The sequence below is a fragment of the Trichosurus vulpecula genome, chromosome 2 (genome assembly GCF_011100635.1).
Source record: "Trichosurus vulpecula isolate mTriVul1 chromosome 2, mTriVul1.pri, whole genome shotgun sequence".
In the NCBI taxonomy this organism is placed as follows: domain Eukaryota; kingdom Metazoa; phylum Chordata; class Mammalia; order Diprotodontia; family Phalangeridae; genus Trichosurus; species Trichosurus vulpecula.
Window position 1 is genome coordinate 176,409,351 of NC_050574.1, and position 576,716 is coordinate 176,986,066.

The following is a 576,716-nucleotide window of genomic DNA, read 5'->3' on the forward strand; positions in this document are numbered from 1 at the left end:
ATTGTGACTCCTTCTGGTCACCCTGCTCTTCATTTCAAATGGTTCCCCAGCAAGAATGGTAGAGTAACAGGAAGGAATATTTTACTAATTTAAATGCTGGAAATCTGGCTGGAAAGAAAAGACAGCAGTTTCTAAGCACTCTGCTAATGGTCACATACTGTCTCACATTTCTTCCCTGGCTAAAGTTGTTTATTTCAACCAAGAAAATAAATAGTCTATAAGGCCCAGAACCTAGGAGAAATCAGGATAAGTGGAAAGGACATTGGTCAATGAACCTAAAAATGAATGTGTCCCTCCTTTCTATTACCCCACCCAAGAGCATGTAGCAGTGGAAAGAGCACTGGACCTGTTCAATCAGAGGAGTCAAGAGGACCCAGGCTTGATTCCGGGCTTTGCAAATTACTTAACATCTTCTAGCCCATTTCCTTTTTAGTAAAATGAAGTGGTTAAGTAAGATGATCTCTAAGAGCCCCTTCAGCTCTTATTCCTCTATTTCTTTAGCTTTCATGGGAATCTGCTTGATGGTGAAAGACAGATCAGGGAACCCAGTGACTCAGGCTTGTGGTATAACATAGAAGAAGAATAGTGTCATGGATGGAGCCCTGGTCTTGGAGTCTGGAAGACAAGGGCACAAATCCAACTTCTGATAGATACTTGAGCAAGCCATTTAACCTCGGTCAGTCAATAAATATTAAACTCCTACTATGTGCCAGGCACTGTGCTAAGCACTGGGGATACAAAAAGAGGCAAAAGACATTCTTGCCTCATGAAGCTTACAGTCTACTAGGAGAGACAAGTAAACAAATATATACAAAGTGATCTATATAATGGGATAAATAGGAAACAACAGAACAAAGGCACTAGAATTAAGATGGGTTGGAGAAGGCTTTCTGTAAAAGATGGGATGTTACTTGGGATTGAAAGGAAGCCAGGGAGGTCAGTAAGTGGAGATAAGGAGGTAGAGCATTATAGGCATGGGGGACAGCCAGAGAAAATGTCCAAAGCCAAGAGATGGAGTGACTTATTTGGGGAACAGCCAGAAGGCCAGTGTCACTGGATTGAAGAGTACATGTTGGGTAGTAGGGTATAAGAAGACTGGAAAAGTAGGAAGGGTCTAGGTTGTGAAAGGCTTTGAATGCCAAATAGAGAACTTTGTATTTGCTCCTGGAGGCAACTGGAGTTGGAGTGGGTACGTATCATGGTCAGACCTGTGCTTTAAGAAAATAACTTTAGTGGCTCCCTGGAGGATGGACTGGACTGGGGAGAGACTTGAGGCAGGCAGACCCACCAGTAGGCTATTGCAATAATCCAGGCATGAGGTGATGAAGGCCCGAACCTGAGTGATGGTGATGTCAGGAGAAAGGAATGCATTTCAGAAATGTTGCAGAAGGTTAAATCAACAGTCCTTGGCAACAGAAAGTGAGAGGAGAGAAAGTGGAGGCATCTACTGTAGATGGCCTTTTCCAGGAGTTTAACCACAAAAGGCAAAAGAGATATCAGATGGTAATGAGATTGGAAATATCAGATGAAGGTTTTTTTGAAGATGGGGGAGACATGGCATATTTATAGGCAGTAGAGAAGAAGCCTTACTTTCCTCATCTGTAGGATGGAATTATCATCTGTAGCACCAAATTCATAGGTGTTGGGAGGCTCAAATAAGATAATGTATGGAATGTTCTTTGTAAACTTTAGATGGATTGTTATCAAGAATGTTTTTGATACCAATAGACTCATTTTCTGAACCTAGTGATGTGGAAAAGTAATCTATCCATATCTTAATCTCCCTTTTGCAGTTCTTCTGAATATGTGTCCTGCACCATCTCCTTAGGCCATTTTCATAATTCCTTAATTGCCCAGGCACAAAACAATAAAACAACTGCTTTCGGGATCTTTGGGAATCTCATTTAATCCCATGTTTGTGGCCATGTCACAGCAGAAGGACCCTGGAAAGGCCCTCCTTTTATTTACAGACTCAGCTACAAATCACTCCTATGTGATATCATGATTAAAGATCTCTTCCATTTCCTAAAACCCTACACAATTACCTGGAGTGAGTGCTGGAAATTGTCCAGTTTTCAAGGTTTCTTTAAGGTTGATCAGACAATAGCAGCAAAGTATTGTAGCTATTAGCTCAACAACATTGGCCTAATATGGATTGATAGCAGACCCCAGACCAGGATGGATGTAAAAAAGAATTTATTTCACTGTCCAGGTCCTTTTCTTCCTAAGACTCATAGCGAAAGGCAGCATGGTGCAGTGGATAAAAAGCTGGCCTTGAATCAGGAGGCCCTGGGTTAGAGTCCTGCCTCTGACATATATTGGCTACATATCCTGAGCAAGTTACTTCTTAGTACTGCAGAAATCTACCTAACTATAACTGGCAGAATAGTTGGTGATCCTTCAGAGGTAGTGTCCTTACTAAGAGTCCCTTCCTTCAATGAAATCACAGGTCCTGTTTTAAAAAAAAAAGGATCACATTGTACAGAGATAGTCCAAGATCTCTTTCTGGGCCATGATTAAAACTTTTCTTAAAAAAATTTTTTATGGCTTTTTTTACATCACCTTTGCTTTCAATATGTTTTTCATTTCCCTGACCAAGAAAATCATATCTTATTACAAAGTTTTAAGAAGAAAAAGGAAAAAAGCAGTTCAGCGGAATCAATGAACACCTCAACCTTATCTGACAATAAAAGTAACACTACAAACATGTAGTCTCCCACTTCTGTAAAGGGGAACACAGTGCATTTTCTAAGCTCTTCTCCAGGGTTAAGCTTGGCCATTAACTATAAAGTATTGAGTTTCATTTTTCTGTACTTTACATTTACACTGTTGTGGTAGCTGCATGTTTAGATGGTGCAGCAGATAAGAATGCTGGACCTGGAGTCAGGAAAACCTACTTTAAAATCCCACCTCAAACTCTTTCCAGGTGTGTGACCCTGAATGAGTCAACCTCTGCTTCAGTTTCTTTCTCTGTAAAATATAGATACTAATAGCATCTACTTCTAAGGGCTGTGAGAATAAAATGAGATATTTGTGAACTACTTTGCAAACCTTAAACCACCATACAAATGCTAGCTAAAATTATATTTTTTTTCCTGATTCTGTTTACTCTAGTTCATGTCTTCTTATGCTTCTCTGATTTCTTTATATTCATCATTTACAGGAATATTAGCATAATAATACATTCAGGTACCACAATTTGTTTAACCATTCCCCAATTAATGGAAATTTACTTTGTTTCCACTCTTTTTGTCACAAAAAAGTGCTGCTATCAATATTTTCATAACTCTAGGACCTTCCTGTCTCTGGTTATTACAATTTTTATATAGGCTGCATTTCTTCAATACATAGTAAACCATCTTTCTTGTTATTCTGTTTCTCTTCTCAATACAGTTGTCTTCTCTTCTCTCACCCACCCATAATTAATCTTAACATTTTCTGCTGAAGCGTTTATGTGTTTTAGGTTTATTCAGAAATTGCTGCACAGTAATGATGGGTCTCATATCTTTGTTAGGGTCTAATACAGCGGGGAGGAACCTGCAGCCTCAAGGCCACATGTGGCCCTCTAGGTCCTCAAGTGTGGCCCTTTGACTGAATCCAAACTTCACAGAAAAAATCCCCTTAATAAAAGGATTTGTTCTGTAAAACTTGGACTCAGTCAAAAGGCCACACTCAAGGATCTAGAAGGCCACATGTGACCTTGAGGCTGCAGGTTCCCCACCCCTGGTCTAGTATCTATATTAACGTGCCCTTTGTCTCAGTGACCTACATCTTGAAAGTTTTTCTCTTTCCATGGTATGGTGCTAAGGTTTGAATTAGGGTATTATGTTAAATGTTTACTGCAACTAACACAAAGTACAGGGGGGTCTGATACAAATGTATGCTTCAGAAAGAATCTTTCCAGCTAAATATATATTTTTTAAAATTTTGTGTAAGGCTAGTATACATCTGTCTTCCTGAGAAGTTAGGGAGAAAAATAATCATTTGAAAACTATTTGGTGGTCCTCCCAATTGAAAAGTTCTATTTAAAAAGTCATTCCTAATAGAACCTTTCAAATAATAATTGTATAATATTTTATTGATGGGATTGTATATAGTGAAATTTCAAAGTGCACTAAATTGCAATTAAATTAAACAATCAAGTGCTTAGTATAAGAATAATTTAAAAGTTAATAATGGCTTGGCCCTTTTCACTCAAAGGTAAGATCTGAACCAAATGTAGTACAATGGAAATAGGTCTGCCTCTGCGGTCAGAAGATCTATCCATATGACTTTGGGTAAATCACTTAACCTTCCTGGGCCTCGATTTCCTCGATTCTAAAATGAGGGAGTTGGGCCAGATGGTCATAGATTTATCTTTAGATCTATGAGACTAAGACTCCAAGTTTAACAAACTGTCCATTTGAGGCTCAGTGCCTCAACATGTGTAAGGGACAACGCTAGATATGAGGAGTTGGAGGGGGGAGAGCAGTGGAAGGAGGGAATATAGACAAAAAATAAAATAGTCTCCAACTTCAGGTGATGTCAGGGGGTTTACATCCTACTAGAGGGGCACAATATGCAAACAACTAAATATTATGCCAGGCTAAGGAAGAGTGAAGAGGACAAAGGAAAAATCAGGCAAAGTTTTCTAGCAATACTTGGGGTGGGAGACAACACTAACACACAGGTGGGTCACCAATGAATTCAGGGCATGGAAGATTACCTGTATGAAACCACCGAGGCTGGAGATGGCATGTTGAGTTTGAGTGGGAGGTTAGTAGTTTGATTTGACTGGCACCTAGAATGCATGAAGGGGAAGAATGTGAAATATGGCTCGAAAGACAGATTACAGACAGGCTCAGAGGGCCTCAGATGCAGGGCCACACAAAAAATATGATATTTTATCACAGAGGAAGTAAGGAGAGATTGAAGTTTCTGTCTATGCCTTTGGAAGATTACTTTGGGTGAGAAATGAATATTTCTCTCCTATATTTTCAACCCCAGAGTTCGGTGAGAAAAGAATTAGGTTGCATGTGTGTTTTATTTCTCTCAAGCTGGTAGACTGCATGTGGAGCTGCAGTTAGAACTGAGCTTGCTTTGGGTTTAGGCTGCACAGACTATAAAAACAACAACAAAAAAACCAAACCAACTAGCAAAGCTGTGTGGGAATGGCCCTGTCATGGCCCAATCAGGTAGAGCCACCTTTCCCCAGTTTGATTTTCCAAGAAGGGGTCATTTCACAGAAGTCACGAGATGCTCCAGGGTACATGGGACAAGGAAGAGGGTCTAGATGGAAAGTCCTCAGAATTCTTTTGTGGTGGGTGGATCCAGGATGTAAACAGATTTGTTGAGGCAGAGGTTCCTTGCAGCTGTAGAATTTGGGTTTTAGCCTTAAAGTACTGACAAGAAAGACAAGGTTTAAAGGGTTAGAGGCTTACTCTTCCCTAGAGAGTAGGAAGGGGACTTCTAGTAGCCCTTGCTTGTTTGACCAGAGTTCTAACCCATTTTCACAATATTTAATAACTAATTATTGTATTAGGACCAAAGTTTGTCCCCTTTTCTACTTCCTCATTCAGGAACCAATCAGTGTGGGAAATCTCTCTTAGAGATTTACCCAGGCTAAGATCTATCAGACAGTAAAAAAAATTCCAAGTTTAGGCTAATAGCTGTATTTCTGCTCATTGTGTTTGCTCAGACAGGCTCAGGGAAAGGTTGATTCTCTGTATTTATCAAGACACGTGATACGGAAATTGAAGTCTCTTTGACCAAGATTTGAGTGACTTAAGTCACCTACCCCAAGGCCTTCATTTTTATACAGCCTCTCATTGCGTTAACCAAGCCAAATTGATTGCCACCCCTCAGGAAAACCTCCTCTTTGAAGGGCATATAACCTGTAAGCCCACTACCATTAGGGGTCTTTGGTCTTAGAGAAATGGCCAAATGACCATCGTTTTATTACTAACAGGCTGGTCTTATTAATAGAATGATTAAATTACCCAGAAACTATGTTACATTTGGCATCTCTAGGAAGGACAGGTTGAAAAGGGACAAACAAATTTAGAGTGACTAAACAAATCCTCACATGTAATTAATATAAAAATACTACTGATTCTAAAGTGGAGCTTATATTATGGTTTTAATATGTTGGAGGGAAGTTATTCAGAATTTTATATTTACTATATATGTTGTCCATTTCCTAGCATATTGAAGTGTTGTATTTGTTTTTAATGTTAGGGATTTCCAAAGGCTAAATAATTTCATGAATGTATTATGGGATTGATTTCAGTACTCTTTGTACCTTCTGGTTCACTTTCCATTCTATTTTCTCTTTATCTCCTCACTCCTGATCCTGTCCACTTGTCTTCACATCCCTTTCGCGCTTGTCTTTTCATAGCCTAGCTTCTTCCACTTCTCACTTATATCTTTGTATTTTCAGGTGTCAGATTGTTCATATTAAACCTTTTATGGGTTATACAAAATTTGATCAACACTACATTTGTTCTGTCACGGAAATCACCCCAACAAGAATTAATTAAATGTCTACTATATGCTGAGTATCATACCAGCCAATGGGGATACAAAGCCAAAGATGAAGCAGTTCCTGCCCTTATGTATCTTATATTCTACTAACTCTAAAATTCTATGATTGTCCTTGTTGCAGTGTTACAGAAATTTAATGCTTCTAAGTTGTAAACAGGAGCATGAAATTCTCTTATATCTTTCGAAGATATCTTTACACTCTTCTCTCTTGCTACTATGAAATGACCTCTCTTGTGCAGCATTTTCTCAATAAGCTTAAGTTTAAAAATTATCTTAGATCACCAGGTTTAACCTCCCATCCATTGAATGGGGCAATATACAGGGTGTGTCAAAAGCCTTAGTGAAGTTTTAAACTTTAATAGCTTAAAACTCCATTAGGATCTTGAGGCACTTTGTATAATGTATACTCCTAGGCATTCTCTGCCTTGCTTGTGCTTTAAAATGAAATTTATTACCTTTTCATCTCAGCTGGGTCCACATTCCTGAACCTATACACATTTGCATAACGGGATACCGGGACTTCTGAATTATGTCTCCTCCCTTCCCTGATCCATAGCATCGAGATTCCTACGGTATCTATGGTTACCGCACATGCACGCCCCTCTCTTATTCGTGGCTCATCCCCCTCCACGCCCCTCCTCCAAGTCCATTGAAAAGGCTTCCCATGTGCCCGGGACGAGAGCATCCCTGCTTCCATGGTAACCAGATTCCAGCATCTCTCGTTACCCCGGTGACGGCGCCGCTGGGTCCTGCGGTCGCTATGGTAGTCGGGGGCGGGTCGATCGGCTCTAGGGGGCGGGGTGGGCGCAGGCGCAGGGCAGAAGCGACTCCTCACGGGAGCCGTGGCTCGGCTCCGAAGGTTCCTCAGTTAGTAGCCCTCGCCATGGCGCTGAGCCGGCGGCTGCCTCTCCGCCTCTGCCCTGGGCCGTCCCTGCTCGTCCTGCTGCTGTTCGTGCGGAGTGAGTCCCGGCGTTCCAGGCGGAGGGAGAGCCGGGTCTGGGGGGCGGGAGGGAGGGTGAGGGCCGAGGAGGAGCGGAGGGATGGGGTGGGTGGGGGACGGGACGGGACGGGAGCAGAGCGGGCCCAGGGCGGCTCGAGGATGAGGGTAACAGGGCGAAAAAAAGATTAAAAAAAACACCCGCGGTCCGAGAGGGGATAAAGATCCCGGGCGGAGTAACGGTCCGCGAGCGCGCACGCACCTCCGCTTAGCGCCGCGTGGACTCCGCCGCTTCCCACCCCGAGGCGGGCGTGAGGAGCCCAGCTGGGCGGGGGACGGGACCCAGCAGGGGGGAGGGGGAGGAGGAGGGGGCGCGGGGGTGGGTCGGGGGGGGCACAGCGTGGGACCGGGAGGGGCGAGCTGGGAGACACACTGGCTTTCATAGAAAGGGGGCCAGGGCCGGGGCACCAAGTGCGAGTGATGCCCCGGGGCAGTAGGAAAAGGGGGCAGTGTCTTCTGGAAAAGAAAGGGGGGGTGGATTTTAATGCTGAGGGGGAGAAGGGGCTGTCGTGCCCGCCGAGAGGTGGGCCAGTGAGGGTTGTGCCCCCTCAAACGGCTGAGATACAGGACCCCAAGGTCTGATTTGCTCTTCGAATAACTAGGCACTGCCCTTCTTCCCCCTTTGCCCTGTGTGCCTTATAGGTCTGGGGAAGTGTGCATTTATATACTGTAAACAGAGTCACTCGGTCAGGTCGGTACCTTTTGACTGAAGCATCGCCAGCCCGGTGGCAGCTTTGTCAGTTTTACTCTCTCCTGGTTGGAAGACCCATAAAATCCATTTGAAGGGATTCTCAGTTATCTCTTAGGTTAATAAACATAGCTATAGCTATAAAGTTATACTACAGTCTGCCCTATATATAGGTTAGACATGTAGGCATTATAAATGAATGTAATACATATACATATGGATATAGATATAATAGGCTATAGAAAGATATATAAGCTATCTGTAGCCTATTCTTTATATCTAGATATGGACATATGTATCTATAAAGATATATAACCATAGCTATGCTTGTTACCTTCCTAAATGTACCTTCCTGTGTAAAGCATCATACAAACATATTCTGTATGGTACTTTACAATTTACAAAACCCTTTTTATACATTTTCTTATTTGAGCCTGGAAGTAGAATAGCCCTGTTAGGTAGTCAAGGCAAGTATCTTTATTGCCATTTTAGAGAACTTGGGACCCAGAGAAGGGAAGTGCCTTGCCTGAGGTCACATAGCTAGGTGGGACTCAAATCCACATCTTCTAACAGAACGTCTAGCTCTTTTCCACTATACCATAACTGCTCCCCAAGGTCTGGGTCCTTTTCCACAGTGCTAAGATTCATAAGACCTGATTATTTTCCATCTTGGTTACCAACCCCACCTCTCCTGCTCCCCCAGTATCACAATGATTCCTGATATGAACCTATAGGAAGAGAAAGTAACTTTTTTTTTGGAGAGGAACACAGTTTTTGATTTGCTGTAGAAATTTACTTAGGTGTACATGGATTTATAGAGATGGTGAAAAATGGTGTAGGAAGAAACTAAGGTAACACAAATTCTGGTATCAAGAGAGTGCTCAAGGATTTAGGTGATATCCATATCCACTTTCTGTTGGTTTCCAAAAAAACAGGAAAGAATTGGAAAAGATAAGCAATCATAGGTTAGGCAGGGGACAAGGGTGTCAGGAATGTCTAGTTCCTGACTGTGGTGGTAAGTTGACACTGAGTCTCATTCACTCAGAGAAACAACTGCCTATTGTTGTAGGGACCAGTCCACATGAAAGTTTGCAGTTTTTATTGCAGAAACATTTGCTAATTTTGTTCAGGAATGAGTTTCACTTTGGTCATTTGTTAGAAGAGCTTTGAAGATTTTACATACCCTTAACCCCAAGTTACTGTCTCCCAGAGGGGTTAACTTTGTGGTTTTACTTAACCAAAATTGGGATTTATCCATCATGAAGAAAAGATGAACGGAATCCTAAGAATTGGAAATAATTACTGATGTACACTCACTGGCACTTTTAGAACACAGTTTTCATTTTCTAATAGAGTATTGTTCAGCATATGGTTTCACACCCTTTTAAGTTTTTCATCATTCACAGGGCCTTGGTGGCTATTTCCCATTTTGTTTACAATCACAAATCACTTCGTTGCCTTTATCATATGTAAAGATGTTAAAGCATATCATCTTGGTTCATGGACTTTGATGTATGATGTCAGTGGTCTCTGGATATCAAATTTGGGAATTTTCAGGTATATGTGTTAAATAAGACATTTTCATTAGGCAAGAGAGTTACAAATCAACTAAACCAAATCAGCAACTGTTATGTGCCGAGTGATCACGTGTATAAAATATGCCTTTGTTAAAATAGTTACAACTGCAATTCAGATTTACAGATATCATGCCAAGTACCTTTTAAAATTGATAATATAGCAATTACTATTTTTTTAATCTTTTGATGTCCTAGATAAAAAGTGTTTCATTTGGAATTAAAACTGTAGCAATATGTATCTCTGGAGCAAGACAGTTTGTGTATTGAAGCTTAACTTAATCTGCAAATTCAAGATTTTCAGGTAAAAAAATTTTAAAAATCAGTCTGCACCCTAAATCCTGTTCTCAGCATTTGTTTAGACTCATAAAGAGGGATTTATGGGAGTGGCTGACTCCTTTGCTTTTCTTTGTGTCTGACTTTTGTTTAATTGTAGTAGAGTTGAAGATGAGGGAGTTGGGTTAGATGGTCCCTGTGTTTCCTTCTAGTTCAAAATCCTGTGATCTTTTGTTTTGTCAGCAGGCGAGATCATCATCACAGTCAAACTTTTTTTTTTTAAGAAAAATAAAATCCATCTGTTTTGAAAGTAGAGTGTGACTTCAAGTCAGCTGTCCATTCCTGAAATGACTTGTTCATGGTCAACTGTTCTTGAGTGCTTTTGGACTAGGGAAAATGAATGCTTAGCTCTCTGAGATCTCTTGAAAGTAATTACAGTGACGCATTATATGTAGAGGAAATTGCCAAACATACCCTCCTCCAGCTTTGTGAAACTTAGCCAAAGGGAACCAGGTAGACTTGGTTCTATACATTTTCAAACTTATATCAAGCAAAAGCTGTCTGATGTGGCCACAGAATGTAACAGAAGAAGCTGTGGATTTGGTACAACCAACTTACAGCTGTTACTAGAGAATATGATAGCAGTAAATTCCATTCTCATAAGTGCTTTAAATTTCTTTTCAAGCACAAGTGGAATAAAAGAAAGAAAAATGTGGGGGTTTGTGTGTGCCATGGATGCATGGACAGAATGCATCCAGGAGTCTGTTGGATGATGCCCTAGTTCTGAACTTGGCTTCCCTTTTTAGATCTGTTTACTATCAGGCAGGGTGAGTGTGGTGCCACTGGAACAGAATGCAAGTTAGGATATTCTGTACCTAACCTCTGAGTTTGACTGCATATACAAATAGCTTCACCATCGAATAAAGAGATGCCTGAAAGTAAATTTACTAAGCAGCACATTCCTTCACACCCAATTTAACAAGGACAGTAACTGCTGTGATATTTTATATGGAGATCCATTGCCTGTTTGCCACTTGTCATGGCTGGCTATGATATATAAAAAGCTCTTTGCAAATTAGCCTTTAGAACTGATATTTCCTTGGGGGGAGTTTTATATGTTTATAATAGTAATGTATATACTCCATGTTATTTCCCAATATTAAATCTTTCTCTTTATATATCTTTGTATCCTCAAACTCAGCAAAGTGTTTGGCACATAGTAGAAACTTTATAAATGATTATTGGTGCATTATACTAAGGCTAAAAGTTAATAGATACAAAGAAGGTTTCATTGTTTGGTTGTTTCTGATGACCAGGAAAAAAGTTTCCAAACTTTTTTTTCATTAACTGAAACCATGTAAGGCTTTTCTTGGTTATACTTCTGTGCATCTGTGTATATACATATATGTGTATATGCACACATATGTATGTATGTGTGTATATATCTATATCTATATATACATACATACATACATACATACGTACAGAGAGAGAGAGAGAGAGAGAGAGTCCTTGCTGCTATCTTTCCATCCAGATCTAATTCTCATAAGGTCTCTTTCTCATAAGGTCATCTTTGAACAATCTGCAATGGTTTTTTCCTACTCTGAATTAATTCTGCTGGCATGTGTAGTCTTTGCCACATAGCCTAAAACTTGTTCGTATACTGCTTTGTATTGTTCTCTAGTTATTTGATATATATCTGTTTTATCTCCCTGAATGGATTAGAAACTCAAGTGTAGAGACTGTGCCTTCCACGTTCTCTTTATTCTCTCTTTTTCCCTCTTCCTCCTGGTACATAGCATGGTGCTAATGCTTGTATACTTGACTAGCTTTCAACCTGTTTATTAAACTTATGTGTCAACTAGCAACTTGTCTCTGCACCTAGAAACAAGCTCTGAAATTAAAGCAATTTAAGTGTATGGTTTCTTAGCATAAAGATAATTAGCACAAACAGTTGGTCAAAACGTTTACATTTTACTTTGACTACTAGATAGAATAATGAAAGGTTTTTACTTTTCCCTTCACTAGTTTACTTCCCAAATGGTTAGGAAAATTTTACGAGTTCAATTTAATGTAACAGCAAATAAAATATGCTTGTTTGTATCTCCTGAATGTCAGTCACAGTCATAGAGGGTGGAGCTAATTTAGAGTTCAGTTATTTGATCTTGCATTCTTTCTGAGTCATTTAATGAAAGATTAGCTGTCACTGGCTTTTGGATGGGGGAGAGGCAGCAAGATGGCCAACTGTGGCATTCTCATTGGATTGCTTGCTGGGAAACTGGTAGAGAACACATCCAAGAGGGAAGCAGTTGGTGGATCTTTGTTTTGTTTTGTTTTTTCCATCTTAAGTGATAAGAAGACAAAGGTCAAATTGACTTCCTTTGGTGAGAAATTACTTGGGAAGGGTTCCTTTCCTTCTCAAAGATGTTTCCTGATGTGAGCTGTCAGCTGATGCAACCTGATCACTTTTTCCTGCTTCCTTGCAGGATATATCTCTCTTAAGTAAACTTTGTTAAACCTTTAGGATAAAGCACAGATGTCCACACCAAGTACTAAGACAGATGCTTTGTTTAGACTGGTTCTTGCCTTTAAGGTGTTACTGCCAAAAACGTGCTGGATTATTTAATCAACAAACAAATATCTGAGTGTAAGGCACCACACAAAGTGCTTAAAATATATGATTCCAGGTGGTGGGAGTGGGGGATAAAAAAAAGAGTATAAAGTACACTTCCTTCCCTCAAGTTTACATTCTAATTGGAGAGACAGGACATATACATAAAGAGATACCTACAGCAATCCATAGGAATTCGGGAAAGAGAAAACTTATTTTGGGATGGGATGTTTATAGAGATGGGACTTTTGATTTAGGGCTAAAAGTATAATTAGGATAACGAAAAAACAGATAAGGAAAAACTTAGGAGGCTCATCAGCAAGAAAAGGAAATGGCATGAGTTTTTAAAAATGGAGCTGGAAATGAACGGGATCAAGTGAACCTGTTTAGCTGTAATAGAGAATTTGCATTGGGGAGCATGAGATGCTAAGAGTTCTGAGGTCAGATTAAAGAGGTACTACAGTGAATGACTGTCTGCTCTTCTGTAGGTGATGGGGAGCTGTTGAAGAACAGTAATCATAAGAATAGCTGCATTTCTATAGAGCTTTAGAACAGAAGAAAGATGTGATTAAAGGAGTGTTTTAAGTATCTTAGTCTGGTTGTAGATGTAATAATCAGTCACTCAACAAGTATTAAGTTCCTACTCTCTGATAAGCATTGTGCTTATCTGAAGTGAGAGTCCCAGCCCTCAAGGAGATTATACTTCTCAAAGGAGCACATGTGGGATAGTAGTGACTATGTTGAAAGGAATTATGATCCAGACCTGGATTTTTTAATCTACGGCCCACGAACTTATTTTTTTAAAATACTTTGATAACTATATTTCAGTATAATTGGTTTCTTTTGTAATCCTTCATATTTTACTTTATGTATTTAAAATATTATGAGAAGGGGTCCATAAGCTCCTAAAGGGGTCCATGACACAAAAAAGGTTAAGAACTCATAGTGCAGGATTGAGTGGAGCCACAGGGGGTAGATTATGTCTTTCATTAACAGTGGTCACATTATCTTGATTATTATTCCCTAATAGATGCAAAGCCTACATTGGGGAGAAAATGTGGTACATGCTGGTGCATATAGATGGGTAGATGACAAAGACATTATAGGATGATAGATTTAGAACTAGAAGAGGAATTAGAGGTTATCAAATCTAAACCTTGATATATGAGGAAATTGAGGTAGAGGAAAAGATGAGTGACTTGTCCAGGGTCACTTAGCTAGTAAGTGTTTGAGGCAGGATTTTAACTCTGATATTCCTACTAAGTCTAGTATCCACTAGCCACCTAGCTGCCTCGATGGCTAGGTCCTGGTATATAGCTAGATGCAATGAAATAGCCTTTCTGTTGGTTATAAAGGCCTCACTCATCCTCAAATCTGGCCAGCTCTGCTAGGTCCCACATCCAACTGGATTAACATCTCCCTTCGCTCTTTGGAACATGCAAGAGGCAGCGTCTCTGGAGGTTCAGGGCTGGAGGGTTCACTGTTCCAGGTAGACAGAAGCAGGCTTTAGAAGGAAAATGGCAGGATATCCTAGATGAAAGCCCTAATATCCTATTGAATGGCTAGATAGGAAGAAAAATGGATAATAACAGTAATAATAATTGCTCATATCTATATACCATTTTAAGACTTACAAATTACTTTATATCCATTATTTCATTTGATCACTGCAACAAAAGGTAAATGCTGTCATTTATCTTCATTTTACAGAGAAGGAAACCAAAGCTCATAAAGGTTAAATTATCTGCTTGGGGTTATACAGCTAGTAATTGTCTGAAGTAGAATTTGAACTTATACTTCCTGGATTCCAGATTCAAAGCTCTTTCCACTATGCCAGTCTGAAGAGGCCTACTCACTGAGGACCTTACCTCACTCAAAGTGAGAACCTGAAAAGGCCTTAGCCTAAAAGGGCCAGGGTCTCCCATTGCATCCTGGGCCATCTCTAGTTGTCCTGATGAATAAATATCTGGTTACTGGCTCCAGGTGGCTCTGGAGGAGAAAGTGAGGCTGGTGATCTTGCACAGCCCTCCCTCACTCAGGTCAAAGTCAACTGCAAGTCATGTCATCATTTTCCTGATGTCATGGTCGTCTTCAAAACTGAAGGACAAATGCAACAACAATGTAGCATCTCCTGTGAGGCTACTCCCCCAGCTCCTACTTTAATTGATTTGCTTCCTTGGGGGGTCTAGGATTAACCCTGAGGGGCTTCCCCTCTGATGATCAGCCAGGCTTAATCAGCTTTTAGAAAGGTTGTTTTTTAATCAGGTAGCAAGAACCGTTGGCACAAAGCATTCTCTCCCCCTTGGCCCATCCCAAATTCCAGTGTGTACTCTCCCTTTGTATATACAGTGTGCCTAGGGAGAATGGACTCAAACTTAAGGTAAAAAAGGAGTGAATCACAAAAATAAAACATTATGGTCAGAGGGTAAATTCACAACTTTGGGTTAATGGAAGCCATTTCTTGAGTTGCAGAGCCAGAGCCAGCATTCTTCTCAAGGATAAGGGGTCATGCTCTAGAAGCAGCTTCTTTAAGGTGGCCGTCTGTATCTTTGTCTATAGTGTGCCCCTGATATGTCTTTCTCTGCTTACATCAGGATGGGATGATTCCAGTCTCTATTAAAATGATTAGTAGTAGGGACTGGGGGAGGGGAGGAGATTGAAAAAATTCTCTCCTCCTTTCCTCTGCCAAGAATGATACCCTCTCTGGAGTTTGCTTGCAACTGGAATCCTTCAAACTGGAGCACTCCCACCATGACACCGACCATTATTCACTGGCTTGCAGGTGTGTCTGATTTTTTTAGCCAGGATGTTTTCTCTTGTGGCAGGAATCTGCCTTTATCCAGTAGAAAAAGCAGTATAATCTTATCAAATTAAAGATTTATTCATACTTTGATTTATTCAATCCGGGTGTTGTTCTGTGATTAATTTGAATGGGGTTGGAGCCCCACCCTTACACACAGGTATGCAGGACGGATTGGAAGGGGAAAAACCTGGAAGCCCAGGGATCAGGTTAGAGATTGTTGACCAGTTCAGGCATGAAGTATAATCATCTGGACTAGGATGGCTGCAGTGGTAATGGGGTATCTATCTTCTTTTTAGTCGTTATGAAGTAGGAAGGTATATGACTGAAAAGGAGAAGAAATAAAAAATTAATCAAAGGTTTTAACATCTAGTTGATTGAGAAAATAGTGGAGCTATTAGCATAAATAGGGAAATTTAGGAAAAAAAAGGCTTTTTTTTGGTGAAAGATGCTAAGTTTGGTTTTAGACATGTTATTTTAGGTGATGTTGGAATATCCAAATGGAATGTTCCAAAAGACAGTTGGAATTGAGGGATAGAGCTTAGGAAAGGTAAATTTGTAGTTTTAAATAAGCAATATTTTTAGTAAATACTAATAAAGTCAAACAGAAGATTAAGTGACTTCAAATAAAACTCTCAAAATTCAAATTACATTTTTATTAATAATGACATACATCTTAAAATAGGAACAATAACAATTTATTTTGCTGTTTTCTTCAGAATTATTTTCTGTACTGATGAAGTTCCATTGCCTTTTTAAAAAAAATTTAATTGTAGTTAAAGTATATATTGTTCTTATCCTTCTGATCTTATTTTAAATAATTTTTATTGACCTTTCCATGTCTTTTTGTGTTTGTCATTTTTATAGCATGACAATATTTCACAGTTATATGAAATATGGATAGGGACAGGACCTGTAACTTCATATGTATAGGAAACTCCCTGTACCACTGTAGGCAGGCCCCTTCCCTGCAACTGAAGACTTGCCAAGGACAAGTGAAAGGTTTAGGTGTTTTGATCAGAGCCAGTATGGCAGAGGCAAAATATAGGGCTTCCTGACTATGAGGTTGACTCTAGCTCTCTCTACAATCTATTACTATGCAGCTGCTTTTTATTCATCCATTTCCCGTTTTTTGTTGTTAGGAATTAAGCAGCTTTGAATAGCTTTGAATAGATAGTTTTCCTTTTAATGACATTTTTAGGATATAGTTGCAGTATTGTATTGCCAACGCAAACAATATTGTCATTTTTGTGGCTTAAATATTTTCAGATGTTCTCCAAAAAGTTCTCACCAGTTCATAGTTGCATCGACAATGAAATACACAAAACATTGGATTTTTAGCAATTTTAGTGCTCTTTGCAGTTTTAGGTGTAAGATAGTGTCTTAACGTTATTTTGACATTTTTTTTAACATTATTGTTTCTTGGATTAGAAAATTTGAACAGTTTCTTAAGTGGTTATTAATAATTTTTATTTCTTAACTTAAAAATTGTTCCCCTTTGCCCATACCTCTGTTGGGTAAAAGGTATGTATTTGTATATATATTTTGTTCAGTTGTGTCTGACTGTGACCCCATGAACCATATCATACCAATACTGTCCTTGGTGTTTTCTCATGTATATATGTATGTATGTATGTGTGTGTATGTACATGTACACATAATAGTTCCCCTACCTTTTAGATTGCAGGATTCTATAAGATATGTGTTTTTTTTCTCAGTCTCTTTTCTCGTTATTTTAGAGATAATTGCTTTTCTGTGCAAATCTACTTTATGTTTATATTTATACTTTATGTTTAATAATTTTTTCACAAATGAAAGAAAATTTCATTAGATGTAAATTTTGAGAGAGGTTGATTTGGAATTCACTCTCTGAGTGATGGTAGTTTGAAGCCATAAACAAGAGTGAAATTTTCAAGGCAAGGGGTGAAGAGTCAAAGGGAATAAATAATTTCGAGTGCTCACTCACTCACTCTCTCTTCCTTCTCCCCATCCAATCTGTGGCTTAAGCCTGTTGATTTTACCTTCATGACAGTTTTGGTAAAAGCATATGTCTTTCAGGAGCTCTGACGCTGCTACTGCCTTGGTGCAGGCTCTTATCTCCTCATACCTAGACTACTGCAGTAACCTACTGGTTGGTTTCCCTGACACAAGTCTTTCCCCACTCAGCTGCCAAAGTGATCTTCCTATGAAGCTCAGGTCTGATGTCATCCCTCTACTCCATAAACCCCCGGTGGCTCCCTATCACCTCTAGGATCGAATATAAAGTTCTCTGACATTCAGAGCCATGTATAACCTGGTCTTACTACCTTTTGAGTCTTACTACACCTTCCAGTCTTCTCATACCTTACATGATCTGCAATCCAGAGTTGTTCGCTTGCTGTTTCTCAAAAAGGATATTCTGTCTTGCGACTCTGGGTATTTTCACTGGCTGTCTCCCATGTCTGGAATGCTCTCCCTTTTCATCTCCTCTCCTGGCTTCCCTGCTTACTTTCCAGTTCCAGCTAAAATCCTTCCTTCTCCAGCAAGTCCTCTTAATTCTAATGACTTCCTTCTGTTGATTGTTTTAAATTTCTTTTATATATAGTTTGTTTGTACATAATTGTTTGCATACTATTTCCCCCTATTCCCCTAGACTTTGAATTCCTTGAGAGCAGAGACTGTCTTTTTGTATCTTTAGTGCTTAGCACAGTTCCTGGTATGTAGTAGGCACTTAATCAATGTTTATTGACTAATTACCCAGATTTATAGAGCGAGAAGATTAAGAGCCAGTGAAGGAGAAAGAGAAGTGGTTAAAATTAGCAGTGATTGCTCTGTATTGTTTTGTAAAGATCTTCACATACATTCTCTTTTGACATAAGAGAATATCACGAGTGATATTCTTTGAAAGCATATATAAATTGTGGCAAATTTAGTTACACTTTTAACAAAAATTTCTGGCCATAAGAGAAGATTTCCTTCTCTTTCATTTAAAAAAGGTTTATTGGTTTCATTTGTTTTGCACATCACAGTTATTTCTTATTATACCCTCAGCTTCATTGAACTCTCCCTTGTGACTGAAGAAAAACAATTAAGCAAAACCACAATATAGGGACCGTATCTAACAGGATTTTCAACATTCTGTACCTGTAGTCATCCAGCTCTCTTCTGAGAGGATGAGAGTGTTTAATTATCTCTTCTTTGGGACCAAGATTTGTCTTTGCAATTACATAAATAATTACAAAACTACTTTAAAATTTTCATTATTTGCCCATATTTTTAGAAAATGGTTAAAGTTATTTGAGACAATCTCTTGATTCTATTTAGCCCCAAGAGTTTGCCATCATCCCTCCTTCAACTTTTAAAATAAATGTTTATCCTGCGAAGTACAATGATAAGAAATTGCCCGAAGGTATTCTACCCAGGGCAACTGACTGGAACTACAGGTAGCAATTCTGCAGAGCAGTCTGGGCTTTGGACCTGAAGGCTGACTTTAAAGTCCACAGTAAGGACTAGCACTTGTATAACAGATATAGCCTGTGCTAAGTGCTTAGGTACATTATCTCATGTGATCTACATAACAACCCTGAGAGGCAGGCGCTCTTATTATTTCCATTTTACAGTTGAGGAAGCTGTGTGCCCAGGCTCACACAGCTAATAAATGTCTGAAGCTTGAATTGAACTCAAGTGTTCCTAACTATAGACCAGGGGTAGGGAAACCTGCAGTCTCCAGGCCACATGTTGTGGCCTTCTAGGTTCTTCGGTGTAACCTTTTGACTGAGTCCATGTTTTACAGAACAAATCCTTTCATTAAAGGGATTTATTCTCTGAAGTTTGGGTTCGTGAAAGGATGGCACTTGAGGGGGAGCGAGGTGGTGCAGAGCACCAGCCCTGGAGTCAAGAGGACCTGAGATCAAATGCGGCCTCAGACACTTGACACGCTAGTTGTGTGACCTTGGGCAAGTCACTTAACCCCAATTGCCCTGCCTTCCCCCTCCATTAAAAAGAAAAAAAGGATGGCACTTGAGGACCTAGAGGGCCACATGTGGCCTTGATGCTGTGGGCTCTCCATCCCTGCTCTAGACCTTCTACCTAGCTGCTTCTTAGGCACAGAGTCTTTAAAATGAAAAATTGGTTCACTGAAAGCCTCAATTTGGATGCACTTGGAAGATTAAAAACCACCCACCATCTTTCTGGAAGATTCTATCACTTGTAGCCTCCCATTTAGTTCTCCAGATGAAGAAAGGTGTATGGTACCGTGGAAATTAGGTCTTCTGGGGATTTTCCAGCTCCACATCTGATTTCTTAGCTGCATGGAAATATCTTTTATGGTTGGACTTTGGAGAAATTGCATTGGCTTTTAATTTAAGTCACTTGGAAGCAATTTAAAACCTGCCTTTCTCACACCACCTACTACTAAAACATCCACATTCCTTTATTCACATTTGCCACTTTATTCACATTCACCCAGAGGTGAATAGATATCAGGACCAATCAAGTGTTTTTAGAGGTACAGAAATAAATTGTGATGAAAAGACACTAATTCAAGGAGCACTTTCATGCCTTCCATCTGTAAAATGGCAGTTACCATGCTCTTTTCATTTCAGCTTTTTTTTTTTTTGAGGGGAGGAGGGAGAATTACTTAATTAGTTCACATTTGTGAATATCATTTAAAATTAAATGAGCAGATGTCAGTATAGGTTCCTTACCCTTAGTGTGATTGTAAATTAACTATTTGGAAGGGTCTGTCTACTTGCTAATTATGAAAAAAAGGGCAACAGGCTAATTTGATAGTTATCCTTTTTCACTTCTCGCAGCACCCAGTTTTCATCCTCCCAGTGAGGGTAGAAGATTGGTACTTCATTGGAATGATGGGGCCCAGGGCTGAAGCTATATATTTCTAAAGCTTGGCATCTCAATGAGGTTTAGGGTTAAGAATGATTTTTCCTAAAGCTGCGCCTGCAAATAGTACGCTTTATATTTGTAGTGGTATAAAATAGTAGGATTTCTAATTATTCTCTTTATGTTGTCTTTCCATTAATTCTGTTAAACTGAGTTTCCTGTATTCTTAACAATTATAGAAGTGACAGTTTATGTCAAATGCTCTATACATTCCCAATTTATATTTCTGTGGGCAGATCAGAGAATTAAGGGTCAAATTTAAATTAAAAAGTGCAGTATGCGTGTAATTTTTAAGAAGACAAGCCAAGGGATTTTTGGAAAGTATTTCATTTTGAACTAGTAAGTCTCCAGGGGGTCAGAATTGAGGCAGATGAAAAACAGAAATAGAGAGATGAAATTCCTGCCAGTTTTAGAGTCTGAATTCCTCCTCTATCTACCTAGATTTCTGTTTATAATAGATGTTGATCTTTTCTTTTCCCTTAAGCTAAGGCAGTGATTCAGAGACAATAGGCCTCTAGCCGGTCTGTTTTATAACACTGGCTGGGGGCTAAGAAGGAAGGGTTGGGACTCACTGAAGCCAGAACAAATATTTTCTCCCATCATTACCCTATAGTTAATATGCCACATGCTGTTTTCAGATTATACCAAAATATTCTTGTGAGTGAGATCAGTCAGGAAACTTTCCTTGAGGAGGAGTATGTTTAATTCTCTCCTTAACTCACAGCTTTTCTGTTCTCTGTCCTTGTTGTCAAGCAAGTTTTGCACATGCAAAATAAATAAAATCTGTTAAAAGTTTGGTTGCTTCTATTCCTTCATGTTATCAGCACCTTTTTCTCTCATGTATTTGTGAGCTATTTTTAATGAACCTTAGGAAAGCATATTAAGCTGGAGTTCTGTCCCCACTTTTGACCTTTGTGACACATCCTTCTCTGTCTTAGCTGCAGTGAGATTATCATTTGATAAGCTTGATTGAAAATCCTTGGTTTCCTGTAAAGATTGACTCACCATTCAGGAAAATCACTGGATTTGCCTTCCCAGATTACAGGATCAGGACCTTGTTTATCCTTCCTGTATGGGGGACAGAGAAGAAGTGAAGTTAGATCCAGAATATTATTGATTTTTCTCTTTAGTAAGATAAAGGTGGGAGAGCTTAGCTTTGTATAATTTCACATTTTTGAGCATCTTCAAGATGTCTGGTAATGTTCATAGAATCATAGTTTAGAGCTGGTGGGGACCCCAGAGGCTATGTAGCCTAACACCCTTCTGCCCATTCACCCCTACCCTAAACAGATGAGGCTAAGGGAGTTTAAGTGACTTGTGATAGGTTACATAGGTGAGTGTTAAAGAGGTGGTTGTTGTACTCAGAGCCAGTGCTCCTTCCGTTGTACCATGATGTTTATTCGTTATCCCCTGAGCATATATTATCCTGTTGATTGCAGGTTAACAATATCTATTTCTTCCACCCTCTCTAGATTTCTAAATGTCTACCGCCTCTGTCTAATCCCTCTATTTCTTTCCTGAATAATTGCTATAGCATCCTGACCAGTCTTCTCTTCTCTAGTCTCTAATTCATCCTGCATAATGCATCTGTTGTGACCTTTCAGATGTACTGTTCTGTGTCACTCTAGTGCCCAAAATGTCAGTGCTGATCTGTTGCTTATGAATAAAGTTCAGGCAACTGGCTTTTAAGGCTCTTAGCAAGATGGACAGGCAACCTGCCTTTCTACCTTTAACTTACATTCTGCCTTTTACGTATTCTGTATTCCAGATAAACTGAACTATTTTGCTATTTCATGAACATAACTTATACTTTTTAGCCTTTATAAATTTGCTCATTCAACTTCTCCTGGAATCCCAGTACCAATTTGGAATGTTTTGTCCATCATGAAGACCCAGTTTAAATGCTACCTCTTCAATAAAGTTTTCCTGGATCTCTCTGATACCCTTCCCAAGCTAGAAGTGATCTCTTAGAACTCCCAGAATACTTTGGCATCTATTGAATATTTATCAGAATCTACTTTGCATTATAGGTAATTTACCTTCATGTTTTATCTTTTGTACTACATTGTAAACTACTTGAAGTTAAGATATCTTCTTTATCTTTTTAGCTCCTTTAGGACCTAGTTTAGTGCCTTACGATATGTTCCACCTCTTTTCATTAATTCGTGATATTTAACCTGGAATGCTGGGATGCTCTGCTCCTTTTAAAAAATCATTTGTGTTAATATATTTTCTTATTGATACATAAGTCATTTTCTAATAAACAGTTTCCCTGTAATATTTTGCTTCTTCATAAAAACAGTTAATAATAATATAATAATAATAATATATAATTATAAAACTATAATAATCACTAATATAGTGATTGCAACTTCATTCCTATTCTTATACTTGATTATTTCTTAATAGTAAGGAAGGCTTGAGTAATTCTCCATATTAATCATTCATTTTGATGCAGTAATACATTATATTCACATATTACAATTTGTTCAGCCATTCCCTAGTTGTCACCTTACCCCTTTCCTTCAAGATTCAACTCAAGTTATTTTTCTTCTGTAAAGCTATGACCACACTAGGCTCGTTGATCTTGTTCTCCTCTGAACACCTGATTGCAATTATTACCTATGTGATTAATTTATTGATGAATCATCTTTTACCCTGACATTTCTTCTATCATTATCTTGAATTATTTATACTTTTGCTGTTATGAAACATTTGATGTACTTATCTTCCAAACTAGAAGAGAACTTCTTGGAGGCAGGGACTATTTTGTCTTTATATTCCCTCAGCACCAACATAGTGTTTTGTATATAATGTGTTCTCAGTGATTTTGTTCAAGCAGATATTGATTGATTTGATATATTGATGGGACTGTAGAACATGAGGAAGACAAGTTCAGCTTTGAGGAGCCTTTTTAATCCAGATAAAAGACTGGAAATTTGTTGAATAGGTATAGGATACAAGGACTAGAACCCTTACTATCTCTTGACCAAATATCAAGGATTGCTTTACTTCCTAAAAGCGTCTCTTCAAATAAACTCCTGGCAAATAAGAAATATTGTACTAGTTTACATTCTTAGTTAATGATATATATGTTACACCCCCTTTGAGCTACTTCTCCATTTTGAACCCACAGATTTGCAGGTGGGATTCCACAGGGGACGTTGTTACCCTGCTACTACCTTGAATTTTATTGTACCCTGCAGGTGTGCACCCTTCTAACTACAGATGTGCTGCTCATGAATGATCGGGCAGTAGATTCCATTAGCTCTTCTCAAGAGTATCTAGTGAAATGACATAGCAAGAATAATGCGTCTTCCCTCAAATGTAGTGACCACGGGAAGAGTGTGTTCAAACTTAGAATACGGTAGCAATGATGTACACATGTAGCACATGTAGGCATGCATGTAAATACACAACTCTTGGTCCTGCAGGATATAGAAGTCCTTACTCCCTGCATAGAAACCCTTGGTTTCAGTATCTGCTCCTCTTCATAACTGACTGTTGATTGCCTTGAAGCTTCTTCTCTAGGGTGACTTTCTGTATCCATATGTCTCGCCTCTGTTCCCTGCTGGTTGCAATGTCTCCTACTGATGCAGTAGCTTCATTGCCATAGTAGATGGGATAAAGAGAAATTTTTCACCTTTCTTCTTTACCCCCACCTTGTCACTATTACAAATCAGTCTCTCTCCACAACTGCCTCCTATGTTCAAATGTGAACTCCTCAACTGCTGATGTGTTTACTTCTTTTATACATTGGCTCTAGGAATGTGAATGAGTCTCAGACAATCACAAGTTGTTTAAGGATCTTATTCACATTGTTAGGAGGTTTTATCACCTCCTTTTCATTTTGTGATTACATCTTAGGCCTTCCATGACTATATAAATTGAGGGAGAGGAATAAAACTCCCTTCATTACACTCTCCCAGTTCAGGGTGTAGTTGCATCTTGTTTATACATTAAAATCTGATCATATGTAGCAGTATTGTGTAATCTGGGGTTGCAATGGTAAGAAGGATGGGACTTTTTTTTCTGTTTTCTCTTTTGGAATGCCAAGGTAATCAACTACCTTTGAGTTTTGCCTTTCAACTGTAATGGCAAGCAAAGTGGGACTTTTTGCTGTTTTTTGTTTGAGTGCTTCTCAGTACTGAGGTAATCAAGTGCCTTTGATGAGTCTTCATTTGTTTCTTTGATTAAATCAAAGAGTCTTTGATGACCTGCTTAAGAAGCAAGAAAACCTAGTACACATGGGTTTGAGTTGCGTGGTTGTGATGCCCTCTGACCCTGAGAAAGGTATATAAATCTGAGTTTGGCATTTTGTTTTGGGGCTCTCACTCATTGTAACAGTGTTGTGTGATTTGACCAGATGAGACTCTAGGTAGCCGTCATGGAGCCATGAAAACCCAGAGATTGAGGTTTTTCTCTCTGGCAACTGTATGTATTGCTGTAGTTAGATGGTTAGAAGCCTGTCTACTGGTTTGTATTTATTTGCTCTGGTTATATAATATAGGCTTGTAATTTCTGTTTGTATATTCTCTGAAGTTCAGGGTGCTGGCTTTTTCCCCTGAACTACAAGTGAATGATATAGTTATGTTTAACTGAAGTGAGATTGTTAACCCCTTAAAGTTGCTCCTTAGAAAAGCAGATCAAAGAACTTGTGCTAGCAGCCCCTCTGTGTGTTCTTGTTGGTCTTGTGTTGGTTTTCACCTCCACAGCAGTTGTTACAGGGGGTCACATACCCCACTCCTTCACATGAAGCTTTTCTTCTTCCAACATTTTTTCCCCACATATTATTGTTGATTACCCTTTAAAACAGTGGTGTTAAGCTCAAATAGAAACCCGGGCCACTAGACTGTATATAAAGATATCAGAAGCCACATCTTTGACTTAGAAAACCACATTAAGCATTATTTATGTTCTGCTTTTTTTTTAATTGATTTTGTTATACATTTCCCAATTACATTTTAATTTAGTTTGGACCGCACAAGAGTATTGTAGGCCCTGCTGGATATTCGCCACCTCTTCAAATGTCTTTCTAAAGCTGAATAGTATCTTGGTGCTTCTAAGCCACATGCTAAACTCAACTTTAGATATCTTGTTGCAGAGGAGTCACTTACAAATAATGCTGATGAGTTAGTAGTTTTGTATACTTTTTTTCTAAGTAGAAAAGAGACTAATCTGAAGTTTTGATTGCTGTCCTGCTGAATTTCTATAATAAAACAAAATGCTAGTTTTAGGTTTCAGGAGCAGAGAGTACAAACAGCTCAACATTTCTATTTGACATTCCTAGGCCTTAAAAGTAGCCAAACAGTATTTTTGGGAAAAGATTAGACCTTTCAAGCCTGGAGGCAATTTTCATGGCTAAACTAGCAAACCCTGAAGAGTTGAGGGGTAGAGTGGAAATTTCAGCAGAACTTTAAGTGAAGCATTTGCCAATGTAAACTAGTGGGTTTACATAAAAAATAAACAATATATTACATAAATAGTTATTGAGTATGCGTGGGTAAAGAAGGAAAAATTCCATGTGGCTTGACAGACGTTTTCCCTTTCAAAGATATAGGCAGCCTCAAGGGGGAAACTTGCAATATTTCCTTGACCCAGCCGAACGGCATCTGATAAAATAAAGGGATAATATTTTTAGGTCCTAAGATCATTGTGTCAGATGGAGTTCAGAAAGTTAGGGAAATAAGGGAATATCATTTTAATCTCCCATGTTGCAGAGAAGGGGAATAAATCAATGAAAGGAAAGAAAAATAAAAGGATAACATCATTATATTGCAACTCTTAAAATAAAATGCCTCTTATCTAAGGCTGGTGGCCACTCATTTTTCAAGCATGTTGAAATGAATCTATCCTTAGGAATGAGCCAAATCATTGGTATTTTGTGGGTCTAATATTGTGACTGTTTCTTAGACTCCTTGCCATAAGTTTATATTTGTCTCTACCTCATTAAATTAACTGAGATCTACGGAAGTTGGAAGAAACAATTTTGCCCATAGGTGGAGGCTCCTATAGGAGTGTAGAGCCTTGAGTTCTATCTTGTTATAGACTTAGTAACATAAAATATTTTTAAAAATTCTATAATCCCGTAACAATGCTAACTGTTCTTTCTAAACTTTACGGAATCTCAGAGTTAGAAGGAACCTCAGAGGCCTCTTCCAGTTACAGGACTGCAGGAGTTGGGATATGTCAGTTGCCTAAATGTAAATCATCCCCCTATATACATCCTTGCAGTTCTCTCAGCCCTCCCTTGTCCCAGTCAGGCTCTGCCTGCTCCATGCATTGTGTCCCTGGAATTACCTATTAATATTTTCTTCATCTTAGATCTCTTTATAATATTCTCCTTCTGTTTTCTGGCACCTTCAGAAACCCTGCTTCCCCCAGAAAACAATGTGTCTCTTGCTATCATTTTCAGTGATGGTTGTACCTTTTTTTAGTGCCCTTCATTATACACTGGTTCTAGAAGGAGAGTTGGCATATTTTATTTTATCTCCATTGCTACTTCTAAACTCTCCTTCTACCGTTACTTGTTACATTTAGGTTCATATAATTACTCAGTCTTGACCCTGGTAGCCTGACTGCCAACCCCACTTCATTCTCCATCCCAAGCTGGCCAACCTTTACTCTCCTGCTTGCTCTGCTTCTGACTCTCTGGACTTTGCATCATGTCTCCCTTTTCTTCTGACAGATTGCCCCTTTAGTTATTCTTTACCCTATAATCTTCAATCTCTCCCTACCAATTTTCTCATTTCCTGCTCACTACAAATAGGCCTATATAGCTCCCATCTTCAAAAAATATTTAGTTGGCCCTACCATCTCCTTATGCTCTTGTCCTATAGCTCTCCTTTCTTGCATTTAACGAATTGATTATACTCTCTGCCTTTACTTGCCCTCCTCTGATTTCTTAATCACTTGCAATCTGGTTTCTAGTTACCAGATAAACCAGATAGTATTACTATTACCAAACAACTTGAAGAATGGTGACACGTTCTTTTTTTTTAGATTTTTTATTTGATATTTTTTAGTTTTCAGCATTGATTTCCAAAAGATTTTGAGTTACAAATTTTCTCCCCATTTCTACCCTCCCCCCCTGCCACTCCAAGATGGTATATATTCTGATTGCCCCATTCCCCAGGTAGCCCTCCCTTCTATCACCTCCCCCTTCCCCTCCCCCCCCATCCCTTTTCCCCTTACTTTGTTGTAGGACAAGATAGATTTCTCTGCCCCATTGCCTGTATATCTTATTTTCCCGTTCATGCAAAAACCACCTTTTTTTCTGAGCATCTGCTTTTAAAACTGAGTTCCAAATTCTCTCCCCTCCTCCCTCCCCACCCACTCTCCCTAAGAAGGCAAGCAATTCAACACAGACCACACATGTATCATTATGCAAAACACTCCCATAAATAGTGATGTTGTGAAAGACTGACTATATTTCCCTCCCTCCTATCCTGTCCCCTTTTATTCAGTTTTCTCCCCTGACCCTGTCCCTTTTCAAAAGTGTTTGCTTTTGATTACTTCTTCCCCCTATCTGCCCTCCCTTCTGTTGTCCCCTTTTTTATCCCCTTCCCCCTACTTTCATGTGAGATAAGATACCCAATTGAGTGTGTATGTTATTCCCTCCTCAAGTCAAATCCTATGAGAGCAAGATTCACTCATTCCCCCTCACCTGCCCCCTCTTCCCTTCCAGCGAACTGCTTTTTCTTACCAATGGTGGCACTTTCTACAGAAACAGGGAAGCATGGAAGAGGGGATACATTGGGAAAATATATTGATTTCAATTTTGGACATGTTCAGTTTAAGACACCCTGGGTTCGTAGGGATATAGACTCACCTTAATTACTCTCTGGGATTCCTTCTTGACTTTCCTGGTGTTTATTTCCTATCTCTGGTACTTATTAGCTATGTGACTAATGGACAAGTCACTAATCCACACCTCAGTTTCTTCATCTGTTAAATGAGAATAACGCAAAAGGTAGTATTGACATTTTAGGATTGCTGTAAGGTTCAAATGAGGTAATGTATATAAAACACTCTGCAAATCTTAAAAATAAATGTCAGCTATTGTTCTATATAGCCACTTAATATCTCTCTTATTTACACCTTATCCTTAAGAATTTTCACATAAATTTAATTTCCCCATTTTATCTAGCACAGAACTAATTACATAGTAGCTATTCAAAATATATTTGTTGAATTGTTTAATTTCATGTCCACTGTTTTTAATTTTGATATTGGAGTCTGGACTTCAGTATATAGACATTCAAATTTGTGTTTGGGAATGGGAGAAAAAGGTATAAAAAGGGAAAAAAATAACAGGAAAGAACAAGATGTGATAAAAATCAGTAGGCAGTAGGAAAGCTCTATATTAGGCAGAAACCCCAGTGGAACTATTTGCTGCTGCAAGATAGTTAATTCTTTATTCTGAATATCTGTATTCTTGAGTATTTTCAGGTTTTATTTGTTGGGAATATCTATCATATTTCTGTATGGTCTGGTTATCAACCTGAGTGTTTTCTGTGACAGCTGTATAACAAAGAGAGCTGTGTGTCATTTCAAAGCCTCAAAGTGCTACAGAGTATGTTGCTTTGCATTTATAGGTCTTTTAATCCTTTGAAATCTTTGACTCAGATAAAATTGGGTTGCTAAATAAGTTTAAGGCTGGACATGTTTTATTGATTCATGACGAGAGAGTTTGAATTTCTAGCCACAAGAGTTTGAAATCTATCAACAGCAAACAATACAATAAAAGATGGAGAAGTTTATATTAATTAAGTAAAAAATGTAATACTTCAACTCTCAGGACTTCACTTGTTGCATTTTCATGGTACATCTTATTAAATAAATTGTAGAATGTTACATATGAAAGTCTTGTCTTGCATAAATTATATTGTTTCCTTCTAAACTTTTTGATAATGGCCATTGCATCAACATGTTTAGTGGAATTCCCATTAGAAAACATTGTGATTTAAGAAACTTGACTGATCTGATGGTGTGGTATGGTCCCTGATCAAAAAGAACCCAAATTTTAGTTTGAGTGGGCCCAACATTACAGGAGAAAACTGAAAGGAGTCTTTGGAGTGAGTGCACTGTAATCTGTTCTTTGGCAACAATCCAAGTTGGGTGGCAGAGAGGTCATGTGGGAACTGTACAGACAGGACTCACTCTAGTATAGAAAATGGGTGTTGGGGATTGGGTGGTAATACAAGGGAGAGGGAAGGGACTTTTCACAAACATTTTTGGAGGCCTGGATTTTAAACTTAGAATACTATTTTTAGCAAATCAGTATAATGAATAAGTAAGAATTAGTTCTCTTCCTGAGTAGTAGGCATAAAAGTGATTATAATCAGGCCCTTTTAATAGAGGAAGAAGCCAAGTCATCTAGCAGGTCAGTGGCAGAAGAGACAGCTGAACTGAACACCTTTCTAATGTTCTGTCCTAAACTACTTTTTGTTTCTTTTCAATTACTTGATTTGACAAAGTATAATTGTAAAATCCTAGCTATTTATATAGCACTTTAAGCTTTACACAATGCCTTACACATGTTAAATCATTTGATCCTTACAACAACCCTGTGAGGTAGGTGCTATTATAACTGCTTTTTACAAATTGGGAAACTGACAGGTTTAGTGACTTGCTCAGGGTTACAGAGCTCATAAGGGTCTGAGGCAGAATTTGAATTCAGGACATCCTCCAAGCCAAATACTCTGTCCACCAGACTGCCTGTATGTGATATAAAAAAAAAAAGTTATCCTGATTTTGCTCAAATTTGTATTTCAAATTAGCTCTCAAAATGTTATAGAACTTTAATAGTTAATTATCTTATTGCAGGGAAACAGCATAGTAGACTGAAGAGAGTGCTAGCTTTGGAGTCAGAAGACATGTATTTGAATCTTGGAACTGCCACTTATAATCTTTCTGATCTTGGGCAAGTTATTTTATCTCTCTAGGTCTCAGTTCCCTCATCTGGCAAGTGGGAGTATTGAATTATCTCATGACTTAAGATACTCTCTTAGTTCTAGATCAGGGATGAGGAACCTGCAGCCTGAGGCCACATCTGGCCTTATAGGTCCTCAAGTATAGTGCTTTGACAGTTCTATTAAACTTGGATTCCATCAAAGGGCTGCACTTGAGGACCTAGAGGGCCATGTGTGGCCTCCAGGCTGCAGGTTCTCCACCCCTGTTCCAGATCTTTGATCCTGTGCACCAGTAGAAAAGTTAGAAGCTCGTTTTTTCAAACTTAATTGCTTTTGAGTTTACAGGTGGTTTGCTTAATATGGAAAAAAATGAAGGGCATTTGTAACTTTTAGGAGATCTTGTATATTTTAGTACATTTTTTTCTGTCATTTTTTCAAAAGACATTACAAATAAGTATTCTTAGATATTGACTAATTGGCTATGAAAACTAGATGGACTCTTCTTAATATAAGTTTATCCATAGAGATTTTTTTCTGTTTTAAAATTATTTTTATTTTCAGTTCCAAAACCTTTCCCTCTCCACTCCTCCCCCACCGATTGAAAATGCAAAGAATAAGATATCCCTTATACATATGAAGTCATACGAAACTTGTTTCCTCATTAACCATGTTGTGAAAAAAGAAAAAGAAAAAAATAATGCTTCAGTATATACGCACTGATGAGAATTCATCAGATCTCCACCTGTAAGTGGATCGCATTTTTCGTCATGAGTCCTTTGGAATTGTTACGGCTCATCGTATTGATCACAGTTGCTACTATCTTTTTTTTTTTTAATGATCTGGGGATTTATTCTGTTAGAGAATGTCCGAGTTAGGGTTTGTTTGCCCTTTCGGGCTTTAATTTTTCTCAGGTAGAACTCGAGCTCTTTGCCCTCGGCCATATAGCTGGCTGCTCGGCTACACTGGCCTGGCCTGGATGCGATGCAGGCAAGGAGGTTGCCCTGCTGGAACAGTTCCTCCGGAAGTGAGCTGATCTTGGCGTTCTTCTTCTGCTCCTCGCACTTCTGGATCTTCTTTGGCCGCTTTTTATTTAAAATTTCTTCCTCCTCAGGAGTCAACTTCGCTCCCTTCTTCCGGCCCAAGGGCAGCGCACAGTGGGATTCAAACTGCTGGCGGTATGGGGTGCTATCGATGAGCACGATGCAATTCTTCCCCAGCGTCTTGGTCCTGACCAGCTCATTGTTGGCTGCGTTGTAGACCACATCAATGACACTTGTTTTTCGGGTACAGCACTCAGTTGCCCACGTCCAGCCTCAGCGCCCGGTTCTTTTTGTCGCCTCCTCTGACGTGCGGCAGGCCCGGATCTTGGTGTCGGCAGGCGGCTGGCCCAGCTCGTACTTGCGCCTCTTGTGGTAGGGCTTGCGCTTGCCACAGGTCTTGCGTTGCTTGTGCCAGTTGTCCCGGGAGATTACCACGGTCGGTACCAGCTGCAAAGAGCTGCTACATCTTTTACAGTTGATTGTTGTTAGACTGTTTCAATCACTATGTACATGGGTCTGTTGGTTTTGCTCTTTTCACTTGAATATGTTCATAGAAGTCTTCTCAGGTTTTCTGAAACCATTCCCTCCATCATTTCTTATAGCACAATAGTATTCTACCATATTTATATACCATAACTTTTGTTTAGCCATTTCCCAATTGATGGACATTCCCTCAGTTTCCAATTTTTTGCCACCACAGAAAAAGCTGCTTTTATTTGGTGTCTTTGGTGTATCGTCCTAGGAGTGGTATTGTTGGGTCAATAGACTTATAGCTCTTTGGATATAGTTTTAAATCATTGTCCAGAATGGTTGGATTAGTTCACAGCTCCACCAATAGTGCGTTAGTGTACCTATTTTATTTCTCACATTCAATCTAGCATTTGTCATTTTCCTTTTCTGTCATTTGAGCCAATCTGATAGGTTTGAGGTGGTGTCTCAGAGTGGTTTTAATTTGCATTTCTCTAATTATTAGTGATTTGAAGCATTTTCTTACATGACCATTGATAGCTTTAATTTTTTTCTTCCGAAAACTACCTAGTTATAGCCTTTGATCATTATTGATTGGGGAATGGTGCTTATTTTTTTTTTAATAAATTTGGCTCAGTTCCCTGTATATCTGAGAAAAGAGACCTTTATCAGAGAAAATTGCTGCTAATCCCACCCCACCCCCCGTTTCCTCTTTGCTTCTAATTTTACCTACATTGGTTAAAATCTTTTTAATTTAATGTAATTAAAATTCATCCTACCTCCCATGATCCTGTCTTTTCCATGAACCCTTTCCTTATCAATAGATGTGACAGGTAATTTTTTCTGTGTTCCTCTAATTTGCTTATTGTAACATCTCCCTTTATATCTAGATCATGTACCTATTTTAAACTTACCTTGGTATACTCTGTGAGATGTTGGTCTATGCCTAGTTTCTGCCAAAATACATTTTGGTTTTTCCAGCCATTTTTGTTGATGAATTCTGTCCCCATTACCTGGGGTCTTTGGGTTTATTGAACACTAAGTTACTGTGCTTATTTATTTCTGTGTAATGTACACTATATCTATTACATTTATCTACCACTTTTTCTTATCTAGCAGCAGATTGTTTTGATGATTACTGCTTTGTAGAATGGTTTGGGACCTGATACTGCTAGGCCCCTTTCCTTCATGTTTTCTTCCCCCCATTGATTCCCTTGATATTCTTTACTGTTCTTCAAAATGAGATTTTCTTCCCTAGCTTTATACAGTAGTCCTTTGATGGTTTGATTGGTATGGCACTGGATAAATAGAATGATCATTTTTATTATTTTGGTTGTTATTGACCAAGGTTTCTCCAATTATTTAGACCTGCCTTTATTTGTGTGAAGAGTGTTTTGTAATTTTGTGCATAAAGTTCTTAAGTGTGTCTGGCAGACAGACTCCCAAGTTTTTTATATTGTCTGCAGTTATTTTAAATGAAATTTTTCTTTCTCACTCTTCCTGCTGAGTTTTGTTGGTAATATGTAGAAATGCATATGCTTTGTGTGGGTTTATTTTATATCCTGCAACTTTGCTAAAGTTGTTAATTATTGTTAGTTATTAATTAAAGTTGTTAATCAGTTTTTTAGTTGATTCTCTAGGGTTCTCTGAGTATACCATCATATCATCTACAAAGAGTGATAGTTTTGTTTCCTAGTTGTATGTGCTTATTCCTTCAATTTCTTTTCCTTCTCTTATTGCTATCCCAGCATTCTAGTACAATATTGAATAGTAATGGTGATCATACACATCCCTGCTTCATCTCTGATCTTATTACAAATAATGCTTGCTCTTGGTTTTAAAAGTTCCATTTATTCCATTGAGTAGTATTTTTAATAGGAATGGGTATTGTATTTTATCAAAAGCTTTTTTCTGCACCCGTTCACATAATCATCTGATTGTTGTGGCTTTTGTTATTGATATGGTCAGTTATGCTTACCTAATATTGATCCAGCCCTGAATTCCTGGTATAAATCCCACCTGATCATAGTATATGATCTTTGTGATATATTGCTTTGCCCGAATTCTATTTAAAATTTTTGCATCAATATTTATTAGGGAAATTGGTCTATAAGTTTTTTTCCTGTTTTTTTTCTCTCCCTGGTTTAAATATTAAAATCATATTTGTCTCATAGAAGGATTTTGGTAGAACTCCTTTACCTTTTTTTCAAACAGTTTAGTATTGGAATTAATATTCTTTAAGTGTTTGCTAGAATTTGCTTATAAATCCATCTTGTCCTGCCCCCCTTCCCCCCACTTAGGTAGCTCATTTATGACTTGTTCACTTTCTAAGATAGGATTATTTTAAGTATTCTCTTTCTTCTTCTGTTAATCTGGGCACTTTATGTTTTTGCAAATATTCATCTATATCATCTAGCTTATCAGTACTTTTGGCATAAAGTTGGGCAGAGTAGTTCCTAATAATTGCTTTAATTTCATCTTCATTCGTTGTGCTTTTTACCCTTTTCATTTTTGTAACAGGTAATTTGGTTTTTCTTTTTTTAAAAAAGCAAATTAGCCAATGGTTTATCTATTTTATTTTTTAAAAAGTTCTTAATTTATTAGTTTAATCTTTTTTTCACTTCAAATTTTATTCATTTCTCCTTTGAGTTTTAGGATTTCTGTTTTTTTGGTGTTTAGTTGGGAAATTTCTATTTGTAGCTTTTCTAGTTTTTTTGGTTAGTTTTTTTTTAGTTAATGACCAATTTGTTGATCTGCTCTTGGGGTAATGGAACTAGATGATCTTTTCGATCCTTTCCAACTTTAATATGGTATGATTCTATATAAGACCTCAAGTTTTCCTTTGCTTTACTTTTCTAAGTTTAGTAGATAATCCAGAAAATCGCTCTTCTTCACAGACCTTTTCCAAGGAACAGTTAACTTCTTAGCAGAAAAAACCTCTTGAAAGGAGGATGGTAAATTATGACCATGACTTAAGAGTTGGAATTAGTACATCTTTGATCATTTTCTCTGTGATCTCACCTATGTGGGCATTTCCTCTAGTGGTGCAAATCCCAGTGAATGGACATTTTGCCATCTATTCTGTGACTCTTCTCATTTTCCTCTAGATCTTTTAATGTTGTATGAATGCTTGTGGAATACCTGGACTGCATACTGGTTATCTTGTACTTCTGCTATGCAGCTGGCTCATATTCTTTTCTGTTCACATATCAGTATTATTTGTGCTACCTACTTTATTGTTCCTCACCCATGATACTTTGTCTCCCTTTTTCATGCCTCTGTACTGGCTGTCTCCTATGCCTAAAATCTCTCCCTCTTCACTTCTTCTCAAAATTGCTTATTTCCTTCAAGACTCATTTCAATTGCCACCTTCTGCAGGAGGCTTTTCCTGGTCCCTCCCAGTTGCTAGAATCTTCCCCCCATGGTTATCTTTATGGGTTTTTTATATGTACCTGTTTATTTACATGTTGTCTCCCCCATTAGAATGTAAACTTCTTGAATGCAAGAAAAATTTTTGCCTTCCTTTGTATCCCCAGCACTTAGCACAGTGCCTGGAACAGAGTAAGTACTTAATTAATGCTTCTCAGTTGATTGTTCAGTCATTTAGGAGGTTGTACAGTATTGCAGAATTTGATACACTCAACCCAATGTCATTTGCAAATAGAATAATCTGGAAGACCTTATGATCTCTAGGGAATCTCCTTTCCATTTGAACTGTCCCTGACATCCTCCATGATGGTGGCAAACATCTCTGGTGAGCATATATGTCTTCCTGTTTTACCTGTTGTTTTCTATCAACGGTCAGAGGATCATCAAATTTATCTCCACTGTTACATCTTTTAAGGAATTTTGTATGTTTTTGGCATATGCACGTTGCATACTTCACTAGAGGAAAGCCTTTAAAGTACACTGCCTTCGAAAGGGTCCCTCCCTTGTGTACTTGCGTCCCATCATAATTTAAAAGGAAAACTTTAAAAATTTTGGAGCCCTAGATGTTTTAGATATTTAGATGAATGTATGTCCTTGAATTTCTTGCTGTAAGAACTCACTTGAGTGGTACAATCTTTATTTCCAAATGGAACAGTAAATGTGTAACAGAAAGTGCCAGCATCACATCATCAGTCTGAGAAGAACTTGGGAAAAGCACCTGTTAGAAGCTCATGCCATTGTTGTCATTGAAAATTGAGGTGACATGACTGTCATTTTACCTAGGACTGCTAGCCAGCATGTTCTTTTGAAGTTTGTGGCTGCCACTAGTGCCACACCTATTACTGAACATTTCACACCCAGTATCTTCACTAACCAGATTCAGGAACTTTGCTGGATCTTTACTTCTTGGTGCTTAGTAATACCAGGGAAAATTACCACTCTTCAATAGTAATAATTATATTGGTAGTGGTGGTGGTGGTGGTAGTGGTAGTGATAGTAGTAGTAATTATAATAAATAGCATTTATAGAGTGCTTTAAAGATGCATTTTGCATGTTATTTAATCCTTTCAGCATGCCTATTACAGTTAGCTCAACTGAGGTTGAGAGAGATTAAGTGACTTTCCCACCCAGCTAGTTAGTGTCAGAGGCAGGATTTAGGTCTTTATGACTTGCTACACTCTATCTGCTACACCATCTCAATGCCTTAGAGACAAGGATCTCATATTTAGAGGACCAATAGTTAATGTTTCACACAATCTCTAAACCTTTTCTCCCATTCTGAAACTGTGACTGCAGAAATAGAAAGGAGTTGCATAGACTTCAAGGTCATTTTGTAGTCAGTTAAAAACATTAAGTGCCTGCTTTGTGCCAGGAAGCAGCTATACAAACAACTATGTACAAAGAAGCAGATTTACAAGATAAATTAGAATAATCAACAGTAAGAAGACACTAGAATGAAGTGAGATCAAGAAAGGCTTCTTGTAGAAGGATGGATTTTAGGTGGGACTTGAGGGAAGCCAAGAGGTGGTGGCAAGGAAGGAGACCTTTCCAGGCATGAGTGGAGTGGGGGGAAGGAAAGGGGAACAGCCAGTTAAAATACCTGGAGTTGGGAGGTGATGTATCTTATTTGAGGAACAGCAAGAATAGTGTCTCTGGATTGCATAGTATGTAAGGTGTAAAAATATTGGAAAGGTAGCAGGGGACCAGGTTATGAAAGGCTTTGAATGCCAAACGTGATTTTATATTTAATCTTGGAGGTGATAGGGAGCCTCTGAGGAGGAAGGGTACCATGATCAGACCTGTGCTTTTAGGAGGATCACTTTGGCAGCTAATAGAGGATATTGACCGAAGTAGGGAGAGATCAACCAACAGGCTATTGCAGCGTAGTCCAGGTGTGAAGTGATAAGGGCTTGCCACCTAGGTGGTAGCAGTTTGAGAGGAGAGAAGGGATCTTATGCAAGAGATGTTATGAAGGTGAAAATCAACAGGCTTTGACAATGCATTGGATATAGGGAATGAGAGGAAGGAGTCAAGGATGGTACCTAGGTACCTAGTAGGATGGTGGTACCTTCAACTATAATACAGAAGTTGGGAGTGTTTGGGGGGAAGGGAGGGAATGAGTTTGTTTTTGGACATGTTAAGTTTAAGATGTCTCTAAGATATCCAGTTCAACATGACCAAGATGGCAGTTGGAGATGTGAACATGGAAGTCAGGAGAGAGGCAGGAACTGGATAAATAAATCTGAGAATCATTGGCATAGAGTTCGTAATTGAATTCATGGGAGCTGATGAAATTACCAACCAAAATAGTATATTTTTATATTTTATATTTTATTCTTTCAAATATATGTAAAAATGATTTTTAATATTCTTAGTTTCAGTTTTCTTATTTTTAAAAAATATTCTTTTTCAAAGTTTTGAGTTCCAAATTCTCTGCCTCCTTCCCATCTCTCCTCATTGAGAGGGCAAGCAATTTGATGTGTTATATATATGTGAAGTCATACAAAACATCTTTACATATTAGCCATGGTCAGGCAAAATAGTATAGAGGAAGGAGAAAAGAGGACCTAGGATGGAATCTTGGAGGACACCCAGAGATTAACATGTGTGAAACAGATGAAGATCAAGGAAAGGAGAGATCAGACAGCTAGGAGGACTGGGAAAGAGCAATGCCTTGAAAACCTAGAGAGAAGAGATTACTAAAGAGAAGAGATTGAACAACAATGTCAAAAGCTGCAGACAGGTCAAGAAGGGTGAGGATTGAGAAAAGGCCATTAAATTTAGTTATTAGAGAGGCCATTAAGTAACTTTAGAGAGCAGTTTTAATTGAATGATGAGGTCAGAAGCCAGACTACATAGTTAAGAAGATAGTGAGGGAAAGGAAATGGAAACACCTATGTAGATGAACTTCTCAAATTTAGCCAGGAAAGGAAGATGAGATTATAGAATGATAACTAGAAGGAATGGATGACTCAAATTGAAGAGTTTCTTGAGGATGGAGAAGACATGGTTGTGTTGGTAGGCAATAGAGAAGCAGCCAGTAGGGAAATGTTGAAGATTAGTGACAGAGTGGGCATAATAGAGGGACAATATACTGGAGAGAACAGAGTAGAGTGGATGCCTTTGTGCATATAGAATGGTTTGCCTTGGTAAGGAGAAGGGCTACTTCTTCATGTGAGATGGGTAGAGGAGATAATAGCAGAAAGTATCTTGTCAAGTGGCCTCAATCTTTTTTTTTAAATGAGTTTTTATTGCTATTTTATGTTTCTTACATCACCAAGTATCTGAGATCTCTCTCCCTCTCACCCTTTCTGTGAGCCCTTCCATATGACAAATAGTATTTTTTGGAGAGGAAAAAAAAGTCAGCACAACTGATTGAAAAATTGAAAATGTCTGAAAACATGAGCAATGTGTAACACTTGTGGACTTCCTACCTTCACAGATAGATGGGTTGAGGGTGTCTTGTCATGCCTCTTCATTTTGTATCCCACTTGACCTTTATAATTTTGTTACATTCAATTTTGATTTTTTTGGTGTCATTCTTTCCATTTATATTGTTGTAGTTATTGTGAGTATGGTTTTCTTGTCTCTTTTTCCTTCATTCTTATCAGTTCATGTTGCTCTTTCCAGTCTTCTCTGTATTCTTCACATACAGAATTTGTTATAACACAATAATATTCCATTATGTTCATTTGCCACAGTTTGTTTAGCCATTCTCTAATTGATGGGCATCTATTTTGTTTCTAATTCTTAGCTCTCACAAAAAGTGCTAAATCTATTTTGGAGTTTATGGGGTCTTTTTTTCTTAATGATGTTTTACTTGAGATATAAACCTAGTAATGGAGTCTCTGGCTCAAAGGGTAAGGACATTTTATCTCTTTATTTGCATAATACCAAATTACTTTCCAGAATGGTTGTGCCATTTCATAGATCTATCAGCAATGTATCAGTGTGCCTATGTGCCTACAACCCTTCCAATATTGACTATTGCCGTTTTTGGTCATTTTTGTCAATTTGCAGGGTGTGAAGTGAGGCTTCACTCTTTTTAATGAAATATGACGGAAGGTTCTCAGCTGACAGCATAGGGGGAGGGGGACCCATGGAATTTTGAGAAGAGAAGAAAAGATTTGGAAAAGGTACTGTATAGTAGAGTGGGAGAGTGAATTGATTAGGGAGGTATAAAAGGATTGCCTTGAGGAGAGCCCAGTTGAGATTATGTAATGCAAATTTGTGTTGTATCCAATAAGCATGGTTTCATGATTTTTCCAGCTTCATTCAGCAGTATATGAATAGGAGCAAAGGCAGCACATGGTTCCTGATTATTTGAATTCCTTTTCTCCCTGCATGGAATTATTATGAATTTCCCCTTAGTTCTGCTAGGATCTTTGTAGGGTCTTGAAGCTGCTACTCATTGTGTCTAGTTTGTACACTGCTCCCACTGCAGACACTGGCTCAGTTTCTTCAAATGCAAAATGGGGATAGTAATAGTACCTACTTCTTCCCAGGGTTATGAGAATAAAATGAGTAAGTATTATTTTTTCTTTTTTTTTGGAGGGGGGAAGGCAGGACAATTGGGGTTAAGTGACTTACCAGCTAGTAAGTGTGTCAAGTGTCTGAAGTGGGATTTGAACTCAGGTCCTCCTGACTCTAGGGCTGGTGCTCTACTCACTGCGCCACCTAGCTACCCTTTGAGTAAATATTTTTGAAGTGCTTAGTACTGTAGCTGGCACATAGAAGGCAGTATATAAATAAAATGTTCATTCCCCTTATTCCATTGATTACTGTTTGATTTGAGCTTCTAATTTAGGAATGCTAAGTGGGAATTTATTAGGAGGGTATTGTTGGAATTTAGAAGTCCAGTGGCCTGAATAGAAACTTTTTGTTGTTGTGGTTATTTCTTTGTGTTTCTTTGTTTGTTTGCAAGTCTGGTATGTCACATTTCAGGACAATTTTGCACATTGGATTCAGTTATTCTCTAGTATGTAGTCTGAAATGGAGTATGTTAATAATTCCTTAATTTTAGCCCTGGTAAAAAATTTTGTACAAGTACGTCCAGATGCACTGATCAGTCTCTTGGAGCCTCAATAATAGAAACAAAATGTCTTTAGCAGTTGGCATCATCATGTCTTCCTATGTCTTTGTGGTTCTTAGCCTGCATTGGTTTTGAGCAGGACACTGATCTCAAAACTAATGGAGAAGCACTGAATTTTAGTAATCTAAATGTCAGACAACTAAGAATCATTTGGTAAGTGTATTTTAGATTTGACATTATTTCATACAAATATTGACGTGTGTAATTTTTATTTCCTCATTCCTTCTGTCACAAAGTTCTGTTTAATCCATCAGCTTTCTTTATTATTTTAAATTGATCCTTAATTATTAACTCCATATGCTTATATTTCCATACACTTTAAGATTAAGATTGTTTTATTAGTACCAGGAACTCTATATGAATTCTTGTAAACTTAGTGCTTATAAAACTACTGTTAGTATTGTCAGTAGAGAGGCAGCAAGGTATAATGGAAGGAGTACAAGTCTGAGTCAAGAAACCTGGGTTACCTTGTTTTAATATATATAGATGTACATACATACACAAGTATAGGAACCAAGATCTTTTCTTTCACCGCTATGGTTATCATTAGCCTTAACAGTTTGGGCCAGTACTTGCAAAGGGAAGTAAGAAATAATCATATCCTTCATATCAAGGATGTCTTTGTGATGAACCAAAGTGCCTAAAGATGTGGTTGATTTATTGGACAAGAAAATGATGTATTTTTTTCAGTTTTGTTTTCTTGGATAGATTTAGGGAGTTCCATTTTGCTCTCTTTGCCTTACTTCCTTCCTTGCCTCTCTCATAGGTTATGCTTTATCTTCAGAAGCCTGCAGGACCTGCAGGCTTTTATAGTATAATATAGTATAATAGTAATGAACTATAAACATGATACTAGTATAAGGTGTTTTTGAAAAAAATTTAGGGAGTCATGTAAGTGAGAGGTAGCGTAATGTAGTGGATAGAAAGCCAAGCCTTGGAATCAGAAGAAAGGACTGCATTCAAGACCTGCCTTTGATATATCAGCAAAGATGTCCTTAATACATGCCTAGACTACTCATAAAAATTTCATAAGGAGAAGCCTATAACACATATTGTACTAGCTCCATTATGATGAGCAAATCCTTTAACCTAGTGCCCTGGGTAACTCTCCTGAGTATAAAGTACAGAGGAGTACAGAGGAGATCTGCGTTTGTGGAGAGTTTATACACCAGGAAGTTCCTTACACTGAGGAAATCATAAGGCCAGATCAAAAAGAAAAAGATAAATAACAACCTAGGAATGCTTCTATATTCTCTTGTAGGATTTCATTTTAACTTTTGTTTGGAAAACTTGTTGCAACTTTTCTAAACAGTCAGCTGCTTATAGTGAGTCTTCCTTGTAATAACTACATAGGCTATTCTGATCCAAACAAGTTTCTGCTCTCATTACCTCTGCCAGGCCTTTGAATATTCTGAAGAGCCGTTGTCTTTTGCATAATTCCCAGTATACCCTGCTCTCTTCTACCTATGAAAACAGCATTACTGATGAGAAAGGATAATATAGAATGAATGATTCTCCTTTTCAAATTCCATTTAGGGTTGGTGGCCCAGATGGTGAGGAAAATCCCCTGGAGATTGGAAATTTAGTGGGTGGCAGCCCAGCTAAGGCTGTTTTATGAATTTAGACCTCTAGTTCCTATATCCACCCCCATGTGACCACCCCCATGTTTGCCTTGCTTTCTCTGTACCTCTTCCTACTTGACTAATCCTGAAGAAGTGTTTTGAAACACTATGGGTAGTTTCAACAATAGCATTTCAAATTGTGAACTAAGCATCTAGAGTTAGTGATATTATATCCCATTTCTATGGCAAATGCTTTCTGGACCTTTAGCTGTGAGCTATGGCCAATTACTATAGGAAGAACATAGATTTGGTCCAGGCTGTACTTCAAGTCCAGTCCTCTTTTTAAAATACCTTTCGTCCAATTTACTACACATTTATAATACAATTAGTTTTATGAATAAATGGAATGGAGTTGTAGTGAAGTATAGGATGAATTCATTTCATATGGAACTAAAATAAAAGCAAAGCAATAGAGACCACACGGACAGTTTCAGGTCAGCCTTCTGGAAGAGTTTCACCAATGTGAGACCACCAGAGATTTTTGTCTGGTTTTAAAGGAATGAATGAAAAATAGCTAACAGCTAGTGCTCTGAGGTTTGCAAAGCACTTTACAAGTATTATCTAAATTTATTCTCATAAGAACCTTGGGAGATAGGCGATAAAATAATTACTGTTTTACATAGAAACTGGCAGACAGAAATTAAGTGACTTGCCCAGGGTCACACAACTAGTAAGTGTCTGGGTCTAGATTTAAACTCAGGTCTTCCTAACTCCAGGTCCAGCATCCTATCTACTGCATGACCTAGCTACCTCCATATCTGGAAGCATTTATTAAGCATATGTTAAGTACTTCATTTATTAAGCATTTACTGTGTGCCAAACACTGTACTAATTGCTGAGAATGCAAACACAAAAAACAAACAGTTTTTGCCCCTAAAATGTTGCAGGCCTTCAGGCCCCCAGATTACTTACAAAGGGCAGTGGTAGCCAAGGAGGGGCACTTTGGTCCAGAGAGTTACTGCGATGGTGAGTGGGGCCTTATGGGAGTAGATTGACACGCTCTAGTCCAATCCAGTAAACATTTCTTAAGCACCTACTGTGTGCCAGGCACAGTGCTAACTAAGCACTGGGGATACAATTAATAAAAAGAAAGACAGTCGCCATCCTCAAGGATCTTACAATCTAATAGGGGAAGACTATACACAAAAGAAGGCAGGAAGCAGGGTAAGGGGTTGGATTAGGAGGTATCTGGCATGGGGGCATTGTGTCCCATGGAGTTGAAACCAGGCAGAGAAACAGATGCAGAGTGGAGGATGTTTCATTAACGCAAAGTTGATTTGATGATAATTCATGGTTCCAAAACTGGGGGGATTAGAGAGAGGGTGGAAGGCCTGAAAGTTAGGAGTGTATTGAATCCTGGCTGAAAGTTTTCCTGAAATAGTGGTCCTGGAGAAATAAACATCAGTTTGGAGAGTGGGGCCCCTTGGTGGAGGTTTCTCCAGGTGTGGGAAGGGTTCTGGCAAGAAGTATTGGTAGGCTAGAAAGTTTGTAGTGAAGTAATAATCATAACGACAATACATGTCATATCTATAGTTTACTTGGTGCTTAGTATGCAGTTGTGTTACAGTAGGCTTCTAACTAGTCTCCCTATCTCTGGTCTTTCCCCACTCCAATCCAGCCCACACACTGCTATAGAAGTGATTCTTCTTAAGTTTAGAGCTGATTGTGTTACTCCCCTACTCAGTGAGCTCCAGTGGTTCACTGTTCCAAGTTAAACTATAAACTACTCTGTTTAGCTTTTAAAGCCCTTTACAGCTTGGCTCCAACCTATCTTTCCAGCCTCATTGTATAGTGCTCCTTTTCTAACATTCCTCTCCTAGCCTTTCCATTGGCCATCCTCTATGTCCAGGATACATTCCTTCTTCACCTCTACCTTATGCCTCTTCCATATGCAGTTCAAGCACCAACTTCTGTTTGACACTGTTCTTAGTCCCACAAACAATAGTGACTTTTCTTTTGAATATACTTATATATGTGTATGGCATGTTCAAGGAGGACTAAGTACCTCCTGCGTGAGGGCTTACCAAGCCTTTTTCAGGATTGCTCATGCACCTCTGGCATCTACCTGGCATTCAAGTCTCACCTGTGGCTCCAAGAAGCTGTAGCATGCACAGTGGCCATGCTCTAATAAATCATCTTAGACAGGCAAACCAGGTTGAGGGTAATTGACGGACCTCTAATCCATTGATGAGTTAGAAGGATGTCTACTCCAAGCTTGCAAAGATTTTCCTAGTGGAATGGAGAGATGAGAACAATTCTAACAGCTATGAAGGCAGTGGAATCAGGCACTGTGGAGTGCTTGGAGCTTGGTTAGACATTGAACATATCCAGGTCATCCACTGCATCCCTGGCCATTGCCAGTCATCTTGACTTTTGTCTTGCCACTGGACTTCAGTGACTCTGGAAGAGAAAGTGAGGCTGATGACTTTGTGCAGCTCTGCCTCACTTAAATCCAGTTTACACACACACATCATCCCATGATGTCATTTATCCTCTTCAAAAATGAAGGACAAACAACAGTATATGTACTTGTTGTCTTCCCTTTTAGAATATCAGTTCCTTATTAGTAGGCATTTTCTCATTCATTGTATGAGTAGGGAGGGATTCATCATATTTATATTCCCAGTACACAGATCCGTATGTAGGTCCTTAAGAAATACTTGTTAATTGATGCATTAATTTCATTTGCTTCTTAGGAGCACAGTTATTTTCTCTATTTTACAGATGAGAAAACAGAGGTTAAGTGATCCAAGGGCAGCACAGCTAAGTGTTAGTGCCAAAACTTCTATTGGTAGTGTTAGAAATTCTAGAATTGAAGAATACCTCGAAGGACCAAGCTGAGTCAGTTGATGCAGTGCATTTTTTTTAAATGATAAGGCAATGAAAATGAAGATGGTAGGATGAAAATGTTTATTTCAAAGTAAAGCTATAATATCTACTTATATCTATTACATATCTATTTGTATTTAAAATACAGATAGGAGTAAGAAAATATTTGTTACCAAATATATTTCCTTATAATCACTTATTTTGTTGTTGTTCAGTTGTTTCAGTCTTGTCTGACTTTTTGTGACCTCAATTGGGGTTTTCGTGGCAAAGATGCTAGAGTGGTTTGCCATTTCATTCTCTAGCTCATTTTGCGGTTGAAGAACTGAGGCAAACAGGGTTAAATGGCTTGCCCAGGGTTGCAGGGCTCATGAGTGTCTGAGGGCGGATTTGAACTCATAAAGATGAATCTTCTTGACTCCAGGCCTAGTACTCGCCACCTAGCTCCCAATCACTCATTTAGGAGTTGCATTTTTGCACTTTTTTGTTGAATGTTTGTCACAAACAAATTTTTTGTATACAAAGCATAGACTTGTGGTCCTGTTTGAGCACTTTGTAGTGCCACAATGGCAGCACATTTTGGCTGGAGGACAACTATGGTCTTCAACCATGGTTGTTATAGCTTCTGCTTTGCCACTTGGATAATCTTTGGTAAACTCACTTGCCTTTTTGGAAGTATTCTCAATGTACAATGTTTGAATCACAAACTTTTTAATATAATAACCACTCGATGAGGCCCATATATGGAACATTATAGAAAATATGTATAGCCTATCTCTTCCTTGGTTCTTTCACTGAGTATCACCTTGCCACTTGGTCAAGAACATCTGCTCCTACCTTATTCTTGTAAAAAAGGAGAATATCTGGGTTATTCACTGCCAGAGTCTGACTCTTGAACTGGTATGAAGTTAGTGCTACTGGTAGGCTTCTCTATAGGTTTCAGAATCTGAGTTTCTTGAAGTGGCCTACATTATCTTCATTATTTCTGGAAGATTTCTATGTTTCTAATGTATAGTCCCAATTATGCTGTACCTTTGCTTTGCAAATCTTAAGGAAAAACCAAAAGATGTAAAATAATTGTCATAGGTTATACTGGAGCCTTTGTTGAAGTGTTTTCAACACTGTATCTCTAAGTATAGTAGCATCATCACTTCTGTTATCTTCATTTCCCAAGTAAAGGAACCCATTGAACAAGTATTTTTTTTTCCTATCTTCTAACAACTAAAATTTCAGGCCAAATTTGTCCGTCTTGTTTGTCATGTATTGTTTTTGCTTGTTTGAAAGGGTTGAATAAAGAACGTACAACTATTATCCACCCACGTGTGTAAATGTTCCTGGGTTCCTGGGTACAAAATGCACATTTGGGAATTCCTTATTTGTATGAAATCACATATTCAGTCTCTATCTTCCGTGTGAACATATGTGTATATAAAAGATATGTAGCAATTTGGGTTGCTTTTCACAATGGTGCTAAGGCTGCAGTTGCAGTTTGATTTGAAAGTTGATCTGCATTTCCCACACTATGTTTAGAGCTCATTTAAATTTGCTTTCTTTGCAGTGGAAATGTTGCCATATGGAATAGGCAGTTTTGATATGCAAGCTATTTGTATATTTTTAAAGAAATCCAGTCTTTATGGTTCTAAATATGGAATTCTTAATATAATAGATTATCTTGTGGGAAGAAGTAGAAGTAGTTCATTTCAAACACATGAAAAAGGAAAGACTGTATATCTGTTTTGTTTGGGTGCTATGAACACATGGGGTTTCCATTATAACTACTTTTTAAGTTAGGTGTGTGAGCATCCTGTTAGTTCCTTCATTTATAGGAGCTGAAAATTAAACCTTCTTCCATTAAGAGAGACTTCTGTAAGGAAATTGTAGTTTCCTACAATTTGTAATTCATTAGTTATGAAAATGTAAGTATTCACTTCAAATTTCAGTTTTCTTTGGATATTTTATCTTCCCCTTCAAATTCCTCTCTTACCTTATTCCTTGATTTCTGAACCATTGACTATTTTCTATTGAAATTTCTCATGGAAAAAGGACTAAACTCCTAGGGACACAGTAAAATCTCATTTTATGGAGGCTGTCAAGAAAAAGGTAGAACACCATTCATTCAATAGAATGTAAATAACACTTCCTGTCTTTGCGTTCCTAGTGCCTAGCACAGGGCCTGTCATGTGGTAGGTAATTAATAAATATTTGTTGTTTGATTGGTTGTTTAGGAACATTCTTGCCTAGAGATAGTACAGTTAACCAGATGACACATAGGTCCCTTCTGGGTCAGTGATTCTTTCCCCTCTTTCTCATGCTCCTGCCAAACTCATGCAGAAAAAAAAAAAACCAAAACCAAAAACCATGTATTAAACTCTAGACATTGTTTTGTCAGAGTCAGTTTCCATAAAGTTTGCATGTGGAAAATAAAGAGGACATAAGGACAGAGGATTATGATGAATCCTTGTCAACTCCCTTCTCTATGTGTTGTCTTCTCCCATTTAGATGTTATCTCTTTGAGGGTAGAGACTGATTTGCTTGCTTATATTTTTGTCCCCCTGCTCTGTGCTTGGCATTTAGTGGTGCTTGATAAACATTCTATCCATTTATCTATCCATCTATCCACCTGTCTATCTCTCTATCTGTCTGTCCATCTCTCTATCATCTATCATTCATGGGAGAAATAGGATATCTATACTTTTGTGAGAAGCAAGCATTCTAGTTTTAGCTCCACTATTATCATAGGCAAATCAAAATTACTCTGCCTTGTTTCATTCTTCAGAAAGCATTGCTCACTACAACTTTATAGTAGTTTCTGGCCTTTGGACTTGGAAACTATTGCATCCCCCCCCCCAAAAAAAAGAATCAAGAACATTTTTTACATTTTGAGGCTTCATTTTTTTCCAAAAGAATTATTCATTAAAAGATTATTTCATGTGGTCACAGTAAATAAATTTTAGTGAATGCTTTAGAGCGAATTTATTTTTAATATAACACAACTTTACCGCCCTCCCCCCCACGTGCAAATACATAAAACACCAACAAAACCCTTCTAACCAGACTTTTGACAGGAAAATCAGCCAGGTAGTGTGTGGTTCCATAGCTTTTTACACAGTTGAAAACCATTACACTAAAGCAAAGGTATTACACTAGAAACTCTGTTCTAGAGGATGCAGATTTGCCCTTGTCCTAATTTCATCCTGCCCGTAGGCTATTATTTGAATTATTCCACCTGAATCCTAGAAGATAATTCCTCTTCCTGATGGACTGTTCTGGTTCTTTCTACCAAGGTAAATATTAATGATTATAGTAGTTGAGGAGTTGTGAATAGTGGTTAATAAGCTATCAAGGATCTTTGGTATTACAGTCTTTTTAGTGATGCCTTCTGATTACTCCTAAGACTTAACTGAACTAGAGGTCTAGATTCATGTGAGTCTACCTTGGTTCATTTTGTCCCCCTCCATTGGTATTTCCTTCCACTTAAATCTGATTGTTAGTAATAAATCACAGAGACCTATTGTTATAGTAAACAAATAGTTTAGGAAAAGCATGGTAATATCAATCAGTAGCAGGCTCAAAAAATAGATGCACTGGCCTTCTCAAGGTCAAAATGTGGGATAGGAAGCAAATAGTCTTATCTTCTTCCTCATTAATTCTTTCCCTTCAGTTTTATATTAACCACAAATTGCAGCCCCCCTGCTGTCCCCAGGGTGGAATCTGAGCTCCCTGCCATTCCCATGCTGCAGGTTGCTGCCTTTCTTCTTTCCATTCCAATGTTAAGAAAAATTGTCTCAGCCACTCATAGTAGAGTGGCAGCACAGAAGTGAGGGTATACCGCAAAGTTTTAACAGTTCACCCAAGCCCAGCTGCTTGGAGAACAAGGTATCAGGAGCAGCTTTCTCCATTTTTTCTTCCATATTCCTGGAAATGCCAGCTCTCCCTGGTACAAACAAACCTCAGCTTGGGGCTCCCCATTTGGAATGGGCAAAGTCCAGGAGAGGAAGGAAAAGTGGTCCCTTAATGTTTGCAACTGGGTACTGGAGAAGGTATAGTTAACAGCAATCTTCTAGCTGGCCGTAGTCAGGAACCTACCTCTCATTTGTCTTGTTCTCCTGGGCTCCCCCAGTTTAAGCATGATACTACTTTCTTCCTCTTCTGCCTGGCGAACTCATCCAAGTCCTCATGGCATTAACATTAGGATGGAAATGTGACTGTAATGGCATCACTTGAGAGACACTAACCAGAGGCTGCAGCCATATCTGTGTGGACTCCTCTTACAAACATTTAAAAGAGCAGTAGTAGATAGATCATATCAATCTGAAATCCATAGTCCCAAGTGGTATAACTTATGACTAGCACCTCAAAAGCTAATGAGTCTCAGTGGTGACTTTTTTTTCCTATACTTCTATTTTTGCCCATACTGTCTTCATCTTCCTGCTTATTTCTTTACATTTGTGTGTCTCTTCCATTCCCTCCCCCCTTCTATTGCTCCTCTTTCTCATTTCTTTCTTTCCCATTCTTCTTTTGTTTATCTATTTCTCTTTATTTCTCATCTCTTTCCTCTTCCCAAATAATTCTAGGAAATAGAACTGAAATAATGCACTTTTAGTATTTGTGGTACTTAACTGAGTAGTTTTGTTTTCTATTTTTAATTTAAAAAGCAAGTCAAACATTTTTATTTCTTAGGAAATTAAAAAACTAAGATACATAAAAACAATTTTTTGGGTTGGTAGCCCCTGGTTAATTTTTTTCTGGATCAGTGATTAGTAATAGAAAAATCCCTTCCTCTGAACTAGAGAAATACTTGGCACTATAGTTATTGTTTGTTTGTTTGGGTTTTTTTGGAGGAGGGAAGGCAGGGCAATAGCACTGTAGTTACAATGGGGTGGGGCTTGTAGTATATCTTCAGGCAGGAGCATTTTTAAATGTCTCAAGAAAACATATCTTGCTTCTAATATGAAGTGCCAGTGCTTCTAATAGAATATGTTGTTGTATTGTACACATAAGCTCATGGACTATAACTGGAGGTTTCAGGGATCATCTAGTTGAACTCCTTCATTGTATAGGTGAAGAAACAGAGCTAGAGAGTATGACTTGTCCAAGGTTGTCACAGGTGGTATGTAAGTGAGCCTGGATTCAAACCTACAACTTCTTTTGATTCTATTATTCCACAATGACTCCCACAGATTGATCTGTGTCTAACATGCTTCCCTATCTACAGTGTAGAATTTTTGTACATCCTTCTAAATCAGAAGTTCTTAATCTTTTTTGTATCATGGACCCCTTTGGCAGTCTGATAAAGTCTGTGGATATCCCTTTTCAGAATAATGTTTTTAAGTGCACAAAATAAAATACAAAAAATTACAAAGGAAATCAGTTATATTAAAATAGAGTTTTCAAAATATATATTAAAAATGTTCAAGGACCCGGGAGTTAAGAACCTCTTTTCCAAATGAGCAGTATTTCAGAAAGACTATGCTGGCCTGTTATAGGTGAAAAAAGATAAGTGAGTCACAATACTCACTATCAGGAGGTTTAGAAACATTTCCCGAATTCTCACTCTTGATCTCTTTGCTACTTCTTTGAAAGCCCTGGATCGAACCCTACTCTCTAAACTTCTAGCTTGGCCAAAATTATAATAGAATTCTTTTTTTAATGGACTAACTAATATAAAAAGCTCTCTTAGTGAGAACACTCTTCTGAATGTCAATGTCAGTGCATCTTGTCTTAGAAAGTTACCTGAGAGGTTAATAAGTAACTTGCCTAGGGTTACATAACCAGTATCTGTCAGAAGTAGGACTTGAACCCAGGTATTTTTGACTCCAGGGTTCCTGTGCATTGTCATGCTGCCTCTCTCATCATTGTGATCATCAAATCCCTCTAAAGTCATCTGACAGCCCATCTGACCCAGGAACTGGTAGTGGATAAACAAATCTGTGATCACATCCAGTGAGTGTTCTCTTAGTGTCCAGGCACTCCTATCTCTTAACATTTCATCAATAAAGACTTCTCCCCTTTAACAAACACACTTGAATATATAACTTAGTTTGCTATCATTTGGTGAAGAAAACTTGGGTTTTACAAGGTACATTAGAAATATACTCCATGCTACACACAGAAACACAAACACATGTCCCTCCCTGTAATTTCTTCATCAGAAGTCACTTTTGCTCAGTTGGCATTTCTCTAACTTTTTGTATAGGCTTGTTATTTGCAGACAAATTGCTTTCCAGTATTTTGCTGAAAAATGACCACCACAAACAAAGACCAGTTTTGTGTATGTGTGCTTTTAAAAGTAGTATATATTTATTAATAGCTTTTGTTTTTATATTTCTTAGAGTTTTTCTATGTGTATCCCTCCCTTAGAGGCAGCTAGGTGGTACAGTGGGTAGAACACTAGACCTAAAATCAAAAAGACTCGAATCGAAGTCCAGCCTCAGACATTTTCTAGCAGTATGACGCCGGACAAGTTACTTAACCCGTCTGTGTCAGTTTCCTCTAGAGTAGAATGGGAGTAATAATAGCACCTGCCTCTCAGGGTCCTTTTGAGGATTAAATGAAAGGATATTACATGCTTAGCATAGTACCTGGAACATAGGAGGAGCTTAATAAATGCTTGTCTCTTTTCCCTCCCCTTTTCTCCTGGAAATTCCAGCCCATTCCTTTTTTTGAGCGGGGAAGGCAGAGCAATTGGGGTTAAGTGATTTGCCCATGGTCATACAGCTAGTAAGTGTGTCAAGTGTCTGAGGCCGAATTTGAACCCAGGTCCTCCTGACTTCAGGACTTGTGCTCTACTCACTGTGCCACCTAGCTGGCCCCAGCCCATTCCTTTTAACAAATTTTTTTTTAAGTAGAAGAAGAGAGGGAAAAATTCAGCAAAACCTATGAAGACATCAAAAAAATGATATTTGCAATGTTACACACTCCACACTCATGTACCCTAACTCCTGCAAAGAACAGGAAGAGGTGTCTTGTCATTTATCTCCTTTGGAGCCAAACTATGTCTGTCTGTCTGTCTGTCTGTCTCTATCTTTCTATGTATATGTATGTATATACTTGTGTGTGTGTATATGTATACATGTATGTATATGTGTATATATACAATTTCACAATATTCACTTTTGTTTTCTGGTTGTTCTTTTCATTTGCATGTGGTAGTCATTATTTATACTGTTTTCTTGGCTCTGCCTCACTTTCCATGCTTCTCTTTATTCATCATGTGTTGTTTCCTATAGCACAATAATATTCCATTACATTCTTGTTCTACAATTTGTTTAGCCCTCACCCAGTCTTGTAATATACTTGAGAACCACATTTTTAATAAATATCTGTATTCCAAATAATCATAATTTCCAAGGTATATAGACTGAAAAACTTTCAAAATGTATAAATCTAGCAAAAGAAATCAATTATATGGAAATAGGATAAAGTATGTATCATTCCTGTTGTCCTGTCTACTACTAGAATTGTCCCAAAGAAGCTCTTAGTGAAGTAAAAGATGAGCTTATATCCCAATACTTTTATTTAGCCACAAAATGTGGTTATATTATCTATTTGTGCAATAGTCTATAAAACATTAAATATAAAAGAGTAACAGAATAGTTTCTTATCCCAGGTTATTTATTTCTTTGAATCATGAAAAAAAGATGAGAAGAATGAAATTAGTAATGATAATGATGGTTGTCATTTACATTGTGCTTTGGCTTTACATACAGTACCTCACAGCAGTCTCATGAGGTAGGTACTATAATTGTAATTAATTCATAGGTGAAAAAACCAGCCCTCAGAAGGATTGGGATTTGCCTGCGGTTACACAACTAGTACATATTTGGAATAGAAGTCTAATCCAGCCCTCGCCTGACTTCCAATACAGCTCTCATTCTAACCTATGAGTCCAAGATTCTTACTTGTTTGCTTCTGACTTTTGAATGTTTCTATTACTCATCGATTTTTGGCTTGAATATATTAGTAAAGGAAGAGAAAAAATTTTCCTACTCTTATGTATAATTTACCTTTTATATATGGGTAACGTCATAAATGAATTAGAGGAACCTGGAAGAAATTATCTGTCAGGTCAGTGGATAGGAGAAGAGTTCATGACCAAATAAGAGATGGAGAAATTCATAGGATGGTAAAATGAACAATTTTGATTACATTAAATTTAAAAGTTTTTGCAAAAACAAAACCAATTCAGCTAAAATTAGAAGAGAAACAAACAAATGGTGAAACATTTTTGTAGCAAGTTTCTCTCATAAAAGTCTCATTTTAGGATATGTAGGGAATTCATTCAAATTTATAAGAATAAGATTCATTCCCAATTGACAGCTCAAAGGATAAATAGAGGAAGAATACCAAGTTCTATTTGATAGAGTGCTGGAAGTGGAGTCTGGAAGACCCGAGTTCAAATTCAGCTTCATATGTACTTACAAGCTGTGTGACTGTTGGGAAAGTCATTTAACTTCTGTTTACCTCAGTTTCCTAAACTGTAAAATGAGAATATCATAGTAACTGCCTCTCAGGGTTGTGGTGAAGATTAAATGAGATAATATTTGTAAAGGACTTAGCACTGTTCATAGTAGATAACTATTTAAATGCTAGCTATTATTGTTATCATTCTTCTTATTATTACATCATTAATAATAAGAGAAATGCAAATTAACACAACTCTACAGTATTAACTCACATCCGTCAGCTAGGCATGGTTGACAAAAATAAGAAGCTGACATACTTGTGGGGCTGTGAGAAAACAGGTACCTTACTGCTTGTTGGTAAACTGAGAGTTGGTCCAGCAATTCTGGAAAGCAGTTTGGAACTGTGCCCAAAAAGCTATTTAGGCATTTGACCCAGCTAGGTTTATACTCCCAGAGTGATCAAAGAAAGAGGAAAAGGACCTACATGTAAAAAAATATTTAGAGCAACTCTTTATGGTGGCAAAGAATTGGAAACTGAGAGGTTGCCCATTAATTAGGAAAGGGCTGAACAAATTATAGTATATGAAGTTGATGAAATACTATTATGCTATGGGAAATAATGAAGGGAATGGTTTCAGAGCAACCTGGGAAGACTTGTAGGAACTGATGCAAAGTGAAATGTGAACAATTTATCTAATAACAATATTATAAAGAAAACCAACTTAGAAAGATTCAGGAACTCTGATCAATGCAATGACCAACCACAATTCTAAATGACTCACAATGAAATCTCCAGGTAAAGTAGTAATGGATTCAGAGTGCAGATTGAGACTTTTTTTTTGAGACAAGTAGAATTTGTTTTGTTTTACTATACACGTTTGTAAAGGCTCTTGTTTTGTTTTTGTTTTTGTTTTTTTTTGTTTCCTTGTGGAGAAAGGGGGAGGGGCAGAGGGAAAGAGTGGACCTGAAAATAAAATTGAATTTTAAAAAAGCTACATTTACCATATACTGGCTTCTAGAGTGGTTTGCCATATTCTTCTCCACCTTATTTTACAGATGAGGAAACTGAGGCAAGCAGGGTTAAGTCAGTTGCCCAGGGTCACACATCTGGTAAGAACAGCAAAGAGCCCCCCCCCCCCGACCCCATTAGTCTTTAAGCAATCATGCTGCAGAACTTTATGTGATTATGGCTGAGATTCTGCATTCTCATATTCCTCCAAATGACATCAAGACAGAGTGAACCCAAGAGAGACTATTGGAGGGAATGTTGCAGTGCCTACAGTGATAATGCAGAAATAACTTTGACAATTTTTTCTATAGTATGTGGGAAAGCAGACACTCCTTTTGTGGGCTCTTCCATGGCTAGACTACTATGATCAGATGCTGACAGTGTTTGCAGGAGCAGTGCTCACATAGCAGGGAGCGTTGTTCCAGTCTTCTGCTCAGGGCAAGTGTTCTGGATAATTTTTTTCCAGACAAGGTATTTTGGAGAACAAATATATGACTTGACACATGTTCTGCATTTAGTCATATGTATTTGTTACACTTCACTGCCTTTAAGATCGACTCTATCACAATGGACAGGAGTGTTTTATGTTTAATCCTGTTCTTTGGAACCAATACAATTCTAAAATTCAGCTGTAGTTAGAAAAAGTGACTGTTAAAGTGACATGCAAAGAAAATGACTTGCCTGTCTCCCCCACACATTTGTATAATTTTAGCTGCTTGTTTATTTTGAAGATTAGGCAGAGCTACCCTGTCATTTTTTTCCAGTGGGCAAAGGGATAATATTACTTAGTTTTATTGTAATTATATGGGCTCTTTCTGAACCAATAGATGTGAAGAACTGATGTGCCAGTTTTAAATGAGGTGGAGCTAATAAAATTGCGTTTTCTTTGCTTATTTCTGACAAACCAATATAGGAACTTTTTGTTTGAATTTTTACATGATGAGTTGGGAGTGCGCTAGTCTGCACAGGTTTCTAGTTGTAAGGGAATACATACTCTTTAGATGTTTCCCTATAGCATGATGGGATACCTTGGCCTTTCATGGAGATGACTTTGTATCTACAGGAACCTATCAAAAGCTACTGTAAATGGAAGGGGGATGTTAAATGGTGTCCCCAGGGACATTTGTCTCATAGAGGCTTCTACATAATGTAGCCCTTAGATACCTTGTTACAACTATTTATTCCTTGACTGGTTAAGCAGTTATTTTGAGGGAAATCTTCATATAATATATCAGATTATGGGCATAGATGGAAGATAGTGTACTGAATTGAGATACCAATGTAGTCTATAGAAAGCATTTGATACCTTTTAAATAAGCCTTCCAATTACATATAAAAACAATTTTTAACATTTGATTTTTAAAATTTTGAGTTCCAAATTCTCTCCCTCCTTCCCCTGCTCCCTCCTTAAACAAGAAAGCAATTTGTTATAGGTTATACATGCACAGTCATGCAAAACATATTTCCATATTAGTCATGTTGTGAAAGAAAACATAGATTAAAAAAACACAAGGAAAATAAAGTTTTTAAAAAGTATGCTTTGATCTGCTTTCAGACTCCCATCAGTTCTCTCTCTGGAGGTGTTATACCATTCTTCATCATAGGTGCTTTGGCATTGTCTTGGATCTTTGTATTGCTGAGAATAGCTGTCATCCACAGGTGATCATTGTACAATACTGCTGTTACTCTGTACACTATTCTGGTTCTGCTCAGTTTGTATCAGTTCATAAACATCTTTCCAGATTTTTCTGAAAGCATCCCACTAATTATTTCTTCTAGCATAATAGTATTCCATCACAATCATATACCACAATTTGTTCAGCCATTCCCCAATTGATGGTCATCCCCACAGTATCCAGTTCTTTGTCACCGCAAACATAACTGCTATAAATATTTTGTACATATAGGTCCTTTTCCTCTTTTTTTTTTTAAAAAAGCTCTTTGGGGTAGAGACCTAGTAGTGATATTGCTGAGTCAAAGGGTATGCACAGTTTTATAGACCTTTGTTCCAGATTGCTCTTCAGAATAGTTGGATCAGTTCACAGTTCCACCAGCAGTGCATTAGTGTCCCAATTTTTCTGCATTTCCTCAAACATTTGTCATTCTCTATTTCTATCATATTAGCCAATCTGATTTCACTGATCTACTAATCTCCCCCAAGGCCTATGCTGACTTGCTGAGCTGTGGCCTGTTGTTGGCTTGCAGGTTTACTGCCTGCCCTGGACTGTGCTTCTTTCTCACCCTATTGAGACTGACCTTTCCTTTTGACTTTCTAAGTTGTCTTGGGCTGGAAAATTGTTTCACCCTGTCCTTTTGTTGGTTTTGCCACTCCAGATTTTGTTTTGAGGCATTATTCCAAAGTTGTTTGGAGGGGAATTTGGTAGAGCTCAGACTAGTCCTTGCCTTTACTCCACCATCTTGGTTCTGCTTTCCTTACTTTTCATAAATACATTAAATCAAGTTACAATATAAAATTACCTTTATATGAGATTCTGATGTAGGGAACTATAGGTTGACTAACCTTTATTTGAAACTATGATATTTTGCTCTGGACCAACAAGAAAATCTTTCATTGTTTTCATGTTCATTGGCCCTTTTTGGTGGTATGATGATCTGGTTTAGCTCAGGTTAGCATGGATTAGATAACTTTAGTTGAATTGACTCTCACTGGATCTTTTGATTTGTTTTAGGTCCTTTGGGTCAATAGTTCTGGGCATAATCTTTGGCATAGGAAGCAAGGATATGGCTCTTTTTCTTTTTTAAAAAAATCCTTGGTTAAGGTACCAATATATTATAGAAAAGATGCTGGTCTTGAGTATATTTCTTTCTTTAGAATTAGTGCTGTTGAAGCAAGTATGTAAGAATTGCCTGTTTTGGAGAGCAGATGTGTAATCCTCTCCAGTGGAGCCTGCATGCCATTTTAAATTTAGACTCCAGCCCCAGTATGCTGATAAAATAAAGTCATACAATGATGCATGCTGACATCCACCCAGGCTGCCTGGGTTAGTGTTGAAAAAAGTTTCTTCAAACTGGACAGAACACTGCCAGGCTAAATATAGCTCTTACAGAGTTAGGCATGTAAAAGCTAGTTCCAAAAAAGCGAAAAGTTTGTCTAGATTGAAAACCATTTTCGTTAAAGGACTTCCGTTTTACCTCTTGGTTTATATTAAGAAATCTACGTACAACTTAATTTTTCAAAAGGAGCTAAGGCAGACGTTGAATTTCTCTTTCAACTGTTTATATTTCAACAATATTTCATAGTTAAATATTCAAACCTTCTATTTCTTAGCAGTTAGCACAGAGATAACAAGCCTGCAGTTCACATGAATTTTGGTTCTACAGGAAGTTATAATGGAGAACTTCCACTCTAGGACCTGGGCCTATTTGGATATGGATTAATTGTATTATTTCCTTCAGAATTGGTTTCCTTTGTAGACTTCTATTTGTCTGAAGAGATTGGCAGAGGCATGCCAAGTCTCTTGGGAAAATCAGTCAAAATAAGCTTTCATTCAGTGATCCAGGGAACTTATAGGCTAAGATTATCATTACCTCAACTTCTATCATAGTTTAAATTTAGTTTCTATTATAATATCATACTTTGTGTTGCCACCAAGTATTTTTGTCTACACATCTAAAAGAATTTTATAGATATTAGTCTTCCTGGAAAAATAAATAGCACAATCTTCCTGCCTAGTGATAGTGCGGTGTTTATTCCAGAGTATAATGTGGACCAACATGTAGTCTGGCCTTCTTGGAGTATCATGGTAGAATAAATGAGCTATGCTTCCAGTGACCATTATGTTCTGGATTTTTTGGAACAGTGTTGATTTCAAGAAAGTATACCTTTAATGAGGCTTTGCAAACCCATACCCAAACAAGTCAAGCTGCTCAAAGTAGAAACTACCCATTAGCCATTTCGTGAAACTGAGACCCATATGAATATTCTTTTGTTTCAAGACATATAGTCACTCTAGGTATAGTGTTTCTGCAAGGACAAAGTCTTAGGAAGTTTCTCCAGAGCTGAAGCAAGAAGCTTTCAGTTGCTATATTGTCCGCAGCTGCTAAAAATGTTCAGATTAGGAAAAGGAAGGGAAAAAGGCAACACAATGGTTTTGGAGAAATGACCTGAGGAGGTCATGTGAACTAAGGAAAGCCATTGTATGTATCAGCGTCAGAATTTCCTCTTTTAAGCTTATTGTTCCCATCTGCTTCTTCCCTGTACTCTCCCTTACCTCACTTTTGTGTCTCTCTTGGACATAAGAGATGGCTACCAGAGAGGGAGCCGTTTCTATAAAACCTTCACATGCAAACCCTTGGAGGAAAGGATTTACAATGGAACAATGGGATATGTTTAAACCTCAGTGTCAAATGACTCATCTTTCTGAGTGCCTTTCAGATGGATATCCTTTTTGCAACCATTTGTTATTGTCTCTTTTAGATCTTGACGGAGTTTAAATAAAATGTTTCTTTTTTTAAGGGGATAGGAATGTGATTTAGATATTAGGGAAAGGTCCTAGGAGTCAGGTCTCTTCACTTCTATTTCTACCTTCATGTTTCTAAGCATCATGTAAACCTCTCTAGGGCTGATTACCTCTCTGTGAAATGAAGGTAGCAATCCTTACCCACCTCTGTGGAATGCCTGCAGGCTTAATTAGTGTTCAGAAAGTGCTGTGAGACAACCCAAATAATATTCAAAAGAATGTGCAGTTGGTTAAATTTCCAGCAGTGCTATCTATGTACTTTCCCTCCAGTTCAGCTGTTCATTGAGATGTTTGTGAGGAAAGTGCAATCTTTGTTTTGTGCCCCTTCTCTGTGCATTAAGCGTTGTTACTGGAGACTGATATTGACAGTCCTGGTGGGAGGAAAGTATCCTCTTTTTCCATGGAAGCTATGAACTGACATCATATTTACCATTTATCAAGGTGAGAATGACTATTTGAATTTAAGAAACTCTCATTTCTGTTCCTTCCACCCTAAAGAAGTGTTGATTGCACCTTTTCCTTTAGAAATCCCTCTAGTCTGTAGCTGACAAGTTTTCCTGTGACAGTTCTTACCCACCCTATACTTCATCTCACAAACTAGACCAAAAATCTTCCTCTTTGTGCAGCAGGACCCAAAGAAAGAGAGTGCATTTGGTCCTGTAACATTTGAGCTTGGGAGCTTAACCATTGACGCTGATTCATAAGTGGACCCCAAGGTGTCTGCTAACTTGCTTTTTACCCCTCCAGTGTTTATCAGTGTTCCGTCTCTCTGACCAAATGTGGATAAGAGACTGTTGTTTAAAGGAGATGATTCATATGCAGATAAGGGGCCTTTTTGTGCTCTGTCCCTGTCATCTCTCTTTGTTTTCTTCTGGTGAGCCCGTGCTGCTCTGTGTTTCTGTGTACAGATTAGTTTATATGCATAACATTGCCTTCTATTTTAGAAGAAAAAACAGGAAACCTCCTGACTGGGGAAGACCCTGTACTCTATACTCTATTTCGGGGTAGTCCCATACTAGTATCCACAAGGCAGGATTTGTGGCTCTGTTAATAATTCTTTTATAGTATGCTATTCCTTGGGCTTTCATAAAAATATCTCAAAGCAGAGTTCTCTGCCTATAGATTCACTTGTTGAACTAGGAGTGAGAGCCATACAGATTGAGATCCTAGGTGGTTCACTGGAAGAAGCACCGAATTTAGAGTCAGAGCACCTGGGCTGAAATCCTCACTGTGCTAGTATCTGTGTGACCTTGGGTATCTTCGATGAGGCTTGTTTTCCCCATCTTTAAGTAAGGTTAGACAGCAAGGGTTTTTTCTTAGAGCTCTAAAGCTCTGATCCTAAGAATCTGTGGCCAAGTCAGATATATAACTTAAAATGGTGACTCCCGTTCCTTGCCCTTTACATTAGAAAATTTAGTGGCTAGATACTACTGTTTTATGCTGTGAATCTTAAAAATAACTATCCAGCAATTTAGATGTAAATCCATCTTTTTTAAGGGCTTCCTTACTCCATCCTAGCTACTAAGTTCCTGATGATTTTGTCAGCCTAGCTTCTAAGCCTAGTTCAGTGTAGTTGGATCTGATAATAGCCTTTGTCACATGATCAGTTGCTTGATGATGGTAACAGCTCATTGGAGCCTTATTTCTAGACCATCTTACTGGTTTTTAGCGTCTGTGTAATAATGAGGTATAACTAAGAAGTAGTATTTCCCAAACTTTTTTATTTTGTTGGATCTAATTGCTCTCATCCTTTAAAAAAAATCACCCCAATATTTTCTTCCTCTGAATGTTTTTTTGAGGTGGGGGAGGGGGAGGAAAAAGAGGGATTGTAAATGTGTTTTATTCTGAACTTAAAAACCAGAAGTCTCTTCTATGAAATTAGAGGCTGGACCAGATGATCTTGCAAGTCTCTTCCCATCCTAACATTTTATGACATGTAAATCCAAATGTTCCTTTTATAAGAAACAAAGAAAAAGTATTATGAGGTCAGTCAGTAGCATCTAGCCTTTTCACCACTTTATCTGCCCTCTCAGCAGTCCTCACTAATCCCTCCCCACATTCCCTGGCTGGACCAACGTCTCTTTCTTTTGGGAACCAGGCTCTTCCAGACAGACGGCATGCTCTGCACACCCAAAATAAGTCAAGCTGTGTCCTCTCAGCTTATAAAAATAAAGCCTTGTGGGTGTTTTTTGTAGAAAATATAGGTTCCCCTCCTGAGGGTTTCTGCTTGTATTTGTTACAGTGAGCATGTGTTTTTTATAGCAATTATCAGATTGAGAATGCACCAGCCCAGACCATAGCTTAATTTAGATCAAATGCCACTCAGTTTGGTTTTCTAATTATTTTCCAGTTTTCCTGCCTAACAAAAAAAGCCCTTCATAGATTGGACCTTGCTATCTAGGATCTTTAGAATTAAGTAGGACTTAATGTCAATCAGTCAGAAAACCCAACAGACTTTGGTATTGGTTCCTTGGAATAGTTTTCTGATGGTCAGCAACTATGATTTTCTAATTTTGGTCTAAAGTAGGCAAGGTGACCATGATACCTGAGTGATTTGTTGTAGTACTCTCTGCTGCATGTGCCACTTTTGTTTTTGTCCTTCCGTTTTCCCTATCTCTTTAATTTTTCTTTCTCTCTTTTCCCCTTATTTTCCTTCTCCCCTGGATATTCATTACTTTGGGCACTGGAACCCATTGACACTTCTGTGTGTTGTTTAACTAAGTGGTTTAGCAACTTCTACTATAAAACTATTTGGTTTGTAAAGACTTAATATTTTGTGCTCAGACCTCTGCAAAGGTCATAGTCCACTGTGCTCCCCACATAGAAAATACAGCAACACTAATAATGCACATTATCTCTTCTCTGGCATGTTAATCTTAAGGAGGAGCAGGGATTGCTTTTACCATTATTCAAATGGAAGAACGAAAATACGAGCTGTTAAGTGACTTACAAAAGATTATAAGAAAGTCAGCAGCTGACCCAGAAAAAGTTCAGTGCTCTATTATCTATGTTAGTCTTGCATACTGACCAATACTTGGGATTGATTTAGATAATCATATGCTTCATATTGGGTCCATCTATCCTTGAGTTGGGACTGTTAGCTCTTCAAAGGCCAGTTCTGCTCAGGGTCACCCAACCCTGGTAGGCTGCATGCTGACCAAATCTACAAAAGAAGTGTTCATAAAACAAAAAAAATGCCAATTTATTATTAATTTATGATGACAGCTATATCATCTAAGGAACCATTCTTATGTTCCTCAATAAGCAGTCTCTCTCTAAGATCCTAAGAGACTACTGTAATTTTGGAAGAATTGCTTGGTGTGAAGTATGGAATTCAGAAACTAGGGCTTAGTAATATTCCTAGGGAACATTTTCATCTATATTATATTAGTAACAAATGGATTACATTCCCTCATTTAAGGGGATATGCTTGTCTATTAAATGGTATGTTTGTTTAACGGACAAGTAGAGAATACTGTGCTAACATACCTTCCATTAATGTGGTGACATTAGTGTTTAACCATCAACAAATCAGAGATTGTTCAAGGAGATAATAACTGCTTACATTTATGTAGTTTGTTTAAGGTTTACGAAGAATTTTCTTCACAATAATCTTTGCAGGTATTTAGTACAAGTATTTTAACCCACAAACCCTAATTCTTCCCTAAATGTCTCCCAGGGCTGTCTGAGTTGACTGTCTGTTCCCTTCTTCACTAGTGATAATTCTCTCCTGAGGTTTTCTGTTTTAAGGCTAAGTAATATCAGATTGCCCGTGAATAAAGAGCATTAGAACTGGAAAGTAAATTAAAGATCCTGAAGGTCCAACTCCTTCATTTTACAGAAGACAAAATAGAGGTCTAGAGCAGTGCCTAGCCCAAGATCCGATGACCAAGTAGGATAACTAGCACTAGTCTTACAGCTTCTGATCTGATGTTCATTCATCTATACTACACATAGTAGAGAATTTCTGTGTGTTTCAGACTCTGAGGAATGCCTCTCATTGATCCCTGGTTATGACCAAAACTATTCTAGGGTTACCCTTGAAGGATGGTGGATCATCAGACACAGCTTCTCAGGGTTATAGGCACCCAAACTACTCCTGTTTCCATCCGTAACGATTGCTTTAGGAGACGTGCCACCACCACTGCCACCGCTGCCACCACCACCACGACGTTAGTAAGGGGCTATGTGAAATTTAGTTTTAGGTTCCCCTTACATAATTACTGGAGCCTAGGATTCAGCCCCAGGAGCTGATGACACTTATTAATGGGGAAAAGGCACTCCCATGGAATATAAGTTCTTTGGGGGGCATAGACTACTTTGTTTTGTCTTTATACGCTCAGAACCTAGCACAGTGCTTTGCTATATAATTTAATAGAAAAGAAAAGTGAAACTCTAAGGACTCACATCTCCCTGTAATTTCCATTAGTAAATTTATCAGATGAAAGCTATTTCCTTGAGACTTAAGAGAAAGCTGCTTGCCTGTGACTCTCTAAAAGTGCTTCTCTGGAATAGCTTAGGAAATAAAGTCACTGCACTTGGCATCAAAAGACCTGGGTCTGATGTCATAAGGTCTATTACATGATCTTTACTAATTGTGTGATCATAAGCAAATCACTTATTCTCTCAGAGCCTCAGTTTCCATGTTTGTAAAATAGAGATAATATTTGTACTACCTTGCAGGATTGTTATAAATAAAGCATTTTGTAAACCCAAGTCATTTTTCAAATACGAGTTATTTTTTGTCACACTCTAGCTGTATTCCTATAGATTTTCCAGTGTCATAACAGTTTTGAACCCAGTTTGTGTGGAAGAGATTGGTGAACATTTTGTGAGGCAATAAAACTTTCAGTGGACTAATAGATGTTTTAAAAGGCATAAATGGCAGTCAGTGATATTCCAGGTAGAAAGAGTAGCATCAGCAAAGTCATCAAAGTGGGGAAGATACAAAATATATTCCATGGACTGTGAGTAATCCAATTTGGAGTGTAGATTAGGGGAAGTAGTGTACAATATATGCTAAAAAAGCAGTTTGAAGGCAGATTTTGGAAGCTTTGAAGTACAGGTTAAGGATTTTATTTAGCAAAGTTTGAATTTTATTTAGTAGGCATTATAATATTTTTGAAGGATTTGAGGGTTAAAGTAACTTGCTCAGAGCTGTGTGTTAAATTAATCTATTATAGGTGTAAAAGGTAGATTGGAGTGGTGAGGGATTAGAGATGGAGAGACCAATTAGGAGACTATTGTAGTAGTCAAAGTGAGAGGTATTGAAAGTCTGAACTCAGGAGGATACAATGGGAATGGTGAAGAAGACTTGAATGCAAGAGAGATTGTGGGAGATAGAATCAGCAGGACTTGGGATTTACTGGATATGAGTGATAAGGCAAAGATGACTCTGGGATTATAAGTATGGGAAGACAGAGTTACATTTAACTCTTTTCCTTTTCCTCACCTCCCCCATATCCATTCAGTTATGAAGTCCTATCAATTCACTCTCTCTCTGCAATATTTCTTGCATTTCTTTCTTCACTCACACCACCACCATAAAATCCCTGTCTATTGTTGGAATATCCTCTTAACTGATCTCCCTGCCTCCAGTCTGTCCCCTCTTCTACCCGTCCTTCCTACGTTGCCAAAAAGTATTCTCATGAAATAGGCCTTACTTTATCATTCTTGTACTCAGAAAGCATCAGTCTCCTTGTCGTCAATGGGATAAAACAGTCTCCTAACCTAAGTTTCTAAGATCTTCCACAACTTGATTCCACCCTGCCTTTCCAGCCTTCTTTCACATTACTCTGCTTCATGTTCACCGTGTTCCACCCAGACTGGATGACTTGCTGTTCTTTTAACTCAACCTGTCATTTCCTGCCTCAATGCACAATCTGTTGCCCGTGCCTGGAATGTACTCTTTATCTTTGCCTTCCAGAATCTTTCTCTTAAGGCTCAGCCCGGCTGTCATTTCTGTAAACTTCCCCTGATCCTTCCATCTTAAAGTATTCCTAGATTTAGAACTGGAAGAAATCTTGGAGGTAATCCATTCTAACCCTTCATTTTACAGATGAAGAAACTGAGTCCCAGAGAAGTCAAGTGACTTGCTTAAGATCACACAGGTAGTAAGTAGTTGACGTTGAATTTGAACCCTGGTCATCCAACAATTGATGCAGCACTCTTTCCAGCACATTATACATTCTTTCGTTCTGTAAGTTTTTCTAGAACACCTTGTCTGGATCTCTTTTTTCCACTTCATCACTACCTGCCTTATATTTATTATGTACATGTAATCCTGTCTTTCATTCTCCTTTCCTTCCTCATCTCCCCACTTCCACACTCACCCCTTTCATTATAAGCTCTGCTTTAAAGGTAGGACTGTATCTTTTTTTTTAATCTTTGTATCCACTGCACCTAGCAGGGAACCTCAAATATAGTTGGTACTTAATAAGTGTTTGTTGAATTGAATTAACAGAAATAGGAAAAGGATGAGATAAAATGAGAAGGGAGGGGAAATAGAGATTTATATAGCACCTGCTATTTGTCAGGCACTGTGCTAAGTGCTTTTTACAAATATTATCCCATTTTATCCTCACAACAACCCTGTAAGGGAGGTACTGTTTTTAATTCCTATTTTACAGTTGAGGAAACTGAGGCAAACAGGTTAAGTGCCAAAGATCACATAGCTAGTAAGTATCTGAGATCAGTTTTGAACTCAGGTCTTCCTAACTCCTGGCCGAGTACCTGATATTGGACTACCTAGCTATCCCAAGAAAAGATGATGGATTTGGTTTTTAAAATAATCAATTGCAGATGCTAGTGGAAATCTAGATATGGTTAGTTAGTGTGAAATACTAAAGAGAGGACTGGTGAAAGATTAGAGACTCTGACAATCAGGACATCAGGATTGGGGTTGGAGGCACTAAGAAACCATCTAATCCAAGCTAAAATGTGGAGAACTGAGTCAAATTTATAAAATACAAGTGATTCTCCAATCGATAAATGGTCAAAGGATGTGAACAAGCAGTTTTGAGATGAAGAAATTAAAGCTATCTATAGTCCTAGGAAAAAATCACTATTGATTAAAGAAATGCAAATTCAAACAAATCTGAGGTACCACCTCACACCTATCAGATTGGCTAATATACAGAAAAGGGAAATGATAAATGTTGGAGAACATGTGGGAAAATTATAACACTAATGCACTGTTGGTAGGGTGAACTGATCCAGCTATTCTGGAGAGCAATTTGGAACTATACCCAAAGGGTAATAACCCCATACCCTTTGATTCAGCAATACTAGGTGTACATCTCAAAGAGATTATAAAAAAAGGGAAAGGATCCAATGTACAAAAATATTTATAGCAGCTCTTTTTGTGGTGGCAAAGATTGGAAATTGAGGGAATACCCATTAATTGGAAAATGAATGAACAAATAGTGGTATGTGAATGTTATGTGCTATAAGAAATGATGAGTAGGCAATTACAGAAAAACCTGGAAGGACTTACATGAACTGATGTTGAGTGAAGTGAGCAGAACCAGGAGAACACTGTACACAGTAACAGCAACACTGTGTGATGATCAACTATGAGAGACTTAGCTCTTCTCAGCAATACAACAATCCAAGACAATTCCAAAAGACTCATAATGGAAAATGCTATCCACTTTAGAGAAAGAACTGTGAAGTCTGAATACAGATCCAAGCATACTATTTTCACTTTTCTTTGTGTTTTTTTCCTTTCTTGTGTTTTTTCCCTTTTATTCTGATTCTTCTTTCACAGTGTGACTAATGTGGAAATATATTTAATATGATTGTACATGTATAACCGATATCAGATTGCTTGATGTCTTAGGGAGGGAAGTAGGGAGGGATGGAGGGAGAAAAATTTGGAAATCAAAATCTTATAAAAGTGAATGTTGAAAACCATCTTGACATATAATTGGGAAATAAAATAAAATACTGTCAAATAGGGGGAAAAAAAAGAAAAACCTTCCCCTGATCTTGTTATCTTCTTTCATTACTGAACTTCTTGAGTGATTTGCACCTACTGCCTCTTCATCCTCTCTGTCCTCCTATTCCAACCCATTTACTTTCTGACTTCTTAAATCTACTATTGTACTAAAACTACGAAGTCCTACTGCATGTACTCTGACCCAGTGAAACCACAAATGGAATGTTGTATTCAGTTCAGGGTACTACCTTTTAAGAAGAACAGTGACAAACTAGAGTATGTCCAAAGTAAGGTGACTAGGATAATGAAGGAACCTAAAACAAAGGCATATAAGGTTCAGCTGAAAGAGCTAGGGATGTTTGACCTGGCTCATGATGAGGCTGTTTATTTTCCCTTTACTCTTTAAGAGTGCCTGTTTTCTACCACTATCCCTTTTTCCCTAGGTGTGTTAGATGGAATAACCTAAATCCTATCAAGTTGCCTGCCCCCAAGGAGATCTGCTATGGGCAATTGATATTTTTCTAATTGTTTAGATCTGGCTTTATTTTTATCATAAGTATTTGTAATTGCATTCATATAGTTCCTGGGTGTGTCTTGGGAGGTAGACTCCCCAAATTTTATATTGTCTACAGTTATTTTAAATGGAATTTCTTTATCTCTTGCTGCTGGGATTTGTTGGTAGTATATAGAAATGCTGATGATCTATATGGGTTTATTTCATATCCTGCAACTTTACTAAAGATCTTAATTATGAAAAAGTTTTTTAGTTGGTTCTCTAAGATTCTCTAAGTATACCATCATGTCACCTGCAAAGAGTGATAGTTTTGTTTCCTTGCTGCTTATTCTAATTCCTTCAATGTCTTTTTCTTCTCTTATTGCTAAAGCTGATATTTCTAGTACAATATAGAATAATTGTGGTGCTAATGGGCATCTATGATCTCATTGGGAAACCTTCTAGCTTATCCCTATTACATATAATGCTTGCTTTTAGATAGATACTACTTGTCATTTTAAGGAAAATGTCATTCATTTCTTGGCTCTCTAGCACAGAATGTTTTTAGTAGGAATGTTTGCTATATTTTGTCAAAAGCTTTTTTTTTTTTTGCTTTATCCTCATGATCAACTGATGTAATCTCTTTGCTAATATTTTATTTAAAAATTTTCTTCAGTATTCATTAGGGAAATTGTTCTGTAACTTTCTCTCTCTGTTTTGGCTCTTCCTGGTTTATGTATCTGCACCATATTTGCGTCATAAAAGGAATTTGGTAGGAATAATTCTTTGCCTTTTTTTCCAAATGGTTTATGTAGTATTGGAATTAATTGTTCTTTAAATGCTTGGTAGAATTCACTTGTAAATCCATCTGGCCCTGCAGATTTTTTCTTAGGGAGTTCATTAATGGCTTATTCAATTTCTTCTTCCAAAATGGGGTTATTTAAGTATTTTATTTCCTCTTCTGTTTATCCAGGTATTTTTTTGGTAATTTTTATAAATATCCATCCATTTCACTTAGATTGTCAGATTTATTGGCATACAGTTGGGCACAATAGCTCCTAATTATTGCTTTAATTTCTTCTTCATTGGTGGTGAATTCACCCTTTTCATTTCTGATACTGGTAATTTGGTTTTCTAATTTCTTTTTAACCAGAGGTTTATTTTTATTGTTTTTTTTTTCATAAAACCAGCTCTTAGTTTTATTTATTTGTTCAATTGTTTTCTCACTTTCAGTTTTATTAATTTCTCCTTTGATTTCCAGAGTATTTAATTGGGGATTTAAAATTTGTTCTTTTTCTAGCTTTTTTAGTTGCATACCTAATTCATTGATCTGCTGTCTGTCTTTTTATTCATATAAGCATTTAGAGATATAAAATTTCCCCTAAGTACTGCTTTGGTTGTATCCCATAAATTTTGGGATGTTGTCTCATTATTGTCATTCTCTTAGATGAAATTATTGATTGTTTCTGTGATTTGTTGTTTGACCCGCTCATTCTTTAGGATTAGATTATTTACTTTCCCATTAATTTTTAATGTATCTTTCCATGACCCTTTATTACATGTAATTTTTATTGCATCATGATCTGAAAAGGATGCATTTAATATTTCTGCCTTTCTATATTTGATTGTGAGGTTTATATGTCCTAATATGTTGTCAGTTTTTGCGTAGGTGCCATGTATTGCTGAGAAAAAGGTATATTCCTTTCTATCCCCATTCAGTTTTCTCTGGTGATCTATCATGTCTAACTTTTATAAAATATTATTTACCTACTTAATTTCTTTCTTGTTTATTTTGTGGTTAGATTTATCTAGTTCTGAGGGGGATGGATTGATGTCCCCTACTAGTATAGTTTTGCTATCTGTTTCTTCTTGTAACTTAACTTCTTTAAGCATCTAGATACTATGTGTTTACTATTGATATTACTTCCTTGTCTTATGGTAACTTTTAGCAAGATATCATTTCCTTCCTTATCTCTCTTAATTAGATTATTTTTGCTTTTGCTTTGTCTGAGATCAGGATTGCTACTCCTGCTTTTTTTTACTTCACCTGAAGCATAATACATTTTGCTCTAGTCTTTTACCTTTACTTTGTGTATCTCTCTCAGCTTCAAATGTGTTTCTTGTAAACAACCTATTGTAGGATCCTGGTTTTTAATCCACTGTGCTATCCACTTCCATTTTATGTGAGAGTTCGTCCCATTTACACTCACGGTTATTATTACTCCATCCTAATTTTCCACCACCCCCCTTACACTTTTCTCTCCCCTTTGACCCCATCCTTCCTCATCAGTGTTTTATTTCTGACCACCACCTACCTCAATCTGCCCTCCCTTCTATTAGTCCCCTTCCCTTTTCTTTTCTCTTTCCTCTCCTGCTTCCCTATAGAGTAAGATAAATTTCTGTACCCAACTAAGTGTGTTTGTTATTCCTTCTTTGAGCCAAATCTGATGAGAGTAAGGTTCAAACAATGCTCAACCCTCTCCCTTCTTTCCCTCTAATGTAATAGGTCTTTTGTACCTCCTTATATGATGTAATTTACCCTATTCTGCTTCCCCCTTTCATCTTCTCCCAGTACAATCCTTTTTTCACCCCTTAATTTTTTTTATATTAGTACATCAAAGTCAACTTATACCCACACCCTTTATCTATGTATAACCCTTCTGCCTTCCCTAATAGAGCTACAGTTCTCTGGAATTACATGTATCATCTTCCCATGTAGAATGTAAACAGTTTAAGCTAGGGGTGGGGAACCTGTGGCCTCAAGGCCACATGTAGACCTCTAGGTCTTCAAGTGAATCCAAACTTCACAGAACAAATTCCCTTAATAAAAAGATTTGTTCTGTAAAACTTGGACTCTGTCAAAAGGCCATACCCAGGGATCTAGTAGGTCATATTCAGCCTCAAGGTGACAGTTTTCTGACTCCTGGTTTAACCTTACTGAATTTTTTTCCTGTTCACCTTTTTATGCTTCTCTTGAGTCTTGTATTTGAAGATTGAACTTGGTGTTCAGCTCTGGTCTTTTCATGTGGAAAGTTTGAAAGTTCCCTATTTCATTGAATGTTTTTCCTCTGAAAGATTATGCTCAATTTTTCTGGGTAGTTATTTCTGGGTTGTAATCTAAGCTCCTTTGCCTTCTGGATTGCCAGCCCTCCAGTACCTTAACGTAGAAGCTGCTAAAACCTGTGTAATCCTGACTGTGGCTCCTGGATATTTGAATTGTTTTTTTCCAGCTGCTTGCATTATTTTCTCTTTGACCTGATAATTCTGGAATTTGCCTACAGTATTCCTAAGGAGTTTTCATTTGGGGATCTCTTTCAGGAGGTGTTCAGAAGATTTTTTTTCAATGATTGTTTTACCCTCTGCTTCTAGAATATCAAGGCAGTTTTCCTTGATAATTTCTTGAAAGATGTTGTCCAGGTTCGTTTTTTGAGCATGACCGGTGGTCCAATAATTCTTAAATTATCTCTCCTGGATCTATTTTCCAGGTCACTTGTTTTTCCAGTGTTCCAGTGTTTCCACTGTTTTTTCATTCTTTTGATTTTTTTTGGACTTATTCTTGATGTCTCATAGAGTCATTAGCTTCCACTTGCCCAATTCTAATTTTTAAGCAGTTATTTTCTTCAGTTAGCTTTTGTACCTCCTCATCCATTTGGCTAATTCTACTTTTTTAGTTGTTTTCTTTAGTGGATTTTTTTTTTCCATTTGGCCAGTTGTATTTTTTAACAGTTGTTTTCTCTAGTCAATTTTTGTCCTTCCTTTTCTAAGCTGTTGACTCTCTCTTGCATACCTGTCATTTCATTCCCCAGTTTTTTTTTTCTACTTCTCTTATTTGATTTTTATTTTTAGTTTATTTTTATTTTTTTATTTATTTAATATTTTTAGTTTTCAGCATTGATTTTCACAAGAGTTTGAATTACAGATTTTCTCCCCATTTCTACCCCCCCCCCACTCCAAGATGGCATATATTCTGATTGCCCCATTCCCCAGTCAGCCCTCCCTTCTGTCACCCCACTCTCCCCCATCCCCCTTTCCCTTACTTTCTTGTAGGGCAAGATAGATTTCTATGCCCCATTGCCTCTATATCTTATTTCTTAGTTGCATGCAAAAACTTTTCTTTTGAACATCTGCTTTTGAAACTTTGAGTTCCAAATTCTCTCCCCTCTTCCCTCCCCACCCACCCTCCCTAAGAAGGCAAGCAATTCAACATAGGCCACATGTATAACTATATTTCGCTCCTTCCTATCCTATCCCCCTTTCTTCAGTTTTCTCCCTTGATCCTATCCCTTTTTGAAAGTGTTTGCTTTTGATTGCCTCCTCCCCCTATCTGCCCTCCCTTCTATCATTTCCCCCTTTTTTATCTCCTTCCTTCTTTCCTGTGGGGTAAGATACCCAATTGAGTGTGTATGTTATTCCCTCCTCAGGTCAAATCTGATGAGAGCCAGATTCACTCATTCCCCCTCACCTGCCCCCTCTTCCCTTCCAATGAATGGCTTTTTCTTGCCACTTTTATGTGAGATAATTTCCCACATTCTATCTCTCCCTTTCTCCCTCTCTCAATATATTCCTCTCTCATCCCTTAATTTTATTTTTTTAGATATCATCTCTTCATATTCAGCTCACCCTGTGCCCTCTGTCTATATATGTATATGTATATTCCCTTCAGCTACCCTAATACTGAGGTCTCGTGAAGTATACACATTATCTTTCCATGTAGGAATATAAACAAAAAAGTCCCTTATGATTTCTCTTTCTTGTTTACCATTTCATGCTTTTCTTGATTCTTGTGTTTGAAAGTTAAATTTTCTATTCAGCTCTGGTCTTTTCATTGAGAAAGCTTGAAAGTTCTCTATTTTATTGAAAATCCATATTTTGCCTTGGAGCATTATACTCAGTTTTTCTGGGTAGGTGATTCTTGGTTTTAATCAGAGCTCCTTTGACCTCTGGAATATCATACTCCAAGCCTTTCAATCCCTTAATGTAGAATCTACTAGATCTTGTGTTATCCTGATTGTGTTTCCACAATACTCAAATGGTTTTTTTCTGGCTGCTTGCAGCATTTTCTCCTTGATCTGGGAGCTCTGGAATTTGGCAACAATGTTCCTAGGAGTTTTCTTTTTGGGATATTTTTGAGGAGATGATCTGTGGATTCTTTCAATTTCTATTTTACCCTGTGGCTCTAGAATATCGGGGCAGTTCTCCTTGATAATTTCTAGAAAGATGATATCTAGGCTTTTTTTTTGATTATGGCTTTCAAGTAGTCCAGTAATTTTTAAATTATCTCTCCTGGATCTATTTTCGAGGTCAGTGGTTTTTCCAATGAGATATTTCACATTGTCTTCCCTGTTTTCATTCGTTTGGGTCTGTTTTATAATATCTTGATTTCTTATAAAGTCACTAGCTTCCACTTGTTGCAATCTAATTTTTAAGGTAGTATTTTCTTCAGTGGTCTTTTGGACCTTCTTTTCCATTTGTCTGATTCGGCCTTTCAAGGCATTTTTCTCCTCATTGGCTTTTTTGAGCTCTTTTGCCATTTGACTTAGTCTGTGTTTAAGGTGTTATTTTCTTCAGTTTTTTTTTCGGTCTTCTTTAGCAAGTCATTGACCTGTTTTTCATGGTTTTCTCACATCACTTTCATTTCTCTTCCCAATTTTTCCTTTACTTCTCTAATTTGCTTTTCCAAATCCTTTTTGAGCTCTTCGTGGCCTGAGACCAATTCATATTTTTCTTGGAGGCTTTTGATGTAGGCTTTTTTACTTTGTTGACTTCTTCTGGCTTTATGTTTTGATCTTCTTTGTCACTAAAGAAAGATTCCAGTGTCTGAGTCTGAATCTGAGTCCATTTTCGCTGCCTGGCTATGTTCCCAGCCAACTACTTGACTCTTCAGTTTTTCGTTGGGGTATGACTGCTTGTAGAGTAGAGAGTACTTTGTCCCAAGCTTGAGGGCCTGCGCTGTTGTTTTCAGAGCTATTTCTATGCAGCAAGCTCTGCCCCAGCAGTGCTCCTCCTCCCCCAAGAACCGCCAACCTAGACTGTGACTCTGATTTGAGCAGGCTCTGAACTCCAGCTCTAATCCACCACTTAATTCCTCCCACCAGGTGGACCTGGGGCTGGAAGCAACTGCGGCTGTAGTTCTGTAGCTGCACCACCTTTGCTGCCCCTGGGGTAGTGGCTGAACTGCGAACTCCTTTCACTCTGTCCCCGCAGTTTTTTCCTCACTAACCTTCTCTGTTGTCTTTGGTGTTTGTGGGTTGAGAAGTCTGGTAACTGCCACAACTCACTGATTCAGGGCACTAGGGCCTATTGCTCCTGGCTCCCACTCTGGTTGGTCCTGGGCTGGGCTGTGCTCTGCTCCCAGCTCTGCGCGATAGACCTTACCCAGCGACCATTCAGGCTGTCCTGGGCTGAAGCCCTTCTTCCCTCTGCTATTTTGTGGGTTCTGCAGTTCTAGAATTTGTTCAGAGCCATTTTATAGGTGTTTGGAGGGTTCTGGGGAAGAGCTTTAGGCCAGTCCCTGCTTTTCAGCTGCCATCTTGGCTCCGCCCCAACAACTTGTTCTCTTATTTGATTTTTAAAATCCTTTTTGAGTTCTTCCAAGAAGAGTTTTTTGGGCTTGAGACCAATTCCTATCACCCTTTGAGGTTTTGCATATAGACATTTTGACCTTGTTGTCTTCTTCTGAGCTTGTGTTTTGATCTTCCCATAGTAGCCATAATAGCTCCGTATGCTCAGGACTCTTTTCTGTTTCTTGCTCATTTTTTAGCCTATTTTGTGTCCTTTTAAAGTTGAGCTCTGCTCCTGGGGCACAGGGGGCACTGTCCCAAGTCCTTGTGCTGAGCACATGGGGCTTTCTGTTCTCGGGCCTCAAGTGCTGGCTTCTTGCCTACTGGGGTAAGAACTGTTAAGAACCCCTGATCCAGCACTTAGTGGGGAATGGCTTTTGGTATTGTGTTTTTTTGTTAGTTGTCTACATATTTTAGATATCAGACCCTTATCAGAGATATTTTGATATAAAGATTTTTTTTCCTAATTGGTCGCTTCTAGGAAGTTTTTGTTTGTCATTTTTTATTTTTCTGGATAGCAGATACCTAAAAGTGTGAGAGGAAGGTAAAGAGTCAGTGAAGAGCAGGGAAAGATTGAAGATGCAAGAAAAAGAGTAAAGGTCCCAGAGGAGATGGGGACAAGGATACAAGTGGAGGGGTTGGCCTTGGTGTCTTTAGGTGACCCTTTGAGACTAGAGTGAATGAGGAAAAGTTCAAGTGTAGAAATGACCAAGTGTTAAGGAGTGGAGTTGAGGGAGCTCACATGATCTTCTCCAATCTAATGCAATAAATATTTAACTATCTACTACTATTGGAAGGCAATTGGGGATGCAGTTAATAAAAAGAAAGGTCCTTCCCCTCTAGGAGCTTATAGTCTGATGGGGGAAACAACACACAAAAGGAGGCAGGAAAGCAAGGAGGCTTCTTCTGTGGAGTTGAAACCAGGCAGAGCAGCATATGCAGTGTAGAGTGATGCATGAGTCCAGTTTGTGCCTTCTATAGAGGAAGGCTTTGGGAGGAGTTTGGTACTCCATTCTCCAACCCTCCAATCAGAGGGGAAAAGGAGGCTGAGGGAGGTGGTAAGAATCCAGGCTTGAGTTAGCAGCATGGTGATGAGATTAGCAGTTGGACTTCTCAGTGGATAGAGCACTTGACTTAGAATCAGGAAGACTCATCTTCATGATTTCAAATCCAGCTTCAGATATAAACTGTGTTACTCTGGGCAAGTCACTTATCCCTGTTTGCCTCAGTTTCCTCATCTGTAAAGTGATCTGGAGAAAGAAGTGGCTAACCACTCCAGTATCTTTGCCAAGAAAACTCCAAATGGCATCACGTAGAGTCAAACAGGAATGAACAGCAACGATGATGAGATGGATCTTAGCTTAACCTAGGAGGGACATCTTATTCTGTGGAGTTTAAACTAGGTAGAGGAACAGATCTTCCATATTAAAAATAAAGTAGGAAATGAGGTCATCTGTTCAGAGTTGTGAGTGGAGGAATGAGGAAGAGGTTTGTAATAGGGCTGTAGAAATAACCTAGAGAACTGCTGAGAATTGAATAAAAGGATTGTTGTGCCAAAGTGTGGGCACAGCTAAGGTTATATACACCATGAATTTATAATAGTCAAAATCAGTGTGCTTCCATGATTTTCTGTAGCAGTACTTGGCAGTCCAAGAGCCTGGGTAGAGAAAGTGGATGGTAGAGGTTTCCCAAGGTAAGGGAATTATCATCACAGGAGTGATGGAAGGCCAAGAGGGGGAGAGATTGCAGAGTGTCCAGGATAGGTAAGGAAGGTCAGAAAAATCACCCTGGTAGAATCAGAAGGAGGTCACAATGAAAATGAATAAAATGTTCAGAAGGAGCGAGGGGAATGGAGATTGAGTATACAAGTTATGAGAGATTGTGGCCAGAGAGGTCAATTCAGATTTAGTGGATTGAGTGCTGGACTTGGAATCAGGAAAGACATAGGTTTTGAGTTTTAGCTTTTATGCTTAATAGCCATGTGATCATAGCCAAGTCACTTAACTTCTCTTAAGTTTCTCATCTCTATCTAGAGATACTTCTTACAATACTTAACAGGATTGTTGAGAGATTCAAATGAGATAACATATGTAAAGTGCTTTACAAATTATAAAGCACTATGGATATGTCAGCTACTATTCTCACTTCCATACTCTGCCTTTTCCTCCTCCTCTTTCTTCTACCTCTTTAATTTCTCTAAGACTTTTAACTTTAATTAACTTATAATTAGCCCTAGTTTACATTCCCCCTAATGTAGAGTGGTATAGAAAACTTTTAGAGAGACGGTAATTTTCTTGTCTTTTAACTCTTATTCAGATACCCAAACTTCCTATACCTACAGAAAGCTCCTTCCCCTTATTTCTTCATTCCTTTGTCTAGGATGTAAGAAGAATCCCATAATGTGGCTTTTCAGGAGCTTACCAGCTCACTATCCTCGTGTTTAGTACTCTACCAACCAGCACGTTTTCCCAGCTAGCATATATCCTAGGCTGCCTGGAGTGCGATGACTCTTCATGATATGTTGTTTTTTTCTTCTCTGCTTAGCTAAAATCTCCCTACTGTTGTAACTGCTGTAGCATATTACTTCCTCAAACTTTTGGCTGGCCAGACTGAACATTCTGACATAGAACTGTCTGCTAACTTATCTACTAATAATACCTAAGAGCATTAGTCTTTTTCCATGTGGAAGTTAAGTTTAGGTGAATCCAAGAGTGTGGAGCATAAAGAGATGTTATATGCACGTTTTTGTGTTTATGTGTAACTACAGTGACCCATGTGCCTCCTGTATTTGATGGATTGGAAAGACCATGTGGGGATAGACCACTATTAGTAGGTATCTGACAGCACCAACTGCAGGCAAGGATACTGCTATTTCCACCCATCTGATTACTTAACATATTAGTTCTCTTGATCCTTATTTAATCAAGTTACATTGTTGAGTGCATGTGACAGGCACATTCCTTATTCCAGGAATGTAGTTTTCTCATCTCTGTACTGTCTGCTATTAAAAAAAATTGAAAGCAAGTATTCCCATCATGTTATGACTGATTCATATACATTTTTGTTCATCTGGGTTAGAATTGTATACTAAATCTTTCAGAAAATCAGTTAGCTGAGTTTAATTTGCCCACTGAGCCATATAGTAGCTGATCTCCTAGAACCAGAAGGGTTCTGGTTTTTGAATCTTACCTCTCCCAAGAACTAGTACAGTGCACTGCACATAGAAATTTTTTAATAAATATTTATTGAAGTTGAAAGTACTTAGGCATAGTTGGAAAGGATATAAAAAGTAATTTAGTTCAGCCTCCTACCTAATGCAATAATTCCTTCTACAGGGTTCTAGGAGGGTTACAATGTCAGCATGAAATTCAGTTTTCTACTTCATGTGTGTTAGGAAGCTCTCAGGACATATTCCAGAGGGTATCCTTAGCTTAATTTGCATGGTCTTAGTTATAAAATAAAAATGCACATACTCTCTGTAACATGGCATTTTCTAGACTAAAAAATACTATGATAATAACCCTAAAAACAGTATCATAGCATTGACTTTTAAGTCTAACAAATCTTCAGACGTTGGGAATGCTAAGACCATAAAAGGACCAGAGAAGTTATTAAGTCCAATCCCCCACCCCTGTCCCACACTCAAATGCACAATTGAACCTCATCATATAGTTTTGGAAATTTATGAAAAACTCCAGAAATGACAACTCTACAACCTTCCTTAGTAATACTAGATGTACCAAATGACAGCACTGCTATGTGATTTTTCTACATTTTTATGAGTGTCAAGAACACAGGCAGTGAGAATTATTCTGTTGTCTTCCCTTTCCAGAGCACCTTTAGAGTATTATGTTAAGTTCTAGGCATCACATTTTATGAAGAACATTTGCAAGTTGGAACCATATCTGAAAGAGGAGCATCAATGTAGTAAAGTTTCCTGAGACCATGCCATACAAGGATTGGTTGATAGTCTGGGTGGGGATTCATAATCCTGGAGAATGTTTTGGGGATACAGTGGAGTATAAGAAAAGTAATTGGAACAAATCATTTGCCATGTGGAAGACAGATTTATAAGACTTGTTCTGCTGAGCCTCATATAACAGTGGGTAGAAGTTGCAGAGGCAAATTTAAGCTTGACAAGCTTGATAAAAAGAAATACTACCTACCGATGAGAACTATACAAAATGATGTAACTGCCTTCTGAGGTAGTTCCTGCTTGCCCCAGGTCTTCTAACCACTTGTTGGGCATTCTAGACTACAGAAATGAGAGTTGGATTAGATAGATCAGGGGTTCTTAACGTTCTTTTGTATCCCTTTGACCAGCTGGTCTAGCCTGTGGACTCCTTTTCAGAGTGATGTTTTTTAAATGCGTAAAATAAGATGCATAGAATTGCAAAGAAAACCAACCATACTGAAATAATTGGGCAGCTAGGTGGTACAGTGGGTAGAGTGCTGGCCCTGAAGTCAGAAAGACCTGAATTCAAATCCAGCCTCAGACGCTTACTAGCCATGTGACCTGGGCAAGTCATCTAACCCTGTTTGCCTCAGTTTCCCCATCTGTAAAATGAGCTGGAGGAGGAAATTGCAAATCACTCCAGTATCTTTGCCAGGAAAACCCCATATGGGGTCACAGAGTTGGACATTGACTAATGGACTAAACAACCACAACAATGAAAATAGTTATAAAAATATTCTTAAGCTAAGTTCACAGATCCCACATTAAAAACCTCTAAATTAGATGGTCCCTGAACGTTCTTCCTGCTCTGAGATTCTGTGCGTCTGCTGCTTCATGTGTCCTACCAAGAACATGTTCAGAAGCAGCTGCCTCCTTGACTCTGCACCAACTGTTTTGTCTAGTCTGTTGGTTGTTTTTAGTGCCGATCTCTAGTTTGTGAGCCCTTTAACTCACTGGATCCCCTTTTCAATTTACTACTACTTTACAGTGAATGATTATTGATTGAATGAATGAAGAATACCATAAACTGTATATGTCCCTTAGGCTTCTCAAACTCAACATATGCAAAATAGAATTCACTTTCTCCCTAAACCTATCCCTCTTGCAAACTTCTGTTGATAGTACCACCAATTTTGCAGTCATCCAAGTTGACAATTTGAGAGTTATCCTCAGCTTATCTCGCTTTCACCCCTGATATACAATAAGTTGTTAGTCTTATTGATTCTACCTTCTCAATATCTATTACTCATACCACAGCCACCGTAGTTCAGGCTCTTTTCACCACTTGCCTAGATTATTATAATAGCCTGCTCATTGGGCTTCCTGCCTCCAATGTCTTCTCTATGGTTTGTATTTACTCATTTGTGTAATTGTTCCCCTGGTAGAATGTAAGTTCCTTGAGTCAGGGACCATTCTTTTTTGGCCTTTGTATCCCTAGTGACTGGTACTTAGCACTCAATTCTTATTAGTTTGATTTAGTTCTATTGTTTTGATTCCATATCATTGAGCATTGATATAAACAGCCACAACTTCACAGTATCCAGGATGAGTAGCCTAAATCATCTGTGATTTAGGGCCTCCCATAAGAGAGCTTTTCCTGGAGATCTGCCTTTGTTTTCTCTTTTAGGGAATGTGGTACTGCAGAAGAAATCTCTTGACTGTGAAGGACAATGAGCCCTTTGGAAGCCCTGTAACAAGGAGCATTGGGCACACTTTAAATTATGATGCTCTTTGTTAAGAGTAATCTCTTTGGGGCTGCTGATCATTTGGAATGACATCTTCCATCAGCTAAGCAAGGAATACATTTGATAGCAAGCAACTGTTAGAATAGAAGCTTTAGAGCAGCTGGTACTAAGGAATTAGGACAGTGTTACTTGGCTGGTTTAAGAAACTGTACCCTCCTCATTTTTTGTGAATTTATCATCTCTGTTTTCTTGCATTCCCCCCAACCCAGGCTACAGTTTATTTTAGGGCATATTACTTCCTTAAATTCCATGGTAAGCAGGAGGTTTGATTACACAACAGTTTGCATTTGTTCACTGGGGTTGTGTGTGTTTTAAAGGAAATAAGGTCCTGACTACTGTTTCTCTCTGATTTCCTTGTGGAATAATAGTTCTTGTTGACATTTAGAAAGCACTTTATAGTTACAAAACCCTTTGCATGATCACTTTTGAGGCTTATAAAAACACTTTCAGGTATGCTTGGCAAGTGACATTACTGTCATTTTGTGGATGAAGATACTGAGACTCATAAAAGTTATTTGCCCTAGGCTATGTAATTAGTAAAAACCTGAACTGCAACTCAAATCTAGTTCTTTCTGATTCCCAAATCCATTGCTCTTTCTACTAAACCTCTGATGTGTGCATCTTTTGATGACATCTCCCCAGAGAGTAATCTTGGTAGAGGTGAACAGACAAACTTAAAACGATACTGGCCCCCATTCTTTTTACCTGTCCAAAGTTCCTCTCTTCAGATTCAAATAATGTAAGGTTTAGTGGAGGGAAAGTAAGAATGTATTTATACTATGTACAACATTTAGGTACAGTAGATGCAAAATTATGCTAATGCCTCATATTTATAAAGAACTTTTAAGTCTTTCCTCATTATCTTGTGAAATAGAATGAGGCACCTGTGGCACAGAAAGGTTAAAATAACTACTTAGGGTCAAATAGCTATCAAATGTTAAGGATAAGATTTGGCCGCAGGTCTTTTGATTGTAAGACTATTTTCATTGTCCCATGAAAGGCAGTATTCACCCACTCTCTCACTATTCCTGGGTTCTAAGTCTAGATCCTTTTTTAGCATCCCGACTGGTAGCACCCTCAGTGCTAGCCTCCCCAAGTCATTACGGCTCCAACCTAAAACCATTAATGGTATTGAAAAGTTATGTCTGTGGCCATCAGTCCCTGTGGCCAGGTCAGAATACTATACCCCCTTTCAACAAACCACTGTTATTGGATCAGAAACTCTGACCTCTGGGGTTTGGGGGAGGGAAAGAACTAACATGGAATGGAGCTCCAAAGTCATAGCTAGAGAGAAATCAAGTCAGGGAAGGATTTTTCAGAAGTAGAGAGTTCGAGGAAACAACTCTAAGGATGGGATGTTGGTAAACCCTGGCCTCAGCTGTTCTGAATAATCACATGCCTTGCGGTGTTACTTGTTTTGAAGTGGTCCCTCTATTCTTGAAACCTCGTGGGGTACATTATTCTCCAGGACTGATTTGAGCAGCTGGTCATGACACTCACTTAAGGGTGGCAGAGTAGGAAAGAGCTGAGACTATGTAACAGTCACCTGTTACCATGATAGGTAACAAAGTTGATTTGTATTACTATGAGTCAAGCTTGGGGTAATTATCAGATTTGGAACAAATTAGAGTCTTTAGATTCAGAGAGAGGAAAAGAGCTATTTAGACACAAGTAATCCACTGAGAGGGACTGTTTTAGGTTAATATAAATGAAACAATTTCAATTGACCTGGGTCTGTAGCCTCCTTTTGGAGGTGTTAAAAGGTGACACAAGATTAGATGTCACAAGGCTAAAAGCAGCAAGAGGATTTTATGTTACTTAAGTCATCGTGATTTGGACCCTTTAAGATTTGAAGCTTTTGAGCGATTTAGTAAAGTTTCTATTTGTTGGGGAGGAAAGATGGGAGCAAAACACATATTTGCCATGTGATTTGTTACCTAAAATAGCATTGAAATTAAAAGAGAAGAAGGAAAAAAAATGTTCTATAGTTTCTAAAGTTTGGTTACTAGTTGAAGGAAGACAGGCCACATATTTTTACGTATTTTCTTGTAATAATATAGTGGTTTAAAATTTTTTCATTTTATTATTATGAACTTGACAAATATCAACAAACATGAATCTTTCCCTTTTCAGAGAACACCGGAAAGAGAGGAATGTATGTGAATTTCTGATACATGGAACTAGTTCTTTGAGTTTTGGGGATATTTTAAATTTAACACAGTAGTTAGACCACTGCTCTGCTTGCGTCAGTCCCCTCCTAAGCTTCCTCTGCGTTCATTGGTTTATTTTTTTTAATGATTCGTTGATGTTCTTTAGTTACCTCCCTCCTTTTTAAAGTCTTGTTATCACTATTCCCCTACTTCTGCCTAACTTTCTACCCTTCCACCCAATAAAAGCTTTCCCTTGTAAAAAAAATATAATCATGAAATACAAATCCACACATTGAACATGTCTGAAAATTTATCTTTTCTGCACCTCTGGTCTTGATGCCTCTTTGCCAAGAAGCAGGATGAAAGCTTCATCATTAGTCATCTATAGTCATAGCTGGCAGTTTAATTGGTCAGAGTTCTTAAATTTTAAGTATTTTGCAGTTGACACAAAATGAAATCACACATCAAAATTATTGCTTGTCCTTAGTAATTCACACACCACTGAATTTGCTGGTGTGCCTCAGGGTACAACTTGTTCTTGATTGCCCCTTCTTCTGGATATACTGTCCTTGAACTTTCTTGGTTATCTTCTTAGATTTCTTAACCATTTTGTTTACTTGCCCCTCTTCTTGATCCCTTAATGTTGCTATTCTCCATGGTTTTGTTCCTGACATTCTTTTCTTTCCACACACTCCTCCCCATCCTAATAGAATCATTCGGTTTCGTGGCTTCAACTATCACATCTCTGTGCAGATTACTTCCAGATTAATTTGTCCAACCTCACCTTCTCCTAAACTTCAGACTTGAGTCTCAAACTGCCTAACAAGCTAATTCCATCTGGGTGTCACACTGATACCTCAAAATAACATGTCTGAAACCAATTTCATTACATTTCCTTTAAATCCTATTCTACTTTCTGAATTACTAATCCTGTGAATGACATCAACATTCACTTAGTCAAAAAACATTTTTTCCCCCATTTAACAAGCATTTAGTTTCCTTCCTCATCTCCCCCAGCCTCCAGCCCCCTGGAGAAAAGGAATACATAACCCTTGTAACAAATTTGCATAGTCAAGCAAAACAAATCCATGGCCATGTCCAAAAAGGTGTCTCTGTATAACTGTCACTTCTCTTTCAGGAGGTGGGAAGGGTCCTCTGGAATCATGGCTGGTCATTGAATTGACCAGAGTTGTTACATAAATTATTTTAGTTCTGCTTCATTTCACTCTGTATCAGTTCATACAAGTCATCCCAGATTTTTTACAGCACAATAATGTTCTATATTATAGTCATATACCATAATTTGTTCAGCCATTCCTTAGTTGATAAGGAGCTGCTATAAATATTTTTGTACATAAGGGAGTTTTTCTTTCTTTGATCTCCTTGGGGTCAAATGGATCAAATTTTTACCCATTCATGGGTCAAAGAGCTGTTTAGTAACTTTGGAGCATAGATCCAAATGGCTCTACCACTTCATAGGTCCAACCACAGTGCATTAATGGGCCTCTTTTTCTTAATCTACTCCAGTATTTATCATTTTCTTTGTCAGCTTTGCCATTCTGATTGGTGTTGGGTAGAACCTGGGTAACCTGGCTCCAGTGCCTTCCTATTATCTCGAGTATCAAGTATAAAATATTTTCTTTGGTCTTAAAGCTCTTCAATCTAGCTCTTTCCTGGCTTTTTGCCCTTCTTATCTTTTAGTCCATTCCACACATGCTGCTAAACAGTTATACTGTCTTACTTGCTGCTAATCTCCTTGCACTGGGTGTCCTACAATTTTCTTCCTTAACTCCGCTTCTTAGAATCTCACTTCTTTAAAGACAGCTGGAGTGACTCCTTTTGCAATTCTTTCCTTGTTCCTCCATCTACTAGAGTCTTCTCCAAGGTTACTTTCTCTCTACTCTATATATAACTTGTATATACCTAGTTACTTATAGTTGCTGCCATTGGGATGCGAGCTTCTTAAGTTTAGAGGCTGTTTTTGCTTTTCTTTGTACCTCTAGCACTTAGGAGAGTACCCACCACATAGTAAACACTTAAATGCTTCTTCATTAATCTCTAAAATGAGCATTACAATTTCACCTATTTCTACTTCACTGGGTTGTTTTTAAGTTCAAATGAGATTTTATGTATATGTATATATAATATGTTGATATATTATGTGTACACACACATACAAACACACACACATACTGCTTTGTAAACCTTAAGGTGCTATGTAAGGTTAGCTTTTATTGTTATTGTAAGCCAGGAGACTAGGAAGCTATAGCTTAAAAGAATAATATTTCTCTTTATGCAGATAAAGGCATTAGTGGAGTTGATTTTATTGTGTATCCAAGGGCAACAGGAAAGAATCATAATTTCCTGGGACAGTTGGCCATGTCAAATTTCTGTGCTTATGATGAGCATTCACAAAAGGACTACCATAAAAATAATGGCATGTCTTATTTTCTAACATTTATTTCAGAGAATGAAACATTGGACTATGAGCTTCTCAATACAGAGACTTTTTTTTGCCTTTCTTTGTATCCGTAGTGCCTAGCACAGTACAGTGCCTGATGTGGTTGCTTAATAAATACTTGGTAGATAAATAATAAATACTTGTATAAGGAGATAGGAATATTCTATTAAGAACTCACTGAGACTCTGTAAATTAGCACATACTTTATTTAATTTGGTAATTTCAGTGTGTAAATGTGAATTTGAGAGAAGGTAATAAAAAAATATGTTGGGTAACATGGTCCAGTAGTGAAAAGAGAGAGTTCAGAGGTTCGTAAACTTCACAGAAGCCTCATTCCTATATATTGTGGATACTCTTCTCAAGAGAAGAGTTGGAAGACACGGGGGGATGATGAACATCAAAAACATCACAAAAAATGGAATTGGTTATATTTTAACAGAGGAAATGACTGCTTATCAGTGTGGGAATTTCTGAATCTGCCATCTATGTATAGTCAGAATACTAACCAAGAGCAAATGTAAAAATCAATACCAACTTAGAAGAATAAAAATGAAAAATGAAAAAAAAATGTGTTTGAGATAAGTCCAACCTTATATATATTAGTAAGCTGTTGATGCCCCAAACAGGAAATGGATAATAAAACAGACATCATACTAAGCATTTCTTGAGGAAATTTAACCCCTGTAGAGTCATCACTACAATCAGAAGATCAGTGGAAATAAGGCAGCAAATACTTGATGGCCTTGCCAAATAGAGCTACGGCAACCAAAGGCAACACTGACTTAGAACAGAAATGCCCTTATAAAATCATATCGAGGATGATGATGGAATATGATGATCAGTGTCACTTCACAAAACTTTGAGACACAATGGAGGGAAGAATGAGCATAAAAAAGACTGGCAAAATACCCAAGTAAACAAAGTCATCATAAGGGCATTAAAGGATGAAATTGTATATAAAGTTCTGTGACGATCTAAACTCTTTTCTTCAGCCCCCCATTTGGGTTCTAGCAATATGATGAATGAAGTTGAAGTGGGACCAAAGAAAACAAAGATAGGAAAAGCAGCCAAATTAGACCAAGTACGTACATAGGAAATTCATGTTGGAGATGACAGTTTTGAGAACATTAAGGGATCACTTGCTGGAGTATCTGAGAGAAGCATGGGGAAAAAAATCTCAAATCTTTTCTTACCAATAAAAAAATGACCAAGAAGATATAAATAACCAGGAGCTTATATGCTTGCTTTTTCTTACCTGTAAGATTTTTATGAGACTGATCTACGTGCTTTGAAGGCATCCTTAATGAAAGTATGAGGAGGGAGAATAGGCAGACTTTCATAAGTGATCTCATCTACAGAAAACTACATCTTTATAGTCACATGATTTACTGAAAGGTATATTTAATACACTCTATTTGTAGAATATTTTCAACATTTCAGTTGGTTGAGCAAAACGCCACCTTAAAGGCTTGCCTTCAACAAGTTATCTCCCATGCATATAGGATCATACAATTACAGAATTCTATTGAGTGTCTAACTTTGTTCAATGACTCTTTGATCATTAATACTAAACAAGGCATAAAACAAGGAATAGGGATCATTATACACAGATCATTTACATGTTCCTGCTTGTGAATGATATTGTGCTGACTGCATTAAGCTCCAGAACATAAAGAAACCACCTAAGTGAAATTTATAATCATTGCCAGGCATTCGGCCTAAGTAGTCATAGTGGAAATTGAAGAATTTGTCTAGATGTGTACATAAATAGTTGGATAGACCACCCATAGTGCTGGTCTTCCATTAGGACAAATGTATGGAGGCAAAATATAGCAACAAAGAAATGGGGTTTCCTTGCTGACAAATATGCATTATAATGGCAGGAATGTAGGTAGTACAGTGGATAGGGTGCTGAGCCTGGTGTCAGGAAGACGTGAATTCAAATTCAGCCTCAGACACTTACTAGCCGGGTGACCCTGGGCAAGTCACTTAGCTCTCTTTGCCTCAGTTTTCTCGTATCTCAGTATCTTTGCCAAGAAAACCCCAAAAGGGGTCATGAAGAGTCATACATGACTGAAAAAACAACTAAACAAAAGGGCTCAATAGATGGAGAACTGGGATCATGCTTTCTTTTCGTTCTGATTCATGTTCATTTGCATGCTAAACCAGAGAAGGTCTTGGGAATATCCTATCTTAAATTAAATACTTATGTATGTCAGAGTACTTTGATTTCTTCTCAGACCTAGTGATATAAAAGGAAAGACAATTTTAGCCTAAGGGCAGTCTGCTTGCCTTTTGTTAGCTGGATATGGTGGCTATGATTAAAGAGCTGTCATGACACTTGTCCATGTAAAGAAAGATTTTGTTCATTATACTTCTGGAGATAGGAACTGAGATGGCCAGCGGGTGACCCTGAAGAGATTAGTCCAGAAGCTGGTAGCAGCAGGCAGTGCTTAGCAGAGACTACCACACCCAGCAATAACCAACAGAACTATGGAGAAGCAGAAAAGTATACCCGGCAGAAATGACACACCCACCAAGGAAGCACAGTTAGAGCAGCTCAGTCACATAGAGGATAGAGGTAGCCCTACAACATGGCTGGTGTGTATTACTCCATCTGTGTGCCCTTGCCACATATGTGTCCTTTATGTGTGTTCCTCATAGGTGATCCCTATGTATTCCTGCTGTACCCATTGATGGTATAAGCATTTGTGGGCTTAGGAGCCCTAAGTTTATGAAGGAAAATTGTTCTATTGTGGCTTTTATTACCATGCAGTTTTATTAAATGCCTTTACCTTGAATTAATGGTATCCACTGGCTGACAATAGAAAAAGTAAACATGATGATGGCTTGTGAGCTACAGTTTTGATTGGATGTGGATTCACAAAGCATCTTGAACCTAGAGTAAGTATTCTTAGGGGCCTGCTCTCTTGAGAGGAGAGTGCCCCAGGTGCTACACAAATATTTTGGAAGGATACAGGTCATGGAGAGTGAGAATTGAACAGGAAGAAAAGAGTAATCTGGATTGCATTTGGAAATTGCGTAGTTCTCTTTCTCTTCACAACATTCTCCTGGTGATGCTATATGATGGAGAGTCATAGGATACCACAGTTTTTGAACAATTTAAATTGAACACTGGAGAAGCACATGGTGAATGTGAGTAGTTGGCTGTGTATCAGTGGACAATTGCACAAAGGAAGTCTTGTGAACGATGTCATCATAGAAATGCTTGATCTTGTTTATATTTAAATGTCACACTCTGGAATTAGCCTGTCTGGCCACCTCCCACAATTGAAATTAGCCTTTACTCTATCCATCCATAAGCTACCTCCAAAATACAAAGAGTTATTTTCTTTCACTTGAATTAATTTTTTGAAAATTTTTAATTAAAATTTTTTAATGGTAGGGTGAGGCGGTAGAGCATAGTGATGGTGAAAATGAAAGAAAACTTTCTAAATTTTCAGCCCTTTAACTATTGATTGGTATCTGATTACACTATTAGATTTATTTATTTTTTTAGGAATTCTAGGATGTGGGTAGTAACTTTTTTTTAATTTAAATTTATTTATTTAACATATTTAGTTTTCAGCATTGATTTTCACAAGAGTTTGAATTACACATTTTCTCCCCATTTCTACCCTCCCACCCACCCCAAGATGGCATATATTCTGGTTGCCCTGTTCCCCAGTCAGCCCTCCCTTCTATCACCTCCCTCCCCTCTCATCCCCTTTTCCCTTCCTTTCTTGTAGGGCAAGATAAATTTCTACGCCCCATTGCCTGTGTATCTTATTTTTTAGTTGCATATAAAAACTTTTTTTGTTTTTGAACATCTGATTTTAAAACTTTGAGTTCCAAATTCTCTCTCCTCTTCCCTTCTCACCCACCCTCCCTAAGAAGTCAAGCAATTCAACATAGGCCACATGTGTATCGTTATGTATAACCCTTCCACAATACTCATGTTGTGAAAGACTAAATATATTTTGCTCCTTCCCAACCCATCCTGCTTTATTGAATTTTCTCCCTTGACCCTGTCCTCTTTCCAAAGTGTTTGTTTTTGATTACCTCCACCCCCATCTGCCCTCCCCTCCATCATCCCCCCCCCCCCCCCCGCTTTTATTTTTTTATCTTCCTCCCTCTTCTTTCCTGTGGGGTAAGATACCCAATTGAGTATGTATGGTATTCCCTCCTCAGGCCAAATGTGATGAGAGCAAGGTTCACTCATTCCCCCCTCACCTGCCCTCTCCCCTCCTCCCACAGAACTGCTTCCTCTTGCCACCTTTATGCGAGATAACCCACCCCATTCTATCACTCCCTATCTCCCTCTCTCAGTATGTTGCTCTCTCATCCCTTAATTTGATTATTTGATTTTATTTCTTTTAGATATCTTCCCTTCATCTTCAACTCACCCTGTGTCTGCTCTCTCTCTCTTTTTATATATATATATACATATATATATACATACACATATATATGTATATACACACACATATATATATACACAGAGATATATACATACATACACATTCACTTATATGTATACATAAACATATATATATGCATATTCCCTTCAGCTACCCTAATACTGAGGTCTCATGAATCATACATGTCATCTTTCCATGTAGGAATGTAAACAAAACAGTTCAACTTTAGTAAGTCCCTTGCAATTTCTGTTTCTTGATTACCTTTTCATGCTTCTCTTGATTCTTGTGTTTGAAAGTCAAATTTTCTATTAAGTTCTGGTCTTTTCACTGAGAAAACTTGTCCTCTATTTTATTGAAAGTCCATATTTTGCCTTGGAGCATGATACTCAGTTTTGCTGGGTAGGTGATTCTAGGTTTTAATCCTAGCTCCATTGACCTCCGGAATAACACTATTAGGTTTTATGTTTATTTCTCAGCCAGAATATCTCCTTCTTATTTGTCATGTCCAGCTATAGATTACCTATGGTGGTGGAGTAGAAAAGACAAAATCTGACCCAGTACTTCGGCTATAACTTGGAAGAAAAAATTGGCAAAGCATGGGTATTAGGAGAATCTTCTTCAATAGTGCTGTACCATACATAGTCTAGTCAGACCTACAACTGAAGTGTGAGGGGGATGTGAGAGAATAGATAGTAAAAAAAAAATCAGCCTAGAGAATGTGAAATCTCCAGAGATTTCCCTTTTCATTGTGGCACTTAAACTCTTTTAATTGAATTTTTGTACTGGGAAGTAAAGGAGAGAGGGAAGATAAAGGGGATGCCAAGATGTTTAGAGCCTTATGTGAGAAATGTTGGAAAAGTTATAATAACTTTGAGTTTGAGAAAAATGGAGCTGGGGACCCTATGATCATCAAAGGAAAGGCCTTAAGGAGATTAATATACGAAATGAATTCTCAGGACCCTTCCTTCTCTTGGCTCTTTACAATGAAATGGTTCTAAGAAAAGGAAGTTTTGCATGCTGCAAGAACATAGCTTGGATTTGGGAATAAAACTCTTGTCTAGCCTCTGGGGCCGGTGACCATAGCTCCTATAGAGGTAAAAAATCTGAGTTTTCTTTGTAGTTTGAACAATATATTGTTTCTGATTTCGTTTGTTTTTATACACTTAGGTTGCCTTATTGGGGCTGTGAACTTGAAATCCAGCAACCAGAATCCTGTGGTACGGGAATTTGAAAGTGAGTAATGAAATATCTCTATTGGGGGTGGGCACCACCTACTGGTTGTTAAGTGACCTTGCAGTCAGGTCAGAACCAAAATTTTGGTTTTGGAATGAAATCTTCTTTGTTAATGACCATTGCTTTCATGGAGGGGAGAAACAACACCTAAGCTTAGGCCTGAGATCTAAGGATATCAGTGGACTGCAAGGCCAGTATGAATCAGTAGTGTCGTGTGTCTGCCAAAGAAAGCTGACATGATCTTGGGCTGCATTAGTAGAATTTGAATGCATAGAACAAGAAGGTAATAGTCCTTGGACCAAAGAGATGACCTGGTTAGACTACACCTGTAATATTACATCCAGGTCTGGACATCACATTTCAAAAGGCAACGTTATCAAGTGGGAGGGTGATTTGGGTAATGAGAATAGAATGCAAGATCCCTGAGGGCAGGAACCCTTTTGTAACTTTTGCCTTTGTATTTCTGGTGCCTAGCACAAAGTCAAAGCCTTCAATTCAGCAAGCATTTGCTGTGTGTTTTGCATATATTAAGTACATAATTAATGACAGTAGGATTGAGATGACTGAAATCTATGTCACTTAGGAATTAGAGAAAGAAACTGGGCATGTTTATTTTAGACAAAAGACAACTTAGGAGTAGAGAGGGAGAAGGGACCTGATTAATGTTTTTAAAGAATGGTCATGTAGAACAGGGGTTAGATTTTTTTTTTCTATTTGGTCCTGAAGAGCAGAAGTAGGGTAGGAATTACAGGGAGGAAAGTTTCATCTCAATATATGAAAAACTTCTTATGAATGGAGTAGGGAGTAATAAATTCCTTATTTCCAGCAATAGATGGGTGACGCTTTTGGATGGATGTTGTAGAGTAGATGTGATTCATAAATTGGCTAAGGATGATTAGGCTAAATGATTTCTGAGCTCTTTTCTGTCTTTGGTGTTGTAGACTGTAGACTTTATGAAAGACCAAAGGCAGGGAGCGGTGAGGCATGGAGAAAACCACAGTGATATTCATCTATGATTTCTGATCCAGGCACAGTTTAACAGTTAACAGTAGCCTTTGCCTCAGTGTTTATCTAGTTATTGACAAATGGTCCCTTCGCCCAGGCTTTGTGCTTAGACTAGCAAAGAATGACATTTTCTGTAAATGGGGTAGCCCTCTCTAGGTAGCATGTTCTGTGTAGCCACAAGTCCTTGATGAACATCTTTATTAGTTCTCTGGCTGAGTTCCATCTTTGCCCAAAGGCTCTTGGAGCCAGGAGGTGGCAGATTTTTGTATCACCCAATGAAATTTTCTCTTGTTCTAGAGAAAAAGTTACAGGGCCTGTAGCAGAGTGAAACTATAGCTTTACATTTATTCAGGGTTGATTTTTCTATTTCCTTCTAGGTGTGGAACTGTCTTGCATCATTACAGACTCTCAAACAAATGATCCCAGGATTGAGTGGAAAAAAATTCAAGATGATCAAACAACCTATGTATTTTTTGACAATAAAATCCAGGGTATGGGCTCTTTGTCCTCTTTGCTTACTTTCCTCCAACTTCCTCTTCCTACTTTAATGGTTGTATCTGAGATTAGGATTGGTCCATTGTTATCCTAGTATGGGAAACAATTTTCTTTTGGGAAGTGAACTGATTGTACTGTCTCATTTACTGGGTCCTTATCCTGCCCTTTTGCACAAGGGAAGAAATACAAGAGTCCTACTCATCAGTAAAAGTAGATGTGATGACAATCTCATCAAATGATTAGACGAGGGAAGACAGGAGGCTAATGACAAGACAGATTTTCCAATGCTTGGGGGGTCATGAATATTACTGGGAATCTCTTTATTAAATATTTGCTTTTCTGTCCCACCACTTCTGAGTCTCCTCTACTTAGGTTACTCCCACCCAGAGCTCTGAACCTGTGGTTCCTCTGAGTGAAGTGGTATTGGTAAGAATTTAGCAGTAGTGAATTCTTAAAAATTTATTCCTGGGAGCTAGATATTTTACCATTCAATAGATTAAATTTATCATATAAAATCTCAAAGATGGAAGGGACTTTGAAATCTCTTGGTCTCTTCCTCTGCCTTCAGACAAGATAGTGCTTACAGTATCCAGGTTAAGATGACTGTCCTTAAAGGAAAGGAGATCCTATAATCTCCATTCTATACTTACTGTCAGAAAGTCCTTTCATATGTTACCTGCATTCATGTTTCAACCTAAACTTGCTTTTTTTCAAGCTAATCAGCTCATGATTGTCACTCAGCACCAGAGTTTGTAATCTCAATTCTTTTATCCCTTTTTTTTTGAATGGCTTATTTTTCAGTTCCTTATTGCTCTGCCAAGTTCTGCACATTCTCTTGAAAGTGAAACTACTTTTACTTTGACATTGAGCAGATAAAAGGATTTTTAAAAAAAAAGTCTGGATTTAGTAAAAAGGGAAGTAAGTTGTCCCCCTCTCCCAAAGCTGTCTGTAGTTTTGGAACTTTCTCTGTGTTAGTCATGAGTTTCAGCACTAGGATTGGCCATCTCTAGGTGGTAAAGATAGCCTTGAATAATCATGTCTGGGATTCCCTTTTTCCCCAGGGCACTTGGCAGGTCGTGCAGAGCTCTTGGGAAAAACTTCTCTGAAGATCCTAAATGTGACACGGTCAGACACGGCCTCTTACCGCTGTGAAGTTGTAGCTCGAAATGATCACAAGGAAATTGACGAGATTGTCATTGATCTCACAGTGCAAGGTAAGATTTCAGATAGCATCAACAACACCCTCTTTTTCATCAGGTTACATGACTCTGAGCCTCCAGAGGAAGAGGGATCCTTGTCTACTTTGATTTCTTGCAATCTAGAGTCTAGTGTCACTTAGAGATACCATGGTACCTGTTGAGGGGAGGCTACATTTAAGGATTGGGATGGCTTTGGCATAAGAGGTCACCTGAGAAGTGAATTAGAGGTGCTACTTCTTTTTTCCATGTTTCTCCAGCATGAGAGAGCACAACTATCATAAGAAGGAACTTATGGTTGGGGTTTGGGGTAGAAGAAAGCAGGATTCTCAGGTGACATGACTGTGGAACAAGGGCCACTTCTTTGGTTCTTATTTTGTTTTGAAGCTTGGTTTCTGTGGGATTCAATAAGAACAGAGCTGTGGATCTGGATTTAAACACAATCTGATGTTCCTTTTGCAGTGAAACCAGTGATTCCTGTCTGCAGAGTGCCAAAGGCTGTACCTGTTGGCAAGTCCGCAACACTGCACTGCCAGGAGAATGAGGGCTATCCCCGGCCCCAGTACAGGTGGTACCGAAATGACATACCTTTGCCAACTGACTCCAAAGCCAACCCCAGGTTCCGAAACTCTTCATTTGTCTTGAACTCTGACACTGGCACACTGGTAAGATGTTCTGGTGCTCCTTGTGCAGGGGAGGGGTAGTGAGGGGAGGGGAAGTAATTTGTGAATTGCTGTGGTTGGGGGAGAAAGGTAAGAAAGAGAGAAAGAGAACAGAACTTCTAGCAGTCATTAGATGAGTCTTAGGGGAGAAATGACTAATGTCTGTCTTGCCGTATCAGGATGTTTTGCATGTTGTCATGTTTTGGAATACAAGAAAACATTTGAACTATATGATATCCAAGTAATGAGCCAACATTATAATGTCTTCTACTGAATTGAGTACTAGAAGCTATCATTCTCAGGGCCCATTTATCTGAATCAAGTGATGAACTGGCATCCCATTACTGAATAGTTCTAGGATGTTGATCACCAGGACTATTACTGTCAAAGAACTCATAGGAATGAATGCCTTAAGGTGTTGGTAAGACCCTGTTCACTGCATTGGTGTCCAAGGGGAAACCAAATCCCGCTGAGAATACAATTACTTTGTAATTCTCTGGGTTTCCACAGGCTCTTCTCTCCACATTCTGAGGTGGATATCCTGTTGCCTTGAGAAGTCTCCCCCTGAGAAACCCTTGATTACCCTATTATTTTTCTCCTGGAATAGGTTTTCAGTGCTGTACACAAGGAGGACACAGGCCAGTACTACTGCATTGCTACCAATGAAGCTGGCTCCGCCAACTGTGAAGAGCAGGAGATGGAAGTCTGTGAGTGCACCTGCTGCTGAAGTGTTTCAACCAGAAAGGGAGGGGGGACAGGAAAATGCTGAAGGCCAAACTCTGGCTCAGGAGATATCATCAGTTAAACTGCTGTCTTTTGCTCCTGTGTTGCAGCCCTTCAGAAGTTAGTTATGAGAAAATCAAATTGATTCTATTTTATATCACCACTGACATTTTTATATAACTGCCTAAGTCATGTTTCTTTGTCTTTGAATTAAGTTCAGACATTCATAGGTTCAGTTTGGTCGTCCTCTCTAAGTTTAAAAGTTTAGTTTCCCTATAAATCACTTTAATTAAACGAAACTTGTTATCTCTATACCACTAGCTGTCCTTCAACAATTAGAGGAAATCTATTATCTCTATACCATTAGTTATTCTTACAGGTGGATTAAATCAGTCAGAATTTCCTAGTGACAAGATGGAAGGAGAAAGTTGTTGCTAGCCCCACATTCCCAAGTTGCAGCCAGTCATATTGTTCCCCATCCCTATGATGCTTTTCACTTTGTAACTAATCATGTTGTCTTCCCTGTCTGTGATGCTGCCTTCTATTTTTTTTGGATGCTCTTTTTGTCTATAAAAATGATCTATCATGCCTCATTTGAGGGGTCTTAGCTTACTGAGGAGGCGGAGACGCTGTTTATTAGCAAATTTGCACTTTGCTAATAAATTGATCATGCTCAGAACTTGTGTCTTATTTTACCTTAATTTCAGTCATGACAAAACCTACCCACGATTAACCTGGGTTACTTCTACACTGAGGGGGAAGATGAGAAAGTTCTGAGAAACAAATGCCTAGAAAAATTGTGTGTCCTTGCAATATGTTATCTTCTAGAAATAGATTGTTAAGAGAATTCTAGCATTAGAAATATGACTAATCCTATAACTTCTGACAATGAATTTAATACTGCTTTTGTCTGGTGGGCTGATCAAATCACTAAAACATAAGGTTGTGTGGGCCCTCCAGAGACTATCTAGTTCTAACTATTTCTCAGGGACTGAGTCACAACTTTCAAATTAACCCTAATGATTTTAGGTTACCTCCAGGGTGTGCTGTGGGAGCATTTTCATAGCTCAGGCTTTGGTATATATTTTGTGTGCTTTAGTTTGCACAAAAGAAGCAGAACTGGGCTGGTCAGTGGGATCTCAGAAGGGAGACTCATTCCTCCCTCACCCTCCCACCCCCATATAAGACATACAATGACCCCAAGGGACTGTTACAGTAAATCCTTTTTCCAGGTTCAGTAAAGAGATAAGGATTCAGGTGATTGGATAGCAACATAGAAAATCCCTGTGAAGGAAATTTTGAGGCATAGAAAGCTACTGGAATGCTTTTGTTGTGCAGTATTGAATCCTGTTTGTCCCTTTGTGACCCACTCATTCTAGTATATAGCTAATCAACCTAAGTTAGGCTCTGACTCCTGCAGTGTCGAGATACTGAGAGTCGGTCTTTTTTCCTCATGCATTCTGGCTCCCCATTCTGCCCTCAGACTATCCACTAAATCTCATCAATGATGTCTTCAGGACTTCATTCACAAAAAGATTTCAAGCTTTTTGTAAATGCCAACTCTCTTCTATTCTAGTAATAAAAGCAGTTAACAGTTTTACCATTTGGACTACAAGAGAGAAGTTAATGCCACTGTATCATTTGGGAATAGTGAAATCAGAGGTCCTTGAAATTCTGTGAGAAGCAGGCAGTTATTTTAATTGACAGGAACTAATATCTTTTGAATTTGAGTAGGATTTGGCTTGGGTAGGTAGGGGCTTGGGAGTGGTGGTAGTTGGCAGTGGGACCAGATTGTATGAGTCATCTACTCCTCTCCTCTTTCCCAGATGACCTGAACATTGGTGGGATCATTGGAGGGGTTTTGGTTGTCCTGGCTGTCCTAGTCCTGATAACTCTGGGCATCTGTTGTGCATATAGACGGGGTTATTTCATCAACAACAAACAGAATGGAGAAAGGTGAGTCTAGCATGAAAATTAAAGGGCTTAAGTTGATAGTTACATTGGAAATCAGGTCTAGTTACTTAACTTCCTTCTTCTCCCCTTTACAGCTACAAGAATCCAGGGAAACCTGATGGAGTTAACTATATCCGGACAGATGATGAGGTAAGGAGTCTGAGAAAGCAACTGGGATTCATTCCCTGGGGAGGAAAGCAGTAGGGCCCAGACAGTATTCTGGGTGTACCTAAGAACTTCAATAAAGAAATTGTCCTTCCCTACTTGAAAACCCAGTTGTTCCTGTGGGGAGAACCTCAGCTTAAAACCAGGTACCCAGAACCTGAGCTCCCTGTCCTCCTCCCACTTGAAACCAACCCCACTCTGACACTGCCATTCCTTTCTCTTGTCCCTCAGTTCACAAGCTGGCTATCTTATTTGATGCTCACTCTTTCTTTGCAGTTAGGTTTGGTCCCTTTCTTCCTTTCCATCTCTTGCCCCATTCTTCCAGTATTAGTTCTTGGAGGTCTCTGAAGAGTTGCGTTTGGCCGTATTTTAACTTCCTGTATTGTCTTTGCAGGGGGACTTCAGACACAAGTCATCCTTTGTGATCTGAAATCTGACCATCTGGCAGAGAACACATGCAAATACCTCCGTTAGAGACTCCGATCAAGAGCAACCTATGAGCAAAGTGCGCTTGGAGAGAGTTAGACGCTTGTACAAAACTTGTTTTTCCCCTTGCCAAAGTTGGCAATGAATTGTCCCCAAGATGGGGGATGGTAACTGGAGAAGACTGAATTTGTGTATCGGGAGGATTACCAAGTAGGAATAGCCCTAGTCCTTTGCCTTCCAGGGTAGGATACCATAAAAGTGTCTCCCAAAGTGAGTTTTTCCATGCCTGCAGTTCAGGAGGTAGAAGTTTGTTAAAGGTTAGACGTGAGCCTATGGTACTAATTAGCTTCTCAGCAGTGGTAGGGAGAAGGGAGGGCAGCTGCATAGGACCTTAGGAATACAAATTAAGATTTGACTCACCTTGCAGGTGTGGAATTGGAAATTATGATAAATCTACAAAGCTGAGGCCTTTTATGCAATTAACCTGTTTTTAAATTGACTGGCCTTATAGGCACTATTGTGCAATTCCTTTTTAAAACCTTTTAAAAATCAATGCATAGTATCAGTCAGCATTTTATAAAAACCAAAATAAGGAAGGTTGTTTGCAGGTCTTACCTCTTATCTGAAAAAGATAGGCTTGCCCATGGTGGGTTTTCAATATTTAAGAAAATATTTTAAATTAAAAGCAAAACATCCATCCTGGGCCAGGTTTAAAATGGTACTGAAATAGTTTCTGCTTTTTTATGGGTCTTGTTTATTTTGTAGGGTTCTGCATTCTAAATTTTTGCAAAAGATGTATTTTGATTACTTCAAAGAATGAAATTTTTTATTTAAATTGTAAATATGTTGTCACGCAACAATGTTAACATTTAAAAAAAAATCAAACACAAGTTAGGCACTTCAAATCACAACAGTGTTAACACTGAGAATGCCAGCATTTAAAAGCACCTGTACTCAAGTCTTACAGGCTCACAGAAGAGCTTTCCTTCTTCCAGACAGCAGCATTTCCCCCAGGAAAGCTTGTGAGTCATACATTGGACCATTGCTCAGGTATCATTTTTCAAAATTCCATTAAGAAGCAAAGATACTTCTGTAACCTTTGTAACTCTAAAAACCAGATATATTATACCCTTGAGTAGTATTTGAACTGCTTTTACCCTCACATCTCTTTAACAGGCAGATGTATTTGAAGACTACCCAGAAGCTCTAATTCATTTATCTACTTATGGAGTAAGTCACATGGCTACCGCTCCAGAATTGGTATTGGCTGTTAGCTTCTGAGTATTATTCAGTGTGGCTGCTTAAGGATTTAAAATCTGGTGTGGCTCTGCATCCCAAATAGCTTTGCTATCAAGTCCTATGTCTGATGGAAGCTCAACTTGGATCAGGAAGTATTTAAAGATGGACACTTCAAAAACAGTTAGGTGTGTTTTTCCATGCAGTCTGTTGGGTTCCCTATCGTGATCTGACCTCAGCCTTCAGGTCTCATCTTGTTCAGACTGTCAACCCTGGAAGGTCAATTAAGCAAAGCAGGGGCTTTGTTTTTTAAAACTACCTTTAACTATTTGTGTTTCACATGACTGCACCCAACGTCAAGGGTGATTTTAGAAATGAAATCTATCAACTACAGTAACATTTTTTAAAAAAGAAAATGAATTTCATTATTACCCTTTGGTATGAAGCAGCCAGACACTGTAGGCTGTCTGTCTCACTTTTCAGTAAGCCATGATGTGGTGGCAGCTACCCCAGTCTTTTGAAGAGGATTAGATTGTATAACCAGTGCAGAAAACCTGAGAAAAGTAAAATGCTTGAATCAAAAGCATTTTTCTAATTTTGATTTTAAACTTTGATGTCCCTGAGGCTTTGCTCACTTTGGGGGCTTTAGAAAGAATATTCAGTAGTCCTTGTTCTTCAAAAGTAGGTGTTCTTAGCCTCAAAGACATTGCTATGTCACACTCATGGTGTGAAGAGGTTTGATGCAAGGAGCTTCTCCAAAAAGGCTCTTATGACTCAGTGATGTGCTTAAAGGATATTTTTTCATGTAGCAGAATGTAGCCATCTTGTGATTAAATTTCAGTTGAATTGTCTTAACTTTTATGCTTTGACAGTATTTTGGTTGGATACTTGTAAATGTTAGAATTTACAGCTTTTTTTTTGTAGTTTATATAAAAATACTATGCCTTGGGATTTTTCACCAAATGTTTGTTTTCATTGGGCAATTGTATAGCTGTGGCTTCACAGTTACCTATTTGTTCATTGCATCAGTATTTTAAATGTTTAGAATTAGGACTGTTCTCAAGGACAGTGCAGAGCCAATCTCCCCTTTTTCTAGACTAGATGGGGAATAATGCCTTGACCTTTTCCTTGGGTTGCCATAGTGATAAGGCAGCTTTATTGTCTCTAGTTTTATACACTAAAGCCTTCCCACCCTAGCCCTGTGTTCCACCATGGTCAGTATAAAGTAGGAGAAAAATGTGAAGTCTAGCAGGCTTTTGCTGCAGAAAGATTTAAAAAGGAAAATTTTTTTTTAATTGGAAAATTCACATATTTTTAAGATGTGAAATGAGGCTAAGAGGATTCAGGAATTCTATCCAAGGCAGTTTTTCTTGTCTTTGGTATGGATATCACTGTACATAAATGTTATAGATTTGTACTAATACATATAATTTGATACTTCTGTAAGACATCATTTATAAACCTTTTTTTTAAGAAAAAAATTATAACCCCAGCCTCTTTATTTAAACATTCTTCAAAAGAAACACTTTCCTTCTTTTTCACTTAGCTAATTTATTAGGGAAAAGTAGGCAGGAAAGCCAGTGTGAAACAAAAACCACTTGACTGGTATAGCCCAGTAGTTTATAAAGGGAGGCCATAATCCCTACACCACCTACAAGAGATCAATGCCTATACTGTAGATAGACCAAGTAGTTCACCAAAGAGCAACACTGTGAGGCATACTCTATTAACGGCATTCATTTTTGTCTTACAAGTTAATATACCTAGTTATATGGGGTAGAGGAGAAACACAGGATGACATTTCACTCCTCAAACCCAACTGGCTATGTGTATTAAAAACACATGCACACACAAACCCCAAGACCTAACCCTGTGCATTTCGCTGCTGTAATACTGGGATTAAACCTTGGAACCCACTGAATTTGTTGTCATTCTTGTCATTTCTCCTTCATGGTCGCTAAAGTCAGCCCTTTGGGTAAAGCAACAAGTGTGAATAGTCATGTGAATTCTGTTCATCTAATGCTAATGCCATTAGCAGATGAAATTAAATTTGGCTGTAAGACAAACCAGCCTCAATGTTGGTGTCTCTAAGCAGCTGTTTTGGTAGGTGGAAATGAAGAATCCAAGTATTTATATAATGAGAATATTATCTGTTGGAACAGTCATCATAAGACAAAATACTTTGTTGTGGAACAGGGTAAAAGAAGGAACTTAGAGACAACGTAGTTGAGACAACATGAATTATAATTTTTTTTCTTTAAAATGAAAGATTTGGCTTTGTTTTCACTAAACTTTTTATATAAAAGTAAAATGGCTAAAAGTAAAAATGGTATTTCCAGAAAAAAAGAATTTTCTATTTAAACAACGAACGGCTATATTTACACTTTATTTATATTTTTAAAAAACTGTACATTGCTTTAAAGGTGTAGTTATGATAAAAAAAAATACATTTAATTCCACATAAATACTGGGCAAGTGTATACTACCAGGGAAAGCAGCATCCACTAATAAAGGCTTGATTTATATTGGGAGAAACTATGAACTGTGTTCAGTTGTGGAATTCCCCAGATGAGATACAACTTACCAAGGTGTCCTTAACACTTCTCAAATGGAATAACGGCATAATGTTAAACTTCTTTAATTCTGGCAAAAGCAATGAATCTGCCATATTTTTGTATTGGCAACTTTTAACATTGTATATGTGATGCCTTTTTTTGCTAAAAACTTGAGTGAACAGACTTAAGTGTGGTAAACCAATTATATGTGAAAGAATAGAGGGGATCTGGAGGAAGATCTGTTGAATTTACACTTAAGACCATAATCAGATACCCTCTGTGTGGGAGGGAATACATTTTGTTTTCCACATGATTTACTTCTGCACATCATTAAAAAACTTTGTCTAAGTGTTCTCTTCTAGGGTTACACCCTGCGATGGGCTATTTCAGTTGGCTGTTTTCAAGGGAGTCTTTCGCAGGGACCTTCTCCTGCTGCTAACCAGGGTGTCTTTACTCCTGGCTGGAGACTTGACATTCCATTGCCGAGGCTGTGGGGATCTGGGGAGAAATAAAAATGCTATGTCATCCGGGAACTAAAATGAAATCAATTTAAAAAGAAAGCTATTGTAATCATTCCATCCCCAAATCATTTATCTAGGTATTAAACTTACTGATCAGGCAATGACAAACACAAAATATCACCTCCTTGACCCTGGAATCCAGATTTCTCTGAAATGGAACCAGACAAGTTCAGTATACCTTAACATTTTAAAAATGGAGAATAATCAAGAAGAATCTTAAAGAGAACTTGCCTTTTTCTGAAGATGGTGTTATGTAACTAACCCCTGCTCCAAAGGTAACATCATTAATAGTCTCTAGAAAAAGAAAAGAAATGACCAGATCAACAGAAGTTGGTTATAACCAAAAGCAGAGAGAGACAGAATGCTTCTAAGAAATAAAACGCAGTGAATATTTATGGATTCCTACAGTCATAAACGTGTCGGCTTTAAGAATAAGCCCATATCTACTAAGGGCCAAGCAGTAATCTAGTAAACACTAGCTACTACACAGGCCAACAAATATGACAGACTTGCAAAACTATATAAAGCAAACTATTCTTTCTCCAAAACCTTTTGTGAAATGTTGTCATGAACATCTTTCTCCTCCCTAGACTGTTTCTCAGAGGTGAAGATGACTATGCCAAATTTATGCTCTAAAAACCCTTTCTTTTTTTTCCCTACTCTACCATACATCCATGAAGGTACTCAAGCTATGTTAACTAGTAATGCCAGCAATTTTATTTTTCATGGCTGATACTAAAGAATTTCAGTTCTGAGGAGTCCTAGTGAAAGGAGGGTAAGGATGAGATGGGAAATTCTCTATATGGACGCACATCACTTTCCTGTTTGGAACCTATGCTTTTTCAAGGTAATAAATTTTCAACTTTCACAAGACCTATTTTGTGATCTCCAGTGCACCTAGTGTTTGAAATCAAAGGCAGCAAACATTTGCTGCTTGAATTATACCAAGAGGGAGCTGCTTTAAAAAGCCTCCACAGATTTTTAGCTCAATCCTAGTGGTTCTGAAAATGTTCCCTTTTCATTTAGAAAAACAGCTTTGTTCATATTAAGTACCACAAAGCATTAGAATAGTTAAGAGCTAGCACAGCAGGTATCCAAAACTAACTAGAGTTGTGTTACACTGTCTTTATCTGCCACCCATCCTTCATGTAAAACACAGGGTCATTGGATTTATAAGAGGTGATTCACCTAATTCTAGAAAAGGGAAATGTCTGTGGAGACCTATCAGTCTCCCTTTCTCCACAGCTCAGAGCAAAGAGTGATCCCCAGAAATTGCATCCACAGGAATGATGCATTCAAAGTGAGAACAAGAAAAACTGCATCTGATTTGGTGACACCTGAGAGCTCCATTTTCAATGTGAAAACAGCTCCATACAAATGAATTAAGCAGTTCTGATAGAACATGCCAGCCTTTTACTGCTAAAGAACACATGCTGCTAGGAAACGGAGCAGGAACTGAAATCTGGGACTCCTGGGAATTATCATACTAAAAGGAGATGTGTTCTCCCTGCTTCCTCAGCATATGGTACCTAACTGCTGAAATAGAAGCACTCTGTGCCCCTGAGCCAGAAACACACAGATGAAGAAAAAATGGAGAGGAGTATTCTGCATATTATAATATTACACCTGTTCGATATATGGGTACCCAAAATTACTCATTGCCTTTAATGACAAGATCTTCATGACTTAAACTAGGGAAGCTGTAGCTGTCATCTGGGTGTAGGAGAAGTGCTGACTTTTCTTAAAGATGAAGCCCGTAAGTAGACCTTGGCTATAATAACAACAATAATAACAGTTAGCATTTACACAGCTCTTCCTATGGGCTGAGGACTGAGCTAGGTTTTATAGATATCTCATTTGATCCTCATAACAACCTAAGAGGTAGATGCTATGATTTTCATGTTACAGATAAAGAAACTCAGGTTAAATGACTTGCCCAGGGTCACACAGCTAGTAAGTGTCTGAAACCAGATTTGAGCTCCTGTCTTCCTGACTCCAGGGGCAGCATTCTATGCACTGTGGCACCTCGCTGCCTGAGGCATGAAAACATGTAGGAATTACCAAGAATGAAATTATTAAGAGATTTCACTATTGTAGACAGGGCAAGGAGTGCCTTGGTGTTGTCCTTCCACTTAAGTTCACTGTCAAACAGGAATATTCTATCATGATTATATTTCAATGCTTGTGACTGGAAGTGTGGGAGATCAGAGGTAGGAACAAAAAAATTCAGGGTGTTTCTGTGGTCATTCTAACTCTCTGAACCGAAACATTGACCTACAGGTGGACTTTGAATGTGTGAAATAAACATAACTCAACGTATGAGCTCTGGGTTCTGACCTAGTTGAGTGTCTGGGGCTCCCAAACTATAGAACTGTAGTCCACCTAGCCCAATCTAGAAGTTCCAAACCTAGACTGACCCTGTCCCTCCCACCACTCAAGGCTTAGAGAAAGTCAGCTGGCTGACTCTTGACTGGTAAAAGAATATTCAAGTCAACATTCATTCAGTGCCTATCAGGTGTATTACCCTGGATTACACAGATTTGGTGGGAAGATCGGAATGAGCTAAGAAGTAGGGCTGAGTTGTTATTTGTCTTTGTCCTAGAAGCAGATTAATGACATCAGTAGGGCGATGTTTTGACTTGCTCATGAATTGAATTTAAGTGAGGTAGAATTGCCCCATGCTAGAAAATGAGTGGGAGTGGGAAGGCTCTCTCTCAAACAGGACTTGAAAACTTTGAACCGCACAAAGTCCAACCACTGCCTTAGTTAGCAGCAACTGGTTACGAAGCAGAAAGAACTAGGAGAGCAAAATGTATATATTGTCATATATAGTCACAGTCTCGGGTGTTTTTACTTGATGATTAGTGTTCAATGGACGACTGAGGAGCACCTTTCCAGATGACAGAGGTTTGCACAGAGGGTATTTTTAAAAAATGTTTTTAGAAAAGTCATGAGATATGAGAAGCAGGGAAGGGGAGGAAACTAGGGAGTTTCACTGAGCATAGTACTGAAGGGCAGTTGTTACAAAGAACAGGAGTGTCAAATGGAGGCTTCTGTATAAACAGCTAGATAAGAGTGGGCATAAATAAAGGGCACATCATAAAAGACAGGCCAGAAATATACTTCAATTGTGATATGCCCTGCAGTTCTCATCAACTTGGCAGCGAGAGCTATTACTATACCTATCCCCAATTCAGGGGTAGCTCCATGACCTCACCTTACTGATGACTGCTAGTGGGAATGCCTGCCTCAAATCTCTCCCTACTCCAGGTCATCCTCCACTCATCTGTCAAAATGATCTTCCCACTCACTAAATACCAGTGGCTCCCTAACTCCTCCAGGACCAAAAATAAAATTCTCAATTTGGCTTTTAAAGTCCTTCATAACCTGGCCCCTTGCCACCTTTCTAACCTTCTTACACCCTTCCAATCTCGTGACACTGGCCTCTTCAATGGCTGTCCCCCAGGCGTGCAATGCTCTCTTTCTTCATTTCCTCAATCTGGATTCCTGCAAGTCTCAGTTACCTCCAATTTTCTCTGTATACATCTTGTGTGTATATAGTTATTTGTGTGTTGTCTCCCTCATTAGAATGGGAGCTCCCTGAGAGAAGCAACGGGTTTTTTTCCCCCTTTATTTATATCCCCAGGGCTTGGCATGGTGCCTGGAACACAGTAAGTGCTTAATAAATGTTAACTGAGTATTGACTGCAGTGACTGTGAGAGACTGTTGGATAGTGTTACTTGTTCAAGTGAATGACTCACGATCAGGGGTGCTGATGGCCCGGTCAGTTGCACACATCGTAGCTTTGACAGAGTGCTGATTCAGGCTACAAAAAGACTCTGAAAGAGAGATCAATGAAAGAGAAAAATCAAAGAAAAAAAGGTTCCACTTTCCCCCAAAATACCTGTAGCAGCATTTTTTTGTAATAACAAAGAACTAGAAACGAAAAAGATGCCCATCAACTGGGGAATGACCAAACAATTCATGGACCGTGAAGGTAAAGGAATATAAAAAATGATGACTACGATGAATACAAAGAAGTCTGGAAGATCAGTTTAAACCTTATGCAAAAAGAACAACAAAACAATTTAAACTAAATGCTATAGAATCACAATGACCAAGCTTGGCACCAAAAAGCTATGAAAATGCATTACGGATATGGAACACTAAATATTATGTCAGACTTGGCTGATTAGTTGGTTTTGCTGATGTCTTTTGAAATTCTTTGTCATAAAAGATGGTTCTCTAGGAAGAAGGGAAAGGTAGATAAATGAGCAAATCTAGGTGATATAAACACAAAATATATAAAAATGTAAAGACCCTAGAAAAATATAATTGATATTAAGACAACAGGTTTTTTATTTAATCTAACTGCTCTCATTTTCCACTTCCAAGACTGATAACCGAGTTATTTCTGTTCAACTTCTTATGAGAAATAACAGCACTCACTTTTGTCCAAGCTGGGCGGCGTGCCTTGCTTGCTGCTGCCTGTACTTCCTGACTGAGAAGGGAAAGAGCGTCCTCCGAAGCTCCGACTCCTTTGACTCTTCTTGGACTCCATAGCTTTCTTGGCAGAATTTAGAATTGCAATGGTACTCAGAGACATACGCCTGTGTGGGAAAACATACTGTAACCATTCATTTTTTTTTTAAACAAGTCACTACAGAGAGGAAGAACAGAGACCCTAATTACTATCCTTTCTCTTTCAAAACTATCACTCATGTACATGCATCTAAAATCCCAAAGTGAAAAACCTAAAACATCGGTGAAAACCAAACATGATCATCTGTCACTGACAATGGCCAGTGAAGATTAGGCAACCCCTCTAAGCATGAAAATGCAACTGGATTCTCAAGATCCCAGGGAATAATCTGATGAGAGAATGTACCCTCTTTTGATTTAGCCCTGTTAGCTAAGTTAGCTCTGTACCTGGTTTTGAATGTTAACAACTTCAGTGACCCAGTTTCAGATGTAGGAGATGAGGCAGGTACAGGGCCACTTGGTAATACAGATGATGTGGCCTGACTCACACCGGGATTATCATGACCAGTAGGAGGTGCTGTTGCTCCTAAATTCGGAGGGGACTGCTAGAAGAAGAAAGAGCTTATTTTATATCACATCCTTAATTTCACTCAATACAAATAATCAGTTGTCAGATCTTTCATTTCTTTCTCTATAGCAGTTCTTTTTTTCCCCTCTCTACTCATGGCCACAACCCTAGTTCGGATCCTCATGCCCTCTTGCCTTAACTATTACAATAAACTTTCAAATGAAAGCCTCAGTACCTTAAGTCCATCCTCACTCCAATCCATCCAATCCTGCCAAAGTGACTTTTTTTCCTAAAGCAAAGGTCTGACCAAGTTGTACCCCCACCCCCACCCTCCTCAATGAGCTCTGGTAGTTCCTCATTGCTTCTAGGATCATACAGAACTGGGTGGCATTTAAAGCTCTTTACAACCTGGCCCACTCCTACCTTTCCATGCACTCTAAGTTCTAACCATACTGGCCAACTTGCTGTTCTTCACATACAACTTCTGTCTCTGGGCATTTGCACTAACTGTCCCCTATGCCCAAAATTCTGTCCCTCTTAAGCTCCCACTCTTAGAATTACTCATTACTCAGTTCCAGGGCAGAAAGGAGTGCTAGCATTTGTGGATGCAAGGAAGTAGGGCCGCTACCCGAGAAATGACCAGAGTGTAAACCAAAAGATTGACCACTCCTCTCCCCAGATCTCCTCTCCCTGGAAACACTAAAAAACTTACAGTCACCCCAGAACTAGCTGTTGAAACAGCAGGGTGGAAAAAATCCTAAAGGTTTAAATGATGACCCTTACTCTACCCCAGGTGATCAGAGCTCAACTTTATCATAAAATTCAAAGTAAAGAAATAGGTTAGAAAAAATGAATAAACAACAACCAAAAAACCCTCCAAACCTAAGCATAATAAACTACTTTAGCCATGGCTCAAGACACAAACTCAGAAGATGACAATGACATGAAAACATCTAAAAGCAAAGCCTCAAAGAAAAATGCAGATTGAAAACAAGCCTAACAAGAATTCCTGAAAAAGCTAAAGAGATTTAAAAAAAAAAAAAAAGGAAAAAGAGGATTTTAAAACTCAAATAAGAATGGTAGAGGAAACAATGGGAAAAGAAATGAGAGCAATGCAAGAAAATCATGAAAAGAGAACACAGGGGCAAAAGACACAAAAAATACTGAAGAAAATAACACCTTAATAATCAGAATTTACCAAATGGTAAAAGAAGTACAAAACTTCAGTGATGAAATGACTCCTTATAAAAGCAGAATTGACCAACTGGAAAAAGACGTACAAAACCTTACTGAAACAAATAATACCTTAAAAATTAGAATCAGTCAAGTGGAAGCTAATGATTCCATGAGATATCAAGAAACAATAAGACAAAGTCAAAAGGACAGGAAAAAAAAAGAGAAGAAAATGTGAAATATTTCACTGGAAAAAACAAGTGACGTGGAAAGTAGATCAAGGAGGGATAACGTGAGAATTATTGGACTTCTTGAAAGCCATGATAAAAAAAGAGGGAGGGACTAGAAATCATATTTGAAGGAATTATAAAGAAAAACTTCCTTGATATTTTAGAATTAAAGGGTGAAACAGAAATTGAAAGAACCTACCAATTGCCTCTGGAAAGAAGACCCCGAACAAAAACTTCCAGGAATATAACAGACTATTTGTCTAACAGTCTATCATAGACGATTCGAGAGCTCCCAGATTAAGGAGAAAATACTTCAAGCAGCCAGAAAGAAACCACTGAAACACCATCGAGCTACAGCCAGAATCACACAAGATTTACAGCTATCATGATAAAGGAATGGAGAGAGGGCTTGAAATACTCCAGAAGGCAAAGGAGCTAGAAACCATGAATAATTACCCAGCCAAATTGAGTATAATCCTTCAGGGGAAAATTGAATATTTAATGAAATTAAGGACTTTCAAGCATTCTTGATGAAAAGACCAGAGCTGAATAGAAAATCTGACCAACTCAAGAGAAACAAAAGGAAAATGGGAAAGAGAAATCCTAAGAGGCTCAATAAGGTTTAACTGCTTACATTCTTATATGGGATGATGCTACCTAAGACCTTTATCATCATTAGGGCAGTTAGAAGGAGTCTACATGGATACAGGGCATGGGTATGAGTTGACTATGTTGGGACAATCTCAATTAAAAGATGCACTGAGAGAAGGGAGAGGGAATGGAGAAAATCATCTCACATAAAAGTGGTGCAGAGGGATGAGTTTTTCCACTGATAAGAAAAAAGGGGGGCAGGTGGGCAACGCTTTAACCTCTCTCTTATCTGAACTGGTTCAACGAGGAAAGAATATATATATACATACTCAACTGAGAATAGAAATCTATCTTACCCAACAGGGAAGTAAGAGATGCTAAAGGGGGCAGGGGGAAGCTGATCAGAGGGAAGGCAGATTAAGGAATGCTATGATCAGAAACAAAAAAACTTTTGAGGAGGGACAGGGTAAAAAAGAGAGAAGAATAAACAAGAAAATAAGATGGTGGGAAATATAGTTAATAATCATAACTGTAAATGTGAATGGGATGAACTCACCCATAAAACAGAAGTGGATAGCAGAATAGGTCAGAAACCAGAATCAGAGGTGAAGCAAGGATATCCATTATCACCATTACTAATTCAATATTGTACTAGAAAATATTAGTATAGCAACAAGACAAGAAAAAGCAATCTGAAGGAATAAGTACAAGCAATGAGGAAATAAAACTATCATTCTTTGCAGACAATATGATGGTAATAATTAGAGAAGCCTAGAGAATCAACTAAAAAACTAATTGAAACAGCAACTTTAGCAAAGTTGCAGGATATAAAATAAACCTACATCAAATCATTAGCATTTCTATAACCCACAAAACCCAGCAGGAAGAGACAGAGAAATTTTACTTAAAACAACTGCAAACAATACACAATACTTGGGAGTCTACCTGCCAACACATATCTAGAAACCATATGAGCACAATTATAAAACACTTTTCATACAAATAGAGTCAGATCTAAACAAGTGGAGAAATAATAACTGACCATGGGTAAGCCAAGCCTATACATACACACACACACACACACACACACACACACACACACACACACACACAAATTCATATATAATTGGCCCAGTTTCCTATATATTTGAGAAATGAGACCTTTACCAGAGAAACTTCCTATAAATTTTTTCCCTTAGTTTTTTGCTTTCTTTCTAGTTTTGGCTGTATTGTGCATATGTGTACATATACACACATACACATACATACACACACACATGACAATTTTACCTAAATTAATTTACTTTTTCAGTGCCATACCAATCAAACTACAAAAGAATTTTTATAGAACTAGAAAAAATAATAATGAAGTTCATCTGGAAGAACAAAAGTTAAAAAATATCAAGGGAATCAATAAAAAATATGTGAAGGAAGGCAGCCTTGCCGTACCAGATTTCAAACTATACTACAAAGCAGTAATCATCAAAACAATCTGGTACTAAGAAATAGAGTGGATCAGTAGAACAGATTTGGTATACAAATGACCACAGAAAACTAGCATTTGATAAATCAAAAGATACCAGGAACTGGGGCAAGAACTCACTATTTGACAAAAACTTCTGGAAAAAATGGAAAGCAATCTGGCAGAGACTAGGCATAGACCAAGATATATTAGAGATTAGATATCAACCAAGACATATGTATATATGCACATGCATCGTACACCAAGATAAGGTCAAAAAAGGTACATGATTTAGACATAAAGAGCGATATTATGAGCAAACTGGAGGAGTACAGAAAAACGTACTTGCCAGATCTATAGATAAGGGAAGAATTTATGACTAAACAAGAGATACAGAGGATTACAAGAGGTAAAATAGTTTTGATTACATGAAATTTAAAAGGTTTTGCACAAACGAAACCAGTGCAGCCAAAACTAGAAGGAAAGCAAGAAGCTGAAGGAGAAAATTTTGTAGGAGGTTTCTCTGATAAAGGTCTCATTTCTCAAATATATAGGGAACTGAGCCAAATATAAAAAATAAGAACCATACCTCAATTGATAAATGGTCAAAGGATATGAATAGGCAGTTTTCAAAAGAAGAAATCAAAGCTATCAACAGTCATATGAAAAAGTGTTCTAAATCACTAATAATTAGAGGAATACAAATTAAAGTAACTCTGAGGTACCACCTCACGCCTATCAGACTGGATGAGACGACAGAAAAGGAAAAGGACGAATGCTAAAGGGGATGTGGGAAAATAGGTATACTAATGCATTGTTGGAGCTATGAACTGGTTCAACCATTCAGGAAAACAATTGGAACTATGCCCAAAGGGCTATCAAACTATGTATACTTTTCCTCCTTCTATTTAGTATTTTATTTTCTCCTAGTTACATGTAAAAACAATTTTTAATATTTGTTTTTAAAACTCTGAGTTTGAAATTCTCTCCCTCCCTTCCCACTCCCCTTCATCGAGAAGGCATGCAATTCGATGTAGGTTATACATGTATAGTCATGCAAAACATATCTGTAACAGTCATGTTGTGAAAGAAAACAGATTAAAAATCAAACTCAAGAAAAATAAAGTTTTTAAAAAGTATGCTTCATTCTGTATTCAGACACCATCAATTCTTTCTCTGGGGATAGACAGCATTTTTCATAAAAAGTCTTTCAGAGTTGTTTTGGATTGTTGTATTGCTGAGAAGAGCTAATCATTCTACAATATTGCTGTTACTCTGTACACAGAACATTCCACTTTGCATCAGCCCATGCAAGTCTTTCCAGGTTTTTCTGAGGGTATCCTGCTCATCATTTTTTTAAAGATACCTCAAAACATGTATTTTAGAGTCCAAGGAGTAATTAAATTCCATTCCATTATTCAGCTTTCTGTTACATACTGTATTCATCATTTCTTATAGTACAATAGTATTCCATCATAATCACATACCACAGCTTTTTCAGCCATTCCTCAATTGATGGGCATACCCTCAATTTCTAAACCTTTGCCCCCAGAAGACAGCTGCTATATTTTTGTACATGTAGGTCCTTTTCCTTTTTTTTTTAAAGTTCTTTTGGGATACAGATCTAGTAGTGGCACTGCTATGTCAAAGGGTATGCATGATTTTATAGCCCTTTGGGCATAGTTCCAAATTGCTCTACAGAACAGTTAAATCAGTTTACAAGTCCACTAAGAGTGCATTAATGCCTCATTTTTCTCACATCCCCTCCAACATTTGTCATTTTCTTGTTCTGTCCTATTAGCCAATCTAATAGGTAAGAGATAGTAATACCTCAGAATTGTTTTAATTTGCACTTCTCCAATCAATAGTGAGTTAGAATATTTTTTCAAATGGCTATAGATAGCTTTGGTTACTTCATCTGAAAATTTATCATATCTTTTGGTGATTTATCACTTGGGGAATGGCTCTTATTTTTATAAATTTGACTCAGCTCTCTATATGTTTGAGAAATAAAGCCTTTATCAGAGAAACTTGCTTCAAATCTTTTTTTACACTTACTAGTGCTAACTGTAACATCTTATTCCCACCCATTCTATTCTCTCTCCTTTCATCCTGGCCCTCTTCAAAAGTGTTTTGCTTCTGACCACCTTCTCCCCCAATCTGCCCTCCCTTCTACTACCCCCACCCCTTCTCTTATTCCTTTCTCCTTCTACTTTCCTGTAGGGTAAGACAGGTTTCTATACGTAATTGAGTGTGTATGTTATTCCCTCTTTGAGCCAATTCTGATGACAATAAAGTTTACTCACTCCCTCTCACCTTCCCCCTCTTCCCCTATACTGTAAAAGCTTTTTTTTTTGCACCTCTTTCATGTGAGATGATTTACCCCATTCTACCTCTCTCTTTTTCTCCCAGTACATTCTTCTCTCTCACCCCTTAATTGTATTTTTTAGATATCCCCTTCATATTCAACTCACATCTGTGCCCTCTAGACATATATACACTTAAATAATGAGAAAGGACCTATGAGTTAAAATATCATCTTTCCATGTAGGAATGTAAACAATCTAAACTTAAGTCCCTTATGATTTCCTTTTTGTTTGCCTTTTTATGATTCTCTTGAGTCTCGCATTCAAAAGTCAAATTTTCTATTCAGCTCTGGTCTTTCCATCAAGAATGCTTCAAAGTCCTGTATCTCACTGAATGTCTATTTTTTCCCCTGAAGAATTATACTCAGTTTTGCTGGATAGATGATTCTTGGTTGTAATCCTAGCTTCTTTGCCCTCCAGAATATCATATTCCAATCCCTTCAATCCCTTCATGTAAAAGCTGCTACATCTTGTGTTATACTAACTGTGGCGCCACGATATTTGAATTGTTTCTTTCTGGCTGCTTGTAATATTTTCTCCTTGACCTGGGAACTCTGGAATTTGACTATAATATTCTTCACCTGCCAACACTTGCTTGTTAAGAACTGTTGGGGGACTCAACCACTAATTGGTTATAACTTGCATTTTGTGTATTTACTTGGAAAATAATGTAATCACTACAATTTTAACTCTGTTACACAATAGATGAAACATGTGAGAATGGTTTTTCAAAATTTTCTTCTCTTCTTTCCTTGTGCTTCCACTGCCCCCTTATTTTTATTCAACAACGCACCTCCCCCCCCAACTGCACCTAAGGCTTGTTGCTCCAGTGCCCCCCAGAGAGTGGTAATGCCCACTTTGGGAACCTTTGAACTATCAGGGCAGTTTTCCTTGGTAATTTCTTGAAAAATGATGGCTAGTTTCTTTTTTTGATCATGGCTTTCAGGCAGTCTAATCATTTTTAAATTAACTCTCCTGCATCTATTTTCCAGATTAGTTGTTTTTCCAAGGAGATATTTCACATTGTCTTCTATTTTTTCATTTTTTGGTTTTGTTTTATTGTTTCTTGATTTCTCATTTCCATTTGCTCCATCCTAATTTTTAAGGAATTATTTTCTTCAGTGAGCTTTTGGGCTTCCTTTCCCATTTGGCCAATTCTGCTTTTTAAGGAATTCTTCTCCTCACTGGCTTTTTGGACCTCTTTTACCATTTGGCCTGGTCTGTTTTTTAAGGTGTTATTTTCTTTACTATTTTTTTGTGTTTCCTTTACCAAGCTGTTGACTCATTTTTCATGATTTTCTTGCATCACTCTCATTTCTCTTCCCAATTTTTCCTCTACCTCTCTTACTTGATTTTCAAAATCCTTTCTGAGCTCTTCCATGGCCTGAGACCAATTCATATTTTCTTGGAGGCTTTAGATGTAGAAGCTTTGACTTTGTTGTCTTCTTCCGAGTGTGTTTTGATCTTCCTTGCTGCCATAGTAACTTTCAACAGAGTTCTTCCCATTGTTTGCTAATCTTCCTAGCCTATTACTTAACTTTTAACTCTTTGTTAAAGTAAGGCTCTGCTTCCAGGGTGGAAGGCACACTGTCCCAAGCTTCAGGGGTTTCGTGCAGCTGTTTTCAGAGATACTTCTAGGGACCTGAAAGTTTTTAGCTCTTTCTAGGTGGTATGATAGAAGGAGAGGTGTTTATTCCTCTTCTGGATTGGCTCTGGTCTCTGAGTGACCACGAGCACACTTTTCTGTCCTGGAACTGTGAGAAGGGTTCCTCTTCCACTGTGGCTGCAAGCTCTGCTATGCTAGTGCTCCTTCTTGCCCTGGGACTGCCACCTAGGACTGTGACCCAGATCCAAGTATGGGCAAAGCAACAGAGTCTTGCCTTAATGCTAGCAAAAAGATCACTGTAATCTCCTTCTGACCAGTTGTTTCACCTTCTTACTATCTGCAGGCTGAGAGCTCTGGAGGCAGCCACTGCCACTGCTGTGGCCGGGGCAATGCTGGCATGGCATGTGCTGGACTGTGCTCCAATCTCACCCAGGTGTGACAGACCTTTCCTGCTAACCTTCTAAGTTGTCTTTGGCATCTGTGGGCTGAGAAGTCTGGAAACCGCCACTGCTGCCAGTGATTTAGTCCCCTGAGGCCTGGTCTATGTTGGCGTGGCCTGTGCTGAACTGCACTCCCCTTTCATCCTGGTCCAACAGACCTTTCTTGCTGACTTTCCAAGTTGTGATGGCTTGGATATTTGTTTCACTCCATCTTTTTGTGAGTTATGCTGCTCTAGAATTTGTTTAGAGTAATTTTTTAAAGGTATTTGGAATGGCTTGGGGGAGAGCTCAGGCAAAACTCTGCCTTTACTCTGCCCTCTTGGTTCTGCCTCCCTATGCATACCTTGTGACCTAGCAATACTATTAGGTCTTTATCCCAAAGAGATCAAATGAAAAAAAAAAAAGGAAAAAGACCTGTATGTACAAAAATATTCATTGAAGCTTTTTTTGTGTTGGCAAAGAATTGGAGATTGAGGGGATGCTCATCAATTGGGAAATGGTTTGAATAAATCATTTTATTAAGGGGTTTTGTTCTGTGAAGTCTGAATTCAATCAAAGGGCCACATTTGAGGACTTAGAGGGCCACATGTGGGATCAAGGCTACAAGTTCCCCACCCCTGGTTTAACATATTGTGGTATATGACTGTAATGGAATACTACTGTGTTGTAAGAAAAGATGAGCAAGATGGTTTCAGAAAAAACCTGGGAAGACTTATATGAACTAATACAGAATGAAGTTGTGTTGGTAAGCAAAAGGGCTCTTAGCATTTAGTTCAACCAAGTGCCCTTGAAGAGTTTGGCTTTTGTTTCCTTTGAGTAATTCAGTGTATTTGAGTCTTACTAAGTGCTAAGCCCCAGGCCCAAATCCCTATTAGGTGCTAAGCTGATGTGGGCGTGAAGCTCCCAGGGTCCTAAGGGGAGGGCCCAGTTTACACATGAGTTTGAGTGACATGTCTGGGACAGCAGGAGCTTTTAGACCACATGGGTTTAAGTCGCCTCTTTGTGACGATTCTAGGTCACGTGGGTGAGTTGCATGTGTGACTCACCCCTGACCCTGAAAAAGATATAAAACCAGGGGTTGGCTTTCTTTTCTCAGGAGCTCTTACCCACAGCCATGGTGGCGCGCGTGACTCTGGACCAGCCCTTGTTATGAGCTCCTGGGCTGAACCCAGATGTTGGTAAATATGAATCTGTATTTGGTCTGTCTGTCGATGTTTGTAATTTGTTTAGGGCTCACTCTTGGTGGCGTGTGGAGACTCCAGGCAGCTGTAGCTAAGAAGCCCTCCAGCTCATAAACCCGGATGCTGAGACTTTGTTAAACTCTGGTAACTATGTATTGGGATTTGAATCAGACAAGGTCTGTCGATGTTTGTACTTTCTTTGTATTTTGCTCTGAAGGTCAGGGTGCTGGTTTTTTCCCCTGAACTAAGTGAATGATATTTGTATGCTGAATGAAAGTAAGCTTGTCAACCTCTTAATGTTGCTTTCCTTACTAAAGCAGATCAAAAGAACCTGCGCTTTTGCAGTGTGTTGGCAGCTTTCTGCGTGCTCGTTGTTGGTGGATCTTACGCCCCCACAGAAGCTGCTAGCCGGATTGTTGAAACAGAAGTGAGCAGAAGTGGGAGAACACTGTACACAACAGCAATATTGTAACCATGATCAACTGTAAAAGAGTTAGCAACTAAGACTTAGTAACTCTGATCCATGATAATTCCAAAGGACTCATCGTGAAAAATGCTATCCACCTCCAGAGAGAGGTGATGAACTCTTAGCGCAGATTGAAATATATTGTTTTTCACTTTACTTTTCTTCCCTTTTTTTGGCACCATGGCTAATACAGAAGTATATTTTGCATGACTTCACATGTATAATGGGTATCATCGCACTGTCTGCCTTCTCAATATGTAGGAGAGGGGCTAGAGAAGTGAGAATTTGGAACTCAAAATTTTAAAAACCGAATTTTTTTTCAAATAATTAAGATGGGGAGGCAGCAAGTAGAGATATTTGGTAAACTTTGTAAAATGCTTTTCCTTTTGTGGCCTAGCTTGGGGAACTTTGTGAAATAAATTGTTTTTTTCTGCAAATCTACAAAACTTTGTATTTGGAGATAATTTTGATTTTCATCTCTACATGTTGGATTGCATATATAATGATAGCACTGGGTGTTTGGAGACTTTATTGTATGGCACTGGGGAAACAAGTGAAAGGATATTGTTTATGCCTCCTCAGAAACCACAGAGATCTGTTCTGAGTTTGGGATGAGGACTACATTAAGAAAAAAATATATAACCCTTCCAATTTGATGGGAAGGCAAATTTCAAACGGGGAAATGTGTATCCCAGTCTTCTCTCAACATGCCTAGCTTTGCTATGGAGATGCCTTTGAAGGGCCTTTCGATAATACCTAGTTTGACTGAAGTGGAGGGCAATGTGTCCCCTTACCACATGGGTTGGGGTAGTTTCCTTTGATTGGCTGCCTTTTAAAACTGAGAAAACTGTAGCATTTCCTTTTTTCTCCTGCTTTCTTTTCAGCAACTCTCATCTGCTTTGTCCACAGGTATAAACCAGTAAGAAACTGAACCAGTGAGAAGGGAAGGACTTTGCTTTTCCTGCTCTCCCTCCTTTATCACAGTTCCAAGAAATGGGCCTGGGGGTGTTTTGTTTCTGTTCTGTGTTGTCTGTCCTTCTCAGTTTCAGGTATCTGGTTAATTTGGAGGTGATCCTAGTGGGACTGAGGAGTTCAAACAATGGCAAGCTTGGAGTCATGACTGTAGGTGGGATGGTGCAGCTAACCAATCCAGCATAGAATCCCTGAGAAGCACAGGTAGCTGGATCTGGAGCCCCAGTGGGGTTTTCAGTTTGGAAAGGAGATTGCTCTATGGGAATTAAGCTAAGCTATGAACCTAATTCTCTTTCTCTCTCCAGAGACTGAGATGGTACAGAGGAGGAAGAGGAAGTCTTGGGAGTAAGTTTATATATTTGAAATCTTACCTTCTGAAGTAAATATTTCTGTGTAAAAGTCATGAAAAAAGTTTAAAAACCCAGATATTTTCTGATAATTCTTTCTCTATATATATTAGTATATAGTTGGCAAAGACATCTTCTTACAATAAACAAACTTTTCAAAATGAGTAGCCAATAAATATAAAAGCATTCAAAATGATCATGTGCCATAGGCACGGAAGAAAAATTGTGAATAAATTAAAATGCCTAAACTGTAACCCTGGGATATCCCTAACTATCCACTTTCTTCATCTCTAATTATGTACTACTAAAGGTTGCTGCAAGAAGTCACAAGGCTGTGTAAACCAGGTCCATTACACAATTCTGATTTTCTTTTTTTAGTGTAGACCTATGATTGTATCAACAGGCAGCACTAGCAGTCAGTAAATTCTCTCTATCAATACAGATCAACAACTGTTCTGCAACATATAGTCTGAGAAACTTGCATGGATCACTACCTGAGAGATTAAGTGGCCCTTCAGTCAGAGGAGAGAATAGAAGCCAGTTTTTTCTGACTCCAATTTGGCTTTCTATGTATTATACCATCTTGTCTCTGAGAAACACAAATGTATGTTATCCAATCTCAATTGGCCCCTTACTGCTACACAGCAATCCCTTCATTCTTCTATGATTTGTTTTTCTACTGCATTCCCCACAGTGGCTGTTCTGAACTGTTCCTTTTCTTCTGGTACTAGTGCCCTCCTCCCTCTTACCTCCAACTTTCTTGAGAACAGAGAGGCTATCTGTTGCAAGTTCCTACTTTTCTTCTATACTTCAAAACACCTCTCTGTCAGTTCTCATTCTCTTATTCTTCACTCCAGTCTCGGATAGGAGGTGACCCTTCTCTTTGCCCAGCCTTGAACCTATCACTGTTCACCTTCTCCAGGAGCTGCTTCCAAACATGCAGGTCTCCTCCATCCTTAATAAACTTCTATTTAACTCTGCTATTAACTGATATTTATGTAGCACTTTAGAGTTGACAAGATGCTTTGCATACAGTATTTGCTTTTATTATTATTCACATTTTAGAGATGAAGACACTGGGGCTCAGAGAAGCTAAACAGCTCACCTATGGTCACAAAGCTAGTAAATGTCCAAGGCAGGATTGGAATTTAGGTCTTCCTGATTCTTAAGCTCAGTTATCTATAGCTTATGCCATATTGCCTCTCTAAAGATCTCTTCATCACTTAGTCACTGACCTTTATTCAGGCATCCTCCTTCTCTAACTTGTCTGACTACTCAGTCTCCTTTGCCTCTGAGAGTCCCAGTAAGGCTTCATCTTGGGCCCTCTTCTTTTTCCTCTGTCTGCCCTCTCTCTTACAAGTTCCTATGGATTCAATTATCTACATGAAGATGCCCCTCAGACCTATATATGCCCCAAAAATCTTTCCTCTGAGCTCCAATCCCCCCTTGCTGGACATCTCTACTTAGCTGCTGTGTAGGGACTCCAAACTTGGCATACCCAAACAGCACCTCATGGTTCTCCTCACCCCTAAACTTCCTTATCTTTCTTGAGGGCACCACTATCCTTCCAGTCACCTAGATTCTCATCCTCAGAGGCATTCTCAACACTTCCCTCTTCCTCAGCTGCTAAGTCTTGCCAATTTGACCTTCATAAGAGCTCTCAAAACAATCCCCTTCTCTCCAGTCACAAAGAAATGAGCCTAGGTCAGGCCTTTATGGTCTCTTGCCTGTTATCACACTGGCCACTTTCTGGCATTCAGTCTGTCCCTTCTCAAATCCACCCTCTACACAGCTACCAAAATAACAGAGGTCTAGTAATGTTAATTCTCTACCTCCTCTTCTCCCTCTCGTCACCCAAGATTCTTCAGCAGATCCTTACTGTGTCTAGGACAAAACACTCTTCAGCCTGAGAGAGAGCCATTCTCAGAAGTCTAGGCACCTTACTTTCTTATTATAAGTGGAAACACGACAGTCATGAGAAACCCAAATGGTGGCCAGAAAACAACCAAGAAATGTTAGTTCAACATACTTCTCATTCAGGATTTAGGAAATATTGCTCACTGGGCACTCTTCAGTTGCCTGCTGTGTGTTGCAGGATCAACCTCATTCAGAGTCCTTTACATTACCTGTGCTATTGCTAGGGTGCCTGAGATCTCAGCCATTCTTTCTGTGTTTCTTTGTTCTGCCAGCTCTTGCTCCTTTGCCAGCTGTTCTTCATATTTCTTCATGTCATACTCAAGTTCTGAAGCCAGTTGTTTGTCAACTGCAAAAAAATCTTTGATTTCATCTCGATAATCTTGCATCATTTCCTGGAAAAGAACCAGAGAACATTGATTTTTTTTTTACTGAAGTAAACAAGCTCTCTCAACTACTTCTTATAACATCAATGATAAGATTTATTCTGCTGAAAGGCAAACGTACAGGTTAATTAACAAGATGTCACTAAGGAATACGTACGATATTTGTATTTAGGATTGTGAAATCATAGACATAAAGCCACCCTGTCCAACCCCTTCATATTACATATAGGGAAAGTGAGGTCTAAAGAAATTAAGTGATGTGGCTATAATCACATAAATACAAAGTGGCAACCTGGGTCCTCTGATACCAGACCCAACACTCTTTCAACTATATCTTGCTGACCACAACCCAGTGGGAGTCTATGAGCAAACAGTGTTGATCATTTAAGAACAGTTTCTAGAACACTTAGACTGGCCCTTACCACTGACTTGGATATTGGCCTTTGTCATTCTCTGAGGGGAGGAATAACCAAGGAAGCTCAATTCTCAATACATATCTACTGCACAAAGAAGCACAAAATGGTTTTAGTTTGCATTTTTCTGGTAATGATTTGGAGGACTTTTTCATATGACTTTTGATAGTTTGAATTTCTTCCTCTGAAAAATACCTGTTCATATACTTTGATCATTTACCTCTTGGGGAATGGCTCTTATTCTTATATGTTTTTATCAGTTCCTTTGATATCTTAGATGTCAGACCCTTTTCAGAAAAAACCGGGCAAATTTTTTTGCCATTTTACATAATCAAAATTGTCTATTTTTATTTTCTGTAATGCTTGTTTGGTCACGAACTCTTCCTTTATCCATAGATCAGAAAGGTAATCTCTTCCTTGGTCCTCTATAATTTGTTTTATAATGTGACTTTTTATATCTAGGTCATGTGTCCATTTGGAGTTTGCCTTTGTATATGATGGGAGGTACAGGTCTAAAATTAATTTCTGCCAGATTGCTTTCCAATTTTCCCAGTTACGAGTTCTAATTCCAATACTTCTAGTCTTTGGGTTTATCTAACACTATGCTGCTATGTTCTTCTGTTTCTAGGTCTTGGGTACCTAATCTGCCCCACTGATAAGCTTTTCTATTTTTTAACCAGTACAAAATAGTTTTGTTAATTCCTGCTTTGTGAGTACAGTACTAGATCTGGTGCTATTAGGCTCCCTTCCTTCCCATTTTTTTTTCCATATTTCCTTTGACATTCTTGACCTTTTGTTCCACTACATGATTTTTGTCAAACCTCTTGTGCTTTACACCAACAGTTGAGATATACTCAAACTGACCTGAACCAGCACTTTAAGACATGTTCAATAAAGCGTGAGATTTAGCTTTCCATAAAATCAATTGTACAGAAGAGAGAAAGTTCAACTTCAAAGCAGTCAATAGCAGTGTCTGCGCTGAAACAGCAAATGGCTGGGTCTGGTAATTTCACTTTCAAAACAAAACAGTCTGCCTCATTCGCAAACACTATGAAACATTGAGGGCCCATGTGTATCCCAACAAAACTACCAGGGGATCCCAAGTAACATGTTGTTAGCTTTCCATCAATGAAGAATTCTAATGATCTTACTTACCCTGAGATAGTTCATGAGATCCCTTAAGGCCGGGATCTTATTCTGTTCCAGCATTGATTTCAGGGAAGTGATAATTGGAATAATATTTTCTATGAAATTCCTCTTCTGAACCTGTAGTCATATGATAATTATGTTTTAGATATCCTACATTATAAACTTCTGACTGTCAGAACCTTTCCCCAGTTTTTATTGTAGTTGATTTTTTTTTCTTATCTCACAAACTTAGACAAGCTTGTGAAACAGAAATAAGATGGGTATTGTCCTCATTTTTAACATAAGGAAATTATCAGAAAAGAGGCAAAATGACTTCTTAAAAATCCTACAGCATTTCAGAAAGAAACGTTGAGCCTCAGCCCTTGGCTATACATACAGCCCACTTAATCAAGTTTCTTTTCTACAAAATGAAACTAAAACAAGTTTCATGCCAGGTGGCTAGAGACATTTCATTTTGCTATTGGCAAAAGTATTTTAAATGTAAACTCTCAATGATTGGGCTCTACAGTTTTAAAGTTCTTTGTATTTTCCAAAGCACCTAGCAAATTCTAGGTTTACTACAAACACTTAATAAATACACAATTTAGAAGAATATTACAATTTAATATTTCTTGAGAGTTCATAACTCAGATTAGTTAACTAACCTCAATTTTTTTTACATGTAAAATCTTAGAATTAAATATAGTTATAGTGGGAAAACATTCGATGCAAACATGATTTCTACTTTTTAATCTGAAGATGTTTCTGAATCAGGATGATATGGGGAGAAGAGCACTGAACAAGGAGAAGAGCACTGAACAAGGAGTCTAGAGACCTGAGTTACCTAATCCCAAGTCTGTCCCTAAGTTATTACAGGCACGCTTTATTTTACTGCACTTCACTTTATTGTGCTTTACAGATACTGTGTTTTTTACAAATTGAAGGTTTGTGGCAACCCTGCATTGAGCAAATCTATCAGTGCATTTTTCCAACAGCATGTGCCTCACATCATGTCTCTGCATCACGCTTTGGCAGTTCTCGCAATATTTCAAAATTTTTCATGATTATTGTATCTGTTATGGTGATCTGTGATCAGTGATCTTTGAGGTTACTATTATAATTATTATGGGATGCCACAAACCATGCCCATATAAGATGGCGAACTTAATCGATAAATGTTGTGTGTGTTCTGACTGCTCCATGGACCAGTTATTCCCCCATCTCTCTACCTCTCCCTGGGCCTCCCTTATTCCCTAAGACACAAAAATATTAAAGAATATTACATAAACTTAGCTGATAAAGCAGCAGCAAGGTCTGAGAGGACTGATTCCAATTTTGAAATTCTACTGTGGGTAAAATGCTATCAAACGGCATCACATGCTACAGAGAAATATTTCCTAAAAGTCAATCAATGTGGCAAACTTCATTGTTGTCTTATTTTTAAAAACTGATACAGCCATCCCAACCTTCAGCAAACACCACCCTGAGTAGTGAGCAGCCATCAACACTGAAGCAAGATAATTCACCAGCAAAAAGATGATGACTTGCTGTAGGCTCAGAAGATGGTTAGCATTTTTTAGCCATAAAGTATTTTTTAATTCAGGTGTGTACATTGTATTTTTAGACATAATACTATTGCATACTTAATAGACAACAGTATAGTGTAAACTTAACTTTCATATGCATCGAAAAGCCAAAAAATTGCATGCGACCTGCTTTATTGCGGTAGTCTGGAACCAAACCTGCAGTATCTCCAAGGTATGCCTATATATGACTCCTGGCAAGTCACTGAACTTCTCAAGCCACAGTGATAAAATGAGGAGGTCGAATAAGAAGATCTCTACGATCCTACAAAGCTCCAGTTCTATGATTCCTGTTAAATTCTCCCCTGAAGTTATTTCATGTGCTTTGCATATATGTCATCAATTTTAAAAGGGCCTTCAGCATCCAGGAAATAGGATGAATTTTGGCTCCATTTTATAAGGTAGGCAAGAGACACAGAGCATAAGTAATTTGGCAAGACAGAACTTAACAGGTGGCCAAATTAGGACTAGTCCCAAGAGTATTTACTATTTTTAAATTATATGCAATGTGCATTCCTGTGGTTATATGTTACAAGAGAGGACATGGTATACTCACTTGTGAAATTAATTTTTTCTGTGCTTCCTGCATGACTACACTGGCCATGGCTAGTTCATCATCTTCTATCTGGAGGTCTTTATCTGGTTTGGATCTCATTGCCAATAGTTTGATCTCCTTTGAACTCAGAACTTCAAATGTATCTGAAAGCAATTCGTTGGCTTCCATATCCAGGGGCAGAACACCATCCACAAAGCAAGCTGGGACAGAGTACAAAAGATCAGATTTCTAGAAACACCGTAAAACCACATGAAGAGCCTAATGCTACAGCCCTAGGAGGGGCGGACACTAGGAAGAAAAACAAAAAAGCCGGGGTCTTCTTGCAGCAGGAGGCTCGTATTTGCTACAGACATGCTGAGTCCACTATCAGTACAGCTTTTTATTTTTAAATATGTATTCTGTTCCCAAAATGCCAGGCATACCCAAAATATTCAGGCTGATTTTTGAAGTGATGTTGAATCTCTGCTCATCTGTGAAGTGCTCTAGTAGAAACTTGTAGATCCACATGCGTTTCTCTTTGTTATTCTTTCCCTTCAATGAAAAGAGCTGTTTTTCTCTACAATAAAAACAGAACTTCAATGGATTTATATGTGCACATAAAAACAGATCTTAATAAAATATCTTAAGTCCAACTGAAACCCTATAAACTTAATGTATAAATACACTGATGAGATATTATTATAGGCATTTCCTTTAGAAATATGGTATCAAAGTGTATTCTTGTACCTCCCACCACCTCAAGTAAATTTAAATGTAAAAAAAAAAAAAGGTCTGGCTTTAAGTCTAATTAATTACTCCATAGAAAAGAGCTGAACATGTACCCCAATTCCTATAATTTGAGAAAGAGTTAACACTGGATTTACTGACCTCTCTGACTGGGGAAATTTGTTGTATTTCTCATGCTTCTCATAACTGTTGAAGTGGAAAATGCACTCAATGAAATGCTGAAAGAACATGCCAGGGTTCCTCTTCAGTAAGAGGTGAACCAGGCAGAATTCTCCAAAACTGCAAAGAGAGGGGAACCAAACAGAAAGAGTCCATTTACTACTTGAAAACAGCCACTAAGACACATCAATGATTCTGCAAGGCACATAGAGAGTACGACTGCAAAGAATAACTATACTTTTACCCAATAAATACTTCCCCAATAGATAGTGTTGACCTCTATCAAGTGAAGCACTGTTGTCTTCAAAGGAATGAATGAATGAACAAAAAAGCATTTACTGAGCACCTGCCATTGGCAATGCACTGTACCAAATTCTGGGATTGAAATAGAAAGGGTAGCTGGTTCTTGCTCTCGAGGAGTTCACGTTCTCGTCCGGGGTGGGAGGAGAGGGTAGAGAGAATAGGCACATATAGGAGGTTTCAACTGCAAGTCAGACAGAAGGGCTCTGTGGTACTTAGGATCTCTGCTGGCAGAGCCATTTTGTCCATTTTCTGATACTGAACCATTTGGTGGTGAGGACTTTTCTGGTCCTCAGCAGCTGCAGCTGTTCCAGCCAAGCCATATCTTCAGAAGGACTGCTCCTAAGACAGCTGCAAAAATTGAGCTGGAAGCTGGGCTAGTGGTCTGAGGGAGACTGCTATTCTACAGTGCTTTGGGGACGGGAGTTATGGGTCTCTCCACTAGGGCCGGCCTAGGAGGAGGAGGAGGAGGTGGTCAGGTTGGCTTGATTCCTCCCTGCAGGTGCCTTGTGGCTTCAGCAAGGCTAGCCTGTCTGCCCTGAGAGGAGGTGGTGGTTGAGGGAGTTTAAAGACCTGTCTGGTACATGCTGCATACTGTCTGTCCCTAAGGGTGCCTTGCTGCTTCAGATCAAAAGGAAGATACAAATTTAGCTCATTTTGTCTGTCTCTCAACTACTTCCCTTTTTGGCAATCAAGGTCAGAGTGAAGATTTTTCCCTGCCAGGTTTTCTTCCAAATTTTTAACAGCCTATTATTATTCAGCACTTCAAAAAAAAAAAACAAACCAAAAAAAATCTCAAAAAACAAAAACAAACAAAAAAAACCCACTTCAATAAGCAGAAGCTGCTTGTCATTATAACTGTTACAATTACAATGATGACTTGAATCAGAAAACCTGGGCCATTTCCCTTCCATTTTGAGCTTAATGTCCACAACAATGTGAGCCAAGAAAATAATTCAAAGAAAATCCATTGCAGGAATCTTCGAAAGACTACAGATTAGCTATATTAGTTCTTTATTCTTGATAGTCTTTTTCCAAATAATGCTCTAATCACAACCATGCTGAATCTGGGCCAGTAGGATCAGCGATCATCTCACAGAAGCTTTGCATATACTGGGCCTCCTCACAAAATTAAAAGGAAAAAATGGGTAGGGGAGGGGAGTGACAGAATTTGGAACTCAAAATTTAAAAACAAAGAATGCTTAAAATTAATTAAAAATAAAAGGAGAGTGGTGGTAGTCATAGTCCTCTCTTCCTTTATCTCTCCTTGCTGCTGGGTCAGGTCAAACTGGAAGAGGATCATCTTCCTCAGTTTCTGACTACAAAGCCTGAAAGTAGCAAGAACACTAATGTTATCTGTACATACACATTTTAGAGACCATATCTATATCTCATGTCCTACTCCACGGTTAAATATGATCAGCTGACATTCTGGATAACCTTCCTTTAAGACTCTAGACTCAAGAACAAAAGTGTAAAGTATATAGCCCACAGGCCATAGCATTCCTAAGTGTGACCCCAACCAGACCAAAAGGTACCTGGGAAATATTTAACAAAATAAATAAAATTATAATAAAAAAACAGATAATATTATATTTTAAAACTAGGTCAATATGCGGTCTGAAGGAATCCTTATATAGAGATTAGTGATCCCTATTTCTATTTGAGTTTGACACCATTGCTCTAAAAAGGTACCTAGTCCTCAACGATTGGATTTATTGTTGTCCTTTGAATGGCAGCATATGTCAGGGTCAATGTACAGTGTGTCTGACTACCAATACAAGCTTGGAAGGCTCTGCCATAGGTCAGGCGTAAACCATCCATATAAACATTTGGAATAAAGATGTTTCTAAATTTGCACATCTCACCATTCTTTAGAGTTACTGCAATTTTGCTTTGCTCATAAAGCACAATGTCTTCTCTGATGAGGGCAATGGATTTGTTAGAGGTAGTTGCTATGCCTAAGTCCCAACATAAAAACAGTATCCTGGGAGCCTCTTCCACCTACCAGTATATGTTAAAACAGAAAATTTCACTTGCATTCAATTAAGACACTGGCATTAGTCCATCTACCTAGTCTGAATTAATGTATAACTTTCATTTCAGAAGTATAAATGAAATTTCCACATAGAATTCAAAGGGTTTATAGTCTTAACTGTCAATGTTAACTTAATGGAAAGGGAGCAAAGGCATGGTCAATCCAAAAGAATTTTATTTGTCACTGGAATGCATTGGAATTTTTCTGGAAATTTAACTTCCTAATGTTTTTCCTTAGACTAACATTAAAATCAGTTTACATTCTTTATATACATAATCAGTAGTGTAGAGACATGGCTCAAAAACACACTGGAAGCCTCAATAGATAAAAAAAAAAATATGGAGTAGGTAATCTATATATGTAATCAAGAGCTGACTATTCACCTAAGAAATAGGAAGCAACTGTCTGAGAAGCTTGGGAGGACAATATCATCCTATTAAAGTGAAGGGAAATCCCTGGAGAAAAAATATAATCAAAGCCAATATGAAGCAGTGGTTTGCTGCAATGATACCTAGCCAGTAGATCCTAGATAAGACATGCTGTCCTTAACCAGCTCTGTATGGCAATCAATCAGACAACTGACAAGCATTTATGATATGCCTACCAGGTAACACTCATTGTGTTAGAAGCTGGGTATGCAAAGACAGAAACCAAATAGCCTCTGCCCTCATAGGATTTACATTCTGTTGGAAGAAAACATGTATATAAATAAATGTATACAAAATAAATACAAGGTGAATTTCGTGAGGAGAGGGCACTCGGAGCTGGGGGTTGAGAGGAATAGGGAAGGTTTCATGTAGAAGGTATTGCTTCAGCAGGGTTTCAAAGGACAGAACTCTGAGAAGTGGGAGAAAGATGGGAATGCATTCTAGGCATAGGGGATGGCTGGTACAAAGGCAGGGAGTTAGAAGATGGGAGTATGGTGTATGCCAACAATAAGGAAGCCAGTTTGGCTACACTATAGAGGAAGAGAAAGAAAGGAACATATTTGTTTGGAAAGGTAGATTAGGGCCAGGTTGTTTAGGGCTTTAAATGACAGACATAGGCACTTACTTTTGATTCTAGAGGCAACAGGGAGGAATTTATTAAGCAAGAAAGTGACAGTCAGCCCTGTGCTTTATCAAATGATCAAATATTTGTAAAGCAGTTAGCACAATGCCTGGCACACAGTAGACACTTTTATTATTATTTTTTTAAATACAACTTCGGCATCTGTGAAGAGGATGGATTCACATAGGGAGACCTGAGTCTTGGGAGCCAATTAGAAGGTTATTGCAATATTCCAGGTGACACTACACCGGTATGATAACTATACAAGTAGAGAAAAAAAGATATTATGAAGGTAGAACAAGATTAGGCAAATTACTTACTGGATACACGGTGTGAGGGATAGTGAAGAATGAAGGATAATCCTAAGGTTGTGAGCCTGTTAACCCTCAAAAGGAACAGTGAAGTTTTGTCAGAGAAAACTTGGATTGCCAAAGAGAGATCTCCCTTGTCAAGTAGTTAAAGATGACTGATAAAGTTGAGATGGAAAAAGTCTTAGGGCTTGACAAGATTTCATCAAAAATTCCTCATATACAATTCACTGAGCTGTAATGTTTTATTATAGTCTAGTTCATCATGTTGTAACAATATTTGCTTTTTCCCTAAATAACATTGGCTGGGTTAAACCACTGTTAAACCTTTAAGGACAGGAAATCTAGTCTTGAAATTTAAAGTAACTTATATCAACTACTATTGGTTCTCAAAATCATCTACACTATTTCCATAAGAAGAGTACTTACTTGAGTCTGCTTGGAATGTCAAATGTTGATCAATTTATATGCAAAGTCAAGAGAACAAGTAGGTATCAGGAGGCTTTCAAGTAACCTGCAAATCTATCCCTTAGTGAGTAGTTCATTTGAAGAGCCATCAAAATAAATAAAACTAACAATATTAATTGTTAAAAGGCTGACGTCATACAGAAAATTCAGGTCTAAAATGAAAGCTGAGTCAGTCAAGCACCTCAATATGAATTTCTAGGAACTGCAGGTGGTGTGTACCATCCAGCCTTGATCTGTCACTATACAGGTTGGCTTTTTAAAGGCTCAAGTTCCAACTTGGACTAAATTTTCAAAACCTGATATTTTGACAAACTAAGGAAAGAGGGGTATTGATTAACTTTATTGTCTTTTTCAGATGAAGTTTTACAAAATAATCTTTTTGTTTTGCAGGTGACTAGATTATTAAATATAGAGTCCTATAATAAAACTCAATAGTTTAGTATAGCAATTAATATGGACAGAAAAAAAAAATTAGAAACTCTACTTATCTGCAGACCCTGGAAGAGTCAGAGCTATTTTACCCTATAGAAGCAGTTAAACCTAAGCAACGGGTATCATTCTGCTGAAGATATAAAGCTTGATTTCTAATAGTCTTAGAAGGCCAGAAAGAGACCTCTTGTCATTTTCATTTTTAGATTTAGGAAGAGGTAGCAAAATCCAACTTAGTTCTGACTTCCTCCCAGGCCGAATCCTTATTGCCAGAGTAAAGCAGAGATCTGCTAAGTAAGTCCCTCCTGGAAATTGGCAGTTTGTTCCTTTATGAACTATTAATATGGTGCTGCAATGGTACCACCTAGTGGACTCAAGGGAAACTATCTCAGCATTTCATAGTAAGAATACATTGCTGAAGGTCAATTTAACATGAGATCAGCTACAACTACCATGTAAACTTATACATTCCCAGAGCCTAATAAAGTCAATCTGGTTTCAAAATAAATTCATCCCTTTGCCACAGCTGCCTGTTACCTCACTGTGAAATCTTCTTGAGCAAATGGCTTTATGGAAGACCTTGAATATTGTTGTTCAGTACTGTCTGATTTTTCATGACCCCATGGACCATACTGTCCATGGGGTTTTCTTGGCAAAGATATTGGAGTGATTTGCCATTTCCCTCTCCAGTGGATTAAGGGAAACAGGTTAAAAGACTTGCCCAGGGTCACACAGCTTAGTAGGTGCGGACAGGTTTGAACTCAGGCCTTGGTGACTCCAGGCCCAGTGCTCTATCCATTGAACCATCTAGCTACCTCCTACCTTGAATACATTTAAAGCAAATAAAAAATCTGTTTTTCTAGGCTAGGGAAGGGAGAACATATTGACTCACAGAGCCTGACTGCTCTTTTAGGAGATAGGAAAAGCATGGTTTCATAGTCAAACTAGATTCTGAATAGAATCTCAGAATGTGGGAGGCTGAACCTGGAGATGGATTGTTTGTTTGCAAGGGAAATAGGACAGGGAGAAGGGAGGAAAAGCTACTCTTTCCGGTTTGTTTGTTTGTTTTTTTTTTTTTTTACTTTTCCCTACTCCCCCAAATTCCATTCTGTATCATGATCCTTCTCCTCCATAACAGATTCACAGCATGTTTGAGGTACCAATATTCTTTTATGTGCAAATGACCTGTCCAGAATTAAGAAAAGTCAGGGAATTTCTATTTGTGGCTAAAAAAATTTTTTACCCGTCTGTTCATTATTAGAAAATATTATTAAGAACTTCTAATTATGCTTAGGATGATGTCAGACATTATGCTGAGAGCTACAAAGACTGGTCCCTGTATTAGAAGTGTAATTTATTTAATGGTAGAGTTTTACAAAACTAACATAGTCTACCTTCCAGTCCAAAAAAGGAAAATTCACAATAGTCATAAATATTTATTAAGTGCCTATGTACCAGGTACTGCACTAAGCACTGAGCAATCAAAGAAAAACAAAAAACAGTCCCTGATCTCAAGAAGCTCCCAATAATAAAGGGGGAAACAACATAAAAACAAGCTATATAAAGGATAAATACAAAATCACTAACAGAGGCAAAGTACTAGAATTAAGAGGGACTGGGAAATGCTTCTTGCAGAAGGCAATTTTAGCTAGGACTTGGAAGCCAAAGAAAGATGGAGATGAGGAGGGAGAGCACTTCAGGCATGGGTGAACAGCCAGAGAAATGCCTGGAGCCTGGAGATGGAGTGTCTTGTTCATGGAAGAGGAAGTAGGCTACCGTCACTAGATTAAACAGTACATGGAGGGGTATAAGGTGTAAGAAGATTGGAAAGGTGGCAGAGAAGGGAGCCCTAGTTTCTGAAAGGTTTTGAACACTAACCATAGGATTTTGTAATTGATCCTGGAGGCAACAGGGAGCTACTAGTTTACTGAGTAGGGAAGTGATACAGTCAGACCTGAACTTTAGGAAAATCACTCTGATGGCTAAGTGGAGGATGGACTGGAGTGGGAAGAGACTCAAGGCAGAGGGACTCACTAAAACATCACTGCAACAGTTTAGGAGCAATTAGATAAAGGATCATCACACCAGGGTAACAGCAGTTATCAGAAGGGTTAAGGGGGTATAACTGAGAGATGTTACAAATGTATAATTGATAGCCTCTGGCAACAGACTGTATATGAGCAGTGAGAAACGGTGAGGAGCTGAAGATGACACCTAGGTTGTGAGGCCGAGAGACTGGGAGAATGGTGGTGACAATAGAGAAGTTCAGAAGTGGAAAGGCTTTAGGGGTAAAAACAATGAGCTCAGTCTGGGACATGTTGAGTTTAAGATGTTTATAGGACATCTAGTTTGAGATGTCTAATAGGCAGTTGGAGGTCAGCAGAGAGGTCTGGTTATACATAGATTTGAGAATCAAGACAGAGATAATAGTTGAATCAATACATGGGGGCTAATGAGATCACCAAGGAAAAGAGTTAAGAGGGAAAAGAGAAGAGAGCCCTGGACAAAGTATAAAACATCCAGGCTTAGCAGGAATGACCTGGATGAAAATCCAGCAAAGGAGACTGAATAGAAGTAGTCAGACTGGTGGGAGGAAAACTAGGAGAAAAGTAGTATCTTGAAAACCTAGGAAGAAAAGAGAATCAAGAACAAGAGGGAGACTTACAGTGTCAAAGGCTGCAGATAGGTCAAGAGGGATACGGACTGAGAAAAGATTATTTGGCAACTAGAAAATCACTGGTAAATTTGGAGAGAGCTGTTTCCATTGAACAATGAGGTCTGAAGACATATTACACAGATTTAAGAAGAGAATGTGAAGGTACCTTGCAGACACCCTTCTCGAGTTTGGCCAAAAAAGGTTAGAGATATGGGACAAGAGCTAGTTGGGATGGATGGATCAAGTGAGGGCTTTCTAAAAATGTAGGAGATATGGGCATGTTTGTAGGCAGTAGGGAAGGAACCAGTAGAAGGGGAGAGATTGAAGACAAATGAGAGAGCTGGAGTGGGGCAATCTGCTAGGGAAGACAGGAAGAAATGGAATCACTTGTGCATGTAGAAGAATTGGCCTTGGTAAGAAGAAAAGCCACCTCTTCATGTGAAATGAGGTGAAAAAGAAGATAGGAGAGAAGGCATCTGACTGATGTGAGATAAGGAGGGAGGGAGAAGAGGGAGCTCTCTGTGAAAGGCCTCAACTTTTTCAATAAAACATGAGGCAAATTTCTCAGACGAGAGGGAAGGGAGCCATAGGAAGCTGTATAAAAACATTTGGAAGAGCTGCTGTGGTGAGTGGGATAGTGAGTTAATTTTCTGTTGTTATTCAGTCATTTCATTCATGTGCGACTCTTTGTGATCTTATTTGGTATTTTCTTGGCAAAGACCCTGGAGTGGTTTGCTCTTCCCTTCTCTAGCTCATTTTACATATGAGAAACTGAGGCAAACAGGGCTAAGTGACTCGCTGAGGGTCACAGAGCTAGGCAGTATCACAGGCCAGATATGAACTCAGGAAAATGTCTTCCTGAGTCTCGGCTTGGCACTCTATCCACTGAGCTGCCTAGCTGCCCAGTGAGTTAGAGAGGTGTAAAAGGACTGCCTAGCAGCAGTTACAGCCCAGTTGAGGTTATGTAACATAAATTTATACTGAGCCCACTCAGAACAGCTGCATTATTTTCTCCACCTTTGTTTAGCAACGTATACGTAAGAGCAACAGCGGCAGATGGTAGGAGTGATCTAAGGCTAAGGTTTAGCAGGGTACAAATGTCAATATAAAGGGGCCAGGGACACAAGAGAAGAAAACAGTGTAGAGCTGAACTGGTTCACCAATGGTCAAGATAGGGAAAGTAGGAGAGTGTAGCTAGTACAAAAGAGAGAACTGAAGTGTCAATGGACTGGAGCCAACAATGTAGACAAGATTTACTATTGGAGATTTAAGTAGATTTAGTACTGGAAGGCAGAGGGGGAGATAAAATGCCAACAGACTGTGATTAGATAAGGAAATTTCAGAGTTCATGAAAATGGAAGTGGGTGACAGCAAGATCAAAGGTAAGACCATGTTTGTATGTGGCTAAGGTGGGATAGAAGAACAGGTCATAGAAAATGAATAAAACTTAAAGGAATAGGAAGTTAGGGTGCTTGAGAGATTATCAATACATACACTGAAGTGTCCTAGTATGGGAGCAGGAGTTGGGGAGAAGAAAAGTACTGTGGGCCAGTTACTGAACTCACTGAGGAAGGAGAATTGAGACTCCTGGAGGTCTGTATACAACAGTTACCTAGAGTCTTATTGGGTGATGGTTAAGAAGAGCATAAGCCTCAAAGAAGTAGATTACTGAATGATGGAGGTAGGCAGAGAACATGGAAGTGGCAATGGGGAGCCATAAGTATTTCAGCTCCCCAACCCCAACCAGTGAACGGAGGAGAAATAGTGAGGGTAAGTACAGGAAAGGGTGGCCAGACAGTCTCTGTCATCACAGGAGTGAGCCAAGTCTCAGTGAAAGTCAGAAGATGGAAGGAATAGGAAAGGGAAAGATTAAGATGCAAGCATGTTTGGAGCAGTCCTGTGTTCCAGAGGAAAGGATGGGTGGCTCTGGGGTAGGAAATGGAGGCGGTAGGGGAGGAATGCCTGACTTTTAGTTATGGCTTTAGAGAATATGAACTAGACCATTAACCTTCTATTATTGTTTTGTTACATATGAAATGTTCCCTTAAAAAATATCCAATGGAAACTAAAGTCCTTCTACAGAAAGCACAGAGGAAAATATTTGAGACCATATTTAGAACCAGAGAGACCCATTATTATAAGCTATTTATAGTTAATGAACTCCTTAAAGACCTTTTCCCAATAGTGGTTGCTTTTGCCATGGCATTCAACATGCCCTTTTCCAATTTCAGACTTGCTATAAAAAATTATTCATACAACACAATCCAGTGGTTGCATGTTCTGTCACAGATCATTTCTCAGTCCCTTGAAAATAAATTTCAAAGGAAATCTGTTACAGAAGGATAGGAATTAACAATTGGCAAAGTACCATGTTTTCTTCTCTTTCCTAGCTCCCCTGAGTCTCACCCTTGTAAGATTCATTTCCATGTAATCTCGTGACTTCTTTCCTAGCTCCCCTATCTGAATCTCATCCTTGTAAGATTCATTTCCATCTAATCTTGTGACCTGTCAAATGGTTCAAAATCAGAAATAGATAGGAAACTATCAGTGGAAATTGTTTTAAAGAAAGACCCATTACCATCTGCTTGCTACTGTACCCTAGAGGAAGTTGGCTCAGTGGAGAAAGCACCAAACCTAGGGTCAGAACACCTGAATTCAAATTCAGCTCTGTGACCCTGGGAAAATCACTTAACCTTTGTTTACCTCAATTTCTTCAACTGTAAAAAGGGCAGCTAGGTGGACAGAGTGCCAGACCTGGAGTGAGGAAGACTCATCTTCATGAATTCAAATCTGGCCTCAAGACACTTTCTAGCTTTGTAACCTTGCGCAAGTCACTTAACCCTGTTTGCCTCAGTTCCTCATCCATAAAATAAGCTGGAGAAAAAAATGGCAAACCACTCTAGTATCTTTGCCAAGAAAACCCCAAATGGGGTCACGAAGAGTTCGATACAACTGAAAAACAACAAAACTACAAAATGGGGATAGTAATAGCACCTGCCTTGAAGGGTAGTTGTGAGGATCAAATGAGATGTTTGTTTTTTAAAAAGCTCTTAGAACAGTGACTGGCATAGTAAGTGCTATATAAATGCATATACCTTCACTAAGGACTACTGAGGCCTTTCTATCTGATTTCAGCTGAAACCTCCTATGTGTGTTCTTTCCCTCATTCTAAAGTGAGCTCCTTCAAAGTAGGTTCTGCCTCTGCTTTGCTATTTGCATCTCCAGTGCTTTGCATAGTAAGTGCTTAATGAATGCATTCATTCATTCATATGCTCTGATACACACAGTGCTTCATTCCAATTCTTAAGATTCTTCCCTTTCCACATTGGCTCTATATAATAAAGCCTATGTTTTTAAAACTCATTTCTCACAAATGATTAGACTTAGTGGTCAACAAAACTAATTTAGGAACTAACTGCTCTATAAATTCTAACTCAACCAGGGCACATTTCCTTATTAGAACTCTTAAGCAGGGTTACAAAGCAGAGTTAATGCTAAGAAAATTATGTGCTGATATTGACTGTGGTTAACATTTATAAATAAACTGCCTGAAAGCTCAAAGTTCAAAGCTCACCACTGCTTTCACAAATTTTACAATTTTATTTTATTTACTGAAGCTTAACACTAAGCTAATTAGGCAGAAAACAGACCATAAATAGCTACAAGTTATTAGAAAGAATTCAGTTAAGTAATTTAATATACAAAAATTTTGGAGAAAAGATAGCATACCTGGAAATTTCTGGATGTTGATCCACTAGAGAACTTACAAACCTAAAGAACAGTGATCCCTTCCATTTCACAAATTCTTCCTAGGGGAAACAGAAAATAGAATATTTCATGATTTGCTAAATACATAGATCTTAAGTGTATTAGTTGCCTAGTTACCTAAAGTAACTTTCCTCTACTTAATGTCAGCTCTTATCAGATACTCATTTTTTTTTCCTGCGGCTCATTAGTTCAATTGGTTAGACTTTGGTTCTAATGATATAAAAGTCAAGAATTCAGATATCCCATAAGCCAACCACAGGCTCACCTGTTTTGCTCTGTTCCACAGCCACACAATCTACATCAACTATCTCAAAAACCACTCTCTTGTGAGGAAAGATTGTTGTTGACAGTGTAGACAAATCAGTTCAAAACCATCACTAGGACTGGTACAGTGATTCAAAGTATATGCCTGATTTAAGTCAGTGGTATCATAGCAGGCCCTTAATAATTGCTTGTTGATTGACTGATCTTGAAAGCAAAATGGAAAAATGAAAATGGAAAAGTGAATTTGGAATTCAGCTGTACTACTTACTACATGGGTGTCGTTTGTTGTTGTTCAGTCATTTCAGTCATGTCCAACTCTTTATAACCCCACTTGGGGTTTTCCTGGCAAAGATACTGGAATGGGGACAGCTAGGTGGCGCAGTGAGTAGAGCACCTGGAGTCAGGAGGACCTGAGTTCAAATCCGACCTCAGACACTTGACACGCTAGCTGTGTGACCTTGGGCAAGTCACTGAACCCCAATTGCCTTGCTTTCTCCCCTCAAAAAGAAAAAAAAAAGATACTAGAGTGGTCTGTCATTTCCTTCTTCAGTTCATTTTATAGATGAAGAACTAAGGCAAACAGGGCTAAGTGACTTGCCCAGGATCACACAGTTAAGTGTCTGAGGCCAGATTTGAACTCCAGAGATGAATCTTCCTGACTTCAGGCCTGGCACTCTACCCATTGTGACACCCCCCTACCTGGGTAACCTTGTGTAATTTCATTCCAATGGGGCTGTTTTCCCAGCTTTAATCAAGGTGGGTGGGAATTAGATGCTTTCTAAGGTTACTTTCAGTTCTAAATCCTATTACCTTTCTAGCATATAAGTTACTATAAATCCCAATACACTGGAAGAATACATATCTAAATTATGTTCCTACTTCTAAAGGCTAGCAACTCTTGTCCCCACCACCATAGTGGTCTAGATGTACTTTCCATGTAAAAATAATCAAACCTCACATAACCCTGATATATCCTAGCCCAAAGCCGCAGACAAAGAATAGATAAACAAAAATATGGAAAAGCTATGCTCTGAACTGGAAGTGGGTTTGATTTTTCTGAAGTCAAGTACAAAGCAGGACATTTTGCTAAACTCCAACTGGAAGCACTTGTGAAGAGTTCTTACTTAACCCTATCTAGAACTACCAACCACCAACCACTGGGACCCGTTGTCCCAATGTCCTCAAGGACTTCAGTTTTCATCTTACAGTCTTCTTCTCCACCCCAAATCCATTACCATTCTTCTTGACAATATTCACAATGAAGATCCTTTGAACACCCTGACATCTCAGTTCATTAACCACCTCCCTAACTTCTATCTAAGAAACAAAGACTCTCAGAGACAGAATGGACCTCAGAGACCTGAAGTCCAAGTCTACCTAAATAATAATAGCTAATAATAGGAGGCAGCTAGATGCCTCAGTGGATAGCCTGCAGTCAAGAAGATCTGAGTTTGAATCAGGCTTCGGACACTTACTAGCTATGTGACCCTGAGCAATACATTTAACTTCTATTTACCTTAATTCGCTGGAGAAGAAAATGGTAAACCATTCCAGTATCTTTGCCAAGAAACCCCCCCCGGACATTATGGTCACCAAGGGGTGAGCAAGAGTCAGACATAAGCAAACAATCACATCAAACAGTGATAATGCCTAACCTACAGCGCCTCCTACGTGGCAGGCTCTGTGCTAAGTGCTTTACAATTATTATCTCATCTGATCCTCAGAACAACCCTGTGATACTATAATTCCCATTTCACAGTTGAGGAAACTGAGACAGACAGTGGTTAAGCGACCTACCCCAGGGTCACAAAGCTCATAACTGTCTAAGGTTGGATTTTAACTCAGGTCCTACTGATTCCAGGCACTCTACCTACCGCACCATCCAGCTGACCAAGGATTTTCTCTACAACAGAATTAACAAGTTGCTTCTATTCTCTTTCCAGAACCTTACTAAGTGTTTTGCAAACCTTAAGGTATTATACAAATGCTAGTAATCATCACTGTTCTTACTGTTATGGCTATACTTCAGACCTACCACTGCTCAAAGAGGCTCCACCTCTGCATTTTAAGTTCTGAAGTTTCCTTACCTCATTACAATTTCCTGTCCTACTGTCTCTTTTTGCCACCATTTTGACCTCTGGGGCTTCAGTCCCTCTTTGTTCTCCTAATCCATCAAACTTGTTCCGGCTTCATTTCCCAACATTCACAGCCTTGACCATTTCAATAAGGCACAGTCGTTCAGTCTGAAAGCCCTTCAATCCCACCCACCCCGTCTTGTTCTTCCACTAATCTCACCCTGCTAATCCTTAATTCTAGATTATCAACTGCTGAGGAATGTTAAGGGGTCCCCTGAACTTGTCTTTCTGAGTTGTCATATTTTCCAGAAACACTGGATCCAGAGTATGAAGGAGGTCCTGAATGTGTCAAGGACAAAGACTCCCCTGAGTTGACATAATGTGTTGTTTGCATCCCAAGCTGGATTCCCTATGTGTCCTTGGGAGTCAAGACAAGCACCAATCAGTCTGTGCTAGGCTGAGAAACTGCTTGTGCAGCTGGTACCCTTGTAGATAAGCAGACCATCCTATCTTCATGGTTTAGCAGTTCCCAAGGGAAAAGAATATGGCTTTTGCCATCACCTTGCTCTTCCCCTTCAGGAGGGGTTTTGTTTTTTTCCCACCTTTACTGCACCTTTCCCCCTCCCAAGTCCCTTGAGTTCGGTGGAGATTTTTGAGTTTTTTCTCCTTCCTCTGTCCTACTGTGTTTCAACAGTAAGGCTAGCAGCTGCTGTGGGGGTGTAAGATCCACCAACAGCCAACACCCAGTAAGCTGCCAGCACACTGCAAAAGCACAGGTTCTTTTGATCTGCTTTAATAAGGAAAGCAAGGTTAAAGGGGTTGACAAGCTTACTTTAATTCAGCATACAAATATCATTCACTTAGTTCAGGGGAAAAAGCCAGCACTCTGAACTTCAGAGCAAATTACAAACAAATTACAAACATCAACAGACAGACCAAATACAGATTCATAGTTACCAACATCTAGGTTCAGCCCAGGAGCTCAGAACAAGGGCTGGCCCAGGGTCACACTCGCCATCACTGCTGTGGGTAAGAGCTCCAAAGAAGAGACAGCCAACCCCTGGTTTTTATATCTTTTTCAGGGTCAGGGGTGAGTCACACATGCAACTCACCCACGTGACCTAGAATCGTCACAAAGAGGCAACTGAAACCCACATGGTCTAAAAGCCTCTGCTGTCCCAGACATGTAAACTAGGCCCTTCCTGGAGTTATCCCCACCTTGGGCCCCACCTTAGTTGCCAATCCACACCCATACAGGTTTTATACCTAATAGGGGTTTGGGCCTGGAGCTTAGCACCTAGTAAGGCTCAATGAAATACACTGAATTACTCAAAGGGAACAAAAGCCAAACTATTCAAGGGCACTTGGTTTTGCTTACCAATACATACTGCTATAAATATGCAAATTTCTGTATGGATTACAAACTCTTTAGATTCCACATGCATGTTCATTTCTCTTATAATAAACCTAGTTTTCACGTAAATTTTGTGAAGTTATAATTGCCTGAGGACACAACTAATAAACAGGCATTTATTAAGCACCTACTATGAGCCAAATGCTGGGAATACAAACACAAAACAGAGAAATCCTTGCCCTCAGGGAGTTTTTATTGTATCAAGGGAGACAACATATATATATATATACACACACACACATATATATGTATGACTATATTATGTATATTATGTACATCTAGGTATACAGACAAACAAAATAAACATAAAGTAATTTGGGGGGAGGGGGAGAATCACTAGCACCTGGGGGAAAATTGCAAAAAGGCCTAACATAAAAGTTAGCACCTGAACTGAGCTTTGAAGGAAACTAGAGATTTTAAGAGGCAGAGGTAAAGACAGCTCATTCCAGGCATGGAGGAGAGCTTCTGCAAAGGCACAGACAACAGATGAAATAAACAGTGTATACAACAAAAAGACCACTAGTTTGGCTGAGTGTATGAAAGGAAGGCTAGATATTTATACACACACACACACACACACATATGAATGTATGTATGTATATGTGCATATATATATATATATATATGTATGGTGTGTGTGTGTGTGTGTGTGTGTGTGTGTGTATAACAAGGCTAGAAAGGTTGGCTGAAGCTAAGTTGTGAAGCTAGGTTGTTTCTAGCGCAATCTATATTTGACCTAGGTAACAGGAAGCCACTGGAGTTAACTGAGTAGGACAGTGATAGGCTCAGACCTGTGCTTTAGGAAAATTCCTATCATCTTCCTTCTCTGCTTCCAAACTCCTAAGTAAATTAAGAAACTTATGTTGTCTGAATCAACTACAAATTCATGTTATCTAATTAACCAAGTCCTTACCACAGCAGATATTTAAAATCCTTTCATCTTCGGAAGTCTCTAAATTTCTATCCACCAACCTCAGTCTTAGTTGACCTCACCTCCTATATAACTGGAAGCCATCTGTGGTAACAATTTGTCTCTCCGTATCTCACCTCCTCATATCAAACCATGATAGGCCCATCAAATTTGCAGAATACACAAAGCTGAGAGAAATAGCTAATACACTAGATGACAGAATCAGGATCCAAAAGGATCTTGATAAGCTAGAACACTGGGCTGAATCTAATAAGATAAAATTCAAAAGGGATAAATATAAAGTCTTATACTTGGGTACAAAAAAATCAACTTCACAAGATGGAAGAGGCACAGATAGACAGCAACTGTTCCAAATAAGATATAGGGTTCTTTGTGAACTGACACCTCAATATGTCAGCATTCTGATGTAGCAGCCAAAAAGGCCACGTCATCTTGGGCTGCATTAAGAGGGATTGTTTCCAGGAATAGGGAGGTGATGTCTCTTTGTACTCTGTCCTCTTCTTCAGACCTCATCTTTAATATTTTGCTTAGTTAAGTAAGACAGTAGTTAGAAAATGTGCAAAAGAAAGCAATTAGAATGGCGAAAGATCTTGAGTTTATGACATATGAGGACAACTGAGGAAACTGGGCATGTTTACGGTGGTGAAAAGAAAACTGGGGGAGCATGATTGCTGTGCTCAAATATTTCAAGCACTGATATGGAGAGGATGGATTAGATTTGTTCTGAATGGTCTAACGGGGCAGAATCAGGGTGAAGCAATAGGTGGAAATTGCAAAGCAGCAAATGTAAGCTGGATGTCGGGAAACACTTCTTCACCATTAGATCCCTCCCAAAGTGAGATGGGTTGCCTTGAGAGATGGTCAACTTGGAGGCTTCAAATAGAGGCGAGATGTCTACTTGACAAAATGCTATAGTGGGGAGGCCTTTTGTGTGTTGGACACACAAGGTTGGACTAGAGAATTAGGCTCTTTTTTTTTTTTTGTCATTTGCTCATTTTCCCAGCCTGTTTCTTGACTCTTTGATGAGCTCTGTTCACCTAGGGAAAGGGGGGATGGGGGGAGAGGGCACAGAGCACTGTCCCAAGCTTCAGGCTTTCTTTTCAGTTTGGGGGAGGGGGTGTCACTAAGTTTTCAATGCTTCTAAGGTGGTGTGATCTGGGGATAGGTATGGCTACTGCTCTCCTAGTCTGCATTCTGGTCCCTACCCAGGGGGGCCCTGTTCCTTTGCAACCACTGAAACTAGGAACTGGGTAATGGGCAGTGGTGCCAAATGACACCTGGTTCCACACCCAGTGCCAGCACAGAAATCTCCTGTAATCTCTTTCAGACCAGTTGTCCAATCCTCTCACCATCTCTGGGTAGTGAGAGCTCCCAAACTGCTGTTGATGCTGTTGTGACTCCCTCCGAGGCACACAGCTCGGGTTGCTGCCACGTGAGCCAGTGCCCCCACCCCCAACCTCTGCCAGTACCACAGATCTCTCCTTCTGATCTCATAAGTTGTCCCGGGCTGGAAAAGTGTCTCACCCTTACCTTTGGTTGGCTAAGCCACTCTAGAATTAGATTTGACATGTTGCTTTAAAAGCTGTTCAAAATGTATGTCTAAGATTGCTATTAGTAATTGGGTAGTCTATAAGAAAGATTGTTGTAGATCTGCGTATGATATGACTTTAAAAAATAAAACCATTTAAGAATAGCTAAAAAGAGTAATTATCATATACAAATGAGATGTGAGAAGAACCAACACAGAGGAATTGGATGGGGGGGGATGGCTGTTAGTTCTGGAAACCTACTTTCATTGGGAATGGGTTCAAGAGGGAACAATACATATATGTAGAAGAGTAAAAAAGTCTTCTAAATTCAGAAAGAAATAAAACACTAAGGAGATAGGAAGGGGGGAGAGGATAAGGGAGGGATGTCTAGAGGGAAGGGGGAGGGAATAGGTCAAAGGGGGGTAGAGAGGGGTGTTTAGGTTTATGAGAATGGGAGGATGAAGGAGGGATCCTTAGAGGGGGGGCAGGTTAAGTAATTGGAGGGCAAGGTAGCAGGTAGAAGTAAAGTAAAGGAACCAGGAGAGGTATGAAATAAGAGACAGGCACAAACATAAAACGAAGACCAGGAGTAGAATTTGTTCGGGAAAGTATATGTTTATATATGTATATGTGTGTATATATGTATATGTATCTCTCTCTCTCTCTCTCTAAATATATCCATACTTATTTGTAGCTTTCTGAGGTAGGGGGAAGAGAGAAAAAAGAACAAAGTAAAAAGTGTACAGCAGAGAAAAGAAAACTTACAAGAAAGCAAAGATGGACAGCTCTCAACACAATGTGTAGTATTTATTACACAAGCTGTCTTGAATGGAAATTTATTGCTATATATTTTGAATCCTCTCTTATGTTCTGTTGTGCACATGGCATTTTTTTCCTTTCTTATTTTGCATTTTTAAGTTTTAATATTTAAGTTTATAATGTTTCTTTTTTTCTTATTGTGTATTTAAGTTTTAGTATTTAATTCTAAAAGTGAAAAAAAATTAAAAAAAAAGAAAAAAACATTTGTTTAGAGGGGAATGTTTGGGAGAGTTTGGCTTGAATGCTCCCTCTATTCTGTCATCTTGGCTCCTGCCTTGACCCCTTCTGAGCAACAGACAACAAAATGACCAAGGGGAACAGATAATGAAACATATCTCATACTTCATGACAGAAAGGTAGGAGACTACGAGGCCTTAATGGTGTATATACTGTCAGATGGAGTCACTGTATCTGCCGTTTTTTGCGTAATTATTTTTATTACAAGGAGGAGGGTTCAATATGGGGCTGGGAGATGGAAGAAAATCATTCCCCCAGTCCACAAGAAGTCAATGTAATGAAAAGGAAAAGGTACCTCTTCCTAACTCTCTCATCCCTCAATCTTATCTCTCCTCCCTTTCATAGCGAAATTTCTTTTAAAGGAGTCTGTACGCACAAGGGCTGTTTCATCAACCACTCACTCCTCAATGCTCCTCACCCCCTCTCCAGTTTTGGTCTCTTTCTATGTCACTACTCTCCTGAAACTGCCTACTCCAAAATCACCAGGAATCTCCAAATAGACAATCAATTAATAAGCAGGCACTGTGCTAGGTGTTAGGGATACAAAAAAGAGGCAAGTGACAGTCTTTGCCTCTCAAAAAGCTACAATGTAATGGGGGAAACACTGAACAAACATATGCAAAAAAGCTATCTATAAATAATAATTAACAGAAGGAAGGCACTAGAATTAAGAGGGTTTAGGACAGGCTTCCTGTAGAAGATGGGATTTTGTTTGGGACCTGAAGGAAGCTAGGGAAGGCAGCAGGCAGAAGTGATGACAGAAAGCATTCCTGACACAAGGGACCGCCAGTGAAAATTCCTGAAACCAAGGCGTGGACTATCTTGTTTGTGAAACAGCAACACAGGAGACCAGCCTCACTGGACTGAAGAGGACATAGTGAAGACTAAGGTATAAGAAGACTGATAAGGGGGTAGGAGGGAGAGGCAGTGCTAAGATATGAAGGGCTCTGAATGTCTAACAGGATTTTTTATTTGATCCTTGAGGTAATAGGGAGCCACTGGACTTCACAGAGTAGTGGAGTGATGTGGTCAGACCTGTACTTTAGGATAATCATTTTGGCAGATGAGGGGAGGATAAACTGCAGTGGGAAGAGACTTGTGGCAGACACATTCACTAGCAGGCCATTGAAAGAGCCCAAATTTGAGGTAATAGGGGCCTGTACCAGTGTGGTAGCAGTATAAGAGAGAAGGCATAATATTTGAAAGATGATGAAAGGTTAAATCAAAGGCCTTGGCAAGAGAATGGATATGAGGGGTGACAGTAAGTGAGGAATTGAGGATGATACCTAAGTTACTAGCCTGGGGGTCTAGAAGGATGGTGGTGACCTTCGTGGTAATGGGGGAAGGAGGGCTGTGGCTGGGGAGGATGAAGGCAGGGTATTGAGGGGGAAAGATAATGAGTTCAGTTTTGGACATGCTGAGTTTAAGATGTCTACTAATGTCTGAAAGGTAACTGAAAATGCCAAATAGCCAAATCTAGTACCTTTTCATAAGACTTAAGACTTTTTGAGCTTTCTACAGCTTTTGAAAATTGACCAATTCTTGGCTTCGATGACATGGCAAGTATTGATTAAGTGCCTGCTTTGTGACAGGCACTATTCTAAGCACTGGAGATACCAAGACAAAACTGAAGCAGTCCCCACCCTCAGGTAATTTACTACATTCTTTGCCAGGAGACAAAATGCCCTGTATTCTACCACTTGCTAGTACGTGTAGAAGCCATCTTTCATGACTAGAAGGCATTCCCTCTATATCTCTGCCTATTGCAATCCTCACACTTCCACACATCCCTAGGCGAGGGATCTCTCCCTTGCTAAAATGTCTAATAGCACTTTCTTTGGAACTTTCCTTGGCCTTTTTTGAACTCTATCTTGTATTATTTTTATTCATATGCATTTCATATGAAATGCTCCTTGGTGTCTACTCTCAGTTTTTCACTGTTGTATTTATGGTGCCTAACACTGTGCCTGACACATAGAAGTTATTTGTGGCTCTAATTGCACAAACTCTACATACCTGTAAGAGGTTGGTCAGCAAAATAAGGGTCTGCTTTCGGATGAAAGGATCTGAGTCTTTCAGACATACGGAGATATTAGGAATGTATCTGTCCACCATGACCGTGTAGCGAATACACAGATCACACAGAACAATAATCACATTGTTACGGACAGCCACTTCTTCACACACCTCCAGCTCACGCACCAGGGCTGCAATGCATTTCTTTGCAAGATCTTCATGCTGTAAACATAATTTGCCTGTAATAGGAGAGAATTAATCATTAGTGACATGTTCTATTTTATGCCTAAATCACCTGAGGCTTATCTTCTCTAAGTTTTCATTTATTATAAGTCAATACAAACACCAACATGAAGCCAATAAAACAAGAAGCTAAAGTAAAATCACACAACACCAAAAATAAGACAAGGTAAAGTATCTTAAAAGAAAGTAAATTCTAGGATTTTGTGAGAAGCATTCCATGGAGAGTCAAAGCCTAATGAAACAATCTTCCTTTCTCTATTAGGCAATGTGTCTGCCTTACAAATAACATATGTGAGAGGAACCACAAAACTTAACAGATGAGGCACTGAACTTGGAGTCAGAAATGCAAGGATTTAATTTTCTTGGTGGTTGCAATTTATTTCCTCTGTGCCTTCTTGTTCATTTGCTTATTCCACCTTGACAAACCCCATCTCCTGACTGTGGCTCCCATGCTCACCCAGTGCCACCAGTCTTTTCTTTGTTTTGAATTCACAAGATTTTGACATGTAATCTTTAATTTTCCAAAAAGAAAGTATAATATCGCATTGAATTTTATGCATACCTTTGATGAAGTCCATTTTCCCAAAAACTAATTTTGATGTTTAAACAAGTAAGCTCTCAATCCACTGAAACATGTAAGCTTCAGCTCTTGGATATATTACCTTTTGCAATGTATTACAAAGCCACCTGTCTTTTCTATTCTTATTCACATGCTGCTTGACTAAGTCCACTGTGAATTCTGATCTAATCTCAAACGGGCCCTAACTGCAGCAAGGCAAATCATGTATTCTACCCTACTCAGCTAGCCAATGTGGTTGTTACAATTCCCTTCCTCAGAAGTTCACCTCACACTTTACTGAAAAAATAGAGGTCAATCACTATAAGCTGCTTTTTTTTCATGTTGTGTATCTAAAAGCTCCCTAATCATCCTCCTTAGTCTGTGACGAAGGAGTCCATAGCTGACGCCTCTAATTATGCCCTTGATCTCATCCCCTCCCATCTTCTCCTCTAGCATATTACCTCTAGAATAACTGCCACCACAATTCTACCTCACTATCTCTGCTTACCTACTGGCTTCTTCCCTGATGCAAATCATGCCCAAGATGCGCCAAGAACAACAACAACAAAAAAACCTCTTCACTTCACACCGTAGGCTCAAGCTATTGGCCTCTATCTCTCCTCTCTTTCACAGCCAAAGTCCTGTCCAAAATCATAAATAATCTCTTAAATGCCAAATAGCCTTATCCTTTTGGACCTCTCTGCAGTATACAAAACTGTTGCCTGCCCCTTCCTCCTCAATACTCTCGCCACCCTAGATTTTTATGAAATACCTCTCTCTGAGGTCTCCAACTACCTGCCTTAATTCTTCTCAGTCTCCTCCGCTGGATAATTAATTATTCATGTCCTGTTCTCTACGTGTGAGTATATCTCAGAACTCAATCCTTGGCCCTCTCCTCTTTCCTATATTTTTTCTTGATGATGTTTATCAATGGGTAACTGATGGGTTCAACTTTTATCTCTATACAGATAACTCATATTTACATATCCAGCCCTAGTCTCTCTCCTGAGTGTCAGGCCTACATCACCAATTGCTTATTGGGCAGCTCCAACTGAATGTCTCAGAAACATCTCACATGCCCAAACAGAACTCATCTTTCTCCTTAAACTCCCCCTTATCATTTCAATCATTTATATTTGTAACCTAAGTCACCAATGACTCTTACCTTTCCCTACAATGAGTTGCAGAGTCCTGTCAATCATACCTTCACATCCATCCTCTTATCTGCACTCATATGGCTGACATACTAGTTCAGATCCTCATTATTTCTTGCCTGGACTATTACAATGGCCTCCTCATTGTTCTACTTCCTCTAATCCATTCCTCACACAGTTCCCAAATTGGTTTTCCTAAAGCAAAGGCCTGATCATATCACTCCACAGTCCATAAAGCTCCATTGGCCTCCTATTGCCTCCCACATAACAAAAAAAAATATTCTTCTGGTATTTAAAACCTCTTGAAATTGACCGCAGCTCCCCTTTTCAGGCATACTACACATCAATCTCCTTCACTGAGTTCTAGACAAAATAGCTTACTTGCCACTCCTCATAAATGTACACCTCTGTCTTTGTGCCTTTCCCAGACTTCTCCTAAGCAAAAAGGGCCTTTTGAGATCCTCTAATCCAGAAGTGTCAAATATGTGCCCTGTGGGTGGTACATAGCCCACAATACTCCCAAGTACAGCCCAAATCAGGTTAAAACGTAACTGGGAAATATTTAACAAAATAAACAATAAACAAATAAATTAAGATGTCTAATTCCTTCTTCCACAGAAAAAGTAATAAGAAACTAGAAAGCCTAAGTGAAGTGCCTAAGGTAACAGAGCTAGTTACTCACAGGAATGGGATTAAGAACCACATTTCCTCAAACTTATCTTTTCTACCATACCCCACTACCTCTCCAAGTTTTCTTTGATATAGCTACATTCTTGTGCAAATAACTTCATAATCTCTCAGTAGAACCATGACTAGAACCTAAGCTTGACTCCCAGGCTAATGCTTTATCTACTACATAATGCAATTCTATGGGAGCTCAATAAATATTAACGGAATTGAACTGGTAGTGAGCAAGTATGAAAGAATAATAATGTCATTAAATTTATTATTTTTATTCTTTCTGATGGGAGGGAAAGCTATTGAAAGTTTTTCAGGCCTGGAAATTTTTTGCTATTTTAGATAGCTGGTGGAACTAGTGGATACAGTAGTCTGGAAGACCTGGGTTCAAATCCAGCCTTAGTTACTAGTTGCATCACCTAAGACAAATCACTTTACCTGTTTGCCTCAGTTTCCTCAACTGTAAAACGAGGATAATAACAGCACCTGCCTCACAGGGTTGTTATAAGAATCAAATGAGATAGTATTTATAATAAGCACGTAGCATGGTGCTTGGCACACAGTAGGTGCTATATAAATGCTCATTCTTCCTGTTTTTGACAAATTTAGCTTAGTGTATACTATTATAAGGGATATCTACTAGACATTAAAAAAAATTTTACCTTAAGAGAAAAGCAATTTTAATTTCTAAGAGGATTTTTAAAGCTTCACTAACAGCTATGATTCACAGAGAAATGTTCTCAATACCTAAAACCTCCTTTTCCAAATGCTATCTTCTGATAAGTGATTTGTAGTTCCTCTTGTCAAGAATCCAGGAATACGCACGCACACGCACACACAGAATTGTAATACATTAGCATGTTCCTAGACCCGTTCCTCTTTAATCCCACATAGGAATTCTTCTAAGTCTAACAGTCTCATATAACAAAGGTCAAAGTGTCAGCCATGTGACATCCCCCTCTATCAGCATTCTGTTATACATGCAGATTTGGGCTTGCTACTAGACAATATTTCTAAAAACTCCAAGTGCTGTAGCAAATATAAACTCAGGAACCTGAGTACCAAAGTTATCCTTATTTAGGGAACTACAAAACTATTTAAAGGCAAAGAAAGAAGAATCAGATTTCCATGCCATTGCTCTTATATTACTCTTACCTAGGGTAATGACAGCGTGGGCTCTTATCAGTGGAGGCATGACAGAGCCTCTGAACTGGGACAGTGGTTGAGAAGCTGGAAGATTATAATTATCTTGAGATGAAGGCACTGAGGAGGGGGGAAAAAAGCAAAGATTTAAATATATATTCTTTATGTTAATATTGCCTTTTGACAGTGCTACATTATGTTGAGTTAACGTAAGTCTGTGTGCCTTACATTGGTCCTCATCAACAGAAGCCAGAATAGACTGAATGAGAAGAAAGACTCGTTTCCCCACTTTGGCTGGACATAGCTGGGCCACCTCTCCTAAGGTAAAGATATGTCTCACCTATAGAGAGAAGTGTTTTTGTACATAAACATAGAAAGAAAAGAATTAGTTCTATAGTTGTTATATTATTTTTCAAGAATAAAGTCAGTAGCAACTGCTTTGAATAAAATAAACCAAAAAACAGAATCATGCAAATTATGGTTATTGTTAGTTAATAACGTTTTCCTCCTTTATACCTTGAAGCATCAAGTTGTTAGAGATTTAAAAATATTTTAAGATAAATTACCTAATTAAAAGCAAAATTGGGGAAAAAAAACCTTTAAAGTTTCCATCCTTCCTAATGGACCAAAAGAAATCTGAAGTCCTTATTAAGGAGGCATGCAGTTCAAAATTTTAAATATATTTTTGGTTGAAATATTTGACAATGATAAGAAGTTCAATCTAATAAAATCCAATCGCTGCACACAGGAAAAATCCTCTTCATATTTATCTTGACTATGCCATAGGTGTTAGTGACAGATTTAACTTAACAATAAATTAGTCTAATCAGATTAGTCAGAAAAAGTGTACATTTGGGAAAATTACTTTTTTTTTTTAAATATAAAACTAGTTTGAACAGTGAGGTTTTAGATTCTTTCAAAGGGATTAAAAAGTTAGTCACTGCAAAAACTTTGTGAATCAAGTCTGTTCCATATAAGTCTGTGGATCATTACACAACATTTTCATTCCTTCTGATAGTGATAATATTTAATATAAAAATATGCACATAACAATGCCTTGGGCACTAATATCCTTCTCTGAAAAATAATGATGGTCTTCAATCACTCAGAACTGCAAGTGCCGGGCTGGCAAAGGAAAAAGGGGCCATAAGGAAGGTTTTCTCTTAACTTTCAGATGGATTAGAAAAATGACCTGATCTTTAAAAATGGTGACCATTGTTGGGCAGCCCCAAGAATCAGCTCATTATTACCTTCACTGGATGGTGTCAGATCCTCATAGCAGTACTTTTCAGAGCTACCATAAAATACTTTTTGACTTATGGCCCATCAATCAGTTAATTAGCTGAACCATCACTCCCTCTGAAGGAATACCTTGCACTGAAATATATTTCATAGAAGGGAATGTAGAAAAATTGTGTAAAAGAATGTCCCCATGGCTCTCAGAAGTCAGATGTGTTCTGAATTCTAAAGTATCTCATTGTTATTTTAGATGTTACTTTGGAACCATCCAGCACTACTTACTGATTCTGTATTCTGAAGCTCAAATACCTCACAAGGTACTTTCTCATTCAAAAGGTAAGTAAAGAGTAAACTCAATTCATCATTTACTTTCCTTATTATTTCTATGTTTGCTTCTAACCAACATATAGCATTTGTTATGTTTGCCCTGTTAGAATCAAGTTTGTCATAGAGTTATTCTAGAAAATAAAAATGCAAGAAAACTCAAATGACACAACAACCAAAAACTGTTGGGGTTTTATTTTTTTTTAAATGAGTAAGCTAGGGAAACCCTCTGATTTTCCAACAATATTTGAGATGTATATTAAACAGAAAAACAATTTTTTAAGTTGGCCATTAAAAAAGGAGAAAAGAAAGTGTAGGTGCTTACCAACAAGTCTTCTTCCATATTTACTGTTCCACCTTCTTTAAGAACAACTTTAGAAATATAGTTCTCACATGTGGTGAGGACATCACCACACACCTGGTTCAGTAATTCCTATGCCAAAGTAAATATAAGATATATTTAATATTTTTTAGGTACCTACTATGTATAAGGTACAATTCCAGGAACCAGGGATATAGAGACAAAAATAAAAAATAATCCCTGCCTTAAAAGAGTTTATATCCTATACCCTAACCTATGTAATAGATAAAACCATCTGAAACAATAAATTCTGTTGTCTTCAAAGGTGATTAAAAAAAAAAAACCACCAGCATGTTTTTGTATCTTTTCTTTGCTGTATATCATTACAAAATTTCTTAGTCAAAAACCTGCCAAGAATAAAGACATTCAGTAATCTGGCTGTGAGAATTGGCTAAGTGACATTTATAAGGAATAGTCTATATTTGAACAGTTATTCTCTTCCTGACTTCCACACTTTAGTACAAGGTCAACAGACATATATGTAAAAAAGGCCAGTGCCCTAGATTAGAATAAAACCATTATAAGGAAAAGAACAGAGCTCCTTATGTGCTGCTTATTTACCAAAGACAAATGTTTAATCCATTTTTTCTGGACCATTACAGACTTCAAGGGAAAGCAGCATGGTTCCCCTTGAAGTCTGTGGTGGTCCTGACAAATGGCTCAGTGGAAAGAGTGCTGGATTTGGAGTCAGAGGACCTGACCTGAGTTTGAGTCCCAGTTCTGCTATGTCCTGTGGGATCATGGGCAAATATCATGGCTTCTCTGGGCCATCTATAAAATGAGGGGACTGGACAAAATGATCGCTATGGTCCTCCTTCCACTTCTAGAGATAGGATCCTGTGATCTTTTGCATTTCTTCACCTCCACCCCATACCATGAACTCTATATGACAGAAGGAAAGAAATTACACAAATGTCTTTTGCAGTTCATCCTATTTCTCACCAATATTATAATCAAAATGTTCTCCTTTGGTTTAACAAAAATAATTTTAAAATGATTTCAACATTGTCATTTAGTTGTTCAGTCATGTCCGACTCTTCATGACCTCAGGGATCATAATGTCCAGAGGGTTTTCTTGGCAGAGATACTAGAGTGGTATGCTACTTCCTTCTCCAGCTCATTTTACAGATGAGGAAACTGAGGCAAACAGGATTAAATTACTTGCCCTGGGTCACACAGCTAGCAAGTGTCTGAGGCCAGATTTGAACTCAAATCTTCCTGACTCCAGGCTATCCACTGAGCCATCTAACTGCCTCTACAATGTTGTTACTTGCCTAAAAAATGTTATCATTAACTTGTATGACATGAGTCATAATATCACCCAGGAACTTAAGGCTTTCTGAAATCCATGCTTCCACTCTACCTCTAAGATTAGGTGAAAGTTTGCTAGACTAGATCTCTTCTCAATACAAGGACTGGGATCAAGTACTCTAGGTCAACCTACCATTCTTTTCTTCTTTTTATTTCATTCAATACATGCCAACTATTTTTTTTGTCATTTGTTTAATTAAGAAAACCTTCCTCATCTAAAATTTCTTTTAAAAATTTCTTGAACTGTTCTAAACAAAGATGCTGGAGAAAACTAAACTAAAAACAATCACTTCACTCATGACACAAATAGAAGGAAAATACCAGCTAAAATTTATGAAGGAAATAACTCACTACTTTCAACTAATTAGATTTCAAACTGTGTTACATGTGGAAAAGCAATTATAATGTATTGATTACATGTTATTTCAACTATACAATGGACCATCTTCAAAGAACAGATAAATAAATATAGCTCAGTTATAAAATGGAAAGTGTTAACTGATACTCTAGGTAGATTTAAGAGAACAGAATCTTTGGGATAGCAGGAGCTTCGAAAATCATCTTGTCCAAATGTTATCTGACACAGGAATCCAACTGAAATGTCCTTTACAGAAAATCACCCAGACTCTACTGCCGGCAAACTCACTGTACTTCCTAAGTGAGTACACATTCTATTTTGGACAGCTCTAAAAATTTGGAAGGTTTTTGAAATATTGTCAAAATCTCCACCATCTCCTTCAAACACCATATCTCCAACCACCAGCCATAATGCTGCCCTCCTGTAGTAGCAATTAGATTCGAAGATCTTTCCCATCCATTAATGGGCCATGTGACCTGCTTAATCACAGGAAGACTAAGACACATATGGTGGCAGGAGCTTCCTGACAGCAAAAGGAAGTTATGTCACAGGAGATGCTGAGAGACAGAGAGATGTTATGGCTGCTAACGGCCGCCTCCTGTGATTGTTAGAACTGAACAGGCTGACTTAGCTATACTGTGAGTTTGTTTTGAGGAAGACCCCAGCAGGGGGTGGGAGAGGTTTTGGAATGTCGAGGCTCCAGGCTATGATATGGTGTTTTAAGTTCCTTGCTGTTATAATAAAGTGGGCTGACTGGCTGTGGGAGCTGAACATTTGGTTATAGGATATGATTTTCTGGTGTCTGAATAAATGTTATACTTCTTTTGCCTTCTTTATGGAGAGTCTCTCATAACTTGAGATACAGAACTACACAGGCATATTCACGATTATTGCTGATGTGTTTATTGCCTTACTGTTACAACTGCAGAACCAAGTAGGCCAAAATTAATCCTTCTTTCACAAAACTGGCTTTTAAATATTTCACAATATTACAGAATTTTGTATTAGAAGGAACCTCTGAGGTCATATAGTCTTACCTATAACCAAACAGTGAGATAGTAATCATCTCTTCCAAACCTCCTCAATCTGTTTTTTTAAAAAATGCTTTATGCTTATTGAGGGGATGTCCATCAAATGGGGAATTTCTGAACAAGTTGTGGTATATGATTGTAATGGAATACTATTGTGCTATAAAAATGACAAGCAGGATAATTTCAGAAAAATCCAGAAAGACTTACTTATATGAACTGATGCAAAGTGAAATGAGCAGAACCAGGAGAACACTGTACACAGTAACAGCAATATTGTACAATGATCAATTGTGAATTAGCTATTCTCAGCAATACAATGATCCAAAACAATTTCAAAGGACTGCCGATGAAAAATGCTATCTATCTCCCAGAGAACTGATGGAGTCTGAATGCAGATTAAAACATACTATTTTTCACTTTCTTTAGCTTTCTCATGTTGCTTTTGGGGGGCGGGGGGGGGGGGGGGGGGCGCGAGGCGGTGAGGGTGGGGGTCCTGTCTTCCTTCACAAGACTAATATGTTTTGCATGATTGCGCATGTATAACCTATATCAAATTGTTTACTGTCTCAGGAAGGAAAGAATTTGAAACTCAAAATTTTAAAAATTGAATCTTAAAAATTGTTTTTACATGTAATGGGAAAAAATAATATATTATTTTGAAAAATGTTTTATGCTTTTCCAATTTTTTAAAATTATTTCATATTATAATAACTTCTCAACACTCCCCAAATGAATCTGCCCTTGTAATAAAGCATCATTAAGAAGAGAAACCAACAACTGGCCATGTCTGACAGAAATTCTCTTATTCTGTACCTGTAGTCTATCATTTTTTAATCTTTTAATTTTAAATGTTTTTATGTTTTGAACTTAAACCACAAAAAGGGCCATTTCCACACACAAAAAAGATTCTCAATAAAACCAGAAATCTCTATCACATAATTTATATAATTAAACACATTAACTTCAAAACTGTTCTGTTTACCCTGCTTCCTTCTGAATTTCTCCTGTTCTCATCTGTGCATTTAAAAAAAATGTTTCAATGGTCTTTTTTTTTTTGGCATTACTACTGCTAAAGAGGGCAGCAGGTGGCACAACGATTAGAGTACCAGATGTGGAGTCAGGAAGCCTCATCTTCCAAAATTCAAATCTGGCCTCAGATGCTTATTAGCCGTGTGAACCTGGGCAAGTCATCTAACACTATTTACCTCAGTTTCGTCATCTGTAACATGATTTGGAGAATGAAATGGCAAAACACTTCAGTATTTTTTGCCAAGAAAACTGCAAATGGGGTCACAAAGAGTCAGACACAACTGAAGAAATGGCTGAAATTGCTAAATAGAGATTCCCTCTTGCTCCTCTGCCCTAATTAAAAACCAAAATGGGTGGGAAACCTCTTGTAAAAAACCAGCAAAAGCAAGGAAAATCAATCCACAGAGTATCCACATCCAAAAAGTATGCTTCTTTCTTCACTTTTGTATTCAGGACTAGAAATAAAATTCCAGATACAGTTTGTCCATGGTCAAATAGTGTTGGACTATCCACTTTCCTTATTCTATTCATGATACTTCTAATAATACAGCCTACAATTTCATTAGAGGTTTTGTTGTTGTTGTTGTTTGACAGCCAAATCACACTCTTGACATATATTCAGATTACAATTCACTAAAACTTCCAAATTTTAGAGGCAGAGCCAAGATAGCAGAGAAATGGCAGGGACTAGTCTGTGCTCTCCCGAATTCCCCTACAAAGAACTTTAAATGATGCTCAAAACGAATTCTAGAGCAAAATCCAAAAAAGGATGGGTGAAACAATTTTCCAGCCCAAAACAAATTAGGTCAGCAGGAAATCTGTCACACTAGAGTGAGAGAGGAGCACAGTCCAGCACAGGCAAAACCCCAGCAAGGCAGCAGCACGCTGAACCTCAGCAAGTAGCAACAGCTTCCAGAGCTCTCAACCCACAGAAAGTAAGGAGGTAGGAAAATTGGTCAAAAGGATATTACAGGGGTCACTTTGCTAGTACTAGGTGCAGGACTCTATTGCATTGCCCATACAGAGATTCCAGTTCCAGTCCCAGGATAAGGAGGAGCACACCAGAGATTACAGCCGCAAGGGAGCAAGGAACTCTGATCATAGTTCCAGGACAGAAACAAGTGTTTGTGGTTGCTGACAGACCACAGCACAGGCCAGGGGAGTAATAAACAAACCTCTCCTTAGATCATACCACCTCAGAAGAACTGAAAACTTACAGACCCCGCCCCCCCCGCCCCCTGAACTACCTCTGAAAACAGCTGCACAAAAAACCTGAAGCTTGGAACAGTGCCCCCTCAACAAGAGCAGAGCCAACTTTAATATAAAGTTCAAAGTTAAGAAATAGGCTGGAAAAAAGAGCAAAAAACAAAAAAAGAACCTGACCATAGAAAGTGACTATGGTGACAGGGAATATCAAGACAGAAACTCAGAAGAAGATAACACAGTCAAACTGCTAAAGCCTCAAAGAAAAATGTGAATTGGTCTCAGGCTCCAAAAGAATTCTTGGAAGAGCTCAAAAAGGATTTTAAAAATCAAGTAAGAGAGGTAGAGAGAAAATTGGGAAAAAAATAAGAGTGATGCAAGAAAATCATGAAAAAAGAATAAATAGCATGGTAAAGGAGGCACAAAAAAATATTTAAAAAATAACACCTTAAAAAACAAAATAGGCCAAAAGATAAAAGAGGCACAAAAAATCCACCAAAAAGAACACCTTAAAAAACAGAATTGGGCAAAAGGAAAAAGATACAGTAAAAATTCACTGAAGAGACATACTCCTTAAAAAGCAGACTTGGCCACATGGAAAAAGACATGCAAAAATTCACTGAAGAAAAGAACTCTTTAAAAAGAAGAATTGGCCAAATGCAAAAGGAGGTACAAAAGTTCACTAAAAAAAAATAATGGCAAGTGGAAGCTAATAACTTCATGGGACATCAAGAAATAATAAAATCAAAAGAATGAAAAAAAAAGAAGAAAATGTAAAATACCTCACTGGAAAAACAACTGACCTGGAATATAGATCCAGAAGAAATAATTTAAGAATTATTGGACTACCTGAAAGCCATGATCAAAAAAGAACCTTGACATAATCTTTCAAGAAATTATCAAAGAAAGCTACCCTGATATTCCAGAACCAGAGGGTTAAATAGAAATTGAAAAAAAAATTCATCAACCATCTCTTGAAAGAGCTCCCAAGACAAAAACTCCCAGGAAAATTTTAGCCAAATTCCAGAGCTCCCGGGTCAATGAGAAAATATTGCAAGCAGCCAGAAAGAACAATTCAAATATCATGGAGCCACAGTCAAGATAACACAAGATTTAGCAGCTTCTCTATGAAAGTATCTGAGGACCTAGAATATATTTCTGGAAGGCAAAGGAGAACAATCAAGATCACCTACCAAACAAAACTGAGTATAATCCTTCAGGAGAAAGAAAAAGGACATTTAATGAAATATGATTTTCAAACATTCCTAATGAAAAGGCCAGAGCTGAATAGAAAATATTACTTTCAAGTACAAGACTCAAGAGAAGCATAAAAAGGTAAACAGGAAAGAGTAATCCTAAGTGATCCAATAAAGTTAAACTGCTTACATCCCTACATGGGAAGATGATACTTGTAACTCCTAAGAACTTTATCATTATTAGGGCAGTAAGAAGGAGTATACATAGATATAGGGCATGGTTATGAACTGAGTACGATGGGATGATAGCTAAAAAAAAGGGGGGGTAAGAAAGAGGTATGCACTGGGACAAGGGGAAAGAGAGAGGGTAGAATGGGGTAAATTATCTCACATAAAAGAGGCATGAAAGAACAGTGGAGGGGAAGATGGGGAAGGTAAATATTGAACTTTACTCTCATTGGAATTAGCTCAAAGAGGGAATAGCATACACACTTAGGTATGGAAATCTGTCTTACCCCACAGAAAAGTGGAGAGGAAGCAGATAAGAAAAGGGGGGAAGAAGAGGGGGAAGGATTTGGATCTGATAGAAAGGAGGGCAGATGGGGAGGCAGCAGTCAGAAGCAAAACACTTGTGAGGATGAACAGGGTGAATGGAGGGGGAAAATAGAATAGAGGGAAATACACAGTAATCTTAACTGTGAAAAAAAATTTTACAGCCAAGTTTCTCTGAAAAAGGATTCATTTCTCAGAATATAGAGAACTGAGTCAAATTTATAAAAATTAAATCTATTCCCCAATTGAAAAGGACTATGAATAGACAGTTTTCACATGAAGTAAAGAAAGCTATCTATAGTCATATGAAAAAGTGCTCTAAGTCACTATTGATTAAAGAAATGCAAATTAAAACAACACCTCACACCCTATCAGATTGACTAATATGACCAAAAAGGAAAATGGCAAATGTTGGAGGGGATGTGGGAAAACTGAGATATTAATGCACTGTGGTGGAGTTGTGAACTGATTCAAACATCCTGGAGAGCAGTTTGGAATTATGCCCAAAGGGCTGTAAAACTGTGCATACCCTTTGACCCAGCAATACCACTATTAGGTCTGTATCCAAAAGAGATTTTTTAAAAAAGGGAAAAAGATCTATATGGACAAAAATATTTATAGCAGCTCTTTTTGTGGTGGTAAAGAACTGGAAATTGAAGAGACACCCACCAATTGTGGAACTGCTGAACAAGTTATGGTACATGATTGTGATGGAGTGCTATTGTGCTATAAGAAATGATGAGCAATATACTCTCAAAAAACCAGCTAAGACTTACATAAACTGATGCAAAATTAAGAACCAGAAAAACATTGTACACAGTAACAGCAATATTGTAAAATGAAGGACTTAGCTGTTCTTAGAAATACAATAATCCAGTATAGTTCTGAAGGACTTATGATAAAAAATGCTACACATCTCCAGAGAAAGAACTGATGAAATCCGAATGCAAATCAGCACACACTTTTTTAAAAAAAACTTTATTTTTCTTGGGGGTTTTTGTCTGTGTTTTCCTTTACAACATGACAAATATGGAAATGTTTTGCATGACCGAACATGTATAACCTATATCAAATTTCTTACCTTCTCAATGAGAGGAGAAAATGAGAGGGAAGGGGAAAGATAAAGGGAGAGAATTTGGAACTCAAAATTTTAAAAAATGAATGTTAAAAATTGTTTTCACATGTAATTGGGAAAAAATTTAAATGAAGATAAAAAAAAATCCTTCCTAATTTGTTTTCATGTGAAATGTTAACAACATACCCTCTTCCCTATTATATCTGTAAAACTGTTTTTTTTTTTTTTTTAACTCAAATTCAGGCCTTAAACATTTATCCACATGAAATTCCACCGGAGCCCCTTGCTCCAACCAACCGAAATCTTTAGATCCTCATTCTGCCATCCACTGTCTTAATTATTTCTCATAGCTTTCTGTCCAGAAAATCTGATAAGCATACCATCTGACCTGTTCATTTGAGATTTACAGAAATAGTTCAGTAGGTCATTCTCATTTTCCTATGGTAAGCTATTTCCTCTAGCTGTCCTAGGGAAGGCTGTATAAATTGAAGTTTGTGCTCTACCTCACTCATTGGCTTTGACTCAGCTTTTAGTTTTAATCGTGGTCTGCCTTATTTCCCATAATACTATTTGCCCCAGAAACATTAAATGTTGTGATGCTTTTTTTGCCCAGAGCATGGATCTTGAAATGAAAGGGGCCTGAAAGAGAGGTCACTGAGTCCAACCTCCTTGCTTTACAAATGAGGAAACTGAGGCCTAAGGAGAATAAGTGACCTGCCCAAGGTCCCACAGGTAGTATCAGAAGTGGAATAATAATCCAAGTCCTCCAACTCCAGCATCAGTGATCTTTCCTCTGTGCCATGCTGCCTCCTAGGTAACAAGTAAAGGTCCAGAATGAAGTCCAAATAGACTACTAATGAAGGAAAAGGGAAGGTAAGATTTCAAGCCACCAAAGAAATGCAACAGGAACGTGCAGAGATCAAATCATACTAAGTGATCTTAGATCTTAGCTCAAGTCAAAGAGATCTTAAGAGTACAATGTGACCTATCACACCCTAGCCATCTCTTTAGACTGTACTATTTACCCCAAGAGGTTGTTTTTAGAAAAGTGCCTTATAATCCTGACAATGCTATATAAATGTTATTTTACAATAATGTTAACAATATTATAAATAATAATATTATCATTGTTCAACAAAGCAGAGACAAAAAAAAAGGTCAGGATGAGAAAGGGTTATTTATGAGTTCTTTGAAAGGAGGGCCTCTAGCTCATCTTTACATATTTCACAGTGCCTAGCACAGGGTCTTTCAGGAATGCAACAAATGAGAAAGAACATAAAGAAATATAGTATTGTCAATGAGTCTATCAACTGAAAATACTCGAGGTGCAGAAGACATATATAATTCACAGAACCTCAGAGTTGAAAGGGGCCTGAAAGATGATCCAATCAATCGACAAGCATTTACTAAGTGCCTACTATGTGCCAGACACTGTTAGGTGCAACGGATACAAAGACAAAAATAAAACAGTCCTTCCCTCAAGAAGCTTATACCCTATCAGGGAGATGATATGTATATATGTAAGTGTGCACAAAATATTACAAATAAATACAAAGTGATTTTGGGAGGGGAGGCACTAGCAGCTGATGAAGGGAGTGTGTAGAATGAGCAAAGGTTTCATGTGGAATGCGAGCTTGATTTTGAGAGAAATAAGGAGCTCTAAGAGGCAGAGGTGTGAAGAGTGTACCTTCCCAGGATGTTAAGTGGCACTGGCCAAGGTACAGAGACAAGACATGGAATGTCACATGAGAAAAATGGCATTTATACCGGTTTGACCAGACTGTGGGTTAAGGGAATGAAAGCACTGTATAATCAGATTGGTAAAGCAGCTTGAGGATAAATTGCGAAGGACCTCAAATGTCAAATAGAAATGCTTAAATTTGATCCTAGAGATAGGAAGCCAATGAATTTTACTGCTCAGGGAAGTAACACAATCAGATTGGTGCTTTAGGAGAATCACTTTGGAAGCTGTATGGTAGGTGAATTAGAAAGGGGAGAAGCTTTAGGCAAGAAGACCAATTAGAAGGCTCTTACAATAATAACCCAAGAGAGATATGATGGAGGCTTAGAAAAGAGTGGGGACCATGTGAATAGATAGAAGAAGTCAGATGTGAGAGATGTGGTGGTAGAAATGATAAGATTTTGGGGGGGCGGAGCCAAGATGGCGGCTGGTAAGCAGGGACTAGAGTGAGCTTCATACCTGAGTCCTTCCAAAAACCTATAAAAAATGGCTCTGAACCAATTCTAGAACGGCAGAACCCACAGAACAGCAGAGGGAAGCAGGGCTCCAGCCCAGGACAGCCTGGATGGTCTCTGGGTGAGGTCTATTCCACACGGAGCTCGGAGCTGGGAACGGAGTGGAGCAGAGCCCAGCCTGAGCGGCATGGACCATCCAGACCAGAAGCCGGGCGGAGGGGGCCCTAGCGCCCTGAATATGTGAGCTGCGGCAGTTACCAGATCCCTCGACCCAAAAACACCAGAGACTACGGAGAAGGTTAGTGGGAAAAGCTGCGGGAGTGGAAGGAGTTCGCGGTTCGGCTTCCAGCCCCAGGGGCAGCGGAGGTGGGGCAGCTACAGCTGTTGTTACTTCCGGCTCCAGGCCCACCTGGTGGGAGGAATTAAGTTGCGGATCAGAGCAGGAGTGCAACAGCCTGCTGAAGATCTAAGCCCAGTCTGGACTGGGGGTTCTTGGGGAAGGAGGAGTGCGGGTCTGACAGAGCTGGCACCTCCCCGCCAAACGTGGAACATAGAACTCGTTAGTCTACAAGCAGTCATACCCCACTGAAAAACTCAAGGGTCAAGTTAGTTGGCTGGGAATATGGCCAGGCAGCGAAAGCACACCCAGATTCAGTCTCAGACTTTGGATTCTTTCTTTGGTGACAAAGAAGACCAAAACATACAGCCTAAAGAAGACAACAAAGTCATAGAGCCTACAACAAAAGCCTCCAAGAAAAACATGAACTGGCCCCAGGCCACAGAAGAACTCAAAAAGGATTTGGAAAAGCAAGCTAGAGAAGTAGAGGAAAAACTGGGAAGAGAAATGAGAAGGATGCGAGAAAACCATGAAAACAAGTCAATGACTTGCTAAAGGAAACCCAAAAAAATACTGAAAAATACACTGAAGAAAACAACACCTTAAAAAACAGACTAACTCAAATGGCAAAAGAGCTCCAAAAAGCCAATGAGGAGAAGAATGCCTTGAAAGGCAGAATTAGCCAAATGGAAAAGGAGGTCCAAAAGACCACTGAAGAAAATACTACTTTAAAAATTAGACTGGAGCAAGTGGAAGCTAGTGACTTGATGAGAAATCAGGATATTATAAAACAGAACCAAAGGAATGAAAAAATGGAAGACAATGTGAAATATCTCCTTGGAAAAACCACTGACCTGGAAAATAGATCCAGGAGAGATCATTTAAAAATTATTGGACTACCTGAAAGCCATGATGAAAAAAAGAGCCTAGATACCATCTTTCAAGAAATTATCAAGGAGAACTGCCCTGATATTCTAGAGCCACAGGGCAAAATAGAAATTGAAAGAATCCACAGATCGCCTCCTTAAATAGATCCCAAAAAGAAATCTCCTAGGAATATTGTTGCCAAATTCCAGAGCTCCCAGATCAAGGAGAAAATACTGCAAGCAGCCAGAAAGAAACAATTTGAGTATTGTGGAAAACCAATCAGAATAACCCAAGATCTGGCAGCTTCTACATTAAGAGATCGAAGGGCTTGGAATGCGATATTCTGGAGGTCAATGGAGCTAGGATTAAAACCTAGAATCACCTACCCAGCAAAACTCAGTATCATGTTCCAAGGCAAAATATGGATTTTCAATAAAATAGAGGACTTTCAAGCTTTCTCAGTGAAAAGACCAGAACTGAATAGAAAATTTGACTTTCAAACACAAGAATCAAGAGAAGCATGAAAAGGTAATCAAGAAACAGAAATTGCAAGGGACTTACTAAAGTTGAACTGTTTTGTTTACATTCCTACATGGAAAGATGATGTGTATGATTCATGAGACCTCAGTATTAGGGTAGTTGAAGGGAATATGCATATATATATATGTATATGTTTATGTATATATACAAGTGAATGTGTATGTATGTATATATCTATGTGTATATGTATGTATGTGTGTATATATATATATATGTGTGTGTGTTTATATATATATAAAAGAGAGAGAGAGCAGACACAGGGTGAGTTGAAGATGAAGGGAAGATATCTAAAAGAAATAAAATGAAATTAAGGGATGAGAGAGCATCATACTGAGAGAGGGAGATAGGGAGAGATAGAATGGGGTGGATTATCTCGCATAAAGGTGGCAAGAGGAAGCAGTTCTGTGGGAGGAGGGGAGAGGGCAGATGAGGGGGGAATGAGTGAACCTTGCTCTCATCGGATTTGGCCTGAGGGGGAATACCATGCATACTCAGTTGGGTGTCTTGCCCCACAGGAGAGAAGAGGGAGGAAGATAAAAAAAATAAAAGGGGGGGGGATGATGGAGGGGAGGGCAGATGGGGGTGGAGGTAATCAAAACAGGCACTTTGGAGGGGGGACAGGGTCAAGGGAGAAAATTCGGTAAAGCGGGATGGATTGGGAAGGAGCAAAATGTAGTTAGCCTTTCGCGGCATGAGTATTGTGGAAGGGTTATACATGGTGATACACGTGTGGCCTGGGTTGAGTTGCTCGACTTCTTGGGGAGGGTGGGTGGGAAGGGAAGAGGGAAGAGAATTTGGAACTCAAAGTTTTAAAATCAGATGTTCAAAAACAAAAAAAGTTTTTGCATGCAACTAAAAAATAAGATACACAGGCAATGGGGCGTAGAAATTTATCTTGCCCTACAGGAGGGGAGGGGAAAGGGGGATGGGAGGGGAGGGGGGTGATAGAGGGGAGGGCTGACTGGGGAACAGGGCAACTAGAGTATAGGCCATCTTGGAGTGGGGGGGAGGGTGGAGATGGGGAGAGGATTTGTAATTCGAACTGTTGTGAAAATCAATGCTGAGAACCAGATATGTTAAATAAATAAATTTAAATTAAAAAAAAAAAAAAGAAATGATAAGATTTGGCAACTGTGTGGTCATGTGAAATGAGGGTGAAGAGTCACAAAAGCCAGGAACCAGGGGACTAGTAGGACATTAATAAACTCAACAGAAATCAGAAAGTTCAGAAAAAAGGAGCAAATTTGGAAGGAAAAGATAAGTTGTTTAGGAAGCACTGGCACATCTTTTTTTTTTTCCTTCCCCCCCCCCAAGTGGGGAAGGCAGGGCAATTGGGGTTAAGTGACTTGCCCAAGGTCAAGGGCCGGTGCTCTACTCACTGCGACACCTAGCTGCCCCAGCACTGGCACATCTTAAGAAAAACAGAGAAATATTTTCTAGAGTCAAAATGACCCCCTTGCCAAACAGGAAATACTGATTTAATAAAGTAGAGGGTCAAACATGACCTTACCTGTTCCTCCTCAGTCGTCTGTGCAAATGCATGACATAGTTTCTGCAGAACTTCAACAGCTGAACTAACCACCTCGGGAGGCCATTGAAACTCTCTCAGCTTACATTTGATAACATCTGAAAAGAAGATCAAACCACTTCAAATTTCAGTTGGGAAAAATACAACTAAATTGAGAAGCAAAAACTTTTCCCCAACAAGACTACAGATATACTTAACTGTCAGCTTTTCCTGGGTACTCCTAGGTAGGTGCTTTGCAATATGCCCAATCACACAGAGAATATGTCCTGTAGTGTCAGAACTGATATTCTCTTGCCTAGAAGATGGTAAAAGACAAATAGCTATATGAAACTAGAAAAGAACGCTTGAGAAGAATAGCATCATTCCCTCTGTTATTACTGAGGGTAGAAGTAAGTCATATTGTAGAAAATTCTAAAGGGATTAATGTACTAGAAAATGGCGTTTTAAAGTATTAATTTTCACAATGGAATTTAAGCAAGTGTTTTGAATCTTAATATCTACGAAGCAGCATACACCCTGTACTGGAGGAAGACACTGGCTTGGATTTGTTTTCAGCACCAATCAATAACTAGATTAAGAGCATACACACCCACTGATTCTTTCCCAGGATTCAATTATTTTGGTGTAATCCAGTTTAGGTGATGAGCAAGCAACCTTTGAGAGCAACATCCAGGCTGGGGCTGAGTGTTCCGTTTCAGTATGGGATATCACATTATTTATAAAAGTAGATGAGAATTTATCTTTCTTAGACCACATGTGAAAAGCCTTATTTAAATAACGGCTGGTAAAAAGAAGAGAAAGCATTATTAAATTTATAAATACCACACACAGGCTCAGACTTAGGAGTTAAAGGGTATCTCCAGATGGATTAGGTTCTGGAAGCATACCAAACAACTGTATATAAGAGATACTGGCTAATGACTTAAATTAGATTTCTCACCGTATACCCGTTCCAGTTTATTTTTCCACACACAATCTAGCCAGGAAAGCAAAACAAACAAACAAACAAACAAACAAAAAAACATCACTGCCCCACCCCACCCCCCCATATCCACAAACAAATACACAAAAATCTACTATATAGTCAGCTGATCAATCCTTATACCCTACCCTACAAAAAAACAAAAAAACAAAAAAAACAAACACCTCTCTGTTACAAACATGCAGGACAGGTCACATAAACCCAGGTCCAGCTGGCTTACGATCACAGAAAAGATGAAAGTTGTCCAATTTTGGAGGGATCGTTAGGGAAGACATCCTAGTATTTAAGTTTGGCCAAATTTACCTTGTCCAAAGTTACTATGTATGAATTACTAATACAATTAGAGAGTCTGTATAAGAATCCCCCCTTTTAAAAAATGAGAATAAGTAAAAGAAAATGCTACCAATTTATTAATCTCAAAGTACTGGTGTTATGTCTGTCCTTTTTAAACTACCTCTTCCTCTGTTCCTTCCCAAAGCATTTTGGAAAAAAAAAAAAGCAAAATGAGGTCAAATTAACCATAGGACAAGTACCATAATGTACATTTGAATGAAGAGGAATGTATTGTGCTAACTATAAATAAGCAAGTGGTTGTTTTCTCATCCCCTGATTACTTGCTATTTGGGGCTGCTAGTAATATGAAAAACATACAATTAATATGGCTTTTCTCATTTTAAAAAATGGAAATTATCATAGTATGAAGAAAAGAGGCAACTATAAGATAAGCAATACACAACATAAGTATAAAATATGTACAAACATTTATAGTAGTAAAACTACAAAAATAAGCTACTCTTTAAAATTATCCATAGATATTTCATGAAATTCAGAAATCCCACAATAGTATCTTGCCTGTCACTATAATCATAACATTATATAATTATCGAATCAAGGATTAAGATGCCCAATAAAGTATTTGCCTCATTATCCCCATCCCCTCTGATGGTAGAAACTGAAGCCCAAAGTTACTAACTTGTCCAAAATTAACATTTAAAACTTTGGAATTCCAATCCACTTCCTTGTGAAAAAGAAAGCTATTAAAAATCACCTGAAATTATGTCATAATTTGACATATTAATGCAAAGATCTTTCTTTGATGTACTGCTTCACTTCTGACATCTCAAAAGAACAACTTCCCTTCTCTATTGACCACTTCCTTATCGTCTACAATTTGACATCCACTGCTGTTCTCCCTTAGCTCCCAGTAAATAAGTTACCCAGTCCATTTTGACTTAGGTCTATTCTGGAAGTCATCTTCAGCCAATGTTGCCCTCATTAACATCCTAGAATCCTTCTGTACATTAATTTTCTTTCAGCATGCTCAATGTCCAACTCTGAATCACTTACAATGCTGGCTTTTCTGAATTTCTACTACATAATGGCAGAGATTTCCTCTAGGAAGTAATGGAACCATATTGATCTGGATAAATTCATGCTAAATTCAACCAGGTCCTTTATGCTATAATTAAGCTAGACCACTCTCCACAACTTTTCAAACATTCCCATCCTCCTCAAGCCTTCTAGCCCTTTAATGGGGGCCCACTGCTTTAAAAAAGGGGCCTTTATCCATCATATTTGGCGGATGATCTTGTCCCCTGCTTTCCTGAAAGAATCAAGACCAGAATTTATATTTTCTCACTTCATTCTTCACAACTTTTAACTTTAAAAAAATCTGTTTCTTCATCTATCCTCTTTCTGCCTTTAAGGTATCCTTCCACCTTCTTGGGGTTAAGCCCCGCAATCTGTGAGGCCACTGAACAATACCTTACATTTCCCCTAAAATCTCCTATCAATTTTTCACCATTTCTGCTATCTTCAATTTATACCTTTCTACTAGCTCCTCTCAGTTTTCCTTCCAACACACACAAGATAACCATTTCAAGTCTTGACTTGATTCGATTGTCTCTCTACTTACCATCTGATTTGTCGTCTTCCTTTCTCTGTCAAATCCCTGGAGTATGTAACCTAAGCTTATTTCCTTTACTTCTCTTTTAAATAGCTTCAATTTCATTTTACTTTTTAAAAAAATTAACTAGCATGTATTTTCTTTCCCTTTCACTCTTTGCTCAGTTCTTTACTTTTTTACTATCTACTCTCACCTTAATCTCCTGTAATCTGGATTCCTTCCTATCATCCTACTAAAAAAAATACTATAAAAGGCTCTCCTTGTCACCAAATCTAATTACATTTACATCTCTATCATCCTTGAGTTCTCTATAGCACCTGACACTATTTCATCACACACATACACACACACAAGCTTACAGAGCTTTTTTTTTTTTTAAACTGAAGCTCATCCCCCTTGGCTTTTGTAATAAAAAATTCTAAAGGTTTTTCCAATTACCTCTCTGATGAATCTTTGTCTGTTTTGGTGGTCCTTCTTCCTTTTCCTGTGCTCCAAATGAAGCCTCTAATCCAACCAAACTGTTCTACTTGTTTTCTCTACCTCTTTGGAGATCAGAAACATAATAGGCTTCCTTGACTGCCTCCATCCCTGTGTTCATGCTGTTTCCCAAGCCTATAATGTCTTGCCCTGTCCTATCTCTACCTAATACAATCCTACTTCCCCATTCTTCTAAGTCAATACCAAATGCTACTTCTTTTTTGAAGTCACACTGATGACACCAGTGATTAGTGACATAGCCTTCTTTCAAAATTCTATAGCATTATATTTCTTTGTGTTCCCACAGCATCTTTTACCTGTACTTTGCACACAGTGAGTACCTAATAAATAATGACTAAATGTTGACATCGACAACTATGGAAATGTCCTGGCACCAAGCACAGTTAAGTTCCCAGCACCCACTGTGTGCCTACAATTGTAAGGATAAACTTTAGATAAGACATGATTACTGGTATCATGGAGCTCAGTAGGGGCCAAAACATAAAGACATGTCTATAATGTTTAATACTATACCACAGACATATTAGAGCAACAAAATAGAGTATATAATATAAAATCAAAGAGAAAAAAGCTAGTCACAACAAAGAGCAATTAGGAAAGGCTTGCTTCATGGAGGAAATGACACAAATCATAACATTTGCATAGTCACAGATTCTGAACCTAGAGCTCAGAGGCTGAGAAAGCCAAACAGAGACAAGAGAGAGAGAAGCAGGAAAATTCAAGGGATGTGGCAGGGCTGGAAACAATCCATTCTGATGGCAGCAGCTTACAGCTGAGGGAAGGAAGTGACAGGGCTAAGGCCAGTATCACATGGCAGCACAGACTCAGGACAACCTGAATTCTTTTATTCAATAGGCAATAAGGAACTACTAAAGACTTTTGAATAGAGGTAGAACATCAGCATCCTGGAGGAAGATACAGATGGATGGAAGATGGGAGAACTGTTAGGAGGCTACTGCGACAGTCCAGGTTTTATGGTAATGAAGGACTATGTAAGGAATGTAAGTCCATTCTTAGGTAAATAACCATATGCTTCATACCCCCCTCACCACTCTCCTGGATTATTAAGAAACCTCACAATTGATCTCTCTGTCAAGGGACTCCCGACTTTCCAATCTATTCTCCACACAGATGCCAAATTGATATTCCTGATGCATGGAGTCTGAGCATGGGGAACATGCTTCATCATAGGTCCTTTGGAAACACGGTTGACCACTGTCTTAAGTCTTTCAAAGCTGTTTTTCTTTGCAGTACTGCTACCCTTGTATAAATTGTTCTCCTGATTCTACTTACTTAACTTTGTTCAATTCATACTACCCAGGATTCTCTGAAATCATCATTTGTCATTTCTTATAGCACAATAACTTTACACCATACTCATATCACAATCTGTTCAGCCATTTCCCCAATTGTCTAACTGGCAAGCCAGGACACTCCTTTAAACTCTAGTTCTTTTCTGTTCCCTCTTTAATTTTCCCTTCAGGACCAGAAGTTTGCTTTACTTGCAACTATTCCCACCTCAATATTATCTTCCCTCTTAACCCCTTGCCTTCATCACCAAATGTTCCCTGTTGAGTTTGATGCATTTCTACACCAATATGCTTGTGTGGGCATTCAACCTTCCTTTGTCCATTTCAGGTCAGAGTAAGATTCATCTTATACCTATTCCCTCACTACTTCTTCCTCCATGATTTCGTGCTCTTACTCTCATGAACCCTCCTTTTGACACTAGCGCATCCTTCCTCTTATCTTTCCTTTTCCTTCCTCTCTTCAAACCCTTAGAACTGAGCCTTCCATATTCTCCTTTCCCTTTCTTTCACCACCCACCACCACCCAGGACTTCTGGTTTTTCTTATTCATTACCCTCTAAAGACAAGAAGGTTCTAGAGAAACACTTGTTTCTTCTCCCTCATTGGAACGTTAGTACTACAATATTATGCAATTCCTCCCAAGTGCTCAAATAATTTTACCTTTCTAGGTTTCTTTGGACTCTTGTGTTTGTGTGCTAAAGTTCCCACTCAGCTCTAGTCTTCATCAGAAATACTTGGAAGTCTTCTCTTCTAACTAAAGATCCACTTTTACCCTATAGGATGATATTCAGTTTTGCAGAGTTAAGGTATCCTTGGCTTATCAACCTTTATCTTTCACCTTTTGGCATAACATACTCCAAGATCTCCTATCATCTGTAACAGAAGCTGCCGGGTCTTGTGTGATCCTCCTGACTCGGCTTGCTCAGTACTTGAACTGCTTCTTTCAGGACACTGGCAGTACTTTTCCATTAAAGTGGAAGCTCTAGATTTGGGCTATGATATTCCCGGGTCTTGTCCTTTTGCTGTTCCTTTCAGGTGATTATGTATACTTTCTTGCTTCAATGCTTCTAGCAATTCATATGGTTCCTATGGAAAATCCATTTTTTTCCTTTGAGTTTCTTCTTGCAGTTATTATAGAGTTAGATTTGTAATTAAAAAAAAAATGTTGGCCAGTGTTTTCTTTGGTTTACTCATCTCTCCTCAACTTTATTTCCTGAACTGGGGATTTGTGTCAGGTCTAGGATCTGCACTTCGATGCACTTTTGGGTGTGGTGGTCAACCTTAGTTAGTCTAGTTCTGGGTCCCCTGGATTCACTTTCCCCTTTCAACTTACAATCCCCTGAACCTTTGAGGTTTAGACTGCTTCATTTTCAGGGCTATTTCTTCTGTCTCAGGATAGAGAATTAAGTAACTTCAATCCCAAGTCTGGCAACCTGAACAGAGCACTATGGCACCATGGTTACTGCCCACTGCTGTTCCTCAAGGCTTCCAAAGACTTCCTGACTACCCTTGGACTTTCTCTGAGGAGCTCTCCTTGATGCCTCCAGATACAGTGCCTTGTAGGCCAAAAGAATCCCATCTCTGCTCACAATGGCCTTTAACTTTGCTAGACAGACTCTCTTTCCTATTACCTGTGGAATTCTGGCTGAAACTAACTTTGTTTATGGGCCCTCTATTCTATTGCTTTGAGGCTTTCATTTTGTGAAAAAAGTTACTGTTTCTCATAAGATTCTTGATTATTACTTGTCTGGTGGCAACTTCAGGGTTTTGCTGGAGTAGGTTTTTGGGAGCTGGGCAGTCTGTGATAGAAGGCTTTTTTGGAGATTGGAAAGACTAGTATATATAGGTAGTTGGGTGGGAAAGAATCAGTGGAAAGGGAGAGAATGAAGATATTTGAAACAGGGATAACTGGTAGAGTAGGGAACACAATATGGCAAGGGGAGGGAGAAAATGAGGAGGGCCGCAGAAAAGAATGGGTAAAAATGAATGAAATCAAGAATATATAAAAATAAGGGGAAAGAACTAGTTATCACAGTAACTAGCTTAAACAATATCGTAATGCTTTTAAAAACAGTCAATATAATACATGAAAAAGAACTCAAGATACAAGACATGAATACACAATATTCTACACTAGTAAAGTCTTTATGAAAGTACTATATCCATTGGTACAGTGTACATTATAAGAGAGCAAGAGGAAATTGAAAAGCCCTCAAATGAAAGCAAAAAATGATTAAAAGACCCATAAAAATGTAACTGTTACAAGAAGGTTTAAGGAATTAGAACTATAAAAATTCAAAAACCTTCTTAAAGGAAAATGAGCTGTAAAACTGACATACCTCAGGTCCTGGCTTTCTGAAGTGAGAAGAGTAAGGAGATCCCATGCTAACATCTGGTTACTGTCTTCACTTTGGAATTTACTATAGTGCTTAACGTGCTGTAACACAAGCTGGTCAAGACACTCCAAAGCCTTCTCTTGCACAGTGCTTTCCGTGTCCATCACAACTGGGATGATTCCGGTCAGCCAGGCTTTCTGTATCAAGACACTTCTGTGCTGAGCCTTAAAGAAAAGGTGAAGCAAAAGGAATAAGCACTTATTTGGTGCCTGCTCTGTCCTAGGCACTACGTTAAGCACTTTGTAAATATTATCTCATTCAATCCTTGTACCAACTTTATGAGGTGGGTTCTATTACATTCCCCATTCTGTAGCTGGGAAAACTGAGGCAGACAGAGGTTAAATGACTTGCCCACGGTCACACAGCTAGTAAGTATCTGAGGCCAAATTTGAACACAGATCTTCCTGACTCCAGCTCAGCGCTTTATCCACTGCACTATCTAGCTGCCTCTAATTGAAGTTATTCAGTCTTTCAAATGAAATCAAAGTAAAAAATCAGTGAACTTGTGATCAAGAACTAAAGGGTAAAAAACATAAGCAAAAAAATGTGAAGGCACCTATTAAAAATATTTTAACACTTATGGCATAGGAGGCCAAAAAAAAAGGAAATGGACAAAGTCCAGTCACAAGTTATTATAAAACAACACTTATTGAAATCTTAAATCAAGTATTAAAATTTATCATTATTAGACTATGTCAATGTTCCTTTTGATGATGTCAGATCATGAGGGATTGATTCCAGAAGTAAATATTAATCAAGATAAAGCATAAATCAACATCTATTCCAAGGAACAATTAAACTACATGCTGACAGAAAGAAGAAGTCAATATATATATTGCTTTATGCTTTCTGGCATGAAATACAGAAAATAAACATGCTTTCAAAGTGCTTCAGCAACTGTCCTTTGAACTAAATTATACATGTTTTAAATGGAGCTGCTCTCATGGCAACACCATCTGCATATTTCACATTTTTTAAAAAACTGTTTCAGACCTCTGGCTCAACCAAATTTAGATAAGGAAAATTAACTGAATTGCATGTTAGCACTTTCAGCTTAGCAAAAATCAAGAGGTTAATTGCCAGGATCATCTAGAATAAGTACCTAACATTTTCAGGTGGAATATGGCAGACCAGATGGAATTAAAGTCTAAGTCTTCCATTTTCTCTTTATACAGATAGCTATTTAATGGACTACTTAGAGTTTCTAATAGTCAAATATATAACATTTGCTATGACATTTTTTTTCAATCTTATGCAATTAATACAAATAAGAACCCACGACACCCATCACCTCACCATAAGAAGGTCAGTAAGAGATTGTAATGCTTGCTTTCGAACAGAAACCGCGGGATCCCGGCACCTATCCTGCAGAGTTGACAAGTCTTCTTGGGTACATGGGATCTGACTGTGTTTCATAATACTAACCAACACCTGGAAATTATATTTAAAAATTTTTATTTTTTATTCTGAATTTTAAACATAAAAAGAGCATTTCTAAACACAGCAGAACCAAAGAGATTTCTATATGAAACTATAACTCTCCACTTCACAGCATTTTTTAAAAGAATCTAATAAATTCTACACATTACTTTCAAAACTGCCTTGTTTGTCTGTATTCCTTCTGTACTTCCTCTAGAAGTCACCTAATCACACAATATAAACATTATATACTCACACATATATATCGTATATGGGATGATTATGATGAATAATTACATAAGGGCACAAAAGGAAGGATAAGGAAACCAAGGATGGAAAATTTTAAATTTCTAAAACTAAAGCCTATAAGAAAGACTAAAAGTCTAGACTGCCCTTTTCAATGCTGCAATATTTTTACTATACTGAGATTAAAGATTAAAAAGTAAGTTTGCAAAGGTAAATTAAATAATATATATAAACCTAAGAATTCCCAAAACTCTATCTTCCGCTATGAAGACTCTAGTGCTAGTAATTTATATAGTAAAGTATTGAGAAAAGCACACCTGGAGTGCAGATTTTCTAACATTGGTCTTCTCAATCACCAATTCTCTGTCTCAGCATGGGTCAGGATATCATTTCCCTATTTAGAAAATATCAGGAGTTAGTATGATATAAACCTCACAATATAACACAATAGAAAATCCTAGTCTAAGAGTTTTTGTATTGAGTCTAGAAATCATCAACTGGAAATGTAGTAGAAAGGGAAAAATAGGACATTTTTACCTGGCACGAGTACAATTTTTTTTTTTAAAAAGTTACTTTTGCTTAAACAACACAAGATGGGACTATCTGTACTTTAATCTAATAAAAGTTTTATAACGTGAAAGCCTCATCAAATTAATAAAACTTGAAGTCTCCTGGAAAAGGCTATGCAATAGTAAATCTGTAATTTGCAAAAAGGAAGTCTGGAGTCAGCAAGAACATTCAAAACAGTTTTGACTTACTTAACATATTTTGTAATCCACAAATCCATGGATTCCACAAAATCACAAATAACAAATTCAGATTTAGAATTTAACTTGAGTAGAACATACTATTATCAAGTACATTAAAACCAAATCTATAAGGCCAAAAAAACCAGTCTTCCTAAACTGTGAAGAACAGTAATTTGAATAACTATAATCCTTTGCATTTGTAAAGCACATTTCAAAATGTATCCCGATCTTCACAATATCCCTTTAAGACAGATGCTACAAAGAGCTTTATCCTCATTTTACAAATGAGGACAATAAAGTCAAATAAGCTAAGTGAGGTATATAAATTCAGAGCCCATAAAAAAACTGAGTACAACCCAAGTCCAATTTTCTTTCTACCGAATCTTGTGGACAATGAAAAGATTCCAGGATATTTTGGGCTCTGTCACAGCATGTAATAGGCACAGACTAAATCAGCACCTGCACTATACCCAGGGTGGGTAGCATACCCTGCCACAAACTAAAACTCAAACATGACATAATAGGAAGAAAACTGCATTTAGGGTCAGAAGGCTGAAATTTTGTGTCCTGGCTCCACCAGTGTGGGTAATTAATTACCTTTATCTCTGCATTTGTAACTGAAAAATGTCATGTAAATGTAAACATATGGCCTAGTGGTCAGAGGGTGGGAAATTTAGAATTGTAAAAGATCTCAGAAAAGTCATGTAATCTAACCCCTTCATTTTACAGATGAGGAAACTAGAGGCCAAGAAGATGAAGTCAAGTCACCAGTATTATTACGCGTCCCAATATGTACCAAATCAAACAATAAACATTTATTAGGCATCTGCTATGTGCCAGGCACTGTGCTAAGCACTGTAGATACAAAAAAAAAAACAAAAATACTCCTTACCTTCAAAAGCTCACAATGTAATATAGGACAGACAACATGCAAAAAACTATGTAAAAACAAGATATATACAGGACAAACTGGAGAACCTTGGAGATTAGGTGACTTGCAAAGGTCATATAGGTAGTAATTAACAGAGGTGGGATTTGAACCCCCATCCTCTGACTCCAAAGCTAGGGTTCTTTCCATTACAGTCCTGACAAATCATTAAGCAAACTATAATAGAACAAATTAACAGTGCAAAGTGATACATAAGCAGTATATGTACTGATTCACCAATGACTTCTTATAATCACTCTTAGTAAGTTTAAATTTCAAACTGACTAGTAGAAAAGGATTCTGAATGGGCAATTTTGCTGGGTACTTAAATATACATTTCACAAGGTAATGAAGTCTTAGTCATGGAGTCTAGTCAAAACAACTTAACAGGAGTAATGGTAAAGTAATGAAAACAAGGGAAAATTTAAAGGGGAAAGTATTCTTCCCAGCCCTCCCAAATTAATTATGAACAAATCAAACTTTAATGAAAACTTTCCAATGACTAGACCTTTTGAGCTTACATTTGAATTAGAAATCATGGCACAACGGTCTTTATTGAAAATAAACCACTTCCTAACTTCACGAAGTATTACTGGTGATTTCTGATTCCAGTACGAAATAAAACTTACGAAATAAAATACCATTTAACATCATGACCACCAGTATTAACTTTAATAAATCAGAACTACACTCTTAAGAAAAAAGGCTTCACTACTACAATAAGGGATTCAATCAGATCAGAACCTTAAAATGGGATTATTGCTTAAAGCTGTCTGAAACCAAATTAAATACTACTTAAACCTCAAGTTTTTTTCAGAGTAACATAATTTGACTTACCATCAAATCCAATTCTTTCACCACCACTGTCAGTATCTGTTACATCTATAGTTTTAAAAGTACTAAGTGTCTTTCTTGGACAGTTAGAAGGAACTTAAAAGACAATAAAAACAGAGAAAAAGAATTAAGATAAAAAATGATTACATCATTTATTTGACAGCATGAGTATGGCATGTTATTACTGTAGTTGCTCTATTTTCCTACTGACAATAAACCTCAACTTTTTTCATCAAGCAATAATGTACAATATTACATAAATACAAAACTCTAAAGCCAAAAAGCAATAATACACCTACTTCAAATGTGACAATTTATCTAGATAAGAGTCAATTAATAATAAGCCGACTGTTCAGTGTTCAAAACTAGATTGGTCCATTACCTTCTGTGCTTCCCAGTAAAGTGGTTGGACAACTATCCACCTGTGAGGCAGGATGACTGGAGGCTGAACAAGTAGAAAATGCACTATTATATATCATAATTAAATATATAGCCATCAAAATCAAGATAAATACTAAGCTAAACCTAAACACAAGACTAAATGACAATAAATGAATCATATTCTTCTCTCTCCAATGTATATGGACAGTAGTCATATCTACTTAACATTTAACAAAACATGGCAGTCTCTAGAAGCAAAAGCAGCCAACAATCTAAACAAACATTAGGTAACAAAGCCCCCTTTAAAAATATACCTATTTAAAATTCTACAAAATGACTTTCAATTCTAACAGACAGACAATCTATTTAAAAACAGTGAGATTAACGGAATCTACTAGAACAGGTATTTTAAAGGGTAGAAAGATATCCTACAATATGTATTTGGGAAATATTCTTTTTGCAAGTCTCTTATAGTAAACTGCCTAAATTCTTAACATTTATTCAAACAAAATTTAAAAAAAAAACAACATTTACCCACACACCCACAGCCTGCACACTACCTTGTAAAATCTCTAGTATGTTATCTGAGATAACAGTAATTGACATCTCCAGACAGTGAACAAAACTTGAGAGTGCCTTGCTACGGACAGTAGGTGCCTTGTCTGAGCAACGTCCAAACATCAATTCTTGTACTAAAAATTTGTGCTTTAAAAACTTCTGCTCCTCCAGGGAGAGGGAACTATCCAGCTCTCTTTCAGGATATTCCAAAAGAGCTAGGACTACATCAAGAGTAAATACTCTGTGTGAGATCTGTTGAAGCAGAGCACAGAAGAATCATCATTAGTTGGGAATAAAAAATGAAGGGATCTTTCTTATATGCCCTGCAACCTTGCAGTCATCAGCTATATGCAGTGCCATGTCCAAGGATCTATAAATAAGACATTTCTTCCTACCTTTATACTGCGAGAATATTTGTAAAGCCAGCGGATGAATGCAGCATACTCTAAACAGGGGAGTTTACTGAGCAATTGTGCCAAGGCCTGAGCTGCATAGGTCCGATATTCTGATTTATCCAGAACCTGAAACAGAGGAACAGTGAAATATTCTGGGACCAATACACTCTTCTGTAATGACAAGTCATTTTCAAGACAGATAGCTAAGTGAACTGAAACTAGGCAATATATCACAAATTAAAGATCTTTAAAGTTATCAATAACAATAATAATAGCTAGCATATACATGAGCTTTAAGGTTTACAAAGCACTTTACAAACATTATCTCATTTGATTCTCACAATAACCATGTGAGATAGGTGCTATTATTACCCCATTTTACAGATGAGGAAACTGAGGCAAAGATTAAGTGATTCTCTGGGACATACAACTAGTAAGTGTCTGAGTCTGAACTTGAACTCAGATCTTCCTGGCTCCAGGGTTTTATTTATTGAGCCACTTAGCTGCCTCTAATTCTTTTTTTACTTGTAAAAACAATTTTTAACATTTGTTTGTTTTTTTAAAAACTTTTGAGTTCCAAATTCTCTCCCTTCCTCCCTCCCCACCCACCCTCATTGAGAGGGCAAATAATTTGATATAGGTTATACATGTGTAATTATGCAAAACACTTCCATAATAGTCATATTGTGAAAGACTAACTATATCTCCCTCCATCCTATCCCACCCTGTTTATTCTATTCTCTCCTTTGACCCTGTGCCTCCTCAAAAGTGTTTGCTTCTGATTACCCCCTCCCCCAATCTGCCCTCCCTTCTATTACCACTCCCCCCCAACCCCTCTTATCCCAATTCTTCACTACTTTCTTGTAGGGTAAGATAGGTTTCTATACCCAATTGAGTGTGTATGTTATTCCCTCCTTAAGCCAAATCCAATGAGGATAAGGTTCACTCATTCCCTCTCACCATGCCTCTTCTTCCCTTCCACTGTAAAAGCTTTTGCTTGCCTCTTTTATGTGATAATTTACCCCATTCTACCTCTCCCTTTCTCATTCTCCCAGTACATTCCTCTCATCCCCTAAAATTACTTTTTAGATATCATCCCTTCATATTTAACTCATCCTGTGCCTTCTGTCTATATATATAACTTTCATAAGTACCTTATGATTTCTCTTTCCTGTTTACCTTTTCATACTTCTCTTGATTCTTATATCTGAAAGTCAAATTTTCTATTCAGCTCTCTTCATCAAGAATGCTTGAAAGTCCTCTATCTCACTGAAAATCCATCCCCCCACCTAAAACTTTTACTCAGTTTTGTTTGCTCCTTTGTCCTCCAGAATATCATATTCCAAGCCCTCCAATCTTTTAATATAGAAGCTGTTAAATCTTGTGTTATCCTGATTGCAGCTTTACAATACTTGAATGGTTTCTTTTTGGCTGCTTGCAATATTTTCTCCTTGACCTGGGAACTCTGGAATTTGGCTACAATATTCCTAGGAGTTTTCCTTTGGGGATCTCTTTAAGGAGGAGATTGATGGATTCTTTCCATTTCTATTTTACCCTCTGGTTCTAGAATATCAGTTTTCCTTGAAAGATGATGTCTAGGCTCCTTTTTTGATCATGGATTTCAGGTAGTCCAATAATTTTAAAATCCTCTCTCCTGGATCTATTTTCCAGGTCACTTGTTTTTCCAATGAGACATCTCCAAGTCTTCTATTTTTTTTCATTCTTTTGGTTTTGTTTTATGATTTCTTAATTTCTCATAGAATCATTAGCTTCCTTTTGCTCTAACTTTTAAAGAATTATTTTCTTCAGTGAGTTTTTGGACCTCCTTTCCATTTGGCCAGTTCTGCTTTTTAAGACATCCTTCTCCTCACTGGCTTTCTGGACCTCTTTTGCCATTTGGTCTAGTCTGTTTCTTAAGGTGTTATTGTCTTCAGTATTTTTTGCGGTCTCCTTTAGCAAGCTGCTGACTCATTTTTCATGATTTTCTTGCATCACTCTCATTTCTCTTCCCAATTTTTCCTCTACTTCTCTTACTTGATTTTCAAAGCCCTTTTTAAGCTTTTCCATGGCCTGAGACCAATTCATGTTTTCTTGGAGGCTTTGGATATAGGAGCTTTGACTTTGTTGTCTTCTTCTGAGTGTATGTTTTGATCTTCCTTGTCACCAAAGTAAGATTTTTATGCTGTTTGCTCATTTTCTCAATTACTTGACTTGTTCACTCTTTGTTAAGGTCGGACTTTGTTTCCAGTATGGAGGCTGTACTGTCCCAAGCTTGAGGGGTTTTTTCCAGCTGTTTTCAGAGACACTTCTAGGGACCTGTAAGTTGTGGGTTCTTCTAAGGTGGTATGATCTAAGGAGAGGTGTTTACTCCTCTCCTGGCCTGTGTTCTGGTCAGTGAGTGACCACAAGCAGTCTTTTCTGCCCTGGAACTGTGAGAAGGGTTCTCTCTCCACTGCTGCCACAAACTCTCAGAAAGTAAGTTGTCTTTGGTGTTTGTGGGTTGAGAAGTCTGCAAACCACCTCAGCTGTCAGTGATTTAGTCTCCTGAGGCCTGCTCCCAGTTTGCTGGGGCCGGTCTGTGTTGCCATGGCCCACACTGGACTGTGTTCCTCTTCCAGCCCAGTGCAACACACCTTTCCCATCGAACATCCAGGTTGTCTTGGGCTGGGAATTTGTTTCACTTTGTCTTTTTGTGGGTTCTGCTACTCTAGAATTTGTTTAGAGTCATTTTTTATACATATTTGGAGGGGTTTGGGGGAAAGCTCAAGCGAGTCCCTGCTTTTATTCTTTATTATCTTGGCTCTGCTCCTGCCTAATTTTTTTAAAAAATAGTTTTGAAAAATGTTTTCCAGTAATATTAACTTATGCACATGAACACCAAATTCCAAAAATCATATATAAATATGCACCTTACTAAGGCAAACAGTACCTTGGAACAGATATGCTGCAGTAAGATACGAAGAACTGGAAATACAACTTCTTTTAGTTCATCCACTAGCGAACTATTCAAAATATAAAACAACCTTATTGTTAAATCAGAATAAAACAAGTTTTAAACACAATAGTTTTTCTAGATCTTATCCTTGAAAACCACTTCCACTACATTAGGGGAAAAAAAACCAACAAACTTCCATCACATATGAAAAGACATCTCAATATAATAAGGAGTTAAAAGACAGCAGTCACATTGGAATCGGTGGTATTCTTACTCTGAAGAGATACCATCCAATAGACCATTTTATTTATCTAGGCAGAAAGAAGCAATAAGGAAGATCTATGCTCCTTTTTGCTAGTTATTGGCCTACCTTTTTGAAGATCTCAGCTTTCACTGTATAGCCACTCCCCCTCCTGATGCCAACAGCCTAATTCTTAAGGGAACTGCCTGGAGCATTCCACGGTTAAGTGACTTGCTCAGGGGGTCACAGCCAGTGTGTGCAGAAGCAAAACTTTCAGGTCTTCTGACCCTGAAGCCAGTTCTCTACCCACTACACTACTTTCATGTGAAATACAGTAAACCAGATACAATCAAAAGCTAATTGTCTTTGTGCAGTTTCAAAATATATTACCTTAAAGTTATGGTAATAACCATCACCATCAATTCTGGTTGGAAAAGAGTAACTCATAATACCACTATGTGATAGTTCAGTAAAACACTGACACTTTAATGGATTAAGTAATACTACTTGTTTGAACTTTAGTGTGTATTTGGTGAGATATATACAAAGTTATAAGGCACAAATTTGACCTTGCTTTAACACAAGCCTATTTGTACCACCGTTTATATGTCACTGTACTTTTGCTCTGATCAAGTTTAATACACAATACTCTAGTCAGTTTCCCTCTTGCCTAAATATCAAACTAATTAATAATTAACTAATCAACTACCTTTAAGCAAAATAATTATAAAATCCCTTAAAATCACCGATTGGTGGAGTGGTGCAACATTTCCTTCTCCAATTAAAATCACTAGCAAGATATTTAATCAACTCTAAAACACATTCCTTTGAAGGCATTCTTTAACCCATAGATCATCTACATGCTACACAATGTAACAGAGATGTCAAATTCACCAGCGTTGCTCAAATCTGAATAAATTGTAATTGGGAAATGATTACCAAAATAAATAATGTAACACAATATAGATAGTGTTAATTTGTGGTTTTCTATTTTCATTTGCCATCACTGATGTAATTAACCACTTTATGTCAAAATAGTCAGAAGAGATCACTCTTCTAAAATGACATCTCATTTAAAGAAAATACATACACAATACATATGTGTGTGTACATACACACAAACATATCATATTGTGTATGTACATGCACAAAGACGTGTGTGTGTGTATGTATTGAAAAATAATACTAATTATGAGCTATGCTCAGTTTCATTATAAGGCTAATTTGTGGAGGAACAAAAATGATCTATATTCAGATCAATTTCATATTCTAGGAATGTACACATACCAGTCCGTCATTTTCTCTCCCCTTTCTCTTATCTCTACCTGATATAATAATTCATAAAGGTGAATAAAGAAATCTATCAGGGGCAGCTAGGTGGTACAGCGAATAGCACACTGGCCCTGAAGTCAGAAGGACCTGAGTTCAAATCCAGGCTCTGACATTTATTGGCTGCATGAACCTGAGTAAGTTACTTAACTCCAACTGCATCAAAAAAAATAAAAATTTAGGACTAATGGCATATCTAATTTAAAAAAAATTTTAATTTAAATCAAGGGCCAGAAGGTTACACATAAGTAAAAACAACTTTTACATTTTCCTAGGAAAAACACATTCAATTTACTTCAATTTTAATATCTAGTCAGATTTCCTTGAAAGAGAAAAGGAGGTAAAAGAGACACAGAAAGGGAAAGAGAAGGATGGAGTTGAGAAAGAACCAACATAAAAGGGAAGGGAAGACAAAGATAAGGATAAAGGAAAGACAAGGGAGAGAAAGAGACAGAAATGGTTCTCCTAGGTAGAGAAAAACACAGGGCAGGTAGAAAGTAAGTTCTGAGGAAACTTAAGTTTTCTGTCATATTCTACAATTCACTTGACTTCAGAATAAGTTATCATTAGTTTACTCTCTGCTCTTAGAAAATTGATTAGATGATTAACCAATGTTCACAGATACTCAATTACTTGAAGTCTTACAACTTGGGAAGCTTTATTCTAAATAGACAAGCCCCAACAATTCAACAGGAAGCCAATTATTCTTTAGACTGTGGCAATGGTAGCAGAGCAAATTTACATTTCTAGGCTAAATAGAAAAAAAGATCCCATCTATACAAAAATATTGTTAACCACACTCTAAACTTGAAACAAGTGGGGAATAGCTGAAAAATGGGGAACAGCTTAAAAAAAATCCATGATATTGTAAGCATAAAAGAACATTCCCATGTAGTAAGAAATACAAGTGATTCAGAGAAACTTGGGGAGATTTGTATGAATTGATGAAGAGCAAAATAAGCAAAACCAAAAGAACAACATAAACAATATTTACAGCAATGTAAATGTAAATATCACTAAAGGGAAGCTGAATGCCAAGTAATGGAAAAAAACACAATGAAGGCCCTCAAGAAGCAATACAGAAGCACACCTCCTTCCTCAAGAAGAGAAACAAAGGACCATCGAGACAGGATACTATATATCCTGTTAGATACAGTTCTATATTGGATGTTTTTGATTAATGTTTTTTCTTTGTCACAAGGCAGGGTTCAACTAGGGAAAAAGAAATATATGGAATGTACAGATAAAATACATTGATTAAACTTATTGAAAATGGCTAAATAAAATCAAGCTGAAAGGGTTGATCTGCTCCATCACCTGGAAGGTCCCTACTCCTCCACTAGACTGTCCCAATTAAATGGTCACAGAAAGGGCATGAACCTTGTGAATTGGGCTCTCTCTGAAATATCTCATTTTGATCTCCCTAGACACAACCAGAATAGAAAATTTAACCTTGCGGATGTTATATACCTTTGTCCCACCAATACTACTGTGAGGAAAATATTCTAAAAAAGGGAAAGGTTGCATATATACAAAAACATTTATATCAGCACTATTTGTAGTAGTAAAGACCTAGAAGTAGGCACCCAGTGATTCCAGAATAGCTGAAGAAATTACAGTACATGAAAATGACAAAATATTAATGTACTGTAAAGAAATGAGAAATGTGAAGAATTCAGACAAATTTGTAAGAAAGATAGTGCAAAATAAGTGAACCAGGAAAATAATTTACAGAATAACCACAATAATATAATGGAAATAACTAACAGTATAATGGAAATACTTCATAACTATGATCAATAAAGTGAATTCAGAGGGCATATTAGCAGGATGCCTTCCCCATTCAGCTAAGAGATAGTGGATCCAGAGTGTAGAATGGGGTAGACATATTGTCAGACATGGCCAGTTTATTTTTTCTTTAGTTCCTTGATTATGAAAAACTATAAAATATGAATATAAATATGAAAGAATATTCTTATGTAGTAAGAAATAATAAATATGAGTGCTTCAGAACACCCAAGCAAGAGTCCTATGGGAAGGAGTAAGGAGAGGTACAGCAAGTCACTGGAAAGTGAGAAAACAATGTAAAAAGAACATCAATGCTACATTTAAAAAAACATCAAAACATATTAGGTAATAGAAGTCAGTTATAGAGCCCAGAGACCTAAGAAGGAGCAGTGAGGACAGAAAAGATCCACAGTGTCTGTGCTTTACCTGATAAACTGGATTGCATGATTTCTAGTATTGAGAGTTTGTGAGGTGATATTAAGGGGTGTTCGGTGGGATCCTTCTCCTGCTTCAAACATGAGTATCACATTTAGCAATCGATGGAAGAGGCAAGTGATGACCTAAAAAAGACAGTACTGTTCAAAAATCAAATACATTAACAAAGTTGCCTATTGTACTGTATCCAAAAGCAGTAGAAAATAAGTTGAGTTTTTCTCTCCTAATGAGCCTAAGAAACACTATTTCTCTAATTATCTTCAGGAGCTAGACAAGGGCAAAAATGGGACTAGTAAAGTGTAAAAGAATTGCTTATAGCTAATAAGTAATGGTATGTTTCTGGTCTTCCTTCTCATCCACATATACAGCACAGAATCTGACAGACACAAGGAAGAATAAAGACGAACATTTATAAATGGCATGGAATTGAGAGGTGATGTAGCATAGTAGCCTGAACACAGAATGTGGGCACAAGGAAACATGGGATTAAGTTCCATCTCATATACTTACAATTTATGTGACCATGGGCAAGTCACTTAACCATTCAGAGTATTTGTTTCCTTATCTGAGAAATGAGGATAACAGCTTCCCTATTTACCCCACAGATTTACTACAAAAAAAAGTGCTCTGCAAATACAAGTTAGTTATTGTTATTAGAATGTTGTCAATACCCTTGGGTACAAAATGCAAAAGACTCAATGTTGGACCTAAAAAGGACGTCTGAAAGGAAAAGGGGATTGAAGGTAAGGTACTGTAAATAACTAGCAAATCAAGCATTTAATAAATGACGGCTTGGGGCCAGGCCTTGTGCTAAGCACTGGGAATACCGATAGAAAGACTTAAACAATCCCTACTCACAAAGAGCTTACATTCTAATGGGAGACACGACAAGTACATATAAAAATATATACGACACAGCATAAATACAAATACAAATACATACCAACTAGGTAAATATAACGTAGTTTAGGAGGGAAGGCATTTGTGGCTGGGGAAATGAGGAAAAGCCTCACACAGAAGCCTTGAGATGCATTTAAAAAGCAAAGGATTCTGAGGTGGAGGTAAAGGAGCACTTTCAAGTCATGTGACATGGCAAGCACAAAGCACAGGGACAGAAGATGGAGGGAGGAACAAAGAATGTGGATGGTTCACAAAGGATGGAAGGGAGAATACTGTCCAATGAAAATGGAAAGATAGTCTGGGGCAAGGGTTTTTTCAGGCTTCCAAAGCTAAAAAGAAGGGTTTATATTGGATCCTAATGGCAATAAAAAGCCACTGGAGTTGGTTGAGTTGGAGAGTAACAAGATCAAGTCTGTCCTTAAGGAAAATTATTTGGTAGTAGTGTGTAGGATGGACCGAAGTGGGGAGAGATTTGAAGGACAAACCAATTAGGAACTTGTGGCAATAAGCTAGGGGAGAGGTGATGAGGGCCTGATTTAAGGCAGCAGCTGTCTGACTGAAGAGAAGGCGTCAGATGCAACAGATGGTAGAAAAGTAGCAATGGCAAGAGTCGTCAATAATTGGGCATGTGAGATGAAGGAGAGTGAGGAATTCAGAGTAATGCTGAAATTATCAATCTGGAAGACTGGAAGGATAGTGGTGCCTTCAAAATAAATTGATAAGTATGAATGAGGGGAGAGTTTTGCAGGAAAGATGAGCTCAGATCAGGACATGTGGAATTTAAGATGTTTTTGAGACATCAAGTTTGAAATGTCCAATAGGTAAATGGAGATGGAGACTGGAAGCTCAAAGGAAAGAGTGGGGCTAGGAGTCATCTGTATAGAGATGAGAGTCAAACCCACAGAAGCTGATGAGGTCACCAATACAGAAAGTATAGAAGGAGGAGAAAAGAGGGCCCTGGGCCGAATCTTGGGGAATGCTCATGTTCAGGGCACATGAGATGGTTGATGAGTCAGCCAAGGAGATGGAGAAAGTAGTCAAGCCAGTAGCACGTGAATCAGGAGAGTAGTGTCAGGAAAAGCCAAAAGAGGATGGTAAATAGCACCAAATGCAGAATATACATTAGGTATATTGATACTGGATGCCAACCTGAACAACATTTTAAAGTATATGTTATAAATCTTGTTTTTTTATAATGTCTCAATAGTTAGGGCAGCATTAATGTTTATAATAACATTTTCTTGGCAAAAATAAGACAGGACACAATCACACCAGATGTTTCCCAAAAGGAATTATTTGGGGAGCACCCTAAATAATTGGCATTTGTACATACCACGTTTATTACTAGCTCCACAGAAAGGAAAATAAGATAGCTTGATGATTATTTCTGTTACTGATCAACTGCAAGCATACAAACAGAAGTACTGAATTGTCATGGAAACCTTGGGTACTGTGTGACTACCTATTCTTGCCTTTGTAATATGTCAACAAATATTTTTATAAAAGCATGTCTTTGTTGTCTGGGAGCTCATCTGTTCCTCCTGTGTAATTCCCATTTGAAACAGAGGTCTATGTCTGCAACGGAACAATAAATTGCTGCAGCTACCAAATGATAAGCCGTCAAACTGGTCTCTTATTGAGCACCTAATGTTTGCTGAATTGAATTTTCAAAAGCAGTATCTAATTTAGATATCTTTTAATATAACACATAATTTGTGTATTACAATTTTGAAATGATCTTCATGAGCTTTTGTTTAGTGCCAGATTTTCTTTACCTTATCCCCTTCTCCATGAATGGAGGAACACAGCAAACGCAGTCCATAATAGGCCAATTCTGGTATGTATTTTGCTTTGTCAATGTTTCTAGACAAAAAAAGAAGCAGCATTAGCTAGTAGATATGATTACATCTATACAATTAACATAAAACATAAATAACATCATAACAAATTAACATAACAATATACAATTAACAGAAAGACCCACCTATTTCCATAAAACATGTTTAAACTAATTAATAGTATATGCTAATCAGAATGTAGACAAAAAAAATACTATGTAGTACCATTTTAAAGTGCAGATATTTAAAAGCTCACCTGGCTTCTAAAGTCTGAAATCCATGAAGAACTGGTTCAAAACTGGTTAATCCAACTAAGACCTAAAAAGCAGACATCAAGCAAAGACTTAATATCTGACTGTTTACTTTGGCCAACTTGTTAAATAGCCAGATTAGTGAAGGATGATATATACTTATGCCTCCTGGTCTCTTTAGTTACCTGTATACAATTCTGCACACATTGTGGCTTTTCTTTCAGGGGGAACTTGGGCAAAAGTCTTAAAAAATTCTTCAGAAGAAAGAAGATAGCATTCCGAATCTGACAAATGTCATGTGCAGAAAAACTTATATCCTCCTCATCATCCTCTTCTTCTAAGATTTCATCCATCTAGAATAAGAAATAGAAAGGGCAACACTTTTTACCTAAGGTCAACTACTTTACCCAATGGACTAACAAGAAAAATCCAGTAAAGAAAGGGCAGCAACTGAGACACTTCATTATTAAGAATTCCTATGTTTTAAGGATTTTTTAAATAATTTTTATTTTTTATTAACTGTATTTGACAAACTCTATGTCATAACCATCTCTACATGTAGAGAAGAGAAAGAAGATAGTATGTGAAATCATGAATCTATTATACCCTGATTTTTTCATGTTTAGTTTAGTTTAGTTTAGTTTTAGTTTTTCATGTTAGCCTGTCTGTGTCTCCCTCTGTGCCTCTTTTTTCATTCTTTTTTTTTTTCTGGGTGGTGGTTTTGTTTTGTTTTCTAATGCTTCAATGACCCTTCTGCATTTTTGGATGGTATTCTGGGGACCTTTCTAGTCCTGACCTATAGTACCTGGGATCCTGCCACTAATTTTCACTTTCACTGGTGTCTATGCTCAGAGAACTGGCAAGTTTCAGGCCTGTTTACATCTTCCAGACAGTACTGTTTCTTCAAAACCCTAGGTACAGTTCAGATCATTGTGTTGCAAACTTATGGACTGATTTCTAGATTCCCAGTCTGAGCTTTGCCAGTGACCATCCTCATGTGTGGGATCAGAGGGCCTGATGGTGTGCAAGGGCTCTAGGACTTCCTTGTTGGAACATTCAGGTCTTCTTGCTCCTTGTACACAGTGCTGTATGTTCCAGGAGTACTGAGAATATTTCTGGTGTACTCTAGAAGGATTATGAACATTGTGTTGGCCACAGCTTTTGTGACTAAACCCCTTCCTTAATGCCTAATGACCTGGGCTGAATAAAGATACTTACTGGTATAACTCTTTGGATTTCCTGGTCATTAATCAGTCTGGAGCTCTTTTTTTTATTCTTGCTTTAGTACCTTTGATACAGCTGAGCTGTTCTATTCCTGTTCAATTTGTCTTAACCAGAAGTTAACTAACTATTAGTTAATAACCATTAGTTATTATTAGTAATAACTATTAGTTATTATTAGCAATAACTAATAGTTAATAACTATTTGGCAGTTTGCTGCCATTTAGTCACTGACATTCAGTCAATCAACAAGCATTTATTAAGTACCTGCATTTGCCAGGCACTGTGCTAGGTGCTGGGGATACACATACAAAGAACAGAAAATACATTCTAGTGGGGGTGGAGCCAAGATGGCAGCTGGAAAGCAAGGACTAGCACGAGCTTCCCGCCAAGTCCCTCCAAAAACCTATAAAAAATGGCTCTGAACCAATTCTAGAACTGCAAAACCCACAAAATAGCAGAGGGAAGCAGGGCTCTAGCCCAGGACAGCCTGGATAGTCTCTGGGTAAGGTCTATTGCGCACGGAGCTGGGAGCGGAGCGGAGCAGAGCCCAGCATGGGCCAAGCGGACCAACCAGACCAAGAGCCTGGCTGAGCGGGCCCTAGCGCCCTGAATCAGTGAGCTGCAGCAGTTACCTGACTTCTCAACCCACAAACACCAAAGGCAACAGAGAAGGTTAGTGGGAAAAGCTGCTGGGGACAGGGTGATAGAGTTAGCGGTTCAGCCACCACCTCAGGGGGCAGCGGGGGAGGTGCAGCTACAGAACTACAGCTGCAGTTGCTTCCGGCCCCAGGCCCACCTGGTGGGAGGAATTAAGTGGCAGATCAGAGCAGGAGTGAAGAGCCTGCTGAAGATCTGGGTCCAGTCCAGGTTGGGGGTTCTTGGGGAAGGAGGAGTGCTGGTATGGCAGAGCTGGCTGTAATAGCTCTGAAAACAACAGTGAATCCCCTCAAGCTTGGAACAAAGTACTCTTTACTCTTCAAGCAGTCATACAACACTGAAAAACTCAAGCATCAAGTAAGTTGGCTGAGAACATGGCCAGGCAGCGAAAACGCACCCAGATTCAGTCTCAGACTTTGGATTCTTTCTTTGGTGACAAAGAAGACCAAAACATACAGCCAGAAGAAGTCAACAAAGTCAAAGAGTCTATAACAAAAGCCTCCAAGAAAAACATGAACTGGTCTCAGGCCATGGAAGAGCTTAAAAAGGATTTGGAAAAGCAAGTTAGAGAAGTAGAGGAAAAATTGGGAAGAGAAATGAGAAGGATGCAAGAAAACCACAAAAAACAAGTCAATGACTTGCTAAAGGAGGCCCAGAAAAATACTGAAAAATATACTGAAGAAAACAACACCTTAAAAAACAGACTAACTCAAATGGCAAAAGAGCTCCAAAAAGCCAATGAGGAGAAGAATGCCTTGAAAGGCAGAATTAGCTAAATGGAAAAGGAGGTCCAAAAGACCACTGAAGAAAATACTACCTTAAAAATTAGATTGGAGCAAGTGGAAGCTAGTGACTTGATGAGAAATCAAGATATTATAAAACAGAACCAAAGGAATGAAAAAGTGGAAGACAATGTCAAATATCTCATTAGAAAAACCACTGACCTGGAAAATAGATCCAGGAGAGATCATTTAAAAATTATTGGACTACCTGAAAGCCATGATCAAAAAAAGGGCCTAAATATCATCTTTCAAGAAATTATCAAGGAGAACTGCCCTGATATTCTAGAGCCACAGGGCAAAATAGAAATTGAAAGAATCCACAGATCGCCTCCTCGAATAGATCCCAAAAAGAAATCTCCAAGGAATATTGTCGCCAAATTCCAGAACTCCCAGATCAAGGAGAAAATACTGTAAGCAGCCAGAAAGAAACAATTTGAGTGCTGTGGAAACACAATCAGAATAACACAAGATCTAGCAGCTTCTACATTAAGAGATCGAAGGGCTTGGAATATGATATTCTGGAGGTCAGTGGAGCTAGGATTAAAACCAAAATCACCTACTCAGCAAAAACTGAGTATCATGCTCCAAGGCAAAATATGGACTTTCAATAAAATAGAAGCCTTTCAAGCTTTCTCAGTGAAAAGACCAGAGCTGAATAGAAAATGTGACTTTCAAACACAAGAATCAAGAGAAGCATGAAAAGGTAATCAAGAAAAAGAATAAGAAGAAGAAATCGCAAGGGACTTACTAAAGTTGAACTGTTTTGTTTATATTCCTACATGGAAAGATGATGTGTATGATTCATGAGACTTCAGTATTAGGGTAGCTGAAGGGAATATGCATATATATGTATATATATATGTGTATGTGTGTGTGTATATATATATATATACATATATATATACACACATGTGTGTGTATGTATGTGTATATGTATATATATATATAGAGAGAGGGGGGGGGGCACAGGGTGAGCTGAAGATGAAGGGATGATATCTAAAAGAAATAAAATCAAATTAAGGGATGAGAGAGGAATATATTGAGAGAGGGAGAAAGGGAGAGATAGAATGGGGTAAATTATCTCACATAAAAGGGGCAAGAAAAAGCAGTTCTGTAGGAAGAGAAGAGAATGCAGGTGAGGGGGAATGAGTGAATCTTGCTCTCATCAGATTTCACCTGAGGAGGGAATACCATACACACCCGATTGGGTATCTTACCCCACAGGAAAGGAGGAGGAAGAAGATAAAAAAGGGGGGGATAATAGAAGGGAGGGCAGATGAGGGAGGAGGTAATCAAAAACAAATACTTTTGAAAAGGGACAGGGTCAAGGGAGCAAATTGAATAAAGGGGGATAGGCTAGGAAGGAGCAAAATATAGTTAGTCTTTCACAACATGAGTATTGTGGAAGGGTTTTACATAATGATATGCATGTGGCCTATGTTGAATTGCTTGACTTCTTAGGGAGGGTGGGTGGGAAGGGAAGAGGGGAGAGAATTTGAAACTCAAAGTTTTAAAAACAGATGTTCAAAAACAAAAAAAAATAGTTTTTGCATGCAACTAGAAAATAAGATACACAGGCAATGGGGCGTAGAAATTTATCTTGCCCTACAAGAAAGGAAGGGAAAAGGGGATGGGAGGAAAGTGGGGTGACAGAAGGGAGGGCTGACTGGGGAACAGGGCAACCAGAATATATGCCATCTTGAAGTGGGGTGGAGGGTAGAAATGGGGAGAAAATTTGTAATTCAAACTCTTGTGAAAATCAGTGCTGGAAACTAAATACATTAAATAAATTAAATAAAAATAAAAAAAATAAAATAAAATAAAAAAAAACAAAAAAAATACATTCTACCACTGTTTTCACTACCAACCACAAAGGTACCTGATAACTGGTCTTACTGACAGTAGTCTTGCTGACATTCTACCCTCCTCCTGTATCAATGTGATGTAACATATATCATCAGTGAGACAAGTACTAAGGCTGTGAGGTCTACTTAAGTTTTAATAAAAATCTATTTACCTAATCTGATTTAGCTGACCCCATTTCCTTCAAATATTCACAGTCATGTGCTAATATGCATGGTTGATCACAAGTTTCCTACTTTATACTTCTAAATAGAAACTTTTTTTTTTAAATCCTAATTTACTAACAATGAATTCCAGGGAAACTAAATACCAAAAATTAACAATGAATAAAAGTAGTTTGACAAATCTTCACTTGTTAATTCACTTCAAGCAAAAGGAAGGAAGGTGGCTTACCCAAAGTCAATCAATAGAGAACCTAGGGACCCAGTATCAGAAGTGCATGGAGAAGAAGTAGAGACTAACTGGATTTCTGAATTTCAGTTTCACAATAAACCAAATGTCTACTGATCATTTCAAACTAGATGTCCCATATATTTAACATATTCAAACATATTCAAAACTGAACTCTTTATCTTTCCCCCAAAACCTACCCCTCTTCCAAATTTCCCTATACTTCCACTATTCTTCCAGTCTTCCAGGTTTATAATCTCAGCATCATTCTCTACTCCTCAATCTCCTTCATTCCAGTTATCTAATTTTGCCATTTCTACCTAAACAATCTCTCACATTTGACCCCTTGTCTCTACTCTCATCAGCTTGGTTCCAGCCCTTATCACCTCTTGCCTAACCTACTGCAATGGTCTCCCAATCTCATCCTCCCCCATTTCAATCCAACCTACACACTGCTGCCAAAGTGGTTTTCCTTGAGCATGGGTCTGACCATGTCACCGCACTACTCCATATTCCAACACTCACTATAGCTAAAATGGCTAACTATAATTCCTGTATGATCAAATATAAACTCCTCATTTTGGCTTTTATAAGCCTTCACAATCTGGTCCCAATCTCTGCTGGCTCATCACTCATTACTCCTCTTCCTACACTTTATAGTACAGCTAAACCAGACTTTTCTCTGAACTCTATATACTACACTCTACCTCCTGACTTTGTGCCTTTGCATTGGCAAACCCCTATCACCAGAATGCATTTCTTCTTTGTCTACATCTCACAGAATCCATCATTTCCTCCAAGACTCAGATCCAACACCATCTTCTATATGAAGCCTTTCCTGATCCCACCACCTGCTTCCTAGACTACTTTCTATTAAAGTACCTTCCATGTAGTCTTTATATACTTATATATGTACATGCCATTTCCCAAAGAGAATACCAGAATACTTGAGAATAAGGATTCATCGTATTTGTATCCCCAGCACCTAATCATAGTGCTTGACGAAGGCTTAATAAAAACTTGTTGACTGTTAGTCTGGTGACACAATGATGAGAATGGATGGTTGGAAGGAAGAGGACAATAGTAAGGTTCCCCTAGTCCATCTAGACATCCCCACATAGGATTAATCATAACCCCAGTGGCTACGTCAATAAAAATCAGCTTTTATATCATCTCTGATACATAAATCAGTAGCTTCTAAATAAAAGTAATCGTAAAAAACACATACTATGTTTTGTTCAGTTGGCATTTTAAAAAAAATTTACTATTTTTACTATTCAATTTGACAAGCATTTATTAAGTCTTTACTTGAGAGACACTGTGCTAGACAATGGGAAGGGACATAAAGACAAAAAAAAGTCATATCCTCAAGGAGCTCCCATTCTCGGGCAGGGCAGCTGGGGAGCGGGGGATTGGAGGTACTACGGGGACGCAGGGTGGAGACACAATATGTACACAGCAAAGTACAAACAAGATAAGTGTAGTCTTATTAGCTGACCTGAAATTTTAAGATTTTATATAATGATTATGAAATTGATCATAGAACTCTAAGCTAAAAAAAAAATCTCAAAATCCTACAATTACTAACATTTTTTAAATTTTCTTCTTACCTCAGAGTCTTCTTTTCTGGGTGGTTTTCCTCTCTTTCTATTTCCTCTTGAATCAGCTTGAGAACTCTTGGGATGTTCTTTTTTTCTTTTCCTACTCAAGTTAGATTCTTGAGGCCAGCTCTTTTTCAGAATCTGAAGACATTTGTCAAACATGACTGGATGGAACACTTGATTAGCTATGCTACCTGTTCAAAAAGAGTAAAGCAGGTTAAGATCTAATTAATCTTGACATACGCCCAATTCCCATAAAGCAAATTTTCAATGAATTTTAAATAACCAAGAAAGCTGTATATAGTAAAGAGAGAGTTGGCCTCAGAGTCAAGAGGACCTGATTTCAAGCTACGCCTATGATCCATACTACTTGTGTGAATCTGAACAAGGCACTCAAACTCTCAGTGAATGTACTGTCAACTCTCTAAGACTGTAACTCATAGTGAAAATGCTGACTTACAGTGATGGAAGTATCCTCATCCAGAACACAGTCATTACTTATCAATGATCCCAGGTTCAGTTCCTATCCCTATCCTTTGAATAATTTGAATAAATTGAGAAAGAAATCAAGAGACTGAGGAAGAAAGCATTCACATTTGGTTTGCAGTTCACATATAACATGCAGATTTTCCTTGCACAGAATCTTGTCATAAATATCAAACAATAAAAAAGAATAATGCTAGAGCTAGACGTGTTTCTCTTCCATCCCCAAAAGTCTATACTCAAGCTCTAGATTAATTTATCATCTGACCTCTGGAGGCTACTAGTACTTTTTTCTAAGAGCCTGAAATCGTTCTCTCCAAAGTTACCAATGATCTCTTAGTAGACAAATCCAATGGCCTTTTTTCATTTCTCATTTTCTTTGATCTCTCTGTAGCCTTTGCAACACCCTCTCAAATATGCCCCCTTCTCTCTTCTGGCACTGCCACCACTCCAGTGCAGGCCGTCATCACTACACACCTGGATTATACTGTAATAGCCTGTGGGTCTCCCTGCCTCCAGTCTACCCTCATTCCAGTCCATCCTTCATTAAGCCACCAAAGGGATTTTCTTAGCATAAGGTTAATCATGTTACCTTCTACTGAATAAGCTCCAGGGGCTCCCTATTACCTCTAGGATCAAATGCAAAATTCATTGTTTTGAATTCAAAGCCCTTCATAACCTAGCCCCTCCAACTTTTCCAGTTTTCTTACACCTTACTCCCACAGCCAAGTACTCTTCAATCCAATGACACTGCCTCCTGGCTGTTCCATGAACAAGGCACTCCAAGCCTACTGGTCTCCTTTAAGTCAGGGCATCTCATCTTTTACAGGAAGCCTTTCCTATGCCCTCTTAATTCTAGCACCTCCTTTCTCTTTATTATTTCCTATTTGTCCTATACTTTGCTTATTTGTTTGCTTGGTATCTCTGTCTCATTAGATTGTAAGCTCTTCTAAGGCAAGAACTGTCTTCTACCTTTTTGAATCTCCAGTATTTAGCACAGTGTCTGACACATAGTAGGTGATTAACAAATATTTATTGGCTATTCTCTCAACCCCCTCATGACTTCTACCCCAACATTCCACTGAAACTACTCTAAAGTTTTAAGTTACATACTTAAAATACAAACCCAAGAACTATTTTTTTTTCCAAGTCCTTATCTATCTCTGATTTTACTAAGTCGTTTGGAACTTTTGACTACACCCTCCTACAGATTACTCTCTCTCTTTCCTTGAATTCAGAGCTTTGTTGTCGTTTTAGTCATTATCATTCATGTCTAACACTTCCTGACCCCTTTTGGGGTTTTCTCAGCAAAGATACTGAAGTGGTTTGCCATTTCCTTATCCAGCTCATTTTACAGATGAAGAAACTGAAGCAAACAAGGTTAAGTGACTTGTCCAGAGTCACATAACTAAGGTCTGAGGCCAGATTGAACTCAGGAAAATGAGTCTTCCTGACTTCAGGCCCAGGGCTCTATCAACAGTGCCAGCTAGCTGCCCTTCTCTCTTCTGGCACTACCACACTTTTAAAAACCAATTATTTTTATACCTTTCTATTTCTTGTCTAGCCCCTAATCTTTACAACCAGGTGATGTCATTATTCCCCAAATGATTATCCTTGGCCTTCCTCTCCTCGCCTTTGGCAATCTCAATCACTCTCATAGTTTCAAAAACAAATTCTATACAGGTGATTTCTAGCGCTAACCTCTCTTTGGTCTAGGTATACTCCAAATGCCTACAAGACATCTTCACCTGCATTTTTCACTGGGAGCTCAAACTCTACGTAACTGAAAACCAGTTCATTATCTTTCTCCCTAAATATGCTACTCCTTTTGACTTCAATGTTTCTATCCATGGCACTACACATACTACTACAGTCTTTCATGTTAAAAACCTTGGTGTTATCTTTGGTTTTTTCTTCTCCTTCACCTCTTATATCCAGTTACTGTGAGAAATGATTCATTTGGACCCCATTCTATTCCAACCAGTATTAATCAGTTTGATGATTCCATAGAGATAATGATTATAAGTTGTGTATTTTAGGCCCCAGAACTGCAAACTGCAGGCTGGAAGTTCACTTGCTTAATCATAAGAACCTAACTAGAGGCCCCCCACCGTTTTACCTGGTTATGGTGACCAAGTCCTGTGTTGGAGGTGATTCAATTACATAGAAAGTCTCCTAACTTCTTTTTGTACCTTCGGACCACTCTCTTTTATCCAACATGAGCATGTGACCATCTTATGACCACTTAGTCAGTGGAGATGCCCCATGCTCTGCCCACCCCAAGACCCGTTGCTGAAATAACATTTCTAACCAATACATCACTTCTGACCTTTGAAGCAAGGAGTATCAACCAATGGGATTCTATATTTTGTGCAGTCCCTCTAGACACAGTTCAAGAATCAAACACGGTATCAAGCATTATAAAAATAAGGCCCTGGAAGAAGGGGGCATCTCAGATCATGAGGAAGGTTTGAGATACACTTCATTAGTGGGGACCATGGACCCTTTAAGAAAGCACCATTGGCTCAGAGCTCTGCCTCAGTTTCTTTTATTGTAGGTTGGACAATTTAAAATCCCACATTAACAAAACTTATAAAGTTCATAACCTCAAACATATCCTCTTTATTTCCAACACCTCTATCTTAGTATGAGGCCTTGTCACCATAAACACGGACAACTGCAACATTATCTTCTGTCCATCTCCACTCTTTCCATTTTTCCAATCAATCTATTATACTGCTCAAGGGGTAGAGCCAAGATGGTAGCAGGGAACCAGGAAACTGCCTGAGCTCTCCCCAGTTTCCCTCAGAAACAATTTTAAATCAAGCCTCTTGAAAGAATTCTGGAGTGACAGAATCTACAAAGACAATAAAACAATTTTCTATCCCAAGAAAACTTAGAAGGACTTTAGGAAAGGTCTGTCTCATGTGGGTAAAATGGGAGGGCAGCCCAGCACTGGCAGTGTCTGGGCAAGCCAGCAGGACATTCTTAGCCGCAGCACAGATCAACAACCATGATCCTGAGGTTCTGGCTCAGCAAGCCAGCTGTGAAGCCTCCAGCCCGGGTGTGGGAGGCAAACTGTCAGCACCCAAATTCAAGGCACAACAAGCACAACTAGGCTAAGCCACCCTAGCTCAGTGGGCAAGCCACCAGCCCCAGAGGCCCCTGTACTGGAAGCCAGTGACCAGGCCTCTGGCCCCCATGCAAAAAGCTTGGGACGATGCCCCTTGTATGTCAGGAGCAGAGCTCAATTTTTAAAAATGAGCAAAAACCAGAAAAGAACCCTGACCATAGAAAGCTACTATGGTGACAGGGAAGATCAAAACACAAACTCACAAGAGGACAACAATATCAAAATGCCTACATGTGAAGTCTCAAAGGGGAATATGAATTAGTCTCAAGCTCAAAAAGGATTTTAAAAATCAAGTAAGAGAGGTAGAAGAAAAATTGGGAAAAGAAATGAGAGTTATGCAAGAGAATTATGAAAAAAGAGTCAACAGCCTGGAAAAGGAAGCACAAAAATTGACTAAAGAAAATAACTCCTTTAAAAGTAGATTTGACCATATGGAAAAGGAGGTACAAAAGCTAACTGAAGAAAAAAATTCCTTAAAAAGTAGAATTGGGCAAATGGAAGCTAATGACCTTGTGAGACATCAAGAATCAGTCAAACAAAATCAAAGGAATGAAAAAGTAGAGGAAAATGTAAATACCTCATCGAAAAATCTGTTACATTGCTGCCAGAATAACCTGATCAGTCATGTCTAACCTCCACTCAAAACTCTTCACATCTTACTGGCTGCTGAGGAAAATATAAACTCCCTTGCTTGGTATTCAAGACCTTTCACCTTCTTTGATGTGGGCATGCTATGCTTGGCTGTCCTGGGCCAGAGCTGCCCATGTCACAAAATCGATTACAAAGTTCTTCAGAGCCCCATATGTAAAATGAGCTAGAGAAGGAAATGGCAAACCACTCTAGTATCTTTGCCACAAAAACCCCAAATGGGATCAGGAAGAGTCAGTCATGACTAAAGTGACTGAACACCACCAACACCACCACCACCACCACCACCACCATAGGGAGCTCCCAGGAGCAGGGGCCACCAGGTTGGCTAAGGAGGGGTGAAGCAGCCCAGGATGGAAAAAAGAGCATGTAAAAACTTCCATCTCAATTAGTCGCAGGATTAGGTTGGTGAGCAGCACCTACACTTCTGGCCTGGGTGAGAGGAAGGGAAGGAAAGAAAAGAAGGAAAGGAGAAAGGGAGGGAGGAAGGAAATTCTTTATTTTCAAATGAGGAATTAAGAAAACAAGAACAACTTTGGTTGTAAGAAAAAAAATGCAGAAAAACAAAGTGGTAGTAGATGTGATTGATTATGTAACATTCACTTACCTGGGATTTCAAGCAATAAAAAGTAAAGCCCAGCAGCATGGAGACCATATTCTCGATTTTGCACAGTGGCATTTTTCTTATGGACTACTTCAACGAAGTGATAGAAAAGGGCCACAAGTACATTGTGAGAAATATTGTTCTCCTTAAAGATGGTCCAAATACTCTTAAAAACAAAAAAAGAAAAGTCGAGAAGTCAGAGAAAAATTTTTTATGTCACATGAACTGTTATATCTTTTGGGAAATTTGCTACTCTACAGAGGTAGGGACTGGCCAACCTAGTTCCTCTTTTATAATCAGCAAGTTACCAGCAGATAACTAAAACTACTAACCTTATATAAAGTCTATTTCTCATTCTTGTTACTGACTCAGAAAATCCTAACCATTTCAATACACCAACTGAAGAGAAGGGTAAAAAAAACCCCACAAAGTAATAATGCCTACCATTTTGTCCCCCAGGTGGCCAGAAGTTATCAAAGCGAATGCCTTGAATGTAATTCAACAGAACAGAAGAATTCTACTTGGACCTTCTTGCTCCCTTACAGAAGTAAGGTAAATAGAACTTTACTGAGTTGGCACAAAGGGGTTTTTTGCATTAATTTTACTTAAAGGCATTTAATCTTCATTTCTGATTGATGTGCAGTTTGCAATGGTTCATAATACTAAGTTTCTCTGTCCTGTTTCTTTTATCTTATCTACTGACTTAAGTAATCAATGATATCTAAAACAATACTTAGGAGCACTTGAAAAACTTGATATTTAAAAAAAAAATTCTTTGTGTAAGTCAGCAAGTAATTATAATAATCATTCATCTGTTTAGGGAACTCTATTTTCTTAAAGCGAAGAAGCAAAAATGTTTTGCAATTTGGATTTGGATTTTTTAAAGAGAGATATATGGAAGGTTACAAAGAATCTCCAGGGATTCTTAACTTGGGGTCTTTGAATGTATTTTTAAAATATTTTGAAACCATATTTGAATATAATTGGTTTCCTTTGCATTTATTATTTTTGTTAATGTATTATAAAAACAATTATTTCAAAATTATTATTATTTATTTAATACTTTTAGTTTTCGGCATTGATTTCCAAGATTTTGAATTACAAATTTTCTCCCCATTTCTACCCTCCGCCCCACTCCAAGATGGCATATGTTCTGATTGCCCCATTCCCCAGTCAGCCCTTCCTTCTGTCACCCCACTCCCCCTCCTTCCCTTTTCCCTTACTTTCTTGTAGGGCAAGATAGATTTCTATTCCCCACTGCCTGTATGTCTTATTTCCCAGGTGCATGCAAAAACAACTTTTTTTTTAAACATCTGCTTTTAAAACTTTGAGTTCCAAATTCTCTCCCCTCTTCCCTCCCCACCCACTCTCCCTAAGAAGGCAAGCAATTCAACATAGGCCACATGCGTATCATTATGTAAAACCCTTCCACAATACTCATGTTGTGAAAGAGTAACTATATTTTGCTCCCTCCTATCCAATCCCCCTTTATTCAATTTTCTCCCTTGACCCTGTCCCTTTTCAAAAGTATTTGCTTTTGATTACCTCCTCCCTCTATCTGCCCTCCCTTCTATCGTCCCCCCCTTTTTTATCCCCTTCCTCCTTCTTTCCTGTGGGGTAAGATACCCAATTGAGTGTGTATGTTATTCCCTCAAGTCAAATCTGATGAGAGCAAGATTCATTCATTCCCCCTCACCTGCCCCCTCTTCCCTTCCAACAAACTGCTTTTTCTTGCCACTTTTATGTGAGATAATTTACCCTATTCTATCTGTCCCTTTCTCCCTCTCTCAATATATTACTCTCACCCCTTAATTTGATTTTTTTTAGATATCATCCCTTCTTCATATTCAACTCACCCTTTGCTCTGTGTGTGTGTGTGTGTATACATATATACATATATATATTTTTTTTATATGTATATTCCCTTCAACTACCCTAATACTGGGAAAGGTCTCATGAATTACACACATCATCTTTCCATGTAGGAATGTAAACAAAAAAGTTCCACTTTAGTAAGTCCCTTATGATTTCTCTTTCTTGTTTACCTTTTCATGCTTCTCTTGATTCTTGTGTTTGAAAGTCAAATTTTCTATTCAGCTCTGGCCTTTTCACTGAGAAAGCTTGAAAGTCCTCTATTTTATTGAAAATCCATGTTTTGCCTTGAAGCATGATACTCCATTTTGTTGGGTAGGTGATTCTTGGTTTTAATCCTAGCTCGATTGACCCCTGGAATATCATGTTCGAAGCCCTTTGATCCCTTAATGTAGAAGCTGCTAGATCTTGTGTTATCCTGATTATGTTTCCACCATACTCAAATTGTTTCTTTCTGGCTACTTGTAGTATTTTCTCCTTGATCTGGGAGCTCTGGAATTTGGCAACAATATTACTAGGAGTTTTCTTTTGGGGATCTTTTTCAGGAGGTGATCGGTGGATTCTTTCAATTTCTATTTTACCCTCTGGCTCTAGAATATTAGGGCAGTTTTCCTTGATAAATTCTTGAAAGATGATATCTATGCCCTTTTTTTGATCATGGCTTTCAAGTAGTCCAATAATTTTTAAATTCTCTCTCCTGGATCTATTTTCCAGGTGAGTGGTTTTCCCAATGAGATATTTCACATTGTCTTCCATTTTTTCATTCCTTTGGTTCTATTTTATAATATCTTGAGTTCTCATCAAGTCATTTCCTTCCACTTGCTCCAGTCTAATTTTTAAGATGCTATTTTCTCCAGTGGTCTTTTGGACCTCCTTTTCCATTTGGCTAATTCTGCCTTTCAAGGCATTCTTCTCCTCATTGGCTTTTTGGAACTCTTTTGCCATTTGGATTAGTCTATTTTTTAAGTTATTATTTTCTTCAGTATTTTTTGGGTCTCCTTTAGCAAGTCATTTACTTGTTTTTCATGGTTTTCTCACATCACTCTCATTTCTTTTCCCAATTTTTCCTCTACTTCTCTAACTTGCTTTTCCAAATCCTTTTTGAGCTCTTCCATAGCCTGAGACCAATTCATATTTTTCTTGGAGGCTTTTGATATAGGCTCTTTGACTTTGTTGACTTCTTCTGGCTATATGTTTTGGTCTTCTCTGTCACCAAAACAAGATTCCAAAGTCTGATTCTGAATCTGGGTCTGTTTTTGCTGCCTGGCCATGTTCCCAGCCAACTACTTGACCCTTGAGTTTTTTGTCAGGGTATGACTGCTTGTAGTATATAGTACTTTGTCCCAAGTTTGAGGGGCTGCACTGCTATTTTCAGAGATACTTCTACACAGCAAGCTCTGCCACACCAGCACTCCTCCTCCCCTAAGAACCACCAACTCGGATTGTGTCTCAGATCCAAGCAGGTTCTGCACTCCCACTCTAATCTGCCACTGAATTCCTTCCACCAGGTGGGCCTGGGGCTGGAAGCAAGTGCTGCTATAGCTCTGGAAGCAGCCTCAAAGCTGTACCACTTCCACCGCCCCCAGGGCGGTGGCCTACTGCTAACTCCTTTCACTCTGTCCCAGCAGCTTTTCCCACTAATCTTCTCTGTTGTCTTTGGTGTTTGTGGGTTGAGAAGTCTGGTAACTGCCACAACTCACTGATTCAGGGCGCTATGCCTGTTCTGCCCAGCTCCCGGTCTGGTTGGTCCTGGCGCACTCAGCTCTGCTCCCAGCCTCATGCAATAGACCCTTTCCTGCGACCATCCAGGCTGTCCTGGGCTGGAGCCCTGCTTCCCTTTGCTATTTCGTGGGTTCTGCAGTTCTAGAATTTGTTCAGAGCCATTTTTATAGGTGTTTGGAGGGACCTGGCGGGGAGTTTAAGCAAGTCCCTGCTTTCCAGCTGCCATCTTGGCTCCGCCTATCTATAATAACTATTAAGATTATTATCTTAATAATTTTAAAAAACATTATTTTGAGAAGGGGTCCATACCTTCACCAGCCTGCCAAAGAGATCTGTGAGACAAAAAAACATTAAGAACCACTGATCTGGCTCAATGTCTTCATTTTATAGTTGAGAAAACAATTCAAGAGAGGTTAAATTACCAACCTCAAGTTAGATGAAATATATCTTCCTAATCTTGTGCTCTTTTCACATTTTTTATTTTACTATTGTAGTCTGAGAAATTGCTATTGCTTTGAGTTCTTTGAAGAGCTGAGCAAAAAAAGCACAGGGAAATATGTAAAGTCTACATAAGACCCAAGGGTTGCACTCATGAAGTTTACATGTCCTTCATACAATCCTACAGCACTACTCATGTTACCTGAGAGTTACTTTTTCAATGTACCAGCCATTTTATTTCAAACCTCAAAATGATCAGCATGTGTCTTACCTCTGTGGTTCCATGTTCTTGAGTAGCAAAAGGAAAAAGGTTCTCGTAGAGTTCAGTGAATGCATACAGTCCATCCTCTGTGATCTGCGCTTCAATGTTGGGATCCAAAGGTTCAGTCTCCATGAAATCCAGTTCCCAGACTGTGTCCACCCATGCTGATGGTAAAAGATTGTAAATGAAATTAATAAACCCTCAGCAGGAAGAAAATAGCAACACTCTCTAGTCTAACATTCTCTGATCATGTTCAATAAAAGAATTTTTAAAAAACATTAGTCATGTCCGTTGCTTACCTTTATGGTATAGGTTTACCAGCACTACTCCCATATAAAGGAAACATATTGTGAAGTACTGTCAAAATACTCATTGAAATAAAAAGTTAAGGAAATAATTATTTTAATGTCAACCGCAGCTATACTATTGTGAGAAAGTGATTTTCTTCCTTCTATGTGGACAGGGCCAACCAGAATTCTAGATCACATTATGATGCTATATTCAAAAGCACAAATAGAAAGCTATTTTCAAAACAGAGAGTGTAAGTATTAACAGTTCTGTTTAAAACTTGGTGGTCAGTTTAACTTTAACTGAAGCAGCAATGCATGATCAATCTGGTAGCATAATAAGGGTCATAAAAGGTACCTCTGGTGTTCCTTCAGGTTAATGCAATACTTCATTGCTGCCAAGGGCATAATGTAGTTCTAGGAACTACAAGAACTCATTAATGCTGAGCAAGCACTAATTAATCAATACAGTTCTCACTAAGAATAACCAGAATTCACATTTATGGAACAAGACTTGACATACATTATATCATTTGATTCTCACAATCCTGGGAGGTGCGTAGAAAAATTATTATCCACCTATTACAGGTGAAAGAAATTTAAGTGTCAGAAAAGTAAAATAGCTTGCCCATGGTCACAAAGCTGGTAACACAGCTGGTATTCAAATCCAGTTCAATTCTTTCCTATTGGCTCCTTCCATGATGCCTACAAATAAGCCCAGGTCTCTTTCATCTTTCAAAAAACTCTCACTAGACCCTATGATCATCTAAGAAATCCCCTATATCTCTATTCCTCTTCTCAGTCAAATGCCTAGATCAATACATGTTGCCCAGACATCCTCTCCTCTAATTCACATTTCAACCCCACTGAAATCTGGCTTCTAACCTCATTACTCCACTAAAACAGCTCTCTCCAAAGTTAATAACGATCTCATAACTGCTAAATGGTATGGCCTTTTCTCAAGCTTCATCCTTCTTGACCTCTCCACAGCATTTGGCACTGTCTACCCCTTTACCCCTCTCTTCTCCTGGACATTCTAGAGTTTTTCTAACACTGCTTTTTCTTGATCCTCTTCCTATCTGTCACATCACTTCTCAATCTCCATTGCTAGATCATCATCCCCATCACACTCCCTAACCTGGGGTGAACACCCAGGCTTGGTCCAGGACTCTCTTGGTGATATAATCAGTTTCTATGAGTTTATCATCTCATGGCTAGTGGATGTTCCATAGGCATTTGAAACTCAACATTTCCAAATAAGAACTCATCAATTTAGTCCCTAAATCCATCCTTCTTCTAAATTTCCTTATTTCTACAGAAGAAACTTGATTTCCATCTCTCCTTCCCCCTACATATACATTCAACTGCCAAATCATGCCATTTCTACCTCCACAACATCTCTAGAATCTAAAAGGCTAAGCTCTCCCTAATCCCCACACTTCCCTCTTTTAGAAATATTAAGAAAGCATTTGTCTTATTATCCTAGTCTGAAGCCTTAGAGTTAATTTGAATGAGAAACCCTATCAGTCTTTCTTAAACTACTCAATTATTGAATTAAAAAAATAACACCCACAGTTCAAGTCTTTTAACATCTTTCTTATCAAAGCTATAACCATTTTCTAACCCACCATAGGCCCCACTCTCCAGAACAGCACAAGAAGGACTCCTCCCTAAAGGGATTAAAATAATAGTCAATGGAAGTGTTTCCTAGATCCACCTTTGACCAGGTAGAAAGGAGAATCTTTAAAGGGAATGAGTGGTCAAAGAGAGATTGAATGATTTTAGAAAAATGATTTTCTAGGGTCTGCTGAAAGTTAAGTGATTATTTGTTCTGATGGATAAAGCAAACTGTTAACTGAACTATTTGTTACCTAAACTCGGAACCTTTGGTCAATCTTGACCATAGAATTCTGTCTATTGTTTAAGAATGTTACAAACCATAACTCCAAAATGGCTTGGGTTAGAGAGATATTCCAAGTCATGGTATAACTGCTAGTCTTTGGTGCCCCTTCTCTCTAAACAGAAATGTTTAGAATTTGTTTAATCTAAATTGGTAAACATTATTTCTGACAGGCTTGTGCCTAAAACATGGAGTACAGAACTTTCTCCCATACTTTTCTCTACTTACAGTTACCACCCCAGTTCAGTCCCTCATGACCTCTTGCCTGGACTACTCCATTAGCCAACAAATTGGTCTCCCTCCCTACTCTAAATGATCCTCCATACAGATGCCAATCTAAAGCACAAATATGCCATATCCTTTCCTTGATTATTAAATTCTAGGAGCTCCCTACCTCTAGGATTAAATATAAACTTTCCTATTTGTCTTCTAAAGCCCTTCACAACTTGGCCCCAACCTACCTTCCTGGACTTCTTACACATCTCACCCTTTTCACACCCACTATAGTCTAGTGAAGCTGGCATTCTTTTTTATTTTTTTTTTGCAGGAGGGAAGGCAAGGCAATTGGGGTTGTGACTTGCCCAAGGTCAAACAGCTAGTATGTCAAGTGTCTGAGGTTGGATTTGAATTCAAATCGCCTGACTCCAGGGCCCGTGCTCTACTCATTGTGCCACCTAGCTGCCCCTGAAAGTGACATTCTTAATTATTCCTCAAACATGACACTGTATTCTGAATTCACTCCCCCTTTTCACCTCTGTTTCCTAATCAATGAAAAAGCATCGATTAGGCACCTATTGCTGATTAAACACTGTTATGTTCTGGGAATACAAAAATTAAATAGTCCCTGCTTTCAAGGAGCTGACATTCTATCAAGGACACCCATGTACATAAAGTACATAAAAATATATACAAAATAAATACAAAGTAATAGAATGAGTTACACTAGCAACTAAGGTTTGATGGAAACAAAGGAATACTAAGAGGCAGAGGTCAGGAGGGAGTACATTTCAGGCAGAAGTGTGCTGGCTAATATTTAACAACCTGCAATCCAAAAAAACTGCATGCACATTACATTTTCAAACTCAATCTTATTATTAACATTTTCTCCTTGACTCTCTTAAGTCTACAAAATAAAAACAAACAAACAAACAAGTCAGGTCCTGCCTTCTATTTGCCCATTTTCAAGGTGTAAATGTTTACACCAAAAATTTAAAAATCAAAGTCAGTTCAAGCTGACTCAAGCACACCTCTGACATCAACTATAGGAATCAGCCAGAACAAAGCCTAGAGGAAGAGCTACAAAACAAGGCCAATCTAATCTTGAGTATGTGGGGGAAAAAAGAAAGGGAAGACTTCTATGTGACAGGTAGAATGCTTTTACAAATATATGTCACCTGATCCTCATAACAACCCAGTGCTATTATTATCCCATTTTTTTACAGTTGAGGATAATAAGGTAAACAGAGATTAAATGAGTTGCCCAGGGTCAGACACAGTAAATGTCTGGGGTCACATTTGAACTCAGGACTTCCTGACTCCAGGCCCAGAGCTCACTCCACTGCACCAGCCACCTCTAATAACAAGGTTGGAAAGATAGGTTGAGACCAAGCTGTAAAGGGCTTAGAAAGCTAATAAAAGGACTTCACTGAATCCCTAGTTTGCTTCAGTGTGCCAGTTTCTACATTAAACACTGTCTCCTGTCCCCAATGTGCTTGTTAGTGCCCTCCCCCACAATTATCTTTTATCTCTTTTGTATACATTTTGTATTTGTGTATATACAATGCTGGGCACTATTGGGAAAGGGATGGTGGGAGAGAAAAATACAAGTCATTGACCTTGCAGAGTTTCTAATCTAACCTAAGGAGGTAACATACATATAAAAGGTGACCCACAATCCTTAAGGCAGCTTTAAAGCTACAACTGCATAAGTGTGGTGTCTACTCAGGCTAGACTGGAACCTCTTCAAGTGCAGGAACTATTCCATTCTTAGATTTTTCTCCCCTACCATTCCCAAGGGCTTAATAAATGTTTGTGGAATGATCTCCATGCCACCACACTGCTTCTACTGAATTAAAAACAAGAGATATGTAATCCCTAAGCATGTAAAAAACACAATAAGGTAAAGAGGTAAGGTTCACTAGAAATATTAAGCATCAATTTGTAAGAAAGGTAAATACGACATCAGGAGAGTTTAGATACCAGGAGACCAATGTAGTCACCTTGTTTACCAAGAGACGAAAGCAACTTCCTGATTCTTCTTCAATTGTTCAGTCTCTGCACACAGTTGCCATATTTTATAAAATGCTTCATCACATTACTACCCTGCTCAAGAACTTATTTAGCTAAAATGCAATATGGTGCAATGAAAAGAATACAATATTAGTCCTGCCAGCAATACTAACTGGCTGCACACACTTGGACAAGTCACTTTTCTGACATTCTTCCATCTTTTATACTTAGCAACATTTTGAACCTCAGCTGCCTCATCTATAAAAGGCCAATAGCAATACCTTATTACCTACCCTGCAGGGCTGTGTTTGTTTATGAGGGACAATACAGAGCTCTGACAATACTACAATTGTTGCTTCCTGCATTGTTTTCCCAATTAGATTGTAAACTCCTTTAAGGTATCAATGCAAATATTAAAATATCATTTTAAGTTCTAGGAGAAAAATGAAGCAATAAACCTAACCAACTACATGGGGGAAAATTTCCGTCAAGCAAATAGAAGATATTATTGGAAACAAAATATATGGACTTTATTTCACAAAAATAGCAAACTATTCACCAAAAATCACTATGGCTAAAATACAAAAAAAAAAAGAGGTTGGGAAAAATATTTTCAAAGTATATATTTAACAGAAGTCTCACATTAAATTTAAGTAACTGACACATATAAAAATAGTATCTATTTACCAATGCATAAACTGCCAAAAGACCTGGGCTGAATTTCTGAAAGGTGAAACAAGTTTTCACACATATATCAAGTACCTACTATGTATAAAACACTGTGCTAGGGGTTTGGAGAACTCTGAAGGGTACAAATATGTGAAGTTTTATTACAAGAATTACAAAGTATATAAAGTTTGGAGAAGACTCCATCTGGACCTTACACCCTTAAAGACAGCATTTATTTGCCATGCAGGAATTAATAATGGGATAAATAATTTGCAGATACATGACCAAAACATACAATATTGTTACACGGTAAGTTTTTAGAGAGGTCTAAAACAAAGGGCTTCATCAAGGGCATAAGAGTTAAGTTTTAAAACATGTTAAGAATGTAAAGAATATGAGTAAGTGATAATCACTTCAAAAACTGTTTAAACTGTTTAATAATCAAAGAAGAAACAATAAAAACAACTTTGCAGTACTACTTTATGCCCATTAAATTGTCAAAAACAGTTAATATTAAAATTCAGTGTTTCTGGGAAAACATGTTACATGGTTAGCAGAACTGGAAGGTGATGCATTTTTTTAGATAGCACCCTAGCAAGACACAATAAAAATTATAAACTAATCATAATCTTTGACCCAATGATCCCACAACTGGGACTATGCTATTACTCAAATCTCAAATGGATTTTCAATCTCATTGATTCAAGAATTCTCACCAATGATGCAGACCCATCCCTTAAGCTAGATGCATTTCCAATAAGATCAGGGGTGAAACAAGGATGTCCATTATCACCCCTATTATTCAATTTGGTACTAGAAATGTTAGTTTTATCACTAAGAGAAGAAAAAAGAAATTGAAGGAATTAGAATAGGCAAAGGAGAAACTAAGTTATCACTCTTTGCAGATGATATGACGATTCACTTAGAGAATCCTAAAGAAGCAGAACCAGGAGAACATTATACACGATTACAGACACAAATTATCTGAGATGACCAACTTTGATAGACTTGGCTTTTCACAGCAATACAAGATTCTAAGACAGCTCCAAAAGACTCATGATGGAAAAAGCCATTCACATCCAGAGAAAGAATTATGGAGTCTGAATGCAGATTGAGACAACTTATTTGCTCTCTTTTTTTCTTTTGGTTTTGTATCTTCTTTCTCGTGGTTCATTCCATTGGTTATAATTCTTTACAACTTGACTATTGTGTATATATGTATACATACATACACACACACATATATATATACACATACATATACAGAGAGTGAGTGAGAGAAAGAGAAAGAGAAAGAGAGAGAGAGAGAGAGAGAGAGAGAGAGAGAGAGAGAGAGAGAAATAATACTCATCTTTTGAAGGGCCAAGAAAAGAGGTCAAGAAAAAGAGTAGGGGTAACAGAACATAATAGATAAGAGTGCTAGACTTGGAGTCACAGTTTAAACTTAACATCTAACACTTACTAAGCTATGTAACCCATGAACAAGTCAATTATCTTCTCAACCTCAATTTCCTCATCTGTAAAATGGAATACCACCTGCAGTACCTTACTTCACAGGATTACTATAAGTCTTTTATAAATCTTAGAGCACTATCTAAATGTCAGTTATTGCTAACATTTATGTTTTCTTTTTTATGCAAATAATTCAGATTATATAATTTTATAGCAAATACCACACAGAGATATTGTATTAAATCAACAGCAAGCTCAGATTCAATCTAGCTCAACAGATTGAATCTGGCCCACTTGTGAAAACAAGCATCACAAAGGGTGGGATTTCTTAAGACAACCCATTATGGCAAATCCTTGATAAACTTTGTCTTTTTCCTTGGCTGAGAAGGCTTGGGTCAAATTCTTTTGGCAGGACCCAGCGTATAGGTATTTTGGGGTCTTGAGCACCCCTAGAAACCTATGGTTCCTTACCATCATCATTTTTTCTTTAAACTCTTCATTTTTGGTTCCCTGAGACCGGGAATATTGCTCATCTAAAGTTCTTCTCCAGCCAGGACTGGAAGGTAAGCCTCTCCTTCTCCCAATCCCCTTCTAGTTCTCCAAGCATTTTGGAGGTACTTTTTGGGCCTGACTTTCCAGGTCCCCAGTAGGTCAGACAGCTGCTCACTGTCTTGGACTCAGCCTTACACTCTCAGGTTCTTGGTCCAGTGGTTTATGCTCAAGGCCATGGACCCGGGCACACCTTCCGAAGCGCAGAGGAAGGACGCCCTATCCTGAAGTGTACGGCCGATTTTACCAATTCTCTCAGTGCTAGGGAATGGGAAAACACCAGGTACCTTTTTGTGTTTTGGGTTTTTTTTCTTTCCTGTCTGGTTTTGTTGCTTTTCGAGGCTTACTCCCAGATCCTCCTTGTGGAGGAAGGGATTTCAAGCCCCACAGGCCCATAATGGGTCAATCCTCTTCAATCCCCAAAAGTTTGCCTTTAGGTTATCTTTTACAAAATTGGAAAAAATTTAGTTTCTCTAAACAACTTAAAAAGAAAAAGTTGGTGGCTTTTTTTTTTTGCAACACTGTTTGGCCTCAGTATCACCTAGAAGGCCAGGAATCGTGGCCCACTGGGGGCCACAACATAATACTCTTTTACTGCTGGGGAGAAGGAAAATGGAGAGAAATTTCCTACATAATGGCCTTCCTCGAGCTCTCTCAGAACCCCGTTCTCAGAAAAGACTGTAAGATGTTCATTGCTAGAGACACCCCACAAAGGAAAAATGGGGGTCAACAGGACATTTTGGATAACCCCCTCCTTATGGCCCCCAGGGCTTCAGCCCCAGCCCCTCCTCCTCCTCCCCAACCTCCCCACAGCACCCTTATTTCCTGTGTTCCCCCTTCCTTGGTCATCCCCTCTTTTCCTTGGTTTCCCTTCCTTTTTCCTCTAGCCTAAACCTCCTCTTTTCCTGCCTCCTTCACGGTCCAAGACTCCTACCCTGCATCTCCTCCCACGGCCCCTCCCTCCTTGGCAACCCCTGGTGTCTCCCTCTCTGACCCCTACCCCTCCTCAGGTACCAGGGGATCTTCTCCCTTGCCAGCCAGATGCCCCAGCCTTGCAGTCTAATCAGTTCAGCCAGCACCCCCGCCAGTCCCTCCCTCACCAGAAGCAGGATTTCCTATATACCTCCCCAAGCTCCAGTTCCCACAGTGCCTTCAAGGCCCTTTCCCCTGAGGGAAGTGCCTGCCTCCCCTACGGGGACAAGGAGAGTGCATGTTCCATTCTCCATTTCAGACCTCATTCAAATCAAAGAAAAACTGGGGAGATACTCAGAAGATCCCACTAAGTTTACTGAGGGTTTTTGGATCTGTCCCTACAATTTGAACTTTCTTGGGGTGATTTGCATATCCTTTTCTCTACCTGTTGTACCACTGAGGAGAAGAGGAGAATCTGGGAACATGTCCAAAAATTTGGGGATCGTTTGGCTAGCAATGACCCCATAAAATACCCCCCAGGAACAGCTGCTGTTCCCAATAGTGACCCAGGATGGGATTACCAAAAGACTGAAGATAGGGGAAAGAGAGATCATATGGTAATTTGCCTGCAAGAGGGCCTAAGAACAGCATTTCAAAAGCAAATAAATTTTCAAAAAATTAGGGAAGTTACTCAGGGAGAAAAGGAAAACCCTGCCCTTTTCCAAGCCCAGCTAGGAGAAGCTATTAAGAAGTATACAAATTTGGAACCTGATTCTGTTGAAAGGGCAGCAATATTTAACATGTATTTCATTAATCAGGCTTCCTCGGATATTAGGAGGAAACTGCAGAAATTTTCGATGGGACCCCAAACACCTCAGGCCCAATTACTGGAGATGGCCTTTGGAGTCTTTAACGACAGAGACCTAGTTGCAGCAGAGGAAAGAGAATGCAGGGAAAGGGCTAGAGATAGAGAGCATGCTCAGTTCTTTGGCTGCTGTCATGGCCAGGAAAAGACCCAAGGAGCGCCCCTCCAGGGCACTCCCTTGGAGGAAGCCCTCTGACTTGGGCAGTGGGGAAACCTACTTTCGATGCCGCAAGGAGGGTCACTGGTCCAAGGAGTGCCCCTCTAGGGCACCCCCCCTGGATGAAGCCCCCAGGTTCCATGCCTCCAGGACCATGCCCAGCATGTGACCAGAAGGGACACTGGAGGAAGGATTGTCCCTGAGACTAGAAAAATGGTAGAGCTGCCTCCCAGTATTCTGTCCTCCACTCTTCTCAAGACTTGGAAGGAGGGGAAAGCCTGGGACTTGGCAGTGCTCCCACTTTCTCCACCTCTCTTGTGGAGCCCTGGGCAAAATTGAGGCTGAAGGTAAGGTTACACACTTTATCATGGCTATGTTCCCTTTTAAGTTGCTTTCCTTAGTAAAGCAGATTTAAGAACCTGCACTAGCAGCCATCCTGGGTATGCCAGTGTAGTTGCCATTACAATAACCCTCACAATACAGAAACACACAGTGTGTGTGTGTGTGTGCGCCCGCATCTCAAATACTTTCTCCAAGAAGAGCCAGAAAGCTCACAGGACCTGGCTGGCACTAAATAACATCATTCCCACCCCCAAATTAAAGAAACATTAAGACAGGACTGACCTAGTCACCAACATGGAATTCATTTTAAAAGATCCTAACAGCACAAATTTGGAGCTGGAAGGTACCTTACAGGTCATTTAGTCTAACTCTTCATTTTAAAGATGAGAAAACTGAGGCCAAGAGATTTTAAGTGACATGCCCAAGGTCACACAGGTAGTGACACTGGCCTCCTACTAGTTCCAAGAACAAGATACTTCTTTTTAGTAGCTCCATCCACCATACCACCAGCTGCCTCTAATAACAAGGCTGGAAAGATAGATTGGGACCAGGTGGTAAAGGGCTTTAAAAGGATTTCACTGAATCTCTAGTTTCAATGTGCCACTTTCTATGTTAAACATTGCCACTTGTCCCCAAAGTGCTAGCTAGTGCCTTCCCCCAAAATGATCCTTTATCTCTTCTGTATATATTTTGTATATGTGTATATATAGTGCTAGGCACTGAGAAGAAAGGAATAGCAGGAGAGAAAAATACAAGTCTTTGAACTTGCAGAGTTCCCAGTCTAGTCTAAGGAGAAAACACGCACACACAGCGTGTCCCAAAATCTAAGGCTTAGAGTTTAGTGACTTGCCCTGGGTCACAAAGCTAGGCTCTGAGTCCAGACTTGAACTCAGGAAGATGAGTCGTTTTGATTGCAAACCAGGCACTCCATTGACTGGGCCACCTATCCACCTCCAACATTATTAAGTGCTTGCTATGTGCCAAGAAAAGGAACAAATAAGCCATATACAGAATAAATAGGAAATAATTAAGAGAGAAAGGCACTAGAATTAGGTGGGGTTGGAAATATTCAAATTTAGCTGGGACTTAAAGGAATCCGATAGCAAGTCACTTTAACCGTTTGCCTCAGTTTCCTTATCGGCAGAATGAGCTGATGAAGGAAATGGCAAAGTACTCCAGTATCTTTGCCAAGAAAACCACAAATAGAGTCACAAAGAGTTGGACACCACTTAAAAACAACAAATATTTTTTGACTGACTGGCTAGAAAGTAGCAAATAGGATCCCACCTTAGGTCTCCTAATTCCAAATCCAGGGCTTCTTTCCCTACACCACCAGCCTCTTCTGGAGTAGAACTGGATTGTTAAATTATATTAAGATTCAAAAACATGGTACTGATCACTTACACTGATTTTTTCCCCTTCTTTTTATTTCTTCAAAAATACTATTTGTGTGTTTTGCCTGACTTCACCTGTATAAGCTCTAAAAATTGTTTGCTTTCTCAAGGGGGGAAGGGAGGGAGAGAATCTGGAGCTCCAAATTTTTTTGTTTGTTTTTCTTTGGTCAGGGCAATTGGGGTTAAGTGACTTGCTCAAGGTCACACAGCTAGCAAGTGTGTCAAGTGTCTGAGGCCACATTTGAACTCAGGTCCTCCTGACTTCAGGGCTGATGCTCTACTCACTGCGCCAACTAGCTGCCCAACTTTCAAATTTTTTTTAAAAAGACTGTTAAAAAATTTTACATGCAATTGGGAAATATTTAATGAAATATATAAAAATATAAACAAATAAGTAAATATGCTATTTGTCATACGAGATAGCTCTCCGGGAGAGGGAAAAGATACTGGTGAAAGTTATGGTGATTTAAAAGAACGAAAAACATCAATAAAAACTTTAAAAAGGGGGGGGGGGGCAGACAGACCCACAACATAACATATACTCTTAGGTGAGATTACCATCATTCAAAATAATTCAGCTAACAAACAAGACAGGAAAAAGTTAAGTGAACGAGAAGTAACTACCGTTGGGACAGTAAGAAGGGCACAAATAAAAGGGCTGCAAATCATTGGTTCAAACCAGTCATTTCATTAACATCCAGGACGGATGCAAATCAGCGACTACCTGCAGTACTAAAAAGTGAAATGATTTACCCAGTCACACAGCTAGGTATGTAGAGTTTTAACTCTGGTCTTTCTAACTCCAAGCCCGGCCTTCAAGCCATCGTACTATGATGCCTCCTTGTAACACCATATGACACATAGCGAGCAAGAAATAGCATGATGTCAAAGAAATGCATGAATGACCAAATATAAGGGGGTGGTCCAAGAGAGAGAGACGGAACCTGGGTGCTGCGGCAGAACTTCGGTAAAAACTAAGATGTGCAGGAGGGCTGGAAAGAGTGAAGACGCGAATGGATAGCGATCGGTACCCGAGGAGAGAATGCCCACACGGAGGGATCTACAGACGCTTCCAATTTCCTACCTCTCCCTCAAGGACCAAGCAGTGGATGAGGGCGGGGCTTGTCTGACAATGGCTAGGCGGTAAGAGGACGGCTGGGTTCCATTCCTCTCTTCGTCCACCTTCCCGATCCCTACGGGGCCTGCCCTCTCTCTGTTTCCTCACCTAGGCTGAGGCCGGAGGAGCACCAGCGCCCGAAGCAGCTCCCGAAGCTCGGCCGCAGCGCCATAGGCCCGAAGGATCAGCAGTCTTCTGGTCTACTTTCAAAACTTGCTCCGCGCGCGCTCCGTCCCTTCCACACCGACCAATCACTGCGCAAGGGCTCTTTCCCGCTAGCCAACCACAAGCCCCGGGCCCCTTCTCCATGGGCCAATCCGCGACAGCCCCTGACGGCAGCGCGCAGAATGGCGGCAGCCGGAAGGCGACTCCGTAAGGAAGTAACTAAGGTCAACAGATGATTTCCCTTCTGTTTTTTTTTTTAGCGGGGAAACAATACATTGAATAAGAAACCAAAATTTTCTCCCCCCCGCCCTTTACTTGGGGGTGAAAAAAATTTCCAGGATATCCGAAATGAAGACAAATGGGAACTGATCACCTTTGTCCCTTTGGGCTACGCATGCGCCAGGGGCCTCCTTAGAGTGTATGGAGGTGTTGGCGGGGTGAGCAAACTCTCCGGGGGGAGGGAATTAAAATGGAAGGTGAAATTCAGCGCCTCCCAAGGGAGCTACCGTTCCGCTGGGCTGGCAATCCTAATAGAACTCGAATAAAGCTCCCGAGGTTCCCTAAGAACGGAGCCCCGACCTCATTCCGCTACATTTGCGCAGTGAGCCCAGGGAGGGGAAGAGGAGGGCGGAGTGAGGGTCGGCGCGCATGCGCCCCGAGTCACGCGCGTAACCGGGGCTAGAGACTGGTTCCCTGTACCCAGGACCCCCGCCCCCTCTGCCGCGTAGCCAGCGAAGCCAAGCCGTGCGTGCCCGGGGCGGAGGCTGGGGGCCGGCTCCAGGGGGGGCTTTGCAGGGAGTGCACCCACCGCGCCGGGCCCCCTCGGCTCCGTGCTGCTCCGGGGGCCGCGGCGGGAACGCTCGCCTGTGCTCGGGGTGTTGCATTCCCACGTCCAATTCGCCTCGCCCGGGCAGCCGCGCCGCGGGTGCCCCGTCGCCAGCCCCCTGCCCGGGCCAGGCCAGGCCGGCCGGCCGGCGGGGAGATGAGCTTCTTCGGCTTCGGGCAGAGCGCGGAGGTGGAGATCTTGCTGAGCGATGCCGAGAGCAGGAAGCGAGCGGAGCACAAGACGGAGGATGGCAAGAAGGAGAAGTATTTCCTCTTCTACGACGGGGAGACCGTCTCCGGGAAGGTGAGCCTCGCGCTCAAGAACCCCAACAAGCGGCTGGAGCACCAGGGCATCAAGATCGAGTTCATCGGGCAGATCGGTGAGTGCGCCCCGACGTAGCCGCCACCGCCTGCTGGGGCCTGGACCGGCGACCGTCACCGACCCGAAAGAAGCGCTGCCCCACCCCCCGGCCCGCGGGACTGGGGGCGGGGGGCTGCCCTGGGGGACCGCGGCGAGGGCCTGTCCAGAGGCTCACAGCCCCGCACGGCCGTGGTCCCTGCCCAAAATGACATCGCACTGTGAGGGGGAGGATGGTGGGTTGGGATGGTTTGAGGGTGGAGGGAAGTGGGGAGGGGCTGACGCTAATAACAATGGTAACAGCACCTGATTTTTGTGGCGAGGGGGAAGGAATTTTCACATGCATTATCTCATTTAATCCTAGCTGCCACCCCGTGAAGAGCAGAGCAGGTGGTTCCCCATTTTACAGATGAGGAAACTGAGGCCCAGAGAAGTTAAGTGAATGGTCCGAGGTTACCATAGCCAGTACATACTGAGCTGGGAATCCGGACGTAGATCTTCAGACCTCCAAAGCTCGAAAGTTCTTTCTGTCTTAACCAGGCCTCTTGTCTGGGGCCATGGGGGTGGCAGATGATGGATGGTTGGAGGGAGGGGGAGAGAGCAGGGAGAAAGGGTGGGGAGGTTTAAGGGGGAATTGCTTTACTGTTCTGACCAGGTTTGTATACCTTTACCTGGAAGGTCTCCGGTCCCTTCTCCAAGCTGCAGCCAAGCTTTTTTCGTGGTCTTGATTTAACATACTCTGACCATTGTCAGTAGTTTTGGGCTCTTGTACCTGGAACATCTCAGTCCTTTTCCCAAGCTGCAGCCAAGCTCTTTTCATGGTCTCGATTTAACATACTCTGACCTTGTCAGTAACCCCTTTTCTATCTCTGGTCTCTCCTGTTGTGTGCATCTACACTAGTGAGCCCCACAAGAAAGGCAGCACCACTGTCTGTCCCTCAGTGGATGGCACAGGGTCTTTATCATCTGTCAGACTGGGAAGAAAGCTGCTCACTAATTTCCCCTTATTATTAACCTTAGTTTTGAGCATCTTGTTTATAGAAAAAATTTTCAGGAGGTAGAAGAGTGTATGTGTCTGTATCTTTTTTTTTTCAAGCTTCATTTTTTTAGAAGGGATTATAATATTTGTGTGAAAGGATTCATTATTCATTTAATGACAATGAAATGATGTTGTTAAAGCCACAGTTATATATCACAATTTCACAGCAGTCTGCCAACTCCCAGCAAATAATAACAACGACAGGAACAATAGTATTATCAAAGTAGCTTTGTGACATGCTAGTCAAGGCCAAATTGTCTCAGATTCTGAATCTCACCGTTCTCTTTGCTTACCCCACCCTCAAGTGTTCCTGAAATAAACTCTTTATTATTAGGTCAAGGACTGGATTCATAGTAATTACCATGTGGTCTAGAGAAGACCTTTGGAGAATCCACAACATACATACTTTTTATCTAGGTCTTTCTCAAAGTATAATGGATGGATATCGTTATCGTCATGTGAGGTTAGCAAGGTTTTATCACCATTTTTGCAGATGAAGAGAAAACTGAAGCACAAGTGGAAAGGTCTTTACTGTGTTCCTGTCAGCAGCGGAGGCAAAACAGGAAACCAGATGTCTAACCTTCCTAGTCTGGTGCTCAGTCTAAAGGATCTTGCCTCTCTGTGGAAAAAGAAAGTTAAGCCAGACTGGGACCAGACTGACCCTATTAGGAGGATTTTGGGATGTTGCTCTTTTAAATCATTTATGGAAAAATTCATTGTGCCTTGAAAAGAGCCTGAAGAATGAGGTCCACATCTTTTGATTTAGGAAAAACACTCTAGTAAATAAATTAATGTAGGCATTTAACTAGTTGACTTCCTTTAGATACCTTTTAAGATTTCACAGGTATTTTAAGATACAGACATATGTGTTGCACTAAAGTTTTGGGGACACCCAGTATATATACACATGTGAAAAAACAAGGTTCCCCCTCTAACTAGAATTGATGTTTTAATGGAATGCATGGATCCCTAGGGGTGCCTTTCAGAGTTTAATGACAAATTATGGACACATTTTGGCTGTATTTTCATCATCACCCTGGGGACCCACCTGAGTCAGCACCACATGATAAAGAGAAGGTTCCCAACTTAAGAAACTCTGGCAACCCCTTTGCTAGAAGTTTATCTTGTGAAAAGGGCCTGAGATTCTGTGATTCTGTCTGATTTACGAGGAAAGGGTAGAAGGGTCTATATACTGGTACTTTCATGGTCTGGGATCTAATCTTTGATTCTGAAGACATCATTGTGGCTATATTACAGAATCACAGGAGTTGGAAGCAGTCTGCCAAGGTTTTTGATCCATATTCAAATGGGCATCCTTATCTGTAGTATCCTCAATATAGTTAATCAGCCTTTGCTTCAAGCTTTAGTTTAAGGAAAGTCACTACCTCTTGAAGTAGCCCATTCTAATTCTGGGTAGCTCTAATTTTCTTTAAACTCAACAATTATAAATACAATTACATATAGTAATAGCTAACATTTATCCAGAGCTCCATGGCGTGCAAAGCAATTTATGTATTTGATTTGTTTCCCCACAACAACTTTATGTGGTAGATGCTATTTTTATCCTCATTTTACAGATGATACATAAGCTATCAGGTTAGATGTTGTAGGAGGCATACAAAGATGGAAGCACAGTCTTCACAATCTGTCTTCAACCTACCTTTCCACCCTTGTTCCCCTTTATGCAATGCATATTCCAGCCAAACTGAATTAGTCATTTCTTAACCACGTGCACAGCATTGTCAGGAAGTTTTTGTACCATCAAGCTGAAATCTGCCTCTCTGCAGCCTCCATTTATTTCTAATTTGCCCCACTGGGGCCAACCTGAACATTTTAATCCCACTTCGTTATGACAGCCCTTTCAATGCTTGAGATTAATTTCAGTTCTCCACTGTCTTCCTGGTCTCCTGGAGAATTCCCATTTAGTTACTTTGACTGATCTTGATTGCCCTTCTCTGAATATTCCAGCTCACTCCCCAAAATGTGGCACCCAGAATTGAACAAAATGGCCTAGAGACAATCTGACCCTGGTAATAACCTCAACCTCCCATTTTCTGGATACTGCCTCTCTTAATGCCATTTATGATTGTATTAGCTTTTTTTGCCTGCCAGAGAACACTGATGATTCACTGTGCTTTCTGTCTACCAAAACCTCCAGCTCTTTTTAAACCAGCATGGATCCCTTTTCTTGTTCTTGTGCAGTTGATTTTTTTTTTCAAATCAAGCTTACAACTTTTACATTTATATCAGCTGGGCCTAGCCCAGCCTACTGTCCTTAGCCTTTGAAGATCTTCTTAGATTCTGATTTCTGCCTTTCATTGTTAGCTGTCAGTCCCTGCTCTGTGTCATTTGCACAATTGATAAGCATTTCATCTCTGCTTTCATATATAAGGCAAGATTTTTTAAATGTGTCAAATGTAGACAATGCTTAGAAGCAAGCACTCCTGTAGACCTCATTGTAGATCTGCATTCATCCATTAATGACTATTCAGGCCTAATTGTTCAACTAGTTTTAGTTCCATATAACTATACTATAACTAGCCCATGCAGTCTCTCTTGACCACAGAAATATTTTTAGACACTAGCAAACGCTTTGACAAAATTTAGGTATGTTGTGTCTTACAACATTCTCCTGACCTGACAGTCTAAACCTGTTAAAGGCATGAGGTCGGTCTTACGTTGCCTGTTCTTAATGACTCAGTGATCAGTCCCACCATTTGAACTCTCTTTAATAATGCATTCTAAAATTCAGTCCCAGAAACTTCTACCACCTACACTGATAATTCCTCTTGTTGAACACTTCTCAGTTGTCTGAGCATTCTGGGCTGAGTTAACTGAGGCCCTGTATAAAGCAGACTGTGCTAGCCCTCAGTTTTGTCTACTGTGAAACAAGGATAGTAGTCCCCAGTCAGAGTTACTTGTGCGATTAGAAAAGGGAGGAGTCATGGAAGCAGTGCAGACTAATGGATGGTCTAAAATAATTTTTGTGATTTGGTTTTGAATTGTATTGTACAACAATTCAATTGAGTAAACATTTGTTAAGTGCTTGGTGGAATGGGATAAATTTTCATTAAGTTACATTAATAAGCATATTACTATGTGCCAAGCATTGAGAATACAAATATTAAAAGCTACATAGACCCTGCTCTCAATTAGCTCTCATTCTAATTAGAAAAGACACATAATCAAACATTATATTGAGCTCCTCTCTGCCAGAAGCTGTGCTTAGCACTGGTGATGCAAATATGAAAAATACAATCCCTGCCCTCAAGAAACTTATGGTCTAATGGGGGAGGACAACGTGCCCAAGAAAGCTGAACGGCTTGGGGTGGGCAGGGGAGAGTGGCTGGTGGAGAAGCCAAAGAAGTACAAAATAGTGCAGCTGGGTGGGAAAGAAGGAGATGTCATTCCTAGCCTTAGATGGAGAAGCTCATGGTTCTGCCCTCCAGTCAGAGGAGCAGAGGGTATTGATGAGGTGTGAGTAACAAGGTTGATTGGATCTTGCAAAATGATGAGATTTCCCAATGATAATTTACTCGGGGCATGTTGGAGAACTCCAGGAAGTCCAAAATGAGGACTATGTAGACAGATATAGGAGGGTTCAACTGCTGGGCTCATAAAAAGATGAAGTGGTCCCTGGGGTGTGATAGATTACATGGCAACAACCAGGGGTCCAGAAGGGAAGATAGTGCCTAGTAATCCCTGGGAAGCAATGGCAAGGCAAGTGGTACCCAACCAATGACTGTCAGGGCAGAGATACTGATTTAGTGTGTGCAGGACAGCGCTGTGTTAGGACATAGATACAGTGTATCTATAGGTAGGTTACGATTCCTTCCGTTGTACTGCTAATAATTTAGTAAGTAGCTATGACAGATTAACAAAAAATAGCACAAGGATATGAGAGTTGGTGAAGGGCTTTGAAAAATAAAGTTGAGAAAGGTCATTTAACAATTAAGAGGATTCAGGGAGGCTTCTTGGAGTAGGTGTCTCATGAATTGGTTTTAAATGATGAGCAATAATTCAAAGTGAGGAGAGAAAGGTGCTACCTTCCTAGTTGTGTTTGGTTTGAGCTAAAATAAGATACTTTGCTTTGTTCCCATAATATGGATTGTGAAACTGGCCCTGGATTTTAAAATGGAGTTATGCTTAAACTGATATTTATAGTAAAAAGTGGCCTTTTTTCCCTCCATTTTTAAAGCCACCCTCTTTCTCCACTATTCATTGACCCACTCCTCCTCATGCCTTTTCTCTGTCAAGGAGTCATACTTGCTTATTTTCACATTTTTGAGGAGGTGTTACAGTGGATCCACCTCTTTACCATTTTTGTGAGCCCGAATAAGTGACTTTGCTGAAACTGTGATAGTGTTTAGTGTATTCACTAAATATGTGATGACCAGAGACAAGTAAAATTTGTCTTAGGAAGTATTTCCCACGTTCAGCTATGTTGCCATTTGTGGAGAAGGTGGCTATTATTAATGTACTCTGTGTCACTCCTGCAGTTTATTTCTTTTTGATTCAAGGAGATCTTGATTAATCTAAATCATGCAATTTTTGGATATTCTAAATCATTAAGTATGATGCTACTAAATTATAAGTTCTTGTACTAGATTGTAAGGTAGTTGTGGACAAGGGCCGTGTCATTTCATGTGTCCTTTTATCTCTTGCCCGGAAATCTCAACCTAGACTTATGCACTTTGTGGTAAGGGAAGGGAATGGATGGATCCCTGGCAGTACTTATCAGAGATGCTTAGTACACCCTCAATAAATATGTATTGAATGAAGGATACTTGCTTCTTTCCATGTAAAAACCACTGAATGCACGTTTCTTTAAAAGAATGAAAAATAGTCTAGAGTCAAAGCCCACCCAACCTGAAAATAGTTATTTCAGTGATATGGTCTTTTGCTTATATAGGCATTATATTTCGTCCCCCAGTCTCTCAAAGGTTTTTTTTTTCTTTTGCTTGTAACCTTAATCAGATGGACATTTATGTTTCCATCATTTCCTACACTTATCATCAAATATGATCCATCAGGAAGTGCTTAAAGGACGGGCCTTTGACAAATCTGAACTGGGTAGTCCTTTCTGGATGATTGGTTTTTTTGTAGATTATCTACAGGAAAATTTTTCTTGGTCCTCTTTGGCCCATTACTCAGGTTATTTGTCAGTGCCTCTTAATAGCTGCACATTGTGTGTTGAGACTGCAAATTAATGTTAGCTTTAGCCCCTACAAATCTAATTTGGAAGAGAAATCACATACTTTTACGCTGAAATAAAGAGAACATGCTTGTTATGTGTCGTCTTGAATTATCTGGGCCACTGCCATCCTCTGTTCGCTGTCAGAGCCCCTACTTTCAAGTAATTTCCAGTCCAAAGTTTTAAAGGTTGGTCAAATAGATTGTACTGAACAACTGCAAAGATTCAGAAAATTGTCTCCCTGGCTATTTAGGATGGAATTCCCGAGCAAGGGGGACTAGCACTGACATCTGAACCCTAGACTTTTTCAAAAGGATTTCTCTTAATTCTCTGTAGGCCTAAACCCCAGACCTTACCTGGCAATTCTGCTGTGTTGCTGCTAACAGTTATGCTATCCAAAAAAATCGCATCTGAGAACCCTGTACCTGTCCTTAGATATCTGTGGGTCATTTTATTTATAAATTTCACATTCTTTTTACATTTACAAACACATTTGTTTGTGGGTTTTTGGAGGAGAGAGACAAATGATGGCTACTGTTGAGTTGGGAGCTGTTCCTTACTTGACAGGGAGTAAGGAATTGGGTACATACTCCCCTCCCACCCTCAGTCCAAATGATTCACCCAAGCTTGTCACACACTTGCCTGAGCTCTGGGTTCATCAAAACCTGTGGCGGAAGGAAATGCTAAAGTCTAGAGAGCCCAGGTTTTGTTTTGTGGTTTTTCATTTCCCCTCAACTAAATGTTCTTATGCAAAGTTGTGGCTGAGTCCTCCTAAGCATAAAGAGTGTGTGTGTGTGTGTGCGCGCGCGCATGCGTATATAGTTAGAGTCGAGGCTGGAACTGAGCACCAAGCTGTTGCTCTTAGGACAAGTTCTCAATTATCCTGGGTTTTTTTTTAACTTACTCTCTGTAAGTTTTTAATATCAGATTAGTTTCTACTCATCATTCAGCACACTTTGAGGTCTTTGCTTAATCTGTGTTGAGAAAATAACAGCTCATTTTAGGTTTAATCATGTTCAGCGAGCATTTACTAAGTGTGCATATCTCAAAGTGCTGATTTACAAAGCAGTGAGACGTATGGTGCCTGTCCTCAAGGAGCTCAAAAACAAGGTGAGGAGACATTAACTGTACACATAAAAATATATGAGTGCAAGGTAATTTATTGAAAGTGTGGGGTGCAACTAGATAATCATTAAAATTCCATCCAGCAGTGAATTGTGGACCACATATGAACTACAGTGAATGATAATGGCCAATAAGTACTGCAAGAATTCACAGTGGGGAGAAATCACTGTCACATGGAAAGGTTTGTGAAGGACTTTATGAGGGAGAAAAGGGAGTCTTGAGCTGGACCTTAAAAGGTCAATCAGCTTACATTTAAGTGCCTACTATGTGCCAGGCACTGTGTCAAGTCCTGGGGATGCAAAGAAAGACAAAAAACAGCCTTTGCTCTAAGGGAGCTCACAGTCTGACATGCAAATAACCATGTACAGATAGGATACATACCAGATATGTTGAATGTAGTAGTGTCAGAAGGAAGGTATTAAGATTAAGGAGAGCTAGGAAAGACTTTTTACAGAAGGTGGACTTTAGCCCAGACTTGAAGGAAGACAGGAAAATGGAAGCAGAAATGGAATATGACTTGGTTAAGCCAAATATAATCACAAAATTTAGGAAGGAAGGAAGAAGAATAAGCATACATTATGTATTCCAAGGACAAATAGAACTGCTTTTTAATTTTTTCTCCTAATTTGTATTTTCCATGCCACTATTTTAATCCAGTACAGATGAATCTGAATTAGCTAAAATATTTACTATATTGGTAATATCATTATCAAAGACATATTTTCAGAAATACTAAAGGATTTGTGAATTTTAGGTGACTAATGTAAACGCTGCTCAATAAAGTAAATGATTATTTGCAGTTACAGAAGTAAAAATGGAAGTATGCAGCCTGTGAAGGCTCTGCTTACAAAAGGCCTTTCCTGGTTCCTCTAGTTGTTAGTGTCTTATTCCCCCATCCCCTGAAGTTACTTTGTCTATATTTAGCTATGTCAGTGTCTTTAACCCTTAGTAGAATGTAAGCTTTTGAGGGCAAGAACTATTTTTTCTCTGTGTCCCAAACACCTAGCATAATGCCTGGCACACAGTAGGAACTTAATGCTTACTGATTTAATTTATTCTACACAGAAAGGTGCTGGTATGGCTTGGAACAAAACTAAGTTAGGACTCATTCTCAGTCCTGAAGGTGAAGAGTCTTACATGCTTCTCCAGCTTGCCGAGCTATAGTTGGGAATTAACGGTGAAGAGGGGACACTCTGGACTTGGGCATACTGCCTTGTGCTCTTTCCAAGACCCAGTATGAGGTCCAGAGTAAACGTAATCCTCTCTCTCAGCAGCAGGTCTGCCTACAGTCTTGTGGTGAGATGTCAGCTCAGTGCCTGTCCTGAGTGAATCCAGTTCTCAGTAGTTCTGAAGTTTTGAAATGAGAACTTGAATGCAAAATTGGCTTCCTTCTGTTCTTTTTAGAAGGGGGCTAAATAAAAGAGAACTTCCTTCTCAGATAATCTATTTTAAATTTCTGCTTTCTACTCTGCAATGTCTGGGCTGCTGGAGCTGGGGCTAATAGCTAGGAATAGTAAAAAGATGAACATGATTTACAGCTGCATCCCTGCAGTTTTCCATTTGCTAAATTTTCTTATGACCCCAGTCCTTTGCCAGTATATCCTTGGTTTGTTATTTTTAAAATTCACAGTATGTAAAGGAAATCAAACTCTTTGGCAAACTGCAAGATACAGCTATTACCACAGAAACATCACAGCTCAACAATAAGGATAAAAAGCCAAATTTAGCTTCAGTCCCACCACACAGTAAGAACTGCCCTGTGATACTTGATAGAAGCTAAGGCTTCTATGGGTCCAAGCAGGAAAAAGCCTGAAGAGAATCTGACATTGTAGTGTTGCAAGGAAAATCTTTTGTGCTAAAAGTCCCAGACCACAAGCCAGGTTCCATGCTGGGTGCAGCAGAATGAATGTGTATGGTTGTTAGGATCTCAGAATGCTGGCAACATTCCTCCTCTCCCTCCCCACCCCAGTCCCCTGTCCTGTTCCATCTTGTTTATCTCTACTGTTGCCTTCCCTATGTAGTCAAATTTATTATGTACTTTTCCTAGGGGTGGGTCATGGGATCTGGGTAAATCAGTCAGTATTTATTAAGCACCTTCTATATGCCAGGTACGTGATGGGAATACAAAAACAGGCAAAAAAGTGCCTGTTCTCAAGTTGTTCACAGTCTAATGGGGGAGACAACAGGCAAACAGCTGTGTACAAACAGGATGTGTACAGGGTAAGTTGGAGATAAACTCAGAGCAAAGTCACTAAAATTAAAGAGGACTGGGAAAGGCTGAAACTTGAAGGAAACAAGGGAGCTCAGGGGCCAAGATGGGGGAGAGAGAGCCATTGAAAAATGCCTGGTGTTGGAAGATGGAGTGCCATGTGTGGGGAACAGCAAGGAGGCTAGTGTCACTAGTGGATTGTAGGGGAAGGGGGGCAGAGGGAAGAATAGGAGGGAGTGGGAAGTAAAGTAAGACTAGAAAGATAGGAAGGGGCCAAGTTATGATAGAGGGCTTTAAAAGCCAAACAGGAGTTTATATTTGGTCTTGGAGGCAATAGGAAAACAGGTTTGATTGAATGGGGGTGAGGGTGTGTGTGACATGGCCAGACTTGCACTTTAGGAAGGTCAGCTTAATAGCTGAGTCAAAGAAAAAGTGGCGGAGAGAAAGAATTGAGGCAAGTAGGCTATTGCAGTAGTTTAGGTATGAGGTGATAAAGGGCCTGCACCAAAGTAGTAGGAGTATCAGAGGAGAGGAGGAATATATGAGAGATGTTACTGAGGCAGAAACAACAGGCCTTGTCATAAGATTGGTGGGGGTGGGAGGTGAATTTGAGGATGACATCCAGGTTTCAAGCCTGGGTTTTGGAAGAATGGTGTTGTCCTCGATATTAATAGTGATGTTAGAGAGGAGACTTTTGGGGGTACTTCAGTTTTAGACATAATGAGTTAGAGATGGCCAATAGGCATTTGGACGTCAGAAGAGAGGTTAGAGTAGGGCAACTAAATCTGAAAACATCTTCATAGAGATCATAGAATCCATGGCAGCTGATGAAATCACCAAGTGAAAGAGTATAGATGGAGAAAAGGAACCAGGATGGAGCCCCAAGCTTAGCTGGAGTGCTCTGGATGATTCAGTAAAGGAGGCTGAGGAGGAACGGTCAGATAGGAGAGGACCAGGAGGGGGTATTCCCAAAAACCTAGAGAGACTGCTTGATAGGGCTGAAGGCTGCAGAGAGGTCAAGGAGGATGAGGTTTGAAAAAAAGCCATCAGACTTGGTAACTAAGAGCTTATTGGCACCTTTGGAGAGAAATTTGGGTTGTGTGATGAGATTGAAAGCCAGACTGCAAAGTTAAAAAATGGGAGTGAGAGGGGAGGAAGTGGAGGCACTAATTGTAGATGTTTATTGAGGAGATCAGCCATGAAAGGGAAGAGAGAGATGATTAGTGGGGATTGTTGGGTCAAGTGGGAGATTTTTGAGGATGAATGAGACATAGGTATTTTTGTAGGCAGCATGGAAACAGTCATGGGGAGGATGTGGATAATACAAAGCCCAATCTGCTGGAGAAGATAGTACGGAAAGGGATCACTTGTGCACGTAAAAAGACTTGTGCCTTAGCAAGAAGGGCCATTCTTCTTTGGTGCTGGTGGGTGAAAGAAGAGATAGTGGCGGAAGGCCTCTGAAGAGATTTGAGAAGGAACACTCAGTGAATGGCTTCAGTTTTTTTTAGTGAAATATGAGACACTTCTCACCTGAGAACTGGGAGGGGAGGGAAAGGGGAAGGTGCTTCTTCCTCTTTTTAACCCTTCTCTCACTAGAGCTGCCCCACTTGAATCTCATTAACTTTGGTCCTTCTGCATCTCATCTGCTGGACTATGGGCAGGTGCTGGGGACAGAGTTTCCCAGGCTGGTTCGTGTCTTCATCAACAACAGGGAGAACTGTTGTCACAAATTCTGGGGCTCTCAACTAGAAACCCTAAAATATAAGGAGACAGAAGAGGGAGTAGCCCAGTTACTCCTTTTCTACTCCCATTTTTCCATTTTTTTTTATTGTAATAGAGGGGGAAGCAGCCTCTCAGTTTTAAAAGAACACTTACTTGCAATTCTCTTATCTTCTTACAGCCTGGCATTGCCAGCTCCCATTTCTACTGCTTTGTAGATTGTCCACCGTGGGCTTTCCTTCTAACCTGGTAGTATGGCTCAATGAGTGGTCATAGCTAACCTCAACTCCCCTTCATTGCCCCAGAATAGCAAGAACTCTGAAATAAAGTAAAGGAGCGATTTAATAACTCAAGAAGACTGGTCTGAAGATGTACCTCCGTGCCTTTTTCTGTAGGGTTAGGGAACTATGAAACTGTGTATATTGTCAGATTGTTGATAATGTTTACTGATCTTTTTCCTTTTTTTTTTGTTTCATTGGATTGGGGATAGAAAGGGATATACTGGAAATGAAGGTGATGTAAAAACCAAAGATATCAAAAGTGTTTTTTTTTAAATAACCAAAAAAAGAGAGAAGTAGACAAACATGGGACCCTAGTACACTGAATAAGTACTATGGAATAAAGGAAAGGAGGACTCTCCAGGGCATAAAAGCAAAGAGTATAACCATAACAACTAGTCCCTACCCTCACACCAGAAATAAGAAGGGAATAACCACAGTATCCTCTAAAGTAAGTTCGAAGGAAATAAAAGAATTAAAGAAGAAATTAGAGCTCAAAGGGTAATTTGGAAAGACAATAAGCATTTGGTAAGAGTCTTCTCTGTGCTCCATTTTACTAGCTTGTGGGCACACAAAAGACAAAAAATGAAATGGTCCCTGTTTGCAGGGAGTATATGATCTATCAAGGGGAATGACATATACAAGCATACATAGAATAGGTATAAAACAAATACCATTAGCAGATAAAAAAAGACCAGCAAATTAATAGTTTAGAGCAGATGACACAAAATCTTAATAAAAGCAGTGGACACTGAAAAAGAGGGGCAGAGAACACCAAAATGCAGAATGTAACATCAGAACAAGCATTTTTTTAAAAACAGCAAAATTGAAAGTACAATTGAAATGCCCTTGCCAAATCAGAGTTTCTTGAAGACAAATCAGTGAGACAGTCTGAGAAATGCAATTAAGTAAAACCACACTTTTGAAAAATCATACCAGAGAATTGCCCAGGAGTATTGGAAAAAGAAGGCAGAGTGCATTAAAGACACCATCAAAGAGGAATCCCAAATTTAATTCCCCCTCAAATGCAAAATTCAACATGAAACAATTTTATAGTCTGAAGGAATTTACATTATCAAGGAGCAGCTATTCAAATCCTATATGTCAAGGGAACAAGCATTTATTAAGTGTTCACTGTGTGCTAAGTGTTTTGCGAATATTATTTTATTTGATCTTCACAAAGCCCTTAAAAGTAGGTGCCATTATTATCCCCATCTTACAGCTGAGGAAACAGGCAGATAGAGGTCAAATGACTTGCCTCAGGGTCACAGAACTATTAGACTTTGATTTTAGATTTTAATTTTAGGTCTTCCTGACTCCAGGTTCAGTGCTGTATCCACTCACTGTGCCACCTAGTTGCCTCTAAAAAATTAAAATAATACCCTGCAGATCTAATCATGTGAGAAAATCATCTGAGAAAAAGGTAGACTTTCAAAAGGATGATACATTTTCAAGTATTCCTTCAAGAAAAACTCAGAGATTAGCAGGCCTTTGAAATGTAAATTTGGCAAAGTAAAGGTAAACCAGCCTATATAGCATTAAAAGGTAATTTATTCTTTACATGGTTTAGGGAAGCATGCTTCCTTACTGCTTCCTATGACATTCTGCATTCTCTATAGGTCTTTGAGGGAAAAGAGAAAAATCCTAGGGCTAATTCCATAATCACCCTGTAAGGTGTTCAGACTACTCTGCTGGAAGGCCTGAGAGGGGAGCAGGGAGATTGGTATTCCTTGAAATTATGGAGTACCAAGGAAAGGACCTTCAGACTAATGGTGGTGGGCTGACATTGGGGCTCTGAACTGAGAGGGAATTATAAAAATGAGAATCAGTAGAAGTGGAATTGATGGGTCTGGATTGAGGCAGGAGGGGGTGGGGTACTTACTGTGTCTTTGTATGAGGATGAAAACCACATCATCGTTTCAATGAAAACAAGCTGGCTGGTACTTGGTGCTGATTTTTTAAGGTGATGTTTAACAGTGTTAGATGGAGGGGAAAAAAATTCATTCATTAGCCATTTTCCCTTCATCATCCTGTGTGCTCTCTGCATCCCACATTGTTTCTTGTATGCTTACAAATTACAAACATTTCAGCATTAACCTGTGCAAAGTTTAAGAAAGTAAATCAGCAGCAAAAATAATCATAATACGCATTTCCAAACAAAAAAAAATAATTTGCAATATTGACAGCTAACTTCTACCAGTGTGGTCAGTTGAGGCTAGCCCAGCACCTCTGTTGTTCAGAAGTTTCAGTCAAAACTGACTCTTTGTGATCCTCTTTGGCATTTTCTTGGCAAAGATACTCGAGTGGTTTGCCATTTCCTTCCCTAGCTCATTTTACAGATGAAGAAACTGAGGCAAACAGGGTTAAGTGACTTGCCCAGGGTCCCACAGCTAGCAGTATCTGAGGCCAGATTTGAACTCGGGAAGAGGAGTCTTTCTGACTTCCGGTTCACATACTATACACAGTGCCACGTAGTTGCCCAGCACCTATGAGACAGTCTTACTGTGAAAAAGAGGTTTCCTGGGAATTGAGATTCTAGACCAGACCAGACCCCATAAAACAGCAAAAAAGAGTATTCTTTGAACATAAGTGGGGTGGCACTAGGAGAAAATTATCCTTCTTCTGGGGAGGCTTCCCTCTTAGGGATAGCCCATTTAATGGGCCTATCTCTGAGCTTGAGGGTGTTCTATCTCTGGTCCCAGAACTGATGGGGAAGAAAAAGAAGGGGAAGTAGAGTTGGGATAGTTTACAGCTTTACTTGGGTTTTAGGGTAGAACTCTGCCCCTGTCTCTCCCTCTCACTCAATTTAAATTAGTCTCTGGAGTGATCTGTTGTTTTGGGCCCTTGGGAATGGAGGAAGCTAAGTTCAACCTTGCTGTTGTCATAGACTCCTTTCCTTTTTTCCGCAAGCTGCAAGTAAAGCAGCTCTGTATCTATGTTTCCTTAGCTTTCCTTGACAGCCAGGTGCCCCCCTAAGAGCTTTAACCCTCTTTTTATGTGACTTTATCTCTGCAAAAAGTTTATTTTAAGTATATTACTAAAAACAAAAGACAAACAAGGTTTTCAATACCAAGTCCTCTAGAAACAGGATGTGGTGTTGTCCTGCCCCCAGAGAGTTTTAAGTCTGGTTAGGGAAACAAAACACCCAAGACTAGAATTTAGAAATGTGTGTGTGTGTGTATGTATATATATTCATATATGTGTGTGTGTGTGTGTCTATATATATATATATATATATACAGACACACACACACACATATATATGTATATGTATATATACACACAAAAAAACTTTAAACCATAAAGTGACTAAATGATTAGAATGGCCTAAGGTTAATCAAGGAGCAGACAGGCTTTGTGAGCTTCTAAGTCTGACTTATTTGCTCATTTGTCAGGTTGGCCTAATTGCTGCCAAAATTTGTGGTATAAATATATTTATATTTATATATTCTTTTGTTAGTTCACAAAGCACTTAACCTTGCAATAATTCCATGAGGCAAGTAGTAGAAGTCTCAATATCCTCATTTTATAATTAAGGAAAGGGGTGTGGATCTACTTGGTGAAAAACCCTAACAACAGAAAGTCCTGTGACTCCACTGTACTTAGATTCGATTTCTAGAGTTCTTCACCTTTTTTTTTTTTTGCATTATGGATCGCTTTAAGCGGTCTGGTGAAGCCTACAGACTCCTCAGAACAGTGGTTTTAGGCTTAAAAGGAAATCTTTTATAGTGAAATGCAGGGATCAAAATTTTTTAAAAAGTCCATGGATCCCAGGTTAAGAACCCTAGACTTAGGGCTATGACAGCCTGGATTCTAGGCTTTGTCCAAGCTCCACTAGCTGCATGCCCTATGGTATGTCACTCAACTTCTCTATGCTTTTGCTCTCCTCATCCATCAAATGGATACCATCTGACCTGCCAACTCATAATATTGTCTTGAGGATAATATTAAATAATGGACCTAAAATTGCTTTAAAAGGATCATATACCTCAGAGTTGTTTTGAGAACCAAATGAAATAACACATAAAGTACTTTGTAAACTTTAAAGTGATATGCTAGCTATAACTAACGTAATTATAATTAATATAATGCTAGCTATTATTATGTGGTATGATGTTTTTAAAAGGTGGGAACAGAGTTAATAGGCACCAGAGTGGCTTAGTGGATAGAGTATGGAACTTAGAGTCAAAAAGATCCAGGTTCAAAGTCTAGCCCTGCTAGTAGTGGCTGTGTGACTATAGGAAAGTAACTTAATCTTTCTAACTCTCAGTCTCCTACTCTGTAAAGTGGGGATGTAATCTTGTGTCAAACTCATAGCATTGCTGAGAGGACCCAATGATAAAATATACGTAAAGCACATTGCAAGCTTTTAAACAGTATATAAAGTTCAGTTAGTAGCAGGAGTTCCTTTGCACAAGTGTTAGTTTACTATAGAGGAGCAGCATTGGCGGTGGAACCCACAGAATTTCACAGTGAGGCAATGGTTGCAAAAGGGGTTGGCAAAGCAGGGAGGAAGAAATTGGGGTGGAAGGGTTTGTGGACTGTTAAATGCTAGAAGAGCCTGGTGGTTCTGGGGTGGAAGTGAGATCAGTGATGGAGGGTATGAAAAGGACTAGCTACGGTCTCAGTAAATAAAATGGTTCTCCCTGGCATCAACTGCTTTCTTGGGTCTCCCTTGAGTTAAGGAATCTAAATGGAAGAGGTGATCATTGTCTCTCCAGAGCTCTACTATGATCGAGGGAACCACCACGAATTTGTGTCGCTGGTGAAGGACCTGGCTCGGCCTGGTGAGTTCACACAGTCCCAGACCTTCGACTTTGAGTTCACCCACGTGGAGAAGCCCTACGAGTCCTACACAGGACAGAATGTAAAGCTACGGTAAGTTGTGCTCACTCACAGTTGCCACTGTGGGGCAGGGCTTCATGCTAACCCTCATTTCTGCTTTCTCCCAGTTAGTCAGAATGATCAAAAGGGAAGCCTGACATTAGGGCCACCTCCTTTCACTAGGCGTCCCAGAAAAGTTAGGGCATATCTGACCTAATGGAAAAAGCGCTAGGGGTCATACGTGAATTCTAGTCCCTGCTGTCGCCATTGGACCAAATTATCCACTTGATTACTCAGTTTCCTTTTTTTGAAAAATGGGATATGCTATTCCGTCTACCCCCTGTGGGTGGTGAGAGGATACAATGACGTTTTTGTTGTTTAGTCATGTCCAACTCTTCACGACCCTGTTGGGAGTTTTCCTGGCAAAGATACACAAAGAGTGTTTGCCATTTCCTTCTCTAGCTCATTTTACAGGTGAGGAAACTGAGGCAAACAGGATTAAATTACTTGCCCTGGGTCACACAGCTAGTAAGTGTCTGAGGCCAGATTTGAACTCAGGTCGTTCTGACTCCAGAACTTAGAGATTAGTCTAGCCTTATGATAAACAAGGAAACTGAGGCCCAAATAAGGGAAGTGACTTGTTCGAGGGCATAAGGAATAGACTCAGAATTTGAACCCAAGGCCCCCTTGCTTGAGATCCAACTGTGAAGATGCTGATCATCTTCAGTAGCCTCCATGGTGTCACAAGTTTGGTTCATTTGGTTTGCTTTTTAGCATGAGGCTAAGAACCAAGGCTAGGCCAGGGGTGCCAGCAACATACATTGTTCCTGCCCCATGCCCTCAGGAGGCTTTGTTGATGCTAGCTTTTAAATTTTCATGTAGAAGTCTGAAATCCGTATTACTATACACTTGTATTGTTTGATTTCCCCCCACCCAAATTAATGTGTCATTAGGCAAGAATAATATAGGTAATTCAGAAGTTACTTAAATTTAGCTTTGAAATCTACTGTGGACGTTTTACAGCGACTTTGTCTTCTCATTCTTTCTGCACAATTCTAATATCATAAATTAGCTTTAATTCTCAGCAGCACTTACCCTGCTGGGCAGAAGGAAGAGGTGTCCTTTGATAGTAGTTCCAGTAGGGAGGGGGAATTTGGCCTAGGTTTAAAGATTTTTCAAAAGTAGTCCACTTGTGGATATTTGCTGATTTGCTTAACGTTATTTTTCACTTTGATCCATACCCCTGCATATACATTATTCCTGTCCTTTTGGTATAGAAAGGTGGCAGGCTCATAATGTCATGTTGTAGACAGATGGCCTTGGCTTCAAACCCAAGTTCTCTGATTCCAAAGCCAGTGCAGCGTGCTGCTCCTTGTATTGGTTAGGCAAAATAAGATATTGGGTTGGAGAGTCGGAGGCTGGGGTGGAATGAATAGAATGGCAGGAGCAGAACGAGGTACTGAGTGGGAAAACGTAATGAATTTTCAAAGAATGGCAAGTAGTCTAGCCTGGTTGAAACACAGTTCTCGAGAAGCGGTAAAAGATTTGGCTAGAAATATCAGTTGGGGACAGATTGTGGAGGGCACAGAAGGCCAGCTTAAGGAATGTGTCTTTATTCACTAGGCAGTAAGATGCTGTGGAAGGCATCGTGGAGGAACATTATACTTTTTACATTAGAACCTTGACAGCTCGAAGGAAGAATTGTAAAGGCAAGAAGTGTCTGGGTTTGGAAGCCCGTTAGGATGGTCTTGCAATACTCTAGGCTTATGGGTTTGAGCTGTGGTGGGAGAATGGGAACAGAGAGAAGGAATGAGATTCCAGAGGTTCTAGAAGGATGACTTGAGGGCACTTGGCAACCAGTGAGAGTGGGGAAAGACAGTGGTGAGAGTAAAATATTACCACCGAATGTCTCGTTTAGAGTAATCATGGTGATTGGACAGTTGTAGTACAGAATGTGGAAGGGGCTGGTGAGTAGAAGAGGAGGCATTTGGATTTCAGTTTCTTTGAGGTGTTTTCTGAGATATTAAGTGAAATGCACATCAGGCAGTTAGAAATCTGAAACTGGAGTTTTGGAGAGATCAAGATGAAAGAGTTATCTATCATCCACGTAGGGAAAATAGTTGAAACTCTGGGAATGAATTAGCTCTCTGTGGGAAGGATTATGGAAAACAAGTGAAAAGACTAAGAATAGAATCTTCAGTTTGCTCAACAAGCATTTACTAAGCACCCACTATGTCAGGCACTTTACTAGATGCTAAGAATAGAAAGACAAAAAAATAGAATGCCTAATCTCCTGGAGCCTCCATTCTATTGGGGGAAAAACAACAAAAATCAAATGCAAATTATATTTTTAAATACAGTAAATGCAAAATAAGGAACTGGGGAGGGCATGAGGGTGTTTTAACAACTGAGTTGATGAGGACAGGCTTCCTGTATGAGATGGCACTTGAGGTGGGCCTTGAAGATTCACACCAGGAATTCCATAAGGCAGAAATGAGGAGGGAGTGAATTCCAGATATGTGGAATGGTCTCTGACAAGGCATGGATAAAGGAGATGGAATTTTACCTAGAAAGAATAGCAAATTGACCAGTTTGATTGAAACATAAACTGTGTAGGAAGCTCCTGTGTGTCTGTCCTAGAGAAGGAGATCAATGCCAGAGTGGGGAAGGCTGTAAAAGGATCTTTTTGTATGGGAACTCCTGTGCTTCTTGATCCCGATCTGCTTAGCTCCGGAAAACAAAACCAGGAACAGGGGGTGGAAGTTCTAAAGAGGTACACAAAACCTTACCCAAGCCATAGACTCCTTAAAAACTAGGATGGCACAAATAGACTCCATGAGACAATAAGAAATATAAAAACAAAAGTCAAAAGACTAAAAAATAATAGAAGACTAGTCTCACAGCAAAAACAACTGGCCTAGAAAACAGATCAAGGAGAGATAATTTAAGAACCACTAGAATCCTTGAAAGTTATTAATAATACCACCCCCCCCCCCAAAAAAAGAGCCCTGAACATCACATTTCAAGAAATCATGAAAAGAATACTGCCCACATTTCTTAAAATCAAAGGCCAAAAGGAAAATACAAATAATCTACAGTTGACCTCATGGGAAAAAAAAATGAAAACTGCCAGGAACATCATAGCCCAAAACCAGAACTTCCAAGTCAAGGAAAAAATACTACGAGCTGCTATAAAGAAAGAACTCAGGTGCTGAGGATCCGCAGTCAGGATCACATAAGACTTAACAGCTACAACTTTTCAAAGAGTAAAGAACTTGAAAAGACAGAAGATACATGCTTCTAATTTTGTCCAGCACAACTGAATATAATCTTATCTACAGGGTAAAAAATGAATTTTTAGTGAAATGAAGGACTTCTCAGCTTTCCTAATGAAAGGACCAGGGCTGAGTACAAACTTTGAAATATAAACACAGGCAAGTAATAAAAAAGGACTAAACAAAGAAGAGGTATCTACCTTCTAAAAAGGGGAGATTATACAAGTAAGTGTTCCTTCAAAACCCTCAGAATATCATGTAGGGTCAAGGCCTGCAAGTGCTTTTGTTATGATCTTAAAAGAAGAAAGGGAGAGGGAGGAAAGGCAGAGGAAAAAGGGGGAAATTATTTCACCTGATCAGGATACACAGAAGTCTACACAAACAGGAAGGAATGGGGTGAATGGGTGACACCTGAACCTCACTTTCATCTGACATGATCAGAGGAGGACAGCATACACACACAGAGTTGGGTGCAGAAAAATAAATTTTACACAACAGGGTAACAGGAAGGAAAAGGGAGAGGGAGGGAGTAAAAGTGAGGGTAGATTCAGGGAGGAATTAGTCATAAGCAAAACACTAACCACAAAGAGTGAATCATTAAAAAAAGTTTAAGAGGTCATTAAAGAAAAACTCAGCATTTGAGGTCTTTGGGAGGTAGATCTATTCCAAATACTATGAAGTTCAAGGCATAGCTCCACTGGTAGATATTTGAGGTAGAGTTGGGTTGGAGATCCGAGGAACTGAGGAGGATGATGAACTTCAAGCTCGGAGCATTGTGAGTTATAGGCATGAATATTAAAGTTGTCCACAATAATGACAAGACGAGAACAATTAGCCAAGTGCAAAAGTTATTCTGCTCATCAGATTCTTCTTTTGGCCTGATCTCATAAAATAGAATGTTAAAGAGTTGGAAGAGATCTTAAGAGTCTAGGCCAACCTGTTGCCGCGTGTAAGAATTCCTTGATAAGTAGTCTATCCAGCCTCTTCTTGAACACTTAATGACTGGGAGCTCACCACCTAACCAATTAGCCAGTTGTCAGAGTTCTAATTGTTAGATAATTCTTCCTTATGATACTGAGTTAGAAGGTTCTTCCTTGCAACTTGCATCCTTTGGTTCTGGTTTATCACTCTCCATTCCAGGGGATGTAGTGGGTACAGTGCTAGACTTGAAGTCAGGAAGACCTGATTTCAAATCCAGCCTCAGATACTTAACTAGGTGTATGACCCTGGGCAAGCCACAACCTCTCTCAGCCTCACTTTTCTCATCTGTGGAATGAGGGAGTTGGAGTCAGATAGCCCCCAAGGCCCCATTCAGATCTAAATCAATCAGTCAACATTTATTAAGCACTTACTGTGTGCCAAGCCTGGGAGTACAAAAAAAATGACAAAAAATAGTCCATACTCTGAAGGAGTTTGCAGTTTAGTGGAGGAGACAACATGCAAAGGGATATATACAAAATAAGCTACATACAAGGTAAATACAAAATAATCAGCAGAGGAAGGAACCAGAATTAAGAGGGCTTGGGAAAGGCTTCGTAAAGGACAGGATTTTAGTTGGGATTTAAAGAAAGCCAATATAATCCATTCATTCTTCTCTTCCCTTGAGTGCAGTTTGAGCCCAGGGCACTGACAGTATGCGTCTGGGTATAAAGACAGATGCATATGTGTGCTTGTAAATATACATATTTTTAATATATTTGTGTGTGTGTACAATATTTTGTAACTGGAAACTGTCTTAATCCATAATGACACAATATCTGCAGGTATTTCCTCAGAGCCACCATCAGCCGCCGGCTCAACGATGTGGTCAAGGAGATGGACATTGTGGTCCATACACTTAGCACATACCCAGAGCTCAATTCATCAATCAAGATGGAGGTTGGGATTGAGGACTGTCTGCACATCGAATTCGAGTACAACAAATCCAAGTGAGTGTCCTTTCCCTAGAGCAAGGAAGATTTTTTAACCTGGGGTCCATGGATTTGGAGGGGGAAAAAAATTACGTTGTTATTTCCACTGACCTAACAAAGTTAGCACTTCCTCCAATTATTTAAAAACATTACTGAGGTCTATAGGTTTCACTAGGGGACTGGCAAAGGGTCCGTGACACAAGGGTTATTAAGAACTCCTACCCTAGAGACGATTGCTTATTACTGGGGTTAGGGTGGAGGGCAGACAGGGGAGAAAGGGTCAAGGTAAATGGGTCCAACCATTAGAATAGAACTTGACCATTGGGGTATAATAGAGTGCTCCAACTTAAGTCAGGAGGCCTCAGTTTGCATCCTTTGTCAGACACTTAGAAGCTGTATGATGGGCAAATCACTTAAATTCTCAGTGCCTTGGTTTCCCATTAACAGCTGCCTGCTGCCTTGCTGAATTTCAAACTCAGCATGTCCAAAAAGGAAAACATCATCTTTTCCCTAAAAGCATCCCTGTCTCTGTTGAGAACACCATCTTCCCAGTCACTCCAATACATAACCTCAGAACCCTCCTCAACTCATCCTTCTTTCTCCTGAACCCTCCCTATCCAATCACTTGTCAGAGCTTGTCAGTTTTACCTCTGTAACATCTTCTGAAGGAGTCTCCTTTTCTCTGCTCTCAGTTATCAGGCCCTCATCACCTCTTCCCTGGACTGTTAGCCTCTGGAATGGTTTCCTTGCCACTAGTGTCTCACCTCTGTAATCCATCCTCTAGTCTAGCACCGACCGCTTCCCCTCTGAAACACACTATTTTACAGGTGAGGTAACTAAAGGCCTAGTGACTTTTCCAAGGATATGCTAAGTAGTGGTATAGTCAGGATTCAAACTCAAGTTCTCTGACTTCAAACACAACACTTTTTAACAGACTGGATTACTTTTTAGAGTTCCAGAAATACTGTACACAGTGGCAACATTTTAGGAATTGGTGTCATACGTTCCAAAATGACAGCATTATTGGGTCTGCTTCACATGGGAAGTGTGATTTGCACACCTTTGTTTATATCTACTAGCTTCCCTTTGAGTACAGGAGCCAAGCAGCCTTTACCGCATGAGCCTCATCAGGAGGAAAGACTGAGAGTCAGGAGCGAATACTTGATGCAGACTGTGTGCCATGATGATGAAGGTAGAGAGAGAGAGTAATGACTGCAGCCAAATGATTCTGAACAAGAACTTCCTGGACAGAGTGAATTTTAAGCCATGTTTTGAAAAATAAATTTGGAAGATCTGGGGAAAAGAATCTGTTGGGAAATAGCATTGTAACTATTGATGGCTAAGGAGGAGGAATATGAGTGGGATAGACATTTTAAACAGTAAGTACAGCTCCCTGCTGAAAATGTGAAGCTTCGGGACTGTCAGTTTTCCTAACCATCAATTTCTTGTTTCTCTCCCCTCCCTCTCTCCCTCTCCTTCCCCCACCCCCTCCAGGTACCACTTGAAAGATGTGATTGTGGGGAAAATCTATTTCCTGTTGGTGAGGATCAAAATCAAACACATGGAGATCGACATCATCAAGAGGGAGACAACAGGGACGGGCCCTAACGTTTATCACGAGAATGACACAATAGCCAAGTATGAGATCATGGATGGAGCACCTGTGAGAGGTAAGCTGCTGCAGGCCAAGCAACTTTTGCTAACCTCTACTTTCAAAATGTCCTTCGATTACAGTAGAGTCTGAGGGTCCAGCTTTGTAACCGAGGGATCTCCTCGTTTGCTTGTTCAGCAGGTGATTACACATTTGTGGATTTTGCTGCTGCTTCTGCTTTACATTTTGGTCATTTCCATACTTAGGAATGGGAAACAGAATGCTTGTCAGTCATTTCTGCCAAGCAGATGTAGTTGAGAGCTATAGGGGAATTAAAATTAAATAAATTGGAGAATTTGTGATTCTTTATGAATTCTAGCTTCCCATGCCTTTTTTTGTACCTTCTAGGACCCCTCATGATCAGGAGTTGATTACAATAATTTTATCTCCATCTCATTTTCCTTCTTGGCACTTCCTGGGATTTACTGCATTTATTAGCAGTCTTTTTTATGTTGATAAGGATTTGTCACACAGATGGATGCCTCATAGATAAAGAAATGGGCACTTGGCAGGAGTACTAAGGTTCCCTTCTCCATCAACACAAACATTTGTTGAGGACCTCCCAAACGTAGAGTGCTGTGCAAGGTATAAGAGGGACCAGGATTCTATGCTTTGGACTCCATCTCACTTTTCCCCCAAGAACTGTGCAATCATCAGTTTTCTGTGCCAGTAAAGAGGCTGCACGAATAATCCAAAGATCAGCAAGCAGATAATGACTACTCTGCAGGCTGCTTGTTTCTGGCCTCCCCCACCCTGCCTCTCTTGTTTTGTTTAGTGGAAGGTTATAGATGCGCTGGTCATTAGAGCTGGAAGGACCTTAGATCTAATTCAGCCCCTCAATTTACTGATGGGAAGACTGAGGCCCAATTTAAGCAGCCTCTCAAAGGATCCTAAGTCAGCTTGTGGCATACCTGGAATTAGGGTCAGGGTCCCTCAGCTCCAAGTCCATTGTTTTTGTATTAGTTAGGTGTTTCCTGAGTATACACCAATTAGGAGTAGAGAAGGAAGGGAATAAGCATTTCTTCAGTGCTTATTATGTGCTAGGCACTACGCTACCTTTAAAAATATCATTTCTTACTATCTCACAGAAGGTAGGTTAAGCTTACTGGTTACTACTGGGAGCAGTTTGGGATTTAATGTTTGGCACATAAAATCCAAAGGGTGGATAGTCCTCATATTGAGGACAGGCATGGGACTTTTGAGTAGAGAATTCCTGGTGATGGACTTCCTCCATCAATGCAGGCCTTAGGAGTGGCCCTGGGTTGTGCACCTATGGTCACTTGGCCTGTCTCTAAGGCCAGCTCTTTTCTAGCTATACCACATACCTGTCTCCCCCCTCCTCACATAGATAGTAAAAATGGGACTCACACATTGAGTTTTCCTCACCCCAACACCTGCTCCTGTCACCTTCTCCTAGTGAAGCAAGTCAGAAAGAGCAGCAGCACACAGGGTTCCTCCTTCCCCTGCCATGCCCTGGGCAGTGCCAGCGGTGGAGGCTGGCCGGGGGATCCCTCAGGAAGCAGTCTGGCAGGCACCTCAGCCTCCCCCAGGCTAGGCGCACTGTGTTCTACCCTTTTCCCTGATTCCCTTCTCCTTTGCAGGGGAATCCATCCCAATCCGGCTCTTTCTGGCTGGGTATGAGCTGACTCCCACCATGAGAGACATCAACAAGAAGTTCTCAGTGCGGTATTACCTGAACCTGGTGCTGATCGATGAAGAGGAGCGGCGCTACTTCAAGCAGCAGGTGAGGCCCAGGGCGCAGCCGCTGTCACCCCAGCCCGTGATAGGGACGATGAGGCGACGTTGTGCCCAGTGGAGGGGATGAGCTTCTCAGTGACTGTTTTACCAAGGGGCGAGCCTGCTTAGAGCTGGTGAATTCTTTATTCCTCAAACCAAATCGGGAGTGGGAGGATGCTCACATAACCTGTGCTCTCCCTCAGCATTAGCTTCTAGACTCTGGAGCCCCTCTGATGTCCGGTTGCCTGCACAGGGCAGACTGCCAGACCTGGAGCCAAGAAGTTTCGAGTTCAAATCCCACCACAGGCATGACTAGTTTAGTGACTCCGGGCGAGTCACTTAACCTCTGTCTCAGCTGCCTCATTTGTAAAATAGTGACAGTAATTACACCTTTCTCAGAGATAATGTGAGGATAAAATGGGATGTTTGTAAAGCACTAGATAAATGCCAGCTCTCCCCATTCACCCAGTTCTTTCCAACAAGCCCTTTACATTGTATTTGTGGAAAGGGGAGGGTGAGGGATTAAGGTTCTACAACTTATGGCACCTTGTCCTGTCCCCAACAGGAAGTGGTGTTATGGAGGAAAGGGGACATTGTGCGAAAAAGTATGTCTCACCAGGCAGCCATTGCCTCCCAGCGCTTCGAGGGCACATCTTCCCACCCTGAAGCCCGGACCCCCGGCCAGCTGTCTGACAACAACAGCCGGCAGTGAGGCCTTTGGGCCAAGAAGCTGCTGGGCTTCACCCCTCACCCACCTAACACCAGCTGCTCAAGGGGGAGGGGGCTGGGGAGCGTGATGCTCTGCAGACACTTTACACACAACCTGAGAAAACAAAAACAAATTCCATTTATGACTTTAATTCCTTTCTCTGAAGAACCTGAAGGGGACAGCTATAGAAGCATTCCCCTAGGACTATGCCTGCAGCCCCAGGAGGCTTGGATAGCTTTAGAACCCAAGGGCTGATTTAGGGCAGGGAGTGGAGTGTATCCCCAAAGATATCTGGTCCCTGGGGTGAAGGATCCTGCCCTTGGCAGAAAGGCTATTGGACCAAGAGTGTTTTAGAGCAAGAGCTGGTCTGTGTATTGAGTAGAATGTTGGCAGGGTCTTACCTGTCCTTTGGCCCTTCACTGTCTGCTCTCTCCAAGCCAAGGGGCTAGGAATGACACTGGGATCTTCATCTGCAGGTGTTGACCCTGCATGGTCCCAGTTGTACCATCCCCTTTTTCTATCCCCAAGAATGTGACAGGAAGTAGGCCTAGGCAGGCAAAGCCCAGAAAGGGCAGGAACAATTCAAGATCAGGAATCTACCTCTTTGGGAGTGGGAGTCTTGGATGCCGTACTAAGACACCACTAGGAGCCATCTCTTCTCTGGCCCCAGCCCGTTCCCCCTCTCAAAAAAATAAATTCCAGTGATGAGACATAGACACTCTCCTTCCAACACACGCTTCCCTCATGCCTAAATTATGATCATCTTCAATGTCACAGAACAGAAGCCTGAGCAGAGGGATGACAAAGCCAAGCCTGGAAAGGGAAGCTCAGCTGGGGGCAGTGTCATGGGTAGCAACACTTGTCGAAAATGAGATTTCTGAGCTAGTCTTTCAGACGTAGTAGTCAGCCTGCTCTTGGAAGTTCTGATGTCTAACAGCTACCTGGCTTCTCCATGTAACTCATTCTTTTGAGCCCCATCTGGTTTTGACACTGACACTTTAGGGCTCACAGGTCCTCTAAGTATGGGAAACAATGTAGGTATTCCTTTAAGACCTAAGCAAAAGATCTCACTTCCCTTTAAGGGAAATGAGAGCTAGAAAGCGCAGCCTTGGCCAGTGCTTACGTAGCCAATCAACACCCCCACCATGCCTCCTACCTCCTTTCAGGGATATGGGGGCATGGCTTTGAACTCTTGAAAATCACCCTCTTGCAACCACCCCAGACCCTTTAGAATCTAGTTTCCTCACTTGTAATGAAGGGAAAGGACATGAGGGCCTCAGCAGAGGACGATGGCTATCATAACTTCTCAATATTTCTGCTTGCCAAATTGAGTCTTCATCTTCACCAGATGAATGCCCAGAGTTTAGGGCTATTACTGTTTTCCCCTTTAAAAAAAAATAATCTCATCTGGATGTTTTTGTGATATAAAGGGAAGAGAGCCATTCCCCTCTCTGTGACACTGTGTTCTGAACAGCAGAAGCAAACGTGTTTTTTCTGCCCCATCTGGAGATGAGCAGACGTCAAGCCGTTGTTCACCCTTTCTCAATGAAGACCAACTCCTAATCACAAAAGCTGGTGTTATGAAATGAACTTCCCATGGGGAAAGTCTCTCTTGACTGCCTGGGGTAACTGAGCCTGGGAAGCTGAATGTTGTGATAAGGAGGGTCTTGACTGTGTCAGAGCACAGAGTTAGGACTTCCAGTGTGCCTACCTGCTAATAGCTGGCAGCCCCCTTCTGTATCCTAACATGTCTTCTCCACATTCCCCAGTGATATGCAGATCTTTCCTGACTTTACTGATTTATCAATTTTAAGATTTTCCTATGGAAGGGGAGGGAGAAGCTATTATGGCTCTCTCATGGACAAGGCTCTTACACCAGATCTTTACTTTTCTCTTTCCCATCCCCTCTCCCTTCTCCAGCTGTCACTGCGAGGGTGGCCCACCTCCACTTTTCCCGTGCCCTCATCCTGGGGAGTGCATAGGTACTAAACCAAGCAGTGCGACTTGTAATTAAGCAGCTGCAGTGTTTACATGTTTCTTAATTTGTTGTCTTTTCAATGGCTGTATTTTAAAAAACAAACAAAAAAAAACAAACAAAAAAAAAAACTTGTTTTAATCGTCTGATTAAAGGGAGCCACTGTGGCTCCAGAGACCATGTGCCCATGGAGTTTGAGATTCTGTGGTCTATTCTGTTCCATGTTATTCTCCCTCGTAAGCAGGGGCCCAGCCTTACCTTTGGTTACAAAGGAAGAAGCAGCCTCCTAGTTCCTGCTAAATACCAATTAGTGCTTTAATAGTCCTGTCTCACCTGCACATGGTACAGGGTTGGGGGAAAAAAAGCCCTGGCTTTTCCCCAGTATCAGCCTTCCCTCAATAAAGTGATGTTGGCAGAATGCCCTGAGGGGTCTAGGTGATTGCTGACAAGATAGAATGCAGAAAGCTAAAGAGCTGGTGTGATAAAAACCAACCAGTGGAGCCTTCCTCCTCCATCCTGTTATGTGCACTTTGCCAGCTCTTGGTTTTGCAAAGGCCTAAAAGCAGCCAGGAGTCCTCCCCAAGTCACAGGTGAGAGCCCAGGTGGAATTCACAATTTGCCATTAAGAAACAAGATGACTGCATCCAATGCTTTCTTATATTGATGTTTTAATAATAGTAATAAAAACACTTATCAGGTACACAGACCAACCTTGAAGAAAAAAGGAACCAGCAAATCCAAATCCCTCTCACCTCCTAGACAGAGAGAGGCATGACTTGCTTGTAGAAACAGTCCTTTCTTTTCAACAAGAAATTTCCATTTAACTTGGCTTCTTGTCCTCCAGGCTTAAGACAAACTCAAATTCCCCTGTCAAAGAGGAAAAAGGGAAGGTCTGAGCTGGAGGGCAGGTGGTTTTGGCATGAGTGTAAGAAGGAAGGGTAGGCTAGCTCTCACCTTGGGTCAGGGGCTGTACTGAGAGTCTCTGACGGGTGAAGAGAGCCATGTTTTCTAGAGGGCCACCGTTGGCTTTGTGGGCTTGGTGATGGACCTTGAGCTCAGCCAGGGGAATGAAACGTTTGGTCATTCGAATAAACTGGACATCCACCTAAAAGAGAAGAATGGGAGGTGTAGATCCAGCCCCTGGATTCACCCAGGCAACTGTCCACTGTCTTGAATGACCCATGGAATGAGCACCTGTCAAGAGATACAGCATGTTCTCAGTGGGCAGGGCCCTGGGGCTCCTGCACCCCAAAATCAAGGTTTCTAGTGCTTGTTTACTGTCTTTTATTATTAAAGGAGTCCTAATGTGTTCCCACTAAGGCATTTCTTGTTCTTATCCCTCCCTGGACTAGGAAGAAAGGAATGAACCATTTACCATGGACCACTTGGGGTTGTCCTTCTTGCTGGATGGGTCATAATGAGGGCTATTTTTCTCAAATTGTGTGTGGTCAGGGTAGGCCTCCTTCACAATCTGGAAACAAAAATAAACATACCCCATGATCTGCCATTATATTCAGCTCCTACTGATTCAGGGAGGGGTCATCCATGTCCAGTGTTTAAATATCAGGTTCGTTTTACCTTGCTCCTAGCATAATCTTTTTAAAAAATTTTTTGGGTTACATTTTAAATTCTGAACTGTCTTCCCTCTTCACCCCGCACTAGAGAATTTGACACAAAGATATATTATGTACATATGTGTATACATCCATACTTGTATTTGTTCTTTCTCTGGAGGTGGATGACATCTTCCTTCACGGGTCCTTTATAATTGATTTGAGTATTTAGAATATTCAGAATAACTTAGTCATACCTGGCATAATCTTGAACCATTCATCCTGTCACTCAGGCATTGCTAACTAATACCATTAGTCTAGTCAAATATAGTTATGAAGGTAACCAAATACAGTTACTGTAATCTCTTCGATTAGTACAGATAATAAAAAAGTTCAACTGACCGAGTTAGCATTTTATCCTGAATAACCTTTAGAAACAGCCTGATAAAGAGCTATTATCATCCCTGTGTAGCCTCCCACTCCTATCTGCCAACAGAAGGGAAGTGTCTGTTGGCTGAGGCTGGGCTGACTGCACCATGGCTGAGCTCTCTGCCTTGTGTGACCCTTCTCTATTTTGCAGAAAGAGCCGAGCAGGCTTTCCATCTCCCTGTGATGAATGATGAAATAACAGAGGCATGTGATCGTTGCTTTCTCTTGCCTCACCCCCTTTTTCTCAGAGGCTGGGTTTAGGGGAAGAGGGGATCATTGTTCCCCTGGCCCTCCAACCCCAGACCTTGTCTAACCTTCACAAGGCCTGCGATGCCTGGTTCCTTACAGTTGCTGTGATAGAAGAAGGCCTCCTCTCCCAATTTCATTGCTCGCAGGAAATTCCGGGCCTGTCCCAGGGTGAAAAACAAGTAATTGTCTTTTTAAAACATCCTAATATCTAGGAAATATTACTTTCCACAAGAGGTCAAATTCCTATCCACAATAGGTGGGTTTTTTGTGGTACTTTCTTACACTACTTACTTCTCTGCTAAAACAGAAAAATACATGTCCAAATTATATCTGAACACTGGCTAGGAAATGGTTCATATGGGGATCTCATGAGGATCTTGAGGACTCATTTGAAAACACCCTAATAATAGCTAGGTCCCAGGTAGACACTGCTTTTGTCAAAAGGTTCCAGCTATCTAGGTTATCCAGCAAAAAAAGAAACAAGTATATTTTTCCCTGCTCTGGACCCCAGGCGTCCCTTTCCTCACCTGGTAGTTTCGAACACCATCCCAGCATGCTGTCTGTTTAGGCTGTGCTTTGAGATCCTCGATGCCAAACTGAAACACAATAATCAGAGGAGGTTAAGAGTTGGATATCCAAGAAAATCATTTGTCAAAGACCTCTTGGCCCCTCCCCCTATGTCACAGGCATTAGGGATATTAGTAAGCAAGGTACCCCTGACTTCTTCCTATTCCCAAGGTTTGCCCACCCAGGTGATCATTAGTACCCCAGAACCCCAGGGAATGAAGCCAAATGTTCCATTCTCTTCTATGTATTCCTATGTAGTCTGTCTCTAAGGGACTAATTTTTTGACTGGCAGGGGCATAGGGACCTACAGCAGACTTCAGCCCGTGGCACACTTGCCAAAGGCAAGTTGGTTGCCATTAGGGCCTTCAAAAAAATCACAGAGTCAACCAACTAAGGTTTGGATACGCTCCTACTTTTCTTCATCTCTCTCCCACCTCCCAGCATCGCCTGTTTCCCCACCTCTCTGAGCACATACTGCCGGCCCTGGAGTTGCCTTCACTGTCCACTGTCTGCTTTGGGGCCCTACCCAAGCATGGACACTGCCCAAACATCCAGTGTTCCAAAGTTATAATTGTCATTTTGTTATTTTTCCTAAAAACTGGATTATTCAACTCATTACCCACCTTATTCACCTGACTTGATTTCGAATGACACTGCTATTTCCAAAAATCAAATAAACCCTCAAAGAATGAAGATTTGCCACATATAAAGATATTCCTAAGAACTTAAGTTCCAGAGGCCAATTAAAAAGAGGAGGCCTCAAGATGTTCTGAACAATGGGGGTATCACTAACAAATGCATAGCCTCTCAAAGTGACAATTTTAAAGAAAAACACTCATCTGGATGTGTAGGTCCTGCTATTTGGGCACTGAGGCTCCAAGCACAAACCTAGGGAGGGAGGGAGGAAGGTATGGTGGCGAGACTGGTGATTTCTGAGTCAAGGAGACAGCTTTAAATCCTACCTCTGATCTGATGGCTGTGGGACCTCGGGGAAATCACTTCACCCTCTCTGGGCTTTAGCCTCCCCTTCTATAAAATGAGAGAATCTGACTAGATGGCCCCCGAGGGCCCTTCAGTCCTAGACCCAGGATCTTATAATCCTTTGACACTTTCTATTTCCTCAAAGCTGCCTAGGACCACAAGAACCAGGGTCCAGCCCAGCTCAGGAGAACTAGAATAGCATTTGTCATAACATGGAAACTTCTCACACATAAGACTATTAGTTCCTGGCCTCAACATCAACTCCTCTTTCCCAGATAGAAATGGAGGATGGGGATCCTATCAATAGGTGTTAGGGCAACCTAAAGTGACTTTCTATAGATGCCCTGGTAGGACTGGGGGTAGGACAGGGGCGGCATAGGGAGACAGCACTGCTTCCGCCCAAGTTTTCTAGTTTTCTTTGAAGCAGCTCTGTAGATAACCAATTATACCATGCAAAAACATTCAACTCCAATTGCCCTTGCTAATCCAAAAGAGAATATAATTGGAGTCACATGTCTCACTTATTTCATTTATTATATAAATATCATTTATTTCCTAAAATAGTCCTAATTAAACTCTTCTTAGATTATTTTAAAAACTAGTTTGTGTTTCCTGAATACATACCAACCTGTGATGTAGGGAGGTGCCTGGAAGCATGTTAGAAGGCAGGGGAAAACCAAACCAGGATTAAAATGTCACACTACAGTCCAAAGAGTGGATAGCAATGAGGTGATAAAGTCTTGCCCAGTACCTAATAGCAGCTTACACTGAGATAGAGCTTTATGGTTTACAGGGTACTTCTGTCAGGAGAAAATATTATCTTCAGGATATTATCTCCAGGAAGAAAACTGAGACTCAGTAAGATGCTGATTTGGTTTTATTTTCCACCCTTGTTCTCATTCCTGTTGTCTGAGTGGTGAGATATCTCCTCCCCCCCACCCACCCCGCCCTGAGCCTGGCAAATGTTTAGCTCCCATCTGTAAGCTATGATGGAGTCAGTTGTTGCAACTCCTACCTTCACATCTATGCCTTTCTCCAGCCGGCTTTCTGGCTCTGATTTCATCAGCCAATAACCACTTGGCTCATTTCCACAATCTTTAGTGGCTCGATCCTTCTCTGGGGAGTCACAGGTCTCTGCTTCTACCACTGGCTTGTCTCGGGTCTCAGTCTTGGTGGCCTTGGTACGTTTGCCTGATGGTGCCTCTATTTCTGCAACAAACCAGAGGAAGCAAGGACTTGTCATGCTTGTTCCTAGTTCTTTGTCTTTTTCATGGTGTGCCCCTTCCCTGGAAACCCCTACTGTCTTTTCTATATAGTACAAATCCTTCAAGACCCAGCTGACTCCCACCTTCTCCACTAAAGCCATTCCCCAGTCCAAAATGGTGTTCCTTCACTGATTTATGACAATGATAGCCAATTCAGCAAACATTAGGCACCAACTATATAAACAGCACTGGGGACACAAGGACACACACAACAATGGGCCCTAATCTCAAGAAAATCCAATTGTATTCAAATAACTATAATACAAGAAGGATTATGATAAAGGAGAGATTGATTCGCTGTGCCATGAAGACTGTGAAGAGGAAATGTATTCCCTTTCAGCTAGAAGGATCAAGGAAAGCATCACAGATAAAGATGAGAAATCTAACCCAGGAGCAGGAACAATGACAGCAAGATCAAGGTGAGGTGAGCAGGGCTGGACAATGATGAGCTGTCAAGGGAGTCATATGAGAGAAGGCGGAAAGGCAGATTGGATCCAGGTTAGAGAGAGCCTTGAATGTCAAGATCAGAGCCAATTAATCAGTCAAACAGCAAGCATTACTCATGAACGTACTATGTGCCACACAGTAGGTATCAGGGACAAAAACCAAACATTCCTTTCCCCGAGGTAGCTTCATACATATATAAGTATATGCAAAATACACACCAAATAAATAACCTTTATTCACTAGGCAAGCAGGAAGTCTTCTGAGTAGAGGAATGATGTGATCATAAGAGTATAACTGGAAGATTTCCTGAATGCTGATACAAAGCATGGACAGAAAGGGCAGGGAGACCCATCAGGCAGTGGTTCTACGGTCTGTGCAAGACCAGACTGGTTACGTGAAAGTGATGACACAAGATGCATGAGCCCTGGCAACTGACTGGATGTAGGTGGTTTGGTTTTTCTTCTACTTCATTAACACTCGATGACATATTCATTAAAGTTTGAGATGGCCCAAAGATAAGCAGAAGTGCCAACACATCAGACGACAGTTGGGATTCTCACCAGGCTCAGGTGATGGACCATCCCCTAACGAGACAAAATTTATACTAGAGATAAATAGAAATTCCTACATTTGGGTTTAAAAGGTCCCATACACAAGTACGAGGACAGACTTACCTGGATAACGGGGAGAACAGTGGTGTGGTCGGCAGAAATAAGTTATTGCTAACAGGGCCAGGCTTTAGAAGGAAGAAAGGTTCAGTTTTAGACATGCTGTGTTTGAGATGCTGGAGGGGCATCTGGGCAGAAATTTCCAACAAGCCATGGGAAACATGAGCCTGAAGCTCCAACAACTCGGGGTTGTTGTTCAGTTGTGTCCAACTCCTCGTGACCCCATCCGAGGTTTTCTTGGCAAAGATACTGGAGTGGTTTGCCACTCCCTTCTCCGGCTCATTCCACAGATGAGGAAACTGAAGCAAATGGGGTTAAATGACTTGTCCAGGGTCCCACAACTGGTAAGTGCCTGAGGCCAGATTTGAACACAGGTCTTCCTGACTCCAGGCCCAGAACTCTATCCATTGTGCTGCGAAGGTGCTATTATTATCCTCGTTTTACAGTTGAGGCAGAGGTTAAGTGACTTGCCCATTGTCACACGGCTAATAAATATCTGAGTCTGAATTTGAACTCAAGACTTCCTGACTCCCACGGACTGAGGTAGAGAGAAAGATCTGTGAGTCATCTGCATAGAGAGGCTAACTGAAGCCTGGGAATGATGAGATCGCCGCAGAAAAGAATACAAAAAAAAATTAAAAGACCAAGAACACAGCCAAAGGGAACACTCAGGCTAGAGAGATAAAAAAGGAATATTAAGAGATGGTATTTACAGAGTGCTTTAAGATCTGCAATATGCTTTTACACATACTGTCTCATCTGACCCTCACAACTCCGTGAGAGAAGCACAAGAGGTAATATGACAAAGTGACAAATTTGCAATTTGACAGATGAAGAAACTGAGGCTAGAGATTAAGCGACACCCATGGTCAAGGGCGCAGCCAGCAGGTGTGAGGGGTAGGATTCAAACCTCACTCTTTTCTGACTCCACGTCCAGCCATGCCACACTATCAGCAAATCATAATAACATTTATGTGGCACTTACTGTATGCCATTTACTGTGTTAAGAGCTTTAAAAGTCAAATGAGCTTGATGCTCACAATAACCCTGTGAGGTTATCCCCATTTTACAGATGAGGAAACTGAGACTGGAGGCATTAAGTGAAAGTCATGGTCACATACACAGCCAAGAGATTTAAGAGGTGGGATTCAGACCCAAGTTTTTCCTGACTCTTATTTCCCGCTATACCACACCTCCAGCAAATAATGTTAGTAATTATCATAATAGTAAACATTTATATAGCACTTCCTATGTGCCTATCACTGTGCTGAGTGCTTGACAAATACTATCTCATCTGTGCCTCACAATCGCCCTGGGAGATAAGTGCTAACAATTATTACCTCCCTTTTACAGATGAGAAAACTGAGGCAAACAGGGTTAACTGATTTGCCCAGGGTCACACCACTAGTAAGTGACTGAGGCTGGATTAGAACTCAGGTTTTCCTAACTCCAAACCTGGAAGAGAAGGAACAGTCAGTGAGGTGGGAAGAGAACTGTTAGAGTTCTATGTCAAAAAAAAAAAGCCAGGGGAAAGCGCCAAGAAGGAGAAGGTGACCAAGCGTGTCAAATGCTAGCGTTGTAAAGAAAGAAAGAAAAGGAGGGGGAGGAAAGGCCCCTGGACTTACTGTTAAAACTCATTAGTAAGCTTTTATTTCATTTGTTAAATTTTTAGAATTCTTACTATTTTAATAGTGAGGCAAAGGCCAAATTCCAAGAGGTTTAAGGAATGAATGGGAAAGTGGGAAAGTTGAGGCAGTGAGCGGGTAACATTTTCTGGTTGCTAAAGGAAGAAAAAGAAGATACGATAGCATCCCCCAACACACAGCAGGCACTTAATAAATGCTTGCTAATTGAGCAGCGGAAGAGAAGGCTGGAAAGTCATGGTGGCGCTGTGAATTCTAAGCTAAGGAGCAACATGTCCAAGAGCTATACATTAAGAAAATTGTTGTAGCCGCAGCCTGAGGGAGAGACATTTCCAGGTAACAGGAAGTTAATGGATGTTTGCTTCTTACCTACCAACTTTATTACCTGTAGAGTTAGGATGACACTGCAATTGGCATTCTGGTCTATTTCAAGGTAAACAATGTAAGTGATAATAAAGAAACATTCATTATTTGTATAATTTGCATATCCCTGTATTGTGGGCATGATATCTCCCATTAGAAGACAAGCTTGAGTAAAGGACTGTCTCACTTTTGACTCTGTATCCCCACGTAGGTAAGGCGGATTTTGTTATCCTCTTTACAATTTAGTTTCTCAGGATCCCAGTGTTAGATAATAACTCCCGGAGTAGCCCCAAAGACCCTAGACAGCAATTCCTAGAATCATAGTGATCGGCAGGCAGTCCCACGGAGACTGTGCCGGAGATATGGTAGGACATAATATGACATTTACTACACTTGCACAGAATGACAATACTGCTGAAGTTAACCCGTGAGCTAAATGCTGGCAAGATGCCTTCTTTGTCTGTTACCCTGTAAAGCAAGTGGGCACTGGTCAGTGAGTGGGGAAACTATGGGGAATTCGTGGGGGAAACTACAAGAGAATGCACAGGGGAATCCATAGGAGAATCCATGGGGGAACCCATTTGGGATTTGGGTAATACATAGAGGAATGCATGTACCTGCTTCAACCAGCCCCTGAGGCCCTGAAGCTTGAGGGGATTTAGGGGAGTGCACAAGTTGTGACTTTCTCAACTGACCCCATTGAAGGGTAGCTGCCCGCCCTTCTTGCCCACCTCTGCAAGAAGGGTGATTAGGGAACACTGTAGGAGTTGGTGCTCCCACTATCTCCCTTTGAGAAGACAAGACTAGAACAAGATTATATTATTATAAGATTATTATTAAGATTATCACTCTCTCTGAAGCTGTCTTCCTGTCTTACCTGTCTGACCAGATCAATAATGAACTTGTTAGAGGCTGGAGTCCAAAAACTCCAGTGCCTCCCCTGTGTTATTTGTGAAACACCCCAGAACCTCATAGAGTGCCTGGCACAAAGTCTGTGTTTAAGAAATCCTTTACGATTGACTAATTGAGTAGCATTAGGGGTAGCAGGTTCAAGTGAAGGCACTAAATGACATGCTGTTTTACAATGCCCTGTAATTTCTTCATGTGTGCTGATTTATTTCCCTAACTAGAGTATAAGCAATCAGAGGGCGAGAACAATCTGTCTTTTGCAACCCCACAGCAAGAGCCTATAGCAGGACATATAACAGCTCAATAAAGACTCATTGATTAAGTGATTAATGATAATGGACAAAGAGAGATGATGTGCCCAGTTAGGAAAGCTGAGAGATGAGAATAATTAGGTATAATTCTGTGTCCCTGGAATGGTTTAGAAACAAGGAATATGTAATGTGAATGGTGAAAAAAACATCTTAAATGAGATAATGTATATAAAACTTTTTTGCAAACTTTTAAAAGCTCAATTTAATGTTAGCTCATTATTATTAAAACATAAAAGTCTTTTGTATTTGACTTTGCAATGTGTTTTGTGTTTTTTTTTTCCACTAGCATATTTATTCTCCTGATTTGTCGACAGGCATTGAGCTATATGCTTGAGAGTCAGAAGTTCTGGAAGTCTAACCCTAAATACTCTGCTTTTGATACACCTCAGCAAACCAATTAACCTCTGAGTGCCCCCAAGCAACTCTCAAAGATTCTAATTCAAAGAGTTGCCAACTTTCATCCCTGGAGGGAGTTTTCCTTATGGAGGATTTCTCCACAATGATGACATCACATAGCTGGAAACCCCCCCTCCCCCATCCCCCCACTAGTTTGCTTAAAATGATTAATGTAAAAACACTATGGAAAGTACTATACAGATGTAATGTACTATTCCATTATTAAAAATCGGATCTAATTTCCTATGCACAGAAAAATTTTACCCAAGTGGTCTCCTTCCCCATCAAGTCTAACTTCCACTCATCTGTCCTCTTGAACCTACCAGCTGCCCCTCCCCACCCCCCCACCCCCGCCGCTCCATTTTTACCCTACCTCCAGCATCTTCAATTTTTCACTTTCAAATTGCTCCTTCCCCTTTACCTGAAAATATGCACAGTTCTTCTCTATCCTTAAAACAAAAAGCCCCTCCCTTGAACCTGCTACACATTCAAGCTAACATCTGTCCTCCCCACTTCATTGTCAAATTTTCTTCACCAACAACTATTAAAAAGATAGTCCGTGCCTACATTTCTTCATGACCTAAAATCCTTGAAATCTGGCTTCTGCCTCCCTCACTGTATTTGCTGTTTCAGGTTGTAAGAAACACAGTTGTGGGGATCACAGTGTTTCCTGGGCAGGGCCAAACCCTGAGGAAGAACCATGTGATGGCACCCCCTTGGTATGCTTGTGGGGATCACAGGACTCCCCAGGGTTAGAACCCGAGAAAGACCTAAGTGATAAAGCCCTAAGGAAGGCTGTGCAGACCACAGGACTCCCTGAGGAAGACCAAGTGGTAGCCTCCTTTAATCCATGGGGATCACAGGGTTTCCTAGGCAAAGGTTAGACCCTGAGGAAGACCCAAGTGATGGACCCTTAGGACAACGATAAAGATCACAGAGCTCCTGAAACATGTAGCTCATTGTTCTCCTGGTAACACAACCCTAGGAAGATCTGTGTGACTTGCCCATTCTCACCCAAAGAATTCAGGCCCAGAATGAGCAGAGAAAAGCATTTATTACGCTCCTCCCAAGAGGGCAGGTGCAGTGCTTACTAGTGTGTGGGTTGGATAATTGTGAAGACTTCACAGGGTATGTCTAATGGAGAGGTTTGGGGATTTGGCCTTATAATTTTGGGAAGGCATGCCCTTTCCCCCCTCTCTCTCTTAGATGTTAGAAGACAATGAACTTCCTGTGAGCTGTTTGTTCTCTGCTCCGGGAAGGGTCTCTCCTTCCCCCATCCCATTTCTCCTTCTAGACTTTCAGGAGCCACCCTGGCAGTTGAGTTCTGATAGGGAAAAACCTGAATGAACCGGATCAATCTTGGTGCTCTGTGTAGTTTTAGAGCCTAGATTGTAAGCCCGCCTCTCAGCCAATGGTGAGAAGGGATAGAGGTGGGTGGGAATCTTTTTCATTAAGAGTATAAATTAAGGCAGGTACCCTTTTACCTCGCCTCCTCCCTTACGGAGGTGTGCCCAAGTCTTGCAAGGTTTGTATAATAAATTTACTTTGTTTCTCTTAAAGATGTCTCTCCTATTATTTTAAAATTTCTGTCCCATACACTAGGAACACTCACACTGATACAGCTGCAGGAGTGAGGGTAACCAATTCATCCATCCTTGCCTGACTTAGGGTTAGTTTACATTCTTTACTTTTCTACATACTTATACAGTTTAACTTATACAGTTTACATAGGTAAGACAGTAAGGATACAGAAGCAAAGGTGAAGTTAATTAGTTCTATCTTCCTTGTCTGAGTTGGGATTAATCTACATTCTTTATTTCCCTACCTTCCCTCTTTAACATATGCAAATTATGCAGATCAGTAGGCCTGGACACTTGACCAGGACCTGACCCTTGGACTGACATGATAAGCTTGAACTGCTTCAACCAGTTCAGCCTCTCTAGCTTCCCTGACACCAGGATGGCCATTGTCTTGGTAAGTAAACTTTAACTCAGCTATATGGACAGCTTCTGCAGGAGCAAAACCAGATACCATACTATCTTTTCTCACAGAGTCAATGATGACCTGCCAATCAGCAAATTCAGCGCCATTTTCCTGAATGACTAGTCTACAGGACCTAACCCAATGAGCTTTGTTTGCTACTTAAATCTATCCCTTTCTAACCTTGCACCTTTCTTTTTTTACATTCTATTCCTTCCAATGGACCTACTTGGTGTTACTCACATACAACATTGGATATCCCATGTCCTTGCCTTGTCATTGGATGTTCCTCATTCCTGGAATGCTTTCCTGGTCTTTCTCTCTCCTCTCCCTATTCCCATCCCAATCACCTATAAGGTTACCTCCCATCTACTTTGTACTGATTTTGGATATCCCAATTTATCTATGTTTCTCCATTAGAATGTAAGCTCATTGATGGCAAGGTCTGGGTTTGCTTTGTCTTTGTATATAGTATTATCTTCTTGAATCTCTCCTCTCTTGATTCCCATGACATCATTCTGGTTCTCCTTGACCACTGACTGAAGCTTCTTTGTCTCTACTGTCTCCTCTTCCATTCTGCCCCTTAAAATGAAGGTGTAGTTTAATGTGAAGGTATATGTAGAACCTATATCAGATGACATGCTGTCTTGAGGGGGAGGAGGAAGAGAGGGAGGGGGAGGAAATTTAGAACTCAGAAACTTGTGGAACTGAATGTTGTAAGCTAAAAATAAATAAAAATTGAAGGTTTATCTAAGGTTTTAGTCTTTCCAACCTTTCTACCAAAACCCTCTCCTATGCTAATTTCATACACTTCCACGGCTTTTACTGCATTCCAAGTATAACTCTCAGATTCCTTCTCTGATCCCAGACTTCTAAGGGCATCTTGGACACCTTCTCTCAAATTATCATATGCACCTTAAAGACAACATGGCCCAACCAAACTCATCACCTTCCCCCAACAAACTTCTGCACCTTTCCTGTTTCTATGAATGGTAAAAACCATTTTCTGAGTCTTGCCAAATTCAAAATCACAACTCCTTCTCCCAGAATTCATCAGTTGCTGAGTTCTCTTAGTTTTAGTTCACAAAACTGCCACGTTGGAAGAAACACAGACAATCCTAATCGTGAGTCCAAGCTACAATGTCCTTGCCTCCTTCAACATTCTCCTTCAATACTGCACATTGCCTGCCACTTCACAACTGTCACCTACTACTTTCCATCTCAGCCATCAAAACCCTAATTCAAGTCCAATCACCTCTTCGTAAGAACAAAGCACTATCTCAGGCTTCTAGGAGCTCTTCCCCTCCCAGTGCATCCCGCACACAAATGCCATATTAAACCAGCAAAGATTCCCCACCATCCACTCAGTTAAGTTCGCACTCCTTAGCCCAGTCCTCAAAGCCACCCATGTTCTTGATACAACTCACCTTTCCAGCATTCTCTCCTGGAGAAAGTTCCTCTAAATTTTAGCAATGTTTCATCCAAACTGGACTATATGTTGTGCCTACATATTCCCATCCCTAAACAGTGGTTTATACTGTTTCTTCCCTCCCACCTCCACCTGTCAAAAGTCACAGATTCCCAGAGTTGGAAAGGAACCTTTATCCAAAGCATGAATCTATATTTTCTCCAACACCTGACAAACTGTTGTCCATCTTCTGCTATGGTATAAATTCTGACTTTCCCTTCTCATGAAGATATCTCTTACATTTTTGGCCAGCTCTAATTGTTAGATCTGTTGACAGCATACTGAAAAGCAGACCTTGCTGACAAAGGTCCACACGGTCAAAGCTATGGTTTTTCCAGTATGGCTATCAGAGATGGACTATGAGGAAAGCTGAGCACTGTAAAATGGATGCTTTCGAACTGTTCTGTTGGAGAAGATTTTAGAGAGTTCCTTGGATAGCAAGGAGGTCAAATCGGTCAAGACATAAAGAAATGAACTCTGTTCACTGGAAAGACAAATACCGAAGCTGAAGCTTAAATAGTGTGAACACATAATGTGACAGTCCTCACTGGAAAAGCTTCTGATGCTGGGAGATTGGAGGCAAAAGAAGAGGACAGCAGAGGATGCACTAGATGGATACTGTCACGGAAGCAACAAACATGAGTGTCTCACTTTGGGAGACAGTGGAGGGTAAAAGGGCCTGGAGTGCTATGGTCCATGGGGTCACAAAGAGTAAGACCCGACTGAACTACAACATTTGCTAGAAAGTTTGATCTCGATTCAGTTCCCAGCTTTGCTCCTGTTTCAACAATTCGGCTAGCAGCTACTGTGGCTGTGTAAAACCAACAACCACCAGGGGAAAGAACCGCTGCCAACACCTCCCCCATCTTGATTCCCAATACAGCTCCCTAAAATTTAATAACACCCTGCCTGTAACTTTGTTATTGCATTTATGGCACTCCTGCCATGGGTATACTTCTTGGTCAACTAGCGGGATTAAGTCAGAGACTTTGATTTATTCACCTTTGTATTCCCCACAGTGCCTAGTATAGTGCCTTGTACAAGGCAGACACACAAGAAACATTTCATGGATGTAAAGAGGCCTATTAGCGTGATGGAGAACAGTAGAAAACCAGAACCATTACTATGGAGATCAATAAAAGCAGTAATAACTCACATTACGCTGAAAATTTTCCTATGGATAATCCATAGATAATCCATTTGTTTGTTTAGCCATTCCCCAATAGATGGGCATCCTTTTGATTTCCTGTTTTTTTAATACTATACAAATATTTTGTGTACAAGACTCCTTTTCCTTTCTGTGATGTCTCTGGGGGTATAACCATGGTGGTATCTCTGGGTCGAAAGACATCCACAGTTTAATTACTTTATGGCACAATTCCAAGGTGTTTTCAGAAGGGCTGGACCAATTCACAGCTCTGCCATCAGTGCACTGGTGTGCATTAGTCTGCCTGTTTTCCAGCTCCTCCAACAACTCTTTTTCCTTTTTTGTCAACTTTCCTAATCTGACAGGTAAGAGCAGAACCTCAGAATTACTTTAATTTGCATTTTTCTAACAGTAACTTGGGGCATTTTTTCATAAGATTGTTGCTAACTTGGATTTCTTCAACAGATAATCCACAAAATTATCTAGAGCAATAGTTGCACGCTATCAATGGGCCATGAACAAAGAGGACCTTTTACATGTAGCATATTACAACCCCTCTCTTCAACAGAAAGCTCTCTGGTAGCTGCCTTCAGGGCCTTAGGTAGCACATAAGCCCCTGGGATGCTGCCCCAAGGCTAGCCCAGGACAGCCGAGATGCTGCAGCTCACCTGGCTCAGGTGCATGCAAGGACGCTCTCTTCCGCTGCCTCGGCATGGTCCCTCAGCAGGGATCTGGAAAAATGGGAACTCTGTAGCAGATGAGGCAGCCGACGGTCTGGTCCTGGGAAATGTACAAGGCAAGGGGGGGAGGGGCCACTTGTGGCGAAGAGGTCAAAGGGCATCCTGCCAATACGTAGCGAGCAGGAGACAGAAGGGAAGTTAGAAGCAGCAGCGCAGGTCGGTTTTTAGGTACGGGGGTGGGGATGGAGTGGGGTGCAAGGGGAAGCTCACTGTAAAGGATCTCTAAGCGCAGGGAAGCATAGCCATCACCATCACCCCACCCGGATATAGTACCAGTTCATCTTCAGTGCTCTACCGATTACAGCAGCCCTGACCCACCTTCCCACCGTCACTTTTAGCCCCTATTCAAGTGAATCGCAACTATCCCTCAGTCTCCCACCTCGGCCACTTTTACCCTCCGCAGAGCCCTCACCACCCACGCAGACACCAGCAGGACGCAAAGACCACGAGGCTACGCCTAGCGTCCCCTTTAAGACGCTCACGAGGCTCGCGGGGAGCTATGGTTTCCGCCCCCTGCCTGCAGGACTACAACTCCCAGAGTGCCGCGGGGCCGCCCAGACGGCCCCGCCCCCCCGCCTCGGGGTGGTTTAGGTCTGAGCGTGACAGCACTAACCAGTAACCTGGCTCCGTGACCGTGACCGCAGACGGCGAGCCAAAGAGCCAAGACAAAGCCATGCTGAGGCTCTGCGGCGGGCGCTTGGCCGCCCACCTGGGCACCTTGCACGGGGGTCTTCAAAATCCAGCCCGGGGAAGCGTCCGGGCCGTCTCGTCCTGCATTGACCGTAAGGCTCGGGACGGGGAAGTGCTTGTGTCAGGGGGTCCGCGGTACCATCTGTCGGGCCTCCGGCCTCCGGCCCCCCAGGCTCTCCCCCTGCTGGGCCTGCGCTTCTCATCCCCACGGAAAAGCGGGCCGGCCCGCCGCTCAGTTCATTACGACCTGTGCGCCTGGGAATAGTCCTGCAGCCCAGGGGGTCTGGCCGTGCTAGTCTGGAGGACCAGGATGAGATAGGTGACGTCTCCATCCAAGATCTTCCTTTTCCTCTCCTGCCACCCCTCTTTGTCCCTTCTCTCCGTGCCCCCCGCGCCCGCTGGGATTCATTCCTCAGGAGCCGCCCCCTTCGTCCGTCCCCCACCCCCCGCTTCGTTTTTATCCATTAATCTGCCCCCACTCCACTGCTGAAAAGTGTGTTCAGCGGCCAAAAACACGAACTCCTGGGCTTGGCAGGCAAAGCCTTAATCTGGTTTGTTGGGGGGTCTTTGGTTTGCTTTTTTTGTTTTTTATCTTTGTATCGCCAGCATTTAGTACAGTGCCTAACACATAGAAGGTGCCTAATAAATGCTGACTGTCTCAAAACTGCCTTTACGTGCGTTCAGGTTATCCTCACCTCCATGGTGCTACTATGCCTCCGGCTCACCTTTGACTCTTGGAATTACTATCACAAATAAGCCTCCACTTGGCTGCCTTGGCACGGACTCCCTGGTTCTCTTGTTTCCCATACCTTCCTCTCCTAGTTTTTGGTGGTGCACTATCTTTTATTGTTTGGTCAAATGTTATATCCTTCCAGTAGAATGGGAGCTCCCCAAGTGTAGGGATTTCACTTTCTTCTTTCCCTCCGCAGCAATGCCTTGAACAATGTTGTTGAATTCAGTTCAATGTATTTATTTGTCTGCCCTTGGCTTGAAGTTGCTGCTTTGAAGTGGAAAGATGACTAGATCTGGATCTAACTGGACTCCAATTCCTGCTTTGCCTTTTTCTATGACTGTGTGCCCTTGGACGCAGTACTTCAACAAACATTAGGCGCCTACTATGTGCAGAGCCTAGCCCAGTGCCTCAGAAGCACAGTGCTGGGCATACAAAAGCAAAATTCAAATAGTTTTGGCCATTAAGGAAATTGCTTTCCAAGGCGTGACATAATACATACATAAATAAGTAAAGTAACTTGAGGAGGAAGAGAACACTAGTAGTTAGGAAAATCTCAGTATTCACAGAGGACGCGGCATCTGAACTGAGCATGGGAGGAAAGTAAACTTTCTGAGAAGCAGAAAGGTATAGGAGACCCGAGACAGGAGATGGCCTAACAAGTTTGAGAAATGTTGTGTATGAAGAAGAAGAATAGGCAATAAAACTGGAAAAGTAGGATGGAACTAGATTGTGGAGAGCTCTTACCATTCTTAACCTCACTTTCCCCACCTATTAAATGAGAGTGTTAAGATGATCTCTGGGGTACCTTTCACCTCTACATGCTGTAATCCTAAGAGCTGACAAACTACCTCTATCTGTCTCACCCTCCTCCAACCAGGGAAAAGTATGGTGCAGATGGTAGCCAAGGCTTTCTGCCATTATTTTCTTTAGAGGCTGAAAGGGCTGCCTTTATTGAACTACCTTCAAAGGTTTCTAATTTTCTTTAGCCTCTTTGAAATTTAGCCAAACCCCCCTAGAACTAAAGTATATTCTCAACTTGTGATACTTCTTGAGAAATGTTTCATAACTTTACTTACTTTTTTATTAACGGTATGACACAATGAACTGGTCTTGGAGACAGGAAGACCCATTTTCAAATTCCCAAATCCCACTGGCTGTGTGACTCCCCCAGTGTTCTCCAAAACTGCAAATTGCAGAACATTTGCAGTCTCCGCTTGAGTAAAGAAGGTTCCCAACATGGAGTTCCCTGTACTGATAAAATCACAGGTGCAATTTCTTCACCTGCCTTTGTTCTTCCACTCACAAATTGGATTGTCTAGTTTTCCTTTGCCTTAGTTTCTTCATCTATAAAAGGAACCATTTGGAGAAAAAATGGCCTGTAAGGTTCCTCCCAGCTCTAGACTTCTGAGGCTCTTCTTTGCTTTCCGGAAATACGAAGCCCTATCAGCAGATTCACATTCATTCAGTCATCTTTCACAACTTTGTGGATCATGTATCCTTTAAGCACAAGGAACACGAATTACTTATTTCAGCATTTGTTAAATGTCTGTTAAGTTCAGGGCACAATAATGAAATAAGATAGAGCCCCTGACCTCAGTCTAGTAGGAGAGATAAGGCACGCTCGCTCACCCGCACACCCCCCCACCCCCCACACAGACAAATAGTACTTAAATTATTTTATTTCAAGTAATAGCTAGCATTTATGTAGGGCTTACTATGTGCCAGATGTTGTGCTAATTACAATTTTATTATCTCATTTGATCCTCACAACAGCCCTGTGAGGTGGGTGCTATTATCTCCACTGTACAGTTGAGGAAACTGAGGCAGATAGGCTAAATGACTTGCCCAGGGACACACAGAATAAGGGAGTGTCTGAGGCAGGATTTGAATTCAGTTCTTCCTGATTCCAGGCTCAATGCTCTATTCCACTGTACTACCTGGGTAGCTGCCTAAATTTCGAAGATCTATGAATACAGATCACAGTCTTTCTATGAATTAATAGAGTTGTGCCTATGAATAATCTGATAATGAGCCTTTCCAAGATTAGCTAGGCTAGTCTTTGGACAAGAAACATATAGGATCATAGACATAGAGCAAAAAGGAAACCTTACATGTCATCTAAGCCAACCCCTGCCCCATTTTACAAATGAGGAAATAGAGATGCAGGGAAGTTAAATGATTTGCCCAAGGTTACTCAGATAGTTAGTGGCAAAGCAAGGATTTGAAGTCAGAGAATGTGGGAGTATGAAACCTCAACCTCTGACTTCAAATCCATCCACAGTTCCATGCTGTTTCTCTCTTAACAGGTCCACACTCAAAACCTTTCCATCTTAGTTGTATGTACTAAAACTTGTCCTCAGTTGGCATAGCCTTCAAAAATTCAAGTTCTCTTCCAAATATAACTTTTGTCTTAATGCAAATCAGAATATGATAAGTGCAAAGGAGAGCTCCAAAGGTGCATGGGAAATTAAAGGAAAAACAGCTTCCAGTTGGAGAGATCCCCAGGTGAGTTTGCGATGCTGTTGAGATCTCTAAGTGAAGGTGTTCAAGTAAGTGGCAAGAAGCCTAGGGCTTATCTTTAAAGTTGTAGGCGGGGTTGAAATTACCAAAATAGAGTATTGAGAAATAAGAAATGAAGTCTGAAGGATTGCTAGAAGAACGTGAAAGAAAGCCAATAAAGGATACAGAGAAGGAGCAATTAGAAAAGCAGGAGTGTTAAGAAACCCATAGTTTCTTACCCCTCCAGTTTCTCCTGTTCAATTTTCCAGAATCTCCTTGCTTTGGGAAGCCCAAAACTGTGTTGCCATTTCTTTTCCCAGAGAACTAATCTGCCCATCTAGGCTTGGATAATTGAAATAATTGCTATCTAACCCACATACGCAGCTCCCAAAATTCAGTTAACACTTAGAGTCTTGATACCTCGATCGGGCGATTTAGTAGAAACCTGCCGTCACAGTTTTATAGTATCAATCTGGCCTTTTCACATGTTGAGATTCTTTGACAGCTGACTTCAGAGTAGGAGGTTTACAACATCGTACCTTCCATCATCCATATGTGTGGTGACACAACTCTACCTGTTAATCCGTTTTTATTCCTTTTGGCCCTGATATCCTGGCAGCACTATCAGCTGTGCTCTTTATGCCAGTATGACATAACTTGTAATTACGTGATTTACTTATTAACAGATGTTCCTGATGCTTTGGGTATTCTGACTTTACTTTTCTGCCCCAATCATATCTGTTTATTGTCTGATTACCTGGGCAAATTAATTTGTAACTCCTCTCCATCTTCCATAGATGGGGTGTTAAATTCTCTCCTCACCATTCTAATAGGACCTGTGGCTTTCTGAATCTTGTGCCCTCTGTACTTGTCACCCTTCCCCCAATTTAGAACTGTTCTTCAGTTCCTGTGTCCTGGAGCCACTTTGGTTCAGATGGAGCCCAGGAGATCATTGGTATTATATTTGATGTCTATTTGACCCTGGATTCCTGAAAACAATAGGTAAATGGAGCATTTGGAGTGAGAAAATCTCTGAATCCTAGCTCTGGTTATCTGGTACTTCCAACCTATATGACCTTATGCAAATGACTTTACCTTTCAGGGCCCCAGTTTTCTCCTCTGTAAAATGATAGAGTCAAACTTGATTTCTAGGGTCCCTTTTAGCTTTAAGTAAGTCCAATAATTAAAGCCTTAAATAAAAGTCAGTTTTGAGTTAGGACTTAACTGAAGAGTAGTTCTTGATTGTGTTCCTTCTTTGGCTTCCAAGAAACCTTCTGCTCCTCATTAGTGAGTAGGTATTGAGACTAGTGATATGTACAACACTGAACCAAGATCTCATCCCTCATCCAAACAAAAATACACTTACTTGCTTTTTAGGTTGAGTTTCTGAAAGAAGGGGCAGCGAGGTGGTGCAGAGGATAGAGTGCCAGGCCTGGAGTCGGGATGAAGAACTGAGTTCAAATCCAGCCTCAGGCACTTACTAGCTGTATGACCCTGGGCAAGCCACTTAACCCTGTTTGCCTCAGTTTTCTCATCAGTAAAATGAGCTGGAGAAGAAAAGGCAAACCACTCTAGTATCTTTGCTGAAAAAAGAAAAAAAAAAACTACCCAGATGGGGTCACAAAGAGTTGGACACACCGAAACCACTGAACAGTAACGATTCTAAAAGGAACATGTTGATGCAGGGGCCTATAGAATAAGGATTTTAACAGGATCCGGGAATAAAAAAAGAGCAGGATATTCTAAAGAATTTTGTAAAAAGCAACCCTTCCATATTTTTACATATATGTTAATGTGTGTTTGTTATTCCCAGATCGCAGACTCTCAAAGTTGGAAGCGACCTCAGAGAACATCTAATCCAACCTGTACCTTAACAGGCTTCTCCTTTCTATTAGAAAGTAGGGTCAGGGGGGTTAATGGAAAGGGGAGGATGAGTAGAAGGGGTGAGTTAAGAATGGATAAGGGACTGAGAGGTAGGCTAGAATGGCGTATTAGAGCCTTGGCCAGGGGGCGGTGAAAAGGAAGGAAGGGACCGAGCATCTGTGAAGCGCTTGCTCTGTGCTGGGCATGTGCTAATTGCTTTACAAATATGACATTCAAACTTCCTGACAACTGTGGGAGGAAAGTGCTTTTATTATCCCCACTTTTACAGTTGAGGAAACTGAGGCAGACAGGTGCAATAATTTGCTCAAGGTCACATAGGTAGTAATATAAGAATAATAGCCGATACTTACATAGTCCTTACCATGAGCCAGGCATCATATTAAGCACTTTACAAACATCATCTCACATGATCCTTACAACAATCCTAGGTGGCAAGTAGGTACTGTTTATATTATAGATGAGGGAACTGAGGCAAACAGAGGTTAAGTAACTTACCCCACCCACAGTTGTCAGGAAGCTCAAATGTCATATTTGTAAAGCAATTAGCACGTGCCCAGCACAGAGCAAGCGCTTCACAGATGCTCGGTCCCTTCCTTCCTTTTCACCGCCCCCTGGCCAAGGCTCTAATACGCCATTCTAGCCTACCTCTCAGTCCCTTATCCATTCTTAACTCACCCCTTCTACTCATCCTCCCCTTTCCATTAACCCCCCTGACCCTACTTTCTAATAGAAAGGAGAAGCCTGTTAAGGTACAGGTTGGATTAGATTTTCTCTGAGGTCGCTTCCAACTTTGAGAGTCTGCGATCTGGGAATAACAAACACACGTTAACATGTACGTAAAAATATGGAAGGTAATAATAATAATGATGATTTGGGGTTTTTTTTGTCAATTAGTCATGTCCAATGTTTCATAACCCAATTTGGGGTTTTCTTGGCAAAGATGCTGGCATGGTTTGCCATTTCCTCCTCCAGCTCATTTTACAAATGAGGAAACTAAACCACACAGGGTTAAGTGCTTTGCCCAGGGTCACACAGCCAGTAGGTGTCCGAGGTCACATTTGAACTCGGGTCTTCCCGATTCTAGGGCTGGCAATCTAATAATGACTAATACTTACGTAGTACTCCCTAAGTGCCAGGCATTGTGCTAAGCACTTACAAATATCATCTCATTTGATCCTCATAACAACTCTAGGAGGTAGGTGCTTGTATTATCCTCACTTTACAGATGGGGATACTGAGGCAAACAGGGTTAACTGACTTGCCCAGGGTGACACAGCTAGTAAGTGTCTGAGGTGAGATTTGAACTTGGGTCTTCCTGATTGCACATTGCCAGCTGCCTTGGAAGCCCAGGAAGGAAGGAGGAAGGGTAATCCTTGCACTGACTGATTTTCCCCCACACTCTTACTTAATTCTTACTTAACTCTTTAACGTTCTTGGTGTTTCTTGCCTATTTATTGTCATTGCAGTGATTGAAGTGAGAATGGTCTGGGTGTTTCCAGTCAGACTGGGCACATGTCGAAGCTCCCCATCTCCGTGGATAGGACTGTGCTGGGGCACTTCTTTTTTTTTGAGGGGGGAAGGCAGGGCAATTGGGGTTGAGTGACTTGCCCAAGGTCACACAGCTAGTAAGTGTGTCAAGTGTCTGAGACCAGATTTGAACTCAGGTCGTCCTGACTCCAGGGTTGGTGCACTATTCACTGTACCACCTAGCTTCCCTTGGGGAACTTGCTTTTGAAGGCAAGTATAAGACTAAAGAGCTGCAGGCCTAGGGTCAATTATATTCCCAGGCCTCGGCATGGTACCTGGCACTTAGTAGTCTTAGTAATTAATGGACTGAAGTTGGATTAGCATCTTGAATATAATTACGCCTCTAGGAAATTGCTTCCTGGAAGACCTTTTCCAAACTCACATGTTTACACACTGCTTTCTCACAGCTTCCCTGGGCCTTAATGATGTGCAGAAGGAGTTCCAGAAAGTGGCCTTTGACTTTGCCTCAAAAGAGATGGCCCCACAAATGGCAGAATGGGACCAGAAGGTGAGAGTGCCCCCTTCTAGGTGGCAGGGTCGACTCTTCTTGACTTTCCTCACTATCCCAGCTGGTTTGGGACCCTACAGGTAAGGCTTCATAGGAAGACAGTGATGGGGGATTCTTCTTGTTAGAACAGGCATCATTCCGAAGACTTCTGTTTTATGACCTAAGGATTTGGAGATTGCTTAAAGTTAGCGCTCCTTCATCTATGATCCAGCGAAGAAGGAGTGTTTCAGTGCAAGCCAAACAGCCTCAGCAGAACCCACTGATTTTATCAAGCAGCTTGGACATTTTTAGTGCCCACTCTGTGCCACAAAATGTGCTTAGTTGATTCAGTCTTTAGGGGGTCAAGTTGAGGGAAGCCATCTTAGGCTGCATCACTCCCCAACCAAGAGTGCCTTGATGCTTTCCTTTAACATTTCAAGAATCTGTGGTTTCATCAGAGTGGGTGCTTCCTCCACTGATGCAGATTGCAGACCCTTTATGACTTAGTGTAGCCTGGGGTTCTCAACCTGGGATGTACAAACTTGGTTCTGTTTGTTTGGGTTTTTAATAACTACATTTTCATGTAATTGGTTTCTTTTGCAATACTGTGCATTTATGGATAAATTTATGCATTTAAAAACATTCATAGATGGGGTCCATAGACTTTAGCAGCCTGCTGAAGGGATCCATGACCAAAAAAAGAATGGTTAAGAGCTGTCGGTATAGACAAAAAAAATTCTTGTGACCAAAAGATATGTTATCCTCTGACCTCTGGTTTAATGCCTCTCTAAACTTAGCTAGCCCTTGGATAACCAACATGTTGTCTACCACTTGGCCCATGCTCAGAGCCTTTCCTGACCTATAGTGACACATGCCAGAGCTTTGAGAACCAAGGGATGCTGTTGTGAGGTATTAGTTTTCAACTCAGACCTGCTGAAATCTATAAATGCAGGTCTTAGAGAACCTTTGTCTTTTCTCCCACCCAGGAGCTTTTCCCAGTGGAGACCATGAGGAAGGCAGCACAGTTGGGCTTCGGTGGTATCTATGTTCGGTCTGATGTAGGAGGATCAGAGCTCTCCAGGCTTGATGCCTCTGTCATATTTGAGGCCTTGGCTACAGGTTGCACCAGCACCACGGCCTACATAAGCATCCACAAGTGAGTGCCTAGGCATGTATGAGAAGGTACTGCCATCGTCAGGTACTTTGAAGGGTGGCTATGGGGAGTTTCTGATTCAAAGTAACATAACTACTCCCAGCTTTCCAGATCTTTTTTCCTTTACGGAGCTAAGCTACTGCAAGCATAGCGTCAGAATCTATAAGCCATTGTAGGCTGCCTGTTAGAAATCCTTATATGGGTCCTTAAGAATGCATGTTCTGCCAGTCTTGCTCTGATCCCAGATTTAGGTGCAGGAAATCTTCAGCCTTTTCAGGACAGAGAAGGCATGATACCAGAACCCTGCGATTATTTTTTTCAATTAGAGCTTCCAGTTGAGCCTGTGGTGATCCTAGGAGAAAGGTGATAGAAAAGAAATATATTTCAAAACTGCTGTGAAAGTAAACAGAAGTAGCATAACTTATTATCTGCCATCATCCCTGAGAGCAACAAAACTTATAAAGTAAATATTTTGGCCTCAGTTTTCCCTTGGTGCCATGTACCCCCCAGGTCTCTACTCAAATACAGCCTTTTCTCCAGAAGTTGTGTCTAAGAATGTCCCCCTTCCCTGCTTGTCTCTTTTCTTTCTCCTCCTCTTTCTTATCTGTTCTCTTTCCTCTCTATCCTTCCTTTTTCTTCCCTTTGGTCTCCTTCCCCACTTCTTTGCTCTGTCTCCTTTTGCCCCTGGCAGCATGTGCGTCTGGATGATTGACTCCTTTGGAAATGAAGAACAGAGGCACAAATTCTGTCCACCACTCTGCTCTATGGAGAAGTTTGCTTCCTACTGTCTGACTGAGCCAGGTGGGCTTCCCACACTTGTGAGCATGGTCACTGGAATTAAAAAGTTGTGACTCTTCCTCCCCAGTACCCAGAAACAAATACCCAGGGCATATAAAAAAGCCGGGGCCCCCCAGTGACTTAACCACAAGAGGACAAATGACCAAATTCTGAGGTAGCAGATCCTCAAAGAGTTCTGGGATCCGTGAGACCAAAGAACAAAACCAAACCAAGGGAAGCAATTTCCCTGCCTAGGTGAGAGCAGACACGGTGGGTTTGGTTGGGATACCCCCAGAAGGATCTTAGTCAATCAGTCACCTATTTGATAGGTGTGACAGGTTAAATGAAAAAAGCCTAGAGCCTCAAAGTTCCCATTTTTATCCTTTCTAGTTTTGGGAGGAAATAACCTGGGAAACAGGGAGGGTCTGTGGCTCATTTAGCTCAATGGATTCATTCCCATTCCTTCTTTGCCCCTTCCTCCCTGTCACAGGAAGCGGGAGTGATGCTGCATCCCTTACGACCTCAGCCAAACGGCAAGGGGATCATTACATCCTTAATGGCTCCAAGGTACCTGTTTTCCTCACTCTCAGATCCTCCTCCCTGTTATGGTTGGTATTTCCTTCCTCACAGAAATCAGATGTGCTCTTAGATCCTGTCTGTCAGCAGGGTTCCACAGGCACTTTGTCAGGAGAATGTCGCATTTCCTTTTCTGATTCTGTGAATTCTGATCTGACTCCAGTCCATTCCTTCCTAGGTCTACCCTTTTCATATCCTTATCCAATAGAGCCCACAGTACCCCACAGTGGAGCCAGGCTTTATCAGCACCCCCAGGCTCCCCTCTCTCCAGCCTTTGCTTAGGGGTCTAATGTAGGGAGCCCTCCGGTAGGTTTATGAGGCTTCAGACATTAAGCATTCAAGCTTTACCTCTTCCCTTTTCATACCACTTTCCAATCCCACAGGCTTTCATCAGTGGTGGTGGTGAATCAGACATCTATGTAGTCATGTGCCGGACAGGAGGACCAGGCCCTAAAGGGATCTCCTGCCTGGTCATTGAGAAGGGGACCCCAGGCCTCAGCTTTGGGAAGAAAGAGAAGAAGGTGAGAAGAATATTTGGGCAAACAACTATTAGGTCTTGGACAGTACACCTTGTTCTGTTGGTACAACTTATCCTAGCCTTCCTAACAATAGCTCGAGAAATCTGATTGCCTTCCTGCCCTTAAGGCAGTGATTTCCCTCTATTTTTCTCTGCAGACAGACATAGAAGAACTAGATTCATTCATAGTACCATTACACGAAGAGGTTTTATACATATCGAACAAATAAAGAAGGTGGTAAAATTATGTATGGGTCAGCCAAGTTCAATGATAACCACATTGGTTTGAACATGTTACATGCCTCTGTTGCTGTGTCTTCTGTAATCTAATTAATCAGGGTACTCCCTGAGGATAGATCCCAGCCTTCTTTGTGTAACTCTTATCTTTACTTAATTTTCTGTGGTGGGTTGGTGGGTCTGCCCGATGTTCTGGGGCCTTCTTCTGGGTCCCTTAACGCTGGAAGCTGAATGAGTAACAGTATCTCATAAAAAAAGTTCTTTTGGACAGGTTTCAATTTTGACCAAGATGTAGTTAAAAAGGCATAAGCTGCAGCTTCTTCAGATGAAGATAAAACAAAGCCTGGAGGGAAGAAGGTGTTTGCAGTACTAAAAAAAAAAAAAAGTAAAAAGGCCCTTGTTTCCCTGAGTAATTTCAGAAAAGTAAACACAGAGCCCTGAGAATGAGGCAATCCGGTGGCATCAAGCCAGGTCCATTGCAAACAAGCTTACAGAGAGCGTGACCAGGATTGGTGGGACATCTGGGGCACACACAGATTGTATAGACCAGGGGTTTTTGGTTTGTTTTTTAACATGTTTTGTGTCATTATAGCTAAAAGCTAGGATTTGTCTAGCACTTTAATGCTTTTGCAGTAGTCTTACAACTATTATCTCATCTTAAACTCACAACTGTGGGAGGCAAGTACTATTATTACCCCCGTTTTATAGATGAGAAAACCAGGGTGGGGGGGGTTGGTGTTAAAGAACTTGCCAAAGGTCTCATAGCTAGTAAGTATCTGAGGCAGGATTTGAAACCAGTTCTTCCTGACGCCAGGGTCAGCATTCTACCTAGTGTACCACCTAGCTTCCTCTAGGTATGCACCCCTTTGGCAGTCTGGTGCAGCCTATGGACCTCTTCTCATAATCATGTTTTTACATACACGAAATAAAATACTTAGGATAAAAAAAACTAATTGTATTGAAATAGTTACCCAAATATTATAAAAACCGAACAATCAAGGTTGCAGACCCCAGGTTAAGAACCCCTGCTGTAGATCAACAGGCGTGTTACAAATTCTGTTCCTCTACTTTGGAATAATAGCGCCCGCTTTTCAGAGTTGTTTGTCAGAGTAAAATGAGATAATGTTCATAAAGCACTCTGCAAACCTTAAAACACTATACACATGCCAGCTTATCATCATCATCATTTTGATGGCTCTGTAAGAAGTGATTGAGATGGTAGACCTGACCTCATCCCTCCTAGAACAAATGCTGGAGTTACCAAATTCTCAGCATTGGCCACTTGTCATCCCCAAAGATTTCTCAGTATCATTGATTAGGATGGCCTCCTGTGTATTATGAATTAATCAGGTTGGAGTTTATTTAATGTGTTTGTTTTTGAGTGCCTACTGTGTATAAAATGCTACCCTGGGCATTTACAGAAAATAGAACGGTAATATAATGACAGTCTCTGACTTTAAGGATCTTAGGCATCCTGGCATAGGGAAGCATCCTTGACTAATATGTAGGCTAGAACTTTAACCAGCCAGGGCTCTCACACGTGTTTAAGCCTGAACCCTTCATGCTAAACTTAATACTAAAGACCCAGGATAATGAGACCTGAAACTCCCAAGCTTTCTTCAGAACAGAGTAAGGGTACTTCTGGGCAGTGCCGTGGTCCCTTGTTTTTGCCAGGTAGGGTGGAACTCTCAGCCAACAAGAGCTGTGATCCTCGAAGACTGTGCTGTACCTGTGGCCAACAGGATTGGAAGCGAGGGACAGGGTTTCCTTATCGCCATGAAAGGATTGAATGGAGGGAGGATCAATGTTGGTAAGAACATGGAAGGGAGAATGGGGAGTAAAGAAGAAACAGGGCACCAGAGAAGGCAGCAGTTGTTTGTCCTGTCTCTTCATTTGAAATACGCCCACTGTACTCTTCCTGTCTAGCCTCCTGCTCCCTTGGAGCTGCTCATGCTTCGATCATCTTGGCCCAGAACCACCTCAGAGTACGCAAGCAGTTTGGAGAGCCCCTGGCCAACAACCAGGTGATTGCTTAGAGTTTTCTCTACATATTGGAGCCAACTGGACCTTTCTCATAACCCACATTTTCACTAGAGTGGAAGAGAAATGTAAGGGAGGGAAGATGATAAGAACTGTATTGAAATTGATTTCTTATTCAACACTCAGTACCCCGCCTTTGGCTGGAGCTTCTGCTCTAAGCCTAGTGATAACCTCAATCTGCTACCTTGGGATCATGGAAGAGATGAAGGTAGGGCTCATAAAGCAGTGAATGCCTTCCAGTAAATGTTGCAGGGGACCTTGGTGCTGCGGTTTCAAAATAGAAACGATCTCTTATAAAGGGTAGAGGACCAGGGACAACCCAACCTTTCCCACCCTTCCGTGTCTTCTTCACTGTAGTACTTGCAGTTCAAACTGGCTGACATGGCTGTTCGGCTGGTGGCTTCACGGCTAATGATTCGTAATGCAGCAGTGGCGCTGCAGGAGGAGCGAGAGGATGCCGTGGCCCTCTGTTCCATGGCCAAGCTCTTCGCTACAGATGAGTGCTTCACAGTAAGTGACAAAGACCCCTGGAAAGAAGAGCAGCCACTAGAGGCAGGAAGAGTTAAAATCTCAGTCTTATGAAGTGCCATTCCACACTGTACTATCCAAATCACAAGTGAACTCAAGACCTCCTCCCGCCCCAGTTTGTATTTTTCCCACTGAGACCATTGCCATGGGCAGTCCAGTGGAGTGTGCCTACTCGTCCATAGCTCTCCTCCATTTCTGGAGTGACTTAGTTTTTGCTATTAAGTGATGGTATAGCTTTGTATAAATCCAGCCAAGGTTTTGTTGATGAGGGGAAACTAGCTCCCTGGCAAACTGTGGTTGTGAAGGGTCAGAGAGCTAGAAGGGACCTCAGAGGTCACCTGGTCCAACCTCTTCATTTCATAGATGAGGAAACAGGCCTAGGTGAAATTTAAGTGACTTGCCCAAGCAGACAGAGCTACTAGGTATTAGTTGGCATTTGAACCCAGATCCCATGACCCCAGATACTATATGCCCTTCTGAATGACCTATTTGTTAGGGACCCTAAGGCCAAATACTGAGCCATCATTTCTTGTCCATGAAAAGTCAGATCCTACAGACAAGTGCCCCATGTGCTGAGACTAGGCAGTTTTAAATGTGAATCAAAATCATAAAATCTCAGAGTTGGAAGGGATCCCAAAGGTTATTGAGTGCAGTCTCATTTTATATATTTTTACAAACCAAGGTGCAGAGGTATGATGCATGAGTTGTACCCTCACGTGTCACAATAACTTGTTTAGGAGAAAGAATGAGAGAAGCCACTTGCTTCACTGCCTTCATTCGAATGTCTGATCCAGGCCCTGTTGTGCTCCTCCAGATATGCAACCAGGCCTTGCAGATGCACGGCGGCTATGGCTACTTGAAGGATTATGCTGTTCAGCAGTATGTACGGGACTCTAGGGTCCACCAGATCCTGGAAGGTAACGGTGTGGCTTGGGGTTTAGCCCCCTCCCTCAAAAGTTATTACAGATGCATGGCCAGGGGCCGATGGGGTGGAGACCAGGCTCAGGCCACAGGATCACAGATGTAGGGACCTCAGAGGCTGTCTGGTCCTTTTGTTGTTGTTCAGTCATTAAAGGATGTCTGACTCTCCGTGACCCTGTTTTGGGGCTTTGTTGGCAAAGAGAGTAGAGTAGTTGGCTGTTTCCTTCTCTAGCTCATTTTACAGATGAAGAAACTGAGTCAGATAGCATTTAAATGACTTGCCCAGGGTTATACAGCTAGTAAGTGTCTGAGGCCACGACTCACAAAGATGAGTCTTCCAATGCTCTATCCACTGCACCATCTAGCTGCCCCTCTGTGTAGTCCTACCCACTTGCTTTTGTAGATGAGAAAAGTGATGCCTGGGGAGGTACAGTGACTTACCCACAATCATAGAGTGAATGGAGCACTCAGTGTTAGTGATGGTGAGATCTATATAGCACAGAACAGACCTGTTTATACTTGTGTACATTATCTGCTGGACTCTCGTGGCAAGCCTCTGAGGTATTTTATACAGCTTCAACTTGTTTAAGTGACCCAATCAGCAGGCTATTGCAATGATCCTGGTATGAAGTGATGAAGGCCTGCACCAAAGTGGTGGCAGTGACAAAAGAGAGAAGGGGGCATATGGGAGAGATGCTGCAAAGGTGAAACTGACAGACCTTGGCAATAGCCTAGATATGGCAGCATTAGAGGTAATGAGGCATCAAGCGTGACCCCCAGATTGGGAGCTGAGGGACCAGGAGCATAGTGTTGCCCTCTACAGTAATAGGGAAAATGGTGGCAGGGGGTGTTTAGAAGGAAAGATAATGAGCTCTCTTTTGGACATAACAAGTTTAAGATGTCCACTGGACATCCAGTTCTATGGTTTGATATGAGAGAGTGGGGGTCAGCGGACAGGGAAAGGTAGAGGATTGTCAGTACGAAGGTGGTAACTAAATCCACGGGAGATGAGATCACCAAGTGAAGTAATACAGAAGAAGAGAAGAAGGCCCAGGACAGAGCCCTGAGAGACACCTACAGTCAGAGGGAATGATCTGGAGGAGAATCTAGCAAAGGAGACAGAGGAGGAGTGGGAGGAGGAGATTTTGGAATGTTTGCATAATTTTGTCCATCTTTATTCAGCAGCAAATGTGCAGGAGTGAAGGGGTTGAGTGGTAGGTAGGATTGATCCAAGACTGAGGCTTGCCCAGGCATAATTGGCAATATGCTGAGAGGGCTAGGGCTTCAAGAGAGGAACACAGTAGAGAGTTGAATTGGGTCCCTCAGGAGTCAAGATGGGAAGAAGGGGAAAGAAGGGATAGTGCAGGGGAGATGGCCCACGAGAGAATTGATCTTCACAACCACCCTGGGAGGTAGGTAGGTCCTATTATTATCCCCGTTTTACGATTGAGGAAGCTGAGACAGACACAGCTCCCTCTACACTACTTCATTGGTGGTCTCATTAGCTCCTATGAATTTAATTACAATCTTTATGATAATGATTCTCAAATCCACCTTCTGGTTCCAGTCTCTCTGCTGAAGTCACATTTGAACTCTTGTCTTCCCGACTACAGCCCAGCACTACCCGCTCTGCCACCTAGCTACCTGAATTTCAAGTTTTACTTCCCTAGGCTTTGGTTTCCTCATCTGTACAATGAGGTCCCTTCCAGCTCTGCATCTGTGATCAGTCCTACAGCTTGCCCACAATTACACAGCTAGTAAATTGTCCCCATTGGGCACGTGAAAAGTCAGATATGTCATAGACAAGGGTTACATAGTCAGTCATTGTAGGAAAGCCTACTCTTTGTGCATTGTCTTTGTATCTTCAATTTTTACTAACTTTTCCAGGAAAAGGCTGAAAACAAGCTTTAAAAAATCCTCAGTGGGGTACTTGGTCCACCTTAAATTGGTCTGACTGCCTCACCACCTCCCTTGGTGTAACTCTAAGATCATCTGGGGCTGACTCGCAAAGGGACTTCGGTCTCCCCATTAGAATGTGAGCTTCCTGAGAGTAAGGATTATTTCATTCTTTGTGTTTGTCGAAGTAAGCACCTCAGAAATGCTTGTTGATTTATTACTTGTCATTGTTCAGTCTTTTCAGTCGTGTCTAACTCTGCATGACCCAATTTGGGGTTTCTTTGGCAGAGATACTAGACTGGTTTGCCATTTCCTTCTCCAGCTCATTTTACAGATGAGGAAACTGAGGCAAACAGGGTTAAGTGACTTGTCTAGGGTCACACATCTAGGAAGTGTCTGAGGCCAGATTTGAACTTAGGTCTTCCTGACTCCGGTCTATTATTCTATCCATAGTGACATCTAGCTGCCGAATGCATTGATTACCTGCTGCTAGATTATCTCTTCTTTCTCCCTCCACAGGTAGCAATGAAGTAATGAGGATGCTTATCTCTCGGAACTTGCTTCAGGAATAGCACTGGGTGTGGTGTTTGTGGGCACAGTTCCTGCTTGTGCAATCTCGTATCCAGTTTTGATGTTAAATTACCAGGGAAATCCTACAACAAGAAGCTGGACCATCCCAGGGCAGGACTCACTCTGGGGTACAATTCAGCCTGAGCCCTACAAAGCACAACTTTTCAAATGGGATTACAACAGTGTCCTAAGGATACAGACAGGAATAGGCTGGCAGCCTGGACTGGAAAATTCACAAGAGGAGACTGCTTTGTGATATCAGTATGCTTACTGTCAGCTCTTGAAGACTATCGGTGGCATGGGTCAGAATTCACCCAACAGCCAACACACTTCACTAGTACCACATTGCCTTAAGCTACCTACATCTGACCCACATAACATGCAGTTAACAGTTCACTGTTCTGTAGCACTTTAATGTGCTTTTCCAAAAATCATTTGGGAGGTGGGTAATGCAAGTATTTTTCCTATTTTACATATGAGGAAAATGAGGCTCAAAGTAAAGTGACTTGTCCAAGGTTACACAAGCTGGTTGGAACTGGGATTTGTAACTAGTTTTGCTGATTCTAAGCCTGGTGCTCTTTTTGCCCTACTGCTATAGATTCCTCTTCCAGGAACGTGGACATTTCCATTATGTGCTTTAGCTAAATAAAGCAAAGATTTGGGGGAGATGGAACTGAGAGGAGAATCCTGCTGTTTTTAAAACAAATTTGTGCCTCAGCCAAAAACCACCCAACTCTCCAAAAGGCACTCCTTGTCCTGTGCTCCAAAACAGTCGTTGAATTGTATGATGCTGGAGTGCTGGGCCTGGAGTGAGGAAGCCCAGAGTTCAAATCTGGCCTCAGACACTTATAGCTGTGTGACCTTGGACAAGTCACTTAACCCTGTTTGCCTTAACTGGAGAATGAAATGGCAAGCCATTCCAGTATTTTTGCCAAGAATTTATCTAGGTCAAGGTCGAATAAATTTGAGAAATCTTGCTCTTGAGCTATGACTGGAGTATGTCCACTCTTTATGCCTTCCCCACAGATCAGGGGTGATTGATTTGCTGCAACAACGATTAATTTGTTTTTATTGTATCAATAAAATCATACAGATGAGAGTGGATTTGGGGTTCTTAGAACCCCTCCTAATTCATTCAGTATTGGGTATTTTTCTCATATTTGGAAGGAGTTTTGACATTCTAAGATAAAACACTGGCAAAAAAAAATCTGACCTCATTCACATATTAGCTTGTCCTGATCAATTTTAGGATATGCAGCATGCTTCTTGATGTGAGGGGAAACATTGAGCAGAGGTGGCACTGTTTGTGTGTGTGTGTGTGCTGCTGTCACTGTGTGTGCTCAACAGGATGCCGGAGAGAGTGAAAGAAACACAGGCCAGGTGGGAGGGTGAAGAACGACTCTGTTTATTAAGCAGAAGTGGTCAGTTTATATACTCTGTGGAATCAGATAAGTGGACCAAGCGTTGCCTTGTTTTGTTACTGGATGGAACATCCTGCCATGTGGCTCATGTAGCCCATGTAGCTCAGATACTCTGTGATAACTATTTTGAAACATAGCTGTTCTTTCTCATGGGAATAACAGCTTATCTATGTACGGTCTTGCCTAACAGAGAGACCTTGCCTCAGATGGCCTTGCCTTGCAGAGGTCTAGGGAGGCTTTATCAAGATAAAGCTGGAACTCCACGTACTATCTGGTACTGTCCCGGGGGAAGTTAGAAGGGAGTTGGCAAGCCCACCTTCCTGAGTACACAGCCCAGAGAAGAACAAGCTCAGGCTTAACGGAACCTGGCATGTACCCTTCTCACTACGGACTATCTCAGAGCTGGCCCTCTACATTTCTCCCTTTTTTATTTTATAATTTTTGAGTGGCTTAAACATAGCATTCATTATCCTAAGGACACAAGGTAGACAAAAAAATTATTATGACCAAACAAAGAATATAAGATAGCATATGGAAAATAGTCAAAAATACATTTGTAAATGGGTTAAAATTTGAAAATATCAATAATTATTTTTGCTACCTGCTCTGGATCAGTACCAGGAAGAGGGGCGTTTCACTGTTTCAATATTCTAATCAGTCTGCCCTTTTTCTTTTGCAGACAGCTCACCATTATAGATACATGTGAATTCTTCCCCTTAACCATCACCCAGTTAAGTAAATATGGGAAGGATTGATTGACTCATTGACAAATCAAAGGGGGCAGTCCACTTTATGAATATAGATACATAGACTCAAAAGAAATAAAAAAATAAAAATGCAATTGTCTTTTTAAGATTCAAAAAGTCTTTTCTTATGCAGCTGTTTGGCAGAGAACATCTTCAATGAAATCTTCTGGTTTTTGGTATCTGTTCCAGTCATCTCCAGCACAGCATCTTCGTCATCTTGTATTCTTATAGGAATCAGCTTTCTTTCCATTCTCCTACAAGAGTGATCTTAGCACAAGTTTAATTTACCATTTTTAATCTTTATAACCCTGATCATTTTTTCAAACTCAAAAGTTGAACCAGGGCCAATTGTCATATTTAAAAAATTCACATCAGAAGCCAGTATCTTACTTTACATTCATCCATTATTAATTTCCTCATCAGGAGGATGAGATGTCACTTAAGGAATTAATAACAGGCTTCAGTACATACATAAATACATAAAATTGTCAATTTTTAACAATGCATATAAAATCTTAACCTTTTAGTCATGCCACGTTTCTTTGATGGCATTTACAAAATAAACCACAAACCCTTCTTCTTTTTTGCATCATTAATTGTACCAAAACTTTAAATAAACATGGTATTAATCAAATAACAAAATAACATTCTCACATTGCTTAAGGAACATTTACAAAGCAAGCCCTAAGTGGTTTGCATGCATTTCTACCCTTGTTCATAAACCTTTACTAAGTTGTCGAAAAAGTCCTTAAGTAACACTAATTCCAGAGTATTACAACAAAATTTCTAGTTATTGCAGTATTCTTATATATCACAAAGGTTCTTAGTCAAAAAGGTGTTGTAATGGAATCTCACATTGGTAGCAGTAAGAGAGTGATCACAGGAAAATCTGCTCTTAGAATCCTTTTAAACAAAGGGAACGTTGTAAGGTGAGTCTTAAGCAGGTTGTATAAATTTCTGCACATGTTGTAGTTGTAGATAAGAATAACATTATATTGCCTAGTAAGATAACACAAAAGAGCTTGTATCTTATACTACTTGCTCTGATTACAGAAATTTGCCATAGAAGGAAAGAGCAGGGACATGTGACATACCCAGATTCAAGCTCAAAATTAGTTAGGTCCCACATGTCTTTTACCTTAAACAGCAAGTTTCACTAATCATAGCTTAGAGCCAGATACAGTTGCTTCTACTTCCATGGAGCTGCAATAAGCAATAAAGATTTAGCAGGATTCATATACATAAGGGATTTAATTAAACATCTTTCATTCACAGCTTTAAACTTGTCCTGGTGTAAAAGCCAAATATTAAAATCTTTTCTCTCTGTTGTACATAAACTTGCAATTTCTCAGCAAGCCAAGTTCATCGTTTAGAATTTACGTAACTCAAACAAGTTCTTTTTCTGGAGCTGATGACCTTGCCGGTGCAGATGGTTTCCCAGGGCCTTGGCAATTTTACAAAATAAAAAGTAACATGGTCCCCAAGAAGGGATTAATAGAAGAAACCTTGGGCCTGTTTGCTATCCTTTGCTGTTTCTCTGAGCACACCTATTCAAGGTTGATCCAAACACACAATAAAGCTAGGAATGAAAGTTAAATAAAATTTAAAAATTCGCAGTAGGTTTGGACATAATTGTAATCAGAAATAGAAATTTAGTAGGCCTTCTAAAAATCATGCAAAGGATTTTACAAAACATATCTTCATAAAAATACTTCCCTTTCTCAGAAACAGCTTACAATTTATCCTGATATTATTAATTCCTAAGTATTAAACAATTCTTAAATTTGATCACCAAACCTTTTCCACATGATTGAAGAGGAAAAAAAGAAAACTAAACATACTTTTGTAAATACTAAATTTAAGCAAAAACATCAATAGCTTAGTTAATGATCTCACAAATTTCCTAAATGATAGCAAAACAATTAAAGACAAAATTTGGTAATTTATGATTTCTTAAATTACAATCCTTAACCTGATAACATTTAGATTATAAAAGAAATTGCTGATAAAGTATAGTTTTCCCATACAGATAGAGGAGTTTGATAATTAATTGAACAGTAATAATAATAACTCACAATAATCAATATCTTTATCCTAATCAATATCCATATAAGATTTAATAGAACCCACCCATGAATCTAGCCCAAAAGGTGGATGGACATAATTTTTTTTATCTCTCCAGAGCTATATTGGTTTTTAACATTAAAGCAGTAATCCCAAATAACTTAGTTAACAATCTTACAAGTTTTATAAGTGCTGGCCGAATTGTTTTAGCTGTGGCCTTCTATTAACTACAGGTGAAGGTAGAAATACCTGGTTTTCTAAATGACAATTATAAAACATAACAAGACAAGGTTAGCAAGGCTGAGAAAGTAACATAATTGGTTTTACACAGTTGTTTCCATTTTTTAGTTTCAACAAAATTCAGATTAAAAATTGCTTTGTCTAACACCAATTCTGGCTTATAATGTTTACTCAAGTTTTACAATATAGGAGAATTTTACTACAATTTGGAAATACAATGATAGTACAAACAGAAAATTCCAGATGACATTAATTGAATTCCAAATCATTACATATATAAGACTGGGCTTACCAATCATAGAGGCTTTTCTTCTCTCCCCACAGTTGCAGAGCCTGGGTTTGGACTTGGGGGTGGTAGAGTCAGGAATTTGGGTAAGGTGAGAGGGACTAAGGACCAGGGAGTGCTGGGAAGCTGTAGAGTCCAGCATCTGAATTAAAGGTGCGAGGAGTCATTGAGGAGGGTCCCTGAGGAACCTTTGTTTCCTAATAGGGGTTGCTGGGCTTTGGGAAACTTGGAGCAAGAATTCCAGGTTCCAGTGGTGTGGGAGCAAGGACTTGGGGGCTTGAGAGGAGAAGTTCTTCTGCTTGCCTAGAAGTGTGGGCTTCAGGGTGCCCAAGGGTCCAGGGCTGTTGTCAGTGGGGTATGAGAGGGCAACAAAGTAGCAAAGTAGAGAACAGGGAATAGAGCCTTCATTGCGACATGTATTTTAATTTTTGCAGTTTCAGTGTTATGATTTAATGTATATTGAGACTTTTAGGTGAAAAAAACATCAAAATAAAGGGTCTAAATAAGAAAAAGCAGCTAGTAAGTGGGGCAATTATTTTGAAAGGCGCCAACACTCTATTGTATATTCACAGCTGAATCACTTTTTAAACTTTCCAAGTAGCAACCTTAGAAAAATCACAGCAAGCTAGGAATATATGTCTATATATCTATATCTATATATATTGAGATAGTTCCTATTCTAAGAAGTATTTTTGTTTCTCAAGAATACAGTAAGTAAGAATCTTTTGAGTAAAATATGCTCATATTGACTCTCATTCTCTCTGTTTTTGTGCTCTTATTTTTCTATTTTGAAAGCTTAAAACCACTTTTTTCAAATTCAAAATAGGAATGAGTGTCACTAAATTGCACATAAGGATCTCAGTAGTTACATATTAAAAAGTACTTATTAACTCTATAGATTTATTTAATACCTTTATGTTATTAAATATTTTCCAATTTTTTATTTATATTTATACTAGCCTCATGGTGATTCTCATTAACTACACATGAATTAAAACATCTTTGTATATACTTTTGACATTGAGCTTGAATTCTTAACCCCCTGAGGAGCCTATTGATAGGTTGGAGGGGGATATAGAAAAAATGTATATCTTTTGTCATTTAAACTGATTTTTCTTCACATTCATAAGTGTATTATTATTTTGAGAAAGGTTTCACATGCTTCACCAGATTATCTATGGTTAACAGAATCTGCTAAAGAATTTTTAGCTGCTCTAACTTTTATTGTAGCCCTGGCTCAGTCCGAAACAGGATGACAGGATGAAAAGATCCTAATGGTTCTAATTTGTACTTGAGTAAATTTTACTTCTGTGTTCACTCCTTAAAAACTTTTTTGAAAGTGAGAACTTTGAATTTGCCAGTCAAAGGTGAGTGGGACTCTGGAAAAAATCCAATGGTGCCTTGTCCCTTCTCCTCATACTGGGGAGCCTAAAGTGTCTCTTTTTCAGATCTACACATTTTCCAAATTTGCCTTAGTGCCAAATAGCATAATACATTCCAGCTTATCTTACATCGAATTAGGAGTAACACGTTTCACTTAAATTTAAGGGAAAAGTTTCCTGCTTTCTTTCTTATCTCACTTCACACTCCAAATTGGCCAGATTCGGAATGGAGGAAGAAAGAAAGAGCATTTTTCCAACAACTTCCCAAAAGTTTCCAAACCTTTTACTATCAAAACCTCTATTCACATTGTTTGTGCAAAATAGATTATGCCTTCCTTAAACTTTCTACACATCTTCCTCTTTCCTACATGCTTAAACTTTCTTGCTTTTCCTTTCTGGTGGACTTTGATTAAAGCCCCTTTAAAACTGCACATACCTTATTTCTTTCTAGGTCTGACCTGACACTTCTCTTATCCTCTTCAATCCTTTTCCATCACATAACTTAAACAACAAAACATTTTTCTCTCACTTTCTCTCTCTCCTGCCCCTCCATTCCTCTGAAGAGACTGGAGTCAAGGAGGGAGAGAAAAACAGAGATAGTGGACATTACAGGGTGTCATATTACACACTTCACACAGACACAGAGAGAAAATGACAGGAAACACAGAGAAGATTTTTTAGAAATCCTTTGTACAAATTAGACTTTTACTTGGCCTTCTGATGTAATGGAGGCCAGGTGCCATGTTTTATTGGGGTCTTGGAGACCCTGCTTTTAAGATAACCTGGAGCAGATCCCTGGCTGTAGGGGAAATGTGCCCTTTTCTGCTGTCTCTAAAAATTCTTGTAATTGGGTAGTTATTATTAAGAGACCTATTTCCCTTAGTAGCTTCTTCAGAACTTTTGCCACCCAAATACATGGATTGGATTTATATTGAGGATGTGGAGGAGGGACTGAAGGAGACTTCAGTCTGTCCTCTAAATTGTATCCTAAGTTGTCTTTTTCTGGTATTTTGCACTTGGATTCTAACAAGTGTGCAAGTTACTCCTCTTGCTCTGTTCCCATAGCCATATCTGTCTTTAAAATTTTTGTAGCAAGAGGCACTGTTTCAGGTTTTTGCAAGCATATTTTTAAAATGTTCCATATTGAAAAGGCAGTTATCAGGAAAGCTGCAGGTCCCACCTCCCTGAAATATTCACTCATCTGGTTTCCTACAACCTCCCACCTTTCTAGATCTATAGTCCCTTCAGTGGGGAATGAAGGACACCATTTTTATACAATTTCCAAGAATTCTTGTAACTGGCTGGAGGTTATTAATAGTCCTCTGTCTCTAACCAACTTTTTTAAAACCTTTAGATAATGGAATGTTATTGTATGAATAAAATTACTGGCATGGGAAAATGAAAGACAAACCAACAGCAATGAAAGACGAAAACTGTCCAATGCAATGACCACAATTCCAGGGAACAAATGAAACATGCCATCTGTGTCCTGACACATGATGGACAAGATAGCTAGCATTTATATGGTACTTTAAGGTTTATGAAATTCTTTACATACCTTATCTTGTTTCATCCTTTCTACCTCTGTGAGATAGGTGCTGTTATCCCCATTTCATAGATGAGGAGACTGAGGCAGGCAGAGGTTAATTGACTTGCTTAGGGTCACACAGCTAGTAAGAGTCTGAGACTGGACTTGAACTCAGATCTTCCTGATTTCAAGCTCGGTATTCTATGCACTGTGCCACCTAAAGGCAGGATGAGATAACACTGTCTAACATGGCTTGTGTGGGAATTTATTTAGCTTGACTACCATTGTTAAAAGGTAGGAGGGGTTTTTTTTGTCTTTTTTTTTTTTACCACTTTGTGGGGAGATGTGTGTTTGAGAAATAGCAACCAAAAAAAATCATTGAATCATTTTTTAAAAATGCACAGAAGAGAACAAAAGAAGTCGATAAAGACTCACAAAATAAACTGGACAATTTTGAAAGTTATACATAGACTGTATCATATAATTGAAAAGAAAATCAGTACATAATAAAGATTTGTAGTGTTGTGAGCAATCTTTTTTCTGTTCCATGTCTATGATAATTTACATTTTATTTGGCATTTGTTGAGTTTCACCTTTTTTTGTTTTATATATGTGCATAAAATATTAATACAGTAGTTCATGTATATCATATATAAATAATTAGACTGGAGCTACATGCTCAAAAAATTTTAATAACCTTTTTTAGCTCATGGACCTCGGGCAGTCTATACAAAAAAGATGAAATAAACATTTAATTTTCATTTTATTAAGGGTACAAAACCTTTTTCACTTTCACTAAAATATTGCCTTTTTAGTCAGAGCAATGGGGTTGAATATGCTTCATTATTTTTAAAATCTTGCCATACAGTAATAGGAATGTTTGATTCTAAACTCAGTTTATTTTAATACTTGGCTCTAATGGCTATCATAGAAAACACCACCCCTCCCCCCCGCCCCCACCCAAATGCCTAGATCTAAATGAATTCCAAATGACTGTGCATCTTGAATCCTGAAACTTTTTTCCAACCCCATCTGCCAATTATGCAAAGGTTTTTGTTGAAATTCAGGCAGTAGATTTCCATCTTCCCTTATGTCAGTCAGTTCTTGCAAACTCATTAGAAGGTATTGCTTTTTAGAACTATATTTTAAACAAATGCAAGTACTTTTTTGTTTGCTGTGGAGGCTCTTGTGTTGTTAGATAGTTATACATCCTACCCTTTTAGGAAACCAAAGCATTCTCATCAGGGTTTTTCTACAAAATGACTTGAAGTCTTAACAAAACCTGTTGAGACTCTGGATCTGCATGGAGTTGGGGAATCTAGCAACAGAATGATAAGAATCAGATGTTATTTTATGTTAAGAGTTTCTTGTATAATTTCTCATTCCTTTGCCTTCCATCTGGTCCTTACTCCCTCTTTACCTCCCAAATTAAAATGGGGCCAGCAATGTGACTTTGAATGAGACACAATTTTTCTTTGCCCTGTTTTCCTTTCCTCTAAAGTAATGACTGCAGGCATTTTCTGCATAGAAACATTGTGTAGAGAAAACAAATACAAAATGCCATATCATTATTATGTCATACGGTATCAGAATTGTGCCCTTGTGATTCAATATGTGTACTTAGAGCAATTTGCTGACATCACGTTTCTAACATTGTCTCTGTATGATCCAATTCTGCCTTCCTCAGTTTGCACTAATTTCCTTTGTCTTTAATTTTTTTTGTGTATTTTTCATGTATGTAATTTTTTGTTATCCTGTGCAATAGTACTTTATGTCCATTAAATGGAGTACCACTGTAATTTTCTCTGCCATTCCCCAGTGGTGGGACTCAATTTATGTCTTCTGTATCCATAGATTTGGATGCAACTCCTTTTTATGACTTATAATCCTCATTTTCCTTCATTGCTTCTTTCAGGCACCATCTCCTAATGGAAGTTTTTCCTCATTTCCCTCATTGCTCTTGGTCTCCCCCTCCTCGAATTATCTTATGTTCACTTTTCTGTTCACACATTTATGTCTTCTTTTTGCAGGGGTTCTTAACTTGGGTTCCCTGAACTTTGTTTTAAAAAATATTTTGGTAATTGCATTTCAACATAATTGGTTTCCTTTGCAGTACTAGGTATTTTATACATTTAAAAACATTGTTCTGAAAAGGCTGCAGTAGGATTTACCACATTGCCTGAGGGCCTCTAGAGTCATGCCCCTTCCTTTGTGGTCTGCTCACCCGTTACTTGGATAGAAATCCAGTTATTTCACAAATCTTTTCCTTTTAGGTTTAACTGTAATCAGATATTACAGGATCAGAAAATGGGACTACAAGTTATTGGCCCATGCTTCCAGTTAGAGGGGTCCAAGATCCACATCTTAGGAAGCCCTATCTACCATTTTTGAGTGCCTAGGTAATATTAGAAGCATCAGTTACTGAAGTTGAAGGCCCATGACAAAGAAAGAACAAAAAACCAACAAAAGAGAAAATAGTATGCTTTGATCGGCATTCAGACTCCATAGTTATTTTTTTATTAGTCAATTTATTTTTAGTTTTCAACATTCACTCCCATAAGTTTTAAATTTTCTCCCCTTTCTTCCCTCGTCCCTCCCCAAGACAGCCTGCATTCTGATATAGGCTCTACATATGCATTCCTATTAAACATTTTCTCATTAGTCATGTTGTATAGGAGAATTATAACATTTGGGAGAAACTATAAGAAAGAAAAAACAAAACAAAACAAAAAAAGAAAACAGTCTGCTTTGCTCTGCGTTCAGACTCCAAATTTCTTTCTCTGGATGTGGATAGCATTTTCCGTCATGAATCTTTTGGAATTGCAATGCTGAGAAGAGCTAAGTCTATCAAATCTGGTCATCAAACAACGTTGTTGTTAGTATGTACGATGTTCTCCTGGTTCTGCTCACTTCACTCAGCCTCAGTTTGTGCAAGTCTTTCCAGGTTTTTCTGAAATCTACCTGCTCATCATTTCTTATGGAACAATAGTATTCCATTACATTCATACACCACAACTTATTCAGCCATTCCCCAATTGAGGGGCATCCCCTCAATTTCTAGTTCTTGGCCACCACAAAAAGAGCTGCTATAAATATTTTTGTACATGTGGATCCTTTTTTTTTTTCTATGATCTCTTTGGGATATAGACCTAGTAGTGGTATTGCTGGATCAAAGGGTCTGCACAGTTTTATAGCTCTTTGGGCATCGTTCCAAATTACTTTCCAGAATGGTTGGATCAGTTCACAACTCCACCAACAATGCATTAGTGTTCTAATTTTCCCACATCTTCTCCAACATTTATCATCTTCCTGTTTTGTCATGTTAGCCAATCTGATGGGTGTGAGGTGGTACCTCGGAGTTGTTTTGATTCATCAAACTTTTCTAAATCATCCAGCAGAGGTTCCCTGGAACAGCCTTTCCAGGTTCTGCTTCTGCTTTCAATGAGTCACTGACATTGACTTTTCTTCTAGGGGAAACCTTTATCAGAACAAGTGAGGATATACGGCTGTGAGTGATTCTTTGTCCTGGCCCCTATATCTCTAGTGACTTGGATCTTGGGGGCTTGCCCAGGTAAGTGTGATATCAGTGTTCCCAGGGTAATGGCCTCAAATGATCCATGGGGCTCATATTATTGGGGGATTTTAGGTGTGTTTTCCTCTATGGGGTATTCTTTGTATTGAAAACAGCAAATGTACCATCTCCACATTCAAGAATCCTAAAATCCTCTTATCTAACTATAATCTATTGCTTTTTAATTTCTCTCTCTTTTTTCCCTTACAAAATCCTGTTCTTGGTCTGCACTGTGACCTCCAATTCCTTCACCCTTCAATTCTCTTCCAGGCCAGCTTCCCTGCACTAGTCACTCTCCTCTTTTCCCCATTTTGACCCCTTAGTGAACTAATTCAACTCTACGCTGTCCTTCTCTCTTGAATCCCTAGCCCCCTTCTCATATCTTCAATTAAACCCAGGAAAGTCTCATCTTTAGATCATGCCCATCTTTTGCTTCCTCACTTCTACACATGCTGCTGACAAGGTGGAAAAAATCACACAGCCATTCTGACCGAGTCTTCTACAAATTCATGTTACACAACCTCAACTGGGCCCTCACTGCTGTGGGGCCAACCTAATTCAGAAGGCTGCCTGCTGGGCTCATGTGAAGTGGTCTCTGAGTGGGAGTTAATGAACGAGAATTATAGATTTCTACACTAGAAGAGGTGCCAACAATCACTTCATCTAATTCCCTTATGGTACAGGTAGGTAAACTAAAGCTGAAGTTCATAAAAGTAGTAAGTAGAAGAGACATGATTTGAACCCAAGCCCTGCACTTTACATTCAGTGTTCTTTCCCACTTTAGATGACCTTACCTAACTGGACTTTTATAACTGCAGTATTCAGGGGGCATAAATGTGCCCCTATCAGCATCTGACAGTGCCTCCCAATTCCCAAATTTGTGGGACAGCATATTAGCCTTCCAATTCAAATGCCTGGAAAATACACCATCTTAAAATTGAATCTGGAGAGTATTACTATGAGCTGTCTGATTTATATTTGTCTCATCCACAGACATTCTAGAATAATATTGTGTTCATAATTTTTTGTACCACCAAACCTGGAATGTAAACTTGATGGCCAGGAGGTCTATTTCTCATACAGTATATCGTTAGCCTTCCGCATCATGGGGGCTAGGGGCATGGCACCCCTGTGATCTAGAAAATCTTTGTAAAATTTTTTGGCCCTCCCTTCATACCAGAAAAGGTCTGAATTTTTTCTTTTTCTTTTTCTTTTTCCATTATGGGGTGTTTATAGCACCTTATTGTAAAATTTGGGTTAAGTATTTGATCATAGACTCAGTGACATCTGCTGGCCTTCATGTGTCATCTGCTGCTTTTACTAAACTCCGAAAAAAAATTCCCGTTTAATTTTTTATACCAGCCTTTGATATATTGAAACCGCAATGAGGAAAGTCACAATATGGAAGGAATAACTGTAAATGCTTAGTAAATGTTTGTTAATTGATGGAGGCATCGGCAGATGGAAAGATGACAGTAGTTTGCTTCCTTCTCAGGGAATTTGGATAGTACTTGGTAGTGAAGGGAAGATCTGAAGAGCAAGCCCAGGCTAGCAGCAGAGCAAAGTGCCCAGCTCGGAGGCCACACCCTGAAGAGAACTTGTGAGGACATCACAGAGAAGTAGAAAGGTCAGGAAGAATTCCAGTCTGGTGGTGCCAGAGGCATGTGTTGCCTTGTCTGCCTGAACTCCCTAAATGTGAACTTCACTACCATTGTCTTCTAAGTTTGTGTTTTCTTCTCACTGTTGTGTGTATCCATGGGAAAATGAGCCCCAGATGGATGAAGAAAATGTTTTATAGCTATGGTTCTCATTGTGCTGTCTTAGTAAATGCCTTCACTAAGAGTCATTTATCCACTGGCTAACTGTCAATGAGAAGCACACTGGTTGGGGCTTGTGAGCTGTGTGTGGTCAATGAGCATTTATCAATGTCTACCACTTATCAGTAGATACTCAAGGGTACCTCTCCCTCTAGAACCCGAGGGAGCAGTTATCTCCTGGGGGCCCATCCTTTGAGTGCAGATTGAGTGGGAGGTAACCTCAAGGGTTGCCCCATGGGGAAAAACAAGTCACCAGGATGAACAAGAAAACATAGTTAGGACACAAACCCAGGAATTGGAGTACTTGGTAGGAAAATCGAAGAGAGACTCAAGAAAGCCACCAAATTAATGAGTATTGTGGGGTCAGAGACAGAGCAGAGCCAATAAACACAGAAAAAATAAGGTGTAAGGAATAAGGTAGAGGTAAATTCCACACTAATATGGAAATTTGTTGAGAAGATTCTTTTTAGTGGGCCAGTGCAACATGGTAGCTGTTTTTAAAGGGTCATCTACCCAGGGGCCTGGTACCTGAGAGGGAGTTGTGTGGATTAAAGTTGGTCACTCCTAGACTCATTCCCTGAAGATTTCCATTTGCTATCTACTTCATCATCTCTTAACCCTGAGCCTCTCCTCTATATCCCTAGCTGGTTACTTCAAGATCCTAACATGGATCTGAGAACAATCTACTTGGGCTTTACTAAGGTTGTGAATCTTTATTTTAATCCGCTAATACGGAGGGTGGTCCTTTTGAAGGTAAAGTCCCAATGCCCCTTTCTTGCCTTTTTACTAATTTTCTGCAAGGAAGAATATCTTGACTTATTGCTTAGATTGAACCCAGACCCTAATGAGAATTCAACACTTCATAGAATATGGTACCAGGTATTCTACATCCCAAGTAAAATACACAGCCTCTACAATCTCAGTACCTTATAATTTAAGTCAACATAGTAATGTAGAAACATTTAAAAAAGGAGCCTGGAGCAGTCATGATTAAAACAAAGGTGCGCAAGTTCTCACACCATGTACAAGAAAAGGGGAAAAGTGTATTCTGTGATGGTATAAGAAGGGTCATGGGAGAGGACAGGGGAACAAACTCTAATTCACTGAAGATTTAAATTAGGATTAGGGCTTCAATGTTGGAAGCATGTTATAGGATTCAATAAATGTCTTAATTTGTGTATACACCCACACATACACATATAGATAGATCTATATAGATGTAGACAGGTCCTGTCTTTTCTGTCATTGTTTTTTTCCCCCTACAATTCTCCTAAAAGTGCTATGTGGCTTATACTCACTGCTAAAATCAAAGTGAATCAGAATTAACTTTGTTTTGGGAATGTCGCAATGTCTCTTAAGATACTTCTACCTATATCAGGCATCGTGAGATGAGACCTAGGAGGCAGTTCCTTGAGAAACTTGAAATTGACAAACATGGACAGGGCAGAAAACAAAACAACTCGATGCATTGGGTTAAAACATGTAAGCACCCTGGAGGTCTTTGATGAACATGTGATGGGTAGACTGAGGACCAGTGAGGGGATTATATGTTTAGATAGGGCTTGGCAAGGGGGGATTTCTAGAGAAGATGGAGAAGAGAAAGGTTATTTGGCAGAATGGAGTACGTGAGGAGATGTTAGGTGTTATGGCTTGGGAAGAGGTTCAAAGGTACTAGTAGAAAACAGGTCTGTGATATGTATAGCAGTCTCTCCTGCTAGGGACCTCACTCCTAAATCTCAATTCCCTCCCCTCCCCTCAGTGCACAAAGGGAGGTCCCATTAGTGCCATGTAGGTGGAAAATGAATATGGAACCTTTAAGGATCAACTACATATGACATGTCAAAAAGGCAAGGGACACCGTGGTGTTCTCTGGATTGTCACATTCCTCTCCTGTCTCAGCATTTCTTTGCATAGCAGGTATCTTCACTACTTCTTGGATATGAACCCTTCTATAAGAGTTTATTCCAAGGAAGAATGGACCAAACACCAAGAGAAGATCCAGGAGACTGGATTGTAGCTCTCTGCAGGCGAAAGAAGACTAGAAAGGTAAAAGGGGACAGGTTTTGAGGAGCTTTGAACGCCAAACAGAAGACTTTATGTTTAGTTTTGTAGGTATAGTGAGCCAAGAGGGTTTATGAAGTGGAGAAAATGATTGGTCACACCTTAGCTTTAGAAAAATCACTTTAGCAGCTAAATTGAGCATGATTGAAGCGGGGAGAAGCATGAAGCAGGGGACCAATTAGAAGGCTTTTGCAAGGATTAGCCCATCAAATGGGCTAATGGCTAAATAAATTGTGGTACCTAAGAGTTGTTTTGATTTGCATTTCTCTAATCAATAGTGATTTAGAGCATTTTTTCATATGACTATAGATAGCTTTAATTTCTTCCTCTAAAAATTGCCTGCGCACATCCTTTGACCATTATCAATTGGGGAATGACTTGTATTCTTATAAATTTGACTCAGTTCTCTATATTTTTTAGAAATGAGGCCTTTATAAGAGACACTGGTTGTAAAAATGCTTTCTGTTTTCTGCTTCCCTCCTAACCTTGGTCGCATTGGCTTTGTTTGTGCAAAAAGTTTTCAATTTAATGTTATCAAAATTATGCATTTCTCTATCTCTTGTTTGGTCATAAATTCTTCCATTCTCCATATATCTAACAGGTAAACTATTCCTTGCTCTCCCAATTTGCTTATAGTATCAGCCTTTATATCTAAATCGTGTACCCATTTGGACTTTATTTTGGTATATGGTGTAAGCTGTTGGTCTATGTCTCGTTTCTGCCATACTGTTTTCCAGTTTTCCCAGCAGTTTTTGTCAAATAGTGAGTTCTTATCCCAGAAGCTGAAGTCTTTGGGTTTATCAAACAGTAGATTAGTGTAGTCTTTGGCTACTGTGTCTTGTGTATCTAACCTATTCCACTGATCCACCACTCTATTTCTTAGCCAGTAAGAAGTAGTTTTGATGATTGCTGCTTTATAATACAATTTAAGATCTGGTATGGCTAGGCCACCTTCCCTAGCATTTCTTTTCATTAATTCCCTTGATATTCTAGACCTTTTATTCTTCCAGATGAATTTTGTTATTATTTTTTCTAGCTCTATAAAATAATTTTTGGTAGTTTGATTAGTATGGCACTGAATAACTAAATTAATTTAGGTAGAATTGTCATTTTTGTTATAGTAGCTCAGCCTACCCATGAGCAACTGATGTTTTTCCAGTTTGTAGCTGGTAAGACTTTACTGAACCTATATGGTATAGAGCCCTAGTCCAGCTTCATGGAAGGTTGCACTTCATTTTCAACTTCAACAAACATTTATTAGGTATTTTCTTTGGGTTCAGAGTTAAGATCCATTATGGTTTTTATGCTCCTTTGGAATTTATTTAATAAAGAGAGCATATAAAGGTAATACAGAGAGTAAGTATTTTAATATTTTCTAGGGCTCTGGCCATATGGGAAGTCAGTAAATTGAGGTGAAGGTATTTTATGCTCCCTTCTATCTTCTTGTATATTTTATAGGCCAGGCGTTTTCAGGAACTTGCCTTATTTTTTACTTAGAAGCAAAATGGTTTGGAATGCACTCTCTCTGACTGGGGGATATCAAGAACAGCTGAGACCTTACATACCCTACGTGTAACCAGTGGTTTGTTGTTTTTCTTCGGTCCATCAAGCATGTCTTTCCTCAATCCAACCAGCATTTCTTTCCTCGTAGTCCCTTCTATAAAAGGCAGCTTGCATTTTCTTCCTCTGTTTCTTCTACAGCATTGCCCACCATCAATTTGAAGAGAACACAGGGAAATTTTTTCAAGCCTCTGGAAGAAATTGTGGTAAGAGTGAGGAGATCTTTTTTGGGTTGCTGACCCAGGCTGGAGCCTCTCTACCCTTGGCATTAGGGAAAACAAAAAAAAAAAAACTTCAGCAGTCACAGCCATAGTCAAAACGAGGAACTTGGACAGGAAGATGGAAGCTTCCCCTTTAGCTCTGAGGAGCAGCCGTCATGGATTCTGAAGATTGGGGACTTCAGAACAGGAGGGATAGAGAAGACAGAGACTCCTGGCTTCTATCCTCACTGCCACTGGGTTCCTCTGGACTTCTCCCCATTCATGCCAAGTTCTCAGCCCCCACCTCAAGTTCAACAGATGTGTACCTACCTTGTGGACAAAGAGGGAAGAGATTATTCTATAATAACTATTCTATTCTGAGATCCGACAAAGCTGTAATGGAGGTGTCAGTATTTCCCTCAGCACCAGGTAGCCAATTTCCAGGCTCTAACTAGGATATCTTGGAGTCTAAAGTGGGACTCTTAAGTAGTTTGGGGGTCTGTCATTACCAAGCAAGTGAGACTGTATGAAGGAAAACACCACTTAGACCTATTAACTAATTTTGGCCTTTTCACTTCATCTCCCACACCACCCTGGCCAGTCGTTTCTCCTCTTCTCTAGCACAGACATCTTCCATAATGGAAGAATCTCCTTACCTTTTGTAGAGTCAGGGCTGTCTCTGGGATATGACAAATATGGACCGCACACTCTGAGCTCTGTTGAAGGGAAGGACAATCAGGACCAGACAGCTGGATCATAAGAGATGTTGGCAGGTTTGAAGATTTAGAGCTAAAAGATACCTTTAAGTTCATCTGTTCCAGATGTGACAAACACAGAGCCAGCAATATTTCCACATGTAGTCCAAACCAGATTAAAATGTAATTGGGAAATATTTATTAAAATAAATAAAAATTCAATAAAACATAGATAACATTGCATTTTAAAACTAAGTTAATATTCAGCCTGCAGGGATTTACCACTGATGTAGACCAGTCTCCTCTTATGAGCAGTACGGAAACAGGCCTAGTTAGACTAAGTATCTTTTTTGAAATAAGTCAGGTCCACAAAGGAAGGGAAAGGGATAGAAATTAGCATTTATTAAGTGCCTACTAGGTGTTAAACACTGAACTAAATGCCGGGGATGCCGATAAAGGCAGAAAGTCCTTGCTTTCAAGAAGCTTACATTCTAGTGGGGGAAGATAACACATATCTGAACAGGGATGGGGGTGAAGGTGGGGTGTTGTTCTCTTAAGACTCCCCTTCAAAAGCTTCAAGTTTCTTTCTTTGTCCACTGACTCAGGTCCTATAACATTTGGTTTGCTTTGTAGCAGGGTTATAGGCCCCACAGGATGATGAAGTATACGATGGGGAAGTATGACATGTGGGGTAGCGCACATGAAGCTGTTGATATGAATGGTGAGTGTTTTGCTGTTCTTGAATCCACAACATAAATGGCACCTAGATCACTGGCTGTTGTACCTTCTATTCGGGGCTGGCAACAGACTTCTTGCAGCATTGTGGGTGGTCTTTGTATAAGATAGTTATACAGTCATCTCTGTTACCCAAAGCATTTTTATTTCTTCTCAAAATGAATGCTAACAATTTTTTATTGATCAGGTTTGTCTTCTTAATTATGTTTTGACCAGATATGCATTTGCTTAGCTTACTTAGTGGTTATTTTCCCTTTTCCCGCTCCCCTCCCTTCCTTGATCCCTTCTCTTCCCTTCTCTTCCTGTCTCTTTCATCTCTCCTCTCTTTCTTCTCTCTTCCCTTCCTCTCTTCCATTCTCCCTAGTTTCCAGTGAAATCAACCTTCATCTCTATGCAATTGACTTCCAAAATTACATATCCAGCCTTACTTCTCTCTTCTTGGTTCCAGTTCAGTATCTCCAACTACCTGTTTGACATCTCTCCTGGGTACCCCATGAACATGTGAAAGTTAGCATTTCTAAAACTAACCTCATTAGCTTTCCATATAAACTCACTTCTGATTTCCCAGTTTTTGTGGAGGGTACCGCCATTCTTCCAGTCACTTACATTCACAACCCAGGAGTCCTCCTCCTCTTTTCACTCTTATCCCTCCTATCTTGTCACCTCTTGTATTCAATCATTTGCCAAGTCTTGTTGCTTCTACTTATTCGTGATCTCTTTTATTTGTATTCTTCTCTTTATTTATACAACCACCCCAACTCAGGCTACTGTTACTTTTAGACTGAAATATTAGAGTAACTTTTTTAAAAAAAATTATTTATTTTTAATTTGTGGAATAAAACAAGCATTTCCATAACATAATATATATTTTTAAAAGATTGCAAACTGCAAATCTATCAAGCACATCTTGCAATTCCTTTTAAATATAATAGTTATCATGTAAATTTCTTTTTTTTCCCCTTCCCTCCCCCACTTTCTCCATCTCACCACTGCCGAATCAATGTGCCTAAAGCACAGGCCTGAACACGCTAGTGACTACCTTGTTCCCTTAGAATAAAGTTTAACACCCCCTCCTTTGGCAATTGGACTTTGGCATTCTACCTTTTGGACCTTGGCATTTTTACCTTTTGGCATTTAAAGCTGGTTATAGTCAATCTTTAGCCTATCTTTCTAGACTAATTGTATATTTCTCCCCCACAAGCACTCTGCATTCTAATAGAACTGGTCCGGTTGCTCTTGTCTTCAGGTGTCCTAGGGTGGCTAGCCAAATTCCCGCTTATATTTAAAAGTCAGGTCCCCGGAGTAGATTAGAGGCAACCCAGCTGAAGTCTCACAACATTCTCCTCAAAACAAATTTAAAATAATGCCTAAATCAAATTTGGGAGAGGCAGAACCCACAAAAGGTCAGGATGAGACTTCTTTTGGACTAAGGAAAGTTAGGAGGTTGGCAGAAGTTTGTGACACCGCAGTAGGGACCTGTCCAGAGCTCATATACGTGGTGGTAACAACAGCAGCTGTAGCTGCAGCTTCAGGAGCTCTCAGCTCAGAGATGGCAAGGGGATCAGGCAACTAGTCAGCAAAAGATTACAGGGGTTCCTTTGCTGGCATTGGGTACAGCTGGCACCGATGGGCAACTCTATCGCCTATATGCAGTTCTGAGTCACAGTTCCAGGGCAGAGAGGAGCTCTGGGGATCAGCTCCAAGGGAGCAAGGACCCTGGTCACAGTTCCAAGGCAAAGAGAGTCCTAGTGCTTGTGGCTGCAGGGGACCAAGGGGCCTCCCTTGGTAATGACAAGAGTGCAGACCAGGAGAGCAGTGACCACACCTCTCTCAGGATCACATCACCTTGGAAGGACCAAAACCTTGCAGTCCCCTAGAACTAGCTCTGAAAAAAGTAGAACAAAAAAAGCTTGAAGCTTGGGACACCCCCAGGTGAGCAGAGTACCACTTTAACGTAAAGTTCAAAGTCAAGAAAAAGGCTAGAAGAATGAGCAAACAACAACAACAACAAATAATTTGACCATAAAAAAACTACTACGGTGGCAAGGAAGACCAAGACATAAACTCAGAAAAACACAACAGTGTGAAAACGGCTACAAACAAAGCCTCAAAGAAAATGAGAAGGGATCCATTGCTTCCATCAGACTGCCAAAGCAGTCCATAACACCAAATTAATAAAATGTAGTTTTGGGAGGGAGAATGCTAGCAACTGGAAAAGGTCAGAAAAGGCTTTGTGTAGAAACAGGATTCATAACCTTTCTTGGCATTATGGACCCCTTTGGCAGTCTGGTGGAAGTAGTGGACCCCTTCTCAGAGTTATGTTTTAGAATTTACAAATTATGTAGAATTACAAAGGAAACCCCCCATATTGAAATACAAGTCTCCAAAAACATTTAAGAAAAAAGCTCACAAGCTTACAGACTCCAGGTTAAGAACTCCATGTCATAGAGGGTTTCCTTTGAGGGGTTAAGTGATCTATTGGGACTACATGCTGATATATGTCAGAGGTGGGACTTGAACCCAGGTCTTCCTAGAGTTGAGGCCAGCTCTCTACTATGTCCTACTACCAAACTATAAGTTGGTTTGTGAGTGAGGGCATTAGAGGTTGGGGAGTGGGGTAGGTTAGAAAAGGTTTCATTTAGAAAGTGGTGTTTGAGCTGTGTTTTGAAGTAAGAGAGAGATTCTGTGAGAAAGATGTAAAGACATGAGTCCGTTCTAGTCGTGAAGGTAGATAGCCAGGGCAAAGGAATGGAGGTGGGAGATGGAGGAACAGAGAGAATATGGAGTGAGGATTTGAGGATGACACTAATGTTATGACACTTTGAGGCTGAAAAAAATGGTGATGTCCCCAAAATGCAGAAATTTGGAAGGGGGTGAGTTTTTGACATGGGGAGTTTAAGGTGCCATTCTCACTGCACAAGTGAAAGGAGGCCACATACATCTGTAGACTGTTTTGTGCTTGTGCTGGGGAAATTTTGAGGCATGATTTCTTTGATTTCTTGCAAGCTGTTGCTGTCTTGACAGAGGCCCCTGATTATACATCCAAATTCTTTAGGCTTTGAAAGTTTTTTTTTAGCACCTTCACAGGTATCTGGGACTCATGCTATTCTGAAACCTGCTTCTATTCTTATTAATACATACAAGATATTCACTTTTAAGAGGTCCAGGCACCTTGGCCAATTTCTCCATTGTAAGGCATGTATGAGATTTCCATTGTGTCAGAGAGGCTTTAACTCTCCAGCTGTAGGACCCCTCTCTCAGGGGAGCCAGACTTCCTACTTATTGGAGACTTGGGATACCAAGAGAATCCCATGCAGAGAATGTAACAAGTATAAATTTCCTTTCCTAGTGTTCTTTTGGCCTGCCTGTGCCAGGAATGGGTCTGGTGCTCCTAGTTACCTTAAGGTGTAAGGGAACACTTTGTATTCACTGGGCATAATGAGAGAGGAAACAGGGAAGATGGTGACCATGCCAGAGGATTTTCAAGGGTAATTGTTTTGAATTTTGTATTTGTTATTCCTCTAACTTATGTATCTGTCCTGGAATCCTATGCCATCAGTATACTCCTGAAGTCTGTGAGATGTCCTGGATCATGTAGTTACGGTGGGTTTTGTCTGGGTAAGAAATCAAGGGGTAGCCTTTAGAGGGAGTAAGTAGAGAATGAAAAGCTTGGGTCCCAGAGAAGGAGATCCTCAAGAAGGCTGAGGAAGAAATCATCTTTACCTTTAAGGTCCCTTTTCCAATTCTAGAACACTATGTGGAAGGTCATAGTTCCTAAGCCCTCAGTTTTCTCAGTTATGAAATGAGAGTATCACCCTAGATAGCTTCTAAGGGGTCTCCTAGATCTAGATTTATGATCCTGTTAAGCTATGGCTATACCCCAGAGTGGCAGTAAGAAGGGAAATGACTCGGGGAAAAGAAGATGCTTAGTGGATGAGGTTATAGGGTTGTTTGCTGAGTCAGGTTTCCCAATCTTCTCCACTCTTTTCAATAGTGCCACCCCTTCTTTGCTACCTCAGACAACTTACTAGCTGTATGTGGTTGATGTTGTTACTGTTCAGTCATTTTCAGTCATGTCTGACTCTTCATGGCCCCTTTTGGGGATTTATTGGCAAGATCCTGCAATGGTTGCCATTTCCTTCTGAGCTCATTGTGCAGATGAGGAAACTGAGGCAAACAGGGTTAAGTGACTTGCTCAGGGTCACATAGCTAGTAAGGGTCTGAGACCACATTTGAACTTAGTCTTCCTGATTCCAGGCCAGCACTCTATTCACTATATGTGTGACACTGGGTAAGTCACTTATTCCCCCTTAGGTTTCCTCATCTGCAAAAGAGAAATAATAAGTACCTAAACCACCAGGGTTTTGTGGTCAAATGAGATAACGTATGAGCACTTTGTAAACCTTAAAGCGCTATATAAATGCTAGCTATTAATTTTTTGAGTTAACTCAATAATTCTCAAGTAGGATTGGCATCCATTTGATAAAACACCAGCTTTGGAAATCCCCCACTTGGTCATTGTTTGGGCCCTGATAGCTCAGAGTGAATGTAAATAGCAACTGTTTCTGTTTTGACCAGAAACCCTGAGGGTCTTCCACTCCCAGACTGATTTTTTTTTTTGACTAGGTAAAAGAGGTCGTTCTTTGCCTCATTTTTTACCTAGCCTAAATCACAAAATGGGTGTTTCCTCAGTCAGACTGAGACCTGGAAAAGACCTTAGCTTAAAAAGACCAAGATCTCCTGCTGTATGATGCCATCTCCAGTTGTCCTGATCTATATCTGGCCACTGGGCCCAGATGGATCTGGAGGAGAGAGTAAGGCTGGTGACTTTGCACAGTCCACCCTGTCTTAAATCCAATTCACTTGCAAGTCATGGCATCACCTTCCTCATGTCATGGGTCTTTTCAATAATGAAGGACAAACAACAACCACATGGATCATATATTTCTTCATTGGTCTCTTAGAATTATGAATAATCATTGAATTGATCTTATTATTTAAGTTGTTCTGGTTCTATAAATTTCATTCTTCATCAGTTTATAAAAGTTCTCAAAATTATTTATTTTTATAATATTTTTTAAAAATAATTTTTATGCATAGTATATGATTATTTTTATGCATTATTTTTCTTGTTTTGCTTACTTCACTGGATCAGTTCACAGAAGTCTTTGAAATCATCTGTTTCCTCATTTCTTACAGTATCATCTTATTTTATTTTCTTTCTTTTTTCTTTTTTGTCATTTTTACCACTTTGATGGATGAGAACTTGAATCTTACAATTGTTTTAATTTGCATATCTCTAGGAACAATTTTAAAAATATGGCTATAAGCTGACTGGGTTTCTTCCCTTGAGAACTGCCGGTTCATAGCCTTAGAACATTTCTGAGTTGAAGAATGATTCCTATTTTTATAAATTTTAATCAGTTACTTATATATCTTGGACATGTAAACTTTATCAGAGAAACTTTCTGAAAAGATTTTTAAACCCAGTTATATTTATTCCTTTTAGTCTTAGTTTTATTGTCTTTGTGCAAAAAACTTTCAAATTTTTTATAGCAAAAATTATCCATTTTATCTTCTTTGATCCCTCTATCTCTTGTTTGGTTATGAACCTTCCTCTTATCCATAGATCTCATAGGTATTTTTTCTCATGTTTTTCTTATTTGCTTATGATGTGACCTGGATATTTTACTCATGTGGAGCTTCTCTTGTGTAAGGCATGAAGTATATTGGTATAAATCGAATTTCTTCATAATGGCTGTCCAGTTTTCCCAGCAATTTTTAATCAAATAATGAGACATGCCACTAGCTGAACTCTGTGTTTATCCAATACTAGGAAACTAGATACATTGTATGTTGTTCCCCTAATTGACTCCATAAATCTATGTTTTTTAACCAGTATCGAATTGTTTTGATAATTCTTGCTTTGCAGTATAGTTTGAGACTATACCCCAGAGTGGCAGTAAGAAGGGAAATGACTTGGGGAAAAGAAGATGCTTAGTGGATGAGGTTATAGGGGTGTTTGCTGAGTCAGGTTTCCCAATCTTCTCCACTCTTTTTCAATAGTGCCACCCCTTCTTTGCTACCTCAGACAACTTACTAGCTGTGTATGGTTGATGTTGTTACTGTTCAGTCATTTTCAGTCATGTCTGATTCTTCATGGCCCCTTTTGGGGATTTATTGGCAAGATCCTGGAATGGTTGCCATTTCCTTCTTAGCTCATTGTACAGATGAGGAAACCTAGGCAGATAGATAGATCCATTTCCTTTTTATATCATGTTACTCCTTTTGCTCCATTATGTATGCCAGTTAACCTGGGCTACCTCCTCGCCCTGAGGATGAACTGTCCTCTCCCACCTCTGAACATTTGCTCATATTTTTTACTATTCCTGAAACAGTCGTTGCTTCTCCTTTTTGCCTGTGTAATTCTTACTTCTTTTTTAAAACTCCAATTTAAATGACTTCTTATCCATCCATGTGTTTTTCCCCGATTGTCTTTCTATTCATGGTTTTCCTCAGATCACATTTAGCACTTTGTTGCATAACCTTAATATACTTATCATGTAATAGCCAATTATGATTTTGTCTAATCCTCAAATCTTCCCATAGACATCCACCTATAGCAGTTCTCAGAACACTGAACAGTGAATTACTGACTTAATGATTGTGGAAAATATTATACTATTTTATATCATTTTTGTAATTTCAATAAGACTCAGGGCCTGAACTACTTAACCAGAAGAAAAGCCTGATCCTAACAGTCTCTTTGTTCTCTGAGTAAGCTCAGAGATATCTCTATCTTGTATCAACAAATCCAGATGGAGCATTTCTTGCTCTGCCCATGGCCATTAAGGGTGAAAACCTTGACCCCAGACACTATCTTGAATTATGTGACTTTTCCTTATCTTAATATTTTATGGGCATATACTATGTTGTGGAATGTTAATGGCCAATTAAACACAGAGATCCTGGGGTAGTAATTCCAACTGACACTCTGTCAACTATCTAATTTGTTGTATTTACAATCTATTCCATTAAGGAAAATCCTCTTGTGTCATGGTTAAACATACATGGGGGTCATAAAAATGTGGTCATACAGGCTTGCTAGCTCTGCTAAAATAACGTATATAAGTTTTCTCATTGCTTTGTTCAGGCAGCCAGAGTTTATACTCTGACTCCTTGTACGTACAAGTAAGCTAGCTCCGCTATGCTTTAAGGGAAAATAATAAACAACATGGATTTTTCTATCACCTAGCTCTGTTGTTTCCTTCAACCAAATTTTCAGGTTTTACAGTTATGGTGCCGTGACTTTCGGATGGAAATGATGGAAACGGGACAACGCAGCCCAACCTTGTCAACGTTTTTGGGCGCCATAAGATTAATTTTTCCTGGAATTTTGGCCTTGACAAGGTGGGGTAAGTTGTCTCTCTTCCCAGCTTCCAAAAAGAACTCCCACAAAATTGGTTGAAGTCTGGAAATTCCCTTTAAGCTAACTCTGGGGGCAGGGATCAAATCTGTGGTAAAACACAGATCTGCGGTCAAACGCACATAGATCCCCTGGAAACACTGATTGATCTAGAAAATTAACTATGGATCAGTCAAAAACTAGAATTAGAAGTCCAACTGTTCCTCCACTCCCTCTCTTCCTTCGCTTGGAGGCTCTGGTCCTGGGGAGAAAAACTGCACTTTGCTTTTTCCCTCCCCTTCTGCCTCCCAGGAAGGGCTCTGATCCTGAGAGAGGTAACTCTGTTCTGCTACCGTTGCCTCCTCTCTCTCTTCCCTCCCCACTCCCTTTCCCCCTTCCCTTAAGGGCTCTGTTTTTGCCTTCTGCCCTATTCCTGCTTCCTTCCCTTGAAGGCTCTGATTATGGGGAGGATAAATGCATTTTATCCTTACTCCTCGCCTTGCTTTACCTGTCCTATTCCTCCTCCATCTCCCCTTTCCCCCTTCCTAAGGGATAGGATATGGAGAGTCAGAAAAATCAGGAACGCCAAGGCTTCCCCAAAGACCATAGGGGTGCTAATAGCTAACTCATGAAAGCTTCTAATTCTCTGTTGTTTGAACTCTGAGCTCAGTCTGTATTTGTTCTGTATTTGTTTTGTTAATTGTCTGTTAACTGTCTGTGTGAGAGCGTGTGCTGTGAAATGTCTATACCGGGTAAAATCTGAAACGCAGGTAGACAGAGAATTCTAAGGCTGCAGTTAGGGAAACAGAGACTCTATTTCCTTTTTCAATGTTTGGCCTGGCCAGCCGAACTTGAAGAAAAAAATAGAGCTGAAACATTTTAGCATATTCTGGGATTGATTATTCATTAAAAGTTTGGAAATTGGTTAGTTGGATTTTGGGACAGAACTCCTGAGACTGTAAAATCCCTCCAGGAGCTCACTCTTGCTGATCACTTTGGTGAAGTTACTTGAGTTACAATCATTGGGATCTTTCACCATCGTCCTGTCTCTGACCGAGCCAGAGCTGCAGTAAAAGTTAGAGCAGCTAAACAAACTCCTTTCCTCCCAAATCAGATTAGGAGAAGAGAATGCAGGAGAACTGTAGGGAAAACTTAAATCACCTTTCCCCACCTGGCAAAAGGAGGAGAAGGACAGAAATTCACAGACTGACAGTATTCTGACAGTCCTGTGCCCCTGGGTACCTTTGTAGCTCATCCTTGTTGGCAAAGTTTGGAATTGTCACCCAGGTCCTATGCATTCTGCCCACTCTGTCCCCAGCAGCTGCAAACCGCCCTAGGCTCAGTAACTTTTGCAGTTGTGGGGGAAGGGTGAGGTAGATGGATTTGGACTTTCTGCCTCCCAGAATTATCACCACTGGGATACTAGCTTCTGCTCTAGGTAACTTCTCTAGGTAACTTTACACTTCTTGTTCCAACTGTAAAACTGTATTTTAACCTCTGTTTGACCTGTTTCCTGAGTTTTAAAGGGAAAGTAATAATGATGGTTGTTACGGGATCAAAATGATAATGATTGTAAAATGCGTAACATAAAGTCTGGTATATGTTAGATACAACATTATTATTATCTCTCTCTGATTTAATGTAATTGTTAACTTTTGAAGTGGTTTTTAAATACCAAAAGTAATAAGCTGAATAATTTCTATATGTGGTAATCTGGAAATGCAATAGACGTCATCTGAAAATTATTGTTTCTGTGTTTCTAAACTTGCATTGTGTTCCCAAAAATTCTTAGTTTGTGTAATTTGAGAAGACCATTACGTAATTTTAATCTGAGTTTGATATATGTGAATTGAGTGCTCTTAGAGGATGTGATGAAAATTTGGTAATTTTAAACTGTCATATTTGGTTTAGAATGTACTTACCTAGACAGAAATGAGTAGTTCAAACTTTACACACATAATAATGTTTAGGGCTTAAAGTTGCATTAGGTTAAGAAGCTGGACAATTGCTGTAACTTAAAGAATTATAAACCTCCAAGTTTTGTCTTTATTTAAAAGGAAGTTTAATTTAAATTGTTTTTGCTATAAGTCAGGAATTTGTGCAGGGGCCTTTAGAGTTCTCTTGTGAACTGTTAAAGTATGGTTTTATAAACAGTAGTGTTTTCTTTTACTATGCTAAGAGTATTGGGCCTTAGAAATTAAGAATGTTACCACTAGTGGTTACGAACCAGATCTGATTTGCTTATCCAACTCAGTTATGATCACTAGATTGGTAATTAATTAGAATCTGTTTCAAGTTTTAAATACATGATAATTGCTTGTGGTGTACTTATTTCTAAATTTGTTATTATATACAAATTGGTTAACATCGCATTACCTATGCTGTTAGAAAATAATTTCTCTCATAATCTAGAGGTTAGATTAAGAATTGTACTTAATTAAGAAATTGAGGTTGTTAACTGAACTGAGGACGTTTAGATATTCAATCTTGTGAAAGTTTTCAGGATAGAGGGATTCCTATGGACAAAGTTTTTAAAGGTCCTGGTAAACTTTGTTATTGTAATAAAAGCTAACTTAATTGGGTATAGAAACTAAGTGTTATCCCCATTACAACATCTTTTTGACTAAGGAACTTGTAATATCTAGGAATTCTGGGCAATATTTGAGAATGAGGACATTTGGCACCAACTTAGTTAATGAATTCCAGCATTTAAGGGTTAATTTGCTTTAAGGAAAAAGAAGGAGATGTCTATCATTTTAAAAATATATATTTATATATGTTAATCTGGAGGTTTATGGACTAATTTGTGAATGAATCCAAATGTTTAAAGGTTATTTTGCCTTAAGAAGGAAGGGGGAGGGGCAACAATTACTGGGATTTGAGTTTTTGCTGAAAGAAAGAACAGTAGGGGTCTCAAACCTGGCTTTTTAAAGTCAGCAAAGGTGATGTTTTTAGGATAAGATTAGGTTTCGAGGAGGATGTGGGTCTTAAGGATACAGTTCTTATTAGTGAAGCTTGCCATCTGATGGGAAAGAACCCACCCTCAGGGGGAGATGATGTGGCAGATCTCTTTAATCAGAAATAAGCAGGTAGTGACAAAAGGGAAGTTATCTGCCAGAATCTGTTACCGTTGTGAAAGAAGTTGTTTTTAAAAATGGGAAATTGGATAAATGCAAATATGTAAAATCTTGTTGTTTTAATCAAATGACTGGTTATATTGGTACTCTTCTGTAGTCAAATGAAAGATAATATGGTTTCTAAAGTGTTAATGAGAATAATTAGAAAGGGAAGAGAAGTTTTATGATGTAGGGTTGAATCATTATCCCATAGACTAAGGCTGGTATTTTAAAGTTGTATTGTATTTCTGCGAGATAGAGTTCTTGGATGTTGTGAAGTGATATAAGAGCAATTGGGTATTGACACAAATAGCGTAATTAATTACTGCGACTAAATCAGAGACATCAGTTTAGGTAAACAATTCTAGAAGTATTTTGGAAAATGTTTTTGTGATTTTAAGCGAGAGTTAGAGCTTAACAATGTGTATAAGACTCAATTCCTGAAGTGTTCCTTTTTTTCCTCCAGAAGGAATTAACAGGGACAAATCCATCAACTTGTGAGGTCAGTCATTAACCTCTTTTGTTTGTTTAAGCAAGCTGGAATGGGATTCCAGTATACACAGTTATGTCAGTAGAAGTATTAACTTATGAGTTGTTTTGTCTTATGGTTGAAATGTAAAGAAGACTGATTTGGAAAGGTAAAATAAGGTTGAGGGAAAATAGGAAAATAGGATAAGAAAGTTTGGGGACAAATGGGAGTTAGCTAAGCCTCCCCTGTCCTGAGAATGATAGTTTCAAATGGTTTAAGTTAAGTTGAGAGTGTGAGAAAGTATTTTAGAAGACAGAAAAGTTATGCAGCTTGATTTGATTTGTTAATTATTAGCTCAATGAAATTTGGGCAGTCTCATGTGAAGGATATTTATTTGCTATTTAAGATTTTATGGGACTACAATTTAATATTGTTTTAAGCTCTGATTACAGGTATAGGTCACATGAAGCCAGTAGTGGAATGGCAGGCATTACAGACTGAGAATTCTTAAAGGTGGATGTCTATGCCTGGAAAAAAGTCTTGAAGACGACCTTGGACACAACCTAGGTAGGATCTTCCTGACTCTATTTCCCAATTCTGCTATTTCCTTTCTGAAAAGGAAAATTCCCACCTGATTACTCCTAAGCCCTGCTTTCAGCATCTAATGGCTATATGATTGGCTAACAGATATGACTCATGCCTGGAATCAAACAGAGCTAAGGAAGTTCTTTCCTTCTGTTAAGATATATGACATAGTCCCTAGTTTCTTTCATAGCAGACTTATATTATCAGGAAGTTTTGTAAGCACAATGCTAAATCTAGGTAATTGATGAATATTGGAATATCTCTGAGTTATTATAATAAGATACAGGAATAAATAGCTTACAATTTTAACCTATGTTCATGGCCAAATAAAACATTGAAATAATATAGGGATAACATCCTCCAAAAGGGGGAAATGATTAGGCAAAGCAAATAAGGTAAAGATGTAATGTGATCAAGGAGAAGGAAGGGATCGCAAATTTTGAAAAAGGCAATTCCCCTAAGAATTATATACAGATGTGTATGGCTGGCTCCATACTTTATCAATTCTGGAAATTCGAGCTGATAAGTATGTTTTGGTAATAAGATCTTAAATGTGGATTTTTGCACAAGGAAATTGTATGAGATATTGTTACAAGTGAAATTATATCTCCTTTGTAAGGTATCTGTCTGATGATTTTAAAGGAAGATGAGTTCAATTTATGGTTGGACCTTCATATTTTAAAGGACTCTTATACCAGGTACAAAATTTAGGTAAGAACAGAAACAGTAGATGATATATGAACTGAAATACTCTGAAGTTAAAGGAAGGAGAACCAAATTTAAGTGATTGTACTAAGTTATATTAAGTTAGAATTGTTTGAGAATTTCTAGATCTGAACCAGAGAAGCAGAACTCTCTTTTGCTATCTAGGTATTGTATTTGTTTGAACTTAGCCCTGCATGGCTGGGACCTATGTTGTGCTGTTTTTCTCTCAATTATCAAATCATATGTATTCTGGGAGCTCCTATCAGATCTGACTCCTTCTACAGCTGCCAACTTGTGGATGGACTCCTTGATCCTTCTGTCACATCTGCCCCTGATCCCAAGTGGACATCTGAGCCCATAGGACACCTTGCCCTCCGGTTTCAGAGGAGCCTGAAGGGGACAGCAACAGACGCAGGCAGCCCCTCCCGAGACTCTGGACCAGAACCTGTACGAAGGACAACTCTCTTTCTGAGTCCCTTGCGTTCCCGAGACTGTTTACTTGTACCTTTGGTGTCTTTAGCTTATTTTACTCGGGTGCTCTAGTTTCCCCAGTGTGCTCCCTACTGATCCCCCTTGCAACTTGCTCCCCCTGCTTGTTCACAAGTAGTTTATAATTACTGTCCATCTCTGGGGATGTCCAAACACAGAAAGAGAAAAAAAAACCTGAATCCACCTAGATAAGGATTTTTACAACTTTACCCCTGAGGAAGATAGAGGTTTTTCCATACCTTAATTGGTCTTCAGGTGAAGCTTTCAGCTTACCTTTGACCAAAAGGAGGAAATGTGGAAAATATTATACTATTTTATATTATTTTTGTAATTTCAATAAGACTCAGGGCCTGAACTACTTAACCAGAAGAAAAGCCTGATCCTAACAGTCTCTTTGTTCTCTGAGTAAGCTCAGAGATATCTCTATCTTGTATCAACAAATCCAGATGGAGCATTTCTTGCTCTGTCCATGGCCATTAAGGGTGAAAACCTTGACCCCAGACACTATCTTGAATTATGTGACTTTTCCTTATCTTAATATTTTATGGGCATATACTATGTTGTGGAATGTTAATGGCCAATTAAACACAGAGATCCTGGGGTAGTAATTCCAACTGACACTCTGTCAACTATCTAATTTGTTGTATTTACAATCTATTCCATTAAGGAAAATCCTCTTCTTGTATCATGGTTAAACATACATGGGGGTCATAAAAATGTGGTCATACAGGCTTGCTAGCTCTGCTAAAATAATGTATATAAGTTTTCTCATTGCTTTGTTCAGGCAGCCAGAGTTTATACTCTGACTCCTTGTACGTACAAGTAAGCTAGCTCCGCTATGCTTTAAGGGAAAATAATAAACAACATGGATTTTTCTATCACCTAGCTCTGTTGTTTCCTTCAACCAAATTTTCAGGTTTTACATGATAATTCAGACATTTATACCTGAATTCAAAACTCAGAACAGTATCAAATTACAGTCACAAGAGATTTTTACCTCAAATAGCAAGTTTCACAAATCACAGCTTAGGGCTAGGTAGAGTTATTATTATTTCTCTCATATTGTTACAATAAGAGTTAGCAATTAAAAAAGTTTACCACGACTTTCAAAAAAAATCATTCAACATTCGTCTCTTCCTCCTCCTCCTCCTCTTCCTCCTCCTCCTGCTTTATAGGTTTTAACATTATTATAATAGCCACTAATCACTTTAATAATTTCTCAGTCCATGTCAAAGGGAGTTAAATTTTCAAATGATACAATTACATTATCTTCTTAATAGCACTTCTTATACAATGGTTTCCTAAAATTCAATTAGATTGTGGAAGGGTTGTCTCATTCATTGAGGTATCCACACTAATGAGATGAGATTCTTAGAGATCCTCCAACTCCTCCTCCACCTCCTTCTCCTCTTCCTCCTTCTTCAGTTTAAACTCATTCTGGTCTAAAAATTAATCATTAGAAATCAAGAAAATAATTATTTTCTGAAATTCCACATAGATAGTGAATACATGATAGGTCACTCAAAACCCCCAGAAAAACACTGGCTAATTAGTGTAAATTTCCAGACTATAGATATCTATCTCTTAAGGTATTGTATATTAAACCTTTCAAGCAAAATATAAATCTTTAAGACTAGAATCTGTTGAGATTAAGTTGGTCAAAGATGTAACTTCCATATACACTATATTTGGTAACTTCATAATTTTCATAATCTCAAATTATCACATATATGTTATGTTAATTAGAGTGGGGCTTTTTTGCTGTTCTTCTCTTTTGGAATGCTAAGGCCATCAAGCACCTTTAATGAGTCTCGCCTTTGTTTGAATGGGGCAGGTAAAGTAGGATCCTCTTGTCTTTGTTTTGGAGTGCTTCTCAGCACTTCAGAGTCTTTGATCGAATTGGGAGTCTTTGATGACCTGCTTAAAAGGGAAGGCCTAGTTCACATGGGTTTGAGTCACATGATTGTGATGCCCTCTGACCCTGAAGAAGTATATATAAACTCAGAGGTTAGCATTTTGCCTTTGGGGGCACACTCATTGGAAGAGTGTTGGTGATTTGGCCAGATGAGACTCTGGGTAGCCATTGGAGACCCCCACCCTCCCAGCTTTGGAAACCCAGATGCTGGTGCCTGTCTTTCTGGTAACTATGTAATTTCCTGGTCAGACAGCTGGAGGCTTGTCAGTTGATTTCTGTGTATGTTTGCTCTGTTTATATAATTTCTGCTTGCAATTTCTCTTTGTATTCTCTCTCTTTTTTTTTTGGAGGGGGGAAGGCAGGGCAATTGGGGTTAAGTGACTTGCCCAAGGTCACACAGCTAGTAAATGTGTCAAGTGTCTGAGGTCGTACTTGAACTCAGATCCTCCTGACTCCAGGGCCAGTGCTGTACTCACTGCACTGCCTAGCTGCCCCTTTGTATTCTCTATGGAGTTTGGGATGCTGGCTTTTCCCCCTGAACTAAGTGAATGGTATATGTGTGTTTAATTAAAGTAAGATTTTTAACCCCTTAAAGTTGCTTTCCTTAGAAAAGCAGATCAAAGAACCTTTGCTGGCAGCTCTCTTGTTGTTGGTCTTGTGTTGATCTTTCACCTCCACAGCAGTGGCTAGCAACATTGTTGTTACAATATATCATTTCTATGCTATAAACAAATTTGTCAGTAATCCCTTATTATGCAAGGAGTGTTTGTAATGGAAAAGAGGATCCCATTTTCTCAATAAACCAATTCATTATTTTGGAGTTTCACATTTAACAAATTCTGCCACAGAACTGATGGGACTGATAAGATTTTGTGACCTTGTCCCAAGCAGATGGTCCCAAGGAACCTGGGAAGTTTACAAATAAAGAGATTTTACAAGGTCATCTTTTTTTTTTCCTTTTCCCACAACGTAAACAATTGTTATTTTTCCCTTTTAAAATATACTCAATTAAATACTTCATAGGTTTTAACATTATGATAATAGTCACTAATCATTTTAATAGCTTCACAGTCCATGTCAAAATGAGTTAAATTTTCAAATGATGCAATTACATTATCTTCTTAATAGCATTTCTTATACAATGATTTCCTAAAATTCAATTAGATAGTGGAAGGATTGTCTCATTCATTGAGGTATCTACACTAATGAGATGAGAGATCCTAGAAATACTAAAGTATGGGGAAGTGAACCTTCCTCCAGACACCTATTTGCTTCTCTTTCCCTCTTACAGGATTAATCTGCCAGGTCTTTCTGAACCATTTTCCCCTGAGGATATTCCGAACCTACAATTTGGGGATTAAACTTGAGTTTCTTCCAGTGATGGGCTGCTTGCTTTCTGACATAGGGCAAGTGATTCAAATATCATAGCTGTTTAACCTAGAAAGAAGGACCTTATCAGTTCTCTAGTTTACACCATTCATTTTAATGGGAGAAGAAACAGTCCTTGGAAGTTTAAGTGATTTGCTTATATTTATGCACATTATTAGAACCAGCTTGAAAATCAGGTTTCCTAACTCCTCATCTAGTTCTTTTTCAGCTGTCACAGGCTGCTTCCTGCTCCTGTGCCCATTGCTCAGGGAAACCTTGAGACCTTGAAGAAGAGAAAGAACTTGTTCCTGGGATTAAGAGTATAATTAAGAATAGACACAAAACATGTCTTTCCTTCCCTCTCTCACTTTCTAGTTCTCCTTACAGGCTCCAGTCAATCAAATGGAAACCCAAATTACAAGAAGCCAATGGCCCCAATTTTTGACATGGTATCCTCCATAGTGGATCTTTACCCTCGGACACCTGTGTGCTTCCCAATCCAGGCACCCTCCTGTTCTACCTTAGGTAACTGTTGAGCAAAGTCTTGATAAAGTTACCCAATACTGGTATCTTATCCTTTCTGGCAGGGTCCTATATCTCCTGGGATCTTTGTACTCAGGGGCATCACCTTTTCCACAATCTAAAGAGGTTGCCACTGAGTTTTAGGTCCCTAATATAATCTAATGGCCAAACACTGCAGAGTGAGATTTCTTCCTCACTAGTGGAGTGGAAGATGCTTGAGTGTGAAATCTTAATCTGGATTTGTTGATACATTTCAGGCAGTCTTTGAGCTTGTGTGGGAAAAAAATTACATCTTCATTTTCACTAACCTCAAACTGAAATTTAAAATTTCCTTTATTTAAAAACATTCTGAGAAGGGGTCTATAAACTTCTCCAGATGCCATGACACACACAAAAATGTTAAGAATCTCTGCTATAAAAAGAATCAGAACTGTGATTGGAAGAAGGAGCAATCAGCAACTGGATAAGGTCAAGGGACTTAAGAGATTGTTCAGTCCAACTTCTACAGAGGAGGAAACTCAGCCTTAAGGAGGTTTAGTGACTTTCCCAAAGTCAGGCAAGTAGTAAGTCAAACTGAGACCTGTTAAAGACCTTAACTTGAAAAGGCCAAGGTCCCCCACTGCAAGCTGGGCCCTCTCCAATTGTCCTGATCCATATCTGGCCACTGGACCCAGATGGCTCCAGCGTGAGGCTGATGACTCTGCACAGCCCTCCCTCGCTTAAATCCAACTCACTTGCAAGTCATGGCATCACCTTCATGACTTAAGAATCGACCTCTGACTTAAGAATTAGGAAGCAAATGTGTTCCCTCTTTTGCCTTTTGTCCTCATTTTAATATTCCCATCTCTGCCCTGCAGGGCATCCCGGCACAGGTTTAAGACTCTGCTGGCTGCTGCCCATCTTTGGAAGTGAGATCATTCAGTGGAAGGTAAAGGGCATTGGAGAAGAGGACCATGGATCTCTGCCTAGTCCTACTCCTTCTCTCTTGGAGATGTCTTGAGCCCCTGAGTTTGCAGGCAGAATTCAGTTCCTGCACAACTCCTTTTACTGCTTCTAGTCTAGGGACAGGAATGTGGATATCAAACAGGACAGAAGAATCTGAAGCTAGGTGTATAGACCCAATTGATGGGGTGCTTGTGCTTGGACCCTAATTCTAACATCACATTTCCCCTTAGCTTCTACCTGGGTGCCTGTGCCTGTGGCAGAATTCCAATTTCAGAACACATCTAGTTCTCAAACATATTCTTTCCCAGGCAGCCTCTCTCTAGCTAAAGGGCACCGTGCCCCAAAATTATCTCTGCTTTTTCCTTAGGAAGCAGTTATGCCCAATTATAGATTGATTCAGAATGCTGATAACTGATTATACACTGAGTCTAACATGTATCCTAGACATAGTCAAATGTATACTCCCTTACATTAATCTTGTCTAACAAGACACATGATGGAATCCACCTGGATATTCCCAGTCAGCCATGAACTTTTGGCGACTTAGTGACATTTCACAAGCGAAACCATACCCCCAGGTAGCCCCCCTGTGGGCTATTTCCCAGTGAACTCTGGGTAAGATACCTGCGCAGTAGATACAAAAAATGCACATTCCTTTAAGAACTTACCAACCCCTAATCACGCCTTGACCGCTCCCTAATCCCACCCCAAAACACTTAATTGACAGGTTTCATCCCTAAATCTTGTACTTAAACTTTCCTAGTAGCCCTGTATGGTTGCAGGTTCCCTAAGAACTCTTGCTGGCTTTATTTGTATAAAGTATAATAAATCTTTGCCTCCTCGACTTAAAGAATGCTTGGGTCCATGAATTCATTCCAGGTGGCCTTGCCTTGGGAATTTTGGTTTGGGATTTCTACATCCCTGGGTTCATTTCTCCCTCAGCACAATGACTTAGCTATTTCTTGAATACTATTCTGTGAAGTTGCAAGAACAAAAAGCCCATGTGTTGATATAAAGACTTTTTCTCTACGGTAAATGGAACTTTTCAAGAGAAGGAAAGTGATTTGTAGTGTTACCAAATCTCTAGACCTTTATCCCTGCCCAGTCTGGGGAGGAAGGGGTCTGTCTTTAAGTGCTTAAAGTTGACTGTTTCATAGTAGTAGTCTCCTAAGAGCCAGTGAATCCTACTCTCCAGGTCCATTGTCCATCTTCCCCCCTTACACCCTGGTCTGGCCAAGTACCAGGTCTCAGCAGTTTATTATCACAGGGAAGAAGGAAGACTGCAAGCTATCAATTACTTTCATATGTGAAGAATTCTGTGTTCTAGGGATCGAACAAAAAGATTTCCTTAAGCTCATTTTTAGATTTCAATAAAGCCAATTACTTGGACTTTTACTTCACTGTTTGTTGTCCCTCAGTCCTTCCAACCTCATTTGTGTTTCTAGCTGCCAAAGGAAACAGAGTGGGGTTAGACACAGTCTTCAAAAATTACAGATGGTTTCCAGTTATTCAGAGACTGATTTTTGTTCAACTTAAGGAATTCTTGAGATACATCCCTTGACCTTTCTTTCCTCTTTCCCCCCTTTCCTTGATATTTCCCATTTCCTCCAAATCCCTTTGGATACTACTATTCAGTGTCATTTCTTTTCCCCCTCTCCCATTGCCCTCAGATAAAATATAGTTGTGCCTCGGCAAAGTAAAAAAAAAAATCCTTTTATTTTTTAGCAAGGGAAATGGCTCAGATAGTTTCTAAGGACCTTCCCCCTATGAAACAATAAGAAATGATGAAAATGTGATCACCATTTATGTCCTGATAGAGATATTTATATCGTTTTGCAGTTATGCTAGTAGGAGCACAACAAAAGCATAGGCACTTCTTTTAATGTAAAGTTGCAAACTGCATAGTGATTATTTGACCACTCGGCTTGCTTCTGATTATTTAACCTGTGGACCCAAATCTCAGCTCTGGTTTTTACAGATCAGGTTTTCACAAAACACTGTCTTTGGTTCTTGCCTCCATGAGCGATCTCCTCTGGGGAAAATCAGAATACAGCTTGTGTGAGTAGGTCTCCATAAGTGTGGGTAAGAGTCATATTTCCCATGCAAATCTTCAGGCCAACGATACATACAGAACAGCCTTGATCTTACCTCACAAAAAATGTAAAACACAAAGTACCCACAGGAGTCCCTAGAGGGTCAAGATAAGGCTCATTACCTCTGGGTCATCCACTTTATCCAAAGTACTTTTTTCTTCTGACAGTACCACCCGCTGCTTCTGCATCTCTTAGCCATATAAGGAGAGGGGGCGGAGCTACCACGGGAAGAAGCCCAATGAGAGGCATAGGTGGACGGTCCCAGTAGCTTGGCCCATGCGTGAGGAGGGCTGCCGTGGTTGCCAAGGAAACCGAGGGCGCCTGAGCCTAGCAGACACAGTACTCTGCAGGAGACACAGGGGGGCCTGCAAGAAGACCAAGGGAGAGATGAAGACCCAGAGCAACCCGGGCCCTCAGCGAATGCAGCGCTGGAAGATAGCGCTCTCGTTTTTGGTGGCCTGGTCATGGGTATCCTGCTGGTGTACAGGTGAGAGCCTCCCAGGCGTGATATAACACCTATCTCATAGGGTTGTTGTAAGCATCCAATAAGATAATATTTGTTAAGTGCTTTACAAAACATAAAGTGCTTTACAAAATGTAAAGTGCTCCATATATGCTAGTTGTTATGATTTAGGAGGAGCCAGGTTTCCTGAAAGGAAGAATTCTAAAGTGAGGCAAAATTTCTCAATTATAGAGAAAGGGTTCCAGAGAGCACAGTGGAAAAGGCAGGCAGATGTGACTTGGAACATCTGAAGGGGAGAAGGGGACAGTGTCAATGGGGATGAGAGAACAGGCAGTCAGTTTTAGAGAATGGGGCACCTTGAAGCACAGGTCATACCAGACTAAACTCAGTTCCCCCCTTTTTTTTGTCATGTTTGCAAACTGTGGCCTACTTGTCACAGGGGGCACAGAGCATTGACTCCACCAGTGAGGAGAGAGTCCCATACCAATGGGCTTTGGGATTCAGGTTACATATAATTTCCTGCAGTGCTTCATAGTAAATTCCTTTGAAATATCCAGTAGGTTGGTATAGGAGCAGAGGAAAGTGTCGAAGAAAACCATGTTCTCTTTTTATGAAGGAGATTTGGGGACCTTGGCAAGAAGCTTGAAATAGGAAAAGTGCATCAGCGAGCCAAGGCATTGGCTAAGGTATTTTTCTGGGGTGCAATCTGGTAGTATCATAGTCAGCATTATTGGAATAATTAAATAACTCCCTCAAGGTGACTATCTTAAAAGATACTGTTTATCAGCTATCTAATCCTTGTATGATGGAGAAACAAACTCAGTTTCATTACATAGTAGGATGTATCATCAAAATCCTGAGGGCTGTAGGAATAGTGGAGTGATCAGAACTTGGGCTAATAAATCTGGTATAACCTGTATAAAAAACTGAAAATGGGAAACCATAAGATGCTGAACAAGAAGAGGCTTTCTTTTGCTCCACTATGCATTGGACTTTTTTCCTACTGGAAGAGACTTTTTTTATTGGGCACAAGATAGGGGAGGAGGTGGCTGTCATGGTTTCACAGGAAGGGAGGACTAGTTAGGTACCAGGGTGAGATTAGAGTGCAGTCCAGTGCAGGCTGTGCCAGTGCAGACCAGGCCCCAGCAAACCAGGAGCAGGCATTGGGAGTGACTGAATCAGCAGCAGCAGTGGCAGCTTCCAGAGCTCTCAGCTCACAGACAGTAAGGTGTTCAAACAACTGGTCAGAAGGAGATTATAGTGGTCTTTTTGCTAGCACTGGGGGCAGGAGTCTGTCGCTTTGCTCACATTCTGATCTTGGTCCCAGTCCTGGGTGATAGACTCAGAGTGAGGAGGAGCACTAGTATAGTGGCTCTTGTGGCCACAGTGGAGGGGGGATGCTCCTCAAAGTTTTAAGGCAGAAAAGAGTGCTTGTGGTCACTCAGAGACCAAAGCACAGGCCAGGAGAGGAGTAAACACCTGTCCTTTGATCATATCACCCTGGAAGAATTGAAAATGTACAGGTCCCTAAAAGTATCTTGGAAAACAGCTGCACAAAACCCCTGAAGCCTGGAAAAGTGTGGAAGCACAGCCCTACTTTAACAAAAAGTTAGAAGTCAAAATAATAGTAATAGGCTGCGAAAATGCGCAAACAACAGAAAAAAAAAACTCTATTAGAAGTTACTACGATGACAAGGAAGCTCAAAACACATACTCAGAAGAAGACAACAAAGTCAAAGGTCCTCCATCCAGAGCCTCCAAGAAAAATATGAATTTGTCTCAGGCCATGGAAGAGCTCAAAAAGGATTTTGAAAATCAAGTAAGAGGAAGAAAATTGGGAAGAGAAATGAGAGTGATGCAAGGAAATCATGAAAAATGAGTCAATAGCTTGGTAAAAGAGACAGAAAACAATTGAAGAAAATAACGCCTTAAAAAACAGACTAGGCCAAATGGTAAAAGAGGTCCAAAAAGCCAATGAGGAGAAGAATGCCTTAAAAATCAGAACTGGCCAAATGAAAAAGGAGGTCCAAAAACTAACTGAAGAAGATAATTCCTTAAAAATTAGAACAGAGTAAATGGAAGCTAATGACTTTATGAGAAATCAAGAAACAATGAAACAAAATCAAAAGAATGAAAAAAATAGAAGACAATGTGAAATATCTCATTGGAAAAACAACTGAATTGTAAAATAGATCTAGGAGAGATTATTGGACTACCTGAAAGCCATGATCAAAAAAAGAGCCTAGATATCATCTTTCAATAAATTATCAAGGAAAACTGCCCTGATATTCTAGAAACAGAGGGTAAAATAGAAATTAAAAGAAGCTACTGATCACCTCCTGAAATGAAAACTACTGGGAATATTATAGCCAAATTCCAGAGTTCCCAGGTCAAGGAGAAAATATTGCAAGCAGCCAGAAAGAAACAATTCAAGTATTACAGAGACACTATCAGGCTAACACAAGATTTATCAGCTTCTACATTAAAGGACTGGAAGGCTTGGGATATGATATTCTGGAAGGCAAAGGAGCTAGGATTACAACCAAGAATCACTTACCCAGAAAAACTGAGTATAATCCTTCAGGGAAAAAATGGATATTCAATGAGATAGAGGACTTTCAAACATTCTTGATGAAAAGCTGAATAGAAAATTTGACTTTCAAATATAAGATTCAAGAGAAGCATAAAAAAGTAAACAGGAAGAGGAAATCATAAGGGACTTAATATGGTTAAACTGTTTACATTCCTACATGGAAAGTTGATATTTATAACTCATAAGACCTTTCTCATTTATTATGGTAGTTAGAAGGAGTATATATAGACAGAGGGCACGGGTATGAATTGAATATGAAGGGATGATATCTAAAAAATAAAATTAAGGGGAGAGAGGAATGTACTTGGAGAAAGAGAAATGGAGAGGTATGATGGGATAAATTATCTCACATAAAAGAAGCAAGAAAAAGCTTTTATAGTAGAGGGGAAGAGGGGGAGGTGAGGGAGAGTGAGTGAAGCTTACTCTTGTGAGAATTGGTTCAAAGAGGGAATAACATACACACTCAATTGGGTATAGAAATCTATCTTACTCTACAGGAAAGTAGGAGAGGAAAGGGATAAGAGAAGGAAGGGGGTGATAGAAGGGAGTGCAGATTGGGGGAGGATATAGTCAGATAGAAAACACTTTTGAGGCAGGACGGGGTGAAAGAGATAGAGTAAATGAGGGTGGTAATAGGATGGAGGGAAGTAAAGTTAGCAAAAGTAACAGTGGAAAAAAATTGAAGCAAGTTTCTCTGATAAAGGCCTCACTTCTCAAATACATAGAGAACTGAATGAAATTTATAAAAATAAAAGCCATTCTCCAATTGAGAAATGATCAAAAGATATGATAGGTTTTCAGATGAAGTAATCAAAGCTATCTATAGCCATATGAAAAAATACTCTTAACTCACTAATGATTGGAGAAATGCAAATTAAAACAATTCTGAGGTACTACCTCATATCTATTAGATTGGCTAATAGGACAGAAAAGGTAAATGACCAATGTTGGAGGGGATGTGGGAAAAATGAGACTTTAATGCATTGCTGGTGGAGTTATGTATGAACTGATTCAACTATTCTGTAGAGTAATTCGGAACTGTGCCCAAAGCACTATAAAACCATGTATACCCTTTGACCTAGCAATACCACTACTAGGCCTGTATCCCAAAAGGGATAAAAAATGAAAAGTAAAAGGGCCTGTATGTGCAAAAATATTTATAGCAGTTCTTTTCTGGGGGTAAAAAATTAGAAGTTGAGGGGATACCCATCAATTGGGGAATGGCTGAACAAGTTGTGGTATGTGATTATGGTGGAATACTATTGTACAAATGATGAGCAGAATACTGTTATGATAATTATGGTGGGACTTTTTGTTTTCTCTTTTAGAATGCTAAGGTAATCAAGTACCTTTGATGAGTCTTGCCTTTCAAATGTAATAGTAAGCAAAGTGGACTTTTTATTGTCTTTTGTTTCTTTGATTGAATCAAGAGTCTTTGACCAGCTTAAGAAACAAGAAAGCCTAGTTTACATAGGTTTGAGTTGCAGGGTTGTGACACCCTCTGACCTTGAGAAGGGTGTATGAGATCTGAGGTTAGCGTTTTGTTTTGGGGCTCTCACTCACTGGAAGAGTGTTGTGTGATTCGACTAGATGAGACTCTAAGTAGCCATTGTTAAGAGCCCCCTGGCTTTGAAAACCCAGATGTTGGTGCTTCTCTTTTGGGTAACTATGTATGTGATGTCTTGATCAGACAAAGCCTGCCGATCTGTTTGTAGTTTCTGTTGTATTGGCCCTGAAGTTCAAGGTGCTGACTTTTTCCCCTGAACTAAGTGAATGATATATGTATGTTTAATTAAAGTGAGATGGTTAACCCTTTAAAGTTGCTTTCCTTAGAAAAGCAGATCAAAGGACCTGGGCTAGGAGCCCTTGTGTGTGTTCTTGTTGTTGGTCTTTCACCCCTACAACAGCTGCTAGCAACATTGTTGATACAAATGGTTTCAGAAAAACCTGGAAAGACTTGCATGGACTGATGCAACGTGAAATGTACTGTGTACAAAGTAACAGCAATATTGTAAGATGATCAGCTGTGAATGACTTAGCTATTCTCAGCAATGCAATATCCAAGACAGCTCTGAAGGACTTATGATGAAAAATGCTGTCCATCCCCAGAGAAAGAATTGATGGTGCCTGAATACAGATTGAGGTATACTTTTTTTTTAACTTTATTTTTCATGAGTTTTTTTTGTCTATATTTTCTTTCACAACAGGATTATTATGGATATGTTTTGTATGACAACACATGTATAACCTATATCAGATTGCTTGACTTGTCAATGAGAATGGATGGGGAGAGAGGGAGGGAGATAATTTGGATCTCAAAAAAGTTTGAAAAAGGAATGTTAAAAATTGCTTTTACATGTAACTGGGGAAATATAAAATCCTAAGTTTAAAAAAAGAAAGGAGCAGTTAGCTTGTACCTTTACCTGACTTGATCCTCAGTGCCTTGAACACTTCTAATCATTTATCTATGTTCATTTCAGAACCAGACCCTCATTTAAGGTCCCCGGTGCTGAAGTCACAGCAGGACCAATAATGTAGACTATACCTCCATTTCCCATTTTACTTTCTTTTCCAGTGGAAGTGCTTCTGTTTGGAAAAAAAGAATGACAGTTTTTGCATTCCTTCCAATAATGGTGGGGGACAGAATTGTGACTAATCCGAAATGAGAATCTTTAAATCATTCACTTTGGGTGATAATGTGCAGTCAGAGACACACTCAGACAATCATGTTAACACTCAGCCCCTCTCCCTTGTCTTGGTGCTCTGTGGTCTTGGCTCTGATGTCAGCATCTTGAGTTCCAGTTGGATGCTAGAGATCAGAGGCTGCAGATCACCCAGGTAGCCTGTCACTAGAGCTTGATATCACTGAGAAATGAAGGAGACCTGCCCCAGGTACAGAGTTCAGGAGCTGGAGGTCAAGTAGCACCTAAGGTGAGAGGTTCCTCTGACTAACTGCTCACATTTTGATTATTATAAGTATGTCCCCTGGAACCTCCATGAACCTGAAAGAGGGAAGTTTAACTTCAGTGGAAACCTAGATCTGGAGTATGTGCTGATGACCAAGTAGCCCTGTGCTTGGGAGGCAGAGGGATGATTTGAATGGAAATGGGAGTAGGTAGAAAGGAGAGTGGAATATTCCCTTAGTCTTTGAAAAAAAATCTGGATATTATGTCTGTGTTTTCCTCAAAAGCTGAGAAGCTGTGTTCCATGGATCCAAACCCAGTGTTAGTACTCATCAATGAGTGAGTCCTTTTGCTCTGTGTGGGACTTTGACCTCTGTCTTTGTTACGAGGTCTCTTCCATTATAATCTAGTAGAGAAACTGCTTAAGGACCTAGAATTTTTGTACCCTTTGTCAACAGTGTGAACCCTGACATCTAGGCTCACAAGTTTGTAAGAAAAGGAAGATTTGAGTTTCCATTTTTGTGCCCTAGAACCACCTTTATGAACCTTCCTCCTCCTTTGTTCAGGCCTCTTGCCTCTTTTTGGGGGGGGATTAGAAATATTTTTTGGGAATCTATCTATCTATCTATCTATCACCTATTATCTATCTAATTCCACCCAATTACATGTTAAAACAGTTTTTAAACATTTGGCTTTTTTTAAAGTTTTGAGTTCTAAATTCTATCTCTCCCTTTCTCCCTCCCCTCCCTCCCTGAGATGGTAAACAATTAGATATAGTGCAGTCATGTAAAAACATTTCCATATTATTCTGTTTCATTCTGTACAAGAAGAGTCAAATAATAAAAAGAAAGAAAATGAAAAATAGCATGCTTCAATCTGTATTCAAACAATATCTGTTATCCTCTGGAGGAGTATAGTATGCTTCATCATTAGTCCTTTGGGATTGTCTTGGATCATTATATTGCTGAGAATAGCTAAGTCATTCACAATTCTTCATTATACAACATTCTTGCTATTGTGTACAACATTCTCCTGGTTCTGTTCACTGAACTTTATACCAGTTCATATAAGTCTTTCCAAGTTTTTCTGAAATCATCCTACTTGTCATTTCTTATAGCACAATAATATTCCATCCAGCACAATAATATTCCAATCATATGCCACAGCTTGTTTAGCCATTTTCCAATTGATGGATATCCCTTCAATTTCCAATTCTTAGCCACCATAAAAAGAGCTGCTATAAATATTTTTTGTATAGATAGGTCCTTTCTGCCCTTTTTTGGATGTCTTTGGGATATAGACCTAGCAGTGGTATTGCTGGATCAAAGGGCATGCACAATTTTATAGCTCTTTGGGCATAGTTCCATATCACTCTTCAGAGTGGTTGGATCAGTTCACGACTACATCAACAGTGATTTAGCATCCCAGTTTTCCTGCATCCCCATCCATCATCCAACATCCATCATTTTCCTTTTTCCCCATATTAGCTAGCCAATCTTATAGGTGTGAGGTAGTTCCTCAGAGTTGTTTTAATTTGCATTTCTCTGATCAATAGTGATTTAGAGCATTTTTTTCATACGACTATAGATAGGTCAATTTCTTTGTCTGAAAGCTGCCTGTTCACATATCAGTTGGGGAATGACTTGTATTTTTAAAACCTATTTCCTCTTAATAACTGATAAATTCCCCTGTTGCATCTTCCTCTTCAGAAAGATCTGGATTTCTACTTTCTTGACTTGAAAGAGTTTGATCAGAAGAGTACCTGGATAACATGATAACCCACTATGTCTAACTAACCCTCATGCCTGCTCTCTACCCCTTCAGGTCAGCTTTTTTGAACTCTGTTTCTGACACTATCTCTTTCTCTAGGGCCTTTGTTCAGATGGCAGCAGATCTTGGGTTGTGGGTGATTCTGCACCCTGGCCCCTACATCTGCAGTGAGTGGGACCTCGGGGGCTTGCCCAGGTAAGGTGATATGAGTGGTTTAGGGCGCTGATTCCAGATGTTCCATGAACTTGTCTAAAATATAAACCACAGAAGTATATTTTATTTTTAAAGGCTATTTTTATCTATAGTGTACCCTTTACATCAGAAAGCAACAAATGAACCTTTAAGTAATGGGCATTGTCCGGACAAATCTACATGATGTTGCCATGACTGTGATGTTCAGGATGGACATCTATGAGGCATTTTTCTTTTAGATAATGAACAACTTTGGATAATTCACTTAATTTCTCAAAAATTCCCCTTCTCAGTCTATAAAACAGGAATAATCATAACTGAAAGGCCTTTCAAGGATAAAATATGAGAAAAACACAGAAGGGCCTTGAAAAGTAACAGGTGAGATGTAAATGCAGTTGATTATATCCTTTGAGCTTCATTTTTTTTGTAGCCCAGTTGCTCACTCATTATGTGTGTGTATGTGTGTGTGTGTGTGTGTGTGTGTGTGTGTGTGCATGCTTGCATATGCACTAGGCTGTTGGGAAGAAAAGAGTAAGGAGGGTTTGGTGGGAGGGTTAGCGATTCTATGGCAGGAGCATAAAACCTCAGAGCTAAAACAAAAATCAGGTGATGTAGTTCATCCCATATCTTTGCCATAAATCATCTCATGCAGGTGAATTTCTTGGTGAACATTATACTTTAAAAGTTTTTTGCTTTCCTCTTCTCCAGGAGCTTCCTTAAAGTCTTTATCTCTTAGTATTTAGATGATGTGGTAGGGGAGTAGAGATCTGGATTGGGGAAAGCTGCTGCCTCCTGTCACATTTTGATTATGCTCTTGTATAATCGGGTACCATGGTAACAGTTTATATGTTCTTTATGAGCAATATGGGAATACAAGGATGGGGGTGACTGACAATTCGACACACTGCCATAACTCCTTTCTTATCTAGGGGTCCAAAACATTCTATTAATGTTTCCTTGTGTCTACATCGGATTGATCTGATTTGCATCCCTTTCTGGCATGCTATGTCTTAACCTTAGCAATTTAATCGAATCTGCTAAAAATATAATAAAATACAAGCATCCAGGGTATAATACAGAAGCTGAAAACATCTCACTTCTCTTCATCCCCCAGAGATGAACCTCACTTTTGTTGCCTCCTACTACATAGTGAAAAAACTGGAAAGCTCATGTACTCAATGCAAACTTCCCTGCCAGAATGGTTTGAGTAACTCCTTACATTCAACCTCGGCTGAGATCTAGGCCTCCTCCCTTGGCTTCCAGGGCTATAGAGGCCTCCATTGCTGTGCCATCTGGTTTTCTGTCCCATTCATCCAGCTTACTCCTTGACTCTTGGCCATGTATGTTTGGATTAGTTCCCCCACACAGAGAATGTATATCTTGAATATCAGATTTTTATCAGTACTATTGCTGCAGATATATTTTTGTTTGACACTTTCTTTTCTTATTTCATCTTCATTTGGATGACCACCTTTTGGAAAGGTTATAGAAGAGGTTCTTTTTTAGGTACAGGGTATACTAAATGACCTCTGAAGCCCTTTTGTTGTTGGGAATGTTAGAATAAATCAAGGGACCAAGTGGGATTTATACCAGGAATGCAGGGTTGGTTCAGTATTAGGAAACTATCAGCTTGATTGACCATATCAACAACAAAACCAACAGAAATTATATGATTATTTCAGTAGATGTTGAAAAAGCTTTTGACGAAATACAGCATCTATTCTTAAATGATAAGCAGTATCTATCTAAAACCATCAGCATGCATTATCTATAATGGGGATAAGCTAGAGGCCTTCTGGATAAGACCAAGGGTGAAGCAAGGATGCCCTTTATCTCCACTATTATTCAACATTACTAGAAATGTTATCAATAGCAATAAGAGAAGAAAAAGAAATGGAAGGAATTAGAATGGGCAATGAGGAAACAAAACTATCACTCTTTGCTGATGATATAACGATATATTTAGAGAATCCTAGAGAATCAAGTAAGAACTGGTGAAATAATTAACAACTTTGGCAAGGTTGCAGAATATAAAATAAACCCACATAAGTCATCAGCATTTCTACATATGACCAACAAGAGATAGAAAGAAAAATTCCATTTAAAATAACTGTAGACAATATAAAATACTTGGGAGTCTACCTGCCAAGACATACCTAGGAACTATATGAACACAATTATAAAGCACTTTTTACACAAGTAAAGTCAGATGCAAACAACTGGAAAAAAATATTAATTGGTCATGGGTAGGTTAAGCCAATATAATAAAAATGACAATTCTACCTAAATTAATTTACTTACTCAGTGCCATGCCAATTAAACTACCAAAAATTATTATGTAGACCCAGAAAAAAATGACAAAATTCATCTGGAAGAACAAAAGGTCAAGAATTTCAAGGAAATTAATGAAAAAAATGCAAAGCAAAGTGGCCTAGCAATACCAGATCTCAAACTCTGTTATAAAGCAGTAATCATCAAACTACCTGGTACTAGCTAAGAAATAGAATGATGGATCAGTGAAATAGATTAGGTACACAAGACACAGTAGTAAATGATCATAATAACCTAGTGTTTGATAAACCCCAAAACTCTAGTTTCTGAGATAAGAAATCACTATTTGACAAAAGCTGTTGGGAAAACTGTAAAATAATATGGTAGAACCTAGGTATAGAGCAACATCTTATACCATATACCAAGACAAGGTCAAAATGGGCACATGATTTAGACATAAAGGGTGATACCATAAACAAGTTAGAAGAGCAAGAAATAGTCTTCCTATCATATCTAGGGAGAAGAGAAGAATTTATTACCAAACAAGAGATAGAGAGCATCATGAAATATAAAATAGATAATTTTGATTTTATTAAGTTAAAAAGCGTTGGCACAAATAAAACCAATGCAACCAAGATTAGAAGGAAAGCAGAAAACCGGGAAACAGTCTTTACAGCACATAAAGGCCTCATTTCTCAAATATGTAGATAACTGAGTCAAATTCATAAGAATACAAATCATTTCCCAATTGATAAATGGTCAAACAGTCAGTTTTCAGATGAAGAAATCAAAGCTATCTATAGTCATATGAAGTGCTCTAAATTACTTTTGATTAGATAAATGCAAACTAAAACAACTCTGAGGTACAACTTCACACCTATCAGATTAGCTAAAATGATAAGGAAGGAAAATGATAAATGGAAAGGATGTGGGAAAACTGGGACACTATGCACTGATGGAGTTGTGAACTGAACCAACCATTCTGAAGAACAATTTGGAACCATGCCTAAAAAGCTATAAAACTGTGCAGACCTTTTGATCCAGCAATACCACTATCATGTCTGTATCCCAAAGATATCATAAAAAAGGGAAAGGACCACCATGTACAAAAATATTTATGGCAGCCTTTATCGTGGTGGCAAAAAATTGGAAATCGAAGAGATACCCACCTATTGAGGAATGGCTGAACAAGATGTGGTATATGTCATGGAATACTACTGTGCTATAAGAAATGATGAGCAGGAAGATTTAACAAAAACCTGGAAAGACTTGTATGAACTGATGCTGAGTGAAGTGAGCAGAACCAGGAGAACATTACATACAGCAACAGCAATGTTGTGTGATGACCAGCTATGAATGACTCACCTCTTCTCAGCAGTACTATGATTCAGACAATTATAAAGGACTCATGATGGAAAAGGCTATCCAAATCCAGATAAAGAAGAGATGGAGTCTTGAATGCAAATTGAAGCATAATTTTTTTCACTATTTTTTCATGGTTTTCTCCTTTTGCTCTGTTTTCTTTTTTCATAAATGTGACTAATATGGAAATGATTGCACATATATCAAATTACTTACCATTTTAGGAAAAGGGGAGGGGACAGAAAATTTGGAACTCAAAATCTTGTTAAAGTTAATGAATGGTAAAAATTGTCTTTACATATAATTGGAAAAAATAAAATACTATTAAAATTTTTAAAAAAAGGATGCATCAAGAGAGACAGCTTGAGCCTTGATTCCTTGAGTCAGGGGTTCTTAAACTGTGGGGAGGGGAGATGTCTATGGATAAACTTCAGGAGATCCATGAACATAGATGGGGAAAATTTTTCTCATCTTTATTTTCACTAACCTAGAATTGATTTTTAACTTTTCCTTCAATTATGAATTAAAACTCATAGGCTTCACTGGTAGCTATTAAAAAGATTTTTGATATAAAAAAGGTTTTTTAAAAATCCCATTGTTTTACAGAGAAACTAACCTAACACGGAGCATAGTCTTAGGAAAAACTGACTCAGGTGCCTTGATGAGGCCTCTGGTAGGTAGTATTTTTCTCACCACATCCTGCCCTCAGAATCATAGAATATGCTTGAATGGGAGTTCCCCCTACAACTTCTGACAAACAATCATTCCAGACTTTACTTGAAGACCTACCGTGAGGGGAAGCTCATGACCTAATCTCTCCTAAAATTTGTTCCACTTTGGATAGCTCTTTGATACAGGGGTTCTTCAGTTTTTTTTTTGTTTTTTGTGTGTCACGGACTCTCTTTGTCAGTCTAGTGAAGCCTATGGACTCCTCAAGAATCATGTTTTTTAAATGAATAAAATTAAAAAATACATTAAAATACACAAAATATACATAAAACATAGGATTACAGAGGAGGTCCATCATATTTAAGTGCAGTGATCATATAGTAAAAAAGAAAATCAACAGCCCCCATATTAAGAACCCCTGCTCTAATTAATAAGAAGTTTTTATGTAAATCATGTCCTTCCCCCCTTCATTGTTATTTTTATTAAATTTCTTCCAATGAACTTCTTTTCTTTCCCTCCCACATCCCTTCCCCCTGCCACCAATTTTTTGGGCAAAAAAGGGAAACAAAACCCTTGTAACAAATATACATGGTCAAGCAACACAAATTCGTATGTTGGCTATATCCATAAAATATATGTCTTAATCTTCTCTCAGAGTCCATCAACTTCTCTGTCAAGAAGTAGGTGAAGTGTTTCATTATCTATTGCGCTGATCAGAGTTTTGAAGCTCTGAAAGCTGCTTTTCTTTATGATACTGCTGTTGTATAAGCTGTTCTCCTGGCTCTATTCACTTTACTTTGCATTAGTTCATACAAATTTCCCTAGTTCCAAGGTTCTTGGAAACTTATCTGTTTCATCATTTCTCAAGGCACAATAGTATTCTATTACATTCATTGTAATTTGACCAGCCATTTCCCAACTGATGGGTACTCCCTTACTTTTAAATACTTTGCCACTATAAAAAAGAGCTGTTATATTTTTATTTTTTCCTTTTTATTTGATCTCTTGAGTTATATTAATCAGCCTTTTGGCAATTTCCATCCACTGCTTCCTGTTCTACCCTCCAGGGCCAAGCAGAAAAGTCTAATCCCTTATCTCTGTGACAACTCATCAGACTTTGAACACAACTATCATATCTCCACACCCATAGATCTTTTCCTTAGGCTAAATGTCACTAGTTCCTCCAACTGATTCTCCTATGGTGTGATTTTGAGGCCCTTTATTAACTTGATCACTCTTCTCTGTACATGCTCTGACTTAATGATGGCCTCTTTGAAATATGGCACCCACATGGAACATAATATTCCAGATGTGGCTCAAACTGAGTAGCACACAAGTGCTACTTAGCCTTAGACACTATGCCTCTCTTAGTGGAATCAAAGATTGCTTTAGCTTTTTGGGGTGACGTATCACATTATATGTACATATTGAGCTTACGCTAAATCTCCAAATCTTTTTCCAGATATACTGCTGTTTACTCAAGTCTCTCCAATCTTGGATTTGTGAAATTGATTTTTTGAACCTAAGTGTAAAGAATTGATCCCTATTCAATTTTCTCTTGTTCTGTTGGTCCCAACGTTTTAACATCTTGAGCACTTTTTGGATCTTGACTGTTGTTCATGGTGTTAGCTATCCCTCCCAGCTTTGTGCCACCTAAAGATTTGTGGGGTATGAGTATGCCATTTATGCCTTTATCCAAATCACTAATACCTCTCCCCTGCCCAACCCCCAGCAAGGTTCCCATTAGTTCTTTCTTAGCAACCATCTCCTCCCTGTTGGCAGGAATCAGGTTCAGAGTAATGGTTCCTCCACTTTTTAAAAGATGAAATTGTCTTTTAGGCAAGCCATTTGTGGCAGAGACCTAGAACTCTGGCAGATATTTAGATTCAAGTCCCCTCTCACTGCCTTGTGATGTCTCTGTGCTAGGTGTCTTTAGAGGTCAACTAGTCCAAGGCCCTCACATTTTAGGTGTGTAACTGAGGCCTAAAAGGGTTAGGCAACCTGTTTGACATCATCGTGTGCTAAATAGCAGAACCAGAATTTGAACTGAGGCCTCCATATTTGGTGATCTCTCCACAGTCCCTCGCTCTCACTCAGATTGCCTGCCCTCTGAAGAATTCCTCACTCTCCCTCAGGAGAAGGGTGTGAGCTGTTTGTCATCAGGCACTGTAGTTCTTTGGGATCTTTGTGTCTTTCAGCTTGCTTTAATCCTAGGCTTTATCTTCTTGTCCAATTTAATTGCCTAAAACCCTAGGACCACCTTGAAGAAGCAGGGTGAGGTTTAATGTGAAGAGCTCTGAAGGTGGAGATGATTTTGTATCCTGACTCTGTTAGTGAGTAGTTTTGTGACTATGGGTGATCAACTAGCCTCTCCAAACCTCATAAAATGGGGATGATAATAATATCCCAACTCCCTTGCAGGGTGCATCTGAGGACAGCACTTTGTAGACCTTAAAGTGCTCTATCAATGTGGCATTTTACCTTTTCTCTTTTCTCCTTTCTCCTCTAGCTGGTTACTTCAAGATGCCTACATGTGCCTGAGAACAACTTACAAAGGCTTCACTAAAGCTGTGGATCTTTATTTTAATCATCTCATTCCCAGAGTGGTCCCACTGCAGGTAAAAGTCCTTTCTCTCCCTTCTACCTCTCTGTCATGCTCAGAGAAGTAACTTGTTCTTATTCTTTTTCATGGACTGAGCTGGACCTAGCTCTTGGTGGAAAAACATAATCAGGCTTAAGTTCTGATTTTGGTTGCTTGTCTTTCTAAGGGACATGGGCAATTGTCCTCTGGACTGATGCTCCTACTCCTCAGGCACCCCTTAAATGGGCTCTGAAGAAGGAAAGACAAGTGTTTGGACATCACTGCCCATGTGCCCCCCGGGAGCACGGTCTGGAAGAGCTCCCTAGAATTATGTCTCTTTTCAGGTGCTGGAGCTACCAGTTCAGACATCTTGCAAAAACACAGAAGTAAGCTGCCTTCTGGATCTCTGTGCATATGCCAGGAAGCACACTTGGCCTCCTGAGTTCTCATCAGGCTTTGCTCTTTGCGCAGTTAATCTAGGGTCTAAAATGTACGGATCATTCATTTGATATTTCACAACTGTGTCAAAATTGACTTGTGCCCTCATTTCCCATTAAGATTCTTTCCTTCTCAGATTCGCATTAATCAAAGGAATACACATTCACTTTATAAATTAGGGCCCATTTACTGAATAGAATAATAATTTAAAACATTCAATATTAAAACTCTTGGCTGCTATAGTAAAGACCTGAAAACCTTCGCTTCCCCCTTCCAGTCTTCAACTAGGTATACCTAATTCAGCTTTTAGGGGAGCATATTTCTGTATTCCATTTCCAAAGTAAATAACAGAAAGGTAATATATTGTCTCCACAAAGTCTAATCTGGCAGACAATTTTTAACCAGTCTCTGGCAAATGTCTTCTGCTCCTGATAGTCATCAGATAATCTCTAGAAGCTCATGTGGCAATCTTTCTGCCCACGTAGGATCTCTAATTGGTTTGCTATGCGTCCTAATTTCATCCTTTGAAGACATTCTTTTATCAGTAAGTATCTGTCAGCTCTTACCTATGGATTCTTGGGAGCATGGGGGTGAGGGATGGAGGAAATCCCCTAGTCAGATTGACTCCCACATGGTAAACCTACTGTTTGTGTGGTTTCCCACTGCTCTGCCTAGTATGTCTCGCTATTTGCTTTGATAGATGTCAAACCATCCACTCTTTTGGTTTTGAAGGCCCAGTCAGTATTGGCTCTTCTCTTTACAACTCCAAACTCTTCATGTCCATAGGACATAATACTCAGAATGCAAAAGAAATCTTCCTCTCCCAGTGGACACAGCGGGAGCAGGAGGGGGCGGAGGACACCTGTTTTTATCTATATTAAGAAAAGAACAGAATCAAAAAAGGGAATTAATAGTTAGGCTAAGTTAGGAGGCAATAAGAAAGTACCTAGTTACGCTTGGTAACAACTAGTGAGCTGCAGCTCTGACGATGAGGGGTAAGGACAATAGTGAGACAAATTTGATTCATAGCAAGGCTTTATAACTGGGACATGGGTCCTGTAGGAGGAGCTTGTCCAAGCTCAGGGACCTCCTGGGGCTGGTGTGAAACAGTTCTGGGATTTTGTTCCTGTGGAGTTCATTCAGAGAGTGAGTACAAAGGATTGTTGTTATGCCAAGCTCGGGGAACAGCTTGCTTGCTGGGCCTTAACTCTGGAACAGGGTGTCTCCTGATAGTAAAAAGAGAGGCAGAAGTCTTGGCATGGGCATCCTGACACTACCATGTAATTGTCTCTGTGAGAAAATGTCATCCAGCTTCTAGCTCCTGATTCCAGGAATACCTTCCAGCCTCAGCAGGGCCTTAATGGGGGATTAGAAGTCTTGGGAACTAAGAGTTTGTTCACTTTCTGCCCTGCTACACCTTTATGAGAGGAAGCACCTCCTCCTTAGGCCTGTGTATTATCCTAAGAGGCTGCATCTCTGCAGTTATGAAAGAGAGGGACCTGTAAGTTCTGAATTAGAGAACAGAGGGAAAAGTGGTAGCTAGAATATAGTGTGGGAGGCCTGTCTCCAGAACTGTGTTGAGCTTCTGCCTTAGGGCTTTACCCAGGCAAGACACTGGTTGTTACTTTGGGTCCTGAGTGGGGTGTACCCCCCTTGAATTGAGTAGATGGGCTGCTGGTGGTTTAGGTATGAGCTATAGCGACAAGTTCCCTAACTCACAATTGTAAACTCAGAGAGCAGTTATTAGTCAAGTCTCTATTGTGTCAACGTGACATTGAGGCAAGACAGATAATCCCAGTGTCCCTGTTTCCATTTGTGACTGAGTCTGGGGACACCAAACTAGCCAAGGGAATCTACTCTGACCCAGACTGGAAGCAGACATGTAGTTTTCCAGGCCTTTATAGTCACATCACCAGCTGTGACAAGGACCTGAGCTAATTGGGGCTTTAATTACCACTTTGCTACTGCTAAGCATGGATGATGCTAAGTTCCAGTCTCTGGGATGCAGGGATTTAGATGTTTAATTTTAAGTGTTTTTTTCCTTAATTGTAGAATTTGCCATTTGTGTTCTTGGTGTAACTGTCTGCCCTATGTGATGGTGGGAAACCCTGAGGTAGGGAATGTAGTTGCTTTGAATGTATTGCTTAATAATTTTTTTTGTTTAATTATTTTCTTCTAGGCCCTTTTGAAGAGAAGAATTGTAGAACTGCTTATGACCTCAGACAATAAGGATGAATTGAGGAAAAGCAAGCTGAAAGGAGGTACATGCATATTCTAATCTTTCAGGTACATTGATATGAACAGTTATAGGATAGTACAAAAACATTAGACCAAGAGGTAACTGAACCTACATTTTTAGTATGACATACCCGTGTAGGACGAGGGCATTTTCAGAAAAAGAAGCAAGGAAGCATGTTGAAGTAGCCAAAGGGGTCAAGATCCAGAAAAATAGCTTCCCAGAAGTGTTTGGGCATGAGCTTTCCCCCTTATCTGTTGTTCCCACTCTACTGTTGTGCAGTTCTCAAGGTTTTTTGGGGTGACCATCTCTGGCTAGAGTACCACCTACCCTTCCTTATAGCTCTGTCATTGGGCTATTTGTCCCTTTTGGCTTTCGAGTAGGTTATAGGATACCACGCAGTTCTGGGTTTTATGGCTTTCCCCTTTGGGTCAGCCCCTCGTACTGTGAGAAAAGTCTGAGGCGCTGCAATGTAGACAGAGTGGCCAGTTCACAACCTAGCCTCAGGGATTGTGCTCTTAAGAAGTAGGCAGGGATTCCTCCTCCTCTCTACACCTGAAAGTATTTCAGTACTCCAGCCCCAGCCTTGGGCTTACTGAGAGCATAGCAGTTCACTCCAGAGGATCAGGGGCAGGATTGCCATTTGCTAAGGCGTAGGAAGTGAGCACACCTCTGGGTTTGTTCCTCTCTACAAGTGAGAATGCAGACCTTAGAGAGGTTTTCTTTTTAGGATCCCTGGAATTCCGTGTTGGTGGTCCTGAAGCCTGAGCACTTTCCTGTTTCAGCAGCAGTTCCCCACATTCTCCACTAGATGGCACTCTGTCCACATTCCTGGGCAAACTAGCTGCATGGGGCTCGTTGATCAATCCCTGCACCTGTTGTTGGCTCCCCTGCTTCTCAAGGGCAGCAGGGCTTGGGTACCAGGGCTGCTGTTAGCGCTGGTGTCAATGTTTTCGTGGGCCTCTGTGTTCTCCTGCTTAGCCCAGTGTGGTCCCTTCTGTCGCCTACCTGTGTCCTCTCCCTGGGCTTCTGTCCTTCAAAGAGCTTCCAAATAAGAAGAGGAGAGGCATTGGGCAGAGGCGCTCACCATCCCCCGGATGAGAGATACCGGGGGACTTGAGCTAAGCGCTTTACCAATTGTATTTCACCTGATCCTCCCAGCTATCCTGGGAGGTAGGTGCTGTTATTATCCCCATTTCACAGATGAGGAAACAGGGAGAGAGGTGAAGTGACTTGTCCACAGTCACCCAGCTAGTGAGTGTCTGAGGATGGATTTGGCTGGATTTAGTCTTCTGATTTCAGGCCCAGCACTCTAGCCATCCAGCTACCTAGCTGAGTCTAGGGCCAAGTAGGGGTGAGAGTCAAGCAGGCTCATTCTGGCCATTCTGGTTCCCTGTCTACAAGAAAAACAGCTGAGCCTGTGAGCACATTGAGAAAGGTCTAGGGTAGAACCTGTAAAGATTCCTCGCACTCTCTGGTATCCAAGCTGCTGCCAAGACTTGTTGATTTCACCTTTGCACGTTGCACCTTGCAACATCTCTCAAATATCCTCCCTTCTCTCCTCTGACAGTGCCACCTTCATCACTTCACACCTGGACTGCTGTGACAGCCTGCTGGTGGGGCTGCCTGCCTCAAGTGTCTCCCCACTGCAGTCCATCCTCCACTTGGCCATAGAGTGATTTTCCTAAAGCATAGCTTTGATCATGTCACTCCCCTACTCAATAAACCTCATTGGCTTCCTATTGCCTCCAGAATTAAATACAAACTGTTTTGTTTGGCGTTCAAAACCGTTCATAACCTGGTCCCCTCATACATTTCCAGTGTTCTTACATACTTTGCTCTCTGATATGTACTCTTTGATCCAGTGACACTGGCCTCCTGTCTGTTCAATGAGTAAGACACTCCATCTCTCAGCCCTGCACATTCTTTCTGTCCTCCATGCCTGGAATGCTCTCCCTCCTCCGCTCTGACTACTGACCTCCCTGCTTTCCTGTAAGTCCCAGTTAAAATCCCAATTCCTACAGGAAGCCTCCTCCAATCAGTCTTAATTTCAATGCCTTCCCTCTGTTAATTATTTCCTGTTTATTCTGTACATAGCTTGATTTGTATATATTTGTTTGCATGTTGTCTCCTCCACTAGATTGTAAGCCCCCTGAAGGCAAGGGACTGTTTTTTTAACTCTTTTTGTAACCCCAGGGCTTTGCATAGCGCCTGGCACATAGTAGGCACTTAATAAATGTTTATTGAATTAAAATGATAAAAGACAAGAAGGGAACTCACATATAGATCTTAGTCCCAGCTGTTCTTTTTTTCCTTTCTCTTTCTCTCTTTTTTAAAATTACATTTCTACTCCATTTACTCCCAAATTATTGAGGTGGAGGCCCTTTCTGTCTCTGTGCTAGTCACCAATCTTTGTCTAGTTTTCTTCTAAATTACTCTGATTTTGTGGTTGATACCCCCTTCCTTTGCTTAGTGCATCTGTGATAAAAGTTAGGTTTTACAAGAAAAATATTTTGTAAGCAACTTCTAAACCTGAAATATTCCCAATCTAGCCCCAAATGGCTGCCAGAACTTCCCAGATTATTTAAATATTGACACTGCTGTATGACAAGCTGCTTTGAGGTCTCAGGACAAGACCCTCTTCCTGGGCTTCTACAACATTCCTCTACATTCCTTTCTGGTGTCTTCTTCTGGCCTCATCCAATGAAATGCTAAACATAATGGTTCTAAATGCCATGAGGTTTTCCACTTTTTCAAAGCTTCACCTCAAGTTCACACTGAAGTCATGTCATATCCCTTTGAACCATGGAAATGCTCAACCAAATACCTTTTAAGTTTAGAATATCACATATATATATATATATATATATATATATGATATATAATACATACACAGCACTAACCTAATATTAACCCAATATAATTCTATTAGGGTTAATTCTATGAGATTAGATGGCCTCCTAATCCTTTCCAACTTTGAGAATCTATGTAATTTCCATCCAATTCTCACCAACAGTTAGGAAAGCGACATTTAATTACAGGATGCAGGGAGGTAGGATGCCTTAAAAGAACAGGAATGGCAAGGTAAACAGGCTTGAATGTGATGAGATATGTAACCAGGAAGTGTACTCTGCATCACTGTCATTGCCTGATAGGTCAGTCTTTAGGGCCCCAAATGAGTTACTCCTTCATTAAGACTTTGCTATGAACATGGCATCGTCAAACTTGACTTTAGTGTCCAGTTACCTTGAGGCAGGCATTGCGGTTAGCAAGTGATACTGTCTTAACGTTAGTGATCTTGAGTTTGATTACTGGAAACCCCTAGCATGTATCATTAAAGGAATGGCTTGTGAGCGTTTAAAGAGTAAAGTACTGATCATTAAGAGCCAGGATGGGCTCATAAAAAACAGGCTACCACTGACTAATCTCTTACCCTTTTTGGAAAGGGTTACTGGATTAGTTGACCAGAGGAGTGCTATAGACAGAGTATGCTTGGATTTCAGCAAGTCTTTCATGATGTCCTTATGAACAAGTTGGATGATACGGGGTAGATGATAGTGCAGTTACTTAGATTTGGAACTGGTTGAATGATTAGTCCAAAAAAATAATTGTTAATGGATCAATGTTAACTTGAAGGGGGATGTCTCTGATAGAGTGGGCAAGGATCTGTATTGGCATTATAATATTCAACATTTTTGTCAATAACTTGAATGAAGGCACAAATGAATGCTTATTTAATGTGTAGGTGACACAAATCTGAGAGGAACAGATAACATGTTGGGTGACATAGATGAGAACTTAAAAAAACTTGACAGGCTAAAACAATGGGTTGAATTGAAGAAGATTTAACTTAATAAGGATAGAGATAAATGTAAAGTCCTAATACTTCTATATTTGATCCTTTGAACCCAAATATAGAATGGGAAAGACAGGGCCATATAAGAATTCATGTGAAAAAGATTTGAGGGGAGGGGGAGGTTTAGAGACCTGTAACATCTTTGAGAGTCAGGAGAGTGCCATGGAAGCTGACAATGCTAAAGCAATCTTACTTAACCTGCTGTAAGTGAGGCACAATGTCCATGGCAAGAGAGGGGAGAGTCTTGGTGTACTCTGCCCTAGGCAGAACACATCTGGAGTACTGTATTTAGTCCCGAGTGCCTCACTGTAGGATGGACATTGATTGATAAGCTGGAGAATGTCCAAAGAAGGATGAACAAGATGTTGAGAGCATTGGAAACTCTGCTGTGCAGCGATCAATTGAAAGACCTGGGAATGTTTAACTTGGGGAAGAGGAGATTTAGTGGAGGACAAAAGAACAGTTTTCAAGTGCTGGAAGGGATGTCACAAGGAAGAGGGATCAGAATTGTTATCCTGGGTCCCAGTTGCAGAACTAGGAGCAGCTGACAAATTTCAGTGAGGTACATTTAGTCTCAAAGTCAGGAAGATTTTTATAGCAATTAGAGTTGTCAGAAGGTGGGATAGGCTGCCTTAGGACCCAGAGGGGTTTTTATGGCTAGAAGTCTCTAAGTGGAGGCTGGATCACCACTTTGGAGGGATGTTCAGGTTTGAGTTTGGGAAGATGAATTCAAAGGCTTCTTCCAACTTTTGAGATTCTGTGGGTCTGCTGAATCCATGGAATGAGAAGCTCTATACCATGCTTACCCTCTATACTTAGGGTTCAGAGTAAATACCAGATACAACCCTTGACTTCACAGGACTGATTATTTAATAGAGGAAATAAGATAAACACATAATTATCAGAAGTACATCTTGAAAAGAATAGCAACAAAACAATAAAAACTGAAGACTGTGAAATTATAATGATCATGTTTGGGTCCGAAGAAGAGACTTGAGAAGTAACTTCCCCTAACTTCTTTGAGCAAGTAGGGGGACTGTGGGTGTAGAACATTGCATACAACATGAAGCTTTTCAGATGTGTTGATTAGTTTTGTTGAACTTCCCCCTATTTTTTATTCTTTACTATAAGAAGTGGCTCTGGGTAGGGGGTGGGGGGATACACTGGGAAATACAGGTGATGTGAAAATAAAACATATCCACAAAATTTATTTTGGAAAAAAGAAATACAGACTGTAGTTATAAAATAGAGGATTGTTTATAGTGATGAGTCAGATTATCTTGAAGTTATTTAGGATTGTTTTGGGGATTTGAGATTATTTTGGATAATAGTTTGGGACTAGCCAGTAGGGTTTGCTAGGTGGAGGTGTCCTTATGCTATAGTTGACAGGAAGGAAAGGTGCTTTTATTTTTTACTGTTACTACTTTTTGAAATGGTAAGGGTACCAGAGAGTAGCATTCATCTTATACTATCCTCAGCTCTGTGAAATTATTTCTCCCAAGTTTAGCCTCTTTTTCTTGGCTATCGGCAGATTCTAGACCAAGGAAATGAAATTACGAACAGGAAGGTCCTGGGAAATATATTTGAAAACGGAAAACACATTTGAAGAACTTTATTGGGCCAAGAGCAAGGCAACCCTGAAATGGGCCTTTAGATCTAGAAATGTTGGAATAGAAGTTTCTTGCCACTGGCGAGCAGGCTGCCTCCACTGGTATACCTGCATCGTTGATGCTTATTTACTGTTTCTTTTGCAAGGTTTTCCTGTTAGCTCTGCCTGATACATGAGAGAGCTCCTATGCAATGCTCTGGGATAGTACAATGAGGTGAACCCCATAATAAAACTTTTCACAGATCATTGTTTCTCCTGCTATAGTAGAAAATCCACATTTTCCTAAAAGTTGCAGGAAAAATGCCCTCATGATATGCTCAAATTTTCGTTAAAAAGCCTTGGCCATAAATGGAAAAGAACTTAGTTGTAAAAAAAAACAGCAGCATTTTTGTGGTGGCCAAAAATTGGAAACTGAGGGGATGCCTGTCAATTGGGGAATGGCTAAACAGTTGTGGTATATGATTGTGATGGAATATTACTGTGCTATAAGAAACGGCAAGCAGGATACTTTCAGAAGAACCCGGAAAGACTTACACAAACTAATACAAAGTGAAGCGAACAGAACCAGAACAACATTGTACACAGTAACAGCAATATTGCACAATGATCAACTGTGCATGACTTAGCTATTCTCAGCAATACAATTATCCAAGGCAATTCCTAAGAACTCATGATGAAAAATGTTTTCCATCTCTAGAGAAAGAACTGATGGAGTCTGAATGCAGATTGAAGCATACTTTTTCCCCCTATTTTTTGTCTGTGTTTTCTTGAACAACATGACTAATACAGGAATAAGTTTTGCGTGACTACACAGGGATAATCTATATCAAATTGCTTGCCTTCTGAATGAGTGGGGAGGAAGGGAGAGAATTTTGGGGGGTTTTGAAGGGAGAGAATTTAAAGCTCAAAATTTTAAAAAGCAAATGTTAAACATTTTTTTACATGTCTTTAGGAAAAAATATAAAAAATAAAAGCTCTGACCATGTAGAAAGTCAGTAAAAAAAAAAAGTACGTCATTTCACCTCCACTCATTGCTACAGGCAGAGTTAAGAGTTGATGTTTTTGCTAGCACATTCGAGTTTTGACACAGAGCCAGGATGCCTGCAGATGAGCCAGTAGAAATTGTCAAGGGGAGGTTGGGTTCTACTTCCCTAACCAGAGGTTCTAGAAATATTTTGGTTCCTTTAGTCCCCCTAGCATCCCTCCCTTTCTTATTAACATGTCGTACATGACGGTTGACACATTTTCTTCCTTTCCTTTCACAGTACTGGCCACAATTGATATAAAAAACGTGGATGAACTTTTCACATCTCTTCATTTTATCCAGGTAATGGGGATTCAAGGAGGGGGGTTTGGGAGGTAGGATGGTCCAGGTTAGGACCCCACAAATCTAAGTATCAGCGAATTTTTTGTAGTCCTAGGCACAATAAATAAGGAGTTTTCGTATCAAGTGTGAGCTTCTCCTTTGCCCTCAGTAGTAGTCAAGGCTTCAAAACAATGACTTGGGAAAGAGGAACTTTTAAGTTTCTCTCTCTCTTTGCCATAGGATCAACTTATGACTCCTTTCATCACACAGGTCCCTAGCCCCCTCTCTGAGTAAAGAGAGCATTATATTTACTTGCATTCCTAGAGGAAAGGGAATCTCATTAGGCTGGATTTGTAGAATGTTCTGAGATACTTCAGTACCTCTCCATTAGTTCCTTAGCCCCAGAGAACTCTGTTTCCAGGATCCAAGTGGGTTTCCTAAGACCTGGGTTAAAACTCTTGAATTGTTTTTTGGGTTAACCAATACAGTGGAGATTGTGGGAAGACAAGAACTATTTAGACCCCATTAATTTATTTAAAAAAATAGTTCTATAATTTAGCAACTATCTGAACTAATACAAATATATGTAGTAAGGGAAAAATCCAAAATAAAACCTTGTATTCAAATGACCATATACTTAGAAGTATTTACATTGTAAAAATGCACATATATGTAGCACATATATATCTAGTATATACACACACTTTATATTATATATATGTACATATTGATGCATCTCTACAAAATAATGTTTTAATTTTCCCTGATGCCTTTTTCATTTGTAAATCTATAAAGTTTTGTTGTTTCTTAAAATATAAGCATATTCATTATATCTGTTGTTCTGCTTTCATCACTTCAGATTATTGTTGTTCAGTTGTGTCTGACTCTTTATGACCCTATTTGGGGTTTTCTTGGCAATGGTTTGCCATTTCCTTCTCTGGCTCATTTTACAGATGAGAAAACTGAGGCAAACAGGGTTAAGTGACTTGCCCAGGGTCACACAGCTAGTAAGTGTCTGAGGCCAGATTTGAACTCAGGAAGATGAGTCTTCCTGACTCCAGATCCCACACTATCCACTGTGGCACATAGCCGTACTACTTCAAATTACTTATTTTTTTCATGTCTTTAAATTATTCATATTTTCCATTTTGATAACATTTTGTTACATTAACATATAATTTTACTTAAATTCTCCCCAATTATTCGACATTATGGTTTCCTTTCCAGCTTTTTGACACTAAAGATGAAGCAGGGTATGACTATTTTTGTACAGACAGGCCCATTTTCCTTTTTAAATTACATTTTTCAAAAGAGCCTTAGTACGGGGATTAAAAGGGTAACCCATTGTGTTTAGCCACATTGCTCTCCAAAAAATATTGCACTAATTTTATGTTGCTAGCAGCACTGTAATAGAGTCGCTCCTTCCCTAAACCGTTGCCAACATTGAATATTGTCACTTTAAAATCATTTGTAATGCCATCACTTTAAAATTAACATCTAAGTATGATAATTTGATGCTTATGAGGTGGCACTTCACAGCTGTTTTAATTTTAATTTCTCTGATTATTAAAGAGCTTGAATGATTTTTTCAAATGTTTATTTACAGAAATGTAATATGATTAAAAAATGTAATATGATTAAAAAAATCCCTGGATTTGAAGTCAAAAGATCTGGGTTTGAAGCTGCTCTCTGCTACTTACACTTGACCTCCCTGGACCCCTTTCCTTATCTGTAAAATGACTGGATTGAACTAGATCAGCCCTAAGGCCCCTTTTAGCTCTAATTCCTATGATCATATTGATTTGTCGTTCTTTTTTTTAGTAACACATTGTTTTCATCCTTTAATCATTTATCCATTGAGAATTCAGGATTATTCTTTAAAATCTTACTCTGTATATAAGGATTTTATCTCATTTTTCAATCTGTTTATTTTCTTTTTACTTAGATGTATTCTTTGTTCCCAATTTTAAAAATGTTAATATAAGGAAATATATTTTCCCCCAATAATTTATTCCATTTGGTTTGATGGATAAAATGTATCTATTCTCCATAACTGAAATAAACACATCATTCCTTTTTCCTTCACATCCTGTGGGGAGAATATAAAAATAAGTACCAAGCAAGACATATTATGTACATTCATTTTTTGTTCTCTTGATTAGTTTTTCTATGTTGTGTCCAGTGCCAGATAGTTGATAATAATCCTTTTTATAGGACATTTTGACATCCGGCAAGCTGAGTTCCCTGATATCAGTTTTAATTTTTAATAGCTCCTCTTAAATATCCTTGTACACTATAAATGTATGCAAATATATATTTGTTTTTCCATATACATATTTCATTATCATTTGATCCAGGACTATAAAATGAGCCACAGATGTTATAATTTATTATTCAATCTATAAATTAATTTGGGAAATATTGACTTTTTTTAGGTTGCAGAGTTATAGTCACACATAGAGATCTCCATTTTTTCAATTCTTCCTTTATTTTTGTTAAAAACAATTTTGAAATTATCTTTATGAAAATTGAAATTGTCTTTATAAAAGATTACATAATGGCAGGTTAATATTCATATATTTGATTTTTTGTTCATTATTATGAATAGCACTTTTCTCTCTTTTTAAACCAATTCTCTTTGGTCTTTGTTACTAGTATGTGCAAATGCAAATTCTTTTTGTGGATTAATCCTATAACCCACTGCTTTGCTTAAGTAATTTATTATTTCAACTTTTTGTTTAGTCTCCTAGATTTTTCTAGACAAAATCATGTTATATGAAGATAGAGATATCCTCATGATTATCAATACTTTATTTTCTTTTTCATGTTTAAATGCTACAGTTAGCATTTTAGAAAATACATACTGGAAATGGTGAAAGAATACCCAATTTGTTTCTATTTTAGTGGAAATTCCATTAGAGTTCCTCTATTAAATATGTATGGAAGATATTGACCCTCACCTTGGAGTTGCAAGAGCCTGTGTGGGACGTTTTGCTTTTCCCGTCATCCCTTCTGGAGATATTTTGGGTAGTAGTCCAGGGTAATTTGTGTAACCTGGTGCAGCTCTCTTGAAGGAGGTTGGGAGGTAGCAAGACAAATGGAAAGAGGGTGGTGGGAATGTTCCTTTGAGCCCTCAGACTTGATAAAAGGTAATGACAAGAGTGGGAGCCACACCAAATGATGGAGAAGGGAGGAGTCAGACAGGATTGTTTCACCAGAAACAAATCTAGATGAGAAATGTTCAGTTGTTTCAGTCATGTCTGACTTTTCTTAACCCCATTTGGAGTTTTCTTGGCAAAGATGCTGGAGTAGTTTGCCATTTCCTTCTCCAGCTTATTTTACAGATGAGGAGACTGAGGCAAACAGGGTTAAGTGACTTGCTCAGGATAGCACAGCTAATAAGTGTCTGAGGCCAGATTTGAACTCAGGTTTTCCTGACTCCAGGCCTGGCACTCTATCCACTGCCCCTGCTGCCCCCGAATGAAAAATAGACTCATTCGTTGCCCCAGTAAGGGCAATTCTCACCTCTACCTTTATATGAAAGGTATGGCAGTGAGACCTAGGTATATAAAAAAGAAAACAAAAACAATAATTTGCCCTGCACCCCCACCCCATCAAAAGGCCAGAGGCACTCTGGCATTCTGACAAAGAAGTAAGAACAAGGTGTCACATCTCTAGCTGCGGTACTAGGCTAATTTCTCTGTAGGCCAGCTGCTTTTAGAGCCTGACTTCTGCAATGAAGACAGTGTTTGGTTGCATCATATCTATTCACTTTAGTTTCTAAAGAAAATTCTTTTATGTTTTTGGACCCTTGATTTATGGACCTGGTGATTGGTGAACCTTGAGGGTTCTAGAGTCCAAGACCCTCTAATTCTAATTCTTAAGTTTCGCCTGGGTAAGGGATAAGTCAGATAAGACAAATTCTCAAAGTGGACTGGAGCCCTTTGTGTCAGGAGAGAACCTTTGATACGTAGATTACAGATATAATATTGACTCTTGGTTTCAAATAGATTCTTTTTGTCATATTGAGTAAAAAAATTATATTCTTATACTTTAAAACTTTTAAAAAATCATAATTAGATGCAGCGTTTTATCACAGACTCACAATTGGGAGAAGCCTCAGAGTTCATTGGGTTCAACCACAGCTGAGAAAGAACCCATGATACCTCTCTCCAGCAAATGGTCATCTGCACTCCCCTTGAAGGCCTTCACTTCTATAAACATCTTGTTTCCCTAGGCAGCCTATTTTGCTCTTGGACAATTTCAATTGTTAGGAAGTTTTTCTTTCTGTCAAGCTAAAATATACCTTTTTATGACTCCCCACCATTCCTCCTCATTATGCTTTTTGGGGCCAGGCAGAAGAACTTTAGTTCCTTTTGTGCTTGGTAGGCTTAAGATACTTGAAGCTCTCATGTCCTCCCTGGGTTAGTGTTCACTTTTTCTCAGCAGAACCTTCACAGTTTCAGCCCCCTCCTCACCCTGGTCACCCTCCCTGGATGTGCTTTCTTTTGTCACTGTCCTTCCTAAACTGGGATGCTCAGACTTGGACAGTGTTCCAGGTGTTTTGCCAGGGAAGAGAACAGGGGTCTGTGGCCTTCAGTCTGAATTCTTGACTGCCTCAGCATGGTCATTTCATACTGATCTTGCAGTTGGGCTTTTTCACACAAATTGTTGTCTGTTTCTTTCTACTTCTGTCTTGTACAGCTGAGAAATTTTGGTGTGTCTTGTATAAAAAGGGATATCGAGAAATTTCTTCTATACCCTAGTTAGATTAGTCTTAAGCACTTAAGTCTTTTGTGTGCACTAGTAGCCAACCAAAAGGTTTTTTGTCAGTCAGTAAGCAGACAGGAAATAGTTACAGAGTACCTGAACATACTTCGAATTGGGGCAGAACCTCTCCATTCTGCATCTCAACTTTCTTCCTGAAGCAGGCTTTCCAAGTATCCACATGGGAGATTGTTGCAATCAGAAACTATTGTTCACACTCTAAGTACTGGGCCCTCATTGGTTAGCCCTCCCTCCCTCCAACTGTAAAGGTCCCCTGAAACTTCCTATTCCCCTAAGAATTATCCTGCCTTGTAGATGTTGTGCAGTGCTATTGGCCTACAAGTCCTCCCTCTCTCAGGTTCCGAGGAAACTTACTGTTATCAGCAAAGCAAGAAATCATATTCTGGGCAAGAAAGCTATAGCAACACTTGAAGGCTGCTTTGATTTCCTGAGAATGGAATTTCTGAATCTCAGACTCTCAGAGAGTGAATGCTTCTCTGTTACTCCAGTTCCTCATCTCCCTGGATGACCCCAGTGACTTGCCTACTTGGGAAATGTGGCTAGCATGGCTCTACCCAATCAGAATTATCTCTGAGCTCCCATCCTACCATCAACCCTTCCTTGTCTTTGAATCTACTGCCTTTCATTGAGCTCCTACCATTGACTAGGATCACCATGGAATGGCTTCCTGCAGGGGCAGACAGAAGATGCTATACCACATACAGGCACAGTAACAGTAAAATCCAAAAAGGATGCATGGGAATACACACACCATGAAGTTGCATGCCCACAGCTTCTATGTAATGTTAATGGGATATGAAGATCTTCCCTGCCCATTAATATGGCTTGTGTGAAGCCCATTAAGGGAAGCTTGCTTAGGGGAGGCTTGCTTGCAGGAAGGCTTTCAGGCCTTTTGATACTAAAGCTAATTAGGCACTGAGTCACGTGGGTTGTGATGTCTTCTGGCTCTGAGCCTATTAGTCAAAAGTGTATATATACTCTGAGTTGGTATTTTGCTTTAGGGATTTACTTATGAGAAGGATCTTTTGATTCCCTGGTTGAGACTCTGAGTAGCTGTATGTTCAGAACTCTCCTACTGCTCAGATGTAAAGGTTCTCTTGATTCAGTGGTGTATGTAAAGTGTATAGCAATATTGCTTTGATTCAGGCAATTAAGAGCCATGTCTGTTCATCTTTATGCTCATTTCTCGGCTTGTATATTCTCTGATGTGTAGGGTGCTGACCCTTCCCCTGAACTAGTGAATGTACTTAAAAGTAGAATTGTTAGCCCCTTTTTGAGCAGTCTTTCCTAGAAAAGCAGATTTAAGAACCTGTGCTAGAAGGCCATCCTGGGTATGCTAGGGTGCTTGCTGTTACATTCTCCCAGGCCCAGTCAGAGTTAGAGCTGCTCCAAACTCACAAGTTCTAGGAAAGGGACAGTTCTGTTTCTTTCCCAACCTCTACCCTCTCTCCTCCCCATCACTGTTTAATTCACTGTCCACTAGGTTTGCTTGTTAGTTAAAAACTTAGAGACTGAACCTGGGACTTGGTTTCTTCTTCTTGCAGAGTATGGCTTGAACTTTAGTTCATTGCTTTTGTGTGTGTCCTGTTGCTGGTGGGTGCTTCCCATTGTATTTTAGCTAGCTTAATAACTGTGGATCAGTAGTAGAGGCAAGGAAGGGCAGGACCCACATATACCAAGAGAAAGTCTGCCTGGTTTTCCATCTTGCTGTCATGTCCCCATTTTCTATGGCCAAAAGGTATATTTGATCCTCTCTGCCCAAATTCAGTTACCTTGTCTGTGGCAACTCCCACTTGTTTCTGGGTCCATCATTTTTATTCTCTCTCTCTTTCTCCCATCTCCCCTTTCTCCATCCTTCCCTCTCTTCCTCCTCCTTTTCTCTCTGTCTCTCCTCCCTCTCTCTAGCTTTTTCTTTCCCCTCTCACCCTTCTTCTTCTTCCCCCACCATTTGTGCATCAAAGAGGGGCTGGTAGAATGAGAAGGGCATTACAGAAACAACTGTGAGGTACTCCATCACACCTATGAAGTTAGCAACAAAGACAAAAGTAAATTCTGTTAGAATTAAAAAGATAGGGGTCTTAATATTACCGGTGGAATGGGCAACTGGCACAATCTTTTTGGCAGAACAGTCTGGCAGTACACTGTAAGAGCTAGAAAAATAATATATCTTTTGATTAAATAATCTCACAATTGGGAGGGCAGAGCCAAGATGGCAGAGTAACAGAAACTCACTTGAACTCTCCCCAATTCCCCTCCAAACAACTTTAAATAATGCTTCTAATCAAATTCTGGAGTGACAGAACCAATGCAAGGTCAGGGAGAAACAATTTTCTGACCCAAGAGAACTTAGGAAGTCATCAGGAAAGGTCTGTCTCACCGAGGTGGTGGTTGTCCCCAGGAGTGAAGCATAGGCAGGATAGGTCAAGACTTGGGAGTGGCTGCATCAGCAGGTAGCAGCTTCAGGAGCTCTCAGCCCATAGATGGTAGGGCAAGGCAGACAAGTTGTCAGAAGGAGATTACAGGGGACTTTTGCTGGCACTAGGTGCAGGAACCTATTGCATTTCCCATACACAGTTCTGGGTCATGGTCCCAGACTGAAAGGGAGTATTAGTGCACTAGTGGTTGCAGCCCTTGAAAATCAGGAACCCTGGTCATAGAAGAGTACTTGTGGAGCCTCCTGGGCCAGAGTGCAGGCCAGGAAATCAGTGACTACAAATCTCCTTAGATCACCCCACCTTGGAAAAACTGAAAACTTTCAGACCCCCATTCCTATTAAAAACTCTAAAAAGCATAGCAATAAATGGAGCTTTCCTTAAAATAAGTAGTATCTATCTAAAACCATCATCAAGCATTATCTGTAATGGGCATATGCTGGAAGCTTTCCCAGTAAGATCAGGAGTGAAGTAAGGATGCCTATTATCACCATTATTATTCAGTATTATACTACAAATGTCAGCTATAGCAATAATAGAGAAAAAAGAAATTGAAGGAATTAGAATAGGCAATAAGAGAATAAAACTTTCACTCTTTGCAAATCATATGATGATATACTTAGAGAATCCTAGAAAATCAACTAAAAACTAGTTGAAATAATTAACAACTTCAGCAAAGTTGCAGGATATAAAACAAACTCACATGAATCATCAGCATTTCTATATATTGCCAACAAAGTCCAGCAGGAAGAGACAGAAAGAAGGATTCCATTTATAATAACTACAGACAATATTAAATACTTAGGAGTCTACCTGCCAAGACAAACCCAGGACCTATATGAACACAATTACAAAACACTTCTTACACAAATAAAGTCAGTTCTAAACAATTAGAAAAATATTAATTGCTTATGGGTAGGCTGAGCCAATATAATAAAAATTATAATTCTACCTAATCAATATGTTCAATGTTATAGCAATCAAACTACCAAAAATTATTTTATAGAGCTAGAAAAAATTATAACGAAATTCATCTGGAAGAACAGTCAAAGATATCAAAGGAATCAATGAAAAAAAAATTGAAGGTGACCTAGCCGTACTAGATCTCAAACTATATTACAAAGTGATAATGATCAAAACAATCTGGTACTGTTTAAGAAATAGAATGGTGGATCAGTGGAATAGATTAGGTACACAAGACACAGTAGTAAATGACCCTAGTAATCTAGGATTTGATAAACCCAAAGATCCAAGCTTTTGGAACAAGAACTCAGTATATGACAAAAATTGCTGGGAAAGGTAGAAAACAATTTGGCAGAAAATACATATAGACCAACGTCTCACAGTGTATACCTAGATAAGGTTAAAATGGGTACATGGTTAGGACATAAAGGGTGATATCATAAGCAAATAAGGGGAGCATGGAAAATTTTACCTGTCAGATCTATGGATAAGGGAAGAATTTATGACCAAATGAGAGAGAGCATTACGGGATGTAAAATGGATAATCTTGATTACTTGAAATTAAAAAGGTTTTGCACAAACAAAACCAATGCAACCAAGATTAAAAGGAAAGCAGGAAACTTGGGGAAAAACTTTACAGAAAGTTTCTCTGACAAAGACCTCATTTTTCAAATGCGTAGAGAAAAGAGTCAAATTTGTAAGAATACAAGTCATTACCCCGTGGTCAAAGAATATGAATAGGCAGTTTTCAGAAAAAGAAATCCAAACTATTTATAGTCACATGAAAAAATGCTATTCCACTCCAGAGGAAGAACTGATGGAGTCTGAATGCAGAGCAAAGCTTAGGCATTTTCCTTTAAAAACTTTATTTTGCTTTATTTTTTTTGCCTGTGTTCTTTTTTGCAACATGGCTAATATAGAAATAGATTTTGCACGACTGCACAGGTATAACTTATATCAAAAGGGGAGGGACAGAAGGAGGAAATTTGAAATTCAAAAGTTATAAAAAATGTTAAAATTTGTTTTTACATGTAATTGAGAAAAAAATTCTCTAAAAAATTTACGATTGACAATATATGCTCAGGACATTATCAAAAAGAAAAAAAATTTAAATTATTTAAACATATAAATTTATAATTTTTACAAACTAGAAATAACCTAAATGTTCCACATTTGGATTTCACTCAAACAAGATACGGAATATCAAAGCACTAGGCTATTACAATACAATTAAGAATGACAAATATAAGGAATATAAAGAAATATAGAAAGACAGCATATATTAATGGAAAATGGAGAAAGCGGAACCAGAGGATCAGTATACATGTTGACAATAGAAATGTAAAAGGAAATTCTATATACAAATACAGGGCTCAGTGGGACACAGGGTGGAAATAACTGATAAGATGTTATAGGTATTTGTATACAGGTTTTTTTTAACACAGGATTACAGGATTAAATAATAGCTAACATTTATAGATTCCTTTAAAATTTGCAAAATCCTTCAGACACATTATTTGATGGTCACAACAACCTTATGAGGTCAGTATTTTCCTCACTTCATAGATGAAGAAACTGAGGCTGAGAGCAATCAAGCAACTTTCCCAAGGTCAGAAGGCTGATAAAATGACAAGGCTGCATTCAACCTCAAGTCTTCCTGACTTTAAGTCAGCACTCTGTCCTCTTTGCTACTTAGCTCCACAGGTAGAAAAACAACTTGGGATTTTCTAGCCCAATTTTCTCACCATACAGATGAAGAAATGGAGACTGAAAAGGTTAGATGACTTGTCCATTGTCACACAGCTATTACTGAACAACCTGGTTTACCTTGTTTAGCCCGTCTGTCAAAAAGGCTACAAGCTAAGACCAAAGAGGAGGGAGTGTTGATGCATGATTTTCTGTTTGCTGATGATTGTGCACTCAATGCAGCCTCTGAAGCTGAGAAGCAACAAAATATGGATTACTTCTCTGATGCTTGTGTTAATTTTGGCCTAACAACTAGCACCAAGAAAACACATGTGCTCCATCAGCCACCACCACACCATCCATATATGGAACCATCAGTTACAGCAAATGGAGAAGTTTTGAATGCTGTGGATAAGTTTACTTACCTTGTTAGTGTACTTTCTAGGGACATAAACATTGATAATGAAGTTGATACATGCATTGCCAGAGCTAGCTCGGTGTTTGGGAGGCTCCAGAGGAAAGTATGAGAGAGAAGAGGTATTAGACTGATTACCAAACTGAAGGTCTACAGAACCATTGTGCTGATGTCATTGTTGTAGGCCTGTGAAACCTGGGCAGTCTACCAGCGCCATGCCAGGAAACTGAATTGCTTCCATTTGAATTGTCTTAGGAAGATTCTGAAGATCACCTGGCAGAATTAGGTACCAGATACCAAGGTCCTTCCTTGAACTAAACTGCCGAACATTCAAACTCTTGCTTCAGAGAGCACAATTCCGATGGGCTGGCCACATTGTTCAAATGCAAAATGTATGCTTGCCAAAAAGACTATTTTTATGGAGAACTCAGAGCAAGGTCTCTCTCGAGAACTTTGGAATTGATTGTGTGACATGGGAGACACTGGCACAGGACTGTTCAGTACGGTGTTCCCACATCAGAAAAAGTGCTGTGCCCTATGAGCAAAGCAGAATTGAAACAGCTCAAAGGAAATGCAGAATGCAAGTATGGAGTATCCACCCCAAATGTTCTCATGGACTACTTGTGCCCAACCTGTGGTAGAGCCTGCTGAGCTTGTATTGGCCTGATCAGCCACAGCTGGACGCATTGAATCTGGACTCAAGCACAGTGATGTCATTTTGGCCCTCCTTGAGAACAAAGGACAACAACCAACCAACCAATCAGTCACTATGATTGATAGTGAGTTCCTTCATAAGCAAAAGAATAAGATTTGAACCCTGGTTTTCAAACTCCAAATTCAATGCTCTACTTAAATGTAAAGCTCTTTTAAAGCTTTAATTAGTTTTATTCGTAAAAATTAATTTCACAGTAAATTACTTTAAACAAAAAAGGAAGTGAGCTCAAATACCAAGTGAAATGATAATAAGAGAGCCCCTGGCAACTCGAAATGAATTATTATCTCTTGGCTCAGACAAACAATGCCTCAAGGTAGCCGCAGATCTTACAGATATGTTTGCTCAACCACTCTTGTTGATCCATGAAGAATTACAGAGACAGGAGACGTTTTAGAAGACATCAGATGGGTCAATGTTTTAACTTTTAAAAAGAGGAGAAAGGGTTTTTCCCCATACTGTGTACTAGTGAACTTTATATTAAAATTAAATTAAATTAAAATCAGAGAATGGAGTCAGTGTTGTCTAGTGGAAAGAGGCTTCAGAAGACTTGTTTGGATCCCGGGTCCATCACTTATGAGTTGGGTGATTTTTGAGCAAGTTGCTTTCTTTGTAAAATGGAGATAATGCTTATGCTATCCATCTCATAGGATTGTTGTGAGGAAAGTACACTATAAACTGTGAAGTTGATAAAGATGATTTATTAGCAACATCATCATCATCATTATTATATACATAGTTTGTAAGCAGAGGCATTGTGGCACAGTAGATAGATAACTGGCCTTGGAGTTTAACTTACATCCAGCTTAGAAATAAATGTAGCATAGCACTTCATGGCCTTTTTCTTTTTTCCAGAAATTTTTGTAATCTGCCATTGTTAAGTTCAAGGTGCTCATCAAACTCTACCCTTCATTCCTTTCCTTATCTGTCCTGAGTTTGAAGACACAATTTGTTCATGACCAAGAAAGAATTCATTCTTCTATATTAAAATGTGCTCCAGAAAGCCAGATTCTATTTTCTGATACATTTTCTTAGACCACTTTTTCATTTTCTGTATTTCATTAAATTCAATTAGTGTTTATTAAGTATTCACCATGTACAAAACACCAAGCTAGGCACAGAGACAAAAAGAAATAGCCTCTGCCCTCTAGGAGCTTACATTCCAATGGGAAAGTTCAACATGTTCAGCATAAATGGATATAACGTAATGCTTATAGGGGACAAGCACTAACAACCAGGAAGGTCAGGAAAGGTCTATTGTAGAATGTACCACCTAAGCCAGGCCTTGAGGAAAGCTAGGGATTCCAACAGGCAGAGGTGAATCTCTATATGGGGTCAGTGTGTACCAAAGCACAGAAGTAGGAAATGGAGGCCAAAAAACATAGGAATAAAGGGACTTTTTTTTTTAAAAAAAGGCAAACAGTGTCTATCTAAAACCACAAGCTAACATCATCTGCATGGAGAAATACTAGTTAACTTCCCAGTAGGATCAGGTGCAAAGCAGCATATATAAAACAAAGATTCATATAAGAGTTGAAAATGAGGAGTTGGAGTACAGTATATTATGCCACAATTGAATTTTTTAAAAGCAGGAGTAGTGGTCTTGACATTAGACAAAGGCAATACAAAAATAGAGTTTGAAGAGACAAACAGGAAAACTATGTTATAAATAAAGATACCATAAATGAAGCAATTGTATCAATATAAATATTTCTGCCCCAAATGGTATAATATTTAAGTAATTAAAGAATGAAGTAGTTGAATTACAAAAAGATCTGTGTTTTATTCCATAATTGTTGGAAACTTCAATATACTTCTTTCAGCCTTAAACAAATCTACTGGAAAGATAGACAGGATGTTCATTGTTGCCACTATTACTCAATGTAGCTCTAGAAATGCTAAATAATATGATGATTTATTTAAAGAACCCTAGACATTCAACTAAATCTTAATTGAAATAACTTTAGTAAAGTGGCAGGATATAGAATGAATCCACAAAAATCATCAACCTTTTCATAAGTAAGGTATTCCAAAATTCTTTATGCAGTTTTAAGCTATTAAAGGTAAAGGAAATATACATTTATAGTATGTATATGTATTTAACAAAATAATAGCAAAATTGATCTATTTGTATCCTCTTCTGCATTTCATTCTCCTTAAGAAAATTACTTTTAAAAAGAAACTCTTGCTTCATTCATTTCAAGAATTCTAGTTGATTTTGTGTCTAAGCTGTGTTTTTATTTGAGGCTTTGCTTGTAGATATTTTGTAGTCATTCCTTTTTTTTTACCAACTTGAAGGATTTGGGTAAAATTTCAGAGTTGTTTATATTTCTCTTGTTATTAATAACTTAGAGCATTTTTTCATTTAGTTGTTTATAGCATCTCACACCTATCAGTTTGTCTGGCATGACAGGAAAAGAAAATGACAAATGCTGGATGGGGTGTGGAAAAATAGGTACCTAATGAGCTGTTGGTGGAGTTGTGAACTGCTGCAGCTATTTCGGAGAACAATTTTGAACTATGCTTAAAGGACTGTAAAACTCTGCATACCCTTTGACACAGCAATACCACTACTAGGTTTGTATCCCAAAGAGATAAAAGAAAAAGGGAAAGGACCAATATGTACAAAAATATTTCAGCAACTTTGTGTGTGTATGTGTGTGGTGGCAAATAATTGGAAACTGAGGGGATGCCCATCAGTTGGGGAGTGGCTGAACAAGTATAATTGTGATGGAATACTATTGTGCTATAAGAAGTGATAAAGTGATTAAAAAACCTGGGAGGACATATAAACTGATGCACAGTGAAGTCAGCAGAAGTAGGATAACATTGTACAAAGTAATAGCAATATTGTAATGCTAGCCAACTGTGAAAGATTGGGCTACTCTGATCAATACAGTGATCCAAGGCAGTTCCAAAGGACTCGGTGAAAAATGCTGTCCTCCTTCACAGAGAGAACTGATGGACTCTGGGTGCAGGTCAAAACACATTTTTTCTTTTTTCTTTTATCCTGTGTGTTTATTTTTCTTTCTTTCCTTTTTTTTTTTTTTGCAGCATGGCTAATGTGGAAATGTTTTGCATGACTTCACATGTATAATGCATATTGTATTTCTTGCCATCCCAATGGATAGGAATGGGGTGGAGAGAGGGAGAGAATTTGCATTTGAAAATAAAAATACAAGATTTAAAATAAAAAATACACTTCATTTGAGAATGGCCTCTTCATATAGCTATTATTCACATATGTTTTGCTTGTGCATAGTCTTTTTTTTCTTATGCTATTGAAACTTAAAACTGCACAAAGACTTTTGAAACACCCTATATTACTAACAAAACCCAGCAAGAAGAGATAGAAAGAAGAAATCTGATTCAAAATAACTACAGAATGCATAAAACATCCGGGCATCTGTCTACTAAGATGTACTCAAGATGTATGTGAATACAGCTGTTGTTCAGTTGTTTCAGTCATGTCTGACTCTTAGTGACCCCTTTTAGGGTTTTCTAGGCAAAGATACTGGAGAGGTTTGCTGTTTTCTTCTCCAGTTAATTTTACAGATGAAGAAATTGAGGCAAACAGGATTAAATGACTCACCCATGGTCACACAGTTAGTAAGGGTCTGAGACCCGATTTGACTCAACAAGTCTTCCTCACTGCAAGCTTGGCACTCTATCCACTGTACTACTTAGCTGCCCTTGAATAAAACTACAAAGCACTTCTTATAAAAATACAGGAAGTCTAATTATAGCAATTTAATTACTCATGTTTGGACTGTTGTCAATATTATGAAAATGAAGATACCATATAAATTAATTTATAGAATTGGTATTTTTATCAATCAAATTATGAAGGGGAAATTTTATAGAACTACATAAAATAATAACAAAATCCTAGGAGGAATAAAGGGTCAAGAATCTCAAGGGAAACAATGAAGAAATAAAAAAGGAATGGAGGGAAACTAGAAGTACCAGATCTCAAATTATACTATAAATTAATAATCTTCAGCAATTTGGCACTGATGAAAAAAATAGAAAAATTGAGTCATGTATAAGATTAAGTTTTCAAGACTCAGAAGTAATCAAATATAGTAGCATAGTATTTGATATCCCAAGTCAGGGTAAGGACTTTTATTTGAAAAAAAACTGGTAGAAAAATTGGAAATCAGTCTAGAAGAAATTGAATTTAGACCAGTTATATCTTCTGCTGTATGACACAATAAACTCCAAATGGATATGTGACCTAAATATAAAAGTTATATCATTAAAAAATTATGGGCTAAAGGATGGTGATAACTTTTATAACTATGACATGAAGAGAGTTCTTACTTAAACAAGGGGTGGTCATGAAAGAGAAAATGGAGAGTTTCTATTGTATAAAATTGAAAAGCATCTGCACAAGGAAAGTATGTAGGAATAAAAGCCATATGAAGAAGCCATTCTCAAATGAAAAGATGCTCCAAATTACTAATGATAAGAGAAATGTAAATTAAAACAACTCTGAGATTTCACTGTACATCCTTCAGACTGGCAAGAAAAAAAGGAAAGGCTATAAAACATATACCAAGAAAGCCTCAAATAAAAACAGCTTGTATACCAAATCAACTAAAATTTTGGAATAAAGTAAGAATTAAAAAAAGGTTAACAAAATTTAAATGCACAGAGGGAAAAAATTATAGAAGGGAAATAAATAGAGAAATGTTTTTACCACATTGTTAAACATATATTTTTCTTTTTTAAAAAAAAACTGCATGTTCACAGTTTCTCATACAGTCCTTTTCCTTGTTTCTCCTTGTATTTTGCAATGTTCATATTTATTAATGATTGTTAAGTTTTAAATGAACACTAAAAAGATAAGATCAAGCTTGCATCTGAGAGGAATCTGAGTAAGGACTTGGCTAGTCAGTCATGTGCCATCATGAAGCATTTGAGCCAATAATTATGGACTGTTATCATTCAAGCATCCATCTAAGTGTAATGTCCAGAACAAAGGCCTATCATAGTTCCATCTGGAACTCTTACCTGGAGTATGTTTGGCTTTCTTTGCTTTGAGTCGAAGTGACTCATAGATGTTTATTTGGTCTGCTCCCCGTCTGTGAATTAAATCCTCTAGCTTAGGAACCCCATTGTCCTGCCAATGTTCTTTAATAGCCTGCTTCCCCCCAAACTGTACAAACGTTCCCAGTGTTCTGCAGCCAATATTGGCAACCTCTATAAGCAGATTGGGAAAATTCCTGTGATATCAAACCACTAGATTTTCAGGGGATTGAACAATTGCCTCTTCCTTCCCTTCAACAGCCAACAGAAGAAAGTTAAAGTTAGAATGTTGGCCTCAAACTTCAATACACGAATGGGACGCATGCACTTGTCCAGGGCACAGCTTCTACGTGGCTCAGGCAGGACAGGGCAAGGCAAAGCAAGGCTCTATTCAAACAAGGTAAAGGAACTTCGGGTACTGACTTTAGAAGCAGGGGAACGATTTGGAGGTTCTTTAAAATAGGCCTAATTCCGACAAAAACTGATGCCTCTCTGTGCCCTATGAAGCCTTAAAGCCTTATGAAGCTGTTAGAGTCTTCCATATCAGCTTTTGGTCCCTTTTCTTGCTCCATACCTATAGACACAGTAGCCACAGTTTGGCAGATAGACACAAGAGGCAGGCTTGTAGAGACCAATCTTTGAAACTGGGAACAGTCTGCTCTCGGCTAATCCTTTACTGCTGCTTTGGTTATTTCTACCTACGGTTATCAGTTGTTATCAGCCTGTATTTATGAAGAAGATAGGATCTCTGAGGTCTTTCTTAGATTCCCCTTTAGGGGATTCAGGGCTTTTGGTATAGGGGTTCATCATCACCAGCCTGATCGATGGCAGTAATCTTCCAGCAGGTCTTCCCGCAACTGCTACTTCCTGCAATACCACTGCCAGAATAATCTTTCTTAGGCATAGATCCAGCAATATCACTCCTCAAAAATCACCAATGGTTCTGCTAACAAAAGTTCAGTTAATCACTTGGCATTCAAGGGTTTTCACAATATGATTCCATCCTACCTTTCTAGACTTAAATTAATCCCTTCCATGCATTCTGTGCTCCTGACAAAACTTCTGTTCCCTAAATGCACCCTGTACTGTCTGGCCTTCATGCATTTACTTACTCAGTTCCATGCCTAGAATGTCCTCACACTTCTCCACCCCCAGCAATGGACTACTTAGTCATCTTTTAAAGACTGCCACAAAGAAGCTTTCTCTTGTTCCTTTTTTAGCAATTAGCAAATGGACATAACACTTTGTTTCATATCTCTTTCTCACAAACTTACATGTAACATTGTGCTAATTTAGAGTTATTTTTGTGTTTTATTCTTGATTATAATCAGGAACCATGTTTTATGTAAACTTTATATTTTTCTGAACAACAAGAATAAAACAATATAGCTTAGGTGCTTGGCTTAATAAATGTATGTTGAACTGAGTTGAAACTTTCTCCTCTGACCACTCATTTTCTATAACAGGTAGTTTAATTTGTTCCTAGGAGAACAAGCCCATGATGGTGATGGAATTTTGGACAGGGTGGTTCGATGTATGGGGCGGCCCACACTACATCACTGATGTTGATGGTGAGTGCCTTGCAGTTAGTTCTTGACTTCACAGCTTGGATGCAAGAGAATCACCCGTATCATTGTCTATTAAGCCTTGTAGTTAGAGCTGGCAGAAAGTCTCCTGGAGCATGACTTTGTGAGTATTGAAATATGAGCAGAACAAATAGGTAATTCTCAATCATACATTTAATTTCAATTCAACTCAACCAATAATAATGATATTTGTATAACACTTTAAATTTGAAAAGCACTTTACAGGCTTATAAAGTAGATATCACAGTTATTATTATCACCTCCATTTTATAGCTGAAGAACTGAAGCTTAAAGGGTCGGTCAGACAGCTGTTAGATGTTAGAGTGGGGATTTTCACTTGGTACACCTGACCCCAAGTCCAGCATTCTATTTACAATGCTATGCTGCATTTAAAAATTTCTATTATATATAGGAAGCACTGTGGTAAGCCCTTGGCATGATGTCAGGGAATGTTCAAAGGAAGGGAAGAGTGGTGTGCGTGGTTTGAAAGTCAATTTTATTTAGTTTTTAAATGAATCTTGTCATTTTTTATTTAGTACAATTATCTTCCCAAATATATGTTCTCCTGGCTCTCATAGAGAGGTACTTCCCTTAGGAAAGGGGGTTTGGGGGAGGGAATTTATTAAGCACCTACTGTGTGCCAGGCATGATGCTAAGCAATTTATAATATTCTCTCTTGGAGAAGTATTATTTCTCTAAGCAGTGTAGCATAGTAAAAATGCACTATATGGAGAATCTGGATGTCCCTTCTGGTCTCAGATCCACATCTGGAGTACTATATCTTTTTCTGCGTGTCACATAGGTGGGGCACTGACATGTTGGAACATGTTCAGAGAAGGACAGCCAGTATGGAGAAACCTGGAGGCCAAGAAATAAAAGGGTTGATTGAAAAAAACTGGGGGTTGTTTAGCCTGAAGAAGACGTGGAGTAGGGAAGTCATGAGTATGGCTTCAAGTGTTTGAAGGACTGTCATGAGGAAGGATTGGATCTGTCATGCATGATGCTGTGGGGCTGAAATAGGAGGATTGTAGAGATGTTCCAGAGAGACAGATTAGGCGTCATGTAAAGATGCCCTTCTATGTCATCAGAGCTGGCCAAAAGTGGAATGGATAGGCTGGATTGGAATGTAGTGGATTCTAGCTCACTGCAGGTCTTCAGTCAGTAGCTAGTTGTGAGGTGCTATTGAGGGTGTTCTGGGATGAATTGGATACGATGACCTCCAAGCCATCCTTCCAATTCAGAGAGTCATCTCTGGGTTCTCTTAATCTGTATTAAGTGAAGGATTTTGGATAAGATAATCTCTGGAGACCTTTCTAGTTCCAAAATTCTTTGTACCAATAATTAACCCTTCTAATTAAATTGATCAAATTCAATAAACTACCCAAATTATTCCAAGATATGGATATGTCTAGACCCACCCTTGCATTCATTAATTTTTTCAAAAAATATTTATTGAAAGCTGGCCATTACTGTATTAAAACTTTGTGTTCAGCTCTGAAGCTTATTATATTTAGTATACTAAAATAATTATTTCATATTATTTAGTATATATTTAGTATACTAAAATAATAAGGCAGCCCCTGGCCTCAAGAAATATATAAGGATATAGCGAAGGTGATAAGACATGTACTTAAGGATTAATAATGCAATGTGAGGTAATAACTACATTATAATAGCTACTATTTAGTACAAACAAGGGACCACACATTTGAATTTGGTCTTGAAGGATGCATTTTTTTTTTAGGACTGGTGGAAGTAGCAGAAGAGTTGCTGGCCAAATCTACCCATTTTCTGGGTTTGAAGACTTGAGGAAGATGATGAGAGAAAGCTTGTTAAGTTGAATGTAAACCAGGGTGGAAAGAGCTGATGAACATCCTCTGGGAACTTTTCTTACTTTTCTGACTCAAATTCTATCCTAGGTTCTCCTTTCCTTTTTATCCTCTTGTAGAAATGGTGAGTAACATATCCTCTATCATCAAAAAGGGTTTCTCCATCAACCTCTACATGTTTCATGGAGGAACCAACTTTGGTTTCATGAATGGGGCCATACACTTTGATACATACAAAACTGTTGTCACCAGCTATGGTAAGTGATCCCTGATATTCTCTCCCTTCTTTCCTTTTCCCACTCCTTCAGGTCTTTGTGACTTGTTTGCCTTAAAAGTGCCATTGTAGGATGGGAGTGGGGTTAAGTTCTTCCTAACTCCCTACCTCTCTTGTGGGGATTTTGTGCTGAGCTTGGCCACAGACAGTGAATAGCCAGGGCTCTTTGTGACTTTATAGGCAGAACGACAAATAGTGCTGCATGATGCCTCTATTGCCCAGATTTCTGAACTTGAATCAATCAATCTATAAGAACCTATTAAGGACCTACAATGTGCCAGGCACTGGGCTAGATGCTGGGATACAGAGACAAAAATGACACAGCCCTTACCCTAAAGGAGCTAGTAGTCTATCTGAATAGCTGCCACAAGTGAAGCATTCTTCTGGACCACCCTTGTATTGGAGCGCTCAGGCTAGGCCCCTAGAAAGTGGTTGCTACTGACACAGGCCCTAGGCTACCTTGTGGGTTTGTGAGCTCCCATCTGTTTGCTTTCCATGGACCATGAACGAGTGGATGCAGATGTAGCCAATGCATTACAAAGATGGCATAGTGAGAACAGTAGCTTCAGAACATTCTCATGAAACCTTCACCAGAAACCTGAAACATGCTCCCCCAAATATGCGTGGCATGTTTGGTGAGAGTGGGCACAGAGTGTAATGGTAGTAGAACACCCACATAGGTGACACATGTAGCTAAGGCTGTCCGTGTCTCTGGAAATGTCCTTTCCCTCTTCTGGGCCCTTGGGGTTGGCCTCTCTTTGCAGCTTTTCAGGGAGAGTTAGTTCTCTCTAGGGTCCATGGACAGCTTTCTTCTTTGCTGCAAGAACTCATGTTCTTGGATGTTGCTTCTAGCTTCCAGGAAGTGACTTTCTATCTCTGTGTCTGTAGCAGGGGTTTTCAACTTTTCTGTGTCACGAACACTTTTGGCAGTCTTGTGACACCTACGAACCCATCTTAGAATAATGTTTTTAAATGTATAATATAAAATATATAGTAATACAAAGGAAACCAATTATAGTAAAGATATAATTTTTTCTTTTCCTATCCAAGTTCATGGATGCCCTGACATCTATCTATGGATCCCTTGAGGATCCATGGACCTTAAATTAAAAACTCCTGGATTGGTGTGTCTCTGTTCCCTCAGCTATATCATAAACTTTCTCCACTTTCTGGATGGGGGTGTCTCTTGGACAGGTTAGACCCTGTGGCTTATGGGGCCAGGGATGAAGGACATATCTCCTCCTCCCCACTACAGGGTTTCTATTCCACAAAGCCTCCCTGGCCTGGATTGATTAGAAATGCCTGACAGTGGACTGTTTGCAGGCTTAGCTATTTAAAGCCCTCCAGGGGGTGGGACCAATTTTTAGCCCAGCCAATGGCATTGCCCCTTCTGATTCAATCAGAGGAAAGCATCCATGCTTCTAAATAGACAACATGGTGTTAACACTTTATTGCATCACCACTTTCCAATAACAACAGCAGGACAGAGATGCTGATAAGTATGTTTATTAACTTGTAGCTCTGCTTTTTCTAGTCAGAGAAAAAAGCCAGGGCCAGGAAAAGAGAAAAATATCATGTAGTTATAAAAGAGAAGGTTTGTTTAACTCAACAGCCTTAGTTTTTCAGCCAGGTAAACTTTCCATTGGCTGGGACTGGGGTCTTCCTCATTTGATTTTGAGTTTCAATGTGCAGGTAAAGTATCTCTCCTATCTCCTTCTCACAGTGTTCTCCTCACAGTTCAGGGTTTGATACACCAAAGTTGTATTCATTACTAGATGCTAACAGTTTGATTAAAGAAGGACACAGAGCTTTAGTTTGCAGAGAATTGGTAAACTGGGATCTTCCAGGCTCAGATCTAAAGGTTTGTTCCCAGACCTGCCATAATGAGGAGTCTGCTTCTTGGTCTAAGGATTTCTCTTCCCTTGTTCTATAGCCAATTATTGCCCTGGGGAGATGCCTACTTATGGGTCTTTGGTGTCTTGCAGACTATGATGCTATCCTGACAGAGGTTGGGGATTACACACCCAGGTTCTTCAGGCTTCAGGAGTTCTTTAGCAACATCATAGGTACCAAGTACCTCCCAAAGTCTGAAGCTCACCTTTATCTTGATCCAGCTCCATCTGTGAATCTCCACTGGGTTGCAGCTCCTCAGCCAGTTTCTACACTTAGGCAGTGGTGGGAGGGATGGACACTGTTTCTGTAGTGGCCGATGGTCCCCTTCCAGGGCAGCAGGCACTTCTCTTATCAGTCAGGAACTTGTGAATACTAAGAGAGCCCCACATAGGGATCACCTATGAATGCAAGTTGACTCTCCCTGGAATTCTACAGGTCAGTCCCAGGAATGTGCCCAATATTCCTGTTGACACTACAATAAGGGAATATTGCATAACCAAGTGGAAAATTGGGAGGGGGACAGAGGAAAAGGAGGTCATATCACAGGTTACTGGGATGTCCCTTCTGTTTGCTTGTATTTCAGAGGATCGCCTGCCTTGCCTACCTACCTTAAAAGCTAAGGCTATGTACAATGCTGTGAGGCCATCATACCACTTGTCATTGTTGGATGTCCTAGAGCACCTGGGAACGGTAGGTGCTTCCTGGACAAAAGAATAGGAAATGGCTTATTGTGAGAAGAGGGAGGAGGGGAGGGCTTGCATCAGAAAGCACAGAATCTCTCTGGGATGGAGCCCCAGAAGTAGCAAAGGCCTTATGCTTGAGACACTTCAGAGATCTCTAATTCAGGCCAGGGCTAGCAGTAGGAAGGAAGACTAAACCTGTAGAAGAGGTGAGTGATAGGGCAGGTTATGGGGGCTACCTCTTCTTTTTGACCAGATGATGTCATGGGCTTTTATCTGAAGAAGTTTGAGGGCGATATAGTATAGGAGAAAACCCCTGAAATCTGTGTTCATTCCTGACACCAGGGATAACTTGTTGTGTAACTTTGGGTAAACCATTCCAATTCTCTGGACCTCACTTTACTCATAAGTGAAATGAGAATACCTGCTCTAGTTCTCTGACAGAGGTGTCCTGTGGAACAACACTTTGTTAAAAATAGTAAAATCACTTTAATAAAACAGTCTGACATTTCTGTGACATTTTAAGGTTTTATAAAGTGCCTTCCTAACTACAGTCCTGTGAGGTGTGTAATGCCAACATTAATATTCTTATTTTATAGGTGAGAAAGCCAAGGCTCAGAGAGCCCCCAGAACTTGCCCCTGGTTACACAGCTAATAAGTGTCAGTCCTGTCAGCACAGCTTTATATCCCCAAGGCCAGTACTTTTCCCACTGTACTGTGCTGTCCTTTTAATAATTAAAAGTCACATTTTCATAACACTTTATACTTTCTTCCCAACAACCTTAAGAAACCTTGTGACTTGTCCATGGTCACACAAATACTACTAAATGATATAAGCAGGATTTGAACCTACTAAGTCTTCTTGGTCCACACCATTTTATTTATACCCTACTCTCCTGCCTTTTCTACTTTCAGCATCTTGACAACGACACTCCAGCTCCCCTCTTCATGCCTTTGTACTGGCTGTCTCCCATGCCTGGAATGCTCTGCCACCCTCCCCCCAACTTCCATCTCTTAGTTTCTGTGGTTTCAGCCCAAATCTCACCTTCTTCAGGAGGCCTTTCTGAGCTACCTAGTTTGCAGAGCCTTCACTCCAGATTATTTTTCATCTATTCTGTACCTAATTATTTACATGTTGTCTCCACTAGGAGAATGTAAATTCCTTGGCCAAGTTCTATGATTGCCTTTTTTTTAGTTTTTTTCTTTAGTACTTCACAGTGTGAGGCACACAGTAAATTCTCAAGAAATGATTACTGACTGATTGATTCTCTTTACAAGCAGATAATAATTTTTGTCATTATTATCCCATTTCTAGAAACCCTATCCTCCTGTGACCCTTAGAAGCTTGGGAAGGTGTGAGAGGGCCAAGAGGAAGCAAGTTCTGTGGGCTCAAAGTCTCACCTTGTTCCCCTCTTTTGGTCTTCCTCACAGCCCAGTGAGTCCAACAAGCCAATCAGCATGGAGAATCTGTCTGTGAACAATGGTAACGGCCAGTCCTATGGGTACATACTATATGAGACTTGGATTTCTTCAGGATGCATTCTCTATTCTCTGAACAAGGTTTGGGACAAGGCCCAGGTATGTGCCAATGGGCTTGACAGAGAGATCGCTGCCACTCACCAAGAGCCTTTCTTTCTAGTTCAGGTGAGATTGTAGACTGCTACCAAATCTGTTTGCCCATCTCTTTGTCCAGACAAAGAATTACTGCTCCTATAACCTTTCTTTCTAGATCTTTTCCTTTGGCTTCTTCCTCTTACTATTGATTCATCATGACACTCTTTAGTGATAGAGCCCACTGAGCACCCATATACTCTGATTTTGTGTTTGTACAAAAAAAATCAGGACTCTTGCCAACCCACATTCAGCCTGTGGTCATCTATGACCCTCTACCTCCTGTATTGCTATTCTAAGGCATGATTGCCACATTCTTTCCTTAGAAGGGATGCTTCTATTCCTTTCCCTCCTGAGAACTTTTTGGATACTTTTTCTTTTCTCCATCTCAGGTATTTCTGGACATGAAGTTCATGGGATACCTTGACCATTACTATCAGCACCTCTTCATCCTTCATAGTCAGGTTTGTAATTCTAGGATCCAGATGTTGTCATTTCTAATCTCAGTTGTTTACTTGCATACTAAATTTATCCCAAATATTCCCCATTCTCATGATAAAACAAATCTTCTGTAGCCTCATAGGAAACTGCTTTCTGCCCCAAGCAGTCAAAAGGGATTAGGGAGTGCTGTTGGTGTAGCCTCTCTCAGATATTCTGGGGCTTCAGGACCTTTCCCCTTGGATGCTCTTCTTATGAGATTAGATTAGCAGCCCTTGCTATAGGTGGGGATCTCCAAAAAAAAATCAGAATGGTGGAACTAGAGAGTTAGAAGGAGCCTCCGTGGCTGTCTGATCCAGATTCTACAAGAAGGAGTCTTTACTGTAACAAACCTAGCAAGTGGCTGCCCAGCTTCTTCTGCAGGAGAACCTTTAAGAAGGGGGTACCCATGGTCTCAGGCCATTCTTCTCTGGGATAGTTCTGGTTTTTAGGGAGTTTTCCGCAACATCAAAACTGCATTTTCTTCTTTGCAATTGCCACCCAGTGCTCCTGGTTCTGCCCTCTGGGGCTAAATAGAATGAGTCTAATTCTCTTCCACAATATAGCCAGTCCTTCACGTATCTGAACCCAGCTACCATGTACTCCCTGAATCTTCTGTGCTCCAGGCTAAATGGAATCCATTCCTTCAACTGATCCTCATATGTCATTAACTAATAAGGTCTTCCACCATTCCGATCACTATCCTCTGGTCACTGTGTAGCTTATCAGTGTCCTTAAAGCTTGGTGCCCCAAACTTAATACAATATTCCAGATGAGATCTGACAAGAGCAGAGTACTTTGGGTTTATTGCTTCTCTATTTTAGGGAGCTATCTATGCCTCTCCTAATGTAGCCCAAGATGCCACACCACACTCATGCTAAACTTACAATATAATAAAGCCCCCTGATCCTTTTCACAATAATGATTGTCTCTCTATGCCTGTCCCTTCCTAGCTTTATGGATTTGCTTTTTAGTATGAAAGTGCAAGACTTTGCATTTATCCCTGTTGAATTATATCTTATTACGTTCAAGCCCAATGCTCTAGCCTGTCAAGATCCTTTTGGATCCTGTCTCTGTCATCCAGTCTGTTACCTAACCTTCAATGGACACACCATCTAAGCCCGTGGCCAAGTACAGATCGTTAGAGTCTTCTTCTGAAGACTTCCTGCCATGTTGACATTAAACCATAATGTCCATCCAGCTAATTCTGGATCCATCTGGTTGTGTTATCATCTATTCCATATCTCTACATTTTTTCCACAAGAATAGTATGAAATCTTTCATCAAAAGTGTCACTAAGAACAGAACCAGATCATTGTACACAGTAGCACCAATATTGTTCAATGAAGAACTGTGAATGACTTAGCAACTCTCAGCAAAGCAATAATCCAAGAAAATCCCAAAGGACTAATGATAAAGCATACTATCTGCCTCTGAAGAAAGAACTGAGATTGTTTGAATATAGACTGAAGCATGCTATTTTCACTTTCTTTCACTCTTTTTCTTTTATTTGAGTCTTCTTGTTCAAAATGACTGCTATGGAAATGTTTTACATGATTGTACATGTATAACCTATATCTGATTGCTTACTCTCTCAGGGAAGGGGGAAGGGAGGGAGAAAATGACAGAAAAACCCAAATGTCAAAAAATTGTTTTAACGTATAAGTAGAGGGAAAATAAAATATATTTTTTAAAAATTTTCACTAAAATCTAGGTAAGCTAAATCCACAGCATTACCCTAATTTACTAGTTTAGTAATCCTGCCAAAAAAGGAAATGCAGCTAGGCTCTCATGATTATGTTCTTGATGAAGCCTTTAATTACCATTTCTGATTCTAGATATTCACCCATCATCTCTTTAATGAACCTTTCCAGAACTGTCACAGGGACTGAAGTCAAGCTTACTGGCCTAGAGTTTGCAGACTCTGTTCTCATCCCCCTTTTAAAAATTAGGATAATATTTCCTCTTCTGTAATGCTTTTAGCTCCTCTCCTGTTTTCCACGGTTTTTCAGAGTGGCTCAGCAGTCACATCCTCTGGTTCTTTTAGGACCTGAGAATATAGTTCATGTGATTCAGGTGACTTGAGTTCATCAGGGACAGCTAAGTTCTTCCTTACTCTTTCCTCACTTATCTTGAGGATCAATTACCTGTTAGTCATTTCTACCTTTTCATTTCCCATGTAAAGGGCTTTCTCCTCAAAGAATGTCTGAAGAGTGGCTGGTTCTGTAATTCTTCCCTGATTAAGAATAACATAAGAGTGTTGTGTTCCATTGTGGGTACCGCCTTGGAGGAAAGACGTTGATGAGCTGCTGAGTGATTCAGAGGAGAAAAGCTCAGACGGTGAAAGTCCTCAAGTGTTTGCCACGTGAGGCTCACTTGAAGGATTTGAATGCATTTAACCTGGAGAAGAAAAGTCTCAGGGAAAACATGTAGGTACATCTTTAGGTACTTGAAAGGATGGATTAAATGTGTTCTGTTTGTCCCAAGTGGGAAGAACCAGAAGCAATTGTTAGCTTGAGGTCATCTGGAAATGAAGTGGCTGTCTTGGGAGGGAGCCTTGAAGTAAAGGTTTTGGAAGACCTCTTGTTAAATGTGTTATAGTGGGGACTTTTTTGAGGTACCAGAAGCAATTGTTAGCTTGAGGTCATCTGGAAATGAAGTGGCTGTCTTGGGAGGGAGCCTTGAAGTAAAGGTTTTGGAAGACCTCTTGTTAAATGTGTTGTAGTGGGGACTTTTTTGAGGTATGAGTTGGATTAAATGGCCATTGATGTCCCTTCTTGCTCTCAGATTACATTACTCTGTAAAGAATGGGGAGATAAGAAGTTACTGTGCAGAGACCTGTGAGCCCCCATGAGTGAGGGCCTGAATTCAGTGGTGTTCTGCCATCAGTCAGTGGGGTTTGGTGCACTGTCCTGAGGCCCAGTGGTCAGGAGGGATGTATTCACTGAAGAAGTGTTGCATGTCCAGTGTGGTCTCACTAAGGGTAGTATGGCCAAGCAGTCACCATGGACTCATGTGTCCCTTGCAGTTTGTACAAATGCTAAGTATCCTGGTGGAGAATCATGGGCAACTCAACTTTGGACCAAACTTAGATTGTCAATGTAAAGGTAGGTTCTACAAAATGTCGAGTCAGGAGCTGAGAGGCCAAGAATTCAATTACACAAATATTTATTTTTATTATTTTTATTTTTATTTTTTTTTGCTTTTTGGCAGGGCAAATGGGGTTAAGTGACTTGCCCAAGGTCACACAGCTAGTACATGTGTCAAGTATCTGAGGCTGGATTTGAACTCAGGTCCTCCTGACTCCTAAGCCACCTAGCTGCCCCAATTACACAAATATTAATTAAGCTTCTACTATGTACAAAGCACTGTGCTAGGTGCTGGGGATATAATGACCAAAAAACCCCCAAAACACATTAAATTCTGCTGAGGAGAGAGGTGGGGAGAAGGGGATGTGTACACAAATAAGTACAATAAAGTATGATGGGTGAAAAAGGAGAAATTGAAATAGGGTCTGTTCTCTAGGCTCAGTGGGATGGAGATCATAACTGTGATACTCCACTGCTGCCCTGGCTTCAGGGAAGGGGTGGTCCAGGGCTTGTCATCTGAGAGGGATGTTTGGAGAAATAAGGATTCTGGACCTACCCTGTCCCATAGGGTCTATGGAATATAGTGAGCCATGGTCCTCTGTGATAGCAGCAGACCTAGGGCTGGGCAAAGAAAGGTAGAATCTAGGATAAAGGACACGTCTCCAAGACCTGTAGGGTATAATCAGATGCTTCTGTGAGGGCAGCTGCTGCGGATAGGAACCAAAAGGAATGACTGATGTTTAGGGGCTCTGAACTTAGCCTGAGGGCTCAGAATCAGAGTGTCATTGTAATTTCACAAGTCAAGAAATTAGGTCAGCAAAATGTATCTAGAGGGTAGAGATGCACTCATAGTCTATGTCAAATAGTAAGTTAGTGACCAGGAGAAAAAGGAAGGAGGAAGATCAAAGGAAGGTTTTAAAATCAGTTGGATAGCCAAGTGAATCCTTTGCTGTGAGCTAGTCTAACTATTCTGGAAAACAGTTTGGTACTATGTCCCAAAAGCTATTACACCGTATATCCTTTCACCCAGCAATACCACTCTCCCCTAAAGAGATCAAAGAAACAGGGAATGTACAATTATACAAAAATCTTTACAGATGTTCTTTTTGTAGCGGCAAAGAATCAGAAAATGAGGGGATGCCATCAATTGCTGGGGGTGGCTGAGTAAGTTACGGTATATGAATATGATGGAAAACTCTTGTGCTATATGAAATAATGAAGAGGATGGTTGCAGAAAAACCCTGGGAAGGATTCTATGAACTGATGCATAATGAAATGAACAGAACAAGGAAAATAATTTATACAATATCAACAATATTGCAAAGATGATGCTGACTCTTTGAAGAGACAGGAAGAAGATGGAATGGGTTATTCTTGCTCACCTGGTAAGCTTCAGAGAAGTTTATCCTGGCTACTGTAGCCTCACAGAAGCGAGCAGGATTTGTGACTGGGGCCTGTAAGAGCTACTTTTTGAAGGCCTTGCTATTAAAAAGAAACTGAACATGTGTGAGCTCTTTCTTCCTAAACTAGTAGATGAAGTGAGAGAGACAGCACAGTAAAATTAAGGTTTGTCTGGTCTCTATGTCGGACTACAGTCTGCAGAGTCAGAGAGGTTCACTTTGTCCTGGGCAGTATTTCTAGTAATGTTTGGCTGCATGTAGCCAGGCAGGTACAGCCCCAAATTCTTCCATAAACAAATTCAGTTTTCCCCAGACCATTCTCTATGAAGCTTCACTAGGTTCCTGCCTCCCTATGGGACAGAGGAAACCTCTCAAGTCAAGTCAGGTAGCACTCTGGGATGTGCAAGAGACCAGGAGCCCTCAGTAGAGGAGCTGTTCACATGACAAGCAGGCCTAAAGATTGTGCCCCAGTTTTTGTCTTGCTCCCCCAGGCCCTTGGGATAAGATGATACAGGTAGATAGGGCTGAATCTTTCCTTTTGAGCCTTGATTCTTAAAAGTGAAACTTTTTGCTAATAATAAGTTTTGCCAAAATGACCTCTTGTACTTTTTTATTGGGTTATCAAGGTTGTTCAATCAAGAGAATTCCTTAGATGGAGTGTATGTTGTCTTCAGATGGAGGTCAAGTGGTCCTAGTAAGAGGGATGTGGGAGCAGATCTGTCATATTTCTCTCTCCCACCACCTGATGTCTCATCTCCTTCATATCTCATGTATCTAATGACTTCATGGAACCATTTGGCTGCCCATTGGCCCCACTATGGTGCTTTAAGCAGATTTCTTTCCTCCAAGTATCCCATTCTTCACAATTATATCTCCTTCTGTCAAAATTCCTATTCTCTCAGTGAGACCAGTCTCAGGTGTGTGGTATAGGAGAAAAGTAATTTGCTTAACACATACTAAAGTATGAATGATTTATAGACCTACTCTCCATTAACCCTTCCCAGCAGTTAACACAAATGAATCTTCAGTTGACAGAATGCCAATTAGAAATTGTGATAGAAATGATTTTAGGCAGGGATATCTTTTGGGATTTTTTGGAAAAGTGAAAATTTCCAGCATTCTGGAAGCCTCTTTAGTTACAAGGATCCAGGACTCTGGTGAGAATGCTCAGAGTATCTTTCTGCATTTCCAGAATCCCCTTCACATTGTGCTTTACCTGTTTCTCCCTTCCTAGGGTGTCTCCTGAAATTCTCTCCTGATACCATCTGCTATAGCCCCTTTCTTCCCAGGGCTAATCCTTATCCAATTATTTTGTTCTTTTGGGAGGTTAAGCAATAACTGAAGTGAACCCCACCATCTCCACACATGCACCTAGACATTTACCTCTTGGTAAATGGCTGTAAACAATCATTCAACAGATAGCTCCTGAGCATGTACCATATTCAAGGCACTGTAAGACTGTGAGAAGCTAAACCCTCAGGATGTCTTATCTCAATCCAGTAACTAAACTGTTCCCATTCATTCAGCCTTCCTAATTGGTTCATGCGGCATGGTTGTCTGATATATCTGCACGCAGCTTATAGCTTTAGGTGGTATCTTCTTCTTTTATGATTCCTAGTCCAGGGTGGCTTGATACAATTGGATATTTAGGACTGCCAGACACACTCCTAAGGTGTCTTCAATCCTTGAAGCTAGTTCAAGACCTGCATATCCTAGAGAGTCAGAAGGTGAGGAATATGGTGGTAGAGGAGAAGGTCAAACATCTAGTCCCTTGCTGAGCTTAGTCTTGCGTTATGATCTCTAGCCCTGTCAAGTGTAATTCATGTATATTTAATCCCACCTCCTACCCTGATATTTCCTAGGCCAGGGAACCCTTTAGCAGTTTGGTGAAGCCTATGGACTCCTCAGAACAATATCTTTAAATGCACAAAATAAATACAAAGGAAATAAATTATATTGAAATATATTTAGCAAAATAGAAAAAAAAATCATGGACCCCAGGTTAAGAACCCCTGTAAGGACCTAAATGTTTCTGACCATCCCTGAAAATCCTTCCTACTTACAGAATCAAAAATTTTCCAGGTCTTCATGGTCTTTTCCAGGGTCACTGTCACTTCTTTCTGATATTCTGGTTTGGCCAGATTTGATGTGACCCAGAAGCCTCCATTGGGATTTCTGGATAAGGTCAGATAATGGGCAGGAATTTCTCTGAAGAGAGAAGAGAACATACACATGTAGTGCTTTCAGAAACCTTCCTTCCTTCCATGATAGTCCATGAAAAGGAAACTACCTGCTACAGTCAGTATCCACTTCTGTGTTTCTTTATCCTGAGCATGTGAACTTGCACTAACCTTTGAAAATGCCCCCTTGCCTCCCTGCCTCTTACAGGATTAATTGGTGATGTCTATCTGAATATTCACCCCTGAGTCAAAATCTACAGCTTGGAGATGAAAGTGAGCTTCTTCCAAAGGTGGGTTCGTCTCCTAGTTAAGCATGAGTGATTCTAAGATCAGACATTTATACCATGAAGGGACCATAGAGATCTTTTAGTCCAAATCACTTTGTAGAGGGGGCTGAGATTCAGAGAAACTCAGTGACTTGATTAAAATCGCATAGCAGTTTAGCTCCGGTTGTTCAGGAACTTTGGGGTTTGGAGGTAGGGTAGGATAGATGTCTTCTCTTCAGATTTCCCGATAGGCCTGGCTAGCCATCCCTCTACAGTCTATAGAATGGAAGGATTTTCTCAGCTTCCATCTGTAGGGAGTCTCCAGCCCCACCGGCCCCCCCCCCCATCATGGCCAGAGGGTTGAGTCACTGAGGAAGTACAACAGGGTGGACTGGTGTGAAGCTTTCATGACCAGGAGCCCCTTTTTTGGTTGGTTTTGTGGGGAGTGGATCTCATGTTTGCTTTGCTTATTTGGAAGTGGATGGGAGGAATCTCAATGGAGATTAGGAGTACTAAATCAAATTGTCTTACTGCAAGCTTCTCTAGGGTCACCAGGCTAGATACTAAGACCAGTATGCAAGGCAAAACTTATTTAGCAAGTTGAATTCTTAGTGTTTTTTTTTAACTGATTCATTGGGATGTAAATATGTTCTTTATTCTGTTTAGCCATTGCACCGATTCAATTTTAATATACCCCGTTAGGCTCTGCCATTGTCTCAACAGGGAGTATTAAAACACTAAATGTTAACTCCCAACTTAAAGAAGTCAAACACCATTCATTGAGCATAGGGCATGGGAAAAGATGAGAAGCCCACGGGGCACTCTGCTTTCACAGATGTCTGGTGTTCTTGGGGTGGGCAGAGTTCAGTTTGCAGGACACGATCTTTCTTCCTACCCCTCAAACTCTGGAGAAAGGAAGAGATTTTCTAGAATGGGAGCAGAGAGGCTATAGGCCTCTCGTTGTCAGGGGCAGTTGGGCTCAGCCATTTTCTGTGATCCCTGTTTTTGTAAGTCAGATACACCCGTTTTCAGTTTTAATATAGGTAGTCTTTGTTGAGAGTGGAAATAAATCACAACTGAGACTATAACTCAGCTCCTCTGTTGCCCGTAAGGAGATATAGACTCAGGAAATGAATGCTGAACTGAAACTTTAAAACTTTTCTGCTAGAGGTCTCCACCTGTCTTCCTGACTTTCCTCAACTTCTCAGACCCCTCAAATCAGTGGAGGTCCTTTTTCCTTCTTACTTTTAGACTCACAGGGGGAAGAGGTCAGTTTTGGCCTTCTATTTCTCTTGGAAATTGTTTTTGTCTTCTGTATTTATGATCTCATATTCTAAGGATCAAGGTTTGTTTGTTTGTTTTTGTTGTTGCTCAAATGTTTGAATTGCAATAAAATTCAGTGTTTGAGGTTTTACCTGGCTGGCATCCTGTAAGTCTTTTAATTTATCAAACATGTTATAAAAGGGCACAGTTAGCCTCTGAGGTGCCTTCGAGCTTTGAGATTCTGGGATTCGTAGGACCGTAGACTTAGAGCTGGATGAGATGATCTCAGCAATCACATAGTCCAATACTCTTAATTTACAGATGAGGAAACACAAGCCCGGTGAGATTAAAGTCATGCAAAAACTAAGCATCCGAGGTCATTTGAACCCAGGTCCTCTGACTCCAGCCACTCCTGCAGTTTTTTATTACTGCAGTTGTGTCAGGAAAGAAAATAGGGTGAGATGGGACAGAGATTTTTCTAGAAGTCCAGACTAATGAGATCTGCATCAAGGACAAGACTTTGACCAGTCTGCGGGTTATCCAGGGCCCTCACTTCTCTTGGCCTGGCTGGCCCCTGCTTCATGCTTTTCTTGGAAACTGCGCTGCTCATTGGCAGCTATCCAAGGAGAGAAAAAAAGAGAGGGCAAGAAAATGCCATCAGCAACATTCCTCCTGATCACTGGAGAAGGATGGAGTCTTTGACTAGAAAGAAGTCTTGGATTCTGTGGTATTCAGTTCTCTGCCCTCACCCTGCTGTGGGTCAGCCCAGATAGCCAAGGGCTCTCTGGAGCAAAATTCCTTCAAAGCAAAGAAACAGCAGAAAAAGCTATGAGAACCTAGTTGGGAGGCCCTGAGGGAAGCCATGGGGATAATTTTGGTAACATTAAATCTGGAAAATGAAGACCCACAGCCCTAAGGATGATAATCTCCACTCATGGGGCTTTTGCCATATCTCTTCTACCTAGCAGTGGGAATGGAGGAAAGCTATTTCCTAACTATATACCTTATGGATTACATAAGAATTACTGGCAGGTAGGTGGTGCAGTGGATAGAATGCTGGGCCTGGAGTCAGGAAGACTCAAATTCCTGAGTTCAAATGTGGCCTCAAACACTCACTAGCTGTGTGACTCTGGGCAAGTCACTTCACCCTGTTTGCCTCAGTTTCCTCATCTGTAAAAGGAGCTGGAGAAGGAAAAGGCAAACCACTCCAGTATGTTTGCCAAGAAAACCCTAAATGGAGTCAGGAAGAATCAGACACAACTGAAAAGACTAAACAACAAAAAACAATAACATGGTGTGCATGCTTTTGCCACTCAGGCTGCCTCCCCTGCTCTTACCTGAGGCGAATGAGACTCAGTATCAGCCAAAGGCAAACTTGATTATGAAAACAACCTTACTATAGAAACAACCTTGCAACTCACATGTCCAGCCTTGGTGTGCTCGTGGGCACTCATGAGTGCCGGGCAGGTACACTGCTGAACCCGATGTGAATGATAAAAGGGTTCTATTCCACATATTCCTCAGAATGTAGATAATTGAGAGTTGACTGTTCCTGGAAGAGCTGTTTGGAGACACTGGGGAAGGAAGTGGTGCTTTAAGGGATATGAGCAACAGGGCACACACAGCCCCTCAGCCTGAGTCAGTTAGGAGTCTTTGTATTCTGTATTCCTCCTGCCTGCTCCCCACTCTCCAGGCCTAAGGGCAAAGGTGGGTGTTGTCTTGGCAGGAGAAAAACAAGGCAGTTAACGACTAGAAGGAATTCTGTGGGCTGCTTTTACACAATGGTATGTTTCTGAAAAGTTTCATTTATGCTCTATCCTATTAAAAATGTGTCAAGGGAGATGGCTACTTAAAGTAATCCCACAGCAAATCTTTTTTGTAAAATAAGGGATTTCTCTTTTATGTAAACCTAAGTTTTGTAAATTGGGCTTGCTTAAAGTAAGGTACACTACCTTCTTTCATTGTGGAGAGATAGGAGGGTGGGGGACCATGGGCATGAAATATGTTGCATATTCTGTCTTGGATTCAATACAATATTCAGTGAAGCATCTACTATGTGCCAGGCATCATGCTAAACTCTGTGAGTTCAAAGGCAAAAATGAAACTATCACTGCCCTTACATCCTATTGGAACTGTCGTTTTCATTTTCAAAAGTTCATTATACTTGTGTATATTTGTATATTTGTAATTTGTATATTTGTAATAGGTTGAGACTTTATTTTGAAACCTGAAATAAGGACACAAAAATTTTCCATGTTTACTCAGCAATGTTACTAATGCTGAAGAAAAAATGGACAGAGAATAATGATGAATTTTCATTCAGTAAAAGCAGCAAGGTGATAAGAAATATTATGCCATTCTTGACAAAGACCAGTAAGACTATTTCAAATATGTGGTGTCCACAGGTTTAGGAGGATCTTTTGTTTTCCTGAATATGACTTTTCCAGTGGGAAAACCCTCACACTACTTGGAAGTTGAGACACAACTCCTATTTCTTCTTCTAATTCTATTTTGAATGGTGCAGAAATTCCGAGATATTTAATCTGAGGTAGCATTATAAATATTGTGGAATGTTAAGTCTATCTCAAAATAGGCAGTCATCATCACTTTGGGGTTTCAGGAGTTCTAGAAATCCAGAGTCTCAGTAAGGTGGCTGTTTCCTCTGTTGGCGTAGAACATAGCCCTCTTCTGTTCTTGTCTGAGTCCTCTCATGGAGGGTCTACCAAACATTCTGGAACCTTTCCTCTAGATGAGGGGGCGTCTTGTGTTGGGGTCTGTGGAACTTGATTTTTAAAAATATTTTGATAACCATATTTCAGCATAATCTGTTTCCTTTGTAGTCTTAAGTATTTTATTTAATGCATTTAAAAGCATTATTCTGAGAAGGGGGTCACTAGAGTGCCAAAAGAATCCATGACACAAAGGAGATTACAAACCTCTACTCTAGACTTTTTAATATTCTGTGGTGAGGACACTGTTAGACAAGGCCCTTTCCCTCAGAAGAAGGGGGACACACATGCATAAGGAAACAGCTAGAATCACTGATAATAATAATAATTAAAAAAAGATGAACCCAAGGGATTTTACCAGTCCCATATATATCCTTATCTAGCCTGCTCAGGTCTGGGGTGTTCAAGTTGCTTGGGGTCCACTTGTCTTTTGTTATGGGATCGTTACAGGATCATAGATTTAGAATTAGCAGGCATCTCTAAAGGCCATCTACTCCAGTTTTTTTTTTTCATTTTGCAAATGAAGTAACTGAAGCTTAGAAAGATTAAGTGACTCACCCAAGGTGACACAGGAGGAGAGTCAGTACATTTATAAAAGCCACCAGCTCCCTTCACAGTCCTGAACATAAAACAACAGAATTCCCATCGTTCAGGAACCACCCTGGTCAGTGTGAAGTGCTGGGGGATTGGATCAACTCCTGAATGAGCTTCATGTGTACTGTATCAAGATGAAAGTACCCTCAGTGGCCATGTCATAGAGCGGCATATATCCTCATTGCATCATCTGTTTTAAAGTCAACAAAGTATAACTACCTAAAGTCTCTATTGGTATGAGCTCTGTGTTTCTCCCTCAAAGCTTTTATATATACATATATATATATGCACATATATATTTATATGTATCATATCTATTATTATACACATAAATATCTATTTTTATACACCAGTACCTTTTGCTACAAGACCAGGCTATTTTCTTTTCTGATCATGTGTTTCTTTGATGATCTCCTTTGTGATATATGATATATTTATGTGACATTTTATACACATAAAATCATTGTTGATTCTATGCTTTAGCCTACTTATCCTCACTATGTATCTGTCCATTGTGGGTGATCCAAAAGAGTCACCCAAACGACCTCTGGAGATTTATTGTTTTATGATTGACTGTCATATAACATCACTAGAGGATTACTAGGGTTAAAATTTTTTTTTGAGCATATCAGCAAGCAGTTGGATATTGCTGAAAGTGCCTTCTAACTTCCCATATGCAATCCAATCCTTCTATTCAATTCTAGGCCCAGCTCAGTGTCCATTTGCACCTGCCTAGCATATGTTAAGAGCTAAATAAATGGCTGTTGTTATTAATGCACTCGCTTGTTGGAATGTAGACAGCTGTAGATTAGTGGCTTACGGATTGTTTTGGAAGCCCTGAGTCCCTAATCTCCAGCGCTCTAGGCACACCTTTAGCTTCTTAAGATGTCTCCCAGAGATCAGTCTTGTCCTCCTCCCAGTCCATTTCCTCTTCTTGAGGTACATTGCACAAGACTGCCCCAGGAGAGATTATAAGTTCATTGCCAGTGTTTTTTCATATAGCCCTCCTTTGAGGTAGAAAAAAAACTCCTCCTAAGGATGCTGTGACCTGGCAGACACAACTTTGACTAGGGGAACCTGCATACCTAAAACCATCTAAAACAGGCCCGCATAACCTGGGGTCCACAGCATGCCAAAGAATTTCGGGTGGCCTAAGAAAAATGTAGAGGATGTTTTCCTCTACATTTTTCACTGGCAGCCCAAAATCCTTTGGCAGGCTGCAGGTTGTGAAGGCCTGATATAAAAGCATTAAGTCTCTATTGCGTTCCAAGTACTGTGGTAATTTCTGGGATACAAAACCGAAACAGATTCCCATACTCCCTAAACTCCTAAAGGATCTTATAGTTTGAAGCACAGGGCCATCTATACTGAATGGAACTGCCATTCAGGACTACTGGTAATAGACCACAAGACGGCTGATTTCCATCTGATCCTGCTTAACCTTCAGTAAAGATCTTTAGTTTTAGAAGTGTTTCTTTTAAGTCTTTTCTAGAACCATGTAATTCGAATCAAAGAACTAATAGATTGGTCCTTCAGGTTGATAGAACTCCCCAAATGCATACCAGAGTCTGGACAGCTGACATTCTTTATTTAGCTGATTTTTCCTGTGTTGATCATTGACTAAGTGATCGTTTAAGTGACTATAGATCTTGCTGATATTGGATGTATGGAGTGAGGGACTGAGAATGACGCTGAGTAGAAGGATAGTGGTGGCCTCCAAACTTCAAGGAAGTTTGAAAGAAGGAGTATGTTGGGGTGAGGGGAAGATCATGAGTTCTGTTTTGTACATGTTGAGCTCGAGGTGCCTCTGGGATGGGCAGCATGGTAGAATGGAAAAGAGAACTGAATTTGAAGTGCTGAACTTGGAGTCAACAGATCTGAGTTCAAATTCTGATACTCTTAACACTTACTTGGCATTGGTTAACCAATTGGCTAATTGGTTAATAAGTTAAATCACTTAACCTTTCCAGGACTTGCTTATCTCATCTGTGAAACGAGGAGGTTGAACCAGTTTAAAAAAAAAAGTGTGTGTGTGTGTGTTCTAAGGTACCTTCAAGCTCTCTATGGTACTTTGAACTTGTAATACAGTTTGAAATGTCCAATAGACAGCGTTGTGGAACTGAAGCTTGGAAGTGAGGCTGTGTCTGGAAATGGAGGTCTAGTAGTTGGCACAGAAATGATAATTTTGAATCTCTGGCATTTCAAATCCTTCACAGTTTGCCTTGAGCCTCCTTGTCCAGGCTTACTACACATTAATTCCTTTTACATATTCTGCGGACCCTCCCACTTAAAATTCCTTATAAATCTCCCATTTCTTCCCATAGACTGCCCCCATGCCTCACTTATTCTCCCTCTTCACTTCCGAGCTCTGATGCTCCATTCCAAGACCACCCCCTACGTGAAACCTTTTCCGAATTCCCCAGCCCAGCTCATCAGCCTCTAAAATTACCTTGTATAGTCTTTGTATATATTTTATATATACTTTATGTATTGGTTATTTGCCCTGATTGAACACAAGCATGTCAAGGGTAGAAACTATTTAATTTTTGTCTTTTTTGTTGGAGGGATAGTGTGGGCACGAAGTAGGTACTCAGGAAATGTTTGTGGACCAACAGTTACACAACGGCTTAGTAAATGTTTATTTAATTAAATTGAATGGCCCAAAGAAGGGTTTTAAGATGGAGATGTATGACCAAGACTCTGCACAGGGAAATTAGGATCTCACAGACTTTTGCAGAGGACAGTAGGTGGCAGCAGCGACCTGGTTTGAGGCACATGCTAATTTCCACTGCTGACCTCTAGGATATTTAGCCCAGGATGAATCCTTCACAGCCTGGGGAAGTAGGGGGATGTGAGGAGTGAGGAACTGAAGCAATAATCCGTCAGGATAATAAGAAATCAAACCTGAAATACAAGCTGTAGGAATCCATATATTAGAAGAAAGTGTTTGGACAAAACCTTCTGATTATTACTTTATAGAAGTTTCTCTGTGAACCCACCTGTGCTTCTTAAGGGGATTCCTGTATTTAGTGCAAGTATATTCCCCTTTAAGATAAGAAGCCAAACTGTTGTGTAGAGTCCTACTACTAAATTAAATTTTTTTTTGTTGCTGTCAAACTTAATTTGAGGAAAGTCCTTTCATGTACCCCACAGTACAGATAGCCACATAGTTTGGGAGCAGGGTGTCAAAGGGGGGCATATTTTTAAAATATAATGATGTTTTATATAATTTTTCATAATGTACATATTTAATGCCATAAAATTCTGGCTTCTGCTGTAGGTAGATATTTATTTTGTGATCAACCAATTTGCATGTTTTAAAGTAAAAGCTAAAAGATTGTGTATGTATGTATATATGTATGTATGTATGTATATATATATTATATACATATGTATTGTGTTGCAATTTTTAAACCTTGCCCAAGGTATGCAAAGCATTGCCCTTGCTCTAGTCTTTCTAGGATGCCTGAGAGAGATGAATCTATATAATCTCTTAAGACAAGCAGCTGGGGCTGGCAAATGGAGCTGAGGCCACAGTTAAAAGAGAATAGAATTGGGGGAGAGGGGGCAGAGAGGGGTTCTCATGATCAGGACTCTCCTCCAAAATTTTTTGACTACTTGATTAGCCTGTGTGACCTTGGGCAAGTCACTGGCCCTCCAGAGGATGGCTTGTAGCTGAGATGGACTTTTGTCCTTGCCCTACTTTTTCCTTCTCTAGAGCTCCCAACAGTTTTGCTTCTGCCAGAGCTGGTGCCTGTTCCATATAGGGAACTGTACAGTGAAGTGGGAAATGTCTCTCTTCTCAGGCTATTGACAGAGCTATAAGCCCAAAGGCTATGCCTATATCCCACGTAAGCACTAATGAAAATTGAGGACTCCATGGTCCTTGAGATCCTGGATATCTTTCACTAGCAGCTCCAGTATTTCATCCCCTGGAAGGTAGCCCTGAAGGCCACTCCTAGGAATGTGCAGTAATCCCTGGCCAGGACAAGCACACTTCCATCTCTAGGCCAACAAACTGGAGAACAGAAGGAGTAAGGGAGGATGTATGACATGAGAGTCTCTGCAGCCAGAGTTAATGATCACACTTTAAAAAGAATTATCTCTGACAGGGAAGGATCTAAACTTGGGCTATCCTCTTTCCATCTATTAAAATGAGTAGTCCAGACTCACTTTTAGCCTCCTAGTTCTACTCTGAGGGCTTGACTTGACACTTGGATTATAATAGTTTGTTGGGCAAAGATACACAATGTACCTTCCAAGCCCAGGAACTGTCCAGGCAAGAGTGGTGGGCAGGAAGCTCTGGGCCTACTCAGCACTGAGGGGAGTTGACAGTTTTAGCAGCTCCTGAAGCAGCTGCTACTGAACAGACTGCTTCTTGGTTTGATGACCTCTAGCTTCAGCTTTAATTTTTTATTTTGCCAAGGTTTAGGCCTTGGCAGTTATCCAGTTACTGACTGTGGCTCCTTAAACTGCTTATGGATTTGGGGGTGAACGGAAATCAAGGGTACATGTGGGAAACATTTTGATTGGATAGAAAGAGAACCTGGAGTTTGGGGTAGAGATGTATAATGTTCACAGATAGGCATAGAATTTATATTTTTTGTAAATATCCATCCATTTAATTTAGATTGTTAGCTTTATTGGTATAAAGTTGGGTGAAATAGCTCCTAATAATTGTTTTCATTTCTTTTTCATTGACTGTGAGTTCATTTTTAAATATTTGATACTGATAATTTTTTAAAAAGAAAAGTAGCTAATGACTTATCTATTGTATTATGTACATTTAAAAAAACTAGGTTAATTTATTAGTTTAATGGAATTTTAATTTTGTTAATCTCTCTTTTGATTTTCAGGATTTCTATTTTGTCATTTATTTGGGAGGGGGTTCAATTTTTTTAAAAGTTTATTTATTTTTAGTTTTCAACATTCACTTCCATAAGTTTTAAACTTTCTCCCCCTCCCTTTGCTCCCCCTCCCCAAGACGGCATGCAATTTGCTATAGGCTCCGCCTATATTTTCACATTTAGTCACGTTGTATAGAAGAAGGAGTTCAGTTTTTTTGATGCCTAATTTGTTGACCTGTTCTTTCTCGATTTTTTGATGAAAGCATTTAAAGGAATACATTTTCCCTGAGGTACTGCTTTGGCTGTATCCCCCAAATTTTGGTGTGTCATTTCATTGTTGTCATTATAATGAATGAAATTTATAATTTCCATGATTTTGACCCACCCATTCTTTAGTATTATTTAATTTCCAATTAATTTTTAATCTTTGTTAGAAGGTTCTTTATTGAAGGTAATTTTTATTCTATTATGGATGGTAAAAGATGCATTTGTAATATTTCTGTTTTTCTACATTTGTTTATGAGGTTTTAATGCCCTAATCCATGGTTAGGTTCTGCATGCAAAGAACATGAGCCAGGTGTGCCCTGGTGGGCCAGAACAGCTGACCTATATTCTATGCGCATCTATGATTATGATGATAAGGGGAAAGAGGTCCTACATAGTTCTTTAGACTAGTCAGCCTGAAAGAGGAGAGTAGGTAGTCTCAGGATTATTGATCTGAGATGAGAATTTAGGCAGCCTGTAGGTTAGGCAGTCTGGTTAATTCAAAGTCACAGGAAATCAGGTAGTGGTTAAAGGCAGAGACACATAGTATGAAGTGTGAATGTTCCTAGGTAGTAGTCAAAATTAGCCTACTGGTTTTCTCTGCCACAGCAAGTATTATTATAGTAATAGCTTACATTTCTCTTAAAATGATTTTATTAATGTCTTTTATTTTTATATCAGTTTCCCCTCCACATAATAGTTTCCCTTGCTATGATGCTTTAAGGTTTGCAAAATGTTTTACAGATCTTCTCATTTGAGCCTCAAAACAACCCTGTGAGGTAGGTAGTATAAGTCTTATTATTCCTATTTGTGGTTGTTTGTTCTTTGTTCTGGAAGAGGACCAGGACATCAGGAAGGTGATGCCGTTACTTGCTAGTGAATTAGATTTAAATGAGAGAGGGCTACGCAAAGTCACCAGCCTCACTCTCTCCCTGGAAGCCATCTGGGTCCAATGGCAAGATATAGATCAGGATGACTGGAGATGACCCTGATGCAGTGGGATCCCTTGGCCTTTTTAAACTAAGGTCTTTCCCAGTTCTCAGAAGGATGGAGGCAACACCCATTCAGTGATTAAGGCTAGGCAAGAAATGAGGTAGAGAATGGCCTCTTTCACCTAGTCCAAAAACAAGCCAGTCTGGGAGGGGAAGACCCTCAGGGTTTCTGGCTAAAACAGAAAAAAATTGCTATTTATACTGACTCTGAGATAAAGGAACGGATGATGTTCAGAGAGCGGCTGAGCACCTTGTCTGTGCTAGTAAATATTAGAAATAAGATGCAAACCTATGTCTTCCTTACTCCAAATCAAGCATGGTATCAGCTACATTGCTTTATATTTGTCTTTATGTTTGTATATACCAATGTAACCTTCATCTAGCTGCATGTGAAGCTAAGGTGAAAAATAAAGGGAGAGAGTAATTATTCCCTCTTTTGGCCCCCACCCTAAGAATTCAGGGAGAGTAACTCTTTCCCAACTCTACCCCTTTCTCCTCTCTCTAGGCTGGACATCCTCCTCCCTTTGCTCCACTGTGCAGGTATGGAGAGAAAACAATGGGAAGGACTGCATGGTTCAATAATACACTTCTCCTCCCAGCTCCTCCTCCTCCCCCCAGATTGCAATAGAAACCACCTCCCTTTAGCCTTCCGGGCAGGAGGAAATCCTTATACCCAGATTTGTTCTACCTTTTGGGAAGCTTATCCAAAAATCAATAAGTCAAGACCACAGGATTCTCTCTCCTATCGTGGAGCCCCTACCTAGGAGAAAAATCACAACCACCACCACCACCACCACAGTTTTAACTTGATAGGTTGGACTTGTGTGCCTCTCTCTACCAATCTCAGTTACTCTCTTAATGTCTCTGTTATTGAATAAGGACATATACCATTCCAAAGCAGATCTTGTTTTTATCATTTTGAGAAAGCAGGCTTTAAAGCAGGCCTGTACAGCATAAGGCCTGTGAGCCAGCGGGGGTGCTGGCCTGTTTTATGCAAATCCCTCAGCAAAACTGACTATACAAAGTTTCCTTGGGGCAGGCCTGTACAATATATTGCCCTCTGGCCACTTAAATCAGCAAATAATCTAAAAGAACAGAAAACTCTAGATTTAAACATCTGTCCTTTTGGATGGAAAGGGAGGAGGGAAGGATAAAGGAGGACTTGGCATTTCACTAGCCACTTGAATTCTTGGCCAGGAGAAAGTTCTAGACTCGTTTATAACTAGACACACTCTGTGTGCTCTCTGGTGGACAAAGGTGGACCCCGGGGTGCTCTGAACACTACAGCATCACTGCTGCTCCTGTTCTACCCGCTCATTCCGTCTTCAGAGAAATTGGTCTTAGAGCCTGATACATTTATACAGGGTATTTCCCAAATCTCAGTGCCTTGTTAAACTTTAGTAACCTTATTTGTTTGGAACTGTACCAGGACTTTTGGCAAACCCCACTCTGTATCCATGCCTACTGTCTCCCTTTTTAAAAACAGGCTATCCGGGCAGGCAGGTGGTATAGTAGGTAGAACACCAGCCCTGGAGTCAGGAGGACCCAAGTTCAAATTTGGTCTCAAGATACTTACTAACTGTGTCACTGTGGGCAAATCACAAAAAAGGGAAAAAAAACCAAAACAAAATTCCACCCATAGGCTCCATGAAGGCATAGGCTAATTTTGCCTGTGTATCCATCCCCAGCACCTAGTTCGAGGCTTGGGACAGAATGGGTACTTAATAAATGTTTATTGGTTGATGAGAGGTTGAGAGCTGGAAGGGACCTCAGAGGCCATCACATCCAGCACCTTCATGTTACAGATGAGGAAACTGAGGCCTTAGACATGTTCGATGACTTGCTCAAGATCCCACAAATAAGAAAATGGCTGAGGCGGAATTTGAATCCAAGGCTCTCTCCACTGTGCCTTGCTGTGTTGTTCTAGTCTTTCTAAATTTTAGTTATTTCCAGCTTCTCCTGGCCTTTCTTTTCACTCCCCAAGTTCACTATACCCCAATTACAGTGCTGCTTCCTCACTTCTACCCTTATTTCTAGGGCATTTTCCCCTAACGCCAGGGAAAGCACTCAGTCACGTAAGACATTAAAGTATTTTCCGCTCTTCTCCCTTCATGGGATTGAATCAAAACCACCGTTTTCTTTATTTTTCCTTTTTCCAAGAATTAAATCCAGGAGCAGGAATGCCAAAACTACCTCAGTTTTGCACAGAATTTTAAAAGTCTGGCACTTTCCCTTCATTAAATTAGAAAGGGCCTTACCTGCCTCTGGGGCAATCTTGTAGAAGTTCCTAATTTTTTTCCTCGGGTGCTACTTCAAACTGACTGGCACAGTCACATGACTGGCTGGTTAACTGGTGGCCAATGCCCCATACCTTAGTACCAACCTCGTAGGCATCCTGGGAAGGCTCTGAGGCTCTTTGCTTCATGGACAAGTTCTTTGCTACTGGTGAGTGCTTCCTAATCAGTGACAAAACCCTCTATTGGACCCTCTGGGAAAGGACAGAAGCCAACAGTGCTAAGGAAAATTGATGCCAAGATAAAACAAAGAGGTGGAGAACAGGGAGCAGAATTAAGCCCTTAGCTGTTTTTAAAGAATCTGCTTTTAAGAATTTTTTTCTCCTCCCCCCTCTTGCCTTAATGAAAACATTAAGGACAGGCAGTTCAGGCTTCCTACAGGCCCTGATACAAAGTCCCTTTTAGTATTCTTGTTTTTGTCTCAAGGTTTTTTTTTTTTTGAGCTGATGGTCTTTAAAATAATTTGTTAATGTTATAAGATGAAAACATGCCCATGCTACCCCATTTTAATTTTGGTATTTGCCCTCCTCTCTTTGGTCAGGAGTGGTGAGGCAGGGGTAGAGAAGTGAAACAAAGACCAATATAACAGATTGGTTTTACTTTATCCCATTTTTTTTTGGTTTGGCATATGCTTGTTTATCATTAAACTGAACTAAATATTTGCCCAGTGCTTAAGAGAGGCAGCTAAAAATCGCTGACCAGTCTGGCTCCTAAGGAGGGAGGCCTCATTAGGCTCAGAAATAGGCTTGCACACTCAGCACTTTATGCAACAGAAGGACAAATGAATTTAAAGCAAAGCAAAGAGGTGGTGGCGGCATTTTCTGCATCCCTGCTGCTGTTGATGATCCCCTCTGAACTCCCCCACCAAGATGAAGATTTCCCTGGAAATTCCTGAAGTTCGGACACAGTTCAGTGTGTTCCAGAGAGCTTTTGAGAATGCATTCAGTCTTTTAATTCCAGCATCCTCACCGGCATGAGGATTTAGCAAGTGTGCTGCTATGGAAAGAATACTGGACCTGGAATCAGAGGACCTGGGTTCAAATTCTGACTGACAAAGCTGTGTGACTTTGGGCTCTCCCCTGCCATCTGTAAAATGAAGACGTTGGACTAGATGCAACTAAGGTTGCTTCCGCCTCTAAATCCTACTAGCCTTTGATCTATTTGTTCAATTTACGGGCAACTATGACTAAAAGATGATGCTTCACCAGGTGGCAGAGGTGAGCCTGAGTTCTTATAGGCTTACCGAGAGCAAACTTGGTAGGCAGCTCAGTGGATATATGGAGCATTGGGCCTGTAGTCAGGAAGATCTGAGTTCAAACAGCCTGATGATTAGCTGTGTGACCCTGATCAAGTCAGTCGGTTCATCTCAGTTTCCACCAGGGTAAAAACATCTCCCAGGGAGAGGAGCTAGGAGATATTTGTCAAGGTCTTAGACGTTATATAAATGCTAGCTATTTTATCTTCAGTTCCTATGAAGGTATCTATGCTTTGTGTCTAAACCTGACCTCCCAGGATAATGACAGTGGTGCGGTGGTAGGTATACTGGTTCTGGAATCAGAGGTTCTGGGTCAAATCCCACCTCTGATGCTGACTAAACGTTTGTTATTTAGCCTTCAGCCTTCACCATCAGTTTCCTCCCGTATAAATTGAAGGGGCGGGGGTGATTTATATGGCCTTTGAAGGACCTTTCCAACTCTGAAGCTATGACCTTATGACCTAAGTGTGGGGAGGTTTATCACCAGAACAGGTGTGCGGCAACTTATAATAATTATAATAATAGCTAGCATTTATGTTTTGCTTTAAGGTTTGCAAAACATTTTTCATAGGTTAGCTCATTTGCTCCTCACAACAACCCAGGGAGGTGGGCACTATTATTATCCCCATTTTATAGAGGAGGAAACTGGGTTTAAGAGAGGTTAAGTGACTGTCCCAGAGTCATGCTGCTGGCATGGGTCTGCGGTGGCGTGTGGCCTCATGAAAACTTTTACTAAATTTTAACTGGTTGTGGGCTGCCTTGGTGGAAAGAATGCCCACAAGGTTGGCACGCTAATTAGATATTTTTTTCTTCAGCAAATGGTGAGGATTTTGTCAGCTCAGAAGCGTCCGTGCGTTCGCTCGAATTCTCCCGTGCATTTAACTGTTCTCATTTGCAGCGTCTCTGGGCTTTGATCTGGGACCCGCGTGGTCTGTGCGCTGCGAGCGCGGGCCATGCGGAGGGAGACTGACAGGTGGGCAGCGACCGAGGGCCTCCGCTTCAGAGCCTCGCCCCGGAGGCAGAGGGAGGCGGGAAGAGCAGCCGGCCTCTTTCGGTCCAAGATTCCGGAGCCGACCAGGCCGGGTCTTCTCTCTCTTCTCTCTCCGCCGCGAGGAGCCCCCGGCGCCCGGGCCCGCCCCTTTCAGCCCTTTGGTAACGGAGCTCGGCCGAGTAAAGCCGTGGTGGGGCGGGGCCAACGCGGAAGAAAGCCAATAAGAGGTGCGAATGGGCGGGACCTTGCGAGTCAGCGCGCCCAAAGGGGCGGGCCGGGGAGGGGGTGGTTTCCTTGGAAACGGGCTCCGGCTGGCTGGCTGGCTGCTGTCAGGAGCCGGAGCCGGAGCCGGAGCCGGAGCCGGAGCCGGAGCCGGAGCCGGAGCCGGAGCCGGAGCCGGAGCCAGAGCCAGGATCGTGACCGTGACCCTTGGTGGAGCAGCAACAGCCGCCGCCGCCGCCGCCGCCGCCGCCGCCGCCCCTCGAGATGTGGAGCAGCTCCAGCCGGCGGCGAGACCAACGCCGGAAACTTAGCCTCTTGCTGCTGGCGGTCATAGGCTTCCTGGTGGTCCGCAGGTGAGAGCCCCCCCAGCTCCGGGTCGGAGTCCACCCTCGGCCCCGAGAACACCCCCACCCCGAGTGCGCCCCGGCCCCCAGCTCCAGGACCCCCTCCTCCCGCTCACCTTGATGCCTCCCCTGGACCCCCATCTCCAGCCTCCACGCGCATCCCCCACCCGTGTCCCAGCCGAGACTCACCCGCCCCCTGGGATGCTTCTCCGCTTCCTGCAAGGTCTCGCTCTCGGACCCGTGCCCCCCTTCCCGGTTTTACAAGCTCTTTTTTTCTCGGGGGAGTGAGGATATCCGTATCGTGGGATTTCCCCCCTCCTTTTTACAGTCTCCTCGGGCGCCTTCCAGTCCCCGAAACCTCAGAGCGTCCCTTCCACCCCTGAGGACTCTGCAGGCGTGGGACTTTGGCCGGGCAGCGCACGGCCCCCGGGGCAAACCGACTCTCCCAGACCGTCCCTCATTCTCTCCACTCCTCCACGTTCCTCCATGCCCCCCTCCACCCCCCCCACCCCCGTGAGTCGTTACAGGTTGTATGGGGCTTCATGCGGGGAGAGAATGCGGAACTTCCTGAAGTCAGGAAGAGCCGAGTTCAAATCCAGCCCCACTCGCTAGCCACGGCACCCCTGGGCAACTCACTCCCCTCCGTCTGCCTCAGTTTTTTCATATACAGAAGGGGGGATGATAGAATCAAATGAGATAATCCTTGCCTCCCGGGGTCAGAGTTTAGTGAGCGAGTGTTCCCCAGGCCCCGGATGCTTCCGAACAGCATGTCTGTGTTAAATACGGGCCCATGGCTTTTCCGTAAGGTGCATACCGGACACTTTCCATATGCAAAGTGCTCACCTGCCGCCTGGGGAAGCGCCATGAGTCTTGGCACCGAAGGAGTTAATGTTGGCACGGCAGGAGAGAGCCGGCACTAAGGTGTTTGAATTGCCTCTGGAGCTCCAGCCAGTCAGGATCCTCCCTGAGTCAGCCCCTTCCCCTAGAGCGCCCCCCCCCCATACATATATTATACCTTCTCCCACCCAATCGTGAAATTCTCAGCCGATACTAAATTTTTAATATTTTTTTGCTCATTTAACATTTTTTACCACTCACGGGCACGTGTTATCAGCACGATCTTTCTGGTGAAAGGCCCTCCCTCCCTCCCTTCTTCTGGGGATAATGGGGGTAACCTCATGACACTGCCCTGAGAAACGAATACTCTTCCTGCCCCCCCCCCCCCGCCCCACCCCGCAAGTAAGTAAACATTAGTGACTAGTTATTCTCCATTCCTTTGCCTCCTTTCTGGTCCCTCATCAATTCCGGCAGGATGCTCGCTGATCAGGACCGGTAGAAACCCCAGAAACTTTTTTTTTTAAGCCAAGGCAGCAGGAGCTGACGCGACAGAACATTAGAGGTGACCCTAGAGAAGAAAGCTGACCCTTCTACCAACGGTGTACTTTTCCCACGTTGATTGACAGTTGCGGGTGTTGTAGGCCCAGTGAAGGACCCAGGGAGGAGCTCTTGGGGTGTGATAATGTTACTAGGGGACCCGAGGCTTCAGAATAGCTTCTGTCTTCATTCCCCTCCCCCCCCACTTCCTTGTGGCCCAGAGGAATGAAATCGAGGGAGAGAGGACTGAATTTGTGGGTGCCTGGTGGGGTAGTATGAGGAAAGACACATGATGAATGGTAGCTTTGTGAAAGGTTATGCTGAGTTGATTGGGATCGATCCCTGAGCTGTCAGTGTGACTCCAGAGAACCGTCAGACATCTTCGGGGTAACCCGTACTTGTGTTTCTCCTATGGAGGCTGGAGGATGATCAGGATCGACCTGAGCCCCTGGAAAGTGCCTTGTTTACTTTAAGGAACTTTTGACTCTTCACCATTGGTAAAAGGGAGCAGGACTAAGAGGTTCCTTGTTAGGCACAGGAGCCGTCAGGAACCACCTGTTGGAATATTGCTATTACAGATCTCCTCCTTTTCTCCCTCGTGGTGAACAGCCTCTTCCCCTCCCCCATCTCCAGAATTTTTATAAAAAAAAAGCTCAGGCAGAACTGATGATGAGCAAGTTGGTCCAAGTCCCACAAAGACAGCCGGTCACCTTTCCCTGGTGTCTATCTCACTGGGAGGCCTCTCTTCCCTAGTTTTGTGGGAGTGGGACTAGGGTGGGGTTGGAGGGGAGTCTCAAGTTCTTTCAGCAGCCTGATGAACTAGGCAGCTGAAGCACAGGGTCGGATGGAAGCTGGGGGCTTAGCTGGGACCCTATGAAGCAGTACCTGCTGTAAGCTGTTTTCCCCCACCCTAGGGGACCTAAGTGGAACGCAGTGGGATGGTAGCAGAGGAGGATATTTTTCCATGAGCTGCCCCCAGGGCACATTCTGTCTGTTGGTCAGATCAGTTAGTCAGTAAACATTTTTTAAGAGTTTACTATGTGCTAGACACTGCACTTTGCAGGGGTCGGGGAGTGGGAGCCTGGGATACCAAAAAAGGTATAAGACAGTCCCTTTGACAATGAGTGAGACTGCAGATCCAGTCAGTCAATGAGCATTCATTAAGCACCTACTATATGTTGAGGCCTGGGGATATAAAGAAAAGCAAAAGAGGCAAAAGGCATACTTCAGTCAAAGGCAAAAGGCATACTACTCACAGTCTGATGGGGGAGATAACATGCAAATAAATATATGCAAACAAGCTATACACAGGATACATAGGAAATAATTAACAGAGGGAAGGCACTGGAATTAAGAGAGGTTGGGAAAGTCTTCCTCTAGAAGAAGAGATTTTGGTTGAGACTTGAAGCCAGGAAGGGGTGGGGTGTCCTAGGCACAGGGGACAGCCAAAGAAGATGCCCAGAGCTAAGAGATGGAGAGTCTTGTTGATGGAACAGCCAGGAGGCCAGTGTCACTGGATTGAAGAGTAGGTGTTGGGGGAGTAAGGTGTAAGATCATTGGGAAGGTGGGAAGGAGTACTTTTATGAAGGGCTTTGGACTCCAAATAGAGGATTTTATATTGAATCCTGGAGGTGATAGGGAACCATTGGAATTTACGGAATAGGGGAGCCGCATGGTCAGGTCTGTGCTGTAGGAAGATCTCTGATGGCTCATGATCTGTCACTTGGATGTAGCAGTTATTTGGTGAAGGAACCTTCTAGGAACAAAAGGACCAAAATGACCTTTGGGACAGGATCTGAACCCATGGCTTTGGAGGTAGAAGGATTTATAGCTTAGAGCCTAATAGTGTAAGTCAGTTCCACCTTCCTCCACCTTTTCCATGCTTCACAAGAATGCCTATTTGATACAGTCAGTCTTGTGTGCTTTTTTTGTTCAATCTGAATTCATCTCAGATCTGATATGCATCTCTTCTTGAGAAAGGGCAGAACTTACCAGGAGCAGCCAAGATTCATGCCCCATAAAATAGGACTGAACTTCCTCCACAGAATCTTACTTTTCCTATAACACATTCTCAGCTCCTGCCCTGGCAACCCTCTGGCTCTCTAGATCTCAAGGTCTAACCGTAGGAAAGGAAAGGTGCACACAGTAGGTACTCACATGCTTGCTGAATGCCTGAATCAGTTGGGTATGGTAGTAGAGAAGATGTAAATCAAAGCTGAGAACCATACCAGCTTACAGAGAAGTGGTGGGAGGTAAGGAAGAAGGCATGATTTTTCAGAAGCTCATAAAATTATACAATGCCAGTAAAACCCAGGAGGGGCTTATTAAATTTTCTCAAATTGAGAAACTGGTTTTTCATTGTTCTAAAGCAGAGAATTCCTCCAGATGAGGAGTAGGAATAAAAATTAGACCTGTTCTGTCTTTGTTTACTTTACAGGTACCTGGGAAAACATCTATCAGGCTGAGTAGGGAGGCTATTACATGGCTTGAGGGAGGAGACCAGGGCTATAGCTTCTAAAGTCTACAGCTTAACTGGGGAATTGTACTTCTCAGACTCTTATTTTAGGGATGGGAATAGACTGTTTGGACAGATAAGTGAACTCACTAAGTCTCTTTAAGATTTCTTCTCTAGATCTAAATCCTGTACTTCTATAATTTTTAAACTGAGATACAAAGGGTGGTATAGAGGCTGTGCTCATCGGATAGGGTGCTGGGCCTGGCATCAGGGAGACCTGAGTTCAAATGTGGCCACACATACTTACTAGCTGTGTGACTCTGGGCAAGTCACTGAGTCTCTTTTTGTCTCAGTTTTCTCAACTGTAAAATGGGGATGATAACAGCACCTACTTCCCAGGGTTCTGAGGATTAAATGAGATAATATTGGTAAAATGCTTAGCACAGTGCCTGGCACAGAGTATGTGCTATATGATGTACCAGCCTGCTTGAAGTTTCCTGATGCCAGGGTAAGAGCCCTGTGACCTCTAAACATGGAATTCAAAGTTCAGATCTGAGCCGTATGAAGTAAAATTGCCCTGGGCTCAGCTCTTTGGGAGAAGGGAAGTAAAAACCTATTTGTGTGGTTTGAAAGGGGTACTCTAGAGAGGCTTTAGGCATTTGTCCCACTGTCCCTATGAGGAAACCAGAGAATTCTCCTGAGGATGCCTTAGGATACAGAGGCTTTGTCGACATTGGTAGGGGTTGTTTGCTTGGTAGCCAACTTCTGGAACCAACTGGGCCAAAACTTTGTTGGAATATGTGATCTTGGAATCAGGAGACTTGAGTTGTCCCAGCTCTGATGCTTACTAACTGTATGACCTTGGATCAGTCACTGACAAGTCACTCTCTCCTCATGTTCTTCATTGGCAAAAAGTAGAGAATAGTACACATGCTACCTCTCCTACGGGGTGGTTGTGGGGAAGGGGCTTTGTAAACCTTGGAGTGCTACTAAAGTGTGAGTTACTGTGCATAATCAGAAAGTGATATTTCACATCAGATACGTTTTCGTTCTTTGTTCTCAGACCCATTACCTCTTAGGTCAGGAATTCTCAAGATTTTTTTGTGTCCTAGACCAGTTATATTGAAATATTATTAGCAAAATACTTGGGAGGGAAAAAACCCCAAAAGAAAACAAAGTTCATAGATCCCAGTTTAAGAACCCTTGTCCTAGATTAAAAACTGAAAACAAAAAGCAAATGTGAGACTTGTTGTGGGACCATGAACGAATTATTCTCTCTACCTTGTTTTCCTTTCATATTAAGTGAAGATTATAGCAGCCACCTTGGTATAAACAGACTTGTGGCCAAAACAAATAGAAGATGCTGTATCAACATCATGGGGGAGTCATCATATGCCAGTGAAGGCAGGACTGGGGATAGACAGAGCTCAGGACTCAAATCCTGGTTCACTGACAGGCTGTGATGAAACTTCCCCTTAGAACACAGCTTTCTTCCTGATTGATAGGAGTCTAGTGTGTGTCCATTAGCAGGACTTTGTTTGATCTAATTATGATATTGCCCAGAGACTGCCATGTATAGAGAATGAACCTTCGTCAGCTAGCATTTATTTATTTATTATTTATTAAGTCCCATTATTAAGTATTTATTATTATTTATTAAGTCCCAATTACTTGAAAGACAAACTCTCCGAGTGATACAAACAAGTAGAAGACATTGTCTCTGGCCTCAGGTAGTTTATCATCTAGTTGAGGAGACCATATGCATAAAGATGTAATGAATCATGCCAAGTAGTCTGAGCATAAACATAAACCAGGGTTTATGTTCTAAAATTTCATTTGTAAGTCATTTGTTTAGAACTTGGATCTCTCCTTTTCTATTATTCCTTTTTAGTATTATAGTTACCTGTATACATATTATAGTCTCATTAGTAGAATATAAACTTCTGGAGAACATTAACTATCATGTTTTATCTTTCTACTCCCAATGCTTGAGACTGTGGCTTTTACATACTGAGTGCTTTATATATGTTTGTTTAATAAACAGTCATGGAAAATGTGCTGCATGAATATTTCCTGACAACATTTTGCCCCAGTTAACCAAAAGAAAAAAAAAGATTAGAGTCTATAAACTCTAGTGTACTTGAGAGAGGTTGCCTTCCATTTTTTGGCAAAATTCTAGAGCACATTATTAGAAAATGGTTAGCGAACATCTAGAAAAGAGCCCATGGATTATATGATGAATTATTCCAAGATAACCTCATTTCCTTCTTTTGATAAGAAAAATGATATATTATAGTTTACCTAGATTTCAGTAAAGCTCTTGACAAAGTCACTTATGCTTTTCACGTGGAAAATATGGGACATCTGGGCTAGATAATAGTATAGTTAGGAGAATTTGGAAACACGTAAATGATCGTTGGCAAAGAATTGTCATTAGTGGTTCGATGTCAATTTGGAAGAAAGTCTCTAGTGGAGAGTCCCAGGAGTCTATCCTTGGCCTCGTGCCCTTCACCTTCTTTTTGGCAGTGACTTGGACAGTGGCCTAGAGGGTAGGCTTGCATGTGTCGTTTGCAGAGGTCATGACACTGAGATGGATAGCTAACATTCAGAATGGCAGTCATCTAAAAGATTTTGACAGTCCAGAATGCTGAGCCCTGTCTAATAAGCTGAAATAGAGTAGAGATAAACGTGAAATTCTATGCTTTATAAGTCCAGGATAGGTGTTTAGTGGACAAGCTCAGTGTTAGTCAGCAGTGTGAGAGGATAGCCCTAAAATGCTATCCTAGGCTTCATTAAGAGAGGCCTAGTCACCAAAATGAGAGAGGCAGTAGTGCTGTTGTGCTTTGGCCTAATCAGACCATGTGTGGAGTACTGCATTCAGTTCGAGGTATCACCTTTGAGGAATAACATTGACAGGCTGGAGTGTCCCCAGAAGAAGGCAACCAGACAGGTTAGAAGACTGGAGACTGTGCTATGAGAGGACTGGTTGAAGAAATAGGAGATGTTTAGTCTGGAGAAGATAAGACTGAGGGGAGGCTGTGATGGCTGCCTTCCAACATCTGAAGGGTTATAGTGCAGCAGTGGGATGAGTCTTATTTCTCTCTACAGCATCCATGACAAATGGTCACTCAGCTTCCAATTGAAGATGTCGAGTGATGGTTCTTAAACAAGCCAGGCTACAGATCATTTTTCAGCCCCTGAAAGGAAAACTAGAGTGAATGTTACGTGGGGTAGATTTTTCAGCTCCGTAGAAGACCTTCCTGACAACCAGAGCCATCTAAAAGTGGGGCCTTTGACCAGAGTCTGGATTAGGTATTGTAGAATGGATTGGTGCAGGAGATGAGGCTGGAGCAGGACTCGAGCCTCCTTCTTCCCCCAAGCAGCACAGAACCTGTTTCCCCCTGGCTTCCTTGGGACTTGTAAGGTTCTGCCCAACTCATTGTTGGTAGGTGGGTCAATCATTAGCAAACTTTTAACATGGATTATTTTCTTCCTATTCTCTTTTTCTTTGTCTTTTTTCTTTTTCTTCAGGATTTCCTCTCAATGCCACTATCCAGAGTGGCTTAGAGAAGAGACTCTAAAGAAACCCTTCAGCATCATCTCTTGCTACATTCCAAAAGCAGGATTTCAATTCAATTTTCTTCCTGGACATTTCCCAAAAGAGCAATAGAAACACTAATGTTGATGCATTAGAAAAATTACCTGCTTTTGATAAATATGGAATTTCCTGATTGATGGAGTTATAGTATTGCTTCTCCTCCCAAAGTCTCTGTCTCTGCTCATGGCACCCCTTCTTAGTCACCAGGACTCCCCAAAACCATCTTTGACTCCCTTGTCTCACATATCGGTCAGGTGCTAAGCCTCCCTGTCAGTTCTAACTCCAAAACATCTCTCACATCCATTTATTTCCTAGGACTTTTCAACCGCCCTTGCCTAAGCCTTCATCTTTTCCCCTAGACTGTTATAAAAGCCTTCTATTTTAGTCTTCTTGGCCTCCAGTTTATCTTCTCTCCAATCCATCCACATCATTGTTTAATCTTCTTAATGCACGGTCCTGACCATGTTGCTTTTCTGCTTTAAAAGTGCCATTGAAACCCAGTATGGGGTGTTCAGGGAGGACCAGCACCTCTCCTGTGAGGATTTGCCATGCTCTTTTCAGGGATGGTTATCCACCTTTGGTGTCCACCTTTTCACCCAACTTTCACCAGTGGCTCCAAGAAGCCGTAACATGCACAGAGGCCACACCCTGGTAAAACATTTTGGCAGATGGGCTAAACCAGGTTAAAGGTAACCGATGGGCCTGAAATCCATCGTTGAATTAGAAGGGTGTCTACCCCAAGCATGGAAAGACGTCCCCCAGTGGAATGGACAAATGGAACAATTTGTTCCGGCATCCATGAAGGTGGCTGAAGCAGGTGCTATGGAGTGCTTAGAGCTTGATCAGACGTCATAGATGCCAGGGTCATCCACTGCATCCTGGGTCATCGCTAACCATCCTGACTTTTGTCCTGCCTCTGGATTTCAGTGACTCTGGAAGAGAGAGTGAGGCTGATGACTTTGTGCAACTCTGCCTCACTTAAATCCAGTTTATGCTTAAGTCAAGACATCACCTTGTGGTGTCGCCGATCTGCTTTGAAAACAAAGGACAAACACCACCGCCACCTACCAAAGTGTTGATCCTTGCATTGGAGGCCCTCCATAGGTTAGCCCCCATCTCTTAAAGTATTTCCCTTTGTGTAATGCCTATTTCAGTCACATTGGACAGCTCTTTCTGTACTCTGTTGGCTTACTGCCACCCTCCATTCTATGCCTGCTCCCATTCCCATTTCTCTAAATGCATTTCTTCAATCCCATCTCTGTCTGATGAAGTTCCTCCCTTCCTTCAAATTCTACCTCAAACACTGTTACATCTGGGAAGCCTTCCCTGACCTCCCCATCCACACTGCCTCTATTCCCTATTTCATGCAAAGCAAAGGAAGGGATCTTATCTTCCCTTTCCTCTGATCCCTCATAGCCCTTGGATCTCTGCTTCACTCTTCTCTCATACTCCTGTGTATCATTATGATTTTTGTATGTCTTTTTCTTCTCCTACACCAAAAGCTTCTTGAAAAGGTCTGGGTTTCAAATGATTTTGGATCTCTGGTCTCTAGTGAGCTGCCTTGATGTTTGTTGAATGGATGAATGTATAAATGAAAGTATAGGGAGAAGAGGGGTCATTTAAGGCCAATGGACCTGTAATATTCATGGTCTTTATTGTGGTGAGTAGGAATATCTCAGCGTCTCCCTGATGGTCCCAGAACTAGATCATGCCTTTCCGAAGCTCCACAGACTGCATGCACCACAACGGGGAGAGTAAGTGGTAGCGAAGCTGTGTTTTAGATGCTGCCTAGAGATACTTAATCAACTTGTGTCAGCTAAGCTTGCTCCCTAGGATGGGGTGACTAGTATTAGGTGTAAAACATGGCAAAAAAGGAAAGTGATCTCAAAAATTCTTCTCAGAGAGACCCATGAAAGAGTTAGCAGAACTGGATTCATCATGTTCCCAGAAGCAACAAGACTTCTGTTTTCTAAGATACAACACAGAATGAGGAAGTAGAGATGGTCTTCAAGGAGATGAAACTGAGAAGGGCAACTGTTCTGGACGAAGTATACACCAGAGCTGGCCCATTAGTCCATCTGTATCTTGGACAGGAACTGCAAACTTGCACAATGAGCTGGGCCTGGTATAGAGTAGGAAGAAAGAATAGACTGGATTGTCTTTGGAATATCACGCAGTGCTCTTAATGATGCAAAGGCCCATTTTCTTAATAACAGTATTCTCGTACTGGTGTTTGATGGCTGCGAGTCTTAGAGTAGTACCCAAAAAACTAAAGTTGAGCGTCATCCAAAAGATAATAGGAGTGCGTGGTGGGTATAAGCAAGCCAAGAATAATTGTGTAGGAGAAGCATCATTAAGGATGTCATCAGGGAGGTGTGTTGCAGAATTTTAAAAAATAGGCCAGTCACACAGCAAGGGATCATTGATGGGCAGCCTGTGTGCTCCATCGTTATTGAGGAAAGGTCAAGAGATCTGAAAGAAGGCCATTATCATGTTGAGACTAAGTCACACAGGAGGGGCAGACATGAATGGGCTGAAGTCTGGATGGCCAGAGGAAATAATCACCTGGATGAGATCACATCCATTGAAGAATCTCTATTGTCAATGCTTTTAATAATTATCTACTGTTTTTATAATTTCCTTTTTATGTAGTTATTCTTTACTATCCTTTTTTTAGTTTCCTATACCTTTATTCTTTGCATCATTGTTCTCTAGTACCTTTCATTTCATTGTGGCCTATAATTATAGTATTAATAATTACTGCCTTTTATATTTGCCTTTATCTTCTTTTTGGCTCAGCTATTGATTATTTTTTCTTACATGAATATGGGGGAAAAGATGTTTTTTCATTAAGTATGTATGTTTATTATGTATTATTATGTATTCATTAAATTTAATTTATTTAATATTCTCTTTAGTTTGTTGTTGAATGGTGATCTGACGGTGGGATATTAACATTTTCATTTAGTATTGGTTTTTCTTCATGTAAGGGTGGAAGGCTTTCTTTTGCTGTAGAATTATTAGTACATGTTTATTTAAGATTGATATACTCTTCTTTTGTGTAAAACCTTTTGGCACAATATTATAACATCTTTGGTCTTTTAATATTTTCTCTCTGAATGAGTGAAAAAGCATTTATTAAACATTTATTGTATGCCTGGGCCTGTGGTAAGTGCTGGGGATACAAATACATGCTCATAAGATAGCCCCTGTCTTCAAGAAGTTTATATTCTAAAGGGGGAAGACTATACACATGGGAGAGCAAAAGTTGGAAGAGATGTGCAGAGGGAATGAGCATTTGGTGTGGTTTTCAAATGGCTGGAAAATGTCAAGGCTCTCTAATTAGAGCCCACGGTCAGGAGTCCAAGAGAAGTTCAACTTGGTTGAACATTGGTTGAACAGCATCCTTAATGCTATTCCCATTTTTCAAGATTTGGCAGTAGCGTGGGAAATTTTAGACTGTCCATTTATTTTGAATCTAGTTAGATGTTTCTGAATTTCTATAAGCACTGTCTAATCTATTCTGTTACTCTTTTGGGCTTTATTGGAAAGTTAAGTATTTTCAATTTATCATTAGAATTCTTAGATTTGTCTTTTGTTTAGTCATTCTGTTAGATAGGAATAAATCCTCCCTTTTAAAAAATTCTATTATTAAGCCAAACTTAATTGAACCACTCTAAATAAAGATTCCCTATCACTAGTAACTATTATAAAGGTTTCTTTAATTTGGATTCCCCTTTTATCAATGATAGGAGCTTTGCTTTGGAATTTTCTTGCCCCTTTCATTCTCTTTACTTTTTTTCCCTTTCCTGTCTTTGAAATACTGTTTTCAAGTGTTTAGAGGTTTAGCTAAAACTGTGCTCTGAAGGCTGTGGTATAATGAGTTTATATTGACTTGCAAAGCATGAGTTGTTTTAAATATTGTATTTTTTTTTGCTAAAAGGCCTGTTTGTTGTTGGAAAACTTTCTTGAAGATGATGTTGCTATAAGTTTTCACAATATCTACTTCTCAGACACGTGGTTTCATAGAGTAAACTGTGTTTTTTCGGGGTAGACAATTCCAGGGTGATGGCTTCATACCTATTAGTTTTGTACCTGTTGTATTCCAGTTTCTCTAGCCATTTCTTGTTCCTTAAAAGTTTCCTGGGATCCTGTTTTTTCTTGGTACCTATCAAAATGCTAATACTAGATAGCATTTACTGTTAATCGAAACAATATCACGAGTCCATGAGACATTGAGTTACAGCTACATTTATTACAAGAGAAATGAGCGTGCAGGTGGAACCTAATCCAGGGCAAGGAGTTCACAATCCAAACAGAAGCTTGCATATTTATGAAATTGGGACAAAGAGGGAAAGAGAGATAGAAATTCCCACCTAAACTGGAGTGGCGGGGGAGGAGAAATCATGAATAATTAAGATGGCAAAAGCAGCGTTTTCTCCCCTTGGGAGCTACTGTGAAGATATGATGGTCTGTGCATCTGCAAGGGTCCCAGCTGCTGTTTCTCAGTCTAATGTAACATTCCATAACGTCATATAGTACCTACTGTATACTAGACATTGTAAATATTTACTCACTCAGTCCTCATAACAATTCTAGGAGTAAGTGCTATTATTATCCCCATTTTACACTTGAGGAGACTAAGTGACTTGTCCAGGGTCACACAACTAGTAAGTGTCTGAGCTCAAATTTGAACACAGGTCTTCCTGACTCCAGGGCCCAGTTACTGTATCCGCTGAGCTACCTAGCTGACTGTATTCTAAAGCACTTCAAAAACCATCAGAAGGAAATTAGAAATTGAGGGGTGTGTGTGTGTGTGTGTGTGTGGGTGTGTGTGTGTGTGTGTGAATCTCTTGATGAATTCATTTCTTCTGGCTGCTTTTGAAGTATTTTTTCCTTATCATTGTCATGCCAGAATATAACTATGATGTCTTCAGGAACGTTAAATCTTGGGTTTTTCCTTGTCAGGGTTCTGTGGATTCTTTCTAGTTGTATTTCTTCATTGTTTCTATGAATTATATGGAACTTTTTTTTGACAATTTCCTTTTGTTTTTCTGAATTTTCTAGAGTATCAGTAATCCCGAAGTTGCTATACACCTCGAGGTGGATAATTATCATTATTATTTTGGGAGCCGGTATTTTTAAGCTGTGCTTCATATTTATGAAATTCTATTTTACATTGTCATATATTGGTTGTTTCTATAGATTTTTTATTGTAGTTTCAATATAGACCTTTTTCATTATTTACTGTGGATAATTTTTAGCATCTTTTAATTGTACCTTTCTTTCTTTCAGCAATTTTCTAAAAAAAAATCCTTCCTTTTATTTTATTCCTGTGATGATTCCTTTCCATGTCAGTAATTGCCTAATTTCTTTGAATGTGTCAGCTATTTGAGGATATTTCTTGATAAACCATAGGTGATTTATTTTTACATCTGCTTTGCTTCTGGCACTTTCGCTCATTAATTTACTCACTTGTGTTTTTAAAAATTGTATCTGTACTCTGTTTTGCTCATTTAAAATTTTTTTGATGATTTTTCTTTTATTGTGTGGGGTCTTAGCCGTTTTCCTTTCCTTTGGTGTTCCCATTGTCATTTTTCAAGGGGGTATGCAAGGAGCCTCTGCCCTTTAGTCCCCTGCTGTTTTGAATTTAGCAGTGGGAACTGGGACAATCTGAAAACACTTTACAGAGGTGAAGCTTGAACTACAACTGGAGATATAGGTCGGATTTGATAGCCTAAGAAGAGAATAGAAGACATTGCAGGCCAGGGGAGCAGCGTGAGCAAAGGTGCAGGTAGATGAGTGCTTATTGTTTGTCTGGCAAATGACTGGTTTGGTGGCCGGGGAGAGTTTAGATGCAAGTCTGGTGTGGTAGAAAGGGTATGGGCTTGGATCCGGGAGACCTGGATTCGGTTCCTGGCTGTGATATTTGGTGGCTGTTTGATGTTAAAAAGTCACATTACATATCTGAGACTTAATTTTCTTCATCAGTAAAATGGAGACAATGATTTTTGCTTTTTCTACTTCAGAAGCTTATGAGGACCAAGTGAGACAGTCTATGAAGTACTTTATTACTATAAAGTATTATATGACTGTAAGTTATTTATAAATTGCCATGTTAGGGTCAACCAATCTAATGTGGAAAGGCTCATTAACGAATGATGAATTATTAATTATAATATCTCTGAAAGAACATTCACTCAGTTCTAGAGGGGTTGCAATCTGTATTGGTAGAATGAGTAGCTACACTAAGGAAATCACAGGGGGGCAGCTAGGTGGTGCAGTGAGTAGAGCACCGGCCCTGGAGTCAGGAGGACCTGAGTTCAAATTTGGCCTCAGACACTTGACACATTTACTAGCTGCGTGACCTTGGGCAAGTCACTTAATCCCAATTGCCTGACCTTCCCCCCTCCAAAAAAATAAAAAAAAGGAAATCACAGATGCCTAAAGCTGTCATTATAAATCATTGCAAGATTTGAGAGGTGGGTTGGGGTCTGATTGTATAAACCCGTCTTTCTGCAGCCTGAGAGAGCATAGGGCTATGATTTCAGCTGAGGATACATAGAGGCAATTCTGACTTTAAGACCATGGGCTTCTAGCTCCTTTCCTAGAACTGGGTCTCTGTCTTACAAAGTTTCTTGGCTGACATTTGATCTTCTTAAGAAAGGAAATAGGACCTGAATATTTGGTAATTCAGTAACAGGTGCTGTTTCTAACCCAGCTGCCCTTTTCCAGGTACCTGCCCCTTAAGTTGGACAACTGTGGGAGTAAGGTGGCTCCGAGGTACTGTACTGAGCAGTAGCCTAGAGGTCCATGTCTCTGTGGCAGGAACCCTCCTGCTTGCTTCCTTCATTGTTTCTAGCCTGCAGCCTCCCTCTGAGCTGTCCGGCCCCCAGATCACCCGCTGCCTTCCTGTTTTCAGCGTGACTCCCTCTCCATCCTTTCTCCCTTTAGTACAGTGGCCTTCCCTGTGAGAATTATGTCTTTCATCTTCCTGCCTTCACCCTTGTCTGCTTGCTCTTCCACAGCCACCAGGCACACAAGTGTGAGTGGAGCTGAGGAAGGCCTCCTGTCCAGGTCTTACTGTGGGAAAGGGAGGTTTTTCTTTTTTTGAGGTGGGAAGGGGAGAGGCCCCATATACACAATGTAGAAGGCTTTTGGAGGAAAAGCAACAAACATCTCTGTTGCTTGAATTCAGAAGATATACAAACTTCCTTTCCCCTTTGACTAAAGGTTTAACTGGAGTGATCTGGTCCCCATACGGCGTTGGAACCGGCATTTGGGACTGCAGGCTGAGGGCCCAAACTTCTTGCTGGATGGCTCCCAGTTCCAGATTTTTGGGGGCTCTATACACTACTTTCGAGTGCCCAGGGAATATTGGAGAGATCGATTGCTGAAGCTGAAGGCCTGTGGCTTAAATACCCTCACTACGTAAGTATTAAGGCTCCTTAGCTCTCCCCAGATCCTATTCCTTGTTATGTACAAAGAGCTTTAGAAACCATGGTCATAACTTATAGCCCTGGGTACCTGTGATCAGATTTTGTGGCTATTTCCTGCTTATCTCCCAAATAACTGAGCCACTGCTACTTATCAAACTTGTTTTGGGAGATGCTGGGGCTAGTCCTGATGGAGTTAGAGGTATAGAAGACTGGTATTGGGAGGGGGAGAGGCAGGGCAGGGCTGGGTGGAGAACAGGAGAGAGACAAAGAGGAGGGGAAAGAGTCCCTGTCCTAAGGGAAGCACCCAGGCTCTTCAGAGAGAACATCTTGCTCTCGGGGAACTTTCAGACCATTAAGGAAGATAGAGTTGTGATAGAATGATATTTGTGATGTATTTTGGGCATAATGAGAACATAGGTAGCACCCTGTAGGAGGCTGGTCTGGCTGATGCTGGCTCTTGCTGGGTGTGTGGCAGGGTATCTTGGCAGGAAGAAGGCTGTTTAACTGTCAACTTGGGAAGAAGAAATATGACCCATGTGGTATGGGGGCCTGACTTTATGGACCCTTTGAAATTCAGGATGAATCTAGCAGAAATTAATGTACTTGTTGCAGGCCAGATATATGATTCTTTGTACCCTTTAGATAAATTGCAAATTTACCTTGTAAAGAAAAACCCTTGCTCAACTTTCAACTGTGGTTCAGCTTGAAAGGGAAAGAGGCAAATATCTAACCAAGATGTCATTTGATGTGTTGGGGGGAAAGTGGAGCTATAATGAAAATGGGAATGCTGTGGGTTCTGTACCACCACAGCTGTTCAGGTCCTTGGATGTAAGGAAGGGGCATGGGATCCTAGAGGTCAGATTGAACAGAGTAATCCAAGGGCCCCGAACCACTATGAATTTGACAATGGTCTAGTGGGTTCCTTCGTAAAGACATAAACACAATAGCCAATGGAAAACATGATTATTGTACAAATCCTGCACATCAGCTGTGACCATAAAGTTTTGTGACTAAGTCTGATGTGTCAGGTCAGTAATGAAACTGGGTCTGAGGCATAATAGCTCTGCTTCCCTGGGCAAGTCTCTTGGCCTCTCAGCGTCCAGGGCAGCTCCCTAAGACTATAGATTGTAGAATCCTTGCCAGTCTGTGTTGGTAGAGGGAGTTTCCTTATCGGGAGTTCCCTATATCAGTGAAATCACAGATATGATCCATTTCCATAATGGAAGGGATCAGAGCTATGGGTAATCCAAAATGAGGATCAGTCCTCAAAGCATTGCCGTTTGCTTTTGAGCACACTCAGAGATGTGTCAAGACAGCAGGGTTCACACTCAGCTTGTCACTTCTTCTGATTCAGTTTAAATGCTGGCAGCCTCAGTTGGGTGGCAGGAAGAGCCTGGAGAGAATCCCTCAGGCATATCCCCAAAGGTTTTTAACAGAAATGGAGCATTCCCAGGTGTCTGATCCCAAAGCTCAGGGTGGGAAAGACTACTTTCGGACAGGTGGAATGAGCTGAATCTTGTCTGACTCTTCTTCTTTTGGTTGCAGATACATTCCCTGGAATCTCCATGAGCCAGAAAGAGGAAAGTTTAACTTCAGTGGGAACCTGGACCTGGAGTATGTCTTAAGGGCCAAGTTATTGCATTGTGGGGAGGTTGGGGGATGGATACTGTAAACAGGGGAGGAAGGTAGAAGGGGAAATCTGATCTTTATTCAACAACTCTGGGGTCCAGGTTCTAAAATGCTAGAAACACTGTCCCCAGAGCCAGGTCCTTTCTGTCAGATAATCTGATTTCTCCCAGCAGGGCTATGACCTAGCTTCTGTGGTCAGTCTTTGCCTGCCTTAATCTAGAGAAGCTGCTTAAAAGCCCTGGGTTGTGCAGGTTTAGTCAGCAGTATGAAACCTGCCACCTGTGTTGTGACAAGGGATTCCCATGCCCTTGGTTAGCAAAGCCTGTAAGACAAGGCAAAGCTGGGGTGAGGTGCCTCTCTGAGCTCCTCCTTCCCTGTTTCCCTAGAGGACTAGGCAGACTTATTGACCTAGGGCAGATAGGAATCCCTCTGACTTTGTGTGTGGGGGCTGGGGAGGAGAAGGGGAAGGGTTGTTGCATCTTTGGGTAGGGTGAATTCCCTTCCTTTCTGGGTAACAGCTGTTCTAGCCTCTTCTTTAGTCAGAACCAAAAACTCGGCTCTCTCCAGACTTCCAAACTGAGGGAGAAGGACTGTGGTCTGGAGAGTACCTGAGCAGTGCAGTGATTCATGGTTGCTAATGAAGACTTCATATCCTTGTCTTTGCTTTGGGCTTTATTAAGTGGCACTGACATTGTCTTCCTCTGTAGGGCCTTCCTCCAGATGGCAGCAGATATTGGGCTATGGGTGATTCTGCGCCCTGGTCCCTACATCTGCAGTGAGTGGGACCTCGGAGGCTTGCCCAGGTAAGGTCGAAGTGAGTGGTATAGGACAGGGATTCCAAATGTTCCAAAATGTAAACCACAGAAGCATGCCCTTTATTTTAAAGCTTATTTTCCTCTTTACATTAAAAATCAATGGTATGAACCCTTCAAATTGTAGACACAGCAATGGGTATCATCCAGGTAGAATTCCCATGAGATTTTTCTGTTGGGTGCCAAGTAGGAGTTGGCAGGATAGGGCACCTCTAGCACTTATGGCCTCAACACGGTGCTTGTGTTGCTAACTTCCCTGGATCTCACTTGCTCTGGTGTTTAGGATGAAATAGCAGAGAAAGTGTGTAAGCGCTTTGAAAGGCACAAAGGGTATCATAAATATGAGGAATTTTTGGTTTCTACATATCTTAGATCTTCCTTTGTTGTCACGGTATGGGCAATATTGATAGAGTGGAAAGGTGTGAATGAAAGAAGGAACTCTGCTAAGTATTTTATGCTTATTTTGCTTCTCACTTTTCCATTTATAAGAATGCTTGCTTGTTTACAAGTGCAGTGCTCATGATTTTCTCCCTCCCCTGTGCACTAAAGGGTGAGGACCCCTTCCTCATCATAGACCCCATTCTTGGGCAGAATCATATACATGGCCATCACCTGCCTTTCACTGTAGAAGGCCCTGAGCCATAATGTCTGTTTGTAATTCTCTCTGCCCGCACAGCAGTTTCCAGACCGCGGGCCCCCTGATTCTTTTGTTCCCCATTGTTCACAGCCATGACACCTATTCCCAGAGGAGGCTGCCAGGATACAGAATATTAGTGACTTTGCTCTCCTCTTCTTTCTATACCTTCTTGTGCCCAAGTGGTTGAAAGATTCTTATGAACTTTTCAGAGTTCATTAGGTTGAATTGAGCTGGTATAATAGCAACAGGAGGGGATAAAGGAATATTAAGACTGCAGTAAGTACCTTTGGCTGAGATCTCTGTGTGCTCTCACCTACTTATACTGGGATGTGACACCCACTAGGAAAGGCAGCATAAACACACACACATAGCCCATTCATACAATACACATCCCCCACTCATACAACACACACACTCACACACACGCACACTCACACACACACACACACACACACACACACACAGCCCCAGAGAGGGTCAGAATCAGGCAAAGGGCAAAAAGGCAGGGTCTTGCTATGGAGGAGTATTAGGAAATCAGGACTAGTTCCAAAAACCAGAGATCAAGTATATGATACAAGTCCAGTTTGATTCAAAGGTGAGTGGGGGGCGTTAAATGAATGTTTAGATTGGAGAAAGTTGCCACCTTCTCTATGCCCTTGATTATACACTAGCAGATCACTTTGGGGGTTCTGCCTGTGATTTCTGAACTAGCATCGAGACTCTAGAAACACAGACACCACTTCCAGAATGAGCATTGTTCCCCTAGATGTAAGAGAGAGGGTGAGGTGCTCGAGTTAGTAGCTTGGACTTTACATCTTGCCCTTGGTTTGGTGGCTGTTGTTGTGGAGCTTTGAGATCATAGAGAGGATGGTATGAAATGTATGCCCGTCTCGCACCCCAGTCCTTCCTCACATGCTGAGGGTTGCTCTGCTGACTAGACTGATGAAGCCTAGCTGTCCCTGTTAGCACCCACAGTCTCCTTTAGAATGGATGGTGGCTGACTTTTGAGTCAGAAAAGTGGGCTGCTTGTTCCATTCTGATTTCAAGCTCGTTTTCATGGGTGACAAAGGAAAGAGATACAGATCTCATCCTGGTAGGTTTTCTACTCCTAGAAGACCCTTGAATAATTTGGCTTGGACTGCCAGTAAACTGGGAGAATTGTGGGTAGAAGTCACCAGGAGGCTGATCCCCAAGTAACCCAGAACTCCTTGTGGTGAGCTGCCTTTCTGCCTCTGGCCGGCCTCCTGACCTGTAGCCCATGTAGGGAGCCCGTGCTGAACTGCTGCCTGTGCCGTTTGCCAGGGAGCAGTCATGGATGAAGGCCTCAAGATGTTTGTCGTCCAAGCTCTGGTGGCTTGTGCCTCTGGAGGTGGTGGCTGTTTGAGAGTTATGTGAATCTGGGTCAGCCCTGGTCTTCAGTTTCATCCCTTAATTAGTCCCCACCCCATTTTTCTGGCACTGAGCCTCTTCTCTTTTCACTCCTAGCTGGTTGCTTCAAGATTCCCACATGGAGCTGAGAACCACCTACAATGGCTTCATTAAAGCTGTGGATCATTATTTTAATCATCTGATTCCCAGGGTGGTTCCACTGCAGGTAAACCAAATACCCCCATGTCCCCTTCTCCACCCTTCATTCCCAGGGAAACAAGCGAGTCTTATTAAGCCCTTGAGTCCAGATGCTATCGAAAAACACAGAAGCCATAGGTCAGACTTTGGCTCCAATTCTTCCTCTTCGGGGCAGCAGGTTTCCTGCCCCGATCCTGTCCCACCTTCTGATTCCTAGGATTCTCTTCATGCACCATTGTGGAAGACTCTTCTCCATTTGCCTATACAGGGTGTGAATACTTGGGCACATGTTTGCTATACTTCCTTCAGAATATCTGCAACATGGTGTTGGCTGAGATCATTAGATGCTGAGTCAGGACCCATGTATTTATGGACTTTATAGAGCCTTTCATCACATGCAGATGGATGATTAATGAATGCCTTGATGATCTGCAGAAAGCCTTTGTTTGGGTCCTAATTGCACACAACAAAACCTGAGTGTGCATGCATGCATGTGTGTATGGAAACACACACACGCGCACACACACGAACACACGCACACATGCACAAGTACATATCCTGGTTTGCAGGTGTGTGATTGCCTGTCTTTTTGTTGTGACACCCTTATTTGCTCTATTGCCTTCCTAAATAAGTCTTGTATGGCAACTCTCCCCCGTCTAAATCAAAGTGAATTGGCTTAGTTTTCTTTTGAGAATGAATGTCTCGGCACTCTTGGTATGTCCGATTGTCCCTAAACCAAAGCTAGGGGGTTCACTCTCTAAACTTAACAGTACTGATATTGATGATCAGGAATAGGACCGGCAGACGGTGATGAAAATCACTGTTCTGGATGCATCGTGATGCTTCCACATGCCACAGAGATCACGAGTGGGGAGCAAGGCTTAGAGTAGTGATGCACATTGATACGGTTTGGAGTTTCACAAAGCGCTTCGTTAACAACCACCCTGGGAAGTAAGAGGGCCCATCTTATTTTACAGAGGAGGAAACAGTCTCTGTGAGGCTGAGTGATTGTTCCTAATGGTACAGCTAGTGTTTATGTCTCACCGTGATTCCTCTTGGGATCATAGGCCAGGAAGTTGTTGGTTCCAGATAGAGGCAGGTGAGGTGGGATTTGGGGGTGGGGCGGGGTCGGAGTGCAGCACATGATGTGATTTGGAGAAGAGGCCACTATGGGAGTGGAGTGACATCATTAGAGGACCTACCGTACATCCTTTCCATGTAGCTGGTCTCAGTGCTAATGCCCTTCTTCTCCCTTCTCAGTACAAACAGGGAGGGCCCATCATTGCTGTGCAGGTGGAGAATGAATACGGCTCCTATGACAAGGACCCAAACTATATGCCTTACATCAAGACGGTAAGAGCCGCGTTGCTTGGTCTTTGGGGCTCCCAAAGTTTCTTTGCCATTCATTCCATCATCCTTCACAACCACAGAAGCCTCTGCTACTTCTTGGAGATAAATTTTTCCCCTGGGGCTCAGCAGAATAGAAAATGGAGGTTGTCCCTCTAGTGTTAGGGCTGTCCCAAGCCCTGGGCCCCTTGTCACACTTTGATTGGAATAGCGATAGAAATAGCCATTTATCAACAGCATGTGCTAAGCATCAGTTAGTAATTGTCTTTTAGTAGAAGCTAGAGATATGTGGAGAGAATAGAATAGAAACTGAAAATGCTGCCCCAGCCCTTCTTTTGCCCACTGTTTGCTGGTCACTTTGTGGTCAAGTTTAGATAAACTTAATGACCCCACTCTTAACAGGTCTGTGTTTCCACAAATTCCAGATGTAGTTCTTTCTTGTTTTATGGGTGTTAGGATAGCACTTAAGGATAACTGTCGCATGTGATAAGGGCTTTAGGTATAAAATGAAGTGGTTTTATTTGAGGGGGTGAGGTCTGGGGGAGAACAGTTCATTGTTACCTGGGAGGAGCAGGGAAGGCTCCTTGGGGGAGGGGGCCTTTGAACTGGTCTTTAGAGGAGGTTTATAAATTCAAGAAGCACAAGGGAATGGAGGGGGAAGGGGAGGTTGAAGCAGCCCAGTGCAGGGGAAAGAGTGCTGAATTTCAGGGTTCATTTCCCAGCTCTGCCACTTACTTCCTATGTGACCTTGGGTCAGTTGTTTCTCTGGGCCTCAGTTTCCTCATGTACAAAATGAGGGTTGGATTAGATGACCCAAAGTCCCTTCCAGCTCTAATTCTATGATTCTGTGATATTTTAGGAATAGGGGATAATGTGATCAAAGGTACAGGAGTGGGGCTGTGAGGGGGACATTGAATGATCCAGTTTTTGTAAGACATCCAGTATGTGGAGGGGAATAGGATGAGAAACAGCTGGAAAGGTAGATTGGTGCCATGTTGTAATGTGACTTGAAGTCAGCCAAAGGAATACAAACTTTGCTTGGGAGGCAGTCGGAAACTAAGGAAGATTTTTTTTAAAGTAGAGGAGAGACTTGACCAGATGTTTGAGATACTTATGCTCTAACTGGGGAGGTGGGACAGGCACAAAGGAAGACATTTAGGAAGTTCCCTAGCAGCTAGGTAGCACAGTGGATAGAGAGCCAGGCCTGGAGTCAGGAGACCTGAATTCAAATCTGGCCTCAGACACATACTAATTGTGTGACCCTGGGCAAGTCACTTAACCCTGTTTGCCTCAGTTTCCTCATCTGTAAAATGAGCTGGAGAAGGAAATGGCAAACCATTCCAGTATCTTTGCCAAGGAAATTCCAAAAGGGGTCATGAAGAGTCAGATACGACTGAAAATGGTACATACAGACAAAGGGATCAGGCAAGGGAAAGATTCGTCACTGAGTCAAACTGAACACACAGATAGCAGTATCTAGTAGGATTAAATGGGGGCTGGAAGATTCTCCCTTCCCTCTACACAGAGTATACAGATAGATGAGGGACTAGTTTCGAAGGCCATGGAGCACCTTGGTGGGTGATTGTAGGAGTTGACCTAGAGCTAGAATTGCTTTGACTCTTGGTTCTCTGGGGTGAAATTTCTCTTCTGAGCAGGCTGGTCCCCACCAAGAGAGTTCTTTTTCGGGATCCACTGAATGCTTTCCTTGCTGGCAGAAGCTTGTGATCCCACACTCCTCACTCTTAGTTCATCCCTTTTTCTACAGCTCACATCCCTTCTTAAGTCCCACTTCCCTCTCTCCTCTCCTCTCCCCATGGGGTCTGCGTAGCAAAGGGGTCTCTCTGTGAAGGGAGGACACCCCCGGGGCCCTGGGAAGGGAAGCTGCTTGTTTCTCAGCCTCTTTGTCTCATGACTAAGTCAAGTGCAGAGGGATTCCCGAGCAGTCACTTGTCCTTTCCCCAACCACTTCTCTAAGTTAGTTGTTCCTTTGTTTCATAGACGTCAAATGAGTACCTACAAGGTACAAGACAGCTAGATCACAGACAGGCCCAATGACTCTCTCCTACACATTTCACACGTCTCTCCAAGCTGGTCTCTGGGGTCTTGTGATTGCAGGGAGTTGTTTATCTTATTACTCTGCTGTAGGGAGAGAGAAGTCTCATCGGCATGAGCTACGAGCCTGGAGCCGCTTCAGGGACTTCACCTTCTGCTTACACTTGATTCCCTTGGTGTCTGGGGAGATGGGTCTGTGTTGGGGGTGGGGGAGGAAATTAAAACCTTTGCTTCCCTGAAGCTGCTTAAGACTGAGGTTTATAAATTCAAGAGGTGAAAGGGGGATGGGGGAGAGGCTTCTCACTGACCCTCCTGTGGCCAAGGTACCAATTTCTTCAGCAGTTCCTGAAAATTATAGCTTAAACCATTCTTACCCAAACAGTACCTCAAGACACAAGGGTATAGCCCTTGGTGAGGCACGACATCTGGGGATTCTTTATTCTCTTTTGGCCAGCTTGTGGCCTGGCAAGGTGGGGAGGGGTAGTAGTTACCATGGTGAAGAGAGGAAGGAGGAAAATTGGAGTGTGTGCAACCATATGTACTTTGCATACCTGTGACAGACTCACCTGCCAAGTGGATGGCAGACCACTCCTAGCCCCCTCCTGGTATGGCCTTGAGCAATCACCATTGTGTCTTGCCAAAAGAATTACTTGTCTAACTCATGTGGATAAATATCCAGAGCTGGGCAGGCTCTCAGGGGTCAAATAACCCAGTTCTTTATTTTATAGCTGAGACCCAAGGTGGTTAAGTGACTTACCCAAGATCCCACAGGTGGGGAGTGTCAGAGGTACTGTTTGAATCCAGGTCCCCTGACTCCAGGCTCTTTTTATACTGTGCTTCTCCAGCTTCAGGTAAGATTACAGAGGAGCTAGTCCAGACTTAAGGCCTCTTCTGTTTGTCCTAAATGGCAGACTTCCTTCACTCACCTCGGTCAACCTACAACCTCTGCGAGCTGTGGGAAATTCTAAAGTCAGTCCTACATGCTGAATTCCTCATCCAAGTTGGAGACTGAGTCATCTTTATCCATCTTTATCTATCAATAAATGAGCTACTACTTAGCCTTTTCATCTCTAGGTGAATCTTCATTCTCTGTACTTTTCTCTTTCACTAAAATCTGTTGTGATTTTTCCCTTTTTTGTTTGCCCATGTTTCAAATATGAACTACTCTGGAAGGCCGACTGAGGCCACTGGCTACCAAGATGATCTTTCAGTTGAAGCTGGCCTTTTCTCCTTGGCCAGCTTCTAACACTTTAACTGGCTAAGCTCCAGATTAAACTTGAATCCTTCATTTGATAATTGAGGATCCAGGATGAGGCAGCTTCTTCATCTTGGCCTAGTGAAAAGAGTCCTGGAGCCAGGAGACCTGGCTCTGATATTTGCCAGCTGTATGATTGTGAGGAAGTCATGTAATCTCATTGAGCCTTGGTTTCCTCATCATTAAAATGGGACTCATGACAGTGGTATGACCTACCTCACTGGGTTGTGGTGAGGGAAGTGCCTTGCAGTAATATAAGTAAAAATATAATACATATGTTTACTAATATGCTATAATGTAATGTTATTTTTTCAGACATTTAGCTTTGTGTGGCACCTTAGAGCTGAAAGATTTCTTTCAGCTCTAAAATTCTATTTCTTGCAGTACCTCTTTATTTAACAGGTGAGCAAACTGATGTCCAGAGAAATGAAGTGAATTTGCCACATGGCTAATGAGTGACAGAACTTGAAAGTAGACCTTTGAACTCAGGTCTCTCTCCCCCACTCCCCATCTCCAATCCTGTGTTCTTATATAACCACATCACAGTCCTAATGACAGCTAGGGGGTTATGTGGGAAGTGGGCTGTCTCGGGTAATATTAAAGGATGAGTCCCTCAAGCCACGTGAGAGGCAGAGGTGGTTTTTAAATAAGAATCAAGCCATCCATGCAGAAAATCTGTGATGTGAGGACCCATTAGTATGAACTGATTCATGCTTTGGGACTTTCAGTCCTGGAGGTGAAGGTTGCCAATGCTCTCTTCTTGCCCTCATGTTGCTCCTAGGCTGTATCTTATCTATCTAGTTGAGACCATTCTTGTTATTTGTTTTTTGGTAGCTTAATATGCTTTGTTTCAGTAGTGGACAGAGGTGGGGTGTTCAGTGGTCAGACACTGGACACTTTTTTTCTTCATTACCTCTATCTGTTGACTCTACTCTTTTCCCCCAAACACTTTGAGAAAACAAGTTGGAAAGCTCCTAGCTTCTGCAGTAGCCATGATCTGCCTCTTTGTTTGGGTGAGTTTCTTGCTGTAAATATCCAGCGGCATCTGTAGTTCTCCAAACCCCTATCCCTGTTGAGGATCCTGACTGAGAAAGTCCCTGGGACCTGTCTTTTCCTGAGGCTGTCACATCTGCAGTCTTATCATCTTCCCTGTCTTGGGGTGGGGGTCTCTTATTTATAACCTATGGGGGAACGCTTCCCATCCGACCTACCATCTCATACAGCCCCATCCATTCTTCCGCTCTTCTTCTCTGCTTTCTTATATCGAATAGAACCTTCCAAAGGAGGACTTCAGCTTGGAGAATGTCAGGTGACAGCCATTGTAGGAAGGAGCTGCCCTCTGTGGGTATGTGCCAAGAGGCTTGTGAATTTAGGATTGTCTTATTTTGCTAAGAGTGCACGTTGGCAGGATGTATAGTTATCCTTTCCACATCATGGAGGTTAGGGGCATGGTGCCTCCTGTGATCTGGAAAATCCATGTAGAAGTTTTTGGCCTTCCCTTTGTAGCTGAGGAGACTGAATTTTTTCTTTTTCTTTTATGGTGTTTTTACAGTAGCTTATTATAAAATTTGGGTTATTTGGTCATTGCCTCTGTGTCAACAAAACTCCCCCCAAATTCCCATTTAATTTTTTGTGCTGACCTGCAATATATCGAAACCACAATGCAGAAATTCATGATGTGGAAGGGATAACTACTCTCCTCCTTGAAGACAGCAGAGTATATTTTTCAAGTGTATAGAATAAACTAGGCATTGATCACTTTGGGGAAAATTTAGCTCAAAAATAAATATGTAAATCAGTGCTCATTAAAATGGGACATTACCTCAGACAATTATTTGCATAGGGAAGTGCTTTAATCATTCCTAATAATCATTCACACACAATCCTAACAGCTGTTTTGTTTTGTTTTGGTTTTGGCCCAGACCTGTAATTTCACTGGTGTAGAGAACTTCCTGGTCAGGAAACTCCCTCTGCTGGTCCAGGTCTGCCCTGTTCTACAGCTTGGAGTCTTAGAGAGTTACTTGGGGCAGTGAGAAATTAAGTGACTTACCCAGGGTCACATAGCCAGGATGTCTGAGGTGGACCTTTCACCAAGCCTTCTTGACTGCAACACCAGCTCTCCACCCAGGGAATCTAGAGGAAGATCCCAGCGCACTGGGTGGACCTCGTATGCGGGCTCTGTGGGAGGATGGGGCAAGAGTCACATAGCGTGGGCAGGCATAGATGGGGGGCGATTTCTATCTACAGAAGTACCGACTCCCTGAAGTCACTCACACAGCACTGTGTTCCTGATGGCCAGCACCAGGGTGCATGTGACCCGGCCCTAGTTTCATATTCCAGACTGCAAGAAACACTGGCCTTATGGGTGTTGTCTCAGTGAGATGAAGCGTAGCTGCTCTGAGCTGGTGGGGGCAGCAGAGCCCCAGGTGTGGCCTTTTGGAGGAGAGGAGCCAGAAAGAATCTTAAAGCTGGAAAGAAGCTTAGCAGTCACATGGCCCAGCTTGAAACTGAACAGGGGCTCTCAAAGACCTCTATGAACAGTGGTCAACTGACTTTGGCTTGAACATTTTCAAATCAAGTCAGCGGATGTTTGTTAAGCACTTACTTCTAGCTCTCTCCCCTTTTGCACAAGTCTAATTGTTAGGAGACTTTGTTTTGCTTTTTTTTCCCTTATGATGAGCCAAAATCTGCCTCCTTTCATCCTCTGGATCTTCCATTTGTCATCATAGGCCAAGCAGAACAATCTCTTTTCCATGTAACAGCCCTTCAAATGTGCCATGACAGCTTTCACACTCCCCCCCCAAACATGCCAGGTTCCTTCAGCTGAGCATAGTGCCTGACACAATAGGTGCCTAATCAATGCTGATCGATTCATCATTCCATGGCATGATTTTTAGTGCCTGTACCGTACTGGACATCCTACTCTAGGATGCCACTCCCAATATTCTTCCTCAATTTGCCCTGCACAGAGGCTGCCTGCAGCCAGTGTGTTTATGGAGGAAGGGCATGCATTCTTTTGTCTCTCTGTGTGAAGCTGACTAAAGAACATCATTGTTCTTGAGAATTTATGTGCCAGGAGTGAGTGAGATGGATCTGGATAAACCTAGTGTGCAACTGTGATTGTTTTCCCTGTTTGTGTGGTTTGTGTTCAGCAAGAGTACTGATCCCCTGAAAAAGTACCGTCAGATATGATAATTGGCGCCTCAGTGTTCCCGTGGCTTGGGTGTGTAAAGAGGGTTGCTGTGTCCTTTTCTTCCTAGCCCTTGCCTGATTCTTTTCTATATACGGGTAGCTAGCCACACAAAAGATCTTTAGGGCCAGGAGGACCAAAATGGGAAAAATATTTTTATTCTGTAGGGGGATACTCAGTAGGCTACACTCTGCCAGGCTCCGATCTGTAACACACACTGACCATGCATGATTTTTCTTGGTCTAATTTGTTTCACTTCTGGATGCAGTGCTATCCTAGAATTGTCATCTCATCTACATTGCATTTTTTTAAACCTCTAACAATTAGACCTTTGGTCAAAAGGCAATGGGAGTTGTGAAGTGGAAATTGCCTTTCTCAAGGGAGGAAACCAGTGGGCTCTTAGAGAAATCTTTTTACTGCCTTCGTGAGGTTACTTCATCAATCCTGTCTTCTGATTCTGATAATTACTGGGGATAATGAAGCAATCAGATCCTTACCCCTGTCCCCCTCCCGGACTATTCTGGCCTCAAGGTGCCCTTCATGAGTACTGCTCGTAAGAATGTACTAACAGATATGCTTTTCTCCAAGGATTATGACTAAGTGGGTAGATTGAACCAAAGTTCGTCTCTCCGTGGTGCTGGCAAAGGGAAAAGTGTTGGTCAGAGAGTACATTTAGCGTGTTTGCAGATATACCAGATCACCAGGAGTGCTAGCACATACCTGTAATCCTTGCTACAGGGAGGCGGAGCCTGGTGGATCACTTGAGCTTGGGAGTTCTGAGCTAAGTTAGGACTAAAGATGATCAGGCGTCCACACTAAGCCCAGCACCTCTCAGGATCAGGGGGCTGCCTAAATAGAGGTAGGACTGGCCTAGGTTAGAAAAGGGGCAGATTAACACTTTCCTCTGTCACTAGTGACATTAGATAATTGAGTGATGGCTCCCATTCTGGGATACCTAGAGAAAGAAAGAGAGAAAAAGGAAGAAAGAATGAAAGAAAGAAGGAAAATAAGTACTGACCTCTTCCCAAGAGATAAATAAGTAAAAGCTTCTTTGGGGCTCTGAAGACTGTTTCTCGTGAATTGGGCAACCAGGCTGCTGGTGGTTTGGACTTGGGGGTATAGGAGGTAATATCCCTGTGCTTCCTAGCTCCAACATAAACCCAGAGGAACAAACCTAGGTCCCAGTCAAATCAGCAGGCCAGTGAGACTACAGGATCCCTGCCTCATTGTGACTGACTGACCCTGAGAGTGCCAGGCTGGCTGAGGGAAGCCAGCCACCCTGACCTAGTTTGGGAGCAGCTACCCAGAAGTCCGATCTTCACTGCAGCATCGCCAGCTGTGATTCCCACAAAAACAATTTAGGGCCTTAATTACCCCCTTGGCACTGCTGAGCGTGGCTAATGCCGAGGTAGCAATTTCTCCTCACTCTCTATGTTTTAGGGATGTGGATGCTTAGTTTTATCTCCTTTGCCTCTTCTCTGCATTCTGCCTATCAGGATCACGGTTTTGTTTGTGGCTCTCACTGCTTTTTCTAATGGAGGGAACCACAGAGGGAAGGAGGGAGGGAGGAAAGTGGGTGCTTCATCTTGTTTTGTTTCCCTTCAGGCCCTGTTGAATAGAGGGATCGTTGAGCTGCTTATGACATCAGACAACAAGGATGGTCTGAGTGGAGGCTACTTGGAAGGAGGTACAGACCTGGCGGGACCATGAAGTTGAACAGGGGGCCTGGTAGAACTCATTGTCTAGATGAGTGACAGAATCAGGGTCAAGGCCCAGCATCAGGGATTGTCTTGAACCTGTTCTTCCCTGTTTTCACTATTTCCATCTTTAAAGGGGAGGCAGGTCTAAGTGACAGGACTGAGTCTAGAAATCATTCACACATCTGCTTCTTTGTCCTTACTACTCCACTCCATCAGAGGAGGTAACAGGATTCTGTAGGTCATAGGACACTTTTTTCTATCCTCCCCAATTCCCTTTTGACCCATGCCTGGATGGGCCGACAATAAAGTTGGGAGCCAGCAGAATTATCTAAAAGCTATTGATCCTGTGTTTGCAAACCATATGAAATAAATGAGGCAGGTAAGAGCCAGGTGATATGGGAGCAGGTGATACGAGAGAAGAGAAACAGTGATTGGACCAATGAATACCAAAACCATGAGGTCTTATCAAGTGAGAAGCGAGTATATTTTGAGATGGAAGAAGGGGAAAGTGGGGGAACAGCTAGATCCAGGGAAGCAGCTCTGAGGAGCCCCTTAGCACAAGCCCTTCACTCTGTCTGCTGTCCAGGCTCTGCTGCTGTTCACATCTCTGGGCTTCGTGGCGGACCTTCCTAACCTTGGCCACAGCTGAGTGTGAGTCACCCTTCCTCCTCGCTCTGACTCGCATCATGCTGTTTGTTGCCTGTGATGCTGTGTTTGCACATGGGACACAGGAACACTGGCAGCCCTGGATTGTGGGGCCGTCTTTTAGGTGTATATTTGCCTTCACCCTCTAGGTAAGGACCACTGGTGAAAGTCTCTGTGGGAGGACCAGGCCATGTAGTGTTGAGAGAGCATGGCCATGGGGAGACAAGCCTCAGACAAGCCCTTTAAACTGTGGGTACATCTCCTTCATTCATTCAGGGGTACATGTCACTTCCTCTTTCCTTTTGATTGACATTTTTTCAGAATGCCTATCTCTGTCTGGGGCCTTGGAAAGGGGGTGAGGATGCCACTTGAGGGAATACCATGGAAGTGACTCACAAGTGGAGTCCTGCCAGAGGCTCAGGTCCTGAGGAGCAGTGAAGAGAGGAGGGACCTTTTCTTATAGTCCAAGAGAGAGGAGGCAGGTAGAAGAGAAATCTTTCTTCAGAGGGCCCAGGATTTCCCAGCCTTTTTCAAGGCAGCAGAAATTTCCTGTCTTCTCCACCAGGGGTCACTGTCTCCTTATCATTGCTTCCATTGCTTCATCCATTGTACCAGGAGAATGGAGCTAGTGGCCAAGCTCTATCCACTTGCTTGCCTCACCAGGGCAAGTGCTGGACCTGACCCAAAGTCCTGGACTGTCAGGATTCAGAGTAAAGACTGGATGTGGTCCTTGCTCTCTGGAAACCTGTTGTTTAATAAGAGTCTAGACAAACGTATAATCAGCAGAAATAGAGAGTGTAGTTAAGGAAATGATACATCTATGAAAGGACAATCAGAGATTTTAATGGCAGGTTGAAGAATAGTTTGGTTCTAATGATGGATATTTATTTTTTATCATCCCTTGGATGTTGTTCATGGTGGGTTCTATAGCTGAGGCCAAGGATTTTCAGTAACCACCTTTTTTCTACTTAGACCCTAGCCTAGGATGCTCTGGATAAGCCAATAGAGAATGTAAATAGAGAAGCCGGCTCCTATATCTTTTGGCTGAGACCAGGAGCATCTTGACCTCCCTTGGTCTGGATGGCATTCCTCCTCCCAGTGGTCCCTGGTGTCAGTACAACTTGTACAGGAATCAAGGGGGTACAGTGGATAGAGTGATGGATTGGAGTCAAGTCTCCCAGAGTTCAAATCCTGTCTCAGATACCTATTAGTTGTTTGACCATAGACAAGTCACTTAGCCTTTTTGTGCCTCAGTTTCCTTATCTGTAAAAATGAGGATAGCACCTGTTATATAGTGCTATTTTGAGAATCAAGTGAGATAAAATATGTAAAGGTCTTTGCAAACCTCATAGCACCATATAAATTCTAGCTATTATTAATGTCATTGTTACAGCATTTCTCTCTTTTTTTTCCGACAGTGCTGGCTACCGTTAATTTGAAGCATGTGGATTCCATGATTTTCAACTATCTCCATTCATTCCAGGTAAGGATACTATGAATAGAAGAGTCTTTCTTGTCTAAACATCTGAGTATTTTCAGTGGTCATCAGCATAGTCAAGTCAAGGAGCTTTGGCAGGAAAGTGGAAATTCTCCCCCTCCTTCTTCCTGGTAACTGGAACTTCAAGAAGCTTCTGAAGATAAGAGGCTTCTCAGGGACAGCACCAGAAGCTTGAGGTGCTCCTAGATCCTGTCCCTCAATCACACGGGGCCTCCTAGGACTTGTGCTGTCATGCCACAGATGGCTCCCTCCCCTCTTATCACTGTCCGTCCTGGGTAAAGCAGACAAAAGACCCCCACTTCCCCGCACTCCTGCAGGTTTTTAAGATTTTGGAGTCCTCTAAGGGAATTTGTAGCATGAGTTTTCCTACTTTCCCAGCCCCAGAGAGCCCCATTGCCAGCCTCTGTGTGGGTTTCACTGGGGCCTAAAGACAAGAACTTAAAAAAAGGTTAAAGACCCCAGCTGCAGCAATTGATACAGTGTGTTTTTTAATCCATAAGGCAAAGAAAATAGAGATGGCAGAATGAAAGATGTTATAATTTTAATTTGAAATAACTTGTAATCATTTTTATTTAAAGTGTATTTGCACAGATAGGAGAAATTATAGAAAATTATAATAAAATATACAATGTATACTGTGGAGCAAATTATAGTAAGCATACTACCCCCCCCACCCCCCCCCAATTTTTTTTGCGTCAGTTCGTGCATCTGGTCTTTCCAGTGTTAGGTAGTTTAGGGATCTGTTTTGTCTTGGCAGGCCATGGAGATCATGGGAGGAAAACCATCATTTAGATCCTATTAATTTTGAGCATCCACTTTCTACTCTCCCATCACCCCAGATATGACTAGAGCTGTCCTTAGGGTTTGGCCAATATGGGTCATTGGTCATAAGTAAGATCATCGTGTGAGGTCATGGATCTGTAGCTGGGAGGGACCTCAGAGACCATCTAACCCGATCTTATTTTACGGATGAAGAAACAGGTGCAGCGAAGATAAGTGACCCATCCAAGGCCCCACAGATCGTAAAGGTCAGAGTGAGATTTCAGTCTAGGTCCTCTACTTCAGATCCAGGGCTGTTTCCGCTGTACCATGCATGCCGTGGGATTCATGTCTTTTGATGGGAATCACGGCTGGTGTAAGGCAAAGAGTCAGACGAGGTGATGACTGCTGAAAAATGCCCTGGGTGCTGGTAGTATCCTTAGAGTCAGCATCACAAGCAGAGATGCCCACCTGGCAGCAAGACCCCTATCCTGAAACACTTCCCCTTCAGTTCACATCTTGACCTTCTGGAATACTTGATTTCCTTTGGGCCTGCCCTTGATGTTCCCTTTAGTCTCTCTTTATCAATAAATAAGTGTTAGAGACAGGGCACTCCAAAATCATCATGTGCCCCAGGACCCACATCCTGCTGAGGATGGCTCTTTCTCAGAACCCCAAAAGGATGTGGTAGTAGATGGGGAATTTGGGCCTTGTCAGCTACTCCAGTATTTTTACCAAGAAAACCTCAAATGGAGTCACAAAGAGTTGGATGTGATTGAAACTACTGAACAACAGAAACATTCACAACGAGTGAGATTACCATGTGTCTGTGGGATAAAGAAAGATGTGTCATAGGACCCAAGGCCAATGGACAAGAAGAGGCTGCCTCCTCAAGACAAGAACCCTCTGAACCTAGCTTGCAGACTCTGTCTCTCAAGTCTTGGGGAAGTTCATTGGCATCAGGAAGGCAGTTAATCTGATTTCAGGGAAGCTGGAGGGAAAAAAGAAAGAAGGTTCTTTGGATGCGTACTTAATATCCAATGGATTAAGGAGAATTTACTGCCAAATCCTCCGCAGATTGATTTTTTTTTTTGATGGCCAAGTCTGTGCATCTCTCCGAAGTGGAAAAAAATGACCTGAGCATAGGCCCCATTTGGGTCAGGTGTCTATATCCTGCCTAAGTCAAGCTATTCTCTGGAGTTGTGTCAGCTCTGCCCCAGGCCTGGTCAGAAGAGTTGAAGGCATTGCTCCTGCTTCCACTGGCTTTGGTGTGAGTGCTGTGGACACTGAGCTCAGTCCACTGGGCAGTATTGTTGGAAAAGAAAGAACCTTCAGGAGAATCCTGAGTGTTAGCTCTGAAAGGGCATGTTTCCACTAGAGACAATATTTAGTGAGGAACTCCCTCCCCTGCTCCACCCACTCCATCATGCTTAGGCTCTGGCATATAGAAAGGTCTCTTCCCTCAAGCAACTTCTGTGTGTGTGTGTGTGTGTGTGTGTGTGAGAGAGTGAGAGTGAGTGAGAGTGAGAGTGAGAGAGGGAGAGGGAGAGAGAGCTGCTCAGACACACACACAACACTAATAACTATAATAAATGGCAGCAGGCATGTCATAAATGAATCATTAGTGACAGAGGTAATCACATAGGCTAGGGCCAGAGCTTCCAGTGAAGTTGCTAAGGAAAGAAGGCCTCATGGAACACTGAGATTTGACCTGCATCTTGAAGGATGCACAGGATTTCGGGAGGCAGAACGGGGAAAGAATTGATGGTTCACTGACTGTGAACAGGAATAGCAAATGGAAAAGAACATTGCTCCACAGAAGCTCTATCATCACTGCAAAAGCATGAAAGGCAGGCATGGCAGCAGGCTGCCCAGGGGGCTCCCTTGGGGCCTAGGTCTATGCCCAAAGGTCTTCTGGGGCCCTCTGACAAGGTCCTGGGATGGCTCAAAGCCAGGCCCACATGCAGCCCAAACTCAAGTTTCTTCTTGAAATTAGCACTGACCTGTTTCTTCCCAAGCCTGATGGCATGGGAACTTTATGAGTCATGGAATTTAGGGCTGGAAGGGACCTTAGCTATTATTTAGTTCACTCTCTGCCACCAGAGGATCAATGGGAGGCCCAGCAGGAGACAGGGCTTGCCCTAGGTCATGCAGTTAAATGCCAAAGCCAAAAAAGTATTCTTGGCTTCCAATGAGTAGAATTCTTGAGTCACATCCTCTTCCTCCATGAGGTCCTATGGATCCTCTGAGGCGCTACCCCTGTGAAGATCACTTAGCAGTCATTGAGCTTTGTTGGAGGATTAATGGGTATTCATTACACTTCTGTAACTTGAAAGTGTCTCTAAGTGGCCTATCATTAAAGTTTCAAATCTTTCAGTGATTCAAGAGCCTCAGTAATCTTTCACTCCCCTCAAAGCTGTGATAAAACCCCTGACATCCTGAAAAATCCAGGGTCCTGCTCATCAGTCCCTTCAAAGGTCAGGTTTTCTACTGGTTTGTTGTGGTGGTGGCCGTGAACCTACTTTATTTGAGAGCCAAACTCTGTCAAATACAATTATGTCGTGGAGGCGGGGTGGGGAAGGATCTTTGAGAGCTACATTTAAGTCTCAACTTGTCACCCATTTTGGAGTGACCTTTAGGACACAGAACAGGTCTATATTAGGCATCAAGACGATGCAGTGGATTTCCTGGAGTCAAGAAATTCTGAGTTCAAATTTGGCTTCAGATACCAGCTCTGTGACCCTGGACAAGTCACCTAACCTGTTTGCCTCAGTTTCCTCATTCATAAAATGGGGATAATAATAACACCTACTTCCTAGGGTTGTGGTGGAGATCAAATGAGACAATATTTATGAAGTTCTGTAAACTTTAAAGCACTATATAAATATTAGCTTTATTATTATTTATTATTCCCTTTTCTTCTTGAAATTTGAGTTTCTCATCCAATACATGTTTCATTTCCAGTGGCTAGTTCTGGTTACCTTTCCCATAGGACCAAGAGAAATCTCACCTGGTACAATTCAGAGGTCACTCTAGACTCGATATGATCACAGCTTCATCGCTCCAATTCTGGGGCACACTGCAGGTGGGCCCTAGAGTAGCTATGATCCCAGGCCAACTCTGACACCTTTGAACAAACCCCACTCATCACAGGCAACACATAAGGAGGAAATTCGTAGGCCCCAACATCATAACTATCTCACCTGCATGGCTTCTAGCATCTATTAACCATAATTCCCAGCATATGTGCCATTTACCCTTATGTATAACCTGGCACTCTTTCTGCTCCCTGGCACTCCTAGGTGCCCCCTGGAGGAAATGCCGATGCTAATTGTCCATTGACTGCTTCCTACAACCCCAATGCTGTAGGGATTTCCCGGGGGAATCTCCAGCATGGCTTTGCAAGGTGCTATCTATACCTTCTTTCATCTCCTTCCCCAGTGACCCATTCTCCTTGGTATATTGATTAAATATTTCTAGTATCCAGAATAAGAGAGAAGATTGCTACCTCCCCAAATCTTGTTTCCTAGGAGAGATGCCCAAGACTGGCATTGTAAACCCAGAAATTTTGCCTCAACCCAGACCTGCCTGAGTTTGACCTCCCTTATTCAGTGAAGCACTAAATCCTTTTACCTTAATAACAGACAGTGAAAATGGGCTAACCTCCCTCTCCCTGTGGAAGAGTGTGGTGTTTCTAACAGCCATTCGCATGGTGGTAGTGGCTGATTATACACTTCCATGGAGAATATTTGCACCCAAGCTGACTAGCAGGACCATGATTGTGAATCCTGGGTGATAGATCTGTAAATCTGGGTGCTCTCTTGTACCGGGGTACAAAGGTACAAAGGTACCTGTACCACGTAGAGTCTGTCTGCCTGCAGGGACTGTATTGGGCAAAGTTCAGGAACAAAAAGACTGGGAGATTCCTTTAGGTTCTTGTCTTGAGGAGGCAGCCTCCTCTTGTCCAGTGGCCTTGGGTCTTATGACATGTCTTTCTTTGTCCCACAGACACACGGCAATCTCACTAGCTGTGAATGTTGTTGTTGTTCAGTCGTTTCAGTCATGTCTGATCCTTTATGACCCCATTTGGGGTTTTCTAGGCAAAGATACTGGAGCAGTTTCATCATTTCCTTCTCCAGCTCATTTTACAAATGAGGAAACTGAGGCAAACAGCATTAAGTGACTTGCCCAGGGTCACACAGCTAGTAAGTGTCTGAGGTTGGATTTGAATTTAGGTCATCCTGACTCTAGGCCCAGCTCTCTATTCACTATCCCACCATCTTACCTACATAGGAATTTTTTTTTCTGTGCAAAGGAATGTTTCATGGAGGACCTGCCTGTTCTTCAAAGGACTCTTCTGTCTTTGTCCTCTTTGAAGAGACCATCTCTGACCAGATCATACCCCTGTTTTGACAGGCAGCCTTTAAGGGTTCTTCAGTAATTCCATATTCCCCTTTTGCCTATCAGGAAAATGGACAAAGGGAGTGGGAGTGTCCGATCGTATCACAGTGTCTCCTCTGCTCTACGTCTTTATCAAGATGACTGGGAGAGCAAGTGCAGGACACAGGGTATTTGTCTAATGCCTCTCTTCATAAGGCCACCCTACATTTTCCCTTGCTCATGCTTCATGGACTCCTATTCCAGCCACAGACAGCTATCTGGGGCAGCCAGGCGGCACAGTGGATAGGGGGCCAGACCTGGAAGCAGGAAGACCTGAACTCAAATCCAGCCTCAGACCCTTACTTGCTGTGTGACCTTGGGCAGGCCACTTAACATCTGTTTGGTTTCCCCATCTGTAAAATGAGGATGATAATAGCATCTACCTCCCAGGGTTGTTGTGAGGACCAAGTGAGATAGAAACCGTAGAGCACCTAGCACCATACTTGGCACATAGTAAACGCTATAGCAATGTTGGCTATTATTATTATTACTAATTATCTTACAGAAGTCTGTGTTACTTAGTCTGACCTCTAAACCCTGCCCAGTGAGGGGAAAGGGGCCTTAAGGCACAGGGGAGTGAGGGACCTTATCCAGGGAAACCTCTTTGCATGGGTGGCCAGCTCTGGTTGGATGAGCAAAGGTATGGTAGAGGGAACACACAAGATATATAGGGAATGGTGAGCCTACTAGTTTGAATAGAATATTTTGCCTGCAGGGAGAGAAGAGGAAAAGGTAAACTGGGCCTGGCATTGGGGAAGTCTTGAATGCCAGGTTAAGCAGTTTGGACTTTATCCTGGAGGCAGTGAGATCTCATGGAAGGTTTTAGATCAAGGGACAGAAATTTAGAAGTGCGTTGGTCAATGTTTAACAACCAACTCTCCAAAAAAAGAGTGTGGATGACACACTTTAAAGTTTGATTTGCATTATTAACATTTTCCTCATCACTTAAGTCTAGACAATCAAAAAAAAAACCCAATAAATCAAGCCTGATTTGTAGCGTTTGCTGATTTCTGAGGTGTAAATGGTCATGCTAAAAACTGAACAGTTGGCCCTCATGAGCCAGTTTAATCAGGCTCTAACACACCCCTAGATCAAGGAGTTCTAAGGATCATAACTGGACAGTGACAGTGGCCATGGAAAGAAAGGCTTGAGCCTTTCACAAGCTTGAGTCATCAGGAAGGAAGAAGGGACAGGGTCTTAGTCATTGATGGGATGTGATGGGTGAATGGCAGGAGTGAGGCGAGGCGACTCCGAGATGAGATTTGGGGCTCTCTCATTTCTTGGATCCCATAGTCATGAGACTCAGGTGTCATTCTGTTCACTCGCGTGCAACACTTTCTCTAAAGCCAGTGGTGACAACCTCCCTAAAAGATCTTAGCCAGGTCCCTACATTGAAAAATCTCTAGTTAAATTTTCTGAGGCTTATTAACAGGCACCACGTACCGCCCCCTTCCCAACACTGGAAATATGAAAAAAACTTTGTGTTACTCCATAGGCAAGTGGAAGAATTTCTGATTGCCCTACTGAGGACAGCCCACCCTATCTGTAGCTCCCTAGGCTCTTCCCAGCTGATGATATTCTAAGCTAATGTGGTAGCTTCCAGAAAAGCTTGAGGACCCACCTAGAGGTGCAGCAAAGAAACAAGAGATGCTTTCTTGCCCTGGGCACAGCACTCCAGGTGGCGAAGACTGGTACAAGCAGGCAGGGCAAGGTGAACCTGAGCCTCAAACAGGTGCCAGGGCTCCCGGGGGAAGGGAGGAGTGTCTTTGATGAAGGGAGCTAGGTGGCGTAGTGGACAGAGTTCTGAAAGAATGGATAGAATCAAAAGGAAATGATTTCAAATCCTCCTTCAGATATTTACTAGCTAGCCATTGCTTCTGTCAGCTTCATTTTCTGTATCTGTAAAATGGGGAGGCTATTAATCGCACCTATTGTCAGTGAGGTGGGTCTGGAATCAGGAAGACTCATCTTCCTGAGATCAAATCTGGCCTCAGACCCTTACTAGCTGTGTGACCCTGGCCAAGTCCCTTAACCCTGTTTGCTTCAGTTTGCTGATCTGTAAAATGAACTGGAGAAAGGAATGGCAAACCACTCCAGTATCTTTGCCAAGAAAACCCCAAATGGGGTCAAGAAGAGTCGCACAGGACTGAGATGACTAAACAGCAACAACCTTAACAGCATCTACCTCACAGGAGTGCTGTGAGAATTAAATGAGATAACGTAAGTCAAGCACTTTGCAAACTTTTAAAGCACTCTAGATTACTACTAGCTATGATGATGACGAAGACCCAACTCCAGCAAAGACTGAAGCTTTCCTTCCAATACCATATGCAGCACTGCAGGTGTGTTAAGCTGATGGCATCTGTGGCATTATCTCTGGCCCCTGCTCTTGCTTTGCCTCTGTGGGCTCAGCAGTCACTACTTGGCAGATAGATGTGTTCAGGAGGCAGGACTGCAGGCCCCGGCCCTGGCATCGGGGAGAACCTGCCATCCTTGGACTGCTTACTGCTGCTGTGGTGATTTCTGTGAGCAGCACTGACATTGAGCAGATCCCACAGTTATGAAACTTGTTGTTGGGAAGAGGATGGGGTGTCTGGGTCCTCTTGGGAGTCTCCTCTAGGGCACTCGTGGCCTCTGGTTTTCATCTTCCTACTCTCGTGACCCAGTTCTAACTTATGGTTTGGATTGTCCCCAGAAAAATAAGCCCACGATGGTGACAGAATATTGGACGGGATGGTTTGACACATGGGGTGGTCCCCACAACATTGTGGATGCCGATGGTGAGTAATCTGCAGCTGGGGAATCCAGAGCATAAACTAAAACAGAGGCTCCTACATCATTCATCAGCAATGAAACCTGGCTAGATAGCCACGCTGTATGCGCATCCAGATTTGTGGGTATCTATGTCTGCAGCAGTTAAGTAACTCAACTCTCAATCATCTATGACAATGGAGAGAAGAGGGACAGAGGACAGTGTGTGGATAATACAAGTCATTTGATTCAGTTGTGAAAGGATCATTTGTTTTTAAAAGGGCAAGTTTGGGGCAGCTAGGTGGCACAGTGAATAGAGCATCAGCCCTGCAGTCGGCCAGACCTGAGTTCTAATTGGGACTCAGATACTAGCTGTGTGACCTTGGGCAAGTCACTTAACCCCAATTGCCTCACTCCCACCAAAACAAAAAGAGGCAATTTTACTTTCTTAATTATATGTTGTTGAAACATAGTGATGTCTCTGAAAAGAGCATTTGATTAGAAATATGGATTTTGGACCCACCTTTGCAGCTGCTGCTGCTAACTGACCTGTGCTTTTAGGTTTGTTAGATGCTTGACATACGTTATCTCATGTGATGCACAAATGCCACCTGGGGGTAGCAGGGGATGAGCTACAAAATGACCTACCTGTGGTCCCACTGCTATGGGGAGGGAGGGAATCTGAATGAAGGCTTCTCAGTGACAATGAGATGCCTTCTGCAGCTGCAGACTGGAGCTGCATTTAGAACTTTGGACCAGCTCATTTGCTTCTTCAGGACTCAGTTTTCTTATCTGTAAATTGTGGTGCCCAAACCTGATCCTAAGTTCCCTTCCAGCTCTGTAATTTTCCATGATTCAATGATTAACCTTTCAGAGGAGATGAATTTAATTCATCAAATTACATGAATTCATCTATGATGTGGGGATTTCTTGACCTTGTCCATTCATTCATTCCATTAGTATTAATTGGATGGTTAATATATAAAACCAGTCCTTGGATTTGAAGGGTATACAGAAATAAATTAAACATCTGGACCTTCAAAGAACTAACAGTGTAGTAGGAGAGAGATATTATATACATGTGTATACATATAAGTATTATATTTGTGTGTGTATATATATACATGCACACACGATACATACACATAAAAAATTAGATTATATGCAAGTATATACAGATATACTTGTATATAATTTAATTTTTTTTGCTGTTGCTATTCAGTCATTCAGTAATGTCTGACTTTTTGTGATGTCATGGACCATGTCATGCCAGTACTGTCCATGGGGATTTCTTGGCAAAGATACTAGAATGGCTTGCCAGTTCTTCTCCTGTGAATTAAGTCAATCATAGGTTAAGTGACTTGCCTAGAGTCACATAGCTAGTAAGTGTCTGAGTCTGGATTTAAACTCAGGTCTTTCTGACCACGGGCCTAGCACTCTATCCACTGAGCTCTACCTAGCTATCTGTGTGTGTGACATATATAATTATATGGTATATAGAAATACTACATATTTACTATATACTGTTGTTTTGTATTTTGCATGGTATGTGTAGTATATGTGTATAATATATGTTTTATGTGCTATATAGTATGTAACTATTCTATGTGTTTATAAATAACACAAACAAGATGTGCTGATCACATAAAAGAGATAAAAATGAAAGACCTCAAGGGCCCAAAGGAAAAGGCCCAGGCGAGGGGATCAAGGAAGGCTTCATGGAGAAGGAAGGATTTGAGCTGAGCCTGAAGGACGAGAAGGATTTCAATAGATGGGGATGTGGGGAGAGGTTCTGATCTATGCAGCCATTTTCTGGCTCTAGAGCTTGGTGGGTTCTGGACAGTTAGAGCTGTTGAAGTGAATCTGAGACAATGCTGGAAGAGACAGGAGGAGTCCTTCAGGGCCTTCAGACGCTTAACTCTGTTCCCTTCACTTTCCTGTAGATGTGGTGGTCACTGTTTCCTCTCTCATCCAGATGGGCGCCTCCCTCAACCTTTACATGTTTCATGGAGGAACCAACTTTGGTTTCATGAACGGGGCTCAGCATTTTGATGAATACAAGGCTGATGTCACAAGCTATGGTAAATATGCCCCAATGTTCCTGCACCCATTTGTGACTTTGGACCTTTTCTCCGAAGGGTCCCTGAAGACACCTGCTGACACCATTAGCTCATTTGCCTGCAAAGTTCCCCGAGACCTGGGGTTAGGGTAGTATGTACATCATATTCCTTTCCTTTCACTTCACTGCATCAGTTTGGTCACAGACCATCACCGTAGTTTGCAACAGGTTGGACTTTATAGGCTGAAGAATAAATGCTACTGTCTGATTAATGGACTGCCTAGATTCCCAGACACAAAGAACCATTGCAAATATCACTTACTTTTTACCTTCTGGCAACTGCAGGCCCGAAATACTGATAGGTGTGTCTGTATGCCTTGTAACTGCTGTTTCTAGGTTTAAGAAGAAACTGGTGGCAGGCAAGGAGAGAAATAGCATTTAGATGGGAAAGGGAGGTACTTCTGGGTCAGAGCATCCTCAGTTCTCCGTTTAGGGATGTGCTCTTTCCCCCAGGCTAGAATGGTATCTTCCTCATTGTGTCATGATTCCCAGAAGGCAAGGAAAGTGTCACTTTCATCTGTCAGGGCTCAGCGTAGCAGGGGGTGTTTCATTACAGGTTGCTGACTAACAACAGTGTGACTTGCAGAAGGTGGTAAATTGGGTTGCCCTAGGGACCTCCCCACTTATGGCTCCTGTGACTTCTTGCAGACTATGATGCTGTATTGACGGAAGCTGGGGATTACACACCTAAGTTCTTCAAGCTGCGGGAGTACTTCAGCACCATCATAGGTATCTGTCACCCCCTTGATTCTGAAGCTGGTCTATTTACTACCTGATCTAGCTCAGAAACATGCCCCCCATGGACTCTCAGCTTCCCAGAAAATCCCTGTATGGAGATGTGAGGGGCTGGTAGATATTACCATAGTGTCTGGTGCCTCATCAACTGTCAGCTGTAAAGCTGCCCTCTCAGGGTAGCATGCACTGTGCCCAGTGAGACCAATGCCAGCTTGCAGAGACTTAAGAGAAACCCCACACAGGAAATACCTACAAAGACAGCTTTTCCTTCTTTGGATCCCTCAGGCTTGTTCCAGGCCTAGGCCCACTGTTGTGTTGACACTCAGATAAAGAAATACTATCTCTCCCCTGAGCAAAGTAGAAGAGAAAACAGAGGAGTCAGGGTCACAGGATTCTGGGATTTTCCTTATTCTTCATTGACATTACAGATAATCCACTGCCCCACCTGCCTGCCATAATGCCGAAGGCCTCCTACCAGGCTGTGAAGCCCTCACACTACATGTCACTGTGGGATGCCTTGGAGCACGTGGGCAAGGTGGGTACTTCCTAGACGAGATTAAAAGAGGAAGGAGAAGACAAGGGCTTGGGCCCACAATCAAGGGAAAAGGGAAATCAGGTTTTTTAGAGCTCTTGGACATGTCTCTAAGCTTTAGAAATACAGGGAACATAGCCCCAACCTGGGCCAGGCATGTCTGGAGAAGGGAAGACTGAACCTGAAGAAGAAATGCTGACTAACAGAGCAGGACATGGGACACGTTCTCCTTTCTAGGCCTAGTTGGACTCTGGTTCACTCCTCCAGCTGAGCAGCAGCTGAGAGAGAGCCTGGGCTCCAGGATTTTAGTCCTGGCTTTACTGTGGTGTGTTGGATGACCTCAGACAAATCACTTAGCTTCTGGATGTCAGGTCTTCCTGGCCTCCTCACAACCATGCTGTGAGATGGGTCTGAAATAATCAAATTGTCATAGTTAGGTATAGGCTATAATCATGATCATTATTACACATGCCATTCCTTTTTTGGAATCTTTGGTTCTCCTTTTTCTTGATTACATGTAAACAAAAAATTTTAACACTCACTTTTTAAAATTTCGAGTTCCAAATTCTTTCCCTCCCCCTCTCCTCGAGAAGGCAAGCAATTTGATATCGACTATACACGTACACATGCCATTTCTTAACAAATCTCTTGTGCTCCAAATGGACCCTGGGGGACCACTGCTATGGTGTAATGGAAGGTATCACACTAGAGGCAGCTACTGGCTCTGGAGACTTCGGAGCGAGTCACTTCATATCTTTTCATTTGTTTCCTCACCTGCAAAATTGAAATGGTGATAACACTTATACCACCTACCTCACAGAGTAGTTGGAATGTAAGCCATAAAGCACTATGTAAGTGTGAACTATTATGGTTATGATATTGGGCTTCAAGAAGGAAGCTTTATAGGCTTCTCAGTTCAATAATTCAAGTTGCCTTCTCAGTCTTTATTCTTCTTGAGCTTCCTGCAGCTTCAATACCATTGATCCTTCCAGATACCCTCCTCCCTTTTGACTTTCTTGGCAGTATTCCCCACTGGCTCCCCTCTTTGCCTCTCTGACCACTCATCTTTCTTCTTTGTTGGATCATTGTCTATCTCTCATCCCTTAATTATGAGTTTCCTGAAGGTTTTGTCCTGGACCTTCCCTTGTCTCTACATTCTCAGGCCTTTGTCATCTCATCCAGTCCCATCGGTTAGTTAGTATTGTTAGCTGAATGACAGATCTTTACATTCACCTCCTCCCCATAACTTGAGTCCTGTATTGTCTCTTCTGGATAACCTTCACCTTAAGTCCTGTGGGCATCTCAAACTTTCCAAACTGAAACTTCTCGTTTTCCCTAAACCCACATCTTCTCTAAACTTCCATGTTTATGTTGTGGGGAAGTCATCCACGTTCATAACCTTGTAGTTAACCTGGATTCTTTACTCTCCATCAACTCTCATAGACAATCATTTGCCAAGACCTTCAGTTCAATGCCCTCGACATTTCTCCCATCTGTCTTATTTTCTCCACTCTCATGGCCACTAACCTAGTTCAGGCCCTCATCCCCTCCTGCCTGGATTATTGTAATAGACTCATAATTGGTTTGCTTGCTTCCAGTCTCTCCTCTTTCCAATCCATCCTCCACACAGCTTCAAAAATAATCTTTCCAAAGCACAGTTCTGACCATACTACACCCCCAATCAAAAATCTTCTTAAGCTTTCTGTTGCCTCTTTGATAAAATACAAACTTTTCAGACTGACACTTAAGGATTTCCACAATCTGGCTTTCCAGCCTTATCTTTTATTATTCTCTTTTACACTTTCAACTTCCTTACTTCCTCCCTCCCTCCCTCCCTTCCTTCCTTCCTCCCTTCCTTCCTTCCTTTCTTCCTTCCTTCCTTCCTTCTTACCTCCTTTCCTTCCTCCCTCCCTCCTTACTTCCATTCACTTGTCATCTCTAAGGCAATGATTCTCAAATTTACTTATCCAGCTCTAACCTCTCTGCTGACATCCAGTATTGCATCTCCACCTGCCCATTGGACTTCTCTGAATGGAATGTTACATAGGCACCTTAAACTCAACATATCCAAAACTGACCACTCTATTTTCCCCCTAAACCCTTCCTTCTTCTAAACTTTTCAGTTACTGTCTAGGGTACCATTGTCCTCTTAGTCACCTAGGCTAGGAATCATCCTCAAACTCTCACCATCTCTCACTCCCCGTATCCAACCTGTTGCCAAATCCTGTTGATTTTAACATTTCTTGTGTATCCTGCCTTCTCTCCTCTAACACTGGACCCTGGTGCAGGCCCTCATCACTCACCCCAAGTCTGGCCTATTGCAGTAGAGACTTCAGTCAGTCTTTCACTCAGCTGTCAAATTGATTTTCCTGAAACATAAGTCTGACCGTTACTCAGTAGGCTCTAGTGGCTCCCTATTACCTTCAGGATCAAATAGAAAACTCTTGGTTTGGCATTTAAAGCCTTTTACAACTTGGCCCCCTTCTACCTTTCTAGTCTTCTCTCTCTTTTGTTATCCATTTGTACTCTGTGATCCAGTGACACCGGATCCCTTGCTGTTCCCCACATAGGGTACTATTTCTCAGCTCTAGGCATTTTCTTTGGTTGTCCCCCATGCCAAGAGGTTTCTACGTTCTCATCTCTGCCTCTTGCTGTCCTATGACTGGCTTCTCTGAATTCTCAGCTAAAATCTCACTTTCTACAAGAAACCTTTCCTCATTTCCCATAATTCTAGTGCCTTTGTTCTGTTGGTTATTTCCAGTCGATTCTGAATGTAGCTTGTTTGTCCATGGTTATTTGCAAATCGTCTCCATCATTAGACCCTGAGCTCCTTGAGGGCAGGGATTCTTTGCCTTTCTTTGCATGCTCAGTGTTTATCACAGTGCTCGGCATGTAGCGGGTTCTTCTTAAACGTTTGCTGATTGACAGCTAGCTATTCCCCCAAAGCCATCATTCCTTCTCTTTGAGTTTGTACCACTCCCTCTTTTCCATTTCCTGTCCCATCCTCCCATCTCTGCTTGTTAGAATCTGCTCAGCCTTCCCTCTAGTGAGTTCATCTCGCCCTCCTCCGATTGCCTTACTTAACTATGCATGTATCATGTCTTCCCCATAGAATATAATTATGCTCCTGGAGCACAGATTATTTCATTTTTTTGTGTCCTCGCATAGAATAGGCACTTAAACGTTTGTGGAATTAACAGACTTCATCCTCACTTTGTGCTCATCTCCTGCTTCCTTTCACAGCCATTTGAGTTCGAGAAGCCTGTCAATATGGAGAATCTGTCAGTGAACCAAGGCAATGGCCAGTCCTATGGGTACATACTCTATGAGACTTCTATCTATGAAGGAGGCACTCTTTTCTCCAAGGACCACATTCGGGACCGGGCCCAGGTATGGGCCAGGAGACTGGCAAGGGAGCTGCCCACTGAGAGCCTCTCTCTGCATCTGGGGTGGGTTTATAGATTGGCATCACTTCTCTTCAATTTCCTTTTGGCCATGCCAAATAATTACTCTGTTTCTCCTTCAGCATTTATTCTTTAGCCTTCTTCTTTGATGATCCATTCCTTCATTTCATTTCATTCTCCATGATCCTTTTTTGGTGGTGGAGTCCAGAATTAGACCCATCTGTTTCTAACCAGAGCTGAATAAAGTGATGAGGGTGACCTTAAACATCCCAAAGTTATGTTTATATGAAAAAGAGAGAGAGAGACACCAGTATACTTTTCAGCTGCCAGTTTGTGGTCTACAATGACCCGTCATTTGTTCTTAGCTTCTAACCTGACCTGATATACTTACTGCTCCCTTGATGGCTTCTTTCTTTTCTTAGCAGTAACGTCTAATCTCTTGGGGTGCTCATCAGTGCTTCTGCTGTCTCACAGGTGTTTGTGAACAAGATATACATTGGATACATGGACTATGAATCTGAAGGACTGCCTATTCCCAAGGGTCAGGTTTGTAATCTCAGGGTCCAGTTTCCGTGTGTTTTTTAGCTCTAATTGTCTTCTTGGACACCAAGCTCTTTCCAGAGCTGCCCCAGCCCCAAGGACAACTGATATCATGTAGTTCTGGTCTCTGGCTGCTCAGATTGCACTGTGTCCTAGGAAGTCAGTGGGAAGGGAGGAATCTTGTGGGAGACAGTAGGTTCATGGGAAGAGAGCATCAGGCAGCTGGGACTTGTGCTGGGTATGGACCCCCCGTGTGGCAGCTGTGTTTGGCTCACTACCAAACATGGCTTTGTGAGGAGCTAGAGATTTCCACAGAAGAAGCCTGGAGGAATTGCTCCAGTGCCATGGATGCTGAGGCCATGGAGTCATGGTGGGTTTGTGCATCTCTTATAGGGTCACTGTAAGCTGAGTATCCTGGTGGAGAATCGTGGTCGAGTCAACTATGGACAGATGCTCAATGAGCAGCGGAAAGGTGGGCTCTGAGAGTTGCCAGAATGGAGTTGGGAGGATGAGGAAGCCAGGATAGGTGGGACAGAGCACCTCCTAGCTAATATCTGCTTCTGCTCCAAATGCAGAGAAGGAGAGCCTAGCGTCAGGCTGGTGAGAGTTGCCTTCTGAGGTTTCTGCCCTCAGACTGAAAAGGCACATGTGTAAATTCTTTCTCCCTTTCAGCCAACCAGGGGACAGTGTAGTGAAGAATGGAATAACAGTCAGATTGGTCTGGTTGCACCATGTGGAATGCCAGTGTGCTAGGCCAGAGGGATCAGCCTAGTCCTGCTCCCTATGCCAGTAGGCTTCAGATGTGACCAGGCAGACACAGCCCCAAATGTCTCCACGAACTTGTCCAGTTTCTATGTTTAGCTTACCTGGGACCTACTCCTGGAAAGCTTTCCTTGGTTCCTAGTAGCGGGTGAGGAACAGAGAAAGGATGAGGAAGTTTCTCAAGTGTGACAAGGCAGAATTTCAGGGATGTGCAAAAGAGCCAAATTTCTCACCTAAAGAGAATTCTCCAGGACTGGAGAAGATGGCCATAGCCACTCTCCTCTCCCCAGAAGCCCATGCTCTTTAGGTCAGGAGGAGAGTGTAAGCAAGGTTGGAGAAGTCTCCTCCATGTGGGACCTTATTTTCTATAGAAAGATGTAACTTCCTCATATAGATTCAACAAAAACAAATCATGCCAAGCTAACTTCATTTCTGTTGTTGTTTTAATGATGGTGGTGGGGTATTACTGGTTTGGAACCCAGGAAAATGCCTTAGAAATAGTAGTGTATCTTTCCTGCTTATTGGGGTTGTATTCCCAATTACAGGAATATGGGTCTGAGGAGGCAGAGAGAAAGAGAGGTTCTTATATTCTCCCTTCTTCCACTGTCCTCTCTTCCTTCACTCCCTAGGCATCTAGTGTTCTCTGCTACCATTTGTAATTTATATCCTTAACTAAGTCTGCCTAAGTCTGTCCTTCTTCCTTTAAGTGACTCATCCTCCAAAATTCTCACCTTCCACTATCAAAACTGGTATTGTCTCAGTGACATTTGTGTGGCTAGGTGGTGTAAGAAAGAGAGCAATATTACTAAACTTACCCAAATGAAAGATAAATGACTTACAGACTTACACCACTTCTCACCCTTCCTCTCACTTTCCCAAAGGTATTTGCATTTTAAAAAGAAGCTTGTTAACCCAAATGATTTTCTGGTGCATGGAATCTCAGGTATTATACCACTTTGGGTAGGACATATCTTTTGGCACATTGGCAGAGAAGTGGGGAATCTCAGCTGCCTTGAGCTCACTAGAGTACAGAGAGGCATGCTCTTGTGAGGGGATTCCAAGCAGTTTTCTGCATTCTCAGTGACCCTGTCCTTCCCCCACTCTTCCTCCAATCTCCTTCCCTGTCCCCCACTCCTCTCCCTCTACCTCCAGCTAAGTCTAGTGACGTTCTCTGAATCCCTAGCTTCTGTAGGCTGCCTCACTAGGCCCACCTAGTAGAATCTAAGCTCTGTAAGGGTGGTAGTGATTTCATTAGGTCTCTGTATCTTCAGTGCCTAATAGAGAAGAGATGCTTAATAAATGCTTATTGAATTGCATCCTCCTGTGGGGCTACTGAAGGACCCTGAACATGGATGTGTGCTTCTTATAGTGAGGCCCAGATTCTCCCTCAAGACCTAACCCTAGGAAAGCTCTACCACCCACAGACCGCTAGCTCCATCCCACCCCCCCCCACTCCCTATCCTCACCTATCTTCATCCTCTGTCCATTGGCTGCTTCCCTATTGCCTATAAACATGCTCCTGTCTCTCCCATCCTCAAAAAGCCCTCACCTGATCCACCCATCCCCACTAATGGTAATTGCCATCCCATATCTCTCCTCTTTGCAGCTAAATCTGAGAATGCTTTCTACAATAGGTGCTTCCGTTCCCTCTCCTTTCAGTCTCTTAACTCCCTGTAATCTGGCTTCTGACCTCATTATTCAGGCTGCTCTAGCCCGTTACCATTGATCTTTCAATTGCTAAATCTAGAGGCCTTTTCTCAATCCTCATCCTTCATCCTCTCTTCAGTCTTTGATGCTGCTGATCACCCTGGTCTTCTTGGTATTTCTCCAGGTATCTGAGACATCACTCTCCTGGTTTTCCTTCCACCCATCTGACCTCTCCTCAGGCTTCTTTGCTGCATCTACAGCCAGGTCACACCCACTGACATGAGTATCCCCAGGGCTCAGTCCTGGAGCCCCTCCTCTCTCTATACTATTTCACGTAGTGATTGATTTATCATTTCTATGGTAAAGATTCTCAAATCTACTTGTCCAGTCCTAACCTCTCTGCTGATCTCCAGTTTTGTACCTCCGCCTGCCTATTAGACACCTCAGCCTTAAAGTCCTATAGACACCTTAAGCTCAGCATGTCCAAAACCCATTATCTGTCTCTCAAACTCCCACCTCTCTTCCAGACTTGCCTGTTTCCATCCTTTCAGTCCCGCAGGATCAAAACCTAGGTGCCATCCTAGACTCTTCGCTGTCTCTCACCATCCTCCCCCATATCGAGGTTGTTGCCAAGGCGTGTTGATTTCACATTTGCAATCTTTCTCAGATATTCCCACTTCTCTCCTCTGATACTGCCACCACCCTAGTGCGGGCCACCATCACCTCATAACGGGACCACTGCACTGGCTGCTGGTGGGTCAGCCTGCTTCCAGGCTCTTCCCACTCCAATCCATCCTCCATTCAGCCTCCTAGGTGATTTTCCTAAAGTGCAGGTCTGATCACATAAAATCCTGCACCCCCATCCCTTCAGTAAACTCCAGTGGTTCCCTATCACCTCCAGGATCAAATGTGAAATCACTTGTTTGGCATTCAAAGCCCTTCCTAACCTGCCCGCCTCTACTTTTACAGTCTTCTTATCCCTTCTACCCCCCTTCAGCGTCCCAAATCCTCATTGATTCAGTGACACTGGTCTTCTGTTCCCATTCTCCATCTCCATTCTCCAGGCATTTTCTCTGGCTGTCCCTCATCTCCTCTTCCTGGCTTCCTCAGACTCTTTCAAGTCCCAACCCAAATACTATCTTCTACAGGAAACTTTTCCCAACTTCTCTCAGTTCTGCTGCCTTCCTTCTGTTAATTATTTTGAATTTAATTTATTTTGTATATAGCTTATTTGTACATAGTTGTTTGCATATTGTCTCCCCCATTAGATTGTTAGCTCCTTGAGGACAGGGACTGTCTTTTGCCCTTCTTTGTGGCCTCAGCACTTAGCATGGTGTCTGGCACATAGTAAGTGTTTAATAAATGCTTATTGACTGACTGTCCCATGGAATGGCTTACCTGTTGGAGTAGAGGGATGATTTGCTTTTCTGGGAACTGAGGAGGATGTTCATTTAAAGAAAACCCCCAAACTTCCAGAGCTTCTGCCCTGAGTAGGGCACTATCCTAATGTCGGTCAGCATAGCTAACATCTTTTCTGTACTCCTCACTGAACTCTGTTCACTCATTCTCAATGATGGCTCATTTGGCATGGCTGTCTGCTCATGCAGTATGGTCATCTGCTCATGGCTCGATACATTTGCAGGGTCATATTTTGTCCATAATGTACTGTCCTACTAGCCATAGGGCCAAGAAAGGACGTTATAGATGATTAGTCCAATTCTGCCATTTTACAGCTGAGGCCCAAGTCATACAGGTCATAATTATCAGACTCCTGGGAACCAAGGTCTATTCTGGAGTTGTCCTGAGTACCAAGATATCTTGTGTAGTCTGGCTTTGGCAATTCAGTGACCTGAATCCCTGAAGCTGGTCCCGGATCTTGAAAGCCTGTGGGATTCCTGAATGTGGGCAAGTAAGCAGGGCAAACACCGAGCCCCCTGGCTCCACCTCCCTGCCAGAGGAAAGCACAGAGGCATTCTCTGTTATCCCTGAAAGGTTCCCCAATAGGTCTAAACTGACTTCAAGAATCAAAGGTTTACTAACTCCCTAGGAGGCAGGACCACTAGGGGCACTTCCTGAATTTTGGCTTCGTCAGAATTGGCAGAGATAAGAGGTATTCTTCTAGGATTTGTTAGAAAGGTTTCATGCCCACAGGCAATCAGAATTTGCACTCAGAAGAAAAAACCCACCCAAATAGTTTGTAGAAACCTTCTGTTCAGAGCCCTCTGTAAAAGAAAACTTTTTGGCCTAGCCTGGATACAAGTGCCCCCATCTTCAGGTCTTTGTCCTGGGCCTCGGGAGCTGTGCCAGCCCTGTTCATGCCCTCTCACTTCCATGGCTTCTACAGGATTAATTGGTGATATCTATCTGAATGAATCCCCACTACGGAATTTCAAAATCTACAGCCTAGAGATGAAAGAAAACTTCTTCCAGAGGTAAGTGCCGGCTCTTTGATCCCAAGACAGTGAAAGCTGAGGATGAAGACCACAGACCTTAGCGATTAGCTAGTCCAGACCAGCCATTTTACAGATTAGAGAGAAGGCAAAGTCATTAAAGTCACCTGGCTGGTGGGTTTCAAAAGTGGGACTAGAAACTTTCCTGATTCTGAGCCCAGGGTGCTTTCCTTTATGCCACACTGATGTCCATTTCTATGTCCAGGTTATTTAGCCAAGACCCTAGAGAGGGGATGGAATTTGCCATAGAGACCTGGGATTTCCCTTCCCCTCATTTCTGGGTTCCTCTTGCAGTCTCTGCTCCATCAAGTGGAATCAGGTCCCAGAGGAAGCTACAGGTCCAGCCTTCTTCCGGGGGACTCTTCACGTAGACTCTATAGTTCTGGACACCTTCCTGAAGCTGGAGGTGGGTGAGCTGCTCTTCTCGATGAGGTTGCCCTTCCTAATGAAGTCCTTTAATCCCTGATGTCTTTGCTGTTAGGGCCGTTATTCTGTGCATACTCAGGGAGGCACTCACCAAACTAAGGCCCTGACCCTGAAAAGCTCCCAGCGTGGCCTCCTTGGGGGGACTGGCCAAGTGCTGCAGATACTGGGCTCTTACTCCATAGATCCCTGGATTTTTAAAAAATATTTTTATAAAATCCATAGGTCTATGGATTAAAAAATATAATTTTAAGATAATTTCAGTAGTTATTAATGCTAGTTTCTTCTGTAATCCTATGTGCTTTATTTTTATGCATTTAAAAACAGAATTCTGACAAGGGATCCATCAGTTTCACCAGACTGCCACAGGGATCTATGACAAGAAAGATTGAGAACTGTTGCTCTAGAGCAGGCCTGCACAATGTGTGGCTCATGGCTTGCAGCATGCCAAAGGATTTCCTCTACATACAAAGGATGTTTCCCTCTACAAATTTCTCAGACTGCCCAAAATCCTTTGGCGTGCTGCAAATGGTTGCGGGGCTGTAAGCAGTCTGCGAGCCGAAGGTTGTGTAGGCCTGCTCTAAAGGTTGGGGCTCAGAGGGATAAGAGAGAGGGGAAACCCCAAGTTAAAAGCCATGGCTACCATAGCATTTGCTGCCAGAGTTAAGCCTGTCTTCAAGAGGGGCATAGGAGATTTGGTATATACCACCCTGGTGCTATCATCTGTATGCTGTGCTCTGTTCTTGATGGTAGGTGGAATAGTACTAGCCTGCAGGGGTGGGATGGTGTATGCACAGTCATAACTGGATCACAACAGAACCCTAGTAAGGGCTTGCTCAATTCATGCCTTTCTCTCTCTCTCTTTCTCTTTTTTTTTTTTTGAGGCAATCGGGGTTAAGTGACTTGCCCAGAGTCACACAGCTAGTAAGTGTCTGAGTCATATTTGTCATATGTGAGTGTCATGATTGAACTCAAGTCCTCCTGACTCCAGGGCTGGTGTTTTATCCACTGTACTGCCTAGCTGCCCCAATTCATGGCTTTCTCTATTATCCTCAGGCCTGAGGGCAGTAGGGCAGAGCTCCCAAGAGATGTCCCATCCTGAATTTGGTCCTTCCACCTGCCAGGGTCCTGGAGGACATTAGGACATTTAGGCCTTTGCAACTGTCCCTTTCTTTGCTACTTTGCTTCTTTGTCCTACATAACCGTATATAACCTTTGACTTTCCTTCAGGGCTGGGTCAAGGGAGTGGTATTCGTCAATGGCCGGAACCTTGGGCGCTTCTGGAGCATTGGTCCCCAGGAAACTCTTTACCTCCCAGGCCCCTGGCTGCACCTTGGAGACAATGAGGTGAAATTTCCACCGAGCTTCTCATCCCTTTGCCTCTACCATTTCCTGCCTTAGCTGTCCCTCAGAAGTAGAACATAAGCCTAGAGTAGTGGCCAGCAAGTGAGGGGAGCAGCTCTGGGGATCCCTGCTACAGAGACTTAACTCCAGTGTAGGAAATACTATACTAGGAGGGGTTAGGTAGGGTGGGCAATCTCCAGCAGAGGTATGGAAGAGACAAATTTCCCTGCATGAAATGCAACAATTGCCTTTGGATTCGAATGGGTAAAATCAGTTTGTTCTGGGCCTCTGCAAGTACTGTGTGGGCATTTGTCCTTGTGATTAACATTCTCTCCCCCTACCCCCAATCTCCTCATTAAGACTTGGTTTTACAAAAAATGAATGCTGTAGAATACTGGTATAGAGGCTGTCTGGGCCTGTGACCAGGCTGGAGTCTGTATGTTCTCCATGCTTTCCACCCTCCCCCAACCTGCTCCTGCCCCAGACTGATCTATCCCTGAGCCCCCTCCAGTCTGGTTAATTCAGGAAAGGGAAGGGAAAGGAAGGCTAAGGGAACAAGCATATATTAAATATCTACTGTGTGCCAGGCACCGTGTGAAGCACTTTACAAATACTGTGTCAAATGAGACCAGGGGTGTAGCTACTGTCAGGCCCCAGCCTCTCTCTTTCTTTGCCAGGTCATCGTGTTTGAGGAACAGAAGTCAGGCATGATCATCCAGAGCATGGACACACCCTACCTAGGCAGGAGCCACTACATGGACTGAGCAGCCTGGATCCAATTCAGTCAGGACATTCCTGGCTGGGGCAGAGAAGGAGGCAGAGACCCCCTTCTCTCCAGAGCCTCTGGATGCCTTTTCAGACATCCCTCTACAGAGAGAGCATCTTCGTCAGGACTAGCTCTGGGGAGGAGCTGCTTTTACCTGTCACCTCGTGGAGCTGAAAAGAATGTAGAGGGAAGGGAGACTCGCCCTAGCTGCCTTTATAGACTCAAACCCTTTCTTGGGCTGTTTGCGTGTGGGGTGGGTCTCACGTTTGCCCTGCCAGGTTGTAGGTGAGGGGGAAAAACCCCTCCACCAGAGCGGAGTTGTTGAATCTTGTCATCTGGAGCAAGCTGCTGTGGGCCTCTAGACTAGATGCTGAGACCAGTAGGTAAGAAGACATTTAGCAAACTGAAGCCTCCGTGCTCTGATCAGTTGGAATGTGAATATCCCTCTCTGTTTTGGCCCTAGTAACAATTTAATTTGAACACTTCTCAAGGCAGAGCCTGCCACTGTCTAGCAAGGAGCATTATTTCTAGGTATTTCTTATCTGCTGAAGAAGTCAGGTTGATACCAGTCACTGACAATTGTGGGCGGGGTGGGGGGGAGAATAGTGTGGAGCCTGAGGGACACTCTGACCTTCCCTCTTCCTCCCTCCCCCCCCATAAATGCCCGGAGCCCTGGCATAGATATACATACATATATACACATGTATATGTGTGTATATGTGTATATATGTGTATATGTATGTATGTGTATGTGTATATATCTATATCTATATAGATATAGAGATATATATATCACAGAGAAAACTGTTTGCAGGACATGAGACATTCTCTTCCCACCCCTCCCTACCACAGACCCCTAGAAGAGGAGTGTAATGTAACTTGAGTAGAGAAGCCAAAGTATGGGGTAGTCAGGGCAGGAGGACTCAGCCAATTTATGTGATTCTCCCCACCATTTTTAAAAAAAAATGGATATACCTATTTCAAGTTTTATTCAAACAGTAAAGGAAGCACTTGTGGAAAGGGAAGGTAGATGTCCTGAAGTACCACTCTGTACCTTGAATCACTTAAGCACTCAGGGAATGTGGGACTACTCCAGAGGGGTCTCTACCAGATCCCTGCTACCTCCCCTCCCACAAACCACCTTTCTGACTCTCCTTGCCTGTCTTCTCTTCCCAAATCCAAGCAGCAGCAGAGGCCTCAGGGGAAGAGAGCAGCTCTGGCCCTCTTTTTCCTTTGGGAATTGTTTTCTTTTTCCACAGTTGAGGTGTTGCTGTTCTGGGAATGATGCCCAATGGGTTGGTTCAGTTATGTCTGAATTGCAATAAAGTCATTGCTTGAAGTTTTGCCTGAACTCTACTAGTAAGAGCTCGTTTGTGCCAGGAGACAAAATAGGGTGAGGGCAAGTGGAAGACCAAGGAGATCTGCCTCTTGGGTGATTTGGGGTGGGGGGATGGGGATTAGTCTAGTCCTCAGGTTATCCAGGACCCTCACGTCTCTTAATCTGGCTCCTTCATGCTCCGCGCTTTTCGGGGTCTACACTGCTCCCCAGGATGAGGTGGGCAGGAGCACCAAGGAAGGGAGAGAAAATTAAACTTTCTTCCTAGGCAATGGGGGTGAATGATGCCTGCCATCACCCTGCTGTGTATCAGCCTAAATGACTAAGGGCTCTGGCTTGAGCAAAAGCCCTCCAAGCAGCAAGAGAAGCGGGGAGAACCTAGGTGGGAGGCCCTGAGGGAAACCATGGGGTTGGTCTTGATAAGGTTACGCCTGGAAAAAGAAGACCCACAGTCCTAAGGTTAGGGGTGTGCTGAACAGCTGGGAAAGCAGTCACATTTTCAGAGTAGGGATTTATACCTCAGAAAGTGAAACCCTCAAACCGAAACACTCATTTTGTTGGTTTTTAGACTAGTGACTTCAAACTCAAATAGAAACAAATCCTGACATAAGGCTCCCTGCAGGCCACATGTTGACTTAGTTTTTAAGATGTAATTTTATCTACGTTTTATTGTATTTTTATTTATTTTGTTAAATATTTCCCAATTACATTTTAATCTGGTTCTGTCAACAATCTGGTTCTGGAATGTTTGACACCTCTGGTCTAGACTTAAGAAAAGTGTTTAGACTTAAGAAAGTGTTAATAATGCAGCTAAAACTTATAAGTGTGTCATGTGTACATTTCTTTTTCTAGAGAGGATAGTTAAGCATTCACCTGTGCACCCCTGCTTAAGGGTGGGAATAAGGGCTTTGTAGATCCTGTCCCCACTCATGGGGCTTCTACCATACCTCTTCTACCCAGAAGTGGGGGTGGAGAACAGCCATCTCTCAACTATCTATGGTAGGCATGCTTTTCCCTCTCAGGCTGCCTCCCCTGTTTGTTACCTAAGGCAGATGAGACTCAGTATCAGCCAAAGGTAAGCGTGATTATGAAAATGATCCTGCTGCAGAAACAGCCTCTCACCATGCAGCTCATGTGTCCAGCCCTGAGAGCGCTTGTGGGCACTTGGAGTGTCAGGCATTGTTGAATGATTAGGGGGTTCTATTACATGTATTCCTTAGAATGTGGATAATCAAGAGTTGACTGTGCTTGGAAGAGCTGTTTGGAGGAGCTGGGGAAGGAAGTGGTGCTTGGGGCAAGTAGCATGGGTGTTTATTGTTGTTCAGCCATTTTTTCAGTCATGTCTGACTCTTCGTGACCCCATTTGGGATTTTCTTGGCAAAGATACTAGAGTGGTTTGCCATTTCCTTCTCCAGATCATTTTACAGATAAGGAAACTTGAGGTAAACAGGGTTAAGTGACTTGCCCAGGGTCACACAGCCTAGTATGTGTCTGAGGCCAGATTTGAACTAAGGAAGAGGAGTCTTCCTGACTCCAGACCTGGCACTCTATCCACTGCATCCCTGTAGCTGCCCCTATAGTATGGTACGCAGACCCTAACACTGAGTCACCAGGCTTCTCTACTGAAAGAATACTGAACAAGTTTCTCAGCCTTCAGCTGGTGCTGAGGAGGGCAAGCTGAGTGTTCTTGGTGGAGGAGGAACAAAATGGGCAATAAGCAGAAGGAACTGGGGGGCAGGTTTTACATGATGGGTGTGTTTCTTAAATGTTACATAAAGATCAAATCCTGTTGAGACTATTCCGGAATTGGCTATTTCAAGAAATCCTATGGGGAATCCTTTTTGTGAAACAAAAAATGATCCCTCCAGATTTCTCTTTTTAGACAATTTTCTAGACAATTTTAGACAGTTTGCTTGCAGCGAAGCGTACCTGTATTCACCAGTCGATACCTCCTTATTCACAAGCAGAAAACTGGAGTCTCGTATTCTTTTCACTGTCATTTCCATAAGGTGTAAGTAAAGAAGAGGTGGCCAGGTGGATACAGTACCATTCAGGAAGACCTGAGTTCAGACACCTACTAGCTGGGAAACTCTGGCCATGCCACTTAATCTCTGCTTGCCTCAGTTTCCTCATCTGTAAAACAGGGATAATTATAGCATCTACTTCCCAGGGTTGTTGTGAGGATCAAATGAGATGATAATTATAAAGCACTTTAACACAGTGCCTGGCACAGAGTAGGTGCTATATAAATGCTAGCTATTATAATAAAATAGGCTCAGGGCACTGCTGGACAACTTTAAAAGCCCCCAGATCATGCTGAAGGAGATTGCTTTTACATTCCGTCTGAAGCCTGCTACTTTCCCAGTCAGCTCTCTGGGTTTTCCTGTTCACTTCTTAATACAAACACATTTCAATAAAACCAGCCGGGCTGAGGGGGATGATGACTGTTAAAAACCATATTTGACTTTTAATTTTTAAAACAAATTAAATACAGTTCAATTAAAACTGAGAAGAGATGTGCAGCTGAAGGAGGCTCCACCCTCTAGCTCAGTCTCTGTGTTCCTGGGACCTCCCAGTTCTACTGACATCACTTCCCCTGGGGTGGGGGTCCCCAGGTGAGGGAAGGGACTGGGTTTGGAACAAACGTTTACGGTCAGGGACATGGTCCGTCTGGTCTACAACAAGCTCATTCCCGAGCAGAGATGAGAGCTGCAATCCGCTGGGATTATGATTATAAATAAATATGCATGCAGCTAAAAAGAGGACTTTTGGTGAGAACCACTAGACTAGCATCGGAAATTTTGGTGTTATTTTTTTTTCAGTGTTCTCCCTCCCCCCTTTTCTGTTTATTTTTATTTTGCCGGAAAAGGAGGCCTGGGTTTCTGACCAGGTAGGAGATCTGCTTTTGCTGAAACCAGCCCAAGCCCCACCTGAACTGGGCTCCCAGGGCTGGTTCCCAGAAAGGGGCACAATGGTTATCTCTTGTCCTATCCCAGGCCGAGGCTTGGGCAAATAGCAATTCAGCCTATCCCAAAGTTTCCTATCCCTCTTACCCCATCTTCACCCAACAGGAGTTGCTTCCTAAAACAAAAACAAAAATAACAAAAAAAATCCCCACAAAAATAAAAACAAATCAACCTTGAAGTTAAAGAAAAAATTAAAGTTATTGGGAAAAGCCCTGATTCATGCTTAGCTCAGTTGTTCCAGTCTCCTGGTTTCCATCTTTATAAATATTGAGGGACATTAAAAGTATATCTCAAAATTGGCAGCCACCACTATTACTTTTAAATAATAGGATAATACTGCAAGGCTGTCCCTCTCCCAAAACCCCTTCCAACCCAGGAGTGGGTGATGCATGCCCTTTAGTCCTCAAGAGACACCCTATGGGTTTAAATAGGATGTTGGCTGTTAGGGGTTAAGAAAAGTTAGTCTCTTCTTGTAGGATCCCTTCTTTTTCCTTCATCAGGGAGGAAAATTGTGCTTCCGACTTTCAAGGGGGAGAGTGAAGGAGAGGGAAGAAGGGAATAGGAAAGAGAAATTATGGATGAAAAATAGATGGGCAGCCAGGAGAATGGAAAGGAAGAAGGAGCAGTTTGGGGCAGGGTCCTATCAGAGCAGTCCAGTGGGAGAGCCTTTATGTTCTCCAAACTGAAAACCACAAGCCCAAGGTATGGTGGTGAATGGAACTGGAGGGAATGAAAAGGGAGGAGGGAGGAGGTTTGTTTTTTATCTGGTTTGGAGAAGGAATGAGGGGGCCAGTGACTTGCAGATAGAGAGCTTGATCTGGCTGCTCCTGGCTCAGTGAGAAGATAAATTTTTCTCTCCATTTTGTTTTTTAAAAAATAATTTCCAATATATTGTATGTGCTCAGCTCCTCTCCCTGTCCAGCATCCAGGTTATCTTGGCTGCTTTCCTTCAGTTTCAGCTATTACTCTGAAGCCCAGAATACTGAAGGGGGGAGGGTGACAGTCGCAGAGCCACACCACATCGTCACATCCTTGCCACCATCCCAATCCCATCCCCTATGCTCAAATGGAAGCAGTCTCTATTTTATCCTCTGCTGCCACTCCCCTTTTCCCTCTCTGAACCTTTAGGCAGGTATTCCCAATATACCCAGGCCTGATGGGTGACTGACTAGTCTGAGACACAGGGAGAGGATCCCACAATCTGCTCTGGTCTCCAGCCTTGTTGAACTGTCTCTACTCCTTCCCCTTCCCACACCGCTTTTCCCACCCTGGCTCAGGGGTAGGGCCTCGCAACCCAAGTTCAGCATTCTGGAATAGGGTTACTTGATTTCATCCTAGTGCAAGAGGTGGTGTCTCAACTGATGCTGGTTCTGAGAAGGGATAGAAGATGATAAGCCAGTCCCATCACAACCTGAGGTAGGCGCCTGCCGACAGGCTCGGGCCCCCATGCAGGGTTAGTCAGGTGCCAGGGTTAAACACAGCCATAAGTTCTGTAAACATGAACCAAAGAAGAGCCACCCAAGCCAGAGAGAGGTATGTCTGATTTTGGAGCAACTTGCAGGTAAGGAGGCAAGGCGAGGAGCTGGTGGGGAGGGAAGGGGCAGAGGGAGGAGAGATTTCACGCTTTCTCTGGTCGTTTCTGGGTTTTTGAAATGCTCTGGCTGTCCTGTGTTGTGCAATGTTATAAATCCCAGCTGGAGTATAAGGACCCAAGGAAAGGGAGCACTTCTCTCCTTGGGTGCCTCCTTTTGCCCCCACTAGCTCCCACACTGAGTGTCATCCAGTCACAAGCCTGGTGTCAGGATCTTCCCCTCTCTTGGGCCTGTGTGTTGGCTGGAAGATTCTTCAGGCGAAAAATGCAGGGGCATTGGGCCGTCTCCCCACAGCTCCTGCTTGGCATCAGCTGGACTCCCCAACTCCCAGGATATCCCACTCAGTCTCTTGGTCGTCTTGGGAAGAAGAGAACGATAGGCCTGGGATTTCTGTGCTTTCGACGATTTTTCTTTCTTCCTCGTGTCCCACCGGACTTTCTCCCGCAGCCTCCAGGATGGAAGGACAGGTGACAGGGATTGCTCAGGAGTCTGCCATGAGGGCCCCCACGATCGGGGGGAGAGAGGCTCTGAGGCCAAGAGCAGGGTCTGTGAGAGGGAGTCTCCTGCAAATTGGAGAGGAGGAAGTAACTAAGGTGAGTCCGAGTCTCCAAATGGGGATGTTTGGCACCTGTACCCCTCAAAGCTCAGCTTCCTTGATTCTTTGAAATGCTGTAGTGGGAAAGGGACCAGGACCACCAAGAGCCTGGAGGAAGCTCTTTTGTGGCTGATGTCAAGGCCCTGCATTATCTAACAATAGTAATAAAAAACGATAGCTAGCATTTATATAGCACTTTAAGGTTTGTAAAGTGCTTAATAAATATTATCCTATTCAATTGCATAACCACCATAGGAGGTAGGGGCTATTATTATACAGCCAAGACAAAGAGTATTGAAATGACAAGCCTCAGGTCATAGAACTACTAAATGTCCAAGGCAAGATTTGAACTCAGGTCTTTCTGTTTAGTACTCTGAGTTCACTGTTGCTTTCTAAGATTCAGGGGCTGAATTGGCTAAGGGACAGCTGGGCTTTCCCATTGATGTGAGGAAGAGAGGAAAGGAGAAAGCTTCCTCAAACAAGGGGCTAGAAAAAGGAGCCCTCTGGTATAGTTCTGAGCTCCTCATCTCCAGGCTGCATTTCTGCCTGTCTAGTGGAGACTGAATTGGAAGTAAGAGAGAAGGGCAGAGAAAACCAAGGGAAAGTAAGAATATGGGAAAATAGACCCAGAGGACAAGGGCTTGGAAATCAGGGCCCTGGAACATCACTGAAGTCAGTGAGAAGAATTTTGAAAGGGCGTGGAGGAGAGCTATCTCCTTAGATGCTGACCTCAGAAAGACCAGGTGGTGTAGGATTAAGTGGTGGTTCTGCATTTTTTTCCCACAGGGTTCAAAGCCTGGCTAAGTCCCTTCCCTCCTGACTAACCTTTTCCCCTTTCTAATTCTCAACCCCACCTCCAGCATGAGGGGCCTACTACATAAAGCAGTCTTTTGGGATACTTAGTCCAACCCCAAGTCAACTGAACTCCAATTCTCTTTTCCTGTACATCTCCACTTGATTCCTGCATACCTGGGTCCCCTGGGTCAGATCTCCACATTGGGGTCAGTGAAGCCTTTTCTCCCCTCGTTCACCAGCACTGGCTTCTCTGTTCGTGTGTGCCAGACGAGGATCTGTGTCAGGAGATGCCATGAGTTGGAGAGAGGAAAAGACATCCTCAATCATTTTCTTACCCCCTCCCCCTACTTCCTGCTATCCCTTTCCTCTCCCAGGCCTTACTATTATTTCTCCAGTTCTGTTTGTGATGCTCTCTTCTCTCTTCCCTCCCCTTCCCTTCCCCTCTGACATGTTTTTCAGGCCCCCCCACCCCTATCCTCACTTCCTTGGTTCTCTTTTTTTGACATGTTTGTTCATAACACGAAATGAACACATTCACTTTGTGCTTGAACCTCAGAAACAATAAAGCAAAAAGAACCTCCGAGCTCCTTTGTGTCCACCCCACCCCCCAAATTTCCCTTGGGATCCAGCTAGGACATTTTCTAATTCCAATTCCCAGAAGCAGAAATTTTAGGGAAGGGAAATTCTGTAGGCTTCCCAGTCTCAGACATATAAGCCCACCCCAGCTGGAGCAGCAGAAATTAATGGTGATAAGTATGCAAAGACTGGAAGACTTCATAGCTTGAGGTGTGGGTGAATTTCCTAGATGGTCACTCATTTCCTTCTCCCTAGATTTTCCCTATTCCTCTACCTGAATATGGAGGTTTGGTTGTAAGTTGTTGACCAGCATCAGCACCGAGAGTAGTAATACTGTTTCTTTGGTAGATCAAAGGATCAGAGATCATATATTTAGATTATATATTTTCATATTGTTATCATATATTTTAGATCATATATTCAGAACTTGAAGGGACTTCGGTCATCAAGTCGAACCCTCCCTTAACTGAGGCTAAGTGACTGACCCTGAGTCACACATCTGGTAAGTGGCTGAAGCAGGATTCAAACCCAGGTCTTGAGTCCAAGTTCAGTGCTCAATTCACTCCACCACCCATCCTTTCAGACTGGTGCCATTTCATAAGACCAGGCTTCTCTTCTGACTACAGTGACAGCTTTTAAAGTGAGTGGATAGCCCCATGATGCCCTGAGTTACCTTGGTGCAGTTGGCAGCCTTGGGCTCCAGGTCATTGAGGGTGACGAGCTCGCGGAGAAGGCTGCTCTCCTGGTAGCCGCCCTTGACTCCTCGAAGCTTGAAATAGGCTTGACTCCGTTGCAGGATGAGCCGGAGGTTGACCGCGAAGCCAGCCATGTCGATGGCAAATGGCCGGTGGGGGTCAAAGACTGTCTTCCAGCCAATCACTTTCCCTGCCCCATTCACCCGAGGTGATTCATACCGAAGACCTCCCACGAAGGCCACAGGCCACACCGACACCTTTCTTGTGCTGCGCATCTACAAGTGGAAGGGATGAAGTAAGGAGGTAGGGATGGGGTGGGGGAAAGCGAGGACACCTGAGTTCTCTGTCCCCGGGCCGACTCCCCAGTCCTGTGTAAGGTGGGACCTAATGGTTGTTCATGGAATCACAGAACTTCCAATGCCCTCAAAAGGTAGTCTAGTCTACTGCCTCCAAACCCTACTCTACCAGCCAGGGGGACAGCTGTAGAGGGGTTTGACCTTCTAGCTCTCCCACTAGGTGGCATAACAGCTAGAGTGCTGGACTTGGGAGTCAGGCTAGAGTCCTAATGCTGCCAGAGAAATTGACTGCGTTCCTCTGGACGATTCACTTAACCTTTTTTATTTGCAAAATGGCCTCTAAAATCCTTTCCAGCTCTAAATCTATGATCCTATGAACAAGAATCCTTTTGCTCCCTCCCTTTCTTGCTTCAGAGATCTTTGGGTCTTATTTCAACTTAAAGGGGTAGGGTAGGGAGGTGAGGGGTTCAGGGTTGGCAGTGTCTCTTGTAGAGAGAGTTTGGGTTTCAACTCAGATTTCTGGTAAATGTTCCAGATTCTAGTTCGAAGACCAGGCTCAGTAAACCTCTCTGAGATGCGGAGGCTGGTGCATTAATTTTCTTTCCTGTAACCTTGGATCGTTGAGATTCTTCCCTCTCCCACCATGTTCCTTTCTATGTTGGCATCCCACTGTACCCTACCGCTAGTCAGAAAGTAAGCCTCGCCACCGTCCTGCCCTTTAGGACCCAATGCCATGGTCACTCACTCCTTTCTCCCCTCTATCCACCAATCTTCCGGCGGCCCCTACTCTCCTGCTCCTCTTTTCCTCCACATCTGGGAAGAACTCCGGAGTTCTCTGTAGCCCTACCAGACCCACCCTCCCATCTATCTTCCTCCCCCGCCTTCCTCTCCCCACTTCCCACCAGAAGGAGCCGTGCCAGGTGGGTAGCTGTCCCCACCTCCTCAAAGAGTTCCAGGCTGTAGGTGTTGTCGTCATCAGCGAAGTAAACCACGCCGGGCTGGCTGGCATTGCGGGGGAAGGTCTCCCGGAGCCAGCGCAGAGCGAGGTTGCGCTGCATGGTGCCTCGCGGGATGCGGGGATCCCTGGCGTCACCCCGCAGTTTGTAGTTCCGCGGCGTCTCCACGTGCAGGTGTGTGTAGTTGAGGCCGGTGTCCCGGAGGAGGCGGGCAGTCAGGGGAGTCCGGCGTGGGGCGTCCTCCACCACCAGCCAGTGGAGGTTTTGTACATGGAGCAGTGTATTGGCCAGCCGAGTCAGCTCGGCCTTCTGCACAGGACGACTGTAGGTGGGGGTGACCACGTGGATGGTGGGCAGGGTGTCTGACCAGGGCGGGGGACGTGTGTACACGTACTCGGTCCTCACCACCTCCACGATGTCCCGGTCAGACATGCAGTACTCCCTGGAGTCCACACTGGGGTCCCGCCTTGAGTCACTCCCATCATCTGGGGAGGGGACAAAGAAGGGATCATGGAGACAGCGAGTTGTAGGGGAAAGAACACTGGTGACAGGCAATCCGGAGACTTGGGGGTGTGAGTTCTCGCTCACCTCACTATGAAAGGTTCGTCTGTCTTGTATCTCCAAGGCTCAGCACTGTGCAGACGTTTAATAAATACGTGCAGACTGTTTACAGCTTTACACGTTATCTCCCAACGACCCTGTGCGAAAGGCACTAGTGTCGTTATCCTCATTTTCCTGAGGAAGGAACTGAGGCTCAAAGTAGTTAAGGGCTGGTAAATGCTAGAGGCAGCGTTCGAACCTGAGAATTCTTGACTCCATGTCCAAACTCCCCACCTATTGCAAGAATCCTTCCTACGGAATCCCCGACAGATGAAACACCAACCTCTGTTTATTTCTAGTGATGGTGGGTGAGCTCTTAGCCTACTGGGTGGCTCTGTTTATAAGCCAGTTGTGCCTTATTCTACCTCCCGTTGATTCCAGTCCTGCCCTGTGGAACAGTCCAGAACAGGTTTATTTAGGAAGCCCTCTGGTCTCTTCTGCTCTTCCTCAGCTTGTTCTCACTTAACTGTAGGCAGATCATGACACAATGAGCTGATGATAGCTGGCATTTACACAAAGCTTTAAGATTGACAAAGCACTTTACAAGTAACAGTTCTGGGAGGTAGGTGGCTATTATTATCCCTGTTTTATAAATGGGGAAACTGAGGCAGATAGAGGTCAAGTGACTTGCTCAGGGTCACACAGCCAATACGTGTCTGAGGCTGGATTTTAACTTGGCCCTTCCTGATTCTGGGTCCAGCCCCCTATCCACTGCACCAAATTCTCAATGACAAACGATATATGTGTAAAGCAAGATACAAACTTTGACATGTCAGCTATTAATAAACCAGCTCATTATACCATTGTACAATCTTTATCTTGACCAAAAGGACAGATAACAAGCAAGGCGTTTGTCAAATGCCTTGTTAAATTCCAGATACATTGTGTTTATTGCATTCTCCTAGAAATCCCACTGAAAAAGGAAATAAAGTTATTTAACTTGTTAGTGGATCAAGGCTGAGTTTTAATCTTTATCATTTTCCTTTTTAAATGTTCAGAAACTAATCGGAGGTTAAATATAACTTGTCCAGAGTTGAACCTCTGAGGCCCAGAAAAGCCAAATGATGTGCCCCATGTCACTCAGGTAATAAATGGCAAGGCCAGGATTTGAACTCAGATTCTATGACTCTCAGTGCCTTTTCTACTACCCCTCACTACCCTGTAATGGGGCAGAGAGAAGGGAGGAGAGTACTTAGTACTTTGGGCTGCTTAGAAAGCAAAGTGGTCACTGTTATTAACCTTCATGGTTATTAAGAACAAGTCACACCAGACCGGTCTGATTTGATATGGCAGCTTGGTAGCCCAGGGAAGCCTGAAGTCAGGAAGATCTGGGTTCAGATATGGCCTCAGACACTCACTAGCTGTGTGACCCTGGGCAAGTCACTTGATATCAGTTTCCAAAAAATGAGATTCATAATAGTATTTACTTCGTAGGGTTGCTGTGAAGATCAAACGAGATAATGCACAGTGTCTGGCATATAGTAGGTGCTTAATAAAGGTTTGTTTCCTTCTCTCCCCTGCCCCATAGCCTTTCTTGAGAAGGTTACTAGAATGGTATACCATAGACGTAGGAGCATAGATTTAGAACTGGAACCCCTGAAGGGTCTGCTAGTCCAACACCTGCATTCTTACAAAGGAGAAAGTGGAGGTTTAGAGACTTGCTCAGTCACACGGGCAGTAAAAAGCAAGGCTAGGATTCAAATGCAGGTCCTCTGTCTCCAAATCCATCTTTCTGCTATACCAGGGGTGGGGAACCTTCAGCCTCAAGGCCATATCTGGCCCTTTGGTCCTCAAATGTGGGCCACACTTGAGGACCTAGAGGGCCAGATGTGGCTTTGAGGCACAGGTTCCCCACCCCTGCACCATACCATGCCTTCTAGGGTATACCAGATTTTGAGGTAGGCATCTGACAAAGTCAGGAAATCCTTGTGAGCAAGAAGGAGAAATGTGGAGCGGATAGAAGTACATTTAGAGGGAATTCAGAGCTGGTTGAATGACTGACTTCAAAGCTCGTGATTTATGCCTCTCCCCACCCCTGCCCTCCCACCCCCAAGGTCTTTATTGGAATGCCATTGCAGTCTGCCTTCAGCCATGTTCTGTTCAACATTTTAATCAAGGACTAGGCTGAAAACATCGATAGAATGCATCTTAGATGTGTGGATAACCAATTGATGCATCAGTCAACAAGCATGTATTAAACCATGTACCAGACACTCTATTAGAATCCGGGGTCACAAATTCAAAAGGGAGACAGTATCTCTCCTGGCTGATACATTGGGGTAGAAGTGGAATCTAAATGAATGTCTACAGGCTGCAATGGTGGGTAGAAGCTAAAAATGGGTTCAAAAATCCACTTCACAAATGCAGGATAGGGTGGGGAGGGCACGGTCAGAAATCATTTCATATAAGGAGTACAGGGCTTTTATTGGATTGCTGGCTGCGTATGAGTCAGCAGTTTGACGTGGCAGCCCAAAAGCTAATTCAATCTTAAAGTGCGTCATTAATATAAGCATGGTGCCCTGAACAAAGGAGACAATAATATTCCGCCCTAGTTAGACTGCACTTGGCATTGTGAATAGTCGGGGGCACTATGTTTTAGATTGACTGGAGCATGAAAAGGGTAGCCACATTGTGAGGGAGTGAGATACCTTATTCCACATGGGGACTGGGTGAATGATTTGGGTGTGTTTATCCTAGAAAAGAAAAGATTGAAGGGGAAACCTGAGAGCCATCTTCAAATATTTGAAGGGTAATCATATGGAAGGTTTACACTTGTTCTGCTAATTCCAAGAAGACAGAACTAGGAGCCATTGGCAGATTTTACAGGAAAATGGATTTGGGCTCAAACTAAGGAAAATTTCCTAACAGAGCTATGGACAAGTGGAATGGGCAGTCTAAGGGAAAGTAGTAAGTTCCTTGTTCCTGGAGGTATTCAAGCAGAGGTAGGATGACTCTATTGTCAGGGGAGTCATAGTGGGGAATATCATGATTTGAATATAGGTTGGACTGAGTGACTTCTAGAGTCTTCTCCAGCTTTAAGGCTCTGAGTCTCCAGGTCTCTATGTATACATGTATATATGTATGTATGTATGTATGGGAAGGAAGAGGGAAAAAGTACGCTATAAGCACATGTGGAAAGATTGCTTTGGAGTGCCCAATGGATAAAGTAAAAGCATTCCAAAATATCCCTCATTTCTGGGGGTGATGAACTAAGCACAAAGGCTTGGAGTTCAACAGAACTCATCATCTTCTCCAGACAACTAGCCTACTTTACCTTACTCCTTTATTTCTGTTAATGGCTCTATCCTTCTCTCAGTAACCCTGTTTAACACTCCATAGAAGAGTTATTAGTGCGCATCTTATATCCCCAACTAGAATTGTAAGTTCCTTCAGGGCAGAGACTGTGTCTTCTTCACTTTTGTAGCCCAAGCTTCTTAGCGTATTGCCAATGTAATGAAGTGATTGTCCTTTGTAAATTTTGAAGGTGAAAGGGTCTCAGATGAAATCATTCTACTGTTAGCATAATGTGAAACACTTAAGTGGTTTGTAATATTATTCTTTATTTCCTCCCTCCTTTGCTTGAAGGAAGTAAAAAGATATCTAATTAGGTAAATGATTATGTGGCTGTGGGTGTATCACTGAAAGCTGCCAACAATCTGAAGTCTTGACTGGCTGAGAGTGAATTTGAGATTGTAAACTGATGAATCCAGGCAGTTCAGGGTGCCTGCCTGGATGAATCCCCCATCAGCGATATTGTTCCTGGGCATGAATTGCCATTCCCTTTTGGGGAAAGAAGGGAGATGAATCCTCGTTGTGGGTTCTAGACCTACAGCAATCATGGGGGCTGGACAGTGGTTTAGTCCTTTCTTTACCATGTTTACTTGGGCTGTGGATCATTAGCATGCATTTCTAATGACCTTACTCTGATGAATTATTTCTAGGTATTTTCTTTTCCCTTGTAAATCGATATCTTTGTTTTGATACCAAGATAGTCAAGGTGGTGTGCCATAGAGAATAGAGTACTGACTTGAAGGCAAGAAGATCTGGGTTCAAATCTTGCCTCTGATGCTTATTTGCTGCATGACTGTGCACAAGTCACTTAACCTTTGTGTGTCTCAGACAGCCCCCTAGAATTTTACCAAGTCATAGATGGGTAATGGTTAGCATTGGTGGAGGAAATTCATACACTGAGAATTTCTTACATTGTCAAAATCATTGGTCATAAAATCTAACTCCTTCATTTCACAGATTAGGAAGCTGAGACCCAGAGAAGTTAATTGACCTATTTAAAGTCACACAGATAGTGGCAGAGCTGGGAATTTAAACCTAGTTTGATTCCAAACCCAGTATTCTTTTTATTATACAATGCTACTTCGAGTTGCTTGGTAAATTGCAAGATGTGGTATGGGAAGGAAAGAAATGGTACTAGACTTGGACATCCAGTTGTGGTGGCACTAATGGAAGAAGGGCAGCATGCTGATTTGGGGTTGGGGTATGGCTGAGCTTAGGGAATTAAACAGCCTCAGAAGTGGGGAAGGTTAGGGGGCTTGATGTCCGCAGGCTTGATGTCTTGAGCCAGAGGCTAGAGACTATTGAGAAAATAGTGAGGGAGAAAACCCCTGGGCCTGAAGGCATGGGTACCCTAGGTGAATACCAAGGAGGAGCTGATGTCCTGATGTCAGCGGATGCTGACAGGGGTCAGCAAAGCCTGAGATCCAGGGATGCATCCTTCATAGCTATGCGCAGAGCAATCATTCAATAAGTGTTTTTAATTAAATTAATTGGTGAAGCTAAGGACCTCCAAGAGGTAGTTATGGCCCTATTCTGAACCTTCAGAGAGAGCTGGAAGGGCTGGAGTAATGGATCCTTAGCAAAGGACATGGTGTTTGGCTGCCTGAGTTGGTGGGACAGATTGAAGGGTTATAATTGGGAATGAGTCTGAGGGGTAGGAGTTGGATGAGGAAGGCCAGGGAGAGGATGAAGGATAGCAGAGGCTATGAGAGGGGGTATCTTAGGAGTTGAGAGGAAGGTTGTGTGAATAGAGGGTGGTGTACATGAACACATTTACACATATACATACATATGTATGTATGTACATATGTATATATAGGGATGGTGTAGCTTCACTTACCCTTGTGCACAGTGAGCAATGGAGCGATGGGGCTCTGATGCCATACAGTGATGAGCAGCGTCCAGGGCAGCACGATGAGAACGATAGCAAGGATGTCCCGTCTCTTCGGCATCTCCAAGGCTGACTGGACCCACAGCTCCTCATTACCTGGATGGTGGCAAGTCCAGGAAGGAGGAAGTGGTAGTAGCAGAGAGCAGAGAAGGAAGAAGAGAACATGAATGGGCCAAGGAGCCCCAGGACAGAGAGAGACAGAGAAGGGGAAATGTCGGTTTAAAGGTCTTACCAGCTCTTACAACCCACCCATTGCAGAAGCAGGTTTAGGAAGTCTGGTCAGGCTGGAGTCCAGGGAGAGGGCAGCTGTCCAGGGATGAGCTCAGGGCCCCAGGGGGATGGAGGCCTGCAATACAAAGCAAAGGGCCATAGCCAGAGAGCTGTTGAGAAGTAGAGGCCCAGGAAGGAGTAATGACTTTCTTAGGATTCGCAGCAAACTAACACCAGACCAGAGAGTCTCCCATTGTAGATTTAAGACATGGCAGTGTCCGATAAGCCTCATTTCCAGAAAGAGCTTTTGTGGAAGAATGGGCTTCTCGGGCTTGGAAAAGATTGTCAAGGCATAAGATCTGGTGTCTTCAAATACATTGAAAAACTCATGTCCAAACATCTAAATCGAAGTAAGAAGTTAACAGCCTATTGTCCTGAGCAAAGGCCTATACCAGACCATAACATCAGGCCTGTTCTTGCCAGAAAAGAGGCAGGAGGCCCTAAAAACAGGGGTTTGGTTGGAGTGGAGCAGTGTGGATGAGTCTGTGAGGAAACACCTGGAGTACTCTTCTCTTTGTGAGCATCACCATTCAATTCAATTTAATTCAACATTTGTTAAGCCATAAATATGTGTGCAGGCCATAGTGCTTAAGGATGTATGGTTCTTACCCTCAAGGAACTTACATTCAAATAGGAAGACACAAATGCAAATAACTATAATACAAATTAGAAAACACATGCATTGGATATGTGCAGACTGTGGCAGTGCTGAGGAAGGAGAGATAATTGCTGGTAGAGAAGGATCAGGGAAAGCTTCATGGAGGAAGTGGCAGCTGGAAAGCAAATATATTTTAGGAACTTATGGGGTCCAGGGCATTGGGACAGTCTGGGAATAAAAACTGGTGTTGAACACAGTCCCTCACCTTGAGAGGCTTACAGTATAGGTGACAGGATCATAGCGAAGGTGCACATTTTTGAGAGGCGTTCTTTAGGTTGTCTGTAATGCCAATGAAGCTTACCTTTTCATCCCCTTCTTATACCCTGGCTTGGGTGGGCAGGATGGGTAGGATGCATGCCCCAGCTTTCAAGCAGAGGGCTGGAGCCCTTATGCACAGAATCTCAGAGGCCTGAGGAAGGACCTCAGAGGCCATGTACTCTAACCCATACCTGAATTAGAAGCCTCTCTACAGGATCCTTGGTCATGATTATCTGGTTTCTTACTTGAAGACCTCCAGTGAGGGGGAACCCTCCTGAGACAATGTTTTCCACCTTGGAGTACTTCTAATTATAAGGAGTTTTTTCTTCTTTTTAGATTAAGCCTTTAGGTTGTGGCAACTTCACCCGCTGTTCCTAGTTCAGCCCTCTGAGGCTGACATAATAACAAATAACAGCACAACAAATCTAAACCCTAGCTCACATAATGGTCCTAAATCTGGAAGATGACTATGGTGTCCCCCACCTCCACCCCCATTTCAATTCATCAAGTATTTATTAAGTGCCTACTATATATAAGACAGAGGTGGTCTAGAGCAATCGATAGGTTATGCAATTATATTTATTTATTAAGCATAAGAAGCAGAAAAGGATTCACAGAGATCAGGGCAACATCAAGTTAGGAGTATTCCAAAACCTCTCTGGGTCCAGAAGTCCTGGGTTCAAGTTTGCAACATCCTGGCTCTTGGACAAGTCATGTAACCTCAGACAACTGTCTAAGCCCAGAAGTTGCAGAACAGCTGCTGATCTTCAGTTTCCTCAATGGGCAGTTCCTCACCCCTAATGTACGAAGCACCGTATTAGGTACTCGGGTTACAAAGATGAGGAAGGAACATTTCCTGGCCCCAGGGACCTAACATTCTAATTGTTGTTCAGTTGTTTCAGTTGTGTCTGACTCTTCTTGACCCTGTTTGGGGTTTTCATGCCATCTCCTTCTCCAACTTATTTTACAGATGAGGAAAGTGAGGCAAACAGAGTTAAGCGACTTGCCCAGGGTCACACAGCTAGTATCTGAGGCCAGATTTGAATTCAGGAAGATGAGTTTTCCTGACTCCAGGCCTGGTGGTGATCTGCATCACTGCACCACCTAGCTGTGCCCCACCCCCAACATATAAATATATAAGTAAATACAAAGTGCAAAAGGACATCATGGTAGAGTCAACAGAAGACTAGCCAGAAAATCAGGAATCTGGGTTCAAATCCTATGTCTGATGATTGCATTAGACTCTGAGCTCCTTGAGAGCTGGGATTTATCTTTTGCCTTTCCTTAGCACTTAGCACAGTGCTTGGACCACAATAGGAGCTTAATAAATGCTTATTGACTGAAATCACTCATTGAACTGCTCAGTGCTCCAAACAGTCCTTTAAAACTAAAAAGCTTCTGGGAAGTCACTGATCGGCATTAGAAAAGGGATTTCCTCCTTCCTTCCCTCCTTCCTTCCCTCCTTCCTTCCCTCCTTCCTTCCCTCCTTCCTTCCTTCCTTCCTTCCTTCCTTCCTTCCTTCCTTCCTTCCTTCCTTCCTTCCCTCCCTCCCTCCTTCCTTCCTTCCTTCCTTCCTTCCTTCCTTCCTTCCTTCCTTCCTTCCTTCCTTCCTTCCTTCCCTGAGGCTCCACTTAGAGCATTTTAAAGCTGCCTAGTCCCAGGGGCTTCTGAGTAAAGAGCTCAATGACAGGAATGGAGGGGACTGAGAAATCAGGTTAAGCTTCTGGTCCAGGCCCCTGGAGGCATTAGCTAGTGAGGAGCTTTATTTGAGCTTTATGAACCCAAGAGAATCAGGGCAAATTCTCAATGTCTAATTTCAAGTTTCATCATTCCCTGTTCCAATGCTTGTTCCCATCCATGCTTCATTCCCATCCTAAGCAATATTAATGCCAACCCCCAACCAAGTTTTCTGTTGACTTTCCTCCACCCTGCCTGCAACCTAATCTGGGAAAAGATTGAATCTCATTAAAATGTAAGCTTCTGGTGAGCCGGGGTTGTAATTTTATTTTGGGTGCCTGGCACACAGTAGGTGCTTAATAAATACTGGCTGATTGATTGTGTGAACTTAGTAACTACTATCAGCCCTAGGAAGGAGGGGTGGAAAAGAGGAAAGACCAGAACAAAAGAGGAGAGGTAAATAAAAGAGCTGTTGACCTCTGGACTGTACTCTTAAAAATTTTGTCAGTTATGGGCAGCAGAAAACCCAGAGACATATGGATGACCATCACATGAGATACCACCACTGGGTCTTTTCTAGTACCAATAACCAACAGCAAACATTTTCCCAGTGGCCTAAAGATAGGGCTCATAACTTACATTATCCATAGTTTGTTTATTTATTTATTTGTCTAATTAATTTTTTTTAAGGGAAGAAACACCTTTGTCCTGAGCTCTTAGAATTCCACAGTCCAGTCCTAAGCTCCACACCACCCTCCCAGTCATGTCCATATCCTGATTTTGTAGAACATCTAGGTGCTACATTTGTACCTGGAGGTTCAAAGATCAATGCTGTGTGTGTGTGTGTGTAAGAGACCAGGTCTATTGACTTCCACACCTCACCTTGGAAACCCTTTAAAAACCTGGTCAAGTGGAAGGAATACCGGATTTAGAATAGTAACTGGCCCAAATCTTGTCTCTGCCACTTACTACCTGTGGGATCTTAGGATGAATCACATCATTTTTCTGGGTCTCAGTTTCCTTAGTTGAGAAATAACTTGAGAGATAACTTAGTTGAGAGATAACTTCTGAAATCTAGCTCTAGGGCTAAGAACCTATGATCCATCCTCAAAATCCAGAACAAATCTTGGTTGCTTCCATGTGTAGACTGGGGATGTAGGGGACAGGAAACGTAAGTGTTAAAAGGCCAGCAGGCACAGGGAGGGGGTGAGAAGAAGCAGGGGGTACAACGAGGTCACAGAGAGATGATTCACATCCAATCTGTTCTTTTTTGGCCAAAGCAACTTATAAAAGGAAGTGGAGAGAGAGAATAGTTCTAAAAATAAACTTAGCAATAAACCCAGTTGTGTATTAATTACTTTGGAAGCCATTACTGCTTGAAAACCCCATAACTTTAATGGAGGCTATTATAAGTATAGGAGCAAAATCGTGGAGCTAATTACCAGGCTGTTATTAAGCTGAACGAAAGAGCTACCTTGCCTGTCAGGCAGCCAAGGCCAGCAAGGAGCAGGGCCCTGGAAAACTACTTTCTGAGCCCCTAATGTTGTTGTTATTCAGTAGTTTCAGTTGTGTCTGACTCTTCGTGACTCCAATTGGGGTTTTCTTGGCAAAGATACAGGAGTGGTTTGCCATTTCCTTCTCCGGTTCATTCTGTAGATCAGGAAACTGAGGCAAACACGGTTAAGTGACTTGCCCTGGGTCATGCAGCTAATAAGCATCTGTGGTCATATTTGAACTTGAGAAAATGGTCTTCCTGACTCCAGGCCAGGCAGTCTATCCATTGTGTAACCTAGCCCCTAATGTTCTCCTCAGATGGTCTGCAGCACTGAAAGCTGGGGAGGGGTCACAGGGCTCAGGTAAAGAATGGTGTGACCCTCTATCTTAAGACTTGGGTTTGTCAGTGAGTTAGCAAGCATTTATTAATGTGCCAGGCATTGTGCTAAGCATTACGTGTGCAAAGAAAGGTAAAAAGTCCCTGCTCTCAAGGAGCTTACAATCTAACGGGAGATTGTGAGGTCCATGGGGAATAAGATCTTCCCTACCCACTTAATAGGCCTACATGGAGCCCATTAAGGGAAGCTTGCTTAAGGGAAGTTTGCTTGTAGGAAGGCTTCCACCCCTTTTGCTACTAAGCTAATTAGGCACTGAGTCAGGAGGGTTGTGACACCTTCTGGCTCTGAGCCTATTAGTCAAAAGAGTATAAGGTGAGCTTTTGCTTTGGGGGCTTGCTTACAAGAAGGATCTTGTGACTCCCTGATCGAGACTCTGAGTGGCCATATGTTCAGAGCTCTCAATCCAGCGCTGAATGTAAAGTGTATGTATAGCAGTATTGTTTTGATTCAGGCAGTAGAGCCCTGTCTATTGGTCTTTATTTCTCTTCTCTGTATTTTTCTCTGTTTGTATTTTATGTAATTAAAGAAGATTGTCAACCCCTGAAACAGCTGTCTTTCCTAGTAAAGCAGATCTAAGAACCTGCACAAGCAGCCATCCTGGGTATGCCCGTGTGGTTGCCGTTACAGGGGGACAACATGCAAACAGCCATGCACGAACATGATATATGCAAGATAAATTGAAGATAATCAACAGAGGGAATGCACTCTCATTAAGGAGGAAAGGCTCCTTATAGAAGGTGGGATTTTAGCTAGCCCTTGAAAGAAGTCAGGGAGGTGAGGAAGGAGGCAGAGATGATAAGGGAGACAGCTCCAGGCATGAGGGGGCAGTTCTGATGATTTGGGAGCTGGCCTCATTGGTGGGAGGCAGGGGCAGATGGCTGGTCTTTCCCAGAGCAGTGTCTCTAGTTCAGGCCATCTTGTGGGCTCACGATTGTCTTGTTGAGGATTCAGCAGCTGTGGCTTGTCCCAAAGGCTCAATGTAAGAACAAATGGTAAGCCTGGAAGCAAGAAACTTTTATGATCCATGCAGAGGTTTCTTCTCAAGCCTTAGTTGAAAACATTTTAAACTTTCATGATGAAAATCACTGAAAGCCAATGTTGATCTCTTGCCTGCTCCCTTACCATTGGGGTTGTTACTTTACTAGGGACTCTAGGTTAGCTTAGTTTCCAGAAGAAGCTTCTGGCTGTTCCAGAGGCAAAGGAATGGGCAGAATGAGAAAGAATCTAGGGGCCATTGGGATGTTCAGAAAGAGCTGTGCCGGGGCTAGGAAGGTGGGCTTGGGGGGTACTGAGCTTCATGCATTTAGCAACCATTAAGTACTTACTATGTGCAAAATACCATGCTAGGCACTGAGTAATAATAATAATAAAGATAATTAATAATAATAGTTAGCATGTATATAGTGCCTACTATGTGCCAGACACTGTGCTAAGGTCTTTACAATATTATCTTATTTGATCCTCACAACCACCCTGAAAGGTAGGTATTATTACCACCCTCATTTTACAGTTGCATAAACTGAGGCAAAGAGAGGTTAAAAGACTTCACTTGAAGTCCTCCTGACTCCTGGCTCAGCACTTGATTCATCATAACAACAGCTGCTTCTACCAAAGTAGGAGATTATATTATAGCGTCTGTGGATAAAGATCTACAGGAGAAGGTGGGGAAAGAACCGATCTCTTCTTGGCTTGTTTTGTGTAAATGGAAGTGCACTGGTGTGCGCTTGGCAGTTATAGTGGTGATTAGAGGGAATGTATTCCTCCATAGCAGGGTTACTTCCCCCAGCACCCTGAGAGAATTTGTGTATACCTATGTACTGGTGTTCCTTCTCTAGGAACCCAGACTTGATAGCATGAGGACAGGTTCCAGTAATTACCTAACCTAGAGAATGAGAAGACAGTCTAAACTCTGTGCGAGGTATTGTAGTAAGGGGGCATTTCATGTACCCATGTGTTATAAATGAGTTCCCTGTGTGTCCACATGCATGTCTTTAAATAGCTCCCCCCTCAATTTTTTCTGCTCATTAGAATTGTGTCCCTCTTGGGCAGCCTTTTTCTGAACACCACAGGATCTTGCCTGTCTTTTCTCCGAACCTTCTGAGATCTGATCTTTCTTAAACTAGGGTGAGACTCAGATCATCTTTCTTTGCCTTATCTATCACTAAGTCTAAGATGGCTTGGTTACTTCCTGCCAAGATTCTCATATCATTACTACTTGGGCAACCAGAGTCAGGTTCAGAATAGCATTTCCCCTTGAGGCTTCTTCTGTCTTTTGGAGAATGAAGGAAAGCCAAGAATTTTCTGACTTTCCGTGTAATAGTGGTTGGGTAATCTTTAGAAATGGTATTGATTTTGTGTTTCCCTTCACTTTTGCTCATTCAAATGCTCCCCACCCTCTGGTTTGTGGAATTTCACACAGGAGTTCAACAACATGATGTACAATGGTACTCTAACATCCCTTTTGTTTAATTTATTCCTTTCCAATAAACATCTTTTTCCATGGCCTCATTCCAATCATCAGTCCTGTCTCACCATATCTTAGTAATAATCTATATGACTCAAATTCACCTCCTTGCATTAAGATCTCTAGCTCATTCGGCTTTTAATCCTTATTCTGCACAATTTGTTTAATCAGCTGCAGCTATGAGGATTATTCTTGCTCCTCTTCTGAGATATGTCTCCTGTGAATTATTGTACCCTTCTGCAGATTTTGTCTTTAGATGTGATACTTGCTTTTCTCTGTTTTCACTTTGAAATCCTTATTTTCTATCTAAGCCCCTCTATGTGGAGTAATAACTTCTGTTGTGGATTTGTTGAGTATGAGGGGCCATTGGGACATCTATATAAAGATTTACAGTAGATAGTTGGAAATGGTTTGGCTCTTGGGAGTGGGGGGCCAGGATGGAGATTCATTTTTGTAGAAGTGATAGCTGAAGCTGTGGCAATGGCTGACCATTACCACAAAGAAGTTAGGTATAGAAAAGCAGAAGGCCAAAGATAGAACCTTGGGGAGCATCCATCTTAAGGAGTCAAGAAGAAGACAAGGAATCAGTAAAGGTGACAGAGAAGGAGTGGCTAAAGAGATAGGAGGGGAACAGGAGAGTATACTATGAAGCAACCAAGAAGAGAGAAGGTATAAAGGAGAAGACCATAGTCAATGGTGTCACGTGCTGCCAAGAGTTTGAGAAGATGGGACATAAAGGATTAAAGAACTTACCCAAGGTCACAGAGAGAGGACTTGAACCCAGAACTTCCCTACCCCAAGGTGGGTCTTCTAGCCAAAAGGAAATACTGCCTCACATTTACAAATGCATCATGAAATGGAGAGTTTTGGATAAGCCAATTTCATATAACCAATGGAACAATAGAACCAAAGATAGAGAAATCCGTGGGCTCTAATGGAAAGAACTATTTATTATATTGGGAGTTAAGAGTCTCAAGTTTGATATAACCTTGGGCAAATTGCTTACTTTAGGTTACTTACATGTAAAATGAAGAAGTTATATAACCTCTAAGGCCCTTTTTAGTTCTAACATTCTTGTGGCCTTCCAAAAGCAGTTTTAACATGAAGCCTGGGGGCTCATTGAGAGCCACAAAGAAAGGCCATAGGATCTCAAAGGACTAGAGGTTGAGGAGGGTATTGTTTTGAAACAGTTTTGAAATTAAAAAGTTAGGCTTAAGTTTTTAATCATCTTTTGCTATATTTGAGATGAATTCTGAATTCATTGAATATGAATATGAATATACCTGTAATTTCTCTCCCTTTATATGGAGACATGGGGTCTGAGAGCTGGATGTGGTCTTGGAGGTGATCCAATCCAATCTCTTCAACATGGGAAACTGAGTCTCAAAGAGATGAAGTTTGCCCACAGTCACACTACAGTTTATTCCCTAAGGTTTCTCACTTCTCCCTTATACTATTCTCCTCACCTCCTAACTGATCTCCCACTTCTAATCTCCCTCCTCTCCATTCCATTCTTCATACAGCTGCCTGATGCACAGGTCTGGTCGTTTTATTCACTGTCCAGCTTGGAAACTTTTACTGGCTCCCTGTTCTATGAGACTGATCCCTTTTCCCCACCTCCCAGGCAGAAAATGATCTTTCATCCCCTCAGACTTGGATAACATTGGATCTCTCAGGTGCATTCATCCCATCCTACCTTGCCTTCTCTTTGAGTACATGTCCCATCAGTCACTCTGATTTGGATGTATGCACCTCAAAGCAGGACTGTTTTTGCTTTATATTTATCTTGTCTTTGTATTAGTGCCCAACCCAGTGTCCTGAACATTAGGTACAGGGTTTGCTTAGTTGAAGTATTGTAAAATAGCCTTTGTCATCTCAATGGGCAAAAATATGAATGTGGCAGCGGAGGCAGATTAGGATGCAGACCAGGATGGTATGGCAGGGCTGTGTTCCCAAGGCCTAAAAAAGCACACTCTTTTTTAATGCCTTGGGAGGTCACATGTAGAAGAGATGAGATGCCGACATGAAGCCCCTTCCATTTGAGAATGTTCGCCACTGTCCCAGTGCTATTCCTCACTGGGCTGTGGCGCTCAAAAGCTGGGTTTCTGGGCTGGAGGTGGAGCAAACCCAAGGGGTACCCCAGGATTCCTTGGAAGGATTTGAATTTTTCTTTTAAAGAGTTATGGATAAAAATCCCACTTGATGTAACATTTGCACTCACTTTGTTTGCATTTTCTAGCCTGTCTTCTCCCCTCCTATATTCCTCATACTCTGATGCTTGTTTATTCAGCATCAAAGAACACAAGAAGCCTTTCTGCCCCCAACCCATTGATGGTCCCATCACTCAAGAGAATCTTTGGAAATGTAAAAGACATGGGAGGATTAATTTTCTTCTACTCTCCCTTTCTAATATCCACTTATCTGGCCTGCTGGTAGATTTTTCTGAGTATGTGGATCTAACCTCACTAATATCCTACCCCCTTAACAGGCAATGCCAAGTCTTTCCTTTACCCAGGATGTCTTCTTTGCCTTTCCCATTCTTTTAGGCCCAATTCAAGTCAGTTAGGCAACAAGTTTTTCCTAGGTACCAAATACTGGTATGTGTATCCCAAGCTAACCTTTGAGGATACAGAAATGTGAGCTCAGGGAGCTCACATTCTAATGCAGGAGAAAATATGTAAGTAATAACAAATAAAAAAATCGAAAGTAATCTCAAAGTGTAAAGTACTGGCAGCTGGTGAGCCCAGAAAAGAACTTTGTAAGGGTGGGATTTAAATTGAGTTTTGAATCTGGGTAAGAGGCAGAGGTGAGGGGGCAGAGGATGTCTGTCACTGCAAAGGCCTAGAGATAGGATATAGAGTTTTTCTTTGAAGAACTTCAAGTCCATATCGCTGGATTATGGAGATGTGGAGGGGGAGTAAAGTGTAAGAATACTGGGAAGGTGAGAAGGGGCCTGGTAAAAGTCAAACCAAGGGTTTTTATATTTGATCCTGGAGGTAACAGAGAGCCATTGGAGTTTATTGAGTCGTGTGTGTGTGTGTGTGTGTGTGTGTGTGTGTGTGTGTGTGTGAGTGTGTGTGTGAGGCGGGTGACACGGTCAGACCTGCACTTTAGAAAAATCACTGTGGCAGCTGAGTGAAGGGTGGATTGGAGCGGGGAGAGCCTTGAAGCAGGAAGACCAATTAGAAGGCTATGGTAGTAGTTTAGGTTTATATGAGGACGGTGGCTGTGTGAGTGGATGCTGGGAAGGTAGAAATGACAAGTCTTCTTTGAACACTCCAGCCTGCAGACGTCTCTTCCTCTTATGAGTTCTAATAATACTCATTGTGCCTACTGCTCATTAGGTACTTATCATGTAATAACCCCAATTACTGTGAATTATATTTTCACATGTGTATGGCTTATTTCTCAACTTGATTGTAAGGGTGTGGAAAGCAGAGATCCGAACATGATACACACTGTAAATAGCTAACAAATATTTGTCAGATGATTATTTTGATAGCTTTCCTAGGCCTTGGATCTCCTTGCTCTTTTGACTTCCCAGGCCCTGCCTCCCAACGAAGGGTAGATTGGGTATTGGGCAGATTGGGTCAGTTCTGGGAGGAAGATCTTCGTCTGCAATATCGCTGAGGCTCGTAAGATGGCAGCAGTGACACATCTATCACTCCAGCAAGGAGTCGGGCTTGAGGAGAAGGGGAAGAGGGCAGGCTCAGCTGCTCTCCACAAAGACAAGGAAGGCATGCCGAAGGTGTGGCTGGTATGGGCATCATCTGGGTGCATGTGGTGGGCAGTCCCAGGTTAGCTCTAAAATGTGTGCGAAGATTTCTACTGAGCCCTCAGTGCACAAGAGAAAGTATGATTAATTTCCTCTGTCCTTGAAGTGGGAAATTAAGGATTGGGGTGTCTGTGAGGGAGAGAATCAGACGTATTTTTGGCACAAACGCAATAAAATAAAGGCATGGTGCTACTCAGCCCTCCCTGGCTGCCTATATAGGTCTCTCTTTTGCCTCCACCCTCCCCTTCCTGCCATAGAGATGGACACAGGAACTGTGTGTGATTTTGTTGGCATAGGAAACTCCTGGGTGAGAAAACCACTTTTACCAATGCAAATGAATACCTTATCTGCGACTTAGAGTCTGAGTTACCTAGGGCAGTGAGAGGTTAGGTGATTTGTCCAGGGTCACACAAGCAGAATCTGTCTGAATCTGGACTTGAACCCAGGTCCTCCTGGCTTCCAGACTTCTCTTTATCTACCATATCATACTACATGTCCATTTTCCTCTTCTCTTCTAATAATCAAGTAAATCTGAAAAGGAGGGGGCAGAAGTGCACAATGTTGGGACAGGAGAGATCATTAGGTGAAATGGCGGTACTTTGGGGCCATGGATATGAGGGGCTGGGGTGGCCTTGGGCCGGCTGAGGTTCCATGGGACAGAGCTCAGCTTCTCCTCCTCCAGGCAAGAGGGCAGGGAGGAGGAAGGACAGGGCACAGGCAAGAACAGTGATAGGACCATTGGCTATGGGGGAAGCCAGATAGTTCTGAAACATGCACTCTACCTTCTGACTGTTCTCCTAGAAGCTGGGCTGTGGTCACTGGGGGAGGAATTGCCTGAGAGTCGGGGTTCTGTGAGTGTGGCGATGAAGGAGATCTGGAACATGGGGTGGAGGGCATGAGGGCTGTCGTCTCAGTTCTAGAGAGCCAGAGAAACCTCTGCAAGAGCCCCTAATGGGATCAAGGGATTAGTATTGATTCTCCTTTGCTACTGCTGCCACTGTAGTGGAAAAGCCCAGTGCCAAAGCTAATCAGCTTCCAGCCCAGTCAATCCATACTTCATTAACACAGCCCCAGTCCCCCCACTCCCTTCTATCAGTCCTGGCTTCCAAGCCATTGATTGGATCTTTATCATGCCCTTTTCCCATAGCAATCCCTATTTGAACCTTGCAAGCTCCCCTAGAGTGGGGGGGGGGGGAAGACTACCTATAGCACCGGCCAATTACCCTACAACACATGCATATATATGCAGAAGTGTGCTTATGTGTGTGCATGGTGGTGAAAAACAGAACCTTCCAAACCCTTTTGGCAGTAATGGTGTAGGGGAAAGAACATTGGACTAAGAGTCAGGAGACCTGTGTTCCAGTTCTATTTCTCCTACCGACCAGCAGTGTGACCCTGGTCAAGTCATTAACTTCTCTCAGCCTCAGTTGCTCATTTCTAAAATAAGGAGCTTGTATGATCTCTAAGGTCTTATTTAGATCTAGCACTGTGTGATTTTTATCCTGTTCTGGCCATTCCTGCCCTGCACTGTGCCATCCTATGCCTTCCAATGCCATCCTATCCCATCCTAAGCCATCTACTCAATTGTACCCTGCTTGACTCTCTTTCAAAAGAAAACAGAGAAGAAACAGAGTACAGAGTCCTCTGGAGAAGTTTCCACTCACTCAGAAGCAGGGCAATCATATTAAAGCTTTGGACAGAACAGTTGTTTAATAAATATTTGTTGATTTTATTTGCTTTGAAAATTCTCCCAAGCAAAGCAGGAACCCTATTCATACCCCTCTCTCTCCTTGAACTCCCGTTCAAGACTGGCCCCTTTGGTGAGATGCCAACGTTAGAGCTTGCTCTGATCAAATGGTCTAACCCAGAAGTGGAAGCCCCATCCTTTTATCCACAGAAATCCTGCAGCCAAGCCCCTGCCCTGGAGAGTGAGAATCCAGCACATGCTCAAAGAGGTGACTCAAGTGACTGTCAACCTCTGCAAGGAAGAGTCTGTCAAGTGATGCTCACAGACCACAAAGAAAATGGGCTTGTATCTGCTCTTGGAGGCTGTTTTTTCTTCTCCAGAGGCTGGACCAAAAATTCTTTGCCCTCTCGATAAATTCTATTCTGCATTACTGCCTCCCCTGCCCCTCCCAGCCATACTTTTAAAGACTATCTATGCCTCCATTAGATCAGAAAATGGAGGATAATCTTTATACAACCCCTCAGCCAGTCAGCATTTTCCCCAGACCCACATGGAAGGAGGTTGAGGAACAGATACTCACATGTAACATGATGCGCAGAGCCTGCCAAGATCAATGAAGATGGTGATAGCACTAAGTAGGAGTGTGTGCCAGCCTGGCCTTTATACCCTTGATAGAGGTTCCTACCCAATTTCCTCCAGGGAGGGTCAGAAAGAGTTTGGGGAAGTAGCACAGTTACATCTATTCTCTGACTCAAAGTCTGTTTGCACATGGGCTCCTGGATCATCTCTTTGGTGCTAGGACTGACACTGTCTATCAGGTGATAGAGGGTGGAGGCTGCTGAACTTATGCCTCAGTAAATATAATAGTCTGACAGTTCTACCGCAATCAAACTGCTGCCTGTCTGGTTAGAAGGCCCCATAGTTTCGCCCAGCCCAGGGGCCTTTCACACTGCTTGGCTCCATGACATCTTCTGGATTGCTTTGAGTGACAAAGTCCTCCGTACAGGGGCCAACTTGGGCTCTGCTGTCTGGGATTCTTGAGGTCATTCCTAGGGAAATGGGAAAATAGCTACTGTTCCTATAGGAAGACACTTTTGAAACCCTCAGCAGAGATTCATGGAGAAACATTGTTCCTGTATATTTCAATTCCATCCTACCCACCTTGGTGTATCCTATCATTGGCTGGCCTGTGAGAATTGCGCATGGTTAGTGCATCCTGGGTGTTCTCTTTGATAATATCAGTCCTGTCCCCAAGGGCTCTCTTATCCAAAGGCAGGACCGGAGGCAGAAAGGTTCTTTGCTCTTTTAATATGTTCTGTTCTATTTATCCTACTGTTTGATTTTATTTTTCCCCCATACTGCTGACTCTTAACTTCTGACTCCTTTCAAAAGAGGAGATGCAGATTTTGGATCCTAACACAATCCTTTTTTCAATCTAATGGAGGACCGTGCCAAGGACTCACCAGAATGAAATGCTGGTTCAAGTCAGGCTTGGTTCAGAGGCTATTTTGATGCTCAAGTTTTGTTTCAGCTCAGTAGTTTCAGAAAACATAATTTGCTGCTTTTCCTCCAGATGTTCTTCTGGGGGAAAATCCTTTGTTTTATTTTGCTGTTCAGTTTTAAAAAAAGAGAGAGAAAGACTATTTGGGTTGGGTTGGGTTTTTAGCTAAGCAAATTAATATTCATTTGGGTTTATTCCCAGAATTAAAACCAAAGGAAATAGTCCTTCAATGCACATCTAGTTTTATTCAAGTTCTTGGATCATCCAGATTAATTGTTTTTAGGCGAAACCTTTAACTGCCCACATGTATCTCTTTTCTGGCTAGATCCAAGATTTTCAGTCATGTCTGACTCTTCATGACCCCATTTGGGGATTTCTTGGCAAAGATACTGGAATGGTTTGCCATTTCCTTCTCCAGATCATTTTACAGATGAAGAAGCCAAGGCAAACAGGGTTAAGTGACTTGCCCAGGGTCACACAGCTACTAAGTGTCTGAGGCCAGATTTGAACTCAGGAAGAGAAATCTTCCTGACTCCAGGCCCTGCACTCTAAGTGTACCACCTAGCTGCTCCAGATCCAAGATGCACAGGGACAAAGTATGTTTCTACACTGAGGTCTTTGATGGGTAATGTGGAGCAGTACGTAGAGTGCTGGCTTTGGGTTTGGAAAGTCCCAGCTTTGGGTTTGGAAAGTCCCAGCTTTGAAATCCTGCCTCACGTGACCCTGGGTAGCTGTGTGACCACTTAGCCAATCTGACCTTCAGATTCCTCACCTGTAAAAGGGAAATAGCCATAGCACCTGCCCTCCCTGGGTTGTTGTGTGCATCAAACATGATAAGGATAGAAAGTGGTTTGCAAGCCTTAAATGAGCACTCTAGAAATGGGAGCTATTATTATGAATCCACGATGGTCCTATTCCCCGGAACATTTGTGGGGTGGAGTTACAAGGGGGTGCAAGGCTCTGCTCTATGCTTTGCACTATGATCCACCCTTCTACCTGCCCCCCAGATTTCAGGGGTGCGGTAAGGAGGTGAGGGAAGATTTCGGGCGATTGGGTAGGGTATATAAATTTGAGAAAAAGGGGAGGCTGGGACAGTTGTCATGAATATTGTAATCACACAATAATTGCAGCATATCACAAGTGAACCAGGCAGGTTACAGCACAGTGGTTATTATGGTTATATGGGGCCGGCTGGTGATGACACCCGTCCTATCCTTGGGGCTTCCTAAATTTGTTCTACTCTTGACCCCTTTGGCGCTTCTTAAACTGTAGGTCTCGACCAGTGCACAAGAAGCTAGGGAAAGCTTGATGTGGGAACCATTCTGAAGCCCTCAGCCTTGAGTCTTAACGACAGAAGGCAGCAAGCTTGCTCTTGGTCAAGCTCCTCCTTTCCCTCCTCTTCTGTGGCCCCTCCACCCTGGGGCATCACACTGATGATGATGATGATATAATAATAACTAGCATTTATCTGGCACTTATGATGGTCCAGGCACTGTGCTAAGCACTTACCGTGATTATCTCACTTGATCCTGGGAGGGAGGTGCTGTTATTACTCCCACTTTACAAATGGAGAAAGCAAGGCAGACAGGGGTGAGGTGACTTGCCCAGGGTCACACAGCTATGGAGTATCTGATTCTAGGCCCGTTGCTCTGCCCACTGTGCTGCCTAACTGCCCCTACCTGAGAGATTGAGAGCCGGAAGAGACCTTAGAGGTGTCTAACACAACCTTGTCATTTGTAAATGAGGAAACAGAGGCTCAGAGGCCACAGACCTGCCCAGGAATACAAGGCTACTAAGTATTGGACGTTAGGTCTTCCTGATGCCGAGTCCATCACCCTAGAAGAAACATTTCTCATCTTAACTTCTCTATGTATGTCCTGGGGAGCCCTCAAGTCCCCCTGTTTGTACCCTTGGGAATCATCCTCATTCCTTGCTGCCTTTACTCAGTCTCTTGCCAATTCTTGTCAATCCTGTTTCCGATAATGTCTGTCATTTCCATCTTCTCTCTACTCACATGGCTCTCACCTTGGTTTATCACCTCCTGCTTGCGCGATTAATCTCTCTGCCCTGTTTGTCTTCTCTCTAGTCCACCTTCCACACATTTGCTAACGTAGCATTCCTTAAGTATCAGTCTGAACCTGTTACAAAACTCCCCTAGCTCCCTATTGCCTCTAGGGACAAAATGCAAACTCTGGCTTTTCTTTCCCAGCTTCTATGCATGACTCCCTTTCACACATTCTCCCCCTCCATACACTCTAGGTTCCAGACAAGCTGGCCTGTGTTCCTTTAGGCTCCAACCTACTATTCTAGGTTTATTGCCCCCATTGCACACTCCCGGTTCTAGCCTAATTAGTTCACTTTCTGATCCCTCATGCCTGAAGTGCCCTTCCTCCTCATCTACACCTCTGAATCTCCAGCTTCCTTACAAGCTCATTTCAAGTGTTACCTCTATGTGAGACCTTTCTTGATGCTTCTGGATACAGGTTTCTCCCCAGATTATCTTGGATTCACTTTGTATATGCACACATATCAGGTACTAATGTGTACTTGTTATTTTCCGAAATAGAAAATAAGTTTCTTGAAGGCTGTTGTGTTTTTTGTATCCTCAATATACTGTCAAGTAGCAGGTACTTAATAAATGCTTACTAAATGAATCAATGAATGAATCCTGGCCCCTGGAAAGAGGCCACTCCTGGAGAAACTTATTCCATGCTTCTGTGGAGGTGACTCCTCTCTCTCTCTCTCTCTCTCTCTCTCTCTCTCTCTCTCTCTTTCTCTCTCTCTCTCTCTCTCTTGCTCTCTCTCTCTTTCTCTCTGTGTCTCTGTCTCTGTCTCTGTCTCTCTCTACATATACATATATCTATACACATACATATATACATACACCAAGCACAAACTAAGCCTCTCTTTTCCTCCAGTGTTAGAAAGTGGAGACCTGTCTGATAGGTATTCTCATCTCGTTCCTCGTTCCCATCAATAGAGCAACAATATGGCAGCCTTGGTGAATGATGATGACAGCAACCCCTCTGCTTCCCTTCAAGCTACCTTTCTGATACTGGTATTCGAGATGGAGGTTGAGTCCAAAAAATTTCTGGATAGCTGCTAGGAAGAAAGAGGAGAGGAGGAAGGAGAGCTGAGTAGGGAGCTAGCTCCTTAGATGGTTAATTCTTGGGAAAGTCTCTGGACCTCAGTTTCACTTTCCATAAAATGGGACTAACAGGTACACCTCTACTTTCCCATTGAACATCTGTACATGGCTTGCTGTGTCAACTTGAACTACACATATCTAAAACAGAGTTCATCTTTTCTCCCCAAATCAGGTCTCCCTATAGACTGCCCCATTTCTATAAATGGTGCCTTCATTTTGCTAGTGACACAAGCTTAAAATTTTGAAGTCACCCTTCCCTCACCTCATCTCTTTTACCACATTAAGTCAGCAAGTAACTAATTTTCTCTGGACCTCAGTTTCCATGATTGTAAAATTAGGAGACTATCCTAGAAAATCAAAGTCCCTTCCCCATCTGATATCAGCCATTAACGTTTATTGAATCTGTCTCTTCACTTCCATTCTCATTACTACTGCCATAGTTTAGGTCCTTATTACTTCATTCTTGATTATTAGTCTCCTAATTGGTTTCTTTGCTGAGTCCTCTCCTCCACATTGTTCACAAGATTCAGTTTACAAAAATAACACCCCTTTTCACACATACACACATTCCAAACTCCTTACCCGGGCATTCAAGGACCGTAACAATCTAGCCCCAACTTTATCTCTTGGTACTCCTTTACATAAGCCTTGACTGCAGACAAATTTGGCTACTCAGAATGAGCTGAAGCGGGTGAAGGAAGCTAAGGATGATAAAAATGAGATTTGCTTAAAAGCTATTTTTAGAAAAAGAGGAGGATCAAAGAAGGCATGATAGGATGGTAGCTTAAGGTGAATAGGATGGTGATAAGTAAGATGAAGAGCAGGGAAAGAGGCTCAACTCTTTCTTTTTTTCCTTTCTTTAAAATTTTCTTTTTGGTTGTTACGTCCTTTCCAGACCAAAGGTCCTTCTATGTGGCAAATAAGAAAGAAAAAAAGAAAGAAAGAGAAGAAAAAGAAAGAGGAAGAGAAAACAAAAGGGGAAGAAAGGAAGAAAGGAAGGAAGGAAGGAAGGGAAGGGAATTAAGACCAAAGGTAATTGGTCAGTGAGAGGGCCTAGGTTTTCTTAATGAGCTTGAGTCACATGGCCTACATGATTTCCACTCAATCTAGTCTCCCCTATAGAATGTAAGGTCTTTGAAACTAGAGACTATTCTTCCTTTTCTGTCTGTATACCTTCCTCCAAGTACAGCACTTGGCACATACAGAAACACGAAAGGTATCTGTGTTTTTGTCTTTGTCCAGAAATCTGATGACTGCCATCCTTTATAAGCCCTAGGGAATTGACCAAGGCACGTAGGGGGTTAAGTGAGCTGCCAAGCATCATACCCTATCAGAGGCAAGGACTTGAACTCCGGTCTTTCCAGCTCTAAGACTAGCACTTTATCCATCATGCCATGTTGCCTATTGTGCTTTGCATTTAGTAGGCACTAAATAATGCCCGCAAGATTGGACTGGACTGCAAACCATAAAGACAACAAACTTGATTTTGATTTCTGGGAAAATTCTAGAGCCTATTGTTAAATGGATGGTCAGAAAAGGAGAAGCTAGCATGGCTTCATTAAGAATAGGTCATGCCAAATAACATTCTTCCCCTTTTTGACAGGGTGATTAGCCTGTAGGTGAGCAGCATGCTATTGCCATAGTTTGCTTAGATTTCAGCAAAGCATATGACAAAGTCTTTCTTATAGAAAATATAAACAGATGTGGGATAGACAACAGTATAATTAAATGTATTCGGACTGTTTGAATATGTGGACCCAAAGAATAATCAATAGTAGTTTGATAAGAACTTGGCAAGAGGCCTCCACTGGAACGCCCAAGAGACCTTTGCATGGTCCTTTGATCTTTAACATTTGTGTCAATGACTTGGGTAAAGGCATGGACGGCATACATATCAAAATTTCAATTGGTTAAAAGCTAGGCAAACTAGCAAACACACTGAATGATGGAATTAGGTTTTTAAAAGATATTGACAGGCTACTATCATAAGCTAAATCTAATAAGATGAAATTTAATAAGGGTAGGAGTAAAATTGACATTTGAGTTCAAAAAATTATCTTCACATGTACAAGATGGGGGAAGCATGGCTGAATTGCTGTTCATTTGGGAAAAGATGTGGGGGTTTTAACGGAATACATCAAGTATGATATGGAAGCTAAAAACACTTATGTGACCTTAGGCTGCATTAAGAGGTGGAGAGCATCCAGGACAAGGGTGGTCAGAGGACTTTAGATTCTGAGCTGGGAGGGACTTCAGAGATAATCTAGTCTACCTCCTTCATTGTTCAGATAGAGCATTTATTAAGCACTTATTATATTCTAGGAACCATGTTAAGTGCTGAGGATAAATACACAAACAAGCAAGCAAGATAGCCCTAACCCTCAGAGAGCTTAAATTCTAATGAGGGAAGACAGTACTTAATGGTATTGCTGAAAAAAGAAGAGAGAGAGAGGGGGAGAGAGAGAGAGAGAGAGAGAGAGAGAGTGTGTGTGTGTGTGTGTGTGTGTGTGTGTGTGTGTGTGTCTAGGGTGGTGTCACAGTGCAGAGACAGCCAGGAAGACTGGTTCTGGAAAATAAAGCAAAAGCTTACTTGTCAGGGCCAACAACCCCACGGGTGGAGCCCAAAGCTGCACCTGGGGTGAGATAGCTCCAGGAATGAGGAAATAGAGAGGAAATGGCCATGGAGGCCTAGTTTTAGAAAAGAGAAAGTGAAAGCTCACCCATGAGAGCCAGTGTTCCAGGGATAGTGCCCAAGAAAAAAAAAGGTAAGGCCCAGACTTGCCCAAGGTCACAACAGAGCCAGGGAATTCAAACCAGGGTCTCTAACTGCAGCCCAGGTCCTCTGACTCCAAGCCCAACGGCACTGCATCATGTTGCTCCCAGTTTGCCGATCCACACCCCCTTGATCCATCTACCCAGAGACTACTGTGTTCTGTTCTGGATGCCACATTTTAGGAAGGGCGTTAATAAGCTGGAGAGCATCCAGAAAAGGGTGACCAGGATAATGAAGATTTATATAAAGACCAATTGAAAGAACTGGGGATATTTAGAATGAAGAAGACTCAAGAGGACATGATAGCAATCTTTAAGTATTTGGGAGACTCACATGGAAGACTTATTTTGCTTGGACCCAGAGGGCAGAACTAGGAGCAATGGATAAATATGGCAAATGGGGCAAATTTAGGCTTTATATAAGGGACAAACATACTACCAACTAACATTATCTACGAGCAGGATGGGCGGCCTCTGGAGGTTCGTGATTATGCCCTCTTTTAGCAAAGGCTGGATGTCTTGTTCAGATGCAGGTTGGGCAGAACGGCCTCTGAGGTCCCTTCTGACTCTGAGAATCTGCAGTTTGGTGATCCTTGGCTCCCCAATCTGTACCATGTATATTACAAATCCCTTGGCCTGACATCTGAGCCTGATAGCTTGGCTCCTACCTCCACCCTTTCTAGAATTATCTCACGTAATTCCCTTTCATGTTCTCTCTACTCCAAATGTCTGTCCGCTTCCCATCCTCTCCCAAATCTATCCACTTGTATGTGTTGCCCCCCCCCCCCTTTTTTTAAAAACTGGGAATAAATTCTCTTTCCTTCCCTGGATCCTATCTTTAGAAATCCTTCTCTTTCTTTAAAGCTCCACTTAGAAGCTGCCTCCTCCAAAAGACTTCCCTGGTTCCTCTGCACACGATCTTCCCCTCATCGAATCTCTGAGGCTTTTCTCTTTGCCTTTTCCTATGTACTAAGTCATACGTTCTGATTCGTATTGTAGTTATTTGCGTATCTGTCTTATCCACCTAGCTAGATCACAATCCCCTTAGAGTAGAGAATGTACCATTTTAGAGAATGTGCGCAGTGACCAGCGAAGGGAAGGAAGAAAGGGAAAGGGGGAGGGAAATAAGCATTTACAGAGTGTTTACTATGTGCCAGGCACTATGCTAAGCATTTTTACAAATATTATCTCAATTGGTCCTCATGACAACTCTATTAGATAGATATTCTTCTTATTCCCATTTTGAAGTTTGAAATTTTATTGAAATTTATTTGAAATTTGAAATATCATTGTTCCCAGTTGAAAAAACTGAGGCAGACAGAGGTTAAGTGAATTGCCCAGGGCCACACAGCTAATAGGTGTCCGAGGCTGTATTTGAACCCAAGTCTTCCTGACTCCAGGCCCAGCATACCATCCATTGAACCACCAGCTGCTTCCTGGTGTCTTAAACCTTCCTTGATGGACCTTTGGGCACTTTTCCTCCACTGATCTCTAAGGCCCTCTCTCTCTCTCTGCCTATCCCAGAAGTCTCAGTGAATAGTTCATTTATTTTCCAGTGTCCCCAAACAGGTCCGCTAGGCTTCAGCCCTGGTCTGTGAGTCAGAATGTATATATGGATGTTTGTGTGTGTGTTTCATTGTGGGCATTTGGGTTTGTGATGTGTTTATTTTAACATGTTTTTGTGGGTTACAGTAAGTATTCTTTCTCCCTCCCAAAGTTACTTGAGAGTGGCAAATCAGGAATTAGCTCTATGATTCTGACATTTGGCACCTATATGTTATGTGTATCTCCTTCAGCAGGAGGGGAGAAAACTTGAAGGCTGACCTCTGCTGTTACTCCTTAAGGCTTGGCAGACACCATCACTCCTCTCTGAATGCAGTGTCTCTTGATACACCAAAGAGTGCCTCTATTAGGCACACATCCCCCCACACCAAGGAAGCTGACTGTACCCTGGCTTCACTAAAATTTTGTATTTGGGAAGTCTGAAAATGTGTACAGTTGTCAGAGTCTGAGGTCATCACATCTGCTTCCATCCTCCTCTCTCCCCCATTTTATAGATGAAAACACTGAGGCCCTTAAAGGACTTGGATAAGGTCATATGACTAACAGAGTGGTATAGGTTCTGGCAAAGCCTGACCTTGCAACATGCTTAGCCCAAGAGTTCAAATGAGTAATCAAACCAGATTCCAGAGCAATTAGGCCAGGAGTAATTTGAAATTACACATTGGTTGATGAGTAAAACAGATCAAAGGGACTCCCATAGTGAAGAGTGCTTAGTCTGAAATATCATCAATATCAACATGGTGTATGAAATTAGCATACACATGCAGACTCCTGTGGCTATCTTCCTTCTCATAGATGCACGCATACCTCTTGCACGGAGATCAAATGAGGGATGTTGAGGATGTGTGTGCATTTGCACACATACAATTGGTATTATTTCACAGCTCTGTGAATGGACCCTGGAGTGCCAATGTTCAGTTAAAAGAATTCAACAATGGGTTTTTGATTCCTAAAAAGATTATGGGATCCCAGAACTCTGTTGAGGGAAGCTCTGTTTCCCCAGCCTCCCAGGTTTCTATGGAGAGGCAGGAGAGGGACAAGAGCCAGGACTTTGCATCGTATTTCTTATACCTTCATCCTAGAGCTTCTTGCTGGAGGCAGAGGAGGTCAGTTCATGGCTTCTAAGTCTCCAGGAGCCAGCTGTTAGTCAAAGAATCTCAGAAGCCCATTTAGTTCCTGACCTGACCAGAATGACTTTTTAGCTCATCACCAACAAGTAGTCATTTAGTCTCTTCTTGGATAACTTCAGGAAAAGGGAACTCACTACCTCATCAAGTAGCCCATTTTAATTTTAGATTTCTGTAATTATTGGGAAATTTTCCTTTTAGATCTGATGCTCTGTCATTCCCACCTAGTTATGTCCTCTGGTTCCAAATAGGACAAGTCTATCTTTTCTTTCATTTGTCAGCCCTTCTGATACTTGAAGATAGCTATCATGTTTGCCCAGGGCTTCTCTTCTCCAAGATAAACATCCCTCTGGTTCCTTTAACACATCCTCACATGGCATTATCTTGAGTGCCAGCCCATCTTAGTCATCTCCATCTGGACACCGTAGGATCACAGGATCACAGACTTGGGCTGGAAGCAGGAATAAATGTTAAACAACAGGGTCTTTGGAATAAAATGTAAACCCAACACACCTTTTTTTAATGCAATTGGGGTTAAGTGACTTGCCCAGGGTCACACAGCTATAAAGTGTCTGAGGTCGAATTTGAACTCAGGTCTTCCTGATTCCAAGGCTGGTGCTCTATCCACTGCACCACCTAGCTGCCCCAAGTATAACACACTTTTAAGTTTAATCTGCACTAGTAACATTTCCTCCATCACAATAAATAGCCCTTATTTGTAGCATTTGTTGATTTCTGAACAATGAACTGGTGTAAGCTGACTCTAGCACACCCCTCACTGGGAGGGACCTTAGAGACCATCTAGTCGAGGTCATACAGGTAGTAAATGTTATTGGTGGGATTTGAACTCAGATCCTCTGCTTTCAGAGCCGGCGGTCTTTTTGCTTCTACCGTGCTGCCTCCTTTCTCCAGCTTTTCAGTGTCCTGTCAAAAATGTGTTGCCTGGAACCGAACACAGTATTCTAGATGTCCTCTGACCAGGGCAGGGTAAGGCAGGGCTATTACTTCACTTTGTGTACTCTGAATCTCACAGTGCAGCCTAAGATCATGTTAGTCTTTTTAGCACCCACCATATTGCTTTGTTGACTCACACTGGGCCTGAATTCCACTAAAACCTCTTGCTCCTCTATGCACACCCTCTACTCAGCTCAATTTGCTTTTCTCATTGCCCTACAAACCCATCATGGGCTCCTTCACATCCTGGGTTCTTTCCTCTGTTGCGGCATGGTCTACCCCTCCTCCTCTCCCAGGCCTAACCATTAGAGTGCCAGGCCTTTTCCTGGGACTCCCTGAACTCCCTCTCCTCTGCACTGTTAGTGCCTATGGCTCTGGACCGCACAATATTCATCTTCTGTGGTGCTGGATGCTTTGCTGCTGTTTCATGTGATGATGACACACAACGGGATTGGGTCCTTTCCCTACTTAGCATTACTCCTGCTCTAAGCTGTTTTCTCGGTTGCTCTTAGCTGATGGAGGTGGGTAGAGGGTTCCCCAATTTAAAAGAGTTTCTGCACTTGGTTTGCTTGTCAGCCATCTGCCTGGATTGATGTTTTAGGAAGAGGATGTATGGAGATTTAGCTCTGTCTCTGTTTACGTGAATTGACTCATTTCTTTCCTTAACCAAAACCCATTCCCTCACTGTATCCAAGGACGTGGTAGGGGAGGGAGACTAGTGAAGTCTGTTTCTAAGGTGGCTTGTAGCAGAAATACCATACAGAGAGTTTAGCCAGATTTCGCTAAAGCATTTGACAAAGTGTATCATGCTATCCTTGGAGAGAAGATGAAGAGATATAGGTGTGATGATCAAAAACAAAAAACAAAATAAGGCAAAACCCAAACTGTCTGAGAACAGTGTGGGGACAGTCAGAAGAAGACTGGATTTGGAATCATGTGACCTGACTCTCCCACTTAATACCTATGTGACCTTGGACAAGTCAATGGACCTTCATTTCACCATCTGTAAAATGAAGGGATTGGATTAGATGACATCTCAGGTTCCTTCTAGCTTTAAATTTACTTTCCTATGAACTGAACCTGGACGTTAGTTAATAAAGTTTTGATATCAACTTGGTGGGGAACTGTTCAGTGAAGTGCCTTAGGGATCTGTCATTGTCCCTGTGCTATTTAACATTTTCATCAGTGACTTGGATGAAGGCCTAGATGGCATAGTTATCATATTTACAGATGGTACAAAGACGGGAGGGGTAACTCACATACTGAATTGAGTGAACCAGGATGCAAAAAAGATCTCAGTAAGCTAGACCTAATAAAATTTAATAGGGTTAAATGTAAAGTCCTACATTTGGGTTCAAAGAATCAACTTCTCAAGTATAAGGCAGAGAAGGTGTGACTAGATTAGTTCATTGGAAAAAAAAGGATCTGGGTCTTTACTTGTAGTATTCAAGAAGCTAAGGTCATTTTAGGATTTACCAAAAAGCATAGTACTCATGGGGTGATGTTTGCATTTAGCCATCTGGGACACAGTGTTCAGTTCTCAACCCAACATTTTAGGGACAATATTGATAAGCAGGCCAAAGGAGGCTGATCAGCTTGGTGAAGAGATTAGAGATCATGCCTCATGAAAATTTACTGATGGACAATATTTTCTTATATCAAGCTGAAATTTTCTTCTTTATAACTTCTATCCAATGCATGTGTATATGTATGTATGTATGTATGTATGTATGTATGTATGTATGTATGTATGTATTTTTCCATCAAGGCCTAGCAGAACAAATACAATCCTTCTTCCATGAGGTTTACTCCTTTGTTCTTTTCTTGGCTCTGTTCCTGACTCTCCAGACTTCCTTCTTTACCTCAACAGCCTTCTTGTCTTGGAATATCCCTCTGCTGCAATTTTCCAGTAGCCTTCTCACCCTGGAGGACGTCTCTCCCCCTTTGGCCCCTTCTTGTGATTGTTCGTTTCCTCCCAGAGATTTCTTTTTAAAGAAAGTGCCCAGACCAGCAGTATTCACTCTCTTGTTCCTCAAACCTTCACTCCTGACTCTCTTTTTTTCCCCACTATGCCTCATACCTTCTCCCTCCTCCCTTTCTTTTTCAGCTTCCTTTTATGTGTTGTCTTCCCTTATTAGAATATAAACTCCATGTTGTTATTTTTCAGTCATTTTTCAGTTATGTCTAACTCTTTGTGACCCCATTTGGGGTTTTTTTTTGGCCAAGATACTAGAGTGGTTTGCCATTTCCTTCAGCTTATTTTACAGATGACGAAACTGAGGCAAACAGGATTAAGTGACTTGCCCAGGGTCATACAGCTAGTAAGTGTGAGGTCAGATCTGAACTCAGGAAGATAAGTCTTCTTGACTTCAGGTCTGGCATTCTATCCTGCTCCACCTAGCTGCCCCTTGGGGAGAACTTTTATTTGGGCTCCCTGTGTTTAAGCATAGTGCCTGACACATGGTGAGGGCTTAATAAATGTGTGTTGACTTCTATATGATGGACATTCAAATTCTTGAAGAAGCTTTTGTGTACCCCCCAAGTCTTCTCCTTTCAATCTAAATATCCCCAATTTCTTTAGTACATCCTCAGATGACATCTTTGCACTCATCAGTATCCTCTCGAGCATGATAATATCCTTCATAGAAGCACGATACTCTGAACTAAGCAAAATACTCCAGATATGGTATGAACAGGGCAGAGTATACTATCTCCCTAGTTCAGGACACTTTGCCTCTTTGAATGAGTCTAAGAGCTCATGAGGTTTTTTGGTTACCATGTTGGGTCATGTTGAGCTTGAAATTCAATCAAATCCTCGGTCCTTTTCAGGTGAACCTTTGTTAGCATTACTTTCCGCATTTTGTACTTGTGAAGTTAATTTTTTGAACCCAAGTACTTTGCATTTATCCCTATTAAATTTCATCTTATTAGCTCTAGCCCAGTGCCTTAGCCTGTTAAGATCTTTTTGGATCCTTACTCTGCTTTCCAGTGGATTAGCTGGCCATGCCAAATGTTCCCAAGCAGGTGAGAATTGATCCTATTTTTAAGGAGTCCCCTCCCTATCTCACAGGAAGATTCTATAACATATCCCCAGAATTATTTGAATGCGTGACAAGCTATATACTATCAGCAAGTTATTTCTTCTATCTAAACTAAATTATTCATCCTAAATTTAAGCTTGTTTTTCGTATCTTGTGGGCATTACTAATCATACTTGAGTGGTGCCTAACCAGGTGTTTATCTATACTGCCTAGCCTGAGTTGACACAGGAGGGCTCATAAGGGAGAACAAGAACATGGGTGAATTTTAGTCCTTTTGAATGTTAGATGATTAGGCAGATTTCACTGAAAACAGTTTGCATGTTAATAGTTACCATTTTGCAGTTAATAGTCTGGTTGTTTCTTGTAACAAGGCAGAAGCGCTAGTCATGGGGAAGCTGAGCAGCAGACTCCTTTGACCTCCTGCCCATCTATGCCAGACCCATAAAGCCATTTAGAGGGAAGAAAACGTGTTCCCTGCTTGTTCTATAAAAGACCTGGGATTGAAGAAGGCCTGGGGCTAGCGAAGAATGTCAAAGCTCACGTGGCTCCTTCTTTGGGAGCTCTGAACTTAGAATCAAAGTGTTTGAAAAGTTTAGCATTGCTGAAATCAGCTTTGTAAATCAAAACCTGCCCTTCCCCTTAACTCCTCCATTTCTGTTAATGGCACCACAATCACCCAGGCTCCAAACCTCAGAATCACCTTTGACTCTTTCTTCTTCCTCATTACCCACATCTAATCAGTTGCCAAGACCTGTCTCCTCTTTTCCATTCCCACTCCACTCAGCCTCATTAATACCTTCACTTCTTTATCTTTTATGGACTATTGTGTCATAATGAGTTTGCCTACTCCTGGGCTCTCCCTCTCTCTTCTCCACCCTAGATAAAGCAACCTTGAGCAATGCAGTTCCATCAATCTGCTCTCATCACTCCTCTCAGATATGTCCATTGGCTTCCCTCTGCCTAGCAAACAAAGTATAAACTCCCTGACCTTGACATTCAAGATTGTACATGATGTGGCTCCACTCTACCTTTCCAGCCTCATTTCAAACCACTCTCCTTCACTTACTCTTTTTCATCCAATCTAGATTCCTTCCTGTCCCCTGTTCTCTGCTGCTCTCTTCTCCTCTCTCCATATGTTGGCTCACAATGCCCTTGGTGCTCCCTGCCCTGTTCTCTCGACCTCTGAAGAGGAAGACATCACAGTCATCTAAGGAAATCAGAGCAGGCTTCCCAAAGGAGGCAGTGGTTGAAAAGAGGGAGGGGCTTCAAGAGACCAATACAGGGTGGCAGGGTGGGTGGGGGGGAGAAAAGAGGGGTGGAGAAACAGGAATTGCTTCTAGCTTCTAAGGTATCTTATTCAGAAGCCTGGCCCTCCCCTTAACTTATTTCATTCTGCTTTGTATCAGTTTTTTACCTACTCGGTGTTTCCCTAGCTAGCTTATGTGCCATTAAGGGCAAAATCTGGGTGCCCTCCATTTTTCTTTCCCCAGCTTTTAACACAGTTCCTTGCATATAGTAAATGCCTGCTGGATTTAATTTAGTCCTAATCTCAATTTTATAGAAAACCGAGGCCCGGAGAGACCCAAGTTTTCACACTGTGGCAGAAATGGGACCGTAATCCCCAGGTCTCCATTCTCCTAGTCCAATGGACTTCCTGCAATACCACACTGGCTCTGGAGTCAGAGGCCTGGGTTCAAGTACCACCTCTGAAACTTAGTACTTATAGGATTTTGGGCAAATCACTTCATCTCTCTGAGACTCAGTTTCTTCCTCTGAAGGATGAAAAGGTTGGACCAGCTGACCTTCTAGAGGTCCCCTTCATGTCTAGATCTGGGATCTTACTTGTGGTTCACTGATAGGCCAACTTGTTGGATCTTCTTCAGTCCTGGGAGCCAGGTCAGCTAAGTCTTGGCTAGTGTTAGATGATCTAAGTTGCTTAAGCCAGGGAAACTCATGTACCCAGATTCATGATCAGGGGTTCAGGCTACTCACCCATTTTCCTTATGGACAAGTTCAAAAAATATCATTTCTAAGGCTTAGTATGAATGATGGCTTGTCTTTAGTGGGATGGCCACCAAATCCTGGAGTCTATGAGCCCCTTGAAAGCTTCCTAACTCTAGGCTGTCTCTGCTCTGGACACTGGGCATGCTTTTTCTTCCTGTCTAATGCCATGATGCTGCTGTTTTCTAGAAACCTCCATACTCAATGTTTGTACTTCCTGTTTGTTTTAGCCAGCTCCCTTGCATTATTCAATACTTAAAATCCCCTTCTGTGACCCTGGAGATGGAAAACCAACCAGACGTGCCCAAGAATGAACCTGGGCTACTCCCTATGAGGCAGGCACACCATATGAACAACAAGGAAGAACTGAGAGCTTTGTTTGAATTCAGGATGCTAAATATGAAGGTGGACTTTCTGAAGGAAAATCCTCTTCTTTATTCTGACGTGGTACAAAGATCAGTCCCATTCGGATCCCTGGTTGCCACCCTGGCCATATCCTTCTCTCAGTGTCCCTGCTCCTGTTCTTGCCCCCTGGGTGTTTCAGTTTACGCCTTGAGCCTTCTCCCTTTGGGCAAGTTAAAATATGCCATAATAAAAGTCCTATTGTTTTATGCCTTGAATCTTTTGGGAAACTGTACAGGATTTAAAGTCAGAGGCTGTGGTTGTTCAGTAGTTTTTCAGTTGTGTCTGACACTTCGTGACCCCATTTGGGGTTTTCTTGGCAGAGATACTGAAGTGGTTTGCCATTTCCTTCTCCAGCTCATTTTACAGATGAGGAAACTGAGGCAAACAGGGTTAAGTGACCTGCCCAAGGTCACAAGCTAGTAAGTGTCTGAGACCAGATTCGCACTCATGCAGATGAGTCTTCCTGACTCCGGGCCTGGTGCTCTTCTCCACTGTGCCTCCTAGCTGCTCAATAGTCAGAGGACCTAGGTTCAAATCCCAGCTCTGCCCCTTATTAGCCATGTGACCTTGGGCAAGTGACTTCCTTGGCCTCAGTTTTCTCATCTGTAGAATGAAGCAGTTGGAAAAACTGCCCCATAAAGTGCTTTCTGGCTCTCGACCCCGTGATTCTGCTCCCTGTTCCACTCCTAGTCCTCAGGTCCCATGACTGCTGCTGTTGACACACAAGAACAGTTCCGTTACAGTCCTTCCCTTCCTTCTCATCCTACAGAGATGATTTGAATAGAGCTACTCAGAGACTTCATGGCTCGATATTCTCTTTGATGGCTCTTGTGCGGCTTCCCTCAAAGCAAGGGGGAAAGGAGAAGGAACAGAAACCAGGAAAGCAAAAGTATTATTAAGAGTGACTTTTTTGTATCGGTCTAATGGTGGCCATCTCTGGGGCATGGTGGAGGGGAGGAGGAGGAGGGAAGGAAAAAAGGGAAAAAAAGAAATTTACACGATAACTTTGTTGTATGTTTAAAAGGAATAGCAAGTTGTACATAATAAATTTGCAGTTTTACATGCAATCGTCTTTTAAAAAAATTATACTCTGTTATGGAAATGGTTGTTTTATTCTATAAATTAAAAATGCAATAAATTTGAAAAACCAAACCAAAAGGAGTGACTTGACCTCTGAAGCATTAGAATCCCAGGTGATAGAGGAGAAGAAGGAGGACCCTCTGTCATTTTCTATGTATGCACTTTCCAGACTTGGGGAATGGAGAAGGGGAGACTTTGGCAGTCAGACTCCTCCCTCTAGATGAGGCTACACTCAAGGTCTGATTCACATAGAAGGTAATCAGATCTATGAAGTAATTGTACCTTTTCAATTAATTTCAATAAACATTTACTAAGACCTATGTGTAAAGTACTCTGCTAGGTGCTGTGAATATCTGAATGATACTGTCCTGCCCTCAAGGGGCTTAAGGCACTTTTCCAAGTGGAGATGGAGGAGGTGGCTAAATGGACTGGTAGACTTGAGAATTATCCCAACTAGAAGTATTCCCTGGAACCTAGTCCAGGAGTGGGGGGGCGGGAAGGAAAATAGATCTTCTCTGTATTGACTCTTTCTGCCTTAGCCCTGGTCTTTGGGACTTGTGTCTCTACAGGGCAGAGCAACAGGTCAAATGATGAGTATTTGCCCTTTGTTTTTTGTGCAATTACACGTGGACCCACTCTTGATATTTCGTATACCTCCCTGAGTGGAGACAATATTGTCAGTGTGCCAAGGGGTTCTAATGAGAGAAATGGGACAGATTCATGTTCTTCCCCTCCAGGGTTACTGTTTAATCCTCTTGACCGCTCTCCCTCCTCCTGGATGCTTTTTCCTCTCTGGGTCTTTGTGACACTGCTAACATCTACCTGTTGAATTTCCCCTTCTCTCTCTCCTTTGCTGGATTATCATCTATATCATGCCCACCAAATGTGGGTGTACCCCAAGACTCTGTCCTGGACACCCTCTTCTCTTCTCTCTCTACACTCACTTGGTGACTTCATTAGCTCTGCTGGGTTCAATGATCATCTCTAGGTATATAACTCCCCTTTCTCCCTCTCTTGCACACACCCCACATACATGTATACACACAGATGTCTGTGTATATAATATATAATACACACACACACACACATGTATACACACATCTCCTGTTCTGCAAACATTTCAAACTCAACACACAAAAAACAAAACTCATTATCTCTTCCCCTCAAACTTATCCTTCTGAATTTCTCCATTTCTGTTGAGGATACTGTCACCCTTCTTAGTTACCCACGTTCACCTCTTTAGAGTTATCCTCACCTCTCCATTCTTTTTGACTCCACACATCCAATCAGATGCCAAGTTTTGTTTGATCTCTACAATGCCTCTTACATCAGTTCCTGTTTCTCTACTCACATAGCCCCACCCTAATCCAGGTCCTCATCACCTCTCACCAGAACTACTGCAATAGCCTTCTAGTTGGTCTCCCTGCCTCTAGTGGCTCCTCTTTCTAATCCATTCTCCACCTAGTGGTCAAAGTGATATTCCTAAAGCAAAGGTCTCACCCTTGTCATTGCCCTCCTCAATAAGCCCAGGAATAGGGGTTCTTACCTTTTTTTTTTTTTGTATATGTCACAGATCCCTTTGGCAGTCTGGTGAAGCCAATAGATTCCTTCTCAGAATAGTGTTGTCTACGTTCATAATAGAAGAAAATGCTAAATTTCAGTTAGAAATTAGTGAAAATGAAGAGGTAAGTTATTCCCGTTAAAGTTTATGGATTCCCTAAAGTCTATCAACAGATCCTAGGTTAAGAGCACCTTTCCATTTTCTTTAGAATTAAATACAAACTCCTCTGTTTGGCATTTAAAACCCTTCCCAAATTGGCTCCAGCCAACCTTTCCAAGCTTTTTACATATTTCTCCCCTTCACTTCATCTTCACATGGCATGATTCAGCTAAACTGGCCTATTTGCTGCTTCTCACACACAACAGTTCACCACTAGCCCCCAAGCTTTGGAACAACCTGTTCCCCCATGCCTAAAATGCATTACCCGCCTCACCTCTGCCTCTTAGAAAGCTCGGTTCAAGGACCATACCCTATGTAGGCCTTTCCTGATCTCTCCAGAAGATCAGGATAGTGCCTGCCTATTACATCGTATTTAATTTGTATATATCTTATAATCACTGGCACAGAGTAGGCTCTTAATAAATATTGATTGATTGATATATAAACACATCTTCCTTAATAAAATGTCAACTTCTTGAGGGAAGCAACTCTTTCATTTCATTGTTTATATTCCCAGAACCTCGCAGAGCATGTAACATTGGCACATAGTAGGTGTTTAATAAATTCTTGTTGATTGAATAATTGAGCTGTGACAAAAAGGTTCCAGGGTGGGGGCTCCATTCCCCTCTGAGCAAAGGTTAAACTGAGATAGCATGGATATTCCTGTAAAACCTAGCACCGAAAGCATACGCTCACACCTACCAGGCAGGACTGTGTGATAATGATGGATAGAGAGGTCTCTAAATCTCTGGTCTCGTTGGCTGTAGATTATGCTGACACTATCTATATGTTGCATAAGCAGTATATTATATAGACAGTCACAGGGTAGCCATATATCAAAGCGACAGCTGCTGTGGGTTGTATAGATGCTGCGTTATAGGCAGCCATTATATATTGTGTAGACAGAATGTTTTATAAACAGTAGCTCTGTGGATTCCCTCCTGTGGGTTGTCTCTCCTGATGCCTCTTTAAGGCCTGAATTGACCCATTTTTCTATGACGGACTGCCCTCTGAGGCTTTGGGATGGCAATTGGAAGGACCAGGATTGCAATGACTAGGGACGGATGCTAAATTAAAGACAGAGTGGAAGTCCCCCAAAGACGTTTGTCAGGCAGTTAGTGGGGTGAGGAGAGCAAGGTGAGTGAGACTTTGTTCCAGGGCTCCAACATCAGAGGGGGAGGCATGCTTTCTCCCCATAGCAGTCCTCTGGCCTGCTGGTCCCAGACTTTCCCTCTTCCAGGATCTGCTTTTCTGCTTTTTCCATAGGCTGACACTCCACCTTCCACCTTCCTGTACCTTCCTTTCAAGGTGCCCTGATTCAATTGTATCTGAGGTTCATGGACTGTTTTCTTTGTCTTCATTGTCCCCCTTCTCCTCCCCCATTGTATATTCCCAGGGTGAGTGTCCAGAATTGTTATGGCTCTGGGGCTAATGTTTTCTTACTAGGAGGAAGGCAGCAGCAGGGGCCAGAGCTGACCTGTCATCAAGGGGCTTTGCTTGCTTTGAGAATGTCATATTACCTTAACTAGAGATGTGAAAATGGTTTCTCTCTCTTGGCATTTTTTTCCCAAGAAGGCTTCTTAGAACTACCAGTTTGCCTCCTCCTCTCCTCTAGCATCCCGATCTCCAGACCTTCCAGGTTATTGCAGGATTCTTCACAGATGAACTTGGGAAAGGGAGAATGCTCCAAGGATTCCCCAGGTTGTGTTTCAGTTCTGATTCTCTAAGGGAACCAGCACTGCACATGGGAGCAGGCACATTGGGAGATGCCGTGAATCCACTACTATAGGGGAGCCATCCCTTTGAGAGGAGACATAGGTGGGATATACCCACTTTGTTCCTAGGAGGCAAGTACTGAAGGTACATAGACAAGTGTAACCATTGGTCATTGTGTTGGAGATGAAGCCTGGGATATTGATTGCCTTGGGGAAGAACATTTCTTTAGAAGTAAAGAAGTTTTCTCTGCACAGATCTTTCTAATGTCAGAGTTCAGGGGAAATGATGGAGATGGACCTTAAAGCAGGGGTTCTTAACTTCTCTGGCAGTCTGGTGAAGCCTATGCACTCCTTCACAGCATGCTGTTTTTAAATGCATAAAATATAATATACATGTTTACAAAAGAAACCAAGGTTCATGAAAATAAAGATATATTCCCCTCCCCACCCAAGTTCATGGACTCCCTGAAATCCCAGGTTAAGAACCCCCATGCTAGAGGACATAAGGAATGGACTGGAAGATAAAGAGAAGGGAATGGATTGAAGCAGTGAGAGAGGAGGAAGAGGTCAGAGAGACTGAGCTATGGGGACAGAAAGGACAGGGGAAAGGAAGGAGTCAGAAAGAGAGACTGGGGATGGGGGTGAGGGTGGAGGACTGCCAAAAAGCAGGGAAAAGAAAAAAGAGATTGAGAAGTCTGACTGTGAAAGTTGCTAGGAATTCTAGTGCAGAGGCCCCAGGCTGGTCATGTGAAAGGGTCTGCTCCTTAAGAACAATCTGTCAAAATCACTAATCTTGCCTGGTCACACTGGATGAATTATTAAATTAACTGTGTAGTGTAGAGGACACATCATTAATGACTCCTAGAAAGCAGCCCCTTGTCTTTGAGCACACCAGAGCAGGGGCTAGGAATGTTTTTGGGCTCAGCTTACTTTGTTACCTTACAATCACAATTATGTGATTCCCCATTAAGAGATTCCCTTCCCTTCCCTTCCCTTTCCCTTCCCTTCCTTTTCCCTTTCCCTTTCCCTTTCCCTTCCCTTCCCTTTCCCTTCCCTTCTCTTTCTTAGCTTAAAACAGCCCTTCCCTTCCCTTTCCCTTTCCCTTTCCCTTCCCTTCCCTTTCCCTTCCCTTTCCTTCCCTTCCCTTCCCTTCCCTTCCCTTCCCTTCCCTTCCCTTCCCTTCCCTTCCCTTCCCTTCCCTTCCCTTCCCTTCCCTTCCCTTCCCTTCCTTCCCTTCCCTTCCCTTCCCTTCCCTTCCCTTCCCTTCCCTTCCCTTCCTTCCCTTCCCTTCCCTTCCCTTCCCTTCCCTTCCCTTCCCTTCCCTTCCCTTCCCTTCCCTTCCCTTCCCTTCCCTTCCCTTCCCTTCCCTTCCCTTCCCTTCCCTTCCCTTCCCTTCCCTTCCCTTTCCCTTCCCTTTCCCTTCCCTTCCCTTCCCTTCCCTTCCCTTCCCTTCCCTTCCCTTCCCTTCCCTTCCCTTCCCTTCCCTTCCCTTCCCTTCCCTTCCCTTCCCTTCCCTTCTCTTTCTTAGCTTAAAACAGCCCTTCCCTTCCCTTTCCCTTCCCTTTCCCTTCCCTTTCCCTTCCCTTTCCCTTCCCTTCCCTTCCCTTCCCTTCCCTTCCCTTCCCTTCCCTTCCCTTCCCTTCCCTTCCCTTCCCTTCCCTTCCCTTCCCTTCCCTTCCCTTCCCTTCCCTTCCCTTCCCTTCCCTTCCCTTCTCTTTCTTAGCTTAAAACAGCCCCATAAGGATTCAGAATCTTATGGGACTCAGATCCTGTCAATAATTCTTTTCACAGACAAGACCATAAAACAGTTAAGAATCGGACTTGGGAAGGCAGGTTGGGATGCTGAACTTCTGGCAGGATTAAATAATGAGGAAATGAACCATGGGAACCCAGTTGTAAGACAGGAGGGCCCCTGGTACTTTATCTAGCCTCTTCATTTTAAGCCTTAGAATTTCAAATAGATTCAACATGTATAAATTCCATTTGGCTGATGGTCAAAGATGTCACCAAGAATGTTCGTAAACCAGACAACTGGCATAAAAGATACCCTCAACTGCCAAGGGTGGGTGGGTAGAGACTGCTCCATGTCAGGGATAAAGAGACCATGGTGACATCTGCCCTTGTGAGCAGAGAAAGCCTGGGACCCATGGGGTTGGCTCTGGGGAGGCCCCTGGGAGAAGGAAGTGAGCCATATAAACTTTTAATTTTAACTAATTATTCTTGATAACTAGTGCTAAGGTCAATTGTTTCTTCATGCTTGGCATCCAAGAAGCATGACTCCTTGGGGACAGAGATGGATTACTATGACAAATAGATACACATTTTGGGGAAAGGGGCTGGAAGGAAGCTTGAAACCAACCCCCTGCCTCAAAAGCCTCGAAAGTATAACAGCTAGATGACACCTTGGGGACCACTCAGTCCAGCTCCTACATTTTATGTAAGTGGAAACTAGAGCCTCAGAGATGTTAATGAGACTTACACAAGGCCACAAAAACTCATTCAATTCTTACTGAAATTGAGGCTGAGAAGGGGCGAAGTCAAATCAATCTCTAATTTCATGGACTCACATACTGTTGACAATAGGAGGAATCTTAGAGACTATATTTATCCATTACTTCATTTACAAAGGAGGAAAAAGACCCAGAGTTAGTGTCAGAGCAGGGACTAGTCAGTCCAGTACTCATTCAGCCACATTGCTTACATTTAGTCACTTGAGATATAAGCAAGGCTCATTTGAGACTGAGCCGTTCCTTTCAGAATACTGCCTCCTGGTCTTATGACTCAGGATGAAAGATGACAGGAGAATGGAACCCTTTGGTCTTGGCCAGTCCCAAATTCCAATAACGAAGGCCCCCATCCATCCACGCTTGGAACGGCAGCCTAGAAGCTTCCCACAGTGGTAGCAGAGACCTAAGCCTACTCCACCCTATGGTGAGATGTAGAGAAATGTACATTGCACACCTCTTGCCTCACCTGGCCTCCTCTGAATCTCTAGGCCATTGCTTCCAGCACTGAGAAGATTGAGTCTTAGGGACTGGGTTGGTCTGGGCCTCCCTCCTCACCCCTCAGCCTGACCAGAGCTCTTGGGTATTCTCCCTTTCCTTGGTCTTCCCTTCTCTTCCTACTCTCAAATGAAACCAAAAGAAGGTCTGTAGTTACACACCTCCCCACCTCCAGAGAAAATGGTCTACGCTGCTTTTCTCACCATCCTGTTATCACTGGTTCTACCTTCTTTTTGCCCTCTTTAAGGGAAGTATGAACACTGTTACTATCCTCTAAATTTCTGACCCTGATGCAAATTTCCCACCTGGGCCAAAACTCTAGTTGTCTACCCTAGTTTCAGTTCTATTGAGTCATTGTTTTGCTTGCTTTCTTCCTATTTCAGCATGATGGGGTGGGAAAAACATTGCATTTGGAGCTAGAAGACTTGAGTTTGATGGGTTCTAATACTAGTTGTGTGATGCTAAATAAGTGACTTTGTCTCTTTCAGTCTGAGTTTCTCCACCTGCAAAAGAGGGATAATACTATTCATCTTGCCTTCTTCTCAGAGCTGCTGTAATATAAAGATTTAAACCTTAAAGAGCTATATAAATATGAATTATTATTATTTTTAAAAGTTGCTGAGGAGACTAACAGGACATTTTTTAATTTGGTAAGTGGACAGAATTAAAAACAAATTATAAATAATTTATGATTTTGTATATAATAATGTTTTACTTTGATTCTGCACTTGAATGTTTGTTTTTGTTGATGGTTATTAAAACAATAAATAAATAATGTATTGATGATGGCATAGGATGTCCTGAGCCCTGACATTGCTTAATGCAGATGGGCTAGCAGGGCATGGTTTACTAGGAAAGAAGGTCAACTGCTTTTCCTTCCCCATCTCTAGTGGAGGGAGGCCCCAGGGAGAGCCTCTCTCTCCCTAAGCCTAGGTATACTGCTCTATGTTATTTGGCATCCTTGTTCTGCTGTGGTTTTGGAGAAAGGCAATGTAGCTTAGTAGAAAGAGAACTGAACTGCCAATCAGAAGCCCTGGGTTCTACTATAGCCTCAGTTCTGCCTGCCATCAGCCAACTGTGTGATCTTGGGCAGGTCCATAAAAGATATTAGAGCCCTTTCTTATGACCAAATTCTGTTATTCTGGTTCATTGGCTGTCAGACTTTTCGGCAGTAGTAGAACCATTCAGTAAAATCCTCTAAAAGTATTATTTTTAATGCTTACTAACAAAAGATATAAGGTTCACTAAAACAAAACAACAAATGGGGCATTTCACGATTCCTTGCAGCACAGTTCAAGAAACACTGTTCTAGTCCATTCTCTTCGTATTGCAGATGGGGAAACTGAGGCTCACAAACAGAATAAAAATAACACCTGGTACATATATAGTGCTTTAGAGTTTGCAGAGTACTTTACAAATGTTATCTCATTTTATTCTCACAAGAACTCTATAAGGTAGGGGTTAATTATTAATCCCTATTTTATAGATAAGGGAACTGAGGCAGGCAGAGATTAAGTGATTGGTGCAGGGTCACACAGCTACTAAGTGTCTGAAGCTGAATTTGAACTCAGATCTTCTAGGGGGTCTATCTACTGGACCACCAGCTGCATATGACTTACCTACCATCGCACTAACAAGTAGTGGTGGAATTGGGACCATAATTCATTTTTACTGACTCTTACTCAAGCGCTCCTATGGCCACCCCAGTTCTAGATCATCTTTCAAATTTTTAATGTGACTCTGGGAAAGTCACTTACTCTCCCCTGGGCCTTGGTTTCTCATCTGTAAAGTGAGGGGATTAGACTAAGAACTCTCCTCTCTTCTTTCCCTTCTCTCTTTTCCTTTGACATGAACTGAATTTGTCCCACCTGCTTTCTGTGGACAGATTCATGTTGTCAATGATGACATTTTGATTTTTGAAAACACATGACTTCAGCTGCATACATCTTCCCAAGAAAAGGATCTGCTACACTTGGCCGGCACATTTCAGTGGAAGTGAAAACAACATAATCCAGCCAGATATCTAGCCCTGATAGAATATTATACTACAAATATGGCTTGCTTCATAGACGCAATGAGTTCCAGAAAAATTTCCTGTGAAACGAATCATATTTTCTCATTGATTTCCGTTAAAGAATTAGAGAAATGTTCCCTTGGAAAAAGAAATCCCCGAATAGACCTGGATAAGGTGAGGAAAGAGAGGCCTCATGTCAGTAGAGAGAGAGAGAGAGCTGGCCTCTGAGCCAGGAAGACCTCAGTTTAAATACAACCAATGACACTCAATTCTGGGTGACACTGGTCAAGTCATGTAACTTATCAGTGCTCTAGCCTAGACAATTTCTAGGACTCTGAATTGCAGAGAAGGTGCCAACCTACATTATGGAGGGGGAATTTCAGCATCTGGGAGTTCCCTTATATAAATGAGATTACAGGTCCAGTCCCTGTCTCATTGGGGGTAGTTGTTTATCAGCAGCATTCATGCACTCAGTAAACATTCATTTTAAGCATTTGCTATGTGCAAAGCACTGTTCTGGCAACTTAGGAGAGGTAAAAGACACCATCCCTGGCCTCAAGGAGTTGACAATCTAGGATGCCTTCGGAATGTTTTAGGTACTTTCATAACTCCAGGATATCCTCTCCATTGTCATCATCTCCTTCCCCTGAACTCTTTTATAAGCAATTTTCCCAAACCCGGAAATCCCTGACTTCATTTTCACAGCTCCTAAGACTTAGTTCACACCCTTTTCCTTTTGCTGGGTATTTGCGAAGTCTAATAGAACCAGACTGTAACATCACACTTCACATCTAACATATTATATATTCCAGCCCGAAAATTCAAGTTTAAGGCTTCAGGTTCTATGTACCAGATTAATTCCTTAGTTTGGATTCTAGTTCTGGCAGCCACTTAATAGATGGCTAATTACTCAAACTTTTGGTGCCTTTGGATCTTCACTTGTAAAATAAATGTTCCTCCCCTCCCTGCCTCAGGATGCTACTGTGAAGTTGAGATGAGGTAATCGATGCAGAGGTACTTTGAAAATGTAAAATTATTGTACAAATATATAGTTCTGTCATCTTTTTGGTACATTTGAGACTATTAGTATATAGTATGGTATGGTATGGCATGGCATGGCATGGCATGGTATAGTATAGTATGAAAAGAATGTTTGGGATTCATTAGTCAGGAAACATTCCAGTGTTCAAGGCAATACTAAGATAGACATCATACACTTTTCATGGAAATCACATGTACTGTTGCTACTGATGGAATTGTTGAAGCTGATGCTGAACTTTTCTGCCATTTATCCTTTGAACTTGATGTTCTGGAGTCTCATGAGGGAAACAACATTAGGTCAATTGACACTGTGCTTTGGCAACCAGCGTGGGCATATTTGCATTTACAGTTACGCAGGAAATGTACGGATAATAACCTGACTTTACCTGAAAGTGGCTAACACCTGAAGAGGAAACTTTTGTCCTAGAAGAAAGGAAAAAAAAACCCGACCCTATAATATCTGTGTATATACACATATACATGCATACATATTACGTATGTCATATTATACACACGCACACATATATACATATGATGAATATACATGATCTGCTTGAGAAACAGTGTAGCATAGTGGATCATGTTTCAGACTTGAAGTCTGGAAGACTTGGGTTCAAATTCTGTTTCTTACACTTACTAACTATAGGGCTATGGACAAGTAATTTCACTTCTCTGTAACTCAGTCAGCCCTCTAACACTTATTTGTTAAGTTACTCATGAGATTTCAGATCCTTGATGTATATGTATATATATATGTATGTATACATATGTATGTATACATATATGTATATGTCTTTATATCACGGGATCATAGATTTAGACCTGAAAGGACCTTACAGAACATTGAGTCCAACCGCCTTGTTTTACAGAAAAGGGAACTGAGTCACAGATTGTGACTTGTCCCCAGTCCTAGAATCCCTGTCCTCTGACTCCAAATATAGAGCACCTTCCTCTTTGCTTTGCTGGTTCCCTATCATGTATCTGAATTATTCATAGGCACTGAGAAATCATTTCTATAGCTCTAACTTCAAAACAAAAGTGATGTGAAGTCTTGAGATTCTTTTTTTTTTGATATGCAGTCAACTCTTGATTATCCACCTGTGGATAAACCACTGCCTAGCTTCTCAGTGGCACAGTTTTAATCCTGGTTTGGCTTACCCCTGCCATCCAGTTTTCTTCTGGGCTGTCTGCCCTGCCATCAGTTGGTGTGTACTCAGGGAATGCAAACTCATTTTAATATTGGCTTTAGCCAAACCTCATTAAGAAGGTAAATTTGCTGTTGCTGCAAAAAAAACCCACACAAAAAATATCACATAATGCATTCCAAAGAAATACACATATATGTTATTTTGACTTATCTGGGGTTATGAATTCATATGGATGATGTCCTCTGCCATTAGGATGGATAATCAAGAATTCACTATATTGGGTTTTATTTCTTCATTTCTTGGTACAGTCCATCCCTATAAGTTCTTTTTAAAATGGCCACTTTATGGTAAATCTGTAAAATATTGTTTAATGGCGATTCAAATGAATAGCTTGTTCTGATTTTTAAAATCCCTTTGTAACTTCACAAAACAATACATGCACCTAGAGGTGCAAGGTTTGATTTCTTTTTGGCATGGGTTAAGTAAAGGTTAAGTTGAGTACAGTTCTTGGGTGTTGGAGAAAGCATGGCTTTGGGGAGAGAAGAAAGCACTGTGTGGGAAAGATATGGACCACAGGAGGGAAAGGGGGAGGCTGCATCAATGATACTTTGACCTGTTCTGGTGCTGGTTAGTATAGGAACTCTCATGATAAATGATTCTGTGGTCCCTGGCTTCATTTGGTGGGATATAGCAGAGGTTGGGAGGCAGGGTCCTTGATGTCTCTAACTAATCACAACTATGGGATCCCTCCAGACCTCCCTCTGTCCTTGCTAAGGAATCATCAGACATTTTACTCAGTTGTCTTTGAGGAAGCATGCATGATTTTTCTGTTGTCCAAGTAGTGGAGAATAAGGATGGAGAGTCAGAGGTCTGAGCCTGAGCCACTGTTCAGCATTTTCCTGGAACCAGCTTCAGGAAGGTCATGTCCCTTTGGTGATCTGCTCCTTTTTTCTTTCAATCTGTTGCCAAGGCCACTCCTCAGACTTGGGGTCTGGGTTGCATTTATGGAAAGGCATCGACAGTAACAGGAGGATGATGGGAGAGCCTGGAGTGCTAGGTCTCACTGGCATGCTCAACTTGAGTGGAAGCCTTGGTGAAATGCTATCCATGTGCACCAACTTCTGGAACCCTGCCCAGCTAGCTGTTCTACCTAAATTTCCCGAGTCTCCATTCAATTCAATGGAATGAAATTTCTTCCCTTTAGGTAGGAAGTTAGATGCCCTGCTACCCTGCAGCAGGGACCCCTCCAGGACTCACTTCCATGCTAGATTTTCCCAAGGAAAAGTGGAGGCTGTCCCAGAGATGGGCAAAGAAGTCCCTCTCTTTCCCTGGTCTTATTGGAGACATAATTCTGACCATGAAATGCGGGAAATTGTACACCACATTTAAGTCCTCGTTTCCAGTGGCCAATATGTACACTCAGAGAACTCTATGTCTCTTCCTTCCTTGCTTGCCACCTTCCCCTAATTTTCTAGTTTGGTGCAGCCTTCAGGTGTCAATTTGGTTATTCCTGTTGGCTAGATCAGCTTGTGGGTTGTATCAGATACTGCCCCTGATGACCTTGTTGCCAGAGCCCTGACTTTCTCTAATCCCAACTCCCATCCAGGGCCCATTTCCTTTCTGTTCCCCTCACCTCAATTCAAGACCTGCTTCTGGCTAACCCTTTTTTCCCACCCAGAATTTATCAGGGGAAAGGAGAAAGCCCACCTTGACCACCACTCTCCTCTTCTCTGGGGCTTGTGCCCCCCATTACCAACATGGCCACCATAGAAAACTGCACCTAACTCTAGTAATGAATGGGAGAAGTGAGTCACTAGCCCTGGGCTTGGGCCTCCCCTCAACTCTTTCCCACCAGTCTTGTAGTTGGGGGACTTTGTTTCTATGTGATTTGCTTCTCCCAGTACTCTAACCTAGAAAAGTCTGAACAAACCTTACATGTTCACCTACTAAAACATGGAACACACATGCACAATTCCCTTTTCCCCCACTGAAGATGCTGAGGCACACATGTATACTAGCTCAGATACCTTCAACTTGCTTATATGTAGACAGACAGACAGACAGACAGACACACACACACACACACACACACACACACACACACGACCACTCCCCTACCCAACTATTTTCTTAATATCAAGGCAGGTTAACAAACAATTGCTTAAGAGGTGCCCCCTGCCACACTAGGGCACCTCTGAGAACAGTCAAGGGCATTAACCCTTTCCTTTCTACTCCTTCCAAACTATCTTTCCTTTTTTTAACAGCACAAAGAAGGACATGAATAGTATGCTAGCGGAAGGGCTATTATCAACCAGAATGGGTTCTTGAAGTTAGAAGTGGGCACTCACCTTGAGTGACCCAAGGGGTAAATGTCTTTGTCTAGTGTGGCTGGAAGAGAGAGATGTATTGGATTCTGGGTCTGTTCAGTTAGCAGTCACTACCTTGCAGGATCTAAGGGAAATGTCACAATTCCTGTCTTCCATGGTGCCAAGAGGTAGGGTAGTGAAACTGTCAAACTATAGAACACAACAGCAAAACAGAACAATTCTTATGGTGCTATATAATTATGCCACACAATCCAGTGATGCTTACAACCATGCCATATTAACTTGTAGAGCTATACAACACCCTGCCACATAAACTGAAGGGTGTGTTCAAACAATACAATGCTTCACAAACTATCAAGATGCTGTACAATGTAATCAAACCACAAGACATGGTCGTGCTGCCCAGTCCCGGAGTTCTCCCATATTCTAGGTGCCCTATGTCACAAACAACTCCTGGCAATACCCTTCCCCCAGTTACAGGATGCAGATAGGAGGTTAGTAAAGGAGTCTATTTATTCCAAAGGCCTGTGTCAAGGAAACTTCTAATGCCTTCCCTCAAAAAAGTCACCCTAACTTCATTCAGAACTGAAGACAGTAATTAGGGACTAAGACTTTTGAACTCACTGGGTATGAAGGATATGCATATCTGTTGTGTGTGGGGTGAGGGGGTGGGGGAGTCTCTTGACCTTAGTTACTCTGTGCCAGGCTGTCACCTCTCTTCCCTGGCAATGATGGGTCCTGTGACTTCTTCTCCTATTCCTTCCTCTGTCTCCCAGCTGCTATTTTTAAAGTTGTACTCTTTGACTTTGGAGAGCAGGGGGCCCAGGGACCTTAGCTATGGAGAGACCTAAGGGGAGGTGAGCTGTAAATTGGAGTAACTAGCTTCCTCCTCACCATCCCACAGGCAATCACAGACTCTTGGAAATCTCTGCCCACTATTCTCTTCTTTCTCCTCCATCATTCCTAGGATCCTTTAGAGCTGGAGCCCCTCAGATCCTGTGTCCCCATCAGAGAAGTTAGCTCAACCTAAGGATGAATGGGGAGACGAATGGTTGATGGCGGTGGAAGCAGGAATGGAGTAAAGGGACTCGCACCACCCTTTGATTTCTCTCCTTCCTTCTATTCCTAGTGGGTAACATGATAGTAAACGACTTGTTTAGAAATTGGGAGGAAGGGGCAGATGGCCCATTAGCCTGGGACAGTTTGTAGGAATCTGGTGAGTAGGTTTTAGCTCTCTGTCTCTTCCCCCCACCTCCCAGCAACTGAAAGCCTTTCTCCTTTCTCAGCTGGAACTGCTGTGTTTTGTTTAGGGGTTTCTTGTTTTAGGAAACCTCACAGCCACGCACCATCACCATTCCCAGGCAGCGCCTTCCCCAACCGGAGACCCCTGGTCCCCCCTCTCTCTGGTGCCTCCCTAGCCTGGTTTGACAGCCTCAGCCTGCTCCCTCCGGGGTGGGGGTGTGTGTGGGGAGCCTGCCCTTCCCCCTCCTCACACAGGGACGGACATGGGATGGGTACTGATCGAGATGCATAAAGGGGCTCTGTACGGCGGCGGTGGCGGCGGCGGCAAGCCGAAGGAGTGTGCAAGGGGGAGAGCCTTGAGCAGCCGGCAGGGTTGGGGAGGACGCAGGAGCCGGGAAGACCGGGAGGCGGGGGTGCTAAGAAAGGGGGAGAGTTACCTGGCTTCGCGAGTCTGAATCCTCCCCGGCTCGCTCCAGCTCCATCGCGCAGTTCCCTCCAGCCCTTAATCCCCAGACGCAGCGCCCCGCTGGTGCTGCCCGGGGCCCGGGCGCCGGGCTCCCTCGCTTCCCCGCCTCGGTACGCTCGGGCTCCGGGCCACCGGGGGCCACTTCATAGCCGCCGCCGCCTTCCCCGTCGCCGCGTTCCCCTCTGGCAGCTCGGCAGCCCGCGGACCCCGGCCCCGCCACCCCCGGCTTTGGTTCTGCTCGCCTCGCCTCGGGCTCTTGCGCTCCGACCCCGGCACCTCCGCGTAGCTCGAAGGCGACAGAGGCGGCCAGAGTCTGGAGGAGGCTGGGCTGGGGATGCAGAGCCGGAGCCGGTGGGCGAGAAGGAGCGGGGACCGGGAAGGGAAGGGGGCCGGAGGGAGGGGAGGGGGAGGAAAGAGGGAGGGGGAGGAGGAAGGAGAAGAGGAGGAGGAGGAGGAGAAGGAGGAGGACTAGGGGTGCTAGAGCCCGGAGCCGGAGCGAAGAATCACATCAGTGGCGGCGGATGCGCCCGTGCCTCTAGCAGCACTGACAGCTCCTCTTCTCCTTGCCTCCTCTCCCCCCTCCCCCCGCCCCATCCATCCCCCTCTTCCCCCTCCCCACCTTCGAGAGGGAGCTGCCAGCGGGACCTGCACTGCTAATGGTCTGTACCAACCTCGCCAGCTGAGGCGGGGGGCCCTCCCTGCGACGGGCGGAGGAGAGAGGGAGGGAGGAGCAGCGAGGAAAGGTCCCCTCGTGGGCTTGGTATCTACTCCCCCCCTCCCCCAGCACCCTCCCCATCACCCCAGCCTCTCGGGCTCCCACAGCGCGGACCGAGGACGGATGCTCTGGGGAGGGGGCTGCAGGCCCGGCGAAGGGGCCTTGGGCATCTCGCTCTCGCTCCTCTAGAGTTAAACCCGGCCGGGATGCCCGCTGCCACCCCCTACCCCCACCCGAGCCGTTCTTGGCTCTCAGCTCAGCAGCTTCGCTTGTCAAAGGGTGATTGTTTCCGGGCTGGGATGGGTGTGTGTGGAGGGGAGGGAGGGAGATTGAGAAGAGGGAGAGAGGTCCAGAAGGGAAGAGGCAGAGCTGGAGGTGGCTCTGAAGGGAGGTCAGGCCACTCTTCCCACCCCAAGTTGAGACTATAGCTCCTGTTTGGAGCATGACTTTTACCCTGAGAGTGGGCCCAGTTAAAAGTGTATGTGTATGCATTTATGGTTTAAGAAGTCTAACACTTGAGTCAAGGAGGGGGCTCCTACTTCTTGTACCCGGTATTAGTCTTGTCTCTGAAGGCACTGATAAGCTTGAGATCAGAAATGTCTTTCCCTGCCTCTGACCACTTGCATAAAGATGGGGTCAGAGGGCAGTAGGATGCAGACTACTGGGCTTCTTCCTCACCACTGTACCCAGGACTTTCCAAGGTGAAGACAACCAAGCGGCCCTAGGAGGATCTGAGTGTTTATCTCTACCCTGGGGGCCCAGGGCTTTAATAAGGCCTTGATGGCAACAAATTAAGATCTTAAGAAATTAAGATTTGGAACACAAATTAAGATCTTAAGAAATTAAGATTTGGAGCACAAGATCTTAAGAAATTAAGATTTAATACAGGAGGCCAAGAGGTCTGGAACAAGGAATGAGCATGGATGCCCATGAGAGGATGCCCTTCTCCCCACCCCCAGGCTTCAGACAGAAGGGCCCACTGTACTTGTGTCCATGTGGGTGTATGTTTGCAGTGTGATATATATGCCTGTGTGTTTAGGGGGAAGGGAGTTACACATGTGTGAATGTGTGTCTGCACCCTTGTACCCATAGGTATAGTCTTCTGGAGTCCTGTGGAGCTATGGCCCATTTAAAATGCTTTCAGTTAAATTGTGGAAGGTTGTGCATGTTTTAAATAGCCTTCAATGCAAGGGCTACTTCTCCATTAGCACTTAGTTTATAGGCATGGCCATTGCGTACACATCCTTTGGATAAGGCCAGGTCTCCAGTATGTGTTGCTGTGCTGTTTTGGGATGGAGATACTTCTTAATAGAGCACAGCAAACAAGGCTCCTGCTTCATCCTGGGCTGCTGCCTAACACCTCATGTTCAGGTGATGCTAAATCAGGGCATCCTTTCCCAATAAATGCTTTCTGTAATTCTGCTAGAGCTGATGGTCTTTATTCACTAATCATCTGCATCCCTACCCCACAGTCACACACACACAGCACCTGCGGCCCAGTACCAAGCCCAGGAATTAATGGCTGTCTGCTTGCTCTTCAGAGTGGAGGAAGATCCCAGGAAGATGAAATTTCTAAATCAGCTAAAATCTTAAATGAGGAAGAAAGAAGTCTTAAAAGGCCATCCAGCCTTTTCTGTTATCCTGCACCACCACCCTCCAGATGCCAGCAAAAGGGGGGATGTTTAAACACTCTAGTGTTCAGCAACGTTCATAGTCAGGAGTTTTCTTATGTTAACCTAATTTTTTTCTGCTGGAGTTTAAATCCTTTTTCATTTTTGGTATTTAGTAATGAAGAGTAGTGGGGCATACTATCTGTGATACAATCTGTCAAGACTTCAGATTGTGCTGTAGTAATTTCTTTCCTGGGTAACTAGGTGGCACAGTGGATAGAGTAGCTGTTCCAGGGTCAGGAGGACCCAGACACTTACTAGCTGTGTGACCCTAGGCAAGTCACTTAACCCTGTTAGCCTCAGTTTCATTATCTGTAAAATGAGCTGGAGAAGGAAATGGCAAACCACTCCAGTATTTTTGCTAAGAAAATCCCAAATAGGGTCACACAGCATCGAACATAACTGAACAATAATATTTCTTCCCTCTACCCCCAACAGATACACACATATGCTTTTCCCCTCCAGTCTTTTCTCCAAGTTGAGTAACCGAGATTCCTTGCTTACCAAACACATCTCCCTTTTCTCTCATAAATTATCCCATAAATTACTCCCTAGGCTTCAAGGAGGGCCTAGATGGTTAAATGGGGGTGCTAAAAGGCAGCAGAAAGGGGGGAGGGATAAGATTCATGGAGGGGATCCAACTACCTATCCAGATTTCACATCCTGTCTCTCAACCTCATTTGAATCTAGAGTCCCATTATGTCTCATGTGCCACCACTACCACCCACATCGGAGCCAGGTCAGGTCCCAGAGGTGTCCTCACCACACTGCCATGGTGGTAATTATGTGTTTTGGTTGATTTCTGAATGTGTATATGATTCTCTAAGCTCCAAAACCCCACAAGGATCTATCCTTTGACTGTAAACTCCCTGGGGGCAAGGACTGTGCCTTCTTACTCCTTTTCTCCCATTGTAGGACTGAGTAAAGACATACCTAAAAGTACAGTGGAAAGAGAATAAGGATGGGAGTAGTTTCAAGTAATAATAACTAGTATCTATATAGCACTTTAAGCTTTGTAAATCATTTTCATATAATAATATCTAACATTCATGTAGTGCTTTAGAATATGCAAAATGCTTTATAGATATTGTCTAATTTTTATCCTCACAACAACCCTGAGAAACAGGTGCTATTTATTATCTCTATTTTACAGTGGAGGAAACAGAGAAAGACAGAGGTTAAGTGTTTTGCCCAGGGTCATCACACAGTAAGTGTTTGAAATCAGATGTGAACTCAGTTCTTCCTGGCTCTGAGTCCAAACTCTATTCATTTTGCCTCGTAGCTGCCTCAGGCCTGCCCCTAATTCCTTGTGTGACCTTGGACAAATCATTTCACTCCTCTGAGTCAAGGATTCATGCTATGTAAAAAGATAGAATTGGACTAGATGACCTCTAAGCCTTCCTGCTCTGATATTTCTGCGATTCTGTAGATGGTTCCTTGGTGGTAGGGGTTGTTGGGAGAAGGAGGCTTTTGTTCCGTCTTTAGCTAATGGGAATTCGTATGTGATGGAACAAGAAAGGATACATGGCTCCCATGCACACACCACTCTCGTCCTTATAATAACAATAATCATCATGAAATCCCCTTTCTAGGGACACATCCTACAATTTAGCCCCAGGCTCTGTTTACGGCCTATTTCTTATTTTAAATATTAATTTTTAGAGCCGACTTAAAACAATAATGTAGAATTAAAATCAGAATGAAGAGGCCTCCTTGGTGAAGCTGGAACGGCCCACCAAAAAAAGCCTCCCAGGCAGATTAACTGCAACTCTGCTTGCATGATCCTGCTCACACAAAACTCCACCCCACCCCCATAATTCCCTCTCACCCCACCCCCTCCATTCACCAGATTCACATGGAGCAGAGTGAAGACCGCCCCCTACCCCTCACACCCACCCCTACTCTCCACTGCTGTGCACACATAGACTCACCGTACAGCCTTGGGGAGCTCTCAGGAATTGTCCACCCCACAGCTGGATGTCGTCCCTTCTTGGTCTGGATTTCTCAGGTGACTGAATCTTCTCATCGATGCCCATCCTCTCACCTACTGGGAGTATGTGGCCTTCCCCACTCTGCCCTTCCAAAAGCTGCCCCTAAAACCCAACACAAGAAATGCTTAATATGCAAATCCATAGCTCTGTCCCCTTGTATGAACATTCATGTGTTTATTGTGTAGTTAAGCAGGGACAAGATCTTGGCCTTCCAGTTTGCTCCATGCTCTGCTTCTATAATCCGAATCCCAGAAGGGCCCCATAAAACCATCATCTGCAATGCAAAACCCGAAAAGCATATGGGAGGGTCTATAGATTTTTTCCAAATCACCTGTGCCCTAATTTAATATGAATAACAATTAGTTTACTCTTATCAGTTAATTGTTCCCCTTGTGGATTCCAACTGCCTAGGCCTCCGATTCAGTAGCAGCTTTTGTCTGTTCCTGACTTGTAATTATGCTTCTCATCTTCCCCAGCCTCTCCTTCTGCCTTAACCACCCAAGCAAAATGACTTGGGGTGGTGAGGGGAAGAAAGAAGGAGCAGCCACCCCTCCCACCTTAGCCCCAGTCTCCCACCCTCTTATTACCTTTCCGTCTGGCCAGTCAGTCCATGGAGTGCCTAATGATCATTAAGGATTGCCTGCAAGGCCCTGGGCACCAATTTTTTCCCCACACAGTGCCTGAAATTCTGTCAATGGAGAATATTAATTTAAATATTTAGATATCAATGGAGGCTATCAATTTGAGGATAATCACTTTCAGGGTCCTTAAAAAAAATCAAATGCCTCTAGGAGTATTAACAAAACCCCCCTAGGAATATTAACACATTAACACCTCTCTGTGAATTTGTTTATGAGATCACTTTCCTCTGTAACCGGAGGGATCTGGGGCATTTTGAGAGCTCAGGGCGTCTGGAGAAGGAAGAGGAGGAGGCTTGAAAGGGGTAAGAATGGTGGTGAATTGATTCTTCTTTTATTCTTGTGGGAATGGCAGGGAGTTATTTCTGTACATGTTCTGTGCCCCTATTATTGGAAACTTTCAAGGGGCTTCAGGAAACCAGGGGCTAAAAGGAAAGGAATAAGCATTTATTGGGTATCTACTGTGTGCCAGGCACTGCACTAAGTGCTTTATAAATATCTTGTTTGAGTCTCACAACAGCCCTCGGAGGTAGGTGCTATTATTATCAGTGTTTTACAGATGAAGAAACTGAGGCTCACAGAGGTTAAGTAACTTGCCCAGGGTCATTCAGCAAGGAAGGGTCTGAGGTCACGTTGGAATCAGGTCATCTCTCTTTACACTGAACCATCTAGGCAGGTGCCTCTAGAATTGGAGCAGAGGAAAAACATGAATCATCTCTCCTCAAACTCAACTTTCCAAAGGTGGAGTTGCCTGGAGGCCCTCACACTGGAAATTAATGGGAAAGCCCCTTGCCATAAGAAAAGGGAGAAAAAACTATTTCTATCTGGGAGGATCAAGGAAGACTTCATGGAAAAGGCAACATTTGAGTTGGGTTTTGTAGTGTGAGTAGGATGTTGAAAGAAAACTATGAAGGGGGAGGCTCAGAGAAGAGTATTCTAGGTATAAGGAATAGGAAGAGGAAAATATAGAGTGTATTGGAGGTATCTAGATGGTTTGGCTAGAGTGAAAAGGTGGGTTGGAGCCAGATTGTGGAGGCCAGGCAGCCCAACACGTATAATTCCATTTTCTTGGTGCTGATGAAACAACATATCAGAGAAAATCATAGCACAGCAGGACCTTCCCTTTGTGGTGTGGTCAGGAGCATAGATCATTGTTATTCTGGGTGATTCCATCTGTCTTGTTGACATTTGCTTTCCTTGAGTCAGGGCTTTCTTGACCTCCACTACTCTCTGGCTTTCTCAAGTTATCCCCTCTGGATGAAACTCAGATAGCTTCTAGTGCTTTATTGAGAGGGCTTGAGACAGACCCAAATAGTATCCAGGCGGAATGACTTCCCAAAGGTGGGCTGGGGAGGTCACCAGATCCCTTGGTGCTATATAGGCCGAGCCTCTAGGAGCCAAGGCCCCTATTTATCTTTTTTTCATGGAAAAGTACAGAAAGAACCTCACAGACCCACTCAAACATACTTGAATTCTCCTGGGGTGAGGCCCAACCCACTCAAGATTCCCCTATGGCTTAGCCTTTCAACAAACATCAGGACTATTAACATCATGGAGGCAGCAGGGACTGAAAAGATGGCTAGAAGAATTGAGTTCCAGGCCTCTATCCCCCTACTGGTGGATTGTTGTGTGATCTTGATCATGTCATTTAATAAGAGCTTATTATATTTATAGAATTTATAGAATATAATTATCTTACATTATCTCATTTAATCCATCCAACATCCCTGTGGGAGCAGGTACGAAGACATTCTTATCATCCCATTTTAATGATGAGGAAATAGGACCATGGAAGCTATGTCACCATAATGGTAATTTAAATTTGAAGATCTTTCCCACCCATTAATAGGCCCATGTGACCTGCTTACATCACAAGAAGTCTAAGTCACATTTGGTAGGAGGAGCTTGCTGAACGAGAGGAACTGGAAAGGTGGAGCAGGAAATTCTGAGTGGTTAGAGCTGAGGGAGAAGAGCAGACATGTGCTGCCTGTGCTGTGAGGGATTGTTGGTGGCAAGGCCCTAGCAGCGGGTGGGAAGGTTACAAGATGGCTTGGCTCCCTGCTGTGATGTTGTGTTTTAGGTTCTTTGTTATTATTATAAAGTGGACTTACTGGTTCTGGAATTTGCTTGCTGCTTGGATGGGTCAGACTTATTGGTTTTGGAATCTGGTTCTTTGGTGTCTGAATAAATGGTTTACTTCTTCTGCCTTCTATACTGAGAGTCTCTTATATTTTGTGATACAGAACTACATAGGCATATTTACAATTATCATCTATAGTGTGATTATTGCCTTGCTAATACAGTCATCTGCCTAAAGTCCCATGGTAGGACAGCCAGGACTTGAACCCAGGTTTCCTGATGCCATGTGCTATTTCCACTACACCACGCTGTCTTTCACCTTCCTCATCTACCAGCTAAGGTTAATAAACAATACCTCACTTCATAGTGTTACTGGCAGGATCAAATGAAATAATAGATGAGAATGTGCTTCAAAAGTCATCAAACGCCATATGAATGTCAGTTATTATTATTATTATTGCTATTTTTGGGACAGCCAAGTACTTTCTTAGCTGGCATATTAGGTGAAATGTGAGAACTTGGGAGTGAGGTTATCTATAGAGCTGCCCCTACTTGTCTCTGAACCACCTCTGACACTTAGATTTGAACTGTACATTAAAAAGCAGTTAAGGGATAGTTTTATTGGGAAATAGGAACCTAGATGCATTGACCCCTGGAGGTCCTCTCCAGCCTGAGGTTTCTGTGGTTCAGAATGCCTTTACTTTGTGTTCTAGAGCTGGGGGCTACCTAGAGACATGAAAGACAATCAGAGGAACCCACATCAGAGTTGCAGACCTGGGCCAGAGAAGGCCAAGTGGGGAGAAGAAGGTAAAGAGGGATTATTATGGAAGACTGTCCCAGCATCAGTGAAAGGGTTCATAGCCTGAGATCTGAGGAGAGTTTCAGTTTGTCCTTCAACTTGGATAGGGGAAAATGATATCTTTATTTTCACTAATCTCTAAGTGAAATTTAGCTTTTTTTTTTCAATTAATTAAAAAAATATATGGGTCCATAGATTTCACCAGGTGACCAAAGGGATCCATGATACTAAAAAGGTTAAGAACACTTGATCTAGGCTGGCTTGTTTCCCTTCCCCCACTGAAGGTGCTGAGGACTAATTGCTTCCTGAGGTGGGAGAAGAGGCCTCTGACTAGCAGAATGCTGTGCAGACAAATTCTAGGCACAGTAAATACAATTCACCTGGCAGTAAACATGGGAACTCTCATTGGAAATGTTTGTTTCTGCTGAGAGGTTTTTTTTGGGGGGGGGGTGGCGATGGTGGAGAGGGAGTGGGTTGAGAGGGAGGCGTGTAGACCCACAGTGACACTGAAGAGATACTCTCATTTTCTGTTCCCAGAGAATTTCTCCAGTTTTTCCAAAGCTGAAGAAAGAGCAGACCTCAGAAACAGTGAGGTCTGACTCTCAGCTACGGCTGGTTTGGCTCCATAGGTGCCTATACAGAGCATGGCAAACAGATGCTTCCTTGCCCTTGGGGACCCTGGAGCCCAAGGGAGGTACGTAGACATGTGACAAGCCGGCAGAGGAGAACCCAGAACAAATGCAATGTTGGCATTATGGAATAAACCAGAGCCTGAGAACAGAGGGGCAGGGAACAATGGGAAAAGGGAAAGGTGAGACAAGTATGTTGGTGAGGAGGAAGAGGGAACATTAGCCTTCTGACTCTGGGTAAAGGAAACCATGCTGATGAGACAAAGGCTGAGGCCCTGGAGAGGAAGCCTGGGAGTGGGGTCCTTGAACCAAGGTGATTGCCTTTGAGATAGATAGATTTTGTTTGTGCCTTGTTGTAGGGGTGGGGAACCTGCAGCCTTGAGGCCACATGTGGCCCTCTAGATCCTCCCTGAGAATCTAGGGGTTGCTGGGAGTAGGGTAACTTAGAGATATTACAATGAGCATTTTTCCTGCTAATTCAATTAGCTCCAGTGAACACTCTACATTCTCCCTCCAACTCCATCTCTCCTTGGAGCCTGTCTTATCTTTTTGTTTTTAAAAAAATACCCCAGAGGTAGCTATACCACCCTGGTGAGAGGTGGGCAAACTATGGAATAGAGATAGTTTGATGGTTGGCTCGATGTATGTAGGGAGCTCCGAGGTCAGGCAGCCAGTGTCCTTGCCGTGGAGTACATGGAAGAGAATGAATGTAAGCCATATAGAACCCCCTGGCCCCTACACTATGGTGTGAGCTCTCTAGCTCTGTTCTCTGAAAGTGGATGGTCATTTTGGGCTTTCTGGTCTCTAATCCCTCATTCAGTAATGCAAACACCCTAAATCCCCAATAATGTAGGTTTTACTGTCTCATATATACATATCTATGTTATGGCACCGAGGCTGGCTCTGTTGATGAGAGGCATATGCTCCCACATCTGGACACCTAGTGATTTCAGGAATCCGGACAGCATACCTGGGCTTGGCAGGAGAGGAATCCGTGAGACTAAGCTTACCATCTGTGCACAGTCCAATTCTGTGACATTTGGAGGGTGTGTGGGAAAGCTTGTGAGATGTGTGTGTGTGTGTGTGTGTGTGTTTGTGTGTGAATGAGTGTGATTATGTTACTTTGAATAAAACAGGATTTTTATTTAAAGTGATTATAGCCTCCTTCGGCCAGCCTGAAATAAAGAGATGGGGGTGAGGGGGTAGGTGGTTGGGTAGGTAGGAGAACTCAAGAAGGATTTGATCTTCTAGATTCTCCACGGCTCAGAGGCTGAGCTCAATAATCGGTCTCTCTGAGATCAGTATAGAGGGAAGAAAATGGAGGAAGACCTTTGTAAGTCCTGGATTCTTGGTCCCCCAGACTCACCTCTTTCCCAGATATATTAGCATTGCCTTCAAATCACCTGCAGGTCTACTTGGATGGAAGGAAGCCCTTTCCTATTGTGTTGGCAATCAAAATGGGCTCTTAGCACTCAGTTCAACCAGTGCCCTTGAAGAGTTTGGCCTTTGTTTCCTTGATTAGATTGGGAGTCCTTGGTGACCTCCTTGCCTCAGGGGAGGGCCTAGTTTACATGGGTTTGAGTGACACATTTGGAACATCAGAGGCTTTTAGATCACGTGGGTTTAAGTCGCCTCTTTGTGATGATTTTAGGTCACGTTGGTGAGTTGCATGTGTGACTCACCCTTAACTCTGAAAAAGATACAAAACCAGGGGTTGACTTTCTCTTTTTCGGAGCTCTGACCCACAGCCGTGGTGGCACTTGTGACTCTGGGACAGCCCTTGTTATGAGCTTCCGGGCTGAACCTAGATGTTGGAAACTATGAATCTGTATTTGGTCTGTCTGTAGATGTTTATAATTTGTTTGTATTTGCTCTGAAGTTCAGGGTGCTGGCTTTCTCCCCTGAGCTAAGTGAATGGTATTTGTATGCTGAATTAAAGTAAGCTTTTTAACCCCTTAACCTAGCTTTCCTTAATAAAGCAGATCCAAAGAACCTGAGCTTTGGCAGCGTTCTTGTTGTTGGGCTTGTGTTGGTCTTTCACCCCCACAACAGCTGCTAACCAGATTCTTGAAACACCTTATACTTAGCTGAGCTATGCTAATCCATAGAGAGAGCTCTATTACTATCTCCAGAAGGACCTACCTAGGCAGTTTGTTCTATAGGGCAAAAGAACGCTGGACTTAGAGTCAGGTCACTTAGATTCACATCCTGGGCCTATCACTTATTCACTGTCTGGTCTTGGCCAAGTCAAATTAAATAACTTTCCTGAGCCTCAGTTTCCCTTATCTTTAAAATGGGCATAATAACACTTGCACGACCTATTTCGCAGGGTTGTTGTAAATATGAACTATTGTTTTATCTTCCATAATTTCTGAGAAAAACAAAAGAATCAACATACTGGAGTTGAGTGTTCGGCAAAATTTTGAGTGTTTACAAGTCTACTGAAGGTAGATGATTCAGGTTTCCTAGAAATTAGCATGAACAGTTTCCATGTTGCCTACAGGATGTGTGTGTGTGTGTGTGTGTGTGTGTGTGTGTAGTTTCTAGGCTCCCCCAAGAGAGAAGCATTCATATTTAGTGACTGCATTCTTCAACTGATAAATGGTCAAAAGATGTAAACAGGAAGTTTTCAAAGAAGGAAATCCAAGCTATCAACAACCATATGTAAAGATGCTCTAAATCACTAGTGATGAGATAAAAGCAAATTAAAGCAACCAAGGTTTGAACTCACACCGCTCGGTTTAGCAGAGATGACCAAAAAAAATACTGGAGGGGGTGCAGGAAAAGAGGCACATTTTAGTGCATTGTAGATAGAGCTGTGAACTGGTCTAGCTATTCTGGAATTTGGAATTTGAAAACCTTCCCCCAAAGTCACTAAACCATGCATACCCTCTGACCCAGCAAGACTCTTATTAAGCCTATATATCCCAAAGGGATCAAAGAAAGAGGAAAAGAACTCATATGTACAAAGATATGTATAGTAACTCTTTTTATAGTTGCAAAGAAGTGAAAACAAAGGGGGTGCCCATCTTTTGGGGAACGGCTGACCAAATGATGGTATGTGAATGTAATGTAATACTATTGTTCTAAACATAGTGAATGTGTCTATGAAACCTCAGTGAGGTAGGTATGGCTGGGGAGAGTGTGTGTGAAAAGGTGAAGAGAGAAGGGATTTACCTACTTCATAGTCTGGAAAACTGAGTCTCGGAATGGGAAGGACACTTGCCCAAGGTCAGATAGAAGGTTCTTGAGTCCTTCTGTATTGTGATATGTAGCCTTTCATGCTGCTTTGTTGCAGGGTTTAGAAGAGGTCAGTAACCCTCGATGGAAAAGCTTATTTTTTTCCCCCTCCCTGTCCAGCTGAGGGCTGGAGCTCTATCCATCAGCTCAAATGGCTTTGCTAGGAGTGGTGAGTCTCCCTACCTCCCTGAAGGATCCCACAATTAAACAGGCAGGGAAATGTATTTCATGAAATATGCATAGAGTTTTCTTCCTACAAAGCCATTTAAACCTCCTTGAGCCAACAGTGGAGATGAATGATCGGATGAGCCATCTCTTATAACACACTAGATCAGGGTCTGGACATTGATGACCACTGTGGGGCCTCAGGTTGGACATCTGCCAGGGCTTGGGGGAATGGGAGAAGTTCCCTAGAGGATGATGGGATCATATCCCTTAGCTTACCAGATCTTTTTTTTTTTTTTTGCTTCCTTAGGGAGGGGAAGAGAAGGCACACTGATTTGTGATCTAATGCCATGGGAATATACCTTCACTACTCTCAGGAAGTTGTTCCACCTTGCTGAGGAGCAAGCCACCGCACACCTAGACCTAGACCTTCCACTTTCTGACCACCTGAGAGCTTCTGCCTTCTCCCCCTGCTGTCTTCCCTCAGTGTCAGAGGTGGTACTTAGTAATTGTACTGTTGGTTTCCGACAGCCTGTTCCTGACTCCCATGGCTAATGGCTCCTTGTCAGTATCAGGGTTGGAGTAGATTCTTCATTATTGGAGGGATCTGACATGTGAAAACAGCTAGAGTAAATTGATTGTATTTTCCAAATCATCACCCAGCCTCTAATTCTATCTCTGAGACGAGTAATTTGAACCAGAATTAGCTTCTAAATTAAGAATCCGGGCACTTGATGGAGAAGAGAAGGCAGCCCAGTGTCCAGGGCACTGAGATATTCCTCTAGAGGAAACCTTGAAGAAGGAGGAGATGAAGATATGACTTGTTTGCAAATGTTAACAATCAGGTGTGTTTCACACCAGCAGAGAGGTGAATACACTGGAGGAAGAAGATCACCATGTCCTTATCGACCTTACACATGGAACTACATGGAATAGGTTTCAATCCAACATCGACGAGGGTAGATTTGTCTCAGAGTGAGCCTTACAACACCTGGAAGGAACCTCAGACATTCTCTGGTTTAACCTCTTTATTTTACTGAGTAGAAAATTGACATCTACAGTGATGAAGTGACTTATCCAAGGTCAAAGAGCTTAGTGGCAAAGTTTGGACTGGACTCCAGGTCTCCTGCTTGCCATTCCAATGCTCTTTCCAGGGTACCATGCTGCTCTCAAACACTGATGGCTTACAGAATCATAGATCCAGAATTAGGAAGGACCTCAGGGACCAGAGAGCCCAACCTCATTTTACAGTTGAGTTTACTGCACTGTGTGAGGTGCTGAGGAGCCCAAAGCAAAACAATTCCTGCCCCTAGGGAGCTTTTGTTGTGTAGGGAGAAACAACACGTGTATGTGTGTGTGTGTATGTATGTATATATACATACATATAGATGCATGTGCATTTGCATATGCATATATGCAAATATAAACATATACAAAGTAATTTGGGGGAATGCTAGCAGCTGAGCAGAACCAGAAGTGCTGTATGTAGGAGGTCGAATTGAGCTGAGCTTTAGAGAAAGCTGAGGAGGCTAAAAGGTGGGAGGAGCACATTCTGGGCACAGGGAGCAGCCTCAACCGAGATAGGATATGGTTTGTAGTGTGCAGGGAACAGCAAATAGTCTTGTTTGGATAGCATATACTGTGTGTGAGTAAGCCTGGAAAGGTAGGCTGGAGCCCCATTGTTAAACACCAGAGAGAGGACTTTGTATTTTGTCCTAGGAGCAATGGGGAACCGCTGGAATTTTTTGAGTGTGGGAATGACATGGCCAAGTCTGTGCTTTAAGAATATCACTTTGGCAGCCATGTGGAGGTTGATCAGGAAAGGGACAGACATTAGTCTGGGAAGTCATTTAGGAGACTCTTGTAATTACATAGGCTAAAAGTGATGGGGCTCTAAACGTGGGTGGTGGGTGAGTCAAGTTAGTGAGCATTTATTAAGTGCCTACTGTATAACAGCTGCTGTACCAAGTGCCAGGGAGATGCAGAAAGGCCTGTGCGCATGGAGGGAAGACACAGGAGATGTTGTAGAAATAAAACTGATAATACTTGGCAACTGATTAGATACGTGGAAAACCTTTTTGCCCTTAAACCAGCCTCCCTGCCCATACCTCTCTACTTAGGCTCAACATTTATTTATTATTCTTTTTATTTTTAATTTTTATTATTTTATTATTACTTTTTAAATTTCAAAATTTATTTTGCATACTATTTATTCTCCATATATTGGCCTCTACTTACTTCCCAGGTCCCAGCCCTCTCCCTTCCCATTTGTTCCATCATTTCTCTTTCATTTTACATTCTAATCCTGTTCCATAGGTGGGGAAGAACTTGCTAGCCTTATTTAGAATCTCTGTGGCTAGATGGCACAGTTGATAGAGGATAGGACCTGAAGTTTGGAAGACTTGAGTTCAGACCTCAGACATTTTCTAGCTATGTGACCCTGGGCAAGTCACTTAACTTTTATTATCCTCAGTTTTCTCATGTGTAAATTGGTGATAACAACACCAATCTTTCAGGGTTGCTATGAGGATAAAAATGAGGTAATTATAAATTATTAAATGTATAAAAATATAAATAATAAATATAAATAAATTTAAATCTAGGAGGGCTAGGTAGCTCAGTAGATAGAGTGCCAGGCCTGGAGTTAAGAATACCTGAGTTCAAATCTGGCCTTAGATACTTACTAGCTGTGTGGCCCTGGGCAAGTCACTTAACCGTGTTTGAACTAGAGAAGGAAATGGCAAATCATACTAGTTTTTTTTTCCCAAGAAAACCCCAAATGGTGTCATGAAGAGTCAGATAAGACTGAAAAACAACTGAATGACAACAACAAATATGAAATGCTAGCTATTATTACTATCTATGGTTTTCCAAGAAAACCCCAAAAATGGAGTCACGAAGAGTCAGACGTGACTGAAAGGACTGAACGACAACAATAGGTAGGGTGCTAGGGTGTTTCTCTCTTACTAATGTCTCCCTGGAGTTTCCTAGCCTTCACAGAATTGGAAGGGACTTAAAAGATAATCTATTCTCACCCACAGCTAAATAAGCATCTCTCCCATGATACTCCTGACATGGGGTATGGACCTCAGGGACCATAGAGGTTCATAGACCCTCTTTTTTAAAGACATCTAGACATGGGGAACTCAGTCCTTCCCAAGGCAGTTCATTCCACTTTTGGAGAGACATGATTATAAGGAAATTCTTCACTATTTTGAACTAAAAGTTGCCTTTCTGCATCTTTCAGAGTCCAGCTCCTAGTTCTGCCTACTCCCAACCCTTTAATCTGTTTCTCACATAGGCAGCCAGATGGTGCAGTGGTGAGAGTGCTGGATTTGCAGTCAAGAAGATCTAACTTCAAATCCTGCCTCAGACACTTACTTAGCTGTGTGGCCCTGGGCAAGTCATGTAACTTCCCTAGCTTCCGAATGTTCAGAGCCTCAAAGCACAAAGTCTCAGACTTCTGGGGCCCTGCCCAGCCCTTTCCCTCTGCCAGTCATGCCCACAGACCCCAGACATGGACTGGGAGAATCCATGTACCAATGACTCCATGGAGATTCCCTTTAGGGAGGCTTGCTGTAATAGAGGGGTAGGTTGAGATATAGAATGAAATATGAATGGGCAAATGGAGGGAGCATTATCTTAAATGCTTGGAAGCTGATATTTAATCTACAGAATGACAGGACCATTCCAGGGTTGGAAGGAACTAAAGGATGGGATTTTGAAAAGGACGGTTTAGAGTGAAGAAAGGTTGAGAGACAAGACAAGAAAGTCATCTAGGTCTAAATCACCAAGGTCTGGAAAAGGACCTTAGCTCTTGGGGCAGAGAGAAGTGGGTATATTCCGGATATGTCAGATACTTATCCAGTCTCCAATCCCACAACCCAGCTGTCTTTTCTCTTCCACTGTTAACCCTTCCTGTTATTGGTGAGTTCTTCTCAGAACCTCCATCTTGTGGAAGGACCCAGACTAGTCATCTGCCACCATGACTTAGCTGCCTCCCTGCTTTTCAGTTGTACTTTTTCATGTTGCCTTCCTCTACTGGAATATATGTTTCTTAAGGGCAGGAACTGTCTTTTTTATTTGTTTGTTTGTATTTGTATCGCCAGCACTTAACATAGTGCCCGACACATAATAAGCTTGTAGGTAGGCAGGCGGTACAGAGAATATGGTGTTGGACCTCAGGTTGGGAAGACCTGAGCTGAACTTTGGCCTCACACTTACTAATTATGTGACTCTGGCCAAGTCATATAACCTCTCTCCACCTCAGTTTCCTCAACAGTAAAAGAAGGGTCATCATAGCACCTATCTCCCAGGGTTGTTGTGAGGAACAAATGAGATAATATTTGTAAGGAGTTAAGTACAGTCAGTGCCAAGCACGTTGTTGTTCAGTTGTTTTCAGCTGTGTCTGACTCTCCATGACCCCATTTTGAGGTTTTCTTGGTGAAGATATACTGGAAGGTTTGCCATTTCCTTCTCCAGCTCATTTTACAGATGAGAAAACTGAGGCAAACAGGGTTAAATGACTTGCCCAGGGTCATAGGGTTAGTACGTATCTGGGGCTGGATTTGAACTCATGAAGATGAATCTTCTTGATTTCATGTCCAGTGCTCTATTGCCTGTACCACCTAGCACATACAGGCACTTAGTAAGTCCCTTCCTTCCTTCCTTCCTTCCTTCCTTCCTTCCTTCCTTCCTTCCTTCCTTCCTTCCCTTTCCCTTTCCCTTTCCCTTTCCCTTTCCCTTTCCCCTTCCCTTTCCCTTTCCCTTTCCCTTTCCCTTTCCCTTTCCCTTCCCCTTCCCTTTGCCCTTCCCCTTCCTCTTCCCCTTTCCTCCCTCCCTTCCTTATCCATACGGCTGCACTATAAAACTTCATATGTTTTCCAAGTGGTGTTGTGTATATCTATAAAAAGGCTTACTGAACGAAATGCAAAAGTTATCTATAGCATATTGTTAGGTAGGATAGAGTAACAGTGTAGTTGGGGCCACAGAGAGTAAAAATAGGAGTAACAGGTGAGAGCTGCAGAGAGGAGATTTCCATTCAAGGGAAGGAAAAATTTCCTTATAATCAAAACTATCCAAAAGTGGAATGGGCTGGTTTGGAAGGCGTGTGTGTGTGTGTGTGTGTGTGTGTGTGTGTGTGTAAAGACCCCATCATTGGAGGCTGGATGATCACTTGTCAGCAATGTGAGAAAGGGGGTTTCTGTCAAGGATGGAGTAGAATAGACGGCTTCTGAGGTCTCTTCCAATCCTAGGATCCTGTGAATGGGGAAAGGGATTCTTCTTGTACCTGAGCTTGGCTGATTAATTGATTGGTTCATCCAAGATGAGAAACTCAACAGGTGTGTGTGTGTGTGTGTGTGTGTGTGTGTGTGTGTGTGTGCATGCACACATATATACCCTGCCTTCCTAAAGTGAGTTGCTAGACTTGGGTTATGAGTTGGCATTCTGTGGATTTTGCTTCTCTAATCCATCACATTGTTACAGAAGCCTGCTTAATGCTGCTCTCTGAGCTCTGTACAGCTGCAGCTCCTTCAAGAGACACCCCCCTTCCCTGCTCCCCCTTCCCTGCTGCCAACCAAGCTTGCATACACAAGATTGCATTTTTCTTTTAGGAAGGATCAAATTGGCCACTTGGGCTCACGCTCAAAGCAGCTGTTTATTTGTTGTTTTCATGTTTTCGACTGTTGTGATGAGGTTTGCTTCCTTTTCTTTTAACTGAATTACGTGGCATTTAGATCTTCCCCACGTGCTTGAGGAAAGCTGGAGCCTGCCTGTCATGGTGCCGTGCTGGGGGGACTTAGAGGGAGGAAAAGGGGAGAGAGAAAGGAGGGAGCTGGACTTCTTTCTTAGGCTACAAAGGGAAAAGCAGAGGGAGGTCGTGTGGTACGGGGGAAAGAGCTCTGGCTCCAGAATCAGAAGATGTGGGTTCAAATCATGTCTCTGACTCTCACTAGCCATTGGGTAAGCCCCTTAGCCTACCTGGGTCTCAGTTTCCTCATCTATGAAATGAGTAATAGATGGTCTTTAAGGTCCCTTTCAGTTATAGAACTCTATGATCCTGTGAATGAGAACTGCATTTGAATCCTGCTTCTGGCATCCTCTGGTTGTGTGACTACAGGCAAGTTCCAGTCTGTAAAATGGAGATGATACGAGTAATGAGGATTAATCAGTCAGTCAATAAATAAGCATTTATGTACACACTTACTATGTGCTATGCACTGGGGTTACAAGAAAAAGTGGAAATAGTTCTTGCCCTCGGGACCTTACATGCAAATGGAGGGGGCAACATGGACATACATGAGTATATACAAGTTGCACACACAGTAGTTACAAGGTAACCTTAGAAGGGAAGGAACTAGCATATAGCAGCTAGGTGGCACAGGGGATAGAGTTCAAATATGGCCTCAGACACTACTAGCTGTGTGACCCTGGGTAGGTCACTTAACCCTGTTTGCCTCAGTTTCCTCATCTGTAAAATGAGCTGGAGAAGGAAAATGGCAAAACACTCCAGTATCTTTGCCAAGAAAACCCCAAATGGGGTTGCAAAGAGTTGGACATGGCTGAAATGACTGAACCACCACCACCACTACCACCCAGCAAATGAGGGACCGGGAAAGACCGCCCATAGAATGTGAGGTTTGATCTGAGTCTTGAAGGAAGCCAAGGATTCCATGAAGGAGAAGTGAGGAGGGAGACCCTTCCAGATATGGGAGACGGACAGTGCAAAGACATAGGAGATGGACGACTAGCAAGTAGGTCAGTATAGATGGACCATAGAACATGTGGAAGGGAGTAATATATAAGAAGGCAGGAAAAGTAGGAATGGGCCAGATGGTGAAGAACTTAGAAGAGTTTATTTAGACAACCAGATGAAATAATGTATAAAGTGCTTTATAAACTTTAAAATGCTATAGAAATGTCAGCTGTCACCATAAAGTTGACAGAACTATCCCCAAATAGGTGTAGCACTAAGCAGAGTTTCTAAGAACTCAACACATCACTTTCCCCTCTCTATCTCCCCATTTCCTGAAAGTACCGAAGATACAGGTTATTCCATAGGCCACTAGACACATGGTCACCTGCCCTCTTGGAGGAGTTTAGCACTTGGCTCAGGGATGGACAAACACAAGATTCAAAGGAGAACATCATTTTTTTAAAACTCAAACCCTGTTCCCAAATCCCCAGTTGTTTATGAATTGAGAGTCAGTTTTCATCACTGACTTTTTTTTAATCTGATATCTTTGGAGCAAAGTTGAAGACTATCATTCCTGAGGGAAGCATTGTCTTGAAGAATATGCTTGACAGAAGGAGACAGTAGGGTGGTAAATAATAAAAATAAATAAATTAAATATATCTATATATTACATAAAATTTCTGTTATTTATATATTTATATCTATTTATCTACATATTACATAAATTTAACTTGTATATTATATAAAAATAAATAAAAAATAAAAAAATAACTCATTTAGGGCTGTAAGGTTTTTACAAGGTGCTTCCCTTGCATAGGGGCCACTAGGTATTGCAATGGTTTAGAGCCATAGGCCTGGAGTCAGGAAGACCTGAGTTCAAATTTGACCTCAGACACTTACTAGCTGTGTGACCCTGGGTAAGACACTTAATCCTGTTTTCCTCAGTTTCCTCATCTGTAAAATGAGCTGGAGAAAGAAATGGCAAACCACTCCTGCATCTTTGCCAAGAAAACTTCAAATGGGGTCATGGAGAGTCTGAAACTATTTGACAACAAATTCTTCACAAAACTTCTGTGAAATAGGTAGTCCAAATATTGTTATCTCTGTTTTGTAGATGAGGAAACTGAGTCTCAGAGACATAACATGACATGCCCAGGGTCACATTGCTAGTAGGGAATCAGAGATAAGACTTGAGCTTAGGGCCTACTAACTCCAGGTCCCTTACTCATCATTCCATGAAACCCCGCAGCCTCTCTCTGATTCAATAACCTTTGGAGGTCCCTTTCAGCCCTTAAGATCAAATGTTTGATCATTATTGGTTCTCTGAGTACTGAAGGCAACTACTTCCAGACACTTAAAGCATCTCAGACATTTAGCCATTTCCAAAAGAGAAGTCACAACCTCCCTTTGCAGCTGAGTATCCGAGTGACCTTGGGTGAATCACTTAACCTCATTGGGCCTGGATGTCCACATCTATAAAATGAAGGCATGAGAATGGCTGGTCTCTAAGGTCTCTCCCAGTTCTAAATTTCAATGATCCTGTGATTCTAATGCATTCCCAAATCATTCTTGATATCTGACCGCAGCCCCTTCTTTTGTAATTAGTTTGGCATCCTCACAAGCAAAAAACCCTTCAGAAGAAACCTCTACGTTCTCAGCGTGATTCAAAGAAGACCAGCCAGGGTCAGCTCCCAGCCTGGAGGAGCTCACTTCTTATCTGAGACCAGAGGCAAGGGCACAAAGCACACGGAGAGGACAAGACCAGCGGCAGAGTAATGACACAAATGGAAAGTAAAATGCACAGCACAAATAGAGGTGAAGGACCTGGAAGGGAGTTTAGAGGCTATCTCATTCCACCTCCTCATTTGACAGGTAAGGTAACTGAGGCCTGGAGAGATTGGCTCAAATCCAGGTCTTCTGACTCTAAGCACAGCCCTCTTTCTCCTATATGACTTACAGTAGCTTAGATCCACTCCCTCTTGCTTTCTATCTCTCAGAAAGGCATGGATGCTTGTAAAGAAAGGAAACAAGCATTTATTAAGTGCTCACCATGTGCCAGGCGCTGCATTAAGCACTTTACAAATATTATTGATCCTCGCAACACCCCCTGGGAGATTGCTGCTACTATTATCTTCATTCTACAGCTGAGGAAACTGAGGCAAACAGCTATTAAGTGACTGACTTAGGGTCACACAGCTAGGAAGTGTCTGGATTTGAAATCAGATCTTCCTGACTCCAAAAACAGTGTTCTATCCACCAAGCTGTGTAAAGAAGCGATCCTCCGTGGCAAGGGGAGCGATTCTTGCTTCCAGATCCCAGGTCTAGATCTGCTTGGTTGCTCGTTTTGTCCTGTAGCTCTCATCTAGGCCACATCTTGGAGTCCTTGGGGGTGGCAGCTCCCCCTGTCTCTCTACTCTTGTCATGAGTTTGTGGCTGACCTCTAGGCATCTTAAGACCCCTCCAGATTCCCCTGATGTTTTTATAGACACCCGCTTTCCCCCCTTTAGTCCACTTGAGACAGAGGTTGTGTTTTTTTTTCAAAAAGGACTTTGCTGGTGATGAAGGGAAAGAAAATAGCATAAAACCAACCTATAAAATGCAGAACTAGTGAGGTGTGGAACTCGAAAACTTTGCCCTGAGGTATCCCTCATTTAGCCATAAGTGACTTAGCTTCATGGACTAATTAAGCCCTTTTCTAGCTACCTTCCCTCCTGACTTGGCCAGCCAATGCGACGTCATGGAAAGAACACTGCATTGAGAGTCTAATGAACTGAATTCGGAAGCTGACTCTGCTACTAACTACCTGTGTGACTTTGGGCACGTCTCTGGGCCTCAGTTTTCTCAATTGTAAAATGAAAGGGAGGGAAGCTAGGTGGTGCCGTGGATAGAGCACAGAGTCTAGAGTTAGGAAGACCTGAGTTTAAATCCGGCCTCAGACGTTTACTAGCTGTGTGACCCCGGACAAGTCACTTAACCCTGTTTGCCTCTGTTTCCTCATCTGTAAGATGAGCTAGCAAAGAAAATGGCAAACTGCTTCAGCATCTTTGCCAAGAAAACCCCAATGGAGTCATGGAGAGTCAGACATAATTAAAAATGACTGAAACAACAAAATCTAAGGGTTGGACTAGATAATAACTAAAGTTCTCTTGCAGTTCTAAATCTGTGGTCTAAGTGACGTGGTAGGTCTAAATGGTTCCTCCTAGGACAGAGAACCATCTTATGACCATCCCTGCCGATACCTCTAATCACCCTCCGGGTTGCTTTTTGCTTTAAATCTCAGGACTTTCTTGGTCCTTCCCACTGCCATGTAGCCTGGTGGACATTACTTTGTGCCTCTTCTCTGGGATTAGGAAACAGGCAGTGAGCTCAGCTGGTGCCATTCAGAAAGGCAGTTCTGGTCTGAATCTGATCTCATCGTCACTCCTCTAGCCCTTGACATACTTTCTCATTTGAGATAGAGGTAGAGACTACTATTATATCCATCTTATCCACAAGCACCTGAAACTCAGGTTAAATGTCTTGTTCTAGGTCACACAACAGATCCATATCTGAAGTGAAATTGGTGGCCAAGTCTTCTTGTCTCCAAGGCCATTTCCATTTTCACTGTATCATGCTATTGTGACTACTTACATCATGGTGGCGGGACCATCCTAAGATAACTTCCCTAGACGGAGCAGGAGTTCCATGCTTCTGTCCCCCTTCTCCTTCACAGTGGGGGCGCAGCCAGGGCCAGAGAAGATCGAAAACTCATTTTTCTTCTTTCTCCACAGTTCTTACCCATCAGATTTTAGGGTCTTGATACTTCCTGGCTCCGTTAATCTTCCACATTTGCAAGGTGGCACCTTGCCCCTCCACAGAGGGATTCTAGAATATCATCTCCTCTTAGAATATCATTACATAGTTTTGTAATAGTCCAGTGACTTACACATGTTTATGGTGATAACATAGACCATAAGGGAATGGCCATTTCATCAGCCTCCTCTATTAGACAAACTTGCTAACAGTATTATTAATGCCATGTATTATTAATAATAAAAATTAAAAGTTATTATTACTACTACTACTACTAATAGACTAGGAGCTCCATGGGAACCAGGACTGTGGCTAATCTTTCCTGTGCTTCCAGAGTGCTGTCCCCCTTGATGGAGTCCACCTAAAATAATTGTTGATGACTAGGTGGGTTGGCAGGTTTGCCTGGAGTTGCCTTTCTTGGCATGATAAAGGAAGGTAGTGTGCTGGACACCAGAGGGGTGGGAGTGGGTGGCCATTGGGCAGTTCTGAGTTCCCAGCACAATGATTACATTTCTACAGCAATAGCAACAGAACAGGAAAAGGCAGAACTAAAGGTAAGGAGCTTGGCCAAAGCTAGAGTGTTTGTGAGCCTATGCTGTGTTTTCCTAAGGCAAAATTCTCCTTCTGGCCGTCATGCTGCACCCCCTCCCCCCTGAAGTAAATTACAGTTCTTCACAGCAGGATTAGCTGATGCTTTTAATAATAATGTAAGAAGATTATTTTTCCTTCCTGATTAAGCCTCTAAGGGAAAAAAATATGAACACAATTCTGAGTAAGGGGATGTGCTTCCTTAAAATCAGCAGGACAATATTCTTTCCTTGTCACTGGAGGAATATTGGGAGGGGGTGGGGCTTGAATATTTTCTTGGATATTGTCTCTTAAGTCTCCTGGGGAAAAGCCCTCCTCTTCCTTTGAGCATTTCACCACTCTGTGCTCCCTCCTACATTGAACCAGGCTCCAGCCCTACCATTTGTTGCTCTCTGGGTACAGTTATGGTGACCATTTCCTGACTAGTCAGTGTGGGATTAGGAGATAGAATAGGTGGAGGGGCAGAGGTAGAGAAAAAAGAACTCATTTCTTTCCTTTCTCCATAGATCTAAGATTGCTGGGGGAGGGGTACCTAGTATTCATAACTCAGGAGGTCCCCATTGCTTTTAATGTATCCCTATTGCAACTTTGGGGGGCTGGCCAGTACCTTGTTGCCACAGCCAGGATCCCTCTAACCCATATGCTAACTGCTAGGTATCCTGAATTCTTTTATGACAAGTCAATTTACAAAGCATATCAAGCTGATAATGAATCAATTTAGCTGGTAATTATTCACAAAGCAATGTTAAGTTCTTTACAATTTAACTACCTCCTCCTTGGCATAGCCAAGCCTTTCGTGGGTATCTCTTCCAAAGATTTTTGCCCACACAGTATTGGTGAAAAAAAAATACCTGGGAATGTCCTAATAAAAATTAGAAGAGCTGGTCATCTTAAATATAACATACCACGGTCCAGTTCTGTTCAGTTCTACTCAGAAATTCTTAACTTTCCAGAAATTCTTTCTTTTTCCTGGCATTTGCCTCCTCTTCAAAATGTCCTCTCCCCACGCTGCCCCCCCACCCCAACTCAAATCACCTCACTTCTCTACCCCTTGAATTTAACATCACATGAAATTATTTTTGATTCTAAATACTATTGAACTAAAATATTTATTGTCTAAAGTACTCTGAGAACCATATGGAATATTTGAAAACTATAGCCACACCCACAAGAAATCAGCATTTTAGAATCAGAGCCTTGAACTGGGGCCTTGATGTACTGACCGAGACATTTCAGTCCTGTCCAACTCTTTGTGACCCTATCTGGGGTTTTCTTGGCAGAGATACTGGAGTGGTTTTGCCATTTCCTTTTCCAGTTCATTTTGCAGATGAGGAAACTGAGGCAAACAGGGTTAAGTGACTTGCCTGGGGTCACACAGATAGTAAGTATCTGAGGCCAGATTTGAACTTAGGAGGATGAGTCCTTTTGACTCCAGTCCAGGCACTCTATCCACTGTGCCACCTAGCTGGTCCTTAGTAGGAGACTATATCGCAAACTAGAAGAGCCCTGGACCTGGAGTCTGGAGATCTGAGTTCGAATCCCAGCTCTGCTTCTTTCTAACTGTATGACTTGACCTCTCTAAGTCTTATTTTTCTCATCTGTAAAGTGGGTATAAGGGAGCTAGGTGGTACAGTGAATAGAGTGCTGGGCCTGGAGTCAGGAAGACTCATCTTCCTGAGTTTAAATCTGACCTCAGGCACTTATTAGCTGTGTGACTCTAGGAAGTCACTTAATGCTGTTTGCTTCAGTTTCCTCCATTGTAAAATGAGTTGGAGAAAGAAATGACAAACCACTCCAGTGTCTTTGCCAAGAAAACCCCAAATGTGGTCATGAAGAATCAGACATGACTGAAACAACTGAACAACAACAAAAAAAATGGATATAAAGAGGCAGTGAGGCTAAGGTGATAGAGTACTGGTCTTACTTAGTACTTAGGTTAGGAAAATTAGGGTTAAAATCCCACCTCTAATAACGTCTAATTTTGTGACCCTTGGCTAGTCACCTAATCTTTATGTGCCTCAGACAGCTCCTTTGGATTTATGTACTGTTAGAGATTCTTAACCTGAAATCTGTGAACTTAAAAAAAATTCTGATTGATTTACTTTGTAATTCTGTATATTTATCTTATGTATTTAAAAATATTATTCTGAGAAGAGGTTCATAAAGCTTTGTTGGATTGCCCAAGGAACCCATGAAACAGAAACTTTAAGAATCCCTGTACTAGGTCATAGATGAATCACAATCTGCCATCAGAGATGGGGCTTCTTACACCAAGAGCTCCCCATGCTGATTCTCCAATCATTTGTGTCTTTATAGAAACTGGAGATAATATCTACTCCCCTCCCCTCATGGCTCTACTGCAAGAATCAAGTGATATAATAAATATGACAGCTCTTTGGAAACCATAAGGCTCCGTACAAATGTAAGGTAAGATTATGAGAAGGTTGTCCAGAGGGAGCTGCTCAAAGTGATGGGCCTCATAAGGCCTGGAAATGGCTTATCTTCTTAGCACACAGGGATGGAGAATTCCCTCTGGGCAGGTTAAGATGCTAATATCATCATTAGCATTATCGGGCAGAAGAGAAGCAACCTATTAATGTTCCATCAGCACTGTGAGAGACCCAAGCAACATGCATTTGGCCTCATGTAATGATAAGAATGTGGCTAATAATTAAAATGAAGTGACCCCCACACATGGCTCCACAATTAATGGAGGTCTGGTGAGGCCATCAGAAATGTTTTCTTTTCCCTCCTTCCTTCTCTCTGAAAGGACTAATAATGAAAAGGAATCAATGGGTAATCTGAATCTTCTGTTTATAAATGGTTATGCCCCAGTAGCTCCAAGCCTGTGCTTCACCTTCTTTTGTTCCACAAGTCACTTAACCTCTAAGTCCCCCAGGAAGCTCTCCAAGGTGCGGAGAAGGCACTGAGCTTTTTCAGTAGAGGAAATTGCTTTTTTAGAGTTTCCTACATACTTAAGTCATAGGTTTGGTTAAAAAAAAGTTTACGAAGGATTTTTCTCACAACATTTCTGTGAAGAATGGAGTATAAGCATCATTCGTTCTGCTCTGAAAAGTTCTTGGGGAGATTAAATGACCCGCCTGAGGTCACATAGCTTGTAAATGTCATAGGAGGATTCAAATCTAATTTTGTTGAGTCCAGATCCAACACTCTTTCTATGATACCATGCTGTCTCTGTGATAATGTTGCTGAAGATGATGATGACTGATGATGAAGATGATAGGGGTAACAATAAAAATAGAGAAATAATTAGAGTTGGTATTTATGTAATGGTTTAGAATTTGCAAAACACCCATGCTGTAGGGAGTGACTGGAGGGAGGGTCACAGCCAGTGACCAAGGTCATTCAACAAAAGTCCAAGGAATATCAGATCCATGAAAGATGTCCTTGGCATTCTTCGGTCTCCACACCAAGCTTCTAATTGGGCTGAATAGCCTCAAGAATCAGGCTTCCTGCCTCATAGACTCCTCTGGAAGCAAAAATGGCAGAGGTAACATGAATGTGCTGACTATACTTTATTTGACATCCCTGTTAGAATTAGGGCTCTTTGAAGAGTAAGTTGCCAATGTATGCAAATTGGCATATGAGGGCATGGAAAGCAAGTGCTTTCCACTTCCCTAGAATTACTAGTAATAGGTTAGCTTCAAGTAACTCCTTCCTTGGTTCAAGTGACCTGAATAATTCAGGCCCAAATGTGATGATTTTTTGAGAGATGTCTGAATCATCTGGGTGGTTGCTGTATAAAGCCACCATATTGTTTCAGGGGGATCCGTAGTTTTTCTTTTTTTTTGAGGGGGGGAAGGCAGGGCAATTGGGGTTAAGTGACTTGCCCAAGGTCACACAGCTAGTAAGTGTGTCAAGTGTCTGAGGCTGGATTTGAACTCAGGTCCTCCTGACTCCAGGGCCAGTGCTCTACTCACTGCACCACCTAGCTCCCCAAGGGAACCATGGTTTTTCTACCACCAAAACCAGGACAGATTCAGGTCCTTCCCTAAATTCTCTATTCTGATATGACGGAAAGAGCATCTAAGTTCTGACACTAACTAGCAGTAAGTTAATAAGCATTTATTAAGGGCTTACTAGAGGGCAGCTAGGTGGTGCAGTAGACAGACTGCCAGCTCTGTAGACAGGAGGACCCAAGTTCAAGTGGAGCCTCAGACGTTTACTAGCTTTGTGACCTTGGACAAATCCCTTAACCCTGTTTGCCTCAGTTCTTGCTGGAGAAGGAAATGGCAAACTACTCTAGTATCTTTGCCAAGAAAACCCGAAATGGGGTCACGGAGAGTCAGACATGACCGAAACGACTCAACAACAACAACAACAAAGGGTTTATTATGTGTCAGGCCCTGGGATAAGCGCTAGGGATACAAAGAAAAGCAAAAACCATGGACCCTGGTCTTAAAGAGCTCACACTTTCATGGGGCAGACAGCGGGCAAAGAACTATATACAGGGTGTCCCTAAAGTCTGGACATATAAGCAAAAATGCATGTTTTGAAATATTTGGAATATTAACAGACCTTAGCCCCCTTGACTTCTTTTCTGGGGTATGCTAAAGGAGAAGGTGTACTCAATGAAAATCACAGATGCAACACACTTGATTGAACACATAGTGAATGTGCTAAAACTGACGGCAATGTGGAGTTATTTTATTGAGTTCATGTGAATCTTGCAAAGTGCAGCAACCTTTGCATCACAAATGATGGAAATCATGTTGAAGATGTTATTTGTTAATGTTCCAATCAAATAAAATGTAGTTGAAAGTTTCATTCATTTCATTTCTTGAAAATATGCATTTTGGTCTATGTGTCCAGACTTTAGGAACACCCTGTCCATACAAAAAATATACAGTGTAAATGGGAGGTAATCTCAGAGAAGAATCACTGGGACAGGGGTATAGCAGGAGGTGATGGTGTGGGGAAGCTAGGAAAATCCTTCCGAATAGGTGGGAGTTGAGCTGAATCTTGAAGAAAGCCAGGGAAGGTAGAGGCAGAGTTGAGGAGGGAGAGCGTTTCAGGTCAGGCATGGGAGACAAAGACACGGGGCCAGGGGGATGGAGCATCGTGTATGAGGAACAGATAGAAGGCAGGTGTTGCTGGATCGGAGGAGAATAAAATATAAGAAGATTGGAATGGTAGGAAGGGGCAGGGTTGTGAAAGGCTTTAAATGGCAAATTTGCTTCTGAAGTTGATAGAGAGCCACTGGAGTTTATCAAATAGGTGGAGGGACATAATCGAATTAACTTTTCTGAGCCTTCATTTCTTCCTCTGTAATATTGGAATAATAATATTTAAACTACCTACCTCGCAGCGTTGTCCTAAGGATAGAGGGGCTTCCTCTATGTGAAAATCGCACATCTGAGAAAGCAGGTGGCAGCTACTGCCTCCTCCTTCCTGGGTCTCAGTTCTCTCCTGCGTGGTCAACAACAAAGGGCCGTGGCACTCAGCTTCCATGCCAGCGGCTGTACGGAGGAGCGAGGGACATAAGGCAAAAATTGTAGAGCAGAAGGATTGATGAAGGAACGCAGATCTTGTTATCAAAGTGTCCAGAGCAATAAGGGAAGAAGAGGGGAGACCTTGCCTCCTACAGAGAGAAAGGGACAAATGGTATTTTAAAGATAAACTGTGTTAGAAAGACTTTGATGATTCCATTTTGTTTTTCTTACCGTTTGATGGGAGAAAATACCTCCCTGAGCAAACAGAAGCAAAAGTCCCTCCATCTGGTACACTTAAGGATGGGAGGATAGAATGAGGGAAGGCAGTTTTGTGAACAGCAGAATAGAAAATGACATTTCCCTCCTGGGCAGAAGTCCTGGGGTAGACTGGGCTCTAGAACTTCCTCCCTAATTCAGTGTGTGACCTGACACCAGTTCATTCCTGAGGTCTCTGTTTTGCCATATGTAAAATGGAGACCATGAAATTAACTCTGCTTAAATCTGAGTTGTTAGAAAGGTAAAATGAAAGTGTGTTCTTTTTGTTCCCTGCTGTTGGAATAATCTTCCTGAAATATCAAGTTCATCATATCAAATTCCTAATTTAAACAAAAAAATTGGAAATAAGAGATACACACAACATAAAATAAAGATCAGGAGTAGAATTTATTAGAGAAAAAGCAGGCAGTAATCATGATGTCATATAAAGTTAAAGCTAAAATAGATTTAGTCATAAGAGAAAAATAGGGAAACTATATTATATGTCACCCATATTAATCAACATTCTTTTAAACTATTTAAAATAACTAGACAGTATAAAGATGGAATATTGCTGTGATGTAGGAAATGACAAGTTGGTGGACTTTGTAAAATATGAAGGAAGACGTTATCCCCCCCTCAGAGAAGCAGAGGACAAATTAGTGTGGTCTTACATAGATGCATATGGATGATTATGTCTATATATGAGTATGATTATAGATATCTAAATATATGTATGTGTAAATGTATGTATGTATGTATGCATGTATATATTCTTGTATATGTGTATATATATGTGTATGTGTGTGTATATATATATGTGTGTGTACGTATGTATGTATATTTATCCGTGCTTAATTGTACCTTCTTGGAGGGTGGGGTTTGATGATGGGGAAAAAAAAGAACTAAGTAAAAAGTGCACTTAAAAAGAAAACTTACAAGGAAGCAAAGAAAAGATGGACAGCTCTGAACACAATGCATAGTATTTATTATGTAGGCTTTCTTGAAATGGAAATGTATTGCTGTATATTTTGAATCCTCTCTCACATTCTGCTGTGCACATGGCAATGCTTTTTTTCTTTTCTTATTTTGTATTTAAGTTTTAGTATTCAAGTTTATAATGTTTCTTTTTCTTTTCTTATTGTTTAAGTTTTTGCATTTAAGTTTAAAATAAATTAATAAACAAATACCCCCCCCCCAAATTCTTTGATGTATTTCCATAACGTCCAAGCTCCTAGCCTGGCATTCAAGGCCTCCCATAATCTGGTCCCAACCTTCCTTTCACTCATCCCTCATTTTTTCATGTTACTGCTCTCCTCTGTTCTTTGAATGCATCTTGTGCTTCCTTGCCCCCATATCTTCAGCATAATGTAAGCACCTTGATGGTTGAGGCTGTTTTATCTATTGTCTTTTTATTCCCAGGACTCAATAAATATTTATTGCTTGTTGAATACTTTTGCTCAGGTGATTCTAATTGCCTGGAATATTAAATCTTACTTACCCTTCAAGGCTCAGGTTAAATCCTAACTTCTTAGCCCTGAATTCTCTCCTGCTCCTTTGAATCCCACAGCCTGTGCTCTTCATACCAGGATTTAGAGCTGGATAAGACTTTGGAGATCAATGAGCAGGGCCACCTCATTTTACAGTTGAGGAAACTGAGGCCCAGAGAGGAGTAGTGCCTTGCCCAAGGTCATCAAGGTAGTGAGTGGCAGAGCAAGGTCAGGTCAGTGACATGATACAAACACAGGTGTTCTGACTGCAAAACAAGGGCTCTTTCTACTGTACCACAGTATTGATGATCACATAAGGTGCCTTATAATTAGGTATCGCTTCAAGTGTGTGACCCCCTTTCTAGATGAGAAGCTCATGGAGTCGCAGGATCCCTTCATGTTGCAGGGGTCCTCAGAAGCCATTAAGTGTGTGCCCTTTCCTCTCTTCTGACATTACAATTACTCTGGTGCAGGCTCTCGTCACCTCATGACTAGACTATTGCAATAGGCTGCTGGTTGGTTTTCCTGGCTCAAGTATCTCCCCAATTCTATCCATCTTCCACTAAGCTGTCAAATTAATCTTCCTAAAGCATTGGTCTGACCACATCAACCCCTTATTCAATCAATTCCACTGGCTCCCTATCACCTTCAGGATCAAATATAAAACCCTGTTTGTCATTCAAAGCCCTTCATAGCCTGCAACCCTCCCCCCTCAACCTTTCTAGTCTTCTTACACATTACTCATCCCCATTTCCATCAAGTGACACTGGCCTCCTTACTTTTTGTTATGTAAGACACTCCAATTGTTTTCACGGGCTGTCTCCTATGCCTGGAACTCTCCTTTTTATCTCTGTCTCCTGGCTTCCTTCAAGTCCCAGGTAAAATCTTACATCTTCTAGAAGCTTTTCCTAATCCTACTTAATGTTAGTGACTTCTCTCTATTGATTATTTCTAAATTGTCATATATATATATATGTGTGTGTGTGTGTGTGTGTGTGTGTGTGTGTGTGTATACATGTACACGCACACCAATACAGGCATATGATATATACGTATGTTATTTATATCATATGTGTTTATATATACACATGTGTAGGCATACATATATATGTATATGATATATAGGATAATTTAGTGATAATCAACAGAGAGAAGGCATTATTCTAGGGCAGCTGGGTGGCACAACGGATAGAACACTGGGCTTGGAAATAGGAAGACTGGTCTTCATGAGTTCAAATCCGGTCTCAGATACTTTCTAGCTAGACAAGACACTTACCCCTATTTGCCTCAGTTTCCTCATCTGTGAAGAGTTGGAGAAGGAAATGGCAAACCACTGCAGTATCTTTGCCAAGAAAACCCCAAATAGGGTCACAGAGAGTCAGACTTGATGAACAACCACAACATATATATCCTACGTTAGCTCGTTAGACAGCAGGGATGCTTCTTGGTTTGGTTTGGGTTTTGCCTTTTCTTTGTATCCCTAGCCCTTAGTGTAGTGCCTTGCAGATAGTAGATGCTTATTGACTTTACTTGTTGACCTGACACACCTGACAAAGGAACCCCAATAATTTACACAGGTCATCCTCTGGCTTTGACTTGAAGACCTCCAATGAAGAGGACTCTACCACCTCTCCAGGCAGCCCAATGTACTTGTGAATAGCTCTAATTATTAGGAGGTTTTTCCTTAGAACAAACATGCAATTGTCTTTTTTCAACTTCTCTCCATTGTACCTAGCTCTGTCCTTTAGGGCCAAGCATCCATCTAAGATCATACTAGTTTTTGAGGCTGTCATAGAACATATTTAACTCGATATTGAATTCCCAGATCTTCTTCAGACAAACTACTGCCCAACTACGCCTTTTCCTTTTAGCATTTGTGAACTTGATTATTTTGAACCAAAGTGTGTGCAATGAAAAGAATGCTGGATTTGGTGTCTGAGGACCTGGGTTCAAATTCTGTCTCTGGCACTTACTACCTGAGTGATCTGGGCAAGTCACATAACTTCTTCCCATCTTCTGTTACCTCTTCTGTAAAATGACAGAATTGGATGTCTAAGATCCCTTCTAGCTCTGAATTTTTGGTACTGTGTTTGCACAACTTATTCCTGTTAAGTTTTATCAGCAGTGGTTTAGAGCATGGTCTCTTTTGTAAAATCTTGCGAAAAAGACTAATGGAAGATCATGAGTATCATTACTTCATAAAGCAGAAGCAGTGTAGGGCAAAAAGACACTTTAAGGGAGAGACCCAATGAAACAAAGTCATCCTCAAGGCATTTAAGAATGAAAATGGAAGGAGGGTCACAAGCAGAAGAAACATGGACAATCTTTTCAAAGATTTTTATAATAAACTTTTTTTTACCATCAAGATCAGTGGAGCCATTGATTGTACTCCGACTCTAGCATTCCAGCCATGGCCATCTATTTATTGGGGAGGTAGAAGTGGCAGTAATGAGAAAAAAGCAGAGGAAAGCAGCTAGAGTAGACGAAGGACATACAGAGGGGATCCGTGCTAAAGGTTACGCAATTGTGAAGGTCTTGAGGGACTGACTCACACAACATACCTGGACGAGGAAAAGACACTAAAGGAATGAAATTTATTACTTTTATTAATTAAGGCTTTATTAATTAAAAAAGTGACCATAAGAGTAGCACTTACTAGCCTATATGCTTATTTTCCCATGTATGTATATATATATATATATATATATATATATAATTTTTATAAGAATAATCTACATGTATATTGAGGACATTCTTGAGTAGGCTCTTGTCTACTAATTTATTACCTGGAGGCTTTTGCAGGAACATTCTACAGTAGACCACATTTTCATCATCACACACTTGATTGAAAGATACTGAGAATAAAAATTTCAATATTCTTATTGTTTGTTGATTATAAAAAAGCCTTTGGTCCAGTAAATCAAAATGCTGCTATAAAGGTTCTTTTCCACCTAGGTATCTCTCCTGCATCCATCAAAATTATTCAAGATTCTTTGAAAGAAATAATAACAGAGACAAGATGAGCTGCTGATCATTAATATCAGGTGAGACATAAAACAGGGAGACATATGTTTTCCAGTGGAGTTCATCACTGTCATGGAGGAGAGCCAATGGAGTTGGAGTTGTAAAGGAATTTCTTGCAGACTGGTGAGTTCTTCCAGATGCTACTGTTTGCAGATGTCATTGTGCTGATCGCATTCAACACTGGGGCCTCCTCAATGAAACCCATAACCTTTAAAGAAATTAGTTTTACAATAAAAAGTCCAAGTTACAAAACAAAAAGAAAAAAAAAAACAAAAAGAAAAACACCCACAAATGTATGAAGAAGGCCTCTTGCCTAGACTACAACACATAAAAGGGACAAGAGGGGGAAGTCAATACACTTCTTGCTTCCAGAACTTTCCCTTCTTTCTTCATTCATCAACATTCCTTCCTTTGCAGTTCATTCCAGGTATAACACCTGATTGATGTCCTAGTGACTGTTATCTATCAGCTCCCAGGTCATTCTCTCTTTTTTTCTCATGGAGTTCAATAACAGACTCATAGTCATAAATTCATAGGATCATAGATTTTGAGCTGGAAGGGAACTTAGATGCCATCAGTCAGTCTTCTCTTCTGTTCCATGTCCTGATCTTAGAATTGGGGACTTCAGCTTCAGTGTTATTGTTCCTTTGGTTACTGTTTCTGGCTTCCCAGTTTATCAACCTCCTCAGCTCCCATGATCTGTATATTCATTCTATCTCAGCCACACACAAGGATGGCCAGACCACAAGTAGTCCACCTCCCCAATCTATTACTCTGAAATTCCTTTATCTTACCATAATCTCCCCTCCTTCTAGCTCTTCCTATATCTTACCTCTCTTAAACCCATTTTCCATCCTTTATGAAATGTCTAGTCTCTCCACCCCACTCTGCTTTCTCAAGCTCCGATCTTACTTTCTTCTCTTCAAAATTTTGGTCCTTTAGTTAACCCATTCTAATTAACACTGACCTGTACTCATGGATCCTTTAATCCCTTGTCTTAACACCGTTTATTCCTTTCCATATTCTAACCCTGCATTACTCTCACTGTTATTTTTCTCTGCTCTTGCTTACATGCTGCTAAATTTCACTGGAGAATAGCATTACACAACCATGGTGGATGGCACAGTGGATAGAGCACTGAGCCTGGAATCAGGAAAATCTAAGTTCAAATATAGCTTCAAACGCTTCCTGGCTGTGTGACCCTGGGGAAGTCACTTAACCTCTGTCTACCTCAGTTTCCCCCCACATATAGCATCTACATCACAGGGCTGTTGTGAGGGTCAAAGGAGATAATATTTGTAAAGCACTTAGCATTGCCTGGCACATAGTAAGTGTTTAATAAATTCTTCCCTTCTTCTCTTTCCTTTCCCCCATACTGACTGGGTCCACTACAAATTTGTATTATCTAATGTCAATTGGGCAATTGAAGTAATCAGATTCACTTACTTTTCCCAGACTGGCTCTTAGTTCCATTCCCTGATTCTTTTCTTTTTTAAAATTTAAACATTTTTATTTATTTCATTAAATATTTCCCAATTATATATAAAATTTTTAAGGTTCATTTTTTAATATTTTGAGTTCCAATTTCTCTCCTGCCCCTCTCTTCCTCTTGAGAAGGCAAACAATTTGTTATCTATGTTGCATGTGATATTAGGGGCGGCTAGGTGGTGCAGTGGATAGAGTGAAGATCCTGGAGTCAGGAAGACTCATCTTCCTGAATTCAAATCTGGCCTCAGACACTTACTAGCTGTGTGACCCTGGACAAGTCACTTAATCCTGTTTGCCTCAGTTTTCTCATACGTAGAATGAGCTGGAGAAGGAAATGGCAAACTGCTCCAGTATCTCTGCCAAGAAAACCCCAGCTGGGGTCACATGACTGAAAAATGATTGAATAATAACAAGTTCATTTGACGTTATGCAAAACATATTTTCATATTAGCCATGTTGCAAAAGAAAACAGATGAAACAAATAAGAGAGAAAATAAAAAAGAAGTATGCTTCCATCTGCATTCAGAATTCACTTCTCTCTTGAGGTGTGATAGCATTTTTCTTCTTGGGTTCTTTGGAATTGTCTTGGATCATTGTCTTGATTAGAATGGTTAAGCTGTTCACAGTTGACTATTCTTGCAATATAGGGTAAAACATTCTCCTGAATCTGCTTGCTTCACTTTGCATGACTTCATATAAGTCTTTCCAGGTTTTTCTGAAACCATCCTTGTTATTATTTGTTATAACACAATAATATTCCATTGCAATCATATACTACAACTTGTTCACCTATTTCCCAGTCGATGGGCATCCTCTTGATTTCCAATTCTTTGCCACCACAAAAAAGCTGATATATATATATATATATATATATATATATATACACACACACACACATATATATATATATATGTATGTATGTATGTATTGCAAATAGGTCTTTCCCCCTTTTCTTTGATCTCTTTGGAATACAGACCTAGTAGTGTTATTTCTGCATCAAAGGTATTCACAGTTTTATAGCACTTTGGGCATACCTGCAAATTCTCTAGAATGGTTAGACTAGTTCACAACTTTACCAATAGTGCATTAATGTATCAGTTTTTCCCCATCTTCTCCGGGATTTGCCATTTTCCTTTTCTGTCATGTTAGCTAATCTGATAAACAATCAGAGTTGTTTTAATTTGCATTTCTCTAACCAGTAGTGATTTAGAGCACTTTTTGATGTGACTATTGATAGCTTTGATTTCTTCTTCTGAAAACTGCCTGTTCATACCTTTGACCATTCATCAACTGGGGAATGGTGCTTGTTTTTATAAATTTGGCTCATTTCCCTATATGTTTAAGAAATAAAGCCTTTATCAGAGAAACTTAAAAATTTCCCTTTAGTTTCCTATTTTACTTGTTAATATTGGTTGCATTAGTTTTATTTGTGCAAAAACTTAAATTTTATGTAATTAAAAATATCTATTTTACCTCCAATAATCCCCTCAATCTCTTGTTTCGTCATAAACTCTTCCCTTATCTATGAATCTGACAGGTACATTTTTCCATACTCTCTTAATTTACTTATTATCACCCATTATGTCTAAATAATTTATCCATTTTGACTTTATCCTGGTATATGGTGTATGATGATGGTTTGTGCCTAGTTACTGCTAAACTCCTTTACAGTTTTCCCAGCAATTTTTGTCAAATGGTAACTTCTTATTTTCAAAGCTCGGATCTTTGGGTTTATCAAATGCTAGATTACTATGGTTATTTACTACTGTGTATTGTATACTTAATCTATTCCACTGATGTACCACTGTTTCTAGGCCAGTACCAGACTGTTTTGATGATTGCTGCTTTGGAATATTCTTTGAAATTTGATACAGCCAGGCTGCTTTCCTTTATATTTTTTTCGTTGATTCTCTTGATATTTTTGTCCTTGTTTTTCCAGATGAATTTTGTGATTATTTTTTTCTAGGGCAAAGAGTGACCTCATTAAAAAGAAGACCTGGGAGGGGAACAGTCTCAAGGTTTCTAGCCAGAACAGAAATTATTGTTATTTATGTTCATTCTGAGTCAATCAGGGCCCAAACAGGCTGGTATGGCAATGAATAAGGAAATTATTTTAGGTAGAATTGTCATTTTTATTGTATTGGCTCAGCCTGTCTGTGAGCAGTTACTATTTTTGCAATTGTTCAGATCTGTCTTTATTTGTGCAAAAAGTGTTTTGTAATTGTGTTAAATCCTTGGGTTTGTCTTGGCAGGTAGACTTCCAAGTATTTTGTATTGTCTACAGTTATTTTAAATGGCATTTCTCTTTTTATCTCTTCCTTCTGCCTTTTGTTGGTAATATATAGAAATGTTGATGATTAATGTGGGCTTATTTTTTATCCTGCAACTTTGCTGAAGTTGTTAATTGTTTCAACTTGCTTTAAGTTGATTCTCTAGGGCTCTCTAAGTATATCACCATATCATATGCAAAGAGTGATAGTTCTGTTTCCTCATTGCCTATTTTTATTCCTTCAATTTATTTTTCTTGTCTTATTGCTATAGCTAGCATTAACAGTATCATATTGAATAATAGTGGTGATGATGGACTTCTTTGTTTCACCCCTGATCTTATTGGGAAAGTTTCAAGTTTATCCCCATTACAAATAATGCTTGCTCTTGGTTTGAGATAGATACCACTTATCATTTTAAGAAAATCTACATTTATTCCTGTGCTTTCTAGTGTTTTTAATAGGCCTGGGTATTGTATTTTGGCAAAGGCTTTTTCTGTATTATTAATATAATCATACGATTTTTGTTGTTTTAGTTATTTATATGGTCAATTATGCTTATAGTTTTCTAATAGGTTTCCTAATATTAAGCCAGACTTGCATTTCTGGTATAAATCCCTTCTGGTCAAATTCACTTGTAAATCCAAGTGGTCCTGGGGATTTTTCTTTGAAAGCTCATTGATGGCTTGTTCATTTTCTTTTTCTAAGATAGTGTTATTTAAGTATTCTATTTCATCTTCTGTTAATCTAGGCAGTTTATATTTTTGTAAATATTCATCCATTTCACTTAGATCATCAGTTTTATTGGCATATTGGGCATAATAACCCCTAATAATTGCTCTAATTTCTTCTTCATTAGTGGTACATTCACACTTTTCATTTTTGATATTAGTAATCTGGTTTTTTTCCTTTCTTTTTAAAAAGTCAAGTTAACCAATGATTTTTCTGTTTTATTGTTTCCCCCTTTTTATTTATTAGTTAATTGGCTTTTAGTGGTCAACACATTGTTGAATTCTGGTTTCTAATCCATTCTGCTATCTGCATCTGTTTTATGGGTGAGTTCATCCCAATCGCATTTATAGTTATGATTACTAACTGTGCATTTCCCTGTCATCCAATTTTCTTCTGTTTATCCTCTTCTTTCTCTTTTTATCCTGTCTCTCCCTTAAAATCTGTTTAGTGTCTGACCACTGCCTTCTTTTATCCACCCTCCTTTTTATTATCCCTCCCTTCTCTTACTTCCTTCCCTTCCTATTTCCCTGTTGGATAAGATAGATTTCTTTTACCAATTGAGTGCACACACATGCACACACACACACACACACACACACACACATGCACACACACACACACACACACACACACACACATTTCCTCTTTAAACTAATTTAGATGTGAGTGAAGTTTCAGCATTGCTTGGTTTCCCCCTCCCCGCCAATTTCTCCTCTTTGCATGCCTTTTTTATGTAAGATAATTTCTCCCCGTTTCCCTCTCCACTTCCTCTTCTCCTAGGGATCTGTCTTTCTTACCTATCCAATTTTTTTTACATCATCCCAACATAATTGATTCACTCCCACACCCTCTTTCTATCTTCTAACTGCCCTACTAATGATAAAGGTAAACAGTTTTAACTTTGAGTTTCTTATGCTTTCTCTTTCATATTTACCTTTTTATTCTTCTCTTGAATACTATATTTAAAAGTCAGATTTTCTATTCAGCTCTGGTCTTTTCATCAGGTATGTTTAAAAGTCCTCTATTTCATTAAATATCCATTTTACCTTGAAGGATTATACTTAGTCTTGCTAGATAGGTTGTAATCCTAGCTCTTTTGCCTTCCAGATTATCATATTCCAAGCCCTCTACTCTTTTAATGTGGTAGCTGCTAAATCTTGAGTGATCTTGAATGTGGCTCCTCCCCCTCGCTCCCATTCCCCAATCCCACACTGCCTGCTTACATTAAGTACTTTAATCATGACAGCCATTCAAAGCAGGTAATCTGATTATTACTGATTTATCTCTTTGTAACAGATTAGTTAAACCTAAGCTGTGAAATGTTAAATGATTTGCCCAAGTTCACACTGTTAACTTGCGGCATGACTGAAACTCAAACTTTGGTGCACTGATTCTAAATTCAAGGCTCTTTCCATTTTATACCATTGCAACTATAATTCCTTTGAAGCCTTGATTTTCATTAGAACTTCACTTACTCCTCAGAATTTCCAGTCTATCTGAGTGACATGGTACCACCTATGCATTTACAAGTTTTGTTTTCTCTGATAAATATTAGCATAAAATAATAGCATATCCAAACCCAATTACATTTCGATTATTCTGGCTTCATCTGGAGGAGAGTTCTCTTTTGCAAATTATTTTGGGGTTGGCTTTATGTTTGTCTATTTTCTGCAAAACAAGGGAGCACCTGCCAGGCGTTAAAAGAAGATGAGCTACCCAGGGATAATTGAAAGTTGACTGCAGAGAAACCTACTGCATCAGCTTTCTAGCAAGACTGACCTTTAGTTGAATAGAGACTGAGCTATCTGAAAAAGAGGCTAATTCCTGTGTGGGGTGAATGGCTTAGGGGAAATGAGACCTTGCCCTCACAACACCCAGGAGTATAGTTCCCTACTGTTGTTTTGTGATCTATCCCATTTTTTTTTTTTTTTTTTTTACCGACTGCTAACAATGTTGCCACCAGGGGCCGATGGGAAGACGCGACCTTTGCCAGTAGCCCCATCCTGTGAAAAGGAAACCTGTGCACCTTTGCCCCAATTCTATTAAAATCATAGAGTGGAGGGAGAGGGAGAATGAGAAGGTGCATAGTAGGAGAAACAGAGAAAGAGAGGGAGAGAGGGAGGAAGGAGGGAGAGAAGAAAGGAGAGAAGGAAAGAAAGAAAGAAAGAAGAAAAGTAGAAAAAAGGTAAGAAGGAAGGAAAGAAGATAGGAACAAAGGAAAGGAAGAAAAGAAGAAAAGAAAGGAGAGAGGGAAACCAAACTCTTCTACTCACTTTATAATGGTGTGATAATTTCTATCCCTTATTTTCTTCCCTTGAGCAAAGCTGTTTTTTGATTCCAATAACTTTGGAGGGAAGTGTGGCTCAGAGATAATTATGTTTTAAACTTGCTGAGGCATCACAGTCAGTAAGACCCTTATTCCTCCCCCACCCTGAATGGAATCTGCTGAGGCATCATGTTTCTAGGTCTTTCTCCTCCTTCCTTAGAAACTGCCAGCTTTACCTCCCCATTATGGGGAGTGGTAGGATTGGGCTGTTGGGAGCTTGGTGAGCAGATGGGGCTCCAAATGTTGTCTTAGTGTAGAATCTACCCAAGCCTGTATAGGGGTGGAGCTACATTAACACCATGGAGAGTAACTCTAGTATCCACTCTAATACCCAGCTTCCCAGCTGATCCAAATCCTAATTCTCTGTCTCTGTCTTTCTCTTCCCCACCCTTCCTAGTCAATATGCTTTTGGGATTAGGTAAAAGTTTATTTGGCTAGTTGGGGTACAGTAGAAAGAATGCTGGATTTGGAGTGAGAGAGGCCAAAGTTCACATCTTGATTCTACTATTTTCTTCCTGTCTGATCTTTGGCCAGCCACTTAATCTCTGTGTGCCTCAGTTTGCTCAAATATAAAATGAGGGGGTTGCATCAGATGATTTAAGAAGTTCTTCCCAGCTCTAAATTTATGATCCCATAATCCTAAATGGACCCACAGTGTGGTTTTAGTATCACTTGAAGCAGGGGCTCCTAGGAAAGGAGAGAAGTGGAGGGGATTAAGATTTAAGATTTCCTCCCTAAGATTAGGGACGAAAGAAGTTCATTTCAGGTGCAGTGCCCTGCTCTGGGGGAGTGGAGGTGGAACTGTGGTTCTGATGAGGATGGAATTCCTCAAGTGGGGAAGGGTAGGGCCTTTCCATTCGATGAGAGAAAAGTACATCCAGGGAGCCCTCTAAACTAACTCCAGAACTTCTGTTGTTCAGTTATTTCAGTGTCTGACTCTTTGTGACCCCATTTGGGGGTTTCTTGGCAAAGATGCTAGAGGGGTTTGCCATTTCCTTCTCCCTCTCATTTCATAGATGAGGAACTGAAGCAAACAGGGTGAAGTGACTTGCCCAGGGCCACACAGCTAGTAAGAGTCTGAGGCTGGATTTGATCTTCCCAACTCCAGGCCTAACATTCTTTCCCGTGTGCAACCTAGCTTCCCAGAACTTTGGGCCCAGTGTATTGGAGGAATTGATCCACTCCAATCACTAACAGAGGTCTGATTCCTATGGAGTTGGCCCAAAGGAGGCTGAGTCTTGTTTTCTTTAAAGTAGGCAGATGGCAACCCTGTGATGCCTCTACTCTTGAGACACTCTTTTGCCTTTTCCTCCTGGACCTTCTCTCTCCATCCAAAACCTGTCCCAAATGCCTTCTGTTCACCTCTCAGAAATCCTGTTGGTAGCTGGTTGGGGTCAAATATGGTAGGCCATTGGATCCCCTTTGGAGTTCTGAGTACACTGGTTGGAGCTTTTGGCCTAATGGGTTTTTAAACATAGTACTCAGGGTCTTCCAATAAACAAATCTAAAGGTGGTACATATATATATATATACATATACATATATATATATATACATATCTATACACACATGTGGCATCTATCTATCTGTCTCCTCAGTCAGCACAAGGAGGAGAGAGGAGCTATTTCAATGGATAGCCAATTTTCCTGCTAGAACGCCATTACCTACAGTTAGAAAAATAAATCAGACACCCTGCTGTTCACATAGCACCTGGCGCACAGTAGGCACTTAATACATGCTTGCTGATGTGATCCGACTTGCTATTATTCCACAGTATGGAGTAAAGAGAGTTTGAATCTTGACTCTGCCATGTATCAGCTCTGTAACTCTGGGCATCATCTAATTTCTCTGGGTCTCAGTTTCCTCCCCTACATAATAGGCATTGTAACAGATGTACACCTGTATCATAGGATTTTTCTGAAGAGCAAATGAGATAATGCATATAAAGTACTTTATAAACAGTAAAGCATGTTTTAAATTTGAGCTATCTCATCTTATCATCACTGTCACTTAGTACAGAAGACTGAGTGCTAGACCTGGAGTCGGGAAGACCTGAGTTATAATGTAGCCTCAGACAAACCTCTGTCTGCCTCAGTTTCCTCAGCTGTAAAATGAGAATAATGATAGCGGTTACTGGCCAGCATTGTTGGGGAGATCCAATGAGATAATATTTGAAGAGTGCTTTGCAAACCTTAAACCTTACTTAAGTTATTGTTAGTATTTGGATCTAAAAAGTATAATGAAAAAAATCCATACTTTTGGCTCTAGGAAGAGATGAAGTGAGAAGAGGGAAAGCTCAGGAAGCCTGGGCGAGGGAATTACCCCAGTGTTCAGCTAGGATTCACTTCTTACTCCCCTTTGTTCCTTCACCCCAGCCTCCACCCAGAGCTTTGAGTCCATTCCCATCGAGGTATGTGCCACCTAACCAGATCAGAAGCTGAGAGTGGCTTGGGGTCAAAGAGTAACTTCCAAAGGTGAGTAGTTTTATTTATTTATTTTTGGGGGATTTTGGTAGTCAGTAGATAAGATGTGTGGTCTACAGAATCTTTGACAGTGTGTTTCACAGACCAAAAAGTTTGAAAGCTACTAGTCTATATTGCTCAAATGACTTTTTCCAACAGCCAGCATGAAAAGCAATAGGTTTAGTTTGGATTTTTAAGATAAGGCTCCATTCTCCTGACCCTAAACAAGTGGTTTGTTACACAAAAACAGACAGAATCTCAGAGCTGGATGGGACCTCCTGGGCCATGGGTGGGGAACCTGTGGCCTCGAGGACACATGTGGGGCCCTCTAGGTCTTTGGGTGCAGCCTTTTGACTGAGTCCAAGTTTTACAGAACAAATCCTTTTACTAAGGGGATTTGTTCTGGGAAGTTTAGGTGCAGTCCAATGGCTGCATTTGAGGACCTAGGGGGCCACATGTGGCCTTGAGGCCACAGGTTCCCTATTACTGTCTTAGGCCATATGGTCCAGCCTGTGCTTGACCAATAATCCTTGATGCAATGTTACTGACAAGTGTCTGTCCATCTTTCAGTTGAAGATGTCTAATGAAGAACAACCAAGTTGCTATCTCCTGAGGCAGCCCATTTTGCTTTTAGATAGCCCTAATTATTAGAATAAGGGCAGCTGGGTGGCACAGGAGATAGAGTACTGGGTCTGCAGTCAGGAAGACTCATCTTCTCAAGTTCAAATCAAGCTTCAGACACTTCCTAGCAGTGTGACCCTGGGCAAGTCAATTAACCCTGTTTGCCTCAGTCTTTTTTCATCTGTAAAATGGGCTGGGGAAGGAAATGGAAAACCACTTTGCCAAAAAAAACCCCAAAGAGAGGTCATGAAGAGCTGGACACGACTGAAGAATGACTAAACAACCAATTATTAGAATGTCTTTCCTTAAATCAAGCCTAAATTCACCTCTTTGAAACCTCCACTTGAAAACTCACAGCTCCTAGTTCTCTCTGGGGCCAAAGACAACAACCCCAGTCCCTGTTCCATATGTCAGCCTTTTAAATACTTGAACAAGGCTCTTGTATCTGTGCTAAGTTTCTTCTCTAGACCAAACCTAGCTGAAGGGTCATGGACTTGGAGCTGGTAGGGACCTTAGAGATCATCACATCATCTTTTTACAGATAAGGAAATGGAAGCCAAGGAAGATTAATTGGATCACTCAAGGTTACAAAGGGAGTTAAGGGGACAGAACCAGGTTTTAAACCCAGGTGCCCTGATTTGAAATCCATATCCCCAGTTCCTTCGTCTTAGGGCTTCTGACTTTCCAGCTTGCCCTCATCTGGGCAGGTTTCCACTCAGCAGTGTCCTGGAAGGTTATTGTTCCATTTCCTCAGGGGACCAGGTCCATCTGTGACCTGAGAAAGTAGAAGATACAGGCCCCTCCTTGACATTGCATGGAATAGAAAGCCTCGGGGAAGTGACTTCAAACTCATTTCCACAGTCATCTTTGGAGCCCATCTGTCATACCACATCTGGAGGATTATGCTTATTTCTGGGCACCACATTTTTTTTTCTTATTATAGGACAGCCTTTATTTCACTCCACAGAAAATACAGAAGGCATGGAGGACTAGCAGGAACCCACAGATAGAGAAAACACAGAAAGCATTCACTGTAGCCAATAAGCAATCAACACAATTCCCTTCCCTGTGTATGGGTCTCCCTTTCTCACCAAGGTCCTAGAGTCCTTCTGACTCAGGTCCACTCCATGGTTTAGACTCCCCCCAGAAGGGAATTGAACTTGGGGCTTTCACTAGGGAAATCCCTGACAATCTGGGGGTCCCTCCTATACATAGTCTCTCCATGACTCTCAATGCCACCCTGTGATTTAGTCTTCCCTTGGAATGTAAAAGCTCTCTGGCGCTTCCCATCAGATCTACACTGCCTAAATAACTCACGGGTATTTAAAAAGTACAGGTCTTCTGCTACTCATGCTGTGCATTTTGTTCCTTACTGTTTCTCTAGCTAAGGGAGCTGGTGGCCAATCCTCTTCTATCCACGACACCCTTCTCTCTTAAGAAGGCCACATCTCTCTACTCTTGGGGTATTTCTCTGTAGGATTACTCTCTCTGGGTCTCTTGTTCTCTCTGTCTCTACCCCCTCTCCCCCAATTTTACCTCCAGTGGCCACGCACAGACCAAATGCCACTGCTGATTGGCATGAGACCTTTTATATGCTTCAATCAGGACGGTTCTCCTCAGGCAGCCTAATGATGTTCCACCTTTGACTCAGGTGTTCACTATTTTGATGCCAGACTTAGTGTAAACACCTGGTAGGCTTAGCACACTGTGGCTCAGAACTCCTGACCTCAAGCAATCCACCAGCCAAAGTCTTGGGGCTATTGTCAAAGTAACATGCAAGGCTGGTGCTACAGAGCACCGCTTTTTAAGAAGGATGCTGACAAGCTGAGCCTTGTCTAGATAAGGGCAATTGGTATTATAAAGGAATGAGAAAATGTCCTATGAAGATTGAATTAAAAAACAAGCAGGGCCTTCTTAGTCTGGAATATAAGTCCTCAAACCAATAAATCAGATACTTTAGGCCACATGATGGGCAAGATGTAAGACTATTCTATTTCTGCAAACGTCTTCATTCTGCTAACCAGGAATGTGCTGGAACCAGCTTATACCAGCTTGAGAACCAATTACAAAATTTTGAGTGTAAGCATTTACAACTTGGAAAACAGCAAACACTACAAATCAGATTTGTTCTGTTTGTTCAGTTGATGGTTTATACTTAAGAAAATAGTGAAGAAAATGCTAATAATGCAGATTGATCTTGAAAGGGTGTTATGCATTCATCCTTTATTTTTGAGAGATGATTGTTAAACATTTACCAGCATACTTCTACCTGCAACCTTCAAAAGAGGAATTCTATATTAAATGTAGAATAATTACAGCTAAATCCATGGAAGATAGAACCACTGATGAGGTAAAAGTCCTTTATGAAATAACATTGGAGAATTTTAATACTTAGAGGACTCACTCACTCTCCCACCAACCTTTGAATGTCCTTTGCACATGACCTCCACCAATTTTCACATATCCACCAGCTTCCACATGCCCTTAAGAGCAACTATAAACAAACTCAGAGGCTCATGCCTGGGTTTAGTTTTGGGATCCATCTCTACTGTGATTACTGTCCAAATATTTCTTCCCCATATCCTTCCTACCATGCAAGAAATAGAAGATATTGATTCTGCCAAACCATATGAAGGAAAGGTAGCAGTTAGAGGGAGGAATTGGGTTGGGTACTGGAGAGGACATCTGCATAATACTTGAAGGAAAAGAGATTGAAACTCAGGATTCCTACAGAGGTTACTTAAGGCTGGGACTCATGCCAGTGGGATCTATAGCCCCTAACCCAAGAAGCCTCAGTAGCCTTGAAGCCCACATTTAGAGGGTCTACTCACCAGCAAAGGGGAAATAGACAGAAAATGAATGATAGAGAATATAAGAAAAAAGTTGGAAACACAAAAGATATCAAGAGAAAACATACCAATAAAAACCCAGCTAACAAACAGATAAAACAAAAAGGATCCTAAAAATATAGGGAAGAATAAGTAAAACAAAAAGGAGAATATAAAGCTCTCTGAGGGAATATTATAGTATTTCTTGTAAAATCTCTACATCTAGGTGATGTATCCATTTTGACCTTATCTTGGTAAATATTGATCCATGTCCAGTTTCTGCCATACTACTTTTCAGTTTTCTCAAGAATTTTACCAAATAATGAATTCTTATCCCCAAATCTTATGTCTTTACACTTGTCAAATGCAATGTTATGTTTATTTGCTACTGTAAATTGTAGGTCTACTCTATTTCATCAATCTACCTTTCTATTTTTTTTGCCAGTACCAGAAAGTTTTGATACTTACTGCCTTATAAAACAGTTTAAGATCTGGTACTGCTAAACCGCCTTCCTTTAGACTTTTTTTTCCCATTATTTCCTTTGATATTCTTGAATTTTTGCTTTTCCAAATGAATTTTATTATTTTTTCTAATTCAGTAAAAAAATAAACTTAATTGAGTTGGAGTTGAATATATAAATTACTTTGGGTAAAATTATCATTTTTATTATCTTGTCCTTGCCTACCCATAAAAAATTAATATTTGTCCAGTCATTTAAATCTGATTTCATTTGTGTAAAAAATTTTTTAAAAAATAATTTCAAAAATATAATTCCTGGGTTTGTTTGGACAGGTGTACTATCAGGTATTTTATACTGTTTAGCAGCTATTATAAATGGGGTATTTTTTACTATCTCTTTTTGCAGTTTTGTTTGTGATATGTAGGAATGCTGATGATTTGTGTGGATTTACTTTATGTCCTTCTACTTTGCTAAAATTATTAATTGTTTCAACTAACTTATTAGTTGAGTCTTTAGGATTTTCCAAGAATATCATTGTATCATCTGCAAAAAGAGATAGTTTTATCACCTCATTCTCTATTCTGATTCCTTCAATTTCTTTTTTTCTCTTTTTGCTGTTGCTAGAATTTCCGTTACAATATTGGTGACAATGGGCATCCTTGTTTCACACCTGATCTTACTGAGAAGACCTCTAATTTATCTAGTTTAAGTTGTGGTATATGATTGTGATGGAATACCTACTGTGCTATAAGAAATGAGCTCAATGATTTTAGAAAAGCATGGAAAGACTTGAATGAAATAATGAAGAGTGAGATGAGCAGAACCAAGATAACATTGTATACAGTAATAGCAATATTGTTTTAAGAATGACTGAATGAATATGTTATTTTGTCTATTATAAATACCCAAATTAACAATAAAGGACATATAAAGAAAGACATGCTCTGCATCCAGAGAAAGAACTGATAAATAGAAGCATGTAGAGAATAATTTTATACACACACACACACACACACCCATTTGTGTCTAATGGTAACCATCTTTGGGGGTGGGGGAGGTAAGAGAAAAGAAGAAAAAATCTACATGATAGTTTTGTAGTATATTTGAAAGGAATAACAAGTTGGGTATAGTAGATTTGCAGTTTCGTGTACAATCATCTTTTTTATTGTTCTATGTTATGGAAATGCTTGTTTTGTTCCATAAATTAAAAATAAAATTTTAAAAAGGAAAATATTGTAATATGAAAGAAAATAAACCAACAAGGCCTAATGAAAGACAGAATCCTGTAAACCCCTTCAGAGAGCATGGACAATAACAAGACACTCCAAAATGTTTCAAAAGTGAAAGCCAAATCGGTAAAAGAAAAAATTAGGAATGAATATAGGTTAGAAATTGAAGGTCTAAGTATAGAAATAAAAAACAATTATCAGATCTGGAAAAATCAATCCATAATGGAGAATTTCTCTAAAGAAGTGAGAGATGAACATATTTGGAACACAAAATACTTAAGTGGGGGAAGGGAAAAAATTCTACAGCCACAGAATGTAGCCATTCTATCCAATCACACCTGGAATGTTGCATTCATGTTTGGCCACCATATTTTAAGGCAACTTATTTACGTTTGAGGACATTAAGAGTACTACACATTTGGCCTGGAGAAGAGAAAATTTAAAATTTCACAGGGATATAGTGCAAATTTTCAGATGTTTAAGGAGTTTTCACATGGAAGAAGAGGATTAGATTTATCCTTTGTCATTTCAGAGGGCAGAATTTGGATGAATGAGTAAAAGTTACAGGGAGGTGGATTTTCATTTAAAGTATGAAAAAATTTCCAAGCCACTAAGTAGTGTGGAAAAAAGACTGGATTTATGATCAGAGGGACCTAGGTTTGAATCCTAAACCAATAATTACTACACATGCTATGTGATGTCAGTCAAATTATTTCTTCTTTGTAGAACATCATTTCTTATTTTGTAAAATGAAGGAATTTAATTGGATGATCTCGAAAGTCCTTTTGAGTTCTAAAGCCTATAATCTCAACAGTACCCAAAAAAGGAATACATTTCGATGTGAGGTAGTGAGTTCCCAGTTAATAGAGGTGTTCAAATGGAGGCTCGATGACCTCTTCTTGGGAGATGCGGCAAAGGAGATTTCCAGTTTGGGTAAGGGTTGAATTTGCCAGGTCTCTTCAGACTCTGACACTCCATGATTCTATGATTCACTTAGCTAAACACTAGTGGTGTTTGCTCCATGTGCCCTTAGCTTAATCAAAAGCAGTGGGTGAAGAAGTCACAGGCAACAAAGGTTCTCCACTATGAGGTTGCATTCCTGGCAAAAATAAAGGAAAGGGGAACTGAAGTCTGGAGAGGAATACTGAGACGACACTGTCTCATAGTATAAGATCTCTGATTTTCCCGGAGGCTTTCACTGCTCTTCACTAAAGCACTAAAGCTGCATTTGTGAGCCGGAAAGCCCCTTTCTGAAGAAGTAGTGGCTTCAAAAGCCTGAACTTTCCCTCTCTTATCAGTGGCTTGGGCTCTAGAGGAGCTATCCACATTTGGAGGATTGTTCAAAGGGAGAGAGAGATCTGGCAGCTGGGGTTGAAATGGCAAGAAATATCCTGACCTGATATTGCACTTGTGATAGGCTCCCACACGCATCCTCTCCCCAAATCTGCAGGAAATAAGCCCCCAGATTATGCAGCCCCATGGATGACTGGCAAAAAGAAAGACAGGAAAGAGCCAATGGAGACATATTTTTCCAGATGGGGCCAGCAAGGTCACCTAGACCTCCCCCTCAGACCTTATATATCACTTTGTTTTATCCCTCTAATGCCCTTCTTATGCAATATGCAATACGCAATATATTGCATTATATAATAATGTGATGCTATTTTAGCTTCTGCTAGACTGTGAGTACCATAAGGAGCTTCAATGAGGCCTTATCCAAATGCCCCATCGATAATAGCCTGGTGTATGGTAAATTGATCACAGAACTGGAACGGTTCTTAATGGTCATTTAATCTAAGCTTCTCATTTGATGAATTAGGAAACTGAACCCCAAGGAGGTTAAACAACTTGCTTAACATAACGTAGGTAGACAGAGCTGGAATTCTTCTGACCTTTGATCTGTCAATTTTGGATGGCACTAGGCTAAGGGAAAGGGAAAAGGAACAGACATTTATTAAGCAACTTTTATGTGTCAAGCATTGTGCTAAGCATTTTACAAATATTATTTCTAGAAGTGAATGTATCAGTGAGGAGGGAAGTGGGGTGAGGGGAGGAGGAAGATGGGACCTCTAATCCATTTCCTTCCACCTGGTTCCTTCTACTCTTTGAGCCCCAAACCAGGAACTTACGGAAATGGGATTGAGAAGTCACCCACAAGACATTTGTGGTTTGCAGGGTCCTGTATTGCTCTTTCTCTACTATTCCCGCTGCTCTTTTTCCTCCTTATTTTCTATGACTTGAGTTTTTGCAAGGAAAGAATCTTGCTTTGCTTATTTAAGTTGAAGAGAAGATAGCTTTCCTGACTGCCTGGGATCATCTTATATAGAGTGTCTAGGGGAAGGGAGAGCAAGGTCTGAGGTCCTCTGAAGGCCCTTACATCACTAGGATTTTGTGATACTTCATGCTCCAGGAATATGATGAATAAAGAGAAACAGAAGAATTTACATGAACTGACACAAAGTTAAGTAAGTAAAGCCAGGAAAACAATACAGCCAGAGACTACAAAAATGTCATGTCAGCAAACCAAGTCAACAAGCTCTTGTAAAGGGCTTACTAAAGACACTGTGCTAAGTTCTAAGTTCAAAAAAAGGCAAAAACCTGGCCCCTGACCTCAAGGAGCTTATATTTTAATGGGGAGGACAACATGAAAATAGTTATGTACATACATATGAAGGATAAGTGGGAGGTAATCCTATCCCCACAAGCAGTACCTCGTGCCAAAAGGTAGGATTTGAGCTAAAACTTGAAGGAAGCCAGGAGGGGAAAATGAGGAGAGAGAGCATCCTTGGTATGAGGGACAGTAAGTAGAAAACGACTGAAACTGATTGTTTTATTGCAAAATTATAAAGAATAAGTTTAGTCCCAGAGAAGAGAGGAAAAGAGCCCTCCCTTTGTTCCTTAGCTGATGTGGGTTTCCATGGATGTGGAACAGTACATATAATGTCAGATTTTTTTAATGCATTGATTAATTTGCTGATTTTTTCCTCTTCCTCTTTTTCTTTTATTAAAAATGTTTTAAGGGATGACTCTCTGGGAGGGAGGAAGGAAGAGGAAAACACAGGGGAAAATCTAGATAATGTAAAAACCAAATAAATCAATAAAATATATTTTAAAAACTTATCTTTCCCCCCCAAAAACCAACCCTTTTTCTTAACTCCCTTATTGTTAGCTCAATCACAAAGGCCAAAAGTGTGAGGATCATTCTTGTTTACTCCTTTTCCCCCACATCCATTCAGATAGATACAGAGATAGACAGACCAACAGCACATTTGTTAAGGGCTTATTATGTTCCAGGCTCTGGGCTAAGTGCTAGAGATCTGAATATAAGAAAACAAGATGGTCTCTACTCTCAAGGGACTTATATTCTAATAGGAGAAGACAAATAATAAAGAGCTGGAAAGCTCTGAGGGAGGGCAGTTTTTACAGCAGTAGGTTGGGAGGTAAGGAAGTTCAGAAAGGAGTGAAGTGAACAGCATGGCTAGGGTCCCTCAAGAAAAGGCAGTCCTGGCCAGAGACCAAACTAGAGGACAGTTGTCTTGAGATGAGCAGAGCAGCTGGTGAGGAGGTGGAGAGTAATTTAATTCAGTAGCCTAGTTCTGTGGATTATTTATTCAAAATATCTTTCCTATTCCCACCCCAATTCAAGTTCTTATTACTTCAGGCCTAGACTATTAAAATGGCCCCCTAACTGGTGGTAGATGAGCATAGATAAAGGCCTAGAAACATGCTCTGCTGTATAAAGAACAGTTGAAAGACCATGGGGTATTAGGCCGAAGAAGAGACAATTTAAGGAGGAGACAGGAAAGTTGTCTTATTTGAAGGGTTATCAGGTTGTATAGAGATTCAATTTGTTCTGGTTAGTCCCAGAGAACAGAACTAGGACCAGTTGGTAGGAATTATAAAGAGGCAGACTTTGACTTAGTCTAAGAAAGTACTGCCTAACAATTAGAACTGTCTGAAAATAGAATAGGCTGCCTTGGGAGGCAGAATTCCCCTCATTCTTCAAGGAGAGGCTGGGTGATGGTTTGCTGGGGAAGTCTTATATAGGATTCATTGATTGGCTGGGGATTAGCTCTCTGAGGTCCCTTCCAGTTTCATATTCTATGTTCTTCCTGAATCTATTCTTCCAATCTATTTTATATAGAACTGTCAGATTAATCTTCCTTCAATATTTCTTTGCCCACATTTTCCCTCCGCCTTCAGTCAAAAAGCTTCATGGTGAGGATTCTTTGCCTAATGAATAGATAATTCAAAATCCTTGTCTAAGCATTCAAGAGCTACCTTTGTCTGGTCCCAACCTAACTTGTCAGCCTTGTCTTCCACTACTTCCCTATACAAACCCATAGTCCCAGCCAAAAAATTATTGACTATTTCCCAAATAAATTATTCCCCTTCTCCACTTTTGTGTCCTTGGCCTTACTATTCCTTTAATGTAGATTGCCCTACTCCACATCTCTGCCTATTGAAATTCTGCCCAATGTCAAGGCCCAACTCAAACGCTTCATTTTCTATGAAGCTTTCCCATCACAGCCAGAAATGGACTCCTCCTCTGAATTTCTTTGGAAGATTGTCATGAATTATCTTGCATTGTAGTTATTTGTGTACATCATCCCTTTTACCAGATGGTAATCTCCCTGAGACCAGGAAAGTGCCCCATACATACATTTTTATATCTCCATAGATATTGGAGATATTGCCCAATAAATATTTGTTGAATTAATACGTTCCCAGTGTGGCACTGTTAATTTAACACACAGAGGGAGCTAAAGTGGCCCACTCTATTCTCTTACTAGAACATTTTCTCCTGGCTTATTGGTCTGCTTTTTCTCTTCAGACATGTCATGAGTATCCTGACTCCACACCTTTGTTCCTGCTGTGGACAAAGCCTCCTTCTTCCACTAATCTATCTGGGTCCTGTTTATACTTCACTGGTCAGCTTAAGTCCCACTTCCTTTACTGTGCATCTTTACCTAACTACCCCAGTCGATAGTAATCTCTCCTCTGAACTCCCTATAGAAGAACTTAATGATTCTGCCATCCATAAATCACAGGATGGATGTCTGAGCTGAAGGGGACCTCTGAAATCACCCAGGTCCATCACCCCATTTTAGAGGGAAAGGCACTGAGGCTTAAGGAGGTTAATTGAATAGCTACTGGACCATCATGGAACTGGGATTTGAACCCAGATCCTCAGACTCCTCAATCTTGGCTTTCTCCACCATACCAAACTGCTTTCCATTGTTCCACACCTACCAGCTATCATTAATTTATCTATCTTGGCATTCTATCAGTAAACTCCTTGAACTCAGGGATTTCATCTTGTTTGTAATTGTTTACCCCACAGAGCATATGTTTAATAATGCTTGTTAATTGATTAATTCGCACTGATGACAATTGACATTTATCTCGTTCTTTGCATACATTCTCTCTGTTCAATCCCCTCAACGACTCTGTGAATTAGACACTAAAGGTGTGGGGGAAAGAAAGGTTGGCTTGGAGTCAGGAAGACTTGGGTTATGAATCCTACCTCAGATATTTCCTAGCTGTGTGACCCTGAGCAAGTTACCTAACCTCTCTGAGCCTCAGTCTCTCATCTGTAAAATAAGAAGATTGGACCCGATTGCTTCTAAGCAATCTGATGACATTCTAGCTCTAAATCTATGATTCCACATCGATGATGCCTATTTTATAGATGAGAAACTGAGGCTCAAAGAGTTAAATGACTCAACTATTAGGGTTGCATAGCTAGGAAGTGCCAGAGGTGGGATTGGAAAAGCCAGTTCTAATTGGCTCATGAAAGCTGATTGTTAAATTTTCAGTAGGAACATTTACCCTATAGAAATTTGGAAATGCTCAAGTCAGGGCTTGATTTATTGTTTTATTGTTGTCTAGACTTAAGAAAGCGATGGAGAAAATATGAATAATTCAGATTAAACTTGTGCCTTGGGTACCTGTTATTTTCAGAGAGTCCATTGTTAAGTATTTCTTCAGCATGCTCCTGGATAGGAACCCAGTTCCTCTTGACTCTAAGTCCATCACTCTTTCCACTACACCACGAGGCCTTCAGGGATCTGAAGCACATTCAGATTCATTCTTCTCTGTGACCAATGACACATGCAGGATGGTTGACTAGGGGAGGTCTTCTTTGATCATGGAACAAAGTGAAGCAAACAAGACCATGTGAGGATTGATCCCATGACCTCACCACTGATTCATCCTTGACCTCCTCACATATGTCTCAGGCCTATTGGGCAGAAAGCAAATCATTCCTAATAGCATCTGAGCAGGGCCCAAACATGCTTGTAATGGGATCATCATCTTTCTTCATCAATAGGCTGTTGTTTTGCCTTCAGTGGGACAAAGATGTTCTATCCCTTGGCACATGCACTAGGAAATTAATTAACAACTCATCCAGAAGGGAAGGAAATAGCTTCTGGACTCCACAGGAGACTTTCAGCAAGCAAGCTACCACACAGGCTCCCCATCCCCCCTACTCCCAGCCTTGGTTCCTCAGGTTCCGCCTGGGATACAGGCAGTGACTGTTCCTTCCCAGAGGCTTAGGCCCTTGCATGGAACTTGTTGCCCAATGGGCAGCCAAGAATAGAGGGGAAGCCTGGCTTTGCTCTGCCCTTCTAGCCTCAGTCCTGATGAATACCTCAGATTTATATGTCATTAAATAATTAACTCAGTGCCACAGCAGAGAAAAACTAATGTCGGTCTTGGTAAAAGACCTCAATTAATTGCTTTTCATTTCAGGCCTGTGCAGTCTCTCCATGATGAGATAAAAGAGAGAGGAAGTGGGTCTCACAGCTAGGCCGAGAGACACCTTCATAAAAGGTGAAAAATGACTCTCTTCTGATCAGGCTTTGGTCTGCAGGATTATAAGAGCTTTGCTCAACCAGGGACTGTCACCATCAGATCCCAGGAATTAATGGACAGGCCAGTGCTCCTCTTTTTGCTGCTTCCAGGAGAAGTGGAAGGTTGGAAGAGGGTGTGGTTGGCAAAGAACCCTTTGATGTTTTGGTGTTAGGAGTTAAGGGACTGGTCCCCGTGAGACAGCCTAATTCCATGGGGGTAGAGAAAGCATGGGGCTCTCTTATGATACTTAGGGGATGTTCACACAATCATTTATCATATAGCTGGATTCCTGTTTACTGAATGTGGTTGTAATATCTCAGGGGATATTTCCTGACCTAGAACACAGGTGAATACACAGAACACTCAGTTCTAGAGCTAGAAGGGTGTGATCCAAGATCATTTGCTTCATTTCGAACATGGTAACATTGAGGCCCAGAGAGGCTGAAGAGACTTGCCCAGGGCCACCCAGCTAATCTGTGGCAGGGCTAAGTCTGGCATCTAAGTAATTTAGAGCTAGAAGGAACCTTCGAAGGCAGTTGAGTCCAACCCCCCTCATTTTACAGATAAGGAAAGTGAGGTTCAGAGAGGTTGTGACTTGCCACTGCTACCTAGCTAGTCAGCGTCTAAGACAGGATTTGAACCCAGGTCTTTTGAAGTACAAGTCCAGGGCCCTATACACTCTGCCAGGTTTCAAGACATACTATAACAACTCCAAAGGACTTATGATGGTAAATGCTATCCACATTCAAAGGAAGAACTGTGGCATCTGAATGCAGATTGAAGCATACTATTTTCTCTTTTTTAGGTTGTTTTTTCTTTCTCATGGTTTTCTCCTTTTGTTCTGATTTTTTTTCACAACATGACTAATGTGGAAATATGTTTAATATGATTGTACATGTATCAGATGGCATGGCATCTTGGGGAGAGAGGGAGAAAATAACTTGGAACTCAAAATCTTATAAAAGTGATTGTCAGAAACTCTCTTTACATGTAATAGTAAAAAATACTATTAAACAAAAAAAGACTTACTATAATGGTTTACTTCTCTATCTGTAGATGATTTTTCAGAATCAGTCAATAAACATTTATCAAATACCTACTATGTGCCAGATGAAGAACAACAAAATGAATCAAAATGTGTTAAACTCTAAAGAAACCTACAAATGTTAGATGTTAACAGTTATTACTGCCAGCAGCAGGAAGAACATGGTGCCTTAGTGTCCAGTGTCAGGTATGGGGATGCTTGGGTTGCCTCCCCTGGTTTGGGCCTGTGCAAGAATGAGCATGAAAGGGTGATTTCAATAGGATTTGCTCCCACCTCCTTTCCCTGACCTTCCACATATTCTTAATCTGTGAAGAGCTCTAGCCTTCTTGGAGAAAGGTCTCTGAACATGAGTCAGCATTAAAGTGCTGAAATGAATAAAGCAAGTCTAATCCAGGGAATGGGATTTTTCCCCATGTAAAAAGGGAACCAGCTTCACCTGACCCATCCTCAGTCTCTGGCACACCTGGGATTTTTCTTTACCTATTATCCAATGGGTGGCACACCAGGGTTTCTGGGGGAGCAGGCTATCCTGTTTCTCATTTGCCGTCAATCCTTATCAGGCCTCTGAGATTCCTGTGTCATATTTTTCTCCATTCCTCCCCTCCCTTGCCCCAGTTTTCCTGGCCTTAGCATTAATGTTATCCTTCTCTCCTTTCAGTTCTCCTGAGCAAAAGTAGTCTTTTTCAACAAGGACTTGACTAGCAAAAATGGGGAAATAAAAAAAATCTACATAGGAAAAATTTAGCATTGATGAGTTACTGAACATGAGGATTTTATCCCAGATATGTCTAATCTAGTCACAGAGGCAAGCACAGCTTCAATGAAATTCAACCAACATTCATTAATTCCAGTTTGGCTGGGCTTAAGAGTGTGAAGGGGAGTAATGTGGAACAAATATGGAAAGGCAGGTTTGGAGCCAGATTGCACAAGAGGCTGAATACCCCATTTAGGAGTGTGGATTATATTCAATAGCTAATGGGGGAGTTTGGGAAGGCTTCTGAGGAAGGGGTGGGGATGGGTAGATGGAAGGGTGGCCTTGGCAGTTGACTGGCCCCATCATGTTATTTGCAGCAAGAGCATTTAAAGCCTTTTACAATCTGGCTCCAACCTCATGGTACTTTATACTCTTTTATATATTCTATGGACAGAAAGGTGGTAGCAGTGGATAGAACCCCAGGCCTGGGTAAAAAAGACTTGAGTTCAAATTCATCCTCAGACACAATTAATAGCTGTGTGACCCTGGGCAAGAGACTTAACCCTATTTGCCTCAGTTTCCTCCTCTGTTAAATGATCTGGAGAAGGAAATGGCAAACCACTCCGTTATCTTTGCCAAGAAAACCCCAAATAGGGTCATGAAGAGTCGGACAGGACTGAAACAATTGAAGGACAAAGACAACAACACACACACTATACTTCAGTTTTCTTACTGTTACTCACACAGGGTGCCCATTTCCCATCTCCCATCTCTGTGCTCTGTGCTCTGTGCTCACCTCAACTTCGTAGAATCCCTGGTTTCTCCTAATACTCAACTCAAGCATCACCTTCTACATGAAGCTTTTCCTGATCCCTTCAATTACTAGTGACTCCTCCTCCAAATTACCTTATTTTTATTTTGGATGTATTTTGTCTTTCCTGAGCGCATGGATGAGCACGTAGAAGCAACTTAGAAACCCATCTGGGAATAAAAGTTAACTGTATAGGTCAACCACACAGCGAAGGATCGGTTTACAGATAGAAGCCCGAAAGGTTATAGTAATGCCGATGGTTCCTCCCTGGTGTGCTGTTCTTGCCAGAGTTTTCCTTGGGGCTTCTTCTCTGCAAGCTAAGCACCCTAGGGTTTGGGGGAGCCCTCAAGGTAGTGCTAGGCCAGGTATTGGAAAGTGTGAAGATGTTGTTAAAGCAGGAGAAGAGCCACAGATGATAAGGAGTGAGGTTGACAAATATAATCAGGTCTGGTACACGGGGAAAGTCATGGTTACAGGTAGGGTTCAGTAGAGGCAGTCTAGTGGCAGTAGGATGTGCTACATGGGAGGTTTCCAACTCTTAGCTGGCTTCTCACTCCCCAACAATTGCAGCCAAGAAGTGAATACAGTTTTTTTTTAAAAATAAGCAGTTATTAAGTACCTAATATGGTCCTGGAATTATGCCAAGCACTTTATAAATTTTATCTCATTTGGTCTTTCCAACAACCTTGGGAGAAAGGTGCTATTATTATCCCCTCTTTACAATGGAGGAAACTGATTCAAGACAGAAGTTAATTGACTTTCCAGGGTCACACTGGTACTAAGTATCTGAGGTCTTCCTGACTTCAGGTCCAGTGTTTTGTCCACTGCACCATCTTGCTGCCTCCAAATTCAAGAAGCATGGGAAAGCTTGAGTGTTCACCTCTGGAGACCTATGTTGCAGCAATGACTGTCAGGTCTTACTTTTATGACTGTCAACAAATTGTTTAACCTCCTAGAGGCTCCATTCGTTTACATCTGTAAAATGGGGATAATCATATCTGTCAAGCCTGCCTCGCTAGGTCATTGTGAGGATCCAATGAGTTAACGGATATGGAAGAACTCTGTAGCCATAGGGCCCAGGAGGAGCTAAGTTGTTATTATGGGTTCCTGGAGGGCTGGGACTTGGCCTGTGTTCCCTTTGTAGAGCACCCAGAATGATGGCTCTGTATGAATAGGTACTTAATAAGAGGTTTTGGATGATAGTGATTATGAGGCTGGTGATCAGCTGTTCTGCTGTCTCCATTCCTATTGGGACCATGCAGATGGAAATGAAAGATTTCACTTGCCTTTCTATGCCTGGACAGAAAGTGAGCAGTCGAGAGAGTAAGGAGTGGTGTGAAAATGAAAGTGCTGCTGCCCTCCCACCTCCCCAGGTGAAGTGCTCAGGCCTTTCCCAGGCCTTACTCATCCAGGCCCTCAGGCCCCCATAGCTAAGGGAGGGATGGGGAAGATTCTTTGGGTAGAGGAGATTCCTGTCTATCCCCTCCCCATCTCTCCCCTCCCCCATCAATTTACAAGACTGATGTATACACATTACTGGCGGCTGGGTTGGATCAGGGAACACTGTGACATTTCAGATGATTGAAATCTGGGATAAGTGGGAGAGCTTCTAAAATGGAAACACTTCACTTCTGTGAGATGCATGGTAATGGTTTCAGTGAGCGATGCCCTTGCAATAATCCCAGAAGGATTCCCTGAGCGGGAAACAGAGGAGACAGATGAGAACAGTGAGGCCCCTTGGTCTTTTACTAGCCTTAGCTTACTTTGAACTCACAACCTTTAATTCCCAAGCAGAATCAGCTGACCTCCACCCAAAAAAGTCAGGCGGATCCAATCTGAATCTCCTAATTCATACAGGCCTTTATCCTCTCTGGCTACATTTAACTTTTTTTTTTTAAAGAATCTTAGGGCCTTGGGAGATCTATTTCCTCCCATTCCCTTTATTATTATTATTATTATTACTAATTTTATTATTTTTTTCCCAATTACATGGCTACATTTAACTTAATGGGCAGCCTGGATTTTAGACCCAGTCACTTCATGGCCGATATCACTAACACTCTGCTGGGAAAGTCCCTACACATAATCAATTTACTGATTCCAGGCCAAAGAACTTTGCTGAAACTAAGTCACCAAACCCCTGCTTCCCTGGGCTGGCTTAGCCCATTACAGACTCATGGTGTCCAACTGTAAGTGGGCTCTCACTCCTCTGTGATCTTTTTATTTGTCTCTTTTTGATGTTTTGCTTTACTCCCAAATCTTCACTCTGTTTAAGCCTCCTGCCTAACTCTTTTCTCACTTGTTACAGGCTCTGGACCTTGCCTCCGACTTTTCTGAGAAAATTGAGGTCATCCAGCACAGACTCCCACATCTTCCCTCCTCTCCACTGAAGAATATTTCCATCTCTTCACTGTCCTCTCTTCCTTCACTCTTGCCTGAGAGGAAGAAGTATTCTTCAATAGAATGCCAAGATTAATCACTCAACCTGCTCCTTTTCCTCATTTATGAATTCAGTTCTGTACTGGATAGAAGTGAATTCAGTAAACATCTAAATGTTTCCTATGTGAAAAGTATTGTGTTAGGCCCAGAGATACAGAATTTAGAAAAGATAGTATTTTGCCCTCATAGAGCTTACAGTCTGGTAAGGGGTTATCACACACACACACACACACACACACACACACACACACACACACACACAAGGCCTGGAATCCTGGCTCTGTTGCTTTCTACATTTGGATCCAGGGTAAGATACTTAAATTCTTTGGGCCTCAGGTTTTGGTTTTGTTTTCTTAACCTATCAAATGGGAAAACTGAAGGGAAGCAGAGTTCCAGACCACCGTCCTTTGTCCTCTTCACTCCAGGACCTTCCCAGAGAGTGAATCCTGCTTCAAATCCACACCTAAAACACTCAGCCCAGTCTCAGTTCAGGCCTCTTGTCTCTGATCTCTTTCAGACCATAACTTCTGGTCTCTGTCTTTGCCCCAAGGTCTTTCCTGGATCAGATTCACCTGGAACTGTTAGCTTTTGCCTCCTATCCAGACTGCCCCAGACCTTACCTTTGCCCATTCCTGCTGGCTGTAAGGCAGGCCTCCTGGGACTTACTACTACCCAGAGGTTGGATCCCAAAGGAAGACCTTGAACATTTTAATCACTTGCCTATAAAAAATTGTACATTCCAGGTATATAGAATGAAAGTGGAAGGCAGTCTCAGGAGGAAGGCATTTTTTCCTTGGGGAATGGGAGGAGAGGAAGACCAGGAAAGATTCTCTGCAGAAGGTGAGATTTGAGCTGAGTCTTGAAGGAAACCAAAGAAGATATGAGGCTGAGCTGAGAAGGGAGAGCAGTGACAAGGCAGCCCCCATTAGAGTGAAGCTCTTTGAGGGCAAAGACCTCGATTTTGCCTTTACTCATATTCCTAGCATTTGGCACAGTGCCTGGTACACAGTAAGTGCTCAATAAATGCTTGTTGACTAATTGCCTTTAAGATCTCTTCCAGCTCTAAGATCTCATGCTACTAAACAACTGTAGTATAAAACTGTATATGTAGTACAAGCAAACATGATATGTGTCCTGAGGTAGGGAAAGATCATGACTGACTTTTCATTGAACAAATATATTCACTGAGTATTGGGCATGCACAGCATATTGTTGTGAAAGATAAAGAAGATGAAAAAGACACAACCCCTTCCCTCAAAGGACCATATAATCTAATAAGAGAGCTGAAGCACATCTGTCTGAGTCAAAGGCAGCTAGATGGCACAATGGATAGAGCTCCAAACCTGGAGCCAGAAAGACCCGAGTTCAAATTTGACCTCAGATACTTACTACTTGTATGACGCTGGGCAAGTCATTTTATCTCTGGCTACCTTAGTTTCCTCATTTGGGGATGATAATAATAGAACCTGCCTCCCAGGGTTGTTGTAAGGATCAAATTTGTAGAGTGCTTTGCAAACCTTAAGGTGTTATGGAAATATTAACTGTTATTATACCTTTTATTAATATGGGAGGGCTAATAAAGTTTTGCTAAGTGAATATTTGTTGAATGGATGGATGATGAGGTCACTCCAGGTATGGGTTGTACCACAAAGGTATATGAGATTCTGAGATTCTATGACCCTGTAATGTAGGGAGGTTATGATTTGTGGAGGTATCATCTACTCTAATGAAATCATGGATCTTTAAGGAAAGAAGTCCAGGCCAAGGTTAAGTGCGCTTTGGAGGTAGGAAGAGACAATGGATAGTGGATAAAGAGGAGTGCATTTATGGGGAGCAACAGGTGCAGCACAGAAACTGGGCCAGGTGGAGGGCCACACTGCTCACACCAGGAAGGAGGTAGTCTCTACCTGCCACCACTTTCCTATCTGAAGTATATACTGAGCCTTTAAGGAGCAATGGTTCCTACCATGGAAGGTGCATCAGAGATGGCACTAATAGTGTCTTAATTGCGTGCAATGAATAGGCCATTGAGGGTCTTCTCACTTGCAATGTGGAAGCCCCTGGGCCAATTTCTCAGGGTTCTGGGCTACACATGGGCAGGACTGAATGAGCTGTATTAATAGGTTCCCAAGCATAATCCATCATCCCCTCAACAATGCATTTCTGACAGTTAATTAGAATCCACACAGTGGAATAACTAACATCGTGTTTGGAATTACAATCCATTGCTAAACAACAGATCAGACAGTCATCTCAAAACTAAGTCGCCCTGGATGTCTTAAGTACTGCTGATTCCAAAAGCCTGTTTAACGCTTTTTAGTCAATAATCCTGCCAAACGGTTTCAAATGGCTTCATTACACTGAGGGGGTAGTGTGGCTGCTGCCATTTGTCCTTTTTCAGGGGTAGAAAGGGGACAAGATTGGAGCTGCTCTGGCTGAGTCTGCAAAGCCTCTGACAATCTCTCTTCTGAGATAGCATTCCTAATATCTGGCTCACTTCCGGGTATGAGGGAGAGGAGAATCTCAGCTATCATGGGGTGAACTGAGGGAAAGTAATATGGGGCTGGCAGTGTAAAGCTGGCCAGGCAAAGTGCCCCTGATACCAAGCCAGTGTCACAAGGGACCTCAGCATTGGATATCCTTGCCTAACAAACCAAACCAAACCAAACAAACAAAAACCTACTGAAGCTGGGAGGTTGAAAACCCGTCTTTAATCTTTGGAGGTGCCATCATGCGGTTCGATTACCATGCTTTCCAACAAAATATCTCCCTGGTGTACTGCCAGGGCCAAAAAACTGGCTGCATGGACCAGAGGTCTGACTTAATGTGATGTCTCTTCCAATCTGAGGGGATTGGGAAGAGACTTGGATTTGGAGTCAGTGAACCAGGGATTGAATCTCATCCTTGATACTTACTTTGAGGAAATAACAATTTCTCTGGGCCTCAGTTTCCTCAAATGTAAAATCATAGACGTGGACTAGATGATAATGCTTGCTACTTGTGTAACCTTGGGCAAATCACTTAGCTTCCTTCGATCTCAGTTTCCTTATCTGTAAAATGAGGGGGTTGGATTGGATGGCTTCTGAGGTCCCATGGATCCGTGTTTACGCTTGGACCAGGAAGGTTCCTTCTAGTTTAGTCCAATGATCCTATGATCTTATTTATGTTTGCCCTCTAGAGGGAGCACCATTCTGGAGAAGGTACTGAGACTCAGAATAGTGACTTATGTTCTCATCATTAATTAGGGCTGGGACCAAGATTTGAACCCTGGCCTTCTGGATCTAAGTTCATTGCCCTTTTCTACTAGGACTTTATCCCTTCCTCTCTCTAAACGAAGGGTTCTTAGCCTTATTTTTAATGTCATGGACCTCTGACAGCCTGGTGAGATCTATGGACTCCTCAGAATATTTTTAAATGCATAAAATAAATAAAACTACAAAGGAAACAGAAAGTTGATGAAAATGCAGATGGAATGTTTTTCCTGCCCAAGTTCCTGGAACCCTGAAGTCAGTCCACACACTGTGATTCCCAGGTTAACAATTCTTAAGGAAAGATGTTCCTGAAAGACCTTCAGGAAGCTATTTCTATTAACTTAAATCTTTGGGCAAATTCATTCAATCACAAGTGAATAACTTTACCACCAGGACTGTTGTTGAAAGTTGTACTGAGTTCTTGGTTATTTGTCCTTAGGAGAGAATGTCTGAACATCCGTGGTTAAAAGCATCCCGGGGGTTTCTGACTGTTCAGCTTTCTCAGGGCACTTGCCCTTGGAGTAGGATGTTACCTCCTTTGATATGTCCTCACAGCTTCTCTTACTGCATTGAGTTATTTTCTCTTTGGTGGATTATAAACTTCAGCGTGGGAGTATAAGCTCCAAGATGGTAAGAGCTCCTATCATTACCATTGTATGCTCTCCTCCTCCCCCTACTGGAACAGTGATTGCACATAGTAGGGACTTAATAAATGCTGAACGAGTGAATGGAAAACCAATAAGCATAGATTATAAGTTCATAAGACGCTATGATTTAGAGTTGGAGCTCAGGTATGAGCCATGTTCTATACTGGGAGGTGCAGATGTGGGCGAAAGGGAAGAAGAGAATAGAAAAGAAATCCAAGCCTGAGGTCCAGGTCCTGGGGGAGCTGACAAGCTTCTTCATAGCTTGAGTAGTGAAAAGAATGCTGGATTTAGAGTTTGATGTCAGAGAGCAATCCCAGGTCTCCTACTTAGCACTTGTGTGACCTGGAACAAATCACTTACCTCTGAGGGCCTCATTTTCCCTTTCTGTAAAATGCAGAGATTGGGCTAGGGCACAGGTCGTGGAACACTCGGGCTTCAGGTTGCATGAGGCCCGGGGCAAACCAGATTAGACTGCAATGGGAAATATTGAATAAAATAAATAAAAATACAAGGAAAATATGTTACATATTAAATTTGTTGTTGTTGAGTTGATTAGTTGTGCCCAGCTCTTCATGACCCCATTTGGGGTTTTCTTCCTCCTCCAGCTCATTTTACAGAAGAGTAAACTGAGGCAAAGAGGGTTAGGTGACTTTCCCAGGGTTACACAGCTAGTAAGTGTCTAAGGCTGAATTTGAACTCAGGTCTTCCTGATTCTAGTCTTGGTGCTCTATCTACTGTGTCTCCTAGCTGCCCTGCGTGACCCGGAACAAGTCACTTAACCTTGTTTGCCTCAGTTTCCTCATCTGTAAAATGAGCCGGAGAAGGAAATAGCAAACCACTCCAGTGTCTCTGCTAAGAAAACCCCAAATGAGGTCATGAAGAGTCAGACACAACTGGAACGACTGAATGGCAACAAGAAGCCTGGCCCCCATGGGGTGAATTAGGAGCAACGGGTGGAAGTTTCGGAGAGGTCTGATGTTTCACTTTCTGTATGTGTACCACCAGTCCTTGGCACTTAGTAGAGCCAGAGATGGGGACTGGACCTGTGATTTCATTAGAGGTAGCTAGGTTGCATCGGTTGCATCATGGGTAGAATACCGGATCTGGAGTTAGGAAGACCTGAATTCAAGTCCAGCCTCAGACACTTACTGGCTGTGTGACCCTGGGCAAGTTACTTAAACTCCATCTGCCTCAGTTTTCTCATCTGTAAAATGGAGACAGTAATAGCACCTACCCCTGGAGTTGTGAGGATGAAATGAAGTAGCATTTGTGAAGTGCTTTGCAAACCTTAAAATGCCATATGAATGCTAGCTCTATCACATCATCATCATCGTCATCATCATTATCGTCGTCAATCTTCCAATGCAGAGCATCACCTCCTCTGCATCTCATACATAGCCATAGAGAATTAGCTAGAACACTAGGTAATTGACTGTTTGACAAGGTCCAGGTCAAATAGCTAATATGTGTAAGGGATGGGTCACCCTGGCATTCCTGACTGCCAAGTCAGCTCTCTATACACTATACATTTCTACAGCAGCATAGTAGGCACTCAATAATGCTTATTGATGGATGAAGGACACTTCTTGACAAGTGGAGCGGTCTACAAGTAAAATGGGTGGCCTTCAAGGGGTGGATACTGGGTTTTTCCTAATTGAAGGATTTCAAGCAAAGGCCAGATAGACACTTGTTGGGAATGTTGTAGAAAAGATTCTGGATCTTGATCTTAATCTTGGTAATGTGTTGGCACGGCTCCTGAGGTCCCTCCCAACTCTCTGATCATGTGGGGAATACGTCTAATCGCAGCATCTGTGGAGTTCTCAATGGGCTACTCGGGTTTCTCCTATTCAGTAATTGATAGCATGGATACATTTCCATCATTAATCACAACTCAGTCTTCTGTAGTTTTGAGGCCTCGGTAGAGGAGAGCTGAGAGAATGGCACACTTTGTTCTAAGGTGTTGGAGGCAAAATCAAATTTTGGGCCCAGAAGAATTTTCTGAGGCTGGGGTGGGGAGCTAACATCTTAGGCTTAGGTTCCTGGCTCCTGGCTCTTGGAACCTGGCACAGGGAGTGAGGCTGCTGGCATTGCTTACAGTTGCAATGCTATGCTGCCTCTTGTATGAATAAATTGGGTGCCTTGTGGAAAGATCATTGCATCTCCAATGCAAATCCTCGGAAGACAATAAATATAGATCCCTGTGTTGCAATCACAGCAGCATCTTGATCTGCCTGTGGTGATTAAAGTGTAACCAAACTGCAGCTTAATTTCATTCCAGGCCATTTGCAAAAGATGCCTTTGATGCAGAAATAGCCTCTCCTGCTCTGGAGTTCTGGATTTGGAAGTCGTTCTCTGCTGTGCTATGGTCCCTGATCTAACTGGGTAGTGTTTATGTTTGCTACTATTTATGGGTAAATTATAATAATGGTAACTGACATTTGTGTAGTGTTTGCAAAGCACTCACATATTATTCCACTTGAACCTTAGATCAACCCTTTGAGGGTGGTACTTCTACAGAGAGGAAGAGCTCCATTTTACAGATGGGCTTTAGGAACTGAGTCTAAGAGAGGTTAATTGACTTGCTGATGGCCACAAAGCTAGTGAGTATTAGAGGCAGGATTTGAAGCCAATTTTTCTTGGCTTCAAATACTTCACCACTCTACCCATTGCTTCATGGAAATTCCCAACCATCTCATCACTAGCTCTTTCCATTGGAGCCACTTGTATCCCTCCTTCTGTCAGTGTTTCCACAAGCCTACTGTCCCAAACCTATCCCTTCTATTGAAGAGAACTTAGAAACTACATTTCAGAGAGAGGTTAAGTAACCTGCACAGTATCATGTATCCTATGTCTGAGCTATAAAAACACACTAATGGTCCTACCCTCCTAGTCCTTATCCTGGGGGTGAAACACCATACTTTGCTAGCTTGTGTGTATGTGGGACTGTCACAGAGCCTGCAAGGGCACTCTTGGGTGCCAAACCACTTGACTGTGACAGAAAAGAAAATGCTGGAGATGTCATCTCTCCATTACAGGAGGTGCTTTCAGGCTGAAACTGGGAAAGGGAAAGGGAGAAAGAAAGTGGGAACCTGTTAGAGGAGGCAGGTGATGAGGGTGAACAAGTGATGTATTCCAACCAAATTGGCTGGGCCGGGCTTGGTTAGTCCTGCTACAAATCCTGTGGCAGCCAAGTGGCATGATTAATCTGATTTCTCTGCAGCAAATCCTCCCAGGGCTGGAGAGCCAAGTTTCAGGATAGAGTCAGCAGTGAGGAGCCAGAGATGAACTTGCCCACACTCTATGCCTAAGGTAGGGATGGAGTCTCAGAAGCCTCAACTTAAGACTATCACTAAGAAGATGGTCACAATCAGTTCAGGACCCTAAGGAGCCTGAAAGGACACTGACATTCAGTCCTGTGTCTTCCACTCAATGTGCCTCTCTTCTACATACTCTATGGTCCTACCACCTCAGTGAGGCTCTTCCCCAGATAGCATGCTTCATCCCCCATTTCTGTGCCTTTGAACTCACTGGTCCCATGCCTGGAATGTTCTACCTCCTCACTTCTGCCTAATGGAATCTTTAGCCTCCTTCAAGATTCAGCGCCTTCCGTCAGGAGGTCTTTCTTATTCCTCTCAGCTGCTAAGGTTGCCCTGCCTCTACTCTGCACTCTACTATCTGTTTTGTACCAATTTATGGCCATATTTTTCCCCTATTAGAATGTGAGTACCTTGGAGTCATGGACTTTTTTTTCTTTTTCTTTGCATTTGTAGGGCTTAGCACAGTGTTTATCACAAAGTAAGCCAGTCAGTTAGTCAAGAGACATTAAGTTCCTACTACGTGCCAGAATACAGAGAAAGGCAAAAAACAGTCCCTGGTCTTAAGGAGCTCACAGTCTAATGGGGAAACAACATGTGAACATCTATATAAGGAAGGGGCCATGGCCAGTTATTTTGACTTATGTCTTGTCACTGGAATCTGATGGCTCTGAAAAGGGGGGGGGGAGAGAGAGAGAGAGAGAGAGAGAGACACAGAGAAAGACACAGAGACACAGAGAGAGAGAGACAGAGACAGAGAGACAGAGACAGAGACAGAGACAGGCAGGCAAATGACTCTTCATTGCTCTGCCTCTCTGAAATCTGATTCACTTGCAAGTCAGGACAGCAGCCTCCTGATGTCGTTGGTCCACTTAGAGAATGAAGGACAAACAACAACATCTATATAATAGCAAGATATACAGGATAAACTGGAGATAATTCACAGAGGGAAGGCAATAGCATTAAGGAGGACTGGGAAGTTAGGGTATTTGAGGGAGTATCATTATGCACACTGAAGTCTCACAGTATAAGGGCAGGAGTTAGGCAGAGAGAAATACCGTCAGCCAGCACTGAACACATTGTGAACAGGAGAGCATTCTGGAGTTCAGTAGAAAATACCTACCAGAATCTTGATCGGATAGTAAATACAGATTGAATGAATCTCAGAGGAGGTTAATAAATACTTGTTGATTGATTGATCAGGCTTTAGTTTTTTCATCTGTAAAATCAGAAATTTAGTGGTAGAAGATTTCTAAAGTTCCTTTCTACTTCAAGGTTCATCTGTGAGATGAACAAAATCCATGAGGAAGGTAAAGGAGTGGAATTTTCTGGGTTCATGATGAGGGCTTAGTGGGAATGGGTAAGAGAGAAAATAGAAATAAACTCTGTCCATCTGGCTGTCAGTTGGAGTTGCTTACTGATAAATCTGGGAATGAAAACTAAAGGAGATGGATACCTTAAGGAAAACTTATTTTCTTTTCTTTTTCCTCTCTCTCTCTCTCTCTCTCTCTCTCTCTCTCTCTCTCTCTCTCTCTCTCTCTCTCTCTGTGTCTGTCTGTCTATCTCTCTCTCTGTATGTATATGTTAATATGTGATGGGGAGATTAAGCAAAGTGGAAAAGAAGCTGGATGTACTATTCTAGGAGGATGTGAAACTCGCCCAGTAAGGAAACACTGCAGTTTTGAGGGTGGAGCAGTCAGGGGTCTCCCTGGAGGATTTTATCTGTCAGAGCTTATTATCAAACACCAATGACTGCAGAGACACCTCTCTTCATAGCCTTATCATCTCTGGTTGGAACTGTCTACATGGAAACTTCAAGGACAGAATTGAGATGATTACTTGAATCATTCAGGTAGAACCCCAGCTAGAGAGGAGAAAAATGTTCTTTGGATTGAAGCTGCAGTATTGGCTTGAGAATTATGGAAGCTGGTCAGATCCCCTGGGCTCCATGGTTGCCTGGGAAGACTGGCAAGCTTCTCCTTGAGGGAGGAATCTTCCCAAGCAGCAGTTATGGGATCAAAGAATACCCCCTTCACTGGGCAGTGATATGATCTTGGGGAGGAGTAGATTTGTGTTTTGGCCTTTGTATCTCCAGCGCCTAGCACTGTGCCTGGAACATAACTTAGTAAATGCTTGTTGATTAATTGTGAAGAACTCTAGACCTAGAGTTTGAGGAGACACTTATTAGCTGTGTGACTCTGGGTAAGCCATTTAACTTCTCTGGGTCTCTGTTTCCTTATCTGTAAAACGAGAATGTTAATATGCTACTTTCTTCACTGGGTTGCTATGAGGTTAAAATGAGATAAAGTATGTTTGATAGAGAGAGCTGGGTTTGGAGTCAGAGGATCTGGATTCAAATGTCTTGTGTGACTTTGTTCAGTTTACTTACTGTCTCTCTGGGTCTCGCTCAGTTTCCTCTTCTATAAAATTAGAGAGTTGGGCTATATGTACCTTCCAACTCTAAATCTGTAATCTTCTTCTTATTATATTAAAAGTTACTTCAAGGCAGTGGAGGGAGGGGACTGGAATAGATGTCAGGTGACATTTCCTTCATCTCTTGGGTTGTAGAATTCTGTGCTAAGGAAGGACACTGCCAATGGATATTGATCATTAATCTCTACTCCACCAAACCATTCTCCCTCAGCACTCACAGACTCAGTTAACATAATATTTATTTGAATCTTTTGCTGCAAAGCTAGGAATACATTCCACTCCTCTCCCCATTTTAAATTGGGAGTTCCCCATGGGTATGGACTTGTTTCCTTCCTTTCTGCAGCAATCCTGTACCTGTCAGGGTAGGATTGATATAGTGGAAAGAGGTCTGGATATGAAGTCAGAGGATCTGGCTTCAAACCCTGTCTCTCCTACCATCTGTGAGACTTTGTACAAGTCACTTTCTCTGGGTCTCATTTTTTTTTATCTGTAAAATGAAGGGGTTGGACTAATGACCTCTGAGATTCCCTTATAGCTGCAAATCTATGACCCTATGATCCTAAGCTATATTATTCACTCTACACACCCATTTTGTTACTCTCATCATTTATATAAGATGTCCCAAAAGTCTTAGTGTACTATAAAGCCTCACAGTCTTACCCTGATATAATTAAAGGAGTCCCACCCAAACCTGGAGACAGCAGAAATGGGCTCAAGCCCAACAGGATTATACCATTGAGAGCAAAAATAGGAATTGATAGGCCAATGAGTCCATCTTCCTCATATTTACCTGCTGTTTGACTACAGTCAAATCCTCTACCCTCTATTCTCATCTGTATATACCCACCGCAGAGGGTTGTTGCAAGGAAAGCACTTTATAGCTCTTAGATAACCATGTGAGTAAGTTATTATCCTAAATCCCCGTGAGAATGTAATAAGATTCTCTTGTTTTTTTCCCAGGTGAATGCTTCATTTGACTGCAAGAATTCAGAAAAAGTTCTCCTTCTTAGCCCATTCCCCTACCTCAGCCACTCAACTACTTTCTTTTCTGGGGACTCTCTAGGAAGCTGCAGTCCCATCTCAACCTACTTCTTTCCCTCTATTTATCTACCTGTTGCCTTATTTTGCAATCTCCATCTAGATAGACACTATGAGGGAGAGAGGAGACGTGTTGAGAATTCTGAACTCTCTGCTGGGGTGACTTGAGGGAATGGGGTGTGTGTGTGTGTGTCCTTCTGGGTGTGAAATGTTCTTTGTAATGCTTATATGTGATGGGTACCCTGGTCCAGAGTTATTGCCCCTTTTAGTCCTGCTGATGCTCATAAAATCTCTGGTTACTATTTTACCTGCTCTCCTAACACCTAGAAGAGATATAGAAGGGACCACAATGAGGTGCCTTTGGCAGAGACAGCTACATAGGCAGAAACATCAAGAGAACAAGAGATATGAAGAGTTACTGGGGTGTGATGAAAAAACCCTGGATTTTCAGTGACTCCTTTTCATCCAGAGCCCTTACCCATTTGTAAATTCTTTAAAAATATATTTTATTGTTATCTTTTGTTTTATGTAGCCTAAATTCCACCCCCACCCCTAGCCATTCTATATAACAATGAATATTTTTGAAGGAAAAAAAAGAGCAAGAAAGGGAAAAAAAGAACAACCAATGAACAGAGCTGATCAATATTTTTTTTTTAGAAATCTGAAAATATGCGCAACGTTCCATGCTGTAGACCTACTACCTCTGAAAAGCGAGAGCGGGGCATATGTCTTCGTGTAGCTCTTCTTTGGGGCTATGCTTCTTGTTTATAACTTTGCAACTTTCACTTTTGATTATTTTGTGGTGGTTTTTCTCTCCATTTACAGCACACCTTTGTCATTTCCAGCCCTCCTTGTGCAGGAAGTAGGCAGGAATGAAATCACCCCCACATCACAAATGGGGAAACTGAGGTACACATACCCCATGATAATTTTGTAGCAAAGTCAAAATCAGAGTGGGGGGATGAGACGAGGTCCTTATTACCTTGAGACCTTCTGAGGTAGGGTGCTCAGCCAGTCCTTGGTGTTTAACCAAGTTCAGTGTGGGACAAATGAGTCTTCTGTTTCAAGTTCACACCCAATTATCATCCATCTTATTGGGGCCAGAGGAGAATGTTTCTCTTAGGCCACCTATGGGTCAATGAAATATCCTCTCTTCCCTCCCTCACTCCAACCTTGTATGTTTGGTCCTATACTCCATCCCAGGGATAGGTTCTTCCTGCATGGGGTCCAGGTTTCCATCTTGAAAACCTCTCTGCACTCAGCTATATTATATCCTTGTCTTGTGCTCTGAGGGAGATTTCACTTCCTCATGAGGTAAATGAATCATCTTAGGAGAGAGGGGTTTCCCTTTTGCCTTTGGACATCCTGTTCACTGTTCTTATACCCTACTTCCAAATAATTACATCAACTCAGATTTGTATAGAGCCTCGAGGTTTACAAAATCCTTTCTTCACAACAATTTTGTGAGGTAGGTGGGGTATTATCACCCCATCTTACTGATGAGGAAGAAGGGGTTCAGAGATGTTATATGGCTCGGGGCTCCTCCAGGTTCGGCCCTCCTCACACTATCCCTGTTTCCCTCTTCTCTCACACTATCCCTCTTTCTGCATCCAGGCTGACTGGGCAGCTCAGACACCTATGGTTTGACAGGGTGAGACCCTCGGATTGGAGCAGGGCCCAGCAATCGTTGGCAGGCTGAGTTCTTCTCCCAGTAGATAAGAGCAGGAGGGGTGGGGGGATGGGGAGAGCTTCCCTCAGGTTCCCTGACGGGAAGCCTGCTATTATCCTTTCTTTGTCAGGTATGACTCCTCTGAAGGTGACAGGTTTGACTTCAGATCTCCTTTCTTAATTGAGTCTTTGTCACTCCATTGATGGCAATTTACACGTCCAATAACTGCAGTTAACGTGGCTGGGGGCAGGGGAATTGTGGAATCCAGAGCCTCAGAGGCTGAGCCATAGTCTATGAGGAGAAGGAACTATAGATATTGATACTGTAGAGGACTGGTAGGCCTGGGAGCAGCTCAAGGGGCTGGGGAGCTCGCCCAGCCCAGGATGGGGAGCTAGGGGAACGATTCACTTGTTCTTTACTCTTTGTAAATTATAAAGTGCTATATAAATGTGAGCTATTTATTCACTCATTCATCAAATATTTATTAGACTGTTGAAGTTAGAAGGGGCCTTAGGGGATGACCATTTGTCCCTGAAAATATTCTGGAAGTGGCACACAAGGCATTGGCCTTGCCCTGTTCTGACAATTGGAGCCATCTAAAATGTACTGAGCTGCCTTGGGAAGCATTGAGTTTTCCCTTATTAGAGGTTTTCAAGCAAAGGCTGGAAGGTCACTTTCAGGGAGGGTGGGGGTTGGTCTTCATGGCATAGTGCATGAAGGGTAGGCCTGGGAGCCTTGCTGGTCTATGTGATGGGAGTTCAGACCCCATTTCTCACACCATCAGGGGAAAGAAATAATGATCGCTTTGCAGGATATTTATAGAGGGAATTCATTTTCAGGTGTAGGTTGGATTATATGGACACTGAGTTCCCTTCCAATTCTCAAATTCTGTTATAAAGGGAAATTCATGCCACAGGTAAGCTTCAGAGGTTCATAAGATTGACAGCTGGAAAGGACCTTAGAGGTTGTCTAGTACAATTCTCATTTTATGTGAGGAAATGGAAGCTAAGAGAAATAAAGTAATTTGATGGTAGTCAAAGCTAGTGAGAATCAGAGTTAGATTTGAACACAAGTCTTTCTGACTCTGATTATGGCACTCTACACAGTGGTAGACTCCACCCTTCATCTTCTACAGTGGCTTCTGGGACTTTCCTCTATTGTCAAGCTCCCTCCTCTTCTTGTAACTCTTTCTTTCATTTTCCTTTCATCTTCAGGTGTTCACTGAAATCTAGCTTTCTCCAAGAGAAAGAGCTGACTGCTCTTTCTCTCAAACCCTGAGACATCCAGGGCTAGTAAGACTTGGCCTACTCCTTGCTCCCCACTGCCATTTCCCAAAGGGTGTGCTAGAAGCCAGCTGGAACCACCTCTTGAGATATGATTTTTAAATTTTCAGTGTGAGCATTTATACCTCAAAAATTGGCAAATGCTACAAATCAAGGGTTGATTTATTGTTTTATTGATTGTCTAAGACTTCAGAAAATGATGGGAAAAATGTTAATAAGATTTAACTTAAAAGGAAATGCAAATTTTTGGAGGGAGAGCCAGTTGTTAAACAGTTATCTGCATACCCTGGTTTTGAACCCTCCCCCATCGTCATTACTCAGCAGTCGCTCTCCTCCTTTAAAGTTCACTTTATCCTGTCAAGATTCTTGTTGCTCCCATCTTTGGAGCTATCAACTCTTTTCTCTCCCTAGTATGTTCAAAGCTGGCCCATAGTCTTCTCTAGTCTAATCTCTGCCTTGTCAGAATTTCCTGGTTTCCCAGTCCCTTAACCACCACAGCTCCCATGATCTTGTCTTAGGTCTTCATCTACTTTGCAAAGAACAGTCATACTTTAGATACTCCCTCCCCAACTTTGCCCCAGGTGACAGAATTTCTAATTATCGCTCTAAAAGTACGCAGATAATGACCAAAAAATGTATGGAGTTTTAAGTGTCATAAGCGATAGTGCAACAGAATGCTATGAGATCAAAGAATTAGGCAACTCAAGGCCTGAGGATCTCTGAAAAACATTCAGAGGAAGATCCATCACAGAAGGTTAAGATGGGGAGGTAGACGACCTTAACAACAACAACAACAACAACAAGGAGCATTTATACAGTAGCAGTCTAAAATTCACAAAGCACTCTACAAATATTATCTAATTTTATTCTCACAACCCTGGAAGGTAGGTGCTATTTATAATACCCATTTTACAGATGAAGCAACTGAGGCAAAAAAAGGCTTGCCCAGGGTCCTATAGCTAGTAAGTGTCTGAGGCCAGATTTAAACTCTTCTTTTTCCTAATCCTTTGTTCCATTCACTACCCTACCTGCTTGCCTACCTTATAGTAGATAGATCAGAGATGGTGGCAGGAACTGAATTGAATCAGTTACCTTGGGCAGATGGGGAGATTCCCCTAAAAGCATGGAACCCTTAGAATCTGAGGGCCTCAGAAACTGACAGTTCTAACTCCATTTCTGGAGTGAACTGAAAGACTTCTGGCAGGTCTAGGAAGGCTGAAGTCTTGAAGCTATGGTTGGTTATCCCCCATCCTTAGAGAAGATATTGTATCAAATCTCAGAGGGATTTAGGTTCTTGACCTCCTAGGGCAGTTAGAAATACCAGGAGAGATTATTGAATTTCTATCTATGTAGGAGGGGTGACTCAAGGACAGCTTTATCTAGAGGCAAGAAGCTGGACTAAATGATCTTTGAACATCTCTTTTATGATTCAATTCCCCAGTGGGATGACTTAATTGTGGCTTCTCCATCCTCTAGGCCTGGTTCCAGATCTTGAAGCAGAGATATCTCTCTCATATGAGGGTGGCAGAGTCCTTTGGAGACAACTCCATATTCTTCTTTTTACTCTAGAGGCCCTAGTCTCCTTGGTTCCCTATTCCACTGACTAACCTCCCTGACTAGCCCATAAGTTCGTGTTCCTGGGAAAAGACACTTTGAGACCTAAGCATCCGTGCATCTGCTTGGTGATGGGTGATATTCAGCACCCCAGGTGGGTGGACCTCTGTTCTGGGCACTGATGAGACCCTCTTGAGGGGTTTACCATCAAAAGTGTGGAGAGACAGAACACACACATGTGAAGAAGACTTCATATACGTAAAAGCAATATGACCATACACATGACTATACAACCAAGGCCCAATTATATGGTGTGAATTATTTGTGACAAATCATAAATTCTTTTCTTGCTTCTTCTGGTCTTATACTGCAGGCTTTTGAGCAGATTTTCTCTCCCTCTCTGTCTCCTTTCTTTTCTCTTGACCTCCTTCTCTCTCTCCCATTCCCTTCCCAACTGCTGTGTGCTCCAGAAAAGCAAACTAATTGTGAAATAGCTGAAGCAAAATATAATTAGGAAAGGGAATGTGTTGGGGGAGGGGAGAGAATTCATATTTAAAATTATCTGGTGTTTTTGGATTACCTATGTGCTATTGCTTTCATCTAATAGAGTAGATGATCAATAATAGATGATGGACTGGAATAATAAAATCTTAAAAATCACTCACATTCATATTGTATTTTAAGATGTACAAAGCACATTCCCTACAACACCCCTTCGAGGTAGATAGTGTAACTATTGCTATGACTCTTTTATAAATGAGAAACCTGAGTCTCAGAGAGGTAAGCAACTTGCTTGGGGGGTCACACAACCAGTAAACATGAGAATCCAAGCCTCCCGATTTGAGGTTTAGTACACCTTTCTTGTTTGAACAGGAAGGGACTTTAGAGTCCACAGGATCACAGCTTTAGGGTTAGAAGAGTCTTTTGATACTATAGTTCGGCCTGTTTATTTTACAGACTCAGAAAAATTAAGTGACCTCTTTGAAGGTATACAAGTAGTGACCGGGAGGGGGAGAGGAGCCAGGATTTGAACCCAGGTTCTCTCACCTCCTTCCCCAATACCAGCCCCAAATCGTCTCCGAAGCACTAATTCTTTCTATGACATCCGTGATGAGGGGCCATCCAGTCTCTGCTTACCCTCTTCTAGCATAGTGCCTGACATTTATTGAATGTTTCTTGATAGATTTAATGATGGGGAACTCACGAGGGAGCCCATTCCACCGCTGGAGGTGTCCCCAATAATTACAGACCATTGTTCCCGCTTCTGCCCTCGGGGTCCGAGCAGAACTAATCTAATCCCTTTTCCACAAAACAGCCCTTCAAATATTTGAAGACAGCCATCATTCCCTACTCGCCCTCCTCCCTTGCTCGCTCTCCTCCAGGCTATGCTAAAATGGAAAGCTGAGAGCTAACTCGGAAGGCCGGGATGCAAGAATTATACAGCGACTGAAACTGGGCTGGAGCATCAGCTCTCCCGGCCGGCACAGCGCTGATTTATGCACCGCAGGCCACAGAGCCAAGATGGGGCCCCGGGCTGACCGCGGACGCCGGGGCTAGCAGAGGCAGAGCGGATTTCCTTAGGTTGCATAAATGCCACCATCTCCGCAGAAGCAGCAGTAGAGACCAGCAGCCTCTAATTACCTCCAGCGCCCGCCTCTCCTCCGCAGTGCGCCCTGGGGGTGGGGGTGGGGGTGGGGGGTAAGGAAGGTGGGAAGAGGAGGGGATCCTGGGAGGTTGCCGAGATAATGAGAAAAGGGAGCCACCTGACTGGCATCTTCTGCTAATGAAGCAGAATGACTGGAATGAGAAAACGAAGAGGCCCGAAAAGGTTAAAAAAATCAATTCTGGCAAAACGGAAAGGAGGGCAAACAAGAGTGTCCCCTCCACCCCCCATCTCCGATGGCAGGATGTGACTTCGCTTTCTTTCGTTCAGTGTTTGAAAGCAGAAAGCAATTATTGTCCGCTGCCTCAGCCTTCCTGTGCCTTCATTCTCTATTATGAATAAAATTAATGAGTTGGCCAAGTCCTTGCCCTCATAAAGTTGGGCTCTTCATTATCAGGGTCAAGAACCCACCTGGGACTCGGGGAGACCCGTTCTCAGGAGCAGGGAGGGGACGTCGGGAAGGATGCTGAACCCTCACTGAATAGGGCCGAATCACATCTCAGCTGCCTTGCGTGTCATCCCACATCCCATCCCCCCTTTCTGGAGGAGCGTCTCTATTTTCCTAAGTTGGGGATGCTCAATGGCCTTAGCTTTCCTTGGCTTTAAAGCTACCAGATCCAAGCTAGCTACCACTAGGTCGTAGCATAAACCCCGACACCAACTAGCTGTATGATCATGAGCCTGTTTCTTTACCTGCAGAACAGGGCTCATAATAATACCTTCAACACTTGCCCCACAAAGACTTTTCTTTACAAGATGTTATGAGGTGGTTTTTTTTTTTTTTTTACAAACTTCAAAGCAGAAATTCTTAACTTTGACTGACCCTCTATTATGGATAGATTTCAGGGGGTCTATGAACTTGGATGAAATAAAAATTACATCTTTTTTCTCAATATAATTTATTTCCTTTGTAATTTTATGCATTTTATCTTATGCATTTAAAAACTATATTCAGAGGAGTCCATAGGTTTCACTAGATTGCTGAAGGGATCCATGATAAAAAAAAAGGTTAAGGTTCTCCTCCCCTCCTTAAATTGTTATAGAAATATGAGCTTTTATTATTCTTCATTTCAAGGGTCACCTCCAAACCTACATAGCCTCAGAGAGACTTTCCCTAATTAATCCCACAGAGTTCTAACAATTCTATTGCTTCATGTCCCATTGGCACTTGTATTCATGGTTGGTTCTACGTTCTTTTTGCCTCTCTTTTTACCTCTTTTCAGAATCTGGAATTATGTCTTTGTGTGACTATCGCTTGTTTTATTTATACTTCCTCAGCATGCATTGTATAGGAAGGCTTCCAGTCTCTAATCTCATTCCTTTGCCCTCTACCCCTGCTCCCCATTCCTAGCCACCATCAGAATATACTTGTCTTCTGCTTAATTCCTCCAAAATCCTACTTTTGGGGGCTAAAAACTGATAAACACAAAAGCTAAGGCGTTACCTTTCTCAGGTAACATATTTGCATTTTTCTGGACTGTTCATGTTAATGGTGGTAATACCAGGAACCTTGGAACTGGTAGTGGAAATATTTTCAGGCAAGGAGGGTCTTTCAAATGTGTTAAATTAATACTATATTATTACGTTCTCTGCCTCAGAAGAGGGATAATCTATGTCTTGCTCCCTTTATCCTTACGCTCCTTTTCTTCTCTTTTCCAGTTCTCCTTTGCCTTCTCTTCTTTTGTTCCCCTTCTTTCCTACTTTCTTCTCTCTCTTCTACCTCGTCCTTTCCTTTTCTTCTTTCCATTTTTTTCACCTTATCTTCTCCCTCCCCTTGTTTTCCTCATGAATTAGGAGTTAGGAAAACATGAGTTCAAATTTTGCCTCAGACAATTATAAATTTGTAACTCTGGACAAGTTGCTTAACCCCTATGAACCTCAGTTTCCTCATTTATAAAAAGACAATAATAATGGGTGAAGAAATATAAATTTTGATCGCTGAAACCTTGCAAGATATTGGGGTTTACAGGGTAGATTTCTTTCTTAAGGAGCATGCCTTAAACCCAAAATCACTCTGGCTCTCACTGATTGGTCAACAATATCTTCCTGCCCAAGCCCCACTTGGTCATTGTTTGGGTCCTCATTGACTCAGAGTGAATGTAAATAGCAATTGTTTTTGTCTTGGCCAGAGACCCTGAGTATTTTCCCCTCCCAGACAGATTTTTTTTTCTTTTGGACTAAGTAGTAGAGGCCATTCGTTGCCTCACTTCTTACCTAGCCTTAATTACTGAATGGGAATTGCCTCAGTCAAACTGAGACCTGAAAATACCTTAGCTTAAAAAGGACATGGGCCTTTGCATCTGGGACCATCTCCAATCTTCCTGATATGCCACTGGACCCAGATGGCTCTGGAGGAGAAAGTGAGGCTGGTGACCTTGCATAGCCCTCCTTCATTGCAAGTCATGGCATCATCTCTCTGATGTCATGGTCCTCTTTGGAATGAAGGACAAACAGCAGTAACAGCACCTGCTAAACATGGTTGTTGCAAATATCAAATGAGATAACATATACATGTTTTTTCAGACTTTAGAATGCTATATAAATGCTAGATGTTATTATCATTCTTTTCTGTGGTCTGCCTTCTCCTCTCTGCTGACCCTGGCCCTCCTTTCCTGGGGAAGTTATGTGGGCAGGCAGCCTGATACCATTTCCTAAAGGCAGTTATATTCTGCCAGTGTACCTAAAGAGGCTGAGAGAACAGCATCATTTCCAGTGCAGCTATCAGGTGAGGGAATAGGCAGCAATTTCTAGGAGGCAGAGGCTGGCAGGCATTGGCAGATGGCACAAACTGTTTGAAACTCTTTTACGGGCAAGTATTCTGCCCTGACTAGGGACCCAATGATGGGTGAGTGAGACCACTCCCCAAATCCTTACTCTCTCCCTAGCGCCAAAGATGAGAGCAGATGCATCTTGTGGTTACCAAGGACACTGTTCCTCCCAGGCTGAGCGTCGACTGGCTTGTTGGGCCGCAGGGAGGACCCCTGGAGATGCCAGATGGTGGGAATATTGCGAGTGCTGTCATTAGCATGGGCTCAGGATGCATTGAAGGAAGCTGGGGGAGGAAGAAAAAGAGGGGGGAATATGGCAGTGAGTAGGAAGGGAAGACAGAAGAGGTGGTATTTGAGATGTGTGGCTGTAACTAAGTAGAGAAATTGAGTCTGTTGCTTTGGAGACTTTGCCAA

The 576,716-nt window shown here is 41.0% G+C and overlaps 7 protein-coding genes and 1 pseudogene across 15 annotated transcripts; 4 read left to right on the forward strand and 4 right to left on the reverse strand.

The window, feature by feature from the left end:
- Positions 1-7,325: 7,325 nt before the first annotated feature.
- Positions 7,326-99,371, forward strand: JAM3 (junctional adhesion molecule 3). Of its 2 annotated transcripts, XR_005009564.1 has the most exons (10): positions 7,399-7,481; positions 89,524-89,589; positions 90,972-91,085; positions 92,151-92,303; positions 92,748-92,950; positions 93,555-93,654; positions 95,497-95,626; positions 95,719-95,773; positions 96,183-97,264; positions 97,391-99,371. XR_005009564.1 is itself a non-coding variant. In XM_036744393.1 (9 exons), the coding sequence occupies exons 1-9, from the start codon at positions 7,406-7,408 to the stop codon at positions 96,216-96,218; spliced, it is 933 nt and encodes a 310-aa protein (XP_036600288.1). In that variant the 5' UTR covers positions 7,326-7,405; the 3' UTR covers positions 96,219-99,371. The 2 variants fall into 2 exon arrangements, 1 of the variants encoding a protein (XP_036600288.1); XM_036744393.1 differs by having other exon boundaries at positions 7,326-7,481; positions 96,183-99,371.
- On the reverse strand, positions 7,648-32,778 carry LOC118839929 (annotated as a pseudogene).
- Positions 99,372-99,770: 399 nt separating the features above from the next.
- On the reverse strand, positions 99,771-213,152 carry NCAPD3 (non-SMC condensin II complex subunit D3). Its single transcript, XM_036744398.1, is given in 36 exon segments — positions 99,771-100,503; positions 100,617-100,674; positions 100,758-100,820; positions 104,288-104,365; positions 104,976-105,136; positions 105,456-105,613; positions 118,537-118,719; positions 120,279-120,389; positions 122,391-122,590; positions 122,813-122,946; positions 123,258-123,395; positions 134,254-134,333; positions 143,578-143,816; positions 147,367-147,474; positions 147,583-147,694; positions 149,243-149,350; positions 162,484-162,619; positions 162,695-162,796; positions 163,091-163,282; positions 169,537-169,757; positions 170,890-171,024; positions 171,576-171,608; positions 171,610-171,652; positions 173,769-173,865; positions 174,152-174,214; positions 174,711-174,960; positions 175,104-175,229; positions 178,033-178,105; positions 181,823-181,956; positions 184,507-184,594; positions 184,826-184,887; positions 185,006-185,173; positions 191,347-191,531; positions 196,209-196,371; positions 200,509-200,663; positions 212,481-213,152. Coding segments are annotated over 36 exon segments (4,533 nt in total). The 5' UTR covers positions 212,545-213,152; the 3' UTR covers positions 99,771-100,391.
- A 13-nt stretch (positions 213,153-213,165) lies between these two features.
- On the forward strand, positions 213,166-242,684 carry VPS26B (VPS26, retromer complex component B). The gene is made up of 6 exons (XM_036744392.1): positions 213,166-213,742; positions 230,006-230,162; positions 235,147-235,311; positions 236,788-236,963; positions 238,546-238,688; positions 239,247-242,684. Exons 1-6 carry the CDS (start codon positions 213,520-213,522, stop codon positions 239,391-239,393), a joined length of 1,011 nt encoding a protein of 336 aa, XP_036600287.1. The 5' UTR covers positions 213,166-213,519; the 3' UTR covers positions 239,394-242,684.
- Positions 242,015-256,940, reverse strand: THYN1 (thymocyte nuclear protein 1). 4 transcript variants are annotated; one of them, XM_036744394.1, is made up of 8 exons: positions 256,861-256,940; positions 256,410-256,521; positions 246,160-246,353; positions 244,124-244,192; positions 243,662-243,754; positions 242,741-242,836; positions 242,320-242,470; positions 242,015-242,232 (listed from the first exon to the last, which is right to left on the reverse strand). In XM_036744394.1, exons 2-8 carry the CDS (start codon positions 256,453-256,455, stop codon positions 242,186-242,188), a joined length of 696 nt encoding a protein of 231 aa, XP_036600289.1. In that variant the 5' UTR covers positions 256,456-256,521; positions 256,861-256,940; the 3' UTR covers positions 242,015-242,185. The 4 variants fall into 4 exon arrangements, with proteins under 4 accessions (XP_036600289.1, XP_036600290.1, XP_036600291.1 ...); XM_036744395.1 differs by having other exon boundaries at positions 256,876-256,895; XM_036744396.1 differs by lacking the exon at positions 256,861-256,940 and adding an exon at positions 256,755-256,770.
- A 121-nt stretch (positions 256,941-257,061) lies between these two features.
- Positions 257,062-274,654, forward strand: ACAD8 (acyl-CoA dehydrogenase family member 8). 2 transcript variants are annotated; one of them, XM_036745698.1, is made up of 12 exons: positions 258,117-259,396; positions 260,329-260,409; positions 264,222-264,322; positions 265,288-265,457; positions 266,146-266,255; positions 266,722-266,798; positions 267,191-267,328; positions 269,236-269,371; positions 269,488-269,585; positions 269,959-270,111; positions 270,944-271,046; positions 273,466-274,384. In XM_036745698.1, the coding sequence occupies exons 3-12, from the start codon at positions 264,290-264,292 to the stop codon at positions 273,516-273,518; spliced, it is 1,071 nt and encodes a 356-aa protein (XP_036601593.1). In that variant the 5' UTR covers positions 258,117-259,396; positions 260,329-260,409; positions 264,222-264,289; the 3' UTR covers positions 273,519-274,384. The 2 variants fall into 2 exon arrangements, with proteins under 2 accessions (XP_036601592.1, XP_036601593.1); XM_036745697.1 differs by lacking the exons at positions 258,117-259,396; positions 260,329-260,409 and adding an exon at positions 257,062-257,263 and having other exon boundaries at positions 273,466-274,654.
- Positions 274,655-383,580: 108,926 nt separating this feature from the next.
- On the forward strand, positions 383,581-436,657 carry GLB1L2 (galactosidase beta 1 like 2). The gene is made up of 20 exons (XM_036743995.1): positions 383,581-383,591; positions 396,953-397,000; positions 397,451-397,648; positions 399,202-399,270; positions 399,993-400,088; positions 402,220-402,328; positions 403,561-403,653; positions 411,750-411,831; positions 413,908-413,972; positions 421,882-421,966; positions 423,881-424,018; positions 424,705-424,785; positions 425,220-425,326; positions 428,567-428,713; positions 429,202-429,273; positions 429,661-429,739; positions 434,021-434,108; positions 434,421-434,532; positions 435,780-435,896; positions 436,571-436,657. The coding sequence occupies exons 1-20, from the start codon at positions 383,581-383,583 to the stop codon at positions 436,655-436,657; spliced, it is 1,884 nt and encodes a 627-aa protein (XP_036599890.1).
- Positions 436,658-437,631: 974 nt separating this feature from the next.
- Positions 437,632-497,325, reverse strand: B3GAT1 (beta-1,3-glucuronyltransferase 1). Of its 4 annotated transcripts, none has more exons than XM_036744400.1 (7): positions 497,168-497,237; positions 452,498-452,594; positions 452,198-452,344; positions 446,449-446,951; positions 445,193-445,489; positions 444,118-444,218; positions 437,632-443,116 (listed from the first exon to the last, which is right to left on the reverse strand). In XM_036744400.1, the coding sequence occupies exons 2-6, from the start codon at positions 452,499-452,501 to the stop codon at positions 444,132-444,134; spliced, it is 1,038 nt and encodes a 345-aa protein (XP_036600295.1). In that variant the 5' UTR covers positions 452,502-452,594; positions 497,168-497,237; the 3' UTR covers positions 437,632-443,116; positions 444,118-444,131. The 4 variants fall into 4 exon arrangements, with proteins under 4 accessions (XP_036600295.1, XP_036600297.1, XP_036600296.1 ...); XM_036744402.1 differs by having other exon boundaries at positions 452,481-452,594; XM_036744401.1 differs by lacking the exon at positions 497,168-497,237 and adding an exon at positions 465,510-465,739.
- Positions 497,326-576,716: the final 79,391 nt, after the last annotated feature.

What these genes read in the sequence shown, in the direction of transcription:
- JAM3 (XM_036744393.1), top strand. Translation starts at nt 7,406, where the DNA reads ATGGCGCTGAGCCGGCGGCTGCCTCTCCGCCTCTGCCCTGGGCCGTCC. An exon ending in CCTGCTGCTGTTCGTGCGGA is followed by an intron (nt 7,482 to 89,523) that starts GTGAGTCCCGGC and finishes TTATACACTTAG; the next exon opens with GTTGCCTTATTGGGGCTGTG. An exon ending in AACAAACAGAATGGAGAAAG is followed by an intron (nt 95,627 to 95,718) that starts GTGAGTCTAGCA and finishes TCCCCTTTACAG; the next exon opens with CTACAAGAATCCAGGGAAAC.
- VPS26B (XM_036744392.1), top strand. Translation starts at nt 213,520, where the DNA reads ATGAGCTTCTTCGGCTTCGGGCAGAGCGCGGAGGTGGAGATCTTGCTG. An exon ending in GGATGGAGCACCTGTGAGAG is followed by an intron (nt 236,964 to 238,545) that starts GTAAGCTGCTGC and finishes TCTCCTTTGCAG; the next exon opens with GGGAATCCATCCCAATCCGG. An exon ending in GGCGCTACTTCAAGCAGCAG is followed by an intron (nt 238,689 to 239,246) that starts GTGAGGCCCAGG and finishes TGTCCCCAACAG; the next exon opens with GAAGTGGTGTTATGGAGGAA.
- THYN1 (XM_036744394.1), bottom strand. Translation starts at nt 256,455, where the DNA reads ATGCCGAGGCAGCGGAAGAGAGCGTCCTTGCATGCACCTGAGCCAG. An exon ending in ATGGTGTTCGAAACTACCAG is followed by an intron (nt 243,755 to 244,123) that starts GTGAGGAAAGGG and finishes ACCCTGGGACAG; the next exon opens with GCCCGGAATTTCCTGCGAGC. An exon ending in AGTACAGCCCCTGACCCAAG is followed by an intron (nt 242,233 to 242,319) that starts GTGAGAGCTAGC and finishes CCTCTTTGACAG; the next exon opens with GGGAATTTGAGTTTGTCTTA.
- ACAD8 (XM_036745697.1), top strand. Translation starts at nt 257,155, where the DNA reads ATGCTGAGGCTCTGCGGCGGGCGCTTGGCCGCCCACCTGGGCACCTTG. An exon ending in GCCTACATAAGCATCCACAA is followed by an intron (nt 265,458 to 266,145) that starts GTGAGTGCCTAG and finishes TGCCCCTGGCAG; the next exon opens with CATGTGCGTCTGGATGATTG. An exon ending in CTACAGATGAGTGCTTCACA is followed by an intron (nt 270,112 to 270,943) that starts GTAAGTGACAAA and finishes GTGCTCCTCCAG; the next exon opens with ATATGCAACCAGGCCTTGCA.
- GLB1L2 (XM_036743995.1), top strand. An exon ending in ACATTCGGGACCGGGCCCAG is followed by an intron (nt 428,714 to 429,201) that starts GTATGGGCCAGG and finishes GCTGTCTCACAG; the next exon opens with GTGTTTGTGAACAAGATATA. An exon ending in TGCACCTTGGAGACAATGAG is followed by an intron (nt 435,897 to 436,570) that starts GTGAAATTTCCA and finishes TTTCTTTGCCAG; the next exon opens with GTCATCGTGTTTGAGGAACA.
- B3GAT1 (XM_036744400.1), bottom strand. An exon ending in GCCTGGAACTCTTTGAGGAG is followed by an intron (nt 445,490 to 446,448) that starts GTGGGGACAGCT and finishes TTCCACTTGTAG; the next exon opens with ATGCGCAGCACAAGAAAGGT. An exon ending in AGGCTGCCAACTGCACCAAG is followed by an intron (nt 444,219 to 445,192) that starts GTAACTCAGGGC and finishes CTCCTGACACAG; the next exon opens with ATCCTCGTCTGGCACACACG.